At 34.6% G+C, this 576,716-nt stretch overlaps 3 long non-coding RNA genes, 1 other non-coding gene and 1 pseudogene across 9 annotated transcripts; 4 read left to right on the top strand and 1 right to left on the bottom strand.

Annotated features, from left to right (window-relative positions):
* Positions 1 to 76,289: 76,289 nt before the first annotated feature.
* On the bottom strand, positions 76,290 to 363,490 carry LOC129060006 (uncharacterized). 5 transcript variants are annotated; one of them, XR_010140312.1, is made up of 8 exons: positions 363,404 to 363,448; positions 361,158 to 361,294; positions 298,195 to 298,299; positions 153,714 to 153,811; positions 117,261 to 117,375; positions 114,572 to 114,648; positions 77,089 to 77,175; positions 76,290 to 76,349 (listed from the first exon to the last, which is right to left on the bottom strand). It is a non-coding gene; the product is annotated as an uncharacterized LOC129060006 (long non-coding RNA). The 5 variants fall into 5 exon arrangements; XR_010140309.1 differs by lacking the exon at positions 76,290 to 76,349 and having other exon boundaries at positions 76,669 to 77,175; XR_008526311.2 differs by lacking the exons at positions 76,290 to 76,349; positions 77,089 to 77,175; positions 114,572 to 114,648; positions 117,261 to 117,375; positions 153,714 to 153,811 and adding exons at positions 216,649 to 216,778; positions 217,724 to 217,804; positions 231,390 to 231,464; positions 232,264 to 232,986 and having other exon boundaries at positions 363,404 to 363,484.
* Positions 237,539 to 275,866, top strand: LOC129060008 (uncharacterized). The gene is made up of 4 exons (XR_008526313.2): positions 237,539 to 239,983; positions 247,927 to 248,010; positions 250,383 to 250,499; positions 275,737 to 275,866. It is a non-coding gene; the product is annotated as an uncharacterized LOC129060008 (long non-coding RNA).
* A 70-nt stretch (positions 363,491 to 363,560) lies between the features above and the next one.
* On the top strand, positions 363,561 to 410,523 carry LOC129060009 (uncharacterized). 2 transcript variants are annotated; one of them, XR_008526315.2, is made up of 6 exons: positions 363,561 to 363,702; positions 365,177 to 365,232; positions 367,892 to 368,031; positions 388,689 to 388,781; positions 389,166 to 389,220; positions 397,766 to 398,153. It is a non-coding gene; the product is annotated as an uncharacterized LOC129060009 (long non-coding RNA). The 2 variants fall into 2 exon arrangements; XR_010140528.1 differs by lacking the exons at positions 388,689 to 388,781; positions 389,166 to 389,220; positions 397,766 to 398,153 and adding an exon at positions 410,296 to 410,523.
* A 5,911-nt stretch (positions 410,524 to 416,434) lies between these two features.
* On the top strand, positions 416,435 to 416,568 carry LOC112134058 (small nucleolar RNA SNORA33). The gene has a single exon (XR_002915642.1). It is a non-coding gene; the product is annotated as a small nucleolar RNA SNORA33 (small nucleolar RNA).
* Positions 416,569 to 430,449: 13,881 nt separating this feature from the next.
* Positions 430,450 to 431,076, top strand: LOC129059824 (translation machinery-associated protein 7-like; annotated as a pseudogene).
* Positions 431,077 to 576,716: the final 145,640 nt, after the last annotated feature.

Consider the following 576,716-nt stretch of genomic DNA (forward strand, 5'->3'; position numbering starts at 1 on the left):
CTAAGATTATAAGCATGATCCACCATGCCCAGACAGCAGGCCTTTATCTCACCTTGTGAAGACATTTATCTCACTTTAGCCCCCATAGCCTTCTTTTCTCATTTAAGAGTCAGGAAAAGAAAGCTAACAAACACTTGTGAAGGTCTATGGACACAGCCTAGGAACCCTGATAGAGATTTAATAATAAGAATATAGAATGCTTCCACTCCCCAACAATTTACTTCCTAACCAATAGGGCTCCAGTTAAATAATATTGGATTATATTACAGAAAGAACATCAAGGCACAGACTCTATGTAAGGAGAAATTCTAAGGGAAACCTAAAGACAAAAGTGGAGACAAAATAAGGGCTAAGAGGGGATTTGAATCCTGTGGCACCTGCAGCTACAGCAAGGATTCGACTGTCTAAGGTTCAGTTAGATTAGCATACAATCTCAAACTAAAGGCCTGTTTACCTCAATTTCTATTGCATAATACATGGTACCTGGCTTTCTCCAAACAAGCCATAATTAATGCTAAAAGAAAAAGCATAATCTTAAGAGACAAAGGAAACATTACGATGGCAGTAGAGGCCCACCTGGAGACACTGCTGCCAACATGCCAGCTGCAGTAGGGGAATCACGGCTGGGCTGCATGCTCCACAGAGCTGATGGGACCTGGGAGAAGGCAGGAGCCTCACCCTCCTGCATGCAACTGCAGCAGCCCAAGTTGCAGCTGTGAAGTCAGGCATCCCTGTGCTCTTGGGGTCTGGGAACAGGCAGGAGCCCCACCCTCCTGGGTGCAGCTGCAGCTGCCCAAGTCATGGCTGTGGAAAGGCCATATCTGCACTCTTGGGGATCCAGAAGACCCCCACTACCCCTACAGGCTTGGAGGTGCCTGCTCCTGCTGCCTGACTGCAACCTGCTCCCAGCACCTACCCTGATCTTGTACCGAGTTGGGGCTGAGCAGCCAGGGTGCTGTTGCAGCCCAAACAGGTGTGCATACACTCAGGGCAGTGTTGACACACCAGCCTCCTTGCACTTCAGCCCTCTCCAGACTTTGGGCACAGACAAGCACGGATAGGAGGCAGAGGGAGTGCTGAGGGCAGCTTTGTACTGGTCTTCAGGCACCCCTTGGCATAAACATCCTGGGCACCATGGACAGCAGCAGGAGGCAGACAGGCTTCTGAACAGAAGATGGTGGGTCCTTCGTGAAGACCCACCTTCAAGCTGGGGAGGGCCTGAAGCCTGGGGGCCAGGCTGCCAGTCCCCTGGACTGGAATAGGTACTTGAGGTGATTTTCCAGCCTGCCTATGGCCACCTGTGGACCAATCAGCATGCACTTCCTTCCCTCTGAAGCCCGTAAGTGCCCCAGACTCAGCCAAACTTGAGCAGATGACAGGTAAATCAGCTGCAGAGAGGAGCTACCAACCCCAGGGTCTCCTGTCTGCTGAAAGCTGAACACTCATCAGGACATCCTGTCTGTGGAGAGGAGCTACCCACTGTGGGTCTCCTCTGAGCTGTTCTATCACTCAATTAAAGGTTCACTTGACCTTGCTTACCCTCCACTTGTCCACATACCACTTTCCTCCTGGGCACAGGGCAAGAATTTGGGACCTACCAAATGACAGGGATAAAAGTGATGTAACACAAACAGGGCTGAAATGTGCCTCTTGCTTGCCATGTGTGGGTGACAAGAAGGAGAGAGGAGAAAAAGAGAGAAGGGCTGTAGCCCTTTGAAGAGCCCAGACCTAGAGCTCCCTGAGCCAGGACTTGACAGTCTCTTTGGGGCTATGCAGTTCCTGGTGTTTCCAAGCTTGTGGGTCCCACCAAGTTCCCTGGTGCCAGCTGTGGAAGCTGCTTGTGGTACTCCTATTCCAGGGCAGCCAGCAAGGAGCTGGCACCTGCGCCAGCACCTGGAGCTGCCCACCCCACCACAGCCTGGGTGCCTAGCTGTGTGCAGTGACTGGACCCCATGCCTGTTCCCACATCCCTCAACGCTTTGCACTTGGGTCACCTTTGGCAGGAATGGGATTAACGCTGGTCGTGCGAGCTGAGTGCAGCCAGCTAGACTGAGTGGGTGGAATGAGCCTAGTGGACCTGAGCAAAGCTAGGGCAAAGGCATCACTGACCAGAGAGGTTTCAAGCCGGAAAAGCATCACCTCAAGAATCCCGTGAGAATTATAACCAGATTCAGATAAGACTCATAATTTGGAGTTATCAGATAATAAATTTAAAGTATGGGTAAAATGTTAATAATTATAATAGAAAAAATTAGACATGTTTCAAGAATAGAGAAGGAAATGCTAAGAATCAAAAGTAAATAATAGAAAACATTGCAATATAAATAACAACTCTCTTAGGCTAATCAGTAGGCAGAACACAGCGAAGAACTGAAACTGTGAGTTTAAAGGTCTATAGAAGCTAAAATCAATATACTCTTCCCAAATTAAAAAATAAATAATAAAATGTAATTTAAAAAATGGAATCAAACATTCAAAAACTGTGGGACCAATTCATAGGTGTACAATATACATACTTGCTATATCAGAAAGGAAAGAAGGAAAGAAGCATAGAAGAAAGAAAGAAAGAAAGAAAGAAAGAAAGAAAGAAAGAAAGAAAGAAAGAAAGAGGGAGGGAGGGAGGAAGGAAGGAAGGAAAGACAGAAAGGAAAGAAAGAGAAAGGCAGAAAGAAAGGAAAGAAAGAAAAAGAAAGAGAGAAAGAAAGAGGAAAGAAAGAAGAGAAAGAAAAAAGAAAAAGAAAGAAAGGAAAAAAGAAAGAAAGAAGGGAGGGAGGGAGGGAGGGAAGACGAGGAAGGGAAGAAGGGAGGAGGGAGGGAGGGAGAAGAAATATTTGAAGTGAACATTTGAAGACACCATAATGAATTTCTCAGTTTAATGACAGGCATCAAACCACAGATTCGGCAAGCTCAGTGAATACATCAAGTAACATTAATAGAAAAATGTACTAAGTTAATCATGTTATAATCAAATTACAGAAAACATAAAACAAAGAGAAAACATTGAAAGAAGCCAAAGAAAGAGAAAGGATGACCTACAGTGAGGGCAGTAAAAAAATGACATCAGACTTTTCATCAGAAACCACATAAGCAAGAAGAGACTAGAGTGAAATATTTAAAGTGTTGAAAAACAAAACCCCACTAATCTAGAATTCTATATACAGTGAAAATATCCTTCAAAAGTTAAGGATAAATATAGATTTTCCTCAGGCAAAAACTGAAGGAACCCTAGCACTCAGAGCTGCCATGCAAGAAATGTTAAAATTTATTTAAGTAGTAGAAAAATAATATGTCATTAATTTGATCTTCACAGAAATAGAAAGATCAGAAAAATAATAAATGAATGAAAAATAAAATATTTTATTTTTGTTATCCTAACCAACCTAAAAACCATTTGTTTACAGAAATTATAACAAAGTATTGGGTGACAATAGGTTATGAATTCATGAAATAAATAACAATAATATCCTATGGGACAGTAAGGAAAAACTGGAAATAGTCCATTATAAATTATAGTGTAATTTGAAGGTGGAATTTGATTGGTTAAACATGTATGTTGTAACTCTAGTTCAATTCGTAAATTTTTTGAAGTCTAATTAATATGCTAAGGGAAGAAATAAAATTTAATTATATAAATGTTCAATTAACACTATCAACACTAGAAAAGGGAAAGCAAGAAAAAACAAATTTACAGGCAGAAAACATTTGCCAACTAACTAACTCTATTAAACTAACTCTATTAATAGGAGCTTTAAATGTGGTGTGAATATACCACCTAGAACAAAGGTATCCTCTTAACGTATGAGAAAAAAAGACCCAATTATATGTTATATGCAAGAATTAGTTAAAGTTAAATTAAAATGAAGAGATGCAAAAAGATATACCATAGTACCATTCATCAAAACAAATGTGGAGCCGTTACATTGATTTTAAACAATATGTCTGATAAACCAAGCAAGCATTCAAGGGCAGAACCTAAGCACTGGGATGTTGGTGCAAGGACAGAATTAAGAATTGAACACTGCATGGCAGGATTCAGGATTCAATTCAGATTGAGCCCTGGCATCTCTCCATGGTAGGGTCCAGTCAGATCATGCCTCCTGGCATTATTTCATTGTGATATCCACTCACATCATGGCTGATTAACCTACGCTTATAAAACCAATCCAGCTCCAGCTCAAGAAGACAGACTTCAGCATTTCCTTTTGTCTCCTTGCTAGTCAACTTGCAATAATTTTTAATTTTTTTTTCAATAGCTGGTGCCATGGTACTTCTATGTGCATCTGGAAGTGAGTCCATTTATTGCTTAGTAACAAAATCATCATTGCTCACCCAAAGAGCAATACTTGATGAAACTCAATTTCATTAGAGTAGTGTAGCTGGAAGTAGATATGAAGATACATCAAAGATGCAATTAAATAGACCATTGAATAATGACTGAAATGTAGTACCATTCCCATCAATAACCATCCCCATCAATAACAAATTTAACAACAGACTATAAGACTGTTGGATATCTGATCACTATGGAGTTTATGCCATTAAAGGGCTATGATCCAGAATGCTAGAGAATCAAGCCAAAAAAATAAGGTGTGAAAAAACCATGAGCAGCCTACACCATGGGAATGTGTAACTGAATGGTGTATTTTTTTTCCACTGTTCTCAGATGGCTTGAGTACCATGAACTAAAGGGTGCCTGATTGGGATTGAAGAGATAAAAGAACAACTTCCTAATGTAGTTATATGGTCCTAAAAATATGAAAATCTGTACCATAGTTTCTGGAGTGTTGTTATATTCACTATCCAGATAGAAATCTAAACTTACTAAATAATAACTTCTAATAAGCACACAAGATACCAGGAAAGTTTATTATGTGGAAAAGCATCTTTTTCTGCTATGATGAAAGAAAGGATGGTACTGTGAGTTTAACTGATGTGTAGCATATCAATTACTACCTTGATTACCTTTGATACTGCTATAAGGTGTAACAAAACCTGTAAAAGTTTTTAGATAAAATTATGTAAAAAGAAGATTTACACAAATGATGATTCCCAAGGTGAGAAAATATTTTGGGAGACTGAGTTAAGATTCCAGTTGATATAAAATTCATGGAAACCAATAAGTGAATTCATTCTTAAAATTATTCATACCAAAGTTTGTTAACACCTATTAAATTTTTCAAATAATTCTGAATGATAAAGAAAAATCAGTTGGTAGAAGAATATCAAAAAGAATGATCTTTCTTGATGAAGAAAGATCAAATTGGTAGAAGAATATTGAGAAGTATATCAAGGAATATGGTCACAATTAACATGATTTGTAGAGGAAATTCATATTCTTCTTTGGAAATTTCAAATTAGTGTGTCCATTGAAAATGTTTGTTGGCTGATTTTTTTGTATGAGATATTGTAGAAAATGTAAATTATAAAAGAGATACCTGAGTAACATCTAGCAAGATAATAATGACTGAGATCACAGAAGAGGACAGAATATGTTAAAATAGCTAGCCTGTGATCTGTCTCTTCATACTTATCCTAGAAGTTCCTGGGGGTGAGGTGGAGGAAAAGGCAGGCAAGCACGAATAGCTTTCCTATAAACATACTAACAACTACTCCATCTATAAATAGGTTTATCATATCTTTTAGGAAGTTAATTTTTGTCTATATAATATTCTAAGAACTAGAATATTACATATTAGAATTTATTAGAATTGCTTATGGTAAATCCATAATTTAAAAATCCATAATTGGAACTTATGGATTCATGTGCAAAAGTCCCCAGAAAATATTGCAGATGCTAGGTGAAGATCTTGGGCATAAAATAGATATTTTTTGTAAGTGAAACATATCTGCTATGTGACTGAAAAAAAAAACAAGTTTAATACTTTCTATGTAAACCTGAGCCAAATAACAATTATTCTGATATGAGAAGGAAAGATTTGTGAGCTCTCAACAATGTCCCAGATGTCTCCTTTCTTGATGTCTAATTCTTATATGCTGGTATGATTGAAATTATTTTGAAAGCTTGATAGTGAGTAAGGTTGTTGATTATGTTAGTTAGATTTGACAATGCAGTCCTTTTATTAATTCCAGTAAAATAATTATCTAACAATAATTTATTGTTAGATATATAACAATAAATACATCTAATTATTTATTATATATTAGTTATATAAAACATTAATATTTAATTTTGTATTTCAATATCAAAATTTGCATAAATTTAACATATTCATTAAAAATAATATATCTGTTTATAATATCTTATAAATAAATTTTTATTATTCATTATTTATTTAAATATGTCAAATATTTTATGAATATATTATCACATATCAATGATGATCAAATATCTGAATTCAACTTTTGGCCCCAGATTATATAAATCTTTATTAATATTAGTAAAAACCAAAATTTTAAAACAAAAATACTTCTTAACAAAATAATTATAACAAAATATTATTAAATCTATATTTTTTCAGAATGCATGTTACAGAATGAAACGTACTTTATGTTGATTTCTAATTTTTACTTTTTCATTATATAATTTAAGGCATGATGCAGAGGAAACCAAGGAAAGAAAGATTAATTGTTAAGAATTCATAGAAATTTCATTCATCTTTCATAAAAATACGTACAAAAAAGTTAAAAATTAAAATCATTAAAGCTAATGGAATCTATTATATTTAAATAGCTTATTTCGCATGTGAAGAGATATTGTTTTAGATTATAAAGCCACAGTATTAAATGAGCCTTCAAATTGCGCTGACATAACAGTAAAACTTTATTTCTCACTCAAAATAACAAGATTGCAGCTGTAAGTTAGAGGGCAATTTTCCTTTACATCAGGGGTCCCCAATCCCCAGGCTGAGGACCAGTACCAGTCTCTAGCCTGTTAGGAACTGGGTCACACAGCAGGAGGTGAGCAGGAGCAGAGCAAATTTTACCTCCTGAGTTCTGCCTCCTGTTGGATCAGAAAGGACATCAGATTCTCAGAGTAGCACAAACCCTATTGTGAACTGTGCATGTGAGGGATCTAGGTTGCGTGCTCCTTATGAGAATCAAACTAATGCTTGATGATCTGAGGTGCAACAGTTTAATCCTCAAACCATCCCCTCAACCCCCATGAAAAAATTGTCTTCCATAAAACCTGTCCCTGGTGCCAAAAATGTTGGGGACCGCTGCTTTACATGGTGATTCAGAGATCCGATCTTTGAGGTCACAGCCAGTCACAGTGGCTCACACCTGTAATCCCAGCTCTTTGGGAGGCTAAGGCAGTGGATCACATGAAGTTAGGAGTTCAAGACCAGTCTGGCCAACATGGGAAACTCTGTATTAACAAAAAATACAAAAATTAGCCTAGTGTGGTGGCACACACCTGTAGTCCCATCTACTTGGGAGGCTGAGGTGGGATAATCACTTGAATCTGGGAGGTGGAGTTTGCAGTGAGCTGAGTTCGTGCCACTTCACTCTAGCCTGGGCGACAGAGCGAGACTCCATCTCAAAAAAAAAAAAATAGAAATATTTGGGGTCACAGATTTTTCATCCACTAGAGCATCATTGTTGTCTTCATCCAACTAATGCTAAGAGGGTTTAAAAAGTAATATCTAGTTTTTAAAACCTTTGACCAGGAAGTGGCACATTACTTTCACTTTCATTGCTTTGCTAGAATTAGTCAAATGGGCACATCTCTGTGATTTCAGTACCTATGTAGTAAGAAGTTACTCCTTGACAACATCTTGAAAACATGAAAGGGGTGCAGAAATTTTAGTGGACAATTGGCTAATTCAGGTACAGGGTATGGTTTACTATGTTGTTATGAATTCAGCATTATAACACCAGCCTGGTTATTAAATTGCTACATAACCCCTGTTTGTGGTTTTGGTAGATCTTAGCTTTAGATTCTTAGTTTATTAATAAGAAAATATCAAACTAAATAATTTCCTGGTTTTTATTTTCATAAATTTAAATTTTTATTAACCATTTGCAAATAAACAAATTCAAGCAAGCATTCAAATTGGGTCTGTGCATATTTTTAACCATTGTGTGCTATCATCATTACTAATAATAAAGAGCTAAACATAAAATAAATTTACAACCTATGGTTACATTTCATCAATTTAAAATAATCTAGAACATAAATTCTTCTACCCTGTCTCAGTCAATTTTATGTTGCTATTAAGAAATCCATGAAGCTCGGTAATTTATAAAGAAAAAAATTAATTGGCTTATAATTTTTAGGTTTGGAAAAGTTCAATATTGGGCATCTGCCTCTGGTGAGAGCCTGAGACTGTTTCCACTCATGTGGAAGGTGAAAGGGAGCTGGTATGTGCAGAGATTTCATGGTGAGAAAGGAAACAAGAGAGACAGAGCAGGTGCCAACTTCTTTTTAACAACCAACTCTTGTAAGAACTAGTAGAATGAGAACTCTCATTCACTGCCTCCTACCTAGGCAGAGCATTAATCGCTTCATGAGAGGTCTGCTTCTTTGACCAAAACACCACCTTCCGACATTGGTTCTCCAAATCTTAGGTCCTTCTGACATACAAAATACAACACAATGTCGTATCATTCTATGTCAATAGTCCCCAAAAGTCTTAACTTGTTCCAACATCAATTCTAAAGTCCAGAGTTTCATCTGAGACTCAAGGCAAGTTCCTTTCAGCTATGAGCCTTTAGAATCAATAAAAATGTATTTACTTTCAAGATACAATGATTTTGCAAGCATTGGGTAAACATTTCCTTTTCAAAATGAAGAAATTGTCCAAAACAAAAGGGTCTCAGTCCCCACACAAGTCCAAAACCCAGCAGGACGGACATTAAATCTTAAAGCTCCAAGATCTTACTTTATTCTATGTCTCACATCCTGGGAATCTTCGTGTGAAGAGTGAGCTCCTGATGCCTTGGTCAGCCTCACCTAATAACTTTGCTGTACATAGCCCAAGTGGCTACTCTCACAGATGGTTGTCAAATGCCTGTGGTCTTTGAGAATGAGAGTGCAGGCTTCCAATGGCTCTATAATTCTCTAATTCTTGGGACTGGAGGGTGGTGGCTGTGCTCCCAAAGCTCCATTAGGCACTTCTTTTTTTTTTTTTTTTTCTAGACCAATAGCTTTTATTTTTAGTTTGGAACTATTACAAATTGTGCTGCTCTGGACATTCTCGAACATGGGTTTTGGGACTTCTTTAGTAGAAACTCTGAGTTGACTCCACCTCTGTGGCAAGCTTCTTCTGGGCACCCAGGCTATTCAGTACATCCTCCAAAATCTAGGTGGAAGCAACCAAGCCTCCACCACTCCTGGATTCTGGGAACCTGCAGACTTAATACCACATGGAAACTGTCAAAGCTTACAGCTTTGTGTTTTGAAGCAGTGGACTAAGGAGTTTGTGGTGCCATTTGAGCCATGGGTGAAGCTGTAGTGGCCAGGATGCAGGGAGCAGCATCCCAAGGTGACGCAGGGCTGCAACTTGCGAGGCCTGGTCCCCAAAACCATTCTTTCCTTCTATTCCTTTGAGACTGTGATGATAGAGGCAACCTCAAAGATTTCTGAAATGACTTCAGGGCCTTTTTCCCATTGTCTTTGCTATTAGAACCTGACTCCCTTTTAGTCACGCTAATCTCTTTAGTAAATGGTTGCTCCACAGCATGCTTGGATTCCTCTCCTGAAAATACTATTTTCTTTCCTACCACATGAACTGGCTGCACGTTTTTAAAACTGTTTTTCTCTGCTTCCCTTTCAATTATAAATTCCACCTTTAGGTCATTCCTTTTTTGCTGTATCTGATTGTAAGTGCTTTAAAGTAGCCATACCACTTTTTGAACACTTCGCTGCTTGGAAACTTCTTCTGCCGGTACCTTAGATCATCCCTCTTAAGTCCAGGTTTCTGCAAAGCCCTAAGGCATGAACACGATACAGCCAACTTCTTTACTACAACATAACATGAGTGACCTTGGCTCCAATTCCCAATCAGTTCCTCATTTGCATCTGAGATCTCATCAGCATGGCCTTTACTGATTACATTTCTATTAGCATTTTGGTCACAACCACTTAACCAATCTCAAAGTAGGTCCAAACTTTCCCTCATCTTTTTGTCTGCTTCTGAGCCCTTCAAACTCTTACAGTCTCTGCCCATTACCCAGTTCCAAAGCCACTTCTACATTTTCAAGTATCTTTACATCAATGTCTCACTGCTTGGTACCAATTTTCTGTCTTAGACTGTTTTATGTTGTTTTAAAGGAATACATGAGGAGGTGCAATTTATAAAAAGGAAAGATTTACTTGGCTCACAATTCTGATGTCTAGAAAAGTTCAAGATTGGGCATCTGCATCTGGTGAGGGTCTCAGGCTGCTTCCACTCCCAGGGAAGGCAAAGAGGAGCTAGCATGGGCAAAGATCACGTGGTGAGAGAGGAAGCAACAGAGAAAAAGGGAGTTTCCTGGCTCTTTTTAACAACCACATTGATGAGAACTAACAGAGCAAGAACTCAGTCACATCCCATGCCCTGTAGGGCATTAATCTATTCATGAGGAGTCTGCTACCATGACTCAAACATCTCCCATTAAGATGCTACCTCCAACATTGGGATCTAATTTCAACATGAGGCTTCAGGGAATGAACATCTAAACTATAGCCACCCCTGAATATCAGCCAAGTCACAAGTATTTGTAGAATAGGTTATTGTTACAATCCAAGGGTAGGCAATATTGGAGAGTTCATTGGATGTATTGGATGTCCTGCAACTGAAATGCATTCTCAAGCATTAGGAAATTAGTGAGTTGCTCTTATGTCTGAAGAAGTTATTACACTTAGTATTTTAAAGACTTCTAAAATTGAGACCTTTCCAAGTAATTATCAGTGGCCATGCCTTTCTGATTAGACAAAAGAGCAGTGAAAACAATCTTCTTTCATTAACTATTTCAAGTTTGAAAGGGTTTTAAGGTATAATTGAACTTTTAAACCATACTTTATTTAGTAGCTAGAGAGTTAAAGCCTTCATTAGGCAAGAATGTATACTTTAATGTTCATAAAACATTACACTTTTACTGTTTTTATAACTGTATTGTGAAGGAATTAATGAGTCTTAGTAATTAATTGTTTAGTTCAGTTCAATTTAGTTTCTGTAAAAAAAGTTGTTTATATTATTCTTAATAAAATCTAATCCATTTGATACTGTGTTAAGATCATAACATAATATATACAAAATACACCCCTTCCTCAGGTTGCAAAGCCAATTTACATGTAGATGACACAATTTTATATCTCCTGTAGCATAATTTAGTTTGCATTTTCAGAAGGCACAAAATGAGCAGTTTTTCCCCTTGGTAAACTATAAAAATGTGTGTAGGTACTTCTCTCATAGTACAAAACTCAATATGAAAAACAGTAATTGAAAAGTTCCTTAGGGATTATAGTTGATTTAATGTATAAAGTTGAAGGTAACATATTTATTATTTTCAAATTTATTTTTGAATAAGGATGTACATTACACTGGTTTTCTTCACTATATTGTGTGTGCACATGTATGTGTGTGAATGTGTGTGTGTGTGTATATGTATACATAACCTATTTTTGTTACAGATTTTTGTAATGATTTAGAAAACTCTCAAAATGTGCTTGTACAACACACATGAGAATTATTTCTTACAGCATATAAATGATTACTTTGTAGTATCATTTCACTCAATAGTAATCAAAATTATTCACAAGAAACAGAGAACCCAAACAAAGCATTCGCTAAGATAATGTCATACATAATATTTTCTAAGCCTGAAAATAATGTATTCAAAAATCCTAATTTAAATAAAAAAGGTAAACTCTACAATCATTTAACTCTATAGTGAAAGAAAAACTGATGCATAGTATCTGTAAATGAACTGTTTCAATGCATATTAAGAACAATTTGATAAATGCCCTACAAATATAAAATTGGGTGCCAAAGTACTGTGTGGAAAAATATATCATAATTTAAAAATAGTATTTTAAATTTATATGCCACTATTGAAATTATGTGAGAGAATGAGGAACAGATTGGCATGTTGAGATTAGTATGTATATTCAATAAATTTTATGTATGTAAATTATAAGTATATGTTTATCATAAAACATTTATTGACAGAATAATTGTATAATATTAATAATGCAGTCCTATCCGTCATCTATCATGACTTTCCTCAATATTCTCATCTCATCAATTTTAGTAATTTCTTATGATTTTGTGGGGCACATAATGATGAAATCTTTATTATTCATTTATGTAAACATATTATAGTATTAAATTGACTAAACATGCAAATTGCTCTGTAATGGCTTTAGAGCCAAGAATAAATAAATACTACAACAAATTGAAAAGAAGGTTTAGATTTCTTTCTTGAGGACAAGAGAAACTGGATAGTGTCAGAACCTCTACATATGAATGTAAATTCTATTCTTATTTCATATCACTACATATAACATTAATATTGAAGAATGTTAATAGTTTTCTTTAAAAATTACAATTTTAATCCAAATCTCATCCAATTGGAATTGGATTTCAGAAATAATTTGAAGAAATTAAAACATACTCAGAATTCTTCCAGAAAATGGCCTTCAAGAATGTCAAGATTTGAATCTCCGTATGTTTTTCAAATAGATCAAAACCCAGTGGATTAAAGAATATATTGCAAGATACATACTAAATAAGATAAATAAGTTAAAACAAACTATTATATACTATATATATATTTATATATGTTTATATATATTTATATATATATTAAATAAGATAAATAAGTTAAACTATTACATGCTTAATAAAGTAACAAAATTTAAATAAAATTGAGACTCTAAATCAACCTAAGAAAACTTACTGTCAGTTATTATAAACAGACATTTTTTTCTATTAGGACTCTAAATTATTAGAAAACAAGACACAATTTTGAATACAGTGTATATTTAGAATGGCCTGCTCTTAGTTTGAGTGAGTCTAAGCCCTATTTACAACCTACAAGGTAACCATAAATACAACTCTTAATAGGGTCTGCCATAATTAAAATGCCCACAGGAGTGGTGTGGTACAGTGGTTTTTGACACTTGCGCAATTTATTTATATTACTTTTACTGGTATCTACTAAATACACCTTCACTCAATTTTGAATCAATAATGTCTTGAATTTCCCATTTAAAAATTCTCTACATATTTTTTTAAATGAGAAAAATGTAATCACATCATCAATAAAATATTTACTGTTAAACTAGCAATTATAATTACATAGGTATCTGTTCAACCCAAGTTTATATGCATAAAGTATTCAAAACATTATGATGTTACATTGATGTTTAAAATAATTTATTTGAACTGAATAAAACTTGTTGATTCCAACTAGATTACTATTCTTGTGTGATTTGAGAAACTACACAAACTCTTAATATTATTACAATGCAAAAATGATACAAATACGATGAGTAAAATAAATTTTTACCAAAATAGGATAATTATGTTTAGTGGAGACAATAACAATATGCTTCAGCTTTTAATTATGAGAATACAGTTGATGGTTATATTATTAAATACTGCTCATCTTTAAAAATTACAGTTACATTAAAAGAGAACAAAATGTAAATACTTTAGTTAAAATTAATGCAAATGACATAAAGCAAAAAATTCAAAATATTCTAATATTTTAAATACTATTTTAAAATATTTAATATTATTCAATAAAGTTAAAAAAGAATAAGTTATAATTAAAATATTTGAATTGCAAATCTGTATTAGTTTAATAATGAAGATGAATTTTTATACAAATGTTTGAAAGAGTAATGAATTACTAAATAATTCTATGAAAATCTTCATGTCTTTTCAATAAATAGTATTTGGAAAACTGGATATTCACATGCAAAATACTAAAATTAGGCCCATGTCTTACACCATATATAAAATCCACTCAAAATAAATCAAAGGCTCAAATGTAACATCTGAAATAACAGAGCTCCTAGAAGAAAACAGAGGGAAAGAGCTCCTTGACGTTGGTCTTTACAATAATTTTTTAATATAACATCAAATTCAAAGGCAAAAAAGCAAAACTAAAAAAGTAGGACTACAAAATAAAAAGCTTCTGGGAGCAGAAGAAACAATCAACAAAATAAAAAGACAACCTAGGGAATGGGAGAAAATATTTGCAAATTGCATATTTGATAAAGAGTTAATATTCAAAATATATAAAGAACTCACGTAAATTAGTAGCAAACAACCAAATAATTTGATTTTTAAATAAGCAAAAGACCTCAATATATATTTTTCCAAAAAAGACATTAAAACACTCAAATGCTTTATGAAAATGTGCTCAACAACACTAATCATAAGGGAAATGCAAATTAAAACCACAATGAGATATCACTTCACACCTGTTGGGATGGCTATTGTCAAAAAGAAAAGAGAAAACAAGTGTTGGCAATGGTGTAGAGGAAAGAAACTCTTGTACACTGTTGGAGGAAATGTAAATTGGTGCAGACATTATGGAAAACACTATGAAAGTTCCTCAAAAACCTGAAAATAAAACCACCTTATGATCTAGCAATCTCACTTAATCAGTGTCAAAGAGATATCTGCACTCACATGTTCATTGCAGCATTAATCACAGTAGCCAAGATATGGAAACAACCTAAGTGTCCATCAATAGATGAACAGATTTTAAAATGACAGAGAGATAGATATATAGCTAGAGAGATGATAGACAGAATTGAATATTGTCCAGTAACACACACAAAAATCCTGTCCTTGTGACTACATGGATGAACCTGGAGGACGTTAAGCTCTGTGCAGTAAACCAGACCCAGGAGGACAGATGTTGCAAGATCTTACGTGTAAGTGGAATCTGAAAAAGTTTAACTCATAGACACAGAGACTAAAAAAGTGGTTCTCAGTGGCTGGGAGTTGGAAAAATGGGGAGATACTGGTCAGTTATCAGAGGAATATGTTCATGGTGACTATAGTTAATAATACCACATAGTCTACTTGAAATTTGATAAAATAGCAAATTTGAAGTGTCCTCATCAAACACATACCCCCACACACAGATGCAGGGCACATGCACAAATAGTAATGTGGTTTATATTATATTTTTTAAAATAAAAAATTATGATATTCAGTGTTTTCCTAGATGCTAATAAAATGAATAAATACCATATTTTGCCCTTGTTAATAGATGTACCTGTATTCAAATTTGAAGTGTAATGTCAATTATTTAATATTAAACATTGTTAACCAGCTGCTATACATGTCTTTTCAATGTTGTAAATTCAGGCAGTCTTTTAAAAGCTGGGATTGGAATACTAAGAAAAGTAATAAACTTCATGTTTTGCTTTCTTAGAAAAAAATACACAGACACTGTACTGTGCAAGAATCTTTTGCATTCATGATATCTGAGAGGCAGCATTTGACAAGTTAATTATATGTGTTTTGTTTTGTTTTGTTTTCTTTTGTTTGAGATGGAATCTCTCTCTGTTGCCAGGCTGGAGTGCAGTGGCGCGATGTCTGCTCACTGCAACCTCCTCCTCCGGGGTTCAAGCCATTCCCCTTCCTCAGCCTCCCATGTAGCTGGGACAATAGGCACGCGCCACCATGCCCAGGTAATTTTTGTATTTTTAGTAGAGACAGGGTTTCACCATGTTGGCCAGGATGGTCTGGATCTCCTGACCTCGTGATCTGCCTGCCTCAGCCTCCCAAAGTGCTGTGATTACAAGCATGAGCCACCAGGCCCGGCCCATTTGTTTGTTTTTTTTTAACTAAGCACCGCTACCCTTGAAACTTTTCTATACTTGTAACCAGCATCAGTCTACAATGTCTGACGTAAAATTTTTATAATATTTGAGTGCATTAGTCTTTTGTTTCAAAAACACAGGACTAGAGATGTAAAGATGACTTTGTTTGTTAGTCACCCCATGAGCTGGTGTTTAGGTTACAGGTCATGCTTTGACAGTATTGAGAGCCAGATTCCAAGGGACAGTGGCAGATATATATATTTTGTTTTCTGATATCTGAAATCTTTTAAATTACAAGAACAGAGCAAATAATCTCCTTGCCCATTTCTAAATGTATATTGCAACAAGAAACTCTAAGTCAGGTTAAAATTGGTGTTCACTCAAATAAACCATACGGTGCCAAGAAATGCTTCACAGAATAAGGTGAAATAAGAGATAACATGCTATTAAGAAAATAATTACTTTTATTTATTGTTCACTATTAAAGCTATATGATACACTCATCAAATTTCAAGGTAAAGCAGAGTAAGAAATATCCAGAGGATGCTCCACAAACAAGGATATTGTGCTTATACTTTATGGAAATGCTAGTAGCTATTGGCCACACCTGGGGAAGTTGAAAAGAATACAAAACTGCTTTTAACATGTAATGGAAGTCACTGGTAAAGTCACACTGACAACTTTCCTAGCCTATTTAGCAAAAGTAGGGAATTTAACTTTCCATACATGATTTAGCTGAGTTTTTTTGGTTATAATATACTCTGTGTTAAATTTTCTGTTAACACCAAGATAAAATTGATAAGATTTTGCAGGCATTAACTTTCCCATTCTATATTCTCTCTGTATTTTTTTTTCAGAAAATTTAGTAGGGTGTGAATATACCCTCAACATATAAATTCAACATTCCACAAATTTATTCATCTACAAAATTCATGAAATAAATAATATTTGTAGTCATGTAGAGTTTCAGCCAATTATGGCTCTTGTGGATATGAAACATGATTCACTATCCAGTTTCTGAAGACCATTCGATTTTTTATTTTCAGGCAAGGCTGTGCTGACTTTCCAATCACCCATATGTCACTCTTCAATGTCTCTATGCATTTGCACATTAAATACACGACTAGTAGCCAATAATCTAAATTTCAAGACTTAACCCTGAAGTACACTAAATTTTTATTTGATGTTTCTGAAGTTCCTTCACTTTTCTGGCCCCCATCTTCTATTACATTCCCTGCAAAGTAAATTTAAGATCAAAGATAAGAGTAATTGTGTAGGAAATAGCATGCAAAATACAAGTAAATGAATACATTGGAAATAAAACTTAGACAACATATTCATTATATAGACTGTTAATCGAAAATGTTTTAGTTTTCAATTAACATATAATAATTTTATATATTTGTGGGGCACAATGTTATGTTCTGATATATGTATGCATTATGGAATGATTAGGCAAGCTAATTAACATATCCATCACTTTATCACTCAACATACATTTTTGTGTGGTGAGATCATTTGAAATTTACTCTCTTGACCCTTTGGAAATAAAAAGTACATTGTTATTAACTATAGTCACCATGCTGATTTTAAAATAGGTGTTACATATTTTAAGACAAAAAAGACAAATATGACCAATTAACAGAAAATATTTTTGACTGCCTTCTGTATATAAATCTAAATCAAAACACAGAAGCTCTATGCACAAATAATAACATAAAGTATTCACTCCCCTGAATTTATCTAGAAAAAGACGAGGTATAGCCCACTGAGAGCCACAGCATCTGCCGAGAATGCCAACTACACATTGCAAACTTCAGGGGATCATTTCATGGACTAATGCGTATTGTATCTACCTCCCTCCCCTAAACTGAGTAATTTGGCATCTATAAGCCTGGTGTATCTCTGTCTCAGTCGATTACTGTATATTTATATTTGTTCAGAGATGCATATTCTAAAACATGAAATTGGAGAAGAGAATGAATAGGAGACTCAAAGACAGGGACAATGGCAGCAGTAAGACAGAAAGATGCCTGGAAGCAGTGACTGCCAGTGGAGTACAATCTTTAATCAATTGCACTATAGTTTAGCAGATTCCTTTCCATCACCTTTTAGAAATAATTGGAAAGAAGTGGTCCTTCCCTATTGTCATAGGGAAATTTAGAAAAACAAACTATTCTGTTACATTTCTGTTATACTTTAGTATCTTATTCAAAGATACACATGAGAGAGATAAAAAGAGAATAGAAAGAGTGGGAGAAAAAGGGCAGGAAATATCAGAGCTGGAGAAAATTAGATATCATTAATATTTTAATAAATACTTGTATTTTACTTCATTTTGAAAAAATTATATTTTATTAAAAATTTGCATTGGAAAATGCCTATTTTATATGTCTTTTATTAGCTTTCAGAAATGATTTTAAAATTTACTTTATTAAGTATATAAGTTTGTTAAGGTCTGTTAAATTATCAGGCATAACATATTCCTAATGATCAGCCCTGATTATTTGAGCTGAGTGCTTATCCCCTCTTAAGCCCTATGGCTAAATTGTGGAAGTTAATACAGTTAAAAATACGTATTAGTCATCGTATTTCCTAAGAACATCTCACAGTACAGATAAGTCACATCCCTTTTATCAAAAATAATTAAAAATTTAATGCAACATTGTGTCCAATTCTTAAAATAACATAACATAGCAATAAAGAGTAATTTAATGGCACCTTTATTTTTATCTGTGCTAAATGTTTCATTATCATAAAACAGAATTACAATATTTATGATACAATATATGATAGTCTAAGAAAAATGTATGATACAATCAGTTCCAATTACTAGAATAATTTGAAAGCTATGTGTTATTGGCCATTTAATTTCGAGAAACACTTGTAAACCAATTTCAATTCAATTCACAAACAATTACCAAACACGTATAACGTACTGTTCACTGTATTAGGTTCTAGGGGAATAAAGATAAATAAGATGGTCTGTAGCCATTAGGCAACAGAGTCTTCTGCAATGAGGACACATAAACCCCTAGCTGGCCACTACAAAAGATGAAGAGTGCAAGAAGAGATGTATAAAGGTCTTCAGAAGACATAGGGGAAATTATTTTTATAAAACATGTTTTAGGGAAGAGGTAGTTTTATTATATATGGAATAATTTAATATTTTAAAAACTTTGTAGTTTTAGCATATGTTTTGTATGTTACAGAATGAATAATTATACAATTTATAACAAATTGTATATATTGTTATCTGTATGTTATTATGAAACAATAACAGTTAAATTTGAATTTAGATAAAAAGATATCATGAAGTATAACTTTTTGATGAAGAGACTGACTCCAGGAGAGAGATGCAAGAAGTGGCAGAATTTCTAGCTCCAATTATGAAGGAATTTTAAAATAACTTTTTCTTCTTAACAACAACAAAAATGCAGTCAGATAATGTTGAAATATTTTGATCAAACATTGAGGAAGAGATAGTGCTGTTTATGCAGAAAATCAGGAGAAAAAGGTGGCATGTGTAAACTTCCAAAAAGTAAACTCTGTCTTAGAGGACATATAAAAATATGACCAAAAGTAAAAATTAAACATAATAATTTATTCTACAAAAATTAAAAAATCCTGGGAGAAACTGAATAAATGATAAATTTAATAAGAATGTAGATCTGGAGGAAAATAAATTTATTTGATGTTTAGGCATCGGTACAATATTACCCAGAAGCATATCAATGAGTAACATAGAATGAGGGTATATATGAGAGCTCATTGAATACAAATACGTAAGAGTCATTAGCTTAGTAATAACTAGATTAGATTTTAGGCAAGATAATTGGTACTGTGCTTGCAGAACTGAGTGTAAAAAGACAGCAGTAGAACACCAGGAAGGATTCATGCCTTTCATATAACCTTTAATAAATATATCCTTGGAGAAAAAACCGTAAGAAGAAAGGGACAGAAAATAGTTAATGGTGTACAAAGCAAGTAAACATTGTATGAACACTTAACTTTTAGAATTTGACTATGACTCATAGGTATGCATAAAAACACAGCAAAGGAAAATGAAAAGTAAAAATCAAGAGATGGTCATTCTAGTTTCATGAAATTAGTATAAACCCAATAGTTAGCTCCTTATAGGGATTTTGGTGAATCTGTAAACTCTGTAAACTCATTTTGTGGAAGGCTCCCACCACTTTGTGTGAGAATCAAGGGCATAAAGATAAATTAAATTTCATCATGGCCTCAAACTCCAATCCAGTTATTTGACATGATTGCCTGGTAAAACAACAGTGATCTTTTCTAACCCTTAAAGAAAAGCTGCTGTGCGGGGTTAGTTGAAAAATCATTAATTTTATTCATATTTGATAATTATCCTAAGGTATTCTCAAGGAAAGCTTAACTTTAAACAATTTTTTCTATATCCCCTTTACAACTTAAACCACACCCTCAAGAGGAGAAGATGAATGTTAAAATTTGGTAATGTTATTGATTCCACTAGCCATTTCACAGAAGTAGTATGTGACTTCAGGCACTAATATAATCAAATGTAAGACTCTTAGTAAAATTTGTGGAAAGGCATGTAAATAATCTGAGAATTATCTTGAGAGTTTCCTAGACGTTTATAAGGAAAATGAAGCCACATATTTTCACCTCGCCCACTGAGTAGTAAGAACTTCTTAGGCATCCCTGAGAAAGAAAATTAAGTCATTTAGAGAATAAATTATTAATAGACTGTGAGCAGAATAGAAAAATCAACAAGATGTGTAGTTAACTAGATGCCATATTTTTGAGCTAAATTCTTGATTAAATTTCTGAATAATATCTTTCTATGAAATCATATACTTTGCATTACCATATATACTGAATGTAATTTGTTCAAAATTGAGGCAAAAGACAAAGTAGTTTTAATGGACTTCAGACTTTGGGAAAAGGGGAAAAAAAAAACAGGAACCAAAGTAAGATTGGAAGTAGTATTTGATATCCCCATTTACAACCAAAAAACCTATCTTCTTAAAGTTGTCTTCTCTTCAAAGAGTAAGCAAAACAAAATAATACTAAAAACATCAACAAAACAAAACATAGTCCTGAGTTTTGTAAGTGTGATTACAACTTACTACTACTGCTACTACTAAACTTACTACTCAAGTTTAGCTAAAAGCTATAAACATTGGCCAATACCATGTGCTAACGAGCATGTTCAACAACTGGAAAATGAACATTTCAGAGAGAATGTAAATTTAAGCAATTGTTTTGGAACACTGGCATTACCTACTATAGCCAATCATATGCCAACTCTGTGACCCAGGAATAATTCTTTTCTTCTTCTTCTTCTCCTTCTCCTTCTCCTTCTCCTTCTCCTTCTTCTTCTTCTTCTTCTTCTTCTTCCTTTCTTCTTCCTCTTCCTCTTCCTCTTCCTCTTCTTCTTCTTTTCTTCTTCTCCTTCTCCTTCTCTTTCTCCTTCTCCTTCTCCTTCTCCTTCTCCTTCTCCTTCTCCTTCTCCTTCTCCTTCTTCTTCTTCTTCTTCTTCTTCTTCTTCTTCTTCTTCTTCTTCATCTTCGATACAGAGTCTCACTCTGTTGTTCAGGCTGGAATGCAATGGCGCAATCTTGGCTCACGGCAACATTTGCCCCCCGTGTTCAAGCTATTCTCCTGCCTCAGTTTCCCAAGTAGCTAGGATTACAGGCACGTGCCACCAAGCCTGGATAATTTTTGTATTTTTAGTAGAGACAGGATTTCACCATGTTGTCCAGGCTGGTCTTGAACTCCTGACCTCAAGTAATCTGACTGCCTTGGCCTCCCAAAGTGCTGGGATTACAGGCATGAGCCACCCCACCTGGCCTATACTTCTTCTTTATACCTGATAGAATGAATACATTTTAATCAAAAGACATATATATATATATATATGCACATGTATATACATACAGAGAAAATATTCATAGCAGTAGTAGTCATAATAGCAAAAATCTAAAGACAAACATCGAACAACCATAAATGAATAAATTAAACATCTGTATTCATAAAATTGAATAATATGTAACAATTAGGATGAAAATTATTGCTCCATAAATAAGAATATCCCAAACATAATTTAAGGAAAAACAATCCAAAATTGAAAAATACATACGGTTGGTTTTATTTATATAGAATTAAAAAACTGTTAAAACAAATCTGTACATTAGAAATCAGAACTCTGCCTATGTTTCAAATGTAAAATCAGAGAAAGACAAAGTCAGGGACTTTGGCAATATTCTATTTCTTGATCCATGTTATTTTTACACAATGGGTTCAATTTGTGAGAAGATATCAGATTGTAAACTATTATCTGTGCTTTCTTGTGCATATGTTTTATTTCTAATAAAAAGGGATTTTTAAGAAGGGGCAAGATAATTATATCCCATATTACCACTTATTTTCAAATGAAAGTTCAAGTTTCTGTGCAATAAATAAATATATACCTAAAAGCCTGGTAGAAAATAAATAAATCATTCACGATTTGTAATATAATTTTCTATATAGGAGTGAAGTATTCTACAGAAATATTTATAGAGTTCTAAAAACTAATAAAATTTTCATAAGACCAATATGCAAAAGGGAATTGCACTTGCATTCAGCTATAAGTTGGGCAATAATAGAATTCATATCCTCTGTTATCCAACTCTCAGAGAAAATGGTTCTTTCTTTACTGATGCCTTGAGATGTATAGTTTCACATATTTTGCCAATTGTTATTATTATATTTTTAGTTTATTTAAGGATTGAAGGTAAATTTGGTCCCTGTTACTCTGTTTCAAGTGGAAGCAGAAGTATTCATTTTATTTTTATACTTGGACGTTTCATTCATTGTGTGCCCCTGTTATTAGATTGCAAATTTAAAGATGTCAAGGGCCCCATTTCTCTTAATCCTTGAGAGTTAAAAACAGCCCAGCTCTGTCTTCGGCCCACTGAGGTAATTGAGTCAATATATTTAGAATTGAATTGAATTATCTGAACAAATGAATGAATGAGTAAACTAATCCTTCAATCAAAACATATCCTTCAATGCAAATAGTTTATTTCCAGCTTGTCCTATTGGCCCTTACTATCTGTATGTCACATAGCTCATCACACTTTATCTCCTGCCTGGAGTGCCTTCTTCACTATCCTAATAGTTTTTGTCTGATTACACCACAGCCTTTTCTCATCTTTTCAACTCATTTAGTAATTATTAACTCAATTGTTTGGGCTTGGCTGATACTTGGCATTTATTCTTTTATGGTTACATCATCTTTTCCTAATTATACAGCAAATTCTCAGGACAAGCCTCCATATTATACTCTTTATATCCTTAGTTTATTTATTTTCTGCTCAAAATTACATTGATTTCACAAGTGTCAAAGGGACAGAGAAACTTACGTGAGTCGGCAGTTCAGAGAGAAAAAACTTAATGGATTCTCAAATTATTGGATTCAACTTAATATTTTTATTAGGAACTGATAACATATATTTTTAAATTTTGATTTGAAGAGAAGAAGTTGAGATAGGGAGAGAATGGGACACACTTTAGAGAGACAAATGGGCTGGCTTGAAATTCCTGTTTCCAGAACTGCAATCATGAACGGCAATGTTGTGACAGAAGCTGGAAACCAGAGACTAGACTTTTCATTTTTTCTTCCAAGGCTTAATGTTTGATTAATTTTCTTAAAAAAGACTCAGTCAAGCTGAATGAAAATAATAAACTACTGCTAATTAGACACGTCGTCGGATTCCAATTTCTTACATGCTGATCTGTTCTCAAAGAGGGAGACATTTCCTAGTTGTAGAGGAGTAATATTACATTTTACTCCAATGAGGAAATAGTATTTAGATACTTTTCCCAACGTGAAAGAAAGCGTTTTTTAAGTAAAAGAAATTAGAAGACAGAAACAACTGACTGAGAGCACAAAATTCACAGAGCAGATGGTATGTTGTAGGAGCACCTTTCACATAGAGAGAAGTGCCATTTTTATGTGATACTTTAAAAAGTGGTGTTTTTTTTTTTCGGTTTATTTTGGTGGAAAATAAAGTTTCCTTATGATTCAGGTTTACTTTTGATGATACACAAAAGTTAAAGTTTCTCTAAAACCTATAATAATCCGTGATTAAAAAATACTAATATCCTTGCCTCAAAGAAAGATCAAAAACTAAGAATTCAGACATGATTAGAAGTAGGAACAATGGTCTGATAATATTGGCAAAAATTTTCCATATTTCCAAGAAAATGAGAATTATTAATTTACATCATATTCCAATTAATATTATTTACACATTAATGTATTTAATCACTAATTTGCAAAATACTTAAATTCTAGTAGCTGTCAAGTTATATAGAAACATTAGTGAGCAAAAATATACACAATCTCTACCCAAGCATATTGTCCAATGAAGATAAGTAATAAAAAAATCACAAATAAATCCAGTTGGGAAAAACAAATTAAAGAAGATACGTAATGTAGTGCATTATGCTCAGACAGTTTACTGACGGTAGCTTTGGTGGCTGAAAGATTGTGGTGGTTCACAAAGTCCTTACTGCTTTAATTTTTCATGATTCTGAAATAATTCTGAAAGCTTTTTCTCTGTGTGAAAACAAAATTAAAAGAGGCTGAGAAAAGACAAGGTAGATGAATAGTCGACCCATCTTGGATGCCATTCACTAGTACTCTAAAATAAGAAGTTAAAACTCTCTCACATGAGTATCTTTAATCTGTTCTTTTCTAGTGAAAAGAATATGCTTTTTGAAAAGCTAGAAGAGTGGTTCTCGACTTCACATATAATTATTATATAGTCCAAGTATATATTTTTTGAGCAAACCAGGTAAGACTGATATGAAGCCAAGGTAAAGAACTACTGATTATATGAATACAAAACAACTATCTTTTCTTCTCTCCATATTAAATCTTTGCTATTTTTCAGTAAGTTTAATTACAAATAGCATTTATGGAGCAATGCTGAACAATAGAAATATATTAAAAGACACATGTAATTTTAAATTTTCTGCTAGTCAGGTGAAATATGTAAAGAGAATTAGGTAAAATTAGTTTTACTAAAATATTTAACTTAATATGTCCTAAATATTACAATTTCAAATGTAACTAACACAAAACTTTTAAAATAAAATGGTTACATTTATTTTTCCACCAAATTTTAAAATTTTGACATATTAAACATTTAGTATATATCTCAAATTAGGCAATAAAATTTCTAAAGTGCTGGATCTTTATTTTATAAAATTTATGATGAAAACATTAATTTCACATATACAATTTGTTTTAAGCCTACTTACCTTTTATACAAATACTTCATCAAACATTTCATCAGTTTTTATATTGATGTATTTTAAAGTAAAATTACTAGTTTTTAAATTTAAATTTTAAGTTATATTAACCAACTAAATAAAATAAAAACTCAGTACTTCAGTTGCACCATCCACAGTTCTTTAGTTTATTAGCACATGAGGCTAGTGGTTACCACACTAAAGAGTACAGGTTTAGAAAATCAACTATATTTTGATGCATCATGAAAAAAATTTCAAATTCCCGTAAGCATTTTTTACTATAAGTAGTATTATTCCTATTTTACACAAAAAGTTGACTCAAAAGACATTTGGAACTAACTCATAGTCATACATTAATATGTATGTATACAGTTCAAATTCAAACCCAGCTCTTACTCTGATGCCCGCTCTCTTTCCCTTACAATATTTCTCCTTCTGTACACTAGTTGTCTTTACATTACATTATTTCAGTATCCATTACATTGCTGTCTTCTTCAGAAAATGTAGAACAGACTTAAGATACTGAATAGAAATCACACCATTAAAATACAAAGGGACTTGCTGACGGGAGCGGTCAATATATATTTTTAAGTACTTAAACTTTATACTTCCGTAAAAAAACAAAAAATAGGAAATATTAATTAAAACTGCTGTTTGTCACATTTGTCTGACAAAGAAATCATACTTGCTTAATTTTTTATGCAATATAAATATTTTTAAAACAGAAGAAGTTGTCTGTATTGTTACTAAGTTTCTTAAAAAGAGAAAAAAAGAATTTTTACAACTGAAACTTAAGAAGAACTTGCTTATAAATTATGCCAAGCAATGGCCTATAAAACTAATTTTAATTTCTCTGTTTTCCTGACACTTTTGTTTAATCTTTAGAATTTGGTTTCTTTTGCTTTCCTAAAGCCTTCTTTTTTAATGATAACCAAGTAGAACAACATTAATAAAGTTTATGTACAGAGTAGATTGTTCAATGCATGTCCTTGGCATTTTGCTAGAGGTTAGCTTTGACTCAGTTGGGATATGAGTGTACTTTATAGTTATATTTTAGGTTTCTGATAAATAAAATATAAGTATTTCATTTACACTTTAGTATGGCTTCTGTTGTCTGCCTGCATTCTCTTTACTCCTTTGCTTTTTAAAAAAAATCTTACTTTCTAAATCATTAGAAGGTGTGCTGCCCCAAACCAGAGCTATCTACAGCTGTGAGCTTGAGTCATAGTCTATAGGTTATCACTGTTTTTGCTGACTGCACCAATCATATCTCCAGAGCAAAGGCAGTTGTACGACTGTGGGAATAAGAACTTACTCCATATTCTCTAATTCTTTATTCAAGTTTTTTAAAAAGAAAAGTAATAAAGGGATTAGCCTTTCCCTTCTGTTATTGTCATGACTTAGTGGCTTTGAAATCAGTTTTCAAGATCAAATAGAGACTTGGAGAAAATTTTGTCTCTATCTCAACATAATAACTATGGGAGGGGTGTTAATATACTTTTGGAGGAAAGATTTTATCTTAAAACTGAGATTCTTCTGTTGAGTGACTGGCATTTCACAGGAAAAGTTTTTTGCCCAATTTAATACTTTTATATATTTCTCTCAAAGAGCTCTTTTGGTGTGAAAAAATGTAAATGAGGTTTATATTTGTATAGTGCATGTTAAGTTCTTGTTGCATTTAAATGTCCTGGTATCCTACCCAAAGATCTCAATGTCTTGTTTTAAAACAATTATTTTTCCAGAACATACTTACAAGTGGACCACTTTGTTGTAAAAACTGTCTAGCTTTACGTTATCTTACATTATCTCCTGTCAGAATATACTGTCAAGACAAGCTTTGTAGGAGTTTGTCTTCCTGAAGGAGAGTAAAAACCCAGTGGGAATTTCAATTATATTTAATATATTATTTAAGAGTAGATTACTCTCATAGTTTCTGATTTCAAAACAGTAAAAGTTTATACATAGTTTAAAAATAATTATGATGTTTAACAAATAATATTGATATCCTTATTTTCTCTTTTGAACTACTGTTTTATCCAATATTTTTGTGCCCATCTCAGGAGCTAAGACAATTCTGCTGAAAAAGCAGTATCATTCATAAGACGGTAAGAGTTCTGGGTTTGAATCTAACTCAACTCAAATATTTAGGAGTTTTGTAGTCTTGGGCAAGCTACCTAACTGCTGGACGTCTGGGTGTCCTAAGGACAGTCAGTGATTTTAAGAAACATTGAATGGACATAGATTACGGGAGAACAAATTTATGATAAATGTCCTATCCTGAAGGAAGATTATCAACATCTATTAGGTGGAAAAACTCTGCGAATGCCAATTGAGTATGTGTGCATGTGTGTTTATTAGGAAGAGGTAATGTAAATTAAATGCTGAAATTGTTGAAGGTAGAAAATAGAGAACACTAAATTCCTACTGAATTTACCAAATGAATAAAATTAATAATCATTTCTTTTAAATATATTCTAAAATATCTAACATCATCAAATCCAAATGCTATCTAATTTAACTCATAGGATCTTTGACATTTTAGAGCTGAAGGAAATTAATGATATCATTAAAACTACTGCTGCAATTTAAAATCTGTTGGTCTTAGTTATTTTCAGGTTTCTATTTATTAAGAAACTGCTACAGATGGGCATAATTTCTTCAGCAGCATCAATTAATTTTGATTAACTAACCAATATACCATTTTATTTTGTGATTTAAATGCCATATGTTTAAAGACAAGGATTTATTAACTTACCTAGTTATTCAGTAGCCTTCATTGGAATCTTCAAATAATAACTGGCTAGATGTGTGTAAAATTAAACTGCTGTTTCACTGCAAAATTAATGTAATCTAAATTTACCCTTTTATGGAGAACTTTTCAAAATAGTTTTTTTATTTACCTTCCTCTTTGAAAATAAATACATTTGCTTTCTCTTCCTTTATATTCAAAACAATAGGTACATTTAATTTAATTACATTTAATTGAATTGCATTTCTTCTGTTTGTTGGTAATTAGAAGTAGTTCACAGCATGTCGATATTCAAATCTGAATTGATTCTGTCATAAAAGTTAAATTAAAACATTTGAGTAAAAGTACATTAGTTATGTGCAATTTTCCTTTTTAAAAAGATATTATGTAGAAATTTCATTTTATAAAGAACCAACTAAACATAAATGTAGAATAAAATGATCGTACTTTTGCAGCTTTAATAATTCCTCACAAAATCATAAGAGATGTGCATTTGCCATGAAAACAGCATGATAAATATAGAGGTAAAAGTAAAAGAAGGTTAACTTTTTTGATATAATTCCACGAGCAATATTTGTCACCCCAACATTTACATGTTACAAAATATGATTATATAATTTATAGTTTACAAAATGCATTTTTAATGCTATCATATTATGTCATAAAAAGCAAATATAAAACTCTAGGCGGTGGAACAAACAGCAAGAAAATGGAGCTCACAGCTGTTGAGTGAATTGCCATGGGCTGAAAAACAAAGCAAACAAACAAACAAGAACACCACCATTTACCCTGCCATAGAGTCAATCATTCATAGTGCAGAAGTTTGGGATTGTTTATATAGACAAAGCTTAGGGAAGTTTAAGAGAATTTCAACTTGTTCTATGTAAGACTTTTGTGCTTTGAGGGTTTCAACAGGTTTTAAATTTGATTTATTTTAGAAGGATCATTAGTAATATTTATATAAACTTCCCTTTGGAAAGGTTCTTTTACTTCTAAGACATTTTTTCTAATGGGATATATTTCATTGAGTAAAAAGAAATGTAAAACAACTACAAGAACATCTATGTTCATAATTCTTGATTAAGAAAGATAAAACCATACATATTTAATATTCTGGTTATTACATCTATTTTATTGATTACATAAATAAGTATTGTTAAATAAAATTTAAGACACGTTCTTCTGCGTGACACTACATTTAAGCCAGGCATCCATTTTCACAGCATATATATATTTTGATTAAAATCGTAAGATGTAAGTAAATGTACGTAAAAATAGAGGTTAAAGAGTAAAATAAGACCAAAAATAAGGCTGCCGGGAGAGTGAAATTCTAACTTGAATTGGTTATTGAGCTTATTTTATTTTCATTTAACAATAAACATTATCTTCTACACTCAATTAGCAGCATACTCACCAATATAAAATACTCTACTTGTCTATTAGTCAATACATACAGACCCTAGAAGAGAAATGCAAAATTAACATAACCCAGGATTTATTATGTCTTTTGATATACTGAAATAGACTTACCTTCCTTTCAGGGGGAAGCTTTAAGTCCCTTTTTTAATCATTTTTTAATGTAGATGCCACTCTAATATAGAGACTCTGGTGAAATATATGGACCTGCTCTCCAGATAAATGCTATCTATGCTGAGCAAACCGTACTTCATTTGCATACAGTTGCAGGGGATATTTTTGTAATGCCTGAAAATCATTTAAGTCTGTAAGTACTCAATATGAGTGAGTGAAAAGAAGAAAATGTCATATCCATATTCACAACTACAAAATTATAGAAATGTCAAAAATAAGAGCCTATGAAATGTTCAAATTGCTTTGTCTGGCTGCACTTCTCTTGGAATTTTCAAAATACTCAAGGAGTTCTCAGTGTCCTCTAACTTTACTCTCATGAGCCTTGCAGTGTTCTATGGCTCTGGAAGTTGACTCCAAACCTTTTAGTGAATAGACGTCCTCCCAATACCCATTCCTAGTGAGTTTTGTCTCGATCAGCAGGAAAGCTTCCAGCCAGTTCATGGAAGAACAGGTGTTCTTGCTACTTGGATTAAGTATTGGCTTAAGCAAAGCTTGATTAAAACTTTGTTCCTGCATTGACAATGTAGTTGTATTCTTTCTAAGAGGACAAATTGATACAGGAAAATTCGCTCTGGTTCTCTGAATTTAGACAGGCAGGTGGGCATTAACTTCTCACTCAAAATAACACAAAATGCACTTTTCACAAACTATGTCAAATGTTACAGTTATAATTCTTTTAAAAGCCTGTACAATCGAATACTGTTTCTACTTCTGTAAACTACCTCTAGGAAAGCTGAGTGAGAGGAAAAACAATGCTTCAGTGAACAATGTATGCATATTCAAGCTGTGGAAATCTATGTATGAATATCAATTATTTTTGCAAATGTTGAAGTGATATTTTCAAATCAGTTCACCCTTAAGTTCCTGATCTTTACCCTTAATGCCATGCATTGATCAAGTATGTAACCCAAGAAATATTTTTCTACCTTCAAAATGAAGGTACAAAAAATTTACACTGTTGCTTACACACGTGGATTTAATAACAAGTAATTTTTAGTAATCAAAAAAGTAAATGTGAAATATGTGAATTGCTGGACTGTATTTCACTTAATCATTGAAGCATAGATTGCATCTAGTAAAAATTTAGAAAAACAAACTTTTTCATGAGAAATTATGCTTTGACAACAGGCTAATTGGAGTTTCTCATCAGTGGACAATCACTAAGACACAGACTGATAGAACGTATTGTGTAACCATCCACAGATGTGCCATTCTTTTTGACAAATGCATTGAAGAAGGTAATACAAAATATAATATTTACACTATTTCTAATTTCACAGCATTTGTGAAATAATAACGTGTTCTAAAATAACTGACAGAAATTTCTACATAAGCAATCTATCAGTTTCTGGCAAGACTTCTATAATCCTGACTTGCAAATATGAATAAGAGAGAAATATTAAAAATAAAATTTGCATACACATTTTGAACAAAATAAACATGCATAACATAATTTTGCAATATTAAGAAGCTAGTTAAAGCTTTTCTTTCGTTTTTAAAAGCAGTGTTGTCACTAAGGTTTCACTCATTAAGTTTGTTATCTATACAATATTTTGTCATTAACGTGAAAAAAGAAAAGATAGATATTGTACACTCACACAAATCTCTGTTCCTTGAATTATAACTAAAATGAAACCAAAGTGAACAAGTTATAAATCCACAAGCATCTAGAGAAACCAAGAACAAATGAGAGAAATAAGCACAATTTTGTGAGGTGGGAACTGAATGAATAGGTGTTAGTTGGGTTAATTAATGACAAAAGCCAAAAACTGTTTATAGAGAAAAATTTAAATAAGAGGCATATTGTTGCACCAAGGAACAACTGGAAAGGTTCACTAATTGGAGTCACCACCAAATGTAAAAACAGAACTGGATGAAAAACAGAAAGAGTGATTGAAACCCCATATAAAGCGTGTTAAGTTCCACCTCTTTTCCACTAAATCACTCAGTTTGATCCTATGGCTTCAGGACAGTAGCAGGAGGCAGGGAGTTTACTCTGTGGATGAGATCCGAAAAGAAAACCAGTCACAAGGCTGTGTGAGTCTTAGGCAAAGGCAGAAAGCTGGGCCATTGAGTGAGCATCTGCTGATGAATGGTGAGGTCACTAGCCATTTTTCCATGCTTAGCTTCCAGTTCAGCTTATACTGTCCAGAAAGGAGGTTAAAATATTCCTGTCTAGAGAGGTGGATCATCACATGAAAAAATATTTCCTGGTCTTTTAGTTTTGAAGATACCAATTGAAATGCTTGGTTCACACCAAATCAATCAACAATAAAACTACTGGAGAGGTCTCACTCATGTTAGAGTTTCCCATAAAATTATCCTAATTTTCTTTTAAATATGTTTGCTAGTTCTATGATTATTTTCCCTAAAGTTAATTTCTTTCCATATCTTTCTCTGTTTGGTTTCATATTTTCATTCTCCAAAATCATCTCTATGTTGCCAAAGTGAGGCAGTGCCCCATGATTGCATTATCAGATGAGCCACTGTCTATGCCACTAACCTCCTGTACTAATTCTCTGTTGTAAATACTTAAAGTATTTCATTTCTTTCTGGTTGAGGTTTGACTAAAACAATATAAAAGGATAGAAAAGATCATCAGAAATGGAAAGAGTGATCTATCATAAAAGTCAGAAACAAAGGAATTTCAGAGGAAACAGGAACAATGAACAAAAAGTTTTAAATGAGCTATAGTTAATATTCTTAGGTAGTTAAAAGATATTACATCTATCAAATAAGATTAAAGAGTTCTATACACAAGAAAGTGTTCTTGTCAATTAAAGATATGATTCAAGGGGAAATTCATGGAAAGGTTAATAAGATTAAAGTTAAAGAAATTTTGTAAAATGTAGAAAAAAAGACAAATTCAAAAAAAAAAAAAAAGTGAGACAAACTGGCAACATTATATGATCAAATTGGAGGTTAAACATATGACTAGGAGGAGTCCCAGAAAGAAAAAAATAGAAATTGAGGGAAGAAAATAATTCAAAAACATTACACAAGTAAATCTCTACAAATATTACTGCAGACGTGTTCAGTTTTAAGAATCCACATGTTAATAAGATAAATGAAAAAGGTACACACCAAAATGAATTTCCCTAAACATTTAGAAAACCATAAATAGATGATTCTAAAAGTTTTCAAATAGCCAAAACAGTCCCATACATAGAATTAAGAGTAACAATATCGTTAGGAATTTGCAAGAGCAATAGTGGAAGCCAAAAGACAAAACGGGGCAAAGCCTTTGAATTTCCGAGAAAACGGGAGTGTCAACTGAAAATTCTATTTTCAGGAAAATTACTTAGGAAATGTGGAGAATCTAAAAGACTTTTCTGAAACATACAATGTCTTAAAATGTTATTTTCCAGGTATCCACAGAAAGCTACTAGAGGATAGATGTTCCACAAAATAAAAAAGTAAATGTAGAAAAAGGAAAGGACCAGGTGAAAAAGAACAAAGGAACAGTAAGATTGTATGAGAGGAAATTGCAGGTTGATGTTTTAGAATAAAGTCCCAAGATGACAGTTGAAGAGCAAGCAACGTGGTCAGTCAGTTTCACAGTCTGGCCTGAAAACAGGAGGACTTGGAGGCAGATGCCTTCATGAAGGTTAGGAAAAGAAAATAAATGTATTACTGGAGTACACACATGTTTGAAATTTTTAAGATGTACATACAACTCTGTTAAAATGGAAGGATAATAAGTATGTGTTCATGGAAACCTAACCAATTAAATATCAAATTTTAGACAGAAAGAAAAAAAAAGTAATTCTTGATTTTGGTCCTGCACCAGGAGTGAAGACTATTAATTAAGTATTATACTTAGGTTTTATATTTAGACTTTGAAAAATTACCTTAATGACTTTGTACCTTTAGTTATTGCTACTTTATTACCACAGTAAATAATATATACCAAAGGAATATATACTATAAAATATAGACGGAATACTAAATATAATATCTATATATTTTTACCTGTAGTATTTATATCATAACATATACTTTGAAATATTTGTATATGACATAAACAAAAAGCAAACTATATACGATTTATATTATTTTATAATAATAGCTCTTTGCCTCAGCAAATAGCTCATTTGTTGATTTTATACAAGAGCATTGAGGCTTTTTTTTTTTCCAAGAGATAACATGACTTAGATTAAATATTTTACTTGAATAAATAATCTTTGATGCCCTTTTCAATACCTAAATTCTAGGACTCCATGAATAATTCAAAACAGAAACATAAAATATAGCTATTACTGGTAAAAAATTTATTTCATTTTAAAGCTATATTGCCTTAATGGGTTTTCCTCATAATTCGAAATTAAAGAAATATTTCTAGTCAAATGTAAGATTCATTTTCGTAAGGGAAAAAGTTTTTTAATAGCTAGCTAAAATGGATAGCTATGATAGCAACCATGTATGCATATTTAGATGCAATAATTAGATTTATGCTTATAGTTTCTAAAAATGACTGCAGGCACTTATCATCAACTGTAGTGAATTCAGAAGGCTTCTACTGAGGGAATAGCATCCTTTAAAGACCATAAACTGTAAAGAACATGTATTTGCAGAGTCATAATTTTTTTTCTATTCTAGTAGAAAAAAGTTTGACTATTTTATTTCTTCCCTATATTAGTTATGTTGTTATCCTCACACATATTCTTTTGTATTACTTAGATTTTCTGTTATGATTTACTGTACTTATTGTTTTATGACAGGCTATTATGTTGTTAAGAAATTTTTATAGTTAAAACTCTACCACAATACTTTGATATGAACATAGATTAAGGCTTATTTATTTTCCTGATAAGCTTTTTTTAACAAAATATTTTTAATTATTATGATTACCTAACAATTACATATGTTTATTGGGTACATGTGATGTTTTGATACATGCATACAATGTGTAATTATCAAATCTGGGTTACTGGGATATATATGAACCAAAGTATTTTTTATTTCTTTGTGTTAGGAATATCCCAATTGCATTTTTGAGATATTTTAAAATATACAGTAAATTATTGTCAACTATAATCACCCTATTGTGATATCAAGTACTAGTTCTTATTCATTCTAACTTACTCATTTTTAATGCTAACCTTTTTGACCTAAAATTCAGATTATTTTCTCATATTCATAGTCTCATGTGATCATAGTCTCCTGGTGTTTCTCACCCAAAATTTATATAATATTAATACATTGTTTTTGCATATCATCTCGTAGTTTCAACATACCTTTCAGTATACAGGGGAAGATTTAAAATGTCTTTTCTCCAGTAAACATAGATAAAATAATAACCATATGTAGTCAATATCTTTAATATCAATTGTGAGAGTGCTTTATCAGATTTGGTGCTTAATACCAAACATTGAGAGGTATCTACTAGCAGAGATTTGTTTTATTTTTAATATTTACAACGTAAAATTTAAGGCCTAATATTCTTTATAATGTGCTATGTGATTATCTGTCTTAAAATAATTTTAACATAAAACTATCCAGGGGTAGAATCCCTGTTTTAATGTATCACCTTATCCATCAAAAGATATTTTCATATCCAAATATCCAGATAATGCCTTTGTTTCTTCATATTCCAGCTAATTTTTAAAATGCCCACATGGAAATTAGTATATCAATTTGAAAGGTACATTTCAAAGTTCCCTTATTCCATCTTCTTTAAAAAATATGTTTATATAAGGTAACAATTCTAACAGTGTGCCATTGGGTTTATAGCCCAAATAGACATAGCATGTATAATAGTAATAGCACAAGAAAGTACAGGTGGTGGAGCAATACAAAAATAAAGTTTATGTATTTCACTAAAACCAAGTTTGTTTATGACTGAAGTAGATTCTGATTAGTTAAGATGTGTAATGTAAGCCAAAGAACATCAAGTAAGAAAATAACACAAAGATAGAATTTTAAAATTATACACAATAATAAGGGAATCCATTCTCTTAAGAACTCATATCAATTCTTAATTTATATGCACCTAACAACAGATCCTTAAAACCGATAGAACTTGAGACATGAAAAGAACATCAGGGAGAAATGCTAAATTCGATATTATAGTTGGAGTCTTCAACACCCTTCTGTTAGTAATTGATAAATCTAGTAGGAAGAAAATCAGTAAAAATATATTTCAACTGAGCAGTACTATCAATCAACTGAACATAATGGACAGCTATAGACTCCTTCATCTAACAACAGTAGAACAGACAATTTTCTCAAGCTCACAGAGAACGTTCAATAAGATAGACAAGATTTGAGCCATAAAACACACCTTAATAAGTTTAAAATAAAATAAATTGTACAAAGTATGTTCTCAGCCCACAATGGAATGAAACTAGAAATCCATAACTGAAATACTGGAACACCCAAAACACTTACAGATTAAACAACATACCTCTAAATAAAACATGGGTCAAAGGAGAAGTCTCAAAAGAAATTAAAAATATATATTGAACTAAGTAAAACTAAAAATGTTACTGATCAAAATTTGTGGGATGCAACAAAAATTGTGTTTACAGGGAAATTTATATCACTAAATGCATATTATTATAAAGTAAGAAAGATCTAAAATCTTTCTTCTATTTAGAAATCTAGAAAAAGAAAAGCAAGTTAAAGGCACTGTAAACAGAAGAAAATAAATAATAAAAATTAGAAAAAATCAATAATATTGAAAATAGGAAACAAGTAGAGAAGAGCACCAAAATGAAAAGTACTTAGAAAAGATCAATACACTAAGAACCCTCCAGGAAGGTTATCTAAGAGAAAAAGAGAAAAGACACAAATTATTCATGCCAGAAAAGATAAGAGAGACCATCACAGTAGATCCCATGGACATTAAAATGACAAAATACTAGCAAACTGAATTCAGCAGCTCATCAAAAAGATCATTCACCGTGATCAAGTGGAATTCATTTCAGGGATGCAAGGATGGTTCAAATATGTAAATACATAAATGTGATACACTACATTAACAGAATGAAGAACAGAAACCACATAATTATCTTGACAAATGCAGAAAAAGCATTTGACAAAATTTAAGACCCTTTTATGATAAAAGTTATCAACCCATTAGACATAGAAGGAATGTACCTCAGTATAATAAAGGTCAAATATGACAAAGCCACAGCTAATATCATACTGAACAGCGAAAAGTTGAAAAACTTCTTCTCTAAGATCTGGAACAAGACGATGATGCCCATCTTTGTCATTTCTACTCAACATAATACCGGACGGTCTAGATAGAGCAATCAGACGAGAGAGAAATAAAGCAATATACATTTAAAAGGAAGAAATTAACTTGTCCCTCTTTGCAGATGACATGATCTTTTGTAGAGAAAACCCTAAAGACCACCCTAGAAATTGTTAGAACAAGTATACAGTAAAGTTTAGAATACAAAACTGACCTACAAAAATTAGTAACATATATACAAATAAAGGACCATTTGAAAAATGAACCAAGGAAACAATTCTGTTTATAATAGCTACAAAATACTTACAAATAACCTTTTTATTTTTAATTTTGTGGATATATAATAGTTATACATATTTATGTGGTAAATGTGATATTTTGATAAAAGCATACAATTTGTAATGATCAAATTAGGGCAATTGGGTTATCCATCACTTCAAACATTTATTATTTCTTCATGTTAGAAATACCTGTTATGATAACTATAGTTAATAGTTAATAAGATCTCTGTATTGTAGTAGATCCTTTTCCTTCTTTCTAATGGTATTTTTCCACCCATTAACCAACCCATCTTTATTCCTTTACCTGTATCATTTTTCCCAGCCTCTGGTAGTCATTATTCTACTCTTTATCTTCATGAGATCTTTTTTTTAGCTCCAATATATGAGTGAGAATATATGATAAGTGTCTTTCTGTGCCTGCTTTATTTTACTTAAAATAATGTCCTCTAGTTTCGTCCATGTTGTTGCAAATGACAGGATTTTATTTTTTTTATGGTTGAATAGTATTACATTGTGTATATATATATACACACACACACATACACACACTCACATATATATATATATAATTTTCTTTATCCTTTCATCCTCTGATAGACACATATGTTGATTTCATATCTTGGTTATTGTGACAACTTCTGCAATAAACATAGGAGTGCAAATATCTCTTCAACATACTGGTTTTCTTTCTTTTGAAAATATACCCAGCAGTGTCATTGGTGGGTCATATGATAGATCTATTTTTAGTTTTTGGGGGAAATCTCCACTGTCATTTCTTAGTAGCTCTAATTTACATTCCCACCAACAGTATAAAAGTATTCTCCTTTCTCTTCATCCTCACCAGTATCATTTTTTTTTTTAGTTTTTTGATAAAAACCGTTTTAACTGAGGTGAAATTACATCTCATTGTTTTGATTTGCATATCTTATATTTAGTGGCGTTGAGCACTTTTTCATGTACCACTTAGCCATTTTTATGTCCTCTTATGAGAAATGTCCATTCAATTATTTTATCAATTTTTTTTCTTAAGCACTTGGGTTTTTTGTTATTGAGTTGTTTGAGTTCCTTATATATTATGATTATTAATTTTTCAGTTGAATTATTTGCAAATATTTTCTTTTATTCTGTGGATTGTACCTTCACTTTAATTATTTCCTTTGCTGTACAGAAGCCTTTTAGCATGATGCGATCATATTTGCCCATATTTTCTTTGTTTCCCTGTGCTTTTAAGGTCTTACTCAAGAAATCTTTGCCTAGACCAATATCCTGGAGCTTTCCCCAGCATTTTCTTCTAGTAGTTGCATAGTTTCAGGTCTTACATTTAAGTATTTAAACCATTTTGATTTGATTTTTATGTATGATGAGGGACAGGAGTCTGATTTTATTCTTTTGCATACAGTTAGCCAGTTTTCGCAGCATCACTTATTCAAAAAACTGTCAAAAAAGACCGGGACCAGATGGATTCACAGCCGAATTCTGCCAGAGGTACAGGTAGGAGCTGGTACCATTCCTTCTGAAATTGTTCCAATCAATAGAAAAAGAGGGAATCCTCCCTAACTCATTTTATGAGGCCAGCATCATCCTCATGCCAAAGCCTGGCAGAGACACAACAAAAACAGAATTTTAGACCAATATCCCTGATGAACATCGATGCAAAAATCCTCAGTAAAATACTGGCAAAACAAATCCAGCAGCACATCAAAAAGCTTATCCACCACAATCAAGTGGGCTTCATCCCTTGGATGCAAGGCTGGTTCAACATACACAAATCAATAAACGTAATCCAGCATATAAAGATAACCAATGGCAAAAACCATATGATTATCCCAATAGATGCAGAAAAGGCCTTTGACAAAATTCAACAACACTTCATGCTAAAAACTCTCAATAAATTAGGTATTGATGGGACATATCTCAAAATAATAAGAGCTATCTATGGCAAACCCACAGCCAATATCATACTGAATGGGGAAAAACTGGAAGCATTCCCTTTGAAAACGGGCACAAGACAGGGATGCCCTCACTCACCACTCCTATTCAACATAGTGTTGGAAGTTCTGGCCAGGGAAATCAGGCAGGAGGAAGAAATAAAGGGTATTCAATTAGGAAAAGAGAAAGTCAAATTGTCTCTCTTTGCAGATGACATGATTGTAGATCCAGAAAACCCCATTGTCTCAGCCCAAAATCTCCTTAAGCTGATAGGCAACTTCAGGAAAGTCTCAGGATACAAAATCACTGTGCAAAAATCACAAGCATTCTTATACACCAATAACAGACAAACAGCCAAATCATGAGTGAAATCCCATTCATAATTGCTTCAAAGAGAATAAAATACCCTAGGAATCCAACTTACAAGGGACGTGAAGGACCTCTTCAAGGAGAACTACAAACCACTGCTCAATGAAATAAAAGAGGATACAAACAAATGGAAGAACATTCCATGCTCATGGGTAGGAAGAATCAATATCGTGAAAATGGCCATATTGACCAAGGTAATTTGTAGATTCAATGCCATCCCCATCAAGCTACCAACGACTTTCTTCACAGAATTGGAAAAAACTACTTTAAAGTTCATATGGAACCAAAAAAGAGCCCGCATCGCCAAGTCAATCCTAAGCCAAAAGAACAAAGCTGGACGCATCATGCTACCTGACTTCAAACTATACTACAAGGCTACAGTAACCAAAACAGCATGGTACTGGTACCAAAACAGAGATACAGACCAATGGAACAGAACAGAGCCCTCAGAAATAATGCCACATATCTACAACCACCTGATTTTTGACAAACCTGATCAAAATAAGAAATGGGGAAAGGATTCCCTATTTAATAAATGGTGCTGGGAAAACTGGCTAGCCATATGGAGAAAGCTGAAACTGGATCCCTTCCTTACACATCATAAAAAAATTAATTCAAGATGGATTAAAGACTTAAATGTTACACCTAAAATCATAAAAACCCGAGAAGAAAACCTAGGCAATACCATTCAGGACATAGGCATGGGCACGGACTTCATGTCTAAAACACCAAAAGCAATAGCAACAAAAGCCAAAATTGACAAATAGGATCTAATTAAACTAAAGAGCTTCTGCACAGCAAAAGAAACTACCATCAGAGTGAACAGGCAACCTACAGAATGGGAGAAAATTTTTGCAGTCTACTCATCTGACAAAGGGCTAATATCCAGAATCTACGATGAACTCAAACAAATTTACAAGAAAAAAACAAACAACCCCATCAAAAAGTAGGCAAAGGATATGAACAGACACTTCTCAAAAGAACACATTTATGCAGCCAAAAAACACGTGAAAAAATGCTCACCATCACTGGCCATCAGAGAAATGCAAATCAAAACCACAATGAGATACCATCTCACACCTGTTAGAATGGCGAGCATTATGTCAGGAAACAACAGGTGCTGGAGAGGATGTGGAGAAATAGGAACACTTTTACACCGTTGGTGGGACTGTAAACTAGTTCAACCATTGTGGAAGTCAGTGTGGCAATTCCTCAGGGATCTAGAACTAGAAATACCATTTGACCCAGCCATCCCATTACTGAGTATATACCCAAAGAATTATAAATCATGCTGCTATAAAGGCACATGCACACGTATGTTTATTGCGGCACTATTCACAATAGCAAAGACTTGGAACCAACCCAAATGTCCAACAATGATAGACTGGATTAAGAAAATGTGGCACATATACACCATGGAATACTATGCAGCCATAAAAAAACGATGAGTTCATGTCCTTTGTAGGGACATGGATGAAGCTGGAAATCATCATTCTCAGCAAACTATCACAAGGACAAAAAACCAAACACTGCATGTTCTCATTCATAGGTGGGAATTGAACAATGAGAATACTTGGACACAGGAAGGGGAACATCACACACTGGGGCCTGTTGTGGGGTGGGGGGGAAGGGGGGAGAGATAGCACTAGGAGATATACCTAATGTTAAATGATGAGTTAATGGGTGCAGCAAACCAACATGGCACTTGTATACATATGTAACTAACCTGCACGTTGTGCACATGTACCCTAAAACTTAAAGTATAATAATAAAAAAACCTGTCTTTTCTCTAATGAAAAAAAAAACCTAAAATTCACATGAAACAACAAAAACCTTGAATAGCCAAAGTAATTTTGAGCAAAAAGAACAAAACTGGAGGTATGATATTACCTGATTTTAAAATGTACTACACTGATGATTTGGCTCTCTGTTTGTCTGTTATTGGTGTATAGGAATGCTTGTGATTTTTGCACATTGATTTTGTATCCTGAGACTTTGCTGAAGTTGCTTATCAGCTTAAGGAGATTTTGGGCTGAGACAATGGGGTTTTCTAGATATACTATCATGTCATCTGCAAACAGGGACAATTTGACTTCCTCTTTTCCTAATTGAATACCCTTGATTTCCTTCTCCTGCCTAATTGCCCTGGCCAGAACTTCCAACACTATGTTGAATAGAAGTGGTGAGAGAGGGCATCCCTGTCTTGTGCCAGTTTTCAAAGGGAATGCTTCCAGTTTTTGCCCATTCAGTATGATATTGGCTGTGGGTTTGTCATAAATAGCTCTTATTATTTTGAGATACGTCCCATCAATTCCTAATTTATTGAGAGTTTTTAGCATGAAGGGTTGTTGAATTTTGTCAAAGCTTCAAAGAGAATCAAATACCTAGGAATCCAACTTACAAGGGATGTGAAAGACCTCTTCAAGGAGAACTACAAACCACTGCTCGAGGAAATAAAAGAGGATACAAACAAATGGAAGAACATTCCATGCTCATGGGTAGGAAGAATCAATATCATGAAAATGGCCATCCTTCCCAAGGTAATTTACAGATTCAATGCCATCCCCATCAAGCTACCAATGACTTTCTTCACAGAATTGGAAAAAACTACTTTAAAGTTCATATGGAACCAAAAAAGAGCCCGCATCACCAAGTCAATCCTAAGCCAAAAGAACAAAGCTGGAGGCATCACACTACCTGACTTCAAACTATACTACAAGGCTACAGTAACCAAAACAGCATGGTACTGGTACCAAAACAGAGATATAGATCAATGGAACAGAACAGAGCCGTCAGAAATAATGCCACATATCTACAAGTATTTGATCTTTGACAAACCTGACAAAAACAAGAAATGGGGAAAGGATTCCCTATTTAATAAATGGTGCTGGGAAAACTGGCTAGCCATATGTAGAAAGCTGAAACTGGATCCCTTCCTTACACCTTATACAAAAATCAATTCAAGATGGATTAAAGACTTAAATGTTAGACCTAAAACCATAAAAACCCTAGAAGAAAACCTAGGCATTACCATTCAGGACATAGGCATGGGCAAGGACTTCATGTCTAAAACACCAAAAGCAATGGCAACAAAAGCCAAAATTGACAAATGGGATCTAATTAAACTCAAGAGCTTCTGCACAGCAAAAGAAACTACCATCAGAGTGAACAGGCAACCTACAAAATGGGAGAAAATTTTCGCAACCTACTCATCTGACAAAGGGCTAATATCCAGAATCTACAATGAACTCCAACAAATTTACAAGAAAAAAACAAACAACCCCATCAAAAAGTGGGCGAAGGACATGAACAGACACTTCTCAAAAGAAGACATTTATGCAGCCAAAAAACACATGAAAAAATGCTCACCATCACTGGCCATCAGAGAAATGCAAATCAAAACCACAATGAGATACCATCTCACACCAGTTAGAATGGCAATCATTAAAAAGTCAGGAAACAACAGGTGCTGGAGAGGATGTGGAGAAATAGGAACACTTTTACACTGTTGGTGGGACTGTAAACTAATTCAACCCTTGTGGAAGTCAGTGTGGCGATTCCTCAGGGATCTAGAACTAGAAATTCCATTCGACCCAGCCATCCCATTACTGGGTATATACCCAAAGGACTATAAATCATGCTGCTATAAAGACACATGCACACGTATGTTTATTGCGGCATTATTCACAATAGCAAAGACTTGGAACCAACCCAAATGTCCAACAATGATAGACTGGATTAAGAAAATGTGGCACATATACACCATGGAATACTATGCAGCCATAAAAAATGATGAGTTCACGTCCTTTGTAGGGACATGGATGAAATTGGAAATCATCATTCTCAGTAAACTATCGCAAGAACAAAAAACCAAACACCGCATATTCTCACTCATAGGTGGGAATTGAACAATGAGAACACATGGACACAGGAAGGGGAACATCACACTCTGGGGACTGTTGTGGGGTGGGGGGAGGGGGGAGGGATAGCCCTGGGAGATATACCTAATGCTAGATGACGAGTTGGTGGGTGCGGCGCACCAGCATGGCACATGTATACATATGTAACTTACCTGCACATTGCGCACATGTACCATAAAACCTTAAGTTTAATAATAATAAATAATAATAAAAGAAGAAAAAAAAAAAAAAGGAAAAAAAAAAAAAAATAAAATGTACTACAAATCTATAGTAACCAACACCGCATGATGATGGATGAAAAATAGACACATAGACCAATGGAACAAAATAGATAACCCAGACTTAAAACAATAAGACTACTAGAAGAAAATGTGGGGAAAAAATGCTTTCTGATATTGGTCTGGACAAGAATTTTTTGAATAAGACTCCAAAAGCACAAGCAGCAAAAGGAAACATGGGTGAATGCGATGATATCAAAATAAAAATCTTCTGCCTGAAAAATTAAAAAATCAACACAGTGAAAAGACATCCTACAGAATGAAAGAAAACATATGCAAACTATTTATCTGAAAAAGATTTAATATTCAACATATATGAAGAACTCAATAGCAAACAATAACTATTATTATAATAATAATTTATTTTTAAAAGTGGACAAAAGACTGAACAGACATTTCTTCAAAGAAAACATACAAATGACTAATAAATATTTGAAAAAAGTGCTTAATGTCAGTAATCATCAGGAAAATGCAAATCAAAACCACAATGAGACACCACCACCCAATTATTAGATTGGGTATATTGAAAAGCAAAATGAAACAAATGCTGACATAAACATGGAAAAAAGAAGAATGCCTGAACACCACAGATGGGAATCTAAATTAGTAAAACTACTATGGAAAAGAATATGAAAGTTCCTCAAAAAACCAAAACTAGATCTGCCATAGTATCCAGCAATCCTATTTCTGAGTATATATTATAAATAAAGGAAGTTAATGTGTTGAAGAGATACCTGCACCCCATGTTTATTGAAGCACTATTCACAATTGCCAAAATCTGAAATCAACCTAAGTGTCCATCAGTGAATCAATGGATAAACAAAATGTATAGAAGCACAGTGGAATATGATTCATCCATTAAAAAATGAAATCCTGTCATTTGAGACATGGGTGAACATGAAGAAAATTATGTTAAGTTAAACCAGGCACAAAAAAGACAAATATTTCATGATCTTATCCATATGTGGGAGCTAAAAATTTTGTTCTCATAAAAGTAGAGAATAGAATAGTGATTCCAGAGGCTAGGGAGAGAGGAGAAAGAAAGAAACCATCAGGCAGGCAGTTAGAGTGGGTCCTCAGTAAAACTCCTTTAAACAAGGAACAGCCTGAAAATAAAACTGCAGGCCCCATAAGAAAGAGTCTGCATCCTTGGATGGAAATGCCTACTCTTTGAACGCAGATGAACAAATTCCACTCCTGTTTTGGACACATTTCCCTCTCCTTGGCTTACCCCTCTGTCTTGTTTCACACACTTCCGCCCAACTGGTCCTTATCTTTCACTTATTTTACATATACCTATATTTCTGTGTTTGGTCATGGGCCGAACATTCATTTGCATAAACTGTAACATCCCTCCAGCCCCTGATTGGTTGTAGGCTGAGCCTTTACCTCTGCCTTCAATTGGTTTTTTCCACTAACATGTCTCTTTCTGATTGGTGCTTCCTCCAAGTTGGCCCACAAACCAATCAGTGCATTCCTCCTCCTTCCAAGTGTATAAAAACCCTGAACTTAGCCTCACAGCCAGAAACCCTATCTCAGATCCCTTCTCCTTGGTGAGAGCTTTTCTGCTGCTTAATAACTCCAACTCTGCGTTACTCACTCTCTGGTGTGTATGTGGCTTATTATTCTTGGTTGTGGGACAAGAACCCGGAGCTTGCCAGTGGTGGGAGTAAATCTCACTAGCTGAAAACCCAGAGTGAAAAAGCTGTGATGGGGAGAAAAAACTATGATGGGGAGAGGGCTGGAGGGAAAGGGAGAGATTGGTCAATGGTTACAAATGTACGGTTAAATTGGAGAAATAATTATGGTATTATATTTAACAGCAGGGTGACTACAGTTAACAATATTTTATATTTCCAAATAGCTAGAAGATAGGATTTTGAATATTCTCACTACAAGAAAATTATAAATATTTGAGTTGATCTCAAATATTTCTAGAGATCTCTAGAGATTTGTGGAACTTTGAATTTGAGAGAGATTATTTAGGGTATCAGGTAGAATAAAATCCTAAACAGCAAGGCTCTTAAGAGTTGACAGAGCATAAAAGTTAGGAAAATTTGCAGCCTGACAATGCGATAGAAAAGAAAAACCCATTTTCTGGGGAAAAATTCAAGCCTGCTGATGAAATTTGTGTAAGAAGGAGCCAAATGTTAATCATCCATACAATGGGGAAAAATGTCTCCAGGGCATGTCAGAGGCCTGCATGGCAGTTCTCCCATCACAGGCCTAGAGGCCTAAGGCCCCAGGCCTTCTTGCTTTGTGCAGTCTTGGGAATTGGTGCCCTGCTTTCTAGCAGTGGTTAAAAGGAGCCAATGTGCAGGTCAGGCCATTCATTGCTACAGAGAGTGCAATCCCCATGCCTTGGTAGCTTACATGTGGTGTTGGCCTGTGGATATGCTGGAGTCAAGAATTGAGGTTTGGGAACCTCTGCCTAGATTTCAGAGGATGTATGGAAATGCCTGGACATACAGGCAGAAGTTTGTTGCAGGGGTGGAGCCCTCATAGAGGCAGTGCCGAAGGGAAATGTGGGGTCAGAGCCCCCACATAGAGTCCTCCATGGGGCACTGCCTAGTGGAGCTGCAAGAAGAGGGTGACCATCCCTCCAGACTGCAGAATGGTAAATCCACTGACAGATTGCACCATGCACCTGGAAAAGCTGCAGACACTCAATGCCAGCCTGTGAAAGCAACTAGGAGAGGAGCTGTACCCTGTAAAGCCACAAGGGTGGAACTGCCTAAAGCCTTGGGAGCCCACCTCTTGCATTCACATGACCTGGATGTGAGACATGGAGCCAAGGAAGATGATTTCAGAACTTTAAGATTTGACTGCTTTATTGGATTTTGGACCTGGATGTGGCTTGTAGCCCCTTTGTTTTGGCCAATTTCTCCCATTTGGAATGAGTGTATTTACCTAATGCCTATTCCTCTATTGTATATAGGAAGTAATTAACTTACTATTGATTTTATGGGCTCATAGGTGGAAGCGACTTGCCTTGTCTCAGATGGGACTTTGGACTTGGACTTCTGAGTTAATGCTGAAATGAGTTAAGATTTTGAGGGACTGCTAGAAGAGCATAATTGTGTTTTGAAATGTGAGGTCATGAGATTTGTGAGAGGACTAGGCAGAATGATATGGTTTGGCTCTGTTTCCCCACCCAAATCTCACTTTGAATTTTAATACCCATATTCCCCACATGTTGAGGGTGGGACCACGTGGAGGTAATTGGATCATGGGGGTGGTTTCCCCCATGCTATTCTCCTGATAATGAGTGAGTCTCACTAGATCGATGGTTTCATAAGCATCTGGCATTTCCTCTGCTTGCACTCACTCTGTTCTGCCCTGTGAAGAAAGTGCCTGCTTCTCCTTTGCCTTTTGCCCTAATTATAAGTTTCCAGAGGCCTCCCCAGCAATGTGGAACTGTGAGTCTATTAAACCTCTTTCATTTATAAATTACTCAGTCTCAGGTATTTCTTTATAGAAGTGTGAGAATGGACTAATACAGCTACTATTTCCCTAATATCAAAGACAGATAAAAAAAAAAAAAGAAAAACCATAGACCAATATTTCTCTTGAACATAAATTAAAAAACCCTTAGCAATATATTGGCAAATTTACTCTTCCAATAAATTACTAAAAAATATATACCACTAGCAAATACGACAGCTATGAAAAGTTCTATATTCAAAAACCAATTACTGTACTTCATCACACCAATAAGCTGTAAGAAGAAAATCAGGTGATCATATCATTACATGAACTTTGAATACACAATGGAAGTGAAAGAATCTAGTCACAAAATACTGCATATTGTATAATTCCATTTTTATTACATGTTCAGAATAAGCAAATATGGAGAAACAGCAAAAAAGTTACTGGATTTTTGTGCCTGGAGGAGAGGGTGGAAAGCAGTTACTGTTTATGTGTATGAAATTTCCTTTAGAGGAACTAAAAAATTAGATTGTGGCAATGTTTGCACACTTTGTAAATGCACTTAAAATTGATTTTATACTTTAAATCAGCTAATTTTGTGGCCTATGAATTTTATTTTAATCAAGCATTTTAGAAAAGTTATTACCAGGGGGCTGTTTGTTTTAACCATTTTTGGATGGACCTGTTTTTGACTTTATTTTATAATTTTATATCTTCTGTTCTTTAACAAATTATTTTCGATATATTTTATTAAAACTCTCCTTCCACATGTTTTTCTTATTTTGCTATTATTTTTCTACTTTCTAAAATGTAATAACTATATATACTTGAGCCAAGGGGTTTGAGAACAGCCTGGGCAACCAGGCGAGACCTCTCTCTCTACAAATTTTAAACAAAAATTAGTCAGGCATGGCAATGTGTGCCTATGGTCCCTGGTATTTGGGAGACTAAGGTAGGAGGATCTCTTGAGATGAGGAATTGCTTGAAGCTGCAGTGAGTCATGATCACGCTATTGCTCTCCAGCCTTGGCAACAGAGCAAGAGACCATCTCAAAAAAATACATGAGAGAGAGAGAGAGAGAGAGAAGACTGTACATTTTCCTTTGAGTGGGATTGTATTATTTCATAATATTTAATCTGAATGTTTTTTCATTGTTTCTCCAAATAATTTTAATAATGCTATTTTACTTTTTAAATTTAATTTTCCAGTGAATAGTAATTAACGATTTTCAGCTATACACTAAAAATATTAACTATGCTGCACATTTGTGATTAAGTACATAATAAATGTTTATAAATAATCCATAAAATTGCATTGTATTGGCTGGGCACAGTGGCTCATTCCTGTAATCCCAGCACATTGGGAGGCCGAGGTGTGAGGATCACGAGGTCAGGAGATCGAGACCATCCTGGCTAACACGGTGAAACCCCGTCTCTACTAAAAAAAATACAAAAAATTAGCCAGGCATGGTGGCGGGTGCCTGTAGTCCCAGCTACTCGGGAAGCTGAGGCAGGAGAATGGCGTGAACCCAGGAGGCGGAGCTTGCAGTGAGCCGAGATTACGCCACTGCACTCCAGCCTGGGCGACAGAGCGAGATTCTGTCTTAAAAAAAAAAAAAAAAAAATTGCATTGTGTTATGAAATCACATTTTTAAAAATTTTAAAACAATATTTTCTGGCCAATTTAAAAAAAAACACATAAACTCATCTGAGATTAATTCTATCATGGAAAGAACTGTCTGACAATAAAAGTATAGATATGAGAAGATAATCTACTAATGACTTACAAAGTAGCCACTGTAGTTTCCCTGAGTTGAGAAAAAAAAAAAAAATCTCCTTTTGCTGTAAATGACAGATATGCACCTTTTTCCCAATATGTGAAAACTGCGGAGAAAAGTGCTATCTAGCCCTAAGGTGTTTGCTCCAGGAGTAGAGCCATCAACTCAGATCTAAAATTGAATTTTTGAAGAGTGTTATGTTCATCAATCATTAGACTTCAGATGTCTAACAGTAATTCTTCTCCTGGGTTCCAGGTGAACATCTCTCTACTTTAAAGCAGAGATTCATTGTGAGTATAAAGTCAAACAGATTTTAATGCAAGCACACAGAAAAATGGCTAGCACTTGCAGTTATTTTTATACCAATTTTAATGAGAAAAGCAAAATAAGCACATTTGATCAAGTTTTATGTCTCTCAAAGAGATCCTGTTTGAGATATTTTCAAAGTTTTATTGACTAAGTTTTATATTATGTGTCAATCAAGGACATTTTATGCTTATTTATTGTTTACATTTCGATTTTTATATACTTATTATCCAATATTTTCTGTTAATAAAACTCCTTATATAAAGTTGTGGGGAAAGTTCTTACTCAATTTTTTATAAGATTCTAGCTTCCCAGAAAAAGGAAGTAACAAGTTTTTACATTGTATTAAATAGTTTTGTTAGAATAGTCATAAGTCTTGCATGGGTAATTGTAAAGTGTGAGAATGCTTTCTTAAAATCATAGCTAGCAGTATTTAAACAAAATAACATAACTAAACTTAACTAAGGCAAGATGTACTTATTTTTTGTGTGACGAAAAGAAGAATTACAGGAAAATACTTAATGTTTGCTAATGTTTTTCTGAACATTTAGGTGTCAAAATAAAGAACAGTAAAGCACACATGCTATAGTAAATTTTTGCAAAGAACCAACCAGACAAATTCAAATTTTGTGAGTGTATGATTTCTCCATTCTAGGAGCTTTGAGGGCCATTTATGCATTGTTTACCTTATTTAATATGCTGTCTTTACCAAAGTCTATTCTATGTATATTTTATAATATTGCAACAATGCTTAAAATCAGAAAATGAATGGGGCCAACTCTAAAACTTGAAATTAAAAAAATATTAGAGACATCCAGAAGCTGAAATCAGACCTGTGAGAAGAATAAAATAAAATACTTATATGGGTTAATTTTCTTAGGGAAAATTATGGCATATCTTAACAGCAGATAGCAGAAAACACAAAATGTGAAAATAATAGGTAGTTACATTCAATTAAAAAAACAGTTCAAAAATACTACTTGGTTGAGTGTTAACATTAAAAAACCCTTACACATTACCCATTCTTTTTTTTTTTTTTTTTGAGACAGAGTCTCTGTTGCCCAGGCTGGAGTGCAGTGGCGCAATCTGGGCTCTCCTGCAAGCTCCGCCTCCCGGGTTCACGCCGTTCTCCTGCCTCAGCCTCTCCGAGTAGCTGGGACTACAGTGCCCGCCACCACAGCCGGCTAATTTTTTGTATTTTTAGTAGAGACAGCGTTTCACCGTGGTCTCGATCTCCTGACCTCGTGATCCGCCCGCTTTGGCCTCCCGAAGTGCTGGGATTACAAGCGTGAGCGACCGCGCCCGGCCTACTTGTTCTAAAGATGAGAAACTTGAAATTCCATCATATTGGTTGACTAATAAGCAGCATGTAAATAGTAGTGACAGACTTCGCTTTAGAATTTAGGGGCCAGTTCCCAATTTAGTGCACTTTCTACATCCACTCATCATGCTCTGCATTACGGGAGTTTGTTAGAGATATTATTTTAAAGCATCAGTTAGTTAAGAAGAGTATTTCTCATTTTCTTAAAGTAGAAATTTTCAAGGAACACCAAGTTATTTTCTTGGCCAGTAGTAAGAAAATATTTACGTATACAATTCTTTTTATTTCAAATGCCAGAAAACCTCTGGCATTTGAAATAAAAACATACTCAAATGTATTATATTCAGATGAAAAGCTGATTAAAATCTTATAAATATGTGTGCATGGCTTTCAAGTACAAAATAGTGTGGAAGGTGCATCTAATTATTCATTACAATAACAGGCAACAGAAAATGAGTAAGCATATTGCTTTTTGTGTTGTATAAAAAGGCATACCAGACTTAGGGTATCATTCACACATCAAACACCAATTATCTATCGGTTATCTTTTAGAGGAAAATATTAGTCTATTGACAGGCAGAGGGGGAAAAAGAAATAAAAACAAGTGATATAGGAAATTGAAAACCCTCATTGATTCATATAAAGTCAACTAAAAGTGATCCGCAAGCCAAACTCTTATTATCAAATGTTTAAATTATGAGGTTAAAATATGTTATAGCAATCAGAAAGCAAAAATAAAAATAAAATTTCAATGATCAAAAAAACCAAAAATCATTCCTGCCTTAAGACTCCTATAAATAACGTAACACAATGTGCATTACCAATAAATATTTTGAGGCTCAATGTCTAACTCCAAGATTTTTTATGTACAAATAAAATTTTAACTATACAGACAATTGAAAGATATTTAATATAGGAGAGCATAGAAAACAAAATATGTATTTGTTTTTCTGTAGAGAATTGCTCCCACAACTTTAGGTTGATATTGCTATGAAAACTAAGAAATTTCAAGAACTGAATCAAAATTAGTAACTCAAGAAACAAGAAGTTAGAAATACAAGTATAAACTATTGAAAATAGAATTACTACTCTATTATTTCATAAGGCAATACATGTGAAAATAAAATATAATTTTAAAAAATGTTATTTACAAAATAAGAACCATGGGAAAAAAGGTTATGTATCTTGTTATGATTATATATGATCATTATAGAAGCTGTAATATTCTTCAATTAAAATCATTTTTCCAAGAAAACATATAAATTTTAAAAAAGTAAAATTGTGAATAGTCATGCTGGTATCTTTTACACCATTCATGCAAAAAGCTAGAAGTAAAAGTGAGGTTATGGTATTTCTTTATAGTAGAATTATAAACAAAGATTATATTCTTTTTTGTACTGTTTATGTTTTCAAATCTACTTAACAGGCATTTTATTTACAATAAAACATCCAGCAAATGCAACTAAAAACATAAAAACAATAAACTGTTGACTTGAATTAGGCTCTTGAATATATTAAATGAAAGATTGAAATCTGTGCATTTTATTAAATACTGTACAAAAAACAATTATGCATTCTTGGAAAGGAGGATTACTTGATCATGGATTTGATTTAAAAAGAAAAATCTGTCTGCAGCATAAGAAAATATAGCTTTGAATAACAGAAAATATTCAGAGGATGTCAAAAACCCAGATAAAAGTGATTGAAGGCTTGGAGTGTGGTCATAGTGATAGAAATAGAAATAAGAGTTTGAGATTGAAAGAAGGTGAAGAAGTAGAATTGTCAGAAATTGGCACTCAATTATATAAGGGTTAGAGGGTGAGTGAGAGGTCAAACATGACTTTAAGGTTTTGATTCTCATGAAAGAAAGAATGGCAATGTTACTAACAAAGATTAGGAACAGGAGAGAAACACACAAGATCAAAGATGGAGAGATGAAATACTTAAAATGTAACAATATAATCTGTCACTGAATCTGTCTTACTATTGAGTAAAATGAAATCTGAACACTGTTAATACAGATTAAATGAAATTTTTAAAACTTGCTTTGACAGTTTGGGGGAAGAGTAGAAATAATTACTGAGGTCTGTGACAAGTCCTAGAAATTAAAATATCTAAGAACATGTTTCTGTAAACCATATGAACTATCATGTCTTCTACTGTATCATATTTTTAAAAATATATATTTTTTCTTACTGAAGAAAAAAGGTTGTGTATGTTAAGCAGAGTTGTCATAAAAATGCTGCTTTCCCTAGGGAGTAAACACCTTAGGAATTCAGTGCCAGCTGTGTTATGACTGGCTTTAATCATACATTCAGATTTTAAAACTTTAAAAAAAATCGCAAAAAATATTTCAAAAAAGTATTAAATAACTAATTTTTTTGTATATTTTAGGCATGCAAAATGTATCACCATAAATCATCAAAAAGTTTTCATTAAGTACACATACACCATGCGATTGCACTAGGCACATGCAAAAAATTAGCCTAGGCCGCTATGCCTAGCTAGGCTATCTGCATAGCCTAACACACACTAAAAAATATAAGACTTATTCCTTTAAAAGAGAATAATAAATAATTCAGATTTCTAGATATTTGGTAAGAGTTAAATTTAAGATCAGAGAAAAACTTCTAACTATAGGTAGGTAGACTATCATGGATAAATTCAGTAGGGAAAAGAATCAGTTGAATTCTATAACAAACCTGAGAATAATTCTAAGCGCCACTGCACTCCAGCCTGGGCAACAGAGCGAGACTCCTTCTGAAAAAAAAAAGAAAAAGAAAAAAGAAAAAAAAGAAAAAGAAGTTAAATTTACATATGTAGAAAGGTTCAATTATTTCTTCACTATTAAACTTTGGGCACTTGAGGACTATTCCATAATGGTTTACGCCTATAATTCCAATAACTAGTGCAAAATCCTTCCTATGTATTCATAAGAGTTACAGCAAATGAACACATACTGTAAAATATTTTATTTATAAACTATATATTTCTTACACTGAAAAATTTAATATTTAAATGCTATCTTATTGACTCCTCCCTCTAAATTTATAAGACAACTAGAAAATAGAAGGGACAAAAATTTTAAGAAAAGATTTGTTCAAATGAGAACACATGGACACAGGGAGGGGAGCATCACACAGCGGGGCCAGTCAGGGGTTGGGGGGCTAAGGGAAGGATAACTTTAGGGGAAATACCTAACGTAGATGACGGGTTGATGGGTGAAGCAAACCACTATGGCATGTGTATACCTATGTAGCAAACCTGCGCATTCTGCACATGTACCCCAGAACTTAAAGTATAATAATAATAAATTTTTAAAAAGATTGGTTCATTAGCAGCTATCTCCCAATGTCCATCCTAATCCCTACTTTATGAAGAATCAATGTCCACCCTAATCCCTACTTTATGAAGAATACCTATGTTTTAATTAATCAATCACATTACTTTTATTTCAAAATCAATATATTTATGGCACAGCTGCTCACACTCCCACAAACAGATATAAACTAACAAAATCTTTTCATATATTTTATGTATGTTGAAAATTATGTAAACATAGTTGCTTTCCAATATCTCTCTGTAAGTAAATTATTTGAAAAACTGAGAAAACAAAATAAAACAAAGCTGAATATCAAAACCAAGATTAAAAAAAAGCAAAAACATACAGCAAAATAAAAATGGATTGCAAAGAAAAACTTTGCACAAAGAACAAAACCATATATTGTTCTCTATGTGAGGACTGAGTTTCTACTAACTCAATGGCAGTATCACCTGAATTGTGTGGGAAACTAGACCTCGGAAGGCCTGGCTGGTTTTACAGCACACCTGAAGAGGTAAGGTGCTCAGTATGCCAGAAGTATTGTGTGTAAAAGTATAGTAGCACAGACACTGCAAAACTCCCTGAATTCAAGTTCAACCTTGTGATACCTTGTAGTAACCCAGGAGATTTTTCCTGACATTTTGCTGAACCCAACATAAAGCCTTTGCATGATCTAAGTATTATAATACAAACAGAAGTAAACATAAATGTTAACTATAAATATAAATATATTAGAAATAAATTATACATATACATTACTAAGAATTAGTAATATAAAATAGAACTCTGTTGGTAACTGAGAGAAATAAATTTGTTCTATTTAATCTGTTGTTTAAAGTCAGTAATTTTTGTTGTGGGTGGGGAAACATTAGGTAACATTTCTTGCACATGCAAAACATGAAGTTGCAATTATCCTTGTCATTTAAGGATTAGGAGAGTATCATAGATTCTCTGAACAACAAGAATTATAAATAATTTTAAAATTTAATTGAAATAAATCCCTGGACCCACTTTAATCAATAGTAACAAAATTGACTTTTCTAGAATTAATAGTGCTTTTCTAAATGGCCAAAATCAGATTATTCTTTCACTAAACAGTTTTCATATTTGCTCCCAGAATACTTGGTCAGTAAGCAGCACAGCCTGTCTCAAGAAGTACAAAGTTGCATCTTATCACGTGTTGGCTCTGCAAACACTGAGGGATCTAACAATGGCCTTCTCTGAGGCAGAACTTGCTAAGTGAGGTTAGCTCCCCATTGGAACCACAGCTATTATCAGTGTCCTCTCCTACAGTACAAGGTCTTGATTATCCATAACAACATTAGTGTTCTCATGCATCTGATTTTAAAAAACTGGAAAAGAAAGGAGAAAGAGAGAAGCAGCTCATTGTTGATGGTTACACTGTAGGTTTTTTTTTTAACTACTGCAAAATGGTTTTTCTTAAATATTAAATACAGATCATATTGTCAGTTAACGGAGACAATTTGACGTTCTCTTTTTATTATTTGGATGTCTTTAATTTCTTTTTCTTGCCTGATTGCTCTGGCAAAGACTTCTAGTATGATGTTGAATTGGAGTGAGGACCTGGGCATCCTCCTCTTGTTCTACTTTCTAGGAGGCATGTTTTCAGCCTTTTCTGATCCAGTATGATGTTACCTGAGATTTTGTCATATATAGCATTTATTATTTTGAAATATAGTCCTTCAATTCTTAGTTTCTTGAGGATTTTTATCATGAAGGGATGCTGAAATTTATCAAATGCTTTCTCTGCATCTATTAAAAAGATTATATATTTTTTGTTTTGAATTTATGTGGTGAATCACATTCATTGATTTGTAAATGTTGAGCTATCCTTCCATCCTTGGACCAAAACTCATTTGATTGTGATGTATTATCTTTTGGATATGGTGTTGAATTTGGCTTACTAGTATTTTGTGAGGATCTGTGTTCATCAGAAACATTGGTCTATAGTTTTCTTTTTTGTCATGTCCTTGCCCAGCTTTGTATGCACCCAACTCTAGAGCACTCAGACTCATAGAACAAATACCACTAGACCGAAGAAAAGAGACAGACAACAATACAATAATAATTGGTACTTCAAAACCTCATTGACAACACTAGACAGATCACCAAGGTAGAAAATCAACAAAGAAGCTCTGGACTTAAACAAGACTGTAGACCAAATGGACCAAATATACATTTACAGAACATTCTACCCCCAAACAACAGAATATTGATTTTGCTCATCTGTGCATGGAATATTCTCCAAAATAGACCATATACTTAGCCATAAAGCAAGTCTATATAAATTCCCAAGTATCAAAATCCTGTCAAGTATCTTCTCAGACCACTTCTCAGTGGAAAAAAAACTGGAAATCAATACCAAGAGGAGCTTTCTAAATTATTAACTGACAGGAAAATTAAACAACCTGTTCCTGAATGATCCTTGGTAAACAATGGCGTTAGGGCAAAAATCAAATATTTTTTTGAAATGAGTGAAAATAGAGACAAAATATACCAAGACTTCTGAGATACAGTGAAAATGGTGCTGAAAATAGTTCATACTGTTAAATGCCTAAATCAAAAAGACAGATCTCAAATTAACAACCTAATACTGTACCTCAAGGAACTAGAAAATCAAAAACAGACGAAACTCAAAGCTGGCAGAAGAAAAGAAATAAAAAAGATCAGAGCAGAGCTAATGAAATTGAGGCTGAAAAAAAAATAAAACCATCAATGAAACGAGAATTTGGTTCTTGGGAAGACAGACAAAACTGATAGATTGCTAACCAAGAAAAAAGAGAAGATTCAAATAAGTACAATCGGAAAAGACGACATGAGAAAATGTTTAACATCACTAATGACCAGAGAAATGCAAAATAACCTACAATGAGAACCATTTTATACCAGTAAGAATGGCTATTAATAAAACATCAAATTTGGGTAACAGGTACACTAGAAGACCAACCCCCACCAGAATGCAATGTACCCATGTAACAAACATACACACATCTCCTCTGAGTTTAAAATAATTTTCTAAGTCAAAATATTAACGATGTTGTCAAGGTTGTGAAGAAAAGGGAATGTCTATACATTGTTGGTGGGATTGTAGAATAATTCAATCTCTATAGAAAAACAATATGGAGATTTCTCAAAGAACTAAAAACAGAACTACCATTTGATCCAGAAAACTCACTACTGGGTATCTACACAAAAGAAAGAAAATCATTATATCAGGAAGATATTTTCACTTGTATGTTTATCACAGCACTATTCACAGTAGTAAAGGTATGGAATCAACCTAAATATTGCTTGATGTGGTTTGGCTGTGTCCCCACCCAAATCTCATCTTGAATTGTAGCTCCTATAATTCCCTCTTGTTGTGGGAGAAACCCAGTGGGAGATAATTGAATCAGAGGGGCAGTTTCCCACATTCTGTTCTCATAGTAGTGAAAAGGTCTCACGAGATCTGATGGCTTTATAAGGGGAAGCCCCTTTTGCTTGTCTCTCATTGTCTCTCTTGCCGGCTGCAATGTGAGATGTGCCTTTCCCCTTCTGCCATGATTGTAAGGCCCACCAGCCACATGGAACTGTGAGTCCATTAAACCTCTTTTTTTGTAAATTGCCTAGTCTTGTGTATGTCTTTATCAGCAGTGTGAAAACAGACTAATGCAGTAAATTGGTACCAGTAGAGTGGGGCGCTATTAAAAAGATAACCCGAAAATGTGGAAGCAACTTTGAAATTCGGTAACAGGCAAAGGCTGGAACAGTTTGGAGGGCCCAGAAGAAGACAAGAAAATGTGGGAAAGTTTGGAACTCCCTAGAGACTTGTTAAATGACTTTGACCAAAATGCTAATAATGATACACGCAATGAAATCCAGGCTGAGATGGTCTCAGATGGAGATGAAGAACTTATTGGGAACTTCTCTTGTTATGTTTTAGCAAAGAGACTGGCAGCATTTTGCCCCTACCCTAAGGACTTGTGAAACTTTGAAATTGAAATAGATGGTTTAGAGTATCTGGCAGAAGAAATATCTAAGCAGCAAAGCAAAGCATTAAAGAGGTGACTTGGGTGCTGTTAAAGGCACTCAGTTTTAAAAGGGAAACAGAGCATAAAAGTTTGGAAAACTTGCAGCCTGACAATGCGACAGAAAAGAAAATCCCATGTTCTGAGGAGAAATTCAAGCCAGCTGCAGAAATTTTCATAAGTAACAAAGAGCCAAATGTTAATTCCCAAAACAATGGGGAAAATGTATCCAGGCATGTCAGAGGTCTTCACGGCAGCCCCTCCTATCACAGGCCCAGAGGCCCAGAGAAGGAAAATTGGTTTCATGGACTGGGTCCAGGGTCCCCATGCTGCGTGCAACCTAGGAACCTGGTGCCCTGAATGCCAACTTTTCCAGCTGTGGTGAAGGAGGCCAAGGTACAGCTCAGGCTGCGACTTCAGATGGTGCAGGCCCAAAGCCTTGGCAGCTTCCACATGATGTTGAGTCTTTCAGTTCCCACAAGCCAAGAATTGGGGTTTGGGAGCCTCCACTTAGATTTCAGAAGATGTATCGAAAGGCCTGGATGTCCAAGAAGAAGTTTGCTGCAGGGGCGGGGCCATCATGGAGAACCTCTGCTAGGGCAGTGTGGAAGGGAAATGTGAGTTGGGCTCCCACTCACACACAGAGTGCCCACTGGGGCACTGCCTGTAGAGCTATGAGAAGAGATCCACCCTCCTCCAGACCCCAGAATGATAGATCCACTGACAGCTTGCACCATGAACCTGGAAAAGCTGCAGACGTGCAATGCTAGCCTGTGAAAGCACCTGGGAGGGAGGATTTACCCTGCAAAGCAACAGGGGCATAGCTACACATAACCTTGGGAACCCACCTCTTTCATCAGCATGGCCTGGATGTGAGACATGGAGTCAAAGGAGATCATTTGGAGCTTTAATATTTGACTGCTCACTGACTTTTGGATTTGCATGGGGCATGTAGCCCCTTTGTTTTGGCCAATTTTTCCCATTTGGAGTTGCTGTATTAACCCAGAGCCCGTACCCCCATTGTATCTAGAAAATAACAAACTTGCTTTTGATTCTTCAGACTCATAGCAGAAAGGACTTGTCTTATGTCAAATGAGATGTTGGACTGCGGACATTTGAGTTAATGCCGAAATGAGTTAAGACTTTGCAGGACTACTGGGAAGGCATGATTGGTGTTAAAATGTGAGGACATGAGATTTGGCAGGGGCCAGGAATGGAATGATACGATTTGGCTGTGTCCCTATCGAAATCTCATCTTGAATTATAGCTTCCATAATTCCCTCGTGTTGTGAGAGGGACCAGTAGGAGATAATTGAATCATGGATGTGGTTTCCCCATACTGTTCTCGTGGTAGTGAAAAGGTCTCACAAGATCTGATGGATTTTTAAGGAGAAACCCCTTTCGCTTGGCCTTCATTCTCTCTCTTGCCTGCTCTGATGTGAGATGTGCTTTTCACCTTCCATCATAATTGTGATGTTTCCCCAGCCACTTAGAACTGTGAGTTTATGAAACCTTTTTTGTAAATTGCCCAGTCTTAGGTACATCTTTCTTGGCAGTGTGAAAATGGACTAATACATTTTTAAATGGATAATTGGATAAATAAAATGTTATATATGTATATATACACATACACACACGGAAAACTACTCAGCCAAAATATACACATACACACATATGGAATGCTACTCAGCCAAAAAAAATGAAATAATGTATTTTGCAGAAAGATGGATAGAACTAGTGGCCATTAAGTGAAATAACTCAGAAATAGGAAATCAAATACTCCATGTTCTCACTTATAAGTTGGAGCTAAATAAGGTGTACACATGGACATAGAGAGCGGACTCATAGATATTGGAGGCTTGGAAGGGTGGGAGGAACGTGAGGGATGAGAAATAACTTAGTGGGTATAATGTACACTATTTGGATAGTGGTTACATTAAAAGCCCAAACTTATCTACTACATAACAAATCCATGTATCAAAATTGCAATTGTATCCCCACATTCATACAATTAAAAAACATTAAATAAAGCATACATTAAATGTACCTAATATCATTTCATTTTCATTTTCCTTAACATTATTAAATATGTAAAAAGATTTGTTTTCCTTTCCTCCCCATTGTGAACAGAGATAAAGAGCCTGAACAACTCATGGGAAGTACTCATGGAAAGTAACAGTTTGATTTGTGTAAAAGGTTCAAATATCTATCTATACAGCAATATTTGACCTTTTGACATCCAGAAAGTCTGGTTAAGACAGATATTTTACTCTCTTTCTTATGTGGCTCACTCCAGAGTTTTCTCAGGAACCAATTCTGAGAAGGGCATCAAGTTCAGGTTCATGGCTGTCCCTCAGGCTCCCAACGCCAAAGAGCTTTATTGTTTTATTGATGTTGGCAGAAGGGAAGCCAGCAGTATGTAATGATTCACCTCCAAATCCTTATTAAAAAGGCTAACTCTTTTCACAATTTTTAAATCAGGAAAAAGAAAATCCAGAAATCATTCTGTAAAAATCATTTTTCAATTGAAATTTATTTTATAATGCATGTAATCTTCAATAAAAACTACACTATTTTCCCAGTATACATTTATATGTCAATGCAGATATTTAATTCTATTTTAATTTTAATGTTGGCTTTAAAATGATTGCTAAATTAACACTTCATTTTATCTTTTTTAACCTTTAGAATGCTATACACATATTTTAACTTTTATGAAATTATTATTTTTTCAAATATACATTGAACACTGCTATATGTTCTAGGCACTTTTTATGCAGTGGAAATAATCACAAGGGTGGCCAAAAAAATCTTTTTAATCTAGTGTGAAATAAAAAGTGTGAAGTGGAAAAATAATGTTTTAAAAATTAAACTAATAATCAGAAGTTGGTCTGTTTAAAACACTTTTCAGTTATTACTCTGTATCTTATACATGCAATATAAATCTTTACAAATATTAACCAATTTAATATTCACAACAGCCATGTGAAGTAGTTACTGTAACAGATAAAAAAATTGAGGTACAGATGTGTTAACTATATTACATAGAGTCATAAACATAGTAAGTGGCAGAACTAGGATTCAAAATGTTACATGAATAGTATGAGCAGGTGACCATGGTAGATGAAGAGAAAGAATGCCTAGCTGCCCTGGGAGATCACTAAAGGCCTCAATTTAAAAGTATCACTGGATCCTAAAAAATATTTGGGAGATAGTAGCGCATATTTAAGTCAGACAGCCCTGAATAATATAAATGTGAGCTGGATCATTTACATACCTGTGAAGCCCTGGTCAACTTACTTTACAACTCTAAGCTTTCGTTCCCTTCTTACTAAAAATGGGCTAGGAATATTACTTATTTCATAAGGTTTTGTGAGAATTAAACTAAGTGCCATATAGCATGATCTCAGGCCTAGGATTAGGCCCAATAAATTAAAAAATAATTGTTATAAATGATGAGAAAGAGCTAGGTAAGTGAAAAAAGGTGAAACTGAAAACATTCCAGTTATATGTTGGTTACCTGGTAAGGAGTGGGTGAAAAGGGGTAGAAAGATGAGGGGAAGGACAATGAGTGGTAGGAACAGCAATGCTGTGACTCATCTCTGAATACATTTTTTGTATAACTGGGATTATAAACAAATCATTAAAACTTGCCAGGACATTGAAGAAAAGAAAAATATAATTCAGGAATAAAAATTTAACCTAACTGTACTGCAAATCAATAACATAACCACACTGAAGGGCATGAGGAAGGCAAAATATAAACTAAGTTACTTTCTAAAGATAAAGACAAAACAAAAAAAACTCTGTACATAAATATATATTGTAATCTGTGCAATAAAATTTTAAAATAGATACTCAGAGATGAGTGAGAATTTATGAAATTATTACACACTAGCATTAAACAAAACTACAAATATAGATAATAAAAATAAGAGTTGGCTATCTAAGTATCTGAGAATGAAGTTGAAAATAAGAAATGGAAAAAGCTCAAATGATAGAATTGGAGATGTCAGTATAAACTGATCATGAAAAATTATACGGTATATGATACAAGGTGATTGACTGATTGGTTAAATATGGATAAATAAATATATGTTGATATTTGTATTATGAATGGATTCATATACATACATAGATTCCCTAGCTGTCTATTGAGAAGGCCAAGACCAAGTATTAATAGTACTCCAGTGGCAATAAGCACAATTAGTATTACAATCTTTTATTCTAAACATCATTCTCCAATAAAAAGAACTAGGGCTTCATGTTAAAATAATGGTTGAATCTAGGGCTAGGGTGAGGAAATTACAAAATATATCTAAAGCATCTTGAGGTGCCAGAATATAAAAAAGTTATCACAAAAGGACAGGAGCATAACAAAAGAACACAGAAGTCAACCTGCAGTAGATCCTAATGGTCAAACAATTTAAAGAATAAAATAATGATAGTTTTAATTATAGCCCATACAATAAAAATTCATGAATTAAATAAATATTGAATTAATAAATAAGAGAGAAGGAATTCTTTCTCATAGAAGAATTCTGATTTGAAAATTTAAAAGAAAAGAGGGAAAGAAGAAACCACTCATAGTAAATACCAGTGTAATAATTATTTTAGAGAAAAGTTATCTATGGTTGGCAAAATTAGTGGGGGAAAACACATTGTACGCATGTATCAAAATATAGCATGTACCACCAAAATATGCACACCTATGATATATCAACAAAAAAATAGTGAAGGGAATTTGAAAACAAACAGGACATTTGTGTAATTTAAATATATATACCCCGAAAAATGTATAAATTACAATGGGAAAAATAGTATTTAAAATGAATAAACTTGGCAGATACTAACTTAAGCAAGTGGTCAAGGCTAACATTACCACTTATAAAATAAATTTGTCAATGCTAACATCACCACTTATAAAATAAATTGACATTGTGAAGTCCCTGAAATAATTCATTGAAAAAGAATAATATCATTTTTATATTATTTTTTCCAAAATGGCACTGTCTCATTTTAGTAAGAAATAGCATCAATAAAACCCAAATTGATAGACATTTTCCAAGTAACTGATCAGTAATTCCTAAAGTATCAATGCTGTGAAGGAAAATTAAAGACCTGGCAACAGTTAAGAAAGGAGAAAACTAAGAAAAAAAAGCCTGTCTCTAATAAAATTGCAAAAATTAGCTGGGCGTGGTGATGTGCACCTGTAGTCCCAGCTACTAGGGAGGTTAGGCAGGAGAATCACTTGAACTCAGCAGGTGGAAGTTGCAATGAGCCGAGATTGCGCCACTGCACTCCAGCCTGGGAGACAGGGCAAGACTCTGTCTATCAAAAAAAAAAATGAGAGAGAGAGAAGTATGTGACAATGTTAGTTCTCTGGTATTGATCATTTTAGTATGGCTATGTAACATGTTAACATTAGGGAAAGTTTGGTAAGGGAATATGAAAAATCTCTATTTTTTTGGCAACCATTCCTTTAGTAAGTGTGACAATATATTTAAAAAAGTAAATAAAATCCACCCAGGAGATTTTATTATGTAAGCAGTGTGTCGGGTTTTGTTTTTTTGTTTGTTTGTTTTTGCTCTGTGTGTCAGAGGACAACAATACAAGTTTGGAGGAATAGGCAATAACCTGAACATGAGAACTCCTATAAATTATGTGAAACTATAAAACATAAATTTTAAGTAGGAAAACTAAAGAATCATTTTTACATTTTAGAAAGGTTGTGCTTACAAAAAGCAAAGAGGATTCTGGCAGGTTCCATGAGTTGAGGAGATGGAGCTAAGACTACCAGGATACTTAGGTAGCAAGAGTTCACAGCAAAGAGTACCACAAAGGAGAAAACTGCACAGTGATAAAATCCTAGATATCTACAGAAGTCCCCCTCAAAGAGCAGAATATTGATCCATACATATATGTGACAAAACTACCTGAGGCTAGGTAAAGAACTATAAAAAAGGATCAGCGATAACAATGACCAGTGCACACATAGGTCCAGAAACAGTGTGTGTTCTCATTGGTAAGACCAGAAAAAAACTCATAATTCATGAGGCAAAAAGTTAAAAACTCAGAAAGACCATACCTAATTAATGAGAAATAATTAGCTGCCTGGTTACTTCTCTGCAGCTGCCTAACCAGTCATAACATCAAGATCTGAAAGGAGCAAGCTATGTCTATGTCCCAGAAAAAAATACTTAGAAAGTTTACAGGCAATAAAAAATTCAAAACACAATGAAAAACTTTTGCAATGTCTGGAATAAAATCAAAGATTATCAGGCATTTAAAGAAACAGGTATGTATGGCCCGTAATTAAGGAAAATAATCCATTGAAAGCATCCCAGACATAACACAGTAGTTAGAATTAGAGGTAAACTACTTTAAGACACTTAATATAACTTTACTCCATATGTTCTAAAGGTAAAGAATTTGAAAATATAAATAATGTCTTGAAGTTAAACTTCACTAACAAATAATCAAGCAATATCACAATAATAAATAAAAATAGAGATATATAATGAGTTAACATAAAGGAAAACACAATATTATTTGAATGTCAATTCTCATTTTGATCTTAGATTTTTAATTTTTTGTAGATGGAGTCTTGCTCTGTCACCCAGGCTGGAGTGCAGTGGTGCGATCTCAGCTTACTGCAACCTCCACCTCCTGGGTTCACGCCATCCTCCTGTCTCAGCCTCCTGAGTAGCTGGGACTACAGGTGCCAACCACCATGTCCGGCTAATTTTTTTGTATTTTTAGTAGAGATGGGGTTTCACCATGTTAGCCAGGATGGTCCTGATCTCCTGACCTTGTGATCCACCCGGCTAGGCCTCCCAAAGCGCTGGGATTACAGGCGTGAGCCACTGTGTCTGGCCTGATCTTAGATTTAATATCATTCCAGTCAGGATTCTGGCAGGATTTTTTTTGTAGAAATTGACAAGTATATTCTAAAATTCAAATGAAAATTCAACAGGCTTGGAACATGCAAAACAATTCTGAAAAAAAGACCAAAGTTGCAGTATTGTCTTTCCAAGATGTATTATAAAGCTATAGTAATCAAGACCTGTGAGAGCTTTATAAAGATAAATAAATAGATCAGTAGAATAGAGAGTCAAGCAATAGACTGACACATATAAGGATGACATATTTTTAATACTGGTTCAAAGACACAGCATTGGAGAAAGGATAGCCTTTTCAACAAATTGTGCTAGAATAATTAAGTGTTCATATGCAAAAGTCAAGTTTGATACATACCTTGAACCATAAACAAAAATCATAGATGTATGTAAAACTTCTAGGAAAAAAATATAGAATCTTTGTAAATTTAATGCATTAGTCAGGATTCTCCAGAGAAACAGAATCAGTACAATTTCTCTTAATTAATATCGTGTGTGTGTGTGTGTGAGATTGTGGAGAAATTGGCACATATGATTATGGAGGCTGAGAATTCCCATGAGATCAGCTAGTTTGAAGCCAAGGAAAGCTGTTAGTATAATTCAGTTCAAGTCCAAAGGGCTGAGAACCATGGAAGCCAATGCCATAAATCCCCAGTTCAAGAGCTGAAGGAAATGAGATGAGATGTTTCGGTTCAAACAGTGAGACAGGAAAAAGTAGGGCAAATTGCTCTTTCCTCTCTGCCTGCTCTATACCAGGCTTTTAATGGATTAGATGATACCTACCCACATTGAGGAGGGCAACCTACTTTACTACATCCGGCAGTTCAAATCCTAGTCTTATCCAGAAACACCTTCACATAGACAAAAACACAGAAATAGTGTTTAACGTGGGCACCTCGTAGCCAGAAACGTTGCCACGTAAAATTAATCATCGCACATAGATTAGGTAAAGATTCCTTAGATATGCTACCAAAATATTTTCCATAAAAGAATAAATAAAATGTAATTTTTCAGAAATTACAAAATCACTGTTATAAGATTGAAAAGGGCCAGACACGGTGGCTCACGCCTGAAATCCCAGCATTTTGGGAGGCCAATGTGGGAGGATCACCAGAGATCAGGAGTTTGAGACCAGCATGTCCGACATAGTGAAACCCCATCTCTACTGAAAATACAAAAATTAGCCAGGCATGGTGGTGGGTACCTGTAATCCTAGCTACTCATGAGGCTGAGGCAGGCAAATCACTTGAACATGGGAGGCGGAGGTTGCAGTGAGCCATAATTGTGCTATTGCTCTCCAGCCTGGGTGACAAGAGTGAGACTCTGTCTCAAAAAAAGAAAAAAATTTGGGCAGTTCCAAGATGGCTGAATAGGAACAGCTCCAGTCTACAGCTCCCAGCATGAACAATGCAGAAGACAGGTGATTTCTGCATTTCCAACTGAGGAACGCAGCTCCTCGCCAGCAACGGAACAAAGCTAGACTGAGAATGACTGATGAGTTGAGGGAAGAAGGCTTCAGACGATCAAACTTCTCTGAGCTAAAGGAGGAAGTTTGAACCCAACGCAAAGAAGCTAAAAACTTTGAAAAAAGATTAGATGAATGGCAAACTAGAATAACCAGTGTAGAGAAGTCCTTAAATGACCTGATGGAGCTGAAAACCATGGCACGAGAACTACGTGACGAATGCACAACCTTCAGTAGCCAATTCGATCAACTGGAAGAAAGGGTATAAGTGATTGAAGATCAAATGAATGAAATGAAGCGAGAAGAGAAGTTTAGAGAAAAAAGAGTAAAAAGAAACGAACAAAGCCTCCAAGAAATATGGGACTATGTTAAAAGACCAAATCTACATCTGATTGGTGTACCTGAATGTGACGGGGAGAATGGAACCAAGTTGGAAAACACTCTGCAGGATATTATCCAGGAGAATTTCCCAAACCTAGCAAGGTAGGCCAACATTCAAATTCAGGAAATGCAAAGAACACCTCAAAGATACTCCCCGAGAAGAGCAACTCCAAGACACACAATTGTCAGATTCACCAAAGCTGAAATGAAGGAAAAAATGTTAAGGGCAGCCAGAGAGAAAGGTCGGGTTACCCACAAAGGGAAATCCATCAGACTAACAGCGGATCTCTCGGCAGAAACTCTACAAGCTAAAAGAGACTGGGGGCCAATATTCAACATTCTTAAAGAAAAGAATTTTCAACCCAGAATTTCATATCCAGCCAAATTAAGCTTCATAAGTGAAGGAGAAATAAAATCCTTTACAGACAAGCAAATGCTGAGAGATTTTGTCACCACCAGGCCTGCCCTACAAGAGCTCCTGAAGGAAGCACTAAACATGGAAAGGAACAACCACTACCAGCCACTGCAAAAGCATTCCAAATTGTAAAGACCATCAGTGCTAGGAAGAAACTGCATCAACTAATGAGCAAAATAACCAGCTAACATCAAAACGACAGGATCAAATTCACACATAACAATATTAACCTTAAATGTAAATGGGCTAAATTCTCCAATTAAAAGACACAGACGGGCAAATTGGCTAAAGAGTCAAGACCCAACAGTGTGCTGTATTCAGGTGACCCATCTCACATGCAGAGACACACAGAGGCTCAAAATAAAGGGATGGAGGAAGATCTACCAAGCAAATGGAAAACAAAAAAAGGTAGGGGTTGCAATCCTAGTCTCTGATAAAACAGACTTTAAATCAACAAAGATCAAAAGAGACAAAGAAGGCCATTACGTAATGGTAAACATATCAATTCAACAAGAAGAGCTAACTATCTTAAATATATATGCACCTAATACAGGAGCACCCAGATTCATAAAGCAGGTCCTTAGAGATCTACAAAGGGACTTAGACTCCCACACAATAATAATGGGAGACTTTAACACCCCACTGTCAACATTAGACAGATCAACGAGAGAGAGTTAACAAGGATACCCAGGAATTGAACTCAGCTCTGCACCAAGCGGGCCTAATAGACATCAACAGAACTCTCCACCCCAAATCAACAGAATATACATTCTTCTTAGCACCACATCGCACTTATTCCGAAACTGACCAAATAGTTGGAAGTAAAGCACTCCTCAGCAAATGTAAAAGAACAGAAATTATAACAAACTGTCTCTCAGACCACAGTGCAATCAAACTAGAACTTGGGATTAAGAAACTCACTCAAAACCACTCAACTACATGCAAACTGAACAACCTGCTCCTGAATGAATACTGGGTACACAATGAAATGAAGGCAGAAATAAAGATGTTCTTTGAAACAAATGTAAACAAAGACACAACATACCAGAATCTCGGGGACACATTTAAAGCAGTGTGTAGATGGAAATTTATAGCACTAAATGCCACAAGAGAAAGCAGAAAAGATCAAAAATTGACACCCTAACATCACAATTAGAAGAACTAGAGAAGCAAGAGCAAACACATTCAAAAGCTAGCAGAAGGCAAGAAATAACTAAGATCAGAGCAGAACTGAAGGAGATAGAGACACAAAAAACCCTTCAAAAAATCAGTGAATCCAGGAGCTGGTTTTTTGAAAAGATCAACAACATTGATAGACCACAAGCAAGACTAATAAAGAAGAAAAGAGAGAAGAATCAAATAGACACAATAAAAAATGATAAAGGAGATATCACCACCGATCCCACAGAAATACAAACTACCATTAGAGAATACTATAAATACCTCTACGCAAATAAACTAGAATATCTAGAGGAAATGGACAAATTCCTGGACACATACACTCTCCCAAAACTAAACCAGGAAGAAGTTGAATCCCTGAATAGACCAATAACAGGCTCTGAAATTGAGGCAATAATTAATAGCCTACCAACCAAAAAAAGTCCAGGACCAGATGGATTCACAGCCGAATTCTACCAGAGGTACAAGGAGGAGCTGGTACTATTCCTTCTGAAACTATTCCAATCAATAGAAAAAGAGGGAATCCTCCCTAACTCATTTTATGAGGCCAGCATCATCCGGATACCAAAGCCTGGCAGAGACACAACAAAAAAGGAAAATTTTAGACCAATATTCCTGATGAACATCGATGCAAAAATCCTCAATAAAATACTGGCAAACTGAATCCAGCAGCACATCAAAAAGCTTATCCACCATGATCAAGTGGGCTTCATCCCTGGGATGCAAGGCTGGTTCAACATATGCAAATCAATAAATGTAATCCAGCATATAAACAGAACTAAAGTCAAAAACCACATGATTATCTCAATAGATGCAGAAAAGTCATTTGACAACATTCAACACCCTTTATGCTAAAAACTCTCAATAAATTAGGTATTGATGGGATGTTTCTCAAAATAATAAGAGCTATTTATGACAAACCCACAGCCAATATCATACTGAATGGGCAAAAACTGGAAGCTTTCCCTTTGACAATTGTCAGAAGACAGGGATGTCCTCTCTCAGCACTCCTATTCAACATAGTGATGGAAGTTCTGGCCAGGGCAATAAGGCAGGAGAAAGAAATAAAGGGTATTCAATTAGGAAAAGAGGAAGCCAAATTGTCCCTCTTTGCAGATGACATGATTGTATATTTAGAAAACCGCATCATCTCAGCCCAAAATCTACTTAGGCTGATAAGCAACTTCAGCAAAGTCTCAGGATACAAAATTAACGAGCAAAAAATCACAAGCATTCTTGTACACCAATAGCAGACAAACAGAGAGCCAAATCATGAGGGAACTCCCATTCACAATTGCTTCAAAGAAAATAAAATACCTAGGAATCCAACTTGCAAGGAATGTGAAGGACCTCTTCAAGGACAACTACAAACCACTGCTCAATGAAATAAAAGAGGATACAAACAAAACGAAGAACATTCCATACTCATGGATAGGAAGAATCAATATCGTGAAAATGGCCATACTGCCCGAGGTAATTTATAGATTCAATGCCATCCCCATCAAGCTACCAATGACTTTCTTCACAGAATTGGAAAAAACTACTTCAAAGTTCATATGGAACCAAAAAAAGAGCCCACATTGCCAAGACAATCCCAAACCAAAAGAACAAAGCTGGAGGCATCATGCTACCTGACTTCAAGCTATACTACAAGTCTACAGTAACCAAAACAGCATGGTACTGGTACCAAAACAGAGATATAGACCAATGGAACAGAACAGAGCCCTCAGACATAATACCACACATCTACAACCATCTGATCTTTGACAAACCTGACCAAAACAAGAAATGGGGAAAGGATTCCCTATTTAATAAATGGTGCTGGGAAAACTGGCTGGCCATATGGAGAAAGCTGAAACTGGATACCTTCCTTACACCTCATACAAAAATTAATTCAAGATGGATTAATGACTTAAATGTTACACCTAAAATCATAAAAACCTTAGAAGAAAACCTAGGCAATACCATTCAGGACATAGGCATGGGCAAGGACTTCATGTCTAAAACACCAAAAGCAATGGCAACAAAAGCCAAAATTGACAAGTGGGATCTAATTAAACTGAAGAGCTTCTGCACAGCAAAAGAAACTACCATCAGAGTGAATAGGCAACCTACAGAAAGGGAAAAATTTTTGAAGTGTACTCATATGACAAAGGGCTAATATCCAGAATCTACAAATAACTCAAACAAATTTACAAGAAAAAAACAAACAGCCCCATCAACAAGTGGGCGAAGGATATGAACAGACACTTCTCAAAGGAAGACATTTATGCAGCCAACAGACACATGAAAAAATGCTCATCATCACTGGCCATCAGAGAAACGCGAATCAAAACCACAATGAGATACCATCTCACACCAGTTAGAATGGCGATCATTAAAAAGTCAGGAAACAGCAGGTGCTGGAGAGGATGTGGAGAAATAGGAACACTTTTACACTGTTGGTGGGACTGTAAACTAGTTCAACCATTGTGAAAGACAGTGTGGCGATTCTTCAAGGATCTAGAACTAGAAATACCATTTGACCCAGCAATCCCATTACTGGGTATATACCCAAAGGACTATAAATCATGCTGCTATAAAGGCACATGCACACGTATGTTTATTGCGGCACTATTCACAATAGCAAATACTTAGAACCAACCCAAATGTCCATCAATGATAGATTGGATTAAGAAAATGTGGCACATATACACCATGGAATACTATGCAGCCATAAAAGAGGATGAGTTCCTGTCCTTTGTAGGGGCATGGATGAAGCTGGAAACCATCATTCTCAGCAAACTATCGCAAGAACAAAAGACCAAACACCGCATGTTCTCACTCATAGGTGGGAAATGAACAATGAGAGCACTTGGACACAGAAAGGGGAACATCACACACCGGAGCCTGTCGTGGGGTGGGGGAGGGGGGAGGGAAAGCATTAGGAGATATAGCTCATGTAAATGACGAGTTAATAGGTGCATCACAGCAACATGGCTCATGTATACATATGTAACAAACCTGCACGTTGTGCACATGTACCCTAGAACTTACAGTATAATAAAAAAAAAATTGAAAAGACTCACAAACTAGAATATAATATTTGCAACCATATGTTGTATTTAAAAAATCCAGTTTATATAAGGAACTCCAGACTCAATAATAAGAAATCAAACAACCAACATAAAAAGGAAAATATTTGATAGATGCTTCACCAAAGAAGACATGACGACGACAGATAAGCACACAAAGATATGCTCAACATCACTAATATAGTTAGGGAAGGGCAAATTAAAAATACTTTACTAGAATGATTTATGTGGGAATGTGGAGGAATAGAGGCTCTCATACACTACTGGTTGCAATGTAAAATGGTGCAACTACTTTGGAAAATAGATTGGCATTCTCTTAGGTGATTTCCCAAGAGAAATAAATGTACATGACCATGCAAAGATTTGCACATGAATGTTCATAGAAGATTTATTTTTAATAGGCAAAACTAGATATAACCCAAATGCCAATCTACAGGTGAATGAGTGTGATGATTAATTTTATGTGTCAACTTGACTATCATATCACAAGGTACAAAGAGATTTGGCTAAACATTATTTCTGGGTGTATCTGCATAGACTTTTCCAGATGAAATTAGCATTTGAATTGATAGAGTGAGTAAAGGAAATTGACCTCCTCAGTGTAGACTGGCATTATCCAATCCTTGCAGATCTGAATAGAGCAAAATGGTTAGGGAAAGAGGAATTTGCTCTCTGAATGATGGCTGGGCTGGGACTTTGGTCTTCTCCTGCACTCATATTGGTACTTATATTTTCAGCTCCCCTGATTCTTGGGCCTTGGAAATTTGGGATTTATTTCATTGGCTCCCCCCTGGTTCTGAGGCCTTCAGACTCATACTGAAATTGTATCACTGGCTTCTCTAGGCCTCCAGCTTGCAGATAGCAGATTATGATACTAGTCTGTCTTCCTAATCAAGAGAGCTTTCATATCTTTATAATAAATTCTGTATGTAAATATACATACATATATATGTAGATAGATAGATAGATGATAGATGGATAGACAGATAGACAGATATAGATAGATATCTCCTATTGATTCTATTTCTCTGGAGAACCCAGAATAATGTATTAGGTAAAAAGATGGTGGCATATCTATACAATGGAATACTAATCAACAATTAAAAAAATTACCTAGAGAGATATCAAACAAAAGGCTGAATATTAATATATGTATAGTGATAAATTCAGTCAAAAGAGTAAATCACATATTATTTGATATATACTCATTTCTATAAAACTAAAACTAATCTATAGTGACAAGAAACAATTGAATGCTTCCTTAAATCTTAAAGATTTAATCCAGATGTGACAAACATCACTTCTCAAATTTTATAACCAAAGTAAGTTATATAACACATCTAACATTAAGAGGCAGATGATCATAAAGATGTGCTCAGAAGTGGAGAGAATAAAAAATACAACAACATTATCAGCTAGTGAATGTCAAGGAAAGTTGCATGTTTAATTGAACTCATTTATACAGAATAGAAAATCTTTTACTGTGGGAGAAAGAATAATATATTACTGCATATTTTTCCTTTAGAACCAATCACCAAAGTTAACTTCCTTAAACTTATTTGCTTTTCTCAATTTTTTCTCTTATTTCAATATGTAATGGATTGTTAAAAGTGTGCATTTTTTTAGCAGAAAACACACATGAACTTAGAATTAATTTTAACTGTGTTACAACATTTGCAAGTTGATGACAACAGGGAATATTCCAGTTAGTGAATACTGATTTAAATATCTATTTAGAAGTTGCTTTCAGATAATATTTAGATTCCTATGCAAAATAAGTTGGGAGCTTCATCAGCAGTTTCTAGCAGTCAGAGATGACTATATTTAGAGTTGAGCTAGAGGCAGCTTTATCATAAACTTAACCAACTTCTGACATGTCATTGTCAGTATGCTGAAATCCACATGTGTGTATTTTCTGATTTTAGGCAGAAGTGAATATTACATTCAGAGAGGAGATCTATTTACTGCTTTATTATTGCATAATGTCCTGGATATATTTGATATTGCTCACAGCTCCAATACACCTGTCACTGCACCTCACTGCTAATACAATGACAGCTCAGTGGTCACGTGTTCCAAGCCAATGTCATGCAATGCTGTTTTTCGCTACTCATTCTGAGTTACAGTCAGCATTAAAAGCTATGCTCAGACTTATTCTGGATTAGTTTCCTCCAGAGATGCACATCACTAATATGTTTGATTTTAAGAAGTTGTAATGAGTATTATATGGAAGTAGACCTGTGTATAGTATTTTCATTATTTGAGATTATTACCTGGTCAATGGGGTCTTGTGTACCATCCAGGATCCAAACAGAGGAGATTTAGGCTTCCAAAATAGCTTGATAATGCCCATCTTCTTCATGATTACATTAGTACAGAAATACGTAAGTAAATTATTAATTATTTAGAGCTAAAAGTACCTTAAAATGAAAAAATGGCATACAGAGTTACATACTGAACTCATTTAGAAGATATTTTGCTCTGGGTTATGTGCTTTAGGAATCCAATTGAGTAAGTTTAATCATTCTCATTTTACATTTACAAGAACTGGCCTTAGTAAGTGGCATAACTGGAATTGGAATTCAGGCCCAGACTTTTAGATTTTATGTATCTTATTCATTTTAGAGAGATATTTTATTACAAACACAATCTTATACCTAAATGTTTATATTGAATATGAGAAACCCAGGGCAGAGAAACCAAGTAATTTTATAAAGCTTGTATAGAGATAGCTAACAACAAAACAAAAGAATCTCTTGAATTCTAAGTAACTCTCATGTCCTGAAATCAAATCAACATCCTGGCTTCTGTATTCTTTTCAGAGTAGCTTTCTAATTAATTCAATACTCTACCCAGTTCCTAACATTAATTGAGCATCTACCATCTGTAAGACTCTTGACCTTACAGTTTATTAAAAAAAAGTCTGTCTATATTGAGCTTACAATTTAGTTGAGGAGGATATTGAGTAAAAACTAATTAAATAATATCACTTTTATGATTGCAGTTGTAGAGAAGAATAAAACTGGGTAGAGGAATAAACTTATTATTTTTAGCAAGGAAGGACCTATGAGGATCCCATTTGAACAGAAATTTAAATAATGAAAACAGTCATGTCAAGAGGAAAAATTGAGAACAGGGTTATACCTTCAGCCTACATGTGTTATAAAGTTCATGTTTTTTATATAACATAATTTATAAATAAGTGGTTCTTGAATAAACTCATCTTTTTTTTACACACAAACATGCACACACAAATACATAGAAATTTCTTACTTATATTTGTGAAGTGGTTTTGTGTATCTCTGCATATTTGTTTTCCTTAACATAGTATATATAGAGAGAGACATTTACTGAAATATTTAAATTATAAAAGCTCAAAGATTGTTATTAATGTTAAAGTAGCATTTTAAAAAATCTAAGATTCAAAAATGTGTCAATAATGAGATAAACTATAAATAATTATTTAAATATTTTGACATTTGGAAAACGGGCTTTTATTTTATTATTTATTTTTATTTTTTATTTTTAGACGGACTCTCGCTCTGTCACCCAGGCTGGAGTGCAGTGGTGCGATCTCTGCTCACTGCAACCTCTGCCTCCTGGCTTCAAGCGATTCTCCTGCCTCAGCCTTTCCAGTAACTGGGATTACAGGCACGTGTCACCACACCCAGCTAATTTTTGTATTTACACTAGAGACGCAGTTTCACCATGTTGGCCAGGATGGTCTCAGCCTCCCAAAGTGCTGGGATTGCAGGCGTGAGCCACCACACCCGGCAGGAACCTGGGCTTTTTCTTACAAAATCTTTACTTAGTAAGATTCAATGCCAGATATGTTTTAAATCATCTCATAGAAAGAAATAACACTTTATTAGCTAATATGTGTTAGCCTTGAGAAAATAGGTGATCTTATTCCATGATTTACTGATTACTCAATATCTTGCACATAAAATTCTAGAAATAATTAGTGGCTAAATTAAGAAATTATAATTAATCTAGTATTTACTCTTTATTTGTAAACATGAATGTATAATTTTACAAATAGATATATGGAAAAAATGTCAAATTTATATTTGAGACAAAAATATACAAAAAATTGGGTATCCTAAAATGTTTTATTTACGGATTTTCATTTTTTTCAACAAATGCTTTATGGAAAAATAACCACACAATATACACATTCAAATATCCCACAGAAATGCTGTATCTTGTTTGTATATGAAAAAAATGATCTCATAAAATGCTGGTATATTTTGTCCAAATATAAAAATTTCCATTTGGAAAATTCATTTCTCAGTAATAAGAAAATTCTTGGAAGTTCGAATGTTGTAAGAAGTCAAAACCAAACACATATCATATTTACATATTAGCTTTTCCAAACGTGAAAATGCTTCTCCAATTTTCCAACAAATCATGTGTATAATACACAAAGCTTTCTTTATATACAGAACTTATTTTGTATTTTCAATTTTTGTCTTCTATTTATGTTTGAAGTTTTTATTTTTGGAATCTAATAAATGTGTCCATTTTCTATGCCATGAAATACAATACAAAGTGCATTTAATAAATAAAAAATATGGCCAGGTGCGGTGGCTCCCGTCTGTAATCGCAGCACTTTGGGAGACCGAGGCGGGCGGATCAAGAGGTCAGGAGATTGAGACCATCCTGGGTAACACAGTGAAAACCTGTCTCTACTAAAAATACAAAAAATTAGCCAGGCGTGGTGGCACGTGCCTCTAATCCCAGCTACTCGGGAGGCTGAGGTTGCAGTGAGACAAGATCCTGCCATTGCACTCCAGCCTGGGTGACAGAGTGTGACTCAGTCTCAAAAAAACAAAAAACAAAATAAATAAATAAATAAATAAAAATAGCTGTATAATTTTTGAAAATAAATAATTGTAACAATGTCTAAAATAAGAACTGTTGCTGTCATTTTTAATATAATATGCTAAGCATTTTTCTAATAACATGTGTAAATGTATTTAGTCTTTAGAATAACATTATAAAGTTGGTACATTTTAAGAAAATTTAGATAATTAAGCCATTTAACCAGAGTATTCCAGCTAATAGACAGAGGAGATATAAAATTACTACATTTCCTTCTCTGCCTTGATAGACAAAAAAACAAATATGTGCTTTTGAAAATACAGAAAATAAGTGAATGAGTACAACAAAAAAAGTATTTAAGAATTGATGCCAATCATAAAACAAGACATTTATGCTACCTTATGCAACATATTAAATGTTATAGTTAAAAACACAAAAGAAGTAAAATTTCAGAAATTCAGCACACAATTTTCAAGCTCTTTCTAAGAGACAGAATTGTCTGTATAAAAATATGTCTTAGAATTTTGCTTCTCATTCCATCTTTGATGCCCTGGGACTAAGATCCCATCTCTCCAAGCAGGAAGGCTATAATAAAACAAAATTAGACCATTGATTAGGATGATTGTTTTATTCATTGTTATATATTATGTGTATATGTGTGTGTACAATACATAATGACACAAAAAGGAAAAATTTGTTTTTATTTGTTTGCTTTTTTTGTTTTGTGAATCCGTCTTTCTAGCTGCATACTCAATGTGAACTTGACTCAACACTTTCCAAAGTATTGAAGTATATACATATATATGAAAAGTTCCAGAAATGATGTTCCTTTTTATTTAAGATGTGTTTATTTTTCATCTTCACAAAGGCTTGGCTTTGGAATCTAAAACATTTGCATACAGTAGAAAATATCCACATGAATTCAACAGGAAATTTGTGGCAGAGTTTATGTTTATCAAGCCCTATTAAGCACTGGTGCCTAAATTTAGAGAACTGCAGTAGTAAGTGACTGTGTTGAAACAAATAATTCAGAAAATTAGGAAAATTATTAAATATAGGACAGTTTCTTCTTCTTTTTTTTTTTCTTTTTTTTGAGACAGAGCCTCCCTCTATTGCCCAGCCTGGATTGCATTTGTGCAATCTCAGCTCGCTGCAATCTCCGCCTCCTGGGGTCAAGCAAATTCTCCTGCCTCAGCCTCTGGAGTACTTGGACTACAGGCACACTCCACCAAGCCCGGCTAGTTTTTTTTTTTTTGTTTTTTTTTGTATTTTTAGTAGAGATGGGGTTTCACCGTATTGGCCAGGCTGGTCTTGAACTCCTGACCTTGTGATCGACTCTTCTTGGCCTCTCAAAGTGCTGGGGTTACAGGCATGAGCCACCGCACCCGGCCAGGACAGTTTCTTCTTTAACCTAAGGAAAAGAAGATCAAAACCGTGATTAATTTATACTTTGGGTTGTCTCTTATTTAAAGAAAGTAACTGTGCAGAAAGCCCCACTTGCAACCAGAAGTTTACTCTATTGTAAGTATCATACGGATGGTGCCCAATTTTTTTATTTCTTTTCTGTTTTTCTTAATTTTTACTTTTTTGTTCATCTCTAACAGTGTCTGCAGTGTCTGCAACACAGTGGATGATTCAGCAAGTATGATTTTTGCGTAAAGAAACGATAAGCCAACAAAAGACAAAACATAGGGACAAGTTACTAAGACAGGTTTTAGAAATGTTTGAGACCCCAAAAAAAGACAAAAAGGAAAAAAAATACCCACTTGTACTACATTGTTTACACATCGATCTGCCATTAGGCAAAAGATTTAAACATAAGATTTCTGAATACCCATTTGTAATATTTCATTCCATTCACCAGTGGAATCAAATAATGGCATGAAATATCACTATCACCATGAATGTCTACAATACAGTGTAATAAGTATAACGCTCAGTACCGTTTTCAAGCCAGGCTTTCCAAATGCTTTTCTTACTTTTCAGTCTTCTAACTTTCTGGACACTTTCACTATGTCTCCAAATGTTGCTTTTCTAGGTTTGCTTTGTTTTAAGCCTATTATATTTACATTATATTCTAGGGAAAGATATTTGCTAACAGGGATGCAACTGAACTTAAATCTTTTTTTTATTATTTTTAAATCGTTTTTTTATTTAACTAACTAACCAAGGAGCAATGCCATGAACGTAAGACTCTTAACTCTTGGTTTACTCCCACAATCTGCCTTTCTCTAAGCAACGAAACTGAATATTAGATCGCGTATGCATCAGTGATAGATATCAAAGATGGTAGTAATTAATCTGCTACTCTTCTCACTCTTCATTCCAGGAGAAGACATTACTATCCATCCTTTAACCAAAATAGGGAAAATCTGAGTACTTTCCATCTCATATCAGTCCTTTTCTTCACATGTCTAAGTGGCTGTGAAATATTAGAAATTCTGCTTAATTTAGTTTCTCTCATCTTCCCTTCCTGTTAAGAGCTAGCACTTTTGCTAGATGTAAGTCATCTTACATAGTAAAAATAATTTCCTCATTTTGCAAGAAGCTCTTGGAATCTGGTGCACAGTACCACCCTCCAATTCAGCTAAATATGTATGTGTGTGTGTGTGTGAGGGTATCCTCTCTGCTAAGATCATGTCTATTTTCCTTAACATGCTCTGGTTGGTAATGTAGAGACTATACCGTCCAGAAGATCCCCTTTAACTTTAACGTTTTTCTAACAATAGATATTTCTCATTTCCTTTAATCCATATAATTCAGTGGTCATCTCATGTATTTATTCAGCTTAATTTATCAAAATCATAGATAAAAAGCCCTTTTCAAAAATATCAATATTTTTATATATTGTAGTCATCATGAAATACAAACTTTAATTAGTAAAATAACATAAGACTCCATGAACTTTGCAAAGAAAACATGAATGTCTTCCTCTCTTTTCTTCCTTCCTTTGACTATAAAAGAGACAATAATAGAAAATTTCATATTATAATTCTATAATTTGTAAAAAATACTAAAAAATTTCTACGTGGATTTGTTCAAAATTTATTCTTTTAAAATTCTTTCTGAATTTAAAAATGTTAAATGTGATTTGAGAAATAGCACAAGGCCCTTGACTGAGGCTCCTGTCTGTGTGAGTGTATGTGTGTGTGAGTGTGTGTATATGTATGTATGTGTATAGAACCATTTTGAAGTTACCTTCTTTTACTATAAACAGCTAACTCATGCTAAATGTCTTCTTTCGTATGAATAATTAGTGATTTTTCTTTTTATGAGATTCTTTCATCACATTACACAGTACTCGTCCTTCAATTTAACTTGATCAATTTAACTTTATTGCTTTGAAATATACACCACTTTAAACTTACAAATTAGAAAAGGCAAGATGGCTCAATAATTCAGTTTCTTTATAAGTCAAGGCTGTTTGTTGTTTTCAAATTATTGTATTTTTGTATATATTTATTTGTGATCTAGAATTATCATGTAGATATAGAAAATTATGTATATAGAAGGTATGTATGTAGAAATTGTATTCTATACATTGAAAAATAATTATCAATGTATTGCTCTATTGAAAATTAACACAATTTAATAAACCTCATTTTAAAATGCTGAATACTTGTTTCCATATGAGACAAAGCATTTTTTTACTTCCACTTTAAAATGTTCTGAATTATTGCTTTAACTCTAGTTACTTTTGTCAAGTTGCAGGCTTAAAGTAAATAAGTATTGTTACATTACATTAGCATGATAAACATTTAAGAAAACATTTATTGCTTTATGCACTGAACTATGAACTACCTATGCAATGCCAGTTTGTATTTTTTAAATCTTTGATTATTCCTATTTTCTATTAAACTAACTGAGAATTTACTGATAAACAATTTTACAACGTGTCACACAATTCACATAAAGTTTGCTGAAAGGTTCAAAATAAATGTGAACCATGAGTTTAAGTGAAATTGCTTGACTAAATAATATTTGATATATGTCAACGCAACATATTTCACATTTAAGAAGATTAAAATATGTGGGTTTTTTCTAGGCTGTTGACATTTCAGATAAAATTTTCAATATGTAGACTCTCTTTTTAAAATTATTCTAAGCTGATTTGTTAGGAGAAAGATATTGGCTTAACTACTGTGGTAGGGTGCAAATTTTACAATCTTGCTTGGGTCAACCTTGCTAACTTGATCTCCTGTCACTATTCCTTTTTCCACTTTATGCTTTATCTGCACTAAATTAAAAATCATTTTTGTTTTTCTGTTTTTGTGTGTATGTTTTTCTTTTTTGAGACAGATTTTTGCTCTGTTGCCCAGGCTGGAGTGCAGTGGCATGATCTTGGCTCACTGCAACCTCTGCCTCCCGGGTCCAAGTGATTCTCCTGCCTCAGCCTTCCAAGTAGTTGGGATTACAGGCACACATCACTATGCTCTGCTAATTTTTGTATTATTAGTAGAGACTGAGTTTCCCCATGTTAGCCAGGCTGGTGTCAAACTCCTGACCTCAAGTGATCTTCCCACCTTGGCCTCCCAAAGTGCTGGGATTACAGGCATGAGCCACCACACCTGGCCAAGGATCATTTTTGAAATATATTTTATTTATTTCTCTCTAATATTATACGTGCTATTCTTATTTTCTAAAATGTTTGCTCTCTTCATCCCTTTATTATCTGTCAAATTTCTACTTCTTTCAAGTCCTGAGTCAGGTGTTTCTTTATCTATGCACCCCATCCATCCTGAGAGAACAACGGTCTCACTTGTTACTCTGGCAGTTGGTATACATCTCTATAAAAGACCTTCTCACAAATTTAGACTTAGTTGTTTATAAAACTACTATTATCCATTATATTGTAAACTGTAGTGTATAGTTCCTGAGAACAGTGACTATAACTTAATCACCTTTATATCACTATCCTTTAATAAAATGCCAGATAGATTATGTTTCTCTTCTGTCACCAATATCACTCAACCCAAGTAAGCTAAGACTACAAATTACAAGACCGCTGCAGTTTCCATTCTTTTTATGAGATGAAAGACTCTAGGAAATGTAAAACTTTGGGTGATATTCTTTAGGATTTGCATTTTCACTCTCAACTGAATATTAGTTTCAACTGGGAAACTTTGAAAATTGTACTGCTGATAGCTATAGGAGGGAGGGAACTTCCAGGCAGACAGGAGTGGGTCCCTGGCAAAACACCTTTGAGCCAAAAGGCCTGAAACCTACAGCCCAAAGTAAGAACTTCCATCTCTGTGTGCCTGCTCTCTCCTGATTGTTTCTTTCTGAATAATGTCTTTTAACCAATGGAATGCTGCCTTTTCCAAAACTACCTACGGCCGCCCCTATTCTGTACCTATAAAGACCCCAGACTCAGCTGGCAGACAGTAGAAGCGGCCAGACATCAGGGAGAAGCAGTTGGATATCTGGGAGAAGCAACTTTCACTTCAGAGATGGTGTCTGGACTAGGCAACTTGACCTCGAAAGAGAGATGCCTGAGAGGCGGCTTGACTTTAGGGGAGAGGGACATTCTGTTCCTGTCCCCTTTCCAGCTCCCTCTGCTAAGAGCTGCTTTCATCACTCAATACAATTCTCCACATTCACCATACTTCAATTCATCTGCATGACCTCATTCCTCTTGGGCACCAAACAAGAATTTGGGATCCACTGGGTGCGGGTACCCAGAAAGGCTGTCACAGTGGCCCTTTGCCCTCACTGGCGAAAGGCAGCTTCCCCACGTGATGAGGCAAAGGGCCCACTGAGCTGATAACACACTGCTGTCTGCAGATGGAAGAGCTAAGGGAGCATTGTAACATGCCCTCTGGAGCTTTGGGGTCACAGGCACCCCTAACCTGGACACTGCTGCGAGGCCCACCCAGACTTCGCTCCTGCAGTTGCCAAAGCAACTGGTTCCTACACTAGGTTTCTCTGGTGCCTGCGCTCGTTTGCTCACAGGCTCCCTCCCACAAGGAGTTGACTGGTGTGGGCTGAGTAAATGAGGCGCCTATGTTGCAAGTCCTGCGAAGGGATCAAGAAAATAGCTGGCATCCCTACTGCTCAGAGTCCACCAAAATAAATAAAATACCAAATTTGAACTCCAGCCCTAAGAATAATTACCAATTCTGAGCCAAGCTCATAGACACTAAACTGCTTCACCATAAGAGACTATACATGTGTGGACATGTTTGTCTCTGAGAGCTAATTTACACCAGGTTGTAAATTAATGAAATCTCTAGCTAAATGAGATGAAATTAAGTTAAATGTAATGAGGCTGCAAGCTACTTGCCAATATATCCTAGAGGAAATAAGAGAAGATAAAAGTAAAACATTACCCCAAGGCTTACGTTTAAAGCCCACAAGTGCCTCACAATATCTCCACAGGAAAGTCCAGAAGTCTACAACCACGTTACAAATTTTATACTGTCTAAATCTAGTATACCTCTCATTTATGTTTTTCTAATTGCTCAAAATTTCCACTTTCCAAGGTTGTTTATCCTCAAGAAGTTTTTCTTCCATAGTGCTCTGCTTATCTTGGTATCATGATCCAAGTTATTCTCATTTCCCAAACGCAAATAGTGTATTGATTTCATGAAATAATTAAATTATTCCTGAATCTGTAATTGGATTGACTTTTTAATACATCTGTAAACTTCATAAGAGCAGAGAACTTGTCTTGTATACCCATTATTATAACTGGATTATGTAGAAGCATTTCTTGCTCTTAATAAGCAAGGTTTGAATGAATGAAGTCATGTTAAATAACAAAGAAGTTTTGTAGATGTGCAAATATTTGAAAAATAGGATAGTAATTATGTTACATACAGCAAGCACACCAGAACACAACAATCTAGGTAAATCTTGTCCCCTTTCAGTACTGGCTTTTTCTATTTGTAAGACCTTGGAAAATAATTTCGTCTCTCAGTGCATCAATGTCATTTTCTATATAGAATAGAATAATAGCTATCAGGTAAGGTTATTGTGAGAATTAAATATGTTAATGGCTGTAAAACACAAGTAATTGTTCTAGCACATAACACTCAATAAATGTTTGTTCTTATTGAGTAAAGTGATTGTTTTCTTAGGCATCTATGTCAGTTTCAGTGACAATTATCTGCTTTTAATCATAAAATTCTACATATTAATTATAATCTTCTCTCTGAGGAAGACAACTGCTAATCTAAGATCACAAAGTATTTTCCACATTCAAAATTAAACCATGGTTTATGATTTAATTCAGACCTATATAAAAATATATGAATTAGAATGTCAGGACCAGAAGAAGTTTATTCTGTTTTAGCATAGGCTCCTTTTCAACTAAATAGGCCCTAGTTTTCTGGCTAGAAATCAGGCAGTAACTTTGTAGAAATTCTGTCCAATCTCCTAATTTAATTAATTTCCCAAAATGTGAATAGGAGGAAGAAATAAAAATGTAAAAAAATTGAAAATATTTTAAAATATTGAGTGGAAAGATTGTAAGCTATCCCTATATTTTTACAAGAATCTTGAATTAAAATATCTGTTAATATTATCAGAAAATATGTCAAGTGTTCTGGCTTAATATCAATAAAATTTGCATAAACAATGGTTTCAAATTTTTCCATATGTAATTCACTATAGAATATGCCCTTGAAGAATGTTAAGGGTTGTTTCTAGCTAGAAAGAACAATTGGTTTACATGTCCTGAAACAAATATTCATCTTATCCTTCCAGCCACATTGCCATTTTTGTCTTTGCTCCTTGATGATTATATAGGTTTAAGGAAAACAAAAATTTTTTGTTTGTCTTCAGAAAGACTTTATAGTTCCCATGGTGTAGATATACTGCATGTAGTAATTTAAAATTAGATAGAGTAATTTATTAACTGCCATTAAGCAAAATAAAATTTGCACATGGGCTCTTCCACATTTACACTGGAATAAGAACTCCTAGAAGTTTCTTGCATTTCATTTACACAATTCTTAACTAGAGTTTGAAACCCTTTCTATAGTCAAACAGTTTCAAAGGATGATTACAGAGCTGAAACTGTCACCGAATTCTGCTTTCCTCAGCAATTCAAAATTAAGGTTCAGAAAGCATTTGGTCCTGCTCAACCTATCATTTAATATGAAATTTAAAGCTGTCACTGATGTCACATTATTAGGGTATAAAGCTTGATGCCATGTTGACACTAAACTCCATTTAAAAGCTTCCAAAAATATTCTGGGTGTCATGTTCTGACTTTTACAACCTTTGATAATATCATCTTGAGTAGACCACTCAGGAGAAGAAATCAGTGATTTTAGTAAACTTCATAATGGTAGAGAATCCCATGTGGAGATATTTGCATTCTACTGCTTTGTACTAGAAAATGCACAAGGTGAATGTAATGAGATGAGCTGGGAATATTGCAATGCTTTAAGTGAGAAATGATGAGTCTGGGCTTAAGCTGGAAAATGGGCAGCGATAAGAGGAATAAATATTTGTAGAGTGAATTCTACCAGGTGACCTATTTGTGGTTGGGAATGGGAAGAAGTGGAAGGTAGTTGTAAAATCTTTTATTGTTAGACTGCGTAGACGGACATGCTATTAATGATCATACACTCAGGGTGGGCGTGAGGATTTTGAGGCTTTATGATAACCTCTGTCCTCCCCACATGAAAAAACAGATCTAGAATTACTGCATCAATGCAAGAAGGTCTGGTACATTTGCCATAAGCCAGCTCCAATCCCATGCATTATGAGCAAATGTGGTTTCTCTCAACCTCAGGTATCTTCGACTTTTATTTTTCTGGCCCTTGGGCATATAATTTGAACCAATCTTTCCTTTAATTAGAATGCAGATTCCAGTAGCTTTATTTACAAATTTGGCTTAAGCCTAGGAAAAAGTACGAGCCAGCCTAACTTACTGATGTATTTCAGAGTAGTTTTGACACTCAGGCCTCTATTGTACTATAAGTAAAAACAAAACTAACAAAGCATCATCTATCATAATTGGAAATTCAAAGAGCACTACATATGATGGAGACATATTTTAAACATCCAGTGTCATTATTTGAGAGGTAGTAAGTTGGAGATAAATTAGAACAGGTTTTCTAAACTATTTGTGGTAAAGGATCAGGTATTTATTTTTTAAAATACCTAATGTGGTGTAAACTGATACTTATGCAAAATGCAAGAAAAGTGAATCAGTTGAAAAATTAGATGAAAAAGCACAAAATAGAAACCATCCAATTTTGTATTAATATAAAATTTAATCAGCATAAAATTACTCTGTCAAATTGCTATAAAAATGTTTCTAAATATCACTGTGGATTCCTGCCTTTGTATTAAAAAGTGTCAAAGAGCTCACACACCTATTCTGGTCTGCCAAACGCAGTTTGGGTAGCATTAGATTCAGAACCTGAATCCAAAAGAAAACATTTAGATCAGCACTAATGAGGCTAGAAGGAGATTATAATTAGGAAAAGCAAATGCAATGAGAAACATCCCTGAATCACAGCTGAGATCAGAAAAGAAAACTGTGAAGTCATTATATTATTTTTTAAAAAAGAACTTTTTACTAGCTAAACCTGACAATGTAGGGGAAAGCAAGTTGATATAGCTGGAGTTGAAATTTTGTCTATTTTTAACAAGGTGGAAAGAACGGTATGTTGGAGCATAAATGTTGGAGAGGATGAAAGACAAGAGTGGGATTTTTCAACGTAAGATTAGAAGTTTGAATTTCCTGTCATACTTTTAGATCTTTATTACAGTAAATTTTTAGAATAAGTATATCTGGAGTCTTCTAAACTAGCAATTTTTATTTGTTACATAAACTATTAACTGCTACTTTTTTCAGATTATATTTTTTTTCAATTTCTGCCAGAAGGTCGTCCAACATCAAGTATCTTCTCAGTCCTCCACTCCTAGAGTAGACCATTTCTCAGATGCAAATATTTACAATAGTAATGACACAGAGTGGCAGAGTATTTTTATTCCTAGATATCACTTCATGGAAGAAAGATGACCTGATATAAGATTATTGATTGACACTCATTAATCCAGTATTAAAAATGTGAGAGCTGGGAATTTTTGACATTTCTATCTCCATTTGGGGAAAACCGTCTTCAGTATTTTTTTGAAATGACAAGGAAAATTTAATATTGAATTGCAAGGAATTTGAATTCTTGACAGATGTAATGATTTGACAGCACCTAATTCAAATGGAGTTGCACAGATCTCTAGGGACCACAGTATAAAGAAACTTAAATGATCCCAGTGATGGAAGAAGAGCCAAAAATAGAATAAATGACATTTGTTTGACTTGTCAACCTGTAAAGCCTACCTCATGATCACCGAGGAGCCTCTAACAGAAGTTTCTCTTCTCAAACCATTATTACAGATAGGGACTCCTAGAGAGAAAACATCAACTGTCACAAGTGACAATTCAAGGGGCAGTGCATATAATGGAGATATTTTAAATTAACAATTCCACAATTTTCACAGGAAACTCTGTAGAGAAAATAACCAATTTAGTTTCATGGAAAAATGAAAGACAAACTTCAAAAAACTTGACAGCAAATTTAACCCTAAAGTTTTGGTGTGGGCTTTTTAAATGTAATCACTTACATATAACCATATACACTCACAGTGAAAAGAATGTATATATATGAAAAAAAATGTAATTTTCTAGACTTAGACATAAGAACAAAGCGCTATTGTTAAGTCTTTTACTTTAAGAGAGTAATTGCCCAGAACACTATGTACATTAAGGTAAAAATAGAAAGAGTACTAATTGAGTAATAATAACAATAATAATAGTAACAAATGTTCATGGCATATTTATCAGGTGAAGGGCACTGTACCGAAAGTTTTATATGTGTTATCAGGTAAATAATATTATCTTTGTTTTTGTGCAGACATGAAAATGAAGACAAAGATCAGAGAATTTGAATGACCTGCAGAATGTCACCTTGATGAGTTACATGTCAGAGATTTGAGTATGATCAGTGTGATGTCATTTTATTCAGCTCTTTGTTCAGCCTCAGATGCCTTAGCAGCGATTAGTCAACACTTTCATATGAGTTGTAGCATGCCACCATTTTGGTAAAAGGAGTGTTGGACAGAGACAAAGGAGACAAGATGTGGTTCTGGCTCTTGAATTAGGCAGTTATGTTATCCTGAGTAACCCATTGTCTCTGTAAAGCTCTCATATCCTATGTGTTACAAGAAATTACTGAAATAGCTTTTTAAAAAAATTTCCCATTCTATCTGTTTAACATATACATAAACGAGCTACTATAATTATTGCATGTTTATTTTATGTACTACCCCCTCATCTTAAACCAAGTAATTCGTGTTTATGAGCTACGGATTCAATAGATAAAATGAAAGGATGCAGACTGTTTAATGAAATACAGCACATCATTACCAGCTACCACTAGAAAATGACTCATAATTCATGTCCATGAAAGGGTGCTTTAGTAACATTTTCATAAACAAATGGAAAATTGTTGAGTATTTGTTAGATATTCTAAAGAGTATGCTTTATCTAAATGTGAGTCTCAGAATTATCTAAGCCATGACTTGAGACTGTTACGTGAAAATATCAACAATTTCATTACATTCTGAAAAACTGGTTCTTAAGTGCTTTGAAGCAAAAATGATAGCAGTCTGGAAGTTTGAAAGTATGAGTCTTTATTTCAGAAATAATGGAACATGAAAATGAACAGTACTCAATCTACCATAGAAATTATTGTATACTTTTTGGGAAGCTTGAGGGACAAGGGAAAAGAAGGAATATATATTATTTTAACAAGTAGTATCCCAGGACTTGGGGAAATAGGTATTAGAGTAGTTCCATGAAAATTTTGTCCTGATAAGTTCCATTATCATGAGTTGTATATTTTTACATTCCTGATACCATGATTTTGAGAAGATGCAGTTTGTTGTAGTTGTTTTAAGGCAATTGGAGATGAACATAGTTGCAAGTATGGATTCAAAAACCAAACATACACACACACACACACACACACACACACATTCATGCACATTTGTTTCAAATTTTATTAAAGAAAGTATGCTTTTAAGAACAAGAACATAGAAAAAATGTAATTTCAAATTGATGCATGCATCTCTCAGTATAAAAATCTGCTGGATTCCCAAGTTGAAATAGCAAGTTCAGACAGCCAGAGAGTGTTTCCTTGAAATGATTCAATCACAACAATTTATCGACATGTTTTCAGCTCCAGAGATTGGATAGTGAGTGTTTAGGTAGTAAAAGACATCTGGCATTTGGCCTTATGGAAAAGTTTGTACAGTGATTTTATTTTTCTTATTTTTACAAGAGTCCAGTGAAACATTATCACAATTAGCAAGCAGCTTATGATGGTTGAACTAGTAGACTGCAAGAAAAATATGTTTGATAAATTGCTGATGTAGATAAATCAATGGATTTTTAAAAAGCAGGCTTACAATAAAACAAAATAAAATAAGACATAATTTTAGAAATTGAAGAAGTACAAATATTTTCAAAGGTAAATTAATTGTTCGTAATTTAACAGAGTTCTGATTCTATGTTCAGCCCTTTTTAAAAATCTACCAGAGAGTCTTACTCTTTTAGGCCCATTACATTTATTCCTGTACATTAAAATATGTAAGTATAATCTGGAAAAATCCTGATTTTTAAATGATGGAAGATTTTCCTTCCTGTAAAATATAATTTTTACAAAACAGTGCACAAAATTTTCTGAGTAAACTAAAGCTCTCTTGGTGCAGTCTGTACATTACCCACAGCTTGTTCTGTCCAGTTGAGAAAAAGACAATAATATTAATAAATCATATTGAAATGTTGATGAATTAAGAATGCAAATTGAAATTGGATTTAAACAATGTCTTAAGTAGTATAAGACAGAAACAACATGAATTAATCTTCTTTAATAATAGTATCCATCTTGTAATATTTCACTTTCTTATGTTAGGTTGGTGCAAATTTCCCTTATCGTGAGTTGTATATTTTTACACTCCTAATATCATGATTTTGAGAAGATGCAGTTTGGTGTAGTTGTTTTAAGGCAATTGGAGACCAACATATTTGTAAGAATGGATTCAAAAACCAAACACACATACACACACACACACACACACACATATGCACACACACACATTCATGCACATTTGTGTTCTAAATATTTTATTAAAGAAAGTATACTTTTAAGAACAAGAAGACAGAAAGAATGTAATTTCAAATTCATGTATGTATCTCTCAGTATACAAATCTGCTGGATTCCCAAGTTAGAACAGCAAGGTCAGATAGCCAGAGAGAGTATTTCCTTGAAATAATTTCATTACAACAATTTATCTACATGTCTTCAATTCCAGAGATTGGATAGTGTGTGTCTATCCAAACTCTGGAGCTGAAAGCATGTTGATAAATGTCGATTGTTCATTTCATATTATTTGATATTTTGCCAATTTAATATCTCATTTCATTTTTATTTTGACACCTTAATGATACATCCCCCACATGTCACAAATTATTGTGTTTCTTTAATTTGCCATTTATAGATTTTATACATTAAAATGCCATTTGCCATTAAAAGTAATGGCAAAAGCCATGGTTACTTTTCAACCAACTTAATAGTATTGGAGAAAAAAAATAAACACTTTGGATTTAATTACACTCTTAATACTGCATACAGTTTCTCATAGAATGTTCTGAGAAGAAATTGAATAAGCAGTAACAAATAGAAAAGAAATAAAATTATTGTTGAAAGTTAGAGAAACTAAGACATGTATATAAGCTTTCTAAATAGAAGAAAAAAGTGAAATTTTGTTTATTCAATATTATTTGAGGTTTTGCCAATTTAATAATATCTCACTTCACTTTTATTTAAATACCTTAGTGATACATCCTGCATGTCATAAATTATTGTATTTCTTTAATTTGCCAGTTACAGATTTTATATATACCTAAGAAATATCATGATCAATGTCTGAGGTTAACACACATTATTTGTTTGAAAAATCAATAAGTGAAATATAAAGACAAAGAACATGAGATAAGAAGTGTTTTATTAAGTTTTTTTTTTACAAAGCTTGGAGATTTAATTCTGAAAGATAATGAATACTGCAATCTTGAAATCACATGATTTTATAGGTTGATGCAGATGTCCCATTTAATGAAAAATGTTGTCCTTCAAGTCATTCCACTTATACTTCTGACTAGATTAAATTTCCCCCCTAGAATCCTAATGAAGATAATGTTTCTTTTTGCTTTCTTAATTCTTTCCTAACAAAACTTTTGTGAGGGGGAAGGAAATGAAGAGATCATCTTTTGACAATATACTAAAATGAAAGCATTATAAGATGGACAGGAAATGTGAATAAATTTATTGGGTAATTGAGTCTTTAGTTTCTCTTAATTGGCACAACCTAAAATTATTTATTGATAGCAAATGGTTCTATGTTCTAAATAAATTTTATTTTTGGACACTGTGGAACAGTTAATAAATGTATCAAATATTCTACCTCGTGTTATTTTTGCTAGTTTACACAAAAACACAATTATTTTGTTTGATTCTGTTGTTTTTCATAAATATTTATGTATAATATCATTTTCCTTGTAAACAGGATTTTTTCTGCCCAAAGGGAGGAAAAACAATTTGTGTGTTAATTTTATCTCACTGGTTTTGTTCAGCTTCAGTAGTTGTGTATATAAAGGAAGAGATTAGATAAAGGGGAATACAAGCAACCCCTGTTGTGAACGTAAAGAATTTTAATTAGCCATGACGATAATTTTGAAGCAATTCAGGTATATTCCACCCCTTTGCTCATAGAACAAACCAGCTGCTAAATGGTTCCTGTCAGTAGGCCTTCAATACTTATTTTGTTTAGATTTTGCTGCCCCCTACAGAATAACCAAAGGCATTCATGAGTTTGCCATGTACCTTCAACTTCAAGATGAGAGCATTTCATGTCTTCTTGAGATTCTGGTAGAAATAACCCTCACATGGTAGTTTTTATTACTAAAGTTTGGCGTATTTTGTATTACTTGTGACACAGCTGAACCTCCCTCAAAATTAAAATAAAGAAATAAAAAGCATTCTTTCCAATAATTCCTCCCTTCTCTACATGAAAAGAAAAAGTAAAAATTTTTAAAGAGAAAAACTAGTAATATTTAAAATTTTCAAATACTGACTTCATTGTAAAACTATAGAGTGTTTTGCCTTTTTTCCTATTTCATGAAAGACAATTTTATTGTTCTAAGTGCTTAACAGGCACAAATAGGTCATGGAACTGACAGGGGAAAAAAATTCTTCAATAAGAAAGATAGATTATCTGGTTTCCCTTAAAAGTTCTAATCTATGTTAAAAAAAATGCACTTACTACTAATAAATATAAAATGGTTCTTTCTTTGAAAATCACATTATTGATTTATCAAATATCTTTTTTCTGGGTCTTCAAATAAAAAAATAATGTGTATTTGTTTTTAAATAAACTCCTTGCCCATAGTAGAAAAACATAGGTTAAGTGCAAAAATTTAGGTCAACCTGAAAGTGGCAATTCAGTGTGTTCTATTTCCCCAATAAATTGTTTCCTAAAAATGTGCAACACATGTAATTACTTTCACTTATTTTTTTGTATTTTTATCAGCTGTTTCTCTTTGCTAGAATGGTGCTTATGAAGAAATAAGATACATCAATCATAAAAGGTGTTACTATTTCTACATAAAAAATCATCATCACCACTAAATAGTGACTAGTAATGGTGAGGCGCTAACCCAACAGTCTTCTTTCAGGTCAAGCATTGCTAGCTCATATGGTGATCTTTAGCTAAGAGAATTTCATTCATTGCTACAGAGAACATTTTTAAATGTTTTAATGAAAATGAATGGTATATTTTATTTGTAAACATTTATTATTTTCCTGTTTAAAAAAGTAATATTTAGAAAAAACAAAGTTTTCATGAAGATAGCTGAAATAATTTCCATTGCTAATTACATAAGGTAGCATACTCTATTTAAATGTAAAGTCAGACTAATATGTGAAAGCGGCAAACAAGTATAAATATTAAAACAATCTGGAACTTAATATGAGCAATTTGACTCAGCATTTTTTAATCTCCCATCTAATAAATAAAATTGTTTATTTAAAGATAAATACATCCAATGTTCACCTAAATGGCACTTTTTATCTGCAATATACATCAAAATTTTGAATGTTTATACCCTTACAAAACATCCTTTTAACTCCTAATATAGGGTTATCAGTGCTAAAAGCCTGTGAAACAAATTACCACTATCTTAATTTTAAATGACATATCTTTAAAAAAAAATTAAGAAAGAGCATAGGAAATAAAGACTACGTAAGTTACTCTAAAAGGGAACACATGATTTTTAAACTGAAATATTTTAGTTCTACATTCTTTGCATTTCCAAATATGTTTTATAATCAGTTTATCAATTTCTGCAACAAAAACAGAAAATATGTCTTGGTAAAATTTTACATGACTGACATTATATGGTTTTGCACTTCATAAAAGCATGAGTTTTATTTTCTTTATAAAATTACATATTTTTCCCAAGAAAAATATTGTATAAGAAAGCTATAAATTTGAGAAAACATATCCAATAAACAGATATTGTTTTTTATTTAATCGCAATCTCAGTATATAATATTAAGTGAAATTAATTGTAATTCTTTAAAAATCAAATAGGAATCTTTTATCTAAATGAAAACAGATGTTGTCTGAAAGTATATATTTAAAATACATTCATAATTTCAGCCAGGAATAATGAAGTAAAATTGCAACACTGGAAATTGATTATTAACTACTTAGGTTCCTTCTTGGAAATTTCCGTAGTACATAAAATTCCGAGGTCTTTATTCAGGACTTAGTATTAAACTTTCTGCAAGGGAACTATTTTATTTAGGTCTTGATGCTTCTGATATTCCTTATCACTGGATTCTGGTATGTATTCTGTCTTTTCGTTAACAACCTTAATTTATTTTTAAAGAACATATTGTTGAATAATAAACATCATAGAAGTGCATGGAATTTTAGAGAATAATAACATACGTAAAAGAAAAAACAATAGCAAGTATAAAATGAAACTGTATTGGTGAATGAGACAGAATGATTATGAAATACAAATTGGGTAAACTTGATGCTAAACAAATAATAAATAGTAATAAAGAAATAAAGTTTCTTAGTGCCATAGGCTGAGTAGAATGAGAATGAGAAAACAGTGATTGGCTAGGTGATTCACTGTGATCATTGAGATCTATTTATCCAGAATGTTTTAAAAAGGATATTAGATAGAAGAGTATGACCCTAAAGTGACTTTGTCATAAAAAAGCATTTAAGTACTAAGTTTAGCTTGCTGTATTATAATATTAATCTTAGTGCTTGGTTTCAACATTTAAAAATATATTATTATTTAAAAGGGTAAATGAACTATCATGCAGAATGGACTTCATTTGTTCATTTGTTCTATGTTTCAATGCCATTCTGAAACATTTTTAATTAAGAACATGAAATGACTCATTAACATTCAGCTCTAAAAATAAGTGACTGATTACAATATGTTGAAAAAAGCAAGTTACTTCATGCATTGCCATCAAACATTTCTCAAAATGGACTCAAGGAATTCTGTTTCAAAACACTTGGGGAGGTAAAAGCTTCACATTAAAAGAAAAAGAACTCTAAGCAGTGCCATACGTAGGGGGTCACAGATACACACAAAAGATAAAACTATGCATTGCTCTCAATCTATTCAGTTAATGGTTATAAAGAGCCTGATTTCACCCCTGTAGCAAAAACTCTAGTTTTTATGTGCTCAATACACGCAAAGTATTAAATCACTTTTATTTATTCATATAATAAATCATGAGTGAAGCTATTAATTCAATTCTCATTTTATAACTAAAGCAACAAATGTAGAGGAACTATTAATAGACTCTCAGAATTACACAGGAAGTTAACAGTAGATCCAGATAGATAATAAAAATACTATGTACCTATTCTTGCCTTAGCTATATGAAAAAAATAATAGTTCATGACCTCTAAAAATTACGATTTCAATCTACTTGTTTTGGACACTTTTAATGGTGTCAGCCATGTTCCTGTTCCCCTAATAACACTCTCATATCCTTATCGTGGGAATATTAATTGTTAGAAGCTTTTCAGAAATAAATAAAGCAGATTACATAGAAATATGTATGCTAAATGATACATTTCTTACAGAAAACTGTTGTAAGCATGAGGCAATCTAGCAGGATTTCTTCTAGAGTGGCAGAGGGAGGACATTCCTCAAAAAAAAAAATAAGAAAAATGCTAGCAAAAAGTGTTAAAATTGATGTTTTCAGGATTGTAAAAACTAACCAAAGGCTTCCAACAACCTAAGAGTGTTTATTGTAGAAAAATGGCTGAATTTGGAGCAGCATGGTTTGTGTCCATTAAACTTGGCCTATTCCCATTACCTTCTCTACAACTCTATGGTAGCTTCAAAATCCAGAAGCTTGACTGGTGCAGTGGTTCACACCTGTAATCCCAGCACTTCAGGAGGCTGAGGCAAGAAGATCATGTGGGGTCAGGAGTTCAGGACCAGCCTGGCCAACATGGTGAAACACCATCTCTACTAAAAATACAAAAATTAGCCAGGCATGGTGGTGCACACCTGTAGTCCCAGCTATTAGGGAGGCTGAGGCAGGAGGATCGCTTGAACCTAGGAAGCAGAGGTTGTAGCAAGCCAAGATTGTGCCACTGCACTCCAGCCTGGGCAACAGAGTGTGACTCTTTCTCAAAAAAAAAGAAAAAGAAAAAGAGTAAAGAAAAGAAATCCAGCTGCCTTGCATGCTCTGGAGAAAGCAGACTGGATTTGGGACTTTTCAAAAAATCCTATCCAATAGCATTGTCACTTAGAATCTGTCTCAAAGCTCTATAGAAATGCCCATTCCCAGGTTATTGTTGTTGTCAGACTAAATGAAATCCAGCTCCATGGAAAAAGCCTATCCCCAGAGTATTTGTCAAAAATAATCAATGGCAATATTTTCTTATCACAGCTGTTTTGGCTAAAGCGATGTATTTGCCTTATTTGGGCATCTTGTAATGAGGCATTTCCCTTAATTGGGCATGGTGTGATGAACTGGCTGCCTGTGATTGGCTGAACCCTGCCTGTTTTGATTAGCTGAAGCTCGGCTGTTTTTTGGAGACCTAAATCAGGTTTTGGTTTGCTTATGTATTAAGTTAGTCTGCAGTTTGTTACATAAAAACTCAACGTTATGAAGGCAGCCTCAAGTCAAATTTAATTCTACATGCAACATACATTTTAATAAACAAAAACTCCACAACATTAATAACTAAAATTAAATACAGACAATTTCCATGTTACAATAGTTTGACTTATGATTTTTTTTACTTTACAATTGTACAAAAGTGGTGTGCATTCAGTAGAACAGTACTTCAAGTATCATTCAACCATTCTGTTATTCTGTTTTTCACTTTCATTGTAATCACATTTTCATTTTCAGTATTTGATTATGAAATAAGCTTTGTATTAGAGGATTTTGCCCAATTCTATGCTAATATAAATATTTTGAGCACATTTAAAACAGGATAAGCTAAGCAATGATATTCATTATGTTATGTATTAAATGCATTTTTGAGTTACAATATTTTCAACTTACAATGAGTTTATAAGGTTGTAAGCCTGTTCTTCATAAGTCAAGAAGCATCTGTACACTCAACTAACATATAATGAAAATAATGCAGATGTATCCCAAAATAGAGGCTCAGCCTGGGAAGTTTCTTGACTTCACTCAGGAAACAATTCAAGAGCGAGCCAACAGTGAAAGAGAGTTTATTAGGGCAACAGTGTACAGCAAAATGGCTATTCCACAGACAGGGCAGGGTTATACTATAGGCAGAGTGCTCCAGAGTAGCCCTTGAAAATTACTGACTACCTATATTTATACCCACTCAATTATATACTTAATTAAGAAGTCGGTTATTCATGAACTTTCTGGAAAAGGAATGGGGAGTTCCCTGAACCATGTAAGACAACTTCTGGGTTGTGGCCATGGCATTTGTAAAACATCACGTAGCTAGTGGGAGCATCTTACACAAATGCAAATAAGCAGTGACAGTAACTAGAGGTCACTTTCATCACCATCTTGGTTCTAGCTGGTTTTGCTGGTTTCTTTGCTACATCCTCTCTTGATAAGCAGGGTCATAACTAAGGCTCAGAAAACAAGTTCTGCTGATCTCCTACCTAAAAAATGGATACAGACATAGAATGAGATAGATAGAAGACTGTCTCCAAGAAATAATATCACCTTTTTTGTCCAATATAGAAATAAGCAAGAGACTTATTTAGATATGACAAGATGAAACATCCTAACATCAATCTACAAAGTCAGAAATTCATGTAGTAAGGTATTTATTATGCCCTCATTATGTGCTACAAGATGGAAAAGCAGACTCCAATTAGATGCAGTCTCAATCTGTTAAGACTTGCAATCAGAAGGAATAAATACATAAATCAATAATTCTAATACATTTGATCAATTAGAGTGTTCAATGTAGCACAATAGAGAAAGGAAAAAGTGGTCTATTGTGTTTATGGTATAAGAAAAGTTTTTACAGACAAGGTGGAAACATGAATTCACTGAGAAGAATGAAACTAGAGGAATATTTTAGGCAGTAGAGATAATATGAACTAAGTTATAGAAAAAAGAAAAAAATTATCATGCTCAAGAAACTGAAGGTTATTAGTTTTGCTCACAGTAAAGCAGAAGGCATGGTGTTATTAGGGAAACAGGAACTTGGGAGGGCCAGGCTGACACCATTTAAAAATCAACTCCATCTTAAACTAGCAAGGCAGATTTCTTGCTAATCATGACCCATGGTCCTAAGATGTTTACTGCTAAGAGAGTAGTTTAATAATGTCTGCAAGGACAAACCCCTATGACAACAAAATGTACAGATGATCCAATATTGAATAATAATTTATGTTTTTAAGATGATTATAGTCATACTTTGCTGTACTTAACACACTAAAATGCCAAGAATAACTTTCTTTAAATCAACAAAGTACTAAATGTTGTTATGTTGTCAACCCACCAGCATGTAGACATAATGTAAAGTAGCTTTTACATAGACAAGACCCCTAGATAAGAAGTGTTTAAAAAAAAAAAAGATGGTGGATGCTTCCTTTTGCTTTCTGAGGATGCCCTACTATGTATCTGAGTCGCTTTCAATAAACTAGCTCTTTTCACTGCACTTTGTGACTTGCCTTAGATTCCTTCCTGTGTAAAATCCAAGAATTCTCTCTTGGGATAGGGATCAGAACCCCTTTTTCTGACAACTTCTTCCTGGCAATACCACAAAGGGATTTTAAGATGAGGCCCTAGGCTGGGGAAATTCAGTTTGCAGCAGAAATTGGCCACCTCTGGTAAGTAGAATCTGGGTGAGTGCACTTTGTTGTCTCTTCCCTTCCCTTTCTTGTCCCTTTTTCTCGTTGCAATGCACTTAGCCTTCTGATCCCCAGGAGACACAAGGATACCATGTTCCTTTATATTCTCTGGAGTCTAGGGATTAGAGCTCCCTGCCCAGAGTTGTTGGATCCTTTGGGCTATGTCTGCTAGGGAGCCTGGCCTTGTAGGATCTCCCAGGTTGACCACCACCTTGTTGCACAATATTTTTTGGCCTTTAGAGGTATCAGGTTATCATGTTGCTCTGATGGATAAACTGAGGATCAGAGGGATATTTGCCAGAACCTACTGCTTCTTGATCCCCGTGTCTCCTTTTTTGGCTGCATATTTGCTGTCTGTGCCTCACTAGTGATGCGCATCACCCTGAAATTTATACCTATCATTTTCTTTCTGGTTTTGATGATTTTTATTCTTTGGATTGCTTAATTGGTATCTCTCTGGACAGCATTGGAGGCCAAAAGCCTTCCGGGATCTAGTTTCACTGAGCAAAAACATAATTTTTTCTAATTCAGAAATTATCTAAGGTCAATTAAATTATGGACTTGAAAATGGCTATTTATGAAACAAGGTAGAAAGGAACCAATATGTAGGGGAGAGAGAGATATGAATAAAATGATGAATATAAAGATGTATTTTTTGTAAGGAAAGTTATGAAGAAAAGAGAATAATTTTGTATGAAAAAGGGTCTTATATGGTAAGTTGTTGCATTAAACTAAAATAACTGATAAGAGAGACAAAAGTTTAGAACAAGTCAGAAAGTCCAAGCATGTTGCAGGTAGCCCGTGTAAGTTATGATAAGGCTTGTGAAGGAGACTTTATAAAAGGAATTTGTATGTGATTAAGTTGATTATAATTAAAAGGAAATCATTTATAATAGCTTTTGTAAGATTGGTCTCCTACATAAAACCAGGTTTTTCAAGGTATTGATTTGCTCTCAACAAAATTACAAGAAATTTTACTTTTAATTTTAAAAGGTTTCTCTTTTAAAAACTTTTTAGAATCATATGTCAGAAGTTCAACTTTTTCTGTGTCTCACTGCTTTCAGCGTATTTTCCCCTTGAGAAGACCTAAGATGACAACTCTCTCCTTCAAGTTTTTCATCAGCCCCTGTAATGTTTTCTCCTCTGGTTCTAACTGTTGTTATGGCCTGATGCTGAAATATTTTATCTTGAAGGTCAAACAAAAAAGCAACGTTTTCCTCTAGCATAACTTGATTCTCTACTCTTGGCTTTTCTTGATATATCTAAATTTTCAATGTAATCAGAAAACTCATGCTGTCTTAAGAGTCACGTAATCCCCTGCTATACTCATAACCTTGAAAACACTCTTCCTGTGTCTGATTAAATCAAGCACTTTTTTCACCAAGTTTGACTTCCAGATTATATAAATGGGCTTTCCTTAAGGAGAAGCAGTCACAGTGCAAAATATTTTTTTTGTTTTGCCATTTTGGTAACTGGCTTTAGAAACAAGGTTTTATAATTATTATGCCATCTTAATTAGGTTTTTAGTCGCCAAATTTTAAGATTTAAAAGAGTTAAGGATTTTACATTTATTGCCTTTCAAAGTCATTTTGATTATCACTTCAATAAAATGAGTAAGTATTATTTCACAATGACCTGTGATTCTCTTTTAACCAAATGTTTGGGTCTTTTAACATCTTTAATAAATGTTCCCAAAATCAAAATCCTAAATTAAGTCTCTGACTTATTTTTTGTTGCTGGGACTTTTTGAAGCTATAAAAAATACCCACTGCAATGTTGTAAAATCATTTTACAGCTTCCAGTCAGACCATGAACTCCAGTATTACCACTCCCAGCCTGATAATTACATATACTGAAAAAAATCAGTCAAAGGACTCCCTCCAGCCCCCTTGAAAATGTCTTTATCAGGTGCTATTAACAAATCCTTGTGCTGTTAAGCTACAGGGCTTCAACTCCTGAGTATGTATATCTCATCTAAAGAAGGCATTAACTTCTGTCAGTTTCTAACACCAAATTCAAGTTAAACAAACTTCATCTTCAGATTCAGGCAAAAGCGACAATCAAAATAAACAGCTTTCATGAGACACATGGTCAGGCTTGCATTCAAAAGCATTAAGATTCATTTAATAATGTTGCCTTTATCTGAAATCATATAATTTATGCTATGCCTTGATACTGAATAATTTAAACGTTTAACTCATTTCCTGTCATTCTCAAAACTAGGCAGAGCTTATTAGCTTTTTATTTAAAATATTGTTAATTCCTCATGTTTTAGCTCCAGAATTTGAAACTATTCAATCCCTCCAGACCTAGAGACTATCGCATTGTAAGGGCCAGTTTTGAGGGCTAAAATTAATTCAGACCCTCCAAATCAAGGATTGGCACACAAATACCTCAATAGCTGAACAAAATGGTGGTGTTTTGTATAGCTAATTGCTTTAAGCCAAGATTACCGTAGCTCATTACATAGAATTTATAGATAAGTTAATTTTACAACCTTGCATTTTGGCTTTTGGTTTTTGGTTCTTATGTCACTTAAAAGAGATTTTAAATTAATTACTGCCTGCCTTCCTCTATTTGCATCTGGCCTAGAGCATTTAATTGGCTATAAGTCTTTTGACTCTAAGTCTCTTCACCATAGGGTTCCCACCAAGAGAAATGGTGGACCTGGGGCAGGCAGCACACCACCCTCACATCACTATGGAACAAAATAAAAGCTTGGCAATGTATACTGCCTCTGGCATGTCTTAACTAAAAAGTGGAAATATAAACTAAAATAAATAAAAATAAACTAATTAACCTTAATCACTCCTCCTCCTACAGAATGTACCCAACTCTTGGACAAAGGGAATTAAAAAAAAAAAATTGAGAAACTAGTTGAGGCCATGACAGGAAGCAGGGTTGGATGGGGGGAGGATACACCTCCTATACCTGCCCCCCAACTTGAAAATAAGGCACCATTGATCAGCATTAACATTAAAACAGAAATCATAAGACTTTCAGAACAGACTCTTTATGGCAATAAGATACCAAATTATACACAGGATCTAAGACTATATCAGGCAAGGGTTGAGTCTCCACCCCAACATAAACAAAGTCATATTTCACATGCATGTTTGTTCAATATAGATGTATAAAAACCAACTTCGTAAATATTGATAGTTCTCCTGTTCAATCAGGAGACTTAGTCTTATTAAAAACTTGAAAAGAAGGATCCCCTGTAGATCACAAAAATGGAAGGGCCCCTATCAGATATTGTTAAGCACCCCTATTGCTGTTGAACTTCAGAGAATCACTAGCTGGGTACACCTATTCTAAATTAACCCTGTTTCTTATGAGTCCCAACAGACTCCTGAGAAAGACAAGAAGACCTACACTTGTGAACCCTTAGAAGACCTAAGGCTGTTGTTTTGCAAATAAACAGATAAGTAACATCCAAAGTCTTTTTACTGGTACTCAACATTCTTAACGACTCCCATCTATACAGGTTTTCACCCTCAGTGCATATCCATGACTATGTGGTCATTTATTCAATTAGTCTATAAATAATTTGTCTCTCATTTGGGATCATGAAACCAGTGTATTGATAACGTTTACTTCAGGGGTCAGTGTACAATAGAACAAGCAAAGCCCTCTAATATACAATTGTATAACATCACTCACCCTGGCATTAAGCAAGCAATGGGCCTTATATTGGCTGAGATTGAAGTTGCTATCAGTTTATTGGCTCCATGGGGAAAATTTACCTAGCATAAGGCAACTCTTAAAAACTTTACTTCTTCATTCTACACACTGTCCATAAAACAGGGGACACATTAAAACCTTCCCTTGATTTATTAGCAGATATAGCAACGGATATTAGGTTAACACTTACTTACTGATTGGTTGAACAAAGAGGAGTATACATTATAATCAATTATAGCTGCTGCAATTGTGTAAACACCTCATGTCAAATACAAGAAAATATACAGAAAATACATGAAAAAGCTGCCTGGTGCACAAATGTAACCAAGGCACTGATCCCAACTATATCTGGTCCACAATTGAAAGAGCCTTCCTGAGTCTCCCTCGTTTTTCATCCTTTTTAGTACCTTTGATAGCTAACTTGTTATTACTAATTTTTGGCCCTTGATTGTTTAACTCTTGATAAAGTTTGTGTCTTCCAGATTACAACAATTCCAAACAAAGATGATGGTGGCACAAGGCTTCCAAACCATCCCATCTTCTCACTTAGGAAATAAAGACATCCTGCCTCTAGTCCCCTTATATCAGGAATCCAGAGATTTTTGCTCCTCCAGTACTAGGCAGGGCCTATGCCCATGGGATCATCAGAATATCACACAAATGAGGACCTCCCTTGGTTCCGTAGAGACCAGCTGCAAACACTTCCAAGAGAATCCTGCCCCAAAGATCAACATCAATTGTCAGTAGGAGAAGTTACAGAAGAATGACCAGCATCCTTCATCTCCTCTTAAGAGAAAGAGTTCTCTCGTAAGAGGGGATTATGTTGGGGAAATTGGAGCATAGAAGAGCCAGGGTGATATCCTTTTTTTTCTCTCTCTCTCGTTGCCCAGGCTGGAGTGCAATGGCGCCATCTCGGCTCACCGCAACCTCTGGCTCCCAGGTTCAACCTCTGCCTCAGCCTCCCGAGTAGCTGAGATTACAGGCATGCACCACCATGCCTGGCTAATTTTGTATTTTTGGTAGAGAAAGGGTTTCACCATGTTGGTCAGGCTGGTCTTGAACTCCTGACCTCAGGTGATCTGCCCACCTAGGCCTCCCAAAGTGCTGGGATTACAGGCTTAGGGTGATACCATTTTAAAAGCAACTCCCATGAGTTGATTTTATGCCTCTGGCAAGGCACATTTCTTGCCAGTCATGACCCATGGTCCTAGGATGTTTACAGCTAAGGAAGCAGGTTAGTAATGCCTGAAAGGACAAACTCCTACAACAACAAAATGTCCAGATGCCCCAATATCACATAAATATATATTCTTTTATGATGATTATAGTCATGCTTTGATGTGCTTATACACTAAAATGCCAGTAATAACTTTCAGTAAAATACAAAATGTTGTCATGCTGTCAGCCCACCAGCATATAGACATAACTTAGCTTTTACATAGATAAGACGTTATGTAAGAAGAGTTTTTAAAAGATGGCATGTGCCTCCCCTTGCTTTCTTAGGATGCCCTATTCTGTATCTGAGTAGCTTTAAATAAACTATCTCTTTTCACTGCACTCTGCAACTTTCCTTGAATTCCTTCCTGTGTGAGATCCAATAATCCTCTCCTGGGGTTTGGATCAGGAGCCCTTTTTCTGGAAACTCTGTAAATGAGGATGAATATACAGAAATATATGGGTAGGAAGGTAGATAGAGACCAAAATATCAGAAACTCTATACTCTATACCAAGAAATTTGGGTACTAGTTTGATTACATATGTGCATTATCTAATTTAGTTCTTAGATACATAAAGCATGGACATTAATATTCCTATTTTATAGATAAGGAAAGTAGAGTTTAGAGAAATAAAATAATTTCTTCATGGTCACTCAGCTGGGAAATTGATGGGCAACAGTTCTGAACACACATTCTTATGATTCCAGAGTTCACACATATTACCACAACTCTATACTTCGCTGAAATCAGAGAGCATACACTACAATAGATCATATTTGAGATTAAGCATTAACAGTTATAGAGCCATATGACAAACATCCTCACTTCTGTTCTAGAATTCTGAGTGATAATTCCATTCAGATTTCTCACTTCTATTTTATTTTAAATTATTTTTAAAATTTTTAATTGAAATATAGAACCTATGCAATTCTTAGTGCTTGGCTATCAGCTTATTAAATCTGAACATTTAGAAATAGTCACATAGAGACTAGCCTAGTAAAACTGATTCTTTGTGACTCATATATGAATATTCACAAAATGCACAAGACTCCACAAGGAGAAGTTAGTAAGTCTTTGGTACAAAGATTAGAAGAAATAATCCTCAAGTTAAGGATCACCAGTGACTCCTTAGAACTAGTGTTATGAAATTTAGATATTTGTTGTATCTGGGAAAGATAAAAACAAAAAAAGAGGGATGCTTGCCTCATGGTGAAAAAAAAAATACAACTTTAAGAAAGGCATGAGACAATGTATGGATTGACTCCTCCTTGTCCTTTATTTTGTTTGAGGGTAATAATAATTTTCCAAGTTCCTGCAAATGAGAAAGGTCTTTGTGTATGCATATAGTATATTATGAAGAATAAAAATCATTGAACTGATGTTCTGGCACCAGTAAAATCCAGAAACATGATGACATGGGCTGTACTGAGTATAACAGTAGTGTGAATAGGAAGAAAGAGATTTCATTGAGATAATTATACAAATATCAAATAAATATGACATTTAAAAATTTCTGCAAAGGCAGACCAAGTGTAAAAGTTACAGGAGGCACAAAAAATAGAAAGTTTATGTGAAATTTATCAATATTTTACTGTCTCTTAACATATGCATTAAAACATATTGACATTTAACTTACTACTTATTAATGTTTATTTAAATTTTAATAAATACACAAATGTCGTTCCTGAAATTTAAAAAGCAAATAATAATCTGGGGAATAGATTAGATACAAATATAGCAAAAAGTTAATTCCTCTAATGACAACATATGTTTTTGATTATCTAAGCAATACTCTCAGGCAGAATTTTATCGGGAAGCAGAATTCAACTCACATAAATAGAGGGACTTTAAGAAAGAAACTTCTTACATAGATGTATGTAGGGTAAAAGAATTAATTTTTACCCTACATACATCCTTTGAGGTATACAACCTTCAAGGCACCCAAAGTCTAGCAATAATGGAAAATGGTATTACCATAGACCAAGGGAAGAGAATGTATGGACATATGCTTTCTTTTTCTTATGGGTAAATTCCTATGAGTAAATGGTTGAGTCACATGGCAGATGTATATTTAACTTTTGAATAATTGACACTTTTTACCAAACGGACTGCACCATTTTTCATTCTCACTAGCAATACATGAGAGTTGTATTTCTCCTACTATTTCCCAAATTTGGTATGGTCAGTGGTCGGTATTGCTAATTGGAGAAATTCTAAGTACGTAGTATTCAAAGTTGCATTTCCCTAATAATAAAGAATATTGAACACCTTCTCTTGTGCTTTGTGCTTTGTTGCCATTTTTATGTCTTCTTTTCTAAAACTTTGATTCAAATTATTTGTTCATTCTCCTCATAGCTTATTTGTTTTCTACTATTTTCTACTATTGCATTATTAGAATTTTTTGTATATTTTGTATATATGCATTGCAATTATTTCAGTTTGTGGCTTTTCATTTTTTTAAGATTTTCTTTCAAAAGATGGATATACATGTATTTTTAATCTTAAAATAAGCAATATTTTAGGAAAGTCTTACATTTACAGAGAACTGAGAAGTTAGTACAAAATGGTTGCATATACCTCAACCTATTGTTAAACTATCATTAGTATCTTACATAGATATACCTTTGTTAAAATTAATAAAAAATATTAACACATTATTATTAATTAAATATCATTCATATTTCTTTAGTTTTTCACCTAATTTTAGTTGTTGTTCAAGAATTCCATCCAGGATACATTATTACACTGACATGCCATGTCTCCTTGGCTGTGACCATTTCTCAGACTTTCACTGTTTTTGATAACCTTAACAATTTTGAGAACTAATGGTCATGTATTTTGTAGGACTTTTCTCTACTGGCAATTGTCTAATATTTTTCTCATGGTTAAATTGGGGTTATGGGTTTTAGGAGAAAAACTGTGGGGATAAACTTTTCTTTTCATTACATCGTATCAAAACTGCACACTATTAATATGATTTATCACTGTAAATACTGATTTTCATCAGTTGGCTGAGAAACTTTGTCAAGCTTCCCCACTCTAAAGTTATATTTTTTCTTTCTTTTCATACATTATACTTTGAAAGAAAGTTACTACATAGTCCACACTTAAGAAGTAGAGATTTATGCTACACTTTATTGAAGGTAGACTTACTTATATAAATTATTTAGAATTCTTCTGGAAAGGAGACATGTCTCTTTTCTCCCTTTTGTTTGTTAATCCAAATATTTATGTATATGCATATGAATTTATGCCATTTATTTTACACCTTAGGCTATAATCCAATACTATTTCATCAGTTTTGTTCAAATTATTACAGCTATTGATCATTTGAATCATTTTCAGCTGGCACTTGTATCCTGCTGCCACACACCAGTCAATGTAGATTTTGGCCTTTTATTTTTGTTTTTGTTTTATTTTAGCATACTTTTAATCCCTGACACTCAAGTACTCCAAGCTCATCTTTTATAGTCTTAGAATCAACCATTTTTCAGAGAATCCCTGGTTCCATTTATTGGAAAATGGAGTTACACTGGTTCCATGTATTGGAAAATGGATCTGTACACTAAGTGTGCTCATTGCTGGTGGGGTTCCATTGCTTTTAGGCCCTCCGAACTGACAGAGCAGTGAAATATATGTGTATAGTCTTAGAATCAGCCATTTTTCAGAGAGTCTCTGGTTCTATTTTTTGAAAAAATCCCTGGTTCTATTTATTGAAAAATTTACTGGAAAATGGAGTTACAAACCGTGATCTGTACACTAAGTGTGCTCATTGCTAATGAGGTTTCATTGCTTTTAGACCCTCTCATCTGACAGAGCAGTGAAATATACGTGTGTGTACTAACCTATGAATTGAAAACCTATTTGTAAATATTTGTATATAAACCACCTCTATATTAAGGTAAACATGAATTTACACTGACATCTCCAGCCACGTGGGTCATTCTAGCCCCTTCTCCTTGTTTATTGGAGAATTCACATTTTAACAGTAAAAATCTAGGCTCCCATCTTCCGCCATCCATTTACTTGTTGTTTAAATTCAGTACATACATATAGCAATATCAGAATTGGTAACCTGAACCAATTCTGAAAAACAACTTTATCAACTAGAGTACAGTACTTACAATGCAGATCTTTTTGCCTTTAGTCTTATGGATTTTATTCATTTCCAAATTTACTTAGGTTGCCAATTCCCCATCCCCACCCCTAACACTTTAAATGAGGATACATTCATTTCTGGGGTTGGTAGACATCTTAAAAGTTGTTTTTACTTTTATTTTTTCAATTTGCAAAAATTGTGTTTCATTCATTGTGCCGTAAAGTTCTATGGTTTTTGAAAATAAATATTATGCATTCAACATTTCAGTAATACATTGAAAATTTTGCAACCCTAAACATCTCCTGTGCTTTAACAATTAATTCCTTTCTCCAAACTTATGAAAACCACAAATATATTATTGTCAGCATAGGTTTTTTTTTATTTTTCAGAATGTCAGAAATTGGAATCATACCATATATAGTCTTTTCAGATTGGTCTCATTGATTTAACTATATGTAATTCAGGTTCCTCCATGTTTTCATGGCTTGATAATTCATTACTTTTTATTTCTGGCTAACATTCTATTGTATGGATTTACCAAGTTGGTTTATCCATTCACCTACAGAAATAAATTTTGTTTGCTTCTAGTCTTTGGCAATTATGTAGGTTTTTGTGGAGAAATATCTTCATTTCACTTAGGTATATACCTAAGAGTAGTAATGCACTTATATACCTAAGAGGTACATAAGCAGTGATGCTCTTAGGTATAGTAAAAATATGGTTAGCTTTGTAAGAAACTGTCTAAGAAACTTCAAAATTGGTTGTATTATTTGCCATTTTTACCAACGATGAATGATAGACTCATATTCTTACCAGATTTTAATATTGTTAGTTTTGTTTGTTTTGAGACAAAGTTCTGTCACCCAGGCTGTGTTGTTAGATTTTTGGATCTTAGTCATTCTTACAGGTGTATATTTGCATCTCATTATTTTAATTTGTAAGTTCCTAATCGCAAATGGTTTTAGATATCTTCACATGCTTATGTGCCATTTGCGTATCATCTTTGGTAAGGGTAAAATCTTTTGCCATTTTAAATTAGTGCTTTTTCTCTTTTTGTTGTGTTTTACAAGTCTATATACATAGAATACAAATATTTTATTAGATATGTGTTTTGCAAATATTTCCTCCAAGTCTGTGACTTGTCTTTTCATTCTCTTAAGTGTCTTTCATACAGTTTTTAATTTTAATAAGCTTCCACATATCAGTTTTTTATGGATATTGCTTTTTTTGCTGTATAACAAAAATTCTTTTATTAATCAATAATCACCTCGTTTTCTACTATGTTTTCTTCTAAAATTTGTATAGTTTTGCATTTTAAATTCATGTCTATGATTTATTGTGAGTTGATATTTATTAAAAGTGTAAAGTCTGTGTCTAAAACTTTTTGCACAGAGAAATCTAATTTTTCAGTACTATTTGCCAAAAATACCATTTTTCCTCTATTGAATTTACTTTACTCTTTTGTAAAGATCAGTTGGCTATATTTGTGTGGGTCTAATTATAGCCTTTCTTCTGTTCCGTTCATCTATGAGTTTATTATTTCAGCAATATGACACGTTCTTAATTAATGCAGATTTGTAGTAAGTCTTGAAATAGGGTATTATAATTCATCTAACTTTATTTTTGTTCAACATTGTGTTGGATATTCTGAGTCTAGCTTTCCTATGTAAAAATGAAAATCAAATTTGTCAATATCAGAGAAATAGCTTGCTGGGATTTTGATTGGGGTTCTATTGCATTTATAGATGCAGTTGAAAATAATTGACATTTTAATAATGAGTATTCTAATCTGTGAACATGGAATCTCATCACATTTGTTTTTATTATTCTAAAATTTTTCAGCTTTTATTTTAGATACATGGTATACATATGTAGGATCCTTACATGAGTACCTTGGATCCAGGTAGTGAGCAAAGTAGCCAATAGGTAGTTTTTCAACTTATACTCTCCTTCCTCAACCTCCATCTAATAGTCCACAGTGACTGTTGTGCTCATGTTTATGTCCATGTATGCTCAGTATTTAGCTCCCACTTATAAATGAGAACATGTGGTATTTGATTTTCTGTTCCTGCATTAATTTCCTTAGGATTATGGCCTCCAGCTGCGTCCATGTTGCTGCAAAGGAATTGACATCATTCTTTTTTTTAATGGCTGTGTACTATTTATTCCATGATGTATAGGTACCAAATTGTCTTTATCCAGTCCACCATTGATGGGTACCTAGGTTGAGTCCATGTCTTTGATATTGTGAATAGGGTTGTAATAAACATACAAGTGTATCCATCTTATTGGTAGAATGATCTATATTCCTTTGAGTAGACACCCAGTAATATTGCTGGATCGAATGGTAGTTTTTAAGTGATTTGAGAAATATCCACACTGCTTATCACAGGGGCTGAACTAATTTATGATACATTTCCAGCACAGGGAATAATCGCTCCCTTTTCTCCACAGCCTCACCAGCATCTGGCTTTTTGTGGGTTTTTTTTTTTGACTTTTTAATTATACCTATTATGAATGGTGTGAGATAGTTTTTGATTTGTGTTTTTAATTTGTATTTCTGTGATGATTAATGATGCTGAGCAGTTTTCATATGTTTATTGGCCACTTGAATGTCTTCTTTTGAGAAGTGTCTGTTCATGTCCTTTGCCCACTTTCTAATGAGGTTATTTGGTTTTTCCCTGCTGATTTGCTTAAATTCTTTATAGATTTTTGAATATTAGACCTGATATGGTTTGGCTGTGTCCCCACTCAAATCTTGTCTTGAAGTTTAGTTCCCATAATCCCCACATGTCATAAAATGGATTCTTTGAGAGGTAATTGAATCACGGGGGTGAGTTTTCTCTTGCTATGCTCATGATAGTGAATACGTCTCAGTAGATCTGATGGTTTTATGGATTTACAAAGGGCAGTTCTCCTGAACATGATCTCTTGCCTGCTGCCAGGTAAGACTTGCCTTTGCTCTTCCTTCACCTTCCACCATAATTGTGAGGCCTCCCCAGTGAGGTGGAACTGTAAATCCATTAAAACTCTTTTTTTTTAATAAATTACTCAGTCTCAGGTATTTCTTCATAGCAGTATGAAAATGGACTAATACAGTAAATTGGTACCAATAGAGTGGGTTATGGCTGTAAAGATACTTGAAAATGTAAAAGTGACTTTGGAACTGGGTAACAGGCAGAGGTTGCAACGTTTGGGGGGCTCAGAAGAAGGCAGGAAAACATGGGAAAGTTTGGAACTCTCTAGAGACTTGCTGAACGGCCTTGACCAAAATGCTGATAGTCATATGGACAATGAAGTCCAGATTGATGTGGTCTCAGATGGAGATGGGAACTTGTTCGGAAGTAGAGTAAAGGTCACTCTTGCTATGCAGAGACTAGTGGCATTTTGCCCCTGTCCCAGAGATCTGTGGAACTTTGAACTTGAGAGAAATGATTTAGGGTATCTTGCAGAAGAAATTTATATGCAGCAAAGCATTCAAGAGGTGACTTGCGTGCTGTTAAAAGCATTCAGTTTTACAAGGGAAGCAGAGCATGTACCTGAAACAGCTGCAGACACTCAATGCTAGCCCATGAAAGCAGCGGAGAGGGAGGGTTTACCCTGCAACACCACAGGGGTGGAGCTGCCCAAGACCATGGGAGCCCATCTCTTGCATCAGCGTGACCTAGATGTGAGACATGGAGTTTAAGGAGATCATATTGGAGCTTTAAGATTTGGCCTTGCTGGATTTCAGACTTAACATGGGGCCCGTAGCCCTTTCATTTTGGCTAATTTCTCCCATTGGGACTGGGTGTATTTACCCAATGCCTGTACCCACATTGTATCTAGGAGGTAACTAACTTGCTTTTGATTTTACAGGCTCATAGCAGAAGGGGCTTGCCTTGTCTCAGATGACACTTTAGACTGTGGACTTTTGAATTAATAGTGAAATGAGTTAAGACTTTGAGGGGCTGTTGGGAAGGCACGATTTGTTTTGAAATTTGAGGGCATGAAATTTGGGAGGGGCCAGGGGTGGAATGATAGGATTTGACTCTGTCCCCACCCAAATACCATCTTGAATTTTAGCTCTCATAATCCCCACATGTTATGGGATGGACCCAGTGGGAGGTAATTGAATTATGGCAGCGAGTTTTCCTGTGCTGTTCTCAGGAAGCTAACAAGTCTCATGAGATCTGATGGTTTTATAAAAGGCAGTTCCCTTGCACATGTTCTCTTGCCTGCTGCCATGTAAGACTTGCCTTTGCTCCTCCTTTGCCTTCTGCCATATATGTGAGGCCTCCTCAGCATGTGGAACTGTGAGTCCATGTAACCTCTTTTTCTTTATAAATTACCCAGTCTTGAGTATTTCTTCATAGCAGTATGAAAATAGACTAATCCAGACCCTTGTCACATGCATAGTTCGTGAATATTTTCTCCCATTCTGTAGGTTGTCTGTTTACTCTATTGATGCTTTCTTTTGCTGAGCAGAAGCTCTTTAATTAGGTTCTGCTTGCTTTTGCTGTAATTGCTTTTGGGAACTTAGCCATAAATTATTTGCCAATGCTGATGTCAAGAAGGATATTTCCTAGGTTTTCTTCTAGGATTTTTATAGTTTGAGATCTTATATATAAATTCTTAAATCATCTGGGTAAATTTTTTATATGGCCAAAGATAAGGATCTAGTTGTATTGTTCTTCATATGGCTATCCAGTTATCCCAACAGCATTTATTGAATGGTATCCTTTCCCCATTGCTTGTTTTTTTATTTTATTTTATTTTATTTCTTTAATCAGCATTGTATTATTCCCACAAATAGTTAGATTTACATATAGATTTTTTGTATTTTTGCTGTGAGAAATATTATGATGTTTTAAATTTTAAACTTCAATTGTTCATTGCTTGTATACAGAAAAGCAATTGACTTTTGTATATTAACATTGTAAATTGTGCAGCCTTGCTATAATTACTTATTCTGAAAACTCTTTTGATGATTCTTTGAAAGTTTATACATTGACAACTATGTCATCTGTCAAAAATTACAGTGCTATTTCTTTCTTTCCATTTTATTTGCATTTTTTCTTTTATAGCCCTAGTTAGGATGTCTGGTATTATGTAGAAAGGACTGGCATGAGGTGACATCTTTGCCTTGTTCCTGATCTTAGGGAAAAAATCAACTAATTTCTCACTGTTAAGTATGATGTTAGTTATTGGGCTTTGTAGGCATTTATTATCAAATTTAGTCTTCTATTCCTAGTTGTCTGAGAATTTTTATTGTGAACAGATGTTGGATGTTTTAAAATTGTGTTTGCATCTATTGATATGGTGATAATTTTTCTTATTTACCCTGTTAATATGATGGGTTATATTATTTAAATTTTTAATGTTAAATCAGCCTTGCATAACTATTATTAATACCACTTGGTCATTGCATATAATTTTTTACATACACTGATGGATTTGATTTGATCATATTTTGTTATCAATTTTTGCATCTATGTTTATAACATATATTGATTTCTTTTAATGTCTTTATCTTGGTTCGAGGATAACACTGAATTCATAGAATGACTTAGAAAATGTTCTTCTGCTTCTATTTTCTGAAAGAGAATATAGGGGATTGGAATTTTTTTCTAATTAAATATTTGACATAATTTACCAAAGAAGCCATATAGAACTGGTACTTTATTTTTTTTAATGTTATCGATTATTGACTCAATTTCATTAAAAGACATAGGTCTAATCTTTTTGCCGTTTCTCTTTATGTGAGTTTTGAAGCTTGTGTATTTTTTTTAAATTATCTTTCTTCTAAGTTATCAAATTTGTGGATAGTGAGTTGGTTATAGTGTTCTTTTATTTTATTTATTGGCTATGATAGGAATAGTTATAACTACTCTTTAATTTTTGACATTAGTACCTTGTGTTTTCTTTTTCTTTTATCCCTAGTTAGCTTGGCTAGAGGTTTGTCAATTGCATTGTTCTTTTCAAAGAACCAGCTTTAGGTTTCATTAAATTTTGTTTTTTCTATTTTCATTACCATTGATTTCTCCTCTGATTTATACTATTTATTCTACTTTATTTATGCTTAAATTCTTCTTATTTTTTAGTCTCCTAAAGTGTAAGTTTAAACTACTCATTTTAAACACACCTTCTTTTCAAATATATGCAATTGTTGATATAAATTTATAAGTTCTGCTTTCACTGCAAAGCAAAAACATAGAGAATTTGTCACTAACATTTCTAACTGGAGACTGTTGATGTGGGAGTAGAAGTGGGAAAAAAATCTATACAGTCTTCTGATAACATCTCAGTCTCTTAGTGGGTCTGACACCTTTGAGTTTGATTCTCACAGTATTTATAAGATTTTTTCTGCCCCTCTCTCACAGTTAAGACAGGAAAGATGGAGGAGGTTACACCCGGGTAATTGCCCAATTGCCCTTCTGTCTGTGTAACACAGGGTTCTGGAAAAGTCTTTTTGACTAGACAGTAGGCGTTTGTTACAGAGAACGTATTTTGTATATTTTGAAATGGTTTCTTTTCCTTTCTCTATGCCAAAGACACAAAGTGTAATTTCTTGGTTTTTCACCTTTGAGGACCTGGTAGGATTCCTACAGGTAAAAGCCAAGATAGCTCATAGTCCTCTTCTTATGACTATGACCTAAGTAGTTTCTCACTCTCAACCTACTCTACCCTTAGCTTTTAGCAGTGTGTAAAATTGCTCTTTAAGTGTTTCTTCCAGTTTATAGTTCCAATGGCTTCTTACCTAGTTAAACTAGCCTTGGTTATTTTTCCTCCGTATTTGCCTGCCTCTTCAGATTTCAGGATACTGTTTTGTCTTTTAACCTCAGTTTTCTAATGGTTCCAAAAACAGTTGTTAATATTTAACGTATTCAGCTTTTTTCCTTGTTGTAAGGATGGAAGTGATTACTTCCAAACTCTTTGCATGTTGGAACTTAAACCAGAAGTTAACAGTAGATATTTTAATTCTGATGTACTCCAATTTGTAATGTTTTGGTTTTATTGATTATACTTCTAGTGTCCTTCTTAACATATCTTTGCCTAAACCAAGGTCACAGAGATCTTCTATGATTTTATAAGCATTATAGTTTTATATTTAACATTTAGGCCTGTGTTCCTTTTTAATCTAATTCTCTATAAAGTTATTAGGCTTCCTTAAAATTTTAATCTGGAAATTATTCATGTTATTCCACTGAATTATATTAGTTAAAATAAGTCACAAGCCCTGTCCAGCTTTATGGAGAAAGTGCTACACATGTGTTAGAATGTAGGAGGCTATGGTTCATCAGGGACCATTAATACAACAAACAACCAGAATCTGACCTCTTGCCTTGAATGATTTATATCCTTCACACATGCAAAATATGTTTATCTTTCCAGATGACCAAAAGTCTCATCTCATGATTTATGCCATTATCCTGGAACTTGAGATGGAGGATATCATTACCTAACTCAGTTCCAGAGTGGATAAGGGTCCTCTGGATCAGCTTTTCTCAATCTGAACAGGGTGGAATGGGGAGAGCATGAGGGAGAAAACCTGTGCCCAACACAGCCAACACACAAGAGTGAGAGAGGGAGAAGTTAACTTCAAAAGACATGGCCATCAGAAAAATAAACAATGGGAGGCATTTCATAGTCAAAGTTTATAGACATTTAAAATCCAGCCAATCACAGGTCCTTGATTACTATTCAATCCTATTCCTTGTGAGTGGTTCTTCATGTATTTTTTTGGTAAGTCATCCAAGTTCTGAGTTTTTTCCTCTTAAGCTAGTCTTCATTTGCTATAAAAACTATTTTTGTTTGAAAATGAGGTTTCTATAAGTTTGTCCTGTCCATAGAGGATTTCAAGTCCAATGGCATCTTTTAACTTTGAAATGTATGAATCATTTTTAATCTAAGTGGTACAATTACTTTAAAAAAAGTTGTGGACTTCCTATGTACTTGATTATAATTAACTCCATTATGGATCAAAGAGAACATAGTCACAGATTTCTGTGAAACAGGCTGCTCTCTACTTCAGTCTGTCAGTACTGGTGCTGGAAACCAACACTCAGACTGTTCTTACAAACCTGTTATTACATATTCTTAAGATAAACCCTGCAAATCACATTTAGAGTTGACCATTACTTCTACAACACAGCTACTACTTGTTAATTAATAACAATTATAATGTTCTTTTTTGTATTGTTTTACTGGCCTAACAAGAAGTTTCTAGTTAAGGGGAAGAAAATAAATTGTTACTTAATAAGTAGAACTGAGACCTTTACTGTCTAAGTTTATAATAAAATAATCAAGTCATGTATTTAACCTCTAAAATGTCAGTTGAAACAAATGAAATCAAAACAAACTGTGAATCCTATAAATAAACACATTAATGGCTCACCTCAGAGTCAACAGGAACTTTAGAAATGAATGACAACAGCTGATTATACATTACTAAAATGAAAGTCTTCTCTTGTCCTGTTGGGCAAAACAGTGCATAATTCCAATTTTCACAAATATTTTATTTAAAGGAGTCATACTGTGTTTACAATTATTTCATAATTTTCTAGCTGAACTGCATGCTGTGACTTAAATATAAGTGTGGACTAATGGAAAAAATAAGAGGGAGAAAAAAATTCTACCACATTATTACAAAGCCCCAGAAATATGCATAAATGAAACTCTACATTATATTTCATTATCAATTTTTCTTTTATTTTAATGTAAAAATAATGTTTATCCTGAGTCTAAATGGACTGTCAAAACTGCATATATTGAAGACACCTTACTTAATCCTTTTTCAGACAATGATAATTTCAGTGTTTAGTTAAATTAATACCAAGAATATGAAAATATTTGTAAAAAGCCATTTTAGCATGTATCTATGAAATATAATCTAGCATATATTTTATTAATATGGATATTATACAAATAAATTAACATTATTTTTATTCTAATAGATGCTTTTATCTGAAAACAAAACCACAACATTCAGTATTCAATTTTAAATGTTTTTTAAGAAAAAAAAAGAAGACATTTTATATGTTTATTTATGTTTACAGTAAAAATAAGATTTTGGAATATATGTCATTTTTAAGAGAGAATACTACTAAGTAATAAAATATAAATGTCTTTTTTATGGAGATTCAGCAAGTTTCAGGGGGTCACTACAGAGGGCTCTTTCAGAATTGCTGTTCATAATGATAAATTTTAATAGCATCTACATATAGAAACTATTAAAGCAAAAGAGAAAACAAGGCAACACTGGTTTAAAGAGAGCCATTATTAATGACTGCTTGACTAAGTTATGTGACTCCTGAATAATGGTAAGTTCACTTTACTCCATAAAATATGTAAGCTTTCTTATAAAATAAATAGGCTCTGATTTAATCATCTTTAATGTTTTCCATATGGCAGATACCACATTCCCAATATTCTTCTTACTGCTCTGGCTTGATAAACCTATTTGGTTGTGTCTATGAGGCCATACCAATACCACATTGCTAATAATTGGAGGAAACTTGTATTTAACATTCCTGAATAAAATATGTTCTATCACAGTTTATTCTCTGATTTTCAAATTAATGCTGAGAATGAATGATTTTAGATCTTATTAGTAGTCAATTCTTGTTCTACACAAACCACTCCTCCATGAGGTCTCTCTAGGAAATAAATGTTCAAAATATATAGTCATGTAGATTAATATAATTTTGGAGTAAACTTTGACCCCTAGTTTTTATATATTCATTTGGGATAAACAGATAATCATATTTTCCACATTTTTCATTCCATATTCAAGATGACAGTCAAGCCAGAGAGTAGAGTTTTATCTGTGACTTAAGGAAGCATTAATTTGAGCTCCCACTCTATGTCTTTCTAGATTTTATCTGGAATGGGAGGAAGATATCTGAAGACTGAATTAAAGATATAGAAGAGAAAAAAATACAGAGAAATTGGGCAAGCCCTGATTAGGAAGCAGTCGTAATCTAGTAACAATCAGTGACTTATTTTTCCAAAGTCATAAAACCAAATCAGAGATAATGTCTAGGAAATATCTACCCTTTAGCATGGTAGTCTATGAAAAATCTGAAAAAAGACCATTGAATTTAAGAATATACTTAGGGAACTTGTCAACCAACCTTGTACAAACATCTCTATCATAAATAATTTTATTAGACACTATTTCTGGACAATCAAAGGGCTAAAAAAGAGGATTGTTTAATATTTTTTAAAATTATTCATGAATTTTGTAATTCTCAAAAAGAATGACCATTTGCTCTATGCAAATTATTGGGATAGATGCTATGGTCTAAAAACAAGGCACTTATATTTTCAGATATTATAGGCTATATGGAATAATGCAATATGCATAAAAACAAATAATAGAATATGTATTTTTCCTTTGATGCTCATAGCAATCCTAAAATAGTAAGCTATTATTTTCAAATTTTACAAAATGGAAAACTGAGGTTAGTAGGTGTTAAGTAATATATCCAAAAATCACATAAGTGATCAAAACTAAATCTTTGTAATAACAGATTTCAGGGTCTTATCTATTACATAAGCTAATTCGCTACACAAATGTAATGAAAAGAAAGAGTTTCCAGTGGAAATGCTCTTGAATTATTTAACTCAAACAAAAATTGTGCTTCTTCAAAATGAAAATAAAAATTATAGCTTTCACTTTGTACAAATTAGGAAAAGATACATTTAAGATGAAATAATTAATGTGATTGAAATAGCCTAATATATGGATATCTGGATAATTTTAAAAACACAGTTAATACTTCTTATTTCATTACAATATATCTTTGAAAATGGAGTTTTTATATTTTTCTCCAACAAAAACAAAACATAAAAATAAACCACATGTTTCACCAAACTAGCAGCTTGTACTTAGTAACATATTGACATTAATATGAAATTGATATGTAACTTTAAAATTACATTTTTAAGCCCATGTGACATTTCTATTATATTTTATTTAAATCTATAAAAGAAAATACCCTTTAATCAGTTTGACAAGTTATTAGTATTTAATTTTTATTATTGATGGCACACAATAAATACAAATATTTATTTTTAATTACCTGCTGTTGAGAAGGTGTTATTAGGTAAAGTAAGATGTGTAAGGAAATAGATGTATAATCTCTTGAACAATTCCAAAAGCTGCCATTTATTATATTCCTCTTCACTGCAAGATCACTATAGAGATAAATAGCAATAGGACATATTTATTGACAATGAAAAATGACACAGAGTCACAGATTTACTTATAATAAAGATACAGAAAAATATCAGGGCAGTGTATACATTAGTTATCAGCAATATTTTTGTGACAGATGAAGTACAAACTTATGTGTTTAGTATTCAGAAGTCAAGAGGGTTGAACAACCATCCTGAAGCATAGGCATATGGGACTTATTGAATTCTGAGTGCAGAGAGGAAAACTGAGAAAAATCCACAAGCACTCTGGGTCATACACTGAGAATCAGGCAGGAAGTGTCTGCTATTGGGGAAGACATATGAGAGTTGAAAGAGAGCTCTTGATAGACTCACGTGCATTGTTAGCAGAGGACATTACTAAGGAAAACCCCACAGGCACTTACATTGCAACAAGTTCCTGGTAGCAAACCCTTCTACCACTGGAAAAGTAGAGGAGACCCAAGAGACATCCTCATGTTCTAATGATGCCTGATGCATGGTAGAGAGAAATGAGTCAAAACCTCTAGACCCTCAGATCTTAATCACTGCTAAAGAAAATGTGTAACCTTATTATCATATAATTTGAAACCTGTGGTGAACTGAATGTAGATAAAGCACAATACCAAGAACCAATCCACCACAGACTTGTTTGACTCAACTGCCCACACTGAAGGCCTGGCAGAAAAAGAAGCATGTCCTTTTCCACACTTAAATATTATTTACACTACATTTTTGAACATCATGGTTAACATTCATCAAAAATGACCAGATACGTGAAAAACGCAAGGAAGTAAAACGTATTGTCAAGAAGGGAAGTAGTCAATAAAACCAGATAAAAAGATCGCCCAGATGTTGTCAGAAAGGGATTATAAAATAAATGTGATAATTACATTATCTATATTATCTTTAGTTACAGTAAACATGTTAAAGGATCTATTGGAAAAGGTGAACAACACGTGAACAAATGGGGAACAGCAGTGAATATATAGGACAAAACGTGAATTCTAGAAAATATATAGAGGCAAAAAATTATTCCATGGACTTAAAAGACTATACACAGCATGGTAATACTCATTGATCTTGAAACCAGACCAATGTAACTTATAAAACCAGAAATAAAAATGGTTAAGTGTAGAAAAGAACATAAAACAGCATTCTGTGGTCAACGAGATAATGTAAAATCCTTTTCCAAATGCGAAATGGGAGTTTAACAAGTTAAAAAAAAGTCACAAGAAAGACAAAAAGTTAGAAAAGACAAAAGAAAAGAAAAAAGTGCAAAGAAAAGTACGTAAAGAGATAATGACTAAGATTTTCCAATATCAATGAAAAACGTAAACCCATAAATCCATGAAGCTCAAGGTATTTCAAAAAGAGTAAACACAAAGAAAAACTCACTTTGTAATATTAAAATGAAATGGCTAAAGAACAAAAAAGTCAAAAAAGAAGTCACATAACATGTAAGTTATAATAACATAATATATGGTTGATTTCTTATAAGAAACAATGAAGACCAGAAGGCAATGAAATGAAATATGTAACATATGAAAATAAGGAAGTTACAAATTCAAAATTGTATGTTCAGTTAAAAAAAACCTTCAAAAATGAAAGAAAAATAAAGATGATTTTAGAAAGATAGTGTGTTTATTTCCAGGAGTTATGCAGTGTCAAACTAAGTTGTTTGCAGAAATATTGATGCCAGATAAAAGACTGTTTCCACAGGAAGGATTAGAAAAATTCAGAAAGAGTGTGTTTTAAATATAAAACTCTTTTCTAAGAATTTATAATAAAAACCATTTAAAGACCTTCGTTTACATTTAAAATAATAAAAATGAAATATGGGTTTATATTATATATAGAAGTAGAATATATGACAAGGGTGAGATTATTGAAACTGGAATTGGAAATGCACTGTTACAAAGTTTATATTGTTACAATGACATTATTCATAGAGCTCTATACACATACAAACAGACACACACACACACACACACACACACACACGCACACAAAGAATGTAAGTCCATAAGGCTTACAGCAGGTTTTAGGGCAGGCTAGAAAGATAGCAAAAAATAAAAACATTTTAAAAAAAGCATTGAAAGTAAATAGAGTAGAAATAATAAAATACTTTTAAAACAGCAATTTCACAAAAAAGCAGGAAAAGATCAAATAAAACAATGGAAAGAATAAAAAATAATAATCTTAAAGCCTAACATATCAATAATTGCATTAAACATAAATTAAATATAAAACAGTTAAGTATCTAATTAAATAAAAGCTTGCCAGATTTGATTAAAAGAATAGACTCCATGCACGCCTACGTTCATTGCAGCACTATTCACTACAGCAAAGACATGGAATCAACCTAAATGCCCGTTAGTGATAGACTGGATAAATAAAATGTGGTACTTATATACCATGCAATACTGTGCGGCCATAAAAAAAAGAATGAGATTGTGCTCTTTTCAGGGACGTCAATGGAACTGGAGGTCACTATCCTTAGCAATCTAATGCAGGAACAGAAAACCAAATATCGCATGTTCTCACTTATAAGTGGGAGCTAAGTGATGAGAACTCATGGATACATAGAAAAACACATACCGGGGCCTACAGGAGGTTAGAAGGTGGGAGGAGATGGAGGATCACAAAAAATAACTAACGGATACTAGGCTTAATACCTGGGTGTTGAAATAATCTGTACAACAAACCCCCATAACACAAGTTTACCTATGTAACAAACCTGCACATTCCGCACATGTACCCCGATCTTAAAATAAGTTAAAATAATAATAATAATAATAAAGAATAAATATTCAGCTGCTTTTTTGTTGTTGTTAGGGTCTCTTTTTACCACTCAGTCTGGAGTGCAGTGGTGCAATCTCGGCTCACTGCAACCTCCGCCTCCCGAGTTCAAGCAATTCTCCCACCTCAGTCTCCCAGGTAACTGGAACTACAGGCACGTGCCACCACACCCAGCTAATTTTTGTACTTTTTGGTAAAGATGAGGTTTCACCACGTTGTCCAGGCTGGTCAACTGCTTTTTAAATTAAAAAAAAAAAAAATCTAAGAATAAATGTTCGGATGTTTTTTCTGACCAAAATGAAGTAACAAAGACTAGATTTATCTTCCTGCCACTGACAACATAAACAAGAAAATAGGCAAAAATATACAGCGATGGATTTCGAGACACTGAATATCAGTCAACAAAGGATAGTGCTCCTCAAAGAGAGCAAACAAATGTAGTGACACTTACAATTGCCTCCAGCCACTGCCTTGCAATAGTTCCCAGGCACATGGAAGAGGGACACAGGGGAGTCTGGCATACTCTGAATTGATGAGATGGATTTGAGCTCAGAGAGAGCACATCAGCTACTGTTTGTAGACCGAAACAGCAGAGAAGAGAAAGCTGCACAGTAGCAGAATTATGGAGATCTGCAGAAAATCCCCATCAACTGTTTACCAGGGTTGAAATTTCTTTATGAATGGCAGGAAACTACTGAACACTAGAGAAAAAGACTTATCTAAATGAATTAGAGGTAAAAGTGCTTGGCATTCACAAACTGTAAAAACCTCCTAATTCATATGGCACTGGGTGGAATATTCACACAGGTCTTGCCTCAATTGTGGGAGATAATTAACCTTAGACTAAAAACGATTCTGGCTTCACTTAGCAATCTTAAAAGCAAAGCTCAAAAGAATTAAACTGTCTCCAAGTAATTTAACATCATCCTGGCATGGCAGAGGGGAGGCTCATGAATATTTATAGTAATATAAAAATATAGATCACTGAATAGGGTAAAATTCCTAATATATGGCTTCCAATGACAAGAAGTAGGAGAATATAACATAAAATGAGGACAGAAATCACTCACACTGATACAGAACTGAAACAGATGTTAGAATTAACAGAGGCATTAAAATAGTTATTAAACTGGATTCCAGATGTTCAAAAGTTAAGTAAAATCATGGAAATTATTTAAAATATTCAAATAAAATTTTAAGTGGAAATGAAATGTCTGAGATGAAAAATGTAAGGTGGATATGATTAACGGTAAATTAGTCATTATACTAATAGAAAAAGATAAGTGAATTTGAAAACATAGACATAGAAACTATTCATAATAGAATGCATGAATAAAAAGTAATTTAAAAAAAGGAACAACTTCAAGTGTAACCAAAGCCCTCAAAAGAAGGCAACAAACAATTTACAGAAATAAATGTGAAATCTGATAAAAACTACAAATCTACAGATCCAATTTTGTCTGGAATTGGTGGGTTCTTGGTCTCACTGACTTCAAGAATGAAGCCGCGGACCCTCGTGGTGAGTGTTACAGCTCTTAAGGTGGCGCGTCTGGAGTTTGTTCCTTCTGATGTTCGGATGTGTTCGGAGTTTCTTCCTTCTGGTGGGTTCATGGTCTCCCCGGCTCAGGAGTGAAGCTGCAGACCTTCGCGGTGAGTGTTACAGTTCTTAAGGCAGCGCGTCTGGAGTTGTTCCTTCCTCCCAGTGGGCTTGTGGTCTCGCTGGCTCCAGAAGTGAAGCTGCAGACCTTCGCGGTGAGTGTTACAGCTCATAAAAGCAATGTGGACCCAAAGAGTGAGCAGTAGCAAGATTTATTGCAAAGAGCTAAACAACAAAACTTCCACAGCGTGGAAAGGGACCCCAGCGGGTTGCCACTACTGGCTCCGGCAGCCTGCTTTTATTCTCTTATGTGGCCCCACCCACATCCTGCTGATTGGTAGAGCCAAGTGGTCTCTTTTGACAGGGTGCTGATTGGTGCGTTTATAATCCCTGAGCTAGACACAAAGTTTCTCCACCTCCCCACCAGATTAGCTAGTTACAGAGTGTCCACACAAAGGTTCTCCAAGGCCCCACCAGAGTAGCTAGATACAGAGTGTTGATTTGTGCATTTACAAACCCTGAGCTAGACACAGGGTGCTGATTGATGTGTTTACAAACCTTGAGCTAGATACAGAGTGCCGATTGGTGTATTTACAATCCCTGAGCTATACATAAATGTTCTCCACGTCCCCACCAGACTCAGGAGCCCAGCTGGCTTCACCCAGTGGATCCCACACCGGTGCTGCAGGTGGAGCTGCCTGCCAGTCCCGAGCGGTGCGCCTGCACTCCTCAGCCCTTGGGTGGTCGATGGGACTGGGCGCCGTGTAGCAGGCGGCGGCACTCATTGCTCATCGGGGAGCCTACTGAGGGGGGTGGGAGGCTCAGGCATGGTGGGCTGCAGGTCCCCAGCCCTGCCCCCCAGAAGGCAGCTAAGGCCCGAGGAGAAATTGAGTGCAGCGCTGGTGGGCTGGCACTGCTGGGGGACCCAGTATACCCTCCACAGCCACTGGCCTCGGTGCTAAGCCCCTCATTGCCCGGCTGGCAGGGCTGGCCAGCTGCTCCGAGTGCAGGACCCACCAAGCCCACGCCCACCTGGAACTCCAGCTCGACCGCAAGCACCACTTGCAGCCCAGTTCCTGCTCGTGCCTCTCCCTCCACACCTCCCTGCAAGCTGAGAGAGCCGGCTCCGGCCTTGGCCAGCCCAGAAAGGGGCTCCCACAGTGCAGTGGTGGGCTGAAGGGCTCCTCAAGTGCTGCCAAAGTGGGAGCCCAGGCAGAGGAGGCGCCGAGAGTGAACGAGAGCTGTGAGGGCTGCCAGCACGCTGTCACCTCTCACAATTATCTGAAAAATAAAACAAACACAAGCACAGAACCGTGGCGAACACTACGCCAACCTATACCATATCAAATTATTAAACAGTAGTAAAGAGATATCTTACAGCCAGATGAAAACAGACACATTATGTACAGAGGAACAAAAATAAGAGCATTAGCAAGCTTCTAGTTAGAAAGAATGTAAGCAAGATGACAGCAAACAAGAAGACATTTACAAACCACCAAAAGAACAACAACAATCAACCTAGAATTCTATATGTAGCACAAAAACCTCTTAGAAAATAAAAGTAAAATAAGGCATTTCAGATGTATGCAAGAAGAAAAAATAAATCACCAGTATATCCACAACACAAGAAGTGTGAAAATAAGTGCTTGCGGGTGAAGGAAAATAACATCAGATGAAAGTGTAAATCTATAGCAAAAAATAAAAAATATCAGATGAAGTATTTATATGGTAAATATAGGATAATTTTGTTATTTCAAGTTCTATTAAAGATATTTAAAATTTTGAGCAAAAAGCCCATTGCATTATGTGTTTATTTTTAAAGTATTATTGAAATATAAATCAAGAATACCATAAAAACCAGGTGGAAAAAAATGGAAGTATATTATTACCAGTTTTAAACACTATATGTGAAGTGGGATAATATCAGATAGACAGTGACACACTAACGTATATAATAGGAAGCCTAAAGCAGCCATTAAAATAACTAAACAAAGAATTATAGAGGATAAACCAACAAAAGATATAAAATTAAATCATTAAAAAGTAGGCAGAAAAAAATTTAAAGGCAGAAAAAGAAAATGGGGAAAAATAAATGGAACAAATAGAAAACAATATTGTTGTTTTTGTGATTAAAAAATACTAAGATCTACCCTTTCAGCAAATTTGAAGTATATAAAAGAGTATTGTTAACGATAGACACTATGCCATATAGTAGATCTCTAGAACTTAGTGATCTTGCATAACTGAAATTTTGTACCCTTTGACTATTACCAACCCATTTCTCCCTTCCATATGTCCCTGGTAACTACCCTTCTACTTTCTACATCTATTATTTTGACCTATTTCAGATTCTTTGTATAAATGGGATCATATAATATTACTGAATATGCATTCCTTCTTGGTCTGGCTTATTTCACTTATCATACATTTCCTTTTTTAAAATGCTAAATAATAATCCACTGTGTGTGTATACTGCATTTTCTTTATCCGTTAATCCTTCAAAGGACATCAAGTTTACTTCCATATCTTGGCTATTGTGAATAAACTTTGCAGTTCCTCATAATTCACAAAATAGCAGCATATCGATCTCCACATTTGAATTTAATTTCTTGGAAAAACAGAATAATTACAAAAAAATGAAAAGATGATAATGAACAAATTTACTAATTAAATAATATTTTGGGGGAATATGGTAGACAATATAAAGATCAAAATTTTCTCAGAGTCTGTAAAATGTGTGTGTGCACATGACAGAGAGAGAGAGAGAATGAGAGAGAGTTCAAGAAGCTTCAGGAGTGTCCTTGAGAAACTTCTGAATTTTAGTTTATTTCTTTAAAATATCTATTTACCAAAAAAATGTGGTTCTTTCATAATGGAAATTTTTCAGAGTAGAGACTTGTTGGCACTTGACTCAATTCTTGTTTGAGATTCTTTAAACTGTATAACAATAAATAAACTCCCATACTGTATCATAATTCCATTTTATTAATATCAATTTATTGATTTCCTACTACATCAGTTAAGGAGCCAGTCAAGAGTCAGAAACTATATAAGTTATTTTGGCAGAGATAATTTAATATAAAGAATTTTATTAGGCTCTTCTTGCATGACTATGAAGAAATACCTGAGACTGGATAAGTTATAAAGAAAGAGGTTTAATTGAGTCATCGTTCTACAGGCTCCACAGGAAGCATGACACTGTCATCTGCTCAGCTTCTGGTGAGGACTTGGCTGTTTACAGTCATGGCAGAAGGCAAAGGTGGCACCAGTGTGTCACGTGGCAAGAGCAGGAGGAAGAGTGGGCAGGGGAGGTGCCGCATAATTTCAAACAACCAGACATCACCGGAACTCACATCTTTCATGAAGACAGCATCAAGCCATGAGGGATCTGCCCCATGACCCAAACACCTCTTATCAGGCCGCATTTCCAACATTGAGGATTACATTTCAACGTGAGATTTGGGGTGGCAAATAACCAAACTGTTTCAAGAATTATCAACTAAAAAGGCAAAAAGAGAACAGTAATATATCAATCACAGAGGCAACTCCTGAGGGAAGCAGCTACCTAGGCTAGACATAGAAAAACAAAAGGCAGAGTGATCCCGCAGAGCTCAAACTCAAACCCCTGAGAAAGAAGTGTAGCTAGTTTCAGTACCAGAAAAATACAGACTGAAATCAATTGTTATTACTGGAACTAACTGCCTTTGCTGGTGTGAAGTAGCAATCTTGGCCTGAACATGACAGAAATAGTAGGTTAGCAATTTATAAGTACACAAACGAGTACTGTTAACTATAGACACTATGCTATATAGCAGATTTCCAGAACTTAGTCATCCTGCATAACTAAAATTTTGTACTCTTTGACCATTACCATCCCCTTTCTCCCTTCCATCTATTCCTGGTAACCATCGTTCCACTTTCTGCACCTATTAGTTTGACTATTTCAGATTTCTTGTATAGATCCGATCATAAAATATTTCTGAATACGTATTCCTACCGGGTCTGGCTTATTTCACTCATAATGTCCTCCAAGTTCATCCATGTTGTCAAAAAGGCAGAATTTCCTTCCTAAATTACCTTATTGCTGCTATAACAAATTATTATAAATTTATTTGCTTAATACAACACAAATAAACTATATTGTACCTCTGGAAGTGAAAAATCTGAAATGAATCTTACAGTCTAAAATGAAGATGTTGTTTTTGCTACATTTATTCTGGAAGCTCCATGGGAGAACCCATTTATTTTCCCTTTCCAGCTTCTGGGGGCCACCTGCATTTCATGGATTGTGCTCCTTCCTCCATCTTCAAAGCTCAACACTCCAACCTCTGCTTCTATTGCCTTATCTCCTTTCTCCCTTGTCTTCCACTGTCACATTTCCTTCTCTGACTCTGACCTTCCTGCCTCTCCCTTTTAAGGACACTTGTGATACTTCAGGATAATACACCTATCTCAAGATCTTTAATGTAGTGACACCTGCAAAGTCCCTTTCCACATGTAAGGCAGCATATTCACAGGCTTCAGAAATTAGGACATGGACATCCTTTAGGAAGGTGAGTATTATTCTGTCTGTCACAAATATAAAGTGGACAAAAGGACTAGCCATAGAGAGGAATGGAAAGCCAAACAGGAAACATCTAAAAACAAGTAAGTCTTTTCTTCCTCCTCTAGCCTTCCATTCTCACTCTAGCAAACCCTATTGGTAGAGTTGGAATCATTTGTCAAAGAATTTTTTTGATCGATTCCCAGTCATAAGCTCATTATTAAGCAGAGAATGGACACATGATGAGAAACAATAGCTTAATAAATAGCACTGTGATGTGAATGTTCACGTCTCCCCAAAGTTCATATGTTGAAACTGAATACTCAGTGTGGTTGTATTAAGAGGTGGGACCTTTGGGAGGTGATTAGGTCATGAGGGTGGAGCACTCCTGAATGGGAATAGTGCTTTTACAAGGGACTGAAGAAATCAGAGTTCTTATTTTCCACCCTATAAGGACACAGAAAGAAGGCACTGTCCATAAGGAAGTAGGCTCTCACCAGGCAAGAATCTGCAGGCACCTTGATCTTGGAATTCTTAGCCTCCAAAATTGTGAAAAATAAACCTTTGTTGTTTATAAGCAACCCACCCAGTTTATGGTATTTTGTTAAAGCAACCCAAACTAAGGCAGGTAATGTAACTTGGCATTACTAAGAACTAAGGATACACACACACACACACACACACACACACACACACACACAGCCTTCAAAAGATATAAATTTTATCAAAGAAACTAGAAAATTACAAAAACAATTGCAGTAACAGATACATTAGATAAATAATACAATAAAGCATATGAAAATGGGAGGAGGGAAGAGATAAATTGATCCAAATCAATGGGAAGAAATTGTACTGTGGAAGAAGCAATAATGCCTTTTCTCTGGTCTTTGGTAGAAAATAGGAATATTTTAAAATTATTATTATTTTTAAAATTTTTTTGTGTGTAATTTGAATATCTTTCCAAATTTTGTTATTTTGAGTTATATTACCAATAATAAATGTTTTCTTTTCAAAACAATTGGTAATATGCAATAAGCTTGATACTTAATGTAAATTTATGAGATAAAGTTGAATCTATAAAATTGGCATTAAATATTTTAAAGATAAAATTTAGAAAGTCAACTACTAAAGTTGATAATTCCCTGGAGATATAAGTATGAGAAAAGATATTTTTATTATATCAAGCTATGACATTACTCATATAAACAAGAATGACAAATATCAATAGCTGATGAAAATAACTAGGATTTTTCATGTTTAAAATCTTACATGTTTTTAACTTTCATGTGTACATTATTTTCATGTATTCATATAGCTTATGTGTGATTAATATGTATGTTTTCAAAAGTCTACATTTTAATAATACGTGACAATTAAAATAAAGTAAAATTATATAAAATCAAATTTCTTTTTATGTCTATGTAATTCAAGGGTTAAAAACAATAATAGTTATTTGCTGTGAGTCTGTCTTTCAATATGCATGCTATCTGAATGATATATTCCTATGTGCTTATTGTATACATTTCAAACAAAATAAACAATATATGTGATAATAGTTTTTACTTTTATTTCCCTAAAGTTAAATACCTGCAATTCACATTCAAACTAATCACTTAAATATGACATTATAGTCATTTTTCTGATTGGTTGAGATATATATATATGTGTGTATGTGTGTGTGTATATATATTTGTATTTATATTTGTGTTTATTTATTTTTTTAAGGCAGAGTCTCGCTCCGTTGCCCAGGCTGGAGTGTAGTGCTGCGATCTTGGTTCACTGCAAGCTCCACCTCCCGGGTTCACGACATTCTCCTGCCTCAGCCTTCCAAGTAGCTGGGACTACAGGTGCCTACCACCACGCCTGGCTAATTTTTTGTATTTTTAGTAGAGACGGGGTTTCACCGTGTTAGCCAGGATGGTCTCCATCTCCTGACCTGGTGATCCGCCCACCTCGGCCTCCCAAAGTGTTGGGATTACAGGCGTGAGCCACCACGCCTGGCCTGGTTGATTTATTTTTAAATTTTTAAAATATGAAATATATCACAGAAGCACAAACATGCACAAAACACAAGCGTATATCCCCATTATCCCCTAATGCCTCCCCATTTTTAGATTCCTTCCACTGTGCTGAAGTTAACATTGAAATTTTTGTATATCAGTTTGAAACATGCCTAAAAATAGCTTTTTTATGTAAGCTTGTATTTCAAAACCTGTTGTTTAGTTTGGCCTGTTTTTTAAAAATGTTTAACTTACATACAAGTTATCCTTAAGTGTGTTTACTCTTCTTAAGGCTGTCTTCATTTCACTGAGCATTATGTATATGAAAGTCATCTTTGTTGTTGTATCTATAATCCATTTATTTTTTCTGAGGTAATGCATTTTGTTGTATGATTATGCCATAATTACTCATGTATTCTGTATTTGTTAAACAGTTGCAATTTTTCTAGTTTAAGAAAAATGCTACTATAAATAATTTTTTATTTTTACAAATATCATGGTCCATACATGCAAGAATTTTTTTGCTGGGTTTATGTATGACATGGATGCCAATATTCAAATGTAATAAATAACGCCAAACTTATTCAAACTTGTAGTGTCAATTTCTACTCCCACAAATATTGATCAGAGTTTCAATTATTCCACCTTATCAATACTTTATATTATCAGATTTGTGTGGGTTTTTTTTTTTTTAATGATGGGCATTTGAGTGGTTCTGTTGTTTTGCTTTACATTCTCCTTCTTACTAATAAAGTTTCCTACCAGCTTGTATTTTTAATAATCACTGATATATCCTCTTTGGTTAACTGTCAGTTTAAGTCTACTACTAATTTGTCTTTGAGTTTCGTGACATTTTATAATTACTTTGTGGGAGTTGCCCATATTTTGCCACTCTGTAGGTTGTCTTTTTAGTCTCAATGATTTTTTTTTCTCATAAATATAACATCTAGGATTTTTTGTACTGCTTATAAGCAAAATAAGAAATATTTTCATTTTGGGTTATTGCATTTTTTATACTACTTGAAATTATTTCTCAGCTCCAAGTTTATGTTGATAATCATCTATCTCATCTCCAAAGCTATTTATTTACCTTTAAATCTGTAATCAACCTGGAATTGCTACCTTTTTAATAGTGTGATTTAGGGGCTGTATCCAAATGCCCTTGTATTAATACTAAACGAATCTGCATCATTTATTAAGAAAAACTATTTATTGAAAAGATTGTCATTTACTCAAAAGCCCTCGGTTCCATAAGACCGACCTTGTTATAAATCAAGAGGATCTAATTTGTGGTCTCTACTATATTTCATTGGTTCATTTATTGAGTTTTTCACAATTCCAAACTATCTTAATTACTGTGAATTGTTAAATCTTCATGTCATATAGAGGATAACCTTTGTCTTGCTCAAAATTATCTTGCTGATCTTGGCTCTTTGCTTTTTTATATAAATTTTTGAATGAATTTGTCAATTTCTCCTCAAAAAAACACTTGAGTCTTTTATTGGATGTGAAATTGACCATAGATTGTAGATAAATAAGAGCAAAACATTACTTTTACATTATTTTTACATTTCTGAATATTCCAAACCATAAATATATTATGTACTTCTATTCATTAGAAATTTTCATTTATTTCAATAATGATTTATAGATGTCTATAAAATAGGTCTTGCACATCTTTGTTAAACTTATTTCTATCATTTGATACTTTGAAGTTAACTTTACATCTTTTAACATTTCATTTATGAATTTCTTATAGTTATCTAAAAATTTTGTATCATATGTATACACACGTGCCTGATATTTTGTATGTAGACCTAATTTCTTCCCTGCTGTACTAGAATAAGGATGAGAAAAAAAGACAGAAAATTGCCATTATTGACAATATGAGTGTAGACAAAAGAAAAGAGAAAAAAATGACCTTTGAACTAAATTACTTTGAACTAAATTACTGAGACTGGAGATGCTATTAGCTAACATCACTGGTTTGAGATCTTTAATGGCTATATTTCAACATTTAAGTATTGAAGATTATGTTTCCGTAAGGATTTTTGTTGATCTTTATATTAAATAGACCTATTCAGATGAAGAAATGTTCTTCTTATCTTAGTTTTCTACAAAACATTTAATGCTAATGAATGTTTAATTTTACCCAAATATTATTCTACTTTTAGTGAAATAACTATGATTATTTTCTTGTTTGAAAATATGAATTTCATTAACTTATTTTCAAAATAGTAAACATTTCCTCTTTCTATTCTTTTGTTTTACAAATAAGATGTAATAATGTATACCACAGTGTTTATCAGCAGCCTATTATGGAAAAATAAAGTAGAGTTAGCATAAAGTGAAAAGTATAGCACAAATACAGAACTTATACCTTGAAAATCTAAAATTTCATTACTCATTTATATAATTTAATTTCTTATATTTTTAATTTATAAATCTAAATGTTTGTGACATGTGCTGAACATTAATTTCCTAAACTACAGATAATGCAGAAAAAATACATCTGCTCTGGGTTTTAGTATATGAAAATTTTCACAATATTATTTTAACGAACTGTTTTTATTGCAAAGAAAATTTTGTTGGATGTGATCCCTCTGGAAGAGAGCATGGGATATCTACTATGTAGCCAAAATATTATATTACCATTAAAGAACAAGATAGATTTATACATAGTAGGCTTATTAAAATATCCCAATTATTGGCATTATTTTGTTTTTACACATTTATTTCACAAACCAGGCATAAAATGAATGAGAATTTTGAAATAAAATAGAGTTGAGCCTCATAAAATATGACTGTGTCTGAGGGTTCTATCAAATCTCTCAAGGGAAAAATCAAATCTGATAAAAATCAGTATCCAATAATTTAATGTTGCACTCCAAATATTTTATTGGAACATGATATTGTTAGCCTGCAAGCTGTTGTGCTGACATTTGATTACATTTTTAAATGGCTGTGAAACTAAACATGACAGGATTTACTTTCCAGTTTGTTTTCTACACCCAAGGTCATTTAAGCTTTTGTGGTATACCAGAAAGAATGTTTAGTAATACCAGTATGCATTACTAAATAAAATCTTATAGTGTAGCTTATTATTTATCTTATTAAATGTCATGTCATTTATTTTGTTTAAATATCATGTTACAACCTAAAAAATACACTGGTTGTAGTTTGTGTTTTGGAGATTAACATATCCAAATATAAAAAAGTTATAGCTTGATATATAAAAACATTAAGGAAATACATATGCATATATATTGTCAGACAAATTGAGGTTATAGATATTTGTCTAAGTGGGGCCTAATTAAACTGAAGAGCTTCTGCATAGCAAAAGAAATAACCAAGAGAGTAAACAGACAACCTCCAGAATGGGAGAAGGTATCTGTGAACTGCATCTGACAAAAGCCTAATATCTAGAATCTATAGAGAACTTAAAAAATCAACAAGCAAGAAAAAAATAACCCCATTAAAAATGGGCAAAGAACATGAACAGATATTTCTCTAAAAAAGACATACAAGCAGACAAGAAACATGAAAAAATGCCTAGCAAGACTAGCCATCAGAGAAATGCAAATCAAAACCACAATAAGATACCATCTCTTGCCAATGAGAATGGCTGTTACTAAAATGTCAAAAAACAACAGATGCTGGTGAGGCTGCAGAGAAAAGAGAATGCTTATGTATTGTTGGTGAGAATGAAAAATTAGTCCTGCCACTGTGGAAAGCAGTTTGGAGATTCTCAAAATACTGAAAACTGAGCTATCATTCAATCCAGGAATCCCATTACTTGGTATATACCCAAATGAAAATAAAGCATTCTGCCAAAAAGACACATGTTCTTCTACATTTATGGCAGGACAATTCACAGTAGCACAGGTATGGAATCAATCCAAGTGCCTATCAATGGTACAGTGGATAAGGAAAATGTGGTACATATGCACTATGGAATACTATGCAGCCACAAAGAATAATTAAATCATGCCCTTTGCAGCAACTTGTATGCAGTTGGAGGCCATAATCCCAAGCCAATTAACACAGAAAGAAAACCAAATACCACATGGTCTCACTCATAAGTGGGAGCTAAATTTTGAGCACACATGGACATAAACATGGGAACAACAGATACTGGGGTCTAGTCAAGAGGGTAGGGAGGAGGTGTGGATTGAAAAACTACCTTTCAGGCTCTATGCTCAGTACCTGGGTGATGGGATCCACATACCAAACCCCAGCATCATACAATATTCCCATGTAAAAAAGCCTGCACTTGTAGTCCCTGTATCTAAAATAAATTTGAAATCAAGTAAATAAATAAATATTTGCCTACACATATGTAGGTATAACTGTATATTCATATGAAATGGATCTACATCTTTTAATATTTAATTTAAAAAAAAGGACAGCATAAAATTTTCCTTCGAGATATACGGCAATTATTAATTCAAAATGTATCCATATATGTCTATTTCTATTAACCTTTTGATGCACTCAAATGACTATGTATTTTAGTAATATGAGGCAAACAGTAATATTTCCCAACAAAAGATATGAAACAAAAAAAGCTAAATTAAAACTTGTAAAAAGAAAATGTGGGCATTCAAAAACATATTAATGTTATCAAATGTAAGAATATATGAATGTTCTTACTTTAATGGAACATTTATCCTGAACTTTCTGACCATGAAATTATCCAGGTATGCTGATACATTCAATTTTATTTTTAATTTTTGACATATACATTTGCTATAAGAATTCTTGTTGCTATCATCATTAGCTTGCTTTCTTCTTTTTTTCTTTAGAGACAGCATATTTCTGTTGCTCAGGCTGGAGTGCAGTGGTGCAATCATGGCTCACTGTAACCTCAAACTCCTGGGCTCAAGTGATACTCCCACCTCAGCCTCCCAAGGGACAAACCACTTCAGGTGCAAGCCACCATGCCCAGCTAATTTTGTTTTGGTTTGGTTTTTGGTAGAGATAGAGTTCCCCAGAAACCCTATGTTCTCCAGCATAGTCTCGAACTCCTGACCTCAAATGATTCTCCCATCTTGGCCTCCCAAAGGGCTGAGATTACAGGCATAAGCCATAAGCCACCACACACAGCCTATTATTTATATTCTATTATTTATATTCCATAACCATGTTGTAGCATGCTCAATTAAAATTATTATTTTTTTTTTTTTGGAAAATAAGGTATCTATATCTGATTCTCCATGACTTTTAGGATAGATTATGTTTGTTTGTTTTAGTTTCCATAATATGCCATCAGGCATATCAACTGAAACATAGAGACACTAGAAAAAACTGTCAGTCACACAAAGTTGGGTTTATGGAAATTACTACAGCAAAGGAAAACAGCACCTTGACAGTTTTAAGTTTCCCAAATGATGTAAATTAAGAAAGCATATTTATTGAATTTTGTAATCTGAGAATGACTGATTAAGGGAGGCCTTTCAAGTAGGAGTTTAGGATTGAGTAAATATAATTTATGAATGGTAAAATGAGGGTCTCAATGAGAATGTTGATGACTAAATTGTCATGATAGGAGACCTGCTTGATCAGATAAGCAAATTTTGGCCTGCATAAATTTGTTTACAAGAATTTCCAGAAGTGAACAGTAAAATTATTTGTTGATTTGGTGTGTCATCTTCTGGGCAAAAATATCCCAGAGGGCACAGTTAAATTATCTTGACCCAGGTGGTCTCATTCTCAGTTTCAACAGTTGAGTTATGTTGAAGCAGATGTTCGCAGTTCTTATAATTTTGTTCAGTGACATCAGTTAAAAGAAAATCTCCGGATATATTTTCCCTACAGAGATAAACTGAATTTCTATTAGGTGTGTATAACAATGGAAATATATGTTCATGATATAACAGAGGAGTAGTAAGTGGAAAAGCTGTCAGAAGGGCCCCAAAAGGTCTGGAAACCCTGGTTCAAGTACAAAATCTAACAAAAAACATTAGCAAATTCTTACGTTCTTATTTCAGAACCTCTTTGTGTTGACTGTGCTCTCTATATAATCTTCAAACCAAGGTGTTTTTAAGATTTACTGTCTTCTTGTAGGCATGCTGAGATGGAATAAAGTGGGTAATGCACATGCCTGCTGGTGAAGATCTCTCAGGTCTGTTATGGTTTTTAATCTTTGCCCTTTCACAGTATATAATTACTATTATAGTTTCACTGGTTTCTCTATTAATCACATTATATGTCTAGTTGCCATATCTGTTACTATTCTTCATTCTTTATATAATTTGACCTATTTGTGGATAAAACATTGGTGAATATAATATCCTTCATTAAACTGTTTTAATATTTGTTTCCATGAGACAATCTTTTGGTTTTAAAACAAGTGGATAAAGAAAATGTTGCATATATACAACATGGAATACTACTCGGCCATAAAAAGGAATGAAATAATAGCATTAGCAGCAACCTGGATGAAATTGGAGGGTATTATTCTAAGTGAAGTAACTCAGGAAAAAAAATTACTGTATGTTCTCACTTTTATATAGGAGCTAAGCTATGAGGATGCAAATGCATAAGAATGATATAATAGACTTTGGGGACTTGGAGGGCAGGGTGAGAGGGGGAAGGATAAAAGACTATACACTGGGTATAGTGTACACTGCTCGAGTGACAGGTGCACCAAAATCTTAAAACTCACCACTAGAGAGCTTTGTCCACATGTTGGAAGTAGCAATTTATTTCAGGTCAATGATTGTTTATCAGAGATCAATTTTATCTACATCTCAACGGCATTTGAAAGCTAACTATCATTTTTTATGATTAATTCTTCAATAAATATATTGGAAAAGTTTTTGGAGATATGCATCAATTTGAAAAAAATCATGGATGAAACTCATATCCTAGAAATGTTGAAAAAAATGTTATGAATGCATAAAATATATGTAGATTCTGGTCTATTTTATCATTTACTACTATTGAATATACACAAGTCTATTATAAAACGTTAACAACTATCAAAACTTATGCACATGAATACTTATAGACTGTACATGGCACCATTCCCTTTCTAGAGAAATGTCAACAAGTGTAAAGATACAATACTAAATTAAAACTGCATAAAATTAACTATATTACATACTGAACTACTTCAAAAATTTTGTAGCCAACTCCTATTGCAAGAGGATGCTGATTATCTCCATGTGAGAAGTCCATCTCTCCAGTACAGTAAAAAGTGATCTTTTATGGTTCTTACATATTTTTATCATGTTTAGTGCAATATGGTAATCCTTGAACAATGCTATAAGACCACAAAAATTGCCACTACCAATGCTGGAACTGCTCTCAAGAAGCAGAGAAAAGTCATGGTATTCCAAGAAAACTGAACTGCTTGATGTGTAAGATAGCTTTAGATCTACAGCTGCAGCTATCCAAATTTTAAGATAAATGAATCCTGAGTAAGGACCATTGTGAACAAAGAAAAGGGAAATTCATGAAGCCAAAGAAGCATCCACACAAGAAGGCACAAAACCTTGCACTTCTTGTGAAATACCTTTTTATCTTGTATTAAAAATGCAACTTTCATGTAGGTGCAGGACTGCTATAAGTAAAGCATACCTATAGATTCTAATATGATTTGAGAAAAAGCAAAACGAAGGTGAAAGATCTAATGTTGGAAAATGTAATGGCTGTAAAAGATGGTTAATAATTTTAAAAATAGATTTGGATTAAAAATATATCAAGATAACAGGAGAATCAGCTTCTCCCCAGCAAGAGACAGCAGACAAATTCCCAGATGTTGATAAGAAAATCATTGAGGAAATAGGATATTTGCTTGAAGAAATTTTTAGTATAGATTAAAGTGCCCTATCTTGGAGTAAATAATGTCACAAATGGCATTTATTGGTCTAGAAGAGAAGCAATCACCAGTCTTCAAAGCAGGAAAAGATAGGCTAACTCAACTGTTTTGTGAAAATGCAGATGGGTTTATGATCAGGACTGCCCTTGTGTGTAAAGCTGCTAATCCCTAAGTCTTGAAGGGAAAAGATAAACACTAGGTTAGAATCACTAATCCCACCAGTCAGAACTTGAGTTCCCAAAAGTTGCCAGTCTTTTGGTTGTACAACAAGAAGTCCTGGACAATGAGAACCTTTTTCTCTGAATTGGTTCTATCAATGCCTTATCCCTGAAGTCAGGTAGTGCCTTGCCAGTAAGAGGCTGCCTTTTAAAATTATTTTAATATTGGCCAATGCTCCTAGCTACCCAGCACTCAAAGAGTTCATCATTAAAGGTGTTGAAGCCATCTACTCGTCCCTAAACACATCTTCAATTCAGCCTCTAGATCACGAGGTTATGAGGACCTTTAAGGCTCATTACACACAGTACTCTTATAGAAAGTATTGTCAACACTATAGAAGAGAACGTCAATAGAGAACAGTGTGAAAGTCTGGAAAAATTATACCATTGAAGGTGCTATGATTATTACAGAAAAAAGCTTTGAAACACATCAAGACAAAAACAATAAATAATTTTTATTGGAGAAAACTGTGTCCTGATGTTGTACATGACATTGCAGGATTTGTGACGGAGCCAATCAAGTATATTATACAAGAGTCTGTGGAGTAGATGGATCAAGATGGTGGAATAGAAGGCTTTACCAATAGTTCTCCTTGCAAGGGCAACAATGTAACAAAAATCTACACACAATAAAGTACCTTCATAAGAACCAAGAATCAGGAGAGCACTCACAGTACATATATGACTAAAAGAGGCATAGAAGAGGTAGGAAAAACAGTATTGAATCCCTGATCCCACCTTTTACCCACTGGCAGTAGCTGCATGGTGCAGAGAGCATTTCTGGGTGCTGGGGGAGGGAGACTGCAGCAGTTGTGAGGCATTGAACTCAGTGCTGTCCTGTTATAACAGAAAGCAAAATCAAGTCAAACTCAACTAATGCCCACACACAGAGGGAGCATTTAAACCAGCCTTAGCCATGGGAGAATCACTAATCCCACCAGTCAGAGCTTGAGTTCCCATAAGCCTCGCTACTGTGGGCTACAGTGCCCTGGGGCTCTAAATAAACTTGTAAGGCAGTCTAGGCCCCAAGGACTGCAAACCCTAGATAAATCTTACTACTGAACTCAGCCCAGAGCCAGGTGACTGGGAGGACATACAATCTACTGAAACACCAACTGGGATGCCTAAAGGAGTGCAGGCATCACCCTCTGCTAACCCAAGGATGCACAGCTTGCAGCTCAACAAGAGACCCCTATTTCTACTTGAGAAGAGGAGAGGAAAGAGTAAGGAGAACTTTGTCTTGTATCCAGGATAACAGCTCAGTCACAGCAGGATAGGACACTTGTCAGAGCCACAAGACCCCACCCCTTTTCCAGGCCCTAGCTCCCAGATGACATTTGTAGACACACCCTGGTCCAGAAGGGAACCTGCTTCCTTAAAGGGAAGGGCCCAGTGTTGAAAGCATTAGCCAACTGCTAAATGAAGAGCCCTTAAGCCCTGAAGAACCAGCAGCAAAACCCAGTTGAAGACTTTGGGTGAGACTCTGAGATTTGCTGGCTTCAGGTAAGACTCAGCACATTCCCAGCTGTAGTGGCTATGAGTTGAGACTCTTTCTTCCTGAGAAAAGCAAAGGAATATGTAAAGGGGACTTTGGTTTGCACATAGTACCAGCTCAGCCACACAGAATTAGAGTGTCAAGCAGGCTCTTGGGGTTGCCCTGATTCCAGGACTTGGTTCTTGGACACCATTTCTGAACCTGCCCTTGCTCAGAGGGGAGCCCACTGCACTGAAAGGTGAGTTCCAAGTCAGGAAGCATTCATCACAAGCTGACTAAAGAGCCCTTGGGCCCTCAGGGAACATCAACAGTCATCTGTAAATACTCCCCTAGGGCTGTAGTGGAAGTGGCCTCAGGGAGAGGCTCCTCTACCTTTGGAAAGGGGAGGGAAGAGTGAGAAGGACTGCATATTATGACTCGAGTGCCAGCTCAGCTGCAATACAACAAAATGTCAGGTAGACTTCTAAGGTTTTTATGTTAGTCTCTGGCTCCTGTGGCACCTCTGGACCTGCTGGGGTCCTGGGGAATCTCACTGTCCTGAAGAGAAGTACAAAGGCTTGACTGGCTTTACCACCTGATGATTGTAGAGTCCCAGAGCCTTGAGTGAACATAGGCAGTACCAAGGAGTGGTTATGGCAAGCTTTGGGCAAGATCCAGTGCTGTGCTGGCTTCAAGTCTGACTCAGTGCTATCATAGTAGTGGTGGCTACAGGGCTACTTGTGTCACTCCACCTCCAGCTTCAGGTAGATAAGAACAGAGAGAGAGACATCATTTGTTTGGGAGAAAGAAAGGGAAGAGAACAAGAGTCTCTGCCTGGTAATCCAGAAGACTTTCTCAGATCTTATCCAAGAACATTAAGGCAGTACCTCTATGGGTCTGCAAGAACCAAAGCAATACTGCACTTGGGGTATCCTCTAAACCAGGTATAGCTTAAATCACAACACCCAAGTCCTTTTGAATATCTGGAAAGCCTTCCAAGAAGGACGGGTACAAAAAAAGCTCAGACTGCAAAGACTACTATAAATACATAACTCTTCAAGGCCCAGACACAGATGAACATCTGTAAGTATCAAGATAATCTAGGAAAACATGACCTCAAATAAGGAACTCAAATAAGGAATTCATGATCTAAATAAGGCACTTGAAGCCAGTCCTGGAGAAACAGAGATATATGACCTTTCAGACAGAGAATTCAGAGAATTCAAAACAGCTGTTTTGAGAAAACGCAAAAAAAATTCAAGAGAACATAGAGAAGGAATTTAGAATTCTATTAGATACATTTAACAAATAAATGAATATAATTAAAAAGAATCAAGCAGAAATTATGGAACTTAAAATGAAATTGGGATACTGTAAAATTGGAATACTGTAAAAGTGTTTTACTAGCAGAATTGACTAAGCAGAAGAAAAAATAGTGAGCTGGAAGACAGGCTATTTGAAAATACACAGTCAGAGGAGAGAAAAGAAAAAAAAACATAAAAAGCAGTGAGGCATGCCTACAGGATCAAGAAAACAGCCGCAAAGGGACAAATCTAGGAGTTATTGGCCCTAAAGAGAAGGTAGAGAAATAGACAGAGGTAGAAAGTTTATTCAAAGGGATAATAACAGAGAACATTCCAAGCCTAGAGAAAGATATCAATATCCAAGTACAAGAAGGTTATAGAACAATAAGCAAATTTAACTCAAAGAAGACTACATCAAGGCATCTGATAGTCAAACTCCCAAAGATCAATGACAAAGAAAGGATCCTAAAAACAGCAAGAGAAAAGAAAAAAATAACATACAATGGAGCTTGAATACATCTGGCAGTAGACTTTCCAGTGGGTACCATACAGGCTAGAAGAGAATGGCATGACACATTAAAGCGCTGAAGAAAAAAATTACTTTGGAATAATATATTTGGGAAAAATATCTTTCAATCATGAAGGGGAAATAAAGACTTTCCCAGACAAACAAAAGTTGAGGGATTTTATCAACACCAGATGAGTCCTACAAGAAATGCTAAAGGGAGTACTTTACACAGAAAGAAAAGAGTGTTAATGAGCAAAAAGTTATCACTCGAAGGTACAAAACTCACTGGTAATAGTAAATACACAAAAAAAAACACAGAATATTATATCACTGTACTGTAGTATGCAAACTACTCTTACCATAAGTAGAAAGGCTAAATAATGAATCAATGAAAAATAATATATACAACAACTTTTTAAGACATAGAGGGTAAAATAAGCTATAAATAGAAACAACAAGGAGTTAAAAATTTGGGAAATAAAGTTAAGTAGAGTTTTTATTAGTTTTCTATTTGCTTGTTTGTTTATACAAACAGTGTTAAGTTGTTATCAGCTTAAAATAATGGGTTATAAGACAGTATTTGCAAGCCTATGGTAACCTTAAACCAGAAAACATACAATGGATACATAAAAAATAAAAAGCAAGAAACTAAATCATATTTTTGGAGAAAATTATATATACTAAAATTATATATAACTTTTGAGGAGGTCAAAAGTTATACATGAATTTTCAGCTGTGTGGAGGGACATGCTCCTAACCTCTATGTTGCTCAAAGGCCAACTGTATGGTTCATCTCCCCAGAGCATCCAGAATAAAAGTTATGCCCAAGTTCCAACAACTTTTGCTAAATGACTAGCACCAATAGTGATACACAGTAGAAGCTTCAAAAATATGTTTATCTACCCTCCATTTCTTATTCCTTTGCCAATATCTAGCAAAATTAAAAGTATTTTAAAATGTTATAAGATTATAAGGAACATTATTAATTTGAAAAAACCATATTAATTAAAGAATATTATAAATGCCTGAGCCTGAAAAAGACCAATGGAATAATATAGGTTTGTTTGTTTGTTTGTTTGTTTGTATTTTTGAAAAAGTGAATGCATTCTAGTTGGAGTAAAACCCTTACTTCAATTTGAGAAAATAAAATGTGTGTACAGTATAAAAAAGTAGGATCTTTCTGATTGCATCCATATTTTTCTGTGGTAGAATTTTATCCCAGAAATAGTGAGAAATCACAAAGATACTCCACTACCAAATATTTTCAACAGAATTACAGCAGTAATAAATAGAAGCTGTTAGAGAGGGTTTCTTTCCTCTTAATAGTGATTAGATAAGCAGATTATCTAAAGAATTCCATTATAAATAAATCTGAATCATATCAAGATAAGAAAATTTCAAACAATAATATAAACTCACTCTTTATACGTTAGTGAGTTTTGTCCTTTCTTGCATAAACGTAAGACAAAGTCATAGTCGACTTGAAATGGTAATTTTCTTTTTCATCTCTCAATGTCATATATTGTAAGCATTCCTAAATGACATTTAAACCTGACTCAGTTATCTAAACAATAAAACCTATTTATGTTCTGCTCAGTTAGTAACTACATCACATATGTAGAAAAACAAAGACCAATTTCACAATGTATTAGGACTTTTAAAATGACCAGTATTTACACATTCGTATTTATCTTCTTATTGCAATATCATTTCATTTATCATCATTCCAAAACCCTCATGCTTACAAAAATGTATGCAGAATGCACGAAAATTATTGATTTATACTAACACTTATTTTCAGGTTGGTACTAGAATATTAAATTTTCTTTTTTAATTACAGAAGATAAAATAAATTTACCTTTTTCCTTAGATGTATCTTTGCAATAAAAAAAGCAATTGGTTGATGAAATTTACTATGCCTATTTTTTGAAGCAACCTAATTTTAAGTTTTATAGATGATTGATCGGTAACTTTTACATAACCAGCAGCTGGTTAGTAAGCCTTCAGGAATGATATGAGGAGATTGACTTCCAAAAGCAACTCTATAAGACCATTCCTTCTGCACAATTATGAGTAATATATTACTAGGAAAGTATAGCAATTTTATCTCTCCCATTTAGACCTCAAATTTGATGTTATACTTTCAGACATTTACCTTTTCAATCTTTTCACATGTCTATCTAAGAAATGTAGCTTAACCCACATAGGCGTTTATTTTGATTTCTTTTCCTTCTGCTGCATACATGCATGAGAATGTTTTGGAGACTGGCGGCTCATGCCTGTAGTCTCTGCTATGTGGGAGGCTGAGATGGGAGGATTGATTGAGCCCAGGATAATGGAGAGAGGTTGAAACAGTTTGCAGGGCTAAGAAGAAGACAGAAAGATGTGGGAAAGTTTAGAACATCCTAGGGACTTGTAAACTGGTTTTGACAAAAATGCTGATAGTAATATGGATAATGAAGTCCAGACTGAGTTGCTCTCGGATAGAGATGAGGAATTTCTTGGGAACTGGAAACTGGAGCAAAGGTAACTCTTACTATGCTTTAGCATAGAAACTGGTGACATTTTGCTCCTGTCCGAGAGATCTCCTGCACTTTGAGCTTGAGAGACTACTTAGGGTTTCTGACAAAAGAAATTTTTAAGCAGTAAAGTTGTCAAGATGTGACTTTGGTGCTCTTAAAGGGTTTCAGTTTTATGCATTCACAAAGAGATATTTTGGATTTGGAACTTTTTAAAAGTATATTTTAAGTTCTGGGATACATGTGCAGAACATGCAGGTTTGTTACATAGGTATACACGTAGCATGGTGGTTTGCTGCACCCATCAACCCATCATCTACATTAGGTATTTCTTCTAATGCTATCCTTCCCCTAGTCCCCCATACCCCGACAGGCCCTGGTGTGTGATGTTCCCCTCCCTGTATCCATGTGTTCTCATTGTTCAACTCCCACTTATGAGTGAGAAGATGCAGTGTTTGGTTTTCTGTTCCTGTGTTAGTTTGCTGAGAATGATAGTTTCCAGCTTCATCTATGTCCCTGCAAAAGACATCATAAACTCATTCTTCTTTTATGGTTGCATAGTATTCCATGGTGTATATGTGCCACATTTTCTTTATCCAGTCTATTATTGATGGGCATTTGGGTTGTTTCCAAATCTTTGCTATTGTGAATAGTGCTGCAATAAACATATGTGAGCATGGATCTTTAGAGTAGAATGATTTATAATCCTTTGGGTATATACCCAGTAATAAGATTGCTGGGTCAAATGGTATTTCTGGTTCTAGATCCTTGAGGAATTTCCACACTGTCTTCCACAATGGTTGAACTAATTTACACTTGCACCAACAGTGTAAAAATGTTCCTATTTCTCCACCTCCTCTCCAGCATCTGTTGTTTCCTGACTTTTTAATCATCGCCATTCCAACTGGCATGAGATGGTATCTCATTGTGGTTTTGATTTACATTTCTCTAATGACCAGTGATGATGAGCTTTTTTCATATGTTTATCGGGCACATAAATGTCTTCTTTTGAGAAGTGTCTGTTCATATCCTTTGCCCACTTTTTGATGGGTTTGTTTTTTTTCTTGTAAATTTGTTTAAGTTCCTTGTAGATTCTGGATACTAGCCCTTTGTCAGATTGATAGATTGCAAAAATTTTTCCTCATTCTGTAGGTTGCCTGTTCATTCTGATGATAGTTCCATTTGCTGTGCAGAAGCTCTTTTTTGTTGCTGTTGCTTTTGGTGTTTTAGTCATGAATTCTTTGCCCATGCCTATGTCCTGAATGATATTGCCTAGGTTTTCTTCTAGAGCTTTTATGGTTTTAGGTTTAAGTCTTTAATCCATCTTGAATTAATTTTTATTAGGTGTAAGGAAGGGGTCCAGTTTCAGTTTTCTGCATATGGCTAGCCAGTTTTCCCAACACTATTTATGAAATAGAAAATCTTTTTCCCATTGCTTGTTTTTATCATGTTTGTCAAAGATCAGATTGTTGTAGATGTGTGACATTATTTCTGAGGCCTCTGTTCTGTTTCATCGGTTATATATCTGTTTGGTACCAGTGCCATGCTGTTTTGGTTACTGTAGACTTGTAGTATAGTTTGAAGTCAGGTACTGTGATGCCTCCAGCTTTGTTCTTTTTGCTTAAGATTGTCTTAGCTATACAGTCTCCTTCTTGGTTCCATATGAACTTTAAAGTAGTTTTTTCTAATTTTGTGAAGAAAGACAATGGTAGCTTGATGGGGATAGCATTAAATCCATAAATTACTTTGGGCAGTATGGCCATTTTCACAATATTGATTCTTTGTATTCAAAAGCGTGGAATGTTTTTCCATTTGTTTGTGTCCTCTCTGGTTTCCTTGAGCAGTGGTTTGTAGTTATCCTTGAAGAGGTCCTTCACATCCCTTGTAAGTTGTATTCCTAGGTATTTTATTCTCTTTGTAGCAATTGTGAGTGGGAGTTCACTCATAATTTGACTCTCTGTTTGTCTATTATTGGTGTATAAGAATGCTTGTGATTTTCTCACGTTGATTTTGCATCCTGAGACTTTGCTAAAATTGCTTATCATCTTAAGGAGATTTAGGGCTGAGATGATGGGGTTTTCTAAATATACAATCATGTCATTTGAAAACAGAGACAAGTTGACTTCCTCTTTTCCTATTTGAATATGCTTTATTTCTTTCTCTTTCCTCATTGCCCTGGCCAGAACTTCCAATACTAAGTTGAATAGGTGTGGTGAGAGAGGACATACTTGTCTTGTGAGGTTTTCAAAGGAATGCTTTCAGCTGAGATTTTGGCTGTGGGTGTATCATAAATAGCTCTTATTATTTTGAGATACATTCCATCAGTATGTAGTTTATTGAGAGTTTTTAGCATGAGGGTTGTTAAATTTTGCCAAAGACCTTTTCTGCATCCATTGGGATAATCATGTGATTTTGGCATTGGTTCTCTTTATGTGATGGAAAGGGAATATCATCACTGCTCCCACAGAAATAAAAACTGCCATCAGAAAATACTATAAACACCTCTATGCAAACAAACTAGAAAATCTAGAAGAAATGGATAAATTCCTGGACATATACATCCTCCCAAGACTAAACCAGGAAGAAGCTGAATCCCTGAAGACACCAATAACAAGTTCTGAAATTGAGGCTGTAATTAATAGCCTACCAACCAAGAAAAGCCCAGGACAGGAGAGATTCACAGCAGTATTCTACCACAGGTACAAAGAGGATCTAGTATGATTCCTTCTGAAACTATTCCAAATAGTAGAAATAGAGGGACTTCTCCCTAACTCATTTTATGAGGCCAGCATCATTATGATACCAAAACCTAGTAAGAGACATAATAAAAAAAGAAAATTTCGTTCCAATATCTCTGATGAACATCAATGCTAAAATCTTCAATAAAATACCAGCAAACCAAATCCGGCAGCACATCAAAAAGCTTATCCACCACGATCAAGTCAACTTCATCTCTGGGATGCAAGGCTGGTTCAACATACGCAAATGAAACATTTTTGAAAGGGAAGCAGAGCATAAAACTTTGGAAAATTAGCAGCCTATTGATGTGATAGAAAAGAAAAACCGATTTTCTGGAGAGAAATTCGAGCAGGGTGCAGAAATTTGCATAAGTAATGAGAAGTCAAATGTTAATCACCAAGACAATGGGGAAAATGTCTCCAGGGCATGTCAGAGGGCTTCATGGCAGCCCATCCCATCACAGGTCTGGAGGTCTAAAAGGAAAAAAAAAATTGTTACCTGGACTCATCCCAGGGCCTTGCTGCTTTGTGCAATCTCAGGACTTGGTGATCTGCATCTCAGCTGTGGATTAAAAGGGACAAACTTAAACTCAAACTGTTGCTTCAGCATGTAGAAGCCCTAAGCCTTTGCAGCTTGCATGTTGTAATGGGCCTGCGGGTGCACAGAAGTCAAGAATTGAGGTTTGGGAACTTTAGCCTTGATTTCAGGGGATGTAGGGAAACACTTGGCTGTTAAGGCAGAAGTTTGCTGAAGGAGTGGAGCCCTCATGGAGAACTTCTGCTAGGGCAGTGTGAAAGGAAAATGTGGGGTTGGAGCCCCCACAAAGAGTTCCCACTGGGGCACCAGTAGAGCTGTGAGAAGAGGGCCACCATCCTCCAGACCCTAGAAATGTAGATCCACCAATAGTTTGCACTATGCACCTGGAAAAGCCAGAGACAGTCAACACCAGCCTGTGATAGTTTATGTGAGGGGGGCTGTACCCTTAAAAATCACAGGGGCAGAGCTGCCCAAGGCTGTGGGATCCCACCTCTTGCATCAGTGTGACCTGGATGTGAGACATGTAGTCAAAGGAGATCATTTCAAAACATTAAGATTTGGCCAAGCACAGTGGCTCATGCCTATAATCACAACACTTTGGAAGGCTGAGTTGGGCAGGTCACTTTAGGTCAGGAGTTTGAGACCAGCCTGGCCAACATGGTGAAACCACATCTCTACTATAAATACAAAAATTCACCAGTCATGATAGTAGGCATCTATAATCTCAGCTACATAGGAGCCTAAGGCAGAATAATCCCTTGAACCTGGGAGGCATATGTTGCAGTGAGCCAAGATCATGCCATTACACTTCAGCCTTGGTGACAGAGTAAGACTCTTACCTCACCCCCAAAAAAGCTTTAAGATTTGACTGACTTGCTTAATTTTGGACTTCCACGGGGCCTGTAGCCCTTGCAGTTTGGCCAATTTCTCCCATTTGGAATGGGTGTATTTAACCAACGCCTGTACCCTCATTGTATCCAGGAAAGAACTATCTTGTTTTTGATTTCACAGGCTCATAGACAGAAGGGACTTGCCTTATCTCAGATGAGACTTTGGACTTGAACTTTTGGGTTAATGTTGGAATAAGTTAAGAGTTTGGGGAACCATTGAAAAGGCATAATTGTGTTTTGAAATGTGAGGACATGAGATTTGGGAGGGACTGGGGTGGAATGATATGATTTGGCTCTGTGTCCCCACTCAAATTTCACCTTGAATTGTAATTCCTGTATCCCCATAATCCCCACATGTCAAGGGAGAGACCATGTGGAGGTAATTTAATCATAGGGATGGATACCCCCATGCCATTTTTGTGGGAGAGAGTGAGTGAGCTTTCACAAGATCTGATGATTTATAAGTGCTTGACACTTACTCCTGCAACTTTCTCCTTCCTGCTGCCTTGTGAAGAAGGTCCCATGCTTCTCCTTTGCTTTCCTCCAAGATTGTATGTTTCTTGAGGCCTCCCCAGCTATGCTGAACTAAGTCAATTAAACCTCATTCCTTTATAAATTACCCAGTCTTGGGCAGTTCTTTATAGCAGTGTGATAAAGGACTAAAACATCTTGTAATTAAATATGTATTTGATGTCAAATGTTATATTAAACAAACAAAGAGTAGTATTTTAACAGATATAAAACACTAAATTGCTGCAGAATAACAAAGATGTTCAAAAGAGGAGATAAGGATGTATCTACTAAACTTTTGCTTCAACATCAGGATTTTATTATATATTATTTATTATAGACATTGAGATATTGAATGGACACACTGAAGATATTGAGGCTCTTAGGGCTTTCAGCTTTGAGAAAGAAAATGACAGAAATTGTAGGCATTTTTCGTAAGTAAACAAAAAAAGAATTGCCATCCAGAAATCTTTAGTACATTAAGATTAGTTCTAGTAACTGAACATGGATGAACTAAGGGAATGTAAAGTATTTTTGTTGTCTAACATAGTGTCTTGGTACTAGTAAAATACAAAGAATTATATCACAATCATTTAATTATCAAACGTCAAGCTGTTTTTTCTATGTGGTGTCTTTATTGTAGCAAAGAAACAGAATTCATTTAACACGGAAAACTACTTACCTAGAAAACACCTTTTTTTGTTGTTACGTTGTTTCTGTATTCCAATTTTCAATAACTCTCAGAAGCAATTGCTTTTTATTTGATGTAGCTATTAATACATTATCTTTATTCCATCTCAGGCCGAGACAACTTTTCTGCTATATTCTAATCTACAGAGGTTGTGAAACATAACATAAACTATCACAATGGTGCACTACATTATTGACATAATGCTGAATAGACCAGATGGACAAAATGTAACAAATATGTTAGATGTCTTTGAGGAATATTATTTTAAAATAAATAATTGAATACAATACATTTGTCAAAAACTTTCTTAAAAGAATTAAACTATCAGAAAGGGGTGAACAGGCTAACACCAACATAACACCAGCAGAAGCAGCTATCACAGTTAGAACTCCAGGAAAAATGGAAGGAGGAATAGAATCTTGGGGGAAAGGTGCTAGAATCTGGACTCCAATCTCTAAAGATAATATTGTGTCAGTATCTCAGCAGCTTTTAGAATGTGATTGAGCTATAGGTTGCTAGGATGCAAAAATCTCTTAGGGAGCATGGTAAAGTCAATTTTGGGAGTGCTAATAGAAGATAAAGATTAGAATGAATACAATTGTCATATGAAATATCCAACAATCAACATGATTTTGCAATAACATCAAAAAATATAATCAGTTCCCTTCCTTCCTAAGTACACTGTAACTTCCCTCTACTGGTTCTTATTTATTAAAGCTAATAGTGAGTCTACTGACACAAAAGAAATGTAGTTTGCAGTTTCAGCAGAAATGTCTCTAGGCAGAATACAAACAGTAGGTTTGAGAATAAAAGACCAGAACATAATGATTGGTACCTAATTAAAACATGGATTACCGACTTTTGACTTCTGGTAATGGTGAAGTAAGATCCTAAAGCGCGATTATCCTCATAAAACAAGCATACAATCTGGACAATATGTAAAAATCAATTACCTAAAGTAACAGGAGAGTGAGCCAGAGCTGATAGGCTCTTGTAGTGAGTACACACTCAAAAAACATGAGGAGGCGAACTACAAGTCCTCATTTTTTTTGCAGTTTTTCACCTTGCGTAAATGCCCTTCACAGGACACAGGTGACAACATAGTGGTGTCAGTGGTCAAAAACAATTTTTCTGGCCAAGGAAAAAATAAGTTGAAGCTGGATATCTATGAACACTAAACACAATGGAAAAATTCCAGGGAGCCAGAAAAGTGACTGCCAAATTTTGTCAATCGTATCCACATTTCTGACTGAACCTGATTCATACAGATGTGCAGTATACTCAAATCAGTGTATTAGTCCGTTTTCATGCTGCTGATAAAGACATACCTGATACTGAAAACAAAAAGAGGTTTAATGGATTTACAGTTCCATATGGCTGGGGAGGCTTTACAATCATGGTAGAAGGCAAGGAGGAGCAAGTCATGTCTTACATGGATGGCAGCAGGCAAAGAGATAGCTTGTGCTGGGAAACTCCCATTTTTAAAGCCATCAGATCTTGTGAGACTTATTCACTATCATGAGAACAGCATGGGAAAGACTTACCCCCATGATTCAATTACCTTTCAATGGGTCCCTCTCACAGCACATAGGAATTCAAAATGAGATTTAGGTGGAGACACAGACAAACCATATCAAGCAGCTATAATAAGACAAAATTTTCAGAAACATGAATGAAACTACTGCCCAGAAAAAGAAGTTTTAGTTAACATACAGTTAGAATAACTGCCTGGTAAAACACAAGCCAATGCTTATTAAAAGAATAAGAATAGAATCTAGAATCTTCATAATGTAACATTCATGTTAAGGAAACAATCTCAAATTAACTAACACAAAAACTAAGAAAATAAAACACATTTGCAAAAGAAATAAAAACATTAATCAAGAGTAATTGTGACAGGAACCCAGTGTTAAATTCGGCAACAACAAAATTTCAAAGTGGCTTTAAAACTACATTCAAATAAATAAAACAATGTATTAATGCAACGAAATTGTGTGTGTGTGTGTGTGTGTGTGTGTGTTGGAATTAACACAAAAGAATAAAAATCATTAAAAATTACAAACTCTAAAAGTGAAATAATTGAAATAAGATAATTACAAGATGAACTTAAAACTAAATAGAGATTATACAGGAAGGAGTAGATGAACTTGAAGATGAATCAATAAAAATAATTCAATCTGAAGAACAGAGGCAAACAAGAGTAAAACAGATGAGCCAACACACAGGGACCTATACAATTATGCCAAAAGACTAAAAATTAGAATCTCAGGAGAGGAATGATAGATAGAAAAAGAAAGCCACATTTGAAGAAACAATAACCAATAATGTAACAAACGTGACGAAAACAAAATTTAACTGGCACAAGATATGCTAAACTTCAAATGGAATAAACACAAAAAAAGCCTGTGCTGAGATACAACATATTCAAACTGTTGACATCAGAAAAAAATAAAGCAATGAAAATCTTCAAAAATATCCTTAAAATGCTTAAAGGAGAAACAAAATAATATAAAAAACAATAAGCAGGAAATGGGAAAAATAAACCTAACCAATAACTCTATGTCTAATATAAATACTCTCAAAAATATAGTGAAATATACTTATAGATGTAAAAAAAAAAAAAGGAAGAAATTCTACAGTCAAGACCAGTTAAAGGAAATTCTTCAAGCTGAAGGAAAGTAATGACAGAAATGCATTTATTCAGAATAAGATATTGAATATCGTAATATTAACTATATGGGTAAGCAAGTAAAGTTTTATTTTCTTTGTACTGTTATGCATTTAATTACCTTATACCACAAATAATATATAAGTGTATTTTAACAGTAATATGGGCCCGACTGCTCTATGCAGCTTTGGGACTTGGTGCTCTGTGTCCCACCCACTCCAGCTCTAGCTGTGGCTAAAAGGGGCTAATGTACAGTTTGGGCTATTGCTTCAGAGAGTGCAAGCTGCAGACCTTGTTGGCTTCCACGTGGTATTGGGCCTGCAGATTCACAGAAGACAAGAGTTGATCTTTGGCAACCTCCACCTAGATTTCAGAGGATATATGAAATGCCTGGATGTCTAGGTAGAAGTCTGCTGCAGGGGCAAAACCCTCACGGACAACTTCTGCTAGGGCAGTGCAAAGGGGAAATGTGGAATCAGAGACCTCTCATAGAGTCCCCACTGGGGAACTGGCACTGCTTAGTGATGCTGTGAGAAGAAGGCCACCATCTTCCAGACCCCAGAAAGGAAGATCCACCGACAGCTTGCACTGTGCAGCTGGAAAAGCCACAGGCACTCAACGCCATCTCATGAAAGCAGCCATGGGGGCAGTACCTGGCAAAGCCATGGGGGTGGAGCTGCACAAGTACTTGAGTGCCCACCTCTTGCATCTGCATGCCTTGGATGTCAGACATGGACTTGAATGAGATTTTGGAGTTTTAAGATTTAATGACTGCATGGCTGGGTTTCAGACTTATGCGGTGCCTGTGGCCCCTTTGTTTTAGCAAATTTCTCCCTTTTGGAATGGAAGCATTTGCCCACAGACTGTACCCCTATTGTATCTTGGAAGTAACTAACTTGCTTTTGAATTTACAGGTTCATAGGTGGAAGGAACTTTCCTTGTCTCAGACTGAGTCTTTGTACTTGGACTTTTGAATTATTGCTGGAATGAGTTAAGACTTTGGGGGATTGTTGGAAAAACATGATTGGTTTTGAAATGTGAAAAGGACATGAGATTTGTGAAGGACTAGTGGTGGAATGATATAATTTGGCTCTGTGTCCCCACCCAAATCTCATCTCAAATTGTAATGCCCATATGTCCCTGTTGAGGAAGAGACCTGGTGGGAGGTAACTGGATCACAGGGGTGGTTTCCCCAATGCTTTTCTCATGATAGTGAGAGAGTTCTCACAAGATCTGATGGTTTTAACAGTAGAAGTTTCCACTGAGCTCTGTCTGTCTCCCGCCACCTTGTGAAGTAGGTTCTTGCTTCCTTTCACCTTCCAACATCATTGTAAGTTTCCTGAGGCCTCTCCTGCCATGCATAACTGTGAGTCAATTAAAACTCTTTTGCTTACAGATTATCCAGTCTCAGGTAGTGTATCTTTATAGCAATGTGAAAAGGGACTAATGCAAATATATGTAATAGATTTGTAATAAAATATAAAATTGCCTTGTGAGTTGTAACAATGAATGTAGATGTAATACGTATTATAGCTATAAAATGAAAGGTAGAGAATGTGTATATAAATTATTATACAATTTCTGTATTTTACACAAATTAATAAAAAATTAAATGTAAATGAACTTTGAAAAGTTAAATAAATATTAAATCCCTAAAACAATCTTTATAAAAATGCAAAGACATACATTTCCAAAGATAATAGGAAAACTAAAAGGTAATTACAATGCAAATTTTAAAAACCATTGTGAAGTTGGAACAGAGAATACAAATCAGAGAGACTAGTAGGAAATAGTTAATAGGACAGTAAAGCAAATATAAACATACCAATGATTTCATTAAACATTGATAGATTAAAAATAAATTAAATGGCAGAAACTGTGAAGATGGATTTAAAAAACACCTAACTACATGTTGTTTGTAGGGGATGGGTTTAAATATAAAGGGCACATAGGCTGAAACTAATTGGATGAAAAAAATGCAATATGTATGCAGTAAATGTAAGTGTTTGGGAGTGTCTGATAAAATAGATCTCACTCAAGACAGTGGGTATTACCAGAGATAGAGATCAATATCATCATAAAGTCAATTTATCAGGGAAAAATAGAAATCATCTTTCACAACTTAAAGCATAACTTCAAAATACATAGAAACAGAATTGACAAAATTAAAGTAAGAAATATAGCTTTCCAAAACTGTAGATGAAAATCTTTTTTTTTTTTTTACTTCTATTTTAAGTTCATGGGTACATGTGCAGATTTGTTACATGGGTAAACTTGTGTCATGAGTGTCTGTTGTACAGATTATTTCATCACCTAGGTATTAAGTCTGCTACCCACTAGTAATTTTTTTCTAATCCTCCCCCTCCTCCCATCCTCTATCCTTCAAAAGGCCCCATTGTGTGTTTTTCCCTCTATGTGTCCATGTGTTATCATTTAGCTTCCACTTATAAGGGAGAACATGCGGTATTTGGTTTTTTGTTCCTGCATTAGTTTGCTAAGAATAATGACCTCCAGCTCTATCCTTGTTCCTCCAAAGGACATGAAGTCATTCCTTTCTATGGCTGCATAGTATTCCATGGTGTATATGCTAACACTTCAAAAATTCTACTAGTGAATTGGAAGATAAAAACAATATTATCAACTACCTTGACTTAAGATTGTTTCATAAAACTCTATATACAACAATGGCAGAGTACACATTATTTCCAAATATACCTGATACATTTACCAGACTGACCATACACTGGGTTATAAAATGAGCCTCAATAAACTTTAAAAGTTGGATATTATGTCAATTATGTACTCAGGCCACAACAAAATTAAGTAGTAAATCAATATCAATAATAAAATATTTAAAATTCTAAATAACTTATATGTCAAAGAGGAAATCACAAAGACAATTAGCAAATAGCTTGAAATAAACGGTAATAAGAATGCAATACATTCATCCCTCAGTATTCATGAGGGATTGGCTCCAGGACCCCTGCAAATACCAAAACCCACAGATGCTCAAATCTCATATAAAATAGTGTCATAATTGCATATAACTTACACACATCCTCCTGGATACTTTAATAATCTCTAGATTACTTATAATGCCTTATACAATTTAAATACTATGTGAATAGCTGTTATAGTGTATAGGTTAGGGAAGAATGTCAAGAAAAAAAGTGTGTACATATTCAGGACAGATGTAACCATCTGTTTTTTCTTTTAAAAATATTTTTGATCACTGGTTGCCTGAATCTACAGATGAAGAACCCACAGATATGGGGAACTAACTTTATATCAAAATTAGTGGAATGTAGCTAACGTAATCCTCAAAAGGAAATGTATAGCCTAAATGTTTACTAGAAATACAGAAAGACTAATATTGATGTTCTGATTTCCCACTTCAAAGCAATAGGAAAGGAAAAGAACATTAAATCTTGAAAAAAAAAAAAAAAAACCTGGACAACATGGTGAAATCCCGTCTCTACTAAAAATACAAAATTAGCCAGGCATGGTGGCACTCACCTATAATCCCAGCTACTTGGGAGGCTGAGGCAGGAGAATCACTTGGCCTCACGAGGTGAAGGTTGCAGTGAGCCGAGATCATGTAATTGCACTCCAACCTGTGCAACAAGAGCAAAACTCCATCAAAGTAAATAAATAAATAAAATGAATTATAAAGATAAGAACAAAACTCTATAAAATAGAAATAGAACAAACAGTAAATTAATAAAATTCTAACCTGGTTCTTTTATTAAAATGATAAGCATCTAGCTAGATTTATCAAAGAGAGAGAGAGAGAGAGAGAAGATATAAAGACTAATGTTAAAATTGAAAATGCAGACATCACTACAAATTCTACATTTCTTGGATGGATAATAAACGAATATTGTGGACAACTTAATGTCAATGAGTTTGACAAACTAAACAAAATTAACAGATTTTTTCTGAGAAACTCAAATTTCAAAAGTACATTCAAGAAAAAGAAAGAATCTGAATGTTCCTATATTAACATAAGAAATTAATTGTGTATTTATTATTATCATTACCATACAACAATACCCTAGGCCCAGATTATTTCACTGAACAATTTCCTTAAACATTAAGAAAAGTTACCAAACTAACAAACTCTTCACAAAATCAAGGGGGAGGAAACAATTCCTGATTGGTTTTGTGAAGTCAGTATTAACCTATGTCAAAACCAGACAAAAACATTACAAGAAAAGAGGCTACATATCTATTTTCCTCATAAACTTAATGGAGCAAACATATTTCACCATTTTTAACAGGAAGATTCCAATAGTATATAAAATCATCATACTTCATAACAAAGTATATTTTATTCAAGAAAAGTATAATTGTTTTAATAAAGAAAATCAGTCCATATAATCATTGTACTAAACTGATAATGGAGAAAAATTTTATGATTGTTTTAATATAGAGAGCAATACTCTTTGAGTATTTTAAATTCAAAAATTTGCTCAGTCATTTATGATAAAATTTGTCAACAAACTAAACATAGAAGACAGCAACTACACGTCAATTAAAGGATTCTATGAAAATAGTACTGCTAAGAGTGTACTCAAATGTGAAAAGCTCATATTTTGACAGTAAGTTCATCAAAAAAGGCAAGGATGCACTGTATCACCTCTTCAACTCAGCATTGTATTGGACATTTGGTAACTGCAATAGGACAAGAGAAGAAAAACTAAAGCATTAAAACTGGCTGAAAGGCCTGGAGCGGGGGCTCATGCCTGTCATCACAGCACTTTGTGAGGCTGAGGTGGGCAGATCAGGAGGTCAGGAGATGAATACCATCCTGGCCAACATGGTGAAACCCCGTCTCTACTAAAAATACAAAAATTGGCTGGGCATGGCGGCGCATGCCTGTAATCCCAGCTGCTCAGGAGGCTGAGTCTGAGACAGGAGAATCGCTTGAACCTGGAAGGCAGAGGTTGCAGTGAGCCGAGATCCTGCCACTGCACTCCAGCTTGGTGACAGAGCTAGGCTCCGTCAAAACAACAACAACAACAACAACAACAACAAAACAAAACAAAAATAATAAAAAAAATACTGGGGGAAAAATGAATAATACTTTCTCTAATTTTTTGCCTGATTATATATGTAACATATTTTTTAGAAGCCTAAAGCTGTAGGATACGAGGTAAGTATTAAAAATTAACTTACAGACTTATGATTTTGATAAAATGGAATAGATCTACTTTCTCTATTTTTCATGCTAAATACAACTAAAACCCATGGACATAAAACACGAACGTAAGAAGGCCAGGTGCAGTGGTTCACGCCTGTAATCCCAGCACTTTGGGAGGCCGAGGTGGGTGGATCACGAGGTCAGGAGTTCAAGACCATACTGGCCAACATGGTGAAACCCCATCTCTACTAAAAATACAAAAATTAGCTGGTCGTGGTGGCACGTGCCTGTAATCCCAGCTACTCGGGGGGCTGAGGCAGGAGAATTGCTTGAACCTGGACCCGGGAGGCGGAGGTTGCAGTGAGCTGAGATCACGCCACTGAACTCCAGCCTGGGCTACAGAGCGAGATTCCGTAAAAAAAAAAAAAAAAAAAAAAAAAAAAAAAAATATATATATATATATATATATACACACACACACAAGAAAACCCTAAAAGGAGGAATCAGCTATGGACTTTGAGACGTCAATGAATGAGGAGGGTGAATTCACTGGGTTTTCTGTTTGCCTTCTATATTCCAGACTTGTAACTGAGGATGCAGACAAGAAAATCTCCCTAACTATCCGCTATCACTAGCAAAAAGAGAGGAAAAGGAGCAGCTAACAAGGCAGAAACCGTTTAAATAACGGCCATTCTCTTTCAGCTAATCACAGGGGTGGGGGTGGGGGAGAAACCTGAGCTTCCATCCTCACCCAATCCAGAAAAAGGCTATGTGGGGAGACTAGACTTCCAAACTAGCAAGGCTGTATCAAGCTTTCCCAATACTTCTGAGGGTTGTATCAGAAAAGGCCAAGTAGGGAGTTGAGACTTTTATCCCCAGTGGCCACTGACGCAACTGTCACTTAATTCGGTATCAGTGTAACCATGCATGAATCCTAGACTTCCATATACACCCAGGGGCAATGTGTCATTCCTCCCCATCCACGTAGTGTTGGCAAAAGAGAATTAGGTATTTTACCATGGCCCAGTGGTAATAAGGCTAGCCCATTACTGTGTTATTCAAGAGATGTGGCCAGCCAGAATTCTCACTTCCACCAAGACATAATAAGAAGCTTCCCCTCTGTTATCAGTGGAAGCCAAATGGGGACCCTGGACTTCTAACTCCATATGGCAATAATGAGGCAGAGCCCCTTTTTTTCCTGCCAGGCCAATGTTACAAAAAAAAATCCAGTTAAAACATGAGGTTCAAATAAGATCCAGGATCTCACAACACAATAGCAAATATGTACAGATTTCAATTGGAAATCATCTAACGTACCAAAACCTAGGAATCTCTGAAACTGAATATTAAAAAAAACCAATAGATTCAACTTCAAGGTGTTAGAGATATTGTAATTGTCTAAGAAAGATTTTAAACCAGCCACGTAAAAATTTTTCAATGAGCAGTTATGAAAATGCTTGAAACATAAAAAATAAAAAGCCTAATAAAGAAATATAAAGTCTCAGCAAAGAAATAAAAGGTAAAAAGAAGAGTGAATAAACATTTTAAAATAAAAACTACTGAATGGAAATAAATGTGACAATGAAAATATAGCACATCATAATATGTAAGATACAGCCAAAGCACTGCTGAGAAGTTTAGTCTTAACTTTATGTATAAGAAAAATAAAGTCAGTCAGTCAGTAATCTAAGCTTCAAGAATCGAGCAAAAGAAGAGTAAAATCAACCCAAACAAGCAGAAGAAAAGAAATAAGATCAGAAGTAAATAAAATGTAAAACAGAAACAACAGAGAAAATCAATGAAACCAAGAGCGGATTTATTGAAAAGATTAAAAATGTTATCAATAAAAACGTAAAATCTTTTATTTTTTTTTATTATACTTTAAGTTCTAGGGTACATGTGCACAATGTGCAGGTTTGTTGCATATGTATACATGTGCCATGTTGGTGTGCTGCACCCATTAACTCATCATTTACATTAGGTATATCTCCTAATGCTAACCCTCCCCCTCCCCAATCTTTAACAAGAATAACACACACAAAAAAAGAGACAAGATGCCAATCATCAGTTACAAGAATGAAACAGAAGGTATCACTATAGACCCTACAGACATTAAAATGCTAATTAGGGAGAACTACTCATAAATCTGACAACTGAGATGAAATACATTAATTCAATAAGAAACACACTCACAACTTACCCAATATTAAAGAGGTTATTTTAATAGCTCTATAACTACTAAGAACATTTAATTTCTTAAAAAGGAAAATACACTCAAATAAGACATCTCCAGGCTGAAATTATTTCTTTAGAAAATTCTACCTAATGTTTAAAGATTTAATAACAATTCTAAACAGTATTTTCCCAAAAAAGAAAGATGAAATAATACTCTCAAATTTATTTTATATAGCATTATCCTGACATGCAAACCAGACAAAAGCAATACAAAAATAGAAAAAGGAAAAGAAAAACAACAGACAAATGTTCATCATAAATATAGATTTTTAAAAATCTTTAAAAATTATTAGCATATAGAATTCAGCAACGTAAAAAAAGGATTATATACCATAAATGTCTTTGCCCATTTTATGCTGCTATAACATAATACTTGAGAATAAGTAATTTATAATAAACAGAAATTTATTTGGCTCACGGTTCTAAAGTCTGGGAAGTCCAAGATCTACGAGTACGTTCTGTGAGGGACTTCTTGCTGTGTCTTCCCATGATAAAATGTGTAAGGGCAAAAAAGCATGGAGGCAAGTGGGTGTCAAATTCACTTTTACAAGAAAGTCAACCTCACAATAACATTAACTCATTCATGAGTGCAGAGCCCTCATGAGCTAATCATCTTTTTAAAGTTTCCACCATTTAATACCATTGCATTGGGGATTAAGATTCCAACGCCTGAATTTTGGGGAACACATTCAAATTCCAGCAATGACCAATTGGGGTGTATTCCAGGGATGCAAGATTTGCTCAATATTAGAAAAAAATTAAGTTATTATTTGAACAAGCTAAAGAAAAATATCACATGATATTTTGAATTGATGCAGATAAACCATTCTTAAGAATTCAATATCCATACATGGTTAATACTCTAAAAACAATAAGAATAGCAAAGGCCATCCTCAGCTTTATAGAGAATACAATTTTTTTTTTTAAAAAAAGCTAATATTATCGCTTTGCTTTGTATGTGGTTTCTTTCCACCAAGCCTCATTTTTTAATCTGATCCTGAATGTGGCAGTTTCGAAGGATTGGGGCCTCGTAGGATGTCTTTTAATCATGGAGCAGATCCCTCATGAGCATTAATGCTCTCCTACAGGGGTGAGCAGGTACCCACTCTCTTGGGAATAGGTTAGTTCCCAAGAGAGCAGTTTGTTAAAAGTGTCTTGCTTCCTCAGTTTTTCTTGTTTCCTTCCTTGCCATATGATCTCTGCACACACCCACACCTTTTTGGCTTTCCACCACGAGTGAAAGCAGCATGATGCCCTCACCCAAAGCCAAACAAACAATGGCACCATTCTTGTACTTCTGAGCCTGCAGAACTGTCAGCTAAATAAACCTTTTTCCTTTATAAATTGCCCAGCCTTAGATATTCTGTTAGAGCAATACAAAATGGACTAAGGAAATTATAATGGTAAAAGACTGACTGCATTCCCCTAAGATCATGAATAAGACAAAGATATTTGCTATCTCACCACAAGGAATTTCTAGCCAGTGCAATAAAGCAATAAAGAAAATAAAATACATATAGAAATGAAGAAACAAAATTGCCCCTATTTGCAGATGACATGATTATCTATGCAGAAAATATTAAGGAATCTACAAATATCTCCTAAAAATGAAACATGAGTTCAGCATATCACACAATACAAGATAAACAAAAACATTGCTTTTCTAGATATTAGCAGAAAAAAGAGTACCAAATTTAAAAGTACTATACCTTTTATAATCACTAAGAGAATGAAATGGGCATAAATCTAACAAGCCATTGAAAGACTTGTATACTAAAAACTACATAACATTGATGAAAGAAATAAAGAAAGTACAAATAAATGGGAAAACATACCATGTTTATAAGTTGGAAAACTCAGTGAAGATAATAATTTTCTACAAATTAATATACAGGCTGCATACAATCCTATCAAACATTTGTCTACTTTTAGAAATATAGAGATTATTATAAAATATGTATGGAAAGACAAGTAACTAAAATAGCTAGCAAAGTATTTAAAAGAAGAATAAAATGAGAGAAATCAGTTTACCCAAATTTAAGACTTTTTATATAGCAACGATAATCAAGCCTTTTTGATATTGAGGGAAAGACAGACCCATAGTCCAATGGAACAGAATAGCAAACCAAGATGTAGATTTATTAAAAAATATGTGCAACCTATTTTTGACAATGTCTCAAAAGCAATTGAGCAGATAAAAGATAGCAGCAAATGGTGCTGGAGCAATTGGATATCCACAAGCAAAAAAAAAATTAAAAAGAAAAGGAAGGAAGGGAGAGAGAGAGACAGAGAAATAAAGAGAGAGAGGGAGGGAGGAAGGAAGGAAGCAAGGAAGGAAAACATTTCAATTAATCTATCACACTGCCAAATTTCTGAAAACAGATCCAAAGATAATTATATCTTTTTACAACATCAAATAATAATGCATATGTATGTGTACTAGAGTGATCATTTTCCAAACATATGCCTAAATGAAGCATAATGGCATATATACAACCATGACTGATGTGATATCTAGTTTTCATTAAGTTATGATGTGTTAATATTGTGTCAACATATCCAGTCTTCTATTCATCACTGTGAAATACTATGTGTTACATTTTCTTTGGTTAATTAAAATAAATTTATCTATTACTAACATTTTGCTAACTTAAAACACCAAGAGTTACTGGTGTTTCAACTTGTAGGAAACATAGCTTCTAAATTAATGTATTTTAAAATATCAGAATAATGGATTGCTGAAGCCAATAGTACAAATTCACTCATATAAGAGATTGTGGTTTATAAAATAATAGCATAAGATTTATAGTGGTCAACTTCCTGATATTTCCAACTGAATGTTCTGCTTCTGACATTAAAAATAAAGGGTAATTTCTGCGTGAAGTTATGTAATACTCAATATCAGCCTCAAATGTTTTGAGATTTATGCCAAACATTGTAAGTTGCCTGCATAATATTTTTCTGATTGATTATTTTATAAAAGAATCTAATTAAGACTATGAACAATCAATATTTATGGCCTGCTATCAAAATTTTCTTTCTTCTTAAAATTTACTTTAATTCACTTATTCAATGGATATAAAGCAAATAACAACAATATTTTTGCTTTTGTTCCAGGTAACATTGATAAAGTAATGACTAAAAAATTGTCTCTCAAGTAGTCTCTTTTCTCCAGGAACTCCAGGACAATAGGAAGCACTCTACAAATAGATGACTAATCATGTTTAAATGTAATAATTGCATAAAGTTGCATAAATGAAGAAGTAACCAATTCAGCCTGTAGAAAATTAAGACATACATGCTGCTTAGAAATTTGAGTGTTTTGTTTGGAAATGAGATGTAAGTTATGAAGATTAAACTGGGAAAATTAAATAGATCTAGTTGCGAACATACTGAATGTCAGGCTTGGGAAAACTGGAGCAAAACAAACCATCTAATAGTTTGAAGCCAGAGAGGGCTTCCTTTCTTAAATGAATGTTTAGAAAAAAATCATTCTGACAGAAATATGGAAGATGGATTGGAGGGGCAACATACTAGAGTTAATAAGTTATATTCTGCTCTTATTGACTACTCCACTGTGAAGGTAGACTTTCTATATCCAGGAAGTCAATTGGCTTTCTCTTAACATACAGATAAATGAAAGAGACAACCATCTCATTATCAGCTGGGTTGACCGGTACTGAGTCATCTTGATAGCTTTTGCTTATGATGAGAAGTCTCTTGATTTATTGAAGTCAACATTACGTTTCTCCCTTGACACTACTTCACTTCTCGTATGTTCCCCAGTGTTTGAAAAACGAATAGCACAGGCACCCTTTCCATAAGGCCTTAACACTAGAAAAGCTTTGCCTAAGAGAGCAGCCACAGCAGCTTTTTAAGTTCATAGCTCAAAACTTACATAAAGTGGACTTGGCAGGATTTTGCTTAGGAGTTGCAGAATTAAACTTACTGGCTTGTGTGAAATTTGATTAACTGAAATCTCATCAGTCCTCTTGTTGACCACATCCCCAGAAACAGCCAGCTGGACTCCTGGGCAGCTATGTGTCGAAGCAGAACTGAGCCAGCTGTCAGCTTGCTCACAGAAGGGGACTCTCCACAGTGGAATACAGCTCTTTTAGCAAAAGCAGCACTGCCTCAGAGTGCATACCCAGCCTTAATGAATCCATGAACTGGCACCTCTTTGGTCTCACATTCCATTTTTTTTTTTTTAACATTTAGTAAATGTATTTTGTTCTAGTAAAAGAGGCTGAAAATGTTGCTTTAATCTTCAGATACTGGGAATAGTAACACCTTACAAAATCCAGCGATGTTACATGTGTAAATCAGACACAAAGGGACTTGATTATAATCTCTTGTTCAATGCAGAATGGCCTCAAAAAGACCAGTCTGATTCCGCACTTCATTCTGACAGCTAACTCATAGACACAAATAATGGAACTGGAAATGTGGATACAGGGCACCTAGTAATATTTGTCAAAGGCCTTTAAAAAGGATGACTGTTTCAAATCAGAGCTCATTTGAATAGTTAGTCAGCAATGAAAAGATCATTTTAAAGATAGTTAAACTTAACCCCTAAAGTCACAATTTTCAATTATCATGGCTTATTTGGAGGAAGGAAAATTATTCAGTGTGAGTCTTTTTTTTTATTTTAGTAAGATTTTTTCCCCTTGAATCTAATCAAGTCTCTTAGAAATTATAGCATAAAACACATAAAATTAAAAATGGATTAAACTTCATGGTGTTTCACTACTGGATTTTATGATAAGTGGTTTCCATATTATATTCAAATGGGTTTTCTTTCTTTAAGGGATCATTAGCAAGCTGAGAACCAAATCATGTGATCATAAATAGTCATTGTGATTGCTACTACATTGTGATTGCTACTAGTTGCTAATGCTGCAAACATAAATTTTTTTTCTGATAAACTTGGAAGAAGGAGACATTGTAATAAACTCAAAGCCAGCTGATGTAACCACTATTATAACATGAACTATAACCAAAAATATCATTTTACATAATACAAATTATGTGATGACTTAGTATGTTGTATCTTGTTCAAAGATAACTGAATCAAAATTAATAATCAACCTTGATCTATTCACCTAAGGATTCACTAATATATTTATGAAAACAGAAAGCAAGAGTATAGCTAAGAGATAATATTTCTAGTCAAATATTTGAAATTCTTTCAGATTCTTTTTATTAATTTTTAAGTGAACTGATATATAATGTATCTGTTCTAAATTTGTAAATGTTAAGATGATAGAAAAAAGTCGCTTTTGTCCAACTTTTTTCTTAGGCCAAGTTGAAATAATAATTTCACATATTCTAAATATGTCTTACTATCATAGGACAGCAATTATATATATATACATATATTTAAACATGTATAAATACACACACACACATATGTATTTTGTGCCACCAATTCAACAGGAATTTGTAAGCTGCAAAATTACATAGTTCCTTAATTATTTCATATATCTTTTAACCAATGATATAAAAAAACTGACATTCACTTAGTAGTCACCCCCCACCAAGCTCTATTCAACATTTTGAGTGTGTAGCAGAGTGGTTACACTCACAGAAACCTTATGAGGTAGGTTTTAGTCTCACTATTTTTCTAATTTTATAGAACTAAAAACTGAGATACAGAAAGGTTGGTTGACTTGCCAAGTATTTCACAGCAAGTGAGTGGCAGAACTAAACTCCAAATCCAGTCCGTATGAATATAGCCAAACTGTCTTTCTTATCAAGCTAATTGAAGAGTAGTAACTTTCTTTCTTCTCCATATCAGTTTGTTGATTAATAAGGCTTTTGAATGGTGTGTGGAAAACTTGAATTTAGGGTCCCTTTATCAATCTCCTTCTTTTCTGAATCTCTTGCAAGCAATCTTCTGACCACTACTTTGAATTTCTGAGAATGAAATTCTCTAGACACTTGAAGCAATATTACAGTTTTTAATAAACTTCTAATAAACATCTCAATCTAATAATTATTTCAAAAATAGTAAAATGCATAAATTAAAATATATTAAATAAGAAATATGTGGTTATCTTCAGAAGAAAAATAAAAACAATGTGAAATGCCCAAATTCATATAATTGGTTAGAAGTGTGTCACCAATTTTGCTTGCTTCCTAAGTAGAAAATCAAACATAATTAATATATAAGACTCTCATAGTCACTAGGATGAACAAAAACACAGAGTGATCAGAAGAAAGTTGTCTTTTATTGGAACTGAATGATTTTTTCCAGTACCTCATGAATAGCAAAGAATGAACATGGTAGCATAAGTAGAACAAAAATAGCAATTCTTATTTAATTATCACAAAGTTAGTTACTGTATAACTTTTAAATATATTTCCATTAAATCTATCTTACAAAGGAAGAAAGTCATAGTTTTCAATTTTCAATTCTGTAATTATAAGATAAAATGTAAACTCTTTTGAGCAATTATTCCCGAAATATGAAATTTTCACTTTTGAGAATTGGTCACTGAGGTGTTAGAGTTCTGAAATTTCTCTGAAGAACCTGAGGAGGAGATAGTTTTTATTGTTAACAAGGAGGAAATAATGCAGGAGGACTGGTATCCTTTTATGGAAATGAACACATGGAAAAAAATGCAACTGTCTCCAATGTCTGGTTGCTGCTACCTCTCACATGAATTTGGGCCAGTGGAATAATTGTGGGAAAGAAGAAAAGATACCAAGGAAACAGTTGTTTATCAAATCCAACACAAAGAAAAATGAATATATTTATGTACAAAAGCATAAATAAAATAATTTTGTCTAGGCATTTTTAAAAACAATGTGCTAAAAATTACAAACCATGGAAAAACACTTTTTTTTTTTTTTTTTTTGAGATGGAGTCTCACTCTGTCGGCCAGGCTAGAGTGCAGTGGTGCGATCTTGGCTCACTGCAAGCTCTGCCTCCCGGGTTCACACCTTTCTCCTGCCTCAGCCTCCGAAGTAGCTGGGACTACAGGCACCCACCACCATGCCTGACCAATTTTTTGTATTTTTAGTAGAGACGGGGTTTCACCGTGTTAGCCAATCTCCTGACCTCGTGATCCGCCCGCTTCAGCCTCCCAAAGTGCTGGGAGTACAGGCGTAAGTCACCGTGCCCCGCCGCAAAAACCCTTTTTATTCATTCATTGTATACTATAGAATTCAACAGGGTAGAATTTTTTAAATATTTTTTATTTTTTTAGGTTTGGGTGAAAACTGATAAAAGATTATCTGATCAACTTATAGCTTAATATGTAAGTTTAGTGTCCTGACCTGCAAAGATTAAACTCTGTTTTTGGAACTGCCATAAAATAGTGACATACTAACAAAATACTTTTGCTTGCAATCTTAGCTGAATAACCTCCTGACCTGTTTTTCTGAACTTTCTGTGTTTGTCCTTTCTAACCATTTACCAGAAAGTTGGGAGAATATAGCCTCTATATACAGCACGGTTGAATAGTAATTCTTAATAGAAAAGTGTAGCTGCATGTCTTGGGAAAAATGGAAAGAAAGGGTAGCCAAAAAGACAAAGGTCAAGGTTTAAAGTTATTTAATTTTTAAAGAAGTTAAAAAGGTGAATCATAATTATGAGACAGAAGTATTTCTAAAATATACCAAATCGTAATAAGAAATAGGCTTTAGAAAATGTGAACAAAGTAGGCAAAATAATCAGTTAATTTAAATTTTTGAATTAATAGAGTTGAGTATCTCCTATATAAAATATATTCTTTAAATTTTTCACTGAAAATAATCCCGCCTTTTATAAGATGAGAGTTCATGAGGGAAAGAGTCAGGTGAACAAATTATTATGATGTAATGAAGTAAGTAATATTCCAGAAGTATTCACCAAACTCTACTTCATACCTATACAAGGTATATACAATCCACCAGAAGGAGATGGTGTTTGAAGTTAGTACAGTAAATAGTATCCACATAAAGAGGATGCAAATCTGGCCCACAAGCGTGTTCCATTCCTTTATTTTACAAATGAATAAAATGAAGAACAAAAATGTGATTGTTTTCTCCATGGTCATACATTCAGTTAGAGAAATAATCAAGACTAAAACCCGGATTATCTATCATGTCTGGTTCTGTTTCCTTCCATCCTTTTAATAGTTGAAAATAATTCATCATAACTGTGTTTTTATCAGCATAATCTTTTAGGAATTTTGACTGAACAGATTTTTTTTTTAAGTCAGAGAAGGTTGTCTGATCCCATTGGCCCTTTCTTTGATTGATGAAGCTAATTCAGTCATACATTTCAAAATAATTTTGATTGCAGACACAATGTTAAAGTGTTATCTAAGGATTAAGGAACTTTCTCACACAATGCTTCCTAAAGTATTTGTCGCAGTCTTGTCTTTTCCTTGCATGTCACAGACCAGTTCTTTGGTAAAATACAATTAAAAGGAGTTAGTAGGAGTTTTACTTCCTCCATGACAGTGTGAGGAGCTCTGTGGACCAACTGAACAGTGAAACTGATGAAAATTAAAAACATAAAACCATTTAGAAATTCTCAAAATAGTTATAAGAACATAAATCACATAAATATTTATTCAAGAACATCCATTAAAATTTGCAAAGAACTCTGAGAATCTGTGCTATTTGAACCATGACCCATGTCTTCTTTTCCCACTTCCAGCTCAATGAGATAAAAATTCCACTCTAGTTTGGTACGGCCAAAAACACTGGGGTCCTTTTCTCCTAAGCTCCCAGTCAGACGGCTATCTTTCTGGAAGGAGCAGATAATAAGCATAAGCCCATCTATCCATTGCTAATGCTATATTCTGGGTAATTATGGTTAAGACATGAGAGTTCCTTCTTCTCTGCCTGGCCCCTACTCATGCAGTAGAGGCTTACCTTAGATGCAATGCTGTGAGAATAGTCTTGCCCGAGCTCATGAAGCAGGGATTCTATGCCAAGAAAGGTAAGCCAAAAAAACCTGATCATTCCCCGTCTCCATCAAGTGCTTAGCTTCCAAAGGCTTTTCACTTAGAGTGAAGTACGCAACTAATAAGGGAGGGGGGCAGGAAAGCACTGGGTAGAGAAGTGCGGGGTCCTTGGCGAGGGCTCCACCCTCGAGCCTCTGCCTGCAGACCTAAGTGAGAACAGGCACCCCTGTTTTGGTGCCCAAATGTTGCATTTTCCAAGACCACTCTGGCTTGCCACTCCCCCCATTCTGTGCCCATATAAATCCGAGACCTTTGTGGGAACATATACAAGCGACTGAACGTCGAGACCAGCAGACCAGCAGACCTGTGGACTCGCAGACCAGCGACGGTGGAACAACACGACAGCGAAAGAGAGAAAAGGAGGGATATCTGGATGCCGAGGGGAGTTCTGCCAGGGGGGCTGTTGGAGAGGAGTCCGGCCGCTGGGCAGTCCGACTGCAGGAAAAGACCACATTCCTACTCTATCCCCGCCTCTGGCTCCCCATTCATTTTACTGAGAGCCACCTCCACCACTCAATAAAACCTTGCACTCATCCTTCGGAACGACGTGTGATCGAATTCTTTTGGGACACTGAGCACGAGTTCGGGATACAGAAGGCTGTCACACTGGCCCCTCCCACTGACACACAAGCCATCTGCAGATAGCAAATCTGAAAGAGCTTTGTAACGCACGCCCACTAGGGCTTTGGGAGTTGCAGACACCCACCCCTAGATAGTGCCATGGGGCTGGAGCCCAAAAGTGCTCACACAGGCTTCTGCACCTGCCTTTCTGCAGGACTGAGTTGCAGCGTAATGGAACGAGTGAGCCACACCCCTGTTGAGGTCCTGCGAGGGGAATAAAGGAACTCTCCCATTTCACCACTGTCCCCATGTATAGCACTAAAGCTGTGGCGCAGATATTTTACTGGATGGGAGAAAGTGAGGGGACCCAGAGAGTTCCAAATATCTCTCACATGAACTGACTTCATTTGCAACAGAGTATGAAGAAGTTCAAACCTAAGACTATTGACACAGTGAAAGTTGTGGTGAAAGAAAGTTGATAAAGGATTGATAGATTAATTGAAAATACATACTAAATTGTAGTCCAGCCACAGACTGGGAGAAAATAAATTGCAAAAGACACATCTGATGAAAGGTCATCATTCAAAATACACAAAGAGCTCTTAAAATGCAACAAGAAAACAAACTGATTAAAAGCTGGGCAAAAGACCTGAAAGATACCATGCCACAGAAAATTATAGATGACAAGTAAACATATGAAAAAAATGTTCAACATATATGTTGTTAGAGAACTGTAAATTTAAACAATGAGATATTGCTCCACATCTGTTAGAATGGCCAGAACATTGACAACACAAAATACTGTTAAGGACAGGGAACAACAAGAATTCTCATATGTTTAGTGGGAATGAAAACTACTACAGCCATTTTTGAAGATAATTTGGCAGCTTTCTAACAAAACTAAACCAACTACTACCATACAATCTAGCAATCATGCCTCTTGTTATTTACCCAAAGGAATGAAAACTTATGTCCACACAAAAACCTGTGCTTGGATGTTTATAGCAGATTTATTCTTAATTACCAAAATTTGGAGGCACCAAGATGTCTTTGACTAGGTGAACAGATAAACAGTGGTCCATCTAGACAACAGAATGTTATTCAGTTGTAAGAAGAAATTAGCCATCTAGCCATAAAAAGACATGGAGAAAACATAATTGCATATTACTAAGTAAAAAGAAAGCCTATGCCAATCCAAAAAAGCTACCTACTATATGATTCCAACCATATGACATTCTGGAAAAGATAAAGCTATGGATTTAGTAGGAAAAAAAAAAGACCAGTGATTGCTGGAAATTAGAGGAGAGGGAAGAACATAGGAAAACAGAGGATTTTTAGAGCAAGAAAACTATTACTTATGACACTACAATGCTGGATACATGTCAATATACATTTGTCCAAACCCAAAAAATGTACAACACAAAAAGTAACTCTAAAGTAAGCAAAAACTATAAACTTTAGGTGGTAACGATATGTCAACATCGGTTCCTCAATTGTTACAAAGGTACCACTCTGTTATGGGATGTTAATAGTGAAGAATATTGTCATGTGTACAGACATGGAGTATATGAGAACTCTGGGCATTCTCAGCTCAATTTTGCTGTGAACCTAAAACTTCCCTAAAAATGGAAATGTATTATTTTAAAACTAACAAAAGAACATGCTCAAAATGAAAACTTAAGTCCACAGAAATAAAGATACATTAAATTATAAATAAGAAGATTAACAACAAAAATCTATCAATGTGTACTTTCCTTCTCTCAGCTTCTTTAAAACACATAAAATATATAAAGTCATAATTATGACAATGAATCACTGATTTTTTAAAAATCTATAAATGTAATATGCAAAACAGTAATACCACAAAAGGGAGGAAAGGGAATGGAAATCTATGGAATAATGTTTTATATCGTACTAGAATTAAGTTAGTGTAACTCTAAAGCTTTATCTGATAAGTTAAGATGTATATGGTAAATCCTAGAACAACCACTAATAACCCAAAAATAGTAAAAAAAAAATAAATAAACTAAAATTCTACCTTAGGAAATAATGCAAAAGAAAGCATTTAAGAAGAAATACAGGAAAAAAGCCATGAGACATATAGAAAACAGAAAATGAACATGTAGCATATGTAAATTCAAATATATCAATAGTAACATTAAATGTAAATTGATTAAACAATCCAATGAAAACCCAGATATTGTCGGACTGAACTAAAACACAAGATTCAATTGCATGCCATCTATAGCGGACATACTTAGGATTCAAAGATACAAGTAGATTGAAAGTAAAAGTAAAAGAAAAAAGGTGGAGTAGCTATAATAATATCAGACAAAATAGACTTCAAAACAACAAATATTATCAGAGATAATGAGAAACATTTTATAGTGATAAAATAATCGATCCATCAGGAAGATACAACATCTAGCCAGATTAACAAAAAAACCTCAAACTAAATGTCTAATTGCCTCCATTTATATTGAATTCATCATGTCTGGCATTCAACAAAAAATTACAAGATATGCTCAAAAGCAAGAGAAAACAGTGTGAAAAGACAAAGCAAAACTCAATGAAACTGTATTAAAATATATGGAAGAATAATCCATCATAACCAAGAAGGTTTTATAACAGAAATTCAAAGTTATTTTAACATTAGACAATAAATCAGAGTATGTGTGTCTTAGTTTTTGTTGCTATAAAGAAATATCTGAGGATGGGTAATTATAAAGAAGCCGAAATTTATTTTGGCTCCTAGTTGTGCAGGCTACACAGGAGGCATGGTGTCAGCCTCTGCTCCTGGCAAGGGCCTCAGAAAGTTTCCAACCATGGTGAAAGGTGAATGGGGAGCAGGTGTGTCACATGACTGGTGAGAGCAGGAGCAACAGAGTGAAGGAGGAAAGCCCAAGCTCTTTTAAACAATCAGATCCTATGCAAACTAACTGAGCAAGAACTCACTCTTCACTAAGAAGTTGGCACTAAGCCATTCATGAGGGATCCACCCCCATGATCCAATACCTCCAACTAGACCCCACCTCCAACATTGGGGATCACATTTCAGCATGAGATTTGGAGAGAACACACATCCAAACTGTATTAATGGAACTCACCATAATAACAAAACAAGGAAATATAAATAATCATTTAAATAGAGTCAGAAAGGAAATACTTTAAAAATTCAATTCTCAGCAAACTAGAAATTATAGGAAACTTGATCAAACTGATAAATTAGTAAAAATGTGCTTAAGTCATACTTGATAAAAGACTGAATTTTTTACTTTGGATATTAGGAAAAAGGCAACACTCTTTCAAATATTATAAAACATTACTAAGAAAGGTGAAAAGCCATTCACCTCAGCAGGTGAATGGACAACTTGTGATGCATTTGTGCAATGGAATATACTATTTAGCAACAAAAGGGAACAACCTATTGATAAATCCATGATATAAATTAATATCAAAATAAATATGTGTACTGAAAGAAGCCAGCAAAAAAATACTTTATAATTACATATATGTATGTATATGTATTCATATATAGACCTACGTACTTACACATATATACATATGTAAGCACACATACACACAGATGCACATACACACACATTCTAGAAAGTGAAGGCTATAGTGACAGAAACCAGATCATTGGGTGCCTGGAATGGAGGTAAATTGGATTACAGGAAGATATGCAGAAACATTGTCGGGGGAAGGGGCTGTTCATTTCCTTAGTTCTAATGATAGTTTCACGGTTGTCTACTGTGTTAAACTAGTCCAAGTTTTTAATTTATATGCAATTTATTGTATTTAAGTTATAACTCATTAAAATGGAAAAAAATAAAGGTATAATTACCTACAGAATGTATTATATTTACCGGTAATAGCAACTATTTAGAAAAATAGTCCATAATAATAAAAAGTTAAAGTACATAAAAAGTCATGCATTAGAGGGTTATAAATTATTTATAATTTTATTGTAAAAATTGGACAATCTACGTGTTTCCTCTGTAATTGCTTGACTAAAAATGTTTAACATAAAATTATAGAAAAATAGTGTGTAAAAAGAGCTTGGTTAAAATAATTTTTAAAATCCTTTTATATGATATTTCTAATTTAAAAAAATAACCTTTAACTAGTGGCAACATAAGGATGTTGTGATGGGTAAAAGGTAAATTTGGCTAATTTTATATGAAAATGTGATTAAACTGAGAATCAGACTTTCACTAACACATTTGTATAAGATATTATATAGTAAAATAATGTAGAATTATAATTGAAATAAATCAGAATAAAGATATAGTGCAAAGCTGCCCAGGGGTGATCTGATTGTCTAGAAATAGAGTAATTCTAATAAATGGAGAGAAGTCACTATAGAGAATATGAGAACAGATTCCTAATTGGCTAAGGATGTTTAAATCTGGGAAAAGGCAATCAAGAGTAAAATCACTGGAGTGGGGATATCTAAAGAGAGAATATAATTAAAATCCAGGTAAAAAGAAATGGTTATCAAATTTGGGTAGTGGCAGCAAACACAGAAAAAGAATGTACCCATATACAAGAGAAAGTATAGAAAATAAAATGTGCATAGTCCACATGGGTAAATATTTTAAAGGGTATTTAAAGTTTGACTTCACCCATAATATTTTTAAAATGTATTGACCAATAATAAGATCACAGTTATCTTTAAATGTTTATTTCTTTCCAGGCTTAAGTAATGGATTTATCAGAAGTTTTATTTTCTGTCGGGTTCATAGAGAGAATAATGGAAAGAGAGATGACTTCCTGTAATTAAAACCCTAAAATATTTGCTTATTTGTAACAAAGCATTTCCAATTCTCAGAAAAGAAAGGATGCAGTTTTTTTTTGCTCAAAGAAAATTATTAGTGTTAAAATTTATGAAAATATTAGTAGAAATTAAAATATAATTAATCTATGAAGCTCTATAGAATATGAATTTAAAATAAACTTCAAGTTATCCTGATTTTTAAATGTTCATTTTTAAACAATTCTGTTATTATAATAGAATTAGAACTCTTTCAAATTAATTATAATTTTATATTAATACCTTTGTGGTTTATATGCAGTGTTTTTACGTGACTTTATTTGCTGGGAATAAACTATTATGTAAATGTCTTCCAGTCTAGATTGAAATACATGTTTGATTTGGAAAGTAATTAAATCTTACACTGAATTTAAACTGGATATGTTATTTTTAGCCTTTCTTCTTATAACACCCTACATAAACACATCTGACTGATTTTTCAGATGATGGTCAAAATGATAAAAGTTTGATGCTTCTGTTGATAATATTTCTGGAAAAGTGCATGCTGTAAGTCCTATTTAATTATAGATAAAAGTTTCCATTTAGGTAAACATTTATTTAATATAATAGAAACCTGACCTTTCAATAAAAATTCAAGTCTGAATAGCAACAACAACAACAAAAGATTTAGAAAGCAAGATCTTATTTTTAGAAAACTTCTTTCCATTGTATCTTTATATGAGTTGATTTCAAAGGTATCTCTGAATACCTGAACACTATGATTTTGTCCATAATTTCTGTCGTAATTATTGGCTATTGGCCTTACCTAATTACTTCTGAAAAGAAATGCTATAATCTAGTAAGTGAAATGTAAAAGTAACCAAAACCCTGGATAACCACCCATGGCAATCTAGTTTGTAAATATGGCATTGATTCAGCTCTCTAATAGTTCCTTTAGGAGGAAATAAACATTTTTGAGGAGAGTATATCAGACATTCATAGAAGCACGAAAATTAGGGAAGAAGTGCCATTGTAAAAGAAGGCTTTCATAAATTATATATAAGCATGTGTTTGTTTTTTAAAGCTTTTTACAACTAGACTTTGCTTTACTGATATTGTTCTCTTCTTTACAGTCCCAGAATATGGGTCTAAAACAGGGCTTAAATTCAAAGGCTCCTGAAGAACAAAAGCCAACATTTACACTATTCTTTTTCCTGTGTGTTCTAGAGCTGTGTGTAATACAACCAGATTTGTTTTGTTTTGTTTTGTTTCGTTTCGTTTTGTTTTGTTTTTTTTTTTTTTCAAGTGACATTTCTTTTTTTTTTTTTTTTTTTTTTTTTCTTTCTTCTTTTATTATTATTTATTATTATTAAACTTTAGGTTTTATGGTACATGTGCGCAATGTGCAGGTAAGTTACATATGTATACATGTGCCATGCTGGTGCGCTGCACCCACCAACTCGTCATCTAGCATTAGGTATATCTCCCAGTGCTATCCCTCCCCCCTCCCCCCACCCCACAACAGTCCCCAGAGTGTGATGTTCCCCTTCCTGTGTCCATGTGTTCTCATTGTTCAATTCCCACCTATGAGTGAGAATATGCGGTGTTTGGTTTTTTGTTCTTGCGATAGTTTACTGAGAATGATGATTTCCAATTTCATCCATGTCCCTACAAAGGACGTGAACTCATCATTTTTTATGGCTGCATAGTATTCCATGGTGTATATGTGCCACATTTTCTTAATCCAGTCTATCATTGTTGGACATTTGGGTTGGTTCCAAGTCTTTGCTATTGTGAATAATGCCGCAATAAACATACGTGTGCATGTGTCTTTATAGCAGCATGATTCATAGTCCTTTGGGTATATACCCAGTAATGGGATGGCTGGGTCGAATGGAATTTCTAGTTCTAGATCCCTGAGGAATCGCCACACTGACTTCCACAAGGGTTGAATTAGTTTACAGTCCCACCAACAGTGTAAAAGTGTTCCTATTTCTCCACATCCTCTCCAGCACCTGTTGTTTCCTGACTTTTTAATGATTGCCATTCTAACTGGTGTGAGATGGTATCTCATTGTGGTTTTGATTTGCATTTCTCTGATGGCCAGTGATGGTGAGCATTTTTTCATGTGTTTTTTGGCTGCATAAATGTCTTCTTTTGAGAAGTGTCTGTTCATGTCCTTCGCCCACTTTTTGATGTTGTTTTGTTTTTGAGACGGAGTTTCGCTCTTGTTTCCCAGGCTGGAGTGCAGTGGCGCAATCTCAGCTCATTGCAACCTCTGCCTCCCAGGTACAAGGGATTCTCCCGTCTTAGCCTCCCAAGTAGCTGGGATTACGGGCATGTGCCACCACACCCGGCTATTTTTTTTTTTTTTTGTATGTAGTAGAGACATGGTTTCATCATGTTAGTCAAGCTGCTGGCGAACTCCTGACCTCAGGTGATCCACCCGCCTCAGCCTCCCAAAATGCTGGGACTACAAATAGTTGCCTTATGATTGTGATTACTCCTTAAATGTTTCAGAGAAAGTTTTTAGTTGTAAAGTTCTAGTTACTTTAAGACATATCAGCATAATTTTCTAGCAATTTAATTTAACATAAGAAGCAATGACAGTCTGCATTTCTTGGAATTTAAATTATGTTTCATCTACAAACAACAAGACTCTAAATCTGAGTCTGTTCAATTAGTGTTAATGTGATATAATGATAAAATTAGTTCAGAGGATTTTAGACATAAATCATGCTAGAAGAAGTTTCACACTTTAGAGTACCAATTCATTCTTTGCATCCATTTTTAAAGCAAATAAAGCAAAACCCTTCTCTCAGTAACTGAATACTAACTCAGGTCAAATGTATGTTTAATGACAAGAACAATAATTAGTAATGTAACCAGCTAAGTTATTTTTGTTCATGCTTAATCATCCGTTTCCAAAGTGCTGATAATCAAATGGAGTACAAGGTGAAAACACTTTGCTTTAAAAGTTAACTATGACAATAAACTACCTGCAATCGAATTTGTGGAAAGAAAAAAATAAAGTTGGTTAAAACTTTATTTTTAAGAAGTCATTAATTTAATGTAATGATATGAAATTTTGCCTCAGGAATCAACAAACACATATATAAAGTGTATATTTTGTGCTCTTTTATTATCTTACTGAAAATCATAATGTGAAAACTCATTAAGTCTCCAATCCTAACATCACTGCCATTTGTTCATATTTATGGCTTTTCTGGCCTAATTTTCTTACCTCTTCAGATATCACTACATGAGCCATCACATTATTTACTCTCTGTCCTTCACCTGAGCTCTGTTTCCGTCTTGTCTTTCCGACATCATTCTGCAAAACAACCACGATGACAACCAATCTAAACCATAAAATATCCAACTGTTTCCCAAAAGTGTTGAGGAAAAAAATTCACAGAACTCTATGAATTGACTACTGTTCCTTGATCTACATTCTAGCTGGGTCCTTAATGTAGCCTATAAATCATTTTATACCTGATGATGCTGTCTTTCATTTTCCTCGGTTTTAACTCTTAAGTTCATCGCCGTTTTTATACTGCCTATATTCCCTTAATTCTAACAGGACAAATTTATCTTGGATATCAATGAAATAGCTAGGATCCATCTAATAAGAACTCTCACAACTTCCTCCCTCAACACGTCTAAATGAATTGGTGTCACTATCTTTAGGTTTATAATTATATATGCCTTCTTTTCGTATTGTTTCAAGATCAGGATAATATCTGCTAGCCTGCCTGTTTTTTTCTTTTTTCTTTTTTCTGTTTGTTTCTGTAGGAGGAGGGCAAAATGTTGGAGTTTTATTTAGAAATCAAGTTAAAGAATATCTTGCATAGAGAAGTATTAAATATGAAATAAAATATAGGAAAAATCAAGAGTCTAAGCTTTTAAGCATTCCATACAAGAATTTTAATACCAAAAACACTATGTGAACTATGTGAGCATGGTTCTAGTTAGCTCCGTATCCCCCATAAGATCAGAGGTTATAAATATCCTAATGGAAACGGGGTATAGAGAGGTAAAGTAGGCAAGGTGTCAATGTGTCAGATTCATCCATCTCTTAACTCCCCCAATAGTTTTGTGTGTTTAATAGGTAGAAATAAGATTTTTGCATTTGTAGATTATTTTAACTTCCGGTAACAGGACTAAGTTACTCAAAAGTCTTTCCACTAAAAAAGGTAAAAATGCTGAGAAAAATATTTTTTAAAAACTCCTCAAATGTTTTCCAGTAACTGGAAAAATAAAAATAAGAAGGCCTACCAAATCAAAGTAACCAAATCAAATCAAAAAGCAGGAGTCCAGAGCAGTAAGACAAATACATGCTAAAGTTTATTTTAACTTGAAAGTATTTGTTGATGCAGGTAAATTTGAGATTTAATTTTGAAGGCTTCATGTGGTATAATTGCCAAAGTCAAAGTTAAGGGTCTAGGGGTCAAAGATAAGCCCCCCTAGAAAACTGTTGCAGTAAAAAGCTATAACTTCAGGATAATGATAAACAGGAAATGAACTATCCTTAACCCACTTGTCCCCCAGAAGAATACAAATACATTTGTCTCAACCCTGACACAAGCAAATGGATAAAAAAAAAATTTCCTGAGTTGTAACCATATGTCAGCTATCTTATGGATTTTTAACACTACCTGTGTTAAACTTTGAATGTAATTATTTTATTAACATTCAATTTGATTTTCTCTAAATTATATTTTATTGTTTACATGCACACTGTTCATGTATTTAGTTTTTCTAAGCTTCTTTGTTTTTGCACTTTGTTACTGTTTTTATTTGTCACCAGCGTTTTGAGGGTATTTCTAGTTTGCCACAAGATTTTAGTATTGGGGATGAGAAGTCTAATGCCAGTATGACTGATTACTGTATGGATGATCTTTGACTTTTTCCTAATGAAACTTATATGAACTTTATCCTGTGGTTTTCTGAAATTTTATTTTATTATTTATTTTATTTATTTTCTCACACTGTCAGCCAGGCTGGAGTGCAGTGGTGATCCTGCAGTCTCCACCTCCACTGCTTAGGTGATCCTCCTGCCCCAGCCTCCCAAGTAATTGGGACCAAAGGTCCACACCAACAGGTTTGGTTAATTGTTTATTATTATTTGTAGAGACATGGTCTCACTATGTTGCCCAGGCTGGTCTTCATCTCCTGGGCTCAAGCGATGCTTCTGCCTCGATCTCCCAAAGTGCTGGGTTTACAAGAAAGAGCCATGCTGCCCAGCTGAAATTGTATTAAATTGTGTCTGTGTAGGTCTTTCTTTATATTGTTTGCTGGGTGCTTGAAGGCCCTGTTACATATGAAGATGGGTCTTTCTGATGTGATGCTCATCTATAATAATGATTATATATACATATATATATACACACACACGCATATCCATATGACTCACACATATAATCCATAATATTATAGATGTGATTCTCATCTATAATAATGCATGATCTCTTATTTCTATGATGACACATTTCTTCATTTACATTTTTGTTTTCTAGAATTGTTAATGCATATATAATAGGTTTCCTGGAATATATTGTCTATGATTATCATCATTTTATCAGGTTTCCAGTTCAGTGATATATGTTCTAATTTTTGAGAGTTTTTACCAGTGTTATGTTATGATCCTATCAATTTCAGGAACTATATTTTTTCATGTTTTTTACTAAAGTCCATAGTTTTTCAGAGTTCCTTAGTTTTCATGTAATGAATGCTTTCTGTTCCAACATCCTAGCCAGGATACCACGTTATATTTCATCATCATGTCACTTCGAGCTCCTCTTGGTTGTAACAATTTATCTGGCTTTCCTTATTTTTGATAGCCTTGGCAGTTTTGTGGCATATTTTTCCAACATTTATAAAATATACTTCAATAGCATTTATCTGATATTTTTTCATGATTAGACTGAGGTTATGTGTTATGGGGAGGAAGATCGGGAAGATCACTGAGGTAAAGTGCTCTTCATCACTTACTATCGAGAGAGCAAACTATAGACATGACATCACCATTGATGTTAACCTTGATTATTTGGATATTTATTTGATTATTATTTGATTATTTGGCTGTTGGTGAGGGTTCTCCACTGTAAAGCTACTTGATCTCTCCAAGTACTATACTCATTGGAAAGAAGTCACGATTCACAGCCCACACTAACTAGTGGGGAATTATGTTTCTTCTACTATAAGATGAAATAGCTACATAAATTATCTGGGATTCTTCTGCACGGGAGACATGTCTACTCTCCCTGATGCATGTGTGTATGTATGCATATATGGCCGCATGAATGTACACAATCATTTATTTGCATCACTATAATATTGTAATGTTGCTTTTGTCTTTTAAATATTAAAAGAGCTGCTATAAACGTGTGTGAAGGATTTTGTGTGGATGTAACATTTCAAGTCAGTTCAGTAATAACCTAGGAAATCGAAGTAATGATGAGATATCCAAGTAAAGATGCCACTCGTCAGACAGATACTTGTCACAACAGTTCAGAAATTTGACTAGGTCTAAAAGTAGTTCCAGAGGCAATATTTGAAGATCTTTAAGTGAAAGGACTTAGGAAACCAAAAAGCCAAGAGTTGTCTTTAATAAATTCAAAATTAAAATATGTAAAAAAATAGTTATGGAACTGGGAGGGAAGTAAGGGTAATTATAGAAAGGGACATTTTCAGAAAATGAAGGAAACAGAGGACAGATGAACTTATTTTCATTCTATTGCTTCTTTCTTATAGAAAATATATATAGGATTGTTTTTATTCCCTCTTTATGCCAATGATAAAACTGAACTTTAGGGTTACATAACTTGCCCCTACTCATACCAGTGAATGAAAAAAAGCAGATCTGTACTTACCAAAGCATTTGTTTTATCCACTAAAACTCACTGTTTTTCTGTAATGTATAGGAAGAGTTTCCAGAAGTATGCATAGCAATTATTGACTTTTCAAAACTCTTGGTTTTTACATTTTTTCTAACATGCCCAGACATGAAGCATATTAAAGATCATCAGGACAAATAAATGCAGTGATTACGGGTAACACAAACTATTGTAGTTAACAATTTTAAAGGTTCTAGATTGTGCTACTACTTTTTATATGTACAATCAACATTTAAAACTATAAATTTCAGTATTTTTATTTTATGGTTTGAGTTTAAACATTTTATCATAAATCATAAACTGATATTAAATAATAAGCACAATGTTTATGTTTTCCCTTTGTGTTTAAGCATTTATCAATCATTGAATATGAAGTGCTGTTATAGAAACATTTTGCTCATAAACAGGCATATAATTGTCAGGAAATATCATCTATAATTGTGTAGTTTACTGTTTAGTGAAAGGTCTGTTGGGATTTTATTTCAATTGCCATTGTTTAATGATTTAATTTACACAAGGATAAAACTTGATGTTCGAATTCTTCAGACTACTATTGTCATATTTACTGACTTTAATTTACCTCGATCACATTCTAGACAAAGAATAGAAAGTACTACGGCATGTAATACCTTATTCATCATGTTATTTAAATGTCTGGCTCACAACATGAAGATGGTAAATCATTTAAAATAATGCAACTAGTTCCTTCACACAATATAGAAAACAAACAGAATTGTATAGATATTATGGCAGATGAAAAGGAATAAGATAGAGAGTCCAAAAGAAAAAAAAAGAGAAATAAAGTTTTTTTAAAAAGTAGGAAAAAGAAAGATCACCACCTATATAACCTTTAATAGCAGTATGGGGTAAAACTGAGAATGATGGCTTTCTCATTTCCCTCCAGTATAATCTCCCTATTTAAAGTTCACTCTGCTTCATGTGAATAATGTATGTGGGCTGACATTCCAGGATAGGAAGAAATAACATGAAACATAGTTTAATAGCTTTAAGTGAACAATACTATTTCCTAATATATTAAAGAAGGGGAAGTGGAGTTCGTCAAATCTAGCCAGAGTAATTATTAAGCTTTTTAAAATATCAGTACTTAGACTAAGCAGAGCCAGTGTTTTGTTATTGTATTTAAATATAAAAATGACATGAAATATTTATCTTTAAATGTCTTTTTTTTTCTGTTTTATTTTTTATCAAACTGCTTAAGTCTAGGTTTAATACATGTGGCAAAAATTGCCTCAATTATAGAAACTCTGTGTTCTAGATGAAATTAATGATTAACAACACAGAGGAATGAAAAAAGGCCACTGAATTGTTTCTAATGTTAGAAAAGTAGTGCTATAATATCTCATGTATCAAGCACTGTAAAACAATAGGAATAGTTAACAAAGATACATTTTGAAAATAACTGAAGCATCCAAGTTAATTTAAATTACACTTTCAACACATGCTATTTTATACGTCTTAATGCTTACATTTTATATTACATTTTGCTCTTAGGTTCTTGTACCTTGTACTTCCTCAAATTATCAGCTAGTGTCAACAACTGAATTTCCACATATATTTCAAAGCTAGCTTTCCTATTTCTACTAAAATCCTGCTGCCATTTTTACTCTGATAGCATTTAATCTTTATATACATTTGGAGAAAATCGACTTCTAATTCATGAAAATATAAATGCATCCACTTATTTAGGTAATTCAGGATTTCTAACTATAATATTCCATTGTTTCCTGTGTAGCTCTGCCTTTTATAGCTTTCATTTGATAAGTTTTGTATATCATCTTCCTAAAGTTATCATTTAAAAAAACCTTATGGTGAGATTACACGAAGCTTTCAGATGTTAAGTGACTCCTTATCTACATATAGATGCTTATGGCACATAGCCAGTGTGAACATTTTTTCTTTCCATTTAAAATTTTATTATTTAGTATTTGAACAAAAGGAATAGATCTTATAGCTATATGTAAATATGAGGCATATTGATAAAATAAACCCATCTCCCAACCAGTATGAACTTCTTACAGTGCCATCTCTTTCCTTCTATCTTACCAAAAAGGCTATTCTTAAAATGGTTATATATCCAGGAATCACATAAACTAAGGCCACCTTGATGAAATAGATATTTAAAATAGATTATTAAAAACAAGGGGTCTTGAAAAGAATGTTTAATCCTTGATTTAAACTAGGTTTTTGAGTACATTTTGCTGCATATATATATATATATAAGCAGCAATATCATTTTAAAATCATAAATCTGCAATCTTATGATAAATGACTGCTATTTTGCTTTAAAAATTGATATTTTGACTAACCCAAACACTCATTAATGTTATTGATCTATTTTGTATTCCTTTTGCATTTTTCTATTTTTTATGAATAAATATTGTTGTCCCTGTATACCTTTGGGCATTACTACCTCTAATTCTTTCAATGATTCTATTCATATTTCCCACTAGTTTTCTTAATTACATTCAGTGAACAGTACTAAGCTGAATACTTAAAAGAGAACCCCCTCACATGGCCAGAGTTTCCTCTGTTCAGCTTCCTAATTTCTAGTACTTTCCGTGTGAGCTCCAGGCACCTCTTAGCATTGCCTCCACTGCTTCTCCTCTGCTCAGGGTTTCCATGGGCTTTGCCTATTTTCCCACACTCTGCAGCATGGCCAGAAACTCTTTCATAGCAGTAAACTGGAGCAAACTTAGGATTCTATCAGCTTTTTCCAACTTCTTAGGGATCACGAGTTTTCATTTCTTGATGTCTAGTGTCTGGAAAACCATTTTTCTACGTATTTCATCTATTTTTGGTTTGGTTCAAGTAGGAGAAAAATTTCTAATCCCTGTTAACTGCATCTTTTACTGAATCTGAACAATTAAGGTTTTTTTTTTTTTTTTTAATGTTTAAGCCCAATATCTTCCTAAGTAGAAGTAGACTAAAATATGTTGTCTATTAGAAGGAATGTTTATATTTTATAAAATTTTCATGTCAGATTTTATGAGAATATTTTACTGTTTTGTGTTGGAAAATTTAGCAATCAATATATGAATTATAATTTTATTGAGTCAAAAAAACTAATTATGTTACAAAAAATGTCAAAATGATAAAGATGTTTACAATGTGAATGGTATTCTTATTTTTTACTGTTCAAAAATAATGATAAAATGATACTCAAGAATAACAGTGAAATAAATATACACACAATTTTATTTAATTTTTTTACATTATTTGAATAACATTATATTTAAATTTAATTCTTTAGTCTTCTTTCTCTTACAAAAACATTTTAACATTCTATTTTGTCTTTGATGAGAAGGCATGTGTCTCACCACAATTTGACTTGCTTTACTAAATCAAGACTCAAAATTTTTTGTTTTAAACTTTCAATAATTGAATTCCCATTGTTAGAATATTAAAATAAAGTTATAGATGTACTATATATGGAATTTTATATGTTACCTAGACAGAAGACAAGCAAAATTTTTATGGTTTTTACGAAAAATCATTTCACTGAGTTTATTCAATTATAATTTAAGTTTTGTTAACCTGAAATTTTAAGTAATACTGTCTTTGACATTACAGATTAGTCCAAAATAAAAAGAAGCAAATATTGAGTTAATTAATGAAAGAAATATGAAAAATTCTGACTTTTTTTTCCAAAGGAGCAAAGAAAAACTCCAGTCAGTGCCAATTATTCCACAGTTTTTCAATCCACTAATGATTTTTTATCTTAAGATATTACCTTTAACTATGTTTAACATTTCTAATTATCTTGTGAGTGGTAAGGGAAGAAAATACATTGTTAAGATTGTTTATATTCTAAAACATGTTTCTAAAATGTATTAATAGCATAAGATAATATGCAAATAATTTCATAGACATTATATGACTCAATAGCCACAATATAATGATAGTATTATTGAAATCTGTTAGGACAACAAAATAGGAATAATTCAGAGAAGGGATGGCCTTCCTTGATAACTCTAATCTGTAAGCCAGTGAAATAATTGTGTGAAGGTAGCACTTTAATGAGCTGGCAGTTTCACATGATAAATAAGGAAAGTGGCAATATTACCAAAGTATGAATATTGTGCTAGTTGCCATGTCAGTATTCAAAAAGGTGATTAGAATAGTTGCACTACATGCTGTATTAAATATGCTCTGAATTAAATAAAGGCTCTAATTACATCTTTTGAAATTCTTTAATAGTTTATAAAAATTTAAACCGTGTTTTAAGTACTTGTTGACCTTGATAATTTATTTTCTGAAAAGTCATTTAAACCTACTAATGTTTACTTAAATTTAGCATTAAAAGAGTCCCTTTCGGCCGAGTGCCCTGGCTCACGCCTGTAATCCTAGCACTTTGGGAGGCCAGGGGGGCGGATTACCTGAGGTCAGGAGTTTGAGACCAGCCTGGCCAACATGGTGAAACCCCGTCTCTATGAAAAATACAAAAGTTAGCCAGGCATGTGGTACGCACCTGTAATCTCAGCTACCTGCGAGGCTGAGGCAGGAGAATCGCTGGAACCTGGGAAGTAGAGGCTGCAGTGAGCTGAGATTGAGCCACTGCACTACAGCCTGGGCAACAGCGTGAAACTTCGTCTCAAAAAAATAAAAAAAAATACAAATTTTAAAAAAGTTCATTTATTATCTGAAACTCAAAACCGTGGTCACTCTGGGAATGTGGAAATGTTCATGCATTTGGCAAATATATTGATATAATTTGATTACTGCTCAAGGCACAAAACAGAAACAGCCCAAGAGGTGCAAGATACAAGAGAAATGGATCATAATTAGAAGAGAAGCAGCTGAAAATCAGGGTGATGTCATCCAAGCAAAGAAAAAGAATAGAATAAAGATGGGTAGTGAGTAAAAAAGGAGAGTGGCAGCTGGTGAGAGAGAAAGCACTGGAAATAAAGAAATAACTACAGTTAATCCCTTGAGTAAGAATAATATACAAATATGAAAAAAAATTGATAAGTGAATATGTTCTAACTAATATTGTGAAATGGAAATCAAAAACATCTGATAAATTATTTATATGGTAAAATGTTATAGTTAAGTGCTATAATGTTATAGTTAAGTGCCATGGTGGAAAGGAATAACAATACTTTTTAAGACACTGTTACAGTGAAAGAAACTTAATAATTTTTTTTTTTAATAAAGCAAACAAGAGGCCGGACGTGGTGGCTCATGTCTGTATTCCTAGTACTTTGGGAGGCCAAGGCAGATGGACTGGTTGAGGTCAGGAGTTCAAGACCAGCCTGGCCAATATGGTGAAACCCTGTCTCTACTAAAAATACAAAAAATTAGCCAGGCATGGTGGCCCACGTCTATAGACCTAACTACTCAGGAGGCTGAGGCAGGAGAATTGCTTGAACCGGGAGGTGGAGGTTGCAGTGAGCCAAGATACATACATATATATTAAACACATTATGAGAGTTATTCCTACCTAGTTTAGTCCAATGAGAGTAAGATATCTATTGAATATAGAAATTCATTTAAACAATAAGAAAACTGCCTAACCTCCAGAAATTTAAAGAGGAGTGGGTCATATCTAAAATCATTATATTTACATTTATGGTAGCTAAAACCAAATGTGAATACAATTATTAATTACATATATTTTGACTTTTCTTAGTTCCTATAATTTTCTGTGGATAAGTAAAATTTAATACCTCTTTTAGTTCAACAAACTGTATGCTAACTCATAATACTTGAGGGGAGTTTAATGACCAACAGAAATGTGGTCTCATTTAAATACTGATTATATTAATCTTAATACATGCTACACTACCTTATGAAAACTAAATGTGGCTGGGCGCAGTGGTTCTCTTCTGAGAACCAAATTTTCTACTTCAGGACTCCAAATTTTCTATTTTTTACAGGATTTATATTTTGATATAAACTTTATGAACTCTGGTATTTAACTTTTGAATTATTTAATTTTAGTTGAGTTTATTATAGTTTAGTTTACTATAAAATTAGAGGAGGTCATACAGAAGAAACAAATTATGTTTTGTTTTTGTTTTTTCTGTATGACCTACTCTAATTTTATAGAGAAACTAAGCTCATTTATACGTATTGAAAAACCAGAACAGATTGTGTTCAGTTCTGTCATTTTATATTATGATTTATATTTTACACACACAAAGCATTTTAAAACAAGTTCTGTTCTCTTCACCTTTTGAATGTTTTGTATCAGTAGTATTTGTTCCTAACAGTTCCTTTGCCTACATATCATTATATAGTATACTTAGAACCGTCTTTCTTTAGATACTATTTATGTTGGTTCTCTATACTAAATAATCATAAAATAAGCTTATATTCTTTGTTTTTCTCCATGTCTTCCTCTTATTTGCAACTTGATTTTGTTCATGAAATTATTTTTATTTTAAGTTTGTGTCCTCCTTAGATACACTCAATTAGAATGATTTTTCCATTTAAATCACATCTGATTCCCAGCTTTTACAAAATAGAATCATAAGCTTATTACTCTTTTCAACTTTTCTCCATTTTCTTCTCCTATTTTTAATTGTATTATTTTCTAAATTGTCAGAATTTATCATTTATATTTTCTTTTTTTCACACTTATCCTCATCAAAGTATTTTAAAAATTACTTATATTCAATGTTAATGTCCAATATATTGCTGAAAATGTCATCTTTGGTGGTTTCAGTTTGCCTTTTGCTAGTTTCTGTGAGATCTTGCATATCTACGCACTTTATGCTAGTGTGGAAGTAAGATGATAGATAAGTAATACAGATGTTGTTAAGTAAAACTACAGAGTCCTGAATTTAAATTAGAAATGTCACCAAGGGAGTCAAACATGTCAATAAACGAGTCAAAATTCCTTTATTGGAAATTTAACTTTTTGTGACACTATTAAATCTAATTTGCTTCTTTTTTTTTTTTTTTTTTTTTTTTTGAGGCAGAGTTTCACTCTTGACACCCAGTCTGGAGTGCAATGGTGTGGTGTCGGCTCACTGCAACATCCACCTCCTGGGTTCAAGTGATTCTCTTGTCTCAGCCTATCCAGTAGCTGGGATTACAGGCGCCACCACCATGCCTGGCTAGTTTTTGTATTTTTAGTACAGACGGGGTTCACTATGTTGGCCAGGTTGATCTTGAACTCCTGACCTCACGTGATCCACCTGCCTTGGCCTCCCAAAGTTCTGGGATTACAGGCATGAGCCACCTCACTCGGGCCCGAATTTGCTTTTTAATGTTATTTTTCTGACAGCTTTTCTTCACATATGGGAAGATTTGAGACTCTCTTGTACATTTTCTTACCTGTTTTCATGATATTTTGTGACTATTTAGAATTATGCAACTGGATTTTTCTTGGTCATGTTTAAACAGAAGATTTCTAGGGGAAGGAGAAGGACCAGGAGAGTTGTATATGTTTCAATGCTCCAGGGCTCTTCCTATAATTTCTAAAGGGACAGGCAATTTTATTAAAATATTTTTGCCTCCCAAAACACAATTAGTTCGGGAGTTTCTACAGCCATCTCTGAGCTCCAACATTTCCTTCACCCAAAGCTTCTCTTATAAGGCAGAACTCCTGCTTAGTAAATTCTGCCCTCTTTTGTGGGAGGTAGTAGTTTAGTGGGACTTTTGTGTGTGTGTGTGTGTGTATTTCTCAGATTTAGCACGTTTGTGCTTCACACTCTACTCCCACCAGTTAGTTCCTTGCTTTATTTATCTGCTTTCTATTTAAAAGTAGTCAAGATAGAACTTTGTCCTGTTTGCAAATTTGCCCACTCAAGAGTGGTTATGGCTGGTAGATTTCTGCCATTGATTGCTAGGCCTTCTCCATTTTCCCAGCTATTCACTGTTGTATGGCCACAGCATTGTCTTCCCATGAGTGCTCTGATATTGCCAACTGCTTTACTCTACAGCTTTATGTAATTTGGGGTCTGGAAAGTTTTGCTTTCTACTATTTTATTTGAAATGTTTATGTTCTGACATTTTTCTCCTGGTTATTCTTTATGATTTCAAGCATATAAAAAGTGAGAAAATTTGGATCTAAGCTCTAGCAGCCATGTTTTCACTTGTATATGGATGATTTAGTAACAATAACAGAAACTAACAATAGTCCAATGAAAAGTAATGAATGCAAGTAAATTTAAAAGCTTTCAAGAGCAATAAATATATTGGATGGATGATGATTTGAAGCCCAAATGAAGTTAAAACAATATCTTACATTTCAAGAAAATTAGCACAACTTAACTTTTATTTCTGTTGAGATATCTTTCACTTTTCCTGAAGACAAGCATTCAGAATTCTGTATAGTACCAAGTTAAATTACTGTTGTGGGGATAATTGTTTAATGTTAGTAGCCATTATTAGAAATTTAGCTTTAAGAAAGCAGTGGCTCTTTCTCCCTACCTGCCTCCTTATTTCTTTCCTTCTTCATCTCCTTCTTCCTTTCTTTCTTCATTTGTTTTCCTTTTGTTAAATAACATTTCTCCAGCACTAATGTGTTGTTTTAATTATAAATACATGATGCATAAAAATGTGAAATTTAGTGCAACATCTCACATTTGCAGGATTCCAAGCTATGCACTACTTTTGCAGTCTTTGAATTATGCCTAATTACCTTCCCCACTTCAGGGTCTTTGAACAGGCTCTTCCTTTCGTTAGAGGTTTTCCGCAAAATATACAAGGTATACTCTTTTTCAACCTTCAGGCATTCACTTCCGTTACACTTCTCCGTAGAGCTATTTACTGACGATTCTTTACAAATATAAATTTCCTGGTCCCTTTTAAGTCTATCCAACACATTATCTCCAAGCTTAGCAGAATGTTTCACACAGACTTGGGTGGCCAATATATATTTATTGATTATACTCATCAGCAATAAATCTCATTATTGATGTTGGAAAAATTATTCATAAAGTCACAGGAATTGCAAAAACAAGGCAATCAAATGACAGAAATATACTATAGATGTATAGTTATCTTTAGGTATGCATATTATAAATGGTGTCATGGTAAATTTTGTGTGGATATAACAAAATACCACAGACTGGGTAATTCATATTCAATATAAATTTATTTGGCTCATGGTTCTGGGGGCTGGAAAGTCTAAATGCATACGCTGGCATCTGGCAAGGACCTTTATGCTGTCATTCCTGGTGGAAGGTAGAAGGGCAAGTGACTCTGTTAGACAGAGAGACAAAGGGGTCTGAACTTATCCATTTTATAAGGAATCCACTCCCAAGATAACAAATTCACTCCCAATATGGTTAACCCACTCCCCAAATAGCAGCATTAATTCATTCATGGAGGCAAAGCCCTCATGACCTAATCACCTCTTAAGGGTCCTGCCTCCCAACACTGTTACAATGGCAATTACAATTCAACATGAGTTTTGGATGAGACATTCAAACCATAGGAAATGATAAGATATTGCCATTTTTGAAGTTGCTTACACAAATTTGGTCAATATTGCTAAATGTTTTACTATAAGTAGCATTTCTACTTTAATATTTTAATTACCTTTACTGTAGAAACTACTCACAATACATGTCCTGAGTTAAATTTTAGCAAAGTAAAATGGAGGTTATATACTAGATTTATATATTTCATAAATGTAGTCTTTAGTGTATTTATATGTGATTTACTAAGAAGAATATGAGTAATGTAACATCATTACATATGCAATATTTAATCAATGAAACACTTAAAAATAAAAGATAAATGCAAGTCCATAATACACTCCACAATTTATTTAGTAATTTATTCAGAGTATGTAAATTTTTATGGAAAATAACTCAGAAAATAAATAAAAAGAAGCTGATTCAATAAGAAATATTTTCTTTATGAAATAATTTTCTATGTTTTTATTATTATGTAAAATGATTTTAGTGTTATCAATTTTAACAAAAAAAACCAACTTGGAAAAATATATTAAAAGTTAAATAATTGCAAGAATTATTTATAATCTCTAACAGGTTAAATTTAATGCAGCATTATGACTTAAAACAGAAATGTTACTAAGCAGGTAGTTTATCACAAAATATATGCAATAAAGTATCAAAAAAGGAATGCAACTGGGAGGATTAAGCTGAATTTCAGAATAAATTTATTGGGTTTTTGTCCTTAATGTTGTTACCAGCTTCTTTTTTAATGGGACTAGCTCACTGATACTGTGAAAATAAAATGTGAATGATAAATACATGAATCCAGAGATTAAAATCTGCACATTAGTTCAAACGAAAAAGAATTTCAGCCAAAATGTCCAAGGGACTCTAAATTCCGTGATAAACTAAACAACATGCTTCAGGAATAAAGAAAATAGAAAAATCCTAAGGGTGTAAGCATTCAGGTATTTGGCCCTTTATTCACATGGTCTGCTATTACAATCAGCCAGTAATCTAGGAGTCTGCTCCCAGCCCACTCACATCTAAACCTCTCAGAGGGAAACCCTTTTGTCCCAGATAATGTAAATGTGTATGGCAGTGGCTAGAAACAAATTCTCTAAAGAAAATTTTTCTTTTGACATTTAGATCATTTCATTATTTCCTTCAGAATGTATTTATGTGAATGCTATGAAATGATTGAGTGTTTTTTTTTCTCTATGAATAACCAGTTCTAACACTTTTGAATGCTACACTCTTTATTCACTAATTTGGCCTGACAATTTCATCTATGTATGTTCTATAGATTATTGGCTTTGTTTCATCACTCTCTCTCTAATATATATAGATATAGATATAGATATAGATATAGATATAGATATAGATATAGATATAGATATAGATATAGATCAATGCCATAGTCTCTGATTTACTATAGCATTATGATAAGCCTCAGTATCTGACAGGATAATTTTTCTACACAGTTATTTTTTTCTGAAATTCATTTTTGTTATTATTAATCTTTGCTTTTCCAAATAAGCTTTTAAATAAATTTGTTAATTTTCTTTAAAAATTAGATCAGAGTTACAATTGGAATTGTATAAGCTTATAGCTAAATTTGGAGAATATTTATGAAATAATTTATTCTTAAATACATTAAGAAGAAATTACATATTTATTCATTTTCATTATATTTTAGTAGCATTTTATAATTGCCCTCACAAAGATCCTACCTATTTTTTACTATACTCATCTTAGATATGTTATCATTTTCTTACTGGTACAAAAGGTTGTTTAAATATAATTTCTTCTTACTATTTATTGCTAGTATGTGAAGTGCAATCAATTTTCTTATTTAAACCCTATATCTAGAAAATCTAATACATTTCAAATTCTAATCCACTTAGTTTTTTCTCATTTTTTAAATGTATACTTTAGTGTTAGCTGTGAATACTAATGATTTTTCTTCTCCACTATTTTTTTTTCTCAATATGCTGGCCAGGATTTTGAGGGTGGTCCTCTATGTTATGGCTTAAAAGTACAAGTGGAGTGTTCCCCGTACTGCCTAGTTGTGTAGATACTTGGTTCACAGCCTTGCCTCTTAAAGTCAAGAACGTATTTTATATTACAGGGAAATCCTAGAGCTATCTGAGCTTCAAAAACTAGAAGAAACCTGGCTTCTCTGAATGTTTTGCTAAAAATAATCCATCTGACAATTTCCCAGGGGCCTTTCTTGGCCCTTGTATCAGTTGATCCCAGCTTGTACCCCACATCCAAAATTAGTCTTAACCCTACAGATGTCCCATCCTAATGTTTTTAAACTAGAACGTTTTTTCCAGTTGACTTCTCTGGAGATTGCATTCAATTACAAATACTTAAAAAATAATCTAAATTTCATTCTCTTTCAATGGTACTTTTCCTATTGGGTACTATCACTACCCACTTTACTATCATTTTAGAGCATTATGTCTGAAAGGAGATGTAGTTTATGGTTTTCATTCTTCCATAGTGAATCAGTTCTCAAATAGTGTTCCTAAAAACCACCGAAGTATAGTACTCAATCTATAAGCTAAAATAGACTATACTGACAGAGATAATAATTGGCAAGGTAATAAATGCAATCTGAAATTCTGCAACAGTTGTGACTAAACGTTGCCACCTGAAAAATATTTTAACAAATATACAATTTGAGCCTGAAAAATATTTTTGGGTATTTTTAGTACCTTAGTAGTTACCAAAAATGTTGAATTATTAATAATTCTAACCTTCATTGAGGAATTACTAGATGCTTAGCACTCTTCTAAACATGTTAAATATATTATCTCATTTAGTTCTCATAAAAACATTAAAATGCAAATACAATGATTCTCATTTTTAAGCTGACTAAAATGAAGAACAAGTTGCTTCATAATTCGTCAAGCTGCCTCATTTATTTCACTGTTCTCATTTTCCCCAAGGGGCAGTGGCTTGCCAAGAGAACTGTCAGTGCCTCCATGGTCACACTGGCAAGAAACCTCTCCTGTGCCCTAAGATTGGGATTGGGCAAAATTAATTACAAAATAATTTAGGATTGGTGAGCATAGCAATGTGAAGTTCCTCAAGTATGCCTTGATAAGTAAATGTTTTATGAAAAGCAAGACTTTTTCCAGGTATGCAGTCTTTTTCTGATAGAACGGTTGCACAGATAAGACAATTTTCTTCTATGAATAAATTGTTTTCAGGAATTTTCTGAGGTTAAACAATGAATTTATCTACTGTTTTTCAACATTATCCTCAGGCGCAAGAATTTCCCAGAACAATAGTTCAAGTCACCTTAACATAGTGGTCTTAGTATTGAGTCCTGATAGTAAACCTATGTGGATGCGGGTGGTCTTAATTATCAACTCCAACTCTAGGATACTCAGCATAAGATGCTTAAGTCCCATATACATTTATTTAACTATAATATTTCTATAAATCCAGATGTATTATTTCCCACCCATGTTAATTTTTTGTATAAATTATATTCCTGTCAAAAATTGCCCGCAATTCAATTGTATGCTTGAACGTTGAAAATGAAGTTCCCAGAAGCTTTTAATTGTTATCTTATACAGAGGTTTGCCCTTGATATAAACTCCCATTACTTAAATGACTTTTACTTTTATTTTATTTGCAAATTCTATTGCTAAATGGGGTTAAGGAAATGTCAGTACTGATACAGATGATTTATTCTATAACTTTGAAGCAAGAAATAGTGAATGGCATTTTGGAATATTATACACAAGAAAGAGCCTATGAAAATGTAGTGATTCAAAATTCTTACAGCAATAATAACATACCATAAGAGTGAGAGAATATCAACCAAAGCAATGCTAAGTTTAAACCTTTAATCTAAAATGATGCAGCATGAGAATAACTCTGAGGGATGTTTTTCCTTGGGGAAAGGAAGATGACTTTTTATAGAGCTTTAACAGCAAAAGTCCAGATGGTTTTACGAATAGTTGGACCAAAACAGTTCTCAGAAGAAGAAGGAATTTTCCTTGTAGTTTAGCAGGTGCTGTTGGGCAATTTTTGCTTAGCAAGAGGACTGGAGATGAAGAATTTGATGTTACATTTATGTAAGGCCCACAGTGGAAAATGTTTCTCAGTATGTATCACATGGAACTTCCATTAAAATAATAAAAAGAAATAATTACATATGTCTCTGTAAACTCTAAAGTGTTTTAAAATTAAAATTATAATATTTAAAGAAGCACGTTTAGCTTCCAGGTGACTGACTAGTGGCATTTAGTACTAACTTCCTCCACAAAGAAGAACCAAAATAGTGAGTAGATAATCACACTTTGAATAGATCATCTAAGAGAGACACGAATTCAACAGAGAAGGGCCAGCAAACACCTAAAACAAGAACGGAAAGGGAAGTAAGGCAGCCTGCTTAGCTAGAGTCAGCTGGTGCCCCAATGCAGGCAAAAGACAAGCGACAGACCCCCAGTGGTCTGCATTCCCACTGAGGACTCCTGCAAATTTAGCCATGGGAAAGTCCCTTGATCCTTGCAGGCTCTGAGACTAACACACGGAGCTGCCTGGAAACAAGGATGTGGTGTAACTCCAGAAAGGAAGCTGACAATGTGTCACACATGACTTGAAGACCTAAGCAGTTACAGTATAGTGCCATTTTGAGAGCACAGACCCACCAGACTCCATCCAACCCTGGAGTCCCACAACCCTTATATCTCCACATTCCTGGAGCCCATTGACATCCTCTGCCTAGAGCCACTGCCATGACTGGCAGCTGCCACCAGGGCCAAAGTGAGTTGCCACCCATTTATGAGTGCCCTCAGGACAGGCTATCCTGCCCACAGCTGCCATCTGGTGCAAAAGTGTACTCTCCTTGGCCACTTGCCTACTGCTACTAGCATTGAAAGCAACCCTGCCCTCCCCAGTAGCAGGGCTGTAGCATAGCTGCTGGTGGCCCACCCAAGCATTCTATCAGGGGAATGGGGATTTTCCTGCCCCCCATTACCACAACCAACACCTGCACACACCAATGGGGAACCTGAGGACAGATCCACCTGGCCCAGCTCTGCAACCCCCTCAGTGCCCAAGTATGCCATCGAGAGCCTGGGAATTACCCAGCCCCATCCACCAACATTGGCACCTGAGAACTCCTTTCAGGGGCCTGAGACAAGACCCACACAACCTGCCACTAAACCACTGCTGGCAGTCACCCACATGTGCCACCTGCAGGCCTGTGGACTGACCCACCAGCCTGGTCATGTTCACTGCCAACATTAGCCTGAAGTGCTTGGGAGTTAGAAGCTTGTCCTGCCAGTGCTACTGCCACCATTCATGTCATATCCACCACCCAGGGGCCAAAAAACCCATCCACTTGCCCAGCTCATTGCTGCCACTATCAACACCCTGCCTGGAGGCTCATAAAATGGCCTAACTGAACATTGGTGTCAGGATATGCCACCCTGGGTCCCAAGGACAGGCACACTTAGACCAGTGCTGTAATTACTGAGGCCCAAGTACAGGCCTATCTAGCTTCTCTGTCATAAGAAAAATATTTACCATCACAAAAACACACAAAGTATAAAGCCCATGGGTAGAGCAAACACACAAGTAAGGAAACAACCCAATGTTACCACTACAAAAAACAGCAAAGTACAAAGATAAACAATAAGAGAACCAAAGGAACAGGGATATACAAAACAATCAGAAATCAATTAATAAAATGACAGATATAAGCCCTCGTATATCAATAATATTGTTGAATGTAAGCAGATTAAACTTTCCACTTAGACTGGCTAAGTGGATTTTTAAAATAGAGTAACAATATGCTGCCTACAAAAAAACTCATCACACACGTTGACTAAATGTAAAAAGATGGAAAAATTCATTCCCTACAAACAACAACAACGATAACAACAAACAAACCGAAAAAAAAAAAAACAGCAGAAAGAGCTTTACTTACATCAGATGAAATAGAGTTTAAGTCAAAAAAGTAAAACAAAGGAAAGTCATTATATAATGATAAAGAGATCAATTCAGCAAGAGGATATAACAATACTAAACATATATGCATCCAACAATGGTGCATCCAAATATATAAAACATATTATTAGCTCTAAAGGAAGAGATATACTCAAATACAATAATAATTGGGACTTCAATGCCCCACTCTAAGCAGAAAATCAACAAAGAAACTTGGATTTAAACTTCACATTAGACCAAACGGACTTACCAGGCATTTACAGAACATTTCATTCAAAAGCTACAGAATACACATATTTTCTCATCACCATGTGGAACATTCTTCAGGATAGAGCATATATCAAGCCACAAAACAAGCCTCAACAACATTTTTAAAAAATTGAAATCATATCAACTATCTTCTCAGAACACAGTGAAATTAAATGAGAAATCAAAAAAAAAAAAAAAGAGAAGCTTTAGAAAGTGTACAAACACAGAGAAATTAAACAATATGCTCCTGAATGACTATTTGGTAAATAACAAAATTAGAAAGGAGATTTAAATTTTTTGAAATAAATGAAAATGAAAACACAACATAATAAAACCTACTGCATACACCAAAAGTAGTGCTGAGAGGGAAGTTTATAGCAATTAAGACCTATATCAAAAAAAGCAGAAATATTTCAAATAAAGAACCAAACAATGTTCCCCAAGAAACTAGAAAATCAAGAACAATCCAAACCAAAAACTTAGAAAGATAGAAATAATGAAAGCTGTAGCAGAACTAAATGAAATAGAGATTAGATACAATCAATAGAATAAAAAATTAGATTTTTGAAAAGATAAAATGCATAAGCCACTATCTAGCTAGACTGAGGAAAAAAAAGAGAAGACTCAAATAAACAAAATCTGATACAAAAAGGAAACATTTCAAGTGATACCATAGAAATATGAAAGATCACCAAAAACCATTATGAACAACTATACACTAACAAACCGGAAAACCTAGTAGAAATGGATACATTTCTGGACACACACAACCTACCGTAAGTGAATCATTGAGAAATTGAAAACCTGAACCAACAAAAACTGAGTAACAGTATTGAATCAGTAATAAAAAGACTCTCAACAAAGGAAAGTCCAGGACTGGATGGCTTCACTTCAGAATTCTACTAAACTTACAAAGAACTAGTATTATCCTCCTCAACCCATTTCAAAAAAAATCAAGAGGAAGGACTTTCCCTAACTAAGTCTATGAGGCCAGCATTACCTTGATATCTAAACCAGATAAGGACACACCAAATAAGAAAACTACAGGTCAATATCCCAGATGAACATAGATTTGTAAATTATCAACAAAATACTAGCAAACGAAAACCAACAGCATGTGAAAAAGATAATACACCATGATCAAGTAGGATTTATGCCAGGGATGCAAAGATAGTTCAGCAGATGCAAAACAATAAATTTGATATATCATATCAACAGAATGAACGACAAAAATTATATGATTATCTCAATACACGCAGAAAAATAATTTGATAAAATTCAAAATCCCTTCCTCATGGAAACCCTCAACAAACATACAAGGAACATACCTCAAGATAATGCAGGCCATATATAACAAACCCACAGCTGACATCATACTTAATGAGGAAAAGCTCAAAGTCTTTAAGAACTGGAACAAGTCAAGATGACCACTTTCACCACTCCTATTCAAATAGTACTGGAAGTTCTAGCCAGAACAATCAGACAAGGAAAAAGAATAAAAAGGCATCCAAACTGGAAAAGAGGAAGTCAAATTGTCCCTCTTTGCAGATGACATAATCTTATATAGAAAGAAACCTAAAGACAATAGCTAAAGAACTCTAAAGTTGCATGAGGCACAATCAACATACAAAAATTAGCAGCATTGCTGTGCATCAATAATGAACTAGCTGATTAAAAATCAAGAAATCCCATTTACAATAGCTACAAAAATATAAAATACCTTGAAATACATTTACTCAAAGAGGTGAAAGACCTCTACAATGAAAACTACAAAACGCTAATGAAAGAAATTAAAGAGGGCACAAACAAATTGAAAGGCATTCCATTCTGAGGGATTAAAATAACTAACATTATTAAAATGACTGTGTTTCCCAGTCAAATCTACAGATCCAATGCAACTGCAGTCAAAATACCAATGGCATTCTTCACAGAATAGAAAAACAATTATAATATTCTTATGGAATCAAAAATGAGCTCAAATAGCTAAAGCAATCCTTAGCAAAGTAGCAAAGCTGGAGACTTCACATTACCTGACTTAAAAATATTTTCCAAGCCTATCATAATCAAAACAGCATGGTAATGGTATAAAAACAAAAAGATAAATCAGTGAAACAAAATGGAAAACTCAGAGATAAACCCATGTATTTACAGCCAACTGATTTTCAATAAAGGATCCAAAACTGTACATTGTGGAAAAAATACCCTCTTCAATAAATGGAGGGTGAGAAAATTGAATATCTACAAGCAAAAAAAAAACTGGCCCCCTATGTCTTCTCATATAAAAAAGTCAACACAAGATGGAGTGAAGGCTTAAATGTAAGGCCTGAAATGGTAAAATAGATAAAAACATAGGTGAAACACTTTAGGACTTTGGTCTAGGAAAGAATTTTATGGATAAGACCTTAAAAGTTCAGACAACAACAACAAAAAGAAACAAATGGAACTATATTAAACTAAAAATCTTCTGCAAAGTGAAGGTTACAATCAACAGAGTGAATAAACAACCTATTGGATGAGAGAAAATATTGGCAAAATATTCATCTAACAAGAGACTAATGTAAGAAGCCCAAGCCAGAGTAATCAGGCAAAATAAAGAAATAATGGGCATCCATATTGGAAAAGAGGAAGTCAATATTTGTCAATGATATGATAGTATACTTAGAATATCCTAGACTCCTCCAAAAGATCTCTAGATTTGATAAATGAATTCAGTCAAGTCTCATATTAAAAAGGTCAGTGTTCACAAATCAGTAGCACTGGTATAGACCAACAACAACCAAGCTCCAAGCTCAGAATCAAATCAAGAACCCAATTTCTTTTACAATAGCTGCAAAAAATGTAATGAAATACCTAGGAGTACACATAACCAAGGAAGTAAAAGATCTCTGATGGCATTTGGCTCTATGTCTTCACCCAAACATCATGCTGAATTTTAATTCTGAGTATTGTGGGAGGGAGCTGATGGGAGGTGATTGACTCATGGGGGCAGATTTCTCCTTTGCTTTTCTTGGGACAGTGAGTTATCACAAGATCTGTTTACTTGAAAGTGTGTAGCACTTCTTCCTTCACTTTCTCTCTCTCTCTCTCCCCTCCACATGTGAAGACATGATTGCTTCCCCTTTGCCCTTCCACCATGATTGTAAATTTCCTGAGGCCTCCTCAGCCATGACTTCTGTACTGCTTGTGTAATTGTGAGTCAATAAAACCTCTTTTCTTTATAAATTCCCCAGTCTCAGGTAGTTCTTTATAGCAGTGTGAAAACCCACTAATATAGAAAATTGGTACCAGAGAAGTTGGGCATTGCTGTAGAGATACCTGAAAATGTGAAAACAACTTTGGAACTGTGTAATAGGCTAAGGCTAGAACAATTTGGAGGGCTCAAATGAAGACAGGAAGATGAGGAAAAGTTTAGAACTTCCTAGAAACTTGTTGAATAGTTTTAACGAAAATGCTCATAGTGATATGGGTAATAAAGTCCAGACTGAGGAGATCTAAGATGGAGATAAGAAACTTATTGGAAACTGGAGTAAAGGTCACTCTTGCTATGCTTTAATAAAGAGACTGGCAGCATTGTGCCCTTGCCCTAGAGATCTTTAGAACTTTGAACTTGAGACAGATAATTTAGAATATCTGGTGAAGGGAATTTCTAAGTAGCAAAGCATTCAAGATGCTGCTTCTAAAAGCCTAGGCTCATATGTGTTTGCAAAGACATGGTCTAACATTGGAACTTATATTTAAAAGAGAAGCAGAGCATGAAAGTTTAAAAAAATTGCATCCCAACCATGTGGTAGAAAAGATAAACCCATTTTCTGGGAAGGAATTCAAGTCCACTGCATAAATTTGCATAAGTAATGAGCCAAATGTTAATAACCAAGACAATAGGAAAAATGCCTCCAAGACATTTCAGAGACCTTCACAGCAGTCCCTCTAATTACAGGCTTGTAGGCCTAGAAGAGAAAAATGATTTTGTGGACCAGGCCCAGGACAAAGCTTCTCTTTGCAGCCTCAGGACATAGCACCCTACCTCATCCCCACTCCAGCCTTAGCCATGTCTAAAAGGGGTCAAGATACTGCTTGGGCCATTGCTTCAGAAGGTGCAAGCCCCAAGCCTTGGTAGTTTCTACATGGTGTTGGGCTTGTGGGTGCACAGAGAGCAAGAGCTGAGGCTTGGGGGCCTCCTCCTAGATTTCAGAGGATGTATGGAAACACCTGAATGTTGAGGCATCAGTCTGCTGCAGGGGTGGAGCCCTCATGGAGGAACTCTGCTAGGGCAGTGAAGAAGGCAAATGTGAGGTTGGAGCACTAGTGGGGACCCAGAGTCCCCACTAGGGCACTGCTTAATGGAGCTGTGGAAAAAGGACCACTGTCCTCTGGACTCCAGAATGGTAGAACATCAACAGCTTGCACCGTGCACCTGGAAAAGCTGCAGGCATTCAACACCAGCCAGTGAAAGCAGCCACGGTGGCTGTACCCTGCAGAGCCACAGGGGCAGAGCTGACCAGGACCTTGGGAACTCATCCCTTGTGTCAGTGTGGCTTGGATATGAGACATGGAGTCAACAGGAAATATTTTGGAGATTTAAGATTTAATGACTGCCCTGATGGGCTTGAGATTTCAATGGGGCCTGTGGCCCTTTTGTTTTTGTCAATTTCTCCCTTTTGGAGTGGCAACATTTACCCAATGACTTCACCCCCATCATATCTTGGAAGCAACTAACTTGCTTTTGATTTTACAGGCGCATAAGTGGAAGAAATTTGCCTTGTCACAGATCATACTTTGGACTTGGTTTTTTTAGTTAATACTGGAACGATTTAAGACTTTGGGGGACTGTTGGGAAGGAATAATTGTGTTTTGCAATATGAGAAGGACATGAGAATTGAGAGCAGACAGGTGCAAATTGTACGGTTTGGCTCTGCTCTCACCTAAATCTCATGTTGAATTTTAATTCCCAATTTTAGGAGAGGGATTGGGTGGTAGATGACTGGATCATTGGGGCAGAGATTTCCTTTGCTTTTTTTGTGCTAGTGAGTTCTCACAAGATCTAGTTGTTTGAAAGTGTGTAGTACTTCCCCCTTTGCTCAGTTTCTCTCTTGCCGCCATGTGAAGATGTGTTTGCTTCCCCTTTGCCCTTCCACCATGACTGTAAGTTTCCCAAGACCTCACCATCCATGCCTCTCATACAGCAGGTGGAACTGTTAGTCAATTTAACCTATTTATAAATTACCCAGTCTCAGATAGTTCTTTATAGTAGTGTGAAAATGAACTAATACAATCTCTATAAGGAGAACAAGAAAACACTTCTAAAAAAAAATCATAGATGACACCAAAAAATGGAAATACATCCCATACTCATGAAATAAAAGAGTGAATATCATTAAAATGACCATACTGCCCAAAGCAATCTACAGATTCAACTCAATTTCTATCAAAATACCAACATCATATTTCACATAATTAAAGAAAACAATTTTTAAATGCACATGGAATCAAATAAGACCCTGAATAGCTACAGCAGTCCTAAGCAAAAAGAAAAAAATCTGGAGGCATCACATTATCTAATCTCAAATTATACTACAAGGCTATAGCACCCAAAACAGCATGATACTGACATAAAGGTGATACATAGACCAGCAGAGAAAATTGGGAACTCAGAAAAAAGCCAAATACTTACAATCAATTGATCTTCGACAAAGCATACAAAAACATAAATTAGGGAACGGACATTCTATTCAATAAATAGTTCTGGAAAAACTGGATAGCCACAGGTAGAATACTAAAACTGGATCCTTATCTCTCACCATATGCAAAAATCAACTCAAGATGGACTAAAGACTTAAATGTAAGACCTGAAACCATATAAATTTTAGAAGGAAACCTAGAAAAAACTTCTGGACATTGATCTAGGCAAATAATTTTCAACTAAATTTGCAAAAGCAAATACAAAAAAAAAACCCAAAAATTAAAAATGAGAGCATTAATTAAACTGACAAGCTTCTGCTCCACAAAAGAAATTATCCTCAGTATAAATGGACAACCCACAGAATGGGAGAAAATATTTGCAAACTATGCATCCAATGACAGACTAATATCCACAATCTACAATGAACTCCGACAACTCAACATTAAAAACAAATAAATAAATAAAAATAATAATCCCATTGAAATGTGGGTGGAGGTCATTAATAGACATTTCTCAGAAGAGATACAAATGGCTACCAAGTATAATAAAAAATGTTCATATCACTAATGAACAGGGAAATGCTATTCAAAACCACAATGAGCTATCATTTTATCCCAGTTAGAATGGCTGTTACTAAAAAGAAAAATAACAGATGGTGGTGCAGATGTGAAGAAAAGGGAAATCATACACCATTGGTGAGAATGTAAATTAGTACAGGCACTCTGGAAAACAGTATGGAGGTTGTGTTAGGCCATTCTTGCATTGCTATAAATAAATATGTGAGACTGGGTAATTTATAAGGAAAGAAGTTTAATTGAATCACAATTCTGCAGTCTATACGGGAAACACAGTACCAGTATCTGATTCTGGGGAGGCCTCAGGAAGCTTTTAGTCATTGTGGAATGTGAAGAGGGAATAGGCACATTACAAGGCTACAGCAAGAGCAAGAGAGAGTCAGGAGGGTGCACACATTTTTAAATGGCAAGATCTTCTGAGAAGTTACTCACTATGTGATAATAGCACCAAGCCAGGAGGAATCTGCCCCTATGACTCAAACAGGTCCCACCATCCCTCTTGCCCTCAAGCATTGGGGATTGTAATTCAACATGAGATTTGGGTAAGGGCAAATATCCAAACTATATCAAAGATCTCTCAAAACACTAAAAAGAGAACTACAATATGTCTAGCAATCCCACTACCAGGTATTTATCCAAAGGAAAAGAAATCAGTATATCAAAGGCATATCTGCAATCCCGTATTTATTGTAGCACTACACACAAGAGCAAAGATAGGGAATCCACCTATGTTTCCATCAACAGAATAATGGTTAAACAAAATACGATGTATATATACACAATGGAATATTATTTGGGCATAAAAAGGAATGAGATCATGCCATTTGCAGCAACATAGATGGAACTGGAGATCATTATGTTAAGTGACATAAGCCAGGCACAGAAAGACAAATACTGCATATTCTCACTCATATGTTGGATCTAAAATACTTGATTTTATGGTAGTAGAGAGTGGAATGATAAATAGTGACTGGGATTGGTATGTGGATGACTGGGGGGAATAAAATGAGATTGTTTAATGGGCAAAAACATAGGTTTTTTGTTGTTGTTGTTTTGTTTTGTTTTTTGAGACAGAGTCTTGCTCTGTTGCCCAGGCTGGAGTGAAGTGGCATGATCTCAGCTCACTACAAGCTCTGCCTCTCAGAGTCAAGCAATTATTGGGCCTCAGCCTCCCAAGTAGCTGGGACTACAGGTGTTTGCCACCACACACAAGTAATTTTTGTATTCTTAGTACAGACGGGGATTTGCTATGTTGGCCAGACTGTTCAAACTCCTGGACTCAAGTAATCCACCCATCTTGGCCTCTCGAAGTGCTAAGATTACAGGTGTGAGCCACATTTTAACATTTTATAGTAGGGTAGGGTGACTATAGTTAGCAACAATGTATTATATATTTCAAAATTGCTAGAATACTTGAACTGCTCCCAACACATAGAAATGATAAATGCTTGAAGTGATGGATACCCTGTTTGATCATTTACACATTTTATGCATGTAACAAAATACCACACTTACCCCACACGTACATATATTTGGTATCAATTAAAAATTATAATTATTAAAAGACTGAGTGATAAGCTCAAGATTACCAAATTGGAAGAGGTTATATCTTGAATATGGATAGAGAAATAAGCTTTTCTTTATAAGAAAAATATATACATATATCTACATGGTTAACACAAATACAAGTAAATGTAACCAGCAATATTTTGTTGTTTTTGTTTCAGGATCTTGGACAAAAAGCTAACTAGTAGTAAGGAACAATTGCATAGGACAAGATGAACAGAAGGAAGTTGATTTTATTCTGATACTAGTGCTAGCAATAAGGGAGAGGGCACAGAGCAAACCTGGACACCCAGCTTTGTCAAGACAAAGGGCTGGAGAGGTTTTAAGAGTTGGGATTGGAAAAGATCATAGGCTATCTGTGTTTGCTAATTATCCCTACCAAAGAAAATTAAACACTCTAATATGTTTATGACAGGAGGTACTTTTACAACTTAGAACAAGGCTCAGGCAGGACTCAGATTCCTATCCTTTCACAGAAACTGGGAGATAAGCGTATTATCTTCCTTGATGATTAGGTTTCAAAGAGGTGGTTTCCAGGTCCTTGAGAAAGACATTCCTGGGTTATAAAACTGACAAGAGCCTTTTTAAAAGATTTATATCTCAAAGAAGTAGAGAAGGGATTTATAACCATAATTTATCTAAAATAAATGGTCTAAGAAAAGGCAGGGTGGGGGCCTAGAGTCTGGAAGAAGCCTTTCTAAAGTTTCATTAGGCTGAGGGGAATATCAAGGCTGTCTTGGTCACTAGCAACAACCACATTCAGAAATGAAAGTCATCATTATATAGACTTCAAATTAAATGGCTTCAAAAACAGCAAAATCCAGGATATCAAAAATTAAGCTTTAAAATAGTAATTCATTCAGATACACTTAACACCAGCCTAATGAAGAGAAAAACATCACAATTTCAACCAAACCATAAAAAAGTCCTACAAATGAATTTACAAGGAAAAGTAGAAGCTAGGGATATGTAATGGGAAGAAAAACAAAGAGAATGAGAGATGTTAAATGAATTAGTTTGAAGAGCACTTTGACCATAAACCTGTGAAAGGAAAATATATTGGGCCCCCAAAATCACTAAGAAAAATTCAAGCTAGAAACTGCTTAGGGCAAACCTGCCTCGCATTCTAGTCAAAGTTACTAAGATAGATGCATTTCAGATTGCCTCCTGTGGAAAGGCTAATCAGAAACTCAAAAGAATGAAACTGTTTGTGTCTTACCTATCTGTGACCTGAAAGTCCTGTCCTTGCTTCCAGTCTTTCTGCCTTTGCTTCAAGATGCTCCGCCTTTCTGAATCAAACCAATGTACTTCTTACATATATTGATTGATGTCTCATATCTCCCTAAAATGTATAAAACCAAGCTGTGCCCCAATCACCTTGGCACATGTCATCAGGACTTTCTGAGGCTGTGTCATGGGCGCATGAAAAAATAAACTTTCTAAATTAACTGAGACGTGTCTCAGGTTTTCTAGGTTCACAAACCTGAATGAAAAGAGAAAATTGCCCAGAATATCTGGGTTAAAAGCTTCCCAGACAAAGGACAGGTACAAAGTAAATTCAGTTGAAGGAGCTTGTCTGGTGTCTTTATAGAAGAGCAGAGCACAGTGTACAGTGGAGTGTGTTAAAAGATGAGGAAAAAGAAATTGTCTGGGATTAGATGATAATGGAATGTGTAGAGCTTATACTCAGCCCATCATCATGGATGTGGGTTCCATGTTAGGAAAACCCAGCCCTTGATTTAATGCTCCTTTGTTGCTAACTTAAAAGTCCTAATAATTTCTAACAAGTTACTATATTTTGGATTAATGTGGTACTTGGAAATAGACAAGTAATACAGTATCAAATAGGATGTTGTCTTATGTACCTTTTTTTTTTTATTATTATACTTTAAGTTCTGGGATACAAGAGGAGAACATGCAGTTTTGTTACATAAATATACACGTACCATGGTGGTTTGCTGCACCCATCAACCCGTTACGTACATTAGGTATTTCTCCTAATGTTATCCCTCCGCTAGCCCCCCACACCCTGACAGGCCCCAGTGTGTGATGTTCCCTTCCCTATGTGTCCATGTGTTCTCATTGTTCAACTCCCTCTTATGAGTGAGAACATGTGGTGTTTGGTTTCCTGTTCTTGTGATAGTATGCTGAGAATGATGGTTTCTACCTTCATCTATGTCCCTGCAAAGGACATGAACTCATCTTTTTTATGGCTGCATAGTATTCCATGGTGTATATGTGCCACATTTTCTTTATCTAGTCTATTATTGATGGACATTTGGGTTGGTTCCAAGACTTTGCTATTGTGAATAGTGCCACAATAAACTTATGTGTGCATGTGTCTTTATAGTAAAATGATTTATAATCCTTTGGATATATGCCCAGTAATGGGATTGCTGGGTCAAATTATATTTCTAGTTGTAGATCCTTGAGGAATAGCCACACTGTCTTCCACAATGGTTGAACTGATTTATGCTCCCACCAACAATGTAAAAGCATTCCTATTTCTCCACATTCTCTCCAGCATCTGTTGTCTCCTGACTTTTTTTTTTTTGAGATGGACTTTCTCTTTGTTGCCAGGCTGGAGTGCAGTGGCGCAATCCTGGCTCACAGAAACCTCTGACTCCCCAGTTCAAGTGATTCCCCTGCCTCAGCCTCCTGAGTAGCTAGGATTATAGGCATGCGCAACCACATCCAGCTAATTTTTGTATTTTTAGTAGAGCCGGGGTTTCACCATGTTGGCAGGATGGTCTCAATCTCCTGACCTTGTGATCCACCTGCCTCAGCCTCCCAAAGTGCTGGAATTACAGGCATGAGCCACAGCGCCTGGCCTTTCCTGACTTTTTAATGATCGTCATTCCAACCGGTGTGAGATGGTATCTCATTGTGGTTTTGCATTTCTCTAATGACCAGTGATGATGAGCGTTTTTTCATATGTCTGTTGGCTGCATAAATGTTTTCTTTTGAGAAGTGTCTGTTCATATCCTTTGACCACCTTTTGATGGGGTTGTTTGTTTTTTTTTCTTGTAAATTTGTTTAAGTTATTTGTAATTCTGGATATTAGCCCTTTGTCAGATGGATGGATTGCAAAAATTTTCTCCCATTTCATTCTGTAGGTTGCCTGTTCAGTCTGATGATAGTTTCTTTTGCTATGCAGAAGCTCTTTAGCTAATTAGATTCCATTGGTCAATTTTGGCTTTTGTTGGCATTGCTTTTGGTGTTTTACACATGAAGTCTTTGCCCATACCTATGTCCTGAATGGTATTGCCCAGGTTTTCTTCTAGGATTGAAACTATTCCAAACAATAGAAAAAGAGGGAATCTTCCCTAACTCATTTTATGAGGCCAGCATCATCCTGATATCAAAACCTGGCAGAGACACAACAAAAAAAGAAAATTTCAGGCCAATATCCCTGATGAACATCGATGCGAAAATCCTCAATAAAATACTGGCAAACCAAATCCAGCAGCACATCAAAAAGCGTATCTATCACGATCAAGTTGGCTTCATCCCAGGGATGCAAGGCTGATTCAACATATCCAAATCAATAAACGGAATCCATCACATAAACAGAACCAACAACAAAAATCACGTGATTATCTCAATAGATTCAGAAAAGGCCTTTGACAAAATTCAACACCGCTTCATGCTAAAGACTTTTTTTTTTTTTTTTTTTTTTGAGATGGAGTCTCGCTCTGTCACCCAGGCTGGAGTGCAGTGGCGGATCTGGCTCACTGCAAGCTCTGCCTCCCGGGTTCACGCCATTCTCCTGCCTCAGCCTCCCGAGTAGCTGGGACTACAGGTGTCTGCCACCACGCCCGGCTAATTTTTTGTAGTTTTAGTAGAGACGGGGTTTCACTGTGTTAGCCAGGATGGTCTCGATCTCCTAACCTTGTGATCCACCCGCCTTGGCCTCCCAAAGTGCTGGGATTACAGGTGTGAGCCACCGCATCCAGCTGTTAAAGACTTTCAATAAACTGGGTATCGATGGAATGTGTCTCAAAATAATAAGAGCTGTTTATGACAAACCCACAGCCAATATCCTACTGAATGGGCAAAAACTGGAAGCATTAGTTTTGAAAACTGGCACAAGAGAAGGATGCCCTCTCTCACCACTCCTATTCGATATAGTATTGGAAATTCTGGCCAGGGCAATCAGGCAAGAAAAATAAATAAAGGGTATTCAAATAGGAAGAGAGGAAGTCAAATTGTCCCTGTTTGCAGATGACATGATTGTATATTTAGAAAATCCTGTCGTCTCAGCCCAAAATCTTCTCAAGCTGATAAGCTTCTCAAGCTGATAAGCATTCCTATACACCAATAACTGACAGAGAGCCAAATCATGAGTGACCTTCCATTCACAATTGCTGCTAAGAGAATAAAATACCTAAGAATACAACTTACAAGGGGTGTGAAGGACCTCTTCAAGGAGAACTACAAACCGCTGCTCAAGGAAATAAGAGAAGACACAAACAAATGGAAAAACATTCCATGCTCATGGATAGGAAGAATCAATATTACAGAAATGGCTATACTGCCCAAAGTAATTTATAGATTCAATGATATCCCCATCAAGCTTCCACTGGCTGTCTTTACAGAATTGAAAAACACTACTTTAAACTTCATATGGAATCAGAAAAAGCCCGCATAACCAAGACAATCCTGGGCAAGAAGAACAAAGCTGGAGGCATGACGCTACCTGACTTCAAACTATATTACAAGGCTACAGTAACCAAAACAGCATGTTATTGTTACCAAAATGGATATAAAGACCAATGGAACAGAACAGAGGCCTCAGAAATAACACCACACATCTACAACCATCTGATCTTTGACAAACCTGATACAAACAAGGAACGGGGAAAAGATTCCCTATTTAATAAATGTTGTTGGGAAAACTGGCTAGCCATATGCAAAAAACTGAAACTAGACCCCTGCCTTACACCTTACACAAAAATCAACTCAAGATGGATCAAAGACTTAAATGTAAGACCTAGGACCATAAAAATCCTAGAAGTATGTTTTCCTATGTACTTTTTTTTCTTCAAATTCTCTTAGCAAATTCCAGAATTTGCATTTCCATACAATTTTTAGAATCAGCTTGCCAAATTCTTAATTATAATGATGATGATGATAATGATAAAAATAATGTATTTACTTTGGGAGGTTTTTTATTTTGGGAGGTATTTGGGAAATATTTTTGGAGGACTGACATATTTTTATTTTCATTACTTCAATCTAGTACTTCTTCATTAACATAAGTTATTATAATGTATTTCTCTGGAGTTTTACACTTTCTTCATTAATTTTTTAAACATCATATTTAAATTGGTATCTTTGATAATTTATTTTGCCATTGAAAAATAAACATTTTAAAAATTGTATTTTCTGTTTGTGTTTAGCAACTTGAAATACAACAGACTTTGGTTTCAACTGATTTAATTATTAAAATTAGTGAACACTTAACTGTGCATGAAGTCAACACACAAAAAATCTAGCCTGTATTGATCTCACACACAACAAAATTTCTGAACTTATTTCTTAATTTTTAAAAAACTGGTACACAGTAAAATTTACTTTTTGTGTGGATAATTTTATGGATTTTAATAAATGGATAGAGTCACATACCTATCTCCAAATACAGTACCATAACAAAGGACTTCCATTATTTCAGAAATTCTCTTGAGCTGTCCTTTTGTATACAACTCCTTCTCCCATTTCTAATCCCTTACAAATATTGATTTGTTTCTTCCCCTCTACTTTTGCCTTTTTGAGGGTGTCATGATAATGAGAATTACAAAATATGTTGCCTTTTGAGTTTGGCTGATTTTACTTAGTAAGATGCATTTAAAATTAATCCATAAAGTTGTACAATTCAATTTTTCATTATATTTATTTCTAAGGGATATTCTAGTCTATGAGTATAACACTGTTTGTTTATTCTTTCACTTGTTGAAGGGCATCTGGGTTATTTCCAGTTTGGGGCAATTATGAATTGAGCTGCTATAAATATTTGTGAAGAGATTTTTGTGTGAACATAAGATTTAATTCACTTTAGTACATACATATGTAGGAGTGAGATTGCTTAATAATGTGATAAGTAGCTGTACATTTGTTCATTCCTACCCGCAATGTGTGAGTGTCAATTTCTTTCTATTTTCACCAGCCTTTGAAATTGTCAGTCTTTCAATTTTAGTCATTCCAGTATGCATATAGTTGTGTTACAATGTAATTTTAAATTTGTATTTCCCTAATAACTAAAAATGTGGAACATCTTTTTATATACTTATTTGCTATCTGTCTTAGTCCACTTTCTGTGGATCATAACAGAATACCAGAAACTAGACACTCAGTAGAGAAAAGAAATTTGTTTGTAACAGTTATGAAAGCTGAGATTCCAATGTCCAGGGACCACATCTTGTAAGGACCTTCTTGCTGATGGTGTCTCTCTGCTTCTATTCTCTACAGGAAATTACAGATAATTTATGTAATTTATTCCTTAAAGTTTCAATAGAATTCACTAGTGAACCCATCTGGGCTTGACTTTTTCTGTTTTGGAAGGTTATTAATTATTGATGACATTTGTTTAATAGATACAGGCCTATTCGTATTGTCTATTTCTTCTTTTATAACTTTGGAAAACTGTGGGACTTTTAAAAAATTGGTTTAGCTTACATAGATATGACATATGTGGGCATAGTTGTCACTAGTATTCTTTTATTACCCTTTTAACGTCCATGGGATCTGCAATGATGTCTCCTCTTCCATTTGTAATCTTAGTAATTTGTGCCTTCTTTTTTTTTTTTTTCTTAGTCTGGCTTAAGGGTTATCAATTTCATAGATTTTTTTTTCAAAGAGCCAGCTTTTAGCTTTGTTAAGTTTTATGATTTTCAATAAGTACTTTGTTAACAGTTTGTTTGCATATTCAATAAACTAATAATAAACAGTTATAATGTATTGAACATTTATTGAATATATGCCAGACACCCTACTATATTCTTTATTCTTCTTCATGTTACTTAATTGTATACATACCATAGATCTGTGAAATATCATTATCCACATTTTACTAACAGAAAAACTGAGGCTGGGGCAAAGAGAAGTGAAGTACCTTACTCTGGGCTATTTAGTATTGGTGCCTAAATTGAGATTTGAGCACATGATGATCTGAAGACATTACTTTTACATTATCCCAGCAGAGATGCTTTACAGCTAAACTATTAGAGGATCAATTATATATGCAGGATAAAATATTGTATATTCAGGCAAATTCCTGACCTCTGGGCTTCCAGGCATTATCGAGGATACTAAATTGTAAATTCTTGTGATAGATTGTGCCAGTTCTCAATCAGAGAATGTGAGAGAACAAAATAGCACGACACATCTATACTTTTATCACCCTGGCATTTAATCTTCTCAACCATATCACACCAAGTCTGTTTCCTGTAAATATTTCTGCATTAAAAATAGGGATAATTTCTGAAGGGAATTATAATACAGGAAAGAAAGATAACCTTTTCATTAATTCTTACTTTTTCATGTGTCTCAAGAGGAGTAGACACTTTTAAATACTTTATTTACACTCGTCATTTGGGTACTCTTATTCACTCTGAAGCTGACTCCTCTTATTTTTAGTTTTATTTATTTTCTTCCAACATAATACTCATTCAATCATCTCTGTATACATTTCCATCTATTTTATTCAATCTCTATGAAATTTCAATTTCTACCCACAGGGATATTAACTATGAGGACTCACTGCTTGTACCTCCAGGCAAAGCCTCATTTCTGAGCCCTTTATTATGGATGGACTGTTTCTCCAATGATCCTTGCTGCCCAGTAAAATCCAAATATCACAGAAAAAGCTGGCAGGATGAGTTTAGGTAATCATATAGGTAATGCTCATCCTATATCTTCCAGGTTGAATATTCTTATATATATATATATATATATATATAAATATATATATATATATATATACTTTTTTTTTTTTTTTTTAGACAGAATCTCACTCTGTTGCCCAGGCTGGAGTGCGGTGGCAAGACCTCGGCTCACTGCAAGCTCCACCTCCCAGGTTCACGCCATTCTCCTGCCTCAGCCTCCGTAATAGCTGGGACTACAGGCACCCGCCACTACGCCCAGCTAATTTTTTGTATTTTTAGTAGAGACAGAGTTTCACCATGTTAGCCAGGATGGCATCGATCTCCTGACCTCGTGATCCGCCCACCTCGGCCTCCCAAAGTGCTGGGATTACAGGCGTGAGCCATTGCACCTGGCCTTCTTTTATATTTTCTTACTTGTATGAGCTTTAGGGAAACCAGTCCTTATACAGAGAAACTTGAGAAATATGTTCATACCTTGTAAGCTAGATACTAATTTTCTAGTGAGTTTACATGAACAGACACTTCTCAAAAGAAGACATTTATACAGCCAAAAAACACATGAAAAAATGCTCATCATCACTGGCCATCAGAGAAATGCAAATCAAAACCACAATGAGATACCATCTCACACCAGTTAGAATGGCAATCATTAAAAAGTCAGGAAACAACAGGTGCTGGAGAAGATGTGGAGAAATAGGAACACTTTTACACTGTTGGTGGGACTGTAAACTAGTTCAACCCTTGTGGAAGTCAGTGTGGCAATTCCTCAGGGATCTAGAACTAGAAATACCATTTGACCCAGCCATCCCATTACTGGGTATATACCCAAAGGACTATAAATCATGCTGCTATAAAGACACATGCAAACGTATGTTTATTGTGGCACTATTCACAATAGCAAAGACTTGGAACCAACCCAAATGTCCAACAATAATAGACTGGATTAAGAAAATGTGGCACATATACACCATGGAATACTATGCAGCCATAAAAAAGGATGAGTTCATGTCCTTTGTAAGGACATGGATGAAATCGGAAATCATCATTCTCAGTAAACTATCGCAAGAACAAAAAACCAAACACCACATATTCTCACTCATAGATGGGAACTGAACAATGAGAACACATGGACACAGGAAGGGGAACATCACACTCTGGGGACTGTTGTGGGGTGGGGGGTGGGGGGAGGGATAGCTTTAGGAGATATACCTAATGCTAAATGACGAGTTAATGGGTGCAGCACACCAGCATGGCACATGGATACATATGTAACTAACCTGCACATTGTGCACATGTACCCTAAAACTTAAAGTATAATAATAATAGAATAAAAAAAAAGAGAGAAAGAAAATATTTTCATATTTAGCAAGTTCTTCCACACATCTCACATTTCTTATCAACAGTGAACTTTGCATTATACACAATAGCATTTAGTTTCATTCTTGATCAGACTAGAAAGTCTGCCATAGAAAGTGGTATAACCTTATTCCTCTTTTTAAGTCCTATTACTTCATGAAAAATTAATGAATCACCTCACTGCTTCTAATTTACTGCCCCACTTAAGTTTTGACACTTTCTTGGTGACAAGATGCTATCTGGGAGGTGGAGAGGTACGGCTTCTATTTCTGTTATACACATATGTGGTCATCCAGGATTTTGTTTCTTAAACTTGAATTACATAGAAATCATATTTAAAGAGGAATAAATATTATATAATTCCTACACTGATTTACTTTGGACCACACTGAGTGAACGTGAGGGCCAGCAAATATCTTTGTGTACTTATCTAAAGCCTATACTTCTTCTGCCTCTGCTAAGTGATTAGGAAGTTATCAACAGTGAGTTGCTAATATAGTAAACTCTCGGATAATTCTCTTCACCATTTTTCCTTGAAACAATGAAGAAAAAATGACCAAGGAAATATATAAGAATCATCATGCTCAAACAGATTTCTTGTGAGATTTTTATCTGTGTCTTTTGTTATCATTTAACTGTCCAGCTCAGGTATGCTAATGGAAACGTGGTTTTCTAACCCAAAGACTGAGAAAAAAAAAAAAGTAATAACGCCCTGAACTCTCCCATCCAGTGTCCTCCAATGAGTCTGAATAAAAGAAAGATGGAAAATTTCCAAAACTAGATGGCTTCTGTGACTCATTTTTTTGGGCGCTGTGGACACTGCTCTTCAACATACAGGGTGGATTTACTTTGTGGAAAGCTTTTCAGCAGCAGCAGCGTCCAGGACTCAAGATTTTAAAAGAATCCTTTGAATAATATATTTAAATTAAATATTTTAAAATTTGCAATACTTACAATATGAAAATACCTTTATATGATTATATATTGAAACATATTTCAGAATGTAAAACAAAATTATAAAGCTAGTAACCTTTAAACTTGCAACATTACTTTAATGTGGCAATAATATTATTCTACTTACTGATTTTAATATGCTTATGCCACCCTGTATCATGTATGAATCAATCTCCCAACTTTTCTCTTTATTTGGATTTCAGTGACATCTTTGTATACCCCAGAGGCCATCAGTCCACATAGTGTTTCTATGATGCCCTAAACACAAATGTAAATTTAGGGTGTAAAGTGGCATCATTGTATGTAATTAGAAGGCTTTTTCTGATTAATTCATAATCTGCTGGTATAAGGTTACTATAAAAATGAAAGACTAAAATTAAATCATTATTATATAGAATTATCAATATTTAGAAAACATTGATAGAGGATCTATTTTCCTACTAAACTTTTTCTGCAGAGTAGTGAGTATAGCTTCTTAATATTTTTGTACATTTGTTTTAGATTTTTACTGTAGAAAATATACATTTTCTGTAAATTTGATAATACAACCAGGATTCTGCTTATCCTGCTTTTCTGTTTTACTGAATATTTTCAGATATCATATATTAATTTACCTTTCCATAGAAAATAATGTAATATTAATTTAATTAATTGGCGATATTAATTAATTAATAATATTAATTATAATTAACAAATTAATTAATATTAAATAAATTAATTTTGAATTAATAATTCAAAAGCTATGACTATCTCCATATTCCTCAAAGCATTTGGTGGTAACTCTATCATAATGCTTTGTACATTTTATTACTGTTTTCTCTTTGCTTAGAAATCTCCCAGTGCCAAAATGTGTATTCTTTGAAGTCAGATAACATCAATATGAAATAGTAGCTAGTTTAATATAGGACACATAGTTGGGATTAATTAAATGTTGAATAATTAATAGACTATTTAAAAAACACAAGAAAATCCTAATTGTAGAAAGACTTCTATATATTTTTATGTGTTTATCTTACTTCTCTCAGCTCATATCTACCATATATTTTAAATGTCTGTATTATAGTCTCCTTTGCTCTATCACTGGCAAACTGCAACATAATTAATCCTGTTACATACTCCATCTTGGTAAGTTTAAACAAATTTACTTAATATATAATGATGAAGTCATTACTGCCTGTGTTTGGCTGTTATTGAATTGCTATAAAGAAATACCTGAGACTGAGTAACTTATAAAGAAAAGAGATTTAGTTGGTTCACAGTTCTGTTGGCTTAATGCTGGCATCTGCTCAGTTTCTGGTGAAGCCTCAGGGAGTTTTCAGTCACGGCAAAAGATGAAGAGGGAACAGGCACATGGTACGGCAAAATAAAAAGCAAGTGAGAGAGACTGGAGGGGGTGGTTCCACACACTTAAGTAAGCAGATGTCATGTAAATTAACTGAGCAAGAACTCACTTATCACCAAAGAGCTGGTGCTAAACCATCCATGAGGGATCCATCAGCATGATCCAAATACCTCCCACAAGGCCCCAACTCCAACATTGGGGATTGCATTTCAACATAAGATTTGGGAAGGCACAAATATTCACATTATATTACTGCCATGTGTTTCTCTTTTGAGACACACTTTTTTTTCTTTTTTTAAAATTTTTCATTAGCAGTATACTGAAAAAGAGACTATAATATTTTTGCATTACTGTTAAACCCAGCATAGTAGAGCACAGGTGAAACTTTTCCAAGCTTTTTTTCTCCCTTTTCTTTCAATGCATTTTCTGCCATCAGACCTTCATTCCTCTATGAGTGCTCCCTGTGCTGCCTATGGGGAATAAGAAATTGATTTTTTATCAAATACTAAACTTGAGAAAACATTTTAAATACTAATTCTTCTTAGGCTTTCATGATGCCTTTTCAAGACTCTATAGATAATATACTTTATGATAAATAACTTTTAAAAATGTCTCTGTGGTTGCCAGAGTTCTAAAATCGTATATTAATTTATTTTTAAATGTTATGTAAAGAAGAAATTGAGCAAAGGAAAGATGCTCTAAATTTATGTGGATTGCTTTAACATTGCTTAATGAAGGCTTGCAGTTGACTTTATGAAGGAAACAGAAACATCTTGTTATAAAATGAAGCCTTATATTATATCTTCCCTCTCTGTCACCTTAAAATACAATTTACATAAAGAAGGGCAACAGTAATTGAAGAGCAATTATGGTAGCTTTCTGTATTCATGCCAAAGAAGAAACATTTATACCCCTTGTGTGTTTAAGAAAAAATAGTCTCACAAAGTTGACATCTCCTATGTTAGCAGCTTATTAAAATTCAGTAGAAAGAGGATATTTCCATTTTTAAGAAAATAAAAGAACAATGTGAAAGGAATGTGTACTAGTCTATTGCACCCACTTTTACTGTGCAGATAATTAAAAATTAGAAATTTGGGCTTTAAATGTTGAAGACTGAATTTAACTACTCAGATCGACTAACCTACATATAATTTGCAAAATAACAGTTTAATAGAAAGGAAAATACTTGAAAAAATATATTTTTTAAATTTAAGCCTTATAGTATGTCATATAATTATATGGACTTTCAGGAGTTTATACTGACCAAAAATGAGTCACATATTTTTCAGACACGTAAAATGCAAAATGATCAATTTAAGATTCTGAAAATATAAAGAATCCAAATAAGTGGAATCTGTGAATGGTGTGTATATTACTTGCTTAGGGCTGTGTAACAAAGTACCGCAAACTGGGTGGCTGAATATAACAGAAATTTATTGTCTCACAGTTCTAGACGTTATAAGTCTGAAATCAAAGTGTAGGCAAGTTGGTGCATTTTGAAGAATCTGAGGGAGAACCTGTTCCACGCCTTTCCCTTCCTTTTGTCGACAGCCAGAAATCCTTAAGAGTCTCTGGCCTCTATATGCAGCTTCTGGTGACATTCCTTGGCTTGTACATGCATCACTCCAATCTCTGACTCCATCTTCACATGATATTCTCTATGTGTATCTCTGTGTCCAAATTTCCCTCTTTATAATGACATCAGTCCACTCTAATGACCCCATCTTAACATAATTACATCTGCAAAGACTCTATTTACAGATAACATCACATTTCCAGGTACCAAGGATTTGGGCTTGAACACATTTTATTTATTTATTTGAAATATGCAATCAAAATTCCAGAATTATGCTAAAGTTAGTGTGTGTTCAACATTGGTTCTTCTCAGTTTACCAACATAACATACTTTCTCTAAGAAAAGAAAAGAGTATATTAACTTTTTCTAAGCCATTACTTTAGTGTAGAGAGTTTTACAGGGTTCTAGACATTTTTTAAAACGTTTATTTATTTTAGGATAATAATATATACAACTATGCACAGTAAATACAGAAAAAAACATTTTTTTTACCGAGTAAACTTTCCAATTTTAATTTCTCTCCTTTTAAACTTTTTTTCTATATGTTTCAGAGCTCTTTAGAGAAATGGAACACAAATATAATTTTAAATGGATATAAATGATTTTTTAAAAGAGAGTTTAGATTGACCTATTCTTTTCTCAAGAGAAACAGAGGACTTGAACAACACTGTAAACCATCTAGACTGAACAGATGTCTATAGAATACCACCCAAAAAATGCAGAATACACATTCTTCTCAAGCACACATAGAACATTTCCCAGAATAGACAATATGCTATTCCATAAACAAGCTTCATTAAACTTAAAATAATTTAGATAATATAAAGTATAATTTCCAACTACAATGGAATCAACTTTGAAGTTAAGAAAGGGGAAACTCATATATATGTGAAAATTAAGCAACTAACATTAAATGAAAAGATAAAAGAAGAAATCATAATGAAAATGAGAAAACACACTAAGATGAATGAAAGTGAAAATACAACATACCAATACTTATGGGATACAACTAAAACAAGGTGTAGATGAAAGGCCTATACCAAAAAGGCAAAAAAATCTCAAATCAATAATCTAGCTTTCCACCTTATGAATCTAAAAAAGAAATAAAAAGGTAAATACAAGGAAAGCCAAAGAAAGAACATCTAAAAAGGAACAAATAGAGTGGGAGTAAATTAAATAGAAAATCAATAAAACCAAAAGTAGATGTGAAAAAATACTAAAATAAATAAAACAGAAACTTTAAGCAAGACTGACCAAGAAAAAATGGAAGAAGAATCACATTAATAAAATCAGTAATAAAGAGGGAACATTACCATATTAGACCATTGTTGCATAGCTGTAAAAAAAAAAATACCTGAGACTGGGTAGTTTAAAGAAAATAAGTTTATTGGGCTCATGGTTCTGCAGGTTGTACAGGAAGCATAACACAGGCATCTGCTTCTGGGGAGGCTCCAGGTAACTTTCAATCATGGCAGAAGTAAAGGCGTTACAGTCATCTCACATGGCAGGAGGAGGAAAAAGAGAGAGAGGTGAGGGAGGTGCTACACACTTTACCAGGTCTCATGAGAATTCTTTCACTATTGAGAGGATAACACCAAGAAGATGGTACTAAACCATTCATGAGAAATCTGCCCTCATGACCCAAACACCTCCATGAGGCCCTACCTCCAACACTGGGGATTACAATTCAATGGGATTTGGATGGGGAACACAGATTCAAACCACATCAATTATTACATTCTTACAAAAAGAAAAAGGATTGAGCAACTATATATTAACAAATTAGATAGCCTAGATTAAATGGGCCAAGCCCTAGAAATACATAAACTTCCAAAACTAACTTTAGAAAAAATAGATAATCTGAATATACTTGTAATAAACTAAGAGACTGAATTAATAATGCAAGAACTTCCCCCCCAAAAAATCTCAGACCCAGATGGCTTCACTGATAAATCTACAGAACATTAAAAATAATAACACCAATCCTTTCAAAACTCTTCCATAAATAAAAGAAAATGGAACATATACACAAATGTTGTTAGAAGTATTATTCAAAATAGGTAAAATGTGGAAACAGTCCAAATGTCCATCAACTAATGAACAGATAAACAACATGTGGTGTATCAACACAATGCAATATTATTTGGCAATAATGATGAATACTGATGAAACTTTGCACCTTTATGCTAAGTGAAAAGAACCAGTCACATATTATATGAATCTATTTATATGCAATGTCCAGAATAAAGAGATCTATACAGACAAAATTAACTGACTAGTTGCTTATTGCTCAGCAGCGGGCAGGAGGGAATACGGAGGAACTGCTTAATGAGTACAGAGCTTCTTTTAGGGGTAAAGAAAATGTTGAAAACATTTGTATCCAAAAATAAAAGTCAGCGTCCTAAGAGACAGTGAACAAATGAGATGAGCCAGTTTATTACCTTGAGAGAATTTCCAAACTCCAGCACAGAAAGGCATAAGCCAGGAGGATTGGACAATAATGCTTGTTCCCACCAGCCAGTCTGAAAAATATCATTGTTCATGGGATATTGGGTCAATCATATAGAAGGGTGCCCATTAGTGAAAAAATACCTAGCCCCAAAGTGAGCACTGTTTCAGACCTACCTAACAATCTTAAAGGAAGATCTGAAAAGATCAAACTATTTCCAAGTTACTTAACTGCCTCCCAGAACAGAGCTCAAGGATATTTATAGGAATATAAAAATATTCAGCACCCAAAAATATCAAATTGACAAGATTACAATTATGCAAAGGAACAGGGAAATATGACCCATGAGGAGATAAATCAATCAAATATTATCTCAAAATGACACAAATCTTAGAATTAGCAGAACAGAATGAAGCAGTTATTATGATTGTATTACATATGTTTAAAAATGTACATATATATGTATATATATGAAAGATCTTAAATATATATATATGAAAGATCTTAAAAAGACAAGGTTAACTGACAGCAGTTAAACTTCAATGTCTCGGATAAAGTTGTTTATCGACCCAATAGAATATTGATCAGTAATAAAAATGAACAAATTATTGATGCTCACAGCAAAATAGATAAATCTTCAAAGTATTATGTTGAGAGAAAGAAGTCAGACAATAAGGACCATAAACTGTGTCAGTCTATTTACATAAATCTCTAGAGAACATAAACTCATCCAGAGTGACATTAAATTAATAGAACAGTGATTGCTTTGGGATGGGCAGGGAGGGATAGGAGTAAGACATTATAAAAGGGCACAAGGAAACACTTTGGAAATGGATGTGTTCATTATCTTGATTCTAGTGATGGTTTCTGAACTTACATATCTGTCAAAATTTATGACCAATTGCACTTCAAATATGAGAAGTATTATCTATGTCAGTTATGCTTTAATAAAGCTGCTTAACAAGACAAATAAGACAATAAAAATAATTCAAGGGAAGTAAGAAGGTTCAAATGGAGAAAGTCTTCAAAAAAATCAAAACACTAACAGTAGAAAGTGTCTTGAAAAATATGGAGCTCTTAGCACATTCATATGTTTATCGGATTTAGTTTGGGAAGTGATACAATTATGATTGGTAACTATTTGACATTTCTTTCAAAATTAGTCATTCGCCTATTATATAATCTAGCATTTAAATGCTCAGGTATTTACCCAATAGAGGAAAACATCTGATGACAAAAAACATTGGAAAAGAAGCCTTAGTCATAATATCTAAATATTGAAACTAACCCTAATACCCATCTACAAGAAATGCTAAGGAAAGTGTGGTGTATTCATACAATGGAATATTACTCAACAATAAAAAAGAACAAACTACAAATAAATGCAAAAATATAATGAAGCTCAAAAACATAATGTGGAGTAAACAAGATACAATGCTATGCATTTATTGAATTTCATACTACATGAAATAGTATATAGTATATAAGTAATATATATATACTTATATATACTTAATTATATATATTATATGTAACATATAATGTATTTATATAGTATTATACTTACACATATGTAGTAACATATTATATACTTATATATAGTATATATGTTACTTATATAGTATACTACATATAAGTATATAATATGCTACTATGTAAGTATAATACTTACGTACTATGTTACTTATATACTATATAAGTATATATATAAAATATGGAATTGAATAAAAATGAATAAAAATGAACATTAAGATGTTTTCTGGGATGATGGGTTTCTTTTTTATTCTGTCTGCTGTGGAGGTTACAAAGATGTATGCAGTTTTCAAAACTCAATGAACTGAACACTTAATGTCACTATATTTTATTTTATGTAAATTATATCTCTATGATATTATTATATATTTGTTTGTTCCATGGTTCTAGGCTCATAATCTTCATAGCATTTATTATTTCCTAAGTGAATGATATAGTTTAGCCTTGTGTCCCCACCCAAATCTCATCTTGAATTGTGATCCCCACATATCATGGGAGGGAGCTGTAGGAAGTTATTGGATCATGGAGGAGGATTTTCCCCATGCTGTTCTTACTATAGTGAGTTCTCATGAGATCTGATGGTTTAAGTGTGGCACTTCCTCCCTTGCTTGCTCTCTCTCCTGCTGCCATGTAAGATATGCCTTTCTTCCCATTCACCTTCCATCATGAATGCAAGTTTTCTAAGGCCTTCCTAGTCATGCAAAACTTTGAGTAAATTAAATCTTTTTTTTTTTTTTTTTTTTTGTAAATTACCCAGTCTCAGGTAGTTCTTTATAGCAGTGTGAGAATGAACTAATACAGAAAATTGGTACCGAGAGAACTGGGCCACTGATATGAAGACACCTGAAAATGTGAAAGCAACTTTGAAACTGTGTAATGGGCAGAGGCCGGAACAGTTTGGAGAACTCAGAAGAAGACAGGAAGATGCAGGAAAGTTTGGAACTTCCTAGAGACTTGTTGAATGGTTGTGGCCCAAATGTTGATAGTGATATGAACAATGAAGTCCAGGCTTAGGTGGTCTCAGATGAAGATGAGGAACTTCTGTTATCCAGAGTAAAGTTCACTCTTGCTAGGCTTTAATAAAGAGACTGGCAGCATACTGCCCCTGCCCTAGATATCTGGAGAACTTTTAACTTGACAGAGATGATTTAGGGTATCTGGTAGAAGAAATTTCTAAGCAGCAAAGCCTTCAAAATGTGGCCTGGCTTTTAATAAAAGTTTATGCTCATGTGCATGAAGAAAGAGATGGTCTGAAATTGTCACTTATGTCTACAATAGAAGCAAAGCATAAAAGTTTAGAAAAATTGCAGCCTGACCATGTGGTAGAAAAAAACCCTTTTTCTAGGGAGAAATTCAAACCAGCTGCTGAAATTTGCATAAGCAAGGAGGAGCAGAAGGTTAGTAGCCAACACTGTGGGGAAAATGTCTCCAGGGCATTTCAGAGATCTTCATGTCAGCCCCTCCTATCACAGACCCAGAGGCCTAGGAGGGAAAACTGGTTTTATGGGCCAGTCCAGGGCCACACTGCTCCTCTGTGCAGCCTTGGGACTTGTCACCCTGCATTCAAGCCACTGCAGCTCTAGCTTTGGCTAAAAGGGGCCAAGGACAGCTCTGGCAATTACTTCAGACGGTGGAAGCCCCAAGCATTGGTGTTAGGCTTGCTGCTGCACAGTGGTCAAGAGTTGAGGCTTGGCGGCCTCTGCCTAGATTTCAGAGGATATATGGAAACACCTGAATGTCCAGGCAAAAGTCTGCAACAGGGGTGGAGACCTCATAAAGAACATCTACTAGGGCAGTGCAGACGGGAAATGTGGCATTAGAGGCTCCATACAGAGTTCCCACTGGGCCACTGCCTATTGGAGCTGAAGAAGAGCACCACCAACATCCTCCAGACCCTTGAATGATAGATCCATCAACAGCTTGCACTGTGCACCTGGAAAAGTTGTAAGCAATCAATGTTAGCCTGTAAAAGCATCAGCGGGGGATGTACCTTGTAGAACCACAGGGGCAGAGCTGCCCAAGGCCTTGGGAGCTATATTAGCTCATTTTTGCACTGCTGATAAAGACATACCCAAGACTTGGCAATTTACAAAAGAAAGATGTTTAATGTACTTACAGTTCCACATGGCTGAGGAGGCCTCACAATCATGATGAAAGGCAAGGAGGAGCAAGTCATATCTTACATGGATGGCAGCAGGCAAACAGAGAGAGCTTGTGCAAGAAAATTCTCATTTTTAAAATCATCAGATCTTGTGAAATTTATTCACTATCACAAGAACAGCACAGGAAATTACCTCCCACCAGGTTCCTCCCGTGATTTCTGGGAACTGTGGGAGTTACAAGTCAAGATGAGATTTGGGTGGGTGAGCTCTACATTGGCCCCTTTCAGCCGTAGCAGGAGGAGCTGGGACACAGGGCAATTTTCCTCCTAGGCCTCTGGGCCTGTGATGGGAGGGGCTGCCATGAAGACTTCTGACATGCCTGGATACATTTTTCTCATTGTCTTGGTGACTAACATTCAGCTGCTTGTTACTTATGTGAGTTTCTGCAGTCGGCTTGAATTTCTCCTCAGAAAATGGGATTTTCTTTTCTAATGCATTGTCAGGTTGCAAATTCTCCAACTTTTATGCTTTATTTTCCTTATAAAACTGAATGCTTTTAACAGCACACAAGTCACATCTTGAATTCTTTGCTGCTTAGAAATTTCTTCTGACAAATACCCTAATCATCTCTCTCAAGTTCAAAGTTCCACAAATCTCTAGTAAAGGGGCAAAATGCCCCAGTTCCTTTGCTAAAACAAAATGAGAGTCACTTTTGCTCCATGCAGAGGTGCCTTGAACTTGGCTTGCCCAGGGAAGGGATGGGAGCTCTGGGCCTCTGTCTGTATCTGGCCCTATGTATCTCTTTCTGTGTGTCCTTTGTAATAACTTTTATAATAAATGGGTAAACGTAAGTGTTTCCCTGACTTCTATGAGCCACTCTAGCAAATTAATCAAACCCAAAGATGGGGGTCTTGATAGCCTTTTTTTTTATAGCAGGTCAGTCAGAAGCACAGGTTAAACAACCCAGGGCTTGCTGTTGCTTTGGAAGTGGGGCCCTCTTTCTTGAGAGACTAAACCCACAATCTGTATGATCTGACACTATCTCCAGGTAAATGGGGTCAGAATTGAATTAGAGGACACCCAGCTGGCATTCACTTCAGTACTGATTGCTTGTTTGCTGGTAGGGGGAAATCCCTACACATCTGGTGTAAAAAGCCTATTGTGAGAGGATAGTGGGAGAAACTGAGTTTTTTTCCACTCAATATTATTGTCCCAGTTATTGATTGTTTATTTCAAATCACTATATACAAAACTTTCTTTGGCCATTCACAGTGGCTCACACCTGTTATCCTAGCAGTTTGGGAGGCCAAGACGGGTGGATCACCTGAGGTCAAGAGTTAGAGACCAGCCTGGCCAACATGGTGAAACCTCATTGCTACTAAAAATACAGGTGGTGTGCTCCTGTAGTCTCAGCTACTTGGGAGGCTAAGACAGAAGAATTGCTTGAACCCAGGAGGCAGAGGTTGCAGTGAGCCGAGATCGTACCATTGCACTCTAGCCTGGGCAACAGAGCAAAAACTCCATCTCAAAAAACAAAAACAAAAACAAACAAATGAAAAAAAACTTTCTTCATTCAACCTTGTAGAAAATCAGCCACCAATTATGACTAACATCCAACTGTTCTGTTTTCATCTTTATTGTCACTGTTTTGGTAAGGTAGTGATTATTTCTTATTTTAATTCATACTGTGTCTGCTAAACTCTCTTGTCCTCACCACCACAGCATCATCTCATGCTACCACCCACTTCATAATCTGTCCTCTTCATATTCATCCTTGTGGCTCTTCAAAGATGCTATGCTTTGTATCTCCTTTGGAAATTCACCCACTCATTTTCTTCTAACTAGAATGCTCTATCCCTTTTTCATTGACTTACTCCTACTTATCCTCGAGTCTGGTTTTAGACAGCACTTTTACTGCGAAGTTTTCTAGATATTCAAGAAGACATTATATGCCCTTTTTATGGGCTATCTTGTCCTCTTGATCAAAGAACCATAACAGCTCTTATCACACTGTTCTTTAATTGTAAACTTTGTTGTCTGTCTCACTAGCTACTTGAGGGCAGATACTATCTCATTTATTGTAGTATTTCCAATATTTTAAAAGATCTTTTATAATTAGTGTTTCAAAATATTTGTTGAATGAAAGGACAAATATGAAAAATGTTATTAAAGAAATGGGTATAGAAACAAGATTTCAAAGTTACTTATTTCCTATAGACTTCAGTAAATCAAACAGCAAATGTTAAGATACAGGTTCACAGTGGGCCTTTTCTGATTATATTGCAAGACAAATAAAATATTTGCCTCATGTATATGCACTTTTAACATCCAATCACATAGCTATATTGTAGACGTTTCTGATAATTTAACATGCATAATTCCATGTTTCAAGTTATACATTATCCCTTAATAAGGTTAACATGCATAATTCCATGTTTCAAGTTATACATTATCCCTTAATAAGGATTCATTGTAATCAAAGCAATATTAGCATGTTGTCTGTTACAAGGAAAGACCAGATGGACCACTTGTGTGTCGATTTAAGTTATCATAATCCAGGATATAGTGTGCATCCTCCTATACATACCTAAAAAAGCATGCGATCTAAGAGTTTCTTACATTGTATACTACCTGTTAAAAACTACCTGTATAAATATTATCTTTATGGGTTTTTATTAAGATTTAACTGATTGAATTATTTAGTGTGAACTAAATTATATGCCAAATGCACAAGATTTGACAGTTATTTAAGATCTGTTCAGATTATAGTTGTATTATTTTATGAAGGTAACAAGGTAGTTTAGGCTTAGTTAGTCAAGAAAAATATGTGTTTTTGTTGTTGTTGTTTGTTTGTTTTTTTATAACTGCCATGACTAAATTCTGCCTTTGATTTGATGATCTAAGGCAGACCTTTCATTTTGCACATTTACTGTAAGGTTGATGGATGAAAAGATGGATGAACGGATGGATGAGTACACTATTGGGTGTCCCCTCAGCTGTCTGAAATTCTCTGAATGATAATGGATAATAATGTAATATGAATAAAAATGCTTCATGAAAATGAAAATGTTGGAGTGTTGTGAATCTAAGTCAAATAATGCCTTTTTAGAAGTTAATTTTCAACCTTTTTCAAAGTTAATATTAAGAAGTCCCATTGTAAATTCATATGACTTTACTATCTTTGTAAATGTATCATCCAGTCTCTTTGTACCTAATCATATATAGAGCAAAGCATCTCAACATAACTCAAATGTCATATGGATGCATGCCAGCTATTTATTTAAATAATTTTAAAAGTCTGCATAGAAAGTTGGCATTGAATGACTTAATTATCTTAATTATTGATTTGAATCTTTAAAATATCACAGCAATCAGCAATAAGCAATTGAGACTACTTATTGCTCTTAATCTATTCACGTGTTATTAAGATGTTGATTAGGTAAAATGAATCATCAACAGAACTAAGTTTAACTTTTGTTATATCTAGAACTGATACTCCCACAACTTCCTCTGTCATTAATTGTACAGCACAAATGTCAAGGCCAGTGTTCATTTTCAAAATTAAAATTCCTGATATGCAAACCATTAAACCCTTCTGACGACAGTTCTCTTACAGTGTAGAACAAACAAAACTTATATGTTTAACTACTAGATATCTTAGTTGCTGTATCAGATATTTTCATAATTTATTCCAATGTATATAATTTTTTCTGTTTGTCATTTCAATGTTTTTATTGACTACATGATACTTATGACAAGAATTCAGTTATGCACTGCTTGATCTTGGGGATGTATTTTAAGAAATGTGTCACTAGGTGATCTTTTTGTTGCATGAACAACATACAGTGTACTTACACAAACTTAGATGGTATATCCCACTATACACCTAGGCTATATAGTGTAGCCTATTTCTCCTAGGCTACAAACTATATAGCATGTTACGATACTGAATACTATAGGCAACTGTAACAAAATTGTGAGTATTTGTGTTACTAACCATAGGAAATGTACAGTAATAATATGGCATTATAATCTTATGAGACCACTGTCCAATATGTGGTTGGTCATTGACCATAACATTGATATTCAGTGCAAGATCGTATATATAAGTGTAACATTTGGTCCCTTTGTATATAATCATGTATAATTTATCTATTGAGCATGTTTGAATGAACAGTAATCATAATCTTTCAAAAAGAAGTTTGACACAAAGAGCGTGTACTAGGACTAAACTGACCTGAGTTCCGTATTAGTTCTGTCACTCAATAACTGTATAAACTTAGTCAAGTTACCTGATACCTATGCACTTCTTTTTTTCCTTATAAATATATACATAAAACTATCTACTTCTGTGTGTTATTAAAAAGTTTCAAGGGATTACTAATGTAAAGTGCCTGTATGTCATTAAATAGGCTGTTTTACTTTCCTTTTAAGTGGAAGAAAAAGGAAGATAATTATTACTGAAGTTATCGTTGAGTCTTCTAATAATATGAAAATGAGGAACATAAGATTTTCTTTTGATTGTTGAACTGTAAAATCAGTATGTATTTTGTCAGCAGAGGGACAACAAAATAACCCAAAATGGGCAAAATTTGAGTCTCTTTAATTGACTATGTTATCTTAGTCAAAAAAAAGGACAGTGCAGAAGAAGATAGATATGTAAGCATCTCCGAAGCAAGCATCATCAGGGTCTGTCCAAGCTGTACTCAAGAGGAGAGGGAGGTTTCACAGATATGTTAAGCCTTCCTAGCCAACTTTTTTGGATCCATTGGCATGTAGTTTCAAGAGTCTAGGTAAGTACTACATCACATGCCCTTAGACAATTGGTTCTTCCTCCATGCTCATGCTCACACAGATGTTTGTGATTTAACCTCCCATTTAAGTGTATTCACATAGCAAATGAACATGTTTTTCCACATCAATTTTGAGAAATATCATTATTATATTCATAACAGATTTTTTTTAACTGTAACTTAATATGTTGGTGGAAAAATATTTGCAATGTATGTGATGGTAATTTTATCAGCCTTCAAGACAGATATAAATATATACTTATATTTATGTATATACATTTATGTATTTATATATTTTAGTATATATAAAGATAAATGCACATATGCATCTATGCATATGTCAAGACTGACATATATGCATTTATGTTTATATATTAACATATATAAATATATGCAGATATACAGGTAGATAAATATATAGCTATAGATATAAATATCACACTGATATAAATATAGATATAGACATAAATATGCCAATATAATCCTTGCTCTGTGCACTTATGTTCTACTCATTTCTTTTCATTTGGGATAATAATGTTTGTGGCTCTGGCTTTCATATATATATATACGTATATATATAATATACATATATATGTGTATATATATATTATATACATGTATATATATATATGTACACATACACACAAATTAGCCTGGAACTCATGGGAGCACTATTTGCCCCAACTATATCCCCCACTCACAAGTTAGACCAGAAGATTTAAATACTCTTAATGATCAGATTGCTAAAAAAAAGAAAAAAATTACTCAAACAAGTAAATTCGCTTTGCCCTTTTCTGTATGTTTCTTGTTACTAGGACAAAGTTAGATTTACTCATTTCTCAATCTTTCTATTTGGATACATTTGCAATGGAGATAAAGAAGCACTTACTACATATTAACAACTGGCATTGCTGTGTTATTCTCATGCAGTCTTCTCAGGGAAAGTCCATCAATAGAGTTCATTTCTCTAAAACCAGGGGACTTGATTGTTCATACAACTTGTGGAGTATTCTTGCATACATTTTGTTTTTGACTTTTTTTTGTAGAAGCAATTTTGTTCACGTGAAAAAACGAGACTTTGTCTATCACTATTACGGGGGAAATTTGTCATCCTATCTTCATTTTCTACTTTAGTTTGGGAAGATCTCTTTGGTTACTCTGTTTTTACAAGTCAGGACAACAATGGGTAATTGGGTATGTAGGCGAGGTTGGCTGGTCCCTGCCATACATATGAACATCCAAAGGTCGTGTGTGCGTGTGCTCTGTGTGTGTGTGTGTGTGTGTGAAAAAAAGAAAAAGAGCCTGGACAAATTTTGAACAAATCAATTAGAAAAATGTCTCTGGGAAATGTGAAGGTGAGCTTGTATTAGTGGCCAGAGTAAGAATAGACTAAAAAGTTTGATGTTTATCATGGCATCTGAGATAAGTCAGGGAAGGACTTTAAGCAATACTGTTTTGATTAGATTTATATCTTATTTTGTTAACACTAGTAACAGCAAGGACAATTGATTGGTAAGGGGAAGAGGAGGTCTTCAGGTTATGGTGGTCTTATCAGATTTAAAAATATAGCTACTAGGTGACAGTAAGAACAAGGAGCAAAAAACAAAGTGAAGAGCTATTTTTTCACATTTCGTATTATGATTCAGTTTGTATCCATCATGAGAAGAAAGACCCATGTACAGTGAATGCACTAAACACTCTTCAAGAAGCAGTTTTTCTGTGTTCCAGGGTTTTTAACAGGAATTGGATATGCAGTAATTTGATGCTTTCTATGTCTGTTATATTAAATATGATAGTCTTTGTTCTTTATTGTGTGTTGCATTTAATGTACACTTCCTTTGTAGAACAATTAGAGTCTCATTTTGCGGTTTTCCATTTTAGGTGGATGAGACTAACTGCTCGGTCTTGTGTTCTGGCCATTCCTCACAGGGTTTAACTCATCATAGTCATTTTGAGGCCATTTTGTAATTAACTGTAGATGCTAATCCTTTGTGACCTATGCACACTCAGGTCAACAACACTTAAACACTTACTCAGCTACAGCCCAAGAGTTCCCTGACTAATCTCCCTACTTCCTATTAACATCTCTCAATGCTATTCTCTCTAAATGTTATCTCTTTTTCTATGTGTTCATATCCACCTCTGCTGAACTATATTCTGTACTTGAAGACTCTATTGAACATGTATATGTGTGTGTAGCTGTGTTTGTGTGTGAATCTCTAAGACATGGACAGTCTAGAGAACTGCACTCAAAGTCCAGAAGGCCAATACTATTTTCGTAATAAAATTGGGTTATTATTTGCTTTACTTATTCTCATGAATCTCCAGTGGATTTTTCCACAGACTACCTGACATATTTGCAATTACCTCTGTAAGCAGATTTTCTCCATGTACTTCAATCAAGGCATCATAATGCGTCAGATTAAATGTAGGGGCAAAAACAAGAATTCAACTATCTTCTATTAAGCCAGACGCATTAAATGGATCTTCAGAAATGTAAAACAATGTGACTTTTCTCTTTAATTTTTGAAAATATTGGGTTTTTTGTTTGTTTTTGTTTTGAGATAGAATCTTGCTGTGTCATCCATGCTAGGGTGCAGTGGTGCAATCTTGGCTGCCTGCAACCTCTGCCTCCCGGGTTCAAGTGATTCTCCTGCCTCAGCCTCCCAAGTAGCCAGGACTACAGGCACACACCACCATGCCCAACTAATCTTTGTGTTTTCAGTAGAGATGGAGTTTCACCAGGTTGGCCACGCTGGTCTTGAACTCCTGACCTCAAGTGATCTGCCCGCCTTGGCTTCCCAAAGTGCTGGGATTTCAGGCATGAGCCACAGTGCCCACCCCAAGATATTGTTATTTTTATTAAAGTATTTAAGATAATAAATTTTGGTAGTAATTTTTAAATCACTTAGCATATAAGCATTTAAAACTGATATTAGTTTTAATTTCTAATATAGTTAATATTAATAGGTGTAATACACATAAACTCTCTTTACAGTCCTCAATAATTTTTAATGATATAAATTGGCCCTGCATCCAAAAAGTTTGAGAACAGTGTCCTGGAGGACACTTAAAAATCTAAGAAACATTTAGTATTCTTGTTGCAGACATTGGTAAATAGAAGTACATCATTAGACATTTTAGCTCACAGGAATGAACTGTTGTAAAATAGAACAGGGCCCAAATTTTCCCCTTTCAACAGCTATTATATTAATCATGCAACCTATCTTCTCTGCAAGGTATCAATACACTAATTCACAGCAGAGAGCATCACAGGAATGGCTAGAGAGGGAAATGAGCCTATATATGATTCTGATCACTTACAGAGCACCATCTACTTAAACTTTTTAACTGTAAATCCTTAAATGGTGCTTTATATTACTACCCAGTGGCAATTAGGAATTTCATGCCGAGTTGGTACAACCCTACTTATAAAATGTAGGTTTGATTAAGAATAAATAGCAAACAAGCTCCCAAGATAAACATATCAGGAGAATATAAAAGTCACAAATCAGAAATGAATATAGTCCTTGCATGAAAATTTTCCACGTCAAGTGCATTAAAAGATCTCTATAAGAACAGGAGGCTCCTTTTTTTATAGCATGATTCCAATCATTATTATTTTGGTGATTTCAATACCTACTCAAAATATCAATTCAACCTTGCCCTCTCAGTAGCGTCTTGACCTTCTATCTTCAGAGATCTTTTCTATTATTTCATTTCAAGCAAGCATTCTCATGTGCATACTCTAGGTGCTTGTTATTACCTTTTTCCATACCATTTTTATAACATAATTTTAACTATCCTAATAAGTGAATGAATTTTACATTAGGACACTAATTACAAGAGCAGCGAACTATTACTCTAAAGTATCTTTTATATTCTCCATACCCTCTAAGACACGCCAAAAAGTGCCTTCTAATTACACTCTATCACTTGTTCATACTTTTGATCCCTGACCTTGTCCTGGGCTAATTCTCAGCTGTCACATGTTCCTAAAATATCTGTCTCTGTCTCTAAGAAATGTGACTTTTTCTCTTCCTCCTGCCACCCACATCAGAAAAAGTCTTGATTTATTAGGAAGCCGAAGTAGTATTATTTCCCAATATATTCCAGTGGATAGCAACATAGGCATAGGTATGACACTGAAAATTGAAGATAAAATAGCAATTTTATATACCAATGGTATGGTTTGGCTGTGTCCCCACCCAAATTTCATCTTGAATTACAGTTCCCATAATCCCCATGTATTGTGGGAGGGACACAGTGTGAGGTAATTGAATCAAAGGGGCAGCTTCCCCCATGCTATTCTTGTGATAAGTTTTTGTGAGATCTTATGGTTTTATAAGAAGCTTCCTCCTTTGCTCCATTCTCATTCTTTTCCTTTCTGCTGTCACGTGAAGAAGGACAAGTTTGCTTCTCTCTCCACCATGTTTGTAAGTTTCCTGAGGCTTCCCTAATCATGCTGAACTGTGAGTCAATTAAATGTCTTTCCTTTATAAATTAACCAGTCTCAGATTGTCTTTATCAACAGCAAGAGAATGGACTAATACAGTAAATTGGTACCACAGAGAGTGGGGTACTGCTGTAAAGATACCCAAAGGCAAAGTGGCTCATGCCTGTAATCCCACCACTTTGGGAGGCCAAGATGGAAGGATCACTTGAGGTCAGGAGTTCGAGACCAGCCTGACCAACATGGTGAAACCTCGTTTTGTACTAAAAGTACAAAAATTAGCCGGGTATGATTGTACATGCCTGTAATCCCAGCTACTTGGGAGGCTGAGGCAGGAGAATCACTTGAATCTGGGAGGTGGAGGTTGCAGTGAGCTGAGATTGTGCCATTTCACTCCAGCCTGGGCAACAAGAGTGAGACTTTGTCCCAAAAAAAACAAACAAAAAAATTACCCAAAAATGTGGAAATGACTTTGGAATTGGGTAATGGACAGAAGTTGGAACAGTTGGGAGGGCTCAGAAGAAGAGCAAGATGTGCGAAAGTTTGGAACTTCTTAGAGACTCAGAGGGCTCAGAAGACAGAAAGATGTGGGAAAGTTTGGAACTTCCTAGAGACTTGTTGAATGGCTTTGACCAAAATGCTGACAATTCAAGAGGAAGCAGAGTATAAAACTTTGCAGCCTGACAATGTGATAGAAAAGAAAAACCCATTTTCTTGGGAGAAATTCAAGCCTGCTGCAGAAATTTGCATAAGTAACAAGGAGTGGAATGTACTCACCAGGACAATGGGGAAAATGTCTCCAGAGCATATCAGAGTTCTTCACAGCAGCCCCCCGATCACAGGCTTGGAGGCCTAGGAGAGACAAATGTTTTCATGGGCCAGACCCAGGGTCCCTCTGCTGTGTGAAGCCTCAGGACTTGGTCCCATTCTTTCCAGCCACTCCAGCCACGGCTAAAAGGGGCCAACGTACAGCTCAGGTCATGGCTTTAGAGGGAGCAAGCCCCAAGCCTTGGCAGCTTTCACATAGTGTTTAGCCTGCAGGTGCACAGAAGTCAAGAATTGAGGTTTGAGAACCTTCACCTAGATTTCAGAGGATGCAATAAATGCCTGGATGTCCATACAGATGTTTGCTACAGGGGCAGAGCACTCATGGAGAATGTCTGCTAGGGCCACGTGGAAGGGAAATAGTGAGATCATAACCCCTACACAGAATCCCCACTAGGGCATGCCTAGTGAAGCTATGAGAAGAAGGCCACCATCCTCCAGAACCCAGAATTGTAGATCCGCCAACAGCTTGCACTGTGTGCCTGGAAAAGCTGCAGACACTCAATGCCAGCTGGGAATGGAGCTAGGGCAGGGGGCTGTACCCTACAAAGCTACAAAGGAGGAGCTGCCCAAGACCTTGGGAGCCCACCCTTTGCTTCAGCATGACATGGATGTCAGACATGGAATCAAAGGAGATTTTGAAACATTAAGGTTTAATGACTGCCTTATTGGATTTCAGAATTCCATGGGGCCTGAAGCCCCTTTGTTTTGGCCAATTTCTCCCATTTGGAAGAGGTGTATTTACCCAATGCCTGTGCTCCCATTGTATCTAAGAAGTAACTAACTTGCTTTTCATTTTACAGGCTTTTAGGCAGAAGGGACTCACCTTCTCTCAGATGAGACTTTGGACTTGAACTTTTGAGTTAAGGCTGGAATGAGTTAAGACTTTAGGGGACTGTTGGATGGGCATGATTGTGTTTTGAAATGTGAGGACATGAGATTTTGGAGGGGGAAGGGGTGGAATAATATGGTTTGGCTGTGTCCCTACCCAAATCTCATCTTGAGTTGTAGTTCCCATAATTCCTATGTGTCATGGGAGGGACCCAGAGGGAGTTAATTGAATCATGGGGGCAGTTTCCACCATGCTATTATCATGATAGTAGTTCTCACGAGAGCTAATCGTTCTATAGGGGGCATGCTCCTTCACTGGATTCTTGTTTTCCTCCTTGCTGCCACCATGTGAAGAATCATGTGTTTGATTCCTCTTCTGCAATTCTGCAATGATTGTAGGTTTCCTGAGGCCTTTCCAGCCATGCTAAACTGTGAGTCCATTAAACATCTTTCCTCTATAAATTACCCACTCTCAGGTATGTCTTTATTATCAGCCTGAGAGCAGACTAGTATACCATAGCTAATGGGGTGAAATAAATTATATTTTTTAGTACGTGTATTGGATTTATGTGTGTATGTAAGTTTGTGTAGAGATGTTGGTGGTAATGTATCGCACTCTCTCTCTCTCTCCTCTTTTTCTTGTTGACATTATTCTCCTTCTCCTCCTCCTCCTCCTGCTCCTCTTTTCTGTCTTTTTCCCTTATTCCCAACTCTTGTCCTAGGATGAAACACCATCTTTGTTCTCTTTTTTCTTTTGGAGTGTGTGATATATTCACAACACATTAAAAATATATTTATTATTATTATAAACTTCATAATTTAAACTTAAGCTCCAAAAATTTGTAATTAATTTGTTCACAGTTTTAGTATTGCAGAATAAAAGGCATTTTTCCAGGCAGAAATTACAGTTTTTATTTTCTAAAGTGTCCAGGGTTTCAGGTACTACAGAGTCATGGAACTTGAACAGATGGTGCTTTGCAATTAATATGAATTTTAAAAGCCAAATACTGTGTGCATAATAACATTTGCTTTGCCCATTTTAAACATTGAATTTTACTCATGTACTCCTTTAAAAAATTACTCTACACTCTACCACCTTTGACCTTACAGGAGATTAGGAAATTGAGAAGTTATTGAGTGAGGAGATCCAACAAAATTACAATTACAGAAACCTCTGAATGCTGCATGTAATTGAATTTATTCACAAGCCAAAAATCAATGCAGCCATCCAGAAACACACCAAATGTGACATTCAGTTTTTTATGCTTTATCAAGCCTAATTGATGTTGGAGGAAATAAATTAGAGAAATAGTTAGTCTTATAAAAGGAGTCCTTAAGGATATACCAAATAACCATTCATAAGAGCTAAGGATAATTCATATTTTTGAATGACCATTTGATAGTGGCAATTGAGATTAACTCTTTTTCCTTCTTAAACTCCAGCCCTTACAATTCCTCCCTACATTCCTATGGGAAGAAGCAAAAGAAAGAAATCCATTTGTGGTTTGATATCCATATGATAGTTTTTGATATATCTGTTTTGGGACTAAAAGTCAAAAATATCATAGCTAATGGACTAAAATACTCATTTTTACATATTGTTTGAGAAATTATGTAAATATTTACATCTATGTTACAGTAAAATACTGCTATTAAAAAAAATCTAAGGAGAAAGCCTAATATCACAAAGTCTCATTTCTTTGTTTGGTTGACATAGTACTTAGGCTCTTGTTTCCCACCCAAATAGACCATCACTCTTTATAGACATATCCACATGTGCAGATATTCCTACGTGTCCAAATCTTATAAATACTACAGGGCCCAGTTCCCTTCACTGTGCCAGATGAATATAGGTATTTACTTCTGGTGACTTTGTATAAAATGTTTTAACAATTATTTCTATATAGGGCTTAGTTTGTTTATATCCACATGATAAAAAAATAAGTCCTATGTAGAAATAATTATTCAAGGTATGCTCTGTAGACAGGTAATGGTCTTCAAACTGCTATCAGACTATAAAAATTAAGCTCAGAAATTGAGAATAAATACTTAAAAGTTGTATACCATCTTGAGATGTAATGTTATGTCTGCTGGACTTAATTTAAAAAATTGGAAGCTGTACTTTTTATGCATTCCTTTCTTTGTGTTTAATTTTCTAATGATTCATTTTAATTGCTGCTCTGAACTGAATTGTGTACTCCCAAACCCACATGCTCCGGCCCTAACCATAATGTGACTGTATTTAGAGATAACACCCTTAGGGAGATAATTAAAGTTAAATAAGGTCATAAAAGTGGGACCCTATCCTAGTCTGTTTGGGCTCCTATAACAAAATATCATTGACTAAGTAGCTTAAAAACAACAAAAATTATTTATTGTTTATTTATTTATTTACTTATTTGAGACAGAGTCTTGCTCTGTCACTCAGGCTAGAATACAGTGGTGCCATTATGGCTCACGGCAGCCTCTGCCTCTTGGGCTCCAGTGATCTTCCCATCTCAGCCTCCTGAGTAGCTGGGACCACAGGTATGTGCCACCATGCCTGGATATTTTTTTTTTTAATTTTTTGTAGAGATAGGGTCTCACTATGTTGCCTAGGCTGGTCTTGAACTCCTGGGCTCAAGCAATCCTTCTGCCTCAGCCTCTCAAAATGTTGGGATTACAATACAGTGATGGCATGAGCCATCACTTTCAGCCTAAAAATTTATTTTGAATAGTTCTATAGGCTGTGAAGTCCAAGACCAAGGAATTGGCAGATTAATTATCTGATGAGGGACTGTTTCCTGGTTCATAGAAGGTGGTTTCTCTCTGTGATCTTATGTGGTGGAGAGGACAAGGCAACTCTCTGGGGCATCTTTTCCTAAATAAATAGGGCTGATGACCTTATACGAAGAGGAAAAGACAACAAAGATCTTATTCCTCTGTGTGAGCACAAAGAAAAGGCCATTTGAGAACACAGCAAGAAAGCAGAAGTCTGCAAGCCAGAAAGAGAAGCTCCACAAGAAACCAAATCATCTGGCACCTTAATTATGGACACCTAGTCTCCAGAACTGAACAAAATACTTAACTGTTGTTTAAGCCACCCAGTCTATAGTATTTTGCCATATCAGCCAAGCTAAGATAAAGTACTTGCCTCGAATAATGGGGCTTAATAATCTAATTTTTTTGTATGATAATGAAAAGTTATAGGAAGATCCCCAGTTTTTAACAAAAATTTCCCTAATTTCTTAAAGCCAGGGTAGGTTTCTTGCTTTCCTCACACCCTATAAATATCCTTAATTGCAATATATATCATACTATGTTTTTAAAATTTAATGTTTGCATAATACTTATGGTCTTTCAATCATAAAAGACAAATTCTCAGAGCCTACATTAAGAAATCTGTTTTTCCTTTTTTCTTTCTTTCTTTTTTTTTTTTTTTTGAGACAGTTTCACTCTGTCGCCCAGGCTGGAGTGCAGTGGTGCGATCTCGGCTCACTGCAACCTCTGCCTCCTGGGTTCAAGTGATTCTCCTGCATCAGCCTCCAGAGTAGCTGGGATTACAGGTGTGCACCACCACGCCTGGCTAATTTTTGTATTTTTAGTAGAGGCAGGGTTTCACCATGTTGGTCAGGCTAGTCTCAAACTCCTGAACTTGTGATCTGCCTGCCTCGGCCTCCCAAAGTGCTGAGATTATGTCCTGCAGAAATCTGTTTTCCTTCTAAAAAAAAAACTCCAAGTGGTTCTGATTCAGATGACTCTGAAATATATTGCTACTTTGTAGTTATCTACTTGTCACTCTAGATCCTCCATTTAGACATAAGTTTCTTAAAGGCAAGGAACTTTTTTGTGTTTATTGTTGTGTCCACTGGGACCAACCTAATCTGTTTCTGATTATATGCTGAATAAGTATTTATTTTAAAAATTACTCATTAGTCAAAAAATATTCAGTGACCTCAGGCTCATTACTGACTTGGTCTGGAAATGATAATCACCTAAAACATGCTCTGTTTTATATTTTTATTACATAAAATGTTACATTTACATTTTTATCTATAATACTGTGATTTAAATGATATACATCAAAATTCTGGAATGACATTATTAAAGCTTATGTTGAAATGTGAAAAATTGAGACTATACAAATAATAAATATTGTATACCTACAAGTTTAGTATGCTACTTTAAAATGAGATCTATATGTTTTTGTGAACTTGAACCCTAGAAACTGGGTTAATTTCAAGTTGGCAAGTAATTCTGTCATGAAAGAATGGAAAGCTAAGTTTATTATTAGTGTAGATAGTTCCTTTGAGTTCTGAAATTATTTGAATTATTCGTTTACTCCAACTTTTTAAATAATTTCAATTGTTTTAGATTCAGGCTTGTTACATGTGCAGGCTTGTTAATATGAGTATATTGTGTGATGCTTAGGTTTGGAGTACAATCGACACTGTTGCCCAGGTAGTGAGGATAGTACCCAGTAGTTACTTTAATAACCCTTGCCGCCTCCCTCTCTCCCTTCTCTAGTAGTCATCAGTGTCTACTGTTTCTATGTACATGTCCCTGTGTACCCAATGTTTAGCTCCCACTTATAAGTGAAGACATGCGGTATTTGGTTTTATGTTCCTGTATTAGTTCATGTAGAATAGTGGTCTCTAGCTGTATCTATGTTCCTGCAAAGGCCATGATATCATTCTTTTATATGGCTATGTGTTATTCCATAGTATATATGTGCAACATTTTCTCGATCCAGTCCACCACTGATTGGTACCTATATTTACCCAAATTTAAAATAAGCACTAATACTTCATTCTTAAAGAAAACTGTGAAGTTATTTAAGCCTGAAAAAGATGTTTAGAAAGAATATATTTTTCAGTTCGGTAACATAAATAGTGTGGCTATTCAAATGTAGACATAAACAGACTCTAGAGCTGCTCTGATAGAAACTTTCTACATGAAGTATGTCTGTGATGCACTAGTTAAGTCATATCTATAAGTAATGACCCCCATATAATTATCTCTAGCCAAGATGAATACCATCAACTCCAAACTCTTCTCTCCAGCTTACCATTCAAACTCTTCTATCCAGCATCCCATTTTATATAGCCTTTTGATTTTCTGATAATATGTCAAATTTAAAATGGTTGAAGTTGAGCTGTTTTTGTAGCAACGCTGTCCTATTCCCAGTCTTCCACATCTCAGTAAATAGAAACATAATTCATGTAGATGATAGAAGCAAAAACTTAGGGTAGACTTTAGATTTCCTTTTTTTCCTTTTCTTTATTCTACTCTATTATATATTCAACAATTCAATGTCCAAAATATATCTACCTAAGATCCACCTAGTTCTCTCCATATCATTACCACCACTCTAGACCAAAGCAGAATTACTTCTAACCTGTGTTACTGCTATTGCCTTCTTAACTGATGTTTCTTCTTTCACTTGTGTTTCTTTGAAACCCATTCTTTAACCAAAAACAACAATGATTTTCAATCTAAATTGGATCTTTTCAATGCTTTAAAATGCTTCAGTGGACTCCAGTTATATATAGCATAAATTCCAAACTGCTTTCCATGATCTATAAAAGTCGCTGCCTTATTGGTTCTTGAATACCATTTTCCCTCATGTGGTTCTCTAACCATTCATCCTATGTTTCCTGTTTATTCACTATTCTTCAGCCATATCATCCCCAGATTATCTATGTAAGTCACTTTGCTTCAATTTTTTTAACCCAGTTCTTGAATTGTTAACATCTATGTTGGGCAGCCTTTAAAACGGCTCGCAATGATTTCTACCTCCTAGGATTCATACTCTTGTTTAATCCCCCTTTTGGCCTGTGAGCTGGACCTAGTGGTTCATTTCTATGAATGGAATCTGGAGAAATAAGTGATGTCACTTTCACAACCAGATTACAAATATATTGTGCTTCCAATGTGCACACCCTCTCTTACTCTCTCAATTGCTTCCTTCGGGGGAGAGCAGTTATCATGTGGCACACTGCTTTATGCCCACACGATAAGAAACTAATATTTACAGAGAACTTCCAGCAAGATTCTGATATCTCTCCAAATAGCTACACCTCAAGATTATAGTAATTCCTTCTTCCTTGCCACTTCAGGGATAATGGTTGTGATGATTCTTGCTATTTCTGATGCCAGTGGTCCTTCCCTATTTCTTTTTAGTTATTTCAAACTGCCACACCTTTATAAGTGGTTCTATGTTGAACTTTGCTCATATTATTTAATTTTAGTGGGCAATGCATTTTCTGTTGGGACACGGATGCACATGGGAGAATAAGGGCAGACTCTCATCAATAAGTAATTAGCAATCTTGTTAGAAAGTCAACTCACAGAGAGAAAAATGACAAAAAGAAGAGAAAAAAAAATTTGAAAGATCAGAATGAAGGCCTTAATAATATCATAAAGGTTTTCTTGTAGCCTGCTGGCCTTCCCACTCACCCAACAACACACACTAAAACAGCTAATAATACAAAATTCAGTAATCTTTGATATCTCTTATATATTTCCAATTTTTTTTACCAGAGATGTGTGCTTGCATACACACATACTCACACACAAACACATACACACACAATTATTTTATAAATTGAGAATTATTCCAGCTGCAATTAATACCTGACAAACTAAAAATATTTATTAATTTCATAAACAAAAGTGCAGAGGTAGGTAATTTCAGAGTTTAAATCAGCAACTTGATAATGTCAACAAAGATCCACGCTCTTTCTGACTTTATGAGCCACCACTCTTGGCTTTTTGCTTTTATACTTACTGCCTCATGGTTATAAAATAGCAGTGAAATCTTTGGGCATCAGAACTTTATTTATTGTATTTTTTTTTTTAACATGGTCTCTCGCTGTCGCTGGGACTGGAGTGCAGTATCACAATCATAGCTCACCACAGCCTCAACCTCCTGATCTCAAGTGATCCTCCCACCTCAGCCTTCCAAGGTAGCTGGGACTACAGGCATGCGCCAGCACATCCAGCTAATTTTGTACTTTTTTTAGAGACGGGGTTTCACCATGTTAGGCAGGCTGGTCTCCAACTCCTGAGCTCAAGTGATCCTCTTGCCTTTGCCTCCCAAACTGATGAGCTTATAGGCATGAGCCACCGTGCCTGGCCAGAACTATTTTCAAAAATAAGAAGCAAGGTAAAGAGGTGAGAGACGGGAGGGAGAATTCGCTGGACCCCCTTTGCAGGACTGCAACAGGGGTGTGGTTCGCTTACTTGGCCGCTGTGCTCCAACCCCTTGCAGGGGGCGGAGTACACAGGCAGGTGGGTGCCAGGGCCAGAGTGAGTACTTTGGGGCTCTGGCCCCATGGTAGCATTTAGGGGTGTGTTATAATTCATGCTATTTTTAGCAGTTACCAGTCCAGCGATGGCTAAGTCTTAACCAGCTCAGTGGAGAGTCAGGGTGACAGCTTTTTACACCCTGCCCTCTTGGCACCTGGGCCCTTTTCTGGCATCCGGGAAGAATCAGGTCACAGGGACTTGAAAGATGGTGAATGCAGAGGTTTCATTAAGCAGTGGAAGTGGCTTTCAGCGAAGGAGAGCTGGAAAGGGGATGGTGCGGGAAGAAGGTGATCTTTCCCAGAAGCCTGGCTGTATCCGCTGGGCTCCCCTCTGAAGTCCTGACAACCAACGTTAAACCGCATCTCTCCGTAGTCTCCAATGCTCAGTTACTTCTCTCCACGTTCAGCCACTTGTCCCTCTGCCAGGTGAGGTCTGAGGTTTATATGGGCACGGGATAAGGGGGTGGGGTGAGCCAAAAAGCAACATTCAAGTGCAAATTAGGAACGCCTGTTCTCATTTAGGGCGGTGGGTCCCGTATTGAGGGTGGAGCCCTCTCTGGGGACGCCGCCCTCCTTCTTCCAGTCTGTATCAGTGACAGATCCCTAAGGACCAGGGCCGTTAATCCGTGTGACTCTCCCATATTTTATCAACATTGGAGCTTTTTTTGGAGCCATGAGTCTGACCCTTCCCTTCCCTCTCCTTTGCTAGAATTTTGTCAAAGGGCAACTTGAACTGCAAGTGAAACTGGGAAAACAGGAGTCTGGCAAAAGAAAATGGGGTGATCTTCATAATGACTCACTCCTAGAGCTGGAAGTCCGTTTTAGTTTCCCAGATCAAGGAAACTTTCCCTGTAGCAACCACACAAGTTCTAGATGTTTTAATCAGGGGAGGAAAAGGAGAAAGGCTGGGAATACCAACTAATATTTTCTACAACAAGCACTTATGACGTATTATAATGATTTCATTATATTTCTTTAATCCTTCTATGTAAATTAGATATTGCTAGTCTTAATCTCAGTGACCTGCACATATTACTCAATAAGTGTTTATTGAGTATAAGAATAGACAAACTGTGATAGGTATTGCGATAAAATATATTTACTTCGGGTTTCTTACTAATATCTAATTAATATATCCATTAATTGTACTTTTAGGTGCTTAGGATCAAGAAAGACTGAAAGGAATCAAGTTCAATCTTCCATGCACTTAATCTCAAGAGATGATAATTCAGCTTCTACTTACACTGTCATAATGGGAGTGAGGCTCAATTCTATGAAAATTCTTATTTTGGGTTACAATATGCTTCCCTATAACTGTAATCTTCTGGTTTTATTCCTGCTTTTGCTGGACCCATGCTGAAACAATGTCCACATACTTTTTCTTACATCCTTTCCTCCAAATTCTGTTTTATTTTAAAATTATTTAATTCTCTTTTCAATGGGTTGTTATCCTACTTGCATTTCAAAATCTCAGAGAACCTCTTGAATTTTGGTGTTAACAAGTCTCACAATATGTGGGTATGTTAAAATTCTTTACATATACTAGATATGGGTACTTGACTATTGACTAATACATTTTCCTTTTGTCTATACAGAACACTGTACTCATCGTATTTTTGCTAATATTGATTTTTCACTTCAAGATATACTATGCTAAAACCATTTGTTTATAACATAGTCTGTACATATCTATTTTCCAAACCACATATTCCAAGCCAGGAATCATGTCTTTATTTTACATCTTTGTGACATTTTAAAAATGTCCTAAGAAATAAAGAAGTGGTGAATTTTAGTAAAATAACTATCAGATTTGAGGCACTAAAGTAAGCATATTGCAGGAAAATTTATCATTCTATGTGTTCCAAATTACCTTATCTTTTAAACAGGACTGTTAAGAATCTGATGTCAGAAATGGTGTTACAGTCAGTGATAATATGTATTTGCCTATAAACTTTAAAATATTGTGCATATAAAAAGTGTTAGTATTATTTTAGGTGATGGATATCTGTTTGTCAAATATTTAACATTCTTCTCAGTTCAAGTTTCAAATTAAATATTAATATAGGTATTTTTAACCCACATTCATATAGTTACATATTTTGGTTTAATTCTGAAAAATTGCTAGAGGTAATATTCATCTACTCCACTGATATTTACCAAATGTGAGACAGTTGAAGTTTATTGAAATATATTCCCTCAAGATCTTTTTACATGAACTCTAATCCAACCCGGTAGTAATAATTTTATTCTCATTTTACTAATTCCTGATAAAACTTAGGTGCTAATAACCCATCATGTTAACCCTCCCTAGAATTTTACATAATATAATTTTACATTATAAAAATAAAGATCATAATAAGCATACTACAAGCCGACTTTACAGGTACCACATAAATATAACATTGGAAAATAAAAAGAAAATAGTTTCAAAGGTAGCAAGTCATTTGCTGAGGAAAAGGTTTTAATGAGAAACAATGTCATATCCATATCTTTGATAAAATTTGTTCCAAAGTAATTTTATGTATTGATTTTTATTTTCTAAATTCTCATTGCACTTGTGTGTTTCAGAGTTAAAATGGGCTGGAGGCCACAAATTTGAAGCTTCTTTCTATTTTATGTCAAGAAAATGGTTATTCAGACTCTGTCTGAGTATTTCAAGGAATATCCCAAAGACGGGGTAGTCAACTCAAAATTAACTTTTAAAAAAAGATATTTTATTTTGTCTAAAACTACCTTATTGTAAAATCTACTCACTGGTTTTAGTTTTGCCCAATAGAAATATTATGACAATGCTCTTTTTCCCCACAGAGTGTAGGCACCCCCATATGCGCACACAGGTATTTCCACATACACACACATTTTTGGATTCTCTCTCTGATACTTATTTGTTCACAAGAAGTGTTTTGTGTGTTTTTTTCTTTCCCTATCCTCCTATCCTTGTGGTAAGTACAAGAGATGAACTGCCTGATGAGGAAAAAGTTCTGCAAATGCCTATCTTCTTTTCCTGAGACTGATTTATTACAGGCACAAAGTAGTAATAAGTTCATCTTGTGTCTAATATCAGCTACATGCCATGCCCTTAATTTCCCAGGAAACAAAGCGATTCAACCAGAAATAATATTAGAAAAATATAAATTTGTGTTATTTTCATAGTTTTTCTTTTTCATATTTTTCTTTTGGTTTTTTATTAGCATGCATTGTTCTGTTTCAAAACAACAAAAAAGGAAAACCCACTAAGCAAAATCCCAATGCTTACATATATACTTTATAGTCATAATGGTTGTTCTGCTTTTATTCTTCTACTTTTAATTTTTATTATTATTCTGGGAAGGGACCAAAAAAATTAAGAGAAAGTAGTAGACTTTTTAAAAAATCTAAAGTAGTAGATTTTAAAAAAAAATCTAAAGCAGGAAAAATAAAAAATCCCATAAAGAGCCATTAAAAAATAATTAAAACTAATTTCCAATAAATTCCATAACCTTAGAATAAAGGAAAGATTCCAAAAGGGGAAACTGAGGAGAATACAATAACAGTAGAAGTTACAAAGAGAAAGGATTTTTATGTAAAATATATTTTTGTAGATAAAAAGGCTTTGTAAAAGGAAAAAAATACGATGCTTCAGTAACTAAAAAATAATAATGGCATTTCAAAACCGAATCAATGACGAATGCATTTAAAGTGTGATACAAGAAAACAGAGACTTGACAGGACTTAAGGAATTTTTTTTGGTCCTTATTGAAGGAATAATTCCACTTAAAAAGACAATAATTTAATTTTCCGATGAGGTGTTTTGGAGAACAATTTTCTAGTCTTTCAGAGGGTATATATATATATATATATATATATATATATATATATATATATATGACATTATCAAGTCTCCTTGCAGACAATGTTTTACATATTAATTTTGTTTTTTCTTTCAAAAACTCCCAGAAATTTTTAATAAAATGTCAGATTGGTTTTCCAGAAAGCGTTCATGTTTATCAACAAAAGTAGATTTAAAGACTTCATGGTGCAAAATCTGCCAAATTATTGCTTATAAGTTCCATAATGCATTTGAATGGAAAAGTAAGAGATAAGAAAATTAGTAACTCCAGGAATAAAATTTTATTCCTATTAATGACATCTGCTGACAGAGCCCCAAAGATGTTTATTTGAAATAAACACAATGTTCTTAAATCCTTTCTCTAGGAATTTGGAATATGAAGTTCAAAATAGGGAGGTATGCTTTTAAGGAAAGTTCAGCTGAAACTACACAGAAAGATTATGAAGAAACCCAAGTGATAACTTTCTAGAACCTGTGGATTTTGAAATGTAGTTCCTAAAACTCACTCTTTCAGCTGTCCAAGACTAATGGGGCCTTGGAAACATGAATTATCCTACCAAAACCATACAACCACAAAGACGACCTGGTGTTATTCATTGCTTTGCAATGAAAATGCATGCTGTTCACATGATACAGTAGATTGAACTGTATCTTCCAAAAAGTCATGTCTAAGTCCTAACCCTGGACATGTGAATAAGATTTTATTTGGGGAAAAAAGGTCTTTGCAGATATAATTAAGTTAAGGATCTTGACATGAGAACATACTGCATTTAATAGGGGCTTTAAATCCATGACTGATGTCTTTATAAAAGAAAGGAGAGGAGATATGGCACACAGAGAAGACCATGAGAAGATGAAGGCAGAGACTGGTGATACTCTGCCATAAATCCAAAAACACCAGGTGACACCAGAAGCTGAAAGAGGTAGGAAAGGAATTTCCCCTAGAATCTTTGGAGGGAGAAAGCATGGGCCTGCCAATACCTTAATTGCAGACTTCCAGTTTGAGCATGAGAGAATATATGTCTTTTTTCAAAAAGCCTCCAAATTTATGGTAATTTGTTATGGCATCCTAGGAAACAAATACACATGATCCGGGCTCTATTAAGAAACCAAGCATGCGGAGACCCAATATTATTTATTACTAAACATAATGAGATGACTCATTGTTTGTTTATTACTATGAAATGAAAATGAATGATTATTACCCTCTCTCTGTGGAATTACTAAGGATAATCAGAACAATGCTTTTATATAGAGGAAGAGAATATTACAGTTAGATGATTTTAAAAAATGTTTCTCAGCTACAGTGAATGCAGTGTTTTTTCTCACAAGGGACTTCTTGCCCATGGATTTACAACTGGCCAAATTGAATCTTTTGGTCAAGACTCTACTGTGAGTAGAGCAGGAAATACATGAAAACATTCAATATATGTGATACATTCTTCTATGAATTTTGAATAACCTTTTTTTACCTTTCTAAAATTCTTTGTCTCTGCCATAAGCTTTACAATGAAGAAACATTCTTTCTATATATAGAGGTATAATTCAGTCTATTATTATCTGATTGTCCTTTAACTTGAGCTCTGTAAGAGATAACCAAGTTCTCCAATGACGTGTTGGGACAAATCTTTGCTTCTCAGAGCAAAGTTTATGTTGTGTATTTTAAAGAAAGCTGTCATTTTGGTGACTTCACATATCCAAATATTAATCTCTGGCTCCTGCATTCCATTAATTTATTTAACATGAAAATATAGACTGAATTTTAAAAACAAAGATTATTCTTATAAATATAACATTAAATTTGTAATCATTTGTGAATAAATATTTTTAAGGTTAAAATATTGGTTTAATCAATATTTGATACCTGAAGATTAATTCCATATTTATTAATACATTGAATTTTGTTGCACTGCCTTTTTCTCATCTATTTATTTACTTCCTTGAGTGTTATTTATTTATATGATTCCATGTAACTAACGTTAGCCCTTTGTTTACACTCAAAGCTGCAGGTTATTATTTTTATTTATATATTTTTTCTCAAATGATTTTTTAAAGTGTCAAAGAACCTTTCTTATTATGTATTCAATGGACAGCGTTCGTCTTTGTGAAGTCTGGTTCTTTCTTCAATAAAAATTTTAAAAAATAAGCAAAATCTGTTTTAATGGAAATTGGTCCTTAAATACAAAATTAATGATTATGATTTTTAAAGGGAATTCCATTGCTTTCTAATAAAATATACAAAATTTATTATATTTAAGAGGCTACACATGCACTGTGAGATCTTGTCTTTTGTTTAAACCATTTTATTTTATTTTATTTTATTACTTATGCCATGTGTACATCATCTGTGTTATCATTTATATTTTTATACTTTAAATTTATTAAACTACTGTATTAATCTAAATCTTAGCAATTTTTTAATAAAAGTACTAAGATGTTTGAGTTGAATAAGTTTTGAAAAGAGGGATTACTTACCAAATGGTGGACATAGCAAAAGAACAAACAAAAGAAGATAAGACACGCAATTACTAGAAGTTTGAGAAGGTAGGAACAACTCTTGGAGCTGAAGAGCATGGAAATAATGTCAGTGGGGCTGTGCGAGAGTTAAGACAAAGGGAAAACATTTCCATTAACTTAGACCTTGGGTTCCAACAAATCTAGTTTATGCAAGAAAAGGCAGAAAAAAATATACTGATCTCTCTCTTCCTACCCTTTAATCTCTGCTGCCATTCACTGATTAGACTCAACCAACACCCTATTAACAAGGTGGTTCAGACAATGAATTCTATAGTGGCAAAAAAGCAGAGAGGGAAAAAGCGAATAATGGATCTGGGGTAGGGTAGGAAACAAAGAGAAGATGGTCAGTACAATTATTCTCCTATTTAAAGAGTGGAGGAGTGGCCAAAGAATGATCTATAAACTTTAAAAAAGCACTTAGGTAAATAGTTACACAAATATCACAATTCACAGAGATGCCACAACATTCCAAAAAAAAACGAGCTCCAATCCTGTGTGATACTGACATATCATTACATGAAGCCATGACGGCTTTCATTTTATTTTCTAAAAATAATGCGAATTATTTTTTGATAAACCAAGTCTTTTTAAAATAAAATAACCTCAAGGTAATGTTTTAAAATGTGAGATAGATAAATTTTGTGAGTAAAGACTTAGAATATAACAAAAATATAAATTCATCTTTCAACACTGGTATAACAATAAAAACAGAAAGAAGTCACACATGATGTAAAATTACAAAACTCATTATGAATTCAATGGCAAATATTATGATCTGAAATAGGAGGAATAAGTTTTATCCAGAATTCCATAAGGAATGACTACTCTACATTGTGTATCACTGATCCATAAAGCGTTAGAGCAGTTATGATTGCACATGTTGACGTGCTTTCCTATACGTTTGGAAAAAGTAATCTACTGAATTGAATCAGCTCATTGCACATATTATATTTATTTATGTGGGAGAATAGCTAGGCAACTTTCTATCTTACACTAATAATACATGTAACAGGAAATTAGATGTTTTGTTAGGTAATGATTATAAGTCATAACATAGACTAGAAAATGCACTGAGATCATTCCCGATGATTCTTCAGCTCTGTGTGTACAACCAAAAAAGAGTCATTTGTATATGACAAAATGAGAAATTTTATCTAAATTCCAATCTGGACTTACTCTAAGAGGGAAAAAATAAGAGGTCATCACTGATTTAAGACATTTTTAAAATCTTAAATAAAAAAATTAAGATTAAAAGAAATTAATCTTAAAAATAATAAATGCCATAAATATATTGAATTCTTCGTCACTGAGTAAACATCTTTTTAGCATTCAGGCCACAAATGTGGTCCATGAGTATACTTCTCTGCTGCTAACTACTGTTTTCCACTAAATTTTGTTAGATATTCAATGGGAGATTTGAAAGTGAGAATTGAGATAAAAAGATCTCTTCACGACATAAGTAATGCCATTAAATCAATTTCAATGATTTCAAGTGTTTCTTGAGTGACAAATCTCAATGATACTTTCATTATTCATATTTTCCCTAACTCACAGTCCTGAAAGATCACAATTTCTTAATGTTGTGGTAAGACAATAAGATAATATCATCAGAAGATTGAACTGGGGTCCATGCAGAGATATCCAACAGTTTTATTCTTTCTTAACACATGGTAATTGTCTTCACTCATTGGTGAAAGAAGCTGATGAAGTATTATTAAGTATACTTTAAAATGAACTCGAATACTATAGTAGATCGTGAAGAAATACTTTCCAGAACTCAAGGCAAGAGAAGCTGATTGGAAACACGAATTTTGTCTACCAAATTGAAAGACTCGAAATTCCAGCTTTTGAGTGAAATTAATCAGCTTTGTATCTGTTTTGGAGACAGGAAATAGTCTTCAGTAAGAAAAGACACGATAAATTCTGATTCCAAGTGTTATATATTATGCCCAAATATCTGATAGATTCACTCCAATCCTGGCTGCCATTCTCAATGACCTATTTTACTTCTACCTCTATTTAGGGGTTGTACACATTTACAAGAAAACATTGATGGATGGTGAAATCTGACCAACACCTCATGATCTTTATTCATCAACCTGAATAGGTAACCTAGTTAAAGTTTACAAAATATCAAGCATTTTATGTGACATAATTATTTAAATTGAAATATTAATTTAATAATAACATCTGTGGTAATCTTACACGTATTTTTAAACTCAGTGATTGGTAAAAGTAGTTTAACAATATCAAATTTCAGAAATGTTGCTGTAAAGAACATAATTCATAATTTTGAAATGCCTTTATAAAACATAAAGAAATGGAATAAGGGGAAACTAGCGGAAACTACTATCATGTAGATTAATTTGTTTGCTTGAAAAATAAAGCATGTAAGTGGATAACATGTAGATTAACATATTACAACATGTGTTTTAGGGAAATGCAAATTTCTGATTAAGAAAATTTGAGAAATTCTGCATCATATAATCCCCAAATGAAGTGTTACAATGCATAGAAGAAGACGTGATAAATCTTTCAGCTAATAAACATCAAAATTTCTTTTAGCCAAGAATTTTCAAAATATATCTGATGCCTTTGTGATATGTAATAGTTCTTTTTATTAGCAGAACCTATGTTCATTGGAAGATATTTTGGGAAAAATGGTCCGGATAATTGCTTTCCTAATATTGGAATTTAAAAGTGGATCATTTAAAATAAAAGTAAACAAATTATACAAGTCAGTCTTACCAATAATATGGTAATAATTATTCGTTCATTAAATACTAACATTTATTTCTTTGCCTGTCCATGCATTTTCTTAATTCAATCCACCCAATAAATTAGCTGGCATTATAAAGCTAAATCACTCATTAGAGCATAACTGTTCAGCACATTTATTTATTTTATAAAATATTTGAAACACTCTTCTTTATCTTTTTTACCATTGTTTTTAAAAATGCAATCACACTCCATACTCTAGATGTCTTGAAATACTTTCATAAGGGCTGAAAACATCTTTATTTCAAATACCATATGCAAGTTAAAATGAAAAATTTATTTAACCTTAATTATTTTCCCTTGCTATAATTAGCAACTAATCTTATCCACATATAGCCGCAGGCTCAGACCAACTAAATGCTTGACTGTCGGAATGATTTGGGAACTTTACTTTCTGATAATTACAAGATATAATTACTTTGGAGCTTTCAAAGACCTTTCAGTGATTAGGGAAGCTTTTCTAAATCAGTCATAACATTGGTATTACTAATAAACTAAGAAGTCCTACACTCTAATAGCTGACACGTTTAAAGGAAACATCAGTTCTAAAAATGGTATTGCAGAGTTCAGGGAAAATCATTTAAGTATTTAAAAGCATTACCATCTACAAAATCCAGCTTCATAATTTTTGTTTTATAAATACATAATCGATTAAGATGTATAAAATCAATTTTATGGCCATATTTTCAGAACACTGAATCTAGGAAATACAGAATGATTAATAAAACATGCAAAAAATTAAAGAAAAACATTTCTTTCAGCAGCGCTCAATAGCCTATACCAACCAAAAGAGCAGTGTTAGGAAATTTACTGCCAGAGTAATTCACACAAAGATCTGTCACCAAAGATCTGAGTACCTTAGGAAAGTATGAGCAATTTTTATTTTCTGCATGACAGCGAATATGACAGGGAAATTGTTGCTGAATTTTAATCTGAATGTAGGAAAAATCAGAAGTGGAAAACTCGTGTTTGAAAGTTGAGGAAAAGTAAGTAATTTACTGAAATAATTCAGGTCTATTTTTCTTTATGCTCAAAGCATTTTTTTTAAGTTTCATTGTCAATATGACTAAAATGTGGCATATCAATGCCAGTGAGACAAGATTCACTGTAGTACAGGTGGACGTGGCAAAGAACACTTTGAAAAGCAGAATACATATATTAGGGTTCTTTCCAGAAGTGTGAGATAAAAATTAACATCCCTGTTTATTTAACACTCAACGAACATGTGTAATTGTAATATATTTATATGTACAAGAATCTTAGCTAAATTTTATTGAGAAATAGTCCTGCAGAGACACTGAGATATGTGAGATTAAAAAAGTAAAATTTTATACAAAGATGTTAAAGAAGTTCTCATAATACCATAATACTCTCAGAATAGGAATTCCCTTACTATATTACTATATAGCATTTGTTGTTTAGTTTTTGAACTAGCTCTGTACTTCGATGAATTCAAACTTATTTATCTAAATCTACACAATGGCTACTGTAAAAGAAGTAGTTAGTTTGAGAAATAGGTGTCTTTAAAAATGCTTAGTGAAACAATCTGCACACTTAAATTCTGGATTCCTGAGTTCTTTCCCTGCTTCTGCGCATTTAGGAATTATGTGACTTTATTATGAACACATTTCTACTATATGTCAGGTATTCTTGCTATATGTTACTAGTAATTTTTAATTTATTTATTTGTTTTTGAGACAGTGTCCTTCTCTGTAGCCCAGGCTGGAGTGCAGTGGCATGATCTCGGCTCGTTGTAACCTCTGCTCCCAGGTTTAAGTGATTCTCCCGCCTCAGCCACCTGAGTAGTTCGGATTACGGGTATGAGCCAGCATAATTTTTGTATTCTTAGTAGAGACAGGGTTTTGCCATGTTGGCAAGGCTGATTTCCAACTCCTAGCCTCAAGTGATCTGCCTACCTCAGCCTCCCAAACTGCCCAGATTATAAGCATGAGCCATCATGCCCAGCCGTAACCTTTTAAATAAATTGCCAGTATAGATATCATCCTGTTTTGGTAGTAATAAAGTTGGGGTTCAGGAAATTTAAATTAGCTGCCAGAAGTCACAAAGTTAGCAAATGACGGAAGCAGAATTCAAATCTACATTTAACTAATTCCAAAGATTGACTCTTTAAAATGCATCAGACTGTGACCCTCAATAAATTTCATAATCCCACTGAATTTAAATTTATTTATATACATAAAGCAGTAAGCCACTTCTTATATAACTTATCCAATTGTTGGATTAATAAAAAATACAAGAAGTTGAATATATTTTATGTGTAAAGGTGTTTAATAAATATTTCAAATTTTTTATTACTTTTTCTTCTAATCCTAGGTTATTTTAAGTAGAAATAGTGCTTGGATTTTATCAGTTTCCTAGAAATATAAAACTGGAGGTATGTAATGCCAGTTTTACTATCTAAAAGAAATCTGCATAAAATTATCCTATTGTAAATTTGAACTGACATAAATGCTATTACTCAACTATAAAATACAGGATGATTTTATTCTTAAAGATGACTAATTTTGGATTGCATTACATGCAAAAATACTCATAAATAACAAAGTATTATTTGTCTTAAATAAATACTTCCCTTACAGTACTGATTTTTAATGAGTCATTTCAATGTAAATTTCTGACTATATTTATAGAATAAGAAAAATTCTGTATTCTCACATCAGTAGACATAGTCAAGCCTGTTTCCTCAATGTGAATAAGTATAATAACATAATATAGCATCTAAGTCTTTTTTTTCAGATTTTTGTTTTAATAATGCCATAAACTGCTTAAAATTACTTTTGAAATCTAACATTTCATACAAATATAATATAGAAGGAACTATGGGAACTACTACTAAAATTGCTTCACTTGAAGCAAAAATTGGAAGAAGAGTAATGTTTATCAAAGTTCAATATGATGAGCCACTCTTTGCACTTCTGAAATATGAGCTGTAATATCCAATTACTTAATGAGTAAAGCCATGAGCTTGCCAGTCACAGACAGGATTTCTGTCCTGTCCTTGTCACTTATTAGCTGAGAAATCTTGTTATTTTACTTAAATTTCTGAATTCTGGATAAATTTAGTATTTACCTCCTAGGGTAGGTGTAAGAAAAATGAGTTTATTGATATGAAATAGTTTGCATAGTTTCAGAAAGACACTAAGTACTAATAATATATAAAAATTTCAGGCCACTCATGAAGCATTCTAAATACAGTTTATTTTCAGGAGAATGTTTTTTTTAGATTGCAAATTGTGACATGCTATGTGAATATGAACTTGCTTTACATTTTTACTAGAAACTGGAAAATTCATAAAATTTCCCTTATTGAGATGTTAATAATACAAGATATTAGTATTGACTTAATATGCTTTTCTTATTTTTACACAAAATTAATAGTATCATTAAAAATTTGGTAAGCTTCCGTACATTGTTTTAACATAGCGTTTGAAACATTGTCATACAGGCCAATCCTAAAAAGAACTGGGGCAAATAGACTCACCTAAAAAAGGTATTTTTCTTATGAAATGCAAATTTTCCCACCTGCTTTTAGGACATTCCCTGCATCTGTTAAATTCACACATCTTTTTTGGAAAAGAAATAAATTGGCTCAAGAGCAGACATTAGTAGAAGTTCCTTATTTCATCAAAAATAAGGAGCTAGGAAAGAGGACACTAAGATTGGATTTTATTCTGAGTAGAATGAGAAGCCATTGAAAGGGTTTAACGAAGAGCACTGCACTATGTCATTTGTGGTGCAACACCTCTAATCTGGCTGCTATGTGGGGAAGGGCTTTTAGAGAGACAAGAGTGTAAGCAAGAGAAATCGTTCAGGAGCAGTCGTGGTAACACAGGCAAGAGATAGAAATGGTGGTACAGACTTTTTTTGGTTGTATAGTCAGGAACAGGTGGGTTTATATATAGTGAAGGATGTGTGACCACAAAGTGCAGTCGAATGTTCCTCTCAGCAAGTAAGCATTGTCCTCCTCCACAAAATTCTGAACACAGCAAAAAGAAAGTGCGAGATTCACATATTATCACTGCATTGATTAAAAATTGTTCAAGTGGCCAGCAGTAACTTCTTAGAATGAGTTTATTGGACCTGTGGTGCTCCATCTAGATCCCTCAGCCAAGGTGACAACTCCTTCCAAGGACATCCTGCATCTAGAGGACGATAATGAGGAACACAAAGACACAGCCTCCCTTCTTAACTCAGAACAATTCTGAAGGAATATCAACTCCAAACCCTCCATGAGGTTGGCTGGGGCTTTCACTGGGAATGCATGGCAGCTTGACATCCCCCTGTACCAAATCTTACTTCTTTTTCCTTTCCACAGGTGCTAATCCCAAGAGCACTTTCTAGCAAATGTTGTGTACATTAAAAGGCCTCACTTTAGCAGGACAGCCTCATTCCCTGCTTGCCTCATACTCATTCTGCCAGACCCAACTTAGCATTCTCAGCAATTCTCAGGCTTTCTCTCATCTTTGGGGATTTGAGCATTCTGATGCTTCTGTTCAGATCACCCTTATCTATTGTTCCAACTAGTGCTTGTCTGCTCACATTTTAGTCCAATTCAGAGTTGATCACTTCTGGGACTTTCCCCAAACCTTTCATTTTGGATTACAGGTTTCGCTCTAAGCTTCCCCAGTACTATTTAGAGATTAACTCTGAGATTACATTCACACAAAAGTAGTAATTTTTTTGTGTAATCTTTCAATGAAGAATAAGACCTTTGAAAAAAAGAGTATCTCTATTTTCTTCAGGTTTCTTTAATGTGTAGCACATTGAGTGATACAAAATGGTTTTTTAATAAATATTTGTCAACTGAATAAAGCAAAAAAGAAGCTTATGAGTGAGTGAAATAATAAATGAGGTTGAGTGAAACTGATCCAAAGCCTTTGGAGATATATTCCAGATCTTTCTTTCACTTTCCTCTTTTTGCCAAATTTGTCAAACATTCATTCTAATAGTAGTAATAATGATAATAACAATAAATGGTAACAATGAGAATATCATTAATATCTGGCACTAATACAGTCTTAAGTGTCAGGAGTTATGCTAAGCGATTTAAATGAATTATTATGCTTCCTCCAAACAACACTGTTGGGTGTAATTACTCTCATACTCAACCTCATTTTGAAGACAAGGAAGACAGAGAAGTTGAATATTTTTCCTAGATTTCAAAGAGAAAAAAGTGAGGGAGTTAAAGTCATCCACCTTTAAATAAATGCCGGTTCATGGAAGGCATTTTTAACACACTGTTCTTTATTCCATATATTTTATTATATTTAAAATTTTTTTTAAATCTTATTATTATTATACTTTAAGTTTTAGGGTACATGTGCACAACGTGCAGGTTTGTTACATATGTATACATGTGCCATGTTGGTGTGCTGCACCCATTAACTCATCATTTAGCATCAGGTATATCTCCTGATGCTATAAAATTAAGGAAAAAGATTGGAACCGAAAAGCAGGGACATAGACTTAGGCATTAGAATTGTTGGCTTCTGAACGGCTTGGACTAATAAAAACTCTCAGATATCCGTTTCTCTTAAATGTAAAAATTCAAAATTTGTAGCTAAGAGAAGTTGGCTCAATTAAGTGAGATATTTTATGTACACACAGTAGACATTAATTCCCCTCTCTTCTTGCCCTCTTTCGCCCCACAATGACTTTTTATCTTTTATATAAAGTATTAATTTATAATATGCTTTGGTTTTGACACACAAACAATATAGGTGATTAATTGTATTCTTTTTAATATAAATCATCATGCTCTGCCCCTACAAAATATTAATTAAAATTAAAAATTGAAGCTAACTTTAAACTTCAATTAAATTTGCCTTTCCTGATACATAGTTCTTTTATCATTATAAATGAATCAAAAGCAACTACACCGTTACAAAAACTCATCATAAAAAAGGCATTAAGATTTCATGAGAAAGAGAGAAAGAGGGAGAAAGGAGAGAGTGAAATTGGAGTGACATATAGCACAGCTTCTTCTGTGTAATGAGCTTGGAAGATCAAAGAATCCTCTATATTTTTTTTTTCTTTACTGCCAAACACAAAGCAACTTCACAGGGAAAGTTAAGTTGAAATTCTTAAGGTCATGGGTTAGAACTAACTTGTGACAAAGTTTTCTGTTAACCTGTTAGAGAAGAAATATCAGGGAAGCCATAAAAGAACATTCTATAAGTTGCTCTGGGACATGTTTTCAAATAGTACCCTATCACATTACCTAAAAATGTCATCATTGATGAACAGCCTTTGTGGTAGATAGAGCTTTGTAGTTAATGTACTTGCCCGAACTGCTCCAAAACTCACTTTTGAGAATTTAGGAAGATGACCCTTAGCCAACTTAATGTTTAGAAGTACCACTCTAGGATCTGCATCATTCTTGTTATCATCAACCCAATAATCTGTAAGATTTATACAGAGTAAGCCTGAGCCTGCAACGAGTGAGCAGGCAGTGATTCATTGTTAGTATATTTTCCAAATTGTATTATATCACTGGGTTATTAGGAAAATTATGTAAGATTAGTTGAGCAAAAATAAGAACATGTAGATGTAATATAGATATAGAAAATGAAAGAAAATAATATAACTCCACATCCATAATTGTAGGCCTAATACAGCTATAATTATTGTAGCTGAAGTTTAAGAGGAGAGATATTATTTCTAGAGATTAGAATGATAATGTGGTAAGCAGAACATTCTGTTAAGACAAGCTTAACACATTGATTCTATATTAGGAAATAAGAAAATTTTGCAGAAGATTTCGTAACTTTGCATTTGAACTTCACATATTGAATCTTTGGGTTTCATTATTTGGAAAAAATGACGATTTTTACCACTTTAAAATTATTCTTTCATCAGAGTACATAGTTAACAAAAGTAGCCCCAAGTTTTTTTCTATTTAACTTCAAATTTTAAGTAACCAGAAGGCAATATTGACAGTATTGTTTTAATCTATGTATGTATATTTACATGTATGTATTGCAAAATCAATGCCAATGTTCTGTGAATTTTTTTTCCAATATTAATGTTAAATTTATTTTACTTATCAAAACAAAAATTAGTCTATTCTGTTGCTATAACTCAGATGTAGAAATATAATGGCTGTACTTAATACTAGAAATATTTAATTGCTTTCTTAATACCTAAAACTCATTTTACATCTTAAGTTGAAGACAAAACATGTTCCAAGTTTAATACATGGCAAAGTATACACAACTTCAGTTATAACATATTAACTTTGTACATGAACTAGAACTAGATAGCCTATTGATATGCAGTACTATATTTATGAATATAAATTGGTTAAAAAAAACCTCTAGCACAGAAAATGTTTTCCACGTGTCTTAACACTGCTGCAAATGAAGAGATAATATACTTCAGAGAGAGAAATACTCTTTATAGTTATTACTTGTGAGCTTAAGGAATAAAATTATGAAATACCAAGGAAGCAATAGCTACAAAAACATATAAACCACTGTGGCAAGAATGATGGTGCTAATGGTGTTTATTTGCATATGACACTTGCTGTAAAATAAACGCAGATGAATAAAACAAGAATTTATTATCTTACCTTTGATTGTTTGCTTTATCTCAGCTCTACGGGGAACTGATCAGTTATAGTATTCTTTACCTATTTGCATTCCTATTTAGAATTGCTTCACTTGGCAAACATTTCAGTAAGTTTTATGCATGAGAAAATCAAGTGTGTTTGAAATTGATAAAGGTTGTGAAGAGCTATATATTAGCTAAACAGAATTTCTGTAAATATATTTTAATGCAAATCTCATCAACCAAATGTCAGAATCACTCCAGTGATAGTTATGCTACTGCAACATGCTCACTCTAGAAAGGAGCAGGCTGTTCACCAGAGATTCATACTTTAAGCAGAGGTAAAAAAAATTATTTGTTCTGCATCTTTCCTGATAAACAAAGCAACTTTCTTGTTTATTCTCTGTTTAAATAAAGGTGAGTGGTAAACATTTGATAAAAGTACTGTTAAAATAATAAGAAATGCCAACTATATAGTCATTTCTCAAGAAAAAAAAAATTGTTCCTTGAAAATGTTCATAAATACCTCTTCTTCTCTGTCTCTTTTGGGTGTGACCTTTTATCTTTTGTGATATATATTTAAAATTCAGTATCCCAAAGACACTGAGTGTGTGTTGGATACAGAGGTAGGGGTGTTTCTTCCACTGGTCTTGTTTCTCTGGCGCACCCTGGCAAATACAAGATGTTTGCTTTTTGTTTCTGCTAATAGTTTCTAGCTGTATTATGGTGTTGTCAGAGAGTGTTGTTTATATTTTGATTTTGAGGAAAGTACTGATGTTTTCCTTGTGACCAAATCATATGATCACTTTTTCTAATTGTGTCATAAGCACTGGGGGAGAAGGCATATCCCTATCATCAGGGTGTAGCACTCAAAATATAAGAATATAATCTAATTGATTATGTTAATTAACTTTTCTATTTCCTAATGTATTTATTTTTGCCCAATTAATCTGCCTTGTAATGTAGCAGTTTATTATATCATACTGTTATTAGGGTGTTTCTATCTTCACATCTCTAATTCTCTGTAACTTTTCCTTCATAATGGGTTTTACTGTGTTATTTGGCACAAAAATATAAACATCTTCAACTTGAATTGTACCTTTTAGTATTACAATTGTTTCATTTTTAGCATCTCTGGGCATCTTTGGAGATTGAAGAGTGAATCAGGATTACCATACCTTCCCTCTGTTTCTGTCTATGTTTCCATCTCTGTCTCTATCTAGATGCCTATGTCTTGTTCATCTCTTTAATTTTAAACTCTCTGAATCATTCTGATTCAGATGTGTCTCTTTTTATAGTACATAATTCAAATTTGTTTTGTGTGTCAAATTAATTTTTCTTCCTTTTATTAAGTGCATTAAGCCTATATATATTTATTTAAATGAATAATATATTTGGTCACTACTCTGACATAATATTTTATAATTACATTTTTCATTATATTTGCTATATTTCTTTCTCTACAAGATATGGTCATACTTTTTAGAAATAACTTTTCCTAATGAATTATTTCAACATTTGTGACATAGGAGATACAAGTCTAATACAGTCTTACTAATTGTTAACGTAAAATTTCTATATTTATTTTGAGGAACTGGCATAATCACTAATTGATGCAAAAATGGGCTTGTACACACATTTAAGATAATTTAAATTATGTGTATATAGATATTGTTTAACAATATTATTTCTCTATCTATATAACCCTGCATATAGACACTGTGAACAAAGCATTATGTTATGTTCTATATAAAAGAAATTTATGGTAAATATATATATTTACCATTATATATATATAAAATATAGTATATTATATGGTATATATATGGTATATTATATGGTAAATATATATATTCCAGTATTAGGAATGCATGTATTTTCTACTTTTATTTTTTCCTTTCTAGTTACAGACCCTAAAATGTTCATGTTATATATTTATTCTCAGGCATTAGAAATTTTTAAACACAAGTGACCACATAATGAAAATAATTGTTTTAAATTAAAGGTGAAGATGCTACTCCAGATTTTTTTTAATAGTTTCTTTAGGGTTGAAGACCAGCCAGATGATAGAAAAGGGCTCTCCAGTGCTCATTCCCTGGCAGAAACATCAACTCAAACACCTATCCACACACAAGAAAATCTTCACAGGAGCTAAGGAAATCAGGTGAAAAATTACAGCACCAGGCTCTAGCACAAACATAAGAAGAGATGAGTCACAAGTGTAGGAATGACAATCTTACATTACCTGCATCACTCCTTCGCCTACTCAGGGAGCATAGCATAGAGAGAGAGATAACCTCTGGATTGGATAGGAGAGGGGATTGAGCTCTGGACTTTGTCTCAGATCCCAAAAGTACGCCCAACCTAGTAAAACCCAGAACGAAGCAGGCCTCCATTGCCCCAGACTCTATACTGCTATTTGCAAACTGAAGGTCTATGCCTGCACCCATGCAAGGCTAGATCCCATAGCTCTTTGTTTCAGGCCTGTGCAACAGACTTGATATCTGAGCTACCCTACCTTTCAGCCCATCCTCAGTGATCACAGGCTCCAGAATACCCCTAGCACTGAGTTAGCCCCCACAGCCACATACTTCAGACATGCCTGAACACCTAGTCAACCACTGCAGCACTAGTTAGCATCTGTGGACACAACCAGGCTGATCATTGTTGATACAGGCTTCAGGCTCACCTAGCACCAAGCCATTCCCTGCATCCCAGGTTCCATTCAAGTCTTGGTGACTCCAGGGTTCAACCTTGCTCCAGCAGACTCAGGGTATAGGCCTATACAAGTAGGTGCCAGTACCAAGCTGGACTCCATGGCTTAAGGATACAATAGCACCCCTGTAGATCTCCAGGCCCCAAGATAGTACCTATGGACTCAAGGCCCATGTCCATCCCAGAGGACCCAGGTGCAAAGCCCATCTCAATGCCTGACCAGTCATTGTAGAATCATACTCAAAGCCCATCCCACTGCCAGCTCCAAGGCCAATCATACTGTCAGCTCAGTCCCTGTGGACACAGTTTTCTGGTCAATTAGACCAGAATCATATTGTCAGCGAAGAGAGATAATTTGACTTCCATCTACTACCTGGAGTAGATACGAACTCCAGGTCTGCCTTTATGTACCCAGGCTCTACCTCCATCCCTGAAGACCCAATCAACAGGTCTGCCCCAGTGGATCTAGGCTTCAAGCCCAACCTCATGGACCCAGGCTCCAGGTTTATGAACCTGTTGATCAATGCATCAGGGAAACCTTCCAATGACTCCAGCAGCATGTGCACCCTCAGATCACATCAGATAACCTGCCTAGGATCTCTCTATAGGTGAAAGGTTTTTCCAGACAAAGTCAGTCTACAAAGACTGTAATAAGCACCTACTTAAAATGTGTGGACAACGACATGAGGCAACAACAAATATAAAGAAAAAGACATAATACCATCAAAAAAAACCAAAATAATCTACAAGTAACTGGCATCAAAACATGTAGATATGAAAACTGCTTGGCAAAGAATTCGATGTTACTGTTTTAATGAATCTCAGCAAAATTCAAGAAAATATTGAGAAATAACTCAATGAAATCAGGGAAACAATGGATGACCAAAATTATAAATTTAACAAAGAGATTGAGACAGTTAAAAAATTAAACAAGAATTCTGGAGATGAATTATACAATGAGTGAAATGAAAACTGCTATAGACAGTGTCAATAACATAATTAATAAAGCAGAAGAATCAAAATCTGTGAACTCGAAGACCATTTATTTGTAAACATACTGTCAGAGAAGAAAAGATAAAAAATAATTTAAAAAATGAAGAAAGCTTACAGGATATATTGAACAGCAATAAAAGAGCAAATATTTGAGTTACAAGATTATTTGTGAAGAAGAGAAAAACTAAATGCAGAAAGCTTATTTAAAGAATTAATAGCAGAAACCTTTTGAAAATTGGATAAAGTACCAGGCGCAGTGGCTCATGCCTGTCTTCCAAGCACTTTGGGAGGCCAAGGCGGGTAGATCACAAGGTCAAGAGATTGAGACCATCCTGGCCAACATGGTGAAACCCCGTCTCTACTAAAAATACAAAAATTAGCTGGGGGTGGTGGCACATGCCTGTAGTCGCAGCTACTTGGGAAACTGAGGCAGAAGAATCACTTGAACCCGGGAGGCAGAGGTTGCAATGAGCCAAGATTGTGCTGCTGCACTCCAGCCTGGCAACAGAGTGAGATTTCATCTCAAAAAGAAAAAGAAAAGTATATAAAAGAAAAGAAAAAAAGAAAATTGGATAAAGATATAAATATCCAGGTACAGGAAGAACAAAAATCTTCAACCAGATTCAATTCAAATAAAACTACACTAAAACATATGATTACCAAACTGTCAAAAATAAAAGACGAAGGGAGTATTCTGAAAGTAGCAAGGGAAAAAACAGCAAATGGCTTATACAGGACTTCTAATCAGGCTAACAGCACATTTCTCAGCAGAGACCTTACAGACTGGGGAGTAGGATGGCATGCTTAAAGTGCTGAAGGAAACAAACAAACAAAAAACAATTTCCAAGCAAGAATAGTATACTCCACAAAGCTGTGCACCAAAAATGAAAGGAAGATAAATATTCTCTTAGTCAAATAAAAACTGAAACATCCGTCATCACCAAACTGGTCTTAAAATAAATGCCAAAAGTAGTTATTCAGGGTCAGAGAAAAGGATGGTAATTAGTATAAGAGTATAAAACTTCCTGGTAAAAGTGAGCTTGTGGTAAAATTCAGAATACCCCAATACTGTAATGGTGGAGTATAACTCAGTTATATTTTAAATATGAAGATTACAAAACAAATATGTTAAAAATAACAGTACCAATAATAATTTGTTAAGAAATACACAATATAAAAGGATGTAAATTATGACATCAGAAATTTTGCATTTGAGGGAGTTGGAAGAAAAGTACAGTTTATCCTTACAGAGAACCAACATTTGGTTTTGTTGATCTTTACAACTGATCCTACAGAAATACAAAAGATCTTCAGAGACTATTGTAAACTCTATGAACACAAAGTAAAAAGTCTAGAAGAAATGAATAAATGCCTGGAAACACAAAACGCCCCAAAATTGAACCAGGAAATAATTGAAACCCAGAACAGAACAACAGGAAGTCCCAAAATTGAATCAGTAGTAAAAAAGCCAATCAACCAAAAAAGGCCCTAGACCAGGTAGATTCACAGCTGAGTTCTACTTCTACCAGAGATATGAAGAAAAGCTCATACCAATCCTACTGAAACTATTCCAAAAATTTGAGGAGGAGGGATTCATTTCTGGCTTATTCTACATAGCCAACATCATCTTGATACCAAAACCTGTTGGAGACACAATGAAAAAAGAAAACCACAGGCCAGTGATGAACATAGACACAAAAATCCTCAATAAAATATTAGCAAATAAAATCCAGTAGCACACCAAAAAATTAATTCACCATAATCAAGTAGGCTTTATTCCGGGGATGCAATGCTGGTGCAATATGCCCGTATCAATAAATGTGTTTCACCACATAAACAAAATTAAAGACAAAAATCATATGATCATCTCACCAAATACAAAAAAAAAAAAAAAGCTTTCAGTAAAATCCAGCATACCTTCATGATAAAACCCTCAACAAACTAGATTTCAAAGGAACATCCATCAAAATAATAAGAGCCATCTATGGCAAACCCATAGCCAACATCGTATTGAATGAGCAAAACTGAAACTATTCCCCTTGAGAATTAGAACAAGAAAAGGATGCCCGATCTCATCAATCCTATTCAATACTTTACTGGAAGTCCTAGCCAGAGCAACCAGGCAAGAGGAACAAATAAAAGACACACAAATAGGAAAGGAAGAAGTCAAATTATCTCTCTTTGCTGACAATATGATTCTAGAAAAGCTATTTGAACCAAAAAGCTATTTGAACTGATAAACAACTACAGCAAATTTTCAAGATAGAAAAATAAATGTACAAAAATCAGGAGCATATCCATGTATCAATAACGTTTAAGCTGAGAGCCAAATCAAGAATACAATTCCATTTACAGAAGCCACAATAAGAATGAAATACCTAGGAATACATCTAACCAAGGAAGTGACAGATCTCTCCTAGGAAAACTGCAAAACACTTTTGAAAGAAACCACAGATGACACAAACAAATGGAAAAACATCACATGCTCATAAATAGGAGGAATCAATATTGTTCAATATTGTTCAAAATCATACTGTCCAAAGCAATTCACAGTTTCAGTGCTATTCCTATCAAACAACTAACATCTTTTTTCATGGAATTAGAAAAAAATATTCGAAAATTCATATGGAACCAAAAAAGAGCTTGAATAGACAAAGTGATACTAAGAAAAATGAAGAAAACTGGAGGTATCACGGTAACTAGACCTCAGACTATACTACAAGGCTACAGTATCCAAAACAGTATTGTACTGGCACAAAAATAGACACACAGACCAGTAGAACAGAATACAGAACTCACAAATAAAGCTGTACACCTACAATCTGCTTCTCAACAAGTCAACAAAAATAAGCGATGAGGAGAGGACTCTCTATTCAAAAATGGTGCTGGGATAACTGGCTATCCATATGCCAAAGAATGAAAGTGGACCCCTAACTATCACCATATACAAAAATTAACTCCACATAAATTAAAGACTTAAATGTAAGAGCTCAAACTATAAAAATTCTAGAAAAAAAGTAGGAAATACTCTTACTGATATTGGCTTTGACAAAGAATTTATGGCTAAGTCCTCAAAAGCAACTGCAACAAAAACCAAAATTGACAAGTGAGACCTAGTTAAACTAAAGAGCTTCTGCAATGAAAAAGAAACTGTCAACAGAGTAAACAAACAACCTACAGAATGGGAGAAAATATTTATAAAATCTATGCATCCAGCTAAGGCCTAGTATCCAGACTCTATGAGGAACTTAAATCAATGGGCAAAAAAACCAAATAACCCCATTAAAAAGCAGGCAAAGGGCATGAACAGACACTTCTCAAAAGAAGACATACAAGTGTCTGACAAACATAGGAAAAATGTTCAGAATCATTGATCATCACAGAAATGAAAATAAAAACCACAATGACATACCATCTCACACAGTCAGAATGGCTTTAAAAAATAAAAAAAAAATTAACAGATGTTAGTGGGGCTTCAGAGAAAAGGGGACACTTATACACTATTGGTGGGATTGTAAATTAGTTCAGCCACCGTGGAGAGCAATTTGGAAATTTTTCAAAGTACTAAGCCTTGAACTACCATTCAACTCAGCAATTTCATTACTGAATATTTAACCAAAGGAAAATAACTCTTTCTACCAAAAAAAAACCCACATGAACTCATATGTTCATTACAGCGCTATTCACAATAGCAAAAACATAGAACCAACCCAAGTGTCCACCAACAGTGGACTGGATAAAGAAAATGTGGTACATATATACTACGGAGTTCTATGCAGCCATAAAAGGAAGAAATCATGTCCTTTGCAGCAATGAGTATGCAGCTGGAGATGATTTTCTTAAGTGAACTAACACAGAAAAATAAGGCAAAATATTGCATGTTCTCACTTATAAGTGGGAGTTAAATATTGGGTGCACATGAACATAAAGATGGGAATAGTAGACACTGGAAAATACAAGAGAGGGAACAGAAATAAAAAGGCAAAGTTTGAAAAACTACCTATTGCTTACTTTGCTCATTTATTGGGCTCATTTCAGGTTTAGTCATACTTCAAGACCCAGTATCATTCAATATGTCTTTGTAACAAACCTGCACTTGTACCTCTGAAATTTAAAATGAAAGTTGGAAAAAAGTTATTTAAAAATTTTAAAAAGTATAGAGATTTTTATGCAATCAGAGTTAATTATTGTCAGCTTAAAATAGCTTGTTATAACTATAGGATGTTTTTTGCAATCCTCTTGGTAAGCACAATGCAGAAACTTATAGTATATACAAAAAAGACAAAACTTACAAAGCATATCATTAAAAAAAATCACCTACTTACAAAGACATCAAGAGAAGAGGAAAGGAACAATCTACAAAACAACCAGAAAATAACTAACAAATGGAAGTACTAAGTTTTTACTTATCCACCATTACCCTGAATGATAGATTAAATGATCCAATCAAAAGACATAAAGTGGCTGATAATTAAATAAAAAGGCTAAACTACATGCTGCCTACAAAAGACTTACTTGACTTACTTCACCTGTAAGGATACACATACAATGAAAGTAAAGGAATGAAAAAAGTATTCCACACAAACGGAAATCAAAAGAGAGCAGGAGTGGCCACATTTATATCAGATAAAATAGACTTTAAGTGAAAAACTGTGAAATGAGACAAAGGAAGCCATGACATAATAATAAAGAGGTCAATTTATCTAGAGAACATAACAATTACATATATGCACCCAACATCAGAGCACCTAAATATATAAGGTAAATATCAATAGATCTAAAGGGAGGGATACATTGTAATACAACAATAAGGAACTGTAACAAGGAACAAATCATTTGGACTGAAAATCAATAAGAAAACATGAAACTTAAACTACCCTGTAGGCCAAATGAACCTAACAGACATATACAAGACATTCTACCTAACAGCAGCAGAATATACATTGTTTTCAAGCACACATAGAACATTCTCTAGGATAAATCACATATTATGCCACAAAACAAGTCTCATCAAATTTAAGAAGATTGCAGTTATATCAAGTATCATTTCCAGCCATAATGGTATGAAACCAGAAATTAGTATGTGATATGCTGGACAGAATGAAGGACAGAAACTATATGATCATTTCAATAGAGTCAGAAAAAGCAACTGACAAAACGCAACATTCCTTTATTTTAAGATTCTGAATAATTAGGTATGTAAGAATACACCTCAACACAATGTAGGTCATATATGACAAACCCACAGCTCATAACAAACTGAAAGGTGAAAAGTTGCAAGCCTTTTCTCTAAGATCAGAAACAAGACAAAGTACTCTTACTACAAAAGAAATGAAAAGCATGTAATTTCATGCATTTGTTAATTAGCTCAATTTAGTGATTCCACAATGTATACACATTTTGAAACATCATGTACATAATAGGTAGAATTTTTATTTGTCAAATAAACAAATAAAATGTTAACAATAATTTCTTTAATTTGTGTCAGCTATATTCTGGGCCACTGATTTTTAAATTTTTACATGTCAATAAATATTACCAGAGTCTGTAATTAATGTCTGAATATAGCAGTTGAGGATTTGTGCCCCAGTATATTATTTTAAACAACTTTAACGAGAGGTAAAAGGAAATTTTATGAATTCAATCATATTTATTGGTTAATTTATTTCATATTTTGAACTTAGTCAATTACAACTGCTATAAATTAATAATCTATTAAACAAAAGTCTCTCCATTTTTTAATTTTTATTTTATAATAAATGATGAAATAATATAATGGTTTTACATGATTTTTCATAAAATTAAAAAGTATTACCATTAAGCCAAATATTTAATATTAGGCTTAACTGGTTATTAAAACGAAATTAGCAACTTTGCTTTAACTTCTTTAATAATGATTTTTATCAGTAGATTTATTAGATAATTTAAAAATATTATAACTGTGAATTGCATGAGGACTACATTTCATGTATTAAATCCTGAATTTATACAGTCCATTTTGATGATACAAGTAAGAAATCCTAAAGTAATATTTTCCCACCCAAGTTGATATTAGAGAAAAAAATCATGTTCATAATTTATAGTAAAGTGTTTATATCTTTCAATGTAACATTTCTTATGTTATTTCATCAAGGTATTGCTAAATAAGAATATAGATAGTTCCATATTAAATGATCATTTAACTATTTAATTTCCATCCTTACACCCAAATAAGGCTCTCTTTTAAAAATTAATTTCTAGAATTTTATTTATAAAACTTTATCAAGGATTATAAGGTTATATTTTAAAAGTTATTTAAAATGCTCAACTGATTTAGAGAAGTTTTAACTTGCCTTTGCTTTACCTAATTATAAATTCCCTGTTAAATTATGAGAGAAGCTTATTTTTAGATGTGTCATGAAATTCAGAGTTAGAGAGTGAAGAAATAAACATACATCTAAAGCCACTCTGAAAGAATACTCAAAATAAAATAAGCAGAGAATCAACAATGAAAGTAAAAGAAACATACTTGTATATGAACTTGGCAATAAATTATATTTTCCATGCTTCTGTTTCAATCAACAAAGTAGTAAGGCAAAAAGAAAAATAACATGAATTGACTAATTAGCAAAAAGCAATATAAGTTTGGAAACAAGATTATTAGAGATATTTATGGTTGCATCAAAGATATATGAACAAATTGACTCTTTGTTTTAAGAAATATCTTGGAAACCAATGAACTCAACTCTACTATCACTTATGAGGCAACTAAAGTCCAAAAGAACTAAGTTTTTTTGTCAAAAATCAAGGTTGGAACTGAAAATTTGATATCCAATGAAGTGGCCTTTTAGTTAATGTGAAACAAATTCAAACATTTATTCATATATGTACTTCATCAGTATCTATTTATCAAGCCCCTTGTGTTTATAAAACACTTTACCATGTGCTGGAAATGTAGAAGTGAGAAAATTGAAATGTTCCTATAAATATGTAACTTACATTTTATAAAATTACACATTTTTTCTCTTAAAATGATGACTATTATAGTATAAACAAATTAGTTAATTGAAAAATAATAATTTTCATACTAAAATTCCTATCAAAAATACTCCTGTCACATACTTAACTCCTCAGTGATTTTCACAGTATTTGAAATAATTTAAGTACTGAAGGGCTGGGCATAGTGGCTCACACCTGTAATCCCAGCACTTCAGGGGACTGAGGTGGGTAGATCACCTGAGGTCAGGAGTTTGAGAACAGCCTGACCAACATAATGAAACCCCATCTCTGCTAAAAATACAAAATTAACTGGGGGTGGTAACACATGCTTATAGTCCCAACTGCTTGGGAGGTTGAGTCAGGAGAATCACTTGAACCAAAAAGGCAGAGGTTGCAGTAAGCTGAGATCACAACATTGCATTTCAGCCTAAGCAAGAAGAGCGAAACTCCCTGTATTTAAAAAAAAAAAAAAAAAAAAAAAAGTATGTACTGAAGTTGATAATAGTTTTTGACAGGTATAAATATCATCAAGATAAAACAAGTGCGTTAATTCATAATCAAGTCTGATGAATGATATATCTTATTTACATTGTTTAGGCACTAATTATGATGACCCAACTGAAGACCCAGGTGCACTTCATTTACCAAAATTTTGACTGTGTGAAAAATGATAAATATCTATAATGATGTTCTATTTCTGCCCAAATGAATTTGGAAGCAATGAATCCCACTTCTTCCCTGACAGTACGTCATAGCATTGGGCAAAATATTTCAAAGATTAATAGCTTGTCAGGGAAAGCTCAAACTGATAAGAATGATATGTAAAATTATATATCCCTATGTTTAAAATTATTTCAGGCAAAAGCGCGAAGAACTGCAGAGGGTGCATATAATATATTAAAGGAATATGAAAAATGTCAATATTTCATTTAAAACTTACATGAGGAATGACGGCAGAAAGCTAAAATAGAACTCTGCACTCAAGTAGTATTTTAAAGATTGCAAGTCAAGTGTAGCCGTTTGGAATCGCCAGCTGACAAACTGGCATTAAGAATCAAAGGAAACCTTACAGAAAGTATGACAACCTTGCAGACAGATTAAATTAAAATCTATCAGTATGTAAAAATGAAGGAAAGAGAAAGTTGTTTTTTTTTTTTGCACTCTAATGAGGAGAGTCTCTTGAAATTTAGAAATTAAAACTGTTCATATAAGCAGAAAAGTCTTAGAAACTACTGTAGGACATTGACCCATATTGCCTGCAATTTAAGAGATTTTCCCAAGCTCTAGAATATTTTAAAGAATGTGAAATACAGCAATAATACTAACTTTATTCACTTTATCTTTACAGCAGCAGAAACAAGCTTTCTAAATATTGTTTCTGGCTCATTCTTGTAATACTTTTTGGAAGTAAGAAATCAACATATGTGGAAGCAGAGAAAATACAAACATAAGTGCTAAACTAAGAAATGAGTTCAGGGTTTCTTTATATTTATTATCTGTAAGTATATGAGATAACTTAATATCAAACAGAACAATCTTTGTACTTTCTTAACCTTCAAAATGTCATCATGAATGTCTTCTTTCTTTTCACTTTTTTCAACACCATAATTAGTGCAGGCTCAAAGGTGATCTAGGGCCAGCCGCAATTCAAAATACAATGATGATAAATTCTTAAAATGGTACACACAGCTATAATTCAAAATACAATGATGATAAAATCATAAAATGGTACAAAGTCAATTTTGTACTTTCCAGGAAATTGCTGACAAAACATGGTTCTTTCACAAATAGAAAAAAGACTTAAGAATTATTTGAATTCATATTTAAAACAATACTTACATGTTGACCTATCTTTTGCATGAATAACAAAACCACCTATTGGGACTAGCAGCTAGAGATTATTTTCAAAACAAAATCTGAAAATGGAAGAAGCAAATTAGTATGCATGTTGAAAGGATCTATCATAAAAAAAACAAAATAAATGAAGGAAAAAATTATTGATTTCTGGCTCTAGCTATCAAGGAGTAACTTATGATACAGTAAGCAAACCACAAAAAAATAAGTCTTAAAAACTAGATACAACTTGTAAAATCATTATTGCATTTCATTTGTCTACTTAAGGATGTAGAAAGTTGCAAAGAATATCACTCCTACTCATATAAGAACAACAACAAAGGACCAGGCAAACAGCAAGTCCATAACTTTGCTTGAACCTATCAAAAGTTTGAGATGGCAAGACAACCATTTAGTTGTTGATCTATGGAGAAGCTGGCCCCTGATGAGAGACAAGATGTGAACATTTGCTTACCTGTTCTACATGCAATCAAAAGTACATAAGGATTCAGATAGAGAACCTGGTAGAAACCTCAAGTAGGTCTTTCATGTCACAATTCCCTTAGGAATGTCTACGGAGGTAGCAGAACACTCCAGACAGTTACTACTCTGATTGTGGGAATAAGACTGTTTAAGACTCAGGTTTAATCTGTATGATAAACCTCAGTCCTAAGCAGGTCCAGGGTCTCTGGGTCTCAGAAAATTAACTGTTTCCAGCCTTGTTCCTTCGCCACTACATATCTAGTTATGGGATCAGTACTTACCCTTTCCTTATTAATAGATAACTTTTTTGGTTCTTTTTTTCCCTAGCTGCAATGACTTTCCTCCAATGTCCTCAGCAGTTCTCACCAGTGTTCTCAGAGTTTATGTCAGAAAGTGTGGAACTCTAGAACATTGAAAAATTAGGGGAAGTTTACAAAATCTTGCAGACTTTTTAACATTGTAATCCACTGGGTACTGACAAAGAGTATGAGCCAGAGTTCACAGAAAACACCTGTATTAGCCTGTTCTCACACTGCTATAAAGAACTGCCTGAGACTGGGTAATTTATAAAGAAAAGAGTTTTAATTGACTCACAGTTCCGCATAGCTGGAGAGACCCCAGGAAACTTACAATTATGTCAGATGTGGAAACAAATATGTCCTTCTTCACATGGCGGCAGGAGACAGAAGTGCCAAGCAAAGAGGGAAAGACCATTGAAAAACCATCAGGTATTGTGAGAACTCACTCACTATAACAAAAACAGCACTGGGATAACTGCCCCTATGATTCAATTATCTCCCGCTGGGTCCCTCTTACAACATGTGAGGATTATTGAAACCACAATTCAAGATGAGATTTGAGTGGGGACACAGCCAAACCATATAATTCCATCCCTAACCTATCCCAAATTTCATGTCCTCATATTTTAAAACACAATCATGCCCTTCCAACAGTCCCCCAAAGTCTTAGTTCCTTCCAGCATTAATCCAAAGTTCCAAGTCCAAAGTCACATCTGAGACAAGGCAAGTCCCTTCTGGCTATGAGTCTGTAAAATTGAAAGTTGTCACTACCTAGATACAATGGGAGTACAGATATTGGGTAAATGCACCCACTCCAAATGGGAGAAATTGGCCAAAACCAAGGGGCTACAGGCCCCATGCAAGTCCAAAATCCAACAGGGCAGTCATTAAACCCTAAAGTTTTACTTTGACTCCATGTCTAATGTCCTAATTTTGCTGATGCAAGAGGTGGGCTCCCATAGCTTTGGGCAGTTCCATCCTTATGACTTTGCAGGGTACAGCCCCTGTCACAGCTACTTTCAATGGCTGGTACTGCAGTTTTTCCAGATGCACAGTGCAAGCTATCGGTGGATCTACCACTCTGGAGTCTGGAGAATGGTGAGCCTCTTCTCACAGCTCCACAAGGCAGTGCCCCAGTGGGGACTCTGTGTGTGGGGTTCAACCTCACAGTTCCCCCTCTACTGCCCTAGCAGAGGTTCTCCATGAGGGCTCCACTCTGGCAGCAAACTCCTGCCTGGACATCCAGGCATTTCCATACATCCTCTGAAATCTAAGTGGAGGTTCACAAATCTCAATTTTTGACTTCTGTGCACCTGCAGGCTCAACACCATGTGAAAGCTGGCAAAGCTTGGGACTTGCACCCTCTGAAGCAACAGTCTAAGCTGTACCTTGGCTCCTTTTAGCCAGGGCACCAAGTCCCACAACGGCACACAGCAGTAGGGCCCTGGGCCTGGCCTACAAAACCATTTTTCTTTCTTAAGCCTCCACACCTGTGACAGGAGGGGCTGCCATGAAGGTCTCTGACATGCCCTGGAGACATTTTCCCCCTTATCTTGGTGATTATTTTTTGCTTCATCATTATGTATGAAAATTTCTGCAGTGAGCTTGAATTTTTCCCTAAAGTTTTTTATTTATTTATTTTTCCTATTGCATCATCAGGCTGCAAATTTTCCAAACTTTTGTGCTCTGCTTCCTCTTGAACACTTTGCTGCTTAGACATTTCTTCTGCCAGATACCCTAAATCATCTCTCTCAAGTTCAGAGTTCCACAGATCTCTAGGGCAGGGGCAAAATGCTGCCAGTCTCTTTGCTAAAGCATTAGAAGAATCACCTTTACTCCAGTTCCCAACAAGTTCCTAATCTTTATCTGAGATCACCTTGGCCTGGACTTCATTGTCTATATCTCTATTAGCATTCTGGTCAAAGCAATTCAACAAGTCTGTAGGAAGTTCCAAGTTTTCCACATCTTCCTGTCTCCTGAGCCTTCCAAGTCACTAGGAAGTTCTAAACTTTCCCACATTTTCCTGTCTTCTTCTGAGCCCTCCAAACTGTTCCAACCTCTGCCTGTTACCCACTTTTTGCTTCTAGATTTTTAGGTATCTTTACAGATACCTGAGTGGTACCCCACTCCTCGTACCAATTTATGGTATTAATTCATTCTCATGCTGCTATAAAGAACTGCCCGAGACTGAGTAATTTATAAAGAAAAGAGATTTAATTGACTCACAGTTCCACATGGCTCAGGTGGCCTCTGGACACGTACAATCATGACAGAAGGAGAAGCAAATATGTCCTTCTTCACATGCCAAGCAAAGGGGAAAAAGCCACTTATAAAACCATCAGATCTCATGAGAACTCACTATCATGAGAAGAGCATGGGGGTAACCACTCCCATATTCAATTATGTTTCACTGGCTCCCTCCCATGACACATGAGGATTATGGAAACTACAATTCAAGATGAGATTTGGGTGGGAACACAGCCAAATCCTATCAACACCCATCACAGTACATGTCTTTGGTGGTGAGCAACAGCAGCTGTGGGAGGGCCACAGACTTTGCAAGGATCCTTCTGTTTAGCTCTCCTAGGAAACAAAAGCATCTATGGGGAAAATCGTCTATGGGGGCAAAGAACAACCAAAACTGTATCCTGCAGGTACAAGGGTAAACTATTGCTTCTGGAGAAACAGAACAGCAAAATATTATCTACTAAACAAAAAAGAATAGGAATAAATGCTTTACCTGGTACTACAGATGAGGGAAAAACAAGAATATTGGGACAAGCGATTCTCTGCAATGTAAGGACATCATGCCTAAGATTAAGGCTTAATGAGACAGAATGTTATTAACCATCAGTGTAGCCATGAACAATTAAAAGATAACAATGTGAACCTCTGGAGTGTTCCCTGGTCTCCAAAGGCAATTCTAACAGAATGAAACACAACAGGAAGACCTAAAGCCTGAGGGCAAAGCAGATACAGAGAAAAACCCTATGTAAAACCAGCCCCACCTTAATCACAAGCTAGACCTTGAGGTATTTGAGGCTATAATATAGTGAGATTAATTATAGTCACCAGACACACTACACACACTAAACACACACACACACGCACACACCACACACCACACATAAACTCAACTCAGAAATACCTCTTTGTAAATTAATTGAAACTACCACACCAAAGACCTAGCAGAAGGATAGATGGACACACCTATAAGCATAAAATATATTTATTTGTCTGCTGTCCTAAAAATATGTTTAGCTTTCATACAACTATTACAAACCATAATAAAAGACCAATAAAAACACACAGCCATAGACAAAAATAAACAGAACTTGATTTAGAGAAGAATCTTTGGTTTTAGCTTCAACATGTAAACGCTAGGAACTCATCTGTCCTATCTTTACAAGGAAAAAAAAAAGAAAGCTGGACAAACTGAAAATCATAGACTCTTCTCAGACCCATGAGAGAACTGAGGTCACAGTGAAAACCATCACTCCAAAATCTGCTAGACAATAAGACTAAAACTATCTTGAAAATGATCAAAGTAAAGAATTTACATTACCTGATTTTAAGAAATAATATAAAGCTAGACAAATGGATTAATGTAACAGAATAGAGCATCTACAAACCAATCATACATATATACAATCAACATAATTTCAACAATATTCAAAAAAAGATTTTGAATCTGAAACAACTGGATAAATGTGGAAAAATATAAATTTGGGAAAGAAAATCTAGAATATCTTAGTATGTTGGGATAGGTAAAATTTCTTAGACAAAACCCAAAAAGCACTACCATAAAAGAAAAATATAAAGAAGTGTAATTTATCAAATTAGACATTGCTGCTTTTCAAAAGACCCCATTATGGAAGTAAATACAGGTAAATCAAAAACTATACTGAAAAATTGTTTGAAATACATATATGTAACAAATGAGTTATGTCTAAAAATATGGCTATATTATCTATCTTTATGTATATATAAACATGTATCTATGTATCTATATGTATGTGTATATATGTATATATGGATTATATATATATATTCCTACAAATCAACAATGAGAAAGCGAACAATTCAAAATGTGGGCAGGCCGGGCATGGTGGCTCATGCCTGTAATCCCAATACTTAGGGAGGCCGAAGCAGGCAGATCACCTGAGGACGGGAGTTCAGGACCAGCCTGACCAACATGGAGAAACCTCGTCTCTACTAAAAAAAATACAAAATTAGCTGGGCATGGTGGCACATGCCTTTAATCCCAACTACCCAGGAGGCTGAGGCAGGAGAATCACTTGAACCGGTGAAGCAGAGGTTGCAATGAGCCAAGATAGTGCCATTGCACTCCAGCCTGGGCAACAAAAGTGAAGCTCTGTCTCAAAAAAAACCAAAAAAAGTGGGCAAATGATTTTAAAAGACACTCCATAAAGAAAGATATATAAAAATCTGACATACTCATGGAAAAGTACTCAACATTGTTAGTAGGCAGGGTAATGTAATTTAAAAGCATATTTAAATATCAATTCAAATTCATTAGAATAACTAAAATTATAAAGATTGATAAGGCCAAATGTTGGTAAGGATGTACAATAACTGGAGTTGATGGAAATAGACAATGGCAAAACTACTCACAAAATTATTGGTCAGTTCTTTCTAAAGTTAAATATACCCTAAATATTTTGCATGCGAAATGAACACATATGTCCACCAAAAATTTTTAGCAACTTCACTTATAAAAGTTAAAAACTAGAAAAAACCTGTGTTCATAAGCAGAAAATAAATAAAATATTGTGGGATATTTAAACAACTGTATGCTACCAAAAGATAAGAAATAATTATTGATACACATAATAACATTAATTTCAAAATGCGTATATAAAGCAAAAGAAGCTGGTCACAAATCATCATCTACTGTATAATCCCATTAATAAGAAATTTGGCAACAGGCAAAACTAATCTAATGTGCTAGAAATCAAAACAGAAGTTGCTTATAGTTAGTTGGAATTGATTGGAAAGAGACAAAAGGGAACTTCTGGGCATGATGAAAATATTCTTTATTTTGATTAGATACTGTTTTACAATGTGAGAGTCAAATTTATAGAATTACTCTCTGTAAACAGAGACTCTGTAAAATAGATCTGTAAAACAGATCTGTGTATTTCACTGTATAAAATTTTTAAAATAAGCTAAACAGAGTAAATCAACATTATCAGAAAAAAATAGAAGATGTACAACATATTATAATAAGAAAATTCCTGATTATATAATTTCCACTTATGGGTAAAGAATAAAACCATGAAATAATTTATAAATAAAACAATGTTATCAGTTAGTGAAGTTATCTATTCAAATAATTACACTGAAAGTTTTAATAATTCAAAACTGTAGAAAAATTATATAATTAGGTCCTGGTTATCAAAAATTATATAATTAGCTGATGGTCCTGGTTATCCCATAAGCTTAGACAACCAGGACCTTCAGCTAAGTACATAATTTTTAATATATGAACCCTCTGGGCAGGTGAAATAGAGAAGTTAATTTAAAAATTGTATCTACATAAATCATCTATTTACGCAGCATAAAATTATAATATGGTGCTATCACAATAAATGTATCCTATTTCAAAATTGAATGGGATCATATTTACATATGAGAAATTCAACTTATAATGTAATAGTATCTATCCTATTGATATTATTTCTTAGTATACGGTTTTGGATGTTCACTTACTCCAAAGATACTCGTACTGCCTTTTTAAAAGATTCCCTTTTTAAAAGACAAGTGTTTTGCCCCTGAATTATAAAAATAATTTCAATAAACAATGACAATAATTGAATTGGCAACTGGTTTATGAAACTAGCAAACTTCGATTCCTTCATGCCATGAAAGGTTTGACCCTTTGAGTGTATTTCAGTATCTTGCAGTTTAACATGTGAGTTCTTATATTCTGACTTTTTTCATGCTGTGAAATGATTTTTCTAGTCAAGCTTTGATCTTCAAGTTTGGCCCATATTCTCTCTCCTGGGGCCCTACTAGATGCTGTCTACTTCAAATGCTTGCTCCCTGCAACACTAACTGTAAAATCTCAGGTGTCACATCACTCAATAATCTCACTCTGTGGGGTGGGGGGATAAAATAAATTCCTTTCACTGGTAGCTGACAACTTCTCCTTTATCTTTTAGGAGTTTCTGCTCTGTCCGGCTTCCAGCTGATAGAGCGCCTTTGGAGAGAGGACATTTGCAGTTTGAATACAATGCAACCTTCATCACCAAAGGCACTTCAACATGCATGGCTATGGCTTTTCTGTTCATGCATCACAAATTAAAAATAAACATTCTTATTATCTCAAATTCTCTAACACTCATTATCACATTGTATTAATGTTGTATAAAGTAAATTGATGTTTGTTCTCTCAAATTTCGACCATCGTAACAAAATAAACACTACTATTATAAGCCTAGCAAAATAATTTCTACTATATTCCATTTGTATAGCATAATGTCAATCACTGTTTACCAGTTTTCCTTGGTACATGTTTAATACTATATTGGTATGATTGAGGTTTGTAATTCCATTTTCAAAACTCTTGGTGCCAGATATATTTAAAATTTGAAAAAATTTATAATTTGGAAATATAATACAATGCAAATTATTTTATTATATAACGTGTATAAGGGTTTGGGGAAGCACTCAAAGTCAGGTGTACTAATATTTCTTTCTGTTTTTGTTTGTTTGTTTGTTTGAGACAGAGTCTCGCTCTGTGGCCCAGGCTGGAGTGCAGCATTGTGATCTTGACTCACTGCAGCCTCTGCCTCCAGGGTTCAGGTGATTCTCCTGCCACCACGCCTGGCTAATTTTTTTTTTTTTTGTATTTTTAGTAGAAATAGGGTTTAATCATGTTGGCCCAGCTGGTCTTGATCTCCTGACCTAAATTGATCAGCTCACCTCGGCCTCCCAAAGTTCTGGGATTACAGGCATGCCCAGCCAAGTGTATTAATATTTCTATACCAAAGTTATATAAATATTTAGTGGGTTAAATAAAGATTATAAAGGAATATGTCAATTTGGGTAGGGTCTCAGTTTTTCACCAAACACGGTAAAGACAGCTCAATGTTCTGAGCTTTTCTGATTTTGGAGTTGTGAATAAATCACTTTGTATCATACAGCATTTTACATTTTGGAAAGCATAACATGCTGTTTTGTACTTGGGATTCTTTGTAAATATTTCTCTTCTATCTAAAAACTGCACCCTCAAACACAAAGGAAACACTGCTTTTTGCTTCAAAATATTTCAAAGTTCAATTTCTCATGAAAGTCTTCCTGGCATCTAGAAAAATTATTGACTTTACCTTGTAGATGATACAATCAGTAATTCTCACATATTGCACTCTATTTAGACAAAAATGTTATATCTCCTCCATGAATCCAACCTTTCAAAAGTGATCATTTCTATAATCTAAGCACTTAATACGTATGTTTAGTATAGTACTAAATTGTAAATTGTAGTTATTGAATGCCTATTTATGGAAACAAGTAATCAATCAATACATTTGTAAAATATTTTAAAATATTTTAGAAGCTTTTAACCAACTAAACAGTTTCAGAAAATATAATCAATATTTTCGATATGACATAGTAGGAAAGTAGCAGAATTGGCTACCAAACTAGGCATCTAGAACAAAAATGTGATGATCCTTCTAATTAAATTTGAGAATCTTTCATTTCAATTTGTGATATTTCTACTCAATTGTACAGACTTTTCTAAGAAAGAAAGTGATACTTAGTCAAACATTACTACAAACTATGTGTAATCATTCACCTCATAATGACATTTTGATCAATGATGGACGGCACATACAATGGTTGTCACATGAGATTTTCATAAAGCTGCACTGTACAGGTGTACCATTTTTATGTTTTATATCATATTTTTGCTGTGCCTTTTCTATGCTTAGATTCACAAATATCATTGCATTCCAGTTGCCTACAGTATTCAGTACAGCAACATGCTGTGCAGCTTTGTAGCCTAGGAGCATGAAATTATACCATATAGCCTAGATCTGTAGTAGATTATACCACCTAGATTTATGTAAGCCTACACTCTATGATGCTGGCACAATAATAAAATTGCCTAACAACAGATTTGTTCAGAACATTTTCCTGTTGTTAAGTGATGAATAACTTTAATTGAAATGTTAATATTTTGGTTTGAAATATAGTTAAGTATTATAATCATTGAAAAGCTGAGAAATAACTACTGTCAATACTATTATATTTCTTATTTCTTATAAACTAGTGATCTTTTATTTTGAATAAAAGTAATAAAATGTATTTCAATGGAAAATTAGTATATATGTAGAATTTTTCTTCAAAGTCTTAAGTATAAATAACATTCACATGCTTATAATTATTTTATTTTGTAATAATGGCATTGAATGATTGATCAACAGTCAAATGAAATATAGAATATTATATCAAAATTATTTAAAGTGTTATTTTTCTTGTTAAATAATCTAAGTTGCTTCAATAATATTTTTAAGCATAAATCTCACCTTCTGAAAATTTCTAAACCTAAAAGTGTGAGTAGTTAGATGTCAAAAAATGAACAATTTTAAGATTTGAACATATTTTTAAAAGATAGAAATGTAACTTTGATCAATTATAAACATATTATTTTTAAATGTTATTCAAAGACTCAATTTAATGTTATTTTAAACAATGCTCTTTAATTTGCTCAATGAGGACTATAATGCAAATTAAGAAAAGTTGTTTTTGTAACTTTACTCAAAAAATATTAATTTTTCAAGTCATATATATATATATAAAACACATAATATAAAACCTCCATTTCAAAGTTATATAAGGGTAAACATACACACATAGAAACACACACACTTCAAAAGATCAAAGTAACCAAATTCTGTTCAAATCAAATTGAGGCAATATCATGGTTTTTTTTCACTGTAAATAACTTTATCAGAATTATACTATACAGAAAACTAAAACATATATGTTTTGTCTTGGATTATTTTGATATTTTAAAATTTGTTAATCTTTCAGTGAAAATAAGCTCATGTTTGTTGTATGGTTTATGCATGTATTTAATGGTATACATATTGTTTTAAAAAAACTTCAGCCAAATTAAATGTAAAAGATTTTAATGAATGATTCACGAGTCAGGCAGCTCTCAGAATCACAGCAGATTCACAGAAGCTCCAGGGGTGTCTCGTGGTCAAAACAAATTTATAGACAAAAAGGTAAAGTAACGTACAGCAATCGAAAGTGAGATACAGAAACAGGTTGGTTACAGCTCACCATTTGCCTTACTTGAACACAGTTTGAACACTCAGCAGTCTATGAGTGGCTGAAGTATGGCCACTGGGATTGGCCAACACTCAGTTATTGTTACAGGTGCATACTATTAAGTTAGGTTTTCATTTTTGCCAGTTACACTAGGTTACAGTTCATCCACAAGGACGTAGTCATTCTCAGGCCATATTTAGTTTGCTTTAACAATATAAATCAATAAACATTTTTGAAGAACTTTTCAAGTAACACACTGATACAGTGTAGATGGAGAATGACTTTATGTAGAAAGGTAAGAGGTTTAATATTGAAAATGCAAGTTTAAATAAAAGAAAAACATGCATATTTTGCCTTAAAAGTACAAAGTACATCTTGATACTTATATTCATGAAATAAAGTTGAAACAATGATAATGGAAGACATCCATGGAAAAACTATAGAGTGATAAAAGAAAGTTCTGAGAGAATGTCTTAGGGATCATTTAATTTTATCTGGTAGTGAATGGATGGCGACTAGTGAGTATTTAGCATGGCTCAATGTAAGATGATATAAAATCATGATAAGGAAAAATATCTCTACAGAGGACTAAGCGGACACTATTTAATGGTGTTAGGTTTTTCAGAATAATTATGGGAATAAACTCTTTACATACCTCCTCTACCAAGAAAAAAACAACAACAAAAAAAAAGAGTGAAACTGTCCCGTACTCTAAAGATTAGAAAACTCCACATATTAATGGTCAACTAATATTTATACTAATTACATCACTGATGGAGAACATATATGAGAATATGGGTTTTTTTTTCAGTGTTCTAAGATCTGAGGTTGTACAGAATTGAGGATTCCAATATGGCACACTGATGACAAAACACTTATGTTGATTTGCCTCTGTGGTTTGTCATAAGAGTTGATACTTAGAAAAGAATATATGTCAGTCCAGCAGATTTACAATAAATGGTGGCCTAATAGGAACTACAAAATTTGTGCCAATTTAAGACACATATTTAAGTCTGAATAGAGAAGTTGCTGGTATCCCAGTGGAGAAAATAAATGACAAAACAAGATAAGGATCATTTTTATTGCTGAGAAATGCTGAGGCTGACTAGATTGCAGGATAGATACACTGAAATTTAACAAGTTGAAAAAATACAATTAATTAGTAAACAAGTACACGCGTTTGTTCTTTGAAAGCATTAATTCAGTCAGCTTCATGGATATACAATCAGTGCAGTCAATACCCTGGTTTTGTCAACTCAAAATCCTTAATAATTTTAAAACAGAATTCCTAAATTGCTATACTGCACTGAGCCCACAAATTATGTGGTCAACCCTGGATTAATAAATTATACCTCATTATTCTAAAGATAAATTTCATAAAAACAGAAAATACAAAAACAAAAATTAGAAACGTGGAATCATTTTATATGAGACTATTTGCCCATTTTCTTTTTGGAAGCCTGACATTTCCAAAGACACATAAAGAGAAGATATTTTTGTGCAACCTAACTCAAAGTTGGAAAGGAAAAGGCATCAGTTAAAATAAAATCATGTAATGTTTGAAGTTCTCTCTCATTCAGATATCAGGGATAGCCTTTACAAAACCTTTAGAAAACATTCAGGTGTTGGTCATGAAAGAGATGCAACCTATGTTCTCTCCTCATTCTTGGTGAGTGGTCTTAAGACAGAAATAGAGGATTTAATATGAAAGCAAAAGCTGAAGGAAATAACCCCATGGCCATGTTGCCACTCCTAACTGAACAATATGAAAGAGACCTAAACAAAAGCAGAAAATACCTAGAAAGAATCTGCTGGCTTTACAGATAATAGCAAGACATTCTTACTTCGACTATCACATCAGAAAGAAATGACACTTGCAGATACATTATGATAAAAAGATATTGGAAAAACAAATAATTATTCTACATTAACTGAGAAATTGACAAAAAATATGTGGATAGACAATAAAGATGCTTTCAATACAAGAGAATCCCCCATACTCTTAAACTAACAAGGAGAAATTTTCCTATAGATTAGATAATATTTTTACATTTTTGATTAATAAGTGCTACCATATCAACCTTAGTTTCTTCTTAGTTGAAAAACTGATCCTGCAAAGTCAATGAACTGCTTAGGTGGAGTAGTCCTAGCATCTCGTTTGGGCTGAAGAATGACTAAAGACAAAATGAAAAATTGAAACCACATGAGTTTACATTATTAAACTTTTAGAACTAGAATTGAGGACTAAGACCATTTGTCTTCTTGACAAATATTTGTTTCAGGTATTTTGTTTGCTTGTTTGTTTGTTTTCAGGAAGATAAGGCTATAGTACAAAACGACAATAACAAAAACTTCATTGTTTCTTTAGGAAATATTTGCAAACCCATGCAAACACTTTTTGTATTGAAATAGTTTGTATACCTAAGCAAAAGCTTATGTTTCAGATTAAATTTTGTTCTCAATACTCGCTTCAAAATTTTTTCCAGGCAGTGTCTGTCCACAAGCCCTAAATTAATGTTACAAATGAGACACTGCCATATGTCTGTGTTTGCTGTTTTTAAAGTAATGTAATATATTTTTATTGCAGATTCTGAGAATCATCTTGCAGTCTGTTAAAACAAATAATGCAGTGCCCAGTCGTCAGATTTCTGATTTAGTAGATCTATTATATGATGGGGCTAAAAAATTTACATTTCTACAAGTTCCCAGGCAATGCTGATGCTGCTGTTCTGGGGACCACATTTTGGGAATGAAACACTGCTTTGTTATATGAGCCAGTTTGATTCAAGGTACTTCTTTAGTTGCATCCAAACATCTCCCAAATGATTGCATTTGGGATTTCTATTGTTTTAAGATAAATATTTTATTGAAGAAGAATTGTTGTTCAGGAAAGTTAAAGGCTAGTTGCTATTGGTATTTCTGAAACGGTTACAGATAACACATAAAGGACTAAAAAAACTTTCATTTCAATAAGTTGTCAAAAATCAATATATACTACAAATTTAAATAAGTGCCTATGATTTGCAGCTCCCTCAGGAGGTAGAAGTTGACGTATTAGAACTTTTTAAAAGTCTTAATAATATATAGACAGCATGATTGTTTAATTATATTTAAATAACTCAAAAATACAATTAACTACTTAATCTAATGCCATACCTTTAAAGATCCAAATACTCTGACACCTATTTAGGAATGCAGTTCACTGAAATGTTTTCAGAAGTAAGAAAAAACAGTTAGGGTAGACAAAATATAGTAATTATCAGAAAAATATTTTATGATAAGAATTAATTCATTGTATTGAAAATGTGATCATTTGATAACCTAAAACAATAAACAGCTAGATGTGTGGTAGGCATGTTCTGTTATTGGCAGAGAACTCAGAATTTATGTTTCTTAAAATCCAAACAGCAATATCTGCCCTAAGGCATACAAATATTTGACTCTTTTGACTACTCATTTTTCTTTGATAAAATAAGCAGTGGGGAGCAATGCAGCTCATATGCTGCCGTGGTTTAGTCTTTGAATATGAAAGTCAGAGCAGAATGAGTACTGAATTGTGAGGCTTATACACAGCAAGAACTTTGACTAATAAGAATTCCACAATTCTAGATACAGTTTGAAAGGAATCATTGGCTTCATTTAGAACTGATCTATGGGAATATTCTTTAAAAACACTTGCAGTTTTGTAACAATTGTCCTTCATGTAAATTACATTTGATTTCTTCTCAAAATTAAATAATGATCTGTTTTTTCTGTCACTGTAGTTTTATGTTTTCTAGAAATTATATAAGGGAACTCATGAAGTATGTAGCCTTTAATATCTGGATTTTTTTTTTCATTTAACATGCTGATTATGAGATTTACGCAAATTGTTAGATTTATGTTCTGTTGGGTTGTTGAAGAATCTAAAGGGATGTTTTTACTGTAACGCAATAAAGAACTCTTCTTAAATTATGTTCCAGGAACACCAAGGAAGGAGATTTAATCCAAAGAGATCCAGGCCCAAATCAGGGAAAGATTCAGATAACTTTGTGCAGGTAAAGAAGAACAGGAAGAGCATGCAGGGAAAATGAAGAACATGAGCAAAGATACATAAGGATTAGGAAGTAAGTGAGGCTGTGGTCAGAGCTAGATAATTGTGGGCCTTGAATGCAATTTATTGAACAGAACTTTATACAGAGAGCATTGGGTAGACAATGATTGAATTTAACCAGGTGAGCTTGGTGGCCAGATTTTTCTAAATTTCTTCACATGGAGGAAGAATAAACATAATCTGAACTAGGGGCAAGATTTAACTCAGGGAAATCACATATCATAGTGTCCATAAAAATATGAAAGGGTATATATCAGGTCAGTGTGGTTAGCAAGGGGATCAGAAACAAGGCTTATTTAAAAATTAATATCTATACAACTTTATTATTGATTAGGTGGGAATGCCAGTATGGGGAAGGAGATGAATATGAAAGAGAATTCTAGGAAAATTCCAGGGTTCCAGTTTGTGTGGTTTGAATAATGATGGTATTTCTCTTCCTATATATATGGCAGAAAGAGACCGTAAAATAGAATCTCAAACAGGAGGTCTCTTCCTGATTCTATATATGATATAATATATCTGAATCTTCAGATCACGTAAATGGAGAAGTCTCACATTGTTCTTTCTTCTTTCCACTTACTCCATTTTTTAATCTCTACTGGAAATGTCTTCCATGGACAATGATGTATTCTTTCTGGCCATAACCTCATTTTCTGACTGTTCATTTTACTGCCAACTGCACCTTCACCCTCTTCAATACAGTCTTTTACATCATTGCTCAGCAGTTCTCAGTGAAAATCAGCTCACGCGGCTCTTATATCCAGCTGAAGATATCCAAACCCGAGGGCCTGGGTCAGGTAAGGTTGTTGAACTGCTTGCTTTCACAGTTGAGGAGACATACACAAGAAGCAAGGGAAGACTGGAAAATACAATGTATTAGTCCATTCTCATGCTTCTATGAAGAAATACCCGAGACTGGGTAATTTATAAAGAAAAGAGGTTTAATTGATTCACAGTTCTGCATAGCTGGAGAGACCTCAGGAAACTTACAACCATGGCAGAAAGCACTTCTTCACAGGTCAGGAGTAGAAAGAATGAGTGCCAGCAGGAGAAATGCCCGATGCTTATAAAACCATCGGATCTCGAGAGCTCACTCACTATCACAAGAACCTCATTGGGGACACTGCCCCAATGATTCGATTACCTTCCAACAGGTCCCTCCCATGACACGTGGGGATTATGGGGATTACAATTCAAAATGACATTTGGGTGGGGACACGGCCAAATCATATTTTGTAATAAATCTAGTTTTAAATATGTTAGGCATGAAATAAAACAATTTAATTTTTCATAAGAAGGATATGCAAAGTAATTAAAAATACAGCTGGAAAGTGTTTCAATGACTACCTTATATAATGTTTCCAACCTCTCCCTCTGTCACTCTCTATCCTATTAGGTTTTATTTCCATCACATTATAACCAGTATATAGAACAGGCAGGGCACATGAGATGAATCTCATGTTTCTTTCTCTACTTTATACCATACTTTACTTGAATTCAAAATAAAGCTTACTTATTTTGTCCTTTATTCTTTAAATATGTTCATAGGAGGAAGTTCTTTCTAAGGCACTGGATAAAAACTCAATAGGTCCCATGACTGTTATGGTCAGTCCTAGAAAGTACTGTAATAATTTTAAATTATAAATTAAATTCAGTAATTAAAATATCCATTCCCAGATAGTAGTCAAACTCCAATCTTGCCTAATATTAAACCTTCTCCACAAAACTATGGCCTGGGAAGTGGGACAGAATTCTTCCTTTCTATCTCCTACCTGGAGCACCTGGCTCTCTGGCACTGTAGCTGAGGGTGAGATGAAACGAAGATGAGATAAAGAACTGATGTTGATTGGCATTTACTTTACTTCTCATTCTCTGGGTAGTATTCATGTTTAATACATTTCTTTCCTAAATATTTATAAATATATGAAATTATAAATATATACAACTATGTACTTTCATGTATAAACTTTATATGACTTTATAATTATAAATAAATCTGATAGTTATATGTGTAATTATAAAGTTATTTAATTCAGTATATGTTATATGTGTAAATATAGTTTATTTGCAAATTATCAAATAATTATTATGACACAATCTCCTAGGAGGTATACATCTTGCTTGATTTTTCACCACTGAAACCTCAGTTTCTATATCGGTGCCTGGAACATAGTAGATATGTTATATAAATATTATATATTGCATAGATTTTAATATACATGTACCAAATCATCCAGCACAGAAATTTGCAGACAAGTTGTAGACTAGCCACCTATATTTGGGAGTACCTGATTATAGAAGATATTTAAAATATCAAGAGTCATTTAGAACTTAGAGGGAGAGCCCATAAACTAAATGGAACCTGACTTTTAGGGGAAGGTAAAGGGAGTAGAATCCATAAAGTAGACCACTAGGGTACAATAAGTGAGTTAGAAAAAAAAATAAAGGACTGTGTTCTCAGATAGATAAATAGATAGATAATAGCTAGATGATAGATAGATAGATAGATAGATAGATGATAGACACATACATATATGTACACACACTTATAAACACACACAAATACATACACAGTATTTTGAGAATAAATAATAAATATGCCAAATATCACAGAGAAATATTGATCCCATCATTAAATGAGAATTTACAGCAGTGCTTAGCTCCTAGGTTATGGATTGGTGCTGGACGGGGAACTGAAAGAGAAGCTCTCAGTAGTTATATTGTCTCTACAACTTCATTCAAGGCAGCTGACAAGATGCTCGCAATGTGGGGAGTTTTGATACAATGGGAATAAAAATCTCTGGAAAAAATGTGTGAAGGATTCAGGGTAAGCAGTTTACACAAACTGTCATGAGATGGTTGAAGGCAGGAGTAGGGGTGGAGTAAAATGTTTTCTTCTAGGTTACAAAGTTCTCAAGCTGCTTGAGTTGGAAAGCAGGAATTCAATAGGTTACACTGACATGATACTATGTGACCAGATTTGGATATGGGATATAAGAGACATTTTGTGAATAGAGCATTTGGCAAAGAGGAAGCAGATTTCTGGAAGATGTTCCTTTATAATGAAATGCGATTAGAGAGAACAGGTTTTGTGGATTGAGGTTAAGGTTGAAGAGGGAGGGAGAAAGTGCACAGCAATAAAGAGAGGGGAAGAATGTTAGAGAATTAACCCAAGTGATGGCACAGCGGCTTGTCTTTTGAATGGTCATTGCAAATACAGGGATAGGAAACGCGCCAAGAATTGACGGTTTCAATTTTTTTCCTAACTTGTTCCCTTTTAAATGTCTTACAAATTTAGTTATTCTGTGGCTTCATAAACTGTGTTTTTGGGTTTTTTTGTTTGTTTGTTTGTAGGTAAGGGTCTTGCTTTGTTGCCCAGGCTGGTTTCAAATTCCTTGCTTCAAGTAATCCTTCCACCTCAGCCTCCCAAAGTGCTGGGATTACCCACGTTAGCCGCTATGCCCAGTCATAATTTTTACTACTATTTTTGGTAGTAAATCGTTAAGAAATTTTTTCGCACTATTCATATATGCAAAAGTGAAATTGCAGCCACTGAAAATGCATGCTATGCCACCATACCATAATATTTGATCGTTTGAGAAGTATATTTAGTGATACAGGCATACATTCCTATGCTCTCCAGTTGATTTTAAAACTGAGTGTGATTTTATTCCTCTAAAGGAAAGACAGATGTGAAGGGAAGAAGCTGAAAATGAATGTAGAAAATGCCACACAATTACTAAAACCATATAATTTTTTTGTCTTTTTTTTTCACATTAAGATAATGTGGAGGCTTGTATAGCTACATCGTAGGAGACCAAGTTTCTAGAAATTCAGATGTCCTATCTCCATGATGGATTAATATAATAGGACATGTCCAGTTTAGTGTCTATTCTGTCACTCTGCTTTATCTTCTCTTATTTAATTCACTGAGATTTATTTAAGTAGATCATACAATGTATTCCTCTCCACTTCTAGCAGGTCATCAATTCTGAGATTTCAATATCCTGAATATTGGTGCAAGAAATACTTATGACTTCAAATCTTATTAGCGTTTCATTCTTCATCAATTATTTTGCTTTTTAAAATTTATGTCCCACTCCCATCCAGTCAATGGCTGTGGCAAATCTTTTCCACCAAATTTAAATTATTTATTTACTTTAACTTCCCTTCTCTCATTTAGCCATCAGGTGGAAAAATATTTAATTACTTAATGATATCTAAAAACATTTCTCTCAACTGTGAACAAACTTTTTTTGTGAAATTGATTATTTTCATACTGGCTTTAAGAATTTATTTTTGTTTTTGTTGCCCATGTTAATTGTTCCCTGTCCCCCTGGACTTACTATTTTTCCCCTCTCTCTCTTAATGTTTTCATTCTGTTTAGCTGCCAATAAAGGTTAGGGCAAGTCACTCCCATTTTTCCACAGCCCTTCATTCAGCCCAGCGACTTGTCTGGGTATTTCATTCTCGCTAACCATAATGTATCAGGCACATATATCTTAAACAAAGTAAATTTTATTATGAGTGTAATTGCTTTGTGAGAATTTTGATACTGCATTATGATAAATAAAATTCTCAGCATTTCCAATAATAAATGATATCAATTGACTCAATGATATAAATTGCTACTTATAGGAACATATTGCATGACAGTAACAAAAATGCAGAGTTAGATTGGTAAGAGGGTAACAGCCTTTAAGTATAAACTTTTTGTTAATAAGAGAAATTTTACAGACCTTAAATTGGAGGTTTGTAGTGTATTCAATGACATAGAAAAATGTGTGAACATATATCAAACTAAATAATATTAACAAGATCCAAGTACTACTAGTCTTCCTATCTCCTTTGCTCATCTATTAAAATATAATTATATGTGCAGATATTGATATTGATTATATCTATTTATGTATATACACAGATGGGTATACAGATGTGTATGTGTATATATGTGCAAATGTACCTGTAAATATAAATGTGTATATATGAAAAAAGGGCAGTTATCAAACATAAATACCCATAAATATCCAAATTCTGATTGTTATTTCATACCTAAAGTGTTATATAAGAGTGTTAATTTAGTCTCATAATTGCTGACATTAGGTAATGACTTTAAAAATTGCTATGTAATATAGAGAATTTTACTTTGTTTTGTCTTTATTGGTTTTCAGTTTGAAAATACTTCAGCTATTTAATATATTTTCATTTTAGTGAATTTTCTATATATTTCACTATCTTTTAAATTTAGTCTTGATGCTTTTATTAACACACATTTTTACTCTGTCGTATTTGTTTTATGTGTTTGTCTCGAAAATGCCTTTAACTATGTTTTTTTTATTATTATACTTTAAGTTCTAGGGTACATGTGTACAACATGCAGGTTTGTTACATATGCATACATGTGCCATGTTGGTGTGCTGCACCCGACAACTCGTCATTTACATTAGGTATATCTCCCAGTGCTATCCCTCTCTGCTCCCCTCACCCCACGACAGGGCCCGGTGTGTGATGTTCCCCACCCTGTGTCCAAATGTTCTCATTGTTCAATTCCCACCTATGAGTGAGAACATGCAGTGTTTGGTTTTCTGTCCTTGTGGTAGTTTGCTCAGAATGATGGTTTCCAGCTTCATTCATGTCCCTACAAAGGACATGAACTCATCCTTTTTTATGGCTGCATAGTATTCCATGTGTCATATTTAACAAAAAATTTAACTATTTGAATAACCAATGTATTATTTAAATAATTAAATGTATCAATAATTTACTTTACAAACCCTTTATTTTCCTCATTCTTATGTATTCTGTATTTGAGCAAGTGTTGATAACATTCACCTGTATTTCTTCTTCTTTTTTTTTTTTTGAGATGGAGTCTCACTCTGTCACCCAGGCTGGAGTGCAGTGGCGTGATCTTAGCTCACTGAACATTCACCTGTATTTCTTATCCTCATTTTCTTTGAGCATTAGTTAATTTTTAATTCATTATAATTATTTTATGTTAATTATGTTAATGTTTGTTTTCTAAATTATTATTACTTTGTTTTAATGGAGGTAGGAGGTAGGACTGGACTCTAAAGCACGGAGCTTGGACATGGGACCAAACTGAGGAATAGCTAAAACAGGTGCTGGGCAGAAGCAGCTTCCCATAAGACACACTCAACAGTGTGCCATTTCAGTTTATTGTTGCCATGGCAACACTCAGAAGTTACTGCCCCTTTCCATGGCAAAAACCCAGAAGATGCCACAATTTTCTAGAAATTTCTGCAAAAATTGCCCATTAATTTGCATGTAATTAAAAGTGGGTATAAATATGAATGCAGCCAGCCTTTGAGCTGCTATTCTGGGCACACTGCCTATTGGGTAGCACTGCTCTGCAAGAAGCAGTAAGTCTGCTGCATTATGCTGTTGCTTAAATAGAAGTCGCTGTCTAATGCCATTGGCTCACCCTTGAATTCTTTCCTGGAAAAAGCCAAGAACCCTCCTAGACCAAGCCCCTATTTTGAGGCTTGCCTGTCCTGCATCGCAATTGCTTACATTAAATATTATTTTTCCAAATTTGATGCCACTTTATTCTTGCACTTTATTTTTTAGTGTATAATAGAATCAATTTATGTATTAACTGTGAAAGATTCATCTTCTTTTTAAATATCAGTCCTGTAAATCTACTTAAGTTGTATATATACACAGTGGAATAATTTTCAACCTTAAAAAGCAAGAAATGTCATTTGTAACAACATAGATGAAATTGGAAAACATTATGTTAAGTGAAATAAACCAGACACGGAGAGACAGACACTGCAAGTTCTCACTTATATGGAAGCTAAGACAATCAAAGTCAAAGAAGCAGAGAATAGAATGGTTATTATAGAGGCTAGGGAGCAGGGAGATGGGGAGATGATAGTCAAAGGGTACAAAGCCTCAATTAGGAGGAATAAAGTTTTTTTTAATGCTTTGAGATATATTACACAGTAGGGTGATTACAGTAAAAAATAATGTATTCTACATTTCAAAATTGCTAACAGAGTCAATTTTAAATGTTCTCACCATAAGAAATGATATGTCTTTGAGGTAACTATTATGTTAATTAGCTTGACTTAAATACTCCACATTGTATTTATAAATCATAACATTACTTTGATTACTCCATAAATTTATGCAACTATAATTTGTCAATTTACAATGAAAACAAAAACAGTTTTTAAAAACTTGTGTTGACTAACATTTTCTAAAAGATGAGTATTGAAATACGATACACATAAGGGAAATCAACAAAATATTTAGCACAATTGATTATCACAAAGTGAAGAACCATGTAAAAGCCACCCAGGTCAAGAAATAGAACATTGACAGGACCACAGACGTAGTCCTTGTGCCATGTCTCTAACTTTGTTTCAGCCACACAGGCCCACACCTCCCACCAAAGTCATCACTATCTTGTCTTTAAAGAAGTTACCATTAACTTCTAAGTTTTTTGTCTCTCTCCTTCCTTCCTTCCTTCCTTCCCTTCCTTCCTTCCTTCCTTCCTTCCTTCCTTCCTTCCTTCCTTCCTTCCTTCCTTCCTTCCTTCCTTCCTTCCTTCCTTCCTTCCTTCCTTCCTTCCTTCCTTCCTTCCTTCCTTCCTTCCTTCCTTCCTTCCTTCCTTCCTTCCTTCCTTCTTTCTCTTTCTTTCTTTCTTTCTTTCCTTTCCTCCCTTCCCCTCCCCTCCCCACCCCCTCCTCTCCTTTTGAGACAGAATTTCGCTCTGTCGCCCAGGCTGGAGTGCAATGGTGTGATCTCAGCTCACTGCAAGCTCTGCCTCCCGGGTTCATGCCATTCTCCTGCCTCAGCCTCACTAATTGTTTTTCACTTTTTCTTTTGAGATGGAGTCGCACTCTGTCGCCCAGGCTGGAGTGCAGTGGCACAATCTCAGCTCACTGCAAGCTCTGGCTCCCGGGTTCACGCCATTGTCCTGCCTCAGCCTCCCTAATTTGTTTTTCTTTACATACTTAACTTCTAAATACACATTCATGAATACTATAGGTTCATTATTTTTAAATATATATATATACAATTATGTATTTTTAAATTATTTGCATGTTAAACCCAATATTATGTTTGTGAGAAATACTTACGTTATTGAATATAACTGTTCCTTTTGTTTGTACTTATTTCTGCTTAATATTCTGTTGTTCAAATAAATTAAAATTTACTCATGCATCTACTATTGATGGGCATGGGTTGTTACCAATTTGTGACTTTTATGATTAATGTGCTTATAAAAACTCATTTATATGTCCTTTGGTACACATATATGCACACTCATTTTGGATATTTATATAGTGGTGAAATAGCTATGTCATGGTATATGAATATTTTAAACGTTACTGGAATGATGTCATAGTTTTCAACATGACTGTTCCTTTACATTCCTATCAGCTATATATGAAAACTCAAAGCATGCAAAATACTTGCTAACATTTAGGTTTATTTGTGTTTTAAATTTTACTTATTGCAGGGGCATATAATACTATCTCACTGTGGTTTAAATGTCAGTTTTTCTGAGGTTTATTAAGGTTGAGCACCTTTTCTTATGTTTAATTAATATTTGGTATCTTCCTTTGTTCCAAAATGTTTATTCAAGCCTCTTGATTATTTATCTATTAGATTTTCTTTCCTTACTGATAGTTAAGGTGGAGACCAAATTGCTTTTTCTTTTTTAGTATGGGCATCCAGTTGACCAAGAATTATTTATTTTTATTTTTATTTATTTATTTTTTTTTTTGAGATGAAGTCTCACTCTGTTGCACAGGCTGGAGTGCAGTGGCACAATCTCGGCTCACTGCAACCTCTGCCTCCCGGGTTCGAGAGATTCTCCTGCCTCAGCCTCCCGAGTAGCTGGGAGTGAAGGTGCCTGTCACCACATCTGGGTAATTTTTATATTTTTAGTAGAGACGGGATTTCACCATATTGGCCAAACTGGTCTCGAACTGCAGACCTTGTGATCTATCTGCCTCGGCCTCCCAAAGTGCTAGGATTACAAGTGTGAGTCACAGCGCCCAGATCCAGGATCATTTTTTTAAAAGACAATAAGTTCCTTATGGGCTCTTTATCCTATTCAGTGGGCCCATTTGTCACTTGCTCCAATGCCACCGTTTTAACTATTGTAAGTTTATAAGTCTTGATATAGCAATTCTCCTATCTTAATTTGCTTCAATAATGTATTTTGATTAGCACATTAATTTTAGAGTCAGCTTTTATGTCACACGCCCCAACATGCCAAAGAGAAAACAATACAGATGAAAGTAACAAGAAAAGCTGTTTAGACTTTGTGATTCAGCAGATAGTCCATTTTATTGCAAAGATTCTGTGTGTGTTTGAGGTGTATACTCTGCTATTCTTACATGCGTTGTTATATTTTTGCCCATTTATCCAGTTTACTAATTGTGATCAAATTTTAATGGTTATTTACTTCTGTTTTTATTAATAGATGTGTTAAAAATTATTTACATAATTGTGAATTTTTCCATTTCTTTGTGTAGTTTTATTTTTGTTGTATATTTTGTGGTTATGCTATTGGATACATAAAACTTAGAATTGTTGCAACTCGTGTTTAATTGAAACTTTTATCGTTATGAAGTATTCTTTATTTTCATTATGATTTTTACCTTAAGTCAATTTGATTGATATTTATATAGCTATGGCTGCTTTCTTTTCTTCTTAATGATTATATGGTTTTACACGGTTTTATTTTCAATATCACATATATATGGTATACAGAATATACATATATATGTATATTAAGTCATATAAAGCTGACTTTAAAAAATCCAGTCTGAAGCTATTTTTAATAAGTATAGTTAATCCATTTGCATTTAATGTAATGCCTGATATTTTTAAAATTATGTCTACCATTTTACCCAGTTCATATTATCATTCTATCTGTTCTGTTTGGTAATACAAACACTAGTTTTTATGTATAAAATTTTGGTTTAAACCTAATTTATTATGCATCTAAACAATTTTGTGCATTCTCTAAAACCAAAAGCCATAATTGTAAAAGTGAGCCAATGTTATAGGTATAAAGATTTAGAGTAACTACAGTGATAACACTTTCATGGCAAGGCTGATACTGGGTGAAAGAGATTCAGTATGTTCAGATGTCAACTTCTTTTTGCTGTTAGTATTAAACTGAATTTCAGGAATATTTGTGTCTTTGAAGAATAACTTTTAAAACATAAATGTCTTAAAATGATATTTAATGAATTGACAGCCCTCTAAAGTTTGGTTTTATATTTCTTAAAATAACTTGGAAAATCTTAAAACAAATTCTTCATTGGAAGGAGTGCCAAACTTTATCTTTCATAGGCCTTAGGAAGTTGCATTATGGAAACTATAGCTTGCAAACAAGATGACGTTTAAAGTAATCCTACCAAAGTAGTTAATAACTCAAATGGTATACAGAACTTAATTTTAAAAGTATCCATTTGTGCTTTCAAATCTCTCATCTTATTAACAAATATTTTTTAAAATTTATTCATTTTATTAGAGACAAGGTGTCACTCTGTCATCTAGGCTGGATTGCAGGGGTACAATCATAGCTCACTGTAACATTGAATTACTGGCCTCAAATGATCCTCCCATTTAGGCCTTCCAAAGTGTTGGGATTACAGGCCTGAGCCACTGTAATGAGCCAAAATAACTTTTTGATTCAATCTTTTTCTAGCTGCTTAAAATTACGTTTTACATTTGAATCAAAAGACATTAATGAGGTAGGGCTTTATTTAATTAAATAATGGTGAAATGTTTGAAAGAATGATAGAGATAAATCTTTCAGTGAGTCTGTCTTACAAAAGTTTGGCAACAAATGATACCCAAGAAAATATTTTGCTGAAATGTGTAAACATTTCAGAATGAAAATAATTGAACCTCAGAATGTCCTCATTTAGCAAAACTTACTCTGAGCATCTTAGGGACTTGAATAATTGCAGAAAAAATATTCTTTCAATTAGTGATATTCTGGCTTAAAGAACAAGTCAATTGAAAGTACCAACAACTTAAGATTTATTTGGCTATTGTAGCCTTGTAGTATAGTTTGAAGTCAGGTAGTGTGATGCCTCCAGCTTTGTTCTTTTGGCTTAGGATTGACTTGGCGATGCGGGCTCTTTTTTGGTTCCATATAAACTTTAAAGTAGTTTTTTCCAGTTCTGTGAAGACAGTCATTGGTAGCTTGATGGGGATGGCATTGAACCTATAAATTACCTTGGGCAGTATGGCCATTTTCATGATATTGATTCTTCCTACCCATGAGCATGGAATGTTCTTCCATTTGTTTGTATCCTCTTTTATTTCATTGAGCAGTGGTTTGTAGTACTCCTTGAAGAGGTCCTTCATAACCCTTGTAAGTTGGTTCCCTAGGTATTTTATTCTCTTTGAAGCAATTGTGAATGGGAGTTCACTCATGATTTGACTCTCTGTTTGTCTGTTATTGGTGTATAAGAATGCTTGTGAGTTTTGCACATTGATTTTGTATCCTGAGACTTTGCTGAAGTTGCTTATCAGCTTAAGGAGATTTTGGGCTGAGACAATGGGGTTTTCTAGATATACAATCATGTCATCTGCAAACAGGGGACAATTTGACTTCCTCTTTTCCTAATTGAATACCCTTTATTTCTTTCTCCTGCCTGATTGCCCTGACCAGAGCTTCCAACACTATGTTGAATAGGAGTGGTGAGAGAGGGCATCCCTGTCTTGTGCCGGATTTCAAAGGGAATGCTTCCAGTTTTTGCCCATTCAGTATGATATTGGCTGTGGGTTTGTCATAAATAGCTCTTACTATTTTGAGATACGTCCCATCAATACCTAATTTATTGAGAGTTTTTAGCATGAAGGGCTGTTGAATTTTGTCAAAGGCCTTTTCTGCATCTATTGAGATAATCATGTGGTTTTTGTCTTTGGTTCTGTTTATATGCTGGATTACGTTTATTGATTTGCATATGTTGAACCAGCCTTGCATCCCAGGGATGAAGCCCACTTGATCATAGTGGATAAGCATGGTACTGGTACCAAAACAGAGATACAGACCAATGGAACAGAATAGAACCCTCAGAAATAATGCTGCATATCTATGACCATCCAATCTTTGACAAACCTGACAAAAACAAGAAATGGGGAAAGGATTCCCTATTTAATAAATGGTGCTGGGAAAACTGGCTAGCCATATGGAGAAAGCTGAAACTGGATCCCTTCCTTACACCTTATACAAAAATTAATTCGAGATGGATTAAAGACTTACATGTTAGACCTAAAACCATAAAAACCCTAGAAGAAAACCTAGGCAATACCATTCAGGACATAGGCATGGGCAAGGACTTCATGTCTAAAATGCCAAAAGCAATGGCAACAAAAGCCAAAATTGACAAATGGAATCTAACTAAACTAAAGAGCTTCTGCACAGCAAAAGAAACTACCATCACAGTGAACACGCAACCTACAGAATGGGAGAAAATTTTTGCAATCTACTCATCTGACAAAGGGCTAATATCCAGAATCTACAAAGAACTCAAACAAATTTACAAGAAAAAAACAAACAACCCATCAACAAGTGGGCAAAGGATATGAACAGACACTTCTCAAAAGAAGGCATTTACACAGCCGAAAGACACAGGAAAAAATGCTCATCATCACTGGCCATCAGAGAAATGCAAATCAAAACCACAATGTGATACCATCTCACACCAATTAGAATGGTGATCATTAAAAAGTCAGGAAACAAGTGCCGGAGAAGATGTGGGGAAATAGGAACACTTTTACACTGTTTGTGAGACTGTAAACTAGTTCAATCATTGTGGAAGACAGTGTGGCGATTCCTCAAGGATCTAGAACTAGAAATACCATTTGACCCAGCCATCCCATTACTGGGTATATACCCAGAGGATTACAAATCATGCTTCTATAAAGACATGCACATGTATGTTTATTGTGGCACTATTCACAATAGCAAAGACTTGGAACCACCCAAATGTTCACCAATGACAGACTGGATTAAGAAAATGTGGCACATATGCGCCGTGGAATACTATGCAGCCATAAAAAATGATGAGTTCATGTCCTTTGTAGGGACATGGATGAAGCTGGAAACCATCATTCTCAGCAAACTATCGCAAGGACAAAAAACCAAACTCTGCATGTTCTCACTCATAGGTGGGAATTGAACAATGAGAACACATGGACACAGGAAGGGGAACATCACATACCAGGGCCTGTTGTGGGGTGAGAGGAGGGGGGAGGGATAGCATTAGGAGATATACCTAATGCTAAATGATGAGTTAATGGGTGCAGCACACAAATATGGCACATGTATACATATGTAACAAACCTGCATGTTGTGCACATGTACCCTAGAACTTAAAGTATAATTAAAAAAAGATTTATTAAGAGTAATACACAATGTTACTTTAATTAACAGAATTGTGCAGCTTGCCATCTCTCTCTCTCTCTCTCTCCCCTGCTTCCCCTTCCTTCTTTTCCTGTTCCACCCTTTGAAAAATATACTCAACAAAAGACTTATATGTACATAAAGTACTAATAATCCAATATTATAAACTTACAGATTTAAATTCGATTAGAACAGTTTTCATTATTTTTATTACTCAAAAATATATCCTCAAAAACAATTTTTATTGCTCATTGATTTTTCTCACTTTTTCTTTGTTCACTTCTTAATTTCTCTTTTATTTTTGATTTGGAATTTTCTGATATACTTTTTAATTACTTATGTAAAAATTGCTATAAAATGCTTATTTTCTAATAATAAAAATGTTTAACAACATAGATAGACCTGTAAGAATACCTTTGGTGGTATCTGATCTTTTTAATATTTAGAATTTGTATTTTCTTTGCCTGTCAAATTATTGACTGCATTATTCATTAACCTATTTTTTTAGTTTTTAAAGTGAAAAACATTTTCTAAAAAATGTTATTTCGTATTATTATAATGACAGAATATGTCCCATATGATTACTGCTGTTCGAAGTATCAGATCATCTAGTAGCTTAAATATTTCTCATAGTTATTTTACTAATTGCAGTGAAATGAATTGTTAACATGAATTCTATAGGTTAGTTTCAGAGTCTTGGAGTTGCCTTGTCATGTGGTTTATATGCAGAAGGCTTAAATTATAATTTATTTTGCAAATGCTCTTTTTAATATATAATAAACTTTTTATAATCATGTTTTTATTTTCATCTATACTTTTCTTTTTAAAAATCTGATTGTTGTTAACGCTCATTGGAATCGATAAGGAAGCATATCCCCTGACTTCAAATCTTAAGGACTCTTAAATTTCGTTTTACAGTATTATCAAATAATTCCACTAAAATACAAATTTTATATTTTCATGCCCTTTTCCTTTTAGAATTTTTGTTTCCTTTACCAATCGGAAGTCCAACCATCACAACAAGGCATAAAGAAATCCCAACATGATCATTCTATTGCCACCCCATTTATTATATAGCAAGTGGGTATTATTATAACTCCATTCCTGTCACTGTTTCTTTCCATCACTGTTTCTTTCTGTCTATACTGTCTTTTTTGTTTGTCAAACTCTTATTTGTCTTACAAAGAATTTCTCAGATACCACATAACTCCCTGAAACTTTGCCTACTGTGCTCACTGACAAAGGTGAATTAAAATTTTCTCTATTCTATTATATGATATAGATATGTGTACACTTGTATTCAAACAACAATATTGTATTATATTACAATTACATTGTTATTTTCTATTATGTTTTATTTACCAGAGTTCTAAATACTTGCAGAGGTTTTATTTTCTTGCTTGTCACAGCACTTGGCTTATAGAATGGCAAAATAACTACATGATCATTTCATGAAGCTAAAAAAGTGTTCACTTTTATAATCAGTACGGATAAAGTATTTCAGTGCACCCATAAAAATTAAAGATAATAAAATAAGTTGATTTAAATAAGTCATGATCTGTTAAAATTAAAGTTGCTGTTTACGGGATTGGTTGTAACCCAAAAATATAGCATTTATTCTCAATATTGAAACATGACATAATATAGTATTCTAATGTATATCATATTTAATTAATCTGCCATACACTATTAGAATCTGCTTTCGGAAACTATGTGTTGTTCCCAATAGGAAATGCAATATAGACTATACTATCAGATAAGCCAATTGCAGTGGGCTGACAGCTCTCAAAAAAGGTATGTGCACATCCCAACCCTGGAACTTATGAATATTACCTTATTGAAAGAAGAGTATTGGCAGATGTAATCCACTTAAGGATTTTGAGATGATGAAGTCATCCTGGATTATCTGGCTGAGTCTTTAATTCAATGGCAAGTATCCTATAAAAGACAGAAGAGAAATCAACAGAGAAGAGAAGGAAGCAACGTGACCATGTCAGAGACTGCAGTGATGCAGGTACAAACCCAGGAATGCTGACAGCCTCTAGGAGCTGGAAGATACAAGGAATGGAATCTCCCCTGGAGCCTCTGGTGGGAACAGCTGCCTTGTTAATGCCTACACTTTTGTACTCCAGAATTATGAGAGAATAAATTTATGTTGTTCTCAGCCACACGGTTTGAAGTAATTTGTTACAACAGCCATAGGAAACTAATATGCCAGTATTGTAAAAGTGCTTTCTGTGAATTTAATTATTTATAAACACGATGAAAGATAAATAAGAACCTTTAAAGATGTCTTTTAAAAAGACATAGGCTATAATAAAATTTTATTTAATAAGTCAAAAATAATTGCATGTCTTCTACACTACCAAGAATTTGAAATAAGGTGATAAACAAATCAAATAAACACAGGATAAGTTATGAAAATAAAGTAAAAAAAATTAAAATGAATAAAATAAGTTTCCTTCTTTAATATCTAAAATTTTATTTCTCACACAAAGTAAAGTGTTTCTCTCTGAGTTAAATTTAAGTGAAGTAATGGTGAGGATTGCATTTGGAATTTGTAACGCAAGATAGATTAATATAAACAGTCATATAATGAGACATTCTCTTCGATACTGATGAATTTTCATATCCTCTTACATGTTGCAAGTGTTAATCCAGGCATCCTTTTCTGCTTTCAATGCCACTACTACATCAACTTGTCACCCAAATAACTGTAATTAAACATTCTCTCTAGCTGCTGATTACAGTATGCTGATGAACATTCCCACTGGATTTAACAGCCTTTTTCATAACATCTACAGTAATCATCACATATTATCATGTTTTTTTGGCTGAAGACTTCTCAAATAATCTAAAATTTAAATTAAACAGCCCTCTGATTATTGCAATCTAAAGTTCAACAGGCGCTTAATCAGAAAGGTGTAAGTATCTATCACTGACATCTACTAAGCAATAGGATAATATATATCCAGGGAAATAAATACTTAAACTGTTTGGTCATTGATCCATGTCATTTAAAAATTGACATCAGCATATAACACAGAATATTTTTTCCTGGAAAGTAGCAGACTAACAAGGGGATATATTGGTGAAGTGAACATTTACAACTTCCAAATGTTGCATTCTGACAACTTTAAGTTGCCCAGAGGGATGTGAAGAACATTAAAATATGAATCATGTAAAAGTTCAAGAAGCATGTTTGGAAGTTACTATTTGATTAAATTCTTATTACTCATAGATACAAAAGAAAGATGACATAAACTTTTCAGTTCAGATTCCCAAAGTAAGTGTAGATTTTATTAGAACTGTCCCTAGATATGGGCAAGATGAGTTGCTCCCAAAGCCCCTTGATTTATGAGGTTGCTAAAAATCACACACACACACATACACACACACACACACACACACACACACACCTATAAAATGCATAAACATCTCTGTTTGTTATCTAGGATGCAGAGTATAGAGCTAGTGAGATCCTAGCCCTAAAAATCAGTTTTTATCACTAATACAATTCCATTTACAGAGAATTGCTTTTCCACAGCTCTTGCTCTACAGACTTGAAGCAAAAGCACCTAGATTCAAATGTTATCAAGGTTTCTAGCGTTTCACTGCCAATAGAAAATATGAGTACTTATTTGTAGGACAAAAAAAAGAAATTTAATTGCATAAATGTGTACTAGTATTTGAATTGTTTGTCTTATTATTTCATTTGCTCAACCCACATTTGCTGGCCCATCATTTTTTGAGCTACTCTATAACAACATTGTTCAATAGATTCTAAAAACTGTTTTCAGAAAGCTTTTTAGAGTATATAATGGGATTATTTATAAATTTATGTAAATATATCATTTGTACATTCTTTTTTGAATATTATTAATGAAATTTTCTCTACTTACAAAAAATATATTTTAGTGTATGTATAAAGGCCACTATTTTTATTGTAAACCCTATAGATCAGATAACAGCATATATTAGTAAGGGTTCCCTAGAGAAATAGAACCAATAGAAGATGTATATATCAATCAGATAGGATATATTATATATATATATATAATATAATATAATGATTTAGCCTATGTGGTCATGGCGGCAGGCAAGTTCAATCTGTAACGTGGGCTGGCTTGCTGCAGGCCCTGGAAGAACTGATGTTCCAGTTTGAGGAAAGTCAGGCAGAAAGAGCTATTTTGTAAATGAAGTCTGGAAGCAATCTGCTGAAGATTCTTCCTTACTTGGGGCAAAGGCAGTTTTATTTTTCTGTTCAGCCCTTCAATTAATTGGATAAAGCCCTCTCACAGTATGAAGGGCAATGTGCTTTTCTGATTCAGATATTAATTTCAAACAGAAACACCCTCCATGTTTACACATAGAAGTAACCATCAAACAGGCTTTACTTAAAATATGTGATAAGTCCTGATTTTGTATACATCGCAACTTATGAGAAGTGTGTGCGTGTGTGTGTGTGTGTGTGTGTGTGTGTGTGTTTGGGGAAGTAGAGGGGCATATGCAAGTAACAGTGGAAATGTTAAGGCAATAGAACAAAAAAAAGTTTGTATCTACAGCAAGAAGGAACAGTTAGCCAATCAATGATTCACAATTCTAGTGTGAATAGTGCTTATTTGTTAACTCCAGCATATCCGTATGTTTTGACTTTAGCAGTGGGTAGACAAATTGCTGACACATCTTAGTTCAATAAACAAAGCAATACATATTTGAAGATAATCAACATATTTTCATTTTTTACTTATATTCTTTAATTATAATGGTTATATTTAAAGCAAACAATTGAACATAATAATGCAAATATATTTTTGCTATAGGTTTGCATATAATTCATTTGTTTATGTGATTATGCTCTTAAACATAAAGGACATTTTTAATTAAAATGTGTTACTATACAATTTGTTTCCTGCACAGTTTTCTTTTTTTGAAACCTAAACCAGAAAATTTCATCAATCTAATCAATTTTCAAAGACCTCACAAAATTTGTTAATTTCTCAGTTCTTATTTAAACATCTAGCAATATCTTTGGTAGAAGATTATGCCATTATTTGAATTTACTTGAAATGCTTAATGTTTTAAAAAATATATATTTATCTATTTAACTATTTATGTAGTCAGAAAATTGTAACATAGAAAAATATGTAAAATGAAATATGTAAATTTTTCCCATTCCCCATATCCCAGTGTCTCTTTCTAAAGGTAACCACTATTCATACCTCTCCAAAATCATTCATATATAATTTAAATACTTCATACTGTGCAGTATATCTATTTTTCATACTGAAGTGAACACATTAAACACATCATTATACATTTTGCCTTTATCGATATTAAATATTAATCTCTTTTGGAGATTTTTCTTTATGGCCTAGAAGAGTAACTTTATTTTTAATGGTTGCATATCATTTCTTCATATAGATGTAAAAAATTTATTTAAATTGCCTTATAAAATACAAATTTAATAGTTTTTCTGCTACTCAAAAGTATTGCAATGAACATCTCAAGGCATATAACAGCATAATTTTGCAAGTACCTTCAAATGACATATTTCTAGAAATTAAATGCCTGGGTCAAAGCACATGTATGTATATTCCTTAATTTGAGAGATTTCACTATGTGTCCCTTCATAAAAAACCTGCACCAGTTTAGATTTTCACCAAAAAGTAATTGAATTAAAATTACATATGAAATAATAGAAGTCCATTATTCTCCATCTTACCCAGGTTAAATTTTTCTTACATTGATTAAATGCACTACTACTTTTAAACTGAATTTTCCTGACATTTAAAAATACTTGGATTTTCTATGAGCTGCTGTCAATTGTCTGTAATTTTCTACAACAATTAAAGTCAGAATTTAATATTCATCTTTGGGTGCATTTATCTAAGGATAGCTTGAGAGTAAGTTTAAGAACTCCTACCCAAAATACAAAATCAGTTTTTAAAATAAATATGAAATCATTTTAATAAAGTATGCAAGAAACATGTCTCTCCTTCACAGACTTTAATATTTTCATAATTACTTTAAATTAATGTGCTGTTTCTAAAATTTCTATTGACCTTTAAGATCCAGAGAGCATATGATTATCTTTCGTAGGTTTAAGTTGTGAGGGAATCAGTTCATTCTAGGCCTTTAATTTCCCATAATACAAAAGAAAAGAGCAGTGGCAGAAGAAATCAATCCCAACTTATCCCTTGTCGAATATCAGCAAGCACAATGTCACAAAACCAATGTGAAGAAATGGAGTATGGATTTTCTGCTGACATTTGTAAAGTGTTTGTGTCAAAGTATTTTTCTAATACAGAAAGGTTAGAGCTTAACAAATTAAAGTACATGTTTCTTTTAAACCAGTATGTTTGTCATTTGGGATAATTTTAATAGTTTTTCTTCCTTATAAAAAAATTTAACCCAATGTGACACAATTGACCTCAATCCTTGAACTGTTCATCATTTACACACAAATTTCTTTATCATAATCATATGAAAAACTTGTAAGAATCTATTTTTTAAATTATAGATTTATCTATTGTAAATATAAATAGAATTGTCTAAAAATTTTTTTTTCTACCAAAGATGTTTAGTTGGTTCCTTTTCTTATTAAAAAGAAGGTATGCCTCATTTTCTGCTCATTGAATTTATTGACACTTTTATATTTAATATAAATTTTAAATAAAAATTGTTAATGATTTTATTTATATAAGAAGATATGTAATCAATAAAGGAGTGTAATAATATATTTATAAAATTAAACTTTACCTATATTTATCAACAGTTATACTAAAATAATCTTTTCACTTTTAATACAAGTAACATTTGTTGAGAACCTATAATCAACAGGACTTTAGTAGCACAGTATACACTTAATCCTCAGCAATAAGAACCCAAGTTTCTTGGTAATAAATGGCTGGTTGTGGTGCTGGAGCAAGAACAGTGTAAATTGAGACTGAAAAATCTTCCGCAAACAGGAAGAAAGTTATCTAAGAATAATGGGAAAGATTAAGATCGGATAGAAACTGACCAAAACTGGGAAATTTTGAGCACCAAAATAAATAATGAAAGTTAAAGATTGAAAAACATTAAATAGACAGGAATCTGGAGTTCATGCTGACAAAAACAAACAAACAAACAACCAAAAAAGAAAGAAAGAAAGAAAAAGTTTCCACCTGCCAGAATATTGAATAATAAAATGAATGGAGGCATGATTGAATTAGAGAACCACCGGCAGGCAATCATCATGACAATAATGGATTCAGGCAAGACTCAAAATAAGTTCCAAATTATTTGATATTTGTTTTGTGAGAAACAGCATATCTATATAAACTCAAAATATCTTACCATAAAATGTTACTAAAGTGTGAACATCTTATGGACAACATATTAACTAAGTGATAAAAATAATATGAGCAATGGGACAAGTGCACATTGTGGGCCTCATTACACATTGCACTGACTGAGAGGTGACTGTATAACTTCTGTGGTATTACTGCCTGAATTCATGATCTGCTAACACAATATAAAAACTATTCTACAAAGTGATTAACCCATAATCTTTCAGGGTGTCTGGGTCATGGAAGGAAAAACAAGGAAAGATTGAGGAACAGTTCCAGGTTGAAGGAGACTAAAGAGGCATGTTGCCTAAACGCAACACATGGTCCTGGGTTTAATCTAACACCAAAAGTGAATTAAGTCTCTTACAATGGCAGTATTTTATCAATGTTAATTTCCTTATTTTGATAATTATACTTGGTTATGCAAGCAGTGTCCTTGTTTTAGGAACTAAATGTGGAAATATTTTAAGGGTTATTATAGACCATGTCTGATTTTTTAAATACTTCAGAAAAATATTAATATGTATTGATAAAAAATGAGAGAGGGGGAATGATTTGGCAGCTATGGTAAAATATTTACAATTAGGAAATATGCATGAAGGATGTATAGTTATTTTGTGTACTTGTAAATTTTCTGTAAGTATAACAAGTTTCAAATGAAAAATTTCAGAAATGTTTGTAACATAGTTGCAAGAATAAAAGTGGAACATAAGTCAATATGCTCTGTTTTTATTTAAAATTTTGGACCTGAGTATTCCGGGAGACAATAAAGTACTTCAGTTCTTTATTATTCATAATGTGATAAGAAGCAATAAAATCAAATGGGGAAATTTCAGATTCAACCCCTGAATGATTTAATCAAAATCTGCATTTTTAATAAGGTCTGCAATTTTTTTATGCATCTTTGTATCTGAGAAATACTGCCTTAAGCATGATTTAGTTGAGGAAATAAGACATTACAAAGAATTAGCATTGTTAGGTTTAGATGTGATTGTGATCTTGTGAATACATTGAAGAAGAGGCTTATTTTAAAAGATATTTACTGAGAATTTTAGCAATAATATGCTATTGTGTCTGGGATTTGCTTAGAAATATTGTGTGGGTAGGGAGAGTATAGATGAAATAAGACTGGGCACATGGTGGTCATTGTTGCAGTAGGATGGTAGATAAAGAAGGAAAACTATTTCCTTTTATAGGGGACTATGTTCAAACTCATTCAACAATAAAAAGTATGTCCAGAAAAAAAAGGTCTTGATAAAAAAGAAGAATAGGAATAAACAGAAGGAAATGATTAAATTACCAAGGAGAGGATCTATAAACTATATCCAAAGAAGATAAATTATTTAATATTTAACTTTATGTATTTCCTTTACTATACTTAATATTTTCTTCTTTCTTTTTAATTAAAAAAATTACCATAATCATAAAATCACAGATTCTTGGTTCTTCAATTGACCAAATAACAGACTTAATACTGCTTCATTTTAAAGTAATAAATTTTAATATAACTAATGTCAATTTATAAGTTTCATTAGTTAAATGACATCATGTGCTATTATAAAAAGAGAAAGAAAACTGTTAGAGAAAAATATACAATTTAAAAGGTAACTTTATTATTTTAGGTGAAAGATAATAAGGGCTTCAAAGTCTTTTATGCCCCTAAATAATAAGATTATATTCAGTTTTTCTTTCTGATAATTAAATTTTTAAAAAGTACATATTTTATCCAGCAATTGTTAAGCTTGGCTCAATATTTTCACTATCAAGGTTCTGTATTCTTTTATGTAAAGTGTCAATAAAACAATAATGCACATAGTTATTTGGGGTTAAAGAAAATAATTAACACGAGAAGAGCAAAGTTGCAAATTATAAAACCATATGTAAAGAAATAACCCCACAATTTTGTAAATACTTCTTCTACTTAATATATATCTTGCAGCTTTTATGAAGTGATTTATTCAATTACAATACTCATGGCACATTGTTTTCTGAAAGTTATAAGTCAACAAAAAATATGTGTCAGGTACATATTATTCATGCTTATTTTATTATATCTATAATTACATTAGTTGATACAAATGTCGTCTGTCATGAAAATGACTAAAGTATCAAGAAACTCACTCCTGTATCAAAGCTAATATGGTGGTTGCATGATTGGAGACCTAGGTTTCTTTTATCTTTTGCTCTGCTATTCTGTAGATGTAGATTTCATCTAAGAATTTAAAATGATTATTTATCTTCTACTTTCACTTCACTATCCCACCAAGCAAGAATTAGAGAAAAATGGAAAGTCCAATTATTCTCTTTATGAACAACATTCAGAATTGCATATGTCACATTTGTGTTGATACTGTTGGCCAGAAATTAGTCTTATGACCACATCTAGGTACAACAAAAGTTGGAAAATATACTTGATTACGGATGGTAGTAACTGAAATTCAAGCATTCTGTTTCTAAATGAAGAATTCATAAATGAATTATTTCAAACAAACAATTCTGTGGCAGTTTTATAATCTCTATCCTAGAGATTACTAATTTCACAAAAAGAGCTAGCTGCTTTGGAGTTCAGCTACAAAAAGGTTTTAAAATATGTAAAGAAATTTACTGAATATTCAACCATATTCTCTTTATTTGATGGATAAAAAGATCATGACTTGAATACTCAAATAGATTATGTAGAAGCACAGGACAGTTAATGGAACAGCCAAGAGTAAAAGAAGGTTTCCTAGTTTCTAGTTCAGTTAATTTTTTTTAATAAGCAAATTTGTATACAAATTAGAATTTAAGAATTACAGTTGCTTTCAGTTTGGGTCATACTTTTATGTATAATAAAACTGTAAGACAAATATTAATAAAATACATTTGAAGAGTTTCAGAAATATTACAAGCCCATTTTGGGTACATTCTTATTTCACAGAAAGTAAATTTGGTTGGATGAGCAAAAGACTAACAAATAATTGCTTCATTTAGCATTATTTTCTTCTCAGGTACTGTCCTAAATATATTCTAGTTATGTTATTTAATTTTTATGCAGGCATAGCACAGAGGAATTTCATATGGAATCAAATATTCCAAGGATTTGGGGTGAGATAATGTAGAATATATTATTTTTATATTATTTATGGGAAAATGGTAGATGCTATTTGATTTTTCCACTCACTTGGCTATCATATTTGCTGTGTTCAGTCACAATATAAAGCAGGTTACTATCATGAACAAGAAGAAATGAGAGAATCCTGCTCCCAATGGAAACAACTAAGAAAGGCTGGATAAGAATATATAGAAAAAAAATACAGCTACCTTTACATGCATTGTTTATTTGGCAAGGAAAAAATTTGAAGCCAAATAAAAATAACAACAGGAAACCTAGTAGTAAACTAATAATGCAATAGGTAGTATTTGTGGAAATTTTGTAACCCTTAGTTACCATTTTCAGAGTTATACTGGGCAGAAGAGAAAGGAGATAGATAAGGCCAAGGATGTACCCAATTTGCCAAATATATAAGCATGGAATTCCAAATGCCATCATTGTCCCTTTAAGTATTCATGAGAAATTAGACCGCCATGCTGAAAAGGTCAGCAGAGTAGCTTGTCTATATAGCCTTAATACCAAGTAGCAGGGAGAAAGCAACAACAATAATAATAGTCTCCCCTGAACTTTGTAACCACAAACTACTTCTCATTTGGATTTCAGATTGACTCACATTTCCACTGTGGACCCAAAAATACAAGTAGAAAATTTATTTTGAAATGGTCCTGTATTCATGGTGCTCCATCAACTAAAGAAACAAAATTTTAACTCAGGTCTCTAATAATTACTACAAAAAAAAATCCAAGAAAGATGAGCTCAGAATTAAAGAACTCAAAATACAGAAATATACCAAAGGAACAAAAACCCTAAAAACCATGAATGAGAGCCAAGAAAACAACATAAAGCTGAAAGAGACTCACCAACATCACAGACACTGGGTTTATAAAGTACAAAATGAAGAATCAATATTTTTATTAAAGTAATAAAGGAAAGACCAGAAAATATAAGCAAAGAATAAGAGATCATAAAAATGAACAAGAATATTTGACAAGTAACCAGGTAGAACATCCATATATGAAAAGCATAGTAATTATAAATTCGGTGGGAGGCTTCCAGTGTGTAAGATAACAGCAGGTGCCAAGATACGCATCTCTCCCTATTTAAAAAAACAAAAAGGAAAAATGTCTATCACCTAGAACTACAGAATAAAAAAAAAAGAGTACTATAAACTATGCTGTAGATAAATTGAAAAATAAACATTCAAGATAAGTGGAATCAGTGTCTGAGCTGACAGTGTAATGCGGTGAAATTTAGCTGGAGTTAGTTGGAAAACCTGTGAGAATGAAGGCATCCTGGTGGTAAGAGAGCCCAGAAAGCATCAACCAGAGTTTACCTTAAGAAGGAGAGGCCCCAGCTCTGAGTGGTAACAACTGAGTGTATCGAGATCCAGTGGGTCAAAGCATCATCAATTAGGAGATTAAAAAGGCAAGAGTGGACAGTACACACAACCAGAGGTGGCATTCTTAAGAAAGGGCCACTTTTGAGTGAGAGAGTTTACCTTGTAAAGAAGAGGTATCCCTTGGATCAAGAAAATAGTGGTAAGAAGAAAAATGTAACTAATGAAAAGAGCAGTACACAAATAAGAGAGGCAGACTGAAAACAGTATCATTAAATTAAGAAAGTTGACAAGTCACCCAAACCCCTGGTACTTTCTGTTGATAACGTGCACAGTTATTTCAGGAAAAGCTAGCATAATTAAAATCAACAAGAAAAATAAAAGCACTAAATTTTACAAAAGACGAATAGAAGAAAAAAGATGAGGACCAAGAAGATCTATCTTAGAAGCAAAAGAAAACTTTAACATATCTTTGCAATTTGAATTAAAAGCAAAAGCATTGCAGATGTGAAAGAACATGAGAATCAGAAATCTCAGAAATAAAATGGACTCTCAGCAAGAATAGGGAAACAGGAAACTGATGTGACGAAGAAAATTTGAAAAATAAAATAAAAATTTTAAACCTCAGAAATGAAGGCTATGCTACCAGGTATTCAATCAAAAATAAATAATATATATGTGATTTGAAGTTTGGAAAGGGACATAGAGAATCAAATAATAAAAGCAAAAAATGGAGATAGATATTAAAAAGGTATTTGAAAAATTATAATGGAAGTTAAACAACATGGCAACTTCTCACAATGTGGTCTGCGATGCCTCAGGTCCTCTAGACTGTCTCAGGTGGTCTAGGAGGACAAAATTATTTTCATATTAATACTAAAACATCATTTGTCTTTTTAATTCTCATTCTCAGATGGATGCAGATAACTTCCAGAGACTGTATGTCCTGTGGTGACATCATTGCTCTGATGGCTAATATGAGGTGTTTTGTGTATTATTGTGTTTTACGAATTTCTTAGCTTTAATTTCTAAATTGGTCAATATTCATAGATTAGATGAACATAAACAAAAACTCTGTGTTTCCCGATACTTTCAAGACTGTAAAGGATTTTGAAAACAAAATGTTGATAGAAAAGACTGGCAAACTTCAATATACATATTTGTAATTAAAAATATGGAAGAAGGAAAGCAAATTGATAGAATTTTAATTTAAAACTCTAATTCAAGGAACCTTTCCTTGAATAAAATGTGTCTTGAATCTGCTATAGCAAGAGTAAATGGAAACCTGGGGAAATTGACATAGCAGTATCAACTATAAGATATATACTAATTATAGGTGCTGTCTTAATGTCAAACGATTAGAAGAATGTTTTTCAAATATAGCTCCAATGAGGCTAGTGCCTGAGATTTTGATTAATTACAAAAAAAGCAGATTCAAATTCAGCTGATGAATTGCGTCCCATTGTTTGTCTCATAACGATTACAGGCTATTTAGTTAGCCTCTGTGCACTTTAGTTTCCCCATCTGTAAGATGAAAATAATAATAGCTCTTTTTTTATAAAGATTTTATAAAGTTTAAAGAATTTACATCAAAAACTTCAGAACAGTTGAAACATGGAGAAATTACTCAATAAATATTATTGTTATTATATTATTATCATTTAAACAAATAATACAGACACACATCAAACTTTCAAGATCAAAATTCTCAGGTTTGTGGCACAAACATTTCCACTCCTTAAAAGTTTCATAGGTGATTCTGATAGTCATTGTAGTTTAAAAACATAATTTCATTTTCAATCCTTCAAATCATCTTTAAGCATTTTTATGTTTAATTATTAGAATTGATATTTTCTTAAATATTGTAATACTTTTCTAACTGTTAAGGATGTTTACTTTCATTCTATCATTAAGGTAAATTTTTATACAGAAATGATATTTGTTTTTATCAAATGACATTTGAGATATCAAAATTATCATGTATTTCTCCTTTGCATAAATGAGTACATTAGTAGTTTTCTAATTTTTGACTGCCTTTACTGACCTAAAATAACTTCCACCTGACTTTGTTATGTTCAAATGCTAATATACAATTTGACTTGATTTATTATTTACTCTATCATTTCTCTGCTGCTTTTCTTGAGTCTATAAATTTATTTGTATTCCTTATTTTGAGGAATATCAGCTCAATAAAATGTTAACAGATATTCCCTAAAACTGGATTATATAATTAAATATTTTGATAATTCTAGATTAAATGAATCTAAAGAACTCTCCTTGGTATTGAAATATTTAATTAATTTATTAACTCAATTAGAAATGTTTAAGAGATGGCTACTTTAAAAATGTTTCTAAAATTTATATGGAACAATGTAATACCTTTATTCTCTAGAAATCTTATAGTTTTTAAATTTTTAACATTTATGAGATGACTTAATTTTTTTCTCTGCTTCTTTTTAAACAGACTTTATTTCATAAAGCACGTTTAGGTTGATAGCAAAATTCAGCAGAAAGCACTGGAATTTCCCTTATGTTACCCGCCCCCACACATGCAGACCCTCACTCATTGCCATCATCTCCCACCAGAATGGTACATTTGTTATAATTGATGAGGCAATACAAATCCAAGTTTACATTAGGAGTCACTCTTGGTATTATACATTCGGTGTCTTTGGACAAATATATACTGTCATGCATCCACCATTATAGTATCATACAAAATAGATGCACTGCTCTAAAAATCCTCTGTGCTCTCCCTATTTACCCATCCCTGACCCCAACCCGTGAAAACTAAAAGTCCAGCAGATATGTAGAAAACAGAACAAGACTTGAACACTTAAGAATTGTCAGTTAACTGTAATCACCTATTGCAATACTATTATTTGATATGTTTTCGATATTTTGATGTTCCTGAATTAAAACTATCTATGAAATATGGCAAGGAAAATATTTGACCTTTTAAAAGCATAATTTGTTTTCAGTTACTTTTGTAATTCTTATCAACTGTTAAATAGCTTTTTCATTGTTTTTCAGAAAGTTTTCATGTATATATACATATATATTTAAATATATATACATTTTTTTTCACAATTCCAAAACTAAAAAGTTTACATTTCATTTTTCACTAAATGAAGAACAATATATTTAATTCAATACCTCCCCTTAAGCTTTGGCACACGTGTTCTTATAAGATAACAAAGAACCTAAATATTTTAAAATACATGGTTAGTCATGAAACGTCAATAATGACTATATTTCAGCTTTTAGAAATCAGTGACTAAAGGTAATAGGATAATCTAGATTTAATTTTCTATAAAAAAGGATTGGATATCAGCCAGTATTCAGATTTATTAAGAGCCAAAAATGCTGTCACAGTTCATGTCTACATGGAAGATTAGTCATTCATTCTGTTAATCTAAAATAATATGGAATATAATTTATCAAGACATCAAAATCATAGCTTTTACTTCATTTCCTCACTTCTATAAGGACATGCACAATAGACTCTACAGCTATACATGGACTCTATTAGGGCTAATTGAAAATAGATGGTACAATTAACCTGCTTCTTAGTAAAAAGCATTAACACTTAATGTAAAAGTCTAATCACAATAAAAAGGGTTTCACATTGGAAGGGAATGTGGTAATTTAAAATCATCAGATTTTCTCTTACAAAGTAAATTAAAGAAAGAAAAAGTTAATATAACATCACCCAAAGCAACAATTAGACATTTGTGTTCTTAATCTTTGGTTTCTTTCTCAGATCTCCACTTCAGAAGACTACAGATGATTTATCACAATGACTCTTGGTCTTTAGGTGCGACATAGCAGAACTAAGCAGATGGCCATGAAACAAATAAGCTGTAGAAGTAACCATTACAATATAAACTGCAAGAGTGAAAATTAATATGGAAAGTCATGTAAAAAAATCAGCCTTGATCATGTTACCTTGACAAATTTCATTAAACAGAGATTATTTTGATGTATTACATTTTAGTTCAATGAATGCTTAAAAGATACAGAAAAATATTATTAATTTTTTTGATTAAAATAAATCATCTATATATGTTGAGTATTAAAAATCTAAAGCTTTTAGTTTATCATAAGGTTTTTAAAAATGTTTGAATTATTTTTTTCCAGACAGAGTCTTGTTCTGTCACTCAGGCGGGGCTGGAATGCACTGGCACAATCACGGCTCACTGCAGCCTTAACCTTCTGAGCTCAGGAGATTCTCATGCCTCAGCCTCCCCAGTAGCTGGGATTACAAGCACACACCAACATGCTCAGCTAATTGAACTTCTTTTAAAATATTTTAGAATTTAAAATTACTTGTTTTAATAAACCAAAGTTTAAAGCACATACTGGGTATACTTGCTACCATTGTTTACTTGTGCATTTAGGGTCGACATCGTTAATCAATTCCTACACTCTTCCTTGATGAATCTAGACTTAGCTCTATAATCCTTTATAATAACATTCTAGAGGCTCTAGGGATTGCCATAATGTAGGAAAAATATTTGACAAGCCCAGTTTAGGCCTCTCTTCCTTTACCTAAGGCTGGACTAAATAACAGATATGCTAATTCAAATTAAAAAAATTAATACAATTAATTATGCAAAATTTATGTCAAAGGAAGAGACATATAGGATATTGTAGAAACACTATTTTGTTGTGGAATGAGAAAAATAATATCCCTTAGTTGAAGCATTTAGGAAATATTTTTCTAAAAGAGGTAAAATTTTAAGTGTTATTAGACTGAAGCTGAGCATCCAGGAAAGAAGAGGATACTATCAGTATAAATATCGCAGGAGGTGTACAACCCCTTGTGATATTGTTCCTAATATCCAGGGGAAAAGAGAATGATGTTACTCCCAATATCGCAGAAAATGTACATTCACCCTGCGATATTGTTTCTGATATCCAGAGTGGGAGAGGACAATATGACTCTCAATATTGAAGGGAGTGTACACCCTCTGTGTGATATTGTTTTTAATATCCACATGAGGAGAGAATAATATTATCCCAGTATCACAAGGGATGTACACCAGCCCCGTGATATTTTTCCTAATATCTGGGGGTGGGGGGAGGTTGATATTACTTTCAATATTGCAGGGGTGTACACATCCTTTGTGGTATTCTTCCTAATATCCAGAAGAAAAAAGATGACTTTACTCCCCATATCGCAGCAGGTGCACACCCCCTTTGTGATATTGTTCCTAATGTATAGCGGGGAGAAAATATCACTATCACAGATGGTATACGACCTCCCGTGATATTGTTCCTAATATCCAAAAGGAAAGAGGAGGATATTATTCCTAATATCCAAGAAGAAAGAGGATGATATTACTGTCAACATCGCAGGGTGTGTACATCCACCCTTTGATATAGTTTCTAATATCCATGGGGGGAGAGGTTGATATTAGTTCCAATATTGCAAGGCGTGTACACCCCACTGTGATATTATTCTTAACAATCAGACAGGGAGAGGATGATATTACTCTCAATATCGCAGAGGTTGTACCCCCATCGTAATGTTGTTCCTAATATCCAGGTGGGGAGAAGAAGATATCACTCCCCATATCGCAGGAGGTGTACACTCCCTGTTATATTGCTCCCAATATCTACAGAATGAGAGGATGATATTACTCCCAATATCGCAGGGGGTGTACACAACCTTGAGATATTTTTCCTAATACCCAGACGGGGAGAAGATGGTATTACTCCCAATATCACGGAGAGTGAACATATCCCCTGTGATATTGTTACTAATATCCACAGGGTAGAAGATGATATTACTCCCTCTATTGCAGGGGGTGTACACCCCCCTTTTGATATTGTTAATAATATCCAAGAGGAAAGACGATAATACTAATGTCAATATCATAGGGGGTGTACACAACCTTGAGATATTTTTCCTAATACCCAGATGGGGAGAAGATGGTATTACTCCCAATATCGCGGGGAGTGAACATATCCCCTGTGATATTGTTACTAATATCCACAGGGTAGAATATGATATTACTCCCTCTATTGCAGGGGGTGTACACCCCCCTTTTGATATTGTTAATAATATCCAAGAGGAAAGACGATAATACTAATGTCAATATCGTAGGGGGTGTACATATCCCAGGTGATATTTTTTCTAATATCCAGTGGAAAAAAGGATTATATTAATCCCAATATCGAAGGGGGTGAACGCCCCCCGCATGTGATATTATTGTGAATATCCTGGGGAAAGAGGATGATATTACTTCCAATATTGCAGGAGGTATACACTCCCTCTGGGATATTGTTCCTAATATCCAGGAGGGGAGAATATGATATTACTCCAAATACCGCAGGGGGTGTCCACCCCCCGTGATATTGTTTTTAATATCCAGAATAAAAGAGAATGATATTACTCCCAATATTTAAAGGATGTACATCCCCCCTGTGATATTATTTCTAATATTCAGGTGGGGAGAGGATAATATTACTCCCAATATCGCAGGTGGGGGGAAAACCACCTCTGTGATATTGTTCTCAATATCCACGGGGAGAAAGGATGATATTACTCCCAATATCGCAGGGAGTGTATACCCCCCGTGATATTGTTTGCAATATCCAGGTTTGAAGAGGATGATATTATTTTCAATATAGCAGGGGGTGTACACTTTTCCTGTGATATTGTTTTTAATATCCATGGACGAAGAGGATAATATTACTTGCAATATCGCAGGAGGTGTACAGCCCTCTTGTGATATTGTTGTTACTATCCAGAGAGGAAGAAAATGATATTACTCTCAATAGTGCAGGGGAAGAAGTACACCCCCTCCATGATATTGTTCTTCATATGCAGAAGGGGAGAGGATAATATCACTCCCAATATCTCAGGTGGTCTACACACCTCTCTGTGATATTGGTTATAATATCCAGAAGGTGGAGGGTAATATTTCTCCTAAGATCACATTTGGTGTACACCCCCCTGTGATATTGTTTCTAGTATGCAGGGAAGAAGAGGATAATATTACTCTTAACATCGCAGGGTGTGTACACTTTCCCTGTGATATTGTTTCTAATATCCAGAGGAAAAGAGGATGATATTACTCCCAATATCGCATGGGGTGTACACCCTTCCCCATGATATCGTTCCTAACATCCAGGGAGAGAGAGGATAAATTACTCCGAATATCACAGGGGGTTGTGTAAACGCCTTGCAATATTGGGATTAATATCATCCTCTCCCACACTGGATATGAGAAACAATATCACAGGTGGTGTGTACACTTACTGTGATACTGTGAGCAATATCATCCTCTCCCCTTCTGGATATTAGAAACAATAACACAGGGATGTGTACACCCCCTGTGATATTGAAAGTTATATCATCCTCTCTCCACCTGGATATAAGGAAGAATATCAAAGGGGGGTGTACACCCTCTAAGATATTGGGAGTAATATTGTTCTTCCCTCCTGGATATTAAAAACAATATCACATGTGGGTGTACACTACCTGCGATATTGGGAGTAATATTATCCTCTTCCAATTTGGATACAGGGTACAGTATCACGGGGGTGCGTGTGTACATCCCCTGAAATTTTAAGAGTAATATCATACTTTCCTCCACTAAATATTAAAAACAGTATCACAGGGGGGTTGTACATTATCTGCATTGTTAAAAGTAATATTATCTTCTCTTCCCCTGGATATTTGGAACAATATCACAGAAAGTGTATTAAGAGTATTATATTAAGAGTAATATAATCTTCTCCCATGGTGGATATTAGAAACCATATCACAGGAATGTGTACATCCCATGGGTATTGAAAATAATATCATCTTCTTTTCCCATAAATATTAGTAAGAATATCACGGGACAGGGGGTGTACTCCCTCTGCGATGTTGAAAGTAATATGATCCTCTCCCTTCTGGGTATTAAATACAATGTAAAAAGGTGGGTGTACAGCCCCTGTGATATTGAAAGTTATATCATCCTCCCCTTTCCTGAATATTAGGCACAATATGACAGGGGTTATACCCCCCATGTGATATTTGGAATAATATCATCCTCATTCTTCCAGGATATTAGGAACAATATCACAGGAATGGTGTACACCCCTGCAATACTTGGAGTAACATCAGCTTCTCCTGCTCTAAATATTAGAAACAACATTATGGTGGGGGGGTGCTGTACACCCTATGCGATATTGGAAGTAATACTATTCTTCCGCCAACCCCCGCCCTGGATATTAGGGACGATATCACAGGGTGGGTGTCCATTTCCAGTAATATTGGGAGTAACATCATCCTCTCCCTTTCTTGATATTAGGAACAATATCACAGAGGGGGTGTACACTCCCTGCGATATTGGGAGTAATATCCTCTCCCTTTCTGATTATTAGGAACAATATCACGGGGGGGTGTACAACCACTGCGGTATTAGAAATAATATCATCCTCTCTGCCCCTGGATACTAGAAACAATATGACAGAAAAGGTGTAACCCCCCTACGACATTGGGAGTAATAGCATCCTCTTTGCCACTTGGTATCAAAACAATATCAAAAATGGGATGTACAACTCCCGCAATATTTCGGTAACATCATCCTCAACTCTCCTGGATATTAGAAACGATATCACAGGAGGGGTGTAAAACCCCTGCGGGATTGAGAGAAATATCATTCTCTCCCCAACTAGATATTAGGAACAATATCATTAGAGGAGATGTACACCTTGTGCGATATTGGGAGTAATATCATCTTTCCCACCCTGGATATTAGGAACAATATCAAAGGGGCGGTGTACATCTGCTGTGATATTGAGATTAATATTATCCTTTCCATTTTTGAATATAAGGTACAATATCACAGAGGGAGTTTACCCATCTTGCGATATTGAGAGTAATATCATTCTCTCTCCCACCCCCGGATATTAGAAACAATATCACAGTGGCGGTGTACACCCCTGCGCTATTGGGAGTAACATCATCTTCTCTCACTTTAGATATTAAAAACAGTGTCACAGGAGAGAGGGGTGTACACAACCTGCGATATTGGGAGTAATATCATTTTCTCCCCCCGGATATTAAAAATAATATTACAGGGGAAAATACACCCCCTGCGATATTGGGAGTAATATCATCCTCTTCTTTCTAAATATTAAGAAAATATCATAGGGTAGGTGGGCATCCCTGTAATATTGGGATTAATACAATCTTCTGCCCACCCCCTCGCCTGGGATATTAGAAACAATATCACAGCGGGTTGTACACCCCCTGCTATGTTGGGAGTAATATCATTCTCTCCCCTCCACGATATTAGGAACAATATCACAAGCGGGGTGGGTGTACACCCCTGCGATATTGGTAGTAATATCATCATTTTGGCCCCTGTATATTAGTAACAATATCACGGGGGGGTGTACACCCCATATGATATTGGGAGTAATATCATCGTTCCCCACCTTGATATAACGAACAGTATCACAGGATAGTGTACACCCCCTTGCGATATTGGGAGTAATATTATCCTCTCCCCCCCAGGATATTACGAACAATACCACAGAAAATGTTCACCCCCTGCGATATTGGAGTATCATATGCTTCCACCCTCAATATTGCTAACAATATCACAAGGTTGTGAACACCCCCTGCGATATTGGGAGTAATATCATCCTCTCCCTTCCTGGATACTAAGAACAATATTACAAGCGGGTGTACACACAGGATTTTTATGATATTGTGATTTATATCATCCTCTCTCCCCCTGGATATTGCAAACAATATCACAGGAGTGTGTACACCTCCTGCAATATTCGGAGTAATATTATCCTCTCCCTTCCTAGATATTACAAAAATTACCACAGGAAGGTGTACACCCCCTGCGATATGGGGAGTAATATCGTCTCTTCTGGATATTACAAACAACATCACAGGGAGGTAATATCATCCTCTCCCCCCATGGATATTAAAAACAATATCACAAGGGAATGTACACTTCCTGCAATATGGAGAGTAATATTCTTCTCTCCTTTTCTGGATATTACAAGCAATATCACAACGGGGTGTATACCCCCTGCGGTATGGGGAGAAATATCATCGTCTTTTTTCCTGAATATTATGAACAACATCACCAAATGGCATACTCCCCCAGCGATATGGAAAGTAATGTCATCCTCTCCCCTCCAAGATATTACAAACAATATCACAGGGGTGTGTACACCTCTTGCGGTATGGGGGGTAGTATCATCTTCTCCCTCCCTGGATATTACAAACAATATCACATGAATGTGTGCACCCCCTGGGATATGGGGAATAATGTCATCTTCTTCTCCCCTAAATATTACAAACAATATCACAGGGGGTGTTACACACCCTGCAATATGGGAAGTAATATTATCCTCTCGCACCCTGGAAATTAGGAACAATATCATAGGTGGGTGTACACCTCCTGCAATATGGGGAGTAATATTATCCTCTCCCTAATTGAATATTATACACAATATTACAGGGGGATGTACACCTCCTGCAATATGGGGAGTAATATCATTTTCTCCACCCCTGGATATTACAAGCAATATCACAAGGGGGAGTACACCCCCTGCGATATAGGGAGTAATATTATCCTTTCCCTGCTCTGGATATTATTAGCAAAATCACAGGGGGTGTACATTTTCTGTGATATAAGAAGTAATATCATCCTCTCCCAACCCCACACTTTACAAACAATATCTCAGGAGGGTATACACCAACTGCGATATGAGGAGTAGTATCATCCTCTCCCCCTCCTGGATATTACAAACAGTATCACAGGGTGTTTTACACCCCCTGAGATATTGGGAGTAATATTATCCTCTTTCCCCTGAATATTAGAAACAATTTCTCAGGGGGGTGTATACCCCCTTAGATATTGGGAGTAATATTATTGTCTTCCTTTTTAGATATAACGAATAATTTCACAGGAGAGTGTACACCCCCTGCAATATTTATAGTAATATCCTCTCCCCACCCCCCGGATATTACACAAATTATCACAGAAGGGTGTACACCCTCTGCGATATTGGGAGGAATATCACCCTCTCCCTTTTTGGATATTACAAGCAATATCACAGGGAAGTAATATCATCCACTTTCCCCTTGAATATTACGAACAATATCACAGGGGGAAGTACACTCCCTGCAATATGGGGAGGAATATCATCCTCTCCTCCCCTAGATATTACGAGCAATATTACAGGAAGGTGTACACCCTTTGCGATATGGGGAGTAATATCATCCTCTCTCTTCTGGATATGACGAACAATATCACAGGGGAATGTACACCCCTGTGATATAAGAAGTAATATCATCCTGTCCCTCCCTGGATATTATGAACAATATCACTGGGGGCATGCACTCTCTGCGATAGGGGGAGTAATGTTATCCCTTCAACCGTTGGATATTAAAAACAATATCACAGAGGGGTGTACACACCTGGGATATGGGAGAGTAATATTATCCTCTCTCCCATGGATATTATGAGCATTATCACAGGGAAGGTGTCCACCCTTGCGATATGGGGAGTAATATCATCATTTACCCCCTGGATATTATGAAAAATATCACAGGGCGGTGTACACCCTTTGTGATATGGGATGCAATATTATCCTCCCTCCCAAATATTAAGAACAATATCACAGGGGACTGTACACATCCTGCAATATGGGAAGTAACTTCATCCTCTTTCCCACAGGATGTGAACAATATCACACGGGGGTGTACACCCCTGCGATATTGGGAGTAATATTATCTTCTCATTCCCTGGATATTACATACAATATCACAGAAGGGTGTACACTCCTTGCGATATTGGAAGTAATATCATCCGCTCTTCTTTTGGATATTACGAATAATATCACAGGGGATTCTATACTTCCTGGGATATAAAGAGTAATATCATCTTCTCCCCACCTGGATATTACAAACAATATGACAGAAGGGTGTACACCTTCTGCAATATTGGGAGTAATATCATCTTCTTCCTCTCTAGATATTACAAACAATATTACAGGAAGATGTACACCCCTGCGATATAGGGAGTAATATCATCCTCACCCCCCAAATATTACGAACAATATTACAGGAGGGTGTACACCTGCTGTGATATTGAGGTTAATATCATTTCTTTCCACCTGAATACTACGAACAATAGAACAGAAAAGTGTTCACCCCTTGAGATATTGGGGGTAATATCATGCTCTCCCCTGCAGATAATAGCAAAAATATCACAGGTTGGTGTACACCCCCTGCGAAATTGGGAGTGATATCATCCTTTCCCCGCTTTGATATTACAAAAAATATCACAAGGAGGTGTACACCCCCTGTGATATTAAGAGTAATAACATACTCTCACACCTGGATATCATGACCAATATTACCTAGGGGTGTACACCCCCTGCACTATTAAGACTAATATCATCCTCTTTCCCCCTGGATATTGTGAACAATATCACGCAGCGTGTACAATCTTTGCGACGACATTGGGAGTAATATCATTTTCTCCCCCAGTGGATATTACAAACAATATTACAGGGGGATGCACAACCTGTTGGATATTGGGAATAATTTTGTGCTCCCCCCTAAAAATTATAAACAATATCACAGTGGAGTGTACACTCCTTGCGATACTGGAAGTAATACCATCCTCTCCCCTTCTGAATATTATGAATAATAACATAGGAAGGTGCACGCTCTTTGCAATATTGGGAGTAATATCACCCTCTCTTCTTCTAGGTATTACAAACAATATCATAGGATGGCGTACGCACCCTGTGATAATGGGAGTAATATCGTCCTCTACCACCCTGGATATTACAAACGATATCACAGAGGATGCACACACAGGGTGTTTACGATGTTTGGAGTAATATCAACTCCCTCCTAAATATTACAAACAATATCACAGGGGGGGGTGTACACCAGAATATCCATGGGAAAAGAGGATAGTAATACTCCCAAAATTGCAGGGGGAGTACACCCTCCCTGTGATATTGTACCTTATGTTCAGAACGGGAGAGAATGCTATTACTCTCAATATCGCAGTGCATGTACGTTCCCCTTGTGATATTGTTCCTAATATCCAGGGTGGGGAAGGATAATATTACCGTCAATATCACAGCAGGTGTATGCCTTCCTTGTGATATTGTTCCTAATATCCAGTTATGGAGGGGATGATATTTCTCCCAATATCGCAGGGTGCATACACCCCCCTGTGATATTGTTTCTAATATCCAGAGGTGGAGAGGATGATATTACTTCCACTGCGGCAGGGGGTATACACCCCTTCTGTGATATTGTTCCTAATATCCTAAAGGAGACAGGATAATATTATTCCCAATATCACAGGATGTGTATATCCCCTCTGTGATATTGTTCCCAATATTCGAAGCGGGAGTAGATGATATCACTGCCGATATTGCAGGGAGTGTACACCCTCTTTGCGATATTGTTCCTAAGATCCTGGGAAAAGGAGAATGATGTTACTCCCAATATCGCAGAAAGTGTACAACCCCCCTGTGATATTGTTCCAAATATTCATGAGGGGAGAGGACATTACTCCTAATATTGCAGGAGGTGTACACCACCACTATGATATATTTACTAATATACAGGGAAGAAGAAAATATCTTCTTCTCTGTTCACAGGGGGTTGTATACCCCCTGTCATATTGTTCCCAATATCCAGAAGGAAACAAGAAGATATTACCCCGAATATCTCAGGTGGTGTACACTTCCCCTGTAATATTGTTACTAATATCACAAGGGGGAGAAAAGGACATTACTCTCAATATCGCAGGGGGTATACACCCCCACGTTATATTTCCTGAATATCCAAATGGGCAGAGAATATTACTCCAAACGCAGAGGGTGTACACCCCTCTGTAACACTGTTGCTAATATCCAAAAAGGAAGAGGATAATATTACTCTCAATATCTCAGGGGTGTACACCTCTTCTGTGATAATGTTCATAATATCCAGGGCTGAAAATAATAATATTATGCCCAATATCGCTGGGGGTGTACACCCCCCAGGTGACAATGTTTCTAATATCCAGGTGGAGACAGGATAACATTATTCCCAATATCGCAGGGGGTGTACACACCTTCTGTCACATTGTTTCTAATATCCAAAGAGAGAGAGGATAATGTTACACCCAACATCACCGGGGGTGTACACCTCCCTTGTGATATTGTTCCCAATGTTCAGAGAGAGAGAGCGGATGATATTGCGCCCAATATCACAAGGGGGTGAACCATCCCTTGTGATATTGTTTCTAATATTTAGGGTGGGAGAGAATGATATTCCTCCCAATACCACAAGGGGTGTACACACTTCCTGTGATATTGTTCCTAATATCCAGGGAAGAGAGGATAATATTACTTCCAATATCGCAGGGAGTGTACACCCCTTCTGTGATATTGTTTCCAATATCCAAGGGAAGAGAGCATAATATTACTCCCAATATCAAAGGGGGTGTAAACCCACCTTGTGATATTGATTTTAAGATCCAGGAAACAAGAGGATACTATTAGTACAAATATCGCAGGGGGTGTACAAACCCCTGTGATACTGTTTCTAATATCCAGGGGTAAAGAGAATATTACTCCCAATATCGCAGAAAATGTACATTCACCATGCAATATTGTTTCTGATATCCAGAGAGGGAAAGGATAATATGACTGTCAATATCAAAGGGGGTGTACGGCCCCCCTGTGATATTGTTTTTAATATCCAGGTGAGGAGAGGATAACATTACTCCCAGTATCGCAAGGGGTGTACACCACCCCTGTGATATTTTTCCTAATATCCAGGGATGGAGAGGTTGCTATTACTCTCAATATTGCAGGGGTGCACACATCTCTTGTGGTATTCTTCCTAATATCCAGAAGAAAAAAGATGACATTACTCCCAGTATCGCAGCAGGTGTACACCCCATTGTGATATTGTTCCTAATACATAGGGGAGAGAAAATGATATGACTCTCAATGTCGCAGAGGGTATACACACCCCTGTGATATTGTCCCTAATATCCAAAAGGACAGAGGAGAATATTAATCCTAATATCGCAGGGGGTGTACACACCCTTTGTGAGATTGTTCCTAATATCCAAGAAGAAAGAGGATGATATTACTGTCAATATCACAGTTTGTGTACATCCCCCTGTGATATTGTTTCTAATATCCACGAGGGGGAGAGGATGATATTACTTCCAATATTACAAGTGGTGTACACCTCACTGTGATATTGTTCTTAATAATCAGAGGGGGAGAAGACGATATTACTCTCAATATCGCAGAGGTTATACACCCCCCCCCCGTTATATTGTTCCTAATATCTAGGTGGGGAGAGGAAGATATTACTCCCAATATCGCAGGAGGCGTACACCACTCCTGTGATTTTGTTCCTAGTATTCAGTGGTGGGAGAAAATGATATTACTCCCAAGAACGCAGGGGATGTACAACCTCCTGTGATATTGTTTTTAATATCCAGGGGGGAGAGGATGATATTACACCCAATATCAAAGGGGGTGTCCACCCCTTCTGTGATATTGTTTTTAATATCCAGGTGGGGAGAAGATATTACCTCCAATATCGCAGAGGGTGTAAACCCCCACTGTGAGATTGTTCCTAACATCCAAGGAGGGAGAGCTTGATATTCCTTCCAGTATTACAGGTGGTGTACACATCCCCTGTGGTATTGTTCCTCTTATCCAGAAGGGAGAGGATGATGTTACTCCCAATATCGCAAGGGGTGTACACTTTTTGGATATTTTTCCTAATATTTAATGGAGAAAAAATTATATTACTCCCAATATTGCATAGAATGTACATGCTTCCTCTGATAGTTTTTAATATCCAGGGGTGGAGAGGATAACATTGCACCCAGTTTCTCAGGGGGGTGTAATTTTCCCTTGTGATATTGTTCTTAATATCTAAGGGGGGAGAGGATGATATTACACTCAATATCGCAGGGGGTGTACACCCTCCCTGTGATATTTTTCCTAATAGCCAGTGGAGGAGAGGATGTTATTACTCCCAATATTGCAAGGGATGTACACCACCCTAGTGATATTATTCGTAATATTCAGGGCAAGAGAGGATGATATGACTCTCAATATCGCAGGGTGTGTCCCCCTGATACTGTTTTTAATATCCAGGTGGGGAGAAGATGATGTTACTCCCAATACAGCAGGAGGTGAACATCCCCCCGTGATATTGTTCCCAACAATTATGAGGGGAGAGGATGATATTCCCTCAAAATCGCAGGGGGTATACACCCTCCGTGTAATACTGTTCCTAATATCCAGGGGAAAGAAGATGATACTACTCCCAATATCGTGGGGGGTGTACGCTCCCTGTTATGTTGCTCCTAATATCTAGAGAATGAGAGGATGACATTACTCCCAATATCGCAGGGGTTGTATACCCCTTTGAGATATTTTTCCTAGTATCCCGACCGGAAGAAGATGATATTACTCCCAATATCACGAGGAGTGGACACGTCCCCTGTGATATTGTTACTAATATCCAGGGCGTAGAAGATGATATTACTCCCTCTATTGCAAGGATGTACACCCCCCTTTTGATATTGTTAACAGTATCCAGAAGGAAAGAAGATAATATTAATGTCAATATTATAGGGGGTGTACACACCCTCTGTGATACTGTTTCTAATATCCAGTGGAAAAGAGGATGATAGTAATCCCAATATCGAATGTGGTTTAAACTTCCCTGTGATATTGTTGTGAACATCTAGGGAGGAGAGGATGATATTACTTCCAATATCGCAGGAGGTGTACATCTCCCCCTGTGATATTGTTCCTAATATTCAGGAGGGGAGAGTATGATATTACTACCAGTATCACAGGGGCTGTACACCCCCTCTGTGATATTGTTCCTAATATCCAGGAGAGAAGAGTGTGATATTACTCCCAATATTGCAGTGTGTGTACACCCCATCGTGATATTGTTTTTAATTTCTAAAAGAAAAGAGAATGATATTACTCCAAATACTGTAAAGGGGGTACGCCCCCCGTGATATTATTTCTAATATTCAGGTGGGGAGAGGATACTATTACTCCCAATATCACAGGTGGGTGAAATATCCCCTCTGTGATATTGTTCTCAATATCCATGGGGAGAAAGGATAATATTACTCCCAATATGGCAGGAAGTGTTCACCCCTCCCCCCGTGATGTTGTTCCCCATATCCAGGTTCTGAGAGGATGATACTGCTTTCAATATCACAGGCGGTGTACACCTTGCCTGTGATATTGTTTTTAGTATCCACTGGCGAGGAGGATAATATTACTTGCAAAATTGCAGGGGGTGTACAGCCCTCCTGTGATATTGTTCTTACTATCCAGAAAGGAAAAAAATATATATATTACTCTTAATAGCGCAGGGGATGTACACCCCGTTCCCCCCGTGATATTGTTCCTCATATGCAAAAGGGGAGAGGATAATATTACTGCCAATATCGCAGGTGGTGTACACACCCCCATGCAAGTCAGATTAGTGGTGGGGATCCAGCATTCCTCGAGCAATCAATTTAAAATCTGACTAATCCTTTTGCAGAAAAGAGAATAAAGCAGAGGACAAAGAAATGCAAATAAAAGAAATATAGAAATCCAGCACAAACATCTGAAATTTCTGATTCCCATATTTTTACTATTGTGTTCTGCAATATTCTCATATATAACTAATCCCCATCCTTTTGTAATTTTTAAGTAACTTTATATCTTCTAAATAATGTCCAAATTATGTCTAGCAAGAACACATTCCCAACAGGGTAGAGGCTTCAGAGGATTGTTAAAACTCATTCAGCATAGTTGGTTATAAAGCATCTTTAAAGCTGGATTAATGAAATTATTTAATAGATAATACATTATAGTTAGTGGAATTCCAAATACAAATACCTTTTTTAAACCATACTAAATCATATAGTATGGTTTAAAATTTTTCAAACAGGAAATTATTAGTATTTCCTGAGTATTCATTGTAAAAATAATACAATGGTAAAAATTAATTTTATAAGGATAACAACACAGAAAATAAAAGTGAAGTAAAATACACTGAAGAAAAGTGAAATTAAAAGTTGTACATTCATATATTCATGATTCTATTTTTTAAAGTTAATTCTGATAAATTTGTAATATGACTAAATCTTGTTTTGGTTTACATTTACGGAATGTACATTAAAGTATTTTATTAAAAACAAAAAAAACCCTTATAATTCATCAAAAATAATGCTATAAAATATTCCAAAATTATGTGTATGGGTAGAAAGTTAATTCAGACTTTGAAGAGTTGTTTTAATGTTATTTGAAATGTCAGACCTTTAATTCAGTTGAAACCCAAGAGCAGATACTAATAACTTTGTTATTCTTATTTAAATAGTGAGATAACGGATACAAAGATTTATGTTTTTTTTCTCTTATAACAAGAATCAGCTAACCAATACTATAAGTAAGGATGTTAACACTCATTTAATTAGAAATACAAGTAATCATGTCTTCAGGGTACCTTAATCCACAGACCTTAAGAATTATTGAAATTAAAACTACTTATGTTCAAACTTAAAGCTAGATGATAATGCTTAACATTGCATCAAATTTGCGGATGTTCTATGTCTGTGTATTTTCTTTCAACCAAAAATGTCACAATACAATATAGCACCTGGAAAGCACAGAATTAAATAAAACAATGTTTTCTGAGAAAAGAATAAATTTAGTATTCTAAAAGTGAAATAACACATTTTCAGAACTCCTAAAGAAACTTACCCATGAGGTAAATGAACAACAAATCTAAGCTAATAAATGTGCAAGAGATACCCACCTTCAAAAATATTATATTTCTGATCTGGCCATGCCAATGAACTTTACTGATGTGAAACTAGCCTCTCTTCCCCGAATATAAGCAGTGATGATATGTCATTAGCCTATCTTTACTGACTACAAGTAATGATGATATTGAGACCTTACAGCATTCTTAAGCCCTATTGCTTCTACTAACTTAGTTGTCCTCACTGTCCCTAGACTATTTCTAGATACTAGTCTTTCTATACAGACAGTGGAAAGTTGCCTCTTAATTATAGGTATGGATATCACTAGATGCCTATATATCAGGTTAACTCTGTCTAATATAAATAATGAAACTCTGATGTCATATATATGTATACGTGTATATGTAATATATTCTGACGTATACATTTTTATTTTAGTAATATAGAAAATAATTTGGACATTTAATGCATTTTCCTGAAACTTTACTACAGAGCTATCTTTAACTTTTTAAATTAAACTAAGAATGAATACTATGAAATAATATAAAAATGAAATTAACATCTGGCTAATAATGTGTAGAAAATATCATAAATATATATACAGAGAGAGAGAGAGAGATGCTTGCTTTTTTCTAGGTGCTTGTTAAATGTTTATATGAAGCATTGCCATATATCAGAAGTTTTACTTCATTAAATAAAATTAAACATATATTTTCCAGGTTGTACTGATACTTCAACGTAAATTATGGATATTTTGTTCTGAGTATGGCTTAAGGTAATTTTATACAGCAGAAGTACATCATCTGCCAAAAAGGGAAAGGTATTGTACCCTTAGATAACATGGGTAAATTGATGCATTATAGAAATTCCGCACATCATTTATACATGTCCAAATATAATAGCATAAAACGCAACACCATAAATCATTTTTCTTTCATTATTTAAAGTATAGTAAGGTCACCTCCAAAGTTAAGACCATATTAGCCATTTTATTTATTACAGGATAGAAAGTAAAACCGGTAATCTCTTACAGGACTGTAAGTACATTTTTCCTTTGAATTTGGTATCTTCTTTCTCTCTTTTGTGATATTTTGATGCTAGTTCTACCAGGGAAACAAAACCCATGATAGTGTGGAACATAAATTTCCAGAACTAAATGGAGTCCATTACGTGAAACACTGAATGCAAAGCTGTTAGATAAGAAATGGCAGGTTACTATAAATTAAGCAATACCCGTTCAGAAGAGTGTGACAGTACAATTTTAAGAATCTCAGTAGCTCATTTATCAACAACTAAGAATATGTCCTGTTTACAAAGATTGAAAATTTAACAAAGAGTGAAAAAAACATAAAATCCTTATTTCCATTTTTTACAATGCATAAGAACATATTCTAACCAGGTTACTGTTGAGTCCATACTGCCTGCTGATAGTTTGATTATACAAAAGCCAGAAAATATGGAATCTTTTTAATTATTTAACATGACTTTAATCTATTTGTAGGTAATTTTGAAGAGCTTGGGCTGCTGTGAGAACTCAATGGAAGGTTTTATGAGCTAGTGTGGATAATAGGAGTCTATTTCTCACATATAGAAGGATAAGTGATGTAGATAGATGATAGGTAGATACAGAGATAGATAACCAATTCACACTTTTAAAATATCAAACATGACATTTGTATCCTAAAAAGTATGTGCATTGAGAATAAGAAATGGTGACAATTCACATTTAAGGGTCTCACATTCAGTCAGTGGAAATTAAATTCATCTCTTAATGTTGATGTTGATATTGATGAAGAATTTCCCTCTGAGTGATATGTTTGCTTCTCCAAACAATTCCCCCCTAAAAAAAATTTTTTAGAATTAGGTAAGGAGCTGAATATAGACAGGTACAAATCCTATTTTAATTGTTCATATTAAAACTAATTTCTACCACTCCCTTCTATTGGAAGTGTTATGAATTCCTAAGGAGCTAAAGCTCTGGTTTTCCATTATTTGAAAGCTTTGGTTGAGAGTATTGCACAGGTACCCTAAACCTATTTTACTCAGTTTTGGCATTTGACCTCCAATTAATGAGTATCAGCTCACAGGAGCAACAAATATTTTAGGAACTTTAAGAAAGAAAGTCATTAATCGTAATTTTATATCATAAAATTAAAATATGATATTACTAAACACTAGTAGCCATAATCATTTCATATCATTGTCAGGTACTATATTGTTTGTAAATTCACCAATGGATCTCCGTTTAGGTGACAAATAACTTAAAACTATATTTTATATTCATTAGAACTGTTTCTTACTATTTATTTCCACTAAATTAGAAAGTATCAGCAGCTATAAGTCGTTAGAATTCACTCGTTAGAGTTTTATCAGAGAACTTTGGATATTTGCCAAAAATGAGCTCAGATAAATTAGATAGAATTATCACTGAAATATCCATTGTTTGGATAAGTAATGAGCATGTCAGACCAAAATCTAGAAAATTAAATGTTTTAACTTAGTAGAAAATGCACAGGTCTCCGTAGTAAATTGTTAAATAATCGTAAATGTTATGAGTTATTTGAATTGATATCCATTCTCTCCCCTCATCCCCACCAACAAGCAGACCCTGATAGAAGAATGAAACACACGTTGTTAACGTATGAGATGGGGAGACACTGGAAGAGCAGAAGGAAACTGGTAAACGGAAGTGAAGGAAAGTGAACTCTCCCAATAGGGGAGTGTTATTAAGCCAGTGAGTAACTGGCTTTATTGTAGGGAGTATCTGAAGCTTAAATTGTCGAGGAAATCTTGGAAACAGTATAAGATATGTTTCAAAATCATCCTGAGGCAATGTAGCTGGAGTATTTATAGTTTTATACCCGTCAGTCACTCATTGGTTAGGGGCTGCCTCCAAATGGACATTAAATCCAAGCCAATCCCAACCAGCTGTGCTTGTAGGCAAAGCATATTCTGGCAATCCAAGGGACACTATGACCATAATGTTGATACTGACCACTGGAAATCAGGCTGATAAACACATATGAGCTATATTATGAATATATATATAATAACATATATTATTAATAATACCTATCACTTATATATGACAATATAATCTATAATTATGTTTATATGTACATAATAAATACATAATTTATAATAATTATTATATAAAATAATTATTATACAAATATAATTATATATAAAATAATAAATATATTATATATAAATATATAACAAAAATAATAATTATATAAAATATATAATTATTATTATATATTTGTTATGTACATATAAATATATGATATAATGTACATAGTATATAATGTAAATATATACATTATATCATATATTTATCTAATATATGATATAAAACAATGTAAAATATACATTATATGTATTTATAAGGTAAATGTAATATATAATGTAAATATATATTTTTATATATCTATACATATATATTATATTTTCTTTATCCAATCATGCATTAATGGACACTTAGAATGATTCCGTATCTTTGCTTTTGTAGATAGTGCTGCAATAAACATATATGTACAGGTGTCTTTGTGATATACTGATTTCTTTTCCTTTGGATGGATACCCAATAGTGGAATAGCTGGATTGAATGGTAGTTTTATATTTAGTTCTCTGAGAACTCTCCACACTGTTTTATATAGAGGTTGTACTAATTTAAATTTCCACCAACAGCGGATAAGCATTTCATTTTCTCTGCATCCTCACCAATATCTTTTTTAAATTTACTTTTTAATAATAGTCATTCTAACTGCTGTAAGATGATATCTCATTGTAGTTTTTATTTACATTTTTCTGATGACTATTGATGTTGAGAATTTTTTCATATGCTTGTTGGCCATTTGTATACCTTCTTTTGAAAAATGTCTTCATATATTTGCCCATTTTTAAATAGAGCTACTTGTTATTTCTTCATTAAGTTGTTTGAGTTTCTTGTAGATTCTGGATGTTAGTTCCTCACAAATCAGTAAATGTGATCCATCAAATACACAGAATTAAAAACAAAAACCATATGATCATCTCATTAAATGCAGAAAAAGCATTTGATAAAAATTCAACATGGTTTAATAATAAAAACACTCAAAAAACTTGGCATCAAAGAAACATACCTTAAAATAATAAATGTCATATATGACAAACTTGCAGCCAACATCATACTGATAGGAAAAAAATTGAAAACATTCCACCTAACAAATGGAACAAGACATGGATGCCCATTTTCACCACTCCTATTCAACATGGTACTTGAAAGTGCTAGTGAGAGCAATCAGGCAAGAGAAATAAATGAAATGCACCCAAATTGGAAAAGAGGAAGTCAAAATATCTCTGTTGACAATATGATTTTATACCTAGAAAACCCTAAAGACTCTGCCAAAAGACTCCTAGGTTTGCAAATGATTTCAGTAGTCTCAGGATACAAAATCAACATAGAAAAATCAGTAGCATTTCTATACAGCAATAATGATCAAATTGAGAATCAATTCAAGAAGCCAATTTCATTTATAATAGCTGCAAGAAAAAATACCTAGAAATATATTTGACCAAGGAGGTAAAAGATGTCTACAGGAAAACTACAAAACACAGATGAAAGAAATTGCAGACAACACCAATAAATGAAAAACTATCCCATGCTCATGGATTGGAAGAATTACTATCACTAAAATGATCATACTGTCAAAGCAATTTACAGATTCAATAAAATTTCTATCAAAATACCAAAGTCATTTTTCACAAAATTAGAAGAAAACAATCATAAAATTCATATGGAACCCAGAAAAAGCACAAACGGCCAAGCAATTCTCAGCAAAAAGAACAAATCTGTAGGCATCCCTTACCTAACTTAAAATTCTACTACAAGGCTATATTAACCAAAACAACATGGTACTGGTATAAAAATGAACACATAGACCAACGGAACAGAATAGAGAACCCAGAAATAAAGCCATATACCTACAACCAACAGATCTTTGACAAAGTTGGCATTTATATGCACTGGAGAAAGGACATTCTTTTCAATAAATGTTACCGGGAGAATAGGTTTGCCATATGCAGAAGAATGAAACTGGACATCTATCTCTCACCACATACAAAAATAAACTCAAGATGGATCAAAGACTTAAAGGTAAGACCTAAAACTATAAACATACTGGAAGAAAACCTAGGGAAAACTCTTCTAGATTTGGCCTAGGCAAATAATTTATGATTAAGACCTCAAAAGCAAATGCAGCAAAACCAAAAATAGACAAATGTTACTTAATTAAACTAAAAAGGTTCTGGACAGCAAAATAAAAAACTAACAGAGTGAACAAACAAGCTGTAGAATGGGAGAAAATACTTCCAAACTACGCATCTGACAAGGGGCTTTTAAAATTATTTATTTAGAGACAAGAGCTCATTATGCCTGGCCTTGAATTTCTGGGCTCAAGCAATCCTCCCACCTCAGCCTCCCAAGTAGCCAAAACTACAGGTATGCATCACTGCTCTGGCAACTTATTATTTTTTATTAACTGTATATTCTAATTATTTAATTTGGAGGCATCAATATCTCTCTGCAATTTAGAGACATATTATGCAAAGCAATATCAACATGAAAAAAGTATATGGAAATTACATGAGAATACACTAACGAAGCAATACATTCTATTAACTGAACATTTTCCGAGTAAATTAATACTATTTTTAATGTAACATATTTTAGGGGAACAGGGTGAAAAGTATATGAGAGCTCTTTACTATTTTCGCAACTTTCCTGGAAGTCTAAAATTAAATAGTAAAAATTTTTAAAAAGATCAAAAATAACATGGTTTTGACAAGCGGGAATAAATAAAAGTATGAAAGACATCATGGGAAAATTATATATTTTATAATAATAATTAATTGTGTATTTTATATTTGTCACATTGATTAATTCTGTTTTCACCTCAAAACTGACAGCTGATAAACTTCCAGGAAACACCAGTGTTTTGTGGGCTTTCATGTGAGAAACACTACCCTAGGTATAGACCATATAAGGCAGGCTATTTTGCATCTTTACGGTGAAATTGCAGCATAATAAATTAGATGCTCTGTGTTTGCTACTTTCCAAGAACTAAAGAAAACACAATCTTGGTGAACCAAACATCGCAAGTGGACTGTTTCCAACAGCTTTTATTAATACTTTCTTCCCTGATGACTGAAAAGCTGGTATAATTAAATAACAAAAGTGTCATACTTCAGGCAGAAGGAACACTATCCTCTTAGTACTTCCTGTTAGCAAAGAAGGAATAAATTCATTGTTCAGAAGAAATGACAAAATCTTATTCCTATAGACTTTCTTAGCATGAAAGGGCCTTCTTAAGAAGGAGCTCTTTTGGTGTCCTTAAGTCTGACTCCCTGCTGACAACAGGATGCCAAGCCCAGCTTCCCCTTAGCCACCTGGCTCACCTGGAGTACTCAAGGGAATGAACCAACATGTTCCAAGGCTACTCACCAAATGCAAAGTCTATAAATGTCTGAATTAAAAATCTTATTTTTATTTTGCATCCCTTTGTATATGAGAATGGTTAAAGCTTTTAATAATATAATACCAAAAAAGAAAAGAAGAAGAAACTAGAACAACAATACTGTTAACTTTTCAAAAAAAAAAAAACACGAAAATCTTTCATGACATTAAATCACTTTCTAAAGTATTTTATCTTGTGATTCACCATATGAGGATGAAGTCATGTCATATAGATAAGCACAGGAATGAAATTTGGTTAGGTGTCCTGTAATTTATATATTGCTTGATAGCTTAAGGACACTTACACTTAAATCTATTTATACAATTTAAAATATAATAAAAATTAAATTAAAATCAAAAATAAAAATAAAGCAAATCCTCATTTGCTTATTTAATATGGACTTATGTCAATGTATTTATAAACTGAGTTATATGATAACGCTCTTGCAAGCTATAAATCACCCTTTGACTAGTGTTTTCTATTTTTCTGTCATACACTTTCCAAAGAAGGCATAATGTTTATAATAGTAGGATATATGAGTCAATAAATAGCTTTTGAAGGCGATGGAATGCCAAAACAAAGCAGAGGTATTTGATAAACACCAAAGCATTTGTTTGTGGTATATGTCAATATGATGGATATTATTCTCAGTAGCCTAAATTTTTAATCAATAAAGAAATCAAAAATTTAATGTAATAGATTTCAAACTCTGACTAATGTTTTGAATTAGTTTGATATTTTGTCATTGAATAAAATAAATAAAGTGTATTATAGCAAAACTCAGTGTAACGGTATTTTCTATTACAGGACTGTAAATTAGGGAATTGATTGTTTATGTAAACTTAATCTAGAAGCTTTTTTATTTTAGTGTACTTATACACCATTCGTTATTACATAGGAGCATAACTTTTCCTTTTGACTTCTATTGCCACATTTTGAAATGTTAGCTGTGAACACCTGGACAACAATGCCTGCCTTAAAGACAGGTTAATATTATTTCTTGTTATAAATCAGCAAATGCATAGAAATATCATTAGGCAGTACATACTGAGACACCAAAATGAGTTGTTTCTTAGTGTACTGAGGGAGATAAGTAGTAAATACAAAATAATAATTTTCAAAAGTTCATTAAATTCTCATTTTTGTAATTTTACTTTAAATTTTGTGATGAAATTTTTAAAATCTTAGTTATATATTTATAAAATTAAATTTATATATTTATAAAATAAATCTATCAATAAAGCTTTATTTGTGTATTTTTTGTTTTACTTCAGTAGTAACGTGTTTGTTTTATATTTATACATTTAATGTATGTACACACATAAATTCATAGGTAAAGTGGTATATTAGTGGGGTCTTTTTCACAGCCAAAGTGAAGCATGGTCAAAATTTATTATTCCAGGAACATTACATATATTTTAAATAATATTCAGGCGATACTTACAGCAGCCTTAAAAATAAGTTGAAAACAAAAAATAATAATACACATACCTCTGTGCATAGTGAATCTTAGAGAAAGCAAACACAAAATATTTTAATGCGATGTATCAAGTGTAAAGTAGAAAATGTAAATAAATACAATTTTGTTGAATAGAAACTCAGTTTTCTCTTGTGTAGGCACGTAGCACAATGTACAATGGTATAAAATACATACAAACAGAAATGAAAGATTTAAAAGTAATAGCAACAGAATTCAACAACAAAATTAGAATATCTTATGGCAATACAATTGGTATATAATTCAGGCTGTATTTAAGAATGTGGCAAGAATTAATTTATAAAAACTATATTTGTGTTTCCATTTTACAGGTGTGAAAACTGTGTTACAGTAATGTTGAATTCCTTTCTCAGAATAAAGGGATTTGAATTTTTAGGCTGTCAATTTTTTATCTCAAAATATTATGTTATATTTATTTCCAGTGTGCATACGTGCGTGTGTGTGTGTGTGTGCGCGTATGTGTGTGTTTGCTTAAATTCCTTAGTTTTAGAATCTTGCGTTAATCCAACTCAAGAGTGAAAATGGAAACATCTGAACTTGGATGCCGTTAACTCATTTAACTGATCATTCATTCTTCTACTAGCATACTGTCTTTCTCGTAGTTGGAAGGGAATATTTATTAATTAATTATTTGATTATACTTACGTCTCAAAGTTAAAAGTCCAGTAATCTAAACTAACAAATGTAAAGAGAACACTCACACACTTCTATTCAAAGATAATTTAAATAATAATATTAAAGTACATAAGAAGTCCATCAATATTAGAAGTCACAATATGTTGATATTCCATTAACAAAGAAGACAATATTGTAGTATTATATTAATCACTGCTATTTGGGATGTATATTCTCCATATCCACCTTTGTGCTTCATGATTTTCAAAAAGGAATATAAGGCAAACTGTTTTCTTTCTTCTTTTGCTTTTCTTTTCTTGCTTGCTTTTATTTGTTTATTTATTTCTTTATTTATTTTTGCATTATAAAGACACCACTCTCACCCACTGGAGTGACAGAGAAGGAGGATGCAAACAGCTCTAGCTATTTTGTTTTGACATTTGTCTACTGGTGGTTGGTCTGTTTCTTAGGCTTTATTTTTTTGTACAAACCCTCTGGACCAGAATGTTGGTTCACATTGGATTACAATACGATGGGTCAGGTAAGAAAGAGCTATCTAAAGCATTTATAGCTACAAACATTAAAAGGGCAGCTTCATCAATTAGATTCCCACAGAAAATCAGCGTTTGTTTCAACTTTTTTTTTAAAAGAATTAATCTTCCACTTTAGAGACAGCAATGTATCTAACATTTTTTACACTATTCAAAAAAAACTGTTCTAAAGAAAATTTTGTTTAAAGTTAAAGGAAAATGAAAAGATTGAATAGAATTGATACTATCAAGCAGTATTATGTAAGAATGCTTTGAACTATTTTATAATATTGCCCTTCTTATTCTATGCTATGAATGAAATATAAAATTGTTGTTTGGCCAGGTACAGTGGCTCACTCTATAATCCTAACACTCTGGAAGGCTGAGGCAGAAGAATCACTTGAGCCCGCAAGTTTGAGACCAGCTTGGGCAACATGACGAAAACCCAACTCTACAAAAATTTAAAACACTAGCCGGGTGTGGCGGAATGTGCTTGTAGTCCCAGCCACCAGGGAGGCTGAGGTGAGAGGATCACTTGAGCCGGGGAGGTAGAGGCTGCAGTGAGCTCTGATCATGTCACTGCACTCTAGCCTGGGTGACAAAGTGAGATCCTGTCTCAAAAACAACAAAACAAAATAATTGTTTCCCGTAAATCATTCTGATTTTGTGAAGAAAATTCAAAAAGTCAAATAATTGTGCCACTTGCTAATCTTGTTCAAGTCCATTTAATTATACAAATATCTGTATTCTTATCTAAAAAATGAGAAAGTTAGTATCTAGTCTGTGTACATTACAGAAGTGCGTTGAGCTTCAGATAAAACCAGGACTTTATAAGAACTTTGTAATATTTAAACGATTTTGTAAATATAAGAAAGAACAATATTATAATTGAGGATTTACTAGGTAACAGAAATTGTGTAGGACCCTACTTACTTGTTACTATTCACCAGGCATGCACTGTGTTAGATAAAACATCATATTTTATTTTGATATCATAGAAACAAACTATTTGAAATTATATTGATCTGAGTTTAGTTCTAGTTATGATCAGCTGAGTCATCTTTAGCATTTATATCTGAAAGCTATGCTTTTTTTCTCTATAGAATGAAAGTAATAATGTTACCTGTCTTATAACTTTATAAGTAAAATTGATTATTGCTCTAATGCATATGTCATGTTTATGTCTTACAACCTTGAAATTTGAAAATTTAAGCCCTTCAATTAGATTTAAATAGATTCAAAATAAATTATTTAAAAATATATAGTTAGGATATATGTTATGATGAAACAGCCCTGGTTGAAGATGCTGCTTCTGAGGTCTGTGAGGTCTATGTGGTCCCTCCCAGCCACAGCAGCCATTAACAAGGCTCTGCATAACCCTTAGAGCCTTGGGGTTGGAACAGACTGACAGCCACCATATTATATTACAAAACAAAAGAATTGTTTCCCATAAACCACTCTGATTTTGTGGGGAAGATTCAAAAAGTGAAATAATTTTGCCACTTGCTAATCATGTTCAAGTCCATTTAATTATACAAATATATGTATTCTTATCTGAAAAACAAGAATTATATAATGCCATGTAATGAATAAGCCAAAGAATACTACACTGAATAAAGTTCTCCTAATATCCATAATTTTTGAAACTACTGCCATAATGTAAAACAAAAATAAAAACACCTTCCTAAGGCAGCATTAGAAAGCTTCATCAGCCACGTTCGATTTAGATGAAAACATGATACCATCCCTGGTTATCCCTGAGTTTCTTCTATGCAGTGAAAAGAGACAGGATGGAGAACATAGCACCATGCATTTTTGCTGTAAAAATGCTTATTTTGTCTCTCAAAATAAATTTGAATTTGGAGGTCAAAACTCATGACAGATGAATAAAGAAAGAGAGAGGTAGAGAGACACTACATGACATTTATCACAGGTTAGTCACCATTATAAATAATGTTCCAATAAACTAATTTTACCAAAATAGATTTAGTGGAAAGGTAAATAGAATAAGTACAAAACGGACTGCTGACAATTGAGTTGTAAATATATTCTGGGAAAAATCAGGACAGTGACCACAGACTTTTCTTGCTGATAGTTTGACTGCAACGGGAAAGAGTAGGAAATTGAAGGAAAAATATTTAAGCTGTTTTTTTTTTCTATTTTTGTCTTAATGGAAATATATTAGAGCCTGTTTATTTCAATGCAAAGAAACAAACATGAGTTACAAAGTAGCTTCCAAGAGGAGATTAAAAGAGTCTGGGATAAAATAAAACCAAGGCAATGACTTAGACTTCAGAGAGGCAACTTTTGTCCATCTCAAGGAAAATAGAAAATATCCATGAGTTCAAGGGTAGATGAATTCATAAATGAGAGGTATATGAAATTCAGCAAGTTGGTGTCTGTTTTCATTTTATATACTATGGATAATGTGGATAAAATGATATACAAAAGACTTGAGAGCATAGTGAAAGTCTGCAGTCACCGCCAAAGGGACTAATGAAGGCTGATTTCGTGACCTGTAATTGAATTGCCAAGTAGTGTTGAACTAACAGCAGATATTGGAAATCATGAATTTCTAATGACTCTAGCATTTTTGTTGTGTAGTTTTTTTTCTTTGGCATCTCTTAGAAGTGTAGGTATGGGAACAGAACAAGTAATTATATTAATGGGATTGATTTATTTTTAGCAATTTGCTATGTAGGTCCAGGAAAAGGCAAAATGAACATGGTAGTTGAGCATGCAGAAAGAGAATATGTAAACACTGGAGAATTTGGTGAAGAAAGAAAGGAAGAGAAGTCAGGAAAGGACTAATTTGGAAAACAGATAACATAATAATAAAATAATGATGATATGAATAGTATGATTAATGTGAATAGGTAAGAATCATTCGATAATTACTGTGTGCTAGGAAATGTTCTTATTGGTCTTGTTGAATCTTCATAGCAAACATATAAAGTTGATACCATTATCTAACATTTTACAGAGTTAACTGAAGCACACAGAATTAAGTAAACAGCCCATGAGCACTCAGAGAGCAAGTGATTAAAACAAGCTAAAGCAAATGAATGTCAAAACGTCTTTGAAAATATGATGAACTGAAAGTCAATGAATAAAAAAATCAAAAGATATGATGTTAAGTGTCAGGTGGAATATTAAAGTCTAAGATTTCGAGAGCAGAGAATTTCAGTTGATAAGATACCTACATACCCAAGGAATTGTGTTGGTAAAACAGAAAGCATTAATCATTCAGATGCATAACAATTGTTTTGAACCCTAAAATTAAAAAATAATTTATGGTAACTGCTGATAAGAGAATGTAAAAAAAAATCTGTCTCCTCTTTCTTATTCTCTCAGTTCAAGCCAGATATCTGAGGGTTTTTCCTCAATTTGTCTGTTTGTTTGTTTTTTTCTAATGGCTCTCTTTAAAACACATTTTATCAGGTAAACATCATCTGCATTTGGCCTCATCATAAGGAATGTGTAGGGGGGCATTCTTATTTAAGTCTAATAAGATAAAAAGATAACATTGGCAGTATCAAGAAATCATGAGTGATAGGTGGAAGAAAGTTCATTTTAGAATTATGTTTCTTAGACTAATAGTTGGCATTCACGTGTAAAAAGAAGAACCACTTATTAAAGTCTTCAGAGCCCAAGGAAATGGTCAGTAGGTGGATGGTAATCAAGAAGTGTGGTGATTGCTAAATAAGATAACAAGAGATGGAAGCAGAATAGCTTGAAATCAATAATGAGAGTAGTCTGAAAACCATTTATTTGCATCCACACTTTTATTATATGGTGCCAATACACTACACAGCCCAAGGGAAGCAGTGCCCACACAGAAGAGCCTGAATTTGGTTAAGGCAAGGGAGTAGTGAAAATATTCTTCCAAAAAACAAAAAAGTAAGAGAACATTATTTAATGATTGAATGTGGTATTTTCATAGTACCCAGGGAAAGTGGGGATGCACTTAAAAATGTGAGATAAAAGTTGACTAGAGAAACAGTTAGAGAATCTCACCCAAATACAGATCTGATCATCTGTGTATTTATGTGATTCTTCTCTAGGAATGTTTTCTCTTCAGTAGAAATGAGGAAGCAGTCAAGTAGGAAACAGAACTACATTTTTTGAAGATGACCAAGCATGACAGAAATAAAAAATATAAAATTAATCAGTCCAATGTTTTTTGCTTTTAAAAAATTGTACAATGTTCTTTTTTCAGTATAACCAATGAAGGCTCTGAGTATTGTATTATGTCTGATTGCTCAAAGCATTCTCATACCTGTAGGAATGCTGAAAATCAAGTCAAGAAACCAGGTCCTGGTAAATACTAACCATTACCCTAGAGCAATAAGCGGAGATTTGAAACATACGCAACACTGGTACAAAAGACCCTAACTTTTACACTACATTTTTCATGTACTCTTAAAAATGCACTGTAGTTTGTTATTAAACATGACAGTAAAGATCAAATCTGTACTTTACATTTGTGAGGATAGATTTAGAGTAATTTACCAAGATTTAATCATGGATGCAAATTTGCAGTCTGTGATATGTATAAATGACATAGTGAGCCATTTGTTAAACAAAAATCAACAATAGCTTCATTACCCTCGTGTGCTTAACGCTTGGGTTATCCAGACACAGATTTCCTTTTATTTAATAAGTAAATTTATTATTTTATTGATATTTTCAAGGGTCATAAATAAAGATGAGATTTAATTATATGAGTAATACATCCTTGGACATCTAGCTTTTCTCCTGGCTATAAAAGACTGGTGAAATACTGGGCACAAGGTCACCGCTGAGTTGTAATACTATTTATTTGACTTGTCAACTATGTGATCATAGGCTCCTGCACTCACCTAAGCTATAAGGCAATATTAGTACCTATTCTATAATAGGTGTCATAATAAAGTGATAAATATAAATTGTAAAGCATCATATCTGGTACATGGGAGGCTCACAATTAATGCTATTTGATATCATTATTAATGTTATTATCCTAATTTATTCTGGGTGTTGCTAGAGAAATCCCAGCAAAATATAAGCCATGTCACTAGCCCTCTTACACACTCTACTTGACTTTGTGTATTGTTAGATGGATGTGGATGCCCAAGGAAGACACTCAATGGTTGAAAAATTCACCAGACCTCAGAAAGAGCAATAAGATCTGTACTTCAGAATACGGTGAAAAGGAACTTTGGAAGCTGTTTACATATGATATCATGGAGTATCACAGTATTTTTTTTCTGTATTAAAAATGGTGTATAGGTCTTTTTGATTATGTCATTTAAAAAAATGGAAAGGCCTTATTGTTAGCAGAAGATATGAAATTTGGGCTGGGCACAGTGGCTAATGACTGCAATCCCAGCACTTTAGGAGGCCGAGGCAGGTGGATCACATGAGGTCAGGAGTTCGAGACCAGCCTGGCCAACATGGTGAAACCCCGTTTTTACTAAAAATACAAAAACTACCTGGGCATGGTTGTGGGTGCCTGTAATCCCAGCGACATGGGAGGCTAAGGCAGGAGAATCACTCAAACCCAGGAGGCGGAGGTTGCAGTGAGCCAAGATCCCAAGATCATGCCACTGCACTCCAGCCTGGGCGACAAAAGCGAAACTCTTTCTCAAAAAAAAAAAAAAAAAAAAAGAGAGAAAAAAATTGATCTTCTGTTTGTTCTTACAGTATACTACAATACAATAATGAATGGTTAGAGTTAACTTCAGTAAATGCAAAATTCGACCTAGAGAAAAGATTTTTTCATGGTAGGTAATAAACTCATCATTGTGAGAGGTTATAAAGTCAAAAAATACGATGCAGATTTAAAAGCAGCTGCTTAATTAATTACTCAACACAAGCCATGTAATTGCAACCTGAGGCAATTTCATAAAGGGTAAAATTTTTAAAACTGGATATTAATTGTACTATAAAATACTATATTCAAAATTTTAGATAAAACCATTAGTGTTGTATAATGATGACAGGAATGTGGGAATATTTACGTAGACTATTATAATGAGTCTAGTTCCCCTTCTTTGATTATTAGAGAAGGTTAGAAATATTCCCTCTACAAAAGAGATATTTACCCTTTCTTTTATTATTCTCTTCCAGATTACCCTCTCATTAATATCTTTAGTGGATTATAAGACAGAATGACTGTTAAAACTATTTCCAAACACATGTGTAATTAAATAGCAATAAGGGATTTGTAGGAGAGACTTGCAAAGAAATCTGAAGAGATTTTTAGAATACAGGCTGTTTAGATCCACAACATTGGCTTTAGGCAATTTCCTCTTGCTGAGTTCTTCACAATATATATATTTTAAAATGTATTACCATAGTCTAAATACTTTTTGAGTTGTTGGTGATATGGCTAAGAACAAGACAGGGTTGTTGATCTCTATATAGTTTCCTTTCTAGTGTGCAAGATAGAAAATAAATCAACACATAATAATTTCAAAGGTACATTTTAGCATCTGATAATTACCAGTCTGACATAGAGAGGTACTGCTAGATAGACATGTTAATATAACTTTCATTTGAGAATAGAGCATTTTTCAAATATGGGTAAGAAAGCAGTAAATATCCCATTAGTGAATCATATTACACCCATTATATGATAAGTACCTTAGATTTCATGATCATTTGCTATTTTATGATTAGACATTCTATTCGTACAGCAACCCAAAGCAAACTAGGCATTATTTACCAAAAAGAAAATCATTATTTAGTGAAAGAGAACTTGATCATGTGTCCTAAAACCTAGGAGTTCCTCTTGTGTTTCTCCCATCAAAGTGTGCCGCAAGATTTATAACGCATCCTGACCTGAAATGCATACTTCCAGCAAAAATTAAATATATTTGGCTAAAAGGGTCAAAAGACATGGATGCTAGTAATGCATTCTGAACAACTGTTGGCCTTTGTCTTGCCAAGGACCCAGCTTGAAACAGGCAGAGTTTAAGGTTAGTTTGAAAAGTCCCAGAAATATACCAAACATCTCATATTTTGCATTCAAAAATTGATGTAAAATCTACAAAAAAGGCATGCCTGTCTCAGAGATGTAGTGGATATAAAATATATTGACATGTCTTTCATATGACTTTTATCAATGCATTTAAAGTACCTAAGATTTGCTATACAGAGCCTGTCAGTATATCTTTAAATTTCTCCAGATTTGAATCTCATGTTATACCTCTCAATACATCTATTAGTCATGATGTCTTTTATCAGGGTAGAATAATTAGCTTATATTCAGACTAAAATTGAACTATAAAATCAGATAATTTAGTTAGTTACACTGATCTAGAACAGCAGTTGAAATTGAAATTACCAATTAAACTATATGAAGCCTATACCAGGACTAAGACAAGCTTCGCCTAGAACTTTTACCTCCATTATCAGATCTGAGCAGGAGGATTAAAAATTTCTTTTCAAGTCACTTCTGCCTCTGTCAATAAATAGTTACAGGGAGTGTTAGAAATCATTCTTTCTACTTACTAGAACACCTCCCGGCACAACAATCAGCCTTGAATCTAATGAGGCTAATTAGGCCCTTTAACCCACTTATGTTAGTCATCACAGGAAGGCCCAGAATCCCAAATCATCTGTCATCTTCTGAAAACTAATGTTTATATGGCTACTTACATTCTTATTTAATAACCCTTCCTCAATTCCTAAAATCCTTCAACCATTCTTCAACTTCTGAAACATGTCAAGTAGGACCCTATTTAATACCACTATTTTGCTTCCCCATCTCCTAAAACTCTGCAAATTATTCATACATCATCATCATCAAACTCTTCCCTAAATATTTTCTATATCTTCTTGTTCTAAAGAAAATCTAATTTTTCCCTGAGGACTCTGATTTCTCTGCAGGGACCCACAAAGCTCAGGCCTCCACCTGTCTATAGGTATGGTATATGTCCTCCTTAATTCTTGCTGATGGTTTCATACAACTGTCCTTCTTTTATCCCTAAAGCTACAAGTTTTGAATGTCATGACATCAAATTAGTTCATTAAACAAATTTTATTGTTGGTCATATATATATATATATACATACATATATATATATACACACACACACACACGACAGCAATTACTTATATATACATATATATATATATATATATCCTTAGTATGTTAGTTCTTATTTATCAATGATTTTATCACCTGCTCACATACTATATTCTATATGATTCCTCTTAAATTTTTTTGTTATTTCAAAATATATAGTCTTTCCAAAGGCCCTGGCTTCTCATGCCTTTGCACTTCTTTCCCCTACTGAACTCATTTTTCTCTCTGTCTCAGTTGCTCATAGAAATATCTTATACTACGCTATTATCAAGAACTGAAAACACTTCATAATCTAATTTCCAAGTCTCCCAAATTCTGAGCACCAAAGAACAGCGCACTTTCTCTATAACTCAAAAAAATCCTTTGACATTAGGTGACTCCAATCCATGGATCTTTTTCTATTTCATGCCCTTTCCCCCATTTTTAACAAACTAAAATTGTATGGTCCTATCAGCTGAACTTTATCAACTCCTAAATTTATATGTTGAAGCCCAAATCCCCAATACTTCAGAATTTGATTGTATTTGGAGATGGGACTTTCAAATAAGTAATTGTTAAGCAATAGGAACTTCAACATCTGAAAAATTCTCAGCCTACCCATATTTCAAAAAATGATAAAGTTTGTTCTGGAGAGAACACCAAGGATATAAGTGTACAATCAATCACTCAGTAGATTACAGTTGTGACTCATGGATCTGTTCAGTCACTTCAGCAGGACCCAGGAAAAGAGTTGGGGTTATACAAGCATAAATACTTGCCAGCCTGGACAAAAAGAGACCAAAAGGGACAAAATGCAGCAAAAGTATCAGACTTCTGGGATCCTACAGGATGGGACAATAGAGCTATCTGGCTGTGAACATGCCTTATCATTTAAGAAATGAGAAGAATTAACCCCAGAGGTAATTTAGAGATTATGAGCGCTGCTAATTCTACCCTTGATTTAGAGAGCAGCGGCTTAAGGGGGTGAGGTTCACCCCTTCTTAGTTTCAGTGACCCAGGCCACCCTTTTCCTGGGCTGCAGGCATGGGGCTGCTACCCTGGCAGGCCTAAAGGACAGAGTGTTGGGCTAAAGAGGATTATTCTCAAACCTTAAAATCGAATGGAATTTGCCCTGCTAGGATTTGAACTTGCTTGGGACATAGGACTTATTTCTTCATTCCAATCTCTCACTTTTGAAATGAGAATGTCACTTCTACATCTGTCCCACCATTATAGTTTGAAAGCAGAAAACTTGTTCAGTTTCACAGGTTCACACCTGGAGAGGAATTTTGCCTCAGGATGAATCATAACTTGAGTCTCCTCCACACTTGATTTAAATTAGATTTTTGGGACTTAGAATGAGTGCTGAAATTGCTTAAGACTTTTGAACTATTGGGATAGGAGTGAATGCATTTTGTATGTGAGATTTTGGGGAGCTCAAAATGGTGAGTGCTATGGGCTAAATTGTGTCTCCCTTCCAATTCATATATTGAAGTCCTTACCCCCAGAACTTCAGAATGTGACTGCATTTGGAGATAAGGCCTTTAAAAAGGCAATATGATTACATTAATTCTGTTTGACTTGTGTCTGCATAAAAGGAAATTTGGACACACAAGAGACACCAGGGATGCATGTGCACAAGGAAAAACTATGTTAGAACACAATGAGAGGGTGGCTATCTGCAAGTCACGAAGAGAGGCCTCAGGAGAAGCCAAACACGTGACACCTTGGTCTTGGATTTACAGCCTCCAGAAATATGAGAAAAGAAGACGTTCTGTGGTTGAAACCACTCACTCTTTGTCATTTTTTATGGCAGTCTTATCAAAAATAATTGACCTATGTCAATTTATTAAAATTTCTTTCTTTCATGCACTTTCTTCTCTCTTTCGTCCTCATATTTTAGCATATTTGCTTTGCAGAACCACAACTCTGTAAAATTCAATGCCTGTCTATTCTACACATGTAACATACATCTGGGTATATCTGGAGGAAAAAAAATCATACAAAACCATATTGACTGGTCTTGCTTTGAAACGAAAACCACAGATATCAACTGAGCCCCTAATTGCTTTGCAATTATACCATAATTCCCTAATGCATTGACTTTTCCACTTGGTTAAGAGATTATTTTACATATTTTTTTCTTATCTCAAAGTTCTGACACTTAAGTATCCTTATTCTGAGATTAAGATGTTTTTTCTTTCTTCACTGAAAATTTTGAAGCAATCAAAACAATTTCCACCATTATCCATCCCTCTATCTGCTCATCTATCAGAATCTATACTCAAATGTGCTGATTTCCCATGTCATAAATGATTTCTGCTCATGTCAGAATATAATTCTTTCACTTAAAAAATAAAATTGTATGTTCATTATAGCTTTGTTTTTAATAGGCTCTAATCTTTTAGAACAGATTTTGACTTACAGAAAAAAATGTGCAGAAATTAGAGTTCTTATATACCCACTATTCACCTCCTCACAATTCTTGCTAACATCTGGAATTAGTGTGGTACATTTATTACACTTGATGAAACAATATTGATACATTGTTATTAAAGCCAATAGTTTAAATTAGAGTTCACCTTTTGAGTTATACAGTTCTGAGTGTAAACAAATGCATAATATTCTGTATGTGCATTACAGTATCATACATAATGTCTTAGTTGCTTCCAACTATTGGAAATTATGTGTAAAACTGCTATAAACATTCATGTGTAATTTTTTGTGTTCACATAAGTTTTCACTTCCTTGGGTAAATATCTAGGAGCAAGACTCCTAGATCTTATATTAAGCCTATGCTGAGCTTTGTAGAAATTGCCAGATTATCATTCAAAGTGGCTGTTCCCACCAGCAAAGAATTAATGTTCCTGATGCTTCCTATCCTAACCAGCATTTGATGTTGTTAAAGTTTTGGATTTTAGCAATTCTAATAGTTGTGTCATGGTATCTTGTTTTAATTTTCAATTCTTTAATGATATATGTTGAACATCTTTTTATATGCTTAATTGCCATCTACATATCTTCTTTGGTGAGATGTCTGTTCATATCTTAATCTTTGTACTTTTAAATTAACTCTTACTTGCTTTTTTCTACTCATAAAACATTATCTCTGTAACTCATAATTTCTTTATTTTATTTTTCATTTGCTCTATATAAAATTATCTCTCATAAAAAAGTAATATTAATTTTTCATGTTTAAAAAATTTATCTTTTTTAAAAAACTTTATCTTTTTTTATATACACTGGTAGATGCCCCCATTTTTTGTTCCCCTTTGCATCTCCCAATTGCCTTTCCCTTCATTTTCTCCAAATTTATAAAAATCAATCTTTTGCCCTACTATTTCAGTATAAATACTATTTAGAACTCTATGTGCTATATCAAATGGTTGGTTCCAAATACTTGTCATTTAGTATATCAAAATCATTTTACAGAACCTACTATTTCCTGTCTTGAAAAATTTTCTTTACCTGGCTTTCAATAAATGTGATAAATGCAGTTCTACCTCATTAGTTGTTCCTTTTGAACCTCCTTTGTAATTTTTTCTCTCCTTTATCTTAATGTTGTAATGCAACATGACTCAGTCCTTGATCACCATTTTTTCTGTATGTACATTTCATTCTTCGGTGAGTGCATCTAATCTCATGATATTGATTACTATCTATTTGCTGATGACTCTTAAATTTATATTTCTCGTCAGATTTCCCTCTTTCTTAAATTCCACATTCATAAATCCAACTGCCAGTTGAATATCACTTCATGAATTTTAATATGCATTTCAAAATTAGCAAGTCCATCACTGATTACCTGGTCTTTCATCTGTAGTCTGCCCACCACAGTCTTCACATTATAAGTAGAAGATACATTCACCTTCCCAGTTGTTAATGGTAAAGACCTTGGATTTATTATTTATCATCCAAACAGAACTTTGGTTACTAGAGGGTGCATCATAAATAATTAAATTATATATATAAATATATATAGATATTATATGTAATTATATACATTATATATACTTATATATAATAATATATGTATATATAAATATTATACATAATATATAAATAATATATATTATAAATAATATATTATGATATATTTATAAACATTATACATAGTATTATTTATATATTATACTATATTATATATAGCCAGATAGCTATTTAATGTTTATATACTAAAATTATTTATCATTTTGATGAGTCTATAAAATATATTACAAACATTTTAAAAATAAATGTTATTCAATAAAAAAATAGATCTAAAAACATCACTTGAGGAAATCATCTTTAAAAAAATGATATCAGCCAGGCGCGGTGGCTCACGCTTGTAATCCCAGCAGTTTGGGAGTCCGAGGTGGGTGTATCACCTAAGGTCAGGAGTTTGAGACCCGCTTGGCCAACATGAAGAAACCTGGCCTCTACTAAAAATACAAAAATTAGCCAGGGGTGGTGGCAGGCGCCTGTAATCCAAGCTACTTGGGAGGCTGAGGCAGGAGAATCACTTGAACCCAGGAGGCTGACATTGCAGTGAGCCAAGATTGTGCCACTGCATTCCAGCCTGGGTAGCAGAGAAAGACTCCATCTAAAAAATAATAATAATAATAATAATAATAATAATAAAGAGAAACAAAAGAAAAATGACATAGACATTATAATTGCTCTTTCAGCTTGGATTTATAGTGCCATATCTTGGCTCTGCACCATCATTTTATCTTCAGGCACACATATCCCACTCCCTCCTAAATATCCCTGCAATCATAGTTACCAGGTTGCCACATATGAAGAGAAACACCTACATCTGAAGATTGCCTTCTCTTTCAGTATTCCCCAGAGATCCTGGACTTCACCTGGATTCAGGGACACGATAAGAATTTGCATTGTCTTCCATTTGGTGGAGGTGTTTTTCAATGTGAATAAAGAATAAATTGTATCTTTGGAAATCAGGAGAGTAGCTGTGTAAACCACTAGCTACTTAATCCCATTTGCTACTAAAATTCAGTGATGAACAAAATTCTGATTTTACACACAAAACGCTAATCTATGATGTTAAAACTCAGGTAGTGCTTCTCCTTGTGGGGAAGTTTTTGACTGGTAATTACCAGATTAAGACTTCTGTGTTGCTAACAGCGTTTGGCTTCTTGATACATGTGCTAGTCACATAGTCATAATCAATTTGTTTAAATTCACTAAGCTGTAACTCCTATGATCTGTACATTTTGTGTATACATATATATTGCAACAATATTTATTTATTTTAAATGTTAGAAGTATTAGCTTTGTGCATTGAGAAGGCTTAGGAAAACATTAAAAAGAAGCAATAATCACTGTAGCTCTCAGGTTGTGGCCTACAGAAACAACTTTCTATTATATGAAATCAGGGTTCCTTAGAGAAATGGCTGATTTTAGATCTACATCATAATATGTACCAGATAAACATGAAAAAAAAGTTGTTGTATTAGATAGCAGGGAAACAAAAAAAAAAAATACTTCTAGAGTCATGTCAAAAGTTCAAGAAGTTAACCTGAAGAGGCTCCCACTGATCAAAGATAGTACTATTGGAGCATCAAAAAAGAGTAAGTGTCATGGATCAAATACATTAAATATGTTTAACAGTTTTAGTCATAATAATTCTAATAGCAACATCAACCAATTGGTTAATGTTGGAGGATTCAAGAAAAATAGCTAATTGTTTTTAAAATTTGTAAAGAAAAAGGCCAGGCATGGTGGCTCATGCCTGTAATCTCAGCACTTTTGGAGGCCGAGGCAGGCGGACCACCTGAGGCCAGGAGTTCGAGACCAGCCTGGCCAACATGGTGAGACTTTGTCGCTACTAAAAATACAAAAATTAGTTGGGCATGGTGGTGTGTGCCTGTAATCCCAGCTACTCAGAGACTGAAGCAGGAGAATTGCTTGAACCGGGACACGGGAGTCAGAGGTCGCAGTGAGCCAAGATCATGCCACTGCAGCACTCCAGCCTGGACTACAGAGCGAGACTCTGTCTCAAAAAAAAAAAAAATTGTAAATAAAAAGAAAAGATCTTTTCTTTTAAAGACTGTGCACCTATATAGATTGCTGGCAAGATGGCCAAATAGGAACAGCTCTGGTCTGCAGCTCCCAGTGAGATCGACGCAGAAGGCAGGTGATTTCTGCATTTCCAACTGAGGTACCTGGTTCATCTCACTGGGACTGGTTGGACAGTGGGTGCAGCCTACGGAGGGGGATCCAAAGCAGAGTGGGGCATTGCCTCACCTGGAAGTCCAAGGGGTTGGGGAACTCCCTCTCCTATCCAAGGGAAGCCTTTAGGGACTGTACCATGCACTCCAGCCCAGGTACTGCGCTTTTCCCACAGTCTTCACAACCCGCAAACCAGGAGATTCACTCCCATGCCCATGCCACCAGGGCCCTGGTTTCCAGCACAAAACTGGGTGGCCATTTGGGCAGACACTGAGCTAGCCACAGGAGTTTTGTTTTGTGGCGCCCGAATACCCCAGTGGCGCCCGAAACACCAGCGAGAGAGAACCGTTCACTCCCCTGGAAAGGGGGCTGAAGCCAGGGAGCCAAGCGGTCTGGCTCGGTAGGTCCCACCCCTATAGAGCCCAGAAGCTAAAATCCACTGGCTTGAAATTCTCGCTGCTATCACAGCAGTCTGAGCTTGACCTGGGACGCTTGAGCTTGGCTCAACCTGGGACGCTTGAACTTGGTGAGGGGAGGGGCTTCCACCATTGCTGAGGCTTGACTAGGCAGTTCTACCCTCACAGTGTAAACAAAGCCACCAGGAAGTTCGAACTGGGCAGAGCCCACCACAACTTAGCAAGGCCACTGCAGCCAGACTGCCTCTCCAGGTTCCCTCCTCTCTGGGCAGGGCATCTCTGAAGAAAAGGTAGCAGCCCCAGTCGGGACTTATAGATAAAACCCCCACCTCCCCGGCACAGAGCACCTCGGGGTGGGTGGTTGGGGGCCCAGCTTCAGCAGACTTAAATGTCCCTGCCTGGAAGCTCTGAAGAGAGCAGCAGATCTCTCAGCCAGTGTTCAAGCTCTGATAAGGGAGAGACTGCCTCCTCAAGTGGCTCCCTAACCCCCATGTATCCTGACTGGGAGATACCCCCCAGTAGGGGCCAACAGACATCTCATACAGGAGAGCTTTGGTTGGCATCTGGCAGGTGCCCCTCTGGGACAAAGATTCCAGAGGAAGGAACAGGCAGCAATCTTTGCTGTTCTGCACCCTCTGCCAGTGATACCCAGGCAAACAGGGTCTGGAGTAGACCTCCAGCAAACTCCAGCAGACCTGCAGCTGAGGGGCTTGACTGTTAGAAGGAAAACTAACATAAAGGAATAGCATCAACATTAACAAAAAGGACATCCACACAGAAACCCCATCCAAATGTTAGCAACATCAAAGACCAAAGGTAGATAAAGTCACAAAGATGAGGAAAAACCAGCACAAAAAGGCTGAAAATTCCAAAACCAGAATGCCTCTTCCCCTCCAAAGGATCACAACCCCTTGCCAGCAAGGGAACAAAACTGGACAGAGAATGAGTTTGACAAATTGACAGAAGTAGGCTTCAGAAGGTAGGTAATAAAAAACTCCTCTGAGCGAAAGGAGCATGTTCTAACCCAATGCAAGGAAGCTAAGAACATTGAAAAAAGGTTAGACGGATTGCTAACTAGAATAACTGGTTTAGAGAGCAACATACATTACCTGATGGAGCTGAAAAACACAGCACGAAAACGTTGTGAAGTATACAAAAGTATCAACACCCAAATCGATCAAGTAGAAGAAAGGATATCAGAGGTTGGAGATCAATTCAATGAAATAAAGTGAGAAGACCTGATTAGAGAAAAAAAGAGTGAAAGGAAATGAACAAAGCCTCCAAAAATGTGGGACTATGTGAAAAGACCAAATCTACATTTAATTGGTTACCTGAAAGTGACAGGGAGAATGGAACCAAGTTGGAAAACACTCTTCAGAATGTTATCCAGAAGAACTTCCCCAACCTTAGCAAGGCAGGCCAACATTCAAACTCAGGAAATACAGAGAACACCACAAAGATACTCCTTGAAAAGAGCAATTCCAATACACATAATCGTCAGATTCACCAAAGTTGAAATGAAGGAAAAAATATTAAGGGCAGCCAGAGAGAAAGGTCAGGATATCCACAAAGGGAAGCCCATCAGACTAACAGCAGTTCTCTCAGCAGAAAGCCTACAAGCCAGAGGAGAGTGGGGACCAATATTCAACATTATTAAAGAAAAGAATTTTCAACCCGGAATTTCATATCCAGCCAAATTAAGCTTCATAAGCGATGGACAAAGAAAATCCTTTACAGACAAGCAAATGCTGAGAAATTTTGTCACCACCAAGACTACCTTACAAGAGCTCCTGAAGGAAGCACTAAACACGGAGAGGCTCAACCGGTACCAACCATTGCAAAAACATACCAAATTGTAAAGACCGTTGATGCTATGAAGAAACTGCATCAACTAACAGGCAAAATAACCAGCTAGCATCATAATGGCAGGATTAAATTCACACATAACAATACTAACCCTAAATGTAAATAGGCTAAATGCCCAATTAAAAGACACAGATTGGCAAATTGGATAAAGAGTCAAGACCCATTGGTGTGCTCTCTTCAGGAGACCCATCTCAAGTGCAAAGACACACATAGGCTCAAAATAAAGGGATGGAGGAATATTTACCAAGCAAACAGAAAGCAAAGAAAAAAAAAGCAGGAGTTGTACTCCTAGTCTCTGATAAAACAGACTTTAAACTAACAGATCAAAAGAGACAAAGAAGGTCATTACCTAATGCTAAAAGGATCAATGAAACAAGACGAGCTAACTATCCTAAATGTATATCCACTGAATATAGGAGCACCCAGATTCAAGTACTTAGAGACCAACAAAAAGAAGTAGACTCCCACACAATACTAGTGGCAGACTTAATTGTCAATATTAGACAGATCAATGAGACAGAAAATTAACCAGGGTATCCAGGGCTTGAACTCAGCTCTGGACCAAGTGGACCTAATAGACATCTACAGAACTCACCACTCCAAATCAACAGAATATACATTCTTCTCAGCACAGCATTGCATTTATTATAAAATTGAGCACATAATTTGAAGTAAAGCACTCTTCAGCAAATGCAAAAGAATGGAAATAATAACAAACAGTCTCTCAGACCACAGTGCAATCAAATTAGAGCTCAGGATTAAGAAACACACTCAGTACCGCACAACTACATGGAAACGAAAAAACCTACTCCTGAATGACTACTGGGTAAATAATGAAATGAAGGAAGAAATAAAGATGTTCTTTGAAACCAATGAGAACAAAGACACAATGTACCAGAATCTCCGGGACACATTTAAAGCAATGTGTAGAGGGAAATTTACAGCACTAAATGCCCACAAGAGAAAGCAGGAAAGATCTCAAATCAACACCCTACCATCACATTTTAAATAACTAGAGAAGCAAAAGCAAACAAATTCAAAAACTAGCAGAAGGCAAGAAATAACTAAGATCAGAGCAGAACTGAAGGGGATAGAGACACAAAAAACCCTTCAAAAATCAATGAATCCAGGAGCTGGTTTTTTGAAAAGATCAACAAAATAGACCACTAGCAAGACTAATAATGAAGAAAAGAGAGAAGAATCAAATAGATGCAAAAAAAACAATGAAGAGGATATCACCTCCAATCCTACAGAAATACAAACTACCATCAGAGAATACTATAAATTCTCTATGCAAATAAACTAGAAAATCTGGAAGAAATGGATAAGTTCCTAGACACATACACCCTCCCAAGACTAAACCAGGAAGAAGTTGCATCCCTGAGTAGACCAATAACAAGTTCTGAGATTGAGGCAGCAATTAATAGCCTATCAACCAAAGAAAGTCCAGGACCAGACAGAATCACAGCCAAATTCTACCAGAGGTACAAAGAGGACCTGGTACCATTCATTCTGAAGCTATTCCAAACGATAGAAAAAGAGAAATTCCTCCTTAACTCATTTTAGGAGGTCAGCACCATCGTAATACCAAAACCTGGCAGAAACACAACAAAAAAAGAAAATTTCAGGCCAATAACCCTGATAAATATTGATGCAAAAATCCTCAATAAAATACTGGCAAACTGAATCCAGCAGAACATCAAAAAGCTTATCCACCACAATCAAGTCGGCTTCATCCTGGGGGGGCAAGACTGGTTCAACATATTCAAATCAATAAATGGAATCCGTCACATAAAGAGAACCAATGACCAAAACCACATGATTATCTCAATAGATGCAGAAAAGGCCTTCAACAAAATTCAACACCCCTTCATGCTAAAAACTCTCAATAAACTAGTATTGATGGAACGTATCTCAAAATAATAAGAGATATTTATGACAAACCCACAGCCAATATCATACTGAATAGGCAAAAGCTGGAAGCATTCCCTTTGAAAATCGGCACACAATAAAGATGCCCTCTCTCACCACTCCTATTGAACATAGTATTAGAAGTTCTGGCCAGAGCAATCAGGCAAGATAAAAAAGTAAATGGTATTCAATTAGGAAAAGAGGAAGTCAGATTATCTCTGTTGGCAGATGACATGATTGTATATTTAGAAAACGCCATTGTCTCAGCCCAAAATCTCCTTAAGCTGATAAGCAACTTCAGCAAAGTCTAAGGATACAAAATCAATGTATGAAAATCACAAGTATTCTTACACAACAATAACAGACAAACAGAGAGCCAAATCATGAGTAAACTCCCATTCACAATTGCTTCAAAGAGAATTAAAATACCTAGGAATCCAAGTTACAAGGGATGTGAAGGACCTCTTCAAGGAGTACTACAAACCACTGCTCAACAAAATAAAAGAGGATACAAACAAATGGAAGAACATTCCATGCTCACAGTTAGGAAGAATCAATATAGTGAAAATGGCCATACTGCCCAAGGTAATTTACAGATTCAGTGCCATCCTCAAGCTACCAAAGACTTACTTCACAGAATTGGAAAAAAAATAATTTTAAGTTCATATGGAACCAAAAAAAAAGCCCACATTGCCAAGACAATCCTAAGCAAAAAGAACAAGGCTGGAGGCATCATGCTACCTGACTTCAAACTATACCACAAGGCCACAGTAACCAAAACAGCATGGTACTGGTACCGAAACAGAGATACAGACCAATGGAACAGAACAGAGGCCTCAGAAATAACACCAAACATCTACAACTATCTGATCTTTGACAAACGTGACAAAAACAAGAAATGAGGAAAGGATTCCCTATTTAATAAATGGTGCTGGGAAAACTGGCTAGCCACATGTAGAAAGCTGAAACTGGATCCTTTCTTTATACCTTATATAAAAATTAATTCAAGATGCATTAAAGAATTAAATGTTAGACCTAAAACCATAAAAACCCTAGAAGAAAACCTAGGCAACACCATTCAGGACATAGGCATGAGCAAGGATTTTATGACTAAAACACCAAAAGCAATGGCAACAAAAGCCAAAATTGACAAACGGGATCTAATTAAACTAGAGAGCTTCTTCACAGCAAAAGAAACTACCATCAGAGTGAACAAGCAACCTACAAAATGGGAGAAAATTTCTGCAATCTACCCATCTAACAAAGGGCTAATATCCAGAATCTACAAAGAACTTAAACAAATTTACAAGAAAAAATCAAACAACCCCATCAAAAAGTGGGCAAAGGATATGAAAAAACACTTTTCAAAAGAAGACATTTATGCAGCCAACAGACACATGAAAAAATGCTTATCATCACTGGTCATCAGAGAAATGCAAATCAAAACCACAATGAGATACCATCTCACACCAGTTAGAATGGCGATCATTAAAAAGTCAGGAAACAACAGTTGCTGGAGAGGATGTGGAGAAATAGAAACAGTTTTACACTGTTGGTGGGAGCGTAAACTAGTTTAACCATTGTGGAAGACAGTGTGGCAATTCCTCAAGGATCTAGAACTAGAAATACCATTTGACCCAGTGATCCCATTACTGGGTATATACCCACAGGATTATAAATCATTCTACTATAAAGACACATGCACACATATGTTTATTGTGACACTATTCACAATAGCAAAGACTTGGAACTAACCCAAATGTCCATAAATGATAGACTGGATTAAGAAAATGTGGCACATATACACCATGGAATACTATGCAGCCATAAAAAAAGGATGAGTTCGGCCGGGTGCAGTGGCTGATGCCTGTAATCCCAACACTTTGGAAGGCCAAGGCAGGTGGATCACGAGGTCAGGAGATCGAGACCATCCTGGCTAACACAGTTAAGCCCCGTCTCTAATAAAAAAAATACAAAAAAATTAGCCAAGCATGATGGCGGGTGCCTGTAGTTCCAGCTACTTGGGAGGCTGAGGCAGGAGAATGGCGTCAACCCAGGAGGAGGAGCTTGCAGTGAGCCGAGATAGCACCACTGCACTCCAGCCTGGGCAACAGAGTGCAACTCCATCTCAAAAAAAAAAAAAAAAGATGAGTTCATGTCCTTTGTAGGGACATGTATAAAGCTGGAAACCATCATTCTGAGCAAACTCTTGCAAGGACAGGAAACCAAACACTGCATGTTCTTACTCATATGTGGGAATTGAACAATGAGAACACTTGGACAAAGGGTGGGAAACATCACATACAGGGGCCTGTCGTGGGGAGGGGGGTTTGGGGGAGGGATAGCATTAGGAGATATATCTAATGTAAATGATGAGTTAATGGGTGCAGCACAACAACGTGACACATGTATACATACGTAACAAACCTGCACGTTGTGCACATGTACCCTAGCTTAAAGTATAATTTTAAAAAAAAATCAAAAGCATTCCTATACACCAATAACAGAGACAATCATGAGTGAACTCCCATTCACAATCGCTACAAAGAGAATAAAATACCTAGGAATACAATTTACAAGGGGTGTGAAGGAACTGTTCAAGGAGAACTACGAATCACTGTTCAAGGAAATAAGAGAGGACACAAACAAATGGAAAAAATTCCATGCTCATGGATAAGAACAATCAATATCGTGAAAAGGGCCATACTACTCAGTTATTTATAGATTCAATGCTATCCCAATCAAGCTAACATTGACTTTTTCTTCACAGAATTGGAAAAAACTACTTGAATTTTCACATGGAATCAAAAAAGCGCCCGCATATCCAAGACAATCCAAAGCAAAAAGAACAAAGCTGGAGGAATCACGCTACCTGATTTCAAATGATACTAAAAGGCAACAGTAACCAAAACAGCATGGTACTGGTACCAAAACAGACATATAGACCAATGCAATAGAACAGAGGCCTCAGAAATAATGCCACAAATCTACAACCATCTGATCTTTGACAAACCTGACAAAAACAAGAAATGGGAAAAGGATTCCCTGTTTAATAAATGGTGTTGGGAAAACTGGCTAGCCATATGCAGAAAGCTGAAACTGGATCCCTTCCTTACACTTTATACAAAAAGTAACTCAAGATGGATTAAAGACTGAAATGTAAGATCTAACACCATAAACACCCTAGAAGGAAATCTAGGCAATACCATTCAGGACTTAGGCATGGGCCAAGATTTCATGAATAAAAGACCAAAAGCAATGGCAACAAAAGCCAAAATTGACAAATGGGATCTAATTAAACTAAAGAGCTTCTTCACAGCAAAAGAAACTATCATCAGAGGGATCAGGCAACCTACAGAATGGGAGAAAATTTTTGCCATCTATCCATCTGACAAAAGGCTAATATCCAGAATCTATAAAGAACTTAAACAAATTTACAAAATTAAAACAAACAACCACATCAAAAAGTGGGCGAAGGATATGACCAGACAATTCTCAAAAGAAGACATTTATGCAGCCAACAAACATATGAAAAGAAGCTCATCATCATTGGTCACTGGAGAAATGCAAATCAAAGCCATAGTGAGATACCATTTCATGCCAGTTAGAATGGCGATGATTAAAAAGTCAGGAAACAGATGCTGGAGAGCATGTGGAGAAATAGGAATGCTTTTACACTGTTTGTGGGAGTGTAAATTAGTTCAACCATTGTGGAAGACAGTGTGGCGATTCCTCAAGGATCTAGAATTAGAAATACCATTTGACCCAGCAATCCCATTACTGGGTATATACCCAAAGGAGTATAAATCATTCTACTATAAAGACACATGCACACATATGTTTATTGCAGCACTGTTCTCAATAGCAAAGACTTGGAACCAACCCAAACGCCTGTCAGTGATAGACTGGATAAAGAAAATGTGGTACATATACACTATGGAATACTATGCAGCTATAAAAAAATGAGTTCATGTCCTTTACAGGGACATGAATGGAGCTGGAAATCATCATTCTCAGCAAACTAACACAGGAACAGAAAATCAAACACCCTGTGTTCTCACTCATAAGTGGGGGTTGAACAATGAGAACACACGAACACAGGAAGGGGAACATCACACACCGGGGCCTGTCAGGGGATGGGGGGCTGGGGTGAGATAGCATTTAGAGAGATACCTAATGTAGATGACAGATTGATGGGTGCAGCAAACCATCATGGTACATGTATACCTATATAACAAACCTGCACATTCCACACATGTACCCCAGAACTTAAAGTATATAAAAAAAAGAAACTGTATACCTATATAACCAAAATAAGAAATGGGGGCTGTATCTCATTATAAAAGCACTTTGACTCATAAATGATAAAAAGGGATAGGATTAATTTTCAATACCTAATAAAATAATGAATCTAGGCATTTAATATCAACTGCTAATATCACAGAATGAAGGAGAGCAAAAATTGTAATAGAAAAACACAACACTCTCTATCAAGGACTTTTGCCAAAAAGAATTGAACCTACACATCATCAAGTCCTTAGAATCAAAGATCAATTTAACAAAAATAAAGACAAGGAAATAGTATGTTAAACTACATGATGTTAATTCAACCAAAAAAAAATTATATATATAGGGCACTCCATCTGCTAATACTGCTTCTTACAATTAATATGGAGAATCTCATTTCTTTAATAAAGCATAAAATGCATGAAAAATATATTTTAATAAAGTATAAAATAAAGAAAAGATAAAATGGGACTCATTAAATGTCTTAATGACTTAGTGAAAATGTGCTCAAAAATTCCTAAGCATCAGGGAGATGCAAATCAAAACTGCAATAAAATATCACCTCACACCTGTTAGAACAGCTATTATCAAAAAATAAGATAAAAGTTGTTGTTGAGGATGTGAAGAAGAGAGAGAAATCTTGTACACTATTGCTGAAAATGTAAAGCGGTATATTAATAGTCACTGTGAAAAGTAGTATGCAGGTTCCTCAAAAAATTAAAAATAAAATTACCCGCAATCCCAATTCTGAGTATATATCCAAAGGAGTTGAAATCAATATCTCAGAAAGATATCTTCAATCCCATGTTCATTGCAGCATTATTTACAATAGCCAAGATATAGAAACAACTTAAATGTTTATCAGTGGATAAGTGGATAAAGAAAATGCTTTATATATACACAAAATAAAAAATGTTCAGCCTTAAAAAAAGAGGGAAATATTGCATGCATCTATAGAACATAGGACAAATACTGTGTAATCTCACTTGTATAAAAAATCTAAAACAGTTAAATTCATAAAATCAGATAGTGGAATACTGGTTACTAGGGACTGAGTGGAGGAGGAAATAGAAATATATATATATTATGTATTTTTCTATGACTATATATTATTTCACATATTTTATAAATATAAAATTTTAAAAAATATAAAATATATCAATATATGGTTGAGCATGAACAAAATATTCTGGAAAGATTTTGCTATGGTTTGAATAATTATCCCCTCCAAAACTCATGTTAAAATTTGATTGCTGCTGTGGCAGTCTTAGGAGGTGCGACTTTGGGAAGTAATAATGCCATGAAGACTCTGACCCTATGCACAGGATTAGAACCATTACAAAAGAGCAAGTTTTGCTGTTTTTTGCCTTTTTGCATTTTTGTTTTTCTCCATGTGGTGATGCACCAAAAAGGCTCAGCAGATGCCAACACCTTACTCTTGGACTTCACAACCTCCAGAACTGTGGGAATATAAATTTTTCTTCATTATAAATTACCCAATTTCAGTATTGTACTATAGCAGCAGAAAACACACTGAGACTGAAATATAAGAAACTGATAATAATGATGACCTCTGAGGACTAGAACTGTAAGTCTGTACTTTTGGGGAAAATAGAGTAGATTTAAAATAAAATGTTTGGGTTATTATTATAACTTGCTTTGTTTTATTTTTGTTTGACAGAAAAAAATAAAAATCAATCTGTAATGTTGAAAGTACAATAACATATATTTGTAGAGAATTTGTAGAAATTATAATATACATTGTATCTTCCAAAGTAAAACCAAAAAAAAGAGGGGAGAAAAAATCAGAGAATAACATGAAATATTTGCCTTTGGGTATCTGAACAAAATGTAATTTTATTTTTATTCTTTTTTTCTGTGTATTCTAAATGTTCTGATAGGATTTCATATCAATTTTATTTTATAAATGAACCTTTAAAACACCATTTGGTGATCTATCAACTCTCTAAAAAATTGTAAACCAATCCTTTCCTTAGCCTCTTCAATCCCAGCCTCCAATCCCAAACCCATCTAATTCTCGTTTATTTCATAGCACTTATTACCTTCTTCTCTACAAATTACTTATTTGTATAATATTGGCTTTTAATATGCCTTTGCTTTTATTTCTATATCCCAGAAAACTGTTATTTGCATATTGGTGCTTAATGTATGGTGTTGAATTAATGAAAAATGCCTTGTCATTTTCCAGGACCTATTTGTCTTTTGAAAAAGACAATAAGTAATTCAAAATCTAAGCTTTTGGAACTTTAAAATATTTTGAGCATTAAAGAAGTGTTATCATGGGAGCTGAGTCACATAAACACGAAGCTATAACCTAGGCAGCTGTAACCTTTGTTTCTCTGATTATAGATTAGACTTTTTCCTTACCTACATTGTTTTGTAGAATGTTATACATGACTAAAACGTGACAGAGCAAGCCTCTTTCCTTTTAACTGTTGATGTTCTTTATAGATTAACTTCCCGTCTTCCTATCTCACACGAAGACTTCATGACTATCACATTGTCTGGGATGAAATGTTAAATATACTTTTTAGTTGGAATGGAAATTAAAACAATCTGTATGAAAAAGAAAACTAATTAAATTGTTACTCATAAAACAGCCTTGTCTAGAAAATGCTATAATTCTACTGAATTTCTTTGCTTTCTACCTATATAAGCAAGACTTTAACTTTTAACTTTGGAGCACTAACCCCATTTCTCTGGAGTCCATATTTCCTGGATAGCTATTCTCAGCTTTTTGTTTGAATAAACTTTTTAAAACTGGATTCTGATTCTTTCAATTTTTTCAGGTTGACATGAATTTAAAAAAAAAATTAGTAAAATGGGAATGTGATAAGATCACCACTGCTTCATGCCTCAAGTCTTTGATGATGGGCGTTATTTCTGGTTGCTCCAGGCATGTGTTACTACATTGAGTTTACTAAGTTGGGAGCAAAAGGAAGTTCTGAATTTGTTTTCTATCTACTCTACCTTAGAAACCCTCATTATAAAGGAATGGTAGCCAAAGACATGTCTTTAAACAACACTTTCAGGAATTGGAGAAATAACTGATGCTACCTGCCTTCACTTCTCTATTTTGTTTGTTTTAATTAGTATTCCTGTTATTTAGTTTAATTGCTCTGCCCTGAACTCCAGTTACCTTCTTGGGTCTCTAAGCTCATGCTAGCATTTAAAAGGCACTTCCCCAAGCAGTCTGAGTTGCATTCCTTAAACTCTCCACAATTCTGAACAAGCTGTATCCCCAGAAATAGCCTATATACTGAGAAAAGAAAAATAGCTGGAAACAGTCTGAATTATATGAGGTATGCAAAATTTATCAGGCCCAGAAAGAACTGAGGAATCGGACTTCAGTCATATTCTCCCCCCACCAACTCATGCCTGGGGGTAACTGTTTAAAGGCATTTTGTTTCTAAGCAGATGCCTAACCTATTATCTTCATATTCCTGGAATGTATGATACAAAAAACAATGTACAGCCAATCAACAGCTTATGTTATTTTAATGTAAATTATAGGTAAATAACTCAGAAACTACCTCTTCTTTTCCTTTCAAAATCCACTTGTAACTGCTGTTAACCAAAGTGGATATTTAGGGCAACTTGACTCTATGCTCCTGAGTTGCCATCCTCAAGCTTGGCCCAAATAAACTCTCTACTTATATTAATTTGTTCTCAACTTATTCCTTTTTCGGGCAACAACACTATGCTTCACTTTTAAAAATATTTTCAGATAATTCCTGAAACATCTTGGCCATAGCAGGGTTTTTGTACCTCTTGTATGTCAGTGTGGGGCCAAGGCCTTTGGCCCCTTAAAGGTTCACTGAAAAATCATTAGCATAAGGCAGGTTGATTAACAGGAGTAAAAGCACACACCTTTATTTAATGTCTATACACTGGGGCCTTCAGAATGTAGACCAAACCTCTCAATGAGATACAAAAGCTTATATCTTGAGGTTACAGAAAGAATGGGGGCTTGGATGCTGATAAAACAGTTTATGAGAGGGAGAGAGGAAAAGTCATGGCTAGTAAAGAAGGCCTTGTTATGTAAATGAAGCCTTACAGGTAGTAGACCTCAGAGAGAATAGATGATAAATGTTTCTTTACAGACTTTTAAAGGTATCAGACTCTCAGTTAATCTCCCCTAGATCCAGGACAAGCTTTGAAAGGGAAGGCCTGGTTAGTGGGGAGTCTTTACAGACGCCAATTTCCCCCACGAAAGACATCTTTGTGGGACCAATTCAGTCTGCTGACCCTGTGGCAACCATTTCAAAAATATGTCATAGAAATATATTTTGGGGTAAAATGTTTTGATTTTCTTCACACCATCTGAAGAATATCTTTTGTAGACCTTCACTGCCTGACCCCCTCTGGCACCATTAAAACAGCCTAGTCAGTTTCCCCATACTCCATTCCAAACTAGACCTCCCCTTCCCCTCTCTGAAGCTCAATGTTTTTGAGCCATGTCTTACCCTGAAACAAAACTTCTGCTCCACATTTAATCCCACTCTAACTAATTGTTGTGCCAGACCCCTATTGACTCCACTAAGGATGACAGTGTGTCCTAGAGGCTGAAAAAGGAACCTGGAGATAGCAAAAGAGTTATTGAAGGAACTTACATACAGGGACAATCCAGGAGGAGCAGACTGGACCAGAGAACCACCACCATTTGTAAAACACATGCAGTTTATATAGCAATTTCACTTAGCACCCTCCACCTAGCAACCTTCACCTAGCAATCTCCATGTAACGCAAAACAAAGGGCCTGGATCCCCTGTATGGCCTGCATTCCAAGGGAATGTCTGGGGATTCAGATGTCCTTCATAGACAAGGAGTGAAACTGGGTTGTCTACTCCTGGATCCCTTAGCTCAGGACTCCAAACACACATTCTTCTTAGACCATAGGGTCATTCTCAGGGTATGCTTCAGCTATGGTTGTCAGGTGCCTTTGCCATGTACCAACTATAATTTATGTCTGTTTACTCTTGGAGATACATTTTCAGTTGGTAGGGTCAGAAGTGAGGAGACATTATCTCTCAGGTGGCTATAACTTTCTTTCACTTAAGTTTAACTATATGGAGTAATTGTATCCTTTCTGACTATTGAATGAAGTATTTGGATAACATAGAATAAGTGAATATGACATATAGTTGATTTCTGGCATGACTACATTTACCTATGTTCAGAAGTTTCCATACCCAAGAAATTACTGCTATTTATATAATTGACTCAGGTTGCAGGGTTCACAAAAATATTTCAACATAAAAAGAATTGCTAATAAAATATTTTTTACATGACCCAAGAGAAGTCATTAGTTCAGAGAAGACTTTTCAATATTTGTACTATATTTGTAAAATTTAAATGATTTTATAGATAATATATTGTGTATATTATTTATATACTATGTATCATAAACATATTGTAAGATTGACATTTGGCTTGTGAGTATTACTTAGGTTTCAGAAATACTGGAAAACAAGCAGTTATGATAAATCCCTATAGGTATCAGATTCTACAGACATGAATTACAGGGCTACAGAAAACTTTTCCCCAGAATATGGCACTTCAGCGTGCTAAGTGCTTTGAAAATAGAAAGGCCTCAGAAATAAGTCTCAGAACCATGGTTTCTCTCTGATTTTTCCCTCTTCTCTGTTTTTCTGATCCTCTTTCCAAAAGCATCAATGGGGACTCTCTCTGGAGTTTCTTTATCTGACTAAGAAAGCTTAAATGCAATTGTCTTAAGTCTCCCTCCCTAGGAATCTCACCAAATGACCAGGAAAGATCAATCCCCAGAAAAGAGACTAGTGGTCTCTCACCGTGCCCAGACAGACTTTTTACCTGTTTTTCCAAGGGCAGCTCCACATGATTACCTGGGGAATTTTATCTTTATGAGAAAACCATCTTTTTTCATGAGCAGCTCCACCCATCACCTTCCCATAATGTCTGCCTCCTGCCTCCTAGATCCATTTATTCTTCCCAATGATTTACTGTCTCTCAAAAGAAATGTCTGCATTTCTCATCTTCCCTTTCCCCTCTGGAAAAAAGCATATAATCTGTACCTCACTGGGTAATTGAATAATCACTCTGTGATTTTCTCTCTGCACATCAATAAATTTGTGTCTTTTCTCCTATTAATCAGCTTTTTGTCAGTTGAGTTTTAAGAAAACCTTCAGAGTATAAAGGGGAAGTTTTCACTTAAAACACAAGAAATACCCACTTAAAATGATTTCAAACACATTTGGAACCATAAAAATGTTATTACTAGGAAAACCTAAAAGACATAAAATCATGTAGTTCAATCGTATGTCTAATACTTGGTATTACTAGTGTTTACATGTTACTGACAGCAAATCCACAAGGGTCTGCAGCAACCTCAATTCTTCCCCCTTTAGAAGAAAGAATATGACCGAGGGATATGACTGAGGGTTATATGGCAGAAGAGACCAAGGTAAGTATAGGAGCAGGAGTGAAAGTTTGTTAAAAAGCTTTAGAGAGGAATGAAAAGAAAATAAAGTACACTTGGAAGAGGGTGAAGCGGGTGACTTGAAAGGCAACTGCAAGGTTTGACCTTTTGACATGGAGTTTTGTATGTTGGCATAATTCCAGGGACTTGTGTTCCTTTTCCCCTGATTCTTCCCTTGGGGTGGGCTGTCTGCATGCTCAGTGGCCTGTTAGCACTTAGGAGGAGAGCACGTGTTTACTAGAGTTGTACGAATACTCATTTGAGGCATTCTCCCTTACCAGCTGATGTCCCTAGGAGGTCACACACCAGTTAAATTCAGCCATTTTGCCTTTTAGTGTGCATGTGTGAGCCCATTCACTCACTCCTGAGATCTTTTTGAGAAGCTGCTGATTACCAGTCTCATTTTATTTCTATTTATAGTAAGACTACCTTTCCCTAACTGACTGTGACCCATTATTATTTTAGAGAGACAGTTAATTACTGCCAGACCATCACCTGATGGTTGCCTGACACTGCTGGTCGGGTGAGAGGAACTCTCTCCTGCCTTGCTCATGCCTAGCTAGCTACCTACTATAATATACAGTATCCAGAGGCACTCCTACAGTTAGGTTTGTCTCAGAAAAGCATTACCTTTTTTCTTCTAAGTACCACAGTTTTGTTTAAAATTATTTTTAATTGGTATAAAATATCTTCATTAGCAGTATTAGTAATAGTTGAGAGTAATGCAGAGGAATGACTTTTCCTTAGCATACTGTCCTTTGTGGTCATGGTTTTACTTATCAGATAACTTCAGATTTTGTAATTACCTAAGACGTATTTACAGTTTTGACAATGAAAATAATTTAAAAGTTATTTTAAGAGGCAAGTTTAAAATGTTAATGTAAATGCAGAGTCAGCTTTATTTATTGAATGCCTCTGTGGTACAAAAAGTAACGCATAGACTGTCTTCAATTACATGCATTAATGGAAAAGACAAGATATATGCACTTGTAAAAGGCTGACAAATTGTTATAGCAGCATAAATTATACAACTTATGTAAACTGAGTAAAAATCATGGCCAGAAAGAGTCAAGGCAAAGGAATTAAGCATGCTGTGTTTCTGTTAACACAGCCTTCATTCTACCCATCTATTTTGATTGAAAGAGAAAAATCTCTCTAAATAGCTGAAAGTTTGTTGATAAATAGATTTTTTGTAAACATCCCCTATTTAGATATTATTTAAGAATATTTGCATGTCAAAGCTCTTGAGGAAATAAAAAGGGCAAGCAGATCTTTATAACATATATATTAGTTATATATATGGTTAATAATTTTCTGATAACTTAAGGACAGAAAAAGTTTGATAGAGTTATGCACGCAGATATACATAGCTTTAAATTTTAACGTATTTTGGCAAAACTAAAAGTAAAGGTGTTATAATTTTTGCTAAAATTCATCCAAAACTAGAAAAAAATTCAAGAGGAGAAAAAAATAAAATTGAGAAACTAAACATAAGAGTAGACATGAATCAGATACATCTGTGCAAGAAACAGAAAAAAATAAATGAAATATACGATATGGTTTACACCAAAACCCATTAATTATTGTTGACATTTTTATCTTCTAATTGCAATATGCTATTTTCATGTGTATCAAAAGTAGAGCACTATATCCTGACTCCAAGTGCTTTCCTTAAAACAAAACAAACAGAATTAGTTTTTCAGCTTAGCAAAGCATACTATCTATTTTAGCACAACAGGAATGCTGCCATTTTAATAGGATAGCAGACAAGTGGATTTATTCTCAATCCTTTAAGCTTCTACTTCAGGGGACTAAAATGTGTGAAAAAAATTGCGGATCCAATTTTAGACTATGTTTCAAATCCACTGAGATTCTCCATTCTCTACATCTCTGGAACATGATTACTGTGAGAACATCTGCACTTTCACAAGGCTGCCTGCTTCTCTGTTAAGACATGAAAACAGAAGAAAATTGAGCAAAAATTGAATTTCATGTGATTGAGCAAATTTGAGTTTCACGTGATTCATGTGAAGAGAATAAACAAAGGGCAAAATAATTTTAGAGTGCTAGTTACTAAGTTGAAAGGTACAATGTCATTTGTTAATGAAGTTACTTTATTTATTCATGAAGTTAAAATTTTGTTGATAATTTTTATCTTGTGGCCTTTACCCAATTTCTCCTTATTACATGTCAAATAATTGTGTTTTAAAATAAATTCTAAAAAGTTATGGATTGTACTCTTAAAATGCATTATCAATTTTAATTTTAAAATATATATTTTCTATTATAAACATTTTCTATAATAGAGGATATTACAATGAAAGGGAAAATATTCTTGGTCTTCTCAAATAATATAATTTTATATAAGGTATAATTTATAGCCTTAAAAGCCTCTATAAAGAGATGCTATATGGATATATTATCCATATTGTTGCCTGAGGAAAATTTTAACCAGAATATGAATTATAATTTTTAATAATTTTGAATTTTCTCCTTTGATTCATTTCTGTTTTTCTCTTTTTTAGTGTGCTTTATACAAATTTTATAAGCAATAGTTGGCTTTGATTTTAAATGAGCTGTTTTACTTTACTCATGCTATTTTCAGAACACTTATTAATTTATGAATTTATTGATTTTGGTTCAGTAGGACCCACGGGTCAAATAGCAAACTCAACCAACCAAGATATGAAAACGATGCAATAAAGAGAAGAAAAAGTTAAAGTACTTGACAAAATGAGACATGCTGCCAGAATTTTGAACTTTACTTCTTTTGAGAAGGCCCAGGTCGGTTCTGAATTTCTTTGGAATTTGTTTACATGTTAAGATATAGTCATTTGTTCTTCATTTTTAGCTGTCTTTTCTTTTTCCCTGAAATTTCAAAAGTGAAGAGGTAATCTACAATTGATAGCAGATTAGGAGGGGGTTGGCATGCACGGGAAGAAATAGGAGCATAAGGAGACGAGTGAGAAGACATAAAAAGCCATGACAGACTTTCATAGAAAAATGTCAATATATATCAACTTACCTCAATATTTTCTGGAGCTGTAAAACTACACAATGGTTGATATTCTTCTTGAAGCTCTGTAACTATACATTATTTAATTATGAAAGGGATATATGCAAGATTTTAGGGAAGGTGTCCTTTCTGGCTGACACATACAAATTGATTATATGTGTGTATGTACACACATATAATATTACAATATTACTATAGTACTTCCACAATCTCTTAACAGCATGAAATCTTCAACAACTTCTCTGACTCTCTCCATAATCTTTGGCTAATGACTCGTCCCTGAATCTTCCCACCGTAGTCTTCTCAATTGGTGGCCCATTTTTCAACAACAGTTCATATATTAATGGTCCTGGAGTTGGGGTTTAAGTGTCCTCTTTGCTTTCCCTTGTTGCTTTCAGGTTATTCTTTATTTCCTTTCTATCACAAACAACATTAAATTGCATGGTCCGTATCACTACACCTCACTGGTTCATAATACTATATTTGGTACTTTCTTCTACACCCATGGATCATTCCCAATTGTGTGCTGGCTTCCTTTTACTGTCACTTCTTCCAATATAGCCCTTGTATTAATTATCAGTGATTTCATTATGCACAAAGATAATCATTCCTTGAGCCCTTCTTTTTCAACACTCTTGCTCTGTACACTACTTCAGCTATTTTCTTTCATAGTTATGCCCTACACCTGGCTATTATTTAGTAATTTTCCTCCAATACTGATTGTAAGCATCCTGCATTGTTGTGGGCTGAACTGTATCCTCTCCACCCTCCAAACTCATATGTATGTGACTATATTTGGAGACAGGACCTCTGCAAAAGTAACTAAGGTAAAATGAAGTCTTATGGGTGGGTCTTAATTCATTATGACTGGTGTACTTTTAAAAAGAGGAGATTTAAACACAGACGTGTGCACAGTGGAAAGACCTGTGACAACAGAGGGAAAATTTCAGCCATCCACAGGTGAAGGAGAGAGGTCTCAATGAAACCAACACTGCTGACAACTTGATCTTGGACTGCTACCCTGGATAACTGTAAGGAAATAAATTTCTGGTGTTTTAGCCATCCAGTCTGCAGTATTTTATTTTGGCAGCCTTAGAAAACTAAACACACTCTATCTTCCACCTCCTGTCTTCCCAACACATTTCTTTTAGTACACAATCAATTTCAACCCAGCTGTGTCCTAGACCTATTGATCATACAGTCTCTTATCATTGTGATTTCTTCCTTGCCCTCTTTTGGCAGTTTAAACTCCATGTTTAGTCATTTTTAACTTCTTTCTGAACTACAACTGGAACACACAAACAGTATATGTACATATTGATGAATTACCACCAAATGTATGCTCTCATGTAACACATATGGAGTATTAACATGGTGAATCATTTGTTTCCTCCTTGTCTTTCTCTTTCTTTATTGTACTTATTTTGCATAACTGTAATTCTGGCTGAATTCAATTTTCCCTTTATTAGGTACATTTGCTTGTAAAGAGAGATGATTTTAGAGAAAAATTTGCAAATGTGTGCACCATACTCACTTTGAATTCAAGAAAAACCTTGTTGTTGGTTACTTTGGTTCATTCTCTATTTAGGTTTTTAGACCAGGGGTCAGCAAACTTTTTTTGTAAAATACCAGATAGTGAATATTTTCATATGCCATATATTCTGTGTCATGACAACTATAGTCAGCCATAGACAATATACAAAGAAGGGGAATGGCTGTGTGCCAATAAAACCTCATTTACAAAAATAGGCAACAGCCTGGATATGGCTAGGGCCTATAGTTGGCTGACTCCTGTTCTAGACTATTATATAAAATATTTTCTTCTGTCCTCAGACAAAACCTTCTAGCTCATTGTGATTCTCAGATGATGACTTTGATTCTTAACCTAATCAGAACATTGAGACCATCTTAAAAAGGATATTAGGTTGGGCATGGTGGATCATGCCTGTAATCCCAGTTTTTGGGATGCCACGATCTCCTGATGCCAGGAGTTCAAGACCAGCCTAGGCAACATAGCGAGAGCCTATCTCTACCAAAAAAAAAAAAATTACAGAAACAAATTAAAAAGAAAAGAATGTTAATTATCTGCCTCCACTGTATCTAGGCATTTGTCAGATTCTAGAAACATATTCTCTGTTATTTCTTGTAATACTGCTGTAGTATATAGATTAACTGTGCATGCCCATCTTTAAGGCCACCACTTTCAGTTGTGCAATAGATCTTACATCTTATTATCTATTGAAAAACATAGCTCAAGCAATCTTCTTTCATTACCCCAACCCATCCATTTTTCTTTTTCTGCTGCATGATTTCTATCAACTGCAAAACAAACCAACAAAATACAAAGCAACAGCAACAAAATCACACAGTGATTTTAGCTGCCACAATCCCCTTCCAGCTGCACTCATATTTATTTCTTTTCTCTTACATACCTCGACAAGGATTTCTATATTACTGAATTTAACTCTTCTCCTGTTTTCTCCTTAATCCACATTAATTAGGCCTTTTCTGTTTCTTTTCTTATTATTATTTTACTTTAAGTTCTGGGATACATATGCTGAACATGTAGGTTCATTACATAGGTACACATGTGCCATGTTGGTTTGCTTCACATATCAACCTGTCATCTAGGTTTTAAGCCCTGAATGCATTAGGTATTTGTCCTAATGCTCTCAGCAGCACATAGCATATTTGACCACTTCTTCCTGTTCTTCTTTCTTCACTTGCTTTCCAGATATCATACTCTTCTGCTTTTTCTCCTAATGTTACTTATTTTCAATCTCTTTTTTTAGTTCATCTTAGTGTGACCACAATGTGGGGGGTCTTGGTGCTCAGGGCTTGACTTGTTCTGTCAGTTCTCACTCCCATGGTTTGTGCTTTTTAAATATTATCCCATATATTTGAAGGGTAAGACTTCAAATTATTTGAATATCTAGCCAGGGCCTCTCATTTCTACTTCAGTCTTATATCTCCCTACCTCCTCAATATCCCTACTTAGATGGTTAAAGATAAAGTGCTTTGGGGGAAATATAAAGTTAGTTTTCATTTAGCTAGTATCATAGTATCACAGAATTTCATCAAAATTTTGTTACTGTAGAAACAGTAACAATATGACTGGAACCTAAATCCCAATGTTTGCTCAAACCATCTATCTCTATAAAACATCACTTTCATATTCATATCTAACATCTAATTCTTCTTACTACTATGATTTCTCAGTCTCCTACCTCAGCTTCCATTCCCATGAACACATTAAAAGTTAAAAACCATATATGTGATTCAACCACATATACAAATACACATGCATGTACACATTAAATTGAAAGATTATAGTGACAGACAGAAAATCTCACTTACATTTAATTTCAAGAACTCAATGAATCATCACATGCAAAGTAAACCAATTTGCCATTTATCTTTATGGTGGTAATTCGTTGTTTTATAAAGCATCTGAAAAGGGATAGGACTGAGTTTCTGTTTGTTTCTATTGAAAAACTAAGGGGTAATGCAAACTGAACACTCATTAAATATATATACACACATAATATATATGCAGATATTATATTAATATATTTATGATTATAATATTTAATACTGAAAACATTCCCATGAGATAGGTGATTTATGGTTTATATTGAGTAAGAAAAGCAAAGACTAAGCTTAAGAAAATACATGCAAGGTAATATAATTTGGAAATAGTAAATCCACAATTCAAACCTCAGCTATCTAATTTCTAAAATGTGTTCTTAACTTCTGAATTCCTTGGTAAGATATCCCAATGTTTAAGCAGGAAAAAAAATAGTACTTTTGAAGAAATCTAGATAATATCCAACCTCATTCAATTTATTCCCTATAAAGATATTCTTCAGATGCTGAAAGAAATGTTTCCTTCACTTTTATTGTCTTAGCTATATCAATTTTGGCATTCAGGGCCATGTTAGGGCTTAGGATATAAATTATATGCCTGTAAAAATTTCCATTCTGTTAATATCTTTTATGTGGCAAATTCCTCTTGTTCCTTATTATGGTCTATGAGTGTAATGATTGGGTAATGATATCCAATATTCTGAATCATTTTATGTATATACACCATATGCATGCAAATTCGATTTGCCTAATACTTTGCTCTTTAATTTGCATTTTCATAGAACTAGTTGAGTATTATGAGGTAAAATTATATTGACTGATTTCAATATCTTAAAAAGTTAAATCGTCATTATATGGGAAATGTTTTGAGCATTAATTATAAATGAATCATAAAAAAATTCTCAAGGCACACATCTTGAGTTATAATGTGATAATAGCTACATGTACTAAAGATTTATATTAGAGTTGCAGTACATACCCCATGCTTTGATTAAAAAATTAAACAGTGATATCAAAGGGAAATAATTCATTTTTTAACTGGAAATACCAATGTAAATATATTTATGTAATTCTAAGCCAGTACAAATTAGATACAAATGGCATAGCTATATAATGACATAAAAAATCAACATACACCAAGTGCATGCCTGTGTAAAAGCATTAGCAATTTTCATTTAACAAAAATATAACATTTATTCCCACTAACATTTTTTTTAAATCATAATAAATAGAGGCTCCTAATCTGAATAATTAGAAATCATACATGTTCTAGCATAAGACATTTGCCCTTTGGCTTCTGGTTAAAAAACCGTGAGGATTTAAAAACCAAAGGGCTGGTATCAAATCATGGAGTTGAGACTTTCTAGACCTACATAAACATCCTGGCACTACACCAAAGTCTAGGTAAATATACAAAAGGTGTCATATTTGAGAAATTACAGGTAAAAGAAACATGATGAACAAAGCTTTAGGAATAAAAGAGCATGCTGAGGGTAGAAGTACATGTGCAATTGGTTTTATTTGATTAGAGTTTCTCAATCCTCCCTGGGCAACATCAGTCTTGAATTTTTTAAATATAGATAACTGATTTGAACATTAGTATTATTAAATCAAAGTCTTCAGAAACCATATTGAAGAAGTTATATTTTTAAAGGATTTCAGGCCAGGCATGGTGGCTCATGCCTGTAATTCCAGCATTTTGGGAGGCTAAGGTGGGCGGATCACCTGAGATCAGAGGTTCTAGACCAGCCTGGGCAACATGGTGAAACCATGTCTCTACTGAAAATACAAAAATTAGCTGGGTGGCACATGCCTGTAATTCCAAAATTGACAAATGGGATCTAATTAAATTAAAGAGCTTCTGAACAGCAAAAGTAACTACCACCAGAGTGAACAGGCAACCTACAAAATGGGAGAAAATTTTTGCAACCTACTCATCTGACAAAGGGCTAATATCCAGAATCTACAATGAACTCAAACAAATTTACAAGAAAAAAACAAACAACCCCATCAAAAAGTGGGCAAAGGATATGAACAGACGCTTCTCAAAAGAAGACATTTATGCAGCCAAAAGACACATGAAAAAATGCTCACCATCACTGGCCATCAGAGAAATGCAAATCAAAACCGCAATGAGACACCATGTCACATCAGTTAGAATGACAAAAATTAAAAAGTCAGGAAATAACAGGTGCTGGAGAGGATGTGGAGAAATAGGAACACTTTTACACTGTTGGTGGGACTGTAAACTAGTTCAACCATTGTGGAAGTCAGTGTGGCAATTCCTCAGGGATCTAGAACTAGAAATACCATTTGACCCAGCCATCCCATTACTGGGTATATACCCAAAGGACTATAAATCATGCTGCTATAAAGACATATGCACATGTATGTTTATTGTGGCACTATTCACAATAGCAAAGACTTGGAACTAACCCAAATATCCAACAATGATAGACTGGATTAAGAAAATGTGGCACATATACACCATGGAATACTATGCAGCCATAAAAAATGACGAGTTCATGTCCTTTGCAGGGACATGGATGAAAATGGAAATCATCATTCTCAGTAAACTATCACAAGGACAAAAAAACAAACACCGCATGTTCTCACTCATAGATGGGAATTGAACAATGAGAACACATGGACACAGGAAGGGGAACATCACACTCTGGGGACTGTTGTGGGGTGGGGGGAGGGGGAGGGGGGAGGGATAGCATTAGGAGTTATACCTAATGCTAAATGATGAGTTAATGGGTGCAGCAAACCAGCATGGCACATGTATACATATGTAACTAACCTGCACATTGTACACACATACCCTAAAACTTAAAGTATAATAAAAAAAAAAAAAGAAAGTCATAAGAAAAAAAAAATTAGCTGGGTGGCACATGCCTGTAATTCCAGCTACTTGGGAGGCTGAGGCATGAGAATCACTTGAACCCAAGAGGCAGAGGTTGCAGTGAGCCGAGATCATGCCATTGACTGCCAACCTGGGCAATAGAGCAAGACTCCATCTCAAAATAAATAAATAAATAAAAAAGATTTCACATGTGATTCATTAAGTCCTGCTTACACACACACAAAATTAAGTAGACAGTGAACAAAAACAAAGCAAAATAGACTTAAGTAACAAGTATGAATGAGCCATGTGTCCCAAAAAATATATTAAAAAAAAGACTATGTTTCTCAAAGTGAAAGAGTTTTATTCTAGGAAGAGTTAAGATGAGAATTGAATATTTTCATTGTGATATGGTAACTAACAAAAAAAGGTTGATTTCCAAAAGAGGAATTATAGTAAATGGATTGTACTGAAGGATGTGTTGAAGGTGGCAACTGGAATTCTGCGTGAGAAAAACCAAAAGTGAGCAGAAAAAGAAAAAGACAAGAAAGTATTGAGTATGCTTATGCTGAATAAAATAAAACATTGTATTAAAATATGCTTTACAGAGTTTGAGGTAAGCCTGGAAAGCATAGCAAGACCCCATCTCTACCAAAAATAATTAAAAAAAAAAAAAAAGCCTGGTGTGGTAGCGCACACCTGTAGTCCTAGATACACAGGAGGCTGAGACAGCAGGATCACTTGAGCTTGGAAGGTTGAGGCTGCAGTGCACTCCAGCCTGAGCAACAGAGTGAGATCTCATCTCGAAATATATATGTGTGTGTGTGTGTGTGTGTGTGTGGGTGTATTAGTCCTTTCTCACACTTCTATAAATAACTACCTGAAACTGAGTAATTTATGAATAAAACAAGTTTAATAATTCACAGTACTGCAGGTTTAACAGGAAGCATGGTTGGAGACGCCTCAGGAAAGTTACAATTATGGACGAAGGGCAAAGAAGAAGCAAGCACCTTCTTCACACGGTGACAGGAGACAGAGAGAGTGAAGGAGGACATGCTACACACTTTCAAACAACCAGATCTCATGAGAACTCTATCATGAGAACAGTAAGGGGAAAGTCCACATCCATGACTTAATTAACTCCCACTAAGCCCCTCCTTCAACATGTGCAGATAACAGTTTGACATAGAATTTGAGTAGGAACACAGAGAAAACCATGTTATTCCACCCTGTCCCCTCCCAAATCTCGTGTCCTTCTTACATTACAAAACACAGTCATGCCTTCCCAACAGCCCCCAAAAACTTATCTCATTCCTGCATTAACTAAAATGTCCAAGTACAAAGTCTCATCTGAGACAAAGCAAATGACAGTTACTTCCAAGATACAATGGGCACACAGGAATTGGGTAAATGCTCCCATTCCAAATGGGAGAAATCAGCCACAATAAAGGGGGCTACAGCGCAGTCATTAAATCTTAAAGTTTCAAAATAATCTCCTTTAACTCCTTGTCTCACATTCAGTCTACACTGATGCAAGGGGTGGGCTCCTAAGGCCTTGAGCAACTCTGCCCCTGTGGCTTTGTACAGAGCAGCCACCGCAGCTGCTTTCACAGGCTGGTGTTGAGTACTTGCGGCTGTTCCAGGTGCACAGTGCAAGCTGTTGGTGGATCTACCATTCTGGAATATGGAGGATGGTGACCCTCTTCTCACAACTCCACTAGGCAGTGCCCCAGAGGGAACTGTGTGTGGGGGATCCAACCCCACTTTCCCCCTCTGCACTGCCCTAGTTCTTCATGAGTGCTCCTCCCATGCAGCGGACTTCTGCCTGGACATCCAGACATTTCTATACATCCTCTGAAATCTAGGCAGAGGTTCCCAAACCTCAACTCTTGCCTTCTGCACACGTGCAGGCCCAATACCACCAAGCCACCAAGGCTTGGGGCTTTCACCCTCTAAAGCAACAGCCTGAGTTGTACCTTGGCCCCTTTTAGACATGGCTGGAGCTAGAGTGGCTAGGATGTAGGGCATCATGTCCTATGGCTGCACAGAGCAGCACAGTCCTGGGCCCAGCCCATGAAAACATTTTTCTCTTCTAGGCCTTCAGGCCTGTGATGGGAGAGACTGCTGTGAAGGTCTCTGACATGTCCTGGAGACATTTTCCCCATTGTCTTGGCTATTAATATTCAGCTCCTCTTTATTTATGCAAATTTCTGCAGCCAGCTTGAATGTTTCCCCAGAAAAAGGGTTTTACTTTTCTACCACATGGTCAGGCTGCAAATTTTCCAAACTTTTCTTCTCTGCTTCCCTTTTAAATATAAGTTCTGGTTTCAGATAATCTTTGTTTATGCATATGAGTGTACACTTTTAGAAACAGCCAGGTCACATCTTGAATGCTTTGCTGCTTATCAGTGTTTTCACCAGATACGCTAAATCATCTCACTTAAATTCAGGGTTCTACAGAACTCTAGGACAGGGGCAAAAAGCCACCAGTCTCTTTGCTAAAGCATAGCAAGAGTGACCTTTACTCCAGTTACCAATAAGTTCCTCATCTCCATCTGAGGCCAACTCAGCTAAGACCTCATTGTGCATGTCACTATCAGCTTTTCGGTCAAAATAATTTAACAAGTCTCCAGGAAATTGCAAACTTTCCCTCATCTTCCTGTCTTCCAAGCCCTCCAATTGTTTTAACCTCTGTCTCTTACCCTGTTCCAAAGTCACTTCCACATTTTCAGGTATCTTTATAGTACTGCCCTACTCCTGGTGCCAAGTTTCTGTATTAGTTTGTTCTCACACTGCTATGAAGAACTACCTGAGGCTGGGTAAATTATGAAGAAATAAAGTTTAACTGACTCATGGCTCTGCAGGCGTAACAGGAACCATGACTGAGAGGCCTCAGTAAACTTACAATCATGGTGGAAGACAAAGGAAAATCAAATGCCTTCTTCCCCTGGTGGCAGGAGAGAGAGCAAATGGGGAAGTACTACACATTTGTAAACAAACAGATCTCATGAGAACTCCATCATAAGACACCAAAGGCGAAGTCCACCCCCATGTTTTAACCACCTTCCACCAGGCTCCTCCTTCAACATGTGGGAATTAAAATTCAACATTAGATTTGGGTGGGGACACAGAACCAAACCATATCTATATCTATATCTAATCTATATCTATATTGGTACCTATATTTATATCTATATATATCTGTAATCTTTACCTACATCTGTAATCTATATCTATATATGTACACACAAATGAAATTTCGGTGGGGACACAACCAGACCATATGGATATGTATCTATCTATCTGTCTATCTAAAACCTGTTTATTTTTACATATATTAATGTGGCTTCTGGTGAACTTCTAATTACATATGTAGCTGGCCTTACATTTTTATTGGATGCCAGTCTTGAGTTAATCTATGACCTGAGTAAGGTCTCTGATTTTCCTGAGCACAAATATTTGGACATGGTCAGCCTCAGTTCAGAGACAGTCTATGACTGCTCCCCTACCACATGCTGTAGGTGCCAAACATCCCTGGTGCCAATTTTCATGGGGAACGACGAGAAAATAAGAGAATAGAGATTTTACTTGGATACTCATTTGTTCAACACTCTTTGTCATAATTGAGCTTTTGTTTTACCATCTCAGTACATAGTGCATGAGTGTGAGTGAGATATTTTTGAAATATTAGATACTACCTATTTTTCCCTTTCCCCCTTTGCTCCAACACCCTCCCCCACTCTGTATTTTCCAAGCATAAGTGTCCATTTTTATTGCCTCAGGTAAGAAAGTGATAATTAAGCAGAGAATCATTAAACACCTAATGACCGAAGCTCGTAGGAAACAGAAATGACTTGGGTGTAAAGGGTTTAAAGAAGTTGACAGGCCCTCAAGAAAAAGATAGATGCATCCTGCTCCCTGAAATAAGCCTAAGGAGTGGCAAAAATAAACAAGCAAAACAAATAACTAACAAAAAGAAAACACGGCAAACAAAAATATAACTTTTTCAGCTCTGTGTGGGGAAGATTCCAATAGAGCTCCAATGGATGCCTACTTTGTTCCAAGTAGAAAAACATCAGGAACCAGAATCTAGTGTTCCTCCCCAAACAACAATGATTACATAAGTTGCATGAACTTAAATTATATCTTAGGGAGAAGGGGGGAGAAAAATTAATTGAGAATAAGTGTATACCATTATGGTTGAAATACCTTAAATTAGGCCGGGCACAGTGGCTCACGCCTGTAATCCCAGCACTTTGGGAGGCCGAGGCGGGCGGATCACGAGGTCAGGAGATGGAGACCATCCTGGCTAACATGGTGAAACCCCGTCTTCACTAAAAATACGAAAAATTAGCCAGGCATGGTGGTGGGTGCCTGTAGTCCTAGCTACTCAGGAGGCTGAGGCAGGAGAATGGCATGAACCCGGGAGGGGAACTTGCAGAGAGCCGAGATCACGCCACTGCACTCCAGCCTCGGGGACAGAGCGAGACTCCATCTCAAAAACAAAACAAAACAAAACAAAACACCTTAAATTAAAAAAAACTATTTCCACCTAAAACGGATTAGAACTAACGAATTTAACAAAATTGCAGGAAATAAAATCAACATGCAATAATCAATTGTGTTTTTATATACTTGCAATGAGCAATCTGAAAAGAAAATTAAGGAAAAAATTCAATTTACAATAGCATCAAAAAAATAGAATATTTAAGAATAAACTTGACCAAAGAGGAGAAAGACTTATATGGTAAAAACTATCAAATGTTGCTGAAAAAAATGAAAAATCCTAAATAAAGGAAAACACAGTGTTTATGGACTAGAAAACAATATTGTCAACATGTCGTTACTAACCAAAGAGAGCTACAAAATTATTGAAATTCCTATCAAAATCCCAATTACTTTTTAGAAATAGAAATATTTACCCTAAAATCATATAGAATCTCAAGGACCCCAAATAATTAAAACACCTTAGAAAAGAAGAACAAGGTTGGAGGGCTCACTCTTCCTGATTTCAAAACGTATTACAAATCCATAGTAATCAAAACAAAGTGGTATTGGCATTAAAAATTAACATAAGAGAACTATGAAATAGAAAAGAAAGCTCAGGAATAAACCCTTACATATATGGCCAAATGATTTTCTACAAGGGTGCCAGGACCATTAATGGACGGCTAGTTTTTTACAATCTTGGGAAAACTGAAGATCTGCATGCAAAACAAATGAAATTAGACTCTTACTTTATAATATACACTTAAATTAACTCAACATGAGTGAAACACCCAAGCAAAAGAACTAAAACTATTAACCTATTAAAAGAAAAACTAGAAGGGAATTTCTTGACATTGGATTTGGCAATGATTTCTTGTATCTGACACAAAGTACAGGCAACAACAACAACAAAAATAGGCAAATTGGGCTATCCTAAAATTTAAAAGGTTTGTGCATCAAAAAACTATCAACAAAGGGAAAAGACAACCTAAGAAATTGAAGAAAATTCATGCAAATTATATATTTGATAAAAGACTGATATCTAGATATATAAACAACTCCTACAATTCAACAATGAAAAAAACAAATGACCCAATTAAAAATGGAAAAAAAAACTTAAATAGAAATTTCATCAAGGAAGATATCCAAATGACCAATGAACACATGAAAAGTCACTTGACACCATTAACCATTAAAAATATGCAAATGAAAACAATGAGCTACCACTTTGTACTCATTAGGATGGTTAATAATACACACACACAAAAGGGAAATAAGTTTTTTTTTTTTTTGAGACAGAGTCTTGCTCAGTCCCCCAGGCTGGAGTGCAGTGGCGCGATCTCAGCTCACTGCAAGCTCCGCCTCCTGGGTTCACGCCGTTCTCCTGCCTCAGCCTCCAGAGTAGCTGGGACTACAGGCGCCCGCCACTACGCCTGGCTAATTTTTTTTTGTATTTTTAGTAGAGACGGGGTTTCACCATGTTAGCCAGTGTGGTCTCCATCTCCTGACCTCGTGATCCACCCTCCTTGGCCTCCTAAAGTGCTAGGATTACAGGCGTGAGCCACCGCGCCTGGCTGAGAAATAAGATTTTTAAAAATAGAAAGTGTTGGTGAGATTGTGGAGAGATCAGAACCCTTGTTTATTGCTGGTGGCAATGTAAAATGGCCACGACTGTGGAAAATGGAATGGCTGTTACTCAAAAGTTAAACAGATTTGCCATATGATCCAACAATTCAATTTCTGGCTATATATTCAAAAAAATTGAAAGTAGGGACTCAAACAGATATGTGTATGCCCAGGTTCATAATAGCGTTTTTCACAAAAAAACAAAAGGTGGAAGCAACCCAAGTGTCCATCAGCAGATAAATTGATAAGCGAAATGTGATATATACATACAATAGAATATTATTCATCATTCAAAAGGCAGGAAATTCTGACACAGGCTATAATATAGATGAATCTTGAAGACATTATGATTAGTGAAATAGCCAGTAACCAAAAGACAAATACTGTATTATACCAATTATATGAAGTACCTCTAGTAGTTATAGAGACAGGAAATAGAATGGTGGCTGCACAGGGCTGTGGGGAGGAGAGAATGGAGAATTATTGTTTAATGAGTACAGTTTTTCAGTAAGGAAGATGATAAGAGTCTGGAGATAAATGGTGGTAGTGGTTGCACAACAATCTACATTTACTTAGTGCCACTGAACTATACACTAAGAAATTGTTAAAATGGTAATTTTTATTATGTATATTACCACCATTAATAAAAATTTAAAAAGTTATTTTAGTTATTCTGTAATAATACAGTGACATTAAATACCACTAAAATATTTTAATTAAATTGGAAGCACAAATCTTAGAGAGATTGGATTATAAACTAGTTCTCTTTAGAATAAACCTGAGAGTAAAGCAGAATTTGGTCACCTGCGAGAGGCCCGAGAGCATCAGCCTTGAATCCACCAATGGCAAGTAACTAAAGAGGGTTCTTGGCTTCCAGAGATGATTGTGTCAATTTCACATAGTTCTATTTCTTACGAATCTCGTGCTGTAATTGGAACTTGTAGAGAATATTAGCACCTGGTAGTTTTAGTGGTTTTCACCATATTTCTCAGGATCATACTCTGTTGTCTTTTTGATTCATTTTCTTTTATTTAATTTACCTCACATAATCAGAATTCGACTAAAAAATGCAGGGACAATAGAACATTGTGGTGATTGGAACAATCACAATGTAGAAGTAAGAAAGATAATGAGAAACGCTTCATCCCACCATGGAAGGTTTTATGAGGATAGAGGCCCACAACTGGCTACCATCCTCTGGGTGTACCTAAGGGACCTATAATTTGGTGTTAATATCTAGAAGTTTGGTTTCATAGCTGTACTTCCTTGTAGTTCAAAATGTTCAAGAATTATAGGTAGTGAGGAACTGTATGGCTTCTGTGACAGGCAGAATTCTAGTAATGTCCCACCAAGATTCCTCTCCTCTCTCTATTAAATTAAACACAAATGTACTTCTGTAAAAGGAACTAGCAGATGAAATAAGGTTTCAAACCTTAAAGTGTGGAAATTACCCTGGGTAATCCAGATGGGCCCAATCTAGTCACTTAAGCCCATAAAGCAAGGAACTTTCGCTGACTGAGATGAGGATATGAGGTAAGAGAAAGATTCAAAGTGTGAGAATAACTCATGTCTCCATTGCTGAGTTGGAAGATGAAAGGAGCCTCTTACTAGGCCATGAGTACCTTTCCAGTTCCTGACAACAATGCACTACTCACTGCCAGTAAGGAAACAAGAACCTCATTCCTACAGTGCTAACAGATGAATTCAGGCAACCAATTAAATGGGTTAGAAGCAGATTCATTCCTTAAGTCTCCAGAAAGAAACACAGGTCTGCAGATGCTTTGATTTGAGTCTTGTGATATCTGAAGAAGAGGACCCAGTTACATGACTCTGACCTAAATTCTGTGATACAATAAATTTGTTTTGTTCTAAGCCACTAAATTTGTGGTAATTTTTTGCAACAGCAATAAAAAATAATGAATACACCTCCTTCATAAAGTCTCAAGTAATTGGTTAGAGGAGAAGACACCCAAAGGAAAATTTTCCTCATGTTTGCTTTAAAGAGGATGATGAGAAAAAGTTGAGATCTTCATAATGAGTCTTCCTCGTTCAATAAGAATAGATGGACAACTATGTTTTGTTGTTGTTATTGTTGTTTTGGTATCAAAAAAAGAAGCTCTGTAATTATGAGCACAGATAATTTATTGTGAAGTATAAAATACAAAGATTCAATGCAGTAATTTATCTAACATTTGGAGAAGACTCTGGTAGGAAATTGGGGTAATCATAGAGTAAAGGGAATATAGAAAATAAAATGTTGCATAATTAGTTATAATAATGGGCAGCTAGAGATTAATCTAACAGGGAGATTGGGAAATGGAGTTAAACTTACTACTGAGAATTATTTTCCCTCTGCTCTTTACGGATGTTAATTCCAAGGCAATTCTAGCCTGTCTTAAGGGTCAGCAGAAAAATCTATGCATTTCAGAAAAACCCTCAAGTCCAAAGATGGAGGCACTGGCACCTGGAAGTTTTCCAGTTCACACTAAAATGTTGACATCTGATGAAAATAGACAGGTCATGAACATTTCTGCTACACCATGTAAATGAAATAGAGCAATTTGGGGAAATTCAAAACAAATTAATTATAGTCCATGCATTGTGGTACATACAGAAAGGCCTGTCACAGGCAGCAAATATTCCCATTATGAGAGTTTTGGAAAGTGAGTGCCTAATGGTGCTCCTTAGACTATGAACTCATATTTTTTAACCTTATCATGAAAGTCCGAGAAATTATTATTTTCTGTTCATTGTCTATGGCTTGTACATTGCTAAATTCAACAAAGTGGATATGTATCATTTTGACCTATTTAACATAGTTTATTGTTCTTACAATTCTCTCTAAACACTTTATTTTGTTTATTCTCTATTAAACTGGATCTTTCTTCTTAGTCTCCTCTGTTGGTCCGGCTCCACCACTGTAATTCTAAATGTTGGGATGCCTAAATTCTGATAGAACTCTTTGCTATCCTCACTTATTCAATACGCAGTCTCCTTCAGTTTTCTGGCTATGAAAAACATCTATAAGTTCACAGCCGCCCCCCGGCCCCACTCCTTTTTTTTGTAGAGACAGAGTCTCGCTATATTGCTTAGGATGGTCTCAAACTTGTTGCCTCAAATGATCCTACTGCCTCAGCCTTCAAAAGTTCTGGGATTACAGGTATGAGCCACCACACCCAATCTAATACCCCAAATGTGTGTGTGTGTGTATAGATATATATATATATAGAGAGAGAGAGAGATATATATATATATATACACACACACACACACACACACACACACACACACATACATACATACACACACCCTGGACCTATTCTCAGAGCTGCAGACTGCTTTTTTGACATCTCCAACCTGAATATCTAATAGGTACTTTACACCTTACATGGACAAAAGCAAATACTAACTTCTTCTTCACCAAACAATGTCTTCCTCTTCATCTTTTTTTTTTTTTTTGGTGTTATGGAGGCATACTTTACAGTCACTTTGACTACTTTGTTTCAGACCACTCACATGCAAACTTTGTTACATGTGTGACCTCATCTCATTCTCTCTCACTTTCTCATCCCACTCTTTCCTTTTCATCACATATACCAGGACTCATCTAATCTCATGCTCTTTGCACTTGATCTTCTTGGCTTGTATCACCCTTCCCTTAGATCTTCAGATAGCCCTAAAATTTGTAACTTTACCTTCTTCGTATCTTTGCTCATATATCTTTCCATCACTGAAGCCTTTCTTGAAGATACTACTCTTGCTTTATCTCTGAATTCAACCCTCCTCCTTCTAGGGCTTACCTGCTTCATATTTATTTTCTTTTCCATGAATGTGTTTATGTGTGTGTATTTTACATAGGAGAATACGTGTATATAAAATTATATGAGAATATATTTTACTAATTTATGTGAGAGAATATATGTTGAGATTTTGGTCTGTTTTTGGTCTCTGCTTAATTCTTAAGATCTAGAATAGTGCCTGTCACTTAAGAAATGCTAAATATACACTTTTTAATGAATTGCCAACTCATCACTTCTACAAGGGAGCTGGGATCCATATTATCTAAAGGCCAAAGTGTGTGTTTGGTGCCTTTGGGGGATAACAGAAGGAGTGTTTCTTATTTAGTCTTTACCTCCATTATTAAGAATTATTTATCAGAACAACTTTTAAATAGTTACTTAAAATTATGAATCTTATTAGAAGGAAGAAAATGATTTATCCTTCACTACAGTGAACCCTGAAAAGTAGTGACATGTCACACTACCATAATAAAAAACCTTTTCAAGACAAAAGATCATACATAAGCTAAAATATAACTAGTTTTAAAATCAGTTTTGCATGAATCATTTTCAATATCCCCCCACTATCAGAATATATAGCCATTATATGCTACAATGTTTCCCTTAAAACTTCAATTTAATCCTAGTTTTACAAGTAATTATATATTAAATGCTCACCACCATTCATTATGCAGATATTGCTCTAGTCATTTTTGTTATCCAAATTTTGCTCTACAGTAGATTCTATAGGAAAGGCTCATGGAAAAAATATCTTCTGAGGCTTTGTATATCAGTAGGAGTTTGCAAATGCCTTTTTACTCAAATGTCAGGGTTTTTTAAGCTATAAAATCATTGCTTCAGATTTCATTTGCTTGAGTTTGTGAATATATTATTTCACATTTTTAGGGGATAAAATGCCAAAGGGTTTGATGATCTGTTGTTTATTTTTTTTCTTTTGTAAGTCACACGCCCTTTGCAGCAATGCTCAAATCATTTTTTCAATCCTAGTAAAGTTACTGAAATATATCTTGGTGTTGGTTGTTCTGGATAGACATTCTGAAATTTAACGTGTGTTTGTTCAATATGTAGTGTCAATTTCTTTCTATTATCATCAATTTTTGTTTGCTTTTTCATATTTTTTCTCTTAAGGCATCATTTGTTATGTTGATTTGCTATTTTGATTCCTCTAATTTAATCTTCATGTCTAAAATGATTTTTTTCTTTCATTTCAAATGATCTCTTGAACCACATCACCTCATTCCTCAGTGTTTTCCCAATTCTGATATAATTTGTTCACTCATGTCTTGTATTATTTTCTTAAAATCATTCAGTTTATTTTGAATTTTTTTGACATATTAGGGTTTTGATTTGCTTATGAACATATATCTCATTACCTGTGTGATGTCACTTATAATCTGTTTTTTTCCTATGGAAACATTGCATGGGATATGATGCTAATACTTTGCTGCTCATTTCAGCGGTAGGCTTGGTTCATATAGCTTTTACTATTTCACAGAATCTCCTTTCTACTATTTTTGTATAGCCATAAAAATTATGGCACCTTGCTTTCTGATTTTCCTTGTTTACTCTGTTTCTTTACCCCAACTTTCTCCCACTAATTTTTCTTTAGTATGGGAGGCCTTGTTTGGAAGAGATCCTGAGTGAATCCATTTTGAGAGTTCATAGAAATTAAGCTGCTTCAGACTTTTAATACCTAACACAGACCCTTTGCTTTTCTTCGCTACTGGAACAAGCAACTCGCCATCTAAGTGGAGCCAGTGTTCTCAAATTCTCTCACCAAGTATTCCTGTGAATATCTCTGGACTATTTTTGGAATCTCCTTTCTTTAGGTCTGTCAATTATCCCTCCGTTTTCTCTTTTACCTGTTCCAATAGCATGCCATACTTACGGCTATAGCTGCTGGCATTTTGAAGTTCATAGGGCCAGCTGATCACTAATCTTTATTTGTAAATGCTGTCCATCAGGTTTTTGTTGTTGCTTTTGTTGTTTTGATTGTTTAGTTTTTGCTATCTAGTTGCTTAGTGTGTTTTTATGTGAACGTTTGGAAAGATAAACAAATCGTACTGTCATCATTGACACTAATGTCTCAGAATCTTTGCCTTAGATGTTTAAGTAGGTGATTTTTCAATTTAATTTATGGATATAAAATGCCTTTAAGTATCTACTTAATATCTAGTTTTTCACTGATTTCAAGTAATCATAAGTTTATATAGCCTTGTGGAAACTTTTCCTTTTAAATCTAAGTAAAAACTTGGAGAACAAGCAAACCCATACAATACTTTTAAAATAAGAAATTGAAGCACAGAATCGAGGATGAAGCAGTACATATAGTTCTTCCTGTTTTAACCTCAGTGGGTTACTAAAAGCAGCAGTGCCTTTGCAATCAACCTTTCTTCCCCCAGAAGAAGTGTATGAAGACAAAATGACAGCCCCTGAGTTTCTGTACATCTTTCTGCTTCAGGAAGGGTTGTAATTCATCCCTCAAAGGGCTTGGCAAACTCTACTTGCTTATCAGACATAGACTTCTTCCATCCCAAAGAACAAAGGAGAAAGGAGGTATACATATATCTTCCCAGTCTTCCTATTTTAGATACAGATAATGAACCCTAAGAATCAAGGATTGGACTCTAGGGCATCAAGCAGTACTGTGCTAAAATGACCCCGGAAAACACATTACTTTTTATTGCCTAGGCAAAAATCTCTCCAGGCTGGATATCCTCCCTTCTCCTACTGTGTGTCCAATGTATCCAAGATCCCTAAGTGCTGAGCATCAGACTTTTCTAAAATCCTTATGAAAATTTGCACATGCTGATTTAGGCAACCTGGTACTGAGCAGATTACTTATTATCCCTCTGACAACATTGCTTTCCTATTTGCCCTAAAAGAAAGACATATGGGACAGAGTTCTTTCTCTGAGGTATATAGGTGTGGCATGTCCAGCAAAATACACTGAACCTAGCACATAGTGACAACAGGGAGATAACAGCACATTTTCACTCACTGATGATCTTAGCATCTAAGTTTCCACGACGAAGCCTATTCCTTAACTTAAACAATGGAATGTGTGGATTTTGCCTTAAGCCCTGCTCTGCTGGATAACAAGTGTCAGCTGCAAAAAGACCCATGCCTGTCATACTGTAAACACTCAAAATAAAATAAAAAGCATCATTAAAGTATTTAGCCAATTTTTTTGCACATCAAAAGTGCTCCATATATTTTAGTTCTGAGTTTACTTATGCTCCAGGTATAAAATTATCATCATTTGAATTAAAATTTTATGATGAATTTCTAATAAACTAATTTTAGAGAAGTTTTAGGTTCACAGAAAAACTGAGTGAAAAACACAGCGAGTTAGCATATCCTCCTGCCTCCAACCCCAAATTTCACATTATCAACATCTCATACCAAAGGAGCATATTTGTTACAATCAATGAGCCTATATTGATACATCATCACCCAAAGTTTACATTTGGGTTCACTTTTGGTACATTCTATGGATTTTTGACAGAAGTATGACATACATCCTCCGTTAAAGGAACATACAAATTATTTCACTATCTTAACAGTTCTCTGTGCTCTGCCTGTAGGTCCCTCCCTCCAAGCTTAGCCCTGACAACCACACCCATCTTTTTTACTGATGCCATAGTCTTGTCTTTTCCAGAATGTCATATAGTTAGAGTCATACAGTATGAACACTTTTCAGTTTTGTTTCTTTTATTTAGTAATATGCATTTATGGTTTCTCCATGTCTTTTCAGAGCTTGATAATTAATTTTTAGTGCCAAATAACATTTCATTTTCTACGTGTAACACCATTTATTTACCCACACACCTATTGAAGGACATTTAGTTGTTTTGAAGTTTTGGCAATTATGAATAAAGCTGCTATAAATATCCATGTGCAGCTTTTGTGTAGAATACATTTTCATCTTTTGGGGGTAAATACCAAAGTGCATGTTTGCTAGATTGTATTATAAGGAGATGTTTAGTTTTGTAAGAAACTTCCAAAATGTCTTCCACAGACTGTAACATTGCATTCCCACCAGCAATGAATGAGAATTACTGCTCCACAACCTCACTAGAAGTTGATATTGTTAGTGTTCTGGATTTGGGCCATTCTAATAGGTGTGCGGTGGGTATCTCATTGTTGTTTTAATTTACATTTTCCTAATGACATGTAATGTGAAGCATCTTTTTGCATCCTTATTTGCCATGTCTTCTTCATGTTGTATCTGTTCAGGTCTTTGGCCTAGTTTTTAATCGGGTTGTTTGTATTCTTATTATTTTTTATATTCGTGTAGAGATGAGATGTCACTATGTTGCCCAGGCTGGCCTCAAACTCCTGGCCTCAAGCAGTGTTCCTGCTTCAGCCTCCTAAAGTGCTGGGATTACAGGTGAGCCACAATGGCTGACTTCTTATTGTTAAATTTTAACAGTTGTTTGCGTATTTTGAATAACAGTTTTTTTATCAGATGTGTCTTTTACAAATATTTCCTCCCAATTTGTAACTTGTTGTTTCATTCTCTTGACATTGTCTTTCACAGAGCAGAAATTTTTAATTTTACTGAATTCCAGCTTATCAATTATTTTATTCATGGATGTGCCTCTGATGTTATACCTAATAATAATCACCATACCCAGGGTCATCTAGGTTTCAAACTTGTAGAAGTTTGACAGTTTTGTGTTTTACATGTCACTCTATAATTCACTTTGAGTTATGTATTGTAAAGGACGTGAGATGTGTCTAATTTTTTTTTTTTTTTTTTTTTTGCATGTAGACGTCCGGTTGAATTGCTTTACCTCCTCTGTCAAAAATCAGCTGACTACATTTCTGTGAGTCTATTTCTTGATTCTTTCTTCTGTTCTATTGGTCTATTTGTCTGTCTTGTCTCCAATACCACACTATTTTGGTTACTATAGCTATATAGTAAATCTTGAAGTCAGATAGTGTCAGTCCTTTGTTCTTCCCCTTGAATACTGTGTTGGCTATTCTGGGTCTTTTGTGTCTCTGGAATATGGTAATAATCTATAATAATCATCCCCAGGTAGCCTACATAATAGTGTGGAGATAGAGAATTAAACATGTTCTGTCTCATTTCAGTACAGCTAACTTCAGTGTTAAGAAATGACTAGATATTTTTCTGCTTTGCTGATGGAGGCAGCAGAGCTAAGAAATAAAGGAAAAATGATAACAACACCATGATTTTTCCTAAATAAAGTATTTTTCTTATGTTGATCAAGTTTGACTTTAACATTCCTTAATTCAGAAACTCTGTCTAGTTATTTAAGTTGTAACTGCTTGGAATGAAGTCTCAACAGTTATCACATGATGATGTATTGTTCATAAGCAGGACTTCTGACTCATCACACATACTATGCTAGCTGTAGGATTTTTGTAGATATTCTTTATCAAGTTGAGGAAGTTCCCCACTATTCCTAGGTTACTGGGAGTTTTTATAAATGGGTGTTGAATTTTTTCAAGTGCTTTTTTTTTTTTGCAGCTATTGATATAATCATGTGATTGTTTTAGGGTGTTGATGTGATTGATTTCATTAACTAATATTTGAATTTTGAACCAGCCTTATAAGTTTGAGACAATACTACTTTGGATCTATGTTCATGAGAGATTTTGGTCTGTAGCTTTTTTACTTTTTTTAAGTTTTTGTTGGTATATAATAGTTGGACATATTTTGGGAGTACATGTGATATTTTAATACATATATACAATGTGTATTGCTCAAATCAAGGTAATTGAAATAGTCATCACCTTAACATTTATCTTTTCCTGGTGTTGAGAATGTTACAATTCTTCTTTTCTAGCTATTTTGAAATATATAATAAATAATTATTAACTATATTTCTGTACCAAACTGTAGAATACTAGAACTTATTTTCTATCTAACTCTTATCTTTGTACACCTTGACATATTCCTCTTTATTATCTCTACTTCCCTTCCCAGCCTCTGAAAACCACCATTCTATTATCCACCTTCATGAGATATTTTCTTGTGATGTCTTTTCTGATTTGGGTATAATGGGAATACTGTCCTCATGGAATGCATTAAGAAGTAGTCTCTGTTTCTGTAGTCTAAAAGACATTATAAAAATTGATGTAATTTCTGCTTTAAAGATTTGTTAAAATTCATCAGTAAGCCTACCTGTCTTCTTTTTTCTAGTTTTTAGTATTATTATTTATTCAATTTCTGTAATAGATATGGGACTATTTAGATTGTCCACTTCATGTTCTGCATATACAAGTCAAAAAATAAATTTGAAAAAATAAATTGCCTGTTTCTTCCTGTGTGCCTGTGTGAGTTTTGGCAGATTGTATCTTTCAATGAATTGGTGGATTTCTTAGAGCTTATCAAATTTGGGAGCATAAAATTGTGATAGTATTTTTTTATTATCATTGTAATGTCCATACAATCTGCAGTGAACTCCCCTAACTACCCTCTTTTATTTCTGCTATTAGTAATTTGTAATTTCTGTCTTTATTTTATTTTATTTTATTTTTTTTAGCTACCCTGGCTATATATGTGTACTTTTTTTTTTTCTTTTGACAGAATTTCACTCTGTCATCAGACTGGAGTACAATGGCATGATCTCAGCTCACTGAAACCTCTGCCTCCTGGGTTCAAGTGATTCTCCGGCCTCAGCCTCCCAAGTAGCTGGAATTACAGGCATATACCACCAAGCCCAGCTAATTTTGTATTTTTAGTAGAGATGGGGTTTCATCATGTTGGCCGGACTGGTCTTGAACTCCTGACCTCAGATGATCCGCCCACCTTGGCCTCCCGAAGTGCTGGGATTACAGGAGTGAGCTACCTCTCATGGCCTATAATGTATGTTTAAAAAACATAATTCACCATCCTTGTTAGTGAAATTTCATTACCCAAACCCTTTTTTTCTCTATTAAAGTACTTGCTTTGGGGAAAAAAAAAATAAAAAATCTGGTCTATACTGATAGAACACATATGCGAATTTAATTTTTTTTAAGCTGAATCAAGGTGTCATTTCATTACCATAAGACTGTCTTCCTTTTATAATTTAGGAATTTAGTTTTTTTTTTAACCTAGGGAATATAAAAGTGGTTTTCTGTCAATGTTTGAATTTAGTCAATAATGCATTCATTCATTTACTTAATCATAAGTAATAATGAAGAACATTGTAGTATGCACTGTGCTGATTTCTGGAATATAGTAACAAATACACAATTTTCACGCAACCTACATAATAGTGGGGAGATAGAGAATTAAACATGGTCTATCTCATTTCATTACAGGTAACTTCAGATTTATGAAAAAAGACTAGCTATTGTTCTACTTTGCAGATGGAGCAGCAGAGCTAAGAAATAAAGGAAAACTAATAACAAACCATGATTTTTTCTAAATGAAGAATCGCTTTTCCATTAATCAAGTTTCACTTTATTCCTTAATTCAGAATCTAAATTTAGGCTGGGCACATTGGCTCACACCTATAATCTCAGCACTTTGGGAGGCTGAGTTCGATCACTTGAGGCCGGAAGTTTGAGACCACCCTGGGCAACAAAGCAAGATCCCGACTCTATATATAAAAATACAATTTTAAAAAGTAGGCAGGTGTAGTGGCATGTGCCTGTAGTCCTAGCTATGCAGAAATAGGAAGAGTGCTTGAACCAAGGAGTTGGAGGCTCTAGTGAGCTATGACCATGCTGCTGTACTCCAGCCTGGACAACCAACTGTAATCCTGTCGAAAGAAAGAAAGAATTTTTATGTTAAACCTGTTGCTCAAAAGTTGACAATTTCTTTTTTTTAACTATACATAAGGTGGGTCTCTACTACTTTTTTTGTAAAGTCTACCATGATGATAAAATCAGTGAGCTTCTGATATTTTCATGTGTTGTAAGTGGGAAAAATAATCTGTGTAGATACATCTTGCTTTTGAAGAGTCACAAAGATATTGTTAGGCAGTCAAAGCAGATAATTACCACACTTGAAAGTTCGCAAGGCTTTCCCTAGAAGTAGCTATAATTTGCCAACAGCCACTGCTTCCAGTCCTCCTTTTCAACCTCATTCTCATACAGCCTCAGCTATCTAGATGAATATTTTTCAATGACTCCATTTAAACTTCGTAGAACTTTCTGGGACCTAGATAATTACATACTATCTATTGCAGATATAAATCTATGTAAACCTCCAGATATAAACCACTGAAGTCCAATGTGGATGAGACCTCTTCTTCCTCATCACAGTAAACAGAGTGATATTCTCAACAGCTAATGCTGAATGTATTAATCAGCATTACCTCCAGTGGGGCATTCCCATTTAATTTGTAATAAAATCTAAGTTCCGAAAATAAAAGACTCTGCAGGCTGAATCAATCTAGAGAGATCCAAACACACAAATCCATGCTTTCCCCAGATCATTTCTAAACAACTCGTGTTGAGTATCTCTGAAAACCTAGGAAATGTAAAACCAAGAAGACTGAGTTTAGAAATTTATTTCAAACTTTGACTAGTAGTAATATCTTGAATATACTTGAATAATGAAATTAAGAGTGGAATGTGAGCCAATACATTTGAGTTCTAGACCTGGAAAGAGCACTAATTTATTATTGTGTGAGATTAGGCAGTTTATTTTATTTTTCTGCACCTAAATGTGTTCCTCTGCAAAATGAAGGTTTGCCTCTGGAATACTTTCTTTCTCCATCATGCAAGAGCATCAGTATGGAGAACAATCTTTCAGAGCTAACATATTCACAGTAGGAGTTCCTTAGGGTGTCTATGAGTTATGATACTTTAGCAACTGAAAAAACATTGGTACAGTAAAAGCATCAAATTTAAGAACTGGTTATATACTGCAAGCAGTGTTAGAGAAAGAATAATGAGTTGTAAAAACACATAAACAATGCCTCTTCTGTAGGATCTAATGCAATGACTTGGCTTGAACAAAACTAAATTTCTTCACCTCCCATGAGAATTTCTGATATTGCTTATATACATGAATAGAAATTTCTCATCTTTATACATGTGAGATAACTTTTTTCAAGTTTCAAGAAATATACATGTTGGTTAGTATGCCAGGGATCCTTGTATCTATCATACTATGTTGGCATTCAAAAACATAGAAAAGCTGGAAATATCAAAGGGAATAGGAAAACTACAAAATCACATTTATAATTTTGGATTAGAAGAATAAAGTATAGTTTCTGGGATCATGTAGCCTGACTCCATAAGAGTCTTCATTATACTCCTATCCTAAAATGAATGATTATGTTTAATTAAGAAATATTGAGTTTGGACATCATTTTTTCATCACCCACTGAGAATTACAATACTAAGACATCACCACTAAAGGGTTCATAATTATTAGGAGTAGTAACATTCTAAACAGTATTATCAGGTTATAGAAGAAATTTCTATATATGGAAGGAATTGGAAGTCATCTTCCAATGCTAAGAGGTTATTATTATAACTGGAAAAGTGAAGTTTTCTTATCTGATGAAACAGCTTCACACATTAGAAAGCAGGTTGAGGAAAAGAAATGCATGTGTGGAAGAATATTTTGAATAATGAAACATAGAAATAGAGGGTAAGCTACAGGAGAAGACGGAATAGAGAAAATAGTCATTCTTTCTAAGCAAATGTTGATAAATGTATAAGACAATGAAACAGAATCTGAAATAGGCATGCAACATGAAGCTGTATTCCAAGCATGAACTCATACTTCAAAAACATGTTAATCATGTATTAGCCATTTAAATAAAGTAATTTCTCCGCCTTACTTCTCCCTTCCCCCAAAAAGAGTCCTCGTTTGAACACAAAGAATTACTTGTAGTTGCTTGTTTACTTTTTTCACCATGTTGAGATTTTCCAAGGTCAGCATTACCTTACCTGCTTTTGATCAATGACTGTAATTGTGAATCTATGCACATAGACAGTGCTCAATAAATAGTTGATGATAATGATAATTTTCACTGCTTCTGTTACAACCTAGATTTCTTCTTTCTTTTTCTGTGAGAAGATAAAAATGAGTTCAATATCTCAAGCTGCTTAGAGACCACATTAAATTCCAACTATTCTTCCCAAATTCTGTATTTTACTACATGGCCAATTTGTAAAATAGGTTTCTTTCTTACACTATTTTATTAACTTTAATTCACTTTTCAATTTTGCTGTCTCTTCTATTGTCTGGCTTAAAAATAAATGATTCTTTTTAACTCTTTTTATTTCATTAGTCATTAAGTTTTACATACTTGTGTATGAAGAATACAGTGATAGGATTAATACTACAATTACTCTGCTTAGAGGGGATTGGTGTGTGTGTAGGTGTGTGTGTGTTGCATATTCTCAAATAGCCGTAGCTCTCTTATTTATATAATTTGACATATTAAAAGATAATCAAATGCAAGGTTATAGCCTAATTGGTTTCGAAAGTCAAAGAAAAGAAAACAGTTATGGTACTTCACGGAGGTTGCATATTCAGAGATGGTTACAATTCTGTTTTTCTTTTCTCAGCAACAGCAAAAAGAAAGAAAGCACATGATTCTATATCAATTGTTACAGTAGGAATTTGCAGTTTAAGAACTACCTAGTAGAAACAAGAATAATTTAATGTGAAAAGCTGCAGAGTATATTTCATATAAACCAGTTATGAAGTTGCATTATGCTGATTGTATAAAACCATGCTTGAGAAAGGCTCTACAGAGAGAAACTTACACTTTCAGTCATTCAATATCTTTATAGAATTCTGCCACTGTTGAGTGACTGCCACCTCCTAAATTTTCATATGTAAATTCTTTGCTGAGTGCCTTGAAAGCTCTGTTACTTACTACCTTTAATGCATTCTTAAAAGGCAAGTGGTACACGGGGGATGAACTGTGACCTTTTGGTAAGAGGATGACATCTCTTTGTAATATGTTCTTATACCCAGCTGACTTAAAATATGTCATTATAAAAGGGATTTGGCGGTTGTTAAAATTTTGTTAACATATTCATAAAAAATAATGTGTGAATTATTATTCCATTCACCCATTAAAAAAAGGTTATTCAATTCCCATTTGGTGCTCAGATTTCATGTAATATTAGATCACTTGTATACCTGACAAAACCCAGAAAAGTCAGTATAGTATGCTAGTGTTTTATTGAACAAGCCAAAATTTATTTTATATACTTGAACGTTTTATGTATTAGTTTGAGAGTTTAGAATTTGAAGAATCCGTTTAGTTATTCCATTTTATATATCAAGAATAAATGGCTTAAATTTAATGTTTGTTTGTGCATGTGTTGTGTTTGTGTGTGTGTTTTGTAACACTGGTTCTGTACTGTTTAGTTTGTATGAACATTTATGTTAGAGTTAACAAAACCTTTCCTTTTTGAATTCTTATTTTAGTGGCACACCAACATAGCTCTAGTGAATCAAGACTAAATACTCTCAGGGGAGAAAACTAGATAACAGGGGTAGAGTAAACTCACTGTTGATTACCACTGGTAAGCAATGGAATACAGTCGCCACTCTAAAGTTTGATAGCCCAATACTAAAAATTACACCCTAAAAGAACACATTAAAAAAAAAAAAAAGCTTATTCCTGGAATGTGTATAGTGAAAGAGTATTTTGTTTTTATATAACTTTAAAAATATTTTTATTAAAAAAACAAAATGTGTTTCAGAGAAATTACAGCAACAAGCAAAAGAAAAAGAATAACAAATAAAAATTTGAATTGTTACCTACAATCATTGTCAAAACCATGTGTGCATTCAAATTTTGTGTGTGAATTATGCCATATCATTAAACTTCCATTTTTAAAATATATTTGAGAACATGTCCATGCTTATAGAAATATTTGGGCCACAGAACTTTCTGATATTTAATTGTCTAATACACTACACAGTTTTTCATAACTACTTGTTTGGTTATAATTTCTCATGTACAGAAAAGTTCCAAGACTAGTGCAGGAATTCCCATATGCCCTTTACCTGCATTCACTATTGTTCACATTTTAATCTCTTTCCTCTCTGTCTTTCTCTCTCTTTCCTTTTCCTCACTTTCTTGTCTTATATACAAGTTCCTGCATGTGTGTGCACAGGTGCACACACACACAAATTATTTTACTTTGCTGAACTATTTAAGAATAAGTTAGAGAAACAATGTCTCTTCATCCCTAAATACTTCAGCATCTAGTTCCTAAGAATAAAGACATTCACTTTTATAAATAAAGTGAAGTTTTGAAAATTAAAAAAATTATCAGTGGTGCAAAATTGCTGTCTGAATCATAATCAGCATTTAATTTCATTGATTATTCCAATAATTTCTGCTATAATGATCTTTTCTTGAAGCAGGATGAAAACCTGGACCAACTCATGATTTCATTCTCATGGCCCTTTAGTGTTCTTTATTCTGGAATACATTCTCAACATTTCCTTGTTTCTTGTCATTGACATTTTTGAGAGTTAGGAAAAGACAGTTTGTAGAATGCCCCTTTATCTGAATTTGCGTGTTTCCTTGTGATTAAATTTAGATTATACGTTGTGGTCAGGAATAAAATAGAAGTGACATGTATTTCTACATACATCTTATAAGGAGGCATATGTTATTTTGTTCTAATATTGGTGATTTTTACATTTAATGATTTTTGTGTTATTCCTCAGGTTTCTTCACCATGAAGTTATTACTTTTCTTCTGCAGTTAATAAGTAATTTAGGAATAGATTATATAAATATCATATTCTTCATAAAAAATGTCCCCCATGTGTTTTAGCATCTATACTTTCTGTTATTATTAGTTGACATCTTTAAAGCAGTTTTTCTATCTCCCCACTTATTTATTTGAATCTATATGGCTCATGGGTAGTTATTGTTTTCAATGGGTTTTGTTATTATAATTATTTTTGATGCTATTATTGTCCTGGATTTGACAAATAGAAGTCCCTTCAAGATGGTTCCTGTGTCTATTTGATATGGCTCCATGATTTTCTAATTGACATTTTAATTGAAACAATTCTAGACTCACATAAACTTTAAAGAAATAATACAAAAAGATTACATGTGTCCTTTATTCAGTTTTACCCAACGGTAACAACTTGCAAAGCTATGGTATACTATCACAACCAAGTTATTTACATTGATATAACCCACCAATTTTATACAGATTTCCCCAGTTTTATTTGTACCTGTTTGTTTGTATATTTACATCTACACAATTATGGCACCTGTAGACACTAGTGTACCCAATGCCACAATAAAGATACTGAAAATCCCAACACGACAAGGACCTTGGAGTTCTTTTTTAATTACTGCCACTTCTTCCTTCCTACTTGGTCCCTAGCCTCTGGTCACCATTAAATAATCTGTTCTCCATTTCTTTCTTTCTTTTTCTTTTTTTTTCATTTCAAAACTGTTAGGCTGGACGCAGTGGCTCACATCTGTAATCCGAGCACTTTTGGAGGCCAAGGCAGGAGGATCACGAGGTCAAGAGATCGAGACCATCCTGACCAACATGGTGAAACCCCGTCTCTACTAAAAATACAAATATTGGCTGGGCATGGTGGCGCACGCCTGTTGTCCCAGCTATTCGGGAGGCTGAGGCAGGAGAATCGCTTGAACCCGGGAGGCAGAGGTTTCAGTGAGCCAAGATCACTCTACTGCACTCCAGCCTGGTGACAGAGCGAGACTCTGTCTCAAAACAAAACAAAACAAAACAAACAAAACAAAAACTGTTATATAAATGGAATCATACAGTATGTAGAATTGTGGAATTTTTTTTTCAAGTAAGCATACTTCCTTGGGACTTTATTCAAATTGTTGCCTATATCATTACTACATTCCTTTATGTTGCTGAGTTATATATATGTATCTCTCTCAGATTTTAAACCATTCATCTCTTTGTTTGTTTTTTAAAAGAACATCTGGACTCCTTCCAACTGCTGTGAACATGCCTACACAGGTTTTTATGTGAACATCAGTTTCATTTCTCTGAGATGAATACCCAGGATTGCAAATGCTAGATTGAATGGTAATTGCATGTCTAGTTTTACAAGAGAGTGCCAAACGGCTTTCCAGATAAAATGTAAAATGCTGTACCATTTTACATTCCCATTAGCAATCCAAGGGTGATTCACGTTCTCTGCATCTTTGCCACAATTTGGTGTCATTACTATTTTTTACTTTAACCATTCTAAAAAGTGCGTAGTGATGTCTCACTTTGGTTTTAATTTGCATTTCCCTGATGGCTAATGATGTTGAACATCTCTTCATGTGCGTATGTGCCATCTGTATATCCTCTTGGTTTAAACGTCTGTTCATGACTTTCGTTTAAATGTCTGTTCATGTCTTTTGTTCATTTGTATAGGTTGTTTTGCTACTGTTGAGTTTTGAAAGTTCTTTGTATATTCTTGACACTAGTTTTTGGTCAAATATGTGGTTTATAAATATTTTGTCCAAGTCTATGGCTTGTCTTTTCATCTTTTTTGCATTGGCCTTCACAAAGCTAATTTTTCACTTTTGATGGGTTTTGATTGGTTAATGTTTATTTTTATAGATAATGTGTTTGGTTTCACGTCAGACTCTTTGCCTAGACCCCAAATATTTTTCCATATTATTATTCTAAAAACTTTATATTTTTATATCAATAATACAATTTGAGTTAAATTTTATTTAATTATGAGGTTTATGACAATTTTCATTTTTTTGGACTATGGAAGCTCAGTTATTCCAGTACTGTTTGTTGAAAAGGTTATATATTCTCTATTGAATTGTTTTTGCATCTTTGTAAAAAACAAAGCAATTGAGGATATTTGTGTGGGTCCATTTCTGGACACTCTATTTTGTCCAGTTCATCAAAACGTCTCTCCACCAATATCCCATTACACTGTCTTGATTACTGTACTTACATAGTAATCTATAATATTGCATAGAGTAGTTCTTCCTATTTTATTATTTTTTTATACAGAATTTGTAAGGTAATCTAGGTTCCATGCTATTCGATATAAATTTTAGAATGTGTGTCTCTGTTTTCAAAAATGCAGATTCTTGCTAAGATTTTGATAGAAAATGCATACAATCTATGAATCAATTTGGAGATAATTTACATTTTTACTATGTTGATTCTCCCAATTCATGAATATATATGTTTCCACTTATTTAGGCCTTTGATTTTTCATAAGCAATCATTAATTCTCAACATAGAAATTCTGTAGATATGTTTTTATCAATGAATACCCTAAAAATGTATTTTCTGGCCAGGCGCGGTGGCTCACACCTGTAATCCCACCACTTTGGCAGGCGAACGACCTGCAGTCAGGAATTTGAGACCAGTCTGACCAACATGGAGAAATCCCACCTCTACTAAAAATAAAAAATTAGCTGGGCATGGTGGCATATGCCTGTAATCCAGCTACTCAGGAGGCTGAGGCAGGAGAATAGCTTGAACCAGGGAGGCAGAGATTGCTGTGAGCCGAGATCGCTCCATTGCACTCTAGCCTGGGCAACAAGAGTGAAATTCCATCTCAAAAAAAAAAAAAATGTACCGGGGGAGGAGCCAAGATGGCCGAATAGGAACAGCTCCGGTCTACAGCTCCCAGCACGAGCAACGCAGAAGACAGGTGATTTCTGCATTTCCATCTGAGGTACCATGTTCATCTCACTAGGGAGTGCCAGACAGTGGGCGCAGGTCAGTGGGTGAGTGCACCCTGCGCCAGCCAAAGCAGGGGCGAGGCATTGCCTCCCTCGGGAAGTGCAAGGGGTCAGGGAGTTCCCTTTCCAGGGGTGACAGACGGCACCTGGAAAATCGGGCCACTCCCACTGGCATACTGTGCTTTTCCGACTGGCTTAGGAAACGGTGCCCCAGGAGAGTATAGCCCGCACCTGGCTCAGAGGGTCCTACGCCCACGGAGACTCGCTGATTGCTAGCACAGCAGTCTGAGATCAAACAGCAAGTCAGCAGCGAGGCTGGGGGAGGGGCGCCCGCCATTGCCCAGGCTCGCTTAGGTAAACAAAGCAGCCGGGAAGCTTGAACTGGGTGGAGCCCACCACAGCTCAAGGAGGCCTGCCTGCCTCTGTAGGCTCCACCTCTGGGGGCAGGGCACAGACAAACAAAAAGACAGCAGTAACCTCTGCAGACTTAAATGTCCCTGTCTGACAGCTTTGAGGAGAGCAGTGGTTCTCCCAGCACGCAGCTGGAGATCTGAGAGTGGGCAGACTGCCTCCTCAAGTGGGTCCCTGACCCCTGACCCCCAAGCAGCCTAACTGGGAGGCACCCCCCAGCAGGGGCAGACTGACACCTTACACGGCCGGCCAGGCACTCCAACAGACCTGCAGCTGAGGGTCCTGTCTGTTAGAAGGAAAACTAACAGAAAGGACATCCACACCAAAAACCCATCTGTGCATCACCATCATCAAAGACCAAAAGTAGATAAAACCACAAAGATGGGGAAAAAACAGAGCAGAAAAACTGGAAACTCTAAAAAGCAGAGTACCTCTCCTCCTCCAAAGGAACGCAGTTCCTCACCAGCAACGGAACAAAGCTGGACGGAGAATGACTTTGACGAGCTGAGAGAAGAAGGCTTCAGATGATCAAATTACTCCGAGCTACGGGAGGATATTCAAACCAAAGGCAAAGAAGTTGAAAACTTTGAAAAAAATTTAGAAGAATGTATAACTAGAATAACCAATACAGAGAAGTGCTTAAAGGAGCTGATGGAGCTGAAAACCAAGGCTCGAGAACTACGTGAAGAATGCAGAAGCCTCAGGAGCCGATGCAATCAAATGGAAGAAAGGGTATCAGCCCTGGAAGATGAAATGAATGAAATGAAGCGAGAAGGGAAGTTTAGAGAAAAAAGAATAAAAAGAAACGAGCAAAGCCTCCAAGAAATGTGGGACTATGTGAAAAGACAAAATCTACGTCTGATTGGTGTACCTGAAAGTGACGGGGAGAATGGAAACAAGTTGGAAAACACTCTGCAGGATATTATCCAGGAGAACTTCCCCAATCTAGCAAGGCAGGCCAACATTCAGATTCAGGAAATACAGAGAACGCCACAAAGATACTCCTCGAGAAGAGCAACTCCAAAACACGTAATTATCAGATTCATCAAAGTTGAAATGAAGGAAAAAATGTTAAGGGCAGCCAGAGAGAAAGGTCGGGTTACCATCAAAGGGAAGCCCATCAGACTAACAGCGGATCTCTCGGCAGAAACCCTACAAGCCAGAAGAGAGTGGGGGCCAATATTCAACATTCTTAAAGAAAAGAATTTTCAACCCAGAATTTCATATCCAGCCAAACTAAGCTTCATAAGTGAAGGAGAAATAAAATACTTTACAGACAAGCAAATGCTGAGAGATTTTGTCACCAGCAGGCCTGCCCTAAAAGAGCTCCTGAAGGAAGCGCTAAACATGGAAAGGCACAACCGGTACCAGCCACTGCAAAATCATGCCAAAATGTAAAGACCATCCAGACTAGGAAGAGACTGCATCAACTAACGAGCAAAATAACCAGCTAACATCATAATGACAGGAAAAAATTCACACATAACAATATTAACTTTAAACGTAAATGGACTAAATGCTCCAATTAAAAGACACAGACTGGCAAATTGGATAAAGACTCAAGACCCATCAGTGTGCTGTATTCAGGAAACCCATCTCATGTGCAGAGACACACATAGGCTCAAAATGAAAGGATGGAGGAAGATCTACCAAGCAAATGGAAAACAAAAAAAGGCAGGGGTTGCAATCCTAGTCTCTGATAAAACAGACTTTAAACCAACAAAGATCAAAAGAGACAAAGAAGGCCATTACATAATGGTAAAGGGATTAATTCAACCAGAAGAGCTAACTATCCTAAATATATATGCACCCAATACAGGAGCACCCAGATTCATAAAGCAAGTCCTGAGTGACCTACAAAGAGACTTAGACTCCCACACATTAATAATGGGAGACTTTAACACCCCACTGTCAACATTAGACAGATCAACGAGACAGAAAGTCAACAAGGATACCCAGGAATTGAACTCAGCTCTGCACCAAGCGGACCTAATAGACATCTACAGAACTCTCCACCCCAAATCAACAGAATATACATTTTTTTCAGCACCACATCACACCTATTCCAAAATTGACCACATACTTGGAAGTAAAGCTCTCCTCAATAAATGTAGAAAAACAGAAATTATAACAAACTATCTCTCAGATCACAGTGCAATCAAGCTAGAACTCAGGATTAAGAATCTCACTCAAAACCGCTCAACTACATGGAAACTGAACAACCTGCTCCTGAATGACTACTGGGTACATAATGAAATGAAGGCAGAAATAAAGATGTTCTTTGAAACCAACGAGAACCAAGACACAACATACCAGAATCTCTGGGATGCATTCAAAGCAGTGTGTAGAGGGAAATTTATAGCACTAAATGCCCACAAGAGAAAGCAGGAAAGATCCAAAATTGACACCCTAACATCACAATTAAAAGAACTAGAAAAACAAGAGCAAACACATTCAAAAGCTAGCAGAAGGCAAGAAATAAGTAAAATCAGAGCAGAACTGAAAGAAATAGAGACACAAAAAACCCTTCAAAAAATTAATGAATCCAGGAGCTGGTTTTTTGAAAGGATGAACAAAATTGATAGACCACTAGCAAGATTAATAAAGAAAAACAGAGAGAAGAATCAAATAGATGCAATGAAAAATGATAAAGGGGATATCACCACCGATCCCACAGAGATACAAACTACCATCAGAGAATACTACAAACACCTCTACGCAAATAAACTAGAATATCTAGAAGAAATGGATAAATTCCTCAACACATACACCCTCCCAAGACTAAACCAGGAAGAAGTTGAATCTCTGAATAGACCAATAACAGGAGCTGAAATTGTGGCAATAATGAATAGCTTACCAACCAAAAAAAGTCCAGGACCAGATGGGTTCACAGCCAAATTCTACCAGAGGTACAAGGAGGAACTGGTACCATTCCTTCTGAAACTATTCCAATCAATAGAAAAATAGGGAATCCTCCCTAACTCATTTTATGAGGCCAGCATCATCCTGATACCAAAGCCTGGCAGAGACACAACAAAAAAAGAGAATTTTAGACCAATAACCTAGATGAACATTGATGCAAAAATCCTCAATAAAATACTGGCAAACAGAATCCAGCAGCACATCAAAAAGCTTATCCACCATGATCAAGTGGGCTTCATCCCTGGGATGCAAGGCTGGTTCAATATACGCAAATCAATAAATGTAATCCAGCATATAAACAGAACCAAAGACAAAAACCACATGATTATCTCAATAGATGCAGAAAAGGCCTTTGACAAAATTCAACAACCCTTCATGCTAAAAACTCTCAATAAATTAGGTATTGATGGGACGTATCTCAAAATAATAAGAGCTATCTATGACAAACCCACAGCCAATATCATACTGAATGGGCAAAAACTGGAAGCATTCCCTTTGAAAACTGGCAAAAGACAGGGATGCCCTCTCTCACCACTTCTATTCAACATAGTGTTGGAAGTTCTGGCCAGGGCAATTAGGCAGGAGAAGGAAATCAAGGGTATTCAATTAGGAAAAGAGGAAGTCAAATTGTCCCTGTTTGCAGATGACATGATTGTATATCTAGAAAACCCCATTGTCTCAGCCCAAAATCTCCTTAAGCTGATAAGCAACTTCAGCAAAGTCTCAGGATACAAAATCAATGTACAAAAATCACAAGCATTCTTATACATCAATAACAGACAAACAGAGAGCCAAATCATGAGTGAACTCCCATTCACAATTGCTTCAAAGAGAATAAAATACCTAGGAATCCAACTTACAAGGGATGTGAAGGACCTCTTCAAGGAGAACTACAAACCACTGCTCAAGGAAATAAAAGAGGATACAAACAAATGGAAGAACATTCCATGCTCATGGGTAGAAAGAATCAATATCGTGAAAATGACCATCCTTCCCAAGGTAATTTACAGATTCAATGCCATCCCCATCAAGCTACCAATGACTTTCTTCACAGAATTGGAAAAAACTACTTTAAAGTTCATATGGAACCAAAAAAGAGCCTGCATCACCAAGTCAATCCTAGGCCAAAAGAACAAAGCTGGAGGCATCACACTACCTGACTTCAAACTATACTACAAGGCTACAGTAACCAAAACAGCATGGTACTGGTACCAAAACAGAGATATAGATAAATGGAACAGAACAGAGCCCTCAGAAATAATGCCACATATCTACAACTATCTGATCTTTGACAAAGCTGAGAAAAACAAGAAATGGGGAAAGAATTCCCTATTTAATAAATGGTACTGGGAAAACTGGCTAGCCATATGTAGAAAGCTGAAACTGGATCCCTTCCTTACACCTTATATAAAAATCAATTCAAGATGGATTAATGACTTAAATGTTAGACCTAAAACCATAAAAACCCTAGAAGAAAACCTAGGCATTACCATTCAGGACATAGGCATGGGCAAGGACTTCATGTCTAAAACACCAAAAGCAATGGCAACAAAAGCCAAAATTGACAAATGGGATCTAATTAAACTCAAGAGCTTCTGCACAGCAAAAGAAACTACCATCAGAGTGAACAGGCAACCTACAAAATGGGAGAAAATTTTCGCAACCTACTCATCTGACAAAGGGCTAATATCCAGAATCTACAATGAACTCAGTCAAATTTACAAGAAAAAAACAAACAACCCCATCAAAAAGTGGGCGAAGGACATGAACAGACACTTCTCAAAAGAAGACATTTATGCAGCCAAAAAACACATGAAAAAATGCTCACCATCACTGGCCATCAGAGAAATGCAAATCAAAACCACAATGAGATACCATCTCACACCAGTTAGAATGGCAATCATTAAAAAGTCACGAAACAACAGGTGCTGGAGAGGATGTGGAGAAATAGGAACACTTTTACACTGTTGGTGGGACTGTAAACTAGTTCAACCATTGTGGAAGTCAGTGTGGCAATTCCTCAGGGATCTAGAACTAGAAATTCCATTCGACCCAGCCATCCCATTACTGGGTATATACCCAAAGGACTATAAATCATGCTGCTATAAAGACACATGCACACGTATGTTTATTGCGGCATTATTCACAATAGCAAAGACATGGAACCAACCCAAATGTCCAACAATGATAGACTGGATTAAGAAAATGTGGCACATATACACCATGGAATACTATGCAGCCATAAAAAATGATGAGTTCATGTCCTTTGTAGGGACATGGATGAAATTGGAAATCATCATTCTCAGTAAACTATCGCAAGAACAAAAAACCAAACACCGCATATTCTCACTCATAGGTGGGAATTGAACAATGAGAACACATGGACATAGGAAGGGGAACATCACACTTCAGGGACTGTTGTGGGGTGGGGGGAGGGGGGAGGGATAGCATTGGGAGATATACCTAATGCTAGATGACGAGTTGGTGGGTGCAGCGCACCAGCATGGCACATGTATACATATGTAACTTACCTGCACATTGTGCACATGTACCATAAAACCTAAAGTATAATAATAATAATAATAATAAAATGTATTTTCTTGGATAAATGAAGTTAGGTAGTATTGTGTTTTTAATTTTGGTTTCTTCATGTTTTTCATTGGTATACAGAAATGTAAATAATGTTTATTTTTTAATTTTTATTCTACAACATTTCTGCACTCATTTGTTAGTTCTAGAAGTACTTTTGCAGATTCCTTGGAATTTCTTAATTAGGCAATCATACCACCTGCAATAGGGGCCATTTTATTGCTTCCTTTCCAAAGTACCATTTAATTTTTTTTCTTTCCTATTTCAATGACTAGAACTTCCAGCACTATGTTAATTAAGAGTAGTGAGTGTATCTGTCCTTTACCTTGTTCCCTATATTAGGGGAAAAGTGTCCAATAACTCACTGTTAAGTATGGTGTTAACTGCATGGTTTTTTGTAGATGCCCTTTATAAAAATTGAGGACGATTCCCTCTGTTTTAAGTTTCCTAAGTGTTTATGCATGAGTGTCAAATATTGTCAAATGCTTTTCTTTACATTACTCTATATCATCATACAATTATTCTTTATTGATATCATGAAATTACATTGACTGATTTTCTAATGTTGCACTGGGCTTGTACAAATGGAATAATTCCAATTGATCCTGGTACATAATTATCTTTGTATGTTGTTGGGTTCTATTTACCAATATTTTGTTGAGGATTTTACTTCCTTTTTCACATGAGATATTGATCTATAGTTTTCTTATTTTGCATTATCTTTGGTTTTGGTATCAAGGTAATGAACTCTATTTTCTGAAGAGATGGTATAAAATTGATGTTACATCTTTCTTGATGTTTGATAGACTTCTCCACTGAAACCAACTGGGGCTGAATATTTCTATACAGGGAGTTTTTAATTTATAAATTCAATTTCTTCCATGATTACAGGACACTTCAGATTGTTTATTTCATCTTCATCGAGTTTTGGTAGTTTAAACTTCTCACAGAATTGGTCTGTTTCTTACAATTTTTTGAATTCACAGTACAAAGTTTTTAATAGTATTTATTTAATATTTTTAATAGCTATACTATCTTAAGTGATATATCTTATTTCATTATTGATATTGGTGATTTGTATCTTCTTTTTACTTATGTCAGTCTTGCTAGATTCTTATCAATTGTATTGATTTTTTTGGAGAATCATCTTTTTTCACTTGTATTTTCTCTTGCTGTTTTGAATCTCAAGGATTTTTGTATTATTATTTCTTTTTCTAGCTAGCTTTGGGTATTTTTTTCTCTCTTTTTTTAGTTTCTTTAGGACAGATTTAGATTATTGATTTATTTTTTTTAATCTTTTCTACTGTAAACATTTAGTGTTATAAATATACCCCTAGCACTGCTTTAGCTTCATCTCACATATTTTGATATATAGCAACTTGCTTTTCTTGTAGTTCTACACATAGTTAATTTTCTTTTAAGACCCATCATTTATGGTTCTAAATAGAACCATGTAGTTTAGTATCTTACATATTTAGGGTTTGTCCTATTATTTGATTTTTAATTTGATTCTACGTTGCCAGAGAATACACTCTGTAAGGTTTCAAATTTTAAATGTATGAAAGTTTTATGGCTGAGGATATTGTCTCTCTTAGAGAATATTCCATGGGTGTGTCGTAAGAATATGCATTTGGTTGTCGTTATTTGGAATGTTCTATAAATGTCACATAGATTCTATTGGCTGATTCAATTATTGTATATCTTTGCTGATTTTTTTGCCCAGTAGTTCTATCGGTTGCTGAAAAGAGGATGTTTAAGGTTTCCAGCTATCATGAGTGATTTGTTATCATTTATTTCAGTGATAACAATTTTGCTGCATACATTTTGAGGCCCTAATATGTGAGGTGTACACGTTTAAGGTCATTACATCTTCCTGGTAGACTGATCTTTGATCTTTTAATCATTATATAGTCTTTTTTGTCTCACAATTTTCTTTGCTCTGAAGTCTACCTTATCAGATGTTAATATAGCTACTCCTACTTTTTTCATTAATGTTGAATAATATATTTTCCCATCCTTTTACTGTCAACCTACTTATCTTGTTAATTTTAAAGTGAAAATAGAGCTTCTTGTTAAAAGCTTGTGGTTGAATAGTTGGGTCATTAATTTAAAAAAAATTTGCTTTGCCAGTCTCTTTAGATTCTTGTATTTAAACCACTTACATTTAAGAAGAGTATTGATATGTTAGAGCTTATTATACCATTTTATTATTTGTTTTCTGCTTATTTTCTCTGGTACTCATTTCTCTGTTTCTCTTTTTTTTATCTTCCTGTGGGTTACTTGAACATTTTTTAGAGTTTTACCTTATAGATAGTATTTTTAAGTGTATTATTTTGTATGTTTTTCACAGTGTTTGCTCTGGGATATAAGGATATATGTGTATAATCTTATTATACCCTCCAGATATCAACATTTTGCCTCTCTGAGTGCATTGTGGAAACAGTTCTATTAATATCCCCTTAACTTCCCTACTATTAATATTAAATATCATTGTCTTGATATCAAATGGTGCACTAATTTGTGATTCAATTACCAAACACAATTTCTAAAACCCACAAGGTGAATATCAGTTGTATGAACCTGTATTTTCACTTTCCATTTTTCTTTCTTCTTTCTTACTTCCCAAATATTTTTTTCTGCTATAGTTTTCTTCATGTCTGAAGAACTTCCTTTAGTAAATATTTAATGATCTGTTTGCTAGTGGCAAATTATTTTAGTTTTTCTTCATCTAAGAATATCTTTATTTCTCCTTCATTTCTGAAGGGAGAAATCATAGTTATTTATAATCACCAGAAACATATATGATATTGTTCAATAGATAAACAAATGGGGTACATCCATCCAGTGGAATACTTAACTCAGCAACATAAAAGAATTAGCAATCACACCAAACAAAACATGAATGATTGATTAACATATATTACTAGGTGAAGGAAATTGCTTTGAGAAGACTACAATATATGACCATTTATGTGATATTCTGGAAAAGGCAAAACTGCAAAAATGGAAAACAGACCACGAGCTGTCAAAATTTGGGGGATGGTGATTGAATAGGTAAAGACCAGGATATTTTTATAGAAGGAAACCTACAAACTATGATTTTTTAATAAATGTATTATACCATATAAATATAAAGTTTTTAATAATCAGGGATACTGAGTGTAAAGTACATGGAAAATGTCTGTATTATCTTCAATTTTTTTCTGCAAATTAAAGCTTTTCTAAAACAAATTTATTATTTAAAATGGGAGACGTCAAGAAAACTGTAAAAATCTCACCTGATAGAAACAAACTTCTCTGTTTAGTTAAGGTAAATCAAACTCCACTCTGCATTACCCAGACAATATGACTCCAGTCTTCTAGTAATGGCATTTAGAATCATAAGACAGTGTAAAATATAACACAATAAAGGTAGGCTGACATTTAGTCTAGTTAGCTTCTCTGCAAAACATGCAGATATCAAATGAAGACAAGAGGATTTAAACACATATAAAAGTTTCAACATAGTCTGCATGCTCAAGAAAGCCCTAGAATATCTGATAAGTTGCTTAAGCTGCTGTGATCCAACAATTGTGTTACATATTTATTTTTTCATGAATTCCTATTCATGTCCTTTGGCATTTTTTTCTGTGTTTATTTTTTTCTTATTGATTTCTTAGAGTTCCTCATATATATAAAATCCTTATAACCCACTTGATTCGTATTTGTTCCTAATCTGTTTCAGACATTTTAATTCTGTTTTACCTATTTGGAATTTCTATGCCAGTAAGCATCTACCTTAATTCTTAAAATTTTATAGCATATTTCAACATTTGCATTGAAAGTATTTTGTTCAAAGTTGAAGCAAATGATAGCCAAAAGTCATTAACAAAATTATGCTACACTCTTAAAAGCTTCTGAAGCCCAAACATCAGCAAATTAAAGCCTCCTTTTTTTTATATGCTTCACTTAAGGCTAAATTATTCCACCAAAGCCATTGGTTACATTTCAGCACAATGATTCCAAAAATAGTTCACTTGCATGTTGAATACATTATAGAGCTGTAAAATCCAATATCACAATCTTATAAATTTCAAACATAACATGGTATTACATAAAATTATTTTACCTCAGGTCAAGTATTATTTCTAGAGTCCATCTAGGCTCAAGACCACATTTAGGTTGCATGTAAAGACAGTGTAAAAAGAAGGTGAAACACTCAGAGAATTGTCTCAGTGGATTTCATCTGAGGCATATTAAACACTAAACAAAATGCATGCTGAATGATAATCTCATCATTTACTCTGAGATTTAGTCTTTGGCAGAAATTATAAAAGCTAAATAAAGGCAACTTATAGCCCAATACCTAACTGAAAATCCTGTGTCAAACATTATTCAGGTACAGATGGATGAAGCCGAGCTGTAACAATCAACTGTGAAGGTGTTCTTGGTTGACAACAGCAGGATGTTTATAAGCTTCATAATTAAAACATCTGATATTCTATTTCCTGAATATTCTTGAATTGCAAAGTAAAGAAAACAATTGGCTATTGTAACTGCTAAATGGGAATTATCATGTTTAGATGCACCACCAGAGAGTGTCAGAAATAAACTCCATGATTCTCCCACTTGCTTATTATAGTGTTTGTTTGTTCTTGTTGTTCAACAGATGTTAACCATGTTAGCAAAGGTTATTGTTTAATCTTAGTGTTTTTGACTCTTTCTGTTACTGTTCATGCAGTAAAAATCAATATGGAGTTCAAATTTCACTTTTGGCACTTGCTTTAGCAAGAGATTTATTTTCTCTGAGTCTGAAGTATGAGAAAAATACAAATATATATGGTTACTCTTAAGATTAAATGAAATAACATATGGTAAGTGCTTAGAATACAGGTTGGTATATATATGCTGGGTGCTCCAAAATGTTGACATCTGGTTGAATTCTCATTTTGTGGATATTATTTTCTTTTTAGGTAAGAGAAAGCGAAATTTATTTATTTATTTTCAAAGCAAAATATTATTGACCCATTCCAAACCCATTTTCTGCTGCCAAATAGAGCTCAGGTAACTCAGAATTTCTAAATAGGTCTCCGTAACTCTTCAGTAGAAGGCTTTCTTTCTTTTTTCTTTTTTTTTTTTTTTTAACTTTTACTCTGCTGGCCTGCAATAATTTAAAGAAAATCAAAATGAGAAAAAATATTATGACAAATATTCTTTATTAAGTTCAAATGATATTTTTAAAGGTCTGATTCATTATCAATTATCACTTCATTAAAAATAACAAAATCCATTATAATGGAGTAGAACCAGGACCAGTGTTTTCTGGAGAATAGGCATAGCCCCCATTTCCAGTCTAATCTGGAATTTTTTGAAAGATACAACTTTAACAGAAGCAAAGGATAGAATAAGGGGCAGAGACCAAAAATATTTGACCTATCTTGTTGACAACAAAAGACACATCATAAGGTTTGAGGGTCAAATGCCTTAGAAATTATCTGCCTGCCACTAGAATGAACATAGGCCCTCAACCTGCGAGGCAGTTTAGTCTAGCTACCTCCAGTTTTTTCCTATCAACTACTATTGGAAGCACTCAAGTATGGAGAAGGATTACTGGACTGTTGGTACAGCTCTGCTCTTTAATTAAGGTCTGCCTTCCATGTGATTTTTTGAGAGCTGATGACTAGGCTAAGCAGTTGCTGTCCATGGTCCATTAGAGCTCGAAATGCTTTAATTATTGACTTAGCTCAGGCACAGGCTATGAAAGGAAATATGTAGACTTGGGCTGGTGATTTATTGATTGCTTTTAGGGAATTTAATTTTTTGTTTTCATTTCAACAATTAAATGAGCTCCAGAGGTTGAATCAAGAATATATAATTTTGAGCCAAGACCAAATACCTGTCTAGTTGACGGAGATACAATTGAGTGTAAAAACAGGCATCGTCCCAACCTTGTGGAGCTTACACTTCTGTCGTCAAGAAACATGAAAATAAAATAAATGAAAAAGAAAACTAAAGCTCTGGTAAGCCCCTCAAAATAGCAGCATATCATATCATGAAACTTTGTAATGAAAGATCTCCCTTGTCATGGAATACAGAGAAGATTCCCTTGAGGAGGGGATAGATATTTGAGCTGGAATTTGAAGGATAAACACAAGTTTATTGGGTGAGGTGGAAAATATAGGGAAAGGTGTTACATGCAGAGAGAGAATATTGTGTAAAAGGCCTTTGATACAGAAAGGAGCCTAACACTTTAAAATGTACTAAAAGGAATCCCACTGCGCCTGGAGTTGGGGTGGGTTATGAGAGTGGGTTATGTCTACGATGTGAAGAGAGAGGATTGGGGTCAAACTGTTGCTCATCAGTCATTCATCCATTTTCTCATTCATTCAATGAATATATATGTGCGTGTGTGTGTGTGTGTGTGTGTGTAAGTTTATAAATTTTCCTTTTTTAAATGATTTCTTTTTTAAATTGACAGATAAAGCTATATGCATTTGTTCTGTACAACATGATGCTTTGAAGTATATGCAAATTGTGGAATGGTTAAATCTAGCTAATTAACAACTGCATTACTAGACATAGCTATCATTTTTGTGGTAAGAATACTTAACATCCACTTTCTGCATTCTTCAAGATCAAGGAATATATATTGAGCACGAATTGGTGTTAGTTACTTTGGAATGTTGGGATTGGACCAGTGAATATAAATTAAGGTTTTTTTTTGAGCAAAGCAATGTCAGGTAGTGTTAAGTAGTATGCAGAGAGTTCAAATGGACTGAAATGTCGAATACAGCAGGTTTTCCAGCTGAAATTGACTTGTAAGGAAAAAAAAGTTTTTCTGAAGTGATACATAAATGGGGGAAAAAAGAGATATTCATGGTGAGCAAAAGGGGAAGAGCATTACATGTAGAGAAACAGCTTGTGCATAAACTTAGGAAAGTAACAAGCTTACATTGCAAAGAACAGAAAAAAAGACCAGTGTGGCTGAATCTTAATGGGAAAGAAAGTGTGCCTTTTATTTTTCATTCCAATTATTTGTTAACTGTTACAACCAGTTTCAGGGACCTTAAAGACTTCAATGTCCTTAAGGCTTGCAAATTTGCTTTACCACTACTACTACAACTATTACTACTACTGCTGCTACTACTATTATTATTATTATCCTTGTTTTAAAACCCTGGGATACGGCTTTATTATAGCCAGCTTTTTAAAAATAAAAGTTCCTGTAGAAACACATTTTCTTTTCTTTAAGTTTCAATTTTTTTTAAAATACTTTAAGTTCTGGGATACATGTGCAGAATGTGCAGGTTTGTTACAAAGGTATACACATGTCATGGTGGTTTGTTGCACCCATCAACCTGTTATCTATATTAGGTATTTTTCTTAATGATATCCCTCTCCTAGCCTCCCACCCCACAACAGGCCCTGGTGTGTGACGTTCCCCTCCCTGTGTCCATGTGTTCTCATTGTTCAACTCCCACTTATGAGTAAGAACATGTGGTGTTTGGTTTTCTGTTCCTGTGTTAGTTTGCTGAGAATGATGGTTTCCAGCTTCATCCATGTCCTTGCAAAGGACACGAATGCATCCTTTTTTATGGCTGCATAGTATTCCATGGTGTATATGTGCCACATTTTCTTTACCCAGTCTATCATTGATGGGCATTTGGGTTGGGTCTGCTTTGCTACTGTGAATAGTTCTGCAGTAAACATACATGTGCCTGTGTCTTTATAGTAGAACGATTTATAATCCTTTGGGTGTATACCCAGTAATGGGATTGCTGGACAAAATGGTATTTCTGGTTCTAGATCCCACACTGTCTTCAACAATGGTTGAACTAATTTACACTCCCACCAACACTGAAAAAGCGTTCCTATTTCTCCACATCCTCTCCAGCATCTTTTGTTTCCTGACTTTTTAATGATTGCCATTCTAACTGGCATGAGATGGTATCTCATTGTGGTTTTAATTTGCATTTCTCTAATGACCAGTGATGATGACCTTTTTTTCATATGTCTGTTTGCCACATAAATGTCTTCTTTTGAGAAGTGTTTGTTGATGTCCTTTGCCCACTTTTTGATGGTTTTTTTTTTTTTCTTGCACATTTGTTTAAGTTCCTTGTAGATTCTGGATATTAGCCCTTTGTCAGGTGGATAGATGATTGCAAACATTTTCTCCCATTCTGAGGTTGCCTGTTCACTCTGATGATAGTTTCTTTTGTTGTGCAGAAGCTCTTTAGTTTAATTAGATCCCATTTGTCTATTTTGGCTTTTGTTGCCATTGCTTTTGGTGTTTTAGTCATGGAGTATTTGCCCATTCCTATGTCCTGAATGGTATTGCCTAGGTTTTCTTCTAGTGTTTTTATGGTTTTACGTCTTACATTTAAGTCTTTGATCCATCTTGAGTTACTTTTTGTATAAGGTGTAAGTCAGTGGTCCAGTTTCAGTTTCCTGCATATGGCTAGCCAGTTTTCCCAACACCATTTATTAATTAGGGAATCCTTTCCCCATTGCTTGTTTTTGTCAGGTTTGTCAAAGATCAGATGGTTGTAGATGTGTGGCATTATTTCTGAGGCCTCTGTTCTGTGCCATTTTTCTATATATCTGTTTTGGTACCAGTACCATGCTGTTTTGGTTACTGTAGCCTTGTAGTGTAGTTTGAAGTCAGGTAGCATGATCCCTCAAGCTTTGTTCTTTTTGCTTAGGATTGTCTTGGCTATATGGGCTCTTTTTTGGTTCCATATGAAATTTAAAGTAGGTTTTTTCTAATTCTGTGAAGAAAGTCAATGGTAACTTGATGGGGATAGCAATGAATCTATAAGTTACTTTGGGCAGTATGACAATTTTCATGATATTGATTCTTCCTATTTATGGGCATGGAATGTTTTTCAATTTGTTTGTGTCCTCTCTTATTTCCTTGAGGAGTGGATTGTAGTTCTCCTTGAAGAGGTCATTCACATCCCTTGTAAGTTGTACTCCTAGGTATTTTATTCTCTTTGTAGCAATTGTGAATGGGAGTTCACTCATGATTTGGCTGTCTGTTATTGTTGTATAGGAATGCTTGTGAGTTTTACACATTGATTTTGTATCCTGAGACTTTGCTGAAGTTGCTTATCAGCTTACGGAGATTTTGGGCTGAGATGATGTGGTTTTTTAAATATGCAATCATGTAATCATCAAACAGAGACAATTTGACTTCCTCTCTTCCTATTTGTATACTTTATTTATTTCTCTTGCCTGATTGCTCTGGCCAGAACTTCCAATACTATGTTGAATAGGAGTGGTGAAAGAGGGCATCCTTGTCTTACGTCAGTTTTCAAAGAGAATGCTTCCAGCTTTTGCCCATTCAGTATGATTTTGACTGTGGGTTTATCATAAATAGCTCTTATTATTTTGAGATATGTTCCATCAATACCTAGTTTATTGAGAATTTTCAGCATGAATGTGGTGTTGAATTTTATCGAAGGCCTTTCTGCATCTATTGAGATAATCATGTGGTTTTTGTCATTGGTTCTGTTTATGTGATGGATTCCGTTTATTGATTTGCATATATTGAACCAAGCTTGCATCCCGGGGGTGAAGCCGACTTGACTGTGGTGGATAAGCTTTTTGATCTGCAGCTGGATTCGGTTTGCCGGTATTTTATCTAGGATTTTCATCAGGGATGTCAACCTGAACTTTTTTGTGTGTGTCTCTGCCAAGTTTTGGCATCAGGATGATGCTGGCCTCATAAAATGAGTGAGGGAAGAGTGCCCCTTTTTTCTATTGTTTGGCATTTCAAACTTTAATTGTCCAAAACAGAATTTTGATCATTAGTCTCTTCAAACATTTATCTCCCATTGTTTGCACCTTGGTAAAGTGCACATGCCATAGTCAAAGACAAATACTTGGAATCATCCTTGGTTCCTCCTGATGTATTAGCATGGCTTATTAAGTATCTATCAACTTGAGATCAGTTCTACTTGTGTTCACCTAAACTATAATCTAAATGTTCATCATTTTCTACCTGAACTGATTTAACATCCTTATAATTAATCTTTTTTTTGGGGGGGGGCTGCCCTATAGGACTATTTTATATCCAAAAGATAGGCTAATGTTTTAAAAGTAAAATTTGATGATCTACTGCTCTATTCTCTGTTCCCACCTTTACTCCTAACATCGGCACACACCCTTCAGTGGCTTAACATCACTCTGAAAATATAACTAAGTTCCTGGCCCCACTCTATAAATCTCCCTGTGATCTAGCTCTTCCCTGCCTCTCCAGTCCTGAATCTACAAGGAAAAAAAATCTTAAAAATACTGTTATAGATTCACCCCTAGAAACACCAGATATTCAGATAACTCAATTCTTCCACATACCCACTAACCTAATCAAGCTCTGAATATATTCTAGTCTATATACTTCTCACACCTCTTCTCAATTCCAGAAAATCTTCTACAATGTCATGTATAATTTAAAGACCATGAGCAGCAAAATATCCTATTTTTTTCAACCTCTTCTCTCAAAGCTTTCCTTAATTCATTGTACTGTAAAATAAAGCAAGCTAGCCAATGAATCTGCTTACCTAAACATGTTTCTGCAGAAATTTTTGTTTTAAAAAGCTGGTAATAGTAAAGTCATTTATGAGCCTTAAATATATTGAAGTTGTTAAGGTCCCTGAAAATGGCTATAACAAATTAAAAACATAATTATAATAAAAATTAAAAGCCTGGCTTCTCCCTGAGGACAGTGTTTTCCCTGCAGCCCTCTAGGGTAGGATAAGGTATTGTGGTGATTATTAGGGTGGGAGGTATAGTAGAAATGCTTTTGTTCCTCTTTGCCATTTTTATAAAATTCTACAATTTGTCTCCTAAAAATATAGCTTTGAATCTCATTTCCACGGATTATATCACCTACTACTCTTCATTTGCTTTTGTCATCTTCAGATCCCAGGTATTCAACCACATGTTTTCCAAGGCATCTGTTCTGGGCTCTATATCACTCTCTCCACACTACTTCAGTCTTCATTCTGGTGATTTCAGTATACGTGTACATAATCCTATACATAACTCCCAGGCCCTTCGTTTCCTTAATTTACCTTCCAATGATCTTCCCCTGCATTCTTCCTCACCTACACACTCACATGATCTTGTCCCGGGACTTATTATTAACAATAAATGTAACCCTCAACAATTACATTGCCTGCATTTCACTTTTTGATCATCATCACTGTCTATCCTTTCAACTCACTTTCTCTATTACTCCACTTCTCCAAACTATGAATTCTACTAATTTTTCCTGTCACTGATGTATTTGATATCTTCCCCCTGCTCCTAAACAAGCCTAAATATTATGGTCAATTATTATAATCTTTTTTGAACACATATATTCTCTGGCTTGTCTCTAGCTTTGTTGTAGTCACCTAATAAAATCAAAACCTGTTTAATCCAACTTTATAACTTCTCTGCACCTGAAACTTGTACAACATAAAATGAAAGGAGAAAAATGCCCAACTAATTGATTACTTCATTATAAATTAATAATTATAGACCTAAATTGGGCCTTAGTGATTCCTGCCAGTTGTGTCACAATTCCCTACATGCATTTACTTTTATGCCATTTAACATGACAGTTTCACAGCTTCTTAGCTCTCCTTAAGCCTTCAACATCACCCATTTCATTTTCATTCCCAGAGAAATTCTACTTCATGAAAAATTATTAAAGTACAAGTATACCCCAGAGACATTGCAGGTTCAGTTCTAGGCCATATTCTAATAACGAAAATCACATGACGTTTTTGGTTTCCCAGTGCATATAGAAGTTATGTTTACAGTATATTGCAGTCTATTAAGTGTGTAAAGCATTATGTATTAAAACGATATATATATCTTAACGTAGAATAATTTATAGCTAAAAATGCTAATGATCATCTGAACCTTGAGCAAGTTGTAAGCTTTTTGCTGGTGGAAGGTCTTGCCTGGATGTTGATGGCTCCTGACTGATCAATGTGGTGGTTGTTGAAGGTTGGTGTGGCTGGGAAAATTTCTTAAAATAAAGCAACAGTGAGGTTTGCTGCATCTACTTATTGACTCTTCCTTTCACAAAATACTTTTCTGGAGTGTGTTATGTTTTTTGATAGCATTTTACCCACAGTAGAACTTCTTTCAAAATTGGAGTCTAACTTCTCAACCCTGCCACTGCTTTATCAATTAAGATTATGTAATATTCTAAATCCTTTGTTGTTGTTTCAACAGTGATCACACCATCTTCACCAGTGATATATTCCATTTCAAGAAACCATTTTCTTTGTTCATCCATAAGAAACAATTTCTTACTCATTCAACTTTTATCATGAAATTGCAGCAATTCATTCCCAGGCTCCACGTCTAATTCTAGTTCTGCTGCTATGTCCAACATATCTACCATTACTTTATTTATTTTAATTGTTAGTTTTTATGGGTACATAGTAGGTGTACATATTTACAGAGTACATGAAATATTTTCATACAGGCATTCAATATGTAATAATCACTTCAGGATAAATGAGGTATCCATCACTTCAAGCATATGTCCTTTATTTCTGTTACAAACAATCCAATTATATCCTTTTAGTTATTTTAAAATATACAATACAATACTCTTGACTATAGTCACCCTGCTGTGCTATCAAATGTTAGATCTAATTCATTCTATCTAACTATATTTTTGTACCCGTTAACCATCCCCACTTCCCACACCCAACTATCCTTCCCAGCCTCTGGTAACCTAATTCTAAATCCTTTGTTTTCATTTCAACAATGTTCATACCATCTTCACCAGGGGTAGGTTCCATCTCAGTAAACCATTTTCTTTGTTCCTCCATTAGAAACAATTGTGTAGATGTACTACATTTTCTTTACACATTTATCTGTTGAAGACAACTTAGGTTGATTCCAAATCTTGGCTATTGTGAATAGTGTTCAAATAAACCTGGGAGTGCAGATGTATCTTCAATATACTGATTTCTTTTCTTTGGGTACATACCAAGTAGTGAAATTGCTAGATCGTATGGTACTTTCATTTTTATAATTTTGAGAAACCTCCATATTGTTCTCCATAGTAGCTGTATTAATATACATTCCCACCAACAGTGTACAAGTGTTCCCGTTTCTCTATATCCTTGCAAGCATTTGTTATTATCTTTCTTTTGGATGAAAGCCATTTTAACTGGGGTGATATAATATTTCATTATAGCTTTGATTTGCATTTTCTGATGAACAATGGTGTTGAGCACTTTTTCATATACCTGGTTGCCATTTATATGTCTTCTTTTGAGAAATGTCTATTCAGACCTGTTGCCCATTTTTAAATCAGATTATTAGATTTTTTTCCAGTAGAGTTGATTGAGGTTCTTATATATTCTGGTTATTAATCCTTTGTCAGATATATAGTTTGCAAATATTTTCGCCAAGTCTGTGTGTTGTCTCTTCACTTTGTTGGTTGTTTTCTTTCCTGTGCAGAAGCTTTTTAACTTGATGTAATTCCATTTGTCCATGTGTTTGCTTTGGCTGCCTGTGCTTTTGGGGTATCACTCCAGAAATCTTTGCCCAGACCAATGTCCTGGAATTTTTTCCTAATGTTTTCTCTTAGCAGTTTCATAGTTTGAGGTCTTAGACTCAAGTCTTTAACTCACTCTGATTTTATTTTTGTGTGTGGTTAGAGATAGGGGTCTAGTTTTATTCTTCTGCATACAGACATCCAGTTTTCCCAGCACCATTTATTGAAGAGACTGTTCTTTCCCCAATGTATGTTCTTGGCACCCTTATATAAAATGAGTTCACTGTCAATTTGTAGACTGATTTCTGGGTTCTGTCTTCTGTTCCATTGGTTTATGCGTTTATTTCTATGACAGTACCATGCTGTTTTGGTTACTATGTAGGTATAGCTCTGTAGTATGATTTGAAGTCAGGTAATGCAATTCCTTCCCATTTGTTGTTTTTCTTGTTTTTCTCAGGATGGCTTTGGCTATTTTGGGTGTTTTGTGTGTCCATATAAGTTTTAGGATTATTTTCTATCTTTCTGTAAAGAATGTCCATGGTAGTTTTATAGAGATTGCATTGAATCTGTAGACTGCTTTGGGTAGTATGGGTATTTTAATAATATTGGTTTTTCCAATCCACAAACATGGAATATATTTCCATTTTTGTGTGTGTCCTCTTTAATTACTTTTATCATTGTTTTATAGCTTTCATTGTAGAGATCTTTTACTTCTTTGGTTAAGTTTATTCATATATATTTTATTTTATTTATAGCTATTATAGCTATTATAAATGGGGTTACATTCTTAATTTATTTTTCAGATTGTTCACTGTTAGCTTATAGAAATGCTGCTAATTTTTGTATGTTGATTTTCTGTCCTACAACTTTACTGAATTTGTTTATCAGATCTAATAGATGTTTTTGGATGCAGTCTTCAGGTTTTTCCAAATAAAAAATTATATCATCTGAAAACAAGGACACTTTGTTTTCTTTCTTTCCAGTTGGGATGCCCTTTATATGTTTATCTTGTTGCTGTAGCTAGGACTTCCAGTACTATGTTGTTGTGGTGAAAGTGGGCATCCTTGTCTTGTTCCAGATCTTAGAAGAGAAAGGCTTGTGCTTTCTCCTCATTCAGTATAATACTAGCCATGTATCCAACATATATGGTTTTTCTTGTGTTGAGGTGTATTCATTCTAGACCTGGCAACTTGATAGTTTTTATCATGAAATGATGTTGAATTTTATTAAATGATTTCTCAGCATCAGTTGAAATAATCGTATGATTTTTATCCATTCTGTTGATATGATGTGTCACATTGATTTTCATACATTTAATCTTCCTTTCATCCTTTGGATAACTCCCACTTGGTTAAGAAGAATGATCTTTTTAATGTGCTGTTGAATGCGGTTTACCGGTATTTTGTTAAGGATTTTTGCATCAATGTTCATCAGGGATATTGGCCTGTAGTTTCCTTTTTTGATGTGTCCTTGTCTGATTTTGGTATCAGGGTAACACTGACCTCATAGAATGAGTTTGAGAGTATTCTCTCCTCCTCTATTTTTCAGAATAATTTTAGTAGAATTGGTATTAGTTCTTCTTTAAATATTGGTAAAATTCAGCAGTGAAGCCATTGGGCCCCAGGCTTTTATTTGCTGGGGGACTTTTTACTACAGCTTCGACCTTGTTAAATACTTATTATTGGACTGCTCAGGTTTTGGATTTCTTCTTGGTAGGTTGTATGTTTCTAGGAATTTATCCATTTCTTCTAGATTTTCCAATGTATGGGCATATTGCTGCAAATAGTAGCCTCTAATAATCCTTTGAATTTTTGCAGTATCAGTTGTAATTCTCTTTTTCATCTGTTTTATTTTTTTATTTGAGTCTTCTCTCTTTTTGTCTTAGTCTGGCCAAAAGTTTGTCAATTTTGTTTATCTTTTAGAAAGTCAACTTTTCATTTTGTTGATTTTTATATTGTTTTCTTTGTTTCAGTTACATTTATTTTTTCTAAGATTTTTATTATTTCTTTTCTCATACTAATTTTCTTCTACTAATTGCTAGGTTGTTTGTTTAAAGTTTTTCTGCTTTTCGATATAGGTACTTATATCTATAAACGTTCCTCTCATTGCTGCTTTTGCTGTATCCCATAGGTTTTGATATGCTGTGTTTTTATTATCATTTGTTTCAATAAATTCTTCTATTTCCTTTTCAATTTCTTCATTGAGACAGTGGTCATTTGGGAGCATATTGTTTAATTTCTATGTGTTTATATAGTTGCCAAAATTCTGCTTGTTATTGATTTGTAATTTTATTCCATTGTGGTCAGAGAAGATACTGAATAAGATTTCAATTTTTTCGAATTTTTAATGCTCATTTTACTACCTAACATATGGTCTATCCTTGAGAATGATCCATGTGCTGAGGACAAAAATGTGTATTTTGCAACCATTGGATGAACTGTTCTGTAAATATCACTTTAGATACATTTGGTCAATAGTACAGATTAAATCTGATGTTTCTTTGTTAATTTTCTGCAGAGAAGATTTGCCCAATGCCGAAAGTGGGGTGCTGAAGTCTTCGAGCTATTATTGCATTAGAGTCTATCCCTCTTTAGCTCTAACAATATTTGCTTTATATATCTGCATACTCCAGTGTTGGGTGCATATATATTTGTAATTGCTATATCACCTTGCTGAATTGACCCCTTTATCATTATATAGTGACTTTCTTTGTCTCTTCTTACAGCTTTTGTCTTGAAATCTATTTTATCTGATATAAGTATAATTAGTCTTGTTTTTTATGTTGTTGTTGATTCCACTTGCCTGAAATATCTTTTTCTATTCCTTTATTTTCAGTTTATGTGTGTCTTTGTAGGTAAAGTGTATTTCCTGTAGGCAATTACTCTCTGACTAGGGCTTATCTAAATCTTCCCTCTCTGGGTGCTCTGCCCAGTGTTACTTTCTGCTGTGACAGGGCAGCATCGACTTTCAATGCAAGGTCCCACAATTGCTGTGCTTTCCCTCCCCCAAGAACACAGATTTTGTGGGCTATGCAACTGCTGCTAGAGATTGGGGAACGGGTGGTATCTTCAATTCAAGACGTTCCTACCTCTTTCAGTTAAAACTAGGTGTTGTGATCATGCACCTAATTTTTGGTTCTTATAAAGGTGGCTTTTTGTGAGGATAGTTGTAAAAATTGGTGTTCTTCCTGGAAGGACAATCAGTGGAGGCTTCTATTCAGCCAGCTTTCCATCTTTTGCAGTTACTTTCTCTAAACCCCTTAAAATTATCCAAGAGGGTTGGAATCAACTTCTTTTAATCTCTTGTTAATGTTGCTATTTTGAAAACCTCCCATGAATCATGAAAGTTCATAATGGCATTTAGAATGGTGAATCCTTTCTAGGAGGTTTTCAATAGACTTTGCCCAACCCCATCAGAAGAATCACTATCTATGGCAGCTATATCCTTACACAATTTATTTTTTATTTTTTTAATAAGACTGGAAAGTCAAAATTATAGATCCATGATCTGCAGAATAGATGTGTTAACAGGTGTAATAACAACATTCATCTCCTTGTACATCTCCACCAGAGCTCTTGAGTAACCAGAGGTGTTGTCAATGAACAGTAATATTTTGAAAGGAATATTTTTGTCTAGGAACTAGGTCTTAACAGTGGAGTTAAAATACTCAGTAAACCATATTGTAAATAAATATGCTGTGATGCAGGTTTTGTTTTCCATTCCTAGAGCACAGGCAGAGTAGATTTAACATAATGCTTAAGCACACTAAGATTTTAAAACTGATAAGTGAGCATTGAGTTCAACTTAAATTTACCAGCTGCATTAGGTCCTAACAAGTGAGTCAGCCTGTCCTTTGAAGTTTTGACACAAGATATTGACTTCTCTCTAGCTATGAAAGCACTAGATATCTGATCAATGTGGCACATTCTTGTAATCCCAGCTACTTGGGAGGTTGAGGTAGTAAGATTACTGCTTGAGCCCAGGAGTTGGTGGCCAGCCTAGGCAACATAGTAAGGCCTTGTCTCTTAACTAACAAACAAACAAAGAAAAGTCTGTATTATTCCATTCTCACACTGCTATAACGAATTGCTCGAGACTGGGTAATTTACAGAGAAAAGATGATTAATTGACTCACAGTTATGCAGAACTGAGGAGACCACAGGAAATTTATAATCATGGCAGAAGGGGAAACAAACGCATCCTTTTTCAAATGGCGTTAGGAAGGAGAAGTGCTGAGCAAAGGGGAACAGCCCTTTATAAAACCATCAGATCTCTTGAGAACTCACTCACTATCACAGGAAAAGCATGGGGGAACCACCCTCATGATTCAGTTACCTCCCACCAGGCCCCTTCCATGACACATGGGGATTATGGGAACTACAATTGAAGATGAGATTTGGGTAGGGACACAACCAAAACATATCAAAATCCTTGATGAAATCTTCTTCCAATAAAAGGCTGTTTTGTCTACATTAAATATCTGCTATTTAGTGTAGCCACCTTCATTAATTTTCTTGGCTAGGTCTTCTGGGTAACTTTATCCACCTTCAACATCAGCACTTGCTGCTTCATCTTATACTTTTATGTTATAGAGATTTTTTTTTTCCTTAAATACCATGAACCAACCTTTGTTAGCTTCAAATGTTTCTTCTGAAGCTTCTTCACCTCTCTCAGCCTTTATAGAATTAAAGAGTTAGTGCCTTGCTCTGAAATAAGCTTTCACTTAAGGGAATGTTGTGGCTGGTTTGATCCATCCAGATCACTCAAACTCTCTTCATATCAGCAATAAGATGTTTCACTTTCCTGTCATTCTTGTGTTCACTGAAGTAGTATTTTTAATTTCCTTCAAGAACTCTTCCTTTGGCTGGGTGTGGTGGCTCATGCTTGTAATCCCAGCACTTTGGGAAGCTGAGGCGGGTGTATCACGAGGTCAGGAGACTGAGACCATCCTGTTTAAATGTGAAATTCCGTCTCTACTAAAATACACAAAATTAGCTGGGTATGTTGGTGTGTGCCTGTAGTCCCACTACTCAGGAGGCTGAGGCAGGGAAATTGCTTGAACCCGGGAAGTGGAGGTTGCAGTGAGTCAAGATTGTACCACTGCACTCTAGCCTGGTGACAGAGCAAGACTCCATCTCAAAATAATAATAATAATAAAATAAAAAGAACTCTTCCTTTGTATTCACAGTTTAGCTGTTTGGTGCAAAAAGCCAAGCTATCAGGCCTAGCTTTTCAGGCTATCTCAGCTTTTCACTTGCCTTCTTCACCAAGCTTAATCATTTCTAGCTTTTGATTTAAAGTGAGAGAGGTGTGACTCTTCTTTTCCACTTGAATACTTAGAGGCCATTGTAGGTAGATGTATTAACTGGCTTAGTTTTAATATTGTTGTATCTCTGGGAAGAGGGAGGTCCAAGGAGAAAGAGAGAGATGAGGGGACAACTGGTCATTGGAACAGTTGGAACACATACAACATTGATCAATTAAGTTTGCCATCTTATATGGTAGCAGTTTGTGGTGCCTGTAAACAATTACAATAACAAAAAAAATCGCTTATCACAGATCATCATAACAGATATATAAAAATAAAAAGTTTGAAATATTTTGATAATTATCAAAATATGAAACAGAGACACAAAGTGAGCACGTGCTATTGAAAAAAATGGTGCTGATAGATATCTGGTATATAATGCTGCCACAAAACTTGAATTTGTAAAAAATGCAATATTTGCCAAGTACAATGAATTAAGAAATTCCTATAATTCAAAGATAACTTCCACAGATTTCCAACCTCATATCTATTCAACTATCATCACATAGATAACCTGCCTTCCATGCTCATATCTAAAGCCAATTCTTCCACTTGTTTAGTAACAATACTTGCATTTTTAACTGTTCTGGTACCACTTCAGCAGTTATTCTTTTTCTTACATCATCTTTTAACTTTCTACCAAATCATTGTCATTAAATATAAATATGCTATTTATTTTTTAAAGAGCTGTTGACCTTACTTTTGCCACCAAATAACATGTCACCTTATTGTTCCCCTTTGTAGTAAAACTTTTCTCTCCACAATATTTTTTCTCTTCTTTTATTTTATTATTGTTTTTTATTATTGTGCTAGGGTACATGTGCACAACGTGCAGGTTTGTTACATATGTATACATGTGCCATGTTGGTGTGCTGCACCCATTAACTCGTCATTTACATTAGGTATATCTCCTAATGCTATCCCTCCCCCCTTCCCCCACCCCATGACAGGCCCTGGTGTGTGATGTTCCCCACCCTGTGTCCAAGTGTTCTCATTGTTCATTTCCCACCTATGAGTGAGAACATGCAGTGTTTGGTTTTCTGTCCTTGCGATACTTTGCTCAGAATGATGATTTCCAGCTTCAACCATGTCCCAGATAGAAACCATAATGAGATACCATCTCACAGCAGTTAGAATGGTGAGAATGGTGATCATTAAAAAGTCAGGAAACAACAGGTGCTGGGGATGATGTGAAGAAATAGGAACACTTTTATACTGTTGGTGGGACTGTAAACTAGTTCAACCACAGTCGAAGACAGTATGGCAATTCCTCAAGGATCTAGAACTAGAAATACCATTTGACCCAGCCATCCCATTACTGGGTATATACCCAAAGGATTATAAATCATGCTGCTATAAAGACACATGTACACGTATGTTTATTGCTGCACTATTCACAATAGCAAAGACTTGGAACCAACCCAAATGTCCAACAATGATAGACTGGATTAAGAAAATGTGGCACATATACACCATGGAATACTATGCAGCCATAAAAAAGGATGAGTTCTTTTCTCTAATTTTAAACAAAGCCACATCAATGAGGCTGCCATTCACAATATTTCACCAGTATTGCTTTTACCAATGTCATCAGTGGTTCTGTACGTAACTAAAGATGAGGATAAATTTTTAGTTTCAAGCTCACTTGCCATATCAGCAGCTTTCTCTCAGCAGCATTTAACATAGTTGATCACTTGCTTCTTGTTGATGCACTTCCTCTGCTTGTTTCCAACATACCAAATTCTTGGTTTTCGTCTATCTTCATTGCCACTCTATCTCATTCTTCTTAATGTTTCTTCCTCTTCTCTCTGGCTTTTTCATTTTATAGATCTGCAAAGTTTAGTCCTTGTTCCTCTTATTTTCATTATCTTTAGTCCTTTGAATATGCTAACCACTTTCGTGACTTTAAACCCTATTAATATGTTTCTGACTTGCTAGTTTATGTCTCTATCTTGATCCTCCCCTTTGAATTTCAGATGAGTATCCAACCATCTACTTCACATAGCCACTGAGAAATCGAATAGATATTGGCAACTCTAACATGGACTTTAAATTATTTAGACCAAAACCTAATATAAATTTTTGACTGTGTTTTTTTTTTTTTTCATATTCTACCTATAATCCATTAGTAAATGTTTGCCTCCATCTTCAAATGTCCAGAATCTGACCATTTCTTATTCGTGTCCACTGTTATAAGTCTGCTCCTATCTGCAATTGTATTTTAGCTAGATTATAGCAATTATCACCTAACTGGTTTCTATGCACACATTCTTATCCCCAACATTCCACCTAAACCTAGCAAACACATACACTCTAATTTCAACAAAACAGAAAAAGAGGTACTTTATACCAGTCAGTTCATGTCAGTCCTCTGTTCAAATTCCTCTAATGACATCTAATTTCAGTTCTTGTAAAAGACAATACCTTTACAATGGCCTACAAGGCCATACATGATCTGTATTTTTATAAAAATCCAAATAATCTGGCCATGAAGTCTTTGTACTATTTTTTCCTTACTAACTTCACACCAGCTACATGAGTTTCTCTAATACACATGCTTCTTCATCCTAAGTGCCTTTCTCCTGACTGATCCCTTTGCCTAGAATTCTCCTCTTTCCAGTTTACATTTGGATAACTCCCCTATCTTCCCCAAGTGCTCTAATGTCACCTTACCAATTAACCCCAGCATGACCATCCTACATAAAATCGCAGACTCTTCACACATACCTACCCCTTACTGTCTTCTTGCTTTTTTCCTAAATAACCATCTTATTTTAGAATAGTTATTGATTTTCAGAAAAATTGGGAGTATATAGTACAGAGATTTCCTGTACTCTGCCTACCCACTTTCCCCTATTGTTACCATGTTACATTAGTATGGTACATTTGGTAAAATTAATGAACACATATTCATACATTGTTGTGAAGTAAGTCTAAAGTCTATAACTAAGATTTCCTTAGTTTTAACTAATAATGTCTTTTTTTCCGTTCAGGACCAATTCTATATTCCACATTACATTTAATTGTCATGTCCCTTTAAGTTCCTCTAGGCTGTGACAGTTGCTCAGACTTTGTTTTTGATGACTTTGACAGCTTTACATGACCAGAATAAATGTGGCCATATATTTTGTATAATGTCTCTCAGTTGGGATATGTCTGATTTTTATTCATGATTAGGGTAGGCTTATGTGTTTTTAGGGAAAGACCACAGAAGTAAAGTGCCATTGTAATTACATCATATCAAAGGTACATACTATCAACATGACATTGCTGTTGATGTTAACCTTGTTGACCTGGCTGAGGCAATGTTTGTCAGATTTCTCTACTTCAAAATTTCCTCCTTTTCACTTTGTACTCTTCGAGAGGAAATCACTGTCTGCAACACACAGTTAAGGTGTGAGGATTTATGTTCTACCTTCTTTAGGGTGGAGTATCTACATAAAATATTTGGAATTCTTCTCCACAGGAGATCTATTCTCCCTCCTCAATTTATATCTTTATATATGAAATTTTTTCATCAGTGTATGGTGTGGTATATGAACACTTACGTTATGCTTTTGTTTATATTCCAATTCTACTGAATTTATTTTGTTGTCAAGTTGATACAATTTTGGGCATTGGGAAATCTCAGTTGGCTTTCATGTCCCTTTGATATATCTTCATCATAGTGTGTGTGTGTGTGTGTAGTTGTTTGTCAGTTTGCTTTTATCATTTTCTTACTTTTTAGCACTAAAAATACATGTGGCTCATCTTGTGTATTTCCCAGCCTAGTCTTAGAATCATTCATCTGTCCAAGGAGCCCTGGCTTCTATTAATGCATAATGGTTTTAGAAACCAAGATCTAGGCGGTAGATGCACTCATTGTGACTGGGATATTGCTGTTTCTAAGCTCTCTCAGCTTACAAAATGAGAAAATATATTTATGTATGCTAACCCATGTATCTACATATAACTATATATATTTCTATATGTAACCATACGTATTTATACTAAGCTAATCCTGAGTTCATACTGATGTCTCCAAATCTAATCCATTACCATAAACCCAGATAATTCTGGGTTTCTTCTCTTGCCTGTTTGTAAACTCCTGCTCCAACAGTGAGAAACATAGTTTGCACCATTTGCCAAACTTTTACTTAATTTTTCAATTTCAGTACACATTCATAGCAGCATTACAGATATTAACCCATACACCCAAGGGAAACAACTTTATCAGTTGGAATACAGTACTAGGTTCAGTTTCTTTTGCAAATATTCTTACATATCCCACTCATTTCCAGTTACTTGGGACAGTACCATTTTCTCTATGAACTCAGTGATATGGTTTTATATGATTGGGATACTTTTTATCACATTTTGCATTCTATTCTGAGATCCCTTGATCTCCTAATGGATTTTTTGAATTTGTATACAGCATAGTTCAGTCTTACTTCTGTGAAGTTGTATAGATTTTCATAAGTGAATAGGGGCATTTATCTACAATTACAGCATCATACAGCACCATCATAGAATATTCATGTGTTTCATCTGTTTAATGGTCCCTTTCATCCAAAGACTTTGAAAAACACTGATCTTTTTACTATCTCTATAATTTTGCCGTCCCTAGATTTCACATAATTAGGATTATATAATTTGCAGTCTTTTCAGACTGGCTTCTTCTACTTAGCAACATGTACTTAAGATTCATTTATGTCTTTGTGGGCTTGATAGTCATATTTTTCTATAACTGGGTAATATTCCATTGTGTGACTATACCAGAATTCGTTTATCCATTCACCTTGCTTGCTTTCAGTTTTTGGCAATAATAAATAACAGTGCTATAAATATTTGGGTACATATGTTCATAGGGACACACGTTTTCAAGTCAATTCGTTCAATATCTAGAAGCATGTTTGCTGCGTCATGTGGTTAGATGACATTTAGCTTTGTAAAAAGCTGTTAAACTGTCTTTCAAAGTGATCATACCATTTTTAATTACTAGTATCAATGAATGGTTTTCCTTTTGTTATATGACCTCACAAGCAATTGGTATTATTGGATTTTTTTATTTTATTTTATCCATCCTAAATGTTGTGTAGTGATCCCTTGTTTTAATTTGTAATTCCCTAATGACAAATGACATTTTATAGCTTTTCATATGCTTCTTTATCATTAGTTTTATTTTCATATAACATTTATGACTTTTAATATACCACCAAATATATAAATTTATGTTTCTCTCATCTGTCTTATGTAGTATAATGGAAATCCCAAGATAATCTTGACTCCTTTTTTTCACTGAAATATCTTAAGTACATAATTTCCCATAAGTGTCCAATAAATACTTAGCAAATGAATAAATTGAAATTCCATCTAAGAAAGAGAGGGATAAATAAAGTATACTAATGGAGAACAGCAGCCAATGACATAGAAGAAAAACAAGAAACATTCGTGGTATTGTGGATGAGGAGAGAAAAATTCAACAATTGCTTTACTCTTAGGCAAGGTTAATAACACAAAACCAAAGATGTGTCCATTTGATTTTAAAGTATGTCATCAGTGATAATAACATAAAGTTTCTCAGTAGAGAATTAGGATTATAAGACTTGTTGATGGAAAAAAAAGCAGAAAGTGAAGAGTCTAAGCCACAACTAAAACAATTCATTCAAAAAATTTGTTTCTAGGGGAAACTGTGCAGTAATTGGGAATCACAATGGCTCAAGGTAGGATATTGATTAAACATAGCATACACTATGCGTGCTTCTAAGCTAATAGGAATATCTGGTGGAATAGAAGTTGGTTATGTAGGAACTGAATACGTTAGAGGAGCACGTATATAAGAAGGTAAAAATACAAAGCAAAAATGAAAAAGTTTTGCTTTAAGTGTAAGAACACTTCATCTAGTATAAGAGGAGAAAAGAGAAACTAAAAGATTGGGTATAGACAGATATAGGTAGGGTGAAAGACTTGTTGCTGGGATATTGGTGGATTTCTTGTCAATATTTACTAATTACTTTATGGAAATGATACCAATTTATAGTGATAATAAAGACAATAGTGGTACAGAGGTATATAGGAGACTGAGGAGAGAGGAAATTAACAATGATAACTACTTGTTTTGAAGAATAAGGAAGTGTTAACATATGGGAGAAGCGCAGTAAGATTACCCAGTAGGAAGGGGCAGCAGATGAGTCTGGTAACAAAAGTGGCAAGAAGAAGCCCATACAACAGCCTAAGAAGCTGGCCAGGGACATGGACAGAAACAAAAAGAGGAACAGAAGAAACTCAAAAAACTAAAATCAAAGGCTGCAGGAAAGATTCACCTGGCCATAGGTGGGATTAAGAAATGTGGCAAAAAGCAATCTGTTCCTTGTACCTGAGGCAAAGGTACCTTTTGATTTCACTTCTGTTTAAACATCTGAAGTCTCTGCCATAACATCTATTGCCACATTTGCCACATATAGCTAGAATTAAATGCTGTCTTGGAGCCTGTGGTATATTTAAGAATAAACTTTTGTTTTTAAAAAAATCATACAGTGCCTCACTGTCTCTTCATTTCATCTCACTCAGCCATTCCTACTATACTGTGAAGTCAAAGTCAACCCAGCCCAGAGTGCTACCAGAATGTTCTTTTTTCTTTGTTCTACCCCCAAATTCTGTATCAACTGGAATTACAACAACTTATCTGAAAAAAAATGCCTAGTAATATTGACTTTCCATCTGGAATTTATGCTTATAGATTTCAAGCATTAAAATTCAGCATGTAGATTTCTCTCCACAATTGCACAGAGATGTAGCCATGGTTTTGTCACAAAATGTGATTTAACCATGTAAGGATATGGTTAAACTATTGGGATCAAAGCAGAGGGGAATAAGTAAATCAAGGTTACATGTTTAAGAAATTGGTATGATGATGTAACAATATGTCTAATGTGTATAAAAATAATATGAGAGGCACAATGATTAGTAAAATATAGAAAAATAAATCAATTTGATGTCTTCATAAGGTGGAATAAGTTGCAGACTGGAATTTACTAGGGAGAATCAAGTACTAGAACAAGAAATTATTATCTTTGAGACTTCAGAATGGGAGAAGTTATTAATGTTTCAACCATAGTCATAGACAGTTGATAAGTGGTGGAAGAAAAATCATTGCAGTTTAGATAGAGGAACTAAGAGAGCAACTGTTGCTTTTAAAATTGTCAATAATGGTGATAGGATTCAAAGACAGATGAAGAGAGTAAGTCAAGTCCTAAAATGACTTAATAATAATTGAGTGGTCCATGAACAGAGTTTGGTAGTTGTTAGCAGCAGAGAAAATAAAATCTAATCACATGAACTTCGAAGGAGACTGAACGTTTAAAGGAGGAGGAAAGAGAGCAGCTTTGAAATAATACTAGAAAACGGGGAATATATGAGAGAAATAACAGGTTCAATTCTAGCTGGCTGAACTGTCCAGGACACTAGTCTGTTAGGTGGTCAGGAGGACCAGGATCTTGAGGGCCTTGTCTCTTTGTGGCATGGTAAGGTGCCAGTGTGTGGACAAGATGCTGCGTCACTTGGAGCAGAAGTCTTGGCACTGACCCTTCTGTCTGACAGGTTGGTAATTTCAGGAGTTGGATCAGAAGAAAGGTATTAAAAAGATCTCTTATCTTCTCTAACAAAGTGATGTGAAATTGTAGGTCCATTTGGGGAGTTTATCTTCATCAAAGAGTATTAGAAAGCATTTGAATAGTTTCAGATGGAAAGGGAAACATGAAAATATTTAATCTGAAGTAAAATGTAAACCACAGTAGCTGATGTGTGGGTGATGTCTGGGGAGGGGAGGTAGAGTAATTGCAAGAAAATTAATGAGGAGGCTCCTGATGAACTCTAAGGAGAAACCATAATTATTTCAATCAGTGTGGTACTTTTGGAAAAAAGTGGACAAAGATGGCACATGTATCTGTATGCATATATGTATACATGGATATCTGATTTAATACTGCACACACAGAAAATCGTCCATCTGAGTGGAGGTGTCAGGAGACAATGTAAGTGGAAAGAATGTTATGCCCTGTAAACTGATAGCAGTTGGGGGAAGAAAAGCTGTGGACTTTCAACCAACCATTGATTTCGAGGAATTGAGTAAAATTGTCTTAAATCTTAAAAATTTTGTTCCCTCCTAGGGTAAGGAATAAAAATCTAGAGAATATTACATGTCTTTGTGTATGTTTTATGTCTATCTATCTAATCACACAAACACAACGTACATACTAAATAATAGCTAATATATAAAAAATATCATTGTTTAAGAACAGATTTTATTTTTTATAAGCTCCCCAATGGATTTTGCTTTCATGTTTGAGTGGCAATCATTGTAATAGGCCACATCTTTCCTCTTTTACTCATACTCTTTATGAATTACTCTATAGTATTGAATTTTTCTTTTTATCTTATCATAACATAGATTATAAACTGAGATTTATAAATGTGTTTTATATGTAAATGTGATTTTTATATTCATCTTATTTCACAATATTAGATATAATAACCATGCAAACTGCTAATTAAACCAGATTTGTTTGTAATTCCTTTTAAATTGACATATATATATATCACTGTCATTGAAATAAAAAAAAATAGCATGGCTACTGTTCAACCCCTTTCACAATGCTTAAATTGATTAAGTATAAATTCTGCTCTGCACATCATGTAAAGGAAACACACATTTAATTTGTTGATATCTTGGAGATACATCTCATGTGTTATTACTACATTTTTAAAAGGCAACAAAACCCATTCAGTACATTGATTTCCTTTTTGAGATGTATGTATAAGGACTGTTTTCTTCATTTCAATAATAAATTAAATAACCAAAGGCCTCAAGAGAAAGAATAATTTTGAAATTAATAAAGGGAGTTCAATGTATAAAAAGAAAATATTAGTACTATTTCCAACCCAAGTACTCCATGGCTCCCATTTGGAAATATGCGCATGGCATAGAAGCCTATTATCATTCGAAAGTTTGTAATTACTGTTAAATATGTACATAGAGTGCTATCATGATGGTTGTGGCTTTGGGATCAAACACACCCCAAAGAGGCAGCATTAAGATTTACTTTTTCCGAATAAAAACTTTTAAGAGAATGGACTTCTTTCCTAGAAATGCAAAGGCAGATATGAGGACAATCTTGATTAACAATGGCAGAAAGCCCATCAGATAGAAGGACTAACTGAAATTGCCAAAGCAACAAAGAAAAAGGGAACCAGTCAGTGTTTTCTCGCACAGATCATTTAACTGGACTATTAAGGTGTGTCCTGTATGTACTACACAGATAGAGCATGCACAAAATTTCCATGGAATATGCTTGTAATGAAATACTATGTAGAGGTTAAAATTATATTGTAAAATAAAGACAAAATATTTTAATATAAATCAGTAAGTGAGAAAAATCACATTTCAGGAAAGAATATGCAGTACAATATTTTTTTAAAGAGAAGGGGATACGCTGTTCCAGTTATCACAATTTATTGCCTCTCAGCTTTCCAGCCAATGTATCATTTCCTTGCTTGTCACAATGGAGCTGGATGTTGTAAACATCACTTCATTGCCAGTTGAGGTACTGGAGGGATGCTAAGGAAAGAAGATGTTTCTTTTGCTGATTCTAGTGCACTTTACTCTGTTTGCCTCTGAGGGACTGACTAGGCAGTTGTCCACAGACACAAAATGGTGCTCACATTCCAGTAGTTGCAGCCTAGGGGTATTTGCACAGCAGTCTTGGTCCACCAGCTGTGGACCAGCCCTGTTTCAGAGTAACACAATAAACTTTATTGTCATCCCTTATGCTGGAGCTGTGCCTCCTCCATTGGCATCTAGATCCTATCCTTGGCAGGTGGGGGGATACTGTCAAGTTGGTTCCTTATTTGTTCACTTTCCCACAACTCTACGCCTTTTTTCACAGTTGTCTTTTATTCCCTCTTAGTAGCTAATTGCCTGTAAATAATTAATCCTCATAGTGTGTCTCTCCTGTTCAGATTACTGTGTGATCTCTCTTTCCCGAGTGGACCATGACTGATATACACTTTAACACACACATACAAACACATACATAGATAATTGGAAAGTGAGGTTTGGAACAATTAATAGTGACTATCATTTCTGGATGCTTATCTTTGAAGTACTCTTTATTTTCTTCCGTATTTTTTTTGTATTGCCTAAATTCTTTACAATCATGCAATAACTTTGAAATCCAAAACTTTACACTAAATTTTAGAAAGCATTAATAAACTCTCCTGCGTTTAGAAAATAAACAGACCCAGTATATTTAAAATAAATTAGGATCTAAATTTGAGAAGGCTTAGCTTGGGAGATTTTTTTAATCATTCTTATTTTTATCTTGTATGTTTTAAAAGGTTCAAAATTAAATTAGAAAGGCACAAACACAATGAAATGTATTCAACAAAAAACGTCAGACACTTATGACATTGCATTTGTTATTATAAACTAATTGCTGTTGCAGACAAGAAAACAAAAAGTGGAATTACTTTTACAAACTTGTTCTAGATCAAAATTGTTCTATTTAGTGCCCTTTAAATGCAAAGTGACAGAATATAAACTGACCCGACAGTATAGTGGATGCGTTATCAGCATGCTGACATGGCTTCCTTTGCCTGTTCTCTCTGATTTAATGTCATCAGACACAAGGTGATTTAGAACATTCTTGGTAATAATGGAGAGGCTGAAAGCAGATGTGTGGGTATTTTTAATGTTTTTTTCGTCTCCCAAGATTTGTTATTTAGTTAAGGCAATACTGCGGAGACAATCAGTATGTTGCAGAATGTTATAAAAATGAATATCAAGAGCAGATTACATTAGTGGGAGAAAACTTCCTCATTTAAAAAAAAAACAAGAAACAAAAACTTTTTCTCTATCAGAGTTTCAATAACTTGGAAACTTTTTTATTTTATTTTAAGTTCCGGGATACATACGCAGGATATGCAGGTTTGTTATATACGTAAACGTGTGCCATGGTGATTCACTGCACCTATCAACCCATCATCTAGGTATTAAGCCCAGCATGCATTAGCTATTTATCTTGTTGCATTCCATCTCCCTGTCCTCACAACAGGCCCTAATGTGTGTTGTTCCCCTCCTTGTGCCCACGTATTCTCATTGTTCAGCTCCCACTTACCAGTGAAGATGCATGGTGTTTGGTTTTCTGCTCCTGTGTTAGTTTGCAGGGAATAACGGCCTCCAGCTCCATCCATGTCCCTGCAAAGACATGATCTTGTTCCTTTTTATGGCTGCATAGTATTCCATGATGTATGTGTACCACATTTTCTTTATCCAGTCTATCATTGATGGGCATTTGGGTTGATTCCATGTCTTTACTATTATGAATAGTGCTGCAGTGAACATACGCATGCATGTATCTTTATAATAGAATAATTTATATTCCTCTGGGCATATATCCAGTAATGGGATTGCTGGGTCAAATGGTATTTTTGGTTCTAGATCTTTAAGGAATCACTAGACTGTCTTTCACAATGGTTGAACTAATTTACTTTCCTATCAATGATGTCAAAGTGTTCCTCTTTCTTCACAACCTCACCAGCATCTGTTGTTTCTTAACTTTTAAATAATTGCCATTCTGACTGGTGTGAGATGGTATCTCATTGTAGTTTTGATTTGCATTTCTCTAATGATCAGTGATGTTGAGCTTGTTTTGATATGTTTCTTGGCCACACAAATGTCTTCTTTTAATAAGTGTCTGTCCCTGTCCTTGGCAGACTTTTTAGTTTTTTTAATAAATTTGTTTAAGTTCCTTGTAGATTCTAGATATAAGACCATCATCAGATGGATAGATTGTGAATTTTTTTCCGACTCTATAGGTTGCCTGTTCCCTCTGATGATAGTTTCTTTTGCTGTGCACAAGCTCTTTAGTTTAATTATATCCATTTGTCAATTTTTGTTTTTGTTGCCATTGCTTTTGAGAATTTCACCATGAAACATTTGCCTGTGCCTATGTCCTGAATGGTATTGCCCAGATTTTCTCCTAGGGTTTTTGTAGTTTTGGGTTTTACATTTAAGAATCTAATCCTTCTTGAGTTACTTTTTGTATAAGGTGTAAGGAAGGGATCCAGTTTCAGTTTTCTGCATATGGCTAGTCAGTATTCCCAGTACCATTTATTAAATGGAGAATCCTTTCCCTGTTGCTTTTTTTTTGGTCAGGCTCATTGAATATCAGATGATGGTAGATGTGTGGTGTTGCTTCTGAGGTCTCTGTTCTGCTCCATTGGTAAATATGTCTGTTTTAGTAACAGTGTCATGCTATTTTGGTTACTGTAGCTTTGCAGTATACTTTGAATTAAGGTAGCATGATGCCTCCAGTTTTGTTCTTTTTGCTTAGTATTATCTTGGCTATACTAGCTGTTTTATGGTTCCTTATGAATTTTAAAGTAATTTTTTCTAATTTTATGAAGAATGTCAATGGTAGTGTGATGGATGTAGCATTGAATCTGTAAATTACTTTGGGCAGTGTGGCCATTTTCATGATATTGATTCTTCCTGTACCTGAGCATTGAATGTGTTTCCATTTGTTTGCATCCACTGCTATTTCCCTGAGCAGTGATTTGTAGTTCTCCTTGAAAAGGTCTTTCACTTCCCTTTTTGCTATTTTATTCTATTTTATTCTATTTGTAGCAATTGTGAATAGCAGTTCATTTATGGTTTGTCTCTCTGTTTGTCTATTGTTGGTGTATAGGAACGTTTGTGAATTTTGCACATTGATTTTGTATCCAGAGATTTTGCTGAAGTTGCTTATCAGCTTAAAAAGCTCTTGGGCTGAGATGATATGGTATTCTACATAAAGATCATGTCATCTACAAAGACAGTTTGACTTCCTCTCTTCCTATTTGAATACCTTTATTTCTTTCTCTTGGCTGATTGCCCTGGCCAGAACTTCCAACACTATGTTGAACAGGAGTGGTGAGAGAGGGCATCCTTGTCTTGTGCCGGTTTTCAAGGGGAATGCTTCCAGCTTTTGCTCATTCAGTATGATATTGGCTGTGGGTTTGTCATAAATGGCTCTTATTATTTTGAGGCACGTTCCTTCAATATCTAGTTTATTATGAGTTTTTAACATAAGGGAATGTTGAATTTTATTGAAGGTCTTTTCCACATTTATTGAGATAATCATGAGGTTTTTGTCTTTACTTCTGTTTGTGTGATAAATTACATTTATTGATTTGTCAATGTTGAACCAGCCTGGCATCCTGGTGATGAAGCCAATTTGATCTGGATGAATAAGCTTTTTTATATGCTGCTGGATTCAGTTTGCCAGTATTTTATTGAGAATGTTTGCATTGAGATTTTTCAGGGAATTTGGCTTGAAGATTTTTTTGTTGTATCTCTGCTAAGTTTTGGTATCAGGATGATGCTGGCCTCATAAAATGAGTTAGGGAGGAGGCCCTCCATTTCAACTGTTTGGAATAGTTTCAGTAAAAAGGGTATCAGCTCCTGTTTGTACCTGTGATAGAATTCAGCTGTAAATCCATTAGTTCTTGGGCTTTTTTGGTTGGTAGATTATTTATTACTGCCCCAATTTCAGAACTTGTTATTAACCTATTCAGGGATTCAACTTCTTCCTGGTTCAGTCTTGGGAGGGTGTATGTTTCCAAGAATTCCTCTATTTATTCTAAATTTTCTAGTTCGTTTGCATAGAAGTGTTGGTAACATTCTTTCATGGTTGTTTGTATTTCTGTGGGGTCAGAGGTGATATCCCCTTTATGATTTTTATTGCCTCTATTTGAGTCATCTCTTTTCCTTTATTAGTCTAGTTAGCAGTCTATCTATTTTATTAATTTTTTCAAAAAATAAGCTACTGGAATCATCGATTTTTTGAGGGATTTTTTGTGTCTGTATTTATGTCAGTTATGCTTTGAACTTGGTTGTTTGTTGTCTTCTGCTAGCTTTAGGTTTTGTTTCCCCTTGGTTCTTTAGATCTAATAGTTGTGGTGTTAGGGTGTCTGTTTTTCTGGCTTTTTGATGTGGGCATTTAGTGCTGTAAATTTCCCTCTTAACACTGCTTTAGCTGCATCCCAGAGATTCTGGTAGGTTGTCTCTTTGTTCTCATTGGTTTCAAAGAACTTCTTGATTTCTGCCTTAATTTCATTATTTACCCAGGAGTCACTCAGGAGCAGCTTGTTCAATTTTCATGTAGTTGTGTGGTTTTGAGTGAGTTTCTTAATCTTGAATTCTAATTTGATTGTGCTGTGGTCTGAGAGACTGTTTGTTATGATTTCAGTCCTTTTGCATTTGCTGAGGCGTGTTTTACTTCTAATTATGTAATTGATTTTTTGAGTAAGTGACATGTGGCACTGAGAAGAATGTATATTCTGTTTTGGGGTGGAGAATTGTATGGATATCTATCAGGTCCTCTTGATCCAGAGCTGAATTCAAGTCCTGAATATTCTTCTTAATTCTCTGTCTTGATGATCTGTCTAATGTTAACAGTGGGGTGTTAAAGTCTCCCACTATTATTTTGTGGGAGTCTAAGTCTCTTTGTAGGTTACTAAGAACTTGCTTTATGAATCTGGATGCTCCTGTGTTGGGTGCATATATAATTAGAATAGTTAGCTTTTCTTGTTGACTTGATCCCTTTACCATTATCTTTATCTTATTTGAACTTTGTTGGTTTAAATTCTGTTTTGTCACAAACTAGGAATGCAACCCTTGCTTTTCTCTGCTTTCCATTTGCTTGGTAAATTTTCCTCCATCCTTTTATTTGAGCCTATGTGTGTTCTTGCACATGAGATGGGTCTCTTGAATGCAGCACACCAATGAGTCTTGACTCTTTATCCAGCCTGTCATTTTGTCTTTTAATTGGGGTATTTAACTCACTTACGTTTAAGGTTAATATTCTTATGTGTGAATTTGGTTCCATCATCATGATGCTAGCTGGTTATTTTGCAGACTTATTGCTGTATTTGCTTTATAATGTCATTGGTCTTTGTACTTCAGTGTGTTTTTGCAGTGGCTGGAACTGGTTTTTCCTTTCCATAACTAGTGTTTCTTTCAGGAGCTCTTGCAAGGCAGACCTGGTGTGACAAATTCCTTCAGCATTTGCTTGTCTGAAAATGATTTTATTTCTCCTTCATTTATGAAGCTTACTGTGGCTGGATACGAACTTCTCAGCTGGAAATTCTTTTCTTTAAGAATGCTGAATATTGGCCCCAGTCTTTTATTGTGTTTCTGCTGAGAGTTCTGCTGTTAGTCTGATGGGCTTCCTTTTGTAGATGATCTGCCCTTTCTCTCTGGCTGCTACTTGTCAATTTCTAACATAAAATATAATGGACAAGACACCAGAAGAGTGGTAGACTCATATTTTAATTTTCATTAAGATGTTTAAATCTTGTAAATTTGTTGGAGTTCATTGTAGATCCTGGATATTAGCCCTTTGTCAGATGAGTAGATTGCAAGAATTTTATCCCATTCTGTAGGTTGCCTGTTCACTCTGATGGTAGTTTCTTTTGCTGTGCAGAAGCCCTTTAGTCTACAATGAACACCAACAAATTTACAAGAAAAAAACAACTCCATCAAAAAGTGAGCAAAGGATATGAACAGACACTTCTCAAAAGAAGACATTTATGCAGCCAAAAGACACATGAAAAAATGCTCATCATCACTGGCCATCAGAGAAATGCAAATCAAAACCACAATGAGATACCATCTCACACCAGTTAGAATGGCGATCATTAAAAAGTCAGGAAACAACAGGTGCTGGAGAGGATGTGGAGAAATAGGAACACTTTTACACTGTTGGTGGGACTGTAAACTAGTTCAACCATTGTGGAAGTCAGTGTGGCGATTCCTCAGGGATCTAGAACTAGAAATACCACTTGACCCAGCAATCCCATTACTGGGTATATATCCAAAGGGTTATAAATCATGCTGCTATACACATGCACATGTATGTTTATTGCGGCACTATTCACAATAGCAAAGACTTGGAACCAAGCCAAATATCCAACAATAATAGACTGGATTAAGAAAATGTGGCACATATACACCATGGAATACTATGCAGCCATAAAAAATGATGAGTTCATGTCCTTTGTAGGGACATGGATGAAGCTGGAAACCATCATTCTCAGCAAACTATCACAAGGACAAAAAACCAAACACCACATGTTCTCACTCATAGGTGGGAATTGAACAATGAGAACACTTGGACACAGGAAGGGGAACATCACACACTGGGGCCTATTGTGAGGTGGGGGGAGGGGGGAGGGATAGCATTTGGAGATATACCTAATGTTAAATGATGAGTTACTGGGTGCAGCAACCAACATGGCACATGTATACATATGTAACAAACCTGCATGTTGTGCACATGTACCTTAAAATTTAAAGTATAATAAAAAAAAATTTTTACATCCATAAAAAAAAGATGTTTAAATCAAGGGCATGTAGGAAAACTATGGAAATTTACAAATTTATAGCTTTATATTATGGTATACCAAAGCAAGAAATATTCCCCAAACTAGAGATTTTTGTAAGATTTCTCTAAGTAACCTTAGATCACCGGTTTTCTTGTAAGTCAATGTTACCTAACAGTTTTCGTGTATAAAATGAGGATGGTATTTTTCCTAGCTATAATCTGTAATCAGATTACATTTTATTTTTAAATGTTCTTTTTTTTTTCCTAGATGCAGTCTTACTCTGTTGCCTAGAATGGAGTGCCATGGCACAACCATGGTCACCAGAGCCTTCAACTCCTGGGCTCAACAGATCCTCCCACCTAAGCCTCCCGAGGAGCTGGGACTACAGGTGTGCATCACCACTCTCAGCTAATTTTTTTTTTTATTTTTGTAGAGACAGGGTGTCACTATATTGTCCAGGCTGGTCTCAAACTCCTGGCCTCAAGTGATCCTCCCACCTTGGCCTCCCAAATTGTTGGAATGATAGATGTGAGCTACCATGCCTGGCTATAATCAGATTTTAAAACTTTATTCAAAATTTCATAAGGCTCATATAGGTAGCAAGTTAACATATGTAAATATTTATTAAAATTTACTTTTATAACAACATATATTATCACATATCTATCAAGCTCTCATAGCTTAACCATTGGTATCTGCAAACTCAGAGGATCACCAAACAGATGAAAACATACTTGATCATTTACAAGTCTACAAATGATAAACGTAAATTATAAAACAAAATCAGTTGCAATGAGAGCAATGATAACTTATTGCTCATTTTCCATGTTGTTTCTCAAGGATTTCTCTTCTACAAGCTTCCTGTTAGTTGTATCACAGTCTCTTAACATACATTGTGCCTTGGCTTTCATGCCAGGAAGCACATTAACTTTAAATAAACATCCTTCTTGTTTTTCTATCTCTGAGCAGCCAGGCAAGGCATAGCTCCAGCAGGACCTGAAAATGACTGAGCAAAGCAAGAAGGAGAGAAAAAGTCCTGTTGCTTCTTTCTAGGAGGGTCTCAAATTACTCTTTCACTGTTTGCCTGGTATACTAAGTGCCTAAAGCCGAAGCAAGTCTACTTTTTGGCTACCACATCCTCTAGGCCACGTTTGCTTTTTAAATTCTTTATCTTATTGCCTACCAGTAGCTGGATCTGTCAACTCATCAAAGAGAGTAAGATCTGGATAGAATTCTTCCTTTAGCTACAATTATTTAAGTTCTATTTAATACCCTCCAACATCCTAAACCACCAATCTTCCAAGGGTAGGAAGGTGCCTGCAGCTATATTGAATAGACTCTTCATTTTACAACTTAAACTCTATTTTATTATTTTCAAATATTCATTATCAAAGATCTATTTCCATACATTGACAGTTAAATCCTTTACTTTTTCAACTTGGTATATTTCCCTTTTCCTTTCTCAGATGAGTCTGAATTGACAAAGTCAGTTCACATCTATGGCTTTGAACCTACTTTCACATACTTATAGAATCAAATTTAACTTTAGTTCTTCTACCTGAAAAACTGGAAGATATTCATTATTACACCTTTTCTAATAATTATCTCTAAATCATTAATTCTGTTCCAATTAGCTACTATTTACAATGAACAGTTTATGGTTGTTTATCCATATTGAAGTTTAAAACCTTCTTTCAAAATTTGTCTTATCCCTGGATGTCCTTTGACATTCTCTGATGCATTCTGAATCATATGCATACTAAATACTGTCTGATTCTCAGCATAATTCTACAGAAGAGGTTCTCAAATGTGACTACATATTAGAATTAGTAGGGAATTGCACACAATATCTGTGCCTTTACCCCACCCCAAGAGATTTTAATTCAACTAGTCTGGAGTGGCACTCAGGTATATGTAATTTTAACACTTTCCCCCACCCCAGGTGATTCCAATGTGCAGTCGTAGAAACAACAACAACAACAACACTGTGCTAGTTCATGTCAGGGATAGAACAAATGAGAAAGGTATGGTCTCCTTTTAGTGACCATATAATAAAGAGACTCAACTAAGAGACACAAAAGAATTAGAGTACAATGTAAATTGTTTTGAACATCATATAAAAACCTAGAGACTAAAAAAATTAAAATGACATTATTACAAAGTAAAGATGCTTGTAAACTAGACTAGTGAAGGCATTATGGAGTATGTATAACTTAAGCTGGTTGCTGTGAATGGATTTGGGTAAGTTCAGAGAAGGGTGAAAGATATATTAAAAATTAGAGGACTAGCAGACACAGAGGCAGTGAATCATACTTGACATTAAGAGAGAAAATCTGGCATGTTTGACTAGAGTATGTGTGTTTGAAAGTTATGAAAAAATAGCAGTAAATAAGTTAGTGGCAAAATCAGAGGAGTCTATCTGCCATCTTGTCTCACCTCTATCATTCCTAATAAAACAAGTATCAGGTAGTTATGGGATAAAAGTAGTGATAGGAAAACTGGTATCCAACCACATCACTGGAAGATATATATGAAATGTTCCATTATAAATACAAATAGGTGTATATTTTCATTAACATCAAAAACTAGTAATGTTCTCATTTACATGGCAGAAACATCACATATTTGGCTTCTTAGAATGCACAGAGGGCCAAATCAGAGGAGGCATAGGACAAATGCTCATTTTTCACTCCAGTAAAAGAACAGCTGAGAAATCAGGGAAGGACACCTTAATAAGATCATATTCTGAACCCTCATTCTGAAATGTGAGTGAAGCTCTGGGGCATACGGGATAAGAAGCAGCAACCAGCAAGTGTTGTGAAGACTTCTCACCGAGAAGGTGACTACAATAAACAGAAACCCTTCAGGGCAAGGCACCTGTGAGATGGATGTGTAATGAACAAACGGCTAAGTCACAGAAAGTACTCCTCTCCCATAAAGTTGGCCCTAACAACTAAACTACTAGAATGCCTAGTGTTTCAGAGCACTGTAATGAGGCAATTTGAAATTCAACTTCAAACTCTATTTGCTTATAGAGTGACTTAAGCACTTTGATTGAAATTTTTATTTATTTATGTTTTCAGATTCTTCCAGATCCTGAAATGAACAGTTGAATCTTTATTTTCCTGAATATAAATTGAAATCACTAGAAAAGAATTTTCCTTTGGGATATGTTATGTGGAATAAGTAAAATAATGCAGGTAAAGCAATTGGTCCTTTTTATATCCTAGAAGGTATAACTATAGTCAAAAGAAACACAGGTGTAGTGGAAGAGCTTCCTTATAGAGTTAGCATCCACATGTTGTAGGAAGTCAGTGATTCATTTCTTAATCCCAGAATGAGAAACTAGCAAGACTAGCAGGTGCAAGTAACCTTCACATTAGAGCTTCACTTGACAGTCAGATGTTGAAATAAGCAGATGCCAGCCAGTGAATATTCTCCTAGAGTTGATACCCAAGAAAGAGACTCCCCTCCCTCTTTCAAAAATGGGAAGATAACCACTAAAATCAGTGACAAGTTTTTACCTTTTTGGAAAGGAATAAGGACAGAAAGTGATACTAGTGAGTTATATTATATTTAGCACTGTTAAACTTTGAAAGCTTTTTATATAAATTATTGTGAAAAGTAATAAAATCCATTTAAAATATACATACAATGAAATAAAATATTACAAAGTCTGTGTGAAAATTCTAAAAATTAAGTAAGGACACTGATGTAATATGGAAAATGAGAACAAAGAACCTGCTTGGGAAAAGACATATTGAAGAAAGAGATGGCGAAGAGGGGAGAAGGTGATACCTGTCTTATAAATTCTAGGAAGTTCAACATTGACTATAAAAGATTGTCTTTAAGAGAATTTTTTTAAGAAATGATTTATTTATAGAAATGGAGGAAAAGATACCTGAAAAAGAGTAAAGATACCTGAAGAGAAAACTAAAATATCAATATTTAATTCATATTAGAAGTACATATAGAATTGTAAAAAATAGAGACATTGATCTGCATAGCACTCACGGCAAACTCACAGAAAAGTCAGAGGAAATAAGAAATGAAAGGAATGAGAATGAAAAGTGACATTTAGCTCCTGGGAGGAAGAAGTTGCAGCATCTACTCTGGGAACCAGTCAGTCCATGAGAGTGATGCCCCCAAAGGAAAAGAATAAGCAGATAACCTGGTCTAATCTTTGTATTCACTGGACCTTTAGAAAAACAGACCAGTGTTATTTTCTAGGAGGGAGAGAATTTATCTCTGAATTGCCCTTAAAAAGATTTCCCTGCCTAGAATTCCCCTGTAGTAAATGGAACCCAGAATCTTGACGGATATTTCCCCGAGGAGCTGCACAACTCTGGGGTTAAAAGTAGAGATGGTTCATAATAGAATTGCTCCAACTAAGGGAGGTGATAGTGTGAACTTTGCCTGTGGAGTATGTCTATTATTCTGTAACAGAGGTGCATATTCAAACTCTCAGATTTGTCTGAGTCTTTAGATTTCCTGTATCTTGACATTAATTATTGAAGGTTGACATTGGGTGAGATCTTTGATCTATGTGAGTAGGATGTGATAATATTATATATGTGTTAGCTCAACTTCAAATGACCTAAAATATAGAAAGAGTTGAACTGCAAGATGATAACTGAACCAATTCCCAAAAATATATTTATATTTCAGGAAACTTCTGAAAATAAAGAAAAGCTGGAATCTACAAAGAGGAAAGTACCATGATTTTCCAGAAAATATGTTTATATCCATGTTATGAGTTCTAGATACACATATACACACATACACACTCATCATATATACATGTTTCACATATATGCATAATGATTCACATAGATCTTTGATCTATGTGCATCAGATGTGATAATATTATATATGTATTAGCTCAACTTCAAATGACCTAAAATATAGAAAGAGTTGAACTGCGAGATGATAGTTGAAGAAATTTCAAAAAATATATCCATATTTCAGGAAACTTCTGAAAATAAAGAAAAGCTGGAATCTACAAAGAGAAAAGTATGATTTTCCAGAAAATGTTTATATCCATGTTACCAGTTCTATACACACACACACACACGCATCAGATGATATATAGACAGATATACATAATGTTTCACATAATGCAGATAAGAAACTACTCAAGTGCTATGATTACTCTTATTAGGATTGCTACACCTGAATTTAAAAAGTAATCTGCACTTCCCATTTAAATTCGTGGATTAACAGCCATTGGTTTTCCAGGACTTAGAAAATCGTTCAGTTATGCTTCCTTGTATAATAAGTAATTTTATATGTCTCCTTGCGTTTATTTATTGAGCATATCCAATAACAGTAACCACACAGTTTTCATTTTTTATTGGTTGATACACAACATCTAAATAATGTGGTATCTTGCCTTAGTTATTAATGCTGGACATGGGGAATAAAATATAATATCAGTCTATCTAAGCAACTCCTGATTCTTCCATTTTTAAGAAGTAAATGACAGCTATTATAAAGCATTAAGCTTGTATTTAGAAGTACACTGTAAGAGACACCTCCCAAGACAAAGGGAAAATATTTCAGTAAACATAGTGCCTACTTCTGATCCTTCTCAACCAATCATATAATACTGGTGACTATGGTTTTGTGTTGGAGGTAGAAAAATGAAGAAGGAAAAAATGGGAAACTCAGCTTATAATTAATTTATCAAAACTCTATTTCTTAGTCGTGGTATTACTGGACCTGAGTGGATTCCTAGGCCATGAAGAACATATTGTAACTAATATTATATAAAGTTCTTTCTTCATAATGTTCTCTTTATTACTGCAGGACACTAGACCCTATCATCACTGAAAGAATGGGTGCCAATAGACAAAAACACTAACTAGTCAAAGACTACTAGAGTATTAATTATGGATGCCATTGAGGTATCACTTCCATTTTAAATAAGAGGGAAATGAAGAACGCAGAGATCAAATATCTTGTTGTGGGCCTTACTTATACATAGAAATGAAGATGTGATTTCAACTAGAAATGTCTAATTCAGAAGTTCTTTCTGACTGGACAAGGTGGCTCACACCTGTAATCCCAACAATTGGGAGGTTAAGACAGGAGTATCACTTAAGCCCAGGAGCTCAAGACCAGCCTGGGCAACATAATAACACCACATATTTACAAGAAAATTTAAAAATTAGTTGGATGTGGTGGCATGCACCTATACTCCCAGCTACTCAGGAGGCTGAGTTGGGAGGATATTTTGAGCCTGGGAGATCGAAGCTCCGGTAAGCCATAATTGTACCACTGAACTCCAGCCTGGGTGACAGAGCAAGACCCTGTCTCAAAAAAATTTAAAGCATAAGTGATTCTTTTTCTTCCCCACAACCCACCCTGCAATATGTACTTCCTGCTTTAATTAGAGTTACATTTTGACATGTGTTGGAGTAGAAAAATAATCTCAGAACTATGCCAATCTGATTGCAATCTTCAGCTTCACAATTGATATCATTGCTTCCATGGGTATATGAAAGTTTTCAGGAGGAAATCTATCTGAGATTTTGAGATTTTGATCACCAGTTCATAATATCTTGCATAGGCTAATTATTGTTAATATAGATATCTTAAGTTATTCAGTAGATTTTAAATAATCATGAGCTAAGTATTCTATTCAATTAGCAAGTCCTTACTGAGATATTCTATCATATTCCAGCTATTCAAATAAGAGTCATAGGTTCTTCCATCTGAACCCTATTAAATCAAATGACATTGAAAATAAATTCCAGGACCATTATTTACTGGGATGTTATTTATTTTGTATGTTTATTAATTCAATAAATAATAGGTAATTGATCATATTGTATAAATTAACAAAATAGAAATCAACTACATTTAATTCTGTAGCTACTTTGTTTTATGAGGCTCTCCAAAAAGTTCATAAATACGTTGATTTTCCTGCTTGGAATATATACCCATTTCATATAGCCAACTCCAAATAATCTTTCAGGTCTTTGCCTAAATACCAATTACTTCTCATTAGATATCAAAGCCCTTTGTTATAAAATCTCAAAACACCCTGTAGATTTCTTTATAACATTTATCACAGTATAATTATATACGTATTTGTGTTTATGTGTTCAAGGCCATTTCCTTCATTTGATATCTGCACCCACAGGAACAGGAACTTTATCTTGTCTCTTTACTGTTATTTTTTCAGAAATCTCTCTTGACCTGGCACAAAATATACTTTCATATTTGCTAAAAATTTGAATAATTTGCAATATCACTGAAGCACAAACTTGAATTAAATATATGAGTCTATTGTGTGGAAGACAGAAAGGAAGATTATTGTCTCTTCAGGATCAAAGTTTTCTGTTGTTTTGTCTTGTTTTTTATTTCAGTAGCTTTGGGGATACAAGTGGTTTTGGTTACATGGATAATATTATCGTGGTGAATTCTGAGATTTTCGTGCATCCATCACCTGAGCAGTGTACACTATATCCAATATGTAGTCTTTTATTCCTCATTCCCTTCCCACCCTGCTCCCTCACCCTGAGTCCCCAAAGTCCATTATATCACCACTCTTATAACGAGGATGTCTTTGCATTCTCATTATAAGGGGACATGTGGTATTTGGTTTTCTAGTCCTAAGTCACTTCAGTTAAAATAATGGCCTCCAGCTCCAACCAGGATGCTGCAAAAGACATTATTTAATTACTTTTTATGTCTAAGTAGTATTCCATGGTGTGTGTGTGTGTGTGCATGTGTGTCACATTTTCTTTATTGACATTCATATGCTTGGGTCTTTTTCATATAGTGTCTTATTTTCCTTTGGGTAGAAACCCAGTAGTGGGATTGCTGGATTGAATGCTAGATCTACTTTTAGTTCTTTAAGGAATCTCCGTAACTGTTTACCATAGAGGATCAAAGTTTTAATGCAGGTTTGCCATTTATACTCCTGCATGATTCAATTTCACAACTACACCGATCCTGTTAGGAAAGTATCACTGTCTTCCTTTAAAGTCAAGCATACTGAAGAAAATATATGCTACACTTGTATACACAAAATTAGATTTCACAAAGATTATAACAAGGTTCTCTATGGATATAAAGAAAGTATCTGCATATCAAAAATATGTTCTCATATGGAGCACATCAGTTATCATGCAGTAAGCTGATTCAAAATGCTAGGCCTTCCTATGTTCCTGTTTGTGCACACACACACACACACACACACACAACATAGAGATGTTATAGTTATTGTTATTATTATTATTTTTTTTGGAGTTTCACTCTTGTCGCCCAGGCTGGAGTGCAGCAGTGCAATCTTGGCTTACTGCAACCTCTGCCTCCCAGATTCAGGCGATTCTCCTGTCTCAGCCTCCCAAGTAGCTGGTATTACAGGTGCCTGCCACCATGCCCAGCTAATTTTTGTAGTTTTAGTAGAGATGGGGTTTCACCATGTTGGCCAGGCTGCTCTCGAACTCCTGACCTCAGGTGATCCACCCACCTTGCGCTCCCAAAGTGCTGGGATTACAGGAATAAGCCACCATGCCCGGCGGAGATGTCACAATTTTGAATGCTTATTTTTAGAAAACAAAATGCTGCCCACAATATCATTTTTTTCTATAAAACTCAGATAAAAAGTCGCTTATATTCTTTTACATGAGTTTAAGTAAGCTCAACTAATATTTCAGTTGTAAGCATGAAGCATTTTTGTTTTTCTGAAGTTCACAATTTGTTATGAATCTGTTTACTCCAAGTTAACAATTTCTACAGAGAGAGGTTGTGACAAATGTTCTAATATCAGTGCAACAATTTGTATATGTTACATATCAGTTTGTGTGGATGAGCTAACAACATAGATTTTGAAGTTTGCCAAAGGAGGACGACAACTGATATACCCAAAAGAATACAGTCTTAGGTAAATTTAAAGTGTTATCACACTGTGAAATACCTTTTTTAGGGAGATGAATATGAAAAGGATCAGAGAGCTAGGAAAGGGTAAAAAGTACAGTGTCACAGATAAGAAGGAAGGGAAGTGTTAAAGAATGGGGTTCATCAAGATTTAATTAAAACCTTCATAAAATTTTTATGCACAGAATATAGATAGTATTTTCTTACAATTTTTAATAAAAGTTTGCCATGTTTTCTGAATGTACATTAATGGATGTTGCAAGTGAAATGCTGACCTTCGTCTGTGTAAGTAATAATAAAGATGGGTTTGTGACAATGTTTAATAGCACTTACTTCAATCTTTCATTTGTCTTTTTATTTAATATTATTAAACTTTATGAACTCTTACAAAAATGAAGTAATTAATCTTTATAACATTCCCTGCAGGTAGTTAGATAGCTTCATTATGATGTACCATAGAGCCTAAAGTATAATAATAATAACAATAATAATAATAATAAAAAGAAAAAAAAAAGAAATAGAGAACATATATTGGTTACATGAATATTGCAATATCAGCATCTTAGCACTTCTGATCATCTTTTCAACCCACCAGAATAATTATGTTTTTCTTTTCAGAGCTTTTTTAAATATCTGCAAGATTCACATAGTCTTACTTTTATTTATTATTATTCTCTTTGCAATATTCAGGATGTTATAAGAAAAGTCTATGAACATTAAAGATTTTTATTATTTATGTACTTTTTAAGATAAACTGGATTTAAGAACTTAATTTTTCATAATTTTTACATTTCTTTAAAACATCTGTATTATTATTAAATAAAATGCAAAATATTAAAAATATGTATACTCAAACGTTTCATAAAAATATTTTTTACTGGAGTCTAAAATAATCTAGGCAGGGCACAGTGGCCCACACGTGTAATCCTAGCACTTTGGGAGGCTGAGGTGGGTGGATCACTTGAGCCTGGAAGTTCAAGACCAGCCATGGCAACATGATGAAAACGTGTTTTCCAAAATATACAAAAATTAGCCAGGCCTGGTGGCTCATGTCTGTAGGTTCAGCTACTTGGAGGCTGAGGTTGGAGGATTGCTTGAATCCAGGAGGTCAAGGCTGCAATGAACCATGGTCATGCCACTGCACTCACTACTCCAGCCTGGGTGACAGAGCAAGACCTTGTCTCAAAGAAAAAAAAAAGAATATATGTGTAGCTCTCATTTTTTATTTTATGTAGTGTAATATCTAATTTATTATCTTTAGAATCCTTGGTCAAAATTAAAGGAAAATTAACTATAGTGTTACAATCCTAACGTGTAGCTTCATTCTTCATTTTTCTACTTTTTAATACAAGAGCAGTCATTGAATTTCTTCCAGTTCATTTTGTCCCTTTGTTCTAAAATGTCAAAAACTTTGATTTCTCACTCTTTTATCAAACTCAATTCTTTGAACTTTTGTTTATTCCCAAACCCATGTGTTTACATAAATTGTGGTTTTAGGATTAAAATGACAAGATAGATGTATCACAATTCCCAAATAACAGCATTATTTAGTCACCTCTCTCTAGATAGTCAGAGCATAAGAAATTCTGAATTAATATTTTTTGTCTTTTCTACCAAAAATATTGTGTAGGCCTTTGACAAATGGCTTAAAAAATGTAGATGCAAATTCCCTGCATTATTCTTTTTATCTCTAAGAGTAGTAACCTTATCAGAAAAGCAAGTGAGTTTAAACTGATTGGATTTGTTCTTGAGTGTCCATATTTGTTTCTACCATCAAGTCTTACCCCAAGATTACATTTCTAGGTGCTTTTGACCCTTTTTTTTATAGCTTATCCTTTGGATTTCCCAGAAATCATAATATGCTTACAATGTTGCAGCATCCATCTTCTTCAGTCTTACCAAAAGAAAAGCAATTCAAATCCAAATTGAAATAAACTGAATATTGATGTCCCCTACAATTCATGGGTTGAAATCCTAACCCCCAACGTGATGGTATTAGGAGGTGGGGCCTTTGAGTAGTAATTGGGTCAGGTTAGTAAAGTCCTCATGAATGTAATTAGTACCCTTATAGAAGGTACCCCAGACAACTCTCCTGCTTTCTTTCTGCCATATGAGGATACATGAGAAAATGGCAGTTGGCGACCCAGAAGACACCCCCACCAGAACTCAACCACACTGGAATCCTCACCTCAGATTCCCAGCCTCTATAACCTTGAGAAATAAATTTCTGTTTTTAAAAAGCCATCCAGGCTTTGGTAGTTTTCATAACAATCTGAACTGATGAAGACATCAATTATCTTTTGCATTTTCTTTGGCCTTCCTTAAGGATGTTCCATACTAATTTTCCAATAATTATATTTTCTAAGATTTGGTATTTTGATGTTTTGTTTTCAGTTTACTTCATTATGCATTTAAAAAATCACCTGTCTTTGGCTTCAATAGTATTTTTAACAAAGATCTCACTGATAAATTCCAGTTATGCAATATCAGTGTTACTTGTTTGAAATTGTGCAATAGCTTCTGTTTTTTGCAAGTTTCAGCCATTGGAATCACTGTCTGGCTTGAGCCATGCCTCTGGATCATCACCTCTTGAGATTGACTGCCATCAACTTTAAGCACAGAGGAAAAGTTGAAAAATTATTTTAAAAAGTAAGACTATATTTTCAATCAAGGAACATGATTAGGACTATCTGTACTATCTGTATCAAAGTACACACACACATGCACACACACACACACAGAGTAAGGGGATGTTACTATCTGCTTAATCCTTAGGCCTCAAGTACTTAATCACTTCTTATTCATTAATATAATTTATCTTCTGATCATCATGAATTGTTTCAGGTTGCTGATCAAAATGCACCTTAATATTTGTGTTTAGACCATGAAAAAATATGTACAAGTCATGTTTTCAATCTTTTTTTAAAACTTTTATTTTTATTTTAAGTTCCAGGGTACATTTGCAGGAGGATGTGCAGGTTTGTTACACAGGTAAACATGTCCCATGGTGGTTTGCTGCAACTATCAACCTATCACCTAGGTATTAAACCCAGTACGTATTAGCTATTTTTCCTAATGCTCTCCCTCCCCCTACCCTACTCCCCAACAGGCCCCAGTGTGTATTGTTATGCTCCCTGTGTCCATGTGTTCTCATTGTTCAGCTACTACTTTTAAGTGAGAGAGAATATGTGGTGTTTGGTTTTCTGTTGCTGTGTTAGTTTGCTGAGGATAATGGTTTCCAGCTCCATCCACGTCCCTGCAATGGACATGATCTCATTCCTTTTTAGGGCTGCCTAGTATTCCATAGTGTATATGTACCACATTTTTTATCTAGTTTATTATTGATGGGAATTCAGGTTGATTTCATGTCTTTGCTATTGTGAATAGTGCTGCAACGAACAAACACGTGCATCTATCTTTATAAAAGAAGTCAAGTAGCATGATGCCTCTAGCTTTGTTCTTTTTGCTTAAGATTGTCTTGGATATATGAGCTCTATTTTGGTTCCACATGAATTTTAAAATAGTGTTTGTCTAATTCTGTGAAGAATGTCAATGATAGTTTAGCACTGAATCTATAAATTACTTTAGGCAGTATGGCCATTTTCACTATATTGATTCTTACTATCCATAAGCATGGAATTATTTTCCATTTGTTTGTGTCTTCTCTGATTTCCCCACTGTTGATATTTGGCAGACCATTGAGACTGAAAATTAACAAAGATATTCAGGACTTGATCTCAGCTCTGGATCAAGTGGACTTGATAGATATCTACAGAATTCTCCACCCAAAAACAACAAAATATACATTCTTCTCAGTGCCACATGGCACTTATTCTAAAATTGATCACATAATTAGAAGTAAACCGCTCCTCAGCAAATGCAAAAAGACTGATATCATAACAACCAGTCTCTCAGACCATAGTTCAATCAAATAAGAATTCAAGATTAAGAAACTCACTCAAAACTACACAACTACATGGAAATTGAACAACCGGCTTCTGAATGACTCCTGGGTAAATAATGAAATTATGGCAGAAATCAATAGGTTATTTGAAGCTAATGAGAACAAAGAGAAAATGTACCAGAATCTCTGAGACACAGCTAAAGTAGTGTTAAGATGGAAATTTATAGCACTAAATGCCCACACTGAAAGGCTAGAAAGATCTCAAATCAACATCTTAACATCATAACTAAAAGAACTAAAAAACAAAGAGCAAATAAGCCTCAAAGCTAGCAGAAGGCAAGAAATATCCAAGATCAGAGCAGAACTGAAGGAGATAGAGACATGAAAAACCCTTCAAAAATCAATGAATCCAGGAGCTGGTTTTTTGAAAAATGTAATAAAATAGATAGATTGGTAGCTAGACTAATAAAGAAGAAAATAAAGAAGAATCAAATAGACACAATAAAAAATGATAAAGGGGATTTCACACTGACTCCACAGAAATACAAACAACCATCAGATAATACTATAAATGCTTCTATGAAAATAAACTGGAAAATCTAGAATAGATGGATAAATTCCTGGACACATACACCCTCCCAAGACTCAACCTGAGTATACCAATAATGAGTTCTAAAGTTAAGAAAGTAATAAATAGGCTGACAACAAAAAAGGAGCCTGGGGCAGATGGATTTACAGCTGAATTATATCAGAGGTAAAAAAAGGAGCTTTACCATTTCTTTGAAACTATTCCAAACAATTGAAAAGGAGGGACTCCTCCCTGACTCATTTTATGAGGCCAGCACCATTCTGATACCAAAACCTGGCAAAGACACAACAGAAAAATAAAACCTTAGGCCAATACTCCTGATGAACATCAACGCAAAAATTATCAATAAAATACTGGCAAACTGAATCCAACAGCACATCGAAAAGCTTGTCCACCACAATCAAGTTGGCTTCATCCCCAGGATGCAAGGCTGGTTCAATACATGGAAATCAATAAACATAATTCATCAAAAAAACAGAACTAAAGACAAAAGCCAAGCCATATGATGAGCTCCATAGATGCAGAAAAGGCCTTCAATAAAATTAAACATCCCTTCATGTTATAAAAATTCTCAATAAACTAGGTATTGAAGGAACATGCCTCAAAATAATAAGAGCCATTTATGACAAACCTACAGCCAATATCATACTGAATGGCAAAAGCTGGAAGCTTTCCCCTTGAAAATTGGCACGAGAGAAGGATGCCCTCTCTCACCGCTCCTATTCAACATAGTATTGGAAGTTCTGGCCAGGGCAATCAAGAAAGAGAAAGAAATAAACGGTATTCAAACAGGAAGAGAGGAAGTCAAATTGTCTTTGTTTGCAGATGACATGATACTATATCTAGAAAACCACACTGTCTTAGCCCAAAAGCTTTTTAAGCTGATAAGCAACTTCAGCTGTCTCTGGATAAAAAATCAATGTGCAAAAGTCACAAGCACTTCTATACACCAACAACAGACAAGCAGAGAGCCAAATCATGAATGAAATCCCATTCACAATTGCTACAAAAAGAATCAAATATGTGGGAAGATAGTTAACAAGGGAAGTGAAGGACCTCCTCAAGGAGAACTACAAACTGCTGCTCCAGAAAAATTTTCGTTCTTTTTTGAAAAATTGTCTTCAAACTTTAGTCAGTTGGGGAAAGCTTCTAATAAATGTACAGATAATAATGTTCATAATATTTACTTTTCAGAGTCATTGTAAATAATGTCTTTTACCAAAACTATTTTTCAAGTATACTGTAACTTGCAAGATGGGAAACCACAATGTCATACTTGCTCATATTCCACATTATCCAGAGTGAAGTCATAATTAACTACATTTACACATTAGAAGGCATCCAAATACACTGTCAATTTCTCTTCAAAATATGTTAAATTTTCTTCGATTTTTGAAAATTTTTTTGTGTAACATTTTTAATTTTCTAAGAACATTTTAAATTATATTTCCACTTTCCCTCTATTTTAGGATTTCAAAATATTAGAAATATAAACATTAAAATATTAAAATTGTATAAATTTATTCCTAGTTTCTTATTTATTAACTTAAAATTTAATAAATATGGGTTTGACTTAGCAATCATATGTTTGCCCTTATTCTACATGTTTTCTGCTATTTAGACCATCCCTCTATGATCTCTTTCCTTTTTTTGGCTTTCTTTTATTGTGGTATCTAAAATCTCATTTTTTATTTCCTCCCAATGATATTAAATTCCCTTCACTAATTTACTCATGATGTGTAATAATAATATATGACTGATTATTAAAATGAGATTCTTGATCACTTTGGCTGATAACTCAAAGGTTGAGCAGAATACAAGGGACGTTCAGTTGACCTCACATTCCCTTGTTGAGGTGCTAGACCTGCTATACCACTGATACAGAACTTGCAAAAATAGATGCCTAAAACTGATTTCAGCACCCTGGATTCATCTAAAGATTCTAAACACTTCTGGCTGATAGTTATATAATGTCAAGAATATGTAGAATTACTGATACATCTCCTGTACTCCCCATAGGGTAGAGATAATAACTTTTTTCTCCCTCAGGTCTGGTAAATGGGGCTTCAAAATGTCCACATGAAATGCTTTAAAAAGACCACTTGGAGAGCACACCACTCTTTCTCCAATGACAAAAGCAAGTAAGTCCACTGAAAGTCATTCCATAAAGGACACAGCCCAAGACAGCCACCTGGAGAACAATGGGGCTCAAACAGAGAAGGTCTATGTGAGATGGACCTCACATAGTGAAGCACAAACAAACATGAGATTGTGGTTTTCTATTTTGCAAGTTGCAGCTCTCAGAAACTGAGAGCTGGAGTCATAAGCAGCCCATATTACTTACATTGTTCTGGAAAATTCCCTGGGGAAGTCTCTAAGAAAATGTAAGTGTTCTGCAACAGAATTTTAAACATTTGCCAACCACTAGTACACAACACAATAGTGGCCAGACAAGTGGCCATGTGTTCTTTCCCTTATTCTTCTCTGCTTCTAGTCAAACCCTAGGTAAGTCTGAGGTCATAGTAAGACAGAGAGAAAAAAAAAACACAAAAGCATTGTAGGGAAATAGAAGAAAAGTTCCTCATCATCACTGACCTCACTGCGGGCTTTCTAGACTAAATTAGAAAGAGGCTAAAGAAGATATGACTTGTAACATATTTTTCATTTTAACAATTACCATAGACACTAAGGGTATTACTGGAATAAATGATGTCTAGAGGATGTTTTGTTATTCAAGAGTGATAAGGAAAGCTATAGTACCTGTCTAACATTTCATTCAGGGGGAGAGAAAGAATATTCACCGAGCAATTTTGAAGACAGAGTGAAAAAAGTAATGATAATGTTTTGTTTGAACCCTATCGAGTACAGCTCAGGCTATACAATGGTTATTTTTTAAAATTTCTTTCCCTTTACTACTTAATGTGTGCCACAAAATGATTTAAGGTAGTGAGTCACAGGTCTTGATAAAGCATTCACAAGAAGTCCAAAGTCATGTGTCTGTGGATTATGTTCCAAATTTCTAGGGGTCAGAAGGACTTACGATGAAATCTTTGTCATCAAAACCAAACAATTTAAGAACCTTTCAGCCAGAGAAAAAGTAAAATCAATGATGAAGTATACCCTGTTATTCATGTCATTGATCAGCATTAATCTTCAGAGAACATCAAAGCACTGATAGAAACATGCAGACAAGGGACTCTACTCTGACAGAGGCAACCATAAGTCTCATCCTGAGAATCAAATGAAGTGAGGGCTTAGTACTGCCAATCACGATGCCAGTTTGATTGTAAGGAGCAAGCAACTCTGGGAAAGTGCAAGGGCATCTCTAACTGGGAAAGGAGATCTGGGCTTTGAAGGGTTTTCTTATCCAGAAGGGAAAATTTGCTAGAGTCAAAGTGTTACACACACGCACACACACACACACAGCTAAAGCATCATATCAAATAAACTGGAAAAAAAGAAGTCCATGTAATTATCACATGAAAGTGACATTGAAGGAAGATGAGCAACATTTTCTTTAACTTGTAGCAGGGCATTTTAACTGATCAAGAAAGGATCCAATCTTGCGACTTTTACCATACTTGACTCACCATCTAGTACATGCTTGCAACAAGAGTTCATCATGGGATATTGTTTTGCAAATGGGAGATGGTGCAGGAGTTTGATAAGAGGAAAGTTTAGGGCCTAGGAAAGTGGAAGAGGATGAAAGGCATGGGATAGTGTCTGATTTACTTGAACTTACTTTGAGGTTATTTGATTTCAAGATGAAAGGCAAGCACTGAAGGTAAAGATTTCTTAAGAAGCATGAAATTCTGGGCAAAAATGGAAGCTGAGGAATGCTTCCCAAAAGGTTTTGTAAAATGCTGATGGCAAGCAAAGCGTGGGTCTAACCCTTTGAACTGCACAGGTTGGAAGCAGTGACACATCTCCTCTTTCTGCATGGGGTCCAAGAAGCTAGAGCAAGAGCACAAAGCATGATGTGGCCAGTTACAGAATTGTGATCACGAACCCTTAGACCTTCATTTAATACTTCAAAGCAACTGACTTTGAGGGGAACTAATTTCCTTCTTGCAGAGTTTATAATTTAGGTAACAAATTAAAAAAAAAAAACTTTAAGCGGAGATTGAAACTGGTGGAAATTTTAGATGGACTTTGCATGACAACTACTTCCTTTCACTTCTGCTTCTCTGTAAGACAAGATACTCTGGCTTTTCTCCAATAAATTTACTTACTTGCTTATGTTAACTCAGGTTCAAGATGTTTGCAGCCAAAGAATTTTGACTTCAGACAGAAGTAGGAATTTTTTTTACCATGTATTTATTTCATATAAAATTATTATTCTCATTAAAATCAACATATTATCACCTCCTGTGAATGTGCTTCTCTGCTTGCTTTATATAGACAAATATTTACACCCAACAGAAATAGTCAACACTATCAAGAGTGCTATCATTTTCAGGTTATTGAAGATTTAAGTAATGCGTAACAAAATTAATTCAGAGAAATGGCTATAAATTAAAACAAATTAGAATAAGATTGTAGCTCAGGGGTTCTAATGATGAGTGCTAAGGTTCTTTTTCTGATAAAATGTTCTGTTTTAGAATATTCCTCCTGTTTGTCTGCTCTAGAAAAGCAAACTTTCTTTCCAGAGGTTTCTTGGTCAGTTTTCACTCTATGTCTCCCAAATAATGCCCACTGGCTCCCTTGGTAAAGTAACTCTTGATTCCCAAGCACATTCCGAGGCAGCATCTGTGTTCTAATCACAGGTCTGTCCTAGGCTTTTCTCATTTGCCATTGCTCTCATCTCTGAGAGCCTAAAGGAGTTTTGGTTGAATATGGAGGCAGAAATACAACATTTTTTTAAGTAGTGCTTAAGATGCACCTTTATCACTATTACACCAATCACTGTAAACTATATAACATTTTTTAAAAAAAGTATAGACTATTCTCCAGTACAACAAAGTATGATGCATAGGCATGTATTAGACTGTTCTCACACTGTTATAAAGAAATGCCTGAGACTGGGTAATTTATACAGAAAATAAGTTTAATTTGCTCACAGTTCCTCAGGCTGTACAGGAAGGATGATCCTGGCATCTGCTCAGTTTCTGGGGAGGCTTCAGGAAACTTACTCAATCATAGAGGAAGGCAAAGGAGTAGCAAGCATGTCACACGACGAGAGCAGGAGCCACAGAGCAGGGTAGATGCCACACACATTTAAATGACCAGCTCTCCTGAGAACTCACTCATTATCACAAGTACAATACCAAGGGAATGATACTAAATCACACATGAGAACTCTGCCCCCATGATTCAATCACCTCCTACCAGGCCCCAGCTCCAATACTGGGGATTACAGTTCAACATGAATTTGAGTGGGGACACAGATCTAAGCCATATGAGGCTTCAAGAATATTCATGTGGGTAGGACCCAATCATTCTATCTCTAGAGGGTATTTTCTGGAGATAATAGGACACCAAGCTTTATTTAAGCTGTCTGCACTTTGCCAGTTGTTGAATCCTAAGGTGAGATAACATGCATTTTCTGAAACGGCTCTGTTGTATCTATGAAGCTTTTATTCGGATATCAACAAATTTTGGATTAATACTTAATATATTAAAATTGCTTGAAATCCTGGTTTCCCAAATCAGCCTTTCTCTGGGATCTTCCAGTGAATCTCTTATTTCACCTTAAAGGTCACAGAGAAGGGGTTCTAGTTGCTGCTTGCCAGTCTCTAAAAGTAAGATTCTGGCATCTAAATTACTTTTGGCAAGAAATTGAAGGGTTCTTCTCTGTGTCTCCTGATAATTCACAGGCAAACAGTATGTAATTATAAACTCTTAAAAGAGGAGGAACAGTTAATTTTACCACCAAGCGATAGTCTAACAAAATTCACTCTGTAACAACTCATAGGTCTTTTGAAAGGCTATAGAGTCATCTTTATACTTACTGCAACTGTGATGGATTCAGGATCTGTCCTCAGCCTTGCAAGTCCTGAACTTACCAAGGGATAGTCAGGAATAGATTTGTTACCTTTTCAAGAATTATTATTCCCATTTCTATACACACTTAGAATTTATAAAGTAAATTTAGTATATGTTACTCGAACTTTACTTAAGCATCTATATGTTGCATGGTATTTTACTGATTTCTCTGAGAAACTGAGTTTAGAAATAACCCAGCTAACATGGCACCTAATGACTATCATTCTCCTAGGTCCCATTTTTTGTTCTTGGCACCACCACGAGCTCAGTTTCAGCTAAGAGCCAGTTCAGTTTATGGCGAAGTCAGTATAAATAACAACTATAAAGGTAACTAGTTCCTGTACAATACAAGGAATACTTTTTTAAACTTCTTAATGTGGTATTTTCAAACTTTCAGTGGTGAAGATACAGGGTTTTTTGTTTGTTCATTTGTTTTGTCTTAATTTCTAATCTAAAGCAGACACACTAAAAGTAAATTATTAGAAAAGTTAAAAAGACACAAGATATAAAGCCAACTTTTTGACCTAAAATTACCCTGTCAAATTTTACACAATTTTTGACATACTCACTCTCAATTTCTGTACTTATCTTATTGCAGACAGATGGCAGTTTTTAACATCAACATTGGACCTTAGACCACACTATAAATTATCCTCTAAAAAAAGAGTCTTAGAAGTAAATTTATGAAGGCACAATTTCAACTAAGCCTAACAGTTGAAGAACTATAATGCTACATATTTCCAGCAAGTTTTTAAAAAATCCATTGCTATGTCATATTTTGTTTTGTTAGGCAATTTTATCTCATTTTCTTGGGTACTTTGGGACTTATTTTATATGATGAGACACACTGCTATAATCTGAATGTCTATGTCCCTCCAAAATCATATATTGAAATCCTCACATCCAGGGTGATGGTTAGGGGGTGGAGTCTTTGGGAGGTGATTAGATCATAAGAGGGGACTTAGTGCTCTAACAAAAGAGGCCCATAGAAATACTTCCACCTCCTTTCTCTGTGTCAGGTTAAAATGAGAAGACAACTGTTTATGAGGAAGCAGGCCCTCAGCAGACCCTTGATCTGCCAGAGTCTTGATCTTGGATTTCCCAGCCTCTAGAATTGTGAGAAATACATTTATTTCATTTCTAAACCACCCCATTATATTTTGCTATAGCAGCCTGAACAGACTAAGACAAAGATCACTTTGTATAGACATTGGCTCTTATTTTTGGAAATAAAAAAATTTAAAACATATATTATACAAGAGTTTATATATATATATATATATATATATATATATAAAATTCTGATTGATAGATGTCTTTGACTACCTTAGTCCCTCTGCCTAGAGGTTTTTGATTTTGTTTTTTTCTTCAATTCACACAACAAATCTAAAATCTGACAGTCCCATGAAGTCCAGTTCAGTTGCTAACATCTCCAGGAAACTGTTGCAGATTCTCATAGCTGGAACTTTTCTCTTTCTCTGCTACAAAGCTCTTTCCCTGGTTTTCTTTTGTGGCTTACTATTAGATTCAGGTCACATATGTGATATTGTATTTTTCCTTCTACAAAAGTGATTCCATTCAGGGAAAGTCTGTATCTTATCCAGGTACCTCACCATAATATCACAATTCCCTATTATTTTTATTCTATATGCACATTTAGTAATTTAATGTTTTTAATACTTAATTTTTTTGGTCTGTATTCTTAATAAACTGTGAACTTGGTAACATAAAAAACCTCATCTACCTTCTTTAGCACTTATTTCTGGCAAATGCAATAACAAAAATAATACAATTTATGTGCCAGGATTTATTCTAGGCCATTTGGTCAATACAATAATGCAATGAGAAAGGTAATATTATCATTCCCATATATTGATGAGAAAACTAAAGCATCCCTTTTAAGTAACTTATGCAAGGTATGATAGTTACTTTACTAATTAATAAGCTGGGAGTGATTTACACTTCAACAGTGTATATTCAGAAAATGTAATATTGACCACTATTACTTACCATTAATGAATGGCATATAGTAGATGATAAATATGTATTTATAAATAAATGAATATAAAGGAAAGTACTGATTAACTTTTAATTAAGATAACTTAATAAATAATCTAAAGACATGGACTTTTTAAGGACAAAAACTAAAATAAATACAATATTTTTAAAAATAATATTGCATTTTCAGAAAACAAATCAATTGCTGCTAATTAACACTTCTTTGATATATTTAACAAGCAATATTTCTGTGGTTCATAAAGGATTAAAAGGTAAGAGAAAATCTTACTATCAATTTGAAGAAAAGTAATCCCAATATATTTGTTTTTTTAATTGACTTAGGCTGGCCATTTCACTGAGTAAACCAGTTAATTTTGCAATACTATTAGATAGCTAAGCAAATCTTTTGTGGAACACCAACTGTTAAGAGAACAAAAAAAAGTATTGTATAATAATTTGGCATTGAATAATAATTGGCAGAATGGAAAAATAATTTTAATAAACTGTTAACCAGTAAACTAGCCTCTTAATTAAAGATTTACAAACAATTTATATAATCTAAATACACTTTCATGCTGTACATCATTCAGTGTCTCTTGAAATAGATCATACCATGTTTATTAATAAATGGAGGCCAAGTACTATTAATAGCCTTAAGCAAAAAAAATGAGATTTCTTTTCCAATAGCAATTAACCCCAAGTAATAGAAAGACTGCTGAAATGTCATTCAGAAAAAGAGGCAGACAGCATTTCCAGAAAGAATAATAAACCTGAAGTCCAGAAATCCTCACTGCCACTTCAAGTTCAGATTCTTAAGTGGACTCTGAGGTCCCCTGCATGATTCCAGAGAGAAAAGCAGGAGAGTCAAGAACAATTGAAAAGGGTGCAATGTTATCAATATAAATGAGATTAATGTTGAAAAGATCATCAACAGTTTCTGCCTCTGTTCAGAATGGTAAGGACTGAATTGCACTCAAGAAAGCAAAGGACAAAGTGACAAAAATAATGGCTATTTAGGAGGAAAAAAAGAGGCAATAGATTCAATCATCCAATATAAGTTTAATCTTAGACCTGAGACAAAAACATCAAAACATGACTGTGTAAATCTTGAAGACAAAATTTGTAGAATCTTATAATATTTTTCCTAATGTTATCAAGAAAACACACACACACCAAAAAAGGCAATCAGGAAATGTTAAATATATTTTTCTTTTAGTTGCTCTTTAGAGTATTTATCCAAAATGAAAAAGTATAACAAGAGAGAAAGCAAACAATAAAATCTAATATTGAGAATTAAGCAATTATTGTTTCATTTTTATTGACATAATGATACATCTTTTCTTATTCCTCTTCTGGGTCTGATTTGTGGGAAAAGAATTCCACTGCCAAATGCAGACTGCTGTCTAAATTTCACATGACTTCTAGTTCAGAAACAGTGCTCGTGTCTAGGAAGCTTCTTCACGTGCCTTCAATTTATCATAAAGATGAACTGAATAAACTAAAGTACACTTGAATATCTGTGCATAACACAGTTTCTAAGGTTTTCTGACACGGAAGTTTGACCAAAAACCTATCAGTTCAGTAACCCATAATAGATTGGATGTTTTATTTTCAAGATTTTTTATCAGTTTCCTGACAAAAAGCTCAGACAACAGTGAAAGTGACCATTTTTTGATTATATGATCAGAGCTGCTTTTCTTTTCATTTTACCTCCTGGCATTGTTGTCTCCTTGAACTATATGGATGTGCTAGTGAAATATTAATAGAATTATAGTCCTCTAGCTTGGCGACAGCTAGTCATAAATTATCAGGCCATTATTAGCAAAGGCACTCTGGATCAACCCATGTCAAAAGATATGGAGTAGTGTTCAAGACGCTGGACAAAGAAGAGTATACGCAGAGCACCACAGAAAAGGATTTGTTTACTGCTCTTTTCACCAAGGGCATTTGAATAGTAATCAACATGTTTATGATGATAATTGCTATGTACAATTTATCATAGAGGAGCTATCAAATGAATAAAGAACTATCTTTTCAAGTGCATTAAATATAGGTCAGCAAATTTACAGTGATAATTAATTAAATTATGATTAGCCAAGTAAAAGGTTGCTCAGTGATTATTCTAAAAAGGCAGGTTATAAAAACAGATAAAAGTTCATAAGTTTTATTCAATTATTCAATGGAAATAAAATCATTCAAAAAAGAAAAGCTGTACAAAAAGAAGTGCATATGAAATTCTTTACAAACATGTGAGAGAAAAATATGTATACATCTGAAATTAAGAAACAGTTTTAAAATATATTCTCAAAATGACTAATATAATTTATAAATAAAAAATGGTCAATGACAGTAGTAATAAAATCCTATGAGCATTGACTCTTCAATAAGATTATATTTGAATTTTATCAATTCATACTTCATTGCCTAACATGTTTGTGTTATTTTTCTAAGTAGAAATGAATCTACTTAGTAACAAAATTATGAAAATAATATAAAAATGAAAGATACCAAAAGATATTCTCTCTTGAAATATAAAACACCTATCAAAGTAATGTATAAACTGTTAAAAAAAATCGTAATTTTAATTGTCATTAGGAACAATGAATTTGTTAAATTTGTAAGCATTTGGATCTTCAAAAAACTAAGTACCAAAGCTGTTGTGTGGATTAAAGAGTTTAGTTTGTAATTATGATTACAATTATAATTACAATTATGGCTATTACTACTCTTTTCAAATGTTCTCAGATTTTGATATTGATGTAAATTCTTTAACTTGGCCAGTAATGCCATTATATACTTTTCTTTCTGGATCAAGGTAACACGATTGTGTTTTTTGGAGCTGCTGATTAATATTCTTGTAAATAATAACCAAACTAAAATCTGGAAAATAAATGACAAGTTTAATAATAGTAATCAAAGACATTTCTGCCAAGCATTTGTTAATTTATTGGTTCATTCAGCAAATAATTTTGAAAGCCATCTAAAAATTAGGTACTATCTTAATTACTGGGAATATCATGATGAAAAAGACAGACAAGGTCTTAGGGCACATGACTGAATGTTGGAATAAAATGGTAACGAAGTGTCCCAAATTGTGCAATTACAGAAAATAAGAGTGGAAATGTGATATGGACGTCACTGATCTCTCACTGCATAGTGAAGTTGAGACTGATTATATGAACTTAAAAACTGTAAAAGCACAATGAAGTAATTGACATTATACACTTTCAAAAACAGAGCTATTTTTAATAGAATTACGTAATCTTCATGTTGCAACAAATTCAACAACGTAGATAAAGCATAAAAGATGTTATCAACAATTTGCGTCTTTACAAGCCAATTGATGACAACTAATCTACAGTCTGTATATTTATAATGGGCACTTTTACATTATTCAGGATTCATTCTTTCACTGATGTAACTAATGAGTGATACGTAACAACAGACTCAGTGGACTTCAGAGTAATAAGGCAACTATCTACATGCCATTAGTTACTATATTAAATCAATCCAAAACCTGGAATATTTGTGGTTTTCTAAATCAGTGCCCTGTAAAATAAGAGATTTATAAACCTAGATTTACATCTGGATTTTCAAAGGAGTAGGTGTGTAAGAAGAGTTTAAAACAAATCACCTTATAGATTCTCAATTTGTCAATGTATCCCTTTTCAAATCTGCCTGAGAATGTGGCAACAATTTATGGAAGTATAAGACTAGTTCTTTTTTCCATCTCACTTTTCACAAGCCCTCTTCTCCCACTCTCACTAAATAATGATGTTACTCTACCACCCCTGAATCGTAGATTGAGGCATTGTGTATTGTTCGTATACATCTTTTTAATTTTCTGTATATTATAAAACCTTTCTTGCTGGGGAAAAACTGCCCCTCCAAGGCTAACCAATTCTTAGAGGTAGCAGAGGGCTCATCCAGGAATATTCCTTTGATATGCACAGTAAGTAATCCAGAGCTATATCTCTTCTATTTGTCCCTACACTCCAGGAGAGAATATTCCTCTGCCTTTATCTTCCCAGGTGCAGGTTCCAGGCAACTAGAGACCACCCCTGTAATCCAAAGCCTACTAGAATTACTCAAACCAGCCAGTCCTAAACTCTCTACTTTGACCTGCTTTATCCTTCCTGTAGAAACTCCTATTATTATGCTCTTTGCTTGAGCTCTCCCCTTTCTCAGGTGTCCCTGTATGAAGTGGCAGGACACCTGTTTCAAGAACATGTAAGTATAATAAATCTCTTCTGCGTCTTCTCTTATGGCCTCACTTGACTAACCATTACATAAAAGAACAGAGAACAAATTACCTTAGAGTGTAAAAACATCTGAGTGTTTATCAGAGAAGTATCTTGAAAATTCAACTGTTTCTATGCTCCTCTTGTCAAAGAATAAATGACATCTAAAGGTGGGTAACTTGAAACAAAACCAAGAGAACATCCTAAGAAGCAGTAAATGTAGAGATGTCTCCATACCTCATCTCTTTATGTTAGAATTTGGGTTCAGAAGTTAGAGAGGTTGTGACTGGAAAGTATATTAACATCTTTATTTGATTTGAGAAACATGGTCAGACTTTTTTTTTTTCTAGCAGAATGATTGGCTGATAGATTTGACAAGGACTGGACATTTAAGTCATTTTCCATATATTGAATAAACAAAATTCACAGCTTTAAAATTATGCCAAAATAAATTTAAAACACATGATATGATAAAAATCAATGTATCAAAAGATAATGTACAGGGAGACCTGGAATCATGGCAGATGGCAGGCAGGACTAGATTGCAGCTCCCACATGGAGAAACAGAGCAGTGTGTGGAGACTCACATTGTGAATTTTGCCCCAGAACGACTGCAGTAATACATTAGGAAAGCTGAGAGAACCAATACGTCCTCTAAAGGAAGCAGATTGCTCCTGCAGGACTGGGGAGATACCACAAATACTGTAAGTGCCCAAGCTGTGGAAGTGGGAAAGGAGGATTGTCTGCCCCCGAACACACACCCTCACTGGGGTACCTGAAGGTCTAGATCATGGGAGAAAATTCTGACCTTACCTGGAGCTGAGTCAATTTAGGGAGCTGAGCAATACAGGAGTAGAGGAAGCAGCAAGAAAAAGCCTGTGGGCTCTCTGGGTCCCCTGGGTAGCCATTTCTGCCTTATCTCACAGGGGTCCTTGAAGAGGGCTGCCAGAGCAACTGGGAAAAGACCACAGGGAAAAGGAAACCTCCAGCTGAACATTGTAACAATTCCAACCAAACACAAAGTCTCCTAGCCAGACCTTGGGAGAGGGCATGAATCTGGTGTGCAGACTCCACCGGTGGGGAGGCAAAAAAGCCCTGCTTGCTTTTGCAGGTGGGAGGCTGGTAGCCTGGGGCAAGTTCTCAGCCCTGCTCTCCCACTGCCTGGAAACAGACTCAGTGCTGTTGGAGGGGGGCACAGTGGGAATGAGACCAGCTTTTTGGGTTGCCTGGAAGCTGGGTAAGGCCTGTGACTGCCAGCTTTCCTCCACTTCCCTGACTACCAGCATGACACAGCAAAGGCAGCCATAATCCTTCTGGAATCATAACTCCATTAACCTGGGAACCAAACCCACAGCAGACTCAAGAGCTGCCCAAGGAGACTCTGAGCTCAGACATGCCTAGCCCTGCCCCAACATGATGGTCCTTCTGTACTCAACCTGGTAGCTGAAGACAAAGGGCATATATCCTTGGGAGTTCTAGGGCCCCACCCACCACCTGATCCTCCCTATATTACCACAACTGATGCTCTCTTGAAAGCACCACCTCCTGACAGAAGGCCAACCTGCACAAAAACCGTGCATTAAACAACCAAAACTAAGGACTCTTTCAGAGTCCATTTAACCCCCCTGCCGCCTCCAAAAGAGTAGGTGCTAGTATCCACAGCTAAGAGATCTGCAGACAGTTCACATCACAAAGCTCTGTGTAGGCAATCCCCAGTACCAGCCTGGAGTCTGGTAGACCTGCTGGGTGACTAGATCCAGAGGAGAGATAATACTCACTACTGCTTGGTTCTCAGAAAGACACATCCCTAGGAAAAGAGGGAAGAGTACTACATCAAGGGAACACCCCCTGGGACAAAAGAATCTGAAAATCAGCCTTGAGCCCTAGATCTTCCCTCTGACAGAGGCTACCCTGTAGGAGATGGGCCAGAGTGGTGGGAAAAGTTATAAGAAAAGTTACAGGGAAAGACACAAAACTTCTTGGAAGGCCAGGAGGTTGTGCAAAGCTTCAGGAAAGAATATAATCTGAAGGCAGATAATTCTCATATGCTGAGGCTAAGGGCAAGAAGTAGGTAACAAGGGAGTATAAGGGAGTTTATCTAGATAAGTTTATTTACTTATGTTGTCCGGAAACCAATCTTTGATCATCCATGTGCAAGACTGTTCCCTGCTCCAGGCCTTTGTCCTTCAATCTGTACTAAATACAGGTGGCTCCGGCTTACCGAGACTGCTAACTCTCTTCGGTCCCTAGTGCCGGCAGTCCCCTAGCCCACTCTTTCACTGGATACCTGTGTCTGAGTACTCCTTTCATCCGTCACTTAGCCAGGGTCTGCGTGAAAGACCCAGCACTACTCAAATGAGAAGAAACCAGAAAAACTATTCTGGTAATATAAAGAAACAAGGTTCTTCAACACCCACAAAAAAATCACACTAGCTCACCAGCAATGAATCTAAACAAAGAAGAAATCCCTGACTTACCTGAAAAAGAATTCAGAAGGTAAATTATTAATCTAATCAAGGAGGCACCAGAGAAAAGTGAAGTCCAATTAAAGGATATTTTAAAAAATACAATAAATGAGGGGAGAACTCTTCAGTGAAACAGATAACATAAATAAAAACAATAAAAACTTCAGGAAATAATGGACACACTTAGAAAAATGCAAAATATTCTGGAAAGTCTCAGGAATAGCATCAAACAAGGAGAAGAAAGATCTTCAGAGCTCGAAGAAAAAGTTTTTGAATTAACCCAGTCCAACAAAGACAAAGAGAAAGAATAAGAAAAAATGAACAAAGCCTCCAAGAAGTTTGAGACTGTGTCAAATGAACAAACCTAAGAATAATTGGCATTCCTGTGGAAGAAAAGAAATCTAAAAGTTTAGAAAACCTATTATGGGGAATAATCAAGGAAAACTTCTCTGGCCTTGTTAGAGACCTAGACATCTAAATACAAGAAGCTCAAAGAAGACCTGGGAAATTCATCTTCAAAAGATGATCTCCTAGGCACATTATCATCAGTTTATCTAAAGTTAAAATGAAGGAAATAACCTTAAGAGCTGTGGGGCAAAAGCACCAGGTAACCTATAAAGGAAAACCTATCAGATTAATAGCAGATTTCTCAGCAGAAAACTTACAAGCTAGAAATGACTGGGGCCCTATCTTCAGCCTTTTTAAACAAAACGATTATCGGCCAATAATTTTGTATTCAGTGAAGCTAAGCTTCATAAATAAGGGAAAGATACAGTCTTTTTCAGAGAAATGCTAAGATAATTTGCCACTTCCAAGGCAGCACTACAAGAACTGCTAAAAGGAGCTCTAAATCTTGAAATAAATCCTGCAAACCCACCAAAACAGAACCTCTTTAAAGCATAAATCTCACAAGACCTATAAAACAAAAATAAAATAAAAAAACAAGGTATACAGGCAACAAATAGCACAATAAATGTAATAAGAGTACTTCAAATCTCAATACTAATATAGAATGTAAATGACTTAAATGCTTCACTTAAAAGATACAGAATTGCAGAATGGATAAGAATTCACCAACCATCTTCTGCCTTCAAGAACTCATCTAACACATAAGGACTCACATAAACTTTAAAGGTAAAGAGGTGGAAAAAGATATTCCATGCAAATGGACACCAAAAGTGAGCAGGAGTAGCTGTTCTTATATCAGATAAAACAAACTTTAAAGCAACAGCAATTCAAAAAGACAAAAAGGAACACTAATGAGAAAAGGCCTTGTCCAATAGGAAAATATCACAATCCTAAATATTTATGCACCTAACACTGAACCTCCCAAATTTATAAAACAATTACACGTAGACCTAAGAAACGAGAAAGACAGCAACACAATAATAGTGGAAGACTTCAATACTCCACTCATAGCACTAGGCAGGTAGGTCACCTAGACAGAAAGTCAACAAAGAAACAATGGCTTTAAACTATACCCTGGAATGAATAAACTTAACAGATATTTACAGAACATTCTACCCAACAAATGGAGAATATACGTTCTATTCATTAACCTATGGAACTTTCTCCAAGATAGACCATATGATAGGCCACAAAACAAGTCTCAATAAATTTAAGAAAATGGAAATTATATCAAACACTCTTTCAGATCACAGTGGAATAAAACTGGAAATCAACTCCAAAAGGGACCTTCAGAACCATGTAAATACATGGAAATTAAATAACCTGTTTCTATCATTGGGTGAACAACGAAATCACACTGAAACTTTAAAAATTCTTCAAACTGAACAAAAATACTGACACAACCTATCAAAACCTCTGGAATACAGCAAAGGTGGTCCAAAGAGGAAAGTTCAAAGCCTTAAATACCTCCATCAAAAAGTCTGAATGAGCACAAGTAGACAATCTAAGGTCACACCTGAAGGAACTAGAGAAACAAGAACAAACCAAACCCAAACCCAGCAGCAGAAAGAAAATAACAAAGATCAGAGCAGAACTAAATCAAATTAAAACAAACAAACAAACAAAAATACAAAAGATAAATGACACAAAAAGCTGGTTCTTTGAAAAGATAAATAAAATTGACAGACAATTAGCAAAATTAACCAAAAATAGAAGAGAGAAATTCCAAATGAGCACAATTAGGAAGAAATGGGAGATATTGCAACTGATGACACAGAAATACAAAAGATTACTCCAGGCTACTATGAACACTTTATGCACATAAACTAGAAAACCTAGAGGAGATGAATAAATTCCTGGAAAGATGCAACCTTTCTAGCTTAAATCAGGAAGAATTAGATAAGCTGAACAGACCAATAACAAGCAGCCAGATTGAAATGGTAATTTAAAAATTACCAACAACAAACAAAAAGTCCAGGACCAGACAATTTTGAAGCTGAATTCCACTAGACATTCAAAGAAGAATTGGTACCAATCCTATTGACATTATTCCACAGACTAGAGAAAAAGGGAATCCTCCCTAAATTATTCTATGAAGCCAGTATCACCATATTATGAGCAGCAGGAAAAGATATAACCAAAAAAGAAAACTACAGACTAATATCCCTGATGAATATAGATGCAGAAATCCTTAACAAAATGCTAGCTAACAAAATCCAACAGCACATCAAAAAGATAATCCACCATGATCAAGTGGGTTTCATACCAGTGATGCAGGGATGGGTTAACATACACGAGTCAATAAAAGTGATACACCACCACACAAACAGAATTAAAAACAAAAATCACATGGATCATCTCAATAGATGCAGAAAAAGCACTGGACAAAATCCAGTATTCCATTATGATTAAAACTCTCAGCAAAATCAGCATACAAGGGACATACCTCAATGTAATAAAAGCCATCTATGACAAACCCACAGCCAACATAATACTGAATTGGAAAAAAGTTGACAGCATTATCTCTGAGAACTGGAAAAAGACTAGGATGCCCACTCTCACCACTCCTCTTCAACATAGTACTGGAAGTCCTAGCCAAATCAATCAGACAAGAGAAAGAAATAAAGAGCATCCAAATGAGTAAAGTTGAAGTCAAACTGTCCCTGTTTACTGATGATATGATTGTATACCTAGAAAACCCTAAAGAGTCCTCCAAAAAGCTCCTAGAACTGGCAAAAGAATTCAGCAAAGTTTCCGGATGCAAAATTAATGTACACAAATCAGTAGCTCTTCTATACACCAACAGTGACCAAGCTGAGAATCAAATCAAGAACTCAAATTCTTTTATGATAGCAGCAAAATAAATAAATAAAATACTTAGGAATATACCTAACCAAGGATATGAAAGACCTCTACAAGGAAAACTACAAAACACTGCTGAAAGAAATCATAGACCATACAAACAAATAGAAACACAACCCATGCTCATGAATGGGTAGAATCAATATTGTGAAAATGACCATACTGCCAAAAGCAATCTTCAAATTCAATGCAATTCTTATCAAAATGTCACCATCATTCTTAACAAAACTAGAACAAAAATCCTAAAATTCATCTGGAACCAAAAAAGAACCCACATAGCCAAAGCAACACTAAACAAAATGAACAAATCAGGAGGCATCACATTACCTGATTTCAAACTAAACTGTAAGGCCATAGTCACCAAAGCAGCATGGTACTGGTATATAAATAGGCAAATAGACCAATGGAAGAGAATAGCGAATCTATAAATAAACCCGAATACTTACAGCCAACTGATCTTTTTTGCTATTAGACAATAAATTTGTTTATAAGGCTGGGATCATAAAAACGCTTTGCTTTAAACACAACTGAAAAGAAATTTGAGGCAGCATGAAAACAAATTTTTTGATGAAAAATCACTCAGAGTTTTTAAAATATGACTTAGAAGTTAAAGATTTGTGTGACTTTGCTCCTCATATTCCTGTCAGTTATTTCTTTCCTATTTGGGGATCATATTATAGTTTCTCTTTCTACCTTAACAATTTTTACCTGATGCCTTTCTAGTTTAGATATTGATTCACAAGTAAAATCCATCATTTGCTCCATATTTTTAAAAATTTTCTAGTAGTAATTTGTTACAGTTATAAATTTTATTTCAGTATTTGGATAGTACTTTACATGGTTCATAACTTAAAATAATTAAAACTTATTCATAGAGTATGATTAAAATATATCAACAGGTTTTCAAACATTGAACCACCTCAACTTTCTGGGACCAAATTCCACAAAATCATGATATATGATTATTTTAACACATTGCTCTATTCCATTTGCATGTAATTTATTTTAGGAATTTTTAAGTATATATTATGTGAGTGAGATTTTTATTATGGCGCAATATTTATAGTAACCATTTAGTACATTTATTTCTGTATTCTATGGAAATTCTATGGAAATTAAGCTGTCATCTTCAGATTTTGTTTTATTTTGAATTTATTTAATGAGATATCACTTAGATATATATGAAAAGTCATCACTTAAAGTGTTCAATAAGTGATATTTTGTAAATACATGGTCTTATAATTACACCAACATTCATGATATAGAACATTAAAAGTTCTTTAATCACAAATATCACGCCAAGGCACTCTAGCCTGGGTGATAGGAGGGAACTTTTTCAAATAAATAAATAAAAGACAGCAGAAAGCACTTGGGATAAAACAGAAAACAAACAACAAAAACAATGACGTATACAAGGAAACCACAAGCTATTCATGCTTACTGGATGGTAACTTTTAAGCATGAATTAATTACAGGTGAATTTACAGAGGAAAGCAGGAGCTGCCCAGTAACAGGGTTTAGATGTCATGTTACAATGGTGGATGTTTTTTGATGGTTTTCAGCAAAAAAATGATCATTCTGAAACTTCTCATATCTGCAACTTTCATGGAAATTCTCAAGAAACTTTATTCTATAGTTCTGAATCATTCCGTTTGTGCACAATTTTACATAATAACTACATTTTCATTCCAAAATGTATAACTCCTTGTTTTACTAGTTTACCAAATCTTTTATTTTTCACTTTTGCTTTTTGTATGTTAATTTGTTTCTCTATTGTACTGGAATCCTATGCCTCCAACACCAAACTTTCTTCCAAACTTTCAAACCAGGAAAGTTTATAGCATTTCCATTTTATTATGTAACCATAGTGAACCATAACGAATCTTTCTATCTTTAATGTATAACTTAGCTTTCTAAATTGTAAATAAATAACCAGTATTCACATTGTTACATTTTTAAATAGTACATTGTTTATATGTATATATGTGTGTATATATATATATATATATAATGTGTGCATACATACAGTATTCATTTTAGACTTTAGGAAGTGAGCAACATAGCCAATTTTTATTAGATATTTTTCTTAAAAAATATACCTAAGAAAAACTGAGAGAATAAGGGGAATTAATTAGATCAGAAAGGTGATGGTTTACAATAAATTTATAAGTAACATGAAAATGCCTCTTCTTATTCTTGTCAAAATTATCTATTATTTTTATTACCTCATTTGTAATAAAGAATTTGTTTTATACTTTTTAAATTATTTTATTTATTTTTTTTTTTTCAGACGGAGTCTTGCTCTGTCATCCAGACTGGAGTGCAGTGGCAGGATCTCGGCTCACTGCAAGCTCCACCTCCCGGGTTCACACCATTCTCCTGACTCAGCCTCCCGAATAGCTGGGACTACAGGCGCCCGCCACCACACCCGGCTAATTTTTTGTATTTTTAGTAGAGACGGGGTTTCACCGTGTTAGCCAGGATGGTCTGGATCTCCTGACCTCATGATCCACCCGCCTCAGCCTCCCAAAGTGCTGGGATTACAGGCATGAGCTACCGCGCCCAGCTATACTTTATTTTTTTTTTTCTCAGAGCCCTTGGCTTATCTTTAATTTGGACCTCATCCTATCTGTGCCTGTTTCACATGTACTTGTATTCCACAACTTGGTTTGGTTAAAGATGTTTATGTATCACAGTTCTTTAAGCTCCTTGAGGTTTTTCATTTTCAAATTTGTCACAATTCTATTTTGCTATATTAAAAGCTGTTACAAATGTAACAACTCAGAAAAATAGCCATTCCAATATATATCACAGATTCTGTGGGTCATCAATTTGCACAGGGCTTAGCTAAGCAATTCTTCTGTTCCTTATGTCACAGAAAGAGATCATGTAGTGGCACTCAGCTAGTGGATGAGCTGGTCTGAACATCCAAGAGGACTTCACTCACATGACTGGAGATGAAAAGAAGGCTGAGCTCAGCTAGTCTGCAGACTAGCATGCTATCTCAGGATAAACTGATATTATACATGGAAGTTGACTCTTTCCGGAGTGAGATACCAAGTAACTCAGGTAGAAACGTTTATGAGAAGTCACCTTGCCTCAAACCTGCCATACTTAATTGGTTGAAGCAGTCACAAACCCTCTGAGTTTTAACAAAATAAATCTAGATTTTAGAAATCAATGGAAAGTGTTATGAGAATGCTTTTTAAAAAATAATACTGTTCTGACAAAAACGTATATGAAGTTTAGCAATCTTTCTCATTTCAGATTCTTCTTTCTATTAAAATTAAATATTTTATATTATATTTTATATAATATTAAATATAAAATATTAAATATTTTTTGTTTTCTATTATTATTTCGATTATTGTGTTTTATGGCAATTTTATAAAATAATTTATAGAAATATTAAACTGTACTTTTGGGGCATATGGACATAAAAGAGATATCTATAATTATGTTTCCCCAAACCAGAGGACATGTTCCCTCTGATATTCCTAATCCATAGAAATTTTAAAAAATCAATATTTTTTGTCTATTTGTATGTATATTAGTAGACACATGGACATCCATTGTGTGTGGTGCTAAAGGCATAAAAGGCAAAAAGTCATTCTCTTCCTCTGTGAACTTACATGTGACTTGTAAAAACAACTCTTAAATTCCCATCTGAAGAAAAGTAACCTCTATATCCAGGAAGGAGTCATACTTATGGGGAAGTAAGAGGGATGTTATAAGATCATTTTACGATCACTGAATAATTCCCACTGAAAGGACTTTTATGAAAACTGTTTTCTCCCTTTAAGCAACAGAATCTTTTATCAAAAAATCAGTGAAAAGTTAATATGGCAAAGATTGGAAGAAAAAAATTACATTTTAATATTTACATTCATGCTGAAACATTTTATGGAAAAGATGTTTTATAGTGTCCGAGTGAGAGACTTGCTACAAAGAAAGAATAGTATATAAATAGGAGAGGTGAAGAAGATCTCAGACAAACTTTGCAAACTCTATTTTGCTTGGAGTCCGTGTTGAAAAAGAAAACATGTAGAGTTGCTAACTTTATGATTCAGACAAAAGTTACAAAAGAAGTTTTGGAAGGAGGAAATCAGTGTGAATCAAGCTGTCAGGGAAAAATAAGTCCTATACTTACATAAACACCTTTCAGCATTGCCTTAAAAAATAAAAGAAAGGTCTAGGTGAGCAAAATTGTTTGATTTCCATAAAAAAGAAAATCCCTAGAAAATGTACATTAACCAAAACTATAGATAAGAACAATTAAAAATGTTTTTTCATGTTTATTCTGCAATAGTTTGTGTATTTCTTACAATTTTTATAAAGCTGGAAAAACCAGTTATGACTGCATTTTCAAGATTGTCAGGGGAATTTTTTAAGCAGTACATATTTTATTATTTCAATTAATAAACTAAATTATTCATTCTTCAACATATGTCATTTATTCTTAGAGAAAATAACTGATACAAAATGTCAAGAAAGTGAATTCATTATATAATCATATATTTTATAGGTTTTTAAATATTAATCTTATTAATTTTTACCTCTAGATCAATTTCATTTCTGAAATATATTCATATAAAAATAATTACTGAAAACACAGAATTCTAACTTTAATCTAGCTCCTGATTTTATGCAGCATATTAAATTGTATTCAGGCATTATTTCCCATAATGTAATGCAAATGTCAGAAGAATTTAATCAAAATTCTGGAATATATTTTGATGTTATATGATTACACTTGATTCATTATTTTGTGGAAAGATTATAAAACAGTCACTTGTCATTTATTCGTTTATTCATTTACCTACGATTTAATTTTCACTTTTTAAAATGAGATTAGTATTGAGCATTAATTACATTTGCATTTAGGAAAAATATGTGACTTTAAAATGTTCATTCCCTCTGATCCATCAAATTTTCATATTGAACTTATTCTAATACACGCACTCATTTGAAAGATTTTTTTTCATGTTATATATGTAATAATGTGAAGCTTAACTCCAATAAACACTGAATAAAGTTGTACTATTTAAAATACTTAAATAATATTTAAAAGCCATGCAAAATCTCCAGAATATAAAGTTTAATTAAAAAAAAACACTACATATAATGATACCTCTTTTAAATAAACTTTATTTATATATTCCACAAATATATACCTAATGTTTTATGTTACATGATGCTTCCATGAGCCAAAGATCTCTGTCTCTGTGGAACTTACATCCTGGTTAGGATGAAAAACATGAAAAAGTAGGGTAGGAAAGGAACACTGAAAAGGTTGCAGATTTAAGTAAGTGTGGTCAGTGTAGCCTGCAATGAGATGATACTAAAGTAAAGCTTTGATGGAGGTGAGAGATTAAAGTAAGAGGTTTGCTAGGAAAACAATTAGGGATAGAGGTAGTAGCTACAGTAAAGGCTTGCTTGCCTGGCCTGTTTGAAGAACACTCAATGAAGTTAATGTACACGGAGTTGAGAGACAAGAATATTAGCAGAACAAGATGACTCAGGGAAGTTGTGGAGGACCACATAATATCAGGCTTTGATCCTGGGTGAGATGGGTTTTACCCTGAGTAAGATGGATAATGATTTCAAAAGTTGGAACTGAAGAGTGAGGTGATCTTATCCTTTGAAAGCATCAACTGGCTGCTCTTGAAAGTAAGAAAGATTAGAATCAGGGAGAAGAACTATGAGGCTACATCAGTAATCCAGGCAAAGGATGATGAAGGCTCCAAATAAAAGGGTAGCTAGGGTAGGGGTAGGGATGAGATAATGAGAAATGGCCTGTTTCTGTCGAAATTTTGGTTAAAGAGCCAACAGGATTTCCTGAGGAATCAGATGCAGGTATAAAAATAAGAGAGGAGGATTAAAGATGACTCCAAATTTTTCAAACTGAGAAAATTAAGTTATCATTAACAAAGATGGGGAAGACTGTGGAGCAAGTTTTGAAGGGATGAAATTTTATTTTCAGATATGTGGAGTGTAAGTGTCAGTTAAATATTGAAACAGAGACATGTAGATCAGGAGCAATGTCAGGGCTGGGGATATAACTTGCAGAGTTATTGGCATATATGTGTTATTCAAAATCATGAGACTGAATGAAGTTACCCAGGGAAGGACTTGAGATAAAGAAGAGGATTTAGAATTGGGGGAAGATGAAGGACCAGCAAAGGAGGCTGAGAATGAGTAACATATAATTTAGATGAAAGAAATAATAAAATGTAGTGTCTAAAAAGACACGAAAGAAAATATATCAAGGAGGAGAAAGTGCTGGTGATGAGCTGTTTCAAAGCTGAGGCTAGGACAAGAAACCAGTAAAGTGGTTATTAGTGATCTTGAAGTAAGTGGTTTCACATACTCTATGTACTTTCTAGAATCATAAGTGATAGATCCATTGCAATTTTGATTTTTTAAAGTTCATCCAATATGTTTTACTCAGCTCATCAGAGTTTATTTCACAACAAACTACCTAAAATTTAGTGACTTAAAGCAACAACTATATATTTAGCTCATGTTTCTGTGGGTTGGCAACTTGGTCTGACTCAACTGGATGATTCTTCTACTTGTCTTGTTTGGCTCCACTCATGAGTCCACTGTCAGCTCCCAGGACAGCTGGGGTTGGCTAGTTGGAGCAGGTGGTAGCATTTCTCCACCTAAATAACTTATCTGTGTTCCACATGTTCTCTAATCCTCTAGTAGATTGCTCTGGGCTTAGTCACACATCATTACCAAGTCTCAAGAAGAAAGAAGGAAGGTCCAAGCCTTCCTGAGGCCTAGGTTCACAGCACACATAACCATATTAGTCCAATGCCAAACTAAATTCAAGGGATGTAATTTGAGGAACAGTGGCAAATTTAATATTGGATACATTTAAATTTAGGATTCTTGGAGACTTAAGTAGATGTTTCTAGGATATAATTTGATATTTACATTAATACAAACATCAAGGCTATGATCCGGCTATGATCATATCTTCAACTTGGAGACACCATCTGAATCTGAGATCAGATGAATTTAATAAGAAGAATGTGGAAAGGGACAAAAATAATTAATAAACTTTGAAGTCTGCAGATATTTAAAGGTCTGGTTAAAAAAAGAGGAATAATAATGGCAACTCTAAAGCAGCAATTACAACTGTTAAACTAAAGCATGTAGACCTTGTCACACATCACACAACTAGTAAATAGCTAAGTATGATTAAAACACAGTTCTGTCTGCCTTCTAAACCCATGCTCTTTACAAACCACTACTTTTGTGGGCTATGTTCTTTATAGGACAAGAAAATGGAAAACAAACAAACAAAAAAATCTTTACCATAATTTGTACACACCAGAGAGCTTGCAATTTCATCTTCACTAATGGCCATTTAAAATACTGGTGAAAATAGTTTAGGGTACTAATTTTGCTCAGGACCATATACAAATAATTGAACTGCTAAGAATAACTCCTAAATAAAAGATTTTTGTTACTAATCACCCAGTTCTAAACAGTTCTAAAATTTTTGAACTTAGTATTAGATATTAATAGAATAGTTGCTTACTGTGTCCCCTCTTCTCGTAGAATTTATACTTTGTCGAGAGCATGGGTATAAGTCTCTGGTATCTGAATAAGAGTTTGTTGTAGATAAAAATGACTGCAAATAAGTAAAGGTTGCAGCTCTACTCTTTAATGAATGTATTTTTGAAGCCTTTACACATCTATACTCTGGTCAACAGAATAATTGAATAAGTACCCTATTTTTCTTAACGCAATTTTGTTAAAATCATCTTTTCTTGATTCCCTACCAAACTTAATTCTACCAGTATTCCTCTTTGGGGAGTGATCCAGGTGATATGATGGCTGAGGTTGCTGATGTACATTAATTTAATTTTAATAGTTTTTATCAGCATTGTTTCCTAAAATGGTACTTTATCCCACAGTCAGTCTAAAACCATGGGTCCTTTCTGATCATCTGCAGACTGACTATGGATAGCTTACTTTCACCAAAGAGGTTTCCGAAACTGACTTCACATTGCAAATAATTGAGAAATTTGAAAATGCCCATAGAATGGTCTTATTCCTAAATGTTCTGTGATTGTGTAAATCCATCTGTATTTTTTCAAAATTTCTCCACATGATCTTAAGGTGTAACCACAGTTGAACACCAACATCTTGCCTGATACACAGTAAAAGTTTGGATTGTATTACTGTCTTATGTATTAAAATAAATATGTGCTAACAAGTTACACAAAAAATTATTGTCAGTTGTCTGTGCAAATTTAGTAATAAAATGATTTAATTTCTCTAGAAATGGCCTTTAAAAAAAGTCTTAAACAACTGTAAAGTATCAAAATTATTTTAATCAAGGGGGTACTTTGGAAGAATTAACCCTTCAAAGAGATTTTCAACTATTTTAAATAATGTCTTTAATTTTATTCTTAAAACTGATCGCATATTACTAAAATGAAACTAAAGAATATTATCCCAGACTATAATCCCTTTTGTGAAATTTAAAGATCCAAACATTGCCTGAGGATGCTAGTGAGAAGTGCAATATTCAATAATCACTCCAATTCACCCAAACAGCCTAGGCTTTGGTGAATGAAGCAGAATGTTTGTTAGTGTGTTTACCAACATTTTAAATTTTTATGTCAAACAAAATAGGGCAAACATTTTTTCAGTATTTAAGTCTTAGAAACTGGATGGCTGACATGAAACCTGCCAGTCTGCCTGTCTGAAAGTATGTTAGGGAGGAGACTGTCTTAATTGAAACCTCCAACAGTTTTGTTACCACATATATTTAAGAGAAAGGAAACATTGTCTAGCAAGTTTCCACATTCTTTATGGAATCCTTGAAGATTTGCCAAAAGCAGAATGAGTATAATAAGATGAAACTGGATATTCCAAACAACATTTAATTGTGTAAAAAAATTCTGATCTATTCTCTCAACATATTCTATAAAAAGTCAGAGAAGAAAAATATGTCTCAGAAATCATTTTGCTGATTGGGATTTAAACAGATTTCTCTAGGTTTTACCTGGCACATTGCGTACATGATGTTATCAATGCACTAGAATGTAAGAGACTTTATCATTTTTATTGTGTCTGTTTGATTCTTCTCTTTTATTTCTTTATTAGTCTGGCTAGCGGACTATTTTGTTAAACTTTTCAAAAAACCAGCTCCCGGATTCATTGATTTTTTGAAGGGTTTATCGTGTCTCTATCTCCTTCAGTTCTGCTCTGATCTTAGTTACTTCTTGTCTTCTGCTAGCTTTTGAATTTGTTTGCTCTTGCTTCTCTAGTTCTTTTAATTGTGATGTTAGGATGCGGATTTTAGATCTTTCCCACTTTCTCCTGTGGGCATTTAGTGCTATAAATCTCCCTCTAAACACTGCATTAGCTGTGTCCCAGAGATTCTGGTACATTGTGTCTTTGTTCTCATTAGTTTCAAAGAATGTACTTATTTCTGCCTTAAATAATACTTGGTTATTTACCCAGTAGTCATTCAGGAGCAGGTTGTTCAGTTTCCACATAGTTGTGCAGTTTTGAGTGAGTTTCTTAATCCTGAGGTCTAATTTGATTGCACTGTGGTCTGAGAGGCTGTTTGTTATGATTTCCATTCTTTTGCATTTACTGAGGAGTGTTTTACTTCCAGTTATGTGGTCAATTTTAGAATAAGTTTGATGTGGTCCTGAGAAGAATGTTCTGTTGATTTGGGGTGGAGAGTTCTGTAGATGTTTATTAGGTCCACTTGGTCCAGAGCTGAGTTCAAGTCCTGAATATTCTTGTTAATTTTCTGTCTTATTGATCTGTCTAATATTGACAGTGGGGATCCTATCACTGATCCCACAGAAATACAAACTACCATCAGAGAATACTATAAACAACTCTATGCAAATAAACTAGAAAATCTAGAAGAAATGGATAAATTCTTGGATGCATACACCCTCCAAAGACTAAACCAGGAAGAAGTTGAATCCCTGAATAGGCCAATAACAGGCTCTGAAATTGAGGCAGTAATTAATAGCCTACCAACCAAAAAAAGCCCAGGACCAGACAGATTCACAGCTGAGTTCTACCAGAGGTACAAAGAGGAGTTGGTAACATTCCTTCTGAAACTATTCCAAACAATAGAAAATGAAGGACTCCTCCCTAACTCATTTTATGAGGTCGGCATCATCCTGATATCAAAACCTGGCAGAGACACAACAAAAAAAGAAAATTTCAGGTCAATATCCCTGATGAACACCAATGCGAAAATCCGCAATAAAATACTGGCAAACTGAAACCAGCAGCACATCAAAAAGCTTATCCACCACAATCAAGTCAGCACTATCCCTGGGATGCAATGCTCATTCAATATATGCAAATTGATAAATGTAATCCATCATATAAACAGAACCAATGACAAAAACCACATGATTATCTCAGTAGATGCAAAAATGGTCTTTGATAAAATTCAGCACCCCTTCATGGTAAAAACTCTCAATAAACTAGGTATTGACGGAACGTATCTACAATCCTAAGAAAAAAGAACAAAGCTGGAGGCATCACACTACCTGACTTCAAACTCTACCTCAAGGCTACAGTAACCAAAACAGCATGGAACTGGTACCAAAACAGATATATAGACCAATGGAACAGAACAGAAGCCTCAGAAATAACACCACACATCTACAACCATCTGATCTTTGACAAACCTGACAAAAGGAAGCAATGGGGAAAGGATTCTCTATTTAATAAACGGTGTTGGGAAAACTGGCTAGCCATATGCAGAAAACTGAAACTGGACCCCTTCCTTACACCTTGTATAAAAACTAACACAAGATGGATTAAAGACTTAAACATAAGACCTAAAACCATAGAAACCCTAGAAGAAAACCTAGGCAAGACCATTCAGGACATAGGCATGGGCAAATACTCCATGACTAAAACACCAAAAGCAATGGCAATAAAAGCCAAAATAGACAAATGGGATCTAATTAAACTAAAGAGCTTCTGCACAGCAAAAGAAACTATCATCAGAAACTGCACAGCAAAAGAAACTATCATGCATACAGAATGGCAGAAAATGTTTACAATCTATCCATCTGACAAAGGGCTAATATCTAGGATCTACAAGGAACTTAAACAAATTTACAAGAAAAAAAAAACAACCCCATTGAAAAGTGGGCAAAGGATATGAACAGACACTTCTCAAAAGAAGACATTTATGTGGCAAACAAACATGAAAAAAAGGTCATCATCACTGGTCATTAGAGAGATGCAAATCAAAACCACAGTGAGATACCATCTCATGCCAGTTAGAATGGCGATCATTAAAAAGTCAGGAAACAACAGATGCTGGAGAGGATGTGGAGAAATAGGAACGCTTTTACACTGTTGGTGAGAGTGTAAATTAGTTCAACCATTGTGGAAGACAGTGTGTCAATTCCTTAAGGGTCTAGAACCAGAAATACCATTTGACCCAGCAATCCCATTACTGGGTATATACCTAAAGGATTATAAGTCATTCTACTATAAAGACACATGCACATGTATGTTTATTACGGCACTGTTCTCAATAGCAAAGACTTGGAACTGACCCAAATGCCCATCAGTGATAGACTGGATAAAGAAAATGTGGCATATATACACCATGGAATACTATGCAGCCATAAAAAAGAGGGAGTTTATATCCTTTGCAGGGAAATGGATGAAGCTGGAAACCATCATTCTCAGTGAACTAACACAGGAACAGAAAACCAAATGTTCTCATTCATAGTGAGAACACCACATGTTCTCACTCATAAGTGAGAGCTGAACAATGAGAACACATGGACAGGGAAGGGGGAACATCACGCACCGGGGCCTGTTGGGGGTGTGGGGCTAGGAGAAGACAGCATTAGGAGAAATACCTAATGTAGATGACGAGTTGATGGGTGCAGCAAACCACCATGAAACGTGCATACCTATGTAACAAACCTGCACGTTCCTCACATGTATCCCAGAACTTAAAGTAAAAAAATAAATAAATAAAAACGAATGTAAGACTTGAGGTCAGAAACAAGGTTTCATTTTAATCTTTTTCTCACTGAAACTGGTACATAGCAAATGCTAAATACTTATTTGATTAGAAAATGAATAGAATCACAATACTTCTTGGCATCCACTGTATTAATAACAGGAGAAGAAGTGAATAAACACTTAAAAATAGTATTTGCTGTTATTTTAAATATAAGTGGCTCAGAAATAAAATAAATAAAATTGGTTGACTTACTCCAATAGAGCATAATGACAAATGACAACAGTCATGCTGGAATTCAACATCAACAACAAATAATTAAACATTGAATGAACCTGACAGAAGACCTTTAAAATGTTGCCAAACTCTATTTGGATAAACTGAATGTTTATAACAAGCCTAATGATTTCATCAGTCTTAATTATAATTGTGGTTTAGTAAAAGACTCACATCCACTAAAAGTAATGAAGAATGTGTCAAATGTTTGAAGAGAAACAATAAACTACTGCCCAAATGGTTATTGTTTTGCAAATAATCAGAAACTAAGGAAAATGATGGTAATTGCAAGAGAAAGCCTATTGTCTCTGAAACAACACAGTGATTCCCTTATGCAGCAGCTCAATGTGATGATTCTTAAGATTTATAAACTCCTGCTTCTTTCCATTAAATTTTTATACAATTTTTTATTGTTTTTAAAAATATTTTTAAATTTCAAAATGACAAAATTGAAAAAAGCAACTGTTATTTAAATATGTATGTCATTTTGCTTAAATGTATATACAACAATTAGAAGCAAAATTTGTTTTGAAGGAAGTTTGAGTTTTTGCATTTGAGTTTATTTATATTAAAATTAGTAGAAAATAGTATTAACCTTTAAAATTAGAAAATTATATAAACTGATTGACCTTCTGAACAGTGATTCTGGATTATTTGGTTGTCTTCAACATATAATGCAAGCCTTGTAATATTTATATATATCTACACATAATTTAGCATTATTGAATTCAAAACACTTTGTCTCACATTAATTAGCATTTTCTGTAACTATTTACATCTTTTAACATGGGGTACAAGTTACATAAATATGATATTACTGTTGGGCATTTGGTACATTTCTCACTATTTTATAGTAGTAGTGAGATCATAAAAGCTTTGCCTAAATTACTTTAAGATTATTTCTTGAAGTATAATCTTCTGGAATAATATTCCTAAAGGGAAAATGAGGTATATAGATAGTTTGTTGGTTCTATCTTTTATTGTTCAATTTAATTCTAGTAAAAAAAAGTATAGCAAATTTAAAGTGCCATAAGAGACATATAAATTGCATGTACCCAAAAAGCCAATATGTTGTATTTACATTTTGTTTTGTTTTGCTAACTTAATAGAAATACCATTGTTTCTTAAAATTCTTTAATTTGTATTTTGTTAATTGCTATTGAGACTGTACTTTCCTCTATGAAATGCCATGTTGCCCATTATTCTTTATGTGATAAGTGACATTGTGGATACTATTTGCTGACTTGGATTGTTACGTAGATTTGCTTCTAATTATATTCCTAAAGCTTATATTTTCTGGGTATTTATTGATCTGATCATTTAACAAGTCTGTAGAAGATTTTTATTTTAGGAAAGTGGTATGATCCCAAGCATTTAACTTATCTCTAAAATCCCCACTGCAAAAGAAATTTAAAAATAAGCTTTTGTGTATGTAGCAGTGCTTAATAAAGGGAAGAGAACTTTTAACAAGCAATTTTAAAAATCTTCGAGCTATTTCTGTAAAATGCCAAGTACATGGGATGCAGAAACTAGGAACATCCATCTCAATGCCAGGAAACAAATAATCTACATTCCCCAGCAGCTTCTCAAAACACAAAGCGTAAGGCCAGGAAATGTGGATTCATCAAAACTCGGGAGGCAGGGTATAAAACTGCTTAGAAATTGTGCCAATTATAGCGTAAGAATCAAGTGAACTATAGTCACCATTGTATCATTACTTGTATTATCATAGGTGAAGTGCAGTAAGGTAATAATAATGCTAATAAGTATAGTATATATCTGCTATGGTTTCATATTGGTTCATCTCTGCCAAAACTCATGTTAAATTTAATTGCCCATATAATGATGAGATGTGGTGGGAACTTTAAGAGGCCTTTGGTTCATGAGGGATCTGCCCTTATAAAAGGATTAAAGCAATCTTGCAGGAGTGAGTGAGTTCTCTTGAGAAATGAAATTAATTACCATGAGAATGGATTGTTATAAAGCAATGCCACCCCTCCTCATGTTTTGTCTATTTCACGAGTGCTTTCTTGCCCCTTCTGTTTTTCTACCACGCTATGAAGGATCTGTCAACAGAATCTGCCAGATAAAGCTACTCAATCTTGAACTTCTTAGCCTGTAGATTCATGACCTAAACTAACCTCTTTCCTTAATGAATTACACAGCCTCAGGTATCCTGTTATAGCAACATCAAATGGATTAGGACAGTATCCATGCCATTTTCTTAAACAATTTTCATTTTTTTAAATGTTTAAGTATTCTGTGAAGTGTATATCTCCTATAGTTAAGTATTGTTGTGTAGCAAAAACAGAACAGAAAAAGAATTTAAAACTTTGGAAAATAATTGAATGTTTCTATATTTCTCTGGGAGTAATTGAAAAAACATGAAGGCAGAAAGTTACAAAAGTTATATAATACTTGAACAACACAATCAAATAAATTGGCCTAATTCATTTGTAGTGCCACAAACAGCAGCATACATATTTATTTCTAGTACATGTGGAACAATCACAAAGACCATATGCTCTGTCATTAAACATATCCCAGTAAACACAGAAGTTTTGATACCAAATAATTTTTTAATTCAATAGAAATTAAATCCGACAGACATCTGGAAAATACCAAAATGTTTGAAAATTTAAAAAACACCTTTTTTCCCAACTTTTCTATTAGATTCATTGGTACATGGACAAGTTTGTTACAAGGCTGTATTTCATGATGCTGAGGTTTGGGGTACTTTGGAACCCGTTACCCAGGTAGTGAGCACAGTATCCATTATATAGTATTCAACTCTTGCCCCCTTCTGTACTCCTCCTCTTATGGTCCTCAATGTCTATTATTTCCATCTTTATGTCTATAAAAACTTTTTGGCAACGAATATTAGCAAAAACTTTTTGCTAATGGCAAAGTTTTGCCTTGGCAAAAACTTTTTGTTAAGGGATATTAGAAAATATTAGAAAAGTTTCATATTTGAGTCTGGTTCTGTTGATTAATTTGTCTGTTGACATTTTATTGTTGTTTTTTTCCTTCCTTTTTTCCATGTCTTGTAATTTTGTTGTTCTTCTGCTTCTTCTTCTTATTATTATTATTCTTGTCCAAAGCCAGACACCTTGTTGAGACTGAGGTCCATAGCACCCTTCTTATGCCTGGAAATGATGAGAACTCCTCTTTTGCTAGCTCTTCAGCACGCAGGGGAGTGAGTCAATATACAGATTATCCTTGAATAATGCAAGGATTGGCAGCACTGACCCTCTATAAAGTGAAAAATTCACATATAACTTTTGATTCCCTAAAATTTTAACTACCTAGCTAGTCTACTGTTAATCAGAAGCCTTACCAATCACACAAACAGTAGATTAACACTTTTTTTGTATGTTAACTGTGTTATATACTGTATTCTTAATAAAGTAAGCTAGAGTAGGAAAATGTTATTAAGAAAATCATATGGAAGAGAACATATGTTTATTATTTCCTATTAATTAAGTGGAAGTGGATCATCAAAAAGGTCTTCATCCTTGTTGTCTTCACATTGAGTAGGCTGACAGGGAAGAGGAAAAATAAGAATTTGCCTCACTGTGTCGGGGTAGGAAAAGCAGAAGAAAGCTCATGTATAAGTGGACTCACACAGTTCAAACCCCTTTTGTTCAAGAGTCAACTGTAGTTATGATTAGATCAAGGTTTGGCATTGTGGTTGTTATGGTAGCACCTTAGAAGACCACAGGCTTCAAAATCCATTCATGTTACTTTGTCTTTAGGATGGGGACAGTAATTCAGTGAAGGGAAACAGACATTCTCAGTTTTGTACAATATCTGGCATCTGTCCAAGATAAGCAATCAATTATATCCCATATCACTGTGGAGCCTCCTCTATTTTCTTCTATTTTAGGTTATTGGATACCCTAAAAGCTCAGCTTTGTGATGGGTTCAAGAAAAGTTGTAATTTTGTAGGTCATTTAGCTATTTGCATGATTTTGTAACTTTGGGAAAAATGCCCTTTCCAGCTTCCTACATTTTTAGCAGAACATTCACTGTTGTTTTAATTTGCATTTGTTCAGATGACATTTTTTTCAAGTTCTTTATCTGCCTTATGCAAATCTTCTTTTGTGACATGTCTATTAACATATTTTGTCTTTTTATTGATGTTTTATTGCATGTTCTGTGTATACTTCCCGTCTAAGATACATACTTTGCAAATGTTTCTCCCAGTCTGTGGCTTGCCATTTTGTTACTGAATTATTGTCTTATATCATGGCTTCTTTGGTGTTCATTTAATAACCTATAGCTGTAAATTTCTGTGTTTCACTACATTTGGGAAATTTCTTGGCAATTATTTATTTCATTACTTTTCTACACTACTTTTTAAATTATCCATATAATTCTCCATTTTACAACATCCAACACATTCTTGAATTTAAGCACATTTTATGTGGGTTTAATGTGAAGGTTTAAAATGAATTATATGGTAATTCATGCATCCCTTGGATATCTGGGCTTTGTTTTCTCTCCTAAGATGTTTACTTAATAATCAATCCCAGGCTATACTTGACTCAGGAAAGGATGTATTTCATACATATGGACTTTGGTGCTTTCCTCAAATGTAGTGAAGATCACTGAACTGTAGCAACCTTCATCAGCCTATTCCATCTCTTCTCAGAGTCTCTAAAGGTTTTTAGTTTTTCTGTTCTCAACATGATTTTCTTGACTTCTGTCTCTTCTGCTAGACATTCACATTAGAGGAAATGCTCACAATTCTGTTGATATAGCTCATTTCACCGAAGAATTTTGGAATAAAGAAAGGAGCAGGAATTCAAGTCGTGATGCTGATCTCAATTAGCCTTCCTGTTTTTAAAGTTTTCATATAAAATTAGTCATTTTTTTGGGGGGGAGGTGCTGCTGCTGAAAATGTCTTCAACCATTTTTTCTTATATTTCATTAGGGGAGGAAGTCCCAGAGATTCAGGCTTACTCTGTCCAATTTTGCATAAAATCTACTCTACTGATATTATTTTAAATGCCTTAGTGCATTTAGATATTTCCAATAAGCTTCTGTCACTTTTGTAGTTCAAAAACTGGATATGAAAAATTGTTTGTACACTTATAAGTATTGCATGTATAAGAAAAAGTAGCCCAGTTAACAATGGACTTTAAAAAATCATTCATAATTGCAAATGCGCAATTATATATGGAAAAATGTTAACTATAATTGTCATAAAATAAACACACAATAAAATTGTACATTAAAGTTTACCTCTTAGATTACTAAAACAAAAAGTAATATCTGGCTTTGTCAAAGAAATAAAATGGAAATCAGCATATGCTGTTAGGGTAAATTATTACATTCTTCTCTTATGGAAATTGTCTACAACTCTCAAAAATATATCTATTTACAAATGTATCTTAAAATTAATTATGACAATAAAGATATGTATAAATATAGTAAGGTTATGCATATGAGCATGCACATGTACAAAAATCCTGTGTGCTGCGGTGTCACTTATAACAACATAAAAACAAGAAACCACATAATGTAGAAATGTAAGTTGATAATTATAAAAATATATTGAAATAGAATAATACAAAGATATTCAAAATCATATTTGATAAATACCATATTTACATGAAAATGATTTTATATATATAAAGAAACAAGCTACATAGTATGAGGTTTTTAATTAAAAGACCCATATGTATTAAAAAAACAAACTTCCAGCGAATCAAACTTTAGCAATGTATAGAGTAAAGAATATTAATAAAAGAAGATAATAAAAAACATATTTTGTATGCATTTATGTTTTGTGGGTATGTGTGCTTGTGTACTTTTCTAATTTTCAAGAACTCTTTATTAAATATGTATTACTTTAAAAGTAGAAAAATTTAATTATTTAAAAATATATTCTAAATTCAGAAAAAAAGAAGAGATCTACTATGTGTGGAATGTGGGGGAAAAGGCATAACCAGATAAAAAAATAGAGTTCAATTTTCTGAGAAAATATGGAGACATGATAGAAGCATTAGTCTTATGAATAACTGAAAAATCAGATAGACAAGAAAATAGAAAGTTTTGAATAGAAGAAAATAGTCGATAGTGAAAAAGTATACAGAAAAATTTAGAAAAAAGAACATTTAAATGCTCCCATTGTTTCTTAAATTGTGTTCTTAAAATGATGAAAGCAGTTTTAATACAATGATGACATTGTCAAAGGTTTCATTTTTGTCAGAAGAGGTATTTCCTCCTTCCTTTAAAGACTTATATACCCACATTCATTTGACTTAGAGCACCTCCTATAGGAAACATATGGTTCCCTGTCCTACTGATGTAGAGCTTGACCATACAATTTACTTTGGACACTGAAAGGTTGGCAGAGATAAAGCAGGTGCTTTAAAAGCCATTTTATATTTCCACCAAGTCTTTTGCACTTTCCTTTTGTCAGGAGACTAGCACATCCTAACATGAAGATGCTCCTTCAGATCTGATCCTGAAAAGAGAAACAACAATAATAATTTCAAAAAGGGAGTAGGAGCCAATTGCTAAGTCTCCAACTTAAGAAACGGAAATAGAAGAACAAGTTAGATCTCGAAAAAATAGAAGGATACAATTAATGATAAAAAGAAAAGTTAATAAAATAAAGCATAGGACACAAAGAAAATCAGTGGAACAAAAATACCTTACTTTGGAAGAATCAGGCCAGGTGCAGTGGCTCACGCCTGTAATCCCAGCACGTTGGGAGGCTGTTATCAGTGGATTATGAGGTCATGAGTTTGAGACCAGCCTGGCCAACATGGTGAAACCCCGTCTCTACTAAAAATACAAAAATTAGCTGGGTGTAATGGCATGAACCTGTAGTCCCAGCTACTCGGGAGGCTGAGGTTGGAGAATCGTTTGAACCCAGAAGGCGGAGGTTGCCGTGAGCTGAGACCACACCACTCCAGCCTGGGTGACAGAGTGAGACTCCATCTCAAAAAAAAAAAAAAAAAAAAAAAAAAAGGAATCAATAGAAGTTATAAACCTCCAGCCAATCAACCAATGAACAATGAATAAGTAAGTAATAAAAGAAACAAATGAACAATATCAGGAATGGAAGAAGAGAACACATTAGAGAGCCTACAAAGATTTTTTTGAATTTTCTATTTCTCCTTGGGTCAGTGTTATAATTTGTGTCATTCAAGGAATTTGTCCATATTATCTAAGTTGTAATATTTATTAACATTGTTTTACTATTCTATTATTCTTTTAATATGAGTAGAATTTGTAGGTATATTTCTATCCTTGTTCTCAATATATACTTTAATAATTCTTTTATTCTTCGTAAATCCAGCTTCAGATTTATCAATCTAAGTACTATTTTTCAAGAACCAGCCAACTTCCAGATCCACTGAGTTTTCTCATTCTCTAAATCCTAGTTCATGGGTATATACTCTTAACTTTATTATTTCCTTCCTATGTTCTGAGAAGGCAGTCTCTAAAATTGTTCTCAATTATCTCTGCACCCTGATATCCATACCCTTGGTAATCCTATTATATTAATCTGTGTTCATGCTGCTAATAAAGACATACTCAAGACTGAGTAATTTTTTTAAAAAAAGGGGTTTAATGAACTCACAGTTCCATGTGGCTGGGGAGGCCTTACAATCATGGTGGAAGGTGAAAGCCACCTCTTACAGCAGCAGACAAGAAAGAATGAGAGCCAAGCAAAAGGGGTCTCCCCTTGTCAAATCATCAGACCTTGTAAGACTTATTCACTACCATGAGAACAGTACAGGGGAAATCACTTTCATGATTCATTTATCTCCTACTGGGTGCCTCCCACAACACATGGGAATTATGGGAGCTACAATTCAAGATGAGATTTGGGTGGGGACACAGCCAAAACATATCATTCTGCCTCTGGCCCCTCCCAAATCTTATGTCTTCACATGTCAAAACCAAACATGCCTTCCCAAACAAGACTTCCCCAAAGTCTTAACTCATTTCAGCATTAACTCAAAAGTCCACAGTCCAAAGTCTCATCTGAGACAAGCCAAGTGCCTTCCACCTATGACCCTGTAAAATCAAAAGTAAGTTATTTACTTCCTAGATACAATGAGGGTACAGGCATGAGGTAAATACAGCCATTTCAAATGTGAGTAATTGGCCAAAGTGAAGGGGCTAAAGCCCCATGCAAGTCCGAAATCCAGCAGGGCAGTCAAATCTTAAAGCTCCAAAATGATCTCCTTTGACTCCATTTCTCACATCCAGGTCACACTGATGCAAGAAATGGGTTCCCATGGTCTTGGGAAGGTCTGCCCCTGTAGCTTTGCAGGGCACAGCCTCCCCACTGGCTGGTTTCAAAGGCTGGTGTTGAGTGTCTGTGGCTTTTCCAGGTGCATGGTTCAAGCTGTCAGTGGATCTACCATTATGGGTTCTGGAGAATGGTGTCCCTCTTCTCACAGCTCCACTAGGCAGTGCCCCAGCAGGGACTCTGTGTGGGGCCTTCAACCCCACATTTCCCTTCCACACTGCCCTAGCAGAGGTTCTTTATGAGGGCCCACCACTGCAGAAAACTTCTGCCTGGACATCCAGACATTTCCATACATCCTCTAAAATCTAGGCAGTGTTTTTCAGATCTCAGTTCTTCTCTACACCCACAGGCTCAACAGCATGTGGAAGCTGCCAAGGCTTCAGGCTTGCACCCTCTGAAGTGATGGTCTGAGCTGTACCGTGGCCCCTTGTAACCATGACTAGAGTGGTTGGGATGCCAGTCACCTAGTCCCTAGGCTGCACACAGAAGGAGAGCCCTAGATGCAGCCCAGGAAACCATTTTTCCCTCCTAAGCCTCTGGGCTTGTGATGGGAGGGGCTGCTGCAAAGGTCTCTGACATGCTTTGGAGGACATTTTTCCCATTGTCTTGGTGATTAACATTTGGCTTCTTGTTACGTATGCAAATTTCTGCACCCAGCTTGAATTTCTCCTCAGAAAATGGGTTTTTCTTTTCTATCGCATTGTTAGGCTGCAAATTTTCCAAACTGTTATGCTCTGTTTCCCTTTTATGCTCTCTCCCTCAAGTTCAAAGTTCCACATATATCTAGGACAGGTGCAAAATGCCGCCAGTCTCTTTGCTAAAGCATAGCAAGAGTCACCTTTACTCCAGTTCCCAACAAATTTCTCATCTCCATCTGAGGCCACCTCAGTCTAGATTTCATTGTCCATATCATTATCAGCATTTTGGTCAAAGCCATTCAACAAGTCTCTAGGAAGTTCCAAATTTTCCCACATTTTCCTGTCTTCTTCTGAGCCCTTCAAACTGTTCCAATCTCTGCCTGTTACCCAGTTCCAAAATTGCTTATACATTTTTGGGCATCTTTACAGTGTCACCCTACTCTGCCAGTACCAATTTACTGTATTAGTCCATTTTCATGCTGCTGATAAAGACATACCCAAGATTGGATATTTTATGAAGAAAAAGAGGTTTAATGGTCTCACAGTTCCATGTGGCTGAGGAGTCCTCAGAATTACAGTGGAAAGCCAAAGGCACATCTTATGTGGTGGTAGACAAGAGAGAATGAGAGTCAAGCAAAAGGGGAAACCCCTTATCAAACCATCAGATCTCATGAGACTTACTCACTACCACAGTACAGTACATGGGAAACCACCCCCATGATTCAATTTTCTCCCACCGGGTCCCTACCTGCCACGTGGGAATTATGGGAGCTACAATTCAAGATGAGATTTGGGCACAGCCAAATCATATCACCTATTATCTTGATTTTGTACTGTAGCCATCGATATACTTCTAATGGAACAGGACAAAAGTAACGGCATATCACTTTAGAAGAAATAAGATCAGTAAGAGCCTCTAGTGTTTGTCCTGCTATAATACGTGCATGCTTTCTTGCTCTCTCCCTCACCTTCTCCCACTTCTCTCCTCCCTCTTCTCTCCCTCCCATATCTCTAACTTTCTCAACCAGTGAGAAATAAAAGCTTTCAGTCCAACAAAAAACGAGGAACCAAATCCTGACAACAGCCACACGAGTGAGCTTCCCATGTTGAGGCTTCAGGTGAGACCCAGACCCTTCTAACACTCTCATTGAGACATTGTTTAAGGCCGTGAGTCAGAGGTACCCATCTAAATAACATCCAGAGTCCTGACTCACAGAAATTTAGAGAGTAAATTTGTGGTATTTTAAGCCACTATATTTTGAGGCATTTTTAAAGGAGCAGTAAGTAACATACAAATTTTGATGCCTAGATGAATACCTAAAGACACCTAAAACATGTGTGATGGAATTCAGCTTCCAGTTTCTGTTCTGAGATATAGAGAGTTGTAAAGAGCATCACTCCCCTGTTTGCAACGAGAAAAGCATTTGTATATACTGCAAAATAACAACTTTTCTTGATCCCATCAAAGTGCTGAGGTCCAGGACAATTACCAAATATCAGGATAGAGATAGATGCCTGTATGGAGAAGCCAGACCTAAGCATTTGACTGCCTTGGAGAAATGTCAATGAATGTAATATTTATGACATTGGCACTAAGAAGATTCAGCTAGTTATTAATAACAAATTCCTAAAAATCAAGTAGGGACTAGTGTGAGAGTATGAAGTCCCCATAGGTGGCAGACATATGGGATTTACACCCCTAGTAGACTTTTCCTCCATGAACTTTACCAGACTATCACAGGTAAGACACATGAAAATCTTGAGAAAGTTTCCTGGTGATGTTAGCTGTGGAAGCAGAAGAGCAGATACTTCTCAAACTCTGCCTAGAACTATCTCCTTTGTTTCTGGTATTAAACACAGCCTTATTCTGTAGGGGGAAAGACAAAACTGTACCCTAATAACACAGCAGAACCCCATTTCCACTGGGAGTGAAATGGTATCTCCCACATGCTGCACACGGAAACCCCAGGTAGGACAAAGTTCACTGTAGTTGAGGAAGAGAAACAGGAAAAAAATTCTTAGGGCTGTGGCAGAAACAAGTGCTAGGCCCAGCAATATACCTGGATGAGAGGTAGAAAGATTTGTAAAGGACACCATCCCAAGACACACACACTCACACTACCTGCTTAAGAGTGAGACTTAATCAGAAAGTCAGAGAATATCAACAGTCTTCCCCCACAACCATGCTAAATAAGGATAAGGTAAACATTAATGGTGGAATGCAACTTTTATGCAATGAAAAGCATAAAGCCAAGCAGGGACTGGACGTTAAGAAAAATTCTCTGCAAATTTTGCTCCATCATAAATAAAGATATTACTAGAAGGATTTAAAGCTTCTGGTGCACTGAGAGTAATTACAGCAACAACAAACATCAAACTCCACTCAACCCAACCAAGTCAACACAAACTACCACAATAAAGGTCTAGCAAAAGGAAAGGTGTGCTATCTTCAAGCATTAACATTATTTCCCTCCTTTTCTTTTTTCTTTTTTTTTTTTTTGAGACAGAGTTTTGCTCTTGTCACCCAGGCTGGAATGCGGTGGCGCGATCTCAGCTCACTGCAACTTTCGCCTCCAGGGTTCAAGCCATTCTACTGCCTCAGCCTCCCAAGTAGCTGGGATTACAGGTGCCTGCCACCACGCCCGGCTAATTTTTGCATTTTTGGTAGAGACAGGGTTTCACCATGTTGTCCAGGCTGGTCTCGAATTCCTGACCTCAGGTGATCCACCCGCCTAGGCCTCCCAAAGTGCTGGGATTACAGGCATGAGCCACCGCGCCCAGCCTTTCCTCCTTTTTTTCTGCTGCCCTATACAAGTCTAGTTAATAAGAATAATAATAATGTATCTTTCTTGTTCTCTGATGGCTCTAAAGATTTTATCTTTTTAACTAGTTTTCAGCAATTTGATTATAATACCTGTATAATGTGTATTGGTGTGGCTTTCATTACATTCATTATTTTGGGATATCACTGAGGTTCTTGAATCTGTGGCTTAAAGTTTCCTTCAAATTTGGAAATATTTCAGCTATTATATTCTTGGATATCTCTTCTGTACCTCCTCTTTTCTTGGAATTCAATAACATTAATCCTATACACTTTGATATATTCCAACAAGTCTCTAAGTCCCTGCCAATTTCTTTTTCATTTTCTTTTCTCTCCATGTTTCAGTTGGGATGATTTACATTGCAATGCCTTTATGATCCTTTCTTACACTATCTTCTATCTTCTGACAAACAATACAATGTGTTTTCATTTCAGATTGTTTCAACTATCATTCCCATTTAATTCTCTTCAAATTTTTCATTTCCTTTTTTCTTACATTCTCATTTCCTTTCATCTTTGAGCACATTTTCAATAGAGGTTTTAAAGTTATTTTATACCAATTTTATCTGTTTTTTTCTATGATTTGATGCTTCTCTTATCTTTGAGTCACATTTTCCTGTTTATTATTATGTCTAGTACTTTTTATTTGATATTGAACATAGGCGTATTACATTATAAACTGTTTGAATTTTGTTGTCTTATTTTAATGATTGTAGAGTATATATTGTCAGGCATTTAAGTGGCTTGCAGATCAATTTGATCCATTAGAGGCTAATTTTTCAGTGTAGTTAGTGCATAAGCTAGAGTTTGCTCTAGGACTACTAAGGTACAATAGCACTTTCAAAGTCTATCTTAACTAAATTAATGTTGGTCAACAACGTCTCTTCATTCTGCTAATTTGGAACTCATACATTCCTCAGCCCTGTGTAAATCCTGGAAACATTTCTAGCTTATAGCTCTTCAGTTTTTTGTTTGTTTCTTTGCTTGATTGGTTGGTTGGTTGGTTGTTGCTTTTCTCCCCACTATACGTTTATTTTGCCTAGCCTTGGGCAATTTCACCACATACATTTTCAAGTGATTGTTAACCCAAACACTCAGGTAACCTTTTATGAATTTACAGAGCTCTTCATCTGTGTAGCTTCCTCCTCTCTTTTTTCCCAAGAATTCTAGTTGGTTCACCCACCCAGATTTTCAAACTCAATCTCCTTTAGTTAGTGATACAGTGGGGTTTTTTGCTTGTATTACCCTTTCTAGCCAATTCGGAAAGTGTCTTAAGGGGAAATATGAGAATAATTGATGCCAATTGAGTACTTCTCTTGGGAAATAAATATACTCCTACGCTCTTCCATGTTTGATATCTGCAAACAGTAGTGTCCAATTTTCTAGTTATTAATCTTCAGAGGGTATATACAGTACCAGCGATATCACTGGATGCAGAAGTTTCTCTTGTGAATGTTTAATTTCTATGTTAGTTTCCATTTCTAAATATTCAAATTTTTTAAAAAAATCTACTGCTATTTTTTTTCTTTATAAACACTTTCAAAGTTTACTTTCATTTTTTCTTCAAATATACTGATTCATGTTAGTTTTTAAGTGTTGGAGCTAATACCAACATAAGACATTTTGTGAATTGATGAATTGCCTATCATATCTGCTTTTTTGTGTTTATGGGGCCTTAAAATCATTGCAAAAGTAGTGACTTGTTTTTTCCTTTTTGTTTTTTTTTTTTTTTTTGAGACGGAGTCTGGCTCTGTCGCTCAGGCTGGAGTGCAGTGGCGCGATCTCGGCTCACTGCAAGCTCCGCTTCCCGGGTTCACGCCATTCTCCTGCCTGAGCCTCCGGAGTAGCTGGGACTACAGGCGCCCGCCACCGCGCCTGGCTAATTTTTTTGTATTTTTAGTAGAGACGGGGTTTCAACGTGTTAGCCAGGATGGTCTCGAACTCCTGACCTCGTGATCCACCCGCCTCGGCCTCCCAAAGTGCTGGGAAAAAGTAGTGATTTCTAACTGTGGGTTGCTCATTTTACTCAGAGCATAATTTCTGGGAATTTCCATGGTCTAGGATACAGGTGCAATTCTCCAGATAGGATTTGTCTTTGTTGCCAAAATGAACATAGGGGAGCTATTGGCCCAGGACCACTTTAAATTAAAATCAAGGTTTCAGGTTTTATGGGCCAAAAGCTAATATGAATTATATGTAAAAATCTATGGGAAGGCCATCTCAGTTATAATTCCTCAGGGACCTTTTTTAACTCCTGCATAACTCAGCACCAAGGTAATTTCTTTGATTAACCTTGCATGTATGTAGGAAGGTCAGATTTATATCTGGATTACATGACACACTAAATTGTATGTGGTTTATTTTTTCTTCATATATCCCTTCAAGTCATATGAACATAGGCTTAATTTCCCCAGATTTTGCAAATATTTTCAGGGTTAAAACTACTTCAACTCTGAATTTTTCAGCAGTTCCCTGCCCTCACTAACATTTTTGCCTGGTAGTAAATTATCAAATTGTATTCAAAGACTCTTCAATATTTTAAAATACATCTTGCCCACCTTCCAAAGTTTCTTGTCTGAGAAAAGTTAGTGTGATATTTTAGCCAATTAATATGTACTAAACGGAAGTCCTTCCTAATTCCCTAAAGATATATTCAGAAAATATAACTTATGACATAGATTAAAAAATTAAATTTCAAACCCTGAGGAAGCAGGGGAGCTGCTTCCTTTTGACATAGATGTATAACAATATACAGATAAAAAGAAAATATTAACCAGGTTTCTAATAAAATTTAGAGTGTGACATCAGTTAGGAATAGGGAACAATTTAAAATGTGGAAAGACAAGTAGAAGAAAAATCCAGTTATCACCCTTGAAGAACTAATGAAGACTTTTAAGAGAAGATAAGACTTCTGCAGGAGATATGAATTTCTTGATGAATATCATATTTAGGTAGTATAATATGAAAAAATATTTGAAGAGAAAATATTCAAGTGATCAGTAAATAAAAAGTAATTTCTAAAGTAGAGATGGAGCTGAAGCAAATGAATTAATGAAATTGTCAAAATTACTAATACATTGGCCTTAAAATTGAAATTGTATATTATGTTTATAAAAATAGTTGGATATTAAAATTATAACTATAAATGACATGGTGAAATTGTTAAACTTAAAGAAAAAAGTATAAACATTTAAGAAAACAATTTAGTCTATTGATAACTAAACCAAAATCCAACTGTTTTCATCCTTGTCTAAAAATCCCAAATATATATAAGAATATTAAATACCTGGAATGTTTAAGAATGTAAAGATAAATGTTAACATTTGAAATTATAACACTTACATAGTATTTGATATATATATACATATATTTGCACTTTGTACATACATAATTACACTTTGTAAATATATATATTAACAGTTATTCTGTTGCTGGTCTGTGAAAACATATTGAGATTAGCATGAACTTAAGAAACATGTATCTTTTATGGATAAATTGCTTGAAGACTTATGCAAAAACAATAAAAGCAAAATCCAATTTTCACCAAATAATTGTGACCCTAAATGTTTTGGAGATGAACTCCAAAATTAATTATATTATGACCTTTGAATGTATTGAGAATTTTAAATCAATGAAAAAGACAAAGAATTGGTTAATAAAGTATTACATTTATAACCACAATCTAGATTAACAAAAATTGGAGGACAGATTTAAAGAATAGAAGAATGTCCAAACACATCTATTTTTAAAATGGCATTTTAAGAAATAATTTACTTTCATTGTGATATTTGCATTTTTAAACTTTTAGGTAAAAATTGAAATACCTAATAGCATTTACATTTAGAGTCTAATCATGCAGAAAATAATTGAGAACAAAAAACAGACATTTACAACAAAATGCAGATCTAAATATAAACTGCAAGTATGCCTAAAAGCATAATAGAAGAGTATAGAAACAATAAACAACATAAAATATATGCCCATATATGGAATAATAAATCTTTCTTTTAAGAGTTACTTTACCACATAGTGTACAGTAACAACTTCCAGTTCTATTTAAAAAAAAATCCAAACAGAAAAAAATTTCAAAGGCAATAAATAAGATGACAAGCAAAGATTTATCAAACAAATGCCAAAAGAAAATAAGTGTGGTAAAATTAGTATGAGACAGAATAGAGAAGAAGGTAAAGAGGATGTACTGCAATGAAAAAGATAGTTTTATATTGATTAAAAGATACAAATCCACAAAAGCCTGCAACAATCATGAACCTTTTGCTGACAAATTACATTTCATGAAAAATGTATAAAGCAAAATCCATTAGAAATGAAAAGAAAAATTGATAAAAACACAATTGTCATCAGAAAGTTTAGCACACCATTACAGATCCATGGCAGTTCAAGTAATTCTAAAGTATGAGCATATAATTTTAGAACAATATAATAAATAATGTTAGAATAATTTCGAATGTTTTCTTCTCAAGCAGAGCCTTCTGAGGAGAGTTTGTTTTGTGACTGTCATACTAAACATGGAAAAGCAACACAGAGTGAAGCTTCCACGTGACTAGCTGTAGATGTGTTTTCCTCCATCTATTTTGTCCTCAGCAGGTTGAGTAAAATGACTAATCCTGGGAAGGTATATTGTAGTAGACATAGCACAAGGTCCTGCTCAGCTCACAATTCCCTCTTCTTCAGAACCGACTGGAAATGGCAAGCCCATCACTTGCTTAGACATTGCTCCTTACCTGTCTCCTAACAATAGCTGCCTTAGTCCTGGGATTAAAACTTTAAAAAAAAAAAAAAAGTTCCGCTCACTTCCATTGGTAACAAATGTGAAGCCAGATGAGCTGGCTCCTACATGTCCCCAGCCTTCATTGGTTTAGTGAAGCAACTCAGTCTTCTTCAAACAACTTCCCATTTGTGAATCAATATAGGAAATGTTGTACAATCGTCCTTGGCATAGGCTTCCAAAATCCTGGTTTCATATTCAAGTTTTACTATTTAATAATTGTGTACATGCGCACATGCACATACACATACACCATTATACATTAAAAGTGATCCTCTTGAAATTTGATCAAAATTGCTAGTCATGTTAATTTCCCTCGTCTTTAAAATCATTATGCCAGTGAATATAATTTAATGCTTCTGTAAATTTTCTTCAACTTGGTTATTGCGTCTGTTCTTTAGGAAATTTGAATTAAACCATAAGTAAAGTGAATGTGTGTGTGTGTGTGTGTGTGTGTGTGTGTGTGTGTGTGCATGCATACATGCATGGTGTTTACCACTTGGTGGTTAGTAAGTTTTGAGTGGAATGAAATTTGAAAATTCGTTTTATGTAAGTTAGGCTGTCCAGGCATGGTGGCTCATGCCTGTAGTTTCAGCACTTTGGGAAGCTGAGGAGGAAGGATCACTTGAGCTAGGGAGTTCAAGACTGGCCTGGGCAACAGAAAGACCCCCGTCTCCACAAAAAATACAAAAAATTATCCAGCCATCATGTCGTGTGCCTGTAGTCCCAGCTACTCAGGAGGCTGAGGTGGGAGAAGCACTTGAACCTGGGGATGTTGAGGCTGCAATGAGCCGTGATCACACCACTGCACTCAGCCTGGGCAACAGAGTGAGACCCTGTATCAAATAAATAAATAAATAAATAATCACACGGATCCTACTTTCTGTTCCAGGAACTGAACACAATCAATATTACTTAAATCTTTTACAATAAAAATGTATTTCTTATTTAGACAAATGGGCAAGTTTCAGTAATTCTGTCTGTTCTTTCCATGGAATATTATCTTTCTTTGGCATTCATGATAAGACCCATTGTTTTCCACTCTCCTTCTGCCTGTGTCTAAAGTGCTTATATCCTCAAGGCTTTGTCACAGGCCCGTTTCTTTTCACTTTCCATGAGAAATTTCCTTCAATTCCATGTATTCAGCTTTCAACAATACGCTTATGTATTCCACATATCTGTCTCTAGTCTCAGCACCCCCTTTATTATTTGATGTAATATTCAACTCTCTGTGTCTAAAACTGACATCAGGATCTTCCTCTAGAGCTTTTCTTGCCCTTGTGTTAAATATTGTAATGAAGTACATTCATTGAAACTAGAATAATACTAAAATGAATATTCATATATCACTTTATAGTAGACAAAAGTTTATTTTTACATGTATTTATTTATATTTGCTTAATTGAGATAAAATTCCTATAATATTTGATTCACCATTTTCATCATTTTAAAGTGTACAATTCAGTGACTTTAATACATTTGCAATGTAGTGCAACCATCACAACTAATTACAGAACATTTTATCACCTGAAAAGGAAACCCCATACTCAATAAGGAGTCACTTTCTATTCTACCGTTCCCCAGCCACGGCAATCACCAATCTGCTTTCTGTCTGTATGGATTGGCTTATTCTAGACATTTTATATGAATGGAATTAAACAATGTGAGGCCTTTGGTGTCTGGCTTATTTCGCTTACCATGATGGTTTCAAGGTTCATCTATGTGGTAGCATGGATAAGGTTTTTATCATTTTTATAGTTGGATAATATTGCATTATATGGATATACCACTCTGTTTCTATATTTGTCAGTAGATGGACATTTGGGGGTGTTTCCACTTTTTCTGGCAATTTTGAATTATGCTTCTATGAATATTGATGTACAAATGTCCGAACACCTATTTTCAGTTCTCTTCGGTAGATATCTGGGCAGAATTTCTGGGTTATATATTAATTATATGTTAAATATTTTCAGGAACTTACAAACTATTTTCTAAAACGGCTGCATCATTTTGCATTCCCAACAACATTCCATGTAACTTCAAATTTCTCCACATCCATGCCAACCCTTATTTTTCTTTCTTTTAGAGCTAAACTAGTAGGCATGAAGTAGTTTTCTTTGTGGTTTTTGGTTTGCATTTCCCTAATAGTTAATGATGTTGAGTATCTTTTCATGTACTTATTGGCCAAATGCATGCTATTTTGGAAAATTGTCTATTAAAGCCTTTATTCATTTTTAAATTGGGTTGTCTTTTTGTTGTTGAGCTGTGAGTATTCTTTATATAATCTGGATACTAGGCCCTTATTAAATGTATATAGATTTACAAATATCTTCCCACATTCTGTGGGTTGTCTTTTAACTTTATTGATTTTTCTTTTGATGAACAAAGTATTTAATTTTAACGAAGTCCAGTTTGTCTATATTTTTTAGCTTGTGATTTTAGCATTATATCTAAGAATCCACTGCCAAATCCTCGGTTATAAAATGTTACTCCTATTAATTTTCTTCTAAGAGTTTTAGAATTTCAGGTATTAAATTTAGGTCTTTGATCATTTTGAATTAATTTTTTCTTACATAGTGTGAGACAAGGTTCTAATTTCATTATTTCACCTGTGGTAATTCAGTTGTCCCAGCACCATTTGTTAGACTGTTAGATCATTCCTGCCACATTTAATAGTCCTGGGACCCTTATTGAAAATTAATATCTGGGTTTATTTCTGGATTCTCACTTTTATTCCATTGATCTATGGGCCTATGAATATGCCACATATTACTGCAGCTTTGTAGTAAGTTTTGAAATCAGAATATTTCAGTCCTCCAACTTTGGTTTTCAAGAGTCTTTTGGCTTATTTGGAATTCTGGCAATTCTATATGAATTTTAAGATCAGCTTGTCCATTTCTGAAAAAAAAAATGCAGCTGAAATTTTGATGAGACTTACATTGAACCCATAAATTAATTTGGAGATTTTTGTCATACAAATGATATTAAGACTTTCAACACATAAACTGCAGAGGACCTTTTATTTATTTAGATGTTTTAAAATTTATTTCAACAATATTTCATAGTTTTTAGGGGGTAAGTTTTGCATGTTCTTGGTTAAATTTACTAGTATTTTCTTTATTTTGATACTTTTGTAAGTAGAATTGTTTTAATTTTATTTTCAGATTGTTCATTATTAATTTATAGAAATGATTTTTAATATTGAAATTTATCCTATAACTTTTCCAAATATATTAACTCTGTTTTTAAGATTTTTATATATAAGACGATGCCATCTGTGAATATAGTTTTCCCTCTCTCTCTTTCCAATTTTGATGCCTTCTAGTTCTTCTTAACCAATATCCCTGACTAGATCTTCCAGTACAACGTTGAGGAATAAAATGATAAGAACAAACATTATTTTCTTGTTCTTGATCTTAGGGGAAAATATTCAATCTTTCACCATTATGTATAATCTTAGTTATTAATTTTTATAGCTATACTTTATAGTTTTCAGAAAGTTCTTTTCTGTTCCTAGATTGTTGAATGTTTTTATCATTAAAAATGTTGGATTTTGTCAAATATTTTCCTACATCACTTAAAATGTTTGTGCGTTTTTGTCCTTTTTTTGGTAAGAGTGTGGAATAATACCACATTGTAATCTATTAAATTGATTTATTTTTATATGTTGAACTATCCTTCCATTTCTGAGATAAATTCCATTTGGTCATGGTGTATAATCCTTTTAATGCTGGAAGAATATAGTTTTCTCATATTTGTTGAATACTTTTTTATTTGTACTCATAAAGTATATGGTCTGTAGTTTTCTTTTCTTGTGATGTATTTGTCTTTGGTATCAAGATAAAATGGACTTCATAGAAGAAATTAGGAAATATAGCTCTTCTATTTTTTTAAAAGTTTTAGAAGAATTGGTGTTAATTCTTCATTAAATGTTTCATAGAATTTACCAGGTAAAACTAACCAGAATGTATTTGGTCCTGAGCTTTACTTTGTTGGAAGTTGTTTTATTATTATTAATATTATCAATTCAGTCTCTCTGTTACAGGACTACTCAGACAACACATTCTATTTCTTCTTCAGTTCATGTTTGTGTTTATGTGTCTCTAGGATTTTTTTTTCATATCATCTAAGTTATTTAATTTTTTTGGAGTACATATTTTTCATCATATTTTCTTATAATCCTTTTTTATTTCTGTAAGGTCTGTAGCAATGTCATGATTTGCATTACTGATTTTGGTAATTTGAGTCTTTGTTTTTTTCTTGGTCAGTCTAGTTAATGGTTTGAAAATGTTGTTGATGTTTTGGGAGACAAAACCCCAACTTTTGGTTTTATTTGTTCTCTGTTTTTCTGTTCACTAGTCAATTTAATTATCTCCTCTCTAATCTTAATTATTTCCTTCTTTCTGCTTGCTTTTGGTTTAGTTTACTCTTGTTTTTTTCTGTTCTTAAAGTGGGAGGTTAGATTGATAATTTGAGATTTTCTTTGTTCTTTTTTTTTTAATTTGGACATTTCCAACTATAAATTTTCCTCTGACTATTGCTTTTATAAGATCCTATGCCATTTGGTATATTGCATTTTTGTTTTCATTTGTCTCATAGTATTTTCTAATATCCCTTTTGAATTTTCTTTGACCACGTTGGTTAACAATGCATTGCTTAATTTCCACATATATTTTCAATTGCCCATTTTTCCTTCTACTATTTATTAGTAATTTTATTCCACTTTGGTCAGAGAAGATACCTTGTATGATTTTAATCTTTTAGATTTAATAAGATTTGTTTTGTAGTCTAGCCTGGAAAATGTTCCATGTGTCAAATAAGTATTTTCAGTGTCAATGGGCCTAAAGGGTTTGGCCTTCACAATTGTTCCTCTCCCTTCCCTCTTCCTTAGCTGTAGTGCTGAGGCTAGCATGTATTACTACCCCTCCTCCAAAGCTTGTTTTGTTTTTTAATGTCCTATTCCCCCAGCTGCAAAGGTTTTCAATTGTAGTTAGAGACATTAACACATATCTCTCAGTCACTGATAGAATACTGAGGGGCCGGTAGGTGGGGGGATTAGTAAAGATAAAGATCCAAACAACACAGTAAGGAAACTGGACCTTATTTAAATAGACAGGATACTCTTAAGAACAACATAATACATTTTTCATGTATGCATAGAACATTTACTAATATAAAACCATATGCTAAATTATAAGAAAGTCTCAATCAATATCAAAGGTTTGGAATCATGCAGATAAATAGGTAAATTACCAATAAAGTTACTTAGAAAGTATCTTTAGCTGGATGATACTCACAACCGAGAAGGCATTTTTTGCAAGGGTTTTATATGAAGCAACTAAAATCTAATGATTCACCAAACCTTTCAAAATAAGCAGTGGCAGAGGCATGATCTGATTGATAGACATTGTAAATGGGTCACTTGGGCTGCTCAGATAAGAACAAACAGTCAGAGGCTAGGCAACAGGGAGACCATTTACGAGGCTGTTTCAGTAACCCAGGTAAAACAAGATGGAGACTTGGACTAGGCTGGTGTCAGTGATATTGACCTAGTCCTCGTGTTAACTAGCCTAGGGAATTTAATAAAAGTGAAAAATATAGTCACTGCTTCTAAAAACTTTGAATTTAGTTTCTTATCTTTATTTCTTCACTAAAATACATCAGTTTGAACCATACGCAATTGTCATTTCTGAGGATGAAATGGTCAAATTTGTACAATTTCATTTTGTTCAACCTCATAAACTCCATTAAGGCAAGGCTTTTATTCTGTTTTGTTCTCTATGATATCCCCAGGAACTAAAAACAGGCATGGCTTTTAGAAGAAGCTCAATAAATATTTATTTAATAAATAAATAGGCTTAACTGTTTTAATTGGCTTAATATAACACCCAAATTGTGTTATGGTAATTTATTTAGTCATTCATTCTATATCTAGTAAATGTACACTTATTGATTCATATATGGTTTATATATTGAACTTGGCATTGGGCAATTCAATATATTGTTCCTATACTGAACTTGGCATTGGGGAAACAAAATAGAAAATGGTCTCTATTTTCAAGGAGCTGACATCCTGATGTGTGATAGAAACACACGAATAAAAGTTATTGCTACAGAGAATTTACTATACAAGTGTCGTAGAAGTACAGAGGAAATTGCTTAACACTTCCTAGGAAAGCAATTCATATTTTGACAAAACATGACATTTTAATTAGGTCTTGTATAAATAACATTTCATGGTTAAAGAATTAGAAAAGCTAGTATCATCTGAAGATGCCTACAGTGGGAATTTCCATGGTCTTAATCTGATTTTTTGAAATATTTTATACCATTGATTATCAATAAAAGATGTAAAAAGTCACAATATAGACTATGTCACCATTTAGATCTTCTAAATAAACAGACAATTTTTTGGAGGAATAGTTGATACAGTGCAAAATTTTCTAATAATAAAAAATAATATAAGACGTTTTCTTTAAGCCTGTGTTTATATAAAGACAAGAACTTTTTGAAAAGAATGCCTAAATAAAAAAAATAGGGTATGAGCAGAGATTTCCTAACTTTGATGCAAGAATTCCTGGAATTTATATTCAGGTAAATAGTGCAATTTGAGCACTTCAGTACTATTCTTGCAAAGGAATGTTGCAGGCTGACCTATTTAGTGAACAATTTGAATTTAGAGGAAAATTGGTTAGCATCATTCTTTTAAGAAGAATGGCTAGGCTTCCAAAATAGGAGGACAGAAATAACAGAATAGGAAGGAAAAAAGTAGGTAGTGGAAATTAGGGATACTCAGAATGACTTTAGACTTGTCCTTGTGAATCTAGAACATTTCAAGTTCATCTTATGTCTGTAATTCAGCTGATTGTACTTTTACTGTCTCTATTAATTTAGTACCCTTCTAGAGAGTCCTTGTATTTGGTTTTAAATCTATTGACCTGGTTGTCAAAGATCCTCATAAAAAGATTTGAGTTGTAAGACAAGCACACCTGTGCAAACCATGTGCTTGCTTTCCACTTCATGTCATTCATCTTTAACATTGTTACAAACCTAAACAAAGCATGTGTGGGAATGGGAAAGGGCACTAGGCACTGAAGGAAGGAAAATTCCTCAAGGCAAATAATTTAGCCACTTCCTGATATGCAGCTAAGTATAGAGCTGCTCTTAGAAGTAGTTTATATTTAGATATTTTGTATACGCTGACCAAAGAGGATAAGGCCAAGATATTGATATAGCAGTGCACCCTAATAATCCATCAGTGTAACTCATCCAGGAGGGCTGGAGAAATTCCACGGCAACCAGGTGAGCACCAAGAATTCTTTAGAACAAAGGGAATATAGGAAGAAAATAGTGTCAAATAGGTGATCATGAAAATAGGTTACTTCTTCTGTTTATGGTAATTTCTGTTATTCTCATTCAGATAAACTATATTCTGAGGAGCTTATAGAGAAAAGCGTAGATGCCTAATGGAAACTGGACAAGGGTGCTTAGGTAGCTCTCCCATGGTGATAGAAATAGGGAACAAATAAAACAAAGTTATGTTTTCTTTCTCAATTCCAAACTTATACCTGTATCTTTAAAAGCTTCATTCATACACAATTTCTTTAGTGGCAAGCAAAAATATGGATAAAGTTTCTGTCTGAGTAGCAGTGAACTTCCCTTTCCAGGAATGATATTACTTGAAGTTCTTTCCAAGTGATAATAATTTTAAAATATTGTTATTTATTTCTTGGTCACTTAGGCATAGGAGGAATTTCACCAGTAACTGTGATTCCTGGAGAGCTGACCATAAGCAGAGAGGGTAAGGATTCTGTGCCTTCTCAGTGACAAGAAATACCAAAGATGCGCCAAGTTTAAACCTCCAGACAGGAAGCTCACTTATTCGTTCAATAAATGCTTATATACTAAACACTTTGTTTTGAAGTGGATATAAGTAATGTTTGTGGATTCAGCTTAGTAGATGAAGATAATTAAACAGTGTTTTAAATGGAATATAATTAATAAGAGATGCTAGACTACAGTGGGACTTGTACAGAGCTCAGTTGGTAAATAGTGAGGGAGAAGGAAATCAGGAACATTTCTCTATGGAGCTGATGCCTGAGCAAAATTTTTAAGACTGAAAAGTAGGTAATGAGGAAAAAGGGAACAGGATAGCACATTTTAGTCAGAAGAAATAGCACAAATAGAGGCTTAGAGACATGAAACCTTAAGATTATTCAAAGTCATAAATATTTGAAAAATATAAGATAAACCGTAACTAGCAATGGTGAAGATGCCCAGTCTAAGAGATAGAAAAATTTGGAAAAATGTAATAAAAATTAAATAAATGGATTGGCTGTTTTTTTTCACACAAACATACATTTATATATACACAACTATTACAGAAGTATTGCTCTCAAGTTACCAAATACAAATAGTATTTTTAGTAGATTCCATCTATACAAAGTTATGCTCTCTATATCTGATATAGAATGTTTCTTTGTATATTTCTGCAATACTTATGTTCTTTCTTTGTTTCTCAAATTTCTATTATATGTAGGTCAGATTCCCTGAATTTCTCCTTGTCTATCACCGGTTTTGTTTTTGATGCCTCTGTTCTCAGTTAAGAAGAAGTTCTTCAGTTTATCTTTTACTTCTTTGGCACAATATTCAATCTGTTAATTCCATTGCATTTAAAAGTTACTAATTATGTGCTTCAACACATAAAGATTGTATGTGTGTGCATGTGTGTACATGCTTTCAAGAAAAAGCTTTCATTCACCAATATGGATGATGCAATAGATAATGAATGTTCAGAAGCAAGAAGTCCATTTAGGTGCCTGCCTTCTAGTGAACATACAAGTTAACTAGGAATAAATTCCAAAAACAGAGCAGCACAGGCATCTATCACATTTCTTTTTAAATTCGTTAATAAAATATTTAAGACTTTATAGTACCAGATAAAAATGTGCTCCCCTAGTGGAAATCCATGATGATAACTGATTATATAACAAAACCTGAAGAAATTACTCTCTCTCTCTCTATATATATATATATGTATTTTTTTTTAAGAAAGCCAATGTACATTAAAGGCTCCCCACACACCCTTCCAGGAGGAGAAAGATGTTAAGAGGGTATGAGTAGACTATCACTGGGACAGGCTCAGGAATCACTGGGATCAGAATACTTCTATTTGTTGATTACAAGATAGGAACACAATGAACACAATGGTGAATCTCTCAGATATGCCCCAGAAATAGTCACCTCTAGAAAAGACTAGGGTTTGCAGCAATATCTATGGCACCTAGATCCTAGTTGAGCTTGCCCATCTTAATGTTTATTATTACTTATCTTAGTCTGACAGGTCATCTCTTCCTAGGTGCTGCTGCTGTTGCTATTGCTATTGTTGTTTATCCCTTTTTGTCCTGGATCTGAACTTGGAAGACCATTCCTAAAATAGTAATTAGGTATCCAGAACAATCTTAGTCAGTGGGACTGACCTGAGTTCCTATTTGACTGGATTTCCATTCATAAATAGAGTTTACGAAGTAAAGACAAAGAACCTATAAAAGCATCCTGTGAATCAAAAGAAGATGGCAGATTTTCTGAATACTACTAGGGACTTCATTTAGCATATGCACAATCCTATTAAAAGAAAAAGTAAATAAGTAAACAAGCAAAAATGTATTATCATCCTTCCTGTGTCAAGAGAGTACTCCATTTATACAGCCATAGAAAATTGCAATGAAGATAGGTAATTAAATGTAAGGAAGGATCAAAGAGAGTTGAAGGATATAATTAGTAACTTTTAAATGCAATGGAATTAACAGATTGAAGGTTGTTCCAAAGAAGTAAAAGATAAACTGAAGAACGTCTTCTGAACTGAGAATAGTAGCATCAAAAACAAAACTGGTGATAGACAAGGAGAAATTCAGGGAATCTGACCTACATATAATAGAAATTTGAGAAACAAAGAAAGAACATAAGTATTGCAGAAATATACAAAGAAACATTATATATTAGATATAGACAGCATAACTTGATATAGATGGAATCTACTAAAAATACTATTTGTATCTGGTACCTTGAAAGCAATACTTCCGTAACAGATGTGTATATATAAACGTATGTGTGTGTGAAAAAAAAAAAACAGTTTAATACCAAGAATTACTAAAACACTTAAGCACAATAAAAATGTCAAAAAATGCCCATTTTTAACAAGTAATCACAAAAGATCATGAAATCTAATCTCTATTGCTGAAGAGATGAATGTACTTTTTAGTAAATTATTGACTGTTAGATACTGTATCTATATGATGAGAAATATTAACATGAGATGCAATCAATATTACTCTTATGGTAAGATATTATATATTAGAGAACTTTTATTTAAAGTCGACCATTCAAACCACTATTTTTCTGTATTTTTATGATAATCCTAAACACTAAAATACAGACAAATAACTAAAACTCAATAAACTAATTTAAATATAAATATGAAAAAAGAGGGACAACTTACCCCTTTATGCTTTGCAAATACAAGGGTTTCCTTAAAAATTCAACAGATCCAAAAATAAGTAGGTAATTAATCAATAGGATCAATGTGTTGGCTGAGTACAATACAAAAACAAAAAGAATCAGTACATTTAATATACAATAGTAATAGACACTTAAGAAATATAAAATACAAGTTGTTTAAGTGGAAGAAGTTAACATCTTCATAAATAGGAAGACTTAATAATAAATAATATCAATTTCATCTAAATTAAATTCTGTAATTTACACAGTTCAAAAAAACCTAGAATTTAAATTTTTTAACAATTTGGAAATATATTAAACTTTATCTGGAATAACAAATCAATGAAGGGAGAAAATTTGATTTCATATAATAATATGCTGAGAATTTCTCTACAAGATATTTATTTTTCATATGTAACCATATTGCAACTTAATGATGTGATATTATGGTCTTGCACTGTATGGTTTTTCCCAGTCTCTCCCAACTGTGTCTTGCCATTTACCTACTTACTCCTTACCCACTGGGTTGTCAGTTCCTCACATACCACCGGCTCTTTTCTACATGCAAATTCTTCTGCTTGGCACAATGTTAACCACACTTTTCATGGCTTGCAGCATATAGTGCATTAGATTGTTATTTTAATGCACTCTTTCAAGAGGTTCAGACATCTCTACCTGGTTTCAGACTCATGGTTCATTTCTTTTTACATGTGTTTATGTTGCTTGAATACTGCAAGACTTCTCTAAGCCACAGGAATCACGTCATATTCACAGTAATTGAAAAACCACAGGAAAATATTTGGTGGCTTCAATAGTGCACAGGCCACACAAGGGTTTAATAGCTCTTCCTCAGGCTCCCTGTGCAGCTCTATTTACTGCTATGCACCTTCGTGATATGGGGAACTGACTCCAGAACTTGCTGTCTCAGAGAAATCTTTTAAAAGAAAGTGCACAGACAGTCTCTATTCCTAAAGCAGTGGTTCTATTTACTCTCCTTTGATTTATGCCACTTGGGATAGAGATTTTAACAACTTATGGGGCAAGACTCTTCAAAGAGCCCTAGCCATTCAACTTTAATTTTTTCCTATGTCTATTTTCTACCTCCTGCTAGTAGGATCTAAATCTAGTCTGAGAAGTTACATGGACACAACAATCTTCCTAAAGCCTCCTGTTTCCAACTTAGAAAAAAATTGCATGTTCAAAACAAAAATTGATGTCTTTGCCTTATGATCTCACCTTTATAACTTTTCTTGGGAAAACCATAGTCTGGCCAAGTAGGAAGTCAAGTACAATAAATTCAACAAAACACAGAAAAACAAAACACAGGAATTGAGGAAACACAATTGTTGATATTTCACTTTGTCTGCCTGACCACACCTCTTTCCATCTTTGTCTAGTGTATCATTTTATACTTTAAGTTCCTTTAGGGATGTGAATTTATCCTTTCATCTTCACCTCCTTAAGCCCAAGATAATTTGTAGCACACAGTAGGTGAGGTGAGCAATAACGTATGAAAAGGATGTTATTTAAAAAATAGTCTTAAAGAAAATAACATTATTTGAAAAACAAATAAATAAAGCATGTCTCATATTATTAAAATAGTTTCTCTCTCTGGATAAATAAGTGATAGATTAGATAGACAAAGAGGTAGCTAGATAGATATGTATCGTGTGTGTATGTATGTGCACACGATGAAACTTTAAATCTCCTACCCAACAAACTTAGGAAATTTTAATAATCCTTGTATAATACTGGAGTGGAAAAGTCTACAAAATATAAAAATTGAATTTACTAAAAATAATAGACATGATTATATAAACTATGTTTCTGCAAATTAAAACACCATGCACAAAATTTACAATAAGTAAATGTGTAAAATATAATAGACAATGAACAAAGAATTACTATTCTTAGTAAATAAAAAAGTATTTTACAAATCAAAAGTAATTTATTTCCACTTTGAGCTTAACTATTAAGCCTATTAACTCACTCATTTCCCTTCACAAATTCCACTGAGAAAAAAAGAAAATTTCAAAACAAAGTCATGATCAAAAAACGAAACAGTTCAGATAGACAAATGCAAACACTGGTGGTTCTCTGGAAAGCACAGAGTAAATAATATCTGATTGCAGGCAAAATTCAGCAGAGCTCAGAAACTCCTGCCTTGGTGGCAATAGAGGAAATTTTAAGATAATTTAATATACAGGTGTTACCAACAGATTTGTAGAAGAAACCCTGAGCTCTGAGAAAGCAGGGTTCTGGTAACAAATCTGCCGTATTTGTTGTTGAAAGTCTCCGGTTTTTCTAGGTGAAAAGGGCCTACTAATTGCTAGACAAATATTTTTTTAAAGAAGAAACAATAACAGATGCATCCTCATAAAACTTCTGAACTAAGAAGATAAAACCTTTGAAAGCTTTCTGAAAGAAAAAGCAGCCGTCTTACAACACAAAAAATCTAAGATTAACAATAAATTTTTCAGTGAGAAATATTTGAAAACCATGGAATAATTTCTTAGAGTTCTGGAAAAAGATGATTTCAAACAAAAATTATATTCAGTCAAATTATCACTTAGTTGATTATGCAAGTGTGCACTCAGGTATAAACTTAATTAAAGCAATTTATCTTTGAGAACCATTACTTTGGCTTTTTAAAAAGATTAATAAGATAAACTTCTGAAAAACAAACAAAAGAGCAGTAAAAATATGGAAAAATATGAGGCAGGTAAAGAGAACTTAAAAAATAATATTATAGACAAATTATACCAATAAACTTTGAAAACTTTGACAAAATATGTCTCTACCTAAGAACATTAAAATAAATTTAATCCAAGTGGAGAGAAAAAATTTTAATGGGCTTACATCTATAAAGGGAATTAAAACTATTATTAGAGATCTATTCAGTCAAAAGTACCAGATTTTACATCAGGCTTATACCAGAACTTATAGAATTGAAAGTGGTTACCAAGGGCTGGAAGAGGGAAAATGGATAATTGTTCAATTTTTATGAAACTTCAGCTATACAAGACAAATAAGTCCTAGGGATCAACTGTATATAGCACAGCACCTAGAGTTAACAATGTTGTATTATGTACTAACAAATTTGTTAAAATGAGAGATCCCATGTTCAGTGTTTTAACACAGAAAAAAAAAGAAAGAAAAAGAAAAAAGATGTGCAAGGAAACTTTTGAAAGTGTTAGATATGTCTATTACCTTGATTGTGGTGGTTGTTTCATGTGTGTGTATGCATATATCAAAACTCATCAAATTTTATATATTAGATGTGTATAGTTTTTAAAAGACCAGTTATACCTCAATAAACCTGTGTTTTTAAAAGTAGTTGTGTGTTTATTCTATTTGTCTTTCTTTAATTTGAGGCAATTTGTATCCTGTTTCAAGGATTTGAAATAAAAATGTGGCATATAGATTTAGTAAAGACAAGGTTTTAAAAATAGGTCCATTTACATTCCCACCCACACCCCCAGGTGAATCTAGAATTGAGAATTATAAATTCGTTCTTTTTGTTTTGTTTTGTTTTTGTTTTTGAGATGGAGTCTCGCTCTGTAGCCCAGGCTGGAGTTCAGTGGAGCAATCTCGGCTCACTGCAAGCCCCGCTTCCCAGGTTCACGCCATTCTCCTGCCTCATCTTCCCAAGTATCTGGGACTACAGGCACCCGCCACCACACCCGGCTAATTTTTTTTTTTTTTTTTTTTTTTTTTTTTTTGTATTTTTAGTAAAGACAGGGTTTCACTGTGTTAGCCGGGATGGTCTCTATCTCCTGTCCTCATGATCCGCCCTCCTTGGCCTCCCAAAGTGCTGGCATTACAGGCATGAGCCACCGTGCCCGGCCATAAATTTGTTCTTTAAGTATTATTTTCCCATAAGCACATTTCTTATATTCTAAAAGACAAAAGAAAACAATTATTTATTTATTTATTTATTTTTGAGACGGATTCTCTCTATCGCCAGACTGTAGTGCAGTGGTGCCATCTTGGCTCACTGCAACCTCTGCCTCCCGGGTTCAAGTGATTCTCCTGCCTCAGCTCCCCAAGTAGCTGAGACTACAGGTGCCCGCCACCAGGCCCAGGTAATTTTTGTGTTTTTAGTAGAGACAGGGTTCCACCATGTTGGCCAGGATGGTCTCAATCTCTTGACCTCATGATCTGCCCGCCTCGGCCTCCCAAAGTGCTGGGGTTACAGGCCTGAGCGACCGTGCCCGGCCAAGAAAACAAAATTTTAAAGTGCCAGTTGTAAGTACTTATGTGATAACCAACAACAGAATAAAATGTTACAAAAATAATTGCAACTCTAAAGAAAAATGCACACATTTTGAGTAAACATTAGTTTCAGTATAAAGTATATCAGGTTATTACCAATGTATTAAAGAGCAAAATATTCATATCTAAGTGGTACGGACTACTTATAAAATATGATTATTGTTAAAATCATGTTTTTCTACAAATAATTATATTCTACGACTACAGAAAAGTTTTAAGATGCATAGCCTTTATTCATTTAACATGTAAGTATCATTGTTCTATGCTAGACATTTAATGATAATCAGAAACTAATACCATCTATTTTGGTGGAAGTGGCAGTCTATTTGTAGAGTAATTATTAGTACGTATTCATGTAAACAAATGTAAAATTGCAAATAACATGAGTTTGGAAATAAAAAGTTATGTATACGCAAAATAACTAAAATAGAAGGATCAAACCAAACCTGGGGAGAAATGATCCTGTGGCAATTAAATCCTAACTGTGATCTGAAGGGAAACCCAAGAGCTTTTACAACACGCACAGTCCTCAGTACACAGCACTGAATAAAGATGAATGCATTCAGTTGCTTCAGTAAACGAATCAGTCAGAGAAATATATTACCCTGACAACACTTATGTATTGACACAAAGAGAAAAAGCTAATATTTGTATGGCATATGAACGAAGGGACAAGAATGGGTGCATCTGAAGCAACTAATCCATGGGCCCTTCCAGGTACTGGGCAGTCACCTTGAGGACTAGGGATCCAGTTCACGTCAAGTGAAAAGGTCTGGACTAGAATGCAAACTCCTCAAGAAAAGTAGCCTTTCCAGTTTTGTTTCCTGTTCACAGCTGTATCTTCACAGTGTTTCCTTTTCTAGCATAAATAATTCCCTGAGATTACACATTCCATTACGGTGCACGTTAGGAACTTGCCTAAAGTGCTCCTTTTCTTATTTGATTGGTGAAATCATATATTTGAAGTAAACAAATTTCTTTCAAAATTTAATGTTTTAAATCCTTAAAAAGGGATAATTGGCATTCAGTTTCAGCCACTGCACATGAAGTTCATTTTCAGAATCCAAATGTATTGTGTCTAATGAAGGTAAGGTACAAGAGACAATACAGAAAAGTATAAAACGTGGTTCTTGCTTTTGATGTGGTTGTGTAATAAATCATAAATATGCATGCCACTTTTAAGCAAAATTAAATAATACAATAGATTAAACATATTCAGTTTAAGAATAAGTGCTGAATAAGAGGCTTGTAAATAATAAATCACCTGAGTTGAAAAGGGAACACATCACACTGAAGGCTAAAATGATTTGAGGAAAATCCCTACAGCTTATAATGGTGAAGGGAAGAATGGATCCGAAGCAACTAAAGCATGTTAGGAGTAGAAAGGACAATAGAAACGAAGGAAAATTTTATGATTATCTGAAAGTCTAAATGCACATTCAAAAAATTATAAGCATCAGTACCATTCAAAAACCAAGGAAATTAGAAAAATAAACAAACTTAAATAAATATAACCTATTGGCTATTCCACATACCCACAACTTATTCAGTAACATTTCTATACTGGAACAAAATCAACCATATGCATTGAAAGCAATGAATCCTATGATAAATTCTAGAATTTTAATTCAGGAATTATGAGATGCTTTATAAAGTCATATAAACAAGAAGTTATCATGTTTAGATTTTTGCCAAATGCAAGATATGTATTTTAATATGCTTAGTTTTTTTTTTTTAATGCAAGAAGAAAAGGGTAGTATCCCACCTCCCACCCACCCCAGCCAAGTAATTTAGGATGTTTTGCTATCACCTTCATTGTTTATCTTAAAGTGATATACATGTTTTCTACATCCAGATATCCAGTCTCTCCAGAAATACACAGCCACAGCAAAGACTGTCATACAGAAATGTCTTTCTTAGGGATGATGATTCTAGAGTAAAATTTTGAACTTCAATTTGCCATGAAATCGTATCACATTATGGCTAATGACATATTAATTTTACATTTTCTGTCACATTTTCTTTAGAATCTCAGCAATGTTTAAAACCAAGTGAATTTTCTAGATGAGAAATGCACTGCAATGTACTTTAAAAAAAAGAACACCTAGAAAATGTAAGTACATGAGTGTCTACCGTTTATCCTCTCTGCTGAACAAGACTAAGTATTCAATCCTCCAAACATTTAATGTTAGCTCAATCATTAGTGGAAATGCACTAGACTACTACAATATTTTTGTTAGTTTGTTTAAATAAAACAAAAATATTTAAAACAAAATCTTACTTCCTTTTCATGGCATATGGCTTTTTAAAGCACAATTTAACTTACAGAAACCAAATCTATTAAGATAATACTTGCTTTTATTTGTGATTTTATATAATTTCTTTCTGGCTAATGTTTTCCAGAAAATTTCTTTGGATAGTTGCTGTTGGAACATGAGTTCTTGCTAGAGTGAGATGACCCTAACTCTCTATTGACCTGGAAGAAATAGAAGTATTCACAATTCTCAAGACCATGTAGATTCCAAGACCAAACAGAATTTTTCACAGTATTTAAAGAAAAAAAAAAAAAACTTCTCTAGTGCCTACTAAACACTTCAAAGGATCCTGTGAGGGTCCAATGGGATCTCATCCTCCTTGTTTGAATTATTTTAGAATTGGGAACCATGAACATAGCCTTACATGAGAGAGAGATAAATAATGCACATTTTTATTTTCAGAATTTTACATTTAGTGTGATTCCCTTACGTTCTCTATTTCTTTGCAGGATTAAAATCAACATGGGAGGTATAAAAATATGTTTTAGCAGCAAACACTCTTTCCTTAGGAATCAAGAAAGCAGAGTACAACCCGGAGAGCCTTAAACCAGGACTTTGCTCCACCCTGACACGAGGTAGGGATGTCTCCTGGATTTTCTCTTTTCACATTTCCTCTTATGGAAATAGAGAAATAAGGGACATATGTTCTGTCTATTTTTTTTAATAATTATTGTGAGAATCATGTAAGGGAATATTTTGGGAGAAAAACTTTGTAAACTGCAAGGTACTGAATAAATCTTTAAGCTATAATTTCTTAAAATACAAATCTCAAAAATCACTGATAGTGATGAAAAAAAATGTTGGTGAATTGCCACCTCCTAACAATGTGGTAATATGCTCAATACAAGCACATCTCATCCTGTAGGTGAATCCTCGGTACTTTCTAAGTTTAGTCTATTCTCCTCTTTTTAAATAAATTCAGCAGCCTGTGCTATTATACTAACTATATTCTTTGCAGTACAGAACTTTAAAAAAAATACACAAGCTTTTCAAATCTCACATAGAAATTAGATTTGGACTGCAGCTCTGAGAACTATTACTCAATATTTATTAAGATAGACATGTGATTTAAAACTAAGATGAGGACAGAAAATGCAATCATTATCCATCTATTTGGCATGTCTGTGAAAAGCTATTATGACCCATTTCATTACACCTTTTCATTATGCTATTTACTGTGCTAATTGAGACTGTAATGTTGGAGATACAGAAAGGATTCCTTAAACGCATAGCATATACAAGAATAAATAAGACAGTGCACTTAAGGACTTACTTTTATGCTATAGTACAGAATTACTCATGAAAACTCACAAAGTAAAGACAGATGATTGTCTTTAAGAATAGAGAAGGGTGACAAGTATGTATCCCTTATCCATTTGATCGCTTCATTAACAAATTGCCAATCAAGTCAGAATCACTCCTCAAAACCAAAGCCTTCACCTATCAGAAATGTAACTAGGGTCACCTTGAGTTGGAACTGCCTAAGAGACTCCTTTGTTCCCTCCACACTGCTATACTTGCCCTTGATGTCAGAAACATTTTTCAAAATATGAAGCCTTTATTTCATAATTTTAGTTGTGGCTCGATGTGCATTTTTTTATTTTTATAAAAAATATTTTGCAAATTAACTTGATTAAATATCTCAAAAACAATTCAAAACTTATAAAATAAAACAGAAGTAATACTTTTAATTTATGTCAATGGAATATGACAACAGCTTTTTTTAGGTGAACATTTAATGTGTACAAGTTATGCTGACAAAGATATTTCCTCCTTAAAAGTTACATTTCATGGTAATGGATTTTTAAATAGGTGACTAATGTTTTTGACAAGCCTGAAATTTCTGGAAATGTTCTCTCATTCATTGGAATAAAAAGATTTAGCATGAATCTCTGGGTCATGATATTCAGAAGTCTTCAAAAAAAATCTGAAGCAAGTTTTTCAACTCATATTTTTAGATGAAGTAAATATGCTTAGGTTAAACTTAACTGGCTGCATTCAGCATTCTACAGAAGGAGTGAAATATTATTTGTGACTTTAACTCTTGCTTAATGGTTTACAAAATATAATACGAATTTCAACATTTCACTTCAAAATACAGACACTTCATGCTTTCAGAAGGAGAGTTATGTAATAATAATCAAATATATGTCTCTTCATACTTTTAGAAGAAGAGTTATGCAATAATCAAAATTGGAGAGCAGTGAGATATTTTGCAGTTTGAAAACTGGCTAATCATGTCAGTTACTTGAAATGAAGTACTTAGCAAAGAAATCTAATAAAGCTTTGCATGTTAACATTTCATAAGTCTGTAGTGGACATGTAGCGGCTGCTAACATTTTAACTTTAAATACACAGTGAGCTCAGATTTAAGATTTATTTTGCATGAGAGGAAAATAATAAATCTTCAACCTGTAAATGTTTTAAATACCTGATTTGGATCTTGTTACCACATCAAATAAAGCCGCTCAAGTTTAATTCTTATATAGCCAAAAAAATATAAAAATTTAAACACACACACACACAGACACACACACACTCTACAATGTTTCTGTTCAACAGCTGACTGAAAATATAAAACAAAGTTCTGAATTTTGTTTCTAAAGCAATCCAAAAGCATTTAAATATCTACAGATTTTTCTTGAATAATGTGTTAATCTTATCAAATTTAATTTTTAAGAAATTTAGCATTGTCAGTCTAAATCAAGGAGTAGATATTGGGATTTGTTGTTTTCAGTGATTTATATTCATTTGACAATTAATCATGGATACCTCAGTGCATTTCTTCGGAATCATATCATATAGCCAACATAAAATTAATATTTTCTCATAAGGAATCATCTGAAAAAATCCCCTTGTATGGATTTTATCCCATGCTGTTAAATGCATGAATAAATGATGAGGTTCCTTTGATGTAAGTCAGGATTCTGAGAGAGTGCCTGTGGTATTGCAGAGACAAGTTCCAGGCACACAAATTATTCTTCCTCAAAAAGTAAAATCCCAGATTTTTTCAGTTGGGAACTCTTGGGGGTCACATGTTTAGTCTCTGCATGGCCTGCTGCTGTGACTCCATCATAAATGATCATCCCTCCACACCTCTCACTCATTACCAATGCAAGTGTGCAGGCAGGCAGCAGTGGAAGAGGTGAGGAGCAGTCTTCTTCCACAAGTTTAAGTGTCTCCCACATCCAGGAGTTTCTTGTCTTTATCACTAGATATGGGGCTTAGGTTTGCCAATATGAGTTCCTTTTAATACTCATGCTTCTTTTCAATGACTGTTACGTTATTCGTTTTTGAATACCATGCATTATTCCAACATTTCTCTGTTTGCTATGCGCATAGGAGTAGCTTCAGTTTAAGTATATACTTTTATGAACTACACAACGAGAATCACAACTTATCCCGCCTTCTTCCTCCTCTACTCCTGCACCAGCTACGTACCTTCCTTCTTTTTGTCCACCTGAATTTTCTCCATCTCCTTCTCCTCCCACCTCTATTACTACTACAGCATTCTGGGTACCTTTAGGTTGCTTTACACAGGGCAGCCTAAGCACTACACATATTTTCAATCATTTGGTAAATCTTCTTCTTCTGTCCATTTTAGAGATTAAAGGAATAAGATCAACAAGATTAATTAATTTGGCCTTGAGACCATGTAGAGCTAGAACTTGAATCCATGTCAGTCCAAAGATTTAGTAGAATTAAATTCTTCTTACTCTGCTGTAAGAAACACTGTCCACCCTGTGAAGAATAAGCCCTCCGTTCTAAACTACATTTCCTTCTATAATCTGTACTCCACTTCTTATAAACTTTTATTTCTCTATTTTTTTCATTCCTGATTCTACACTTTATGACATGTCTTATCAGTCTTCCCTCCAAGGCACTCAGCACTTCATAGCATTAAATAATCTTCACATCCAAAGAATACCGTATGCACTTAGAAAATGTACATAGAAATATCCTTGAAAATAACTTGCTTATTTTTGTTACACACTTTTTGGCACAAATGGGTAGGTTTATGAACTAATATTCTACCTGCTTTATTGTTTTATTTTGAAAACCATAAACTTCCAGGGACTTTGTGTTTACCTTGGTTACATCACTGTCTAGTAAATACTAGGACACTTAGGTATAATTTAAGATTAAGAGAAAATATAAACGAAAGGTTTAGTGGGTCCTTGCTCTTCTGTCCTACAAGTAGTAGCTTATTCCCTTTCTAGAACAGTATAAGGCAAATCCTAATTTAAAATATATATAGTTCATATAAATTCACTCACAAAATATGTTATAAACGTGGCAATTGGCTAAGGTTAAAGATAAATATAACTGAAGGAAAATTAATATAAAAACACACATTTATGAAGTCAATGTATTTAGTACTCCACTTTCAAAAGATTCTAATATATTTGCATTCTCTACAGTATCAACAAACATCCTAAGTATTAATACTCTTTGACCAAAATGTTAATGTTACCTTTTTCAAATACCTTAAGATATTTTCACCATTCAACACATTTTCCTCATAGACTATTCATAAACATTTTTGTCATTTATATTCATATATTTGAAGGTAGGCAGACAAAGATATAATCACCATTAAAAGGTAATTTAAATTCAAAGGAATTACATCACTTTTCTAGTGCCTAAGAGTGGTAGAACCAAGAGTAGAGACTGCAATGCAGACTTTTTAAGAAAAGTTACTCTAAATTGATATGTCAGTGATGGATATTTTCACAAATTATTGCAGACTTTTGGGTGGCTCACAATTTCCTTTGCCATCCTCAGTTATGTCAGTATAGTTCTTCTCTAATTTGGCTTGTAATTTAAATATGCAAATTTCCATAAGAAATTCTCCACAAATATAATTCTATAAGCACAATCAAAACCGAGATTGAGTGCTTATCTATGTGTAACATGACCATAACAGGCATTATGGATGTTAACCAAAAATCATAAAATTCTCCTGTTTTGTATCTATGCAAAATCGTTTTATGTATTTTATACACATTCCTTCCCAGTTGCTAGATCAGTTACTCTATTTTTATTATAATAGATCAAACTGAGATAAATATGAAAAATAAAGAGAAACAACATTTTTTCTTCAAAACTGCATGTAGCATATTTTAATTTAAAAAATCACTATTTTATTGGTTAAGTTTTTCATGATTTTATTAAAATTATCACTGTTCTAAAGATTAATATAATATACCTACATATTTACATACTGGAACATTTATATTCTTAGAATAAATATTTGGTGGTGGAATTGATGTAGGAAATATTTAAGAATATCACAAGTGTTCTTTTTTAATACCTTAAGATGTTTCCATAAATGTTTCTAGAATTAATTCTATAAGCCTTTAACCAAAAAGCTCAAATCATATGCCAACAGTAGGCAATTAGATCATACAAATAGGTAAAGTGGGTAAGGATATAACAACGGGGATATGGCACAAATTGACGAGTGACTACTCCTACCTTACAGATCAATGAGGTCTGTTTGAAGCCTGTGGGCCACAAATAGAGGCTTTTACTGAAGACAGTCTAAAAGCAATTAGTGTGGCACTCATTTGCTAGTTCAAGAGGCTCTCTAGTGACCTTGGGGACATACCTGGCATTATTCTAGCAGGTTTAAATTCTTTACCTGGATACACACAGCGACATACCACAACATTTTAGGTAGCATTTTTTTAAACTAAACGTGGCTTAAACTATGCAGATTTATTGTCTCACATGACAAAAATCCAGAAAAGAGGTAAGTCCATGGTTGATTAATTCAGACGCTCACCAGTGTCAGGGATCTCAATCACCTGCTCTGCACATCTCTTGGTGTCCCCATATGTTTGCAAGTTGTACATCAATACTGCAAGCATCATGTCTCCAAGGCAGTAAGGAAAATGGGGGCCAAGGTGGGTGGGGTGGGCATTTCTTTACATCTCTCTTTTATGAATCCTCTGGCAAAATTCCCTGACTTCTTATTAAACTGAATTGGGTCAGATGTTCAACTCCAAATTAATCCTTAATAAAAGAGAAAGGAATTTCATTGTTTACACAGAGCAAAAATTCCTAGAGTGCATAGGGCCCACTTTCTCTTAGCACAACCTCATCAGTTTCCTAACAAAACCAGATTGTATTATCAAGAAAATAGGAAGAATCTGTTAGAGGCACAATTGAAAGAGCTAACCAGTCTGTTCCCAAAAGAAGCTTATTTCGTCACAGACATTTTTCTTCAAATTTCTTCAGTATTTTTCCCAATTTTACACAAATTTTGCATCTTTCAGTGAATAATTCTTAAAACTCTCATTTTTTCCCATTTCTATTAGGTGAAAATGGCTATATTCCTTATAAAATAACCAAATTTGGCTCACTCTCTGAACCTCATAGAACTGAGAAGTAGAGGAGCTAATTTACTAATTATGTCAAATGTATTACCCAGAATAGCCCACAGCTAAACCAGAGAAATGAAGACCTATGCCCCGTCAGACTCACTAAGAGAGAGGTGCTTTGAAGCTCACTATAGAACACTGTTAAGGCTTTTAACCGTACCAGAACACCTAAAAGTCTGAAACAAACAAACAAAAAATGTTCCAAGATTGTCTCCTATATATGAAAAGAAGTTAACCTTAAACACCAATAGGATTCTAGAGTTGAGCAAACTTTGAAAATATATTGAATCAACTTCAGACAGAAGGATTCCATACAAATATCATTTTTTTCCCAAATCACCACAGCACTGAATTTTCTGGCACTATATCTGTCCTTCTCATACTAAAAGCCAGGACCCACTGAAGGAACAATTTTATTTCAATATTACAAATTTAAATATGTTACCTAACCAGATAAAAGTTTCACAGTTTAGAAAAGGAGAAGATGAAGAAAAAAAAGAAAGCCATGGCTGGCTCGAGATTGAGTTCAGATGCAAAAAACTCCTTATATTAGGTATAGCAGAACACATAGCATCTTACACAACAGTGTATGTATGTACGTATGAATGATATTGTGATTCTCTCACATTTTTTTCTCATTGGAGTAGTTGATGGTTTTACATGCAAACCTTATGAGTCACTTCAAAAGCAAGAAACTTTGTGACTTTTCTGCATTAAAGTTTATTTCAAAGACATAATTACATAAAAATCACATTGCTCTTGCATTTTCAGTACCTAGATGGAAGATTTAATAATAATATGATAGTTTCTATCAGTAAATTCCATATTGTGAACCACTGATCATTACATAGGCCTATGGCATATTGTGATTTTCACTTATGTGGGAAATAAAGGTCAAGTCTTAAAAAGTTAATTTATATGTCTTTTAAGAATTTAACAAAAGCATTCTTTGAATTTGAAAATATTGATGATATATTTCAATGAAATCATGAAACCATTTCTTTGGTAAAATCTAATACCTTCCTACCTGCTATAGTCTCGCTTTTTCTTCCTTCAACCTGGAATTATGCTTCAGAAATTTGCAGATTGACATGTATTATAAATCAAACTTCATGTACTAACAAAATGACAAAGCACATATATCATAACCCAGAATTATTGAGATTTATAAAAATAATATTTATACTTAAAGAGGAGCTAATTCATAGGACTACATGTCATTGAAAATAGCATTAACCATGAAGATTGAGAGAAGGTGGATGTAATGGCACCAATCCATGGAAAATCCAAAAGGGTGATCATAATGAAGAAAGAACTGCTGGGTGAAAATTAGAGTCGCTTGCTCTAAGGATATGCCCTTCAATGAGAAAGAAAATGTTGTGCTGGGAATTACACTAACTCATATAAGTTTTCAAGTGAATTTAATGGAATTTTTAAATAAAAATATTCTCATTTTACAAGACAATTTACAAATAAAATATAATTCAAATAAGAGAATTTTGTTTTAAGGGCAATTTTGTTAACTAAGAAAGTAAGAATTCATATGATTGTTAGTGATGGATACAGAGACTTTTTGGGAAAGTATGATTCTTCTTACTCCTTAAAAAACTCTTCATTTGCTAAAATTAACATAGTATATGACTTTTTTACATGTCCGGTAAGTTAGCATAGGTGTTATATATGCTTTACTAGAATAAGTGTATCACTGTGAAAACAGACTCCTGTATGCAAAAATGTAGCTGTTGACAGGCTGGTAAAGGTGTGAACAAACCAGCAGGGAGATTCTCCAAATTGAAAATACAATGAGATTAATTTTTTTAAACATTCATTGCTTCTCAATGTCATCTTAGGCACTGTGGGACTGAGAGGAGAGTCTGCACAGTTTTTATCACATATGCCTTGACTTCAAGAAAATATATGCAAGACATGCTCCTCCAGGAAAAATATGGAAAGTTGAACAATTAAAGATGACAAACAATTAAATATAAAATAAATGCTTTAGATCATAATTATCCTGTGATGAGAGGGTTTCTCAAGGGTGAGCTACAGAATACTTACTAGTTCTGCCAGACACTGAAAAAGTGTTTTGATTAAACACAACTGTAAAATTTGTCATCTCATACTTCACTCTTAACTTTCACATTAACACATGACATTTCTCAATCTCAGAACTCATATATATTAACCAAGCCTGTTTAAACTTAATGGAATATTTTCCAAATTGATTTAATGATAAAACACCCAGCATCTACTAACATTTTGTGTAAATACTTTTATTTTCTACACAATTAGGAGATGCCACTAGAGCTGAGAAGTGAACTAGGACCTTGTAGATCAATCTTAGTCAGGCATCATTGTGGAGGTGGAACTTCAGCTGAGTCTTGAGGCAGCAAATAATTTTTGTGTTTGCAGACAGAGGCAAATTTGGAGAATGTTATAGGCAGACGGAAAAGAAACCTAATATTTCAATGAGGAGTTTCAAGGAAATCTTAGAGCTCATCACTCAATCTTTTCTTTGAACACTATTAGTAATTGGAAAATTACTACTTTGTTCCAGAAATTAATAATGATCTTGTCATAGGTCTGCAATCTGCAACTTTAGAGAGGTAGTTAATTCTTTCCCCTTTTGATAGAACTTCCCTTGTGTTCTTCAGTTGTCAAACTGTCTCGCAAGACTTCTGTTTTGTAAGCTAAATTTGTCCAGATTTTTAAATAAGTATCCACATCACCTTTTTTTTTTCTGCACTTTCCCCTATTCTCCTTGTCATCATGTCCCTCAACATTTTAACCACCTGGTGATTATAATGGGAGAACTTCACCAGAGGAATCTAAAATCTAATTTTTGGAACATATTACTCTATTGAGTATTAAGGCCAGATCTTAATTCTCTCTGACCTTCATCTAATGGTCATAGTGCATGAAATACAGGTCTATGTTTGGGTAGATGGAAAAAGTAACTGATAAACCAGGATAATTCTTAAAGTGGGTTAGAAAGAAGACAGAAACAGATATGCTCCACAGTTACAACCTTTTAAAAAGAGGACAATGAAAGGGTCATCCAATATCTTAGACTGTCAGCCAGACCAAAGATAATTGAGAAAGCCATATCTACTCCTATTCCATTTCTTAATGCAGTTCAGTGATTTTCTCACTAGGCATCCACCATAGACTAAGATAACACTATGACTGTGGTTATCACAGTGAATTCTGAATTCTTATGTATTTGGAGATAAGGAGGACTATCCAGTTATCTGTGGGGTAATAATATTTTCTGCAGTTATCAATTAGCAAATCAATTTAGAGATGATAAATTAACCTGGAGCACATTAAAGAAATGTTTCCAAATCATCATGGGAACTAAAGGACTGGATACAAAGTGATCCAGTTAGTACAACAAAAATATATTTTATAAATATTTTGGGGGACTTGGTTATGTTAGGATTATCTTGTTACTGATGAAAGGAAACTTTAGTTTTCATACTGATTATCTCTAGGATAGTACCTTGCTGTTCAGATGAAACAAAATGATAACAATATCCATAGCCATAATGACTCATGATTGCAGGAGTATGGATCATGTCTAAAATTGGAGATAGCTTTATGTGGTCCAAATCCTGTTTTAAAGCCAAGGTTGTACTTCAGTGTTCTTTCTCATGTTGTGTATCTTTCCCGGTTTGAAGCTACCCAAAGGCTCAAATCATAAACGGCTCTTCGTTAAACTTATAGCCAAATTTACTAGAATGCAGACTATTCTTTAATTAGTCTTAAATAATAGTCACTAGAATGCAGACTATTAAAGAATAATTAAAGAAATTGACGATACAATCAAGATATATTCACTAGATCTAAAGTAAAATAAGAAAATAATCTAAGCTAAGAGTCAAGAGGCTTATTATTCAACCTGTGATTGGAGCTGGGATCTCCTGCTGCCAGAGGTTACCACTGGAAGTTGATGTGTGGTTTGGGGATATATGTCTTGACTCCCCAGTTCAGCGGTCCTTCCTGCCCCACAAAGTCCAAACTCTGGCACCTCTTTCTGCCCTTTAACACCAGCTGACACCCCACAACATGACAGACACTGTGACAGTGGCTTTGTGCCCTCAGCAGATGGTTTCTGTTCCCATTTCCTTGATGCCCTGTCAGAAGCAGGGTCCACTCCTCCACTCCTCCAGCCCCCGCAGCCAATATGGCTTCCTCCAGCCTGTGTCTTAGAACTCAAGACTCTTTCTGGAGGGTGGGGGAAGCCTAGTTCAAGTTTTAATGCAAGTTTTGCCTTTATAGAGGCTCGAGGTTGAATTGATTTCTAGGGTATCTTGCTTATCCCATACCAAGGGCTGTCTTTTTAGCTTCAAACTGAGGATATCTAAATATCGGAAGTGGAGGTCAAAATATTAGTAACTTAGAATTAAAAATGAAATTAAAGCAGTTAAAAAGGCTTAGTAAAATACCACATGGCCTGTTAAGATTCTATCAGCCAATCCATTTTCCCTAACCTGCTGTTAGGAAAAAAAAAAAATGGTGAATCAGACAGCCATTATCAAAAGCGCAAGCTGACTTGTCATCACTTGTGTGATGAAAACCAGCTTTGCCTGAATCTTGTACCTCACCTGGCCTAAGATTTCTATTTACACAAGGCTTTTCAACAGTTCAGCTTCAATTAACTAAGAGAGCTGCCATTAGATTTTCTCAAGACTGGAAACAATGTAGGATTTTCTTTTCTTCTAAAAATAATGTACATTTTTATTTGTCTCTGTCTCTATACTTCTGCATCTATACTTCTGCATCATTAAGTCAAACCACAGATATTTCTGGTTTCTGTGGTTACTCTTAGAAATTACTGTAACTGTCTACTAATTTGCTCTTTATGCTTCCTGAAAGAGCTGCTTTGAGTCTTATGGTTTTCACACGATGTATTGTTAACATCTTCTGAAGTTTTAAGTTTTAATAACTGTCAAGATTTCTAACTCAGTCTCCTCTGTCAAATATAGTAAGGCATGTACAAACAAAAATATTCTCACATTTCTGCCTAAAATATTTTAAAAAATGGCTCACTTATATCTCCCTGCCTCATTTATTGCACCTACTCATGAGAAACTTCCAGATTTATTTAATTGAGATTCATTTTTAGAACCATGAGAATGCTCTAATATCTTCTTGGTCCTTTGGAGGAAACATTAAAATTGTCCATAAGACTGACAGAGTTCACGTGTATGTTCTGCGACTCATGGTTAAAAACACCACATACCATTAACAACCCATCTGTTCCATTTCTTGGTATGCTAGAGTGTAAGGTCTCTTGGTTCTAAGACTGTAACAGCGCAAATCTATTTGGTACACTAGCTACAACAGGTTAACATTAAGTTGGCTGCATTTCAAGCTAACAAAGCTGTCAGCAGTTCCAGGCCAGCTCCTAGATTTTTTTTTTTTTTTCCTTTTGGGATCATGCTTCCTTATTTCTTCTCTCATGAATCTATTCTCATCTCTTTCTCTATTATATTTCTTCAGCTTTTTATATTTGACTACTACTAGCACATGGTCACTAACATCAGGTTCATTGGACAAACAGAGATTTTTCAATGACATATGTGTTTTATTATTAATGATAGTACATAAGCAAATATTTACGATAATGAGTCTGGGGTTTCTATCTGGAAGGTTTGATGAAATAAGATACACTCAGAGATCCAATATTGAGTCAGTCAGTAGACTATCTTTTTCCTTAAACAGTCCTAATCTTTCTCATATATTTTCTCTGTGAAGTCTGTGTGAAAAAAAAATTAAAATCAGGGAAGGTTTTGGGCAGGAGAAGCTAAAAAATCTAGAGAAGTTAGTCATATAGAGATTGCCACTTCAAAATTAGAAATAAATATAAGACAAGCCTCTTTCTGATTTTTATATACCCTAGGGTATGTGAGTGCCCTTTAAGCTTAAACAAAGTTCCACTTTGCTTGATTTGCAGAATGACCTTCAGAAAAAAGAGGTGTGAACTGTTCTCTACCTTGTTTCATATTTACTCTGGTAAATGTGTTGTTATCAACAGAATTGTCTAATATCAATCAACCATAAATTGTTTATATGCTTTTGTTTTCTAAATAAATAAATTTGCATTGGAATTTATGTTTACTTTATCTCATATAATTTATTTTCTCCACCACAAAATATATCATGACACTTCCAATTTCAGAAATAAACAAACATCACATTAAACTTTTGATCCTGGCCAACTCTTCTTAGAATTTCTTTTTCTATTTAGTTTGGAAAATTCTGACTAATGGCTAAATAAATGATATTACTTTGTAATAAATTTAGACTATTTCTGAATAGCACACCATATTCGACTGCATTGTCCTCATGATGGACAAGTAGGTAATTAGGAAAATCCAGAAGACTGACACGAATGTCATACAGAATATGTCCAACACTAGTATCTTTAGGCATACATATTTGTCATCTGACTTGTTTGTCACAAAGTAGCTGTATGCCTTTAGGCAATTTATTTTTTAACCCTACGTTTCCTTATCTGTAAAGTTGGTATAATAATAGTTACCTGTGTTAATTAAGGATGAGTCCTAGGAATCTATATTTTAAATACAGTTTTGAGTATTCCCTATGCAAATACCCTGAATTTGGTTCATAAATGGGTGATGAAAGCTACTGCCCCAAACCAGTCCTGTTTCTTGATTGTTTTTATATAAGGGTGATCTATTGATTATAAAATTAAATATTAAATAATAAATTATGTTTTATGCCGCATGGAGGAAAATCCTAAATAAAAACAAACACTCAAGAAGAGTAAATCATTTTAATCTGCCTTTTGGGCATAGTTTAACTATAACATTTATTTCCCTGGGGTTTTCTACTTTTTGTCTTCACATCTACATTTTTGTTTCCTTGTAATGTCTCATGATACCTGCTGTTTTATTGTTGTTCGAGGAAAAATCTTTAGTGCACAAAATAGTATTTGTACAAATTTTCTCTCATATATTTCCATACAAAAGAAAAGTAAAATAAGATTAAAGAACAGCTTCAGATAGAGTTTTCATTCAGATGTATCAACGTTATCGACAAATGAATTCTATAGTATTGGAAAACAATGCCCGATACCCCTTTTTTCTGCAATATTGTATCAAGGCAAACTAGATATCCGAAAATCTAACAAAAAAAACTAAAAAAAGTTGATAAAGTATATATTTAAATAATATTTTAAATGATTTGTGAAAATGTTAAGAAATCTAGATAAATTTTTCAAAGGAAAGAGAGAAAAATGAGGTGTTAAAACAGAGAAGTAATTAGCTTTTGGAGCCACTGACAATCCAGAAATCTATGTGTTACAGAGTTTCAGTATTAGAAGCCATGTGGTGGGGGATTAAGTCAGAAACACTGACACAAAGCTATCACTGCTGATAGATAACGCAGATTGAAAGAGACAACCTGCAGTGATTTCACCTCCACAGCAGAGACTTCAATATCTCCTCTTCTGTGGGCATAAAGGTATAAGCTTGCAAACTGTGACTCAAATATACAGGAGCAATTAAAAAAATTCAATTTTATGCTTTTATAAAGTTCTTGGAAGAAGATATCATAGGGACATGTCAAAAGATAGATGATAAAACAAAAAAATTGAAACAGGTTGAAGACAGATGGCCTATTTCCCTAATACATAATTCTTCAAAAAGTTGTTTAAAAGATGAAAAAATTTAAAGCCAAAACCATGAAGAGATAATTCTCCAAATTATAATATAAAAATGATTCTTACATGTATAAAAACAGATTCAATTTCCCTCAAAATAAGTACAAACTAAAATTACGTTAAAATCTTATATATCAAAAGTTGTCAACACTTTAGTTAATAAAGCTATGGAAAAATATGAGCTTTTATATACTGCTGGTAGAAATGCAAATTGGTAAAGACTTATGGAGATGACAATATATTACAAAACCGCACACTAATTTTCCCTTTGTCCTAACAATCTCACTTTGATAATTTTATCGTTAAATTACATATGAAATAATTAAAAATACATATGAAAAAGGTTATTCATTGTGACATTAGTTACAATTACAAAATACTAGAAACATCCTGAATACACATTCATAAGCTATTGGTTTAACAAATTATAGTATTTAACACAATGGAGTGCTACAAAACTGTAAAAAAGAATGAGAAAGATTTTGAATGGATGTGAAGTGATCTATAGAGTACATTCTTAGTTGAGAACAGCAAAGCATAAAAAAAAACTGAAGTGTAAGTATAGAAGGGAAAAATACACTTGTTTGTGTATATACATAACTATATACAAACATATTTATCATAAATTTTTTAAAAGATGAAAAATCTATAATGTAATATAAATTATTAATAAACCTAACTTTATTGCAAATATGTTATGAAATCTCATAAAATAGTATAATTATCATTATATTCTATATCTGGACAGTTAAATATACAGTTTTTTATTATTATTATTATTACACCTACCTATCATAAACGATATGCCTATTATTTTGGATATGTGAAATGTTTCATTATTATTAAAAAGAGATGCTTGGAGAGCTATAGAGAAGCTAGTAAATCCTCAGAGAGTAGTTGAGGAATGATTTGTGTTGTCTTGGACAAATTCCTTGACACTCCATGACTCAGCTCTTCATTTATGAAATGAGCTTATAAAAGTCTCTATCCAGTAATGTCATTTTGATGTTTAAGTAGTTATTAGACATAAACTGCTTAGAATAATATCAAGCACATAATTAAAATCAATAATTATTAGTCAGTAGTAGGAAAATGGAAGCCATTTCTCTAGGACCCAAAGTCTTAAACCATCAATTTGTTCCTGAGTATTAGTGACAGCTGAAAGCATTATTTTAATTATTGTATTCTGTAATGGCAAATAATAGTGATTCTCAACTGGGTATGACATCAGCATCTCTGTTGATCTCTTAAAAATTATAAACAAACACAGTTCAGGAGTTGAATATCACCCAAAACCTACTGAATATAATTTTTAGACATCAGGCCCAGGTTTACATAAGTTCGAAAATGTCATAGGGATACTGACAAGTTGTCTTCCTTAAGAACCCCAGTGATAGAAATATTGAGGAAGCATTGGAGCAGAAAATAAATTATGCTAAGTCCTTCACCTCAGAGAACTGAATCTCAGTTTCTTTTCTGTAAAATGAGGATAAAGATCCCTTAGAAGTGGGTTTGTTATGATGGTTAATAAAGATAATAAATAGAGAATACTTAGTTCATTGTTAGTAGTCAATGAATGATGGCTATTATCATTTTCTGTTCTTGTAGAAGGCTGAAAAATTACATAAAAAGAGGAAATGAAGTATATAAGAGATCATAGATAATGTAATTTAATATCATATTTTAATGAGATCTGTAATTTTGGTAGAATTTTAAACTCTACTTTTAACATCATTAGACCAAAACTTATAAAATATAAAAATATCATCAATTTTCAAAAAGGTAATTGAAGATCTTAGTGCAATTTCAAATAATGGATTTATGCTGCTGATTTGCACACACAAATGAGTGCCCTTGTGAATAGAAAGATATTCAAGCATGTTTATCATATTCTGAGCCTGCAACTGCATACTGATCAACGTCCCTCACTCATTAACATACAAGACTCCTTTCTTGAGCTTTCATTTGCGTGCTCTTCTAAAAGCTCCTTTTTCCTTCACTGTTCAAACAGCCAATGACCTTTGTAATCAACAAGAAAATTAGAAGCAGGTGAGAGCTTATTTTTAATGCTGCTGAGACCAAATTGTTTAACTTAAATCTGAACTTTTTTCTATCATTTGTAATGCCTGACAAATATTAATTATATGAAGTTAGAGACCGACTTTCTCATTGTCTCTGATCAAGCTCTGTAACTAACCCTTTGCTTTCATATTTAATAAGATAAAAACACCTCTCCTTTATGACTCTTTTTTTTTACCTGGAGCCTTCAGTATAAACATGGTATCTTTGGGATTTATTTAATGCTCTGGCAACCGTTACAAATTTACCTAGATGATTGTAAGTGAAACTGATTGAGCACATTTCCTACAAGATTGTACTTATTTATTTTAATGAGCGCATATTAATGAATCAGAAATAAAGTTTCAACATCATAAATGACAAGTATCGGCCATGTTTTCTATCTCTTTTGTGTCTCAGTATTCTTAATCATATCTACTTAAAATAATCCCATTCCCTAAGGTTTCTCAGAATTACCAAACAACTTTTATTTCAGCTTCATATTCAAGTATATAATGAATCAAATAATGAAGATTGCCAATTGTAGTCATATCTAGATTATCTACAAACAAATACGTGCCTGGTGAATCTAAAGCAAAGTGAATTTCCGGCCAGGTTTTCTACAATATTTAACATGATCTACTTTGCTATCTCCCAATTGTCATGAAAAATATGCTCAAAGAAATGAAAATCATATCAAAATGTATCATCTAAATCTTTCAAGATAAATAGAAATTGATTTCATGACAGTCCAGAGTTTTGGATTTGTCACACCTTCCTTATTAATTTTAAGCAATGTAGTATTCATTACACTTCATGTCTTAACCTATCCAGCTATTTCTCCATTATTATTGCATTGGAATGGAAGTAGTAGTATTGTTAGCCTCTAGCACATTAAATGCTTAGTTTACCTAATATATAAAACAGAATATAGAGTTTTTTGGGGGGGGTGGAATCCTATTAAATGTTTTGCTTTCCATTTAAAATAATGTACAATGACTTCTTCTTGATGGTTTGACAACATTTTCCAAGACTGTCCTGTTGATATTTTTTCAAAAGGCCCAGGTGTCATGGCTCACGTCTGTAATCCCAGCAATTTGGGAGGCCAAAGCGGGTGGATCATATGAGGCCAAGAGTTCAAAACTAGCCTGGCAAACATGGGGAAACCTCATCTCTACTAAAATACAAAAATTAGCAGGGCATGGTGGTGCGTGCTTGTAATCCCAGCTACTCGGGAGGCTGAGGCAGGAGAATCATTTGAATTCAGGAGGCAGAGGTTGCAGTGAGCTGAGATCGTGCCACCACACTCCAGCCTGGGTAGACAGAGCGAGATTCTGTCTCAAAAAAAATATACATATCTATATATATTATATATTACATAATATTATGTAATATATAATATATTACGTGTTTATATTGTATACTATATGTATAATATATTACGTGTTTATATTGTATATTATATGTATAATGTATTACGTGTTTATATTGTATATTATATGTACAATGTATTACGTGTTTATATTGTATATTATATGTATAATGTATTACGTGTTTATATTGTATATTATATGTATAATGTATTACGTGTTTATATTGTATATTATATGTATAATGTATTACGTGTTTATATTGTATATTATATGTATAATGTATTACGTGTTTATATTGTATATTACATATAATGTATTACGTGTTTATATTGTATATTATATGTATAATATATTACGTGTTTATATTGTATATTATATATAATGTATTACGTGTTTATATTGTATATTATATATATAATATATTATGTGTTTATATTATGTATAATATATAATATATTACATATTTATATTATATATTATATATGATATATAATATACTATGTATTATATATAATATATAATATATTACATATTTATATAATATATAATATATAATATACTCTGTATTATATATTATATATAATATATTATATATTTATATTTATATCTTATATAAAAATATATAATACATAATATAATATGTTTATACAAATATATATATTATATAATATATATAAATCTATGTAATACACAATATAATATATTAAATATAAATATTTATAATACATAATATAATATCTTATATATAAATATAATACAATTATAGATAATTATAATATAGATCTATATAATATATTATATATGATAGATAACATATATTATGTATGATAGATAATATATATTATATATTATATATCATATATAACATATTATATATGATAGATAATATATCATATAACATATATTATATATATCATATATTATATTCATATATTATATTTATATATTACATATATTGTATATTTATATATATTTATATAGATTTTTATATATATTTATATATAATATATATTTTATATATTTTTTTATATATTTATATATTTATGCATTTATATATTATATATTTCTATTAATTCTATATTCTAATTATATTATAATTGTATATTCTAATATATAATTATATATTAATTCTAATATATTATATATTATTAATTATGATATATTACATATGAGATATAATTTATATATAATATATAAATAACATATTATATATAATATATAATATAATGTATATTATACATCATATATTATATATTATACATTATATATAATATTATATATTCTATATTAAATATTATATAATATATAACATAATATTATTTATATATTATATATACATTAAATATATAATATATATTTATATTATTTATATTGATATATTATAATATATATTCGGTGCTATTTAAAATAGCACTGAAACTTTTGTATTCAAATGTGTAGATAGCTGAAGAGGCACAGTCCTCTTGACTATATATATATTATATATATATATAGTCTTGACTATATATATATTATATAATATATAGTATAATATAAAAATATATATTATATATAGTATATCATATATTATATAATATATAAATATATCATATAATTTAAATTTTTATTTAAATTTTAAACAAATAAATAAAAATAAATGAAATAAATAAGTAAAATAAAAATAAATCAATAAAATAAAAACGAAAATAAAATAAATTAAAAATAAATAAATATTTTAAATATTTATACCTACATATATATTTAAATCACATACACCACAAAGGTTTTATTGGTGGCATTGCCTTAAAATCTTCTAATCAAGTAGAAGCCTGCTTAACGGTGAATTGGCCTTTAAATACAAAAATCAAATCTCCAAATCTTAGTTTTGTGTTTTATGTTATATTTGTATATTAGCTAATTATCAAATAACCCAAGGTAGCTTAAAATGAGACATTAAAATGTACTTTTTAATTGTAATACAAAATCCAGATTACAGAAAAAAGTTAAAACAATATACTTACTATAAGGGGTAACTTATGTTTTTCACAGATGTCCATATATAACCATGAGCCTTACGACATTCAGAAGAAAAATAAAAGGGATATAATAATTGGCATAGCTCTAACAGAAGTTAGAGTTTATATGTATGATAATGAACATCTAAGCATTATAACAGTAAACTCAAGATTCAGCTTAAGGTTTGAATGCATGTTTTGAGTTCAATGATCTCTATGTCATTAAAGCTTGTATAAATGTCATATACTGCTAATGTCATACAATGTCATATGCTGCTACTTTGGAAAAGTCAGAGGAAAAGAAAATAAACAAAGTAAAAATAAACCTATATAAAGCAGAAAGAATGGTTTAGGTACTGTTTATATGGCCTTTTCTGTGTTGTATGGCCTCAGGGATGCTTGAGGATTTGACATTTAGTTAATTTTCCTAGCAATATTAATTCAAATAATGCATAGGTAGACATAATATTGGATCCAAGATAAATGAGAATTCAAAGAATGTATATAAGAGCAAGCACATGTGCTTTATTCTTGACATTGTTTATTAACAAATAAGTCACCAGTACTGTTGAGAAATAGCATCAATGAGGAATGAAAACTTGTCACAAATCTCTGAGGACACGGTGGACTAGCTGGATGTAAAAGGTGAAGGGATTCAATAGCTGATGGCTTTCTTGGCCAGTGACCACTCAGCTCCTTCTGTGACTAAACATGTTTTGAATGTGGATTTGGGAAACTGTGCTTGGGAATCATGAGGCACTTCATGTTGTACCAGCCATGTTGTTTTTTTGCTCTTGATCCTATCTTAAAACTAAATAATCTTGGTGCTGGTGATGCCTATTATGTTTAATTATCAATCCAAGCTTACCACCACTGATGCTAGTAGAATTCAATGAGAATGATAGTAATGAACACCATTTCATATAACTCAAGTAATTTGGAGAAAACTATAGCTGAAAGAATTCTTGCTTTAGATTGGCAGGGTAGAAAGAGAGAGTTGATTTTTAGTATGAATGGTCAGAGAAGATCTCACCTAGAAAGAGATATTTCCACAAAGACCTGAAGTGCAAGGTATATGAAGTCATTTTGATTTTTGGAGGAAGAGCATTCCAGAAAGAGGAAGAAGAAGCATAAACGACTGGAGGCAGGAATATGCTTGGTGTGCTTTGTATTAATATTTAAAAAACAGCAAGGCAGCCAGAGTGGTCAGTGTGGAACAAATTAGCTGTAACAGATGCAAGCAGATGAAATCAGCAAGATAACTGTTGTGGGTAAGAGAGGGGCAGGTATTACAGGGCTTTCTATTTCAGTCTAAGGACTTTCAATTTCACTTGTAATAAGATGGGAAGTCACCAGTGGGCTTTAAGCAAAATAGAGACATAATGTGACTATGTCTTATTAGAATCACTCTGGCTATTATTTTCTTAACCCACTGAGGGAGGCATTGTGCAAGGAGAACGACTGAGAGGCTAGCCCAGTAGCCCAGATAATAGTGAAAGCTGGCTTAGCCCAAGAGAGTAAAGAATGATCAAGAGTGGTAAAACTGACAGGATTTTCTGATGAATCTGTATGTAATGCTGAGATAGAGAGGAATCAAGGATGATTCCAGGAGTTTTGGTCCAGTGGCTGAAAGGATGGTGATGCCATTGTGAAAGATTATTCACTAGACACATTAAAAATGGTAAGACAGATTTTATTCAGACTTCAAAATAGCATAGACAGATTTTTGTATGAAGTGAGTTCAATTCCATTGAAACAAAAGGAAAAAGGGTTTTTAAATGCAGAGTGTGCTAAAAGTAGAGTCCAGGAGCACATTAAGAGTGGGAAGGGGAGTGAGAGGTTGATTAATGTCATTAGGTCATCTACATTTGCTAACTTATAAAGTTAGACTCCTATCCAACCAAGGAGACTAGGAGATAGGGGACTTATCTTTCTTGCTGAGTACTTTTCCAAAGGATGGCTCCGAAGTTCTTGAGAAGGACATTGCTGAGTTGTAGAAGATACTTCTAAAAGGGACAGAGAAAAGATTTACATTTGCACATAAAAATAAAAGTAATGCTTCCAAGAAAAGGGTAGTCAGGGAACTATAGTCAGGTTTTGGCTGGAACAAAGCATAAATTCTTTTGTAGCATCAAGCTTTCTCAGGCAGGGATTTTAAGGGGCTGAAGCTGTCATCCTAGGAACACTGCCCTGAGCTGATAGAAACTATACTAGCGTTTATTTAAGTCTGTTAGTGTAGGTGGTGGATAAAATCATTTGTGCTAAGAGTTTGTAGTTCTTATACTACGAAGCTGAGGCCTAGTCAAAAAGAGGTCTCAGAAGAGCCCTTGAGTAGAGTTTGATCAAAAGAGAGTCTTTGTCATCATATAAAAAGTTCCAGACTAATTCTCCATTTCCATAAACAGAATCGCTTGTTCTGACATTTATAGTTAAAACCTGTTGTTTACAGCATAGCTAGCTTCTACTTGGATAGGAAAATGGTTGTCTTGGTCTTCTGAAAGGGTCTATTACTTTATTTCACATTAATAATACACATATATTTCTTAATAGAAATAAACCAATATTAAATTAAAGGTAACGTTATACCAGCCTAACTTTATCTTTTGGCACTTTATTCAATACCAAATTATCTGTATCTGCTATTCAGTGGTAAAGATGATTTTAATCGGGTTGTATTTAAAATATTAAAGCTACATTAAAAATAAGTCACATTTGGTGCTTTTTTATATTGCCTTAACAAAAAAGAAAATTAAAATTCATGCATACTGAACACAATAAAAATTCCAAATAGAGTACACAAAAAGAAAAAAAGGCTACTGTATTTCCTATTAGGAGGAAAATTACCATAATATTATAAGCATAAATTTAAGGAAGAATGAGTAAGCACTTATAGTCACAGTAAATGCATAATAGATGTTCAAACCATTTTCTGACTCCTCCATACTGCTTGTTTGGGGGAACTCTTAAATAGAGAACAATGTAGCAAACAGCTGGTGGAACACTCAACTGTATTCCTGTTAAACAATATGAGAAAAGAAAGCAACTTTTAAAATTTTGTTTTCTAAGCCATAATTGCATACCTCATGCTGACAAATTAAAAAGCAAACAAGCCTATGTGCATTCAAATAATAGGTGCTGAGGCTCTAAATGTCAAGCATTTTCTATGAAACACTCAGTTTGCAATTGCATATTTCAACTCCATATGTTTAAGGTAAAATATAATAGTTAAGCATCACAGGAGGCCAATGCGCAAATGTTCGTATTTGCACTGGCAGACCTTTCCAAAACTATGATAATTGTTTGAGATGTATGAATAAAATATTGGTTTTGTAAAAAATTCTTCAATTATTCAATTTATATTGTTATAGGTCTCCCAGGTGACAGTAAAGGAAAATGAGTACAGAGCCCAGTTTGGATACAGGGAGAAAATACTTGCAAAATATACATCTCTTTAAAACATTTTTAACTTTTTTTTTTTTTAGCTTGGTCAAGAGTACATCTGCATTTTATTTTTATTTTTATTTTTTTAGAGTGGTTATCTTTTTTTTATTATTATTATACTTTAAGTTTTAGGGTACATGTGCACAATGCGCAGGTTAGTTACATATGTATACATGTGCCATGCTGGTGTGCTGCACCCATTAACTCACCATTTAGCATTAGGTATATCTCCTAATGCTATCCCTCCCTCCTCCCCCCACCCCACAACAGTCCCCAGAGTGTGATGTTCCCTTTCCTGTGTCCATGCGTTTTCACTGTTCAATTCCCATCTATGAGTGAGAACATGCGGTGTTCGGTTTTTTGTCCTTGCGATAGTTTGCTGAGAATGATGATTTCCAATTTCATCCATGTCCCTACAAAGGACACGAACTGATCATTTTTTATGGCTGCATAGTATTCTATGGTGTATATGTGCCACATTTTCTTAATCCAGTCTATCATTGTTGGACATTTGGGTTGGTTCCAAGTCTTTGCTATTGTGAATGGTGCCACAATAAACATACGTGTGCATGTGTCTTTATAGCAGCATGATTTATAGTCCTTTGGGTATATACCCAGTAATGGGATGGCTGGGTCAAATGGAATTTCTAGTTTGAGATCCCTGAGGAATCGCCACACTGACCTCCACAATGGTTGAACTAGTTTACAGTGCCACCAACAGTGTAAAAGTGTTCCTATTTCTCCACATCCTCTCCAGCACCTGTTGTTTCCTGACTTTTTAATGATTGCCATTCTAACTGGTGTGAGATGGCATTTTTACCTTTTAATTTTTGTGAGTACATAGGTGTATATATTTATGGGGGAAAAGAGATACTTTGATATAAACATGCTTATCATAATAATCACTTCAGAAGGCCGGGCGCGGTGGCTCAGGCCTGTAATCCCAGCACTTTGGGAGGCTGAGGTGGGCAGATCATGAGGTCAGGATTTCAAGACCATTCTGACCAACATGGTGAATCCCTGTCTCTACTAAGTACAAAAATTAGCCAGGCATGGTGGTGCATGCCTGTAATCTCAGCTACTCAGGAAGCTGAGGCAGGAGAATTGCTTGAACCCAGGAGGCGGAGGTTGCAGTGAGCCAAGATCACACCACTGCACTCCAGCATGGGTGACAGAGCAAGACTCCATCTCAAAAATAAATCATCATCATCATCATCACATCATGGAAAATGGGGCATCCATCCCCTCAAGCACTTATCCTTTGTGTTAACAAACAATCCAATTATACTATTTTAGTTATTTTTAAATGTATGATTAAATTATTTTGACTATAGTCATCCTGTTGTGCTATCAAAAACTTGGTTTTATTCATTCAATCTTTTTGTGTGTGTGTACTCATTAACTATCCCCACCTCCTCCCTACACTCCCTACTACTCTTCCCAGCCTTTGGGTACCATCCTTCTGTTTTCTGTTTTCATGAGTTCAATTGTTTTTATTTTTAGATCCCATATATAACTTAGAGCACAGTATGTTTGTCTTCTGTGCCTGGCTCCTTTCACTTAACATAATGACCTCCAGTTCCATCCATGTTGTTGCAAGTGACACGATCTCATTCTTTTTTATGTCAAAAGAGTACTCCATTGTGTATATGTGCCATATTTCCTTTATCCATCATCTGTGGATAGACACTTAGGTTGCTTCCAGATCTTGGCTTTTATGAACAGTGCTGCAACAAACATGGGAATTCACCTATCTCTCCAATATACTGATTTTCTTTCTTTGGGATATATACTCAGCAGCAGGATTGCTGGATCATATGCTAGCACTATTTTTCATTCTTCGGGGAACTTCCAAACTGTTCTCCACAGTGGTTGTACTAATTTACATTCCCACCAAAAGCGTACAAGGATTACCCTTTCTCCACATCCTTATTAGCATTTGTTACTGCCTATCTTTTGGACATGAGCCATTTTAACTGGGGTGAGCTGATATCTCATTATAGTTTTCATTTGCATTTTTCTGATAACCAGTGATGTGGAGCATCTTTTCATATGCCTGTTTGCCATTTGTATGCCTTCTTTTAAGAAATAGCTATTCAAATATTTTTCCCATTTTTTAATTCGGTTATTCAATTTTTTCCTCTAGAGCTAATTTGAGCTCCTTATATAATCTGGTTGTCAATCCCTTGTTGGATGGATAGTCTGTAAATATTTTCTCCTGTTCTGTGGGTTGTCTCTTCAATTTGTTGATCATTTCCTTTGCTGTGCAGAGGCATTTTGACTTGATGTTACCCCGTTTGCCCATTTTTAATTTGGTCGCCTGTGCTTGTGGGGTATTACTCAATAAATTATAAAATACATATCTTATAAAATACTTATATCTAGATTTTATATAAAGACCTATACTAAACAATAAAATAAAATAGGCAAAAGATATAAATATTTATAAAATAAAACACTCAAGTGGCTAACGAGCCCATGAAAAGATGTTCATCATCAGTAGTCATCAGGGAAATGCAAACTAAAACCAAAATTGATAGCATGCCATATCTACTAGCATGACTACAATAAATAAGACAAACCATAAGAAACATTGGCAAGCATCTGGAAAACTGAGATCACTCATAAATTGTTAGTGGGAATGTAATATGGTAAAGCCATGGTAGAAAACAGTTTGTCAGTTTCTCCAAAAGTTAAACATGAAATTGTCATATGATCCTAGCAATTCTATTCTCAGATATGTATCCAACATAGATGAAAATGTATCCCCATGCAAAGATTTGCATACAAATTAGGTTACATGTGAGGTTTATAGCAGCATTATTCATAACAGCCAAAAACTGGAAATAACCTAAATATCCATCAACTGATCAATCAATAGGCAAAATACTATATATTCACACAATGAAATATATTCGGCAATAACAAAGGAATGGATTACTGACACTCGCTACATCTTGTGTGAGCCTCAAAGAAGCCAGTCACTAGTTCAGTATTATACATTTCTATTTATATGAAATTTCCAGAAAAGGCAAACTTGTAGAGACAGTAAATTAGTGATTACCTAGGCCTGGGGCTAGGGTAGAAATTGTAATGGGCCTGAGGAGTCTCACTGTGGAAAAGGTTGAAAATGCTCTAAAATTTTGCTGATGGTTGCATCATTTGATAAAGTTACTAAGAGACAGTGACCTGTGCACTTGAAATGAGTAAATTTTCTCATATGCAAGATATACCTCAATAAAGTTGTCAAAATATTAAGCTTCTCTCTCTCTCTCTCTACCTCTCTATTTATATCTATCTAGCTCTCTAAGATTTAGAATTCAAATGTGAGGTAGATATCATTGGGACTTTTTTTTTTTAACTTTTTGAATAAAAAGATGCACCTACATGGTTGTCCTAAGAGCAAGTCAGTCTGATTTAATTGACTGGTTTCTCAATAGAGGTTCGCATTTCAAATTAGATCACATGGAAGAGATTTTTAATAAATGGATGGGTACATCTGCATTTTCAAAGCTTTGGTGAAAAACACAAGAGGTAAGTACAAAATACAAATGTTTTCCATTACTTTTTGTGTAAATTAAGGTGCCTCTAAATGAAAGGATAATAGGTTACATAAATATTTTATTAAGTCTTCATAAAGATTCTTAAGTATATTTTTTAGAAATGGAGAAAGTGATGTACTCTAATGAATTTGTAATGCATCTTTTTTACTACTTATTTTATTTAGAAACCAATATGCACACAAAAATTTACAGTATCCTATTCACACTGTATAAGACTATACATGAGAGTCAAAGATGCTCTATGACAAGATATGAACACAGGAATAGAGGTAGAAGTCTTCTAAGTGTGATAGTTAAAAATATAATCATAGATGAGCTCTCCAAGCCTGTGATACAGAGAAACAGAAGACAATGAGGTGAATACATCCATAAAAGACGGGTTATAGGAAAGTCAGAGAATAAAATAATAGATTTGTATTTGAACAGCAGGGAATGTAAATATTGATATTTATTAAAATTAGATTGAACAAAATAATGTTTTTTGTTTAAATGCCTTGCATAACTATTTAGAAAGTTGCATCTTAATTTATAATGAGATTTCAGAATCCATTTTTTTCATCTTTTGGAAAGATCATAACTATTATGAAATATGTAATTTCAGATGTACTAAAAAGTCATGTGAAATGTTAGGCACAAACAGAAACACCTCTTAGTTCTATGACTAGGCAAATTTCTTAGTTTCTATAAATTTAATTTTATGCTGTCATTATAAGCATTAAATGAAATAAAGAATATGAAGCATTTATTAATATATCTGTCATATTATTTGTTTTATATATATTAGGTGTTTATCATAGTTAGTGTTGGTATTATTGAATTAATCTGGGTATAGAGGCAAATAACACTGATCTTACATGCAATTGAAAATTGTACGTTAGCATTTTAATTGGCACTTTTAAATCTAAACTTGATTTAAAGTGAACCAAATTCACAAGATGAATTTTGAGGGTTGAGTAAACATTTGTACATGTCCATTAGGAATAGACATAAAGCTAATGTGTCATAAGTGTACGTACCATGGTGGGCCAGATTTTTATTCTAGTTACATCAAACTTCACTTGCCTGGTTAGCCTTTTATAATTAAAAAGACAAGTGAACATATGTCTATTCATGGGGTTTCTTTTATGATAATGTTAAAGATAATGCATAGGAAGCACCTAGAACAGTGAAATCAACATACTGCAAGCTCTATAAGTGGTTGCTCTTATTACAGTTATGGAGTAGATGCTATCACTAGACATATTACCTTTTCTTCCCTGTTCAACCTCCAACTTTGCCCTATTTCACCCCATGCCATTTCCACATGTTCCAAAATCCTGCAGCTCTTACTTTCCACCACACGGGTATAGCAAGAGAGGACTCAAAGTTCCTTGCTATCTTTCAAATGCTAACTCTTTCAGATACTAATGCTACTGATGTTATCAAAGTGCTGGATTGGAAAACTTATTTTAAAAAGACATGAACCTTTGGTGAGCAATTAAACATAGCTATAAGACATGATACAAGAAAGTTTAAAACAAAAAATTAGTTTTCATGTACAAATAAGTGTTTCCTGGACATGTGTAGAATTTTTCTTCTGTGCTGACATTGAACAGGGAGTAACAGTCATTGATCCATTCATCAGTTATCACTTCTTGTGTACTTCCTGTGCTTCTTGATCTTCCCAATGACAATATAGGAGGATAATGTGTCTATCATCAAAGAACAAAATGTCTTTTCTGGGGGGACGTGTCTGAACCAGTTGAAAGTGATCCTCAGCCAATTTTCATGAGTTACATTGCATAAATTGATCATTCACATCTGCATATATGCCTCTCCCCCTACACACACACACACACACACACACACACACACGAGAGACAGAGAGGCCACCACTAGTTAAACAGGAAATGCAAGATGCTTTTAAAATAGGATGGGCAAAGTATATATTTATATTTCATAGCTCTCCTCAGAATTAATAACTCAGAAGTATATTTATTTTTCTATGTCGATTCTGATATATGTAGCAGCCAGGAGAGAACTGTGACATTTATTGACTGTCAATGTTTTCCAGTACTATCTAGCACTTCAGGGCAGCCTTTATTTTCAAGTTGAAGAGAAGACAGCATGGCCTAATAGAAATAGCATTAACTTTAAAAAAAAAAAAATTCTGTTGGGTTCAAATCTGGTTTCATTACTTGCTTTTATGAACCTGAACAAAATAACTTTCCCTGCTCACAGAGTTTTTGTGATCCTCAACGACAATAGTTTATAAGGGTTGTTGACTTGGGTGTGTAGTGTTGTAAGTAAACTTCTTGTGCCAATTTTTCTGTGTTTAACTTTATTTCTATAATGCAAGTATACTAACTTTTAGAGACTTAATGGATAAAATAAAGAAGCATTTCAATATTAAAATGTCTTCAAAACACACAATGACTGCAAGAATGTAGTTATAAATAAACCAGGCCCACCACACTGATAATTTTTCAAATAGATCTACATGATTAACTCAATCTAGTGTTACAAACATTTACAGTAGTATATATATTATCAATTCATTCAACAAACATGTTTAACCAATGAACAATGTAATCAAATACGTTTAGTACACTTTAGGAAAACCAGTCTGATATGTGACTAAACAGAATACATATTTGGGCAACATAATAACTAATACAAGCTGAAATTTATTGAAAGCTTACTATATATAACACGTGTCCCAAAGTTATCACATTTAATCCTGCAACAATCTTATCAAGCGGTACTATCATCATTCCCACAGTACAAACGGAAAAAATCAGGTAGACAATCAAACAGATATGCACACAACAAACCTAGAAATAAAGTTTAAGAAAGTTGCCTAAAGTGACCAGGATAACAGAGGGAGATGAAGTCAACCATTATAAAAGTGGCAGTGGAAGAATTTGCACACAGGGTAGGTAGATCTAGAGTCACTCTTAACCATTGCATAAATAACACAGAGGCAGCCCCCATCTGTAAATCCTCCAATAAAAAGTCTCAATTATATATTTTTTAGGAATTACTTGCTAGTAAATATCTTATTCATAAGAGCAGCTAAGATTACCAGTAACTCAATCTGAAAAAGTCATTGTTTTCAAAGTGTCTTAACAACCTAAAAATCCAGTGAAAGTTTTTCGCAACTAGTTTTAGGTAAAGATGGTGATGTATAATCTGTCTAACTTGTCCTTTCACTCCATCCTGATTTTCTCATTGAAAATTTCAAAAAAAAAAATATATATATATACATATATACATATATCAGAACAAATGTAAAAGTTTGAAGTGTCTTGAACTAGCAATATTTTTCTGTGGATACCCTTGTATATGGATGAGAGATAATGATGGCCCCAAGACATGATGAAACCTGTAAGTGATTTCTATCTTCTTCAGCTATAGACCATAACTCAGGTTCATGTTAACTTTACTGTGCTGAGGAGCTGCTCTGTGGGGCGATCAGGGTTGCTTCAAGATCATCTCTCTAATTAGTTACCTTTTCATCTGAGACTACTCTAGATTTTATTCCTCTATAGTGCCGTAGATTAAGAAGCCACATCAGACAGAAAAAATGCACATTGCACATAGAAAGGTGAACTAAATAATTAGAAAGTGTTGGAGAATGGAAGAGCATTAGAGGCTGTGCACTTTTGGTTGGTTTGCACACCTTCTGCCAAGAGTAACTGCACAGCCTGCATGAGATTTTTCAAGGATACATTCACCTCAGCATAATCAAAGAACCAGGCACTGAGAACAGATACATGGTCATCAGCCTTGTGTATTCACTCTGCACATCAGTAGGCTTCAGCAGAAGATCTGAGAAAAGGCCTCAAAAGGGATGCAGGCGAAGAGTGAGGGGCAGAAGGAGATGCAGCAGCACTGCTCCTGAGAAGCAGAGGCCTAGACTGACCTCTTCTCATTCAAAGATGAGTGAAGAGAAAAAAATAGCATGAGATTTATGAAAAAATTCTGAAAAACAAAATATAGCGGTAATATATTGACGATATAGAAGAACATATTCTGGTTAATGATTTAGAAGCAAAAACATAGTACTTTAGAAAGCATAGTATTTAGAAATATACACACACACACACACACACACACATATATACGTACACACACACATAAGTTCAGAGCATGGAATGCAAATGGCTTTTGGCTAGCTGCCTAAAACCTCTCTTGAAAATTCCCAGGAAATCATTGTAAATAACAAAATAAAATATCAAATACTATATTTGGCAAGTTACAGACTTACTACTGATGAAATCTGTAGGCATATTTCAAAATTGTAGGCAATTTCAGGGCACTAACAATAATTAAAAGGGAAGTAGTGGTAAATGCATGAGACAAATAAGAAAACATTACTAAACTATAGGGTTTATGCACTGTAGCATCTTCATGGTATGGAGATAGCCAAACAACCAGCATGAGACACAAAGGTGGTGCTTGTTCAGAAGATGAAATTGATAAAATGGAGGAAACAAAGTAATCACGAAAAAAAAAAAAAAAAAAGTAACAAAAAAGAGTTATGTAAGACTATGTCTAAACCAATGAGTAAGTAATCTTTTTGTAGTAATTATAAAACAGTTTTGCAAACAGGACACTAATAATTATAATGTGTTAATTTTCAGAAAGCAAAAGATTTAAAATAGATGTTACAGAGCTCTTTATCATGCTAAGATATTTATACAATTTCCATTTTCTTAATTGCAAGAACATTTGTAATCAATGTGAAGAAAAATCAAAGGCACAAAGCATTAGTAATTTTCATATAATATGTTTGCATTTTTAAACATTAGTTAATTCATTAGTAGGAAAACTCATTTAGGAAGTACAATATTAGAATATTCACCTAAGGGCAAATTTACATACGAGGTAAATGACAGCTCATTTTCAATTTAATTCATTAAAGTATTCCTCTCTACTCCAAAAGAGATAAATAGACTTTGTCAGAGATTTCTGCCTAAGGTGTTAAAAATTGCTCATAGTTCAATGTTTAAATAGTTTAAAAAACAGGATCATCATGGCAGATGGGAGGCCAGACTCGATTGCAGCTCCGGACAGAGCAACGTGCGGAGGCTCGCATTGTGAATTTTAGCTCCAGATCAACTGCAAGAACAAACTAGCAACCTGAGAGGACCCACAGACCCTCTGAAGGAAGTGGACTGCTCCTGCAGGACCCAGGAGACACCTCAAATACTGTGCATGCCGCAACTGTGGAAGTGGGAAAGGGGGACTATTCCTCTGCTGAACACACACTCCCACTGGAGAAACTGAAGGCCTGTTTGCGGGAGAAGTTTCCAATCTTACCTGGAGCTGAGTCAATTTAGAGAGCTGAGTGAAACACAGGGGTAGGGGAAGCAGCAGAAAGGCCCTGGGAGCTCGCTGGGTCCCCAAGCAGCCCATTCCTGCCTGGCACCACAGGGATCCATCAGGAGGGCAGCCAGAGGAGCAGGGGTTAAAATTCCACAGGGAAGGAAATCTCTAGTTGAATTTTGTAACAACTTGAACAGGCAGAGAAGCCACCTGGCCAGAACTCAAGGGTGGTTGCAAATCCAGTGTGCAGACTCCACAGGCTGGGGAAGAACTAAGCCCTCTTCTTTCACAGCTGGGAGGCACGTAGCCTGGGGCAAGTTTTCAAGCCCGTCTTTCCCATGGCCTGGAAACAGACCATTGGGGGGCTGTTGGGGTATAGGGGGGCATGGTGGGAGTGAGACGGGCCCTTCAGTTTGCATGGGAGCTGAGTGAGGCCTGTGACTGCCGGCTTACTCCCACTTCTGTGACAACCTGCATGACTCAGCAGAGGCAGCCATAATCCTCCTAGGTACACAACTCCAGTCACCTGGGAATCTCAGCCCTGTCCCCCACAGCAGCTGCAGAAAGACCTACTCAAGGAGAGTCAGCTCAGACATGCCTAGCCCTGCCCCCATCTGATAGTCTTTCCCTACCCACCCTGATAGCAGAAGACAAAGGGCATAAAATTTTGGGAGTTCTAGGGCCCCGCCCACCACTGGTACCTCTCCATACTACTACAGTTGATGATCTCTGGAAAGTGCCACCTCCCAGCAGGAGGCCAACGAGCACAAAAATAGAGCATTAAACCACCAAAGTTAAGAACCCTCACGGAGTCCATTGCAACCTCCCACCGCCCCCACCACCTCCACCAGAACAGGAACTGGTATCTACAGCTGAGAGAACCATAGACAGTTCACATCTCAGGACTCTGTGCAGATAACCTGCAGTAGCAGCCTGGAGCTGGGTAGACTCGCTAGGTGACTAGACCCAGAAGAGAGACAACAATCACAGCTGTTCAGCTCACAGGAAGCCACATCTATAGGAAAGGGGGAGAGTATTACATCAAGGAAACACCCCGTGGGACAAAAGAATCTGAACCACAGCCTTCAGCCCTAGACCTTCCCTTTGACAGAGCCTACCCTAATGAAAAGGAACCAGAAAACCAACCCTAGTAATATGACAAAACCAGGATCTTTAACACCCCCACAAGCACACTAGTTCACCAGAAATGAATCCAAACCAAGAAGAAATCCCTGATAGACCTGGGATAGAAAAAGAATTCAGGAGGTTAGTTATTAAGCTAATCAGGGGGGCACCAGAGAAAGGCAAAGCCCAATGCAAGGAAATACAAAAAAAACGATACAAGAAGTGAAGGGAGAAAAACTCAAGGAAATAGATAGCTTAAAGAAAAAACAATCAAAAATTCAGGAAATTTTGGCGACACTTCTAGAAATGTGAAATGCTCTCGAGAGTCTCAGCAACAGAATTGAACAAGTAGAAGAAAGAAATTCAGAGCTCAAAGACAAAGTCTTCGAAAGAACCGAATCAAATGAAGACAAAAAAGAATAAGAAAATATAAACAAATCCTCCAAGAAGTTTGGGATTATGTTAAATGACCAAACCTAAGAATAATCGGTGTTCCTGAGGTAAAAGATAATTCTAAAAGCTTGAAAAACATATTTGGGAGAATAATCAAGGAAAACTTCCCTGACCTTGCTAGAGACCTAGACATCCAAATTCAAGAAGCAGAAAGAACACCTGGGAAATTCATCGCAAAAAGATCATCACCTAGGCACATTGTCATCAGATTATTCAAGATTAAGACAAAGGAAATAATCTTAAGAGCTGTAAGACAGAAGCACCAGGTAACCTATAAAGGAAAATCTATCAGATTAACAGCAGATTTCTCAGCAAAAACACCACAAGCCAGAAGGGATTGGGGCCCTATCTTCAGCCTCAAACATAACAATTATCAGCTAATAATTTTGCATCCAGAGAAGCTAAGCATCATATATGAAGGAAAGATACAGATTTTTTCAGTCAAATAAATGCTGAGAGAATTCACCATTCCCAAGCCACCAATAAAAGAATTGCTAAAAGGAGCTCTAAATCTTGAAACAAATCCTGGAAACACATCAATACAGAAATTTTAAAGCATAAATTATTCAGGACCTATAAAACAAAAATACAAATTAAAAAGCAAAAACAAAACAAAACAAAAAAACAAAGTACACAGGCAATAAAGAGCACAATCAACGCAACAGTACCTCATATGTCAATACTAACATTGAATGTAAATGGCCTAAATGCTCCACTTAAAAGATACAGAACCACAGAATGGATAAGAACTCACCAACCAACTATCTGCTGTCTTCAGGAGACTCACTTAACACATAAGGACTCACATAAACTTAAAGTAAAGGGGTGGAAAAAGGCATTTCATGCAAATGGACACCAAAAGTGAGCAGGAGTAGCTATTCTTGTATCAGACAAAACAAACTGTAAAGCAACAGCAGTTAAAAAAGACAATGAGGGATATTACATAATGCTAAAAACCTTGTCCAACAGGAAAATATCACAATCCTAAACATATGCACCTAATATTGGAGCTCCCAAACTCATAAACAATTACTAATACACATAAGAAATGAGATAGCAACACAATAATAGTGGGGGACTTCAATACTCCACTGATAGCACTAGACAGGTCATCAAGACAAAGTCAACAAAGAAACAATAGATTTAAACTATGCCTTGGAACAAATGGACTTAACAGATATATACAGAACATTTCATCCAACAACCACAGAATATACTTTCCATTCAACAGCACATGGAACTTTCTCCCTGATAGATCAATTGATAGGCCACCAAACAAGTCTCAATAAATTTAAGGAAATTGAAATTATCAGACCAGTTCTAGGAGCTTTCTGGAGCAGTGTCTCAGACCACAGTGGAATAAAACTGGAAATCAATTCCAAAAGGAACCTTAAAAACCATGCAAATACATGGAAATTAAATAACCTGCTTCTGGAGAAATATTGGGTCAAAAACAAAATCAAAAAGAAAATTAAAAAATTCTTCAAACTGAATGACAATAATGACACAACCTATCAAAACCTTTGGGATACAGTAAAGGCAGTGCTAAGAGGAAAGTTCATAGCACTAAACACTTACATCAAAAAAACTGAAAGAGAACAAACGAACATTCTAAGGTCACACCTCAAGGAACTAGAGAAACAAGAACAAACCAAACCCAAACCCAGCAGAAGAAAGGAAATAACTAAGATCAGAGCAGAGCTAAATGAAATTGAAACAAAGAAACAAACAAAAACTACAAAGATAAATAAAACAAAAAGCTGGTTCTTCAAAAACATAAATAAAATTGATAGACCATTAGCAAGATTAACCCAGAAAAGAAGAGACAAAATCCAAATAACCTCAATAAGAAATGAAACAGGAGATATCACAACTGACACTACTGAAATAGAAAAGATCATTCAAGGCTACTATGAACACCTTTACACACATAAACTAGGAAACCTAGAAGAGATGCGTAAATTCCTGGAAAAATACAACCCTCTTGTTCAGACACCCTGAACAGACCAATAACAACCAGTCAGATTGAAATGGTAATTTAAAAATTACCAAGGAAAAAAAGTCCAGGACCAGCCTGATTCACAGCAGAATTGTACCAGACATTCAAAGAATTGGTACTAATCCTTTTGACACTATTCTATAAGATAGAGAAAGAAGGAACCCTCCCTAATTCATTCTATGAAGTCACCATCACCCTAATTCCAAAACCAGGGAAGGGCATAACCAAGAAAGAAAACTACAGACCAATATCCTTGATGAATATAGATGCTAAAATTCTTAACAAAATACTAGCTAACTGAATCCAACAACATATCAGAAATATAATCCACCATAATCAAGTGGGTTTCATACCAGGGATGCAGGGATGGTTTAACATACACAGGTCAGTAAATATGATATGCCACATAAGAAGAATTAAAAACAAAAACCATTTGATCACCTCAATAGATGCAGAAAAAGAATTTTCAGCATCCCTTTATGATTAAAACTCTCAGCAAAATCGGCATACAAAGAACATCCCTTAATGTAATAAAATCCATCTATGACAAACCCACAGCCAACATAATACTGAATGGGGAAAAGTTGAAAGCATTCTCCCTGAGAAATGGAACAAGACAAGGATGCCCACTCTCACCACTACTCTTCAACGTAGTATTGGAAGTCCTAGCTAGGGCAATCAGACAAGAGAAGGAAATAAAGGGCATCCAAATCGGTAAAGAGGAAGTCAAACTGTCACTGTTTGCAGATGATATGATCGTTTACCTTGAAAACCCTAAAGACTCCTCCAGAAAGCTCCTAAAACTGATAAAAGAATTCAGCAAGGTTTCCAGATACAAGATTAATGTACACAAGTCAGTAGCTCTTCTATACACCAACAGCGACCAATCAGATAATCAAATCAAGAACTCAACCCCTTTTACAATAGATGCAAAAAAACCCAAAACACTTAGGAATATACCTAACCAAAGAGTCAAAAGACCTCTACGAGACCTCTACAAAACACTGCTAAAATAAATCATAGATGACACAAAGAAATGGAAACACATCCATGCTCATGGATGGGTAGAATCAATATTGTGGAAATGACCATACTGCCAAAAGCAATCTACAAATTCAATGCAATCCCCATCAAAATGCCACCATCATTCTTCATAGAATTAGAAGAAAACAATTCTAAAATTTATATGTAACCAAAAAAAAGCTTGCATGGCAAAGCAAGACTAAGCAAAAAGAACAAATCTGAAGGCATCGCACTACCTGATTTCAAACTATAAGGACATGGTCACCAAAACAGTTTGTTACTGGTATAAAAATAGGCACATAGACAAGTGGAACAGAATAGAGAATGCAGAAATAAACCCAAATACTTACAGCCAACTGATCTTTGACAAAGCAAACAAAAACATAAAGTGGGGAAAGGACACTGTTTTCAACAAATGGTGCTGAGATAATTGGCTACCCACATGTAGGAAATGAAACTGGATCCTCATTTCTCACCTAATCCAAAAATCAACTCAAGATGGATTAAGGAGTTAAACCTAAGATCTGAAACTATAAAAATTCTAGAAGATAACATTGGAAAAACTTTCTAGACATTTGCTTAGGAAGGATTTCATGACCAAAACCCCAAAAGCAAATGCAATAAAAACAAAGATAAATAGATGGGACCTAATTAAACTAAAGTGCTTTTGCACGGCAAAAGGAACAGTCAGCAGAATAAACAGACAACTCACAGAGTGGGAGAAAATCTTCACCATCTATACATCTGACAAAGGACTAATATCCAGAATCTACAACAAACTCAAACAAATCAATAAGAAAAAAACAAATGGTCCCATCAAAAAGTGGGCTAAGACATGAATAGACAATTCTCAAAAGAAGTTATACAAATGGCCAACAAACATATGAAAAAATGCTCAACACCACAAATGATCATGGAAATGCAAATCAAAACCACAATGCCATACCACCTTACTCCTGTAAGAATTGCCATAATCAAAAAAATCAAAAAACAGTAGATGTTGGTATGGATGCAGTGATCAGGGAACACTTCTACACTGCTAATTGAATGTAAATTAGTACAACCATGATTATAAACAGTGTGGAGATTCCTTAAGGAACTAAAAGTAGAACTGTCATTTGATCCAGCAATCCCACTACTGGGTATATACCCAGAGGAAAAGAAGTCATTATTTGAAAAAGAAACTTGCACATGCATGTTTATAGCAGCTTAAGTCACAGTTGCAAAATCGTGGAACCAACCCAAATGCCAATCAATCAACAAGTGGATAAAGAAACTGTGATATACATATATAAAATGTATTTTTATATAATATATATTTTATATTTATATATAAATATATATTTGACGGAATACTACTCAGCCATAAAAAGGAATAAATTAACAGCATTTGCAGTGACCTGGATGAGATTGCAGATTATTCTAAGTGAAGTAACTCAGGAATGGAAAACCAAACATCATATATTCTCACTCATAAGTGGAAGCTAAACTATGAGGACACAAAGACATAAGAATGATATAATCAACTTTGGGGACTTGGGGAGAAGGGTTGTGGGGGGGGCAAGGGATAAAAGACTGCAAATAAGGTGCAGTGTATACTGCTTGGGTGATGGGTGCACCAAAGTCTCACAGGTCACCACTAAAGAACTTATTCATGTAATCAAATACCACCTGTACCCCAATAACTTATGGAGGGAAGGAAGGAAGGAAGGAAGGAAAGGAGGGAGAGAGGGAGGAACTGTTTGTTTCAATTGGTGTTTTACAATTTTCAAATTTTTGTCCAGATTAGCAGACTTGCCTTCATTGTCCATAAGCAAATCACTTTTTTGAAATTCTTTAAAAATTCGTTCAGCTAAATACCAATACTTGCCAAGCAATCTGGACAGGGTACTCTTTCAGGACCAGGGACTGCTGAGAATCACCTTGTGAATACCCAGTGCTAAACCCACTTGTTCCCACGTCTTTGCTATTCTTGCCAAGAATACCCTTGATACTCTTGCTATCCTGGATGTGTGAGCCCATCTAATTAGCTAATATCTCTGGGTAAAGACTGAATCCTTCAACATTATTGACTGGCTCAAATGAGGTTATTCCAGATAGCTCTTTTTCATCATACCTGAGGCACCATCCCTTCTAACTTGTCCTTATTTCTTTGTTCTGTCCACCTCTTGTACATCCCAGGTTTCTTGTGTGTTTTCATAGTGGAACAATCTTAATGAACAACTTCTTTTTCTGGCTAACTCCTTTTTATTCTGTGGGTCTCACCTTAAATGTTACTTCTGCTGGGAAATCTTTCATAAACTGCAAAGTCTAAGTTTGGTAGCTCTCCTGTGAGTTTCTTTATCCTTTCCCATGGCATCACTTATCAAGCACACTGTGTAGGATAATACAGTGTGTCTTCTCATTAGATTTTAAATGTTCCTCATGGGCCATTGTATGGTCTGTATCTATCAGATGACTGGGCATACAGTCAGCACACATGTCAGAGGGAAAAAAAGGAAAGAAAAAGAAAAGAAAAAGCAGGGAAGGAGAAAGGGGAGAGAAAAGAAGAGAAGGGAGGGAAAGAAAAAAATGTGGCTAAAACCTTAGGTGATTTTTGTTTCTAATACTATAAATAGCACTATAATTGTATTGAAAGCCAAAATAGCTGCATTTTTGTCAAAGCATCATAACCACGTAAACTCTATTTTATTTCCTCCATGAGGTCATTCTAAATTAAGAATACAATAAAAAGTATGTTCACAAATCAGAATTCTACCCTGTTTGGGTGTTAGCTACTGAAGTAAGCAATACTATGATTGCTTCTTTAGACTTCAGTATATAATTATCCACTCAGATTCCTATGTCCTTCAAATTAAAGCTGGTTATCCAATTTGCCACCAATCTGTTTATTCAACAAATACTTCGTATGTGCTTATTCTGTGGTAAACATCATGCTACTTTCTGTAGCAAATAGTATCTCATTTATTTCTCAAACCAATCATTTAATGCAAATGATGTCATTATCATCATTTTATCAGATGAGTAAATTGTGGCACAACAATTATGTCATTTGCCACCCCAAGCAGCCAGTGCTTGTAATCTTTCACACTATTCTAATGCAGTTACTCATTTTGTCAAAAGTTAAATAATAACAATAATAATAATAATCTCTCAGCAAACTAGGGATACAAGAGAATTCCCTCAACCTGTGAAAGGGTTAAAATACCTACTGCTTTACATCCTATGTAATGATGAAGGACCGAATGCTTTCCTCTAAGATTGAGAGTAATACAGGGATGTCAGGTCTTACCACTTCTATTCAACATTATACTGGAAATTCTAGCCACTGCAATCATTTTTTAATTGGGAGTGGGGAGAAGGAAGGAGAAAAGAAGGAAAAAAGAGAAGGAGAAAAATAAAAGCCATAAAGATTAAAAAGAAAAAAATTATAAGCAATAAGTTTTTAGAATTCACATGCTAATCTCTCTCACTCTGTGTTCTCACCTAACCCTCTCTCCATCTTTCTATATCTTCAGAGTCTCATGTGGATATGAAGCTCACTGCATGGGAAAGAAATATGTAAAATATGGTAGTTGCCTTCATGACAATTCATAATCTATGTAAGAAATATATTTGATTGTAAAACAAAACCACTAAATTCATCACATTTATTGTGCCCCTACTAAGATGTCTGCATATTTATTTCAGGTTCCAAAACTGAATAGACCTAAATTAAAATGCAGATCATGGCAAATTGTTTTAAAGAAAAACACTATGTAATGAGAGCAAACAGGAGTAACTCCCAATGTTATTGGAGAAAAACTTGAAAAGTGCTGTAACATCTGAGATGGTACCTGATTCTGCCTCCCCACACATTGGCTTGCTCTCTCAGTTCACCTACCTGCCATGTAGGGGACCCAGAGACAATTCGGAATGGCCTTCCATTTCACTTAGGAGCTGTGATGGCTGCAGTTAGCCTCTGGCCTTCTCACATTTAAACAGCCGCTCACTCCACCATTGCTACTCCACCACACATTTCATGTCTCTAGGATCTTCTTTCAGAGGTCATGAGTTTCCTCAAAGGCATAAACTAGGAGAGAGAAAAGAGGCCCCTATCCCCTAAGATTCCAAAGTTTTAGAGGATTACCTTCACAGACAACCCTTCCTGGCCAGGTGGTCTGCAGGGTATGACGGAGCGAGCTGATCACATCTCACTCACTTTATCTATTTCCCATTTCTTCCAAAAATTCTCACTCTTTTGGAAGATTACACAATTCTCAGGTGGGGGCAGATGGGAGGGAGGCTGGGAGGAGAGGTTGAAAAAGTGGGAGGTCAGAAATAACTAGTTTTGTGACTAGGCAACAAAAATTTGGGGCCTTAAAGCCTAGGCTCTTCTTTATAGAAACAAAAGCTTTTGTGCTGTTATTCTCCAACACTGATCTGATAGCTCCTTCCTAAAATTAGTGACAGCCTGAGTATAGGTGGTTGATAGGTGCAGGGAAAGGAGCAGAAAATGTTGACTACTATCTCAAATTATTTTTCTGCTCTATAACATGTGCTCAATATGGCCCTATAACATGAAAAATCAAAAGAAAAAAAAGTACCTGCAGCCCCATTGCTGGTTAATATTTGGTCTCTATTCATTTAGAATCCATTTATTGAATAAGTACACTGAATTGATGACAAATACCTGGCTATCATATTATTTTGGGCTTGGGTGTTTAAAAAAATCTGTCCTAAGCAAAATACCAGGATTAAACCCAGCTTCTCTAAAAGTGTCCTGCAGGGAAATAAGAAAATGAGAAATCAACCTCTTGTTTTGATTCATCAGCCTTGGAGAAACTGGAACACTGGAAATTACCTACAGAGAATCAAGGAGAAGGAGCATCATGAAAGGTCCAGCTCCCAGTGTGTTCTGGGCCACTGTAGTGGACATCTTTACTTGGTAAAATCCTGCTTTGAGACCAGTTTATGCAGTGCTCTATTCAAATTTAATCTCAGCACCTATAGTTAGGAGGCCAATAAAGGGACTTTTAAAATTCCTGGACGGGTGCAATTGCTCACACATGTAATCCTAGCACTTTGGGAGGCCAAGGCGGGCAGATCGCCTGAGCCCAGGAGTTCAAGACCAGGCTGGGCAACATGGCGAAATCCCATCTCTAAAAAAAAATAAAAAAATTAGCCGGGCATGGTGGCAGACGCCCATAGTTCTAGCTACTTAGGAGGCTAGGGTGGGAGGAGCAGCTGACCCCAGAACGTCAAGGCTTCAGTGAGTCGTGATTGTGCCACTGCACTGCAGCCTGGGTGACAGAGCGAGACCCTGTCTCTAAATAATAATAGTAATAAATAATAATAAAATAAAATTCCTAAGCACATTGTCTTTCAGAGAAATACATAGACTCTGAAATTATTCTGCCTTGAAGCCAGGAATAAGGAAGAAAGAAATGAGGACACATAGTTTTGCTACTTAAAAAAAAAAAAAAAATCGTCTCTGTGTCAGCATTTCCCATTAAATAGTGCTCTTTTCTTTATTTAAGAATCTGACATTAAGTCTCTATCTCTATTTGCCCTGTCAATGAATAATAGAGTGTGAGTGCTTGCCCATAAGCCATATTCATCAGTGCAGAAGTCAAAGAGAATTGAAAAATATGTGTTAAAATAAAAACAACAATAACAGTTATACTACCTCAAAGAAAAAATCTGTCACTCACCATCATTTATGGAGTAGATCGGCATTAGAGAGGCTGTGCCCTTACTTTACCATATAAACAAATAAAAGAAAAATGAAAATAAAGCACAGTGCAGAGCAATACATACTAAATCTCTAATTGCTTTCCTGCCACCCATTTGTTTATAATGTGCTGAATACATTGACGGTATAATAACTGAAGAGCATGAGAAATGTTCGAAATGCGTACAAAGAGGGCAGATCCACTGCCAGCATAAAATCATCACCTCATGACTCAGCTAGTGTTTCCGCTTTTAATTGATGCAATAGATTTGCCATTATGGGCTTCTCTTCTGAGGTCGGCCTTTATTTTTATTGAAGAAGAAACACCCACCAAAAATTTTTGCATTAAGCTTTTTTATTTTAAACTGGTTTTTCAATGTGAGTGCTCATTCTGATAAACCTAAACCTTTCTGACATATTTTCTGTCTTAGAGAACATATTTTGCCCATAGCATGAGGCTCTTGCTCCATGGCATGCATTGGAAATGTAGCTTAGCCAGGAGAAACCAAGGAGAGACAGAGCTGGGCAACATGGTGCCCCGCCTCATCTCCCCTCACACTACACAATTCTAGGCCTGATTTTTCCATTGTAGCTTAGGGTCATAGGAAATTATTTCTCAGCTGCCATTCAGACTGGAAAACATCTGTGCCAGCAGCTTTGTCATTCTCTGAGGATGTGTAAGATCTCAGGGGCAATTGGTGGGAACTCTTTTCTTCTTCAGATCTCCACATACACTATTGGTGTACAGGATCAAAAAGGCAGATTAGGGTAATTTGCATCTTATACATTGTACATAAGTATCAAAACATCACACTGTACCCAATAAACATGTACAATTATTGTATGTCAATTGAAAATAAAACAAAACTTTTTAAAAAGTCAGATTGTTTTGCCTTCTCACTTTATAGAAGGATGCAAGATTTACTTTTTCTTCCATCACGTCAGAAATGAAGAGCTGTTATAGAAACATTAAAAATATACTAAACAGGCTTGCAAGCCAATATGCCAGATTGAACACATATTTTTAACAACTCCAATACACTGAAATAAAATCAAGAACTTAGATACATAACATAATTAAGTTAAAAGGAAAATAAGTATAAATCAAAGGAGAAATCAAAGGGAAAACAAAGGAAATCAATAACTTCAGGTGAAAAAATAACTGAACAAGAGTACAAAAAAGTCATTGTCCAATGTTGAAACAAAATCAAATGTGGCATGAAACCTGGAAATAAGAGGGAGAAATGATTAAACATAGCAACTCTCAACTATAAACTAATCAAAAAGAAATTTATATGGGAGCTTAAGTTCAGGAATGAGAGACACACTTTTAAAATTCATGTCTTATACATGCAAAGGAAACACTAATCTTAGATGTGGTCCTGAAAAGGACTATTGGAGATTAACTCTTGCACTGTTATATATATAGTTTTTAAGACCTGGGAAATAAAACTTGACAAGGAGAGAATGATCATACTAGCCACTCATACTTGAGTCCATAAACAGTCTGAATCCCAAGAAGAGACTGGGCACCTACCAATTGCTGGGGAAATTCTCTCACCTCACACAGAGAAGTGGAGACTAAGTAGGTAGAAAAGAAAAAGAGCTAAAGGATGAAAGTATTGTGATGATAGGAGAATAAGAGTAAGATGAAATAGTATTTTGGTATGCTCTCCCACCTCTAGGGGAACATTTACATGAAGAAAATCCCACTAATATGGGGTAATATAGTCAATGAAGTCTTGAACTCATACACAGTGCCTGGGAACGAGACAGTTTGTTAGCTAGAAACGATGCACGGTGCTCAGTTTATTAATCCTGATCCCTCTCCTCCAAAAATGTTCATAGAACTATTTATGATTTCTGACAGCAGGAAATATGGTAAGCTTTCTTAGAAAAGATGTTAGTTGAAATTCATTCATGCAGGGTTAAAATGTGTAACTATAACATATGTGTACATACATATATATACATGTGTATGTCAACACATGCACATGATTTTGGAAAGGAATGGGCACATGTTTTTGGAAAGGCACAAAGGCAAGATGACATGATTAATATAATTTCTTACTGAAGTTTACAAGAGAGTAACAGTAGAGTATGCTAGGAAATTACACAAGGGTTAAAGGAATGATTTTACGTGCTATGCTAAAGACTGCATATTAATTTATGGGAAAATAAATTGTGTTAAATATGTATAAAGTAGGATTTTAGTAACCTCAGTCTTTTAAGGCTATGATCTATTATAAAAAATACTTCATATCTCCCTTGATATTTTTATTTGAATAAAATAAATATTGTGAGTCAGAAAAGAAACCAATACTAAATAATCTTTTCTAAACAATCACAATTTTTTACAGACACAGACACAGACACACACACACACACACAGAGTGTCTGATATGTTTCCCAAGAGTCATTTATTTTCCCCAAATATGTTTTAGAAATACTAAACTAAAGAATGAATCATAAAGGAAAAGGTAATGCTGGAGAAAATTGCACTAGTTACTTTGGTTTCAAAAAACAGGAATTGACTCAGACTAAATTTTTAACACACATTCCTAAATGAACATATTTCTGGGAATGACAAAAGTTAAGAAATATCCATGCTATCTATTATATCAAAAGCAAAACATTAGAAAAATGCTACCTAAACTTATCTTCTCTCGATTCCAAATGAATTCTATTTTATAATACTTGCAGTTTTAGTTCAAAATTGTTAACTTTTGCATTAAAAATAATTATAGTTAACATTTATTGAGTGCTTATCATTTGCAAGGAATTGTTCTAACCACTTGACAAGTACTAATTTACTTAATGTTCATAATACTCTTATGAGGTGAATACATTTATTTTTCCCATTTTACAAATAAAGACATTGAGCCAGAAAGAAGTTAAGAAACATGTCCAAGGTCCCATAGATAATTAGTAGGAAAGCTTGAATTCCAATTATCAGTCTGGCTGGGTTTCCATGCTCTTTAACATAATACTTTAATACTTAATATTCTATACTCATAAGTTTGTTAATATTTTGCAAATAACTATGGTTCCCAATTACTTCTTTTAGATTCATATTGTCTTCTCTTTACTGTATATATTCTCTAGGGATTATTTCAGAGTTTCTATGCATAATAAATTTCCTGAATCCATCCACACATAGACTTTTATATATGAAAATACTTCTATTTTCCCAGACAATGGATATAATTTGACTAAGCATAGAATCCTAGGTCCCAAATTGTCAGAAATTTTATATAATTTTCTATATCCCCCTTAAGATAGTTTTTTTTTTTTTTTTTAGTGTTTGAAGTTATGCTGATTCTTGTTCTTTTGTGGGGGGTCTGATACTTCTTCTAAAGAATGTTTTGAATATTCTCTATATTCTTGGTAACCTGAAATTTCACTATGTCAGTTTGGGTGTATGTGTGTGTACATATTTATGTGTATTTTATCTTCATGTTTTTTTTTTAATTTTATGAGATTGATTTTGTACTTTGAAACATACTTCCTATGTTCTGAAAAAATTCTTCAATTTGATCTTACAATCACAAATTCATTCCTCCTTCTATTCCTATTTGCATTTCAGCTCATATTTTGAGATTTTTTTTCTGCTTGTTTACTTTTATTGGCGATTTCATTTACATAATCTATGTCTATTTTTATCAGTGCAATACAGTATTCTGTATATGACAGTACTGACAATACTTAATTATACTTATTCTAAATTTCTTTTTTTGTTCCATTACCTATGGTTGCCTCTATTTTAGTTTGGTGTTAAGACTTCTGTATTTTTGATAGGGGAGCGGGGCAGGGAAGTGCTAGGCAGAAAAGGGCAGGGTCCCTGGTAAGGGCTCCACCCTCCGGCCTGTGCTGGTGGACCTAAGTGAGAACATGCGGTCCTGTTTTCACATCTGAATGTTGCATTTTCCAAGACCACTCTGGCCCACCATGAACCCCATCCTGTGCCCATATAAATCTAAGACTCTAGCAGGCACACACACAGTGGCTGATCGTCAAGAGGAACAAAGTGGTAGAAAATGCCAGAGAGTGGCAGAGGGCAGCAGGGTGGCATTGGAGAAGGAAGGAAGAAGTGTCTGAACTTCCACAGGAGTGCCTCCAAGAACAGCCAAACCCTAGGTGAAGATTTTCTCCTCCTATCCTCCACCTTCCCACTCCAGCTCCCCATCCCTCTGAAAGCTGCCCCCACTGCTCAATAAAGTCTCTGCATTCATCACCTTTCAAACAGTTCATGTGTCCTGATTGGTTCAGGACACCAGAAAAGAACCCAGGACAAGGGGGTTGACACTCAGCTGTCCCCAGACAATAAGGCTGAAAGAGCACACTGTAACACAAGCCTACCTGGGCTCCAGCACCTGTCCATCTGCCTGCTCCCTCAGGGGTTTGAGCTGCTGGGCGACTGAACAGGCAAGCCACACCCCTGTCACATGTCCTGCAAGGGGAATCATGGAACTCTCCCATTTCATTTTTATGGTATTGGATTTCTGCAAATATTTGCTGATTTTGTGTTGTGTATTTATTATTATTTTGGGGTGGTTGATGTAGCTGCGGGTCTGAGGATAGCACAGCTCCAGGGTATTTACAGTTATCAAGGGTTTACCTAACTCTGTGCCCATGTTCTCAAACTTACTACTCTATGCTGGAGGCAGAAAATGCAGTTGCCTCTGCCTGGTCCAATATGTGAGTATGGGGAGGATCCTCTATATGGAGGCATTCACCAATCTGACTGGGTTTCCTAAGGTACTTCCATCCCAATACCCTCTTGGGTGCTTCCATGACCCCTAATTCCTCCCAGCACTACCAACTACCACTACCAAAAAGAGATAGCAACAGCGCTATTGCACACGTTGGTCTGTGGTTTCCTTCGTTTACCAATTGCCTCCTTTTCATTTCTCAGGGATGCCCTGGTCTTAGATACTATAAAATACTCTAACATTAAATATTTAACATACCCTAATTCTCTTTTCTCTTAGAGATACTTAAAGAATGTTAATATTACATTGTAAATTAATGCCAAAAATATCTGTATAAGTTTACAAGTTGACATCACTTTGTGTGAAAGAAATGAAACAGAAAACATGTTTTCATGGTTTTCATGGACACATCTTTGCACTTGTAGAATAAAAATATATAATTATACATGATATTTTTCCTATTTCTTGTAATAAAATGTAGCAAAGTTTGAGAGGATGCTAGGACCTGTAGCTGCTCTATGCTCAATAGTAAGTATGTTGCTAAAACATAAATAATGACAACGGTTGACTACTTTTCTAAAATCATGTGCCACATTCCACGTTGCTGGATTCTTCCTCACATGAGGGAAATATGAGAGCCAAAGTGATAGCAGTATTTCCTAGACAAGAGTAAAGGTAAATTATTTATTAGATATTGGATTTATGTGGAAAGTCTAATGTAAAAGTTATTCAATCACATTGGCAAAGTTGTTGCAAGTATCTTGAAAGTTCATTTTTGGACCATTCCATTCTGGTTAAGAATAGTTCTGCCAGAGTAATTCATTGTGAAGAAAAGCTCACATAAGATAAATTATCAAAGTTAAAAATAAAATAATTATTGTAATGAATGGCACACAATTATTGCAATAGAAAACAAAACGTCTCCAAATATATGACACCCAAAGTTTTACATAATTGAACTTATAACAAAAAAATAAATTGATGACAACAGCTTAAAAAGAAGACTGGCACTACATGACTAAGCAAGAACGCAATTAAAGAGAACTCTTGAGAAGAATAAAACACGCTCCTATTTTACAAACACAAAAAGGCCTGTGAGCTACTAGCTAATATCCTAAATTCAAAAAGGTCTTCATAAATGTGAAGAGACACACTAAATATCATGATTATCAATGGGGATATTTTGGATTTACCTACACCAAGGTTGTGACGGATGTCTAGCAGAAATGTGTAAGAACTTATGATCTTTGTCAAATATTTCTCTGAATCTTGAACCTTGTACCGTATACAGTGCATGCCATCTTCAGCATGCCCTGCCTCCAGCCTCCACTCTGGATGTTTAATTACCTTGTGGCATGGAAATTTCGTAACTATATGTATGTGTAAATATAGCAACCACAAAAATACAAAAACGTTCTCTCTTCATATGTCTCTCTCTCTGTCTCTGTCTCCCTCTGACAGCCAAGTATAAAGGGGTCCCCAGAGAACCTATGACCAGCCTGTGCACTGGGAGAATTGGGTGGAGCCATGGGAAGTTCGCATCATTTGCAGCAGAGAGGAGCCTGGCCTCTCCTGTTCCAGGATGGTAATCTGGGATCTGTGAGGCAGGAAGACAACTAGCAGGACTCTCGCTTTGCTGAGACTCTCCACTTCTTTTTTTTTTTTTTTTTTCCTTTTCACCCAATAAACCCTGCCCTATTCACCCTTCAAAGGGTCTGCGAGCCTAATCTTTCCTGGCTGTGTAACAAGGACCCTAAGGAGAAAGTCCTACAACATCTCTCTCTCAGTCTCTTTCTCTCTCTCTCTCTCTCTCTATCCATCTATCTAAAACAAATCTTGCAGCATCCTAATTTCTCATGTCACAAGATTGCACCAAATATGCATATTCACACATACATACATTTGGTTACCTAATTTCTCATGTCACAAGATTTTATATATATATATATGTATAATATATAATGCATATAAGCGAATACATAAATATACATAAATAATACATACATAGAACTTTTATGGGTTTTGTGATTGGTATGCAGTTGGTAACATAAATATATAAGTAATATTTCCCAAATAAATAAAATGATTACAAGTTATCAATTACATTAATTTTTTAAAACACTGTTTAATCTTGGTTACACAGCAGTAAACTATATGGAAGATAAAATAGATTGCTGAATAAAATAATTACATTAGAGCCTTTGATAAAATTCAAGGGCTTGTATACATGTCAGTTTCCTGCTTGTGACACTGAACTATAGTTGTGCAAAATGTTATCATTTCCAGAACTGGGCACAGTATACAAATGAGCTCTTTCAGTATTATTTCTTACAATTGTATGTGTATCTATAATTATTTCAATTAAAAATAATAATCAAGGAACACTTGGGAATGAAATGAACTCTCTGATGCCCAGTAAGCTGCTCTCATTCACCATTCACAACCTGCATCTTCACTATTTCAAACCATTCTATTCCTGCTTTCTCTTTCTACACACCTACCAAAAGTAAAATAAACTGAATTAAACAATTTTTTACATGACTTACCCAGGAAAATTCATTAATCAACCCCTCACCCTCATAGATATTTAGAAAATATTAGCTCAGGGCAGAATTTTCTCAGAAATTCCACTCTCTGTATTTTATATTGCATTTCTGATTACAGTAATGTCATTATTATCGATTTTTTTTTTTTTTGAGACAGAGTTTCATTCTGTCATCCAGGCAATGGCACGATTTTGGCTCACTGTAAACTCTGCCTCCCGGATCAAGCAATTCTTGTGCCTCAGCCTCCCGAGTAGATGTGATTACAGGCACGTGCCACAACACCCCCACTAATTTTTGTATTTTTAGTAGAGGCGAGGTTTCACCATGTCAGCCATGCTGGTTTCCAACTCCTGACCTCAGGTGATCTGCCCACCTCAGCCTCCCAAAATGCTTTGATTACAGGTGTGAGCCACTGCCCCCAGCCTATTATTATTGATTAATACATCAATTTCTGAGAATCAAAAATTGCCAATAAGTTAGAAATATATTTGGTACCTTTTGTATCAAATCGGACAATAATATTTTTAAAAATGTATTCTTAATTTGATGCAAATTTAATGATAAAGGAAAAGATAAAAAGATTAATATCTTATTTCACCTGGACTTTATATTTTTACTTTTAAAAAATTCTGTTACCAGCAGAGCTTCATTTTATTTCATTGGACATATTAGTGTTATGAATAGACATTAGTTTCAAAAACTGAGTATAAGCAGTTGAATTATTATCCACATTTGTTTGCATTTCTTATTTCAAGTGCAACATCACAGCAGAAAATCAGGTTATTTCACACACCATTTCAAATCACCAAAAATAATCATGCATATATTTGAGAATTTTATTACCCTATTTCATAGTGAAATACAAAGAATATATTTTTTCTTCGGTTTAAGTTTTTCTCTACTCATTTGATTAACAAAATCAACTGTATATAGCCCATTCAATGCTCCATTTCCTTCTGCAAAATTTCAAACACAAAATCACAAGATATGTCATTACAAAGACTAACAGCAGAATTAAATGTGACATACAAAACATTACATCATTTTCCCTTTACCCTTTCAAAAAGAACATGTTGGATTGAGCTAATTTTAGGTTTCAGATGAAATGTAATCACATCATTTCACCCTCACCTACGGAAGTAAAAAATTAAACTTCAAGCATTAGGCTATAACCTTAAGATTATGAAATGATCTCTTTTCTTTAATTCACTGGCAATATAATAGTTACATCACTTTAGAAGAGATTAGAATTTCAACACAAGATCCACGGAGAATTTTAATTTCCCTGACTGGTCTCCTGCTAGTTTTAAACAGATGACTATCAATTCTTTATAAAATGTAGGAGAGTTACATTAACTAGATAACTTCAGGTCTGAAAAGCAAAACTGGTATAATTCATCTGGTAGCCTAACCAAGCTTTTTATATTTGAGTTAAAAATGTAATTTACAAAAAATTAATTAACAAATAAATTGTTGTGCATTAAATATGTTTCAGATACTATTGAGGATCAACAGTGAATTCAGTAATAAGAAAACAAGTGCCTGATTTTAAAGATTTCTGTTCTACTAGGATTACAAAGAACTATTGGGCAATTATAATTGAATATAGGAAGTGTGACAACTAGAGTAATTATTTGGAGATACAGGCTTACAAATAAAATAAGAATGTATCTAGTTCAATATTGGGAGGCATGGAAAGCCTTCTAAAAAATGCCATGTCTAAGTCAAAACTGTAAACTAATTTCTGCTAATGGTTTGCACTTTATCTTGAAGACAAATGGTGTCTATTGACTACATTTAAGGATGGCAGACTTAAACCAGATTTGTATTTTTAAAAGATCTTTTGGGCTGGGTGCAATGGCTCACGCCTGTAATCCCAGCACTTTGGGAGGCTGAGGTGGGCAGATCACCTGAGGTCGGGAGTTCAAGACCAGCCATGACCAACATGGAGAAACCCTGTCTCTACTAAAAATACAAAATTAGCCAGGCTTGGTGGTGCATGCCTGTAATCCCAGCTACTCAGGAGGCTGAGCAGGAGAATCAAGTATCACTTGAACCTGGGAGGCGGATGTTGCGCTGAGCCGAGATTGTGCCATTGCACTCCAGTCTGGGCAAGAAGAGCGAAACTCTGCTCAAAAAAAAAAGAAAAAAAAAAAATCTCTCAAGCTGAAGTACAGACAATGGACTAGAGGAAGGGCAGCTGGCAAGAGATACAAATAGCTTATATAAAGTCTCAGCCAAGTGACTAAATCTTACAGCATTGCTAGATCAAAAGTACCACAGGTTAGATTTGGATCCAGAGATTGAGACTCTGCTTACCAGAGTGCCTCATGACAGCTGGCGACCAACCTAGCTATCTATACAGTGGCATTTTGACTTACCACTTGTTTTCATTCTGCATGAGTAGAACACCATCAGTAGCCACCCAGAGTTCTGGCAAAATGAAAGGCAAAGCATGTATATATCCTCTTGACTTAATACTATATAGATGCATCAAACCCTCACTATGATTGCGAAATTTTAACAAGATTCACTTGCTTTGATTCGGGTTTGAAATAAGCCCTATGATGGTTCCCCACTTTCAAATTACTCCACTGGCTCAGTTTATATAATATACGATCTTTTTTTCCTTGTTCTTCTGATTTTAATCATCCTTTATATTGAAGGCTCAACAAAATTTCATCCAGCTTTTTTTTTATTAGCTCCTCTTTCTAGTTCATTTCCTCCTGTTTGGGATAGTAATAAATCTCTGTGGGTGGGACACACATTTATTTTTAAATTTCTCATATAATTTTAATATTGAAAACCCTGCTTTAGGTTAATAATCTCTTTAATTTTGCCCTCTACATTAATCAGATCTTTTAGAGGGAACAAAAATCCTATTTGAGTTACTATATGGAAAAGGGGAATGTATAAACTCAGAAAACCAAACCACAAGAAGATTATTATGAAGCCACAAGAGCAACAGGGACCAGAAATTTAAATGCCAACAGGACTTGGTCTCTTCAAGTTTCACCTAATTTTCTTTAAATGCTTGTTCTTTCAGACTTGCTGTATGAATTGGAAAGGAATTGAAGGAATTTAAAAATGAGTGCTCATAATCTCACATCTCATGTTCTAACAGTTTTGCCCATCAAGCTAGCCAATCTTTCTCAGATTCTTAAGGAAGTGCTGTGATTGCCCAAGTTTTAGCTAGAAGCTCAACCCAGACCAGTCAAATACAGCCAGAGTTTTTGGGTCATATGATGGTATGTCTTCATAGAATTACAGTGTTGAGGCTGGGCGCAGTGGCTCACGCCTGTAATCCCAGCACTTTGGGAGGATGAGGTGGGTGGATCATGAGGTCAGGAGATCGAGACCATCCTGGCTAACACAGTGAAACCCCATCTCTACTAAAAATACAAAAAATTTGCTGGGCATGGTGGTGGGCACCTGTAGTCCCAGTTACTTGGGAGGCTGAGGCAGGAGAATGGCATGAACCCGGGAGGTGGAGCTTGCAGTGAGCCGAGATCTTGCCATTGCACTCCAGCCTGGGTGACAGAGTGAGACTCCGTTTAAAAAAAAAAAAAAAAAAAAGAATTACAGTGTTGAAGGAAGACAAGGAAGAGGAGTTATTGGAAGAAAAGTTTTAAGATGTAATGTCGGTTACATTGGTTGGCCAATTACTTTTCATCATAAATAAAAAATTTAAAAGTTTAGAATTTTAAGATCAAGAGGAAACCATTAAAATATTTTAACTAGAAAGATGGAAATCAGAAATTTATTTTGAAAAACAAATACCTTGTTTACAGAGGGGAGAGTTTATTGGAGGACATGATACAGGTAGAAAAAATAGGAAACCTTAAGGAAACCAAGGTATAAGATGGGTTGTAGTTTGTTGGGGCCAATTGAGCCAGAAAGAAGAGAAGAGATTTCAGGAAGATTAGAAGGTAGGATCTAAAGGATTTAATGACTGAGATTTGGGAGTGAGAGCACCTAAATGGGAAAAAAACAGGTTTCAGGTAGCTGATATAAAAGTTTGATTTTGGCTTTGAATTTAAGATGTGATATGGTTTGGCTGTGTTCCCACCTAAATTTCAACTTGAATTGTATCTCCCAGAATTCCCACATGTTGTGGGAGGGACCCAGGAAGAGGTAATTGAATCATGGGGCTGGGTTTTCCCATGCTATTCTTATGATAGTGAATAAGTCTCATGAGATTTGATGGGTTTATCAGGAGGTTCCACTTTGGCTTCTTCCTCATTTTTCTCTTGCCACTGCCATGTAAGAAGTGCTTCTTGTCTGTCACTATGATTCTGAAGTCTCCCCAGCCATGTGAAACTGTAAGTCCAATTAAACCTCTTTTTTTTCTTCCCAGTCTTGGGTATGTATTTATCAGCAGCATGAAAACAAACTACTACAGTAAATTAGTACCAGGAATGCGGTGTTGTTGAAAAGATACCTGAAAATGTGGAAGTGACTTTGGAACTGGGTAACAGGCAGAGGTTGGAAGAGTTTGGAGGGTTCAGAAGAAGACAGGAAAATGTGGGAAAGCTTGGAACTTCCTAGAGACTTGTTGAATGGCTTTGACAAAAATGCTAACAGTGATATGAACAATAACGTCAAGGCTGAGGTAGTCTGAGATGGAGATAAGGATCTTGTTGGGAACTGGAGCAAAGGTGACTCTTGCTATGTTTCAGCAAAGAGACTGGCAGCATTTTGCCCCTGCCGTAGAGATTTGTGGAACTTTGAACTTGAGAGAGATGATTTAGGGTATCTGGCAGAAGAAATCTCTAAGCAGCAAAGCTTTGAAAAGGTGACTTGGGTGCCATTAAAAGCATTACATTTTAAAAGGGAAACAGAGCATAAAAGTTCAGAAAATTTGCAGCCAGACAATGCAGTAGAAAAGAAAAACCCATTTTTTGAGTAGAAATTCAAGCTGGCTGCAGAAATTTGCATAAGTAGCAAGAAGCCTAATGTTAATTCCCAAGACCATGGGGGAAAATGTCTCCAGACCATGTCAGAGAATTTCATGGCAGCCCCTCCCATCACAGGCTTGGAGGTCGAGGAGGAAAAAGTAGTTTAATGGAGCGGGCCCAGGGTCCCTGTGCTATGTGCAGCCTAGGGACTTGGTGCCCTGTGCCTAGCCACTCCACCCATGGCTGAAAGGGGCCAACATAGTGCTCAGGCTGTGGCTTCTGAGGGTGGAAGCTCTAAGCCTCAGCAGCTTCCACATGGTGTTGAGCTTGCAGGTGCACAGAAGTCAATAATTAAGGTTTGGGAACCTCAGCCTAGATTTCAAAAGATGTGTGGAAACACCTGTATGCCCAGACAAAAGTTTGCTGCAGGGGTGGGGCCCTCACGGAGAACCTCTTCTAGGGTAGTGAGGAAAGGAAATGTGGGGTTGGAGCCCCCCACACAGAGCCCCTACTGGGGCACTGCCTAGTGGAGCTGTGAGAAGAGGGCCACCATTCTCCAGATCCCAGAATTGTAGATTCACTCACAGCTTGCACTGTGCACCTGGAAAATCTGGAGACACTCAACGCTAGCCTATGAAAGCAGCCAGGAGTGAAGCTGTACTCTGCAAAGCCACAAGGGCAGAGCTGCCCAAGACTGTGGGAACCCACCTTTTGCGTCCCTGTGACCTGAATGTGAGACCTGGAGTCAAAGGAGATCATTCTGGAGCTTCAAAATTTTCCCGACTGAATTTTGGATTTGCATGGGCCCTGTAACCCCTTAGTTTTGGCCAGCATATCCCATTTGGAATGGCTGTATTTACCTAATACCTGTACCCCCACTGTATCTAGAAAGTAATTAGCTCACTTTTGATTTACAGGCTCATAGGTGGAAGGGACTTGCCTTGTCTCAGATGAGACTTCAGACTGTGGACTTTTGGGTTAACGCTGAAATGAATTAAGACTTTGGGACTTGGGAAGGTATAATTGGTTTTGATATGTGAATACGTGAGATTTGGAGGGTCCGGGGTTGGAATTATAAGGTTTGGCTGTGTCTCCACCCAAATCTCAACTTGAATTGTGTCTCCTAGAATTTACACATGTTGTAGGAGGGACCCAGGGAGAGGTAATTTAATCACGGGGGCCGGTTTTCCCATGCTATTCTCATGATAGTGAATAGGTCTCAAGAGATCTGATGGGTGTATCAGAGCTTTCCTCTTTTGCTTCTTCCTCATTTTTCTCTTGCTGCCACCATTTAGGAAGTGCGTTTTGCCTCCCATCATGATTCTGAAGTCTCGCCAGCCATATGGAACTGTAAGTCCAATTAAATCTCTTTTTCTTCCCAGGGTAGGTATGTCCGTATCAGCAGTGTGATAACAAACTAATACAAGATGTCTATAGAACACACAGCAGAACTATCCACTATGCGGACGTCAGCAAGATGGAGGACTAGGAGATCCAAACCCTTGTTTCATCCCATGGAAATATCAATGCAACAACAATATATTCACTAATTTCCTTTGTGATAAATCCAGAAAACAGATAAAAGTTCCTGTACCCCAAGAAACTGACCCTAAAAATGGAGGTATATAAATTACCTCCAGATGAACAAAATAACTTTCACAAAGATGTCCAATGGGCTCAGGAAAACAACATGTATGAACAAAATAAGAATAGCAACGAAGAGAATACATTAAAAAAGCATAAATTTCAGAGCTGAAGAATATAATAACTGAATTGAAAAATTCACTACAGGGGTTCAATAGCAGACTCAATTAAGCAGAAGAAAGAATTAACAAACTCAAAGATAGGTCATTAGACATTATCCAGTCAGCAGAGCAAAAAGAAAAATAAAGAAAAAGGGTAAAGAAAGTCTAAGAGACCTACAGGACACAATCAAGTGGACTAGTATAAGCATTATGGGAATTCTAAAAGAAGAAAGAAAGGGACACAAAGCTTATTGGAATACATAAAGGCTAAAAACATTCCACATATAGAGAAGAAAATGGACACCAAGAGTCAAGAAGCCCAAAAGTCTCCAACTGGAATGAACTAAAAGAAATTCACACCAAGAAACATAGTCAAATATTCAAAATTTTTAAAAAAATGAAAATAGAGAAAAGTGACTCATCACATACACAGGAGCATTCATAAGACTATCAGTGGATTTCTCTTCAGAAACTTTGCATAATGATATATGCAAAGTAAAATGGGAGTATGATGATATATTCAAATAACTAGGTGGTGGGAGAGCAGCAACCAAGAATACCATGTCCATCAAGACTGTCCTTCAAATGTGAAGGACACATATCTGGGAAAACTTTATTTTCCCAGATAAACAAAAACTAAAGGAGTTCATCACCACTCAACCTGCCCCAGCCTTAAAAGAAATGCTATAGGGAGCCCTTCAAGGTAAAATTAAAAGATGCTGTATGGCAACATGAAAACATATAAAAGTAAACATCTTGCTATAATTTAAATATGTAGACAAATAACAAATATAGAATACTATAATATTCTAATAGTGATGGATATATCACTTTTTTTTTTTTTTTTTTTTTTTTTTGAGACAGGGTCTCACTCTGTTGTCCAGACTGGAGTGCAGTGGTGAGGTCATGGCTCGTTGAAGTCTCGACCTCCCAGGCTCAGGTGATCCTCCCACCTCAGCCTTCCAAGTAGCTGGGACCACAGGTGCATGCCACCATGCCTGGCTAATTTTTTATTTTTTGTAGAGACAGGGTCTTGTCATGTTGCCAAGACTGGTCTCAAACTCCTGGGCTCAAATCATCTACCCTCCTCAGCATCCCAAAGACCTGGGATTACAGGTGTGAGCCACTGCACCAAGCCAGGCATATAACTTTTAATTTTGACATATATTTAAGAGACAAAAAGATAAAAATTAACAATAACAGCATAAAGTTGATTGTTCTGCAAGACACTTTATATAAGCCCATGGTAACTATAAGAAAATATGTAGAGAAGATATATAAAAGAAAATTAGAAAGGAATCAAGCATGTTACTACAAATAATAAGGGAAATACAAAGAAAGACAGCAAAAAATGAAAAGAAGGATGAGGAAGATACCAAACAGAAAACAGTTAACAAAATTGTAATAGTAAGCCCTTCCCTATCAGTAATTAAATCCAAATGAATAAGACTGCCCAATCAAAATACATACTGTGGCTGAAAGGATTTTTTTTAAAAAGATCCAACTATAAGCTTTTTATAGAAACTCATTTTAGATTTAAGAACACCCATAGTCTGAAAAAGAAAAGATTTTTAAAACTCCATAAAAATGATAACCAAGAGGGCAGCAGTAGCCACATTTATATCAGACAAAATAGATATTAAATTAAAAACTATCATGACACAGAAAAGACCATTATATAAATAATAAATGAGTCAATACAGGGAAGTATAATATATATAAATACATATACACACCCATCAGAGAACCCAAATATAAAAATAAAATTTTGACAGAACTGAAAGAAGTAGATAATAGCATAACAGTAGAATTTAATACCTCACTTTTAATAATAGATAGAACAATGAAACAGAAGATCAATAAGGAAACAGAGGGCTTTAACAGCACTATAACCCAAGTATACCTAGCAAATATATACAGAACATTCCACTCAAGAGCATGAGAATACATATACTTCTCAAGCACAAACAGCACATTGCACAGAATAAATCACATTTTTGGGGGAAAAAAGTCAACATTTTTAAGGAGATTGAAATCATATCAAATTTTAAATACAATGGAAATAAACTAGGAATTAATAACAGAAGGAAACTGGAAAAATCATGAATATGTGGGAAATAAACAAAATAATCTTAACAACCAATAGGTCAAATAAGAACTCAAAATGGAAATTTAACAATACAACATAGGAAGTTCGTTACCACCAAAACTGCCTTACAAGAAATGCTAAAGGGAGACCTTCATGCTGAAAGAAAAGGATGGTAATGAATAACACAAACACATCTGAAAGTATAAAACTCACTGGTAAAAGTAAGTAAACTGTAAAGTTCAGAATACTCTAATA

The sequence above is a fragment of the Pongo abelii genome, chromosome 5 (assembly GCF_028885655.2).
Source record: "Pongo abelii isolate AG06213 chromosome 5, NHGRI_mPonAbe1-v2.0_pri, whole genome shotgun sequence".
In the NCBI taxonomy this organism is placed as follows: Eukaryota; Metazoa; Chordata; class Mammalia; order Primates; family Hominidae; genus Pongo; species Pongo abelii.